The 528,284-nt window shown below is 52.9% G+C and overlaps 6 protein-coding genes and 1 long non-coding RNA gene across 14 annotated transcripts; 4 read left to right on the forward strand and 3 right to left on the reverse strand.

Annotated features, from left to right (window-relative positions):
• Positions 1 to 95,545: 95,545 nt before the first annotated feature.
• COL4A1 (collagen type IV alpha 1 chain) lies at positions 95,546 to 225,617 on the reverse strand. Of its 2 annotated transcripts, XM_068984269.1 has the most exons (52): positions 225,521 to 225,617; positions 172,834 to 172,893; positions 148,379 to 148,468; positions 148,238 to 148,282; positions 147,117 to 147,161; positions 146,949 to 147,011; positions 146,406 to 146,459; positions 146,236 to 146,262; positions 144,854 to 144,937; positions 144,707 to 144,769; positions 143,351 to 143,386; positions 142,783 to 142,824; positions 141,506 to 141,592; positions 141,044 to 141,070; positions 140,827 to 140,877; positions 139,795 to 139,839; positions 139,656 to 139,709; positions 138,029 to 138,070; positions 137,012 to 137,096; positions 136,819 to 136,854; positions 134,775 to 134,939; positions 132,353 to 132,448; positions 130,912 to 130,995; positions 130,290 to 130,360; positions 125,712 to 125,903; positions 124,989 to 125,157; positions 122,133 to 122,225; positions 121,940 to 122,044; positions 121,271 to 121,368; positions 120,629 to 120,779; positions 120,310 to 120,423; positions 119,311 to 119,478; positions 119,106 to 119,195; positions 118,146 to 118,298; positions 117,897 to 117,995; positions 117,696 to 117,785; positions 116,575 to 116,714; positions 115,822 to 115,948; positions 115,648 to 115,728; positions 115,141 to 115,239; positions 113,906 to 113,956; positions 112,575 to 112,760; positions 111,864 to 111,997; positions 110,326 to 110,398; positions 109,399 to 109,470; positions 108,010 to 108,138; positions 106,303 to 106,401; positions 105,202 to 105,414; positions 103,776 to 103,953; positions 100,315 to 100,429; positions 99,150 to 99,322; positions 95,546 to 97,012 (listed from the first exon to the last, which is right to left on the reverse strand). In XM_068984269.1, exons 1-52 carry the CDS (start codon positions 225,602 to 225,604, stop codon positions 96,931 to 96,933), a joined length of 5,010 nt encoding a protein of 1,669 aa, XP_068840370.1. In that variant the 5' UTR covers positions 225,605 to 225,617; the 3' UTR covers positions 95,546 to 96,930. The 2 variants fall into 2 exon arrangements, with proteins under 2 accessions (XP_068840370.1, XP_068840371.1); XM_068984270.1 differs by lacking the exon at positions 136,819 to 136,854 and having other exon boundaries at positions 134,775 to 134,794; positions 137,059 to 137,096.
• A 416-nt stretch (positions 225,618 to 226,033) lies between these two features.
• Positions 226,034 to 383,098, forward strand: COL4A2 (collagen type IV alpha 2 chain). Its single transcript, XM_068984496.1, has 48 exons — positions 226,034 to 226,109; positions 226,404 to 226,491; positions 226,594 to 226,648; positions 275,638 to 275,718; positions 330,885 to 331,019; positions 331,106 to 331,150; positions 333,342 to 333,458; positions 334,936 to 335,007; positions 335,344 to 335,379; positions 335,484 to 335,546; positions 337,285 to 337,320; positions 339,736 to 339,777; positions 340,593 to 340,691; positions 343,297 to 343,332; positions 343,890 to 343,940; positions 345,007 to 345,051; positions 347,156 to 347,209; positions 347,911 to 347,977; positions 349,186 to 349,296; positions 349,724 to 349,873; positions 353,655 to 353,747; positions 353,999 to 354,156; positions 357,054 to 357,126; positions 357,212 to 357,318; positions 358,312 to 358,513; positions 358,849 to 358,908; positions 360,357 to 360,413; positions 361,210 to 361,317; positions 363,566 to 363,787; positions 365,373 to 365,534; positions 366,159 to 366,329; positions 367,002 to 367,145; positions 368,406 to 368,528; positions 368,741 to 368,922; positions 369,568 to 369,631; positions 369,821 to 369,895; positions 371,824 to 371,931; positions 372,510 to 372,617; positions 373,511 to 373,582; positions 374,892 to 375,017; positions 376,717 to 376,833; positions 377,511 to 377,672; positions 377,790 to 377,888; positions 378,064 to 378,210; positions 378,317 to 378,433; positions 379,574 to 379,765; positions 380,089 to 380,375; positions 382,070 to 383,098. The coding sequence occupies exons 2-48, from the start codon at positions 226,448 to 226,450 to the stop codon at positions 382,325 to 382,327; spliced, it is 5,133 nt and encodes a 1,710-aa protein (XP_068840597.1). The 5' UTR covers positions 226,034 to 226,109; positions 226,404 to 226,447; the 3' UTR covers positions 382,328 to 383,098.
• An 8,003-nt stretch (positions 383,099 to 391,101) lies between these two features.
• On the reverse strand, positions 391,102 to 420,820 carry RAB20 (RAB20, member RAS oncogene family). Its single transcript, XM_068984618.1, has 2 exons — positions 420,451 to 420,820; positions 391,102 to 392,064 (listed from the first exon to the last, which is right to left on the reverse strand). The coding sequence occupies exons 1-2, from the start codon at positions 420,620 to 420,622 to the stop codon at positions 391,523 to 391,525; spliced, it is 714 nt and encodes a 237-aa protein (XP_068840719.1). The 5' UTR covers positions 420,623 to 420,820; the 3' UTR covers positions 391,102 to 391,522.
• A 298-nt stretch (positions 420,821 to 421,118) lies between these two features.
• Positions 421,119 to 425,984, forward strand: LOC138089200 (uncharacterized). The gene is made up of 3 exons (XR_011145786.1): positions 421,119 to 421,215; positions 421,865 to 422,122; positions 425,135 to 425,984. It is a non-coding gene; the product is annotated as an uncharacterized lncRNA (long non-coding RNA).
• A 19,045-nt stretch (positions 425,985 to 445,029) lies between these two features.
• Positions 445,030 to 458,701, forward strand: NAXD (NAD(P)HX dehydratase). Of its 4 annotated transcripts, none has more exons than XM_068984299.1 (10): positions 445,030 to 445,103; positions 448,468 to 448,618; positions 449,365 to 449,410; positions 450,095 to 450,183; positions 450,889 to 450,997; positions 453,179 to 453,229; positions 453,310 to 453,414; positions 454,134 to 454,254; positions 455,192 to 455,312; positions 457,490 to 458,701. In XM_068984299.1, exons 1-10 carry the CDS (start codon positions 445,058 to 445,060, stop codon positions 457,638 to 457,640), a joined length of 990 nt encoding a protein of 329 aa, XP_068840400.1. In that variant the 5' UTR covers positions 445,030 to 445,057; the 3' UTR covers positions 457,641 to 458,701. The 4 variants fall into 4 exon arrangements, with proteins under 4 accessions (XP_068840400.1, XP_068840401.1, XP_068840399.1 ...); XM_068984298.1 differs by lacking the exon at positions 445,030 to 445,103 and adding an exon at positions 445,131 to 445,224; XM_068984300.1 differs by lacking the exons at positions 453,179 to 453,229; positions 453,310 to 453,414.
• A 1,156-nt stretch (positions 458,702 to 459,857) lies between these two features.
• CARS2 (cysteinyl-tRNA synthetase 2, mitochondrial) lies at positions 459,858 to 478,509 on the reverse strand. 3 transcript variants are annotated; one of them, XM_068984433.1, is made up of 15 exons: positions 478,310 to 478,509; positions 477,898 to 477,948; positions 474,220 to 474,337; positions 468,614 to 468,685; positions 468,411 to 468,516; positions 467,627 to 467,710; positions 466,552 to 466,681; positions 466,097 to 466,230; positions 463,415 to 463,482; positions 462,738 to 462,804; positions 462,289 to 462,427; positions 461,470 to 461,593; positions 460,984 to 461,082; positions 460,097 to 460,303; positions 459,858 to 459,955 (listed from the first exon to the last, which is right to left on the reverse strand). In XM_068984433.1, the coding sequence occupies exons 1-15, from the start codon at positions 478,507 to 478,509 to the stop codon at positions 459,887 to 459,889; spliced, it is 1,668 nt and encodes a 555-aa protein (XP_068840534.1). In that variant the 3' UTR covers positions 459,858 to 459,886. The 3 variants fall into 3 exon arrangements, with proteins under 3 accessions (XP_068840534.1, XP_068840535.1, XP_068840536.1); XM_068984434.1 differs by lacking the exon at positions 478,310 to 478,509 and having other exon boundaries at positions 467,627 to 467,713; positions 477,898 to 477,946; XM_068984435.1 differs by lacking the exons at positions 467,627 to 467,710; positions 478,310 to 478,509 and having other exon boundaries at positions 477,898 to 477,946.
• A 7,280-nt stretch (positions 478,510 to 485,789) lies between these two features.
• ING1 (inhibitor of growth family member 1) lies at positions 485,790 to 490,790 on the forward strand. 2 transcript variants are annotated; one of them, XM_068984538.1, is made up of 2 exons: positions 485,790 to 485,974; positions 489,894 to 490,790. In XM_068984538.1, exons 1-2 carry the CDS (start codon positions 485,839 to 485,841, stop codon positions 490,592 to 490,594), a joined length of 837 nt encoding a protein of 278 aa, XP_068840639.1. In that variant the 5' UTR covers positions 485,790 to 485,838; the 3' UTR covers positions 490,595 to 490,790. The 2 variants fall into 2 exon arrangements, with proteins under 2 accessions (XP_068840639.1, XP_068840640.1); XM_068984539.1 differs by lacking the exon at positions 485,790 to 485,974 and adding an exon at positions 487,443 to 487,566.
• The last annotated feature ends 37,494 nt before the right edge of the window (positions 490,791 to 528,284 follow it).

The raw sequence follows: 528,284 nt of genomic DNA on the forward strand, positions 1-528,284 counted from the left end.
ATTAGCCGTATCAGAAAGAAAAGACATTATATTACTACAGACCCCGCAGCCTCTGGGCAGATGGCAAGCGAACCGTGCAAGCAACTCTGTCGTAAGTGTGCCACGGTACACGACTTGGACCAACTCCTGCGACGATTACAGAAACCACTCAAGAAGAAATGGACAGCATGGGACGAGTTCAGAGAGCAGCGCTGAAACACACACGTGACCGTGCATTAAACAGAGCCAGAGGGAAGCTGCTGCACCGCACAGGGAGCTCAACCGCGCGCTCGCTGACAGCCTAGTCTGGGGGCGTGCGGAGAGGGTGGGAGGGGGGTTCAGAGGGAGGGGACATGTGTGTACGTACGGCTGATTCACGATGACGCGTGGCAGAAACCCACATGGCACTGCAAAGCAATTATCCTCCGATTAAAAAAATATATATATCCACAGAAATGAAACAGCAAGGTAAATTAAGCAACCAAGTCAAGGAGTTAAACACAGTATCAAAATACAGGGAAAGAGCCCAGAGGAAAAGTGTACAATAGAGTGAGAGCAGGACCAACGGGTGACACAAAAGCGAAAGCAACCCCCGTGAGCTCAGGGACGCTGGTGACCCTGCGGCCAGCCCCGTCACAGGCGGAGAAGAGACGAAAGTGATGAGAACACAGGTACAAAATGAAAAACGACGGAGAAATCCTTCGACAGACGACTTTTTTTTTCATCAAGAGAAACTATTTGTCACTGTATGCAAAAAATTTTTTTTTTTAATTTTAAGTTGGATAATTTGCTGAGACGTCCAAACAGAGCAAGTGCCATAGAAGAAACAAAGAGAAATTCTGTCTTAAAAAGTCAGGTCTGAATGGTCGGCAGGGCGACAGCAACGAAACTTCCACATGCAGGCCATTCCAGCACCTTGCAAACTGTCCACGGGGAGACCTCAGGAGCACTGGCTCCTAGGGACAGTGGGCAGCTGCACCCAGAGACCCTGGTTTCTAAGACAAATTCTAAAAGCCCGAAGGGCCGCTCCCAGGACTGGGGCGCACACACAGCCATCCTCAGACCCGGTCTCACCAGAGATCAAGAAGCGGCTCGAGGATGAAGGCAGGGGTGCTGACGACGCAGGAGCCAGGTGAAGGTGACGGCTGGCTAAACCTGGGACAAGGAGAACAGCCACAGTCGCGGGGCTGAAACTGTTTGGAAGACCCCGATTTAATAAATATCAGTGAAGTCACTGTGGAGAGGGGGAGAGGGGCTGTGCCGGCCACGATTAGACTTAGCTGTGTAAACAGGTTCCCATTTGCCTGGCCATCCTGGTGCGTGTCTGCAGTAACTGGTATGTATCTTTTCACTTTTCTGAACACTTGAAAACATACTATAAAAGCCTGGAGGAACGGAAGACTTAACGGGATGAAATAACCGGAAGTAACGCAGACACGCCGACGCGAGCAAAGTCCGGAAATTCGCTTACGTGCCCAGCACCAGAAGATACCATGAGCCGTTAGTAATTCTCAGTTGGGGTAATGCTATGTTGACTACACAGAAAGTCTTCCTAATTTTTGAGATGGATTTTAAAGCATTTTACAGTGTTGTGCCATGATGTCTGTGATTAACATGAAAAGATTTCAGCATACATGTGAAACAATGAAGGTGTGACAATGAGAATATATATTTGCATTTTCTTGATTTTCATAAATACATTCTGAAAGAATATAAGAAAGTAATAATGGTGCCTGCCTGTGGTAGTTATCCCAGTTTTGGTGAAGGGATATGGAGGGAATGGAGAGAGAAAAGATGCAAGGACGTTTTCAAAGGTTTGCCCACATACACATTTGTTAAAATGTATTTTTACTCAATAAAGTATTTTTACTATCAGAAAAGTTCCTCAGTCTTGGATGGATGAAGAATGAGAAAATAAAAATCTTTAAAGGACCTGAATGAAGTCATTATAAAGGTAAGCGAAATAATACATTTCTAATTTTGTTCCCTATAGAAAAACATATATTCTTTTTAGGGATTGTACAGAAAATTTACAAAAATTGAGTATGCATGAGACCACATATAAAACCTTGCTGAATTTCAAAAGGCAGAAATTGTGCACGCCAAATACTCAGACCACAGGGAAATAAAATTAAGCTGTGTTCAAAGACAGATTTATATCCATAAAAGCTTTTATTATTAAACAAGGAGAAATGAAAATAAAAGAAAGCATTCAGTCCAGGAAGTTAATATAAGAAAAACAAAGCAGGAGGAAGGAAGTAATTTTTAAAATAGAAAATTGTGGCAAAAATAGAATAAAACCAGATACACATACAAAGAGCTTATACTTTGAGGAAAAAAAGCTAATTAAAATGCCAAACATCTGGCAAACTCTTCTAGAAAAATGAGAAAACACCCAAACACAGAGTAAAGAATGAAGAACTAGCTAGATAGAAAATTAGGATTAAGAGTACAGTAAACCCTGCTATAAGTAAGATGGTTAATTCCATGATAACACATTTGGAAATCTTTCAGAAATGGATTTTTTTTTAGGAACGGTAATTTTCCAAAACCTTCTGAAGATGAAATATATCATCTAAATGTATAATGATCACAGAAAAAAAACTGAAGGATTATCAAAGCATTGCTCCCCAAAAGATGCCAAGCCCAGACGTTTTGGGCCAAGCCCTTTCCAACTTTTAAGGAACTGATAATTACCGTGCTGTGTCAACTGCTCCAGAGCAGAGGAAATTACAGGAAACTTCCAGTTCAATTCACAAAGCCCGCACAACTCTGATCCCAAAAGCTGACCAAAATGGCACAAAAAAGGAAATGACAGCTAGGAATAGGCTTATTAAAATTCTAAAGGAAATACTAGCAATTCCAGACCAACTGTATATTAAAATGATAATAGTTCATGATCAGGTAAAATTGTTCAAGAAGCACAAGGATATTTTAATATAACTCAGGAACATTAAAAAAAAAAAGTGATCGTCTAAAAAGATGCCCCCAAAAGGCATGTGAAAAAATTAACAGTATCCGTTCTTGGTTTAAAGGAAAAAGGAAAAAACCTTTCGGAATGTGGGATCCGAAGGCTCTGATCCTTCCAGTGTATCATCGCTTAGACTTGACCAGTTTTTAGCCAGCAAATCACTTACTCCAGGATTGTCTGGGTGCTCACTTAAAAGTGTGGACGTGTAGCCTCGTCTGTTGAGCCAGTCACCTAGCGCCGCGATAATGCTGTGTAACAAGTCTCCCCAGAACGCGGAGGCAGACTGCTAAGCCTCCGCTTTGATTGCCGTCCTCGCCGTCGTGCTGGTGGACGCTCCCTCGGGCCTCCGCGGGGCTGCCGGGGCCCGGGGCGCGGCGGCTCTGGGGTCTGGGCCCGCGTGGCCCCCGGAGCTCCGCCCATGTCCCGACCTGCTCCTCCTCCCGCTCCCCGTTCCCCTGCCGCTGCTCCGCGGGCCCGTGGCCGGCCTGGGCGGCTCCTCACGGGGTCAGCAGAGAAGAGGGGCCAGCACCGGCCCAAAGGCCCTCTCGGGCTCTGCATCCATCGCTGCTTCCAGCATCCCAGGCCGGAGGCGAGCCACACACCTAAACCCAGCGCCGTGGCCCGGCCTGAGCTCCCACCTCGGCCCGGAGAAGCACGCTTCTAATTCCAGCAGCAGCAGGGCGGGATAAAGGGGCAAGGATTAGGGCCTGACCTGCATTTTTCAAATTGTCTACAGTTACATTGCTTCGGAAATCTCCCTTACTCAGTAAAGAAGACAGACTCTGAATTTAGGTTCCTTGGGCTATGGGCCACTCCAGGGGGCACCCCAGGGCAGTCCAGTCTTGGGCTGAGAGATCTCATGTTTGAGGGGGTGCTGGGGGGACAGGGGAACGTGGGTCTCTCTTCCTCGGGAGGGAAAGCAGGAGAGAGGCGGCCAGCTTGGGGTCAGAGAGGCGGGGACCATGCCAGGGGGCTTGGGGTGAGCCCTGCCCTGGACCAAGATTCTGAGGCCGCCGTCTGCAGTGGTTACCCGATCAGGACAATTCAGGGCACCGTGAAGACTCTTCTTGGTGGGGTGGGGAGGGGTGCTGGGAAATATCAGCGTTCGTGGCAGAGTGGATGGGGTGCACTTGTGCAGCGTTTACGGGGTGCAGTTAAACGTCTTCAGACCTTGAGGATGTTCGGGAAAACCAGTTCCCGAAGCCTCACGTGGATTGTGCAGAGAAAGACATGGAGGCAGGGCCACGCGCCCTTCATTAGTCCTGGTGGAACTGCCCAGAGCATCATTCCAATACTCAAGAACAGTCCAGCTTGGGCAGTAAGTTACACAGTCCCCTAAAGACAGTCGGCCGGATCCCAGCCACTTAGTACAAGCCTAAGGGCCCCCGCACAAGGGGCAGACTCCTCAGCGTTTTCCCCAGAAAGGAGGCCCAAGACTGCAGGGTGGCTGGGATCCTGAGACGTTGCTGTGATGTCGGTTGCCTGAGTCACCTGGGCCGGGCTCTGGTTCGCAGTGACTTCATCATCAACCAGGTATTGCTGCAGAGGCCAACAGTCAGTCAGCTGACTTTGTCAGCATATACGTTACCAGCAGACTGTGCCAGGGGGCCTCACCCAATCAGCTGAAAGTCCTGAGACCAAACAGGTTGCCCCGAGAAAAAGGAGGATGCAGCCGTTGCTTCAAGATAGAGCATCACTTCCTGCCCGAGTGTGCAGCCTGCTGTCCGTCCCATGGACTCCAGACTCGCCAGGCCTCACAACCAGGCGAGCCAATTCCTCAAACTAAATCTGTATCAATAGCTGTGTGTATGAGTGTTCAGTTACCTCAGTCGTGTCCGACTCTTTGTGGCCTCATGGACTGTAGCCCACCAGGCTCTTCCACCCATGGGACTCTCCAGGCAGGAATACTGGAATGGGTTGCCATGCCCTCCGCAAGGAGATCTTCCTGACCCAGGAATCAAACCCAAGCCTCCTGTGGCCCCCGCACTGGCAGGTGGGTTCTTTACTGCTGAGCCGCTGGGGAACCCGACCCACAGCTGTGTCTGTGTGGATCTTTGTCTGTGTGTTTTTACCTGTCTGCATGTCTGAATCTCTGTAGCTCTCTCCACATGTATACATCATCTCTCTCTCTGCGGATAGCTGCATCCATGCCTGTATCTCTCCTGCTGATTCTGTTTCTCTGGAGAATCTGATTGACACAATGTCTGAGAGTCAGAGCATCACCCAGCAGAATGACCAGCCACGCAGGGGTCCAGGTGGAGAGGCTTGGCTCAGGTCCGGCTGTGTTAAGAGGCTGATGACAGTCGTGGGGCGTGAAGGTGAGTGAAGGGCCTTGCAAGGGAGAGACAAGCTGATGACCGAACCTAGAGTTACTGTTTACCTCTTACAACGTTAAGGGGACTCACGAGATACGGTGCTAAGTCACGAACCCCGCAGCTCACTTCCTCGTGGTTTCATATAGCTTGTCCTCAGCCACTTTCTCACATTATAGTCACAGTGTGGGAAAGCCTGGGGGGAGGCCATGAGATGTAGGAGGGATGGACATCTGCATGAGGGTCTCCAAAGAGTCGGGGCTAATCTGTGCAGTCTGTACACACACATGCAAATATCTGTGTTTGTCTGTGCCAAGAGCCATGTTATCAACCAGCTGCTTCTTCGGGAAACGTCAGTGTCTGCTGTTAACGGCCTTCAGCTGATTAGACATGGCCCACCCACAGAGGGGCGAGTGAGCTGTTTTACTCAAGTTAGCTCATCAGAGAGGTCAACATCCACAGAGCATGCCCACAGTAGTATCTAGGGGAGTATTTGACCAGACAACTGGGCAGCAAGGCCAAGCCAAGTTGATACCAACAATTACCCCTCCGGACATCCCATAATTTCAGACCCAAGACGACCAGGAAGGTGGTCAACGTCGCTGTGCAACCCAGGCAAGAGGCCGCCTCCAGGAGCCTCAGTTATCCCATCCTTCAGATGGGAATGAAAGACCTTCCTTAGAACAAGTGTTGACAGAAGAAAGGAGGTGCCCAGAGGGTGGAGGATTTTGTTATTACCGCAGCTCGTCCACTGCTCTGGGGGGAGGTGAGGTCTTGGAGGAAGAAAAGAAGTCAGGGGACCGCTGTGGGAGGACTCTGGAGGAAAACGATTTCTGTCGGAACTCAAGGCGGCGTCGCTTGGAAGGCGGCCTCCTGCAGAGACGTGCCCGCAGGGCCTGGCCCGTGCTCAGGGGCTTCAGTCGTATCCGATTCTGTGTGACCCTGTAGACTGCAGCCCACCAGGCTCCTCTGTCCATGGGATGCTCCCGGCAAGAATGCTAGAGTGGGTTGCCATTTCCTCCTCCAGGGGATCTTCCCAGCCCAGGAATCGAACCCCCGTCTCCTGCATCTCCGACCTGTCCCACTTCATCACAGCTCCACAGGCTATAGGGCAAGCTCCCGATTGCCATGTGAGGCAGCTGGCCTCTGCCCGTGGACGAAGCCCTCTCTCCACGGAGTCAGTTAAGGCCGAGGAGGCCTCTGCCGGCCGGTGCTCCGCTCCTGGGACTCACACACAGCCTCCTTGTTACTCCCATGCTCTCCTGGCAGGAGACAGTGCTGTTTCAACCCGAGTTCCTTTCGAGGGACCACTGGTTGACTGCAGCTCACTGTTCTCCTAGGAAAGTAGGCCTACAGACTAGATCCTGTCACAGACCGTCCAGGTCAGCGAGAAGGAAAACCAAGAGAATCCAGGAAGCACACGGGAAAATAGAACTCCACTGTTTCAGCCCCCTCGACTAGCATCAAAATAACAGGTACGGACGAATTCCCGGGCTGACGCACGGCCCACGACGCCCAGAGCCTCACGCCGTGTGGCTGAGGCCACGGCTGACCGCACGCCAGGGCCTCGTCCCGCGGAGCTCGCAGCTCAGCGTCACGTTTCTCTGCTGTTACGTAACTGCTTTCCCTTAAAGGATCACTTGTCCTCCTCCGGGAACCAGCCACCCCCCTTCCCATGGCACCAGAGCTTTTTCACCAGCTCCACAACGCACATATATAGATTTCACATGCACACGTCTGCTACTTTAATTGATGACAGAAATGGAAAACTGACTTCCCTTTGTGACCGCATTCAAAGGCTTCCCTTTGCTTTCAGCTTTCTGGATATTTCGTCTGATTATAGAGTAATTCCGAGCCCGAATAATATCATCCATCAGGGAGATGAAAGGCATAGCTCTGAAATTCTACAGAGGGCCCATTTCAGGACCCTGACACTGATCTCTCCTCTTCGGGTTAGTTGAAAACAATTCTTGAAAAAACATTTCAAAAAGAAACTTCTTTTCTTCCCAGGGATTTCAAACAGGATGTTATTACTGCTTGCTCTATTACATTAGAAAACCTTTATTAAAACCACCTTTCTCTGGCCTTTTCAAACAGAGAGGCATGTAGCGAATTTGGCAAACACAAAAATACTTCTGCAATGCTGAACAGAAATACATGTGTGCTTGTAACATGAAGCATGCGTATTGTGTTTTGAAATTTCTGTCCTCTTTCTATACCTTATTCTCTTGGTTTCATGGAAAAACAAGCCTTTAATCAAATTGAGATTTATCTTCAAACCCTTGGAATTCCTGTAACAAAAGGAGGCATTGACTCAACATTAGCCAGACAATTTCCACCTTCAATTCCAGGCAATTCGGCATCCAGAGTTGACTTATTAAATTCTACTTTTTCTACTCTGGTGGTCGACGAGGACTAACTTCATTAACTAATTTATAAATCAAGATTTCAGACTGTGTGATACGGCTGCGATTAGGCTAAATAGAGCTACAGAGCAGGTGTGTGTCCCCTGTGGTCCAAGACATTACCTGAATGTATTCATCTATTTTTCAACATTTGTTCCAAGTGTTGGGTACACAGCTGTGTCCTTAAAGAGTCCCTGCCATATCGAGAGACTTACCCCTGCATCAGTTATCTGCCACCAGTGTCCAATAACAACCAACCACAAAACAGTGAACTGTAAAAATAGATGCTTATTTTGGGCACGATTCCACAATTCCATGCTTTCGTTGGCCAGTCGTTGTATCCAGCTCTTTGCGACCCCATGGACTGCAGCACACCAGTCTTCCCTGTCCTTCACCATCTCCCCGAGCTTGCTCAAACTCATGTCCATCGAGTTGGTGGTGCCATCCAGCCATCTCATCCTCTGTCGTCCCCTTCTCCTCGTGCCTTCAGTCTTTCCCAGCATCAGGGTCTTTTCCAATGAGTCAGCTCTTCACATCAGGTGGCCAAAGGATTGGAGCTTCAGTTTCAGCATCAGTCCTTCCAATGAGTATTCAGGGTTGATCACCTTTAGGATTGATTGGTGTGATCTCCTTGCAGTCCAAGAGACGCTCAAGAGTCTTCTGCAGCGCCACAGTTCAGAAGCGCCACTTCCTTGGTGCTCAGCCTTCCTTCTGGGTGGTTGTATGTGGCGACTGGAAACTGTCTCAGGGAAATTGGGCACTTGTAGAGCAGTGTGTGTCGGTAAAAATATTTGTTTTCATTCTGAGCTGAAATTCCATGGACCACATTTAACCTTCTTGAATATAATAGAATTCTGCATCCATGAGCATAAAAATCCCAACCTTGGAAGTCAGCCCTGAGAAAATTCTTCATGAAACAAAAACGTCCTTGGTCTCCTTTATTTCAATTATCTACTTTGATACTTAGATCATCAAAAAAGCAAGAGAGTTCCAGAAAAACATCTATTTCTGCTTTATTGACTATGCCAAAGCCTTTGACTGTGTGGATCGCAATAAACTGTGGAAAATTCTGAAAGAGATGGGAATACCAGACCACCTGACCTACCTCTTGAGTAACCTATATGCAGGTCAGGAAGCAACAGTTAGAACTGGACATGGAACAACAGACTGGTTCCAAATAGGAAAAGGAGTACGTCAAGGCTGTATATTGTCACCCTGCTTATTTACCTTATATGCAGAGTACATCATGAGAAATGCTGGGCTGGAAGAAGCACAAGCTGGAATCAAGATTGCCAGGAGAAATAGCAATAACCTCAGATATGCAGATGACACCACCCTTATGGCAGAAAGTGAAGAGGAGCTAAAAAGCCTCTTGATGAAAGTGAAAGAGGAGAGTGAAAAGTTGGCTTAAAGCTCACCATTCAGAAAACGAAGATCATGGCATCTGGTCCCATCACTTCATGGCAAATAGATGGAGAAATAGTGGAAACAGTGTCAGGCTTTATTTTGGGGGGCTCCAAAATCACTGCAGATGGTGACTGCAGCCATGAAATTAAAAGACACTTACTCCTTGGAAGGAAAATTATGACTAGCATCAGTTCAGTTCAGTTCAGTTGCTCAGTCGTGTCCTACTCTTTGTGACCCTAGACAGCATATTAAAAAGCAGAGACATTACTTTGCCAACAAAGGTCTGTCTGGTCAAGGATATGGTTTTTCTAACAGTCACGTATGGGTGTGAGAGTTGGACTGTAAAGAAAGCTGAGTTCCAAAGAATTGATGCTTTTGAACTGTGGTGTTAGAGAAGACTCTTGAGTCCCTTGGACTGCAAGGAGATCCAACCAATCCATCCTAAAGGAGATCAGTCCTGGGTGTACATTGGAAGGACTTATGCTGAAGGTGAAATTCCAGTACTTTGGCCACCTGATGCAAAGAGCTGACTCCTTGGAAAAGACCCTGATGCTGGGAAAGATTGAAGGTGGGAGGGGAAGGGGACGACAGAGGATGAGATGGCTGGATGGCATCACTGACTCAATGGGCACAGGTTTGAGTAAACTCCAGAATTTGGTGATGGGCAGGGAGGCCTGGCGTGCTGTAGTCCATGGGGTAGCAGAAAGTCAGACACGACTGAGTGAACTAAACTGAATTGAACTTTGACACCTTGGTTTTGACTTCAATACAAGCTTTGTAGTTCACTAGACTCCAAAGTGGCAATAGATAAATTTCTAGACAAGAACATCAAATATTGGTATTTCCATTCCCAGTAGATATAGCGGCATCAAGGAATGAAAGCCCAGTTTCATTGAATGGCTAAAAAAAAAAAAAAAGTAGGCACTCTATTTAACAACATAGAAAGGAAATCTGGTAGTTTTATTTTCAGCTTACTACAATAGGACTTGGGGAAATATATACATTTCTTTCCTTTTTAAGTTTATTTGGCTGTGCTGAGTCTTTTTCATTGTAGCATGTGGGATCTGTAAAGGAAAGTTCTAGCATGTTCTCCTATAAAGGAATCGAAGCTGGGGCCCCTGTGTTGAGAGTGTGGAGTCTTAGCCACTGGACCACCAGGGAAATCTCTTGTCTTTCTTTCTTTTTTTCTTTAACATCAGCATTTCTTACATCTAAGCCCAAGTAACAAAGATATTTTTTAAAATATGTAAGATGGAATGTAAAGAATGTCTGTGCACGTGGCCGCTAGTGGGTTCAGTGATGCTGTAAGCAGTCTGGGTGCCTAAGGAGACAGTCAAGTACTCCAAAGGTGAAAAAGGACCTTGGGGGACACTGCCATCGCACGTGATTCCAGCAGCCCCCACCCCCTCATCTCCAGAGCAGAGACAGTTAGACGGTATTTCCCCGAAGGGCTGTCACTTGCCTTTGCTCTCTCTCCACACTGGCTTTAAGAGAACCGAGTGTCTTAAATCCTTTTAACTCAATCTCTCCTCGAAAATGGCCATGAGGCCCAGGAAAAAGTGCTCAACATCCCTAATTATCCGTGAAATGCAAATCAAAACTCACACCAACCAGAATGACCATCATTTAAAAAAATCTGCAAACAATAAATACTGGAGAGGGTATGGAGAGGAGGGGAGCCTCCCACACTCCAGGTGGGGAGGCAAATTGGTGCAGACTGTAGAGAACAGGATGCAGGTTCCTTAAAAACTAAAAGTAGGAAGGTCATGGGATCCAGCAGTCCCACTCCTGGGCTGATACTCGAAGAACACTCGGTTCGGAAGGGGACGCAGACCCCGGCGGTCACGGCAGCGCTGTTTGCTGTAGTCCAGACACGGAAGCAGCCTCAGTGTCCACCACGAGAGGAATGGACACAGAAGAGGTGGGTGTGAATAATGGAAGGTCACTCGGATGTTAAAAAGAATGGACTGATGCTTCCCTGGGGGCTCAGACAGTAAAGAATCTGCCTGCAACGCGGGAGACCTGGGTTCAATGCCTGGGTTGGAAAGATCCCCTGGAGAAGGGAAAGGTTACCCACTCCAAGTGTTCTGGCCTGGAGAAGCCCGTGGACTCCATAATCCATGGGGTCGCAAAGAGTCGGACACGACTGAGTGATGTTCACTTCACTTTCACTAATGCCATCTGAGCAACATGGATGGACCAGGAGATTAACATACTAAGTGCAGCAAGTCGGACAGAGAAAGATAAATATCATGTTATTGCTTATATTCGGAGTCTAAAGGAAAATGATACAAATTAACTCATTTACAAAACAGAAACAGACTCACAGACAGAGAGACCAAACTTAGGGTTACTGGGCGGGGAGGGAGGGAAAGGGATAGCTTGGGAGTAAAAAATAGCAGACAAGAGGATAATATGAAGGAAAAATAGAATGCTCCACCACCTCCCAGCCAAGTGCTGGATGGAGCCTGGTATGCTCAGATCTGGGGGTTCTACAAACCTAGCATCTGCCAGTCCCATGGGGGACCCTCATTACAGGACTAGAGAGAGGAGGGGCAAGAGCTACAGAGACCAGATCTGAAATACAGACAGAAATGAAATTGGCTTTCTCCTCTCGGCTTGAAAGAAATATCCGCTTTCCCGCCTCTGGTCTGAGCTTTTCAAAGACCCAGTGGTTCTTTGCAGTCAGCCGTGTTCTGTATCACCTATTGGAAGGCCAGGCCCCGTGGCCAGGAAGGCAGAGAGCTGGGGCCCCGATCTGAAAAATTCAGGAGAGAAAATAAAAACCTTCTCTGCAGCAAACTGCCCACATCATTTAGGAGCAAGAGAAAGGTGTTGTCTGAAATAGCCAGGAAATAGACACAATTTCCTTCTCCCCTTTGCCAGTAAAGATCTGGCGAGACTGGGCTCCAACAGTCCGTTTTTCATCCCGGATTAAAATAGAACAAATTGACACAAACAGACGACTGTCTGGGAATGAAGGAAGACGTTGTCTCCTTCGAAGCTGACGGGAAGGAAAGTTCGATAATCGAAAGAGCAGAGCTTCAGCTGTAGCATCTCTGCTGTCTCCTCCATAAGCACAGAGATATGTGGGTACGAGCCACCCCCTAAGCCTGACTCTGAAGTGATCATCATCTGGCTTTACCAGTGTGTAGATTTCTAGCTCCGTCTTTTCCAGTGTGGTTCCTGCAGAAAGTCACTCCAGTGGGTTACTAGTAAACTTTTCTCTGCCACCAGGCTCTGTTCCCTAATCAGCCTGTCCGGATCCTGCAGGTGCCTCCTGCACTTGAGATGGGGAAGCACCTCCCAGGGAGTGCTTATTTGTTTCTCATCGGTGATATTTCCCTGTAACACCTAACAACTCTCAATATAATTAATATCTCCCAGGAAAGGACACTGCAAATGCTGTCACCAACTGAAGCTTATAATGCTCGGATCAAAGACACAGTATACGGATTCAGAGAAAAATATGAAGCGATGTCTGGCTGCAGATGGATTTCATAACGCAGCTCCCGGGCCTCTTCAGTCAGAAGGAAGCCGAGACCCGGAGCTATCACAGCCAGCTGACTTGTCACATGGATTCAGCTAGCCTACTGTGCCCTTGGTCCACGCTGAGTGCTAAGGACACAGGGCGAAACTTGCGGGCTTGGGGATCCCCACCTCCCTGTGCAGAAGTTCTCCTCCATCCTGAACCCAAGACAGTGCAGGGGTGAGGACCACAGGGGATGCACTGTAGAGGGGGCTGATGGGGTGGGTACGGGGCAGGGTCGGGGAAGGTTGAAAGCAGGGACCCCCCCGCCTTCTATGGGAACACAGCCCAGTGCTCCTGCACAGAATGTCATAATGAGAAGAGGGAAGTGACAAGAAGTTGAACATGAAGTGTGTTTGGTATGACTTTCAAATGAGGACACTAAGACCTCTTTCTAAAGGAAAGAAGGCCAGGCTAAGATGATCAGGGCACTCAGTCACTCAGTCGTGCTCAACTCTTTTGCCGCCCTGTGGACTGTAGCCCACCAGGCTCCCCCATCCCTGGGATTCTCCAGGCAAGAACACTGGAGTGGGTTGCCATTTCCTCCTGCAGGGAATCTTCCCGACCCGGGGATCAAACCCATGCCTCCTGCATCTCCAGCATGACAGGCAGATTCTTTATCACTGAGCCACACGGGAAACCCTAAGCTAAAATGACTAGTTATTCTGAACATGCAAATGAGATGTATGAAAGCACAAAATAGGTCATGCTCGCAAACCGAAAGATCCACTGCCCTGGTGATTTCGCATCATTCCCACGGGGTTTAGGACCACGTCCCAGCACTGAGTCAGGAGACAGTGGGAAGAGCTGGGCAGTGGCCAAGCCTCTGGGGCCCCTCGCGCTGCCCGAGAAAATTTCAGACAGGCGTGGGCCTTTTATAGTCTACGGTGCTTGTCCCCTAGAGGGGCTTTCCAGGTAAAGAGTCCACCTGCCAGTGCAGGAGATGCAGGAGATAGGGGTTCAATCCCTGGGTCAGGAAGATCCCCTGGAGAAGGGAATGGCGCCCCACTCCAGTGTTCTTACCTGGCGAATCCCACGGACAGAGGAGCCCTCTAGGTAGTCCCGTTTTGAGAGCTCGTGCAGCCCCCAACAAAGAGCTAAGGCGCCTCTTCTGCCCCCGGAGCCCAGGCCCCTGCTCCTCCGTGACCTGTCAGCAGCCCCCCGAGCACCGAGGTGCTATCAGAACACGAGTCCGGGGCTCCCAGCGGCCCCGCTGACACGTCTGACATCTCACATCACAGGGCTGTAAAACCCTAAAAGTCCTTCCACAGCGGTGCCAGCCAGCTGAGAAAGGCACGCGCCTCATCCTTGTCATCCTGTATTTGATCAGAGATGAAAGCAGCCCATTTTGAAAGGAAAGTGCATTAAAACATCTGATTCCTGGGACGTATGAAAGACAGCAGAGTCTAACAGAGATCAAGGGGAAAGACATAACCAGTCAAGAGGGGAAAGCACTTTGTTTTAGGAGGAAAATCAAGAGTAAAGTGAGACTGGTGATGCCTGTACAAACGTGTGCCATTTCCAGGGCGGTGAAATATTATGTAACCCTAGGATTCCAGTGCTGAAGGGGTCTCAGAGTCGTCTGGGTCAAGACCTGTATTTACACGTTGGGAATATAATCTCCAGAAAGCTAAGGAAAATGCTGAAGATCTTTAAATATATCTGCACGGGGGAAAACCAGAAAATGACAGTTTTTACTTTCCTGGCTCTAAAATACATGTGTTTCCTTATTGTTTCTTCATTGCATTCCACTCCCATTTCTTTAGAACCCATTGATTAGAATGGATGCTCAGAAAACAAACCCCTGATGATCTGAAGGAACTGGATCTGTTACTATGCCGCTAATTCACACACCGTTCTGGGCTTATAGTTCTTGTTTGTGTTTCTCAGTAAGTAATTAAAAGGAATGGCTTTCCCTGGTGCATAAATTTAACATCAATATATTTTTAAAGCCCTAGACGAAGAGTTTGGAAGGTCGAGTTTGCTTGTGTGATTAGGTATCCAAGATGCAACTCTGTTTTCAGATTGCAAAATGACCAGCTTGCAAGATAAACCATGTGTGCTTTTAGCTGTGTTACGGGGGAGAACATGAAGAACAGGGTCCTTGGATGCACAGCGCCCCACACCGGACTTTCTCAGCCTGGAGCCGCTGACGCACTGGGTCAGACGATGGGCATCAGGGCGGCCCTGTGTGCTGTGGGGCGTTTAGCAGCCTCCCTGGACGCCCCTACAAGGTGCCGGGGCTCGCCTCACCTCCACCGTGAAACCAGAACGTCTCCAGGCGTTACCAGGTGTTCCTGGGGAGTGGGGGGTGCAGTCACCCCCAGTTGAGAACCATGGACCTGGAGACAGGGATGTCTAGAAACTGGTGCAGGTAGAGGAAGAATTCCTCAGTAAACAGCTTTAGTATGTAGACCTTACTTCAGCGGAAGCTTTGGAATGCAAGCAGGTATGACCAGTCAAGAGAGTCATGTCATGTGACTGAATCTTGGGGGAATTTGCACTCATAATAATACCAATAATAACTGAGTTTTAATGCCTTATCTGAACAGGGTCCTTTAATCCCACCAGTGGCCCTTTGTAGGGGGGCGTATTTTTTATCCTCACTTTTCAGATGAGGAACAGGAGCCTTAAAGGAAGGAGGCAGGGCTGGCAGAGGAGATGGGAGATGGAGGCCCTAGCCTGGAGCCCAGGGGCCCTCAGTTCTCGGCTTTCTCCACCCCCGAGAAATGGGGGTCTTACCGAGGCCATCCTTCTCCTAGGAGGTCATCTCTACAGAATGTCCTTGACCGCACAGCTCCAGATGACGCTGTTCTGTTGGTCTGTTTTGTTATTTTGACCAGCAGTGGTGATCTAGGCCACCTCTTTGCTCTATATTCACCTCGGACTCCAGAGAGCTTGCACATGTTAGTAATCACACTGTAGATAAAAGCGGGATGGATGAAGAGGGCTGAATCTCATCTCCCCAGCCTCAAATCTCATCTCCCCAGAGCTCCCCCGAACTATGCACTCCAACGACTTCAGCCAGGGAGCGCTGTGACTGTCAAAGGCCAGTTAGAAATAGCTGTCTCTTTTGTTTTTATTCAAAGTGAAAAATAAATCTGTCTCTGAAAGGGAAGACTTAGACCCTTGAAGGCCCAAGGCATCTACAGCACCCACTCTTTAAAATCTCGACACCCAGGCAGAGTCCAGCCCCAGACAGGAACGGCCACAAGGAAGCCAGAGCAGCCGGCAGTGCTGACCCATCACCAGCTTTCAGAGGACCTCACGATAGCATTTTAAATCAATAAACATTGCATGTGTGTGATTAATCTCACGACAGCAAAAACAACTGTAGGAGCTCGTTTTTGGATCAGACAATTGCTTGAAGCTGAGAATAATAAACTCTGCCCACGAGGAAATATCAAGCCAGCATGCACGTAGAATCTTTCTCTTCCATCTTTGTTCATTAACCCTCGAGAAATGACGGAAAGTGAGGGATGAAGAGATAAAAACACAAAACGTTGACCCCATGATAGAAATTAACCGATGAATGTGACTTAAAGCGCACACAATGGCTCAATCCTGACATGGCTCATGACGCTTACAATCCCGAGGGTACGTTTTCTGTGCTACAGAGCGCTTGACTCTTGAGACGGGCAGGGCCAAGTCAGGTAGGGGCCGTGTCCTCGTAAAACCTAGAGTTCAGCGAGCAAGATGGCCAATAAGCAGGTAGGTGAGCTTTTGAAAAGTGAAACTCTAGTAAGTACTATGGGGAGCTAAAGATGGCCACAGTAGAGGACGGGATGGGGACACTTTCTATGACACAGGAGTGGGTCGTATGATCCATTGATCCATATCGTATGAGGCATATGACAGAGGAATGGCGCTTCCAGCTAAGTCGCTTCAGCCGCGTCCGACTCTGTGTGACCCCAGAGACAGCAGCCCACCAGGCTCCCCCGTCCCTGGGATTCTCCAGGCAAGAGCACTGGAGTGGGGTGCCATTTCCTTCTCCAATGCATGAAAGTGAAAAGTGAAAGTGAAGTCGCTCAGTTGTGCCCAACTCTGAGCAACCCCATGGACTGCAGCCCACCAGGCTCCCCCGTCCATGGGATTCTCCAGGCAAGAACACTGGAGTGGGGTGCCATTGCCTTCTCCAATGCATGAAAGTGAAAAGTGAAAGTGAAGTCGCTCAGTTGTGCCCAACTCTGAGCAACCCCATGGACTGCAGCACACCAGGCTCCCCCGTCCATGGGATTCTCCAGGCAAGAGCACTGGAGTGGGGTGCCGTTGCCGTCTGCGGCGCTTCCAGAAGTGAGAGTTAAGATGAGAACTGAGGGCCTTAAGATCCCGCAGGGGAGGTGGGCAAGGGGAGAAGAGCGCGCACAAAATTCTGAGCAGGAGGAGTGGGGTGCAGCTGGGAGAAGGCGTGCTTCGTGAAGGCAGGCGTGAGACGAGGGTGACTGACGGAGGTGGCAAGGGGCCTGGTCTGGTCGGCCAAGGAAAGAGCTTGGGTTTTCTTGTAGATGTGCAGGGCAGCCGCTGGGAGCAGCTGGAAAAGTGGACCAAGGAAGGCAGAGGGACAGAAAGCCGGTGGAGCGGCCGGGGCTCTCTGGGACCTCGGTCAGATCCCGGAGCCGGGAGCCCTGACCGCCTCGGAAAGGCGTGCACCCTTCAGACACGTGACTCCCGGGAGTGCGAACATCCTGTGGCGGGCGGGGCCTCCGGTGTGTGCCAGCTGTTCTCTGCGGGATGCTCCCTTTCAGCTTTCCTCACCTTGGAGCGAGCCTACCTTTGACAGGTGGGTGGAGCTAACGGTTTCGCAGGACTGGAGACTCCGCCTGCAAACGACCTCCCGAGAAGGCCCCGGCCCAGGCGACCCTCAGTCAGTAACCCGCTACATACCGGGAAGCAAAGTGAACAAGTTAGCTACAGAAGACATCTGTCCCCTTGGAGAAATCACACGTCAGGATGCTTAGGCGGGGCGTGTGATGCAGGCAGAGAGCGCTGCCCTGGGGACGAAGGATTCAGTTCAGTGGAGCCGGGAGGCGAGGCCGGCACGGGGCGCCTCGGGGCGGTTGGCGGAGCAGCCCAGTGAACGATGCTGGGGGCCAGAAGCCAAGAAGAAACGATGGCTTCCGCCAGCTTCTTAATCAGGCAGTTTTGACAAGCTCCGCCTCCGCCCCAACCCAGTGTCTGTTTTCCAAAGCTGCTCTGAAAGGGCGACCGGAGTGGATTCACGGTGTTTCAACACGGACCTAAGTGAGGTCTTAGACTGAAGTCAGGTGCTGGCAAGTCAGCCACGCTTCTCTCCGCGCTCTCATCCTCCTATGTGCTCATGTGCAAGGAATTAAAGGCAGGCACACACAGGCACGTGCACACTCGCACACACACACACGCACAGGAGAGGAACTCGAGGCATAGTAATGTCATTGAGAAGAAAAGTAATGAACAGGAGGAAATAAAAAGAACTCAACAGGGCCCTGAAAAAAAGAAAAATCTAACATTTAATCAGGAGAAACAGAATATTCTCCTGGCCCCGTTACAAAGAGCCCTAGTGCCAAAAAAAAAAAAAAAAAAAAAGTGGCAGAAATGGGGTCATTAAAATGGATTGTGGGAAGGGGTGACAGATACCCAGATGAAGCGGGGATGGATCCGGACGAAACCAGGAGCCCCAGCAGAATTCAAATGGGAGATTCAAACCTAACACAGGAGAGGGGCCAGATGCAGAGAGGGGTGGCGCAAAGAGAGAGTGACTGAACCTGTCCGCACGGCACTGCCAGCAAGCCTGCAGGCTCCCGGGCACATCCTGGCACCTCGAGGCATCTCAGGTCGGCTCATCACGTGCTCCTCTCTCTGCCGCCACGCGTGCCTGTTGCAGAGTCGGGATCCTGAAGACGTGACAAGGCACGGACGATGACTACTCATTTCATAGACGCGCGTACCCAGCTCGCCCTACTAAGCAGACAGAACCCATCATTCACGTAATACAGACAGGGATTAGACAATTTGACTTCCCTGTTAGAATACTTCTCATGCTCACTGATAGATGGGTTATTGACAAATTGCTCGTGGCAGCATGCATTTAGCAATATCATGAATGTCTGTGTCTTGTGAGAAACCTTATCCTCCTAATATTTATTAGAGCATGCCTTGAAAAGCTTCATAATCAATTACCTAATCTGCACTGGGAAGGACTGTTGTGAAGCTGAAGCTCTGATACTTTAGCCACCTGATACGAAGAACGGACTCTTTGGAAAAGACCCTGATGCTGGGAAAGATTGAAGTTGGGAGGAGGAGGGGACAACAGAGGATGAGATGGTTGGATGGTGTCTCCGACTAAATAGACATGAGTTTGAGTAAACTCCAGGAGTTCGTGATGGACAGGGAGGCCTGGTGTGCTGCAGTCCATGGGGTCGCAGAGTTGGACATGACTGAGCAACTGAACTGAGCTGATACTGGGGGGTGGGGTGGTGGGAAAGAAGGATGCTGGGCTCCAACCTCCTTCAAACGCATCCACCAACTTGTGACCCCCTTGAGGAAGTACTACCAGCTGCCAGAACTCTACATGCATTCTCCATCCATTCATAAACAAATGTCAATAGAGTGGTCTCTCCACCCAAGCACCACAGTGAACTTATCCTTAGTGAAGTGCTTCCCAGGTGGTGCTAGTGGTAGGCGACGTTAGAGATGGGGCTTTGACCCCTGGGTCAGGAAAACCCCCTGGAGGAGGGCATGGCCACCCACTCCAGCAATCGTGTCCAGTCCCCCAGGAAGTGGCAGAGCTGGGTCTCAAATCCACGCTGGTCTGCCAAAAAAGCTCTGCTGGTTCAACAGTGCATGCCCACTTCCTGTGTCGGTAGAAGGCAGCACCTTCCAAAAGGGCCTCTGCCATGATGGAGGCAGTCTGCGGTTCTGCACTGATCAAGATATCCTAACCACAGGGGATGACTTTAAAGATAAGGATACCCAGGATGGGGAGCCACGGCAACCCCGGTTGTCGCCAACACAAGGAGAAACCTGGGTGGGCGAGGCTGCCTCCACTGCACAAGACAGCTGCTGCTGCTCCTGCCCTTTCCCACTACAGGACCACGTCACCATTCCCCTGAAATCGGGCCATCACTTAGCTTCTTTAGATGCCGCAGGTCTTCGGATCCCCACTGCCACCTTCATTTTGAAGTGTATATTTACTTTCACGTAAGTCGTCCATGAAAAACATCTGAAGAAAAACTACGCAATCCAAAAACGGAAAGGAGACACGGCAGCCGGATCCCATTCCGTGTCTCCTGGCTTCTGCCCATGGCACGTGTGCCTGCTCACATACCATGTGGCCATCGTCTCTCCTTGCAACTTTCTAGAAATCAGGTTACTCGCAACATCTCCTCCTGGGTCCTGCCCTTCTCTCTAATCAACTGTTCGTGAACATCTTGAGAAACACAGAATTATTTTGAATACTTTCCTCAATTTCCCAGATATATCCAGGAACATGGTAGTGGTGGTTTAGTTACTAAGCCGTGTCTGAGTATTGTGACCCCATGGACCCATCAGGCTCCTCTGTCCATGGGATTTCCCAGGTGAAAACACTGGAGAGGGCGGCCATTCCTCCTCCAGGGGATCTTCCTAATCCAAGGACTGAACCCATGTCTCCTGCATTGTAGGCATATTCCTTACCGCTTAGCCACCGGGAAAGCCCATCTGGGAACAGAAAATCTCTTAAATTCTTACACGATATTCTGTTTGCTAGATGTTCACTGGTTTATTTATACAATCCCTCATTTGAGGAAAGTTGGGCTGCTTCTAAGATTTTGCTATCTTAAGTGACAGTGGAATAAATTCTGTATACACATTTGTACATTGAATTCTCTCCTTCTGAAAAAGTTCTCCAAATAAAATTGCAGCATTAAAAAAAACACACACACATTCTTAAGACTTTTGATTGCAATCACTAAATTGTCCTCTCAAAAAATACGATCACTCAACACTGGATTACAGACAGCTCCTGCAGAGGCGCTCCGTGCACCGAGTCCTTGAGTCGCCCTGTGGTTTCCTGCTCTAACACTCACAGCCAGGACAGAGCTTGCACCTCATCAGTCTGACAGCCTGTGGATATCTCAAGACGGTTAGCAATCTTCCCGAAGTCTTATATTTTTAGTCAGAGAGTTCACTTCCATTGAACAGTCATCACGTAAACGGGTCCTAGTCCAGTTTGTTTATGCCCACATTAAAGCAATAGCTGTTTTTGTTCCGTCGTTCAGTCATATCCGACTCTTTGCAACCCCATGGACTGCTGCACGCCAGGCTTCCCTGTCCTTCACCAGCTCCTGGATTTTGCTCAAACGCATGTCCTTTGAGTCAGTGATGCCATCCAACCATCTCATCCTCTGTCATCCCCTTCTCCTCCTGCCTTCAATCTTTCCCAGCATCAGGGTCTTTTCCAATGAGTCATCTATTGGAGCTTCAGCCACAGCCTCAGTCCTTCCAGTGAATATTCAGGGTTGATTTCCTTTAGGATTGACTGGTTTGATCTCCTTGCAGTCCAAGGGAAGTAGTGCCCAGATTCCAACTGCAAAATCAAGATAATAATAACCATCATTCAATGTGGATTGACCTTGTGAGATGCCCTTGTAAAAGATTTCAGATTTGCTTTGAGCCTATGACCCCTGCTATGTGAGTGATGCTTCCTCCTATGTGGGAACCGCATGCCCCAGGGTGACTGTATTAGGAGGTTAGGGTTAAATGAAGTCATATGGGTGGGGCCCTGATCCCACAGGATTAGTGTCCTTACCAGAAGGGGCAGCAGCTCTCTCTGCCAGAGGAGGACACGGCAAGGACAGCTGTCTATCTACAAGCCAGGAAGGCTGCTCTCTCCAGGAACCAGCCAACCACACTTTGATCAGGGACTGCCAGCCTCCTGTGGCTCCAGTCACCCAGACTCTGGTATTTGTTATGCCAGCCTGAGCAGACGAAGGCAGTCCATTCAGCCTCAAAGCAACTCAAAAGGTAGACAACTGCTATCACCCCATTCAACAGAGGGGGGACAGGCGCTCAGAGAGGCTGAATACCTTACTCGGCATCTTCACTCGGCCAGGAAGGAGGAGAAGAGGGATTTGAACCCAGGCAAATCCCATGGACGGGGGAGCCTGGTGGGCCGCCGTCTATGGGGTCGCACAGAGTCGGACACGACTGAAGCGACTTAGCAGCAGCAGTAGCAGCAAACAAACTCTGGAGAAACGGCACCCTCTCCAGTGTTCTTGCCTGGGAAATCCCACGGACAGAGGAGCCTGGTGGGGTACAGTCCGTGGGGTCACAGAGTTGGGCACGACTGAGCGTCTGAGCACCAACAGACTCTTGAATCCACTCCCTTAAATCCCATGTTGTGTGTGCTGCCTCTCATCTCCAGACAGGACCTCTCTGATCAATATTAAGATGAGCACCTCCCTTGTTCTAAAGTTAAGACCTTGATTAATGCAGCTCAGTTTCTTTCAGCAAGCACAGTGTGTCCCTTACGTGGTTGACATTCTGTCTGCTAAAGCCTCTGAGCTCTATTTCACAGAAGCTTTAGTTCAGCTCCGATTCTCCCACACCTGAGATAGATCTGGGATTTTTAGAGCTTCCCAAGTGGTGCTAGTGGTAAAGAACCCTCTGCCAAAGCAGGAGACATAGAGACGTGGGTTCTATCCCTGGGTCAGGAAGATCCCTAGGAGAAAGAAATGGCACCCACTCCAGTATTCTTGCCTGGAGAATCCCCATAGACAGAGGAGCCTGAGGGGCCACAGTCCAATGGGTCCCAAAGAGTCAGACACAACTGAAGCAACTTAGCACACATGTACACACTTACCACAATTGAATTCTATGCAACTACATTGCCTCACATCTCAATAATATCAAGACCTTTGAGGATTCTGGTTCAAACCCAGCCCCCCTCACAAGTTTTGTGCTTTTCACAAAGTAAAGAAGCCTGCTTTATGTAGAGGACGTATACCTTGAAATGCTTTGCGTGTTTGTCAACATTGCTAAACGTTTCCATGCAAGTCATTGATTAATAAATGGGACCAGCAGGAGAATCCTGGAAGAGAAAATGGAAAACTTCTCTGTCAGTGTTTTTGCAGCTTTTAAAACCTATGCTCCCATTTTAAAAATACTGCATATGCTTCTTTGCCCCCTCATTTTTCCTTCATTGAAGGAAAAGAAATCAGCATTATTTTTATTAAACCATGCTTTACTTTAAAAGAGAAAACTTTCTGACTCAAACTATGATAAACTGCACCATACGTAAAACAAAGGTTTTATTGCGCTTTGCTTTCTATTTTTGCATTATGAAAACTATTTTTGCATTATTGTTTTGGTTTCCAGATATAAATACCACATGCACCGCCTCCTCCATGAGATCCAGTGTTTTTGCTTAAATGGGAGCGGCGGGGGGGCTTCCACCCTGCTGGCATGCACGCCCTGCCCTGGCCCCCGGCCTGAGAACGACACCCCTAGACTGGGCATCACGGGTCCCTGCAGAGTGCCCCCCACCATAATACTTGGGGGAGGGGGGTTACCAGCTTCTCTTCAAGAAGCCCAGCCCTGAGCATGGCTACCTGTGAGGCAGACAGTCACCTACTGGCATCTGGGCCCTGTCCCATCTGGGTACTAACCAGGCCCGACCCTCCTTAGCTTCCGAGGCCAGCTGAGATGGGGCGTGCTCGCGGTGTTCTGGCAGTAGACTGGACCCTCTCTTTGGTGAACTCCGGCTCCTTCTGCTGCTGTACCGCCCCTTTCTTTCATTTCCAGAACCCTCACGCTATACCATCCTCCAGGGCAACCCGAGGCAGCCCGCAGGTGTGAACCGCAGACAGCGGAGCCATCCCTGTCTTCAGCTTCACTCCACTCAAAACTTCCTGTCGCTTTGGTCCTTTCTATCTATCAGCAGTAAAGACCTCTGAGAGTAATTTCAGAGGAAATGATAAAAAGAGCTCAGACTTTTCCACGACACACACACACAGAGACAGGTGGAGGCTGACCGCACGACTGTGATCAGCGGCCCCTCCAAGCCCCACCAGGACCAACGTCCTCATGAGCACAGGCTGCAGAGAGGGCTGGGTCTCAGGGTAAAGGAATGTGGTCCAAACAGGTGGAAGGCACAAACCCTCCAGAATTCTTCAACCCTGGATGTTCCCAGAAGCATCAAGGTTACAAAAACCATCAGGCAAGTTAACAGATCGAATCCCTCACGGTGACGTCAGAGCTGAGAAAGCAGTTAGCACAGAACCTGGAGACCTCTCTCGATTTGCAAGTGTTTTCACAGTATCTCCTTTCGGATAATATTTTTAGCAAAAGCAATGTGCTTTGTTTTCCTTTCCCCAGGATTTAGAGAAATGGGGGGTGAGGGGATGGATTGAGTCTAATTAAAAATTCTGCAGATAGAAATGTTGAGAAACGAATTAAGAGGATAACTTTAGGATTGTGACGAAAATGCCCTTCCTCCAGGAGTTTGCAAGGTGCGACCCCTTGGACTGTAGCCCGCCAGGCTCCTCTGTCCACGGGGTTCTCCACAGGAATACTGGAGCGGGTTGTCATGCCCTCCAGGGGATCTTCCCATCTCAGAGATTAAACGCGCATCTCCCGCGCTTCCTACGTGGGCAGGTGGATTCTTTGCCACCATGACACCCAGGAAGCCCTGTAGAGGGGCAGAATGCCCTCAATCTCGTGGGCTATTCTGAAATCCTAGCCACTGAGAAATGAACGCAGATGCTCCTTGTAGTGTGGAAGCTGGGGTCTCCTGTCCTCTGGCAATAAAAAGACAGGGCGCGTGACGCTGAGTCCTTGATGCTTTATTCATCGTCAGGACCACAGTGCGTGACCGTTTGGTGTGTATGCAGGCCCCAGCTGGTACCTACTTTCTGGGGAGGGGACAGACAGGCAGCATTCCCATTCCAACCTAGTTCAGTGTGTTAAATTAGCAAACATCCATTGACTGGGGGCTGAGAAGAAATTAGGTGAAATTGTAAAAGGCGCTGAAGGGTTAAGGGCAGCCTTCAGGAGGATGACTGCCTTAGCGCCATGGATATTTCCAAATCCACAAGATGTTGGGCCCCTCTAGCCCCTTCGTAAATTCTATAACAGACAAATTCAACCCCAAGAAAGTGTGCGGGCATGTTGGTTGGCCTGGATGGCCATAGCAAATACCACAGGTTGGGCTGTTTCAACAACAAAAATGCATAGTCTCGGAGTCTGGAGCCTGGAAGGCGGAGATCGCTGTACCCCAGGGGGGCTCCTCCTGAGGCCTGAGGGACAGTCTGCCCAGCCTCTCCCGCAGCGCCTGGCAGCTCCTTGGCTTCCAGAAGCATCACTGCATCTCTGTCCCCTTCTTGACAGCTGTGTGTGTCTGGGTCGGAACTCCCCCTTTTGTGAGGACCCCGTCACACTGGGCTTGGGGCCACCGTGTTCCAGCTGGGCCCCGTCATAACCTAACTACATCAGCTGCAACACCACTTTTCAAATAAGGTCATGACTTGAAGGCTTCCCAGGCGGTCCTAGTGGTAAAGAACCTGCCTGCGATACAGGAGGCAGAAGAGGTGTGGCTTCCATCCCTGGGTCAGGGAGACCCCCTGGAGGAGGACATGGCAGCCCACTCCAGTGTTCTTGCCTGGGGAATCCCATGGACGGAGGAGCCTGCAGGCTATAGTCCAGGGGGTGGCAAAGAGTCAGACGTGACTGAAGTGACCTTAACAAGCGTGCTGAAGTATTAGGGGTTAGGGTGTCCTTGTTTGAATTTGGGGTGATGCAATCCAGTCTCTAAAGCAAGGCGCCTGTAGAGTAAATTAGCATAATTTAACCTGGCTTCTGCACTAAGGAAGCTAGTTTGTAACCTAGACTCTCTGCAGGCTTTGGTCCCCCTTGTCATTAAAATGGAAAAAGGGAACCAATGGCTTTTGAGTATGTAAAAAACTCTTAGAGAGGTTAGTGACCATTCCTATAGGAACAGTTCTGGCAATGATGTGTGGAGAATACGCAGAAAATACTTTACAAGGATCAGATATCAGGACAGGCCTCAAGAGTGAACCAGGCAAAAGGCCTGCCCTATTCATTTCACCACGAAGCCCCCGAGGGCCAGGCGCCCAGGTCACTCCTCTGTGGCTTTGAGGGCTCGGCTGGGACCCTCCCCAGACACGGGGCCTCAGGCAGGCTCTCTGCAGCCACTCACGCCTCTGTTTTGATGACGTGCTTCTCTGACATTCTAGAATGGGCCCAACTGGATCTTCAAGATGCGTTTGGAATTTTCTTAGATTGGAGGATAACTGCCGGGCTATGCTGTGTTAGCTCGTTTCTGCTGCCCAACAACGCGCATCAGCGGTAAGTACACACATATCCCGCCCTCTGGAGCCTCGCCTCCCACCATCTGCCCTCTGGGCCATCACAGAGCCCCGAGCTGAGCTCCTGTGCTACACAGCGGCTCCCCACGACTTTGCACACGGGAGTCCGCGTGTCAAGGCGGCTCTCTCAACTTGCCCTACCCTCTCCTCCCCTCCCTGTGTCCACAAGCCCGTTCTCTGCGTTTGCGTCTCCAGTCTCGCCCTGCGAATAGGTTCATCAGCAGCATTTTCTAGATTCCCCATGTGTATGTTGATGTATGATACGTGTTCTCTTTCCGACTCACTTCACCCTAGGTCCTTCCACATCGCTTCCAGCGGCCCAATTTCACTCCATTTTATGGCTGGGTCAGACCCCATCGTAAGATTCACATCTTCCCTATCCACTCCTCTCTGGCATCTCCTCTGGGACATCTAGGGTTAGGAAGAATGAAGTTAGGAAGGCCTCTTAACGTTGTACACAAAAATAAACTCAAAATGCATTAAAGATTTTTTGACTTTTCAGTTACATTTTCTAAACAAGTTTTGCTAAACCCAGAAAGTGCAAAATGTCAGAAGCTATTCTTCAGAACCTTGAAAATGCAGATCTGACACTTCAGCCACAGGATGAAGCAGTAAGGAGTCGAGTGAGAAGGCGGTTAATTGAGACCAGAGGCTAATTCAGCATATCTTACGATACAATAGCATAGAAAACTGCCATCCTGCTCAGGTAACACAGTATTAACATACAATGCGGGCTCATAGAATTATTTTGTACAGAATTTCAAGATAAACATTTGCTAAACTATTTCATTTTAGGGAAGGCTTGGTTGAAATCAACGGCAGTTTCTCTGTGACAAGGAACTTAGGTTCGCTCACATCCTTCACTTCTACATGGGGCGTGTTCCTTGTTCATGCAAACAAAGATGACAGCAGATAGGGATTTTTTTTTAACTTTTGTGCAAAAAAAAAAGTCATTTATGTTACACTACAGATGTCATAAGGGATTTCCTGGGTGGCGGTAGTGGTAAAGAATCTGCCTGCCAATGCAGGAGACGCAAAAGATGTTGGCTCGATCCCTGGGTCGGGAAGATCCCCTGGAGAAGGAAATGGCAACCCACTCCAGTATTGTTGCCTGGAAAATCCTACGGACAGAGTCCATGCTACAGTCCCTGGGGTCACAAACAGACGAATGCGACAGAGCACAGCACAGCCACCACTTATCTGCGGGTCTGCAGCCTTGCAGAGTCAGGTGCGGCTTCGGACTTCCTAGTGAATGCTACTTTTATATTCGATATTCACAGATTCATATTGTTCTGGCCTACCTATCTGTATTTCAGGCTCACAAACCTTGGCACGGAGCTGAAGTGAAGAAACACCGAGCTCTGGCAAGACATTCAGGCTATGTTACTATTTTTCTCTCTGAGCACAGTCTACAGAATCGAGAGCTTAAATATTAACATTGTTAAAGCACTTCATGCCCCGCTAAAAGGTAGTGAAAGTTCTCAGTGAATCTAAACCGCACTTAGCACTTACGTACCAGTGCGAAGAGGAAGTGCCTGGCAAATTGCTAATTTTTGAACGGGGTAACGAAAAGGCAGGAAGGAAGGCAGCTGTGCTGTGTCCCATAGGAGATGACCACAGGACACTGAGTGTAAAACCCTGACTAGCCACACGCGCACTCACCCTGGGTCAAAGGTGAGCAGGCCGGACCCGAGTCAGGCATCAGATGCACACCTGAAACGCCTCGGTTCTGCTCTGCCTTGCTGTACAGTGGCCATTTTAAACAGTTTCACCAGACAAGATGCTCTTGTGCTTTAAATAATTCCAGCTGCTAGGATCACCACTTTCTATGCCGGGCCAACGAGCTCCTGCAACCAGGATGTGAAAGTCCAGGAGTCCAGTAGGTAAGACTGATCTGTGTCTTTCTTCAGGAACTCTAATTTAAATCCATTTGGTAGGGCAATGACTGTTCACCAGAAGTGTGTTTCAGAAACCCCTTGGAACTGTATACTCCCAATTTATGCAACCCTAAGCTCCAACCTGAAGCTATAAATCAACCTGTGATCATACACACACACACACTCTCTTCAACAGCTAAAATACAACACATAACTCTAGTGCCAAAATTGCAATGTAACTACATTTCAAAAAGCTAGTCTAAAACAATTCTGCTGCCATTGTAAACAATATTTGATAAAAGAAAAATCAGGGCCAAGCTGGTGGCAAATGCAACCTTTCCCCGTGGTCAGCCCCCAAAAAGTTAGATGTGCTCAGTGGAATCTGAGAGGAACACACATTGCTCTTTGAAAAAAAAATGGGGGATTACTCTACAACAAATAAAGGCTAAAAATTTACTCAGCCCATGACACCCGCTGGTCACTCCGCTCCATGCCTCCATTTGCAACCCCACTTACACGTCACAGCAACTTTACCAGGAGCCATCTCATCACCCTGGTTGCACTTCAGAAGCCGATGCAAATGAGCCAAAATCTCACAGCTGGTCCCTGAACTGTTTCTGGGTCTGTTTCCCCTTCTGATGAGAATTCTAAGACTGCCTCAGAGGGTCATTATAAAGGTTAAATAAAATCCTGTCTTAGAGCCCTTTCCACAGGAGCTGATACCCATCAAGAATTCCATAAAAGGTGTCCAGTGAGCCCAGATGTTTTATTAGCCAGTCGGGACTTCCCTGGTGGCCAAGTGGTTCAGACTGCCCTTCTAATGCAGGCAGGCGTTGAGTGCAGGATTCAGTCCCTGGTCAGGGAGCTCAGATCCACATGCCGGACAATGTGGCCAAAAAAAGGGAAGAAAACATTGGTTCTATTGACTGTCCCGAACAGGACACAGAGAAAGAACTGTCTCCGTCTGTACAAATACAGGCATGTAAAGAACACAGAGGAATGTGTTTTAAAGTTACTGACCTCTCTAATTACATGCCTAGGGAGACTGGACACTTGTTCGTGCAATTCTTTTGACATTTAAAAAAAAAAGTGCTTTTCTGTTGCTCTCAGTTCAGAGGGCTCTGTGTAAAGGAATGATGTCTGAGAGCAAACGCAGAACGGAGGGAGAAATCCTTACGCGTGCCCAGATGGAGGATCGTGGGAACAGGCCAAGAGCCTGTCAAAACTTCAACATGGCTTTTTTAAAAAATCAGAAAAATCATTTAACCACACAATTTTTAAACCGCATTCTGACAATTTCCCTAAATAAAGGCTGCATCTACAACAGACCCGATTTCAAATTCATTTTATGCATTCGGTGGTCTAAGTCAGCTTCCCGCAGAGAACACCAGATTTTTTTCAGAGCAAATTCTCGTAGATAACATTCATGTCAGAGCCCTCCCATAATATGTTATCTAAGAAATATTGATCCTTCCCCGGAGTTTGACGGTTTGTACCCCTCAGTTCGTGAGAGGGCAGCAGCCCGGTTTAGGGTGGGAGAGGGCCCAGACTCTGAGCATTGCTTCCACGTATTTCTGCTCAAGTGTTCATCAAGTGTTCATAATCATCAGAAACCAACGCTGCTTGAACACGGACAACCCAGCTGGACAAATAGGAAGAAACGTTCATCACAAACCTCCAGATGCCCTAAACAGGCTCCAGAAAGGAAGAGAAAGGCAGAGAAGGGACCACTATAAAAACAGTCAAAAGACTGATTAACCTAAAACTCAGCTGAGAAAGAAGGACCCCCAAGATCCCTTCCTCAGCACCTCGGTTTAGTTGAGGCGAGCTGAGCCCAGTATAAACGAGGCTCGGGCTTCCTCTGAAGGGAACACACACATCCCTTCTGCCAGCAATGACTCTGTGCAAGCGATTCACGGTTCCTGCCCGCACAGGCGCCTATCCAGTCCAGGAACGTCCGAGGATGTCAGCATGGATACGCACCTCTTCGGCAAACACTGGCGCTCACATTTTGAGAAGTAGAGTGAAGCAAGATAATTAAGGATTTATCCATGCAGGCCTTCCAGAGCCTTCAGTCGACGCATCTTAAATGTGTGTGGTTTACTTATAAGGTAACCCTGATTAAGGCTGAAGGCTTTAATTAAATGAACCATTACCTTGGAGCATGGATGTCTGTACACAAAGAGAATAGGTTAATTAATTTGGGTAATTGTTTGCTGCTGTGAACACTGGTCTACCCCGGGCGGGTGTTGTGTTGAAGAATGGGGAGATGGCATAGACGGAGTTCCAACAGGGCGAGAGCCTCCGCTTCCCCGGGAGCTTGTGAGGGGGTGTCCTCCCCCCACCGCCCATCCTTTCCCTCACTGACGTCTAGCATCCAACCAGCAGGCAGAGCTGCAGACCGCCCCCCGCCGCTGTCTTACCTTGAGACGCTGAAGGAGGCGAGAGAGAGAACCCTGCTATTCACCAACAGTAAACAGAGACTGGGGTGACATCTGTCCAGAAAATATTCCTGACAGTAGGATGATGCCGTGTTAAATGCTGTCAGTGCTTAAAGCTATTGTTTTACCTTGTGTGAGTGCCTGATGTTGCCTTAAATCTTGTTAGTGCTTAAAGGTGTTAACATAACTTTCTTTCCTCCAGTATTTAGAGACTAGAGCTTTCTCATTCATCATTTTCAAATGAATCTATCTACATTCTTCCAAATGGTAGCTTAGAAGAGGGGGGCTTTATAAAAAAATAAAAAAGGTGAGGACATGAAGATTCCAAAAGCAATTTGGACTAGACCACCTCTTCCTACACGCACATTATTGTTTCTGTACTCCAGCTTCCCTGAAAGTAGCGCTCTTAGCCTAGCAGAGACCAGGGCGTGCTATTGTAAGATTCGAGGTCCTAGGCTAGTAAAGCAGGTTCTCCAAACGACTGGATGAGAGGATGGATGAATGAGTAGGATGAGTGGGCGGATCCATTAGAGGCCTGAGGTTGGAACCGGAAGATCTGAGTACTCTAGGTCTTAATACAAAACTGCTGGACAAATCATCACTATTTATCACTCAAATAATAGAAATATTCAAGAGAGGATATGAGAAAAGTCTTTCCAAAGAAATTCCAATTAATGAAAATGCACTGTCATTTTCTTAACACTGAGAAACATTTGCAAATAGCAATAATAACTGTCTGCTCTGCTATGCTTAGTCGCTCAGTCATGTCCCACTCTTTACGACTCCATGAATGGTAGCCCGCCAGGCTCGTCTGTCCATGGAATTCTCCAGGCAAGAATACTGGAGTGGGTAGCCTATCCCTTCTCCGGGGGATCTTCTTGACCCAGGGATTGAGCCCAGGTCTCCTACATTGCAGGTGGATTCTTTGCCAGCTGAGCTACCAGGGAAGCCTTAATAATTGTTTACTAATTTTCAATTAATATATTGCATCCTCTTACATCGATGAAAGTATGCAAATTTACCCAAAACTTCTCAAGCGTAAGTATAGTTTCATCAGTTAATCCCACTTCTTGGAATCCATCCTATGAAAAAGCTGTTAAATACGGAAAACATTTAAGGCACAAAATGCTTATTACAGATTCATAATAGCTAAGCTTTTAAAATGAGGATCAAGAGCCGTGATTCGGAATGTAGAATCATGCACATGATAAAGCGTTGGGGGTTTTGTAGGCAGGATTTAGTGTGAGCAGAATTTTGTGATACAAAACAAAACTTACACAAAAATAACCTTGAACAGAGTACACCAAGGTACTTATGATTCTATTTGCCTGTAGGTGGCAGGACCATGGCTGATATCTTTCCCTTTTTCTCTTGTGTAATTTTCAGATTTCCACGATGCCTGCATCACGTTTGTGTGGAAAACTTTTTAAATTTAGGGGTTTTGACTTCTCTTCTACAGGTAATTGCAAGAGCCCAAATGTTCTATTTCCATTCTCCTCCATTACTGGACCATCTTCCATGAGGCACATGGTGTGAACTGCTTAAAACACAGATAGCATTAGTCAATTTCCCCTAGTTGATTAAGAAAACACCCAAACCTCCCCAGTGCTTGCCCCAGAGCCCCCCTCTCCTTAGGCTGATACGAGGTCCTTCCCCGCTGGGCTCGGCCCTGCCTTGACAGAGGGAGCCCCAAGAGCCCGCCCGCCCCCACGGGGCTCTACTCACCGGGCGCCTCGTGCATGTCACGCTCCCAGCATCATGACTCCTCCGCTCCCGCTTGAGGAACCAAAGCTCAGAGGCGCTAGGCGACAGCCCCATCACAAGCAGCAGCCCACAGACAGAACGCGGGACCCTCTGATTCCAAGCCAGTCGCTCCCCTGTCTCCATAACGGTCTGAAAGCATGCTGTCTGCTTTCTCATCAGCTTTCGGCCTCTAGTGTTCCCTTCTCCAGGAGCCCCCTTAAACCTTCTTATCCTTCTGCAGGCCTCTGCTTGTTCGCCGAGGTCCGGATCCGCCTGGACGCCACGTCTTCACTCAGATCATCCCAGTCAATGTGGGCGGCTTCCTCTGTTCAAAATCCAAGAGCAGGGAACTTGACTTTTGAATGTATTCCATCAGGCGCTTTGTGCTGGGCCTTGCTGTGCAGGCGCTCCTCTCGAGCTGTGGCTCACGGGCTTCTCACTGTGGTGCTTCTCGCGCTGTGGCGCTGCAGGCACACGGGCTCCCGGGATTTATAGCACAGGCCAGCAGCTGCGGTTGGTGCGTGGGCTTCGTTGCTTCATGGCATTTGTGATCTTCCTGGAGCAGAGACCGAACCCGTGTCTCCTGCACTGACAGGCGGATTCTTCACCCCTGAGCCATCAGAGAAGCCCCCTCACTTTGACCAGTTTTTAAGGAAAGTTCTTGACTTCTTCCTCTCCCATTAATTTGAGAAGAGAGAGACGATGTCTTATTTCTTTACTTTTTCAGCACCCATGAGAGTCTTGGGGTATGAAGATGTTCAGTTAACTATTTGCTGAATGAACTAATTCAATAGAAGTCGGTCCAGCTTCTCAGCTTCCTCTTGTCTAGCATGCTCATCATCTGTAAATATACAACCCCTCACCTGGGTACAGATAAGACAAATTAGAAAAGCAATTTTTCTCAGTGGTTATAAATTTTATTGACAATTCTCTTCATCTATATATATCCAGGTAATTAAAAATGTTCCTTCTCTTAGAGGTCAAAATCAGATGCAAGGGGAATATCGTAATGAATACCATGACGTAAAGGAGCTTTTCCGTATTTTGGGATGAGATACATCATTTGTGTCTGGGGGAAGAGAGCTCCTTGCTCTGTGAGCGAGTTTCCAGGAAAAGGCTTTGAAAGAACACTGTCTAATCTCACTCAGACTTGAGGCACTTTACATAGAAAGTTGGTCCTCTTGTCCAGGGGAGGGGAGATCATCTAAGAATGAAAGCACCCTCAGGTAGATGCTGAAGGGGATAGCCCCGGGAGCAAACAGAATCTGCTGGCAGAGCACCCCTCCGACCAGAGGAGCAGGCAAGCTGGCCGGCTCAAGGAAGGACGCCCGGAGACAGCCGTGTCCCCAGCCTCAGCTCTGGCGCCCGTGAAACGATCACACGATGAAGTCTCTCCTGGCACTCAGGCCCTCAACACTGTGCGTGTGTGCTAAGTCGCTCCCGTCGTGCCTGACTCTTGTGACCCTGTGGACTGCAGCCCGCCGGGCTCCTCTGTCCCTGGGATTCTCCAGGCAAGAACACTGGAGCGGGTTGCCGTGCCCTCCCCCCGGGGATCTTCCAACCCAGGGATCAGGCCTGCGTCTCCTGCACGCCAGGTGGGTTCTTCACCACTAGCACCACCTGGGAGGCTCCCAGAACTCTGCTGACGTTGAGAAATCCACAAATACAAGGAGAAATTGACTGGAACCAGAGAAAAGCTCTTTCCAGATCTGGAAAGATCCAACTTTACAATAAATCACCTATATATTTATTTATTTGTCTATAAAACAGAATGCAAAATGGATCAACTGCTTTTAGAAAATGAGGTCTTTACCCAGAAACTGATAACCTATGGTCATGAACTTGGGCAAACTCTGGGAGATGGTGAGGGGCAGGAAGGCCTGTGTGCTGCAGTCCATGGGGTCACAAAGAGTCAGACACAGCAAGGCAACTGAACGAAAACAACAAGGCTCCTTCTCCTGCAGAACCTTTAATCCAAGGAGCACTCGCCAGCACCTTTAATCTGCCACCCTGGGGGTACTTGGCTGGACGGAGGACACATCCCTGTCACCATCCACGTCCCACAACCTTGGAGCCTGTTCCCGGAGGGATGTGTACACCTAAAGAAGGAAAGAGAGATTTTTGGGGGTCTCTAGACATGACTGAGTGACTTCACTTTCACGCATTAGAGAAGGAAATGGCAACCCACTCCAGTGTTCTTGCCTGGAGAATCCCAGGGACAGCAGAGCCTGGTGGGCTGACGTCTATGGGGTCGCACAGAGTTGGACACGACTGAAGCGACTTAGCAGCAGCAGTTTTTACATGAAACTTGCTGGAGGCCTTAGGACACAAAATAATTTCATATTCTTTTCTTCTCCAGAGTCAAATGTTAGGGTATAATTAGTCCTGGAGAAGGAAATGGCAGCCCACTCCAGTATTCCTGCCTGGAGAATCCCGTGGAGAGAGGAGCCTGGTGGGCTGCCATCTATGGGGTCGCACAGAGTCGGACATGACTGAAGCGACTTAGCAGCAGCATAATTAGTCCAGAAAGGCATGCATAGTACCACATTCATAACACAAGTATTTTTTTCTTGAACCCAGCCAGTGAGCTGGGACTAATTTTGCATATTTCCCCGACCTGTCACTGAAGCTTGTCCCCACTCTTCTTGTTCACATCCTGGGAGCTTTGCCATTGAGTTCAGGCTGTTTTGATTCACGTAAAAAGGAAATTTATGAACTGACTTCTGAGTTGGTCAAACATACCATTTTCAGCTAACTTGGAAAACTCCAAAACGGTACAATGACTTGCACGTAGAGGCTGGGGAAATTTTAAAGCACCTTTCTTCATACTTTGTACTTGACAAGAAAGTCACTTTGATTATAAACACAGAGTGGGTTTACAAAAGGCATAGACCTGTCTGAATGATTTGGATAGGAAAATAAAAACTTTATAACGTATAAGTATTTGAAAACTCTTAACTAAAGATCACAGCAACCTTAGAAATTACCCTCTGCTGTTCCAGGGCACCACCTTGGGTCACCTGCCCTAGTGGAACTCATGGGGAGTGAATGTCAAACCCCTAGGGGTTACTGTGGGTCAGAGGGCATTGCCATTCTTTGCCAAGGCATATCTATTCTTTTCTAAAACATAGGCAGTAGATATAATCTGTGAATGGTATTTTAGGGTACATTTAACAAAAGAGAAATAAGTGTTTACCAGACTCTCACTTGAAAAAAAATCAGAGTAATAGTTCCCTCTGGGCATGAGGAAAGCTGAAGTTAACTTGGAAGAAACATGAGAGAACTTCCTGGGGTAATCGTGGTAATGTTCTATGGCTTGATGAAGGTTCAACAACATAGGTGTAATCACATACCACAACTCAGAGTGCATACCCTTGAAGTTTGTGCACTTCAAAGACTAAGTTTCATAGAAAAAGAAAAATCAGCTAATAAATCCTGAACTCTACGTAATGACACACACTCTACATGTAAGGCAAGTGTACTAAGATGTAAGCTGAATCAATGAACGGAGATGAAACAAATAGATGATAGATAACAAATAGCTAATAGGCATTAACACATAATAACAGATAAAGAGATAACAGGCAGACAGCAGATAGACAACGAAGCAAGTTTAATGTTAGTGACAGAATCTAGGCAGGGTCGAAACAAGTGTTAACCAAAACCGTTTCAACTTTGCTGCATGTTCTGAAATGTTTCTAATAAAATGTTGGAAAATGTTATCCCACTCCATCACACCATGTTTGAACTTCGATATGAGCTTCTTCTTAACACAAAAGCCTCTGCCCCTCATATCCCAAAACAAAGCGTATTTACTGCCTAAGATCCAACATCAAGTCAGCTCAGAGGACGTAGGAATACATTCGTCTTCAAGAATCTCATGGCTGAGTGGAGACAAGATTGAAATATGTGCTTCTCTCTTTGAAAACAAACAGCAAAGTTTGTATCTGCCTTCTCCTACCAGAGTCTAAAGTTTCCAACAGTCTTTTTTTCCTGAATGCCGAAATACTCTTGGGGAAAAAAACATGCAAGGTTTACTTAACCACTTACAGAAAAATCCACTTGGTGGAATAACTGGCCCCAGGGTTTATCAAGCAAAAATCATCGCACTCTGCTGGACTCGCTCTGAGATACCCACTCCAGGCATCACCTCGAGTAACGTGATCAGCCGGCCATGTCACACACTCGGGTGCTTTCCCCACCTGCACCATTTTCCTGCACTAGCCTGCAGAGAGCTTCTTCCCATCGAATCACCTATTAGCTAACCCCAGCCCACCTTCTTTCTGCCCCATCTTCTCCCATCAGCCGCCCTGTCTCCAGCAAGATGCGTCCCCTGAGTAATTCCTGCTCTTCCTCCCTCCCCTTGACTATCTCCTAAAATGGCTTCCAGCTAATTAAAGAGGAAAGAGCTCCATCTAGCTGTTTGGGAAGCAGTGAGCATCTCCAAGAATTGATGCTTTTGAACTGCGGTGTTGGAGAAGCCTTTTGAGAGTCCCTTGGACTGCAAGGAGATCCAACCAGTCCATCCTAAAGGAAATCAGTCCTGAATATTCATTGGGAGGACTGATGCTGAAGCTGAAACTGCAATACTTTGGCCACCTGATGCAAAGAACCAACTCATTGGAAAAGACCCTGATGCTGGGAAAGATTGAAGGCAGGAGGAGAAGGGGACGACAGAGGATGAGATGGTTGGATGGCATCACTGACTTGATGGACATGAGTTTGAGTAAGCTCTGGGAGTTGGTGATGGACAGGGAGGCCTGGGCGTGCTGCGGTCCATGGGGTCGCAGAGTCGGACACGACTGAGCGACTGAACTGACTGAGCGTCTCTAAAGACGATGGTGGGAGATGGGAAAGGGAAATGTCCTCTGCTCCTCCTTTTCAGACGAGATGTGGGAAACACTAAACTTCCACGCCGTTCCTAGCGAGACCTCTTCCACCTGCAGTCAGTAAATACGAATTCAACGTGCTCTGAGAGACACTGACCACATCCTGAGCTTCTTCGGTGCAGCCCAAAGTGCATCACGGTTATCCTTTCTCTCCCCTAAACACATTTCATGAGTATTTGATATAATTATTAATGCCGAAGAATTGATACTTTTGAACTGGGGTGTTGGAGCAGACTCTTGGAGAGTCCCTTGGACTGGAAGGAGATCCAACCAGTCCATCCTAGAGGAAATCAGTCCTGAATATTCATTGGAAGGACTGATGCTGAAGCTGAAGCTCCAGTACTTTGGCCACCTGATGTGAAAAACTGACTCATTTGAAAAGACCCTGATGCTGGGAAAGATTGAAGGTGGGAGAAGAAGGGGACGACAGAGGATGAGATGGTTGGATGGAGTCACCAACTCAGTAGACATGAGTTCTGAGCAAACTCCGGGAGATGGCGGAGGACGGCAAAGCCTGGTGTGCTGCAGTCCATGGGGTGGCAAAGAGCTGGACAAGACTTAACGACTGAACAACACCTCCAAGGAAAATCAGACACAAAGTTTGCAAATACATGAGTCCAATTATACTAATTCCTGGTGACTGTGTATAAGTTGACTCAACACCGCTTTGCAAGAGGAGGCAAGGAGCTTGGGCTGGCCGGGCGCTGTCAGCTTCCATAGCTTGTTAGGTCACTCATGCCGCTGTTGCTAGTGAGAGCCCCTGTCCACCAGCTCCAGAGGCCGTAAATGAGCAAGTGATCATGTTTATCAAAGGACACTTCAGCCTCCAGCACAGGGGGCGTCTGACCTGATGCCCTGCCATCACAGTGACTGGTTTCCGTGTGGCTCTGATGGTCAGGGACCAACCTGGGTGGGGAGCTGTGGTTTCTCAAAGATTCCTCCAGGGCAGGGGAGGAACATCAGCCCAGGCGTTCTGGCTGCTGTGCTCTGGGAGGTGAGAGGCAAACAGGGCACACTGGCCCGGCACATCCCAGTGAGTTTGGAAAAAGTCGAGTTGAGTCATTTGACAGGAGGCTGTTGGACCGAGCCATGAGTATCCAGGCCTTTCGGTGTCTGCGAATGGTGTGAAGCTGGGACACACATACTCACTGGCACATATTCTAAAGCCCGTCCCTGGAGGAAAGTCGCTGGAGGAGCTGAGTGGAAACGCCTGCTCAGAAAAGGCTATTTTAGAGGAGGATTTGCAGGAGAGATGCCCAGGAGTTCTAAGAACCCAGCAGACGCCTCACGTCTGCCCCAGGCACTCCGTTCCAGAGAGCATGGAGCCCAGAGCTCTCTCCTGCCTGGTACCCAGTCAGCCGCTCATCCGAGATGAAGCTCAGAGTCCCATCAGGTCATCCATTCCATGGGTAACAAGCAGCCACTTAGCTTCATCTCCATCAGCTCTGTGTGCCGTGCCTGCCCTATGGGCAGAGAGGACAGTCCCAGGGCTCTTGAGGAGTCAGATACCAGCAAGCAGTTCAGACATGGGGGGCGGGAGGCCTAGGCAGGCAGCAGTAGGACCAATTAACAGAAAATGGACTTATCTCCATCAAAAAGTCACATGGAATTTTACTTTGTTTAAAACAGAAGTTTCGCGGCTCCCCTCTGAACTCCTGCCATACAGCAATGGCAAGCACTGACTTTGGGACATTTACCCCCAAACACACACGGGAAAGGCTGGGGGCGGGAGGAGAAGGGGGCGACAGAGGACGATGGCTGGATGGCATCACCGACTCGATGGGCGTGAGTCTGAGTGAACTCCGGGAGTTGGTGATGGACAGGGAGGCCTGGCGTGCTGCACTCCATAGGGTTGCAAAGAGTCAGACACGACTGAGCGACTGAACGGAGCAGAACTGAACCCCCCCCCCAACATGGCAGCACATGGGAGGGGTGATGGCAGAGCCCATCTAGATCCCTCTAGACGGTTCCTGGTGGTCCCTCAAGACCTACGATCAGCAGAGACACATATATTCTTGTGGTGAGATAGCTTGGCTGGCAGACGAAGAAGCTGGGCGTAGGCACTGACTGTCTCACCAAGTTCGCTGTCAGGGACGGGATGAGGGTCACAGACAAGAGGTAAACTGAACTGAGTACCTTCTGAAGCTGAGAACCACTGTGGGTGGGCTGCCACATCCTAAGGGTGAGAGAGTGGAGGTGTTTATACCGGCTTCCAACAGCCATTGGTTTAGGGAAGAGTTTGTAGGTGATCTACTCTGGACAGAGCAAGCCTGAGCTGCCAGGAAAAGCCCTGAAGAAAAGAGACGCAGGTACGACCAGCCGGACCCTCCAGCATCACTTCCTAACTAATGAGAGTCAAAGCAATGCTGGGAGCATGGCTCCTAAGTTCAGGCTGCGTTCTGCTTCAGTTGGTTGGAGCTGTGCTGGGGCTCACACAGAGCCTGGCTCCTCTCTTCTCCCATACACACTGATGAAAGGAGGTCCACGTGTTCCTCCAGTCTCCATTTCAGCTCCTTCCTGCCCACCCCAAGCTTCGTTTTAACTCCCTGGACCTTAAAAATATCTGTTTCCCCTAAAGAGAGGATGTTGACTAACCCCAGTGTTTCCGGAATTATCCACGTAACTAAAGAAAGGATGATTGCATGTGGGTGATCTGAAAGGCCGTGGTCTCAGTGTTGTTATAAAATATTCTATTTCCAGATTCCCCAAATATGAGTGAGCTTACGCGTGCACCGTGAACTACTGCTACAAGAGAACCACACAGCGGGGCCCTTTTCACAGAGCATTCCATGGTAATTAAGTCAGACGAGCCCTCAAGGGGTCCAAGCGCTGGCTCCTGCTCAGTGCTGTTCTGGGATACGGGAGAAGAGAGCTATACTGTCCTCTCGCAGCAATGGTGGGACAGATATGAGAGCTTAGATCAGCCTGCTCTTAGAGCAAGACATCAGCCTCCGAAGGGCATCAAACTCCTCAATGTTTCGTAGAAGAGACGGCTACTGCGGAAGGGAAGCAGCGCAAACTCTAGGGTAAAAGTGGAGAAGATGGTCCAAAAGGGAAAAAGAGTGAGAGTCTTACAGGCGAAGAGCAAGGAAACGTCCAAGACGTAGACATGAAACGCAAGGAATTCTGGGAGAATCCCTGGACAGAGGGACACTCCCGTGAGCAGCATGAAGCTGGATGTGGAGCCCAAGGATGGAGCCAGGGAGCCAGCAGGGGTGGGGGGGCGGCTTCAGAGAGAGCCTTGGCCAGTGTGGGCCAGCGGCCGTGACCCCGTGCAGATGGGATTCTGTGCTAGAAGGCCCAGACCCCGCTCCCAGGATGGGAACCTTAAAAAAAAAAAAAAAAAAGGCAGTGCCTGGACTTCACGGAAAAACAAACGCCCTCCCAGAGTCACACGTCTCATGCGGCAGAGTTTAAACCCCTCTAAGGTCTCCTTTCTCTCAGGCATGACAGAAAGCTTTGATTTCAGGGCTGAGGTTTGCATTCGTAAGCTCTGACTCCCACATCCACATTCTTTCAAAATAGCTGCAAGTCCCGTGAGGGAAAAAGCAGTGCTCAGAAATGATTACAAGGAGGTCCAGGCGATTCAGTCCCCTGCCCACTCAGACCGCTCAGCCTCTGCACCATTTTACTACCCACTAGACATCAAAGATAATGTCTGTCCATGTACGTCGTTGCTGTGAGAGTACGAGGGAGCAGTTTCCCAAACAATCACAGAGTGTACCGCACGCACAAACTGGAGTATTAAAGCATCATATTTTTGTTCCTTCCAGCATCCATAAAATCTCAGAAGCATATCATATCAGAAGCACCAAAGTGTTCTCTGCCATCGTAATAATTCATTATGTCATTAACAGGCTGGTGCCCGGAAATGTAGAAAGTCAGTGCCCCCCATAACTCCTTCTTAGTATCCTTAGTCAGAGAATCAGTAATAACACACTGTCTCACTTCTTTCTGCATCAGCCATGGAGAAGTGGAGCTCTGGGCCTGTGATGACAATTCCACACCTCTTCCCTCCAGGACAAAGTTTCCTAATCAGAACATTCTGTGTTTGAACCCCAGAGGCAATGTGTGTGTGTGCGCGTGTGACTCTGCCAAGAGTCACAGAAGAGCTCACCCCGTGCTTGGAGAATGTTCTACAAAGATGCATCTGCCACCTGCATGAGCATGCCAGCTGTCCATTTGAAAAGCCTCATGATCACCCGAAGAGGAGAGTTTCTTAATCGCCATGACGTCATAGACCGGACAAAGTGCTTCTGGCCTGAGATCATCCCCGCCAGGTCCCACGTGAAGGATGAGTGTGTGCAACATCCAGGCCGTTTCAAAGGCCTGGTGCGACAATCTTATGCATCAGCTTGGCCAGGCCGTGGTCCCCAGATATTTGACCAAAGGCATGTGAATATTACTATGAACACATTTTTTACATGAGATTAAGACTTTGGCCACCTCATGTGAAGAGCTGACTCATTGGAAAAGACTTTGATGCTGGGAGGGATTGGGGGCGGGAGGAGAAGGGGACGACAGAGGATGAGACGGCTGAATGGCATCACGGACTGGATGGACGTGAGTCTGAGTGAACTCCGGGAGTTGGTGATGGACAGGGAGGCCTGGTGTGCTGTGATTCATGGGGTTGCAGAGAGTCGGACATGACTGAGGACTGAACTGAATTGAAGATGTAAATCAGTAGACTTTGAGTGAAGCAGATTGCTCTCCACAGTGTAGGCGGGCCACACTCAATCAGTTGAAGACCTTAGAAAGAAGCTGACATCCCTGAAGACGAGGGACTTCCACCAGCAGATGCCCTGTGACCTGAAATGCAGGACTGGCCCTTCCCTGTAGCCCACCCCGGGTACTCGGCCCCACACGCATGCGTGCCGACTCTGTCAAGCCTCTCTCTCTCAGTCCCTCTAAGACAGAAACCTATGCTTCTCACTATTTACAGGGCCTCTAATGTCTTTCACGAAAGACAGCTGTGCTTCTCAGCCTTGTGAAAACGAAAGTGAAAGTCACTCAGTCGTTTCCGACTCTTTGCAACCCCATAGACTGTATGGTCCATGGAATTCTCCAGGCCAGAATACTGGAGTGGGTAGCCTTTCCCTTCTCCAGGGGATCTTCCCAACTCAGGAATCGAACCAGGGTCTCCCACATTGCAGGTGGATTCTTTACCAGCTGAGCTGCCAGGGAAGCCCTCTCAGCCCTGAGGATGGACAAAATGCTGAAGGTTCTCCCTGGGAGGGGCTCTGAGGTGAGCGCAGCTCTAGCCCACAGCCTGTGAGATGGTACCCAGGCCACTGTGCTCACAGGCATGGTTTCGGCCCTCTCCCACTGTGGCGTCTCTCATGCCGTGCATCAGCCAGCTCCTCATCCATGGAGTCAAGGCAGGGCCCTGCTCATCACCGTGGCTGACGGCGTCTAGGAGGGGCCTGGAGACCAGCCCACCGCTTTGTGCCAGAGAAGTGTGGTCCTCAGGGTGGTCCTGCAGACAGCAGGCTGGCTCCTTAGAAGTCTCCCAAGAGAAAGGGAAACATCTGACATCAGAAAGCATCACGATAGTTGCAGAGGCTGGCTGAATGCTGCCCGTGGTGAGGTGCTGTTCTAAGGGACTTCCGGGTCACGCCCCACTAAGTCGCCCCAACAGCCTCTGAGGAACAGGTTTCAGGGGATCCCCACTTTACAAGAGAAAACTGAGGTGCCGAGGAGTCAAGGAGCCTCCCCAGGTCACACACCACTAGATGGTGAAACCAGGAGTCCAGAGACCACCCCCCCAGCTCCAACCACCAGGCCAAGAGGAAGTGATCTTGGAGGCGCCACAGCTGGCTGAAAACACAGTCTCTTGTTGGAGAGTGGGGTGCATCTCCAGGGAACCCTCAGACGGCGTCTATGACAGAGACATGTGAGACCGCAGGCCTAAGGAGGGGTGTGGGCGTAGGGTGACAGGAGGCGGCTCTGCCCCAGGGCACCAGCATCAGAACAGGACACGTGCAGGCTGGCCTCACCCCAGAGTCGAGCCCCAGGTCCCTGATGATCTGCTACGAGACTTGGGCCACTTTCTCAGCCTCTCTGAGCTTCGTCTGAATGTCAAGGACTTGGGCCACTCTCTCAGCCTCTCTGAGCTTCGTCTGAATGTCAAGGACAATGATAGCCACTCCACAGCTTCTGAAGGATGAGCGTGGACAAAGGCTTCCCAGGTGGTGCAGTGGTAAAGAAGCCCCCTGCTGACGCAGGAGACACCAGAGTGGGTCCAATCCCTAGATCCCTCGCTCAGGAAGAGCCCCTGGAGGAGGGCACAGCAACCCTCTCCAATATTCTTGCCTGGAGAATCCCAGGGACCGAGGAGCCTGGTGAGCTATAGTCCATGGGGTCAAAAAGAGTCGGAAATGACTGAAGCAACTCAGCACACACACAGGATCATTCTGAGAAAAGTGGGTGCTTGAGCCACTGCCAGCAACAAAATATAGTCCTGGGGGTCGTCAGCGTGGCGTGAAGTCACTGCGAGTCGTGGAGTGAGCACCACTCGGCGGGTCTCAGAACCAGCCCTAGGGTCCAGTTGGCCCTGGAGTAGGACCAGGACTGGGGTGAGCGAGGGAGGCACCCAGGTCGGGCAGGTCCAGGCTCAGCCCTGGAAAGTGAGCGCGTGCTGAGGTCTACACTGATCCTACACAGCTCGCCCAGGACGTCCCCTCTCCCCGGACCTTCCCCTGGTCCTGGCCTTGTGTCCCAGACAGAGCTGGGCTTCAGGGGGGCTGTGCCTGATGTGGGAAAGAGGGGGAGATGTCTCATAAGGAGGGACCATCTGAGGAGACAGCAACCAGGGAAAGCACCCTGTCTGGCCCAAGCATTCTAATCCTGCTCTGTGGTTTTGACTGACACATACGGTCGGAGCACTCTGGCCACATCCCGAAGGAGAACTTTTGGCTACATCATTCAAGTGGCTTCTCTGGAGGCTCAGATGGTTAAGAATCCACCTGCCATGTGGGAGACCCAGATTCAGTCCCTGGGTTGGGAAGATCCCCTGGAGAAGGAAATGGCTACCCAGTCCTGCATTCTTGCCTGGAGAATTCCATGGGCAGAGGAGTCCATGGGGTCACAAAGAGCTGGGCACAACTGAGCAGCTAACACTGTCCTGCCCCGATAAACCAGCCAACCATTCAGATGCACGTTACAGCCGAATACGCTGGCCTGACCTGCACGTTGATCTGTGGATACGATTAGGTGCCATATCTTAGAGAGAACGTGGGCACATCCTTGGAGATTTGGGTTGGAGTATTACATGCTGGCCCATTGAGTTACTTGATGACGCAGATGAACCTTACACACTGCACACTCACACGAAACTCTCTTGAGACCCGCTGATGAGTACAGGGCATGCTGTCAGCCACCATCACTTAAATGTCCAAAGGAGCCTTGCGCCCTGCACCGCCTCCTGACTTTCCTCCCATTCAGCCTCCATGGCACCAGGAGTCACCGTGAAACACGAGGAAGTTTTTACTACCAGGAAAATTTTGCCAAGCTTTAGTTAAAAGGCAGTTGAAATGACTGAGGCAAATTGGGCGGTATCATGGAACAACTAATAGACCCTAAACATGAGAATCTCATTGCCAGCCCCAGCCATAATTTCTATTCTAATCACCCTGGACACGCTCCATAACGGGGTGACTCAACGGCTCCACGCTGGCAGCACCTGGGGGAGAATTTCTCTCTGCCAGGACGACTCCGTGTTAGGGATTATGTCTGATCTAGCCAAGGGGAGGGCATGCCTTTCCTCGTTCGTGAGCAAATCCGTGTCCTCGTGGCTCTGACTGGCCCACACACTGCCCGGACAAGCAGACTCGAGTACCATGCGGTCTGCTTCCTGCCTCCCTCCATCCGTTTTCCAGTTTCGTCTCGGTAAGACAGAGTGGGAATTCCACTGAAACCCCACCTCCCAGTCTTCTCGACACACTGAGGACTCCCAGTTCCATGTCTTGGTGGGTCTACGAATATGAGGTTGAGTGGACCTCAAATCAAAGTAAAATGTCTAGACTGTGTCTACTCCACAAAACGGGGTCCGTGATTGTGGTCGCAAATCAGCTGAAAGTCTTCTTATTCAGGCAATGATGTTGCTTTCAAGTCATGAATAATGATTAATGCCTCTTGGATTGTAAAATAACATACATGGACCAAATAACCATTATTAACTACACAAAACCTCTGATCACACATCAACTGCATCAAGCAGAATGGAATTAAGTCACAGAGCAAATGGTTTACACGAGATTGCTTTGAGTGTGAGATTCACACAAATTAGGGATGGTTGGAATGCCTGTTGGATATCTCCTGGGGGTTTAGACAAGAGCTTAGGAGAAGAGATAGGAAGGAGCTCGAAGGGAATGTGACCTCATGATTAGATTATGGTTGTCATGACCTTCAGAGAAACTGTTGATTTTATTCACACATTTTCCAAAATTTGCTACTGAGTTTAGATAAAGAGTACACAGAGAATTCAGTAATCAGCGGATAAATCTGGGTAAAGATGGCAATGAAATTTGGGGAAGAAAACTATTTGTTCCGCCTGTTTGGACCGGTATGATATCAAGTGCAACTTGTTGAGTATCTACTAACTTACAGGGACTCCAGGTGCTTCAGGCTACGCTACTAAGGAAGAGTTATGGCAGTCATACAGATGAACCAACTAAGGTTCAGGTAAGTGAGGCACTCTGCTCAGTGCGGACAGTGAGAGGAAAGACCTCGATCTGAAGATGATTCCACCATGTTTTACTTTAAAAGTACCTGGAAGCGTGAATGAGTAAGTGAGAGTCTGCTGATTTTCAGGACTACCTTTCATCGCATTATTATCTGGATTGGGGTTGCCAGTAAGACTTGCGTGGAGTCCTGGGAGAAAAAGAGTGATGAGTGATGGGCATCAAAATACCTGAACGATTCAATTATCTGATTTCGCCGTGAGTTTTGACTTCCTATAAAAAACGAAGCGGGCAAACACTTAGTATCGTACCAGCTGCTTTTCTGTCGTTTCCTTCTGTTAGTAACACAGGCATGAAGAGGAGCCTCCTGTCAACCCCAGGATGAGCTATTCACTTTTGTAAGATACAAGCTTAAAGGAATGGTTATTTTGGAACTCCACAGAGAGTGTCCTAAGAAAGCCTGTGATGCCTTTTCTGATCTCTTCTTGGTGGTTTCACCACAGTTTAAGCACTTGAAGCTCAGTGGGGCCACGCCAGTGTGGTTCTCAATGCCTTCTTTCCTTTGTCAGCAAACATTTTTAGAGTGGTGCAGGCATGCGGGCCCTTCCAAATAGCAGACCAAATAATATAGCTCAGCCGCTAACTCTTTTAATGAATTCTTTATTCTAAATTTTTAATAAAAACTCAACCAGTTCAAAACAGATGACATCAACTTTTATGACATTCATTTCAGTTAGTCCACTATATTAATAATTAATTATGAAATTATTCCAATTAGGTATGGAAGAGGACTGGAAAGTTCAAATATTCTTGCAAATCTTTGCTTGTCTTTTCAGACATGGGAAAAAAAATAGTTTCATTTCTTTTTAGTCTTACTTCTTATGAGCAAGTATAGTGAGTTTTAATACCTGCGTTTCCACTTCATAACTACCAAGGAATGCCACTTCACAGCATGGAAGAGGAATAGTGAAGGCATAGTGAGAAGCCCCAGGACACCCTGCTCAACAGTGAGTATGCCAGCGACTACTAAGGAAAAAGTCAGTGTGCATTGGATTGCGCAGACTCAAGATTATTTTTTCCTTTCAGAAGTTGTGGGTGGAAAGTTCCACTGAAAAAAATTACCAGGGTTACATTATCCTGAAACATTTTGTTCTTCTAAGCAGTCTGTGTTAAAAGCATATTCTTATTCCAGGGCTCATTACTCATGGAATTTAACACTGATTGGTTGCTTCTCTTTATGCCTGAAATACAGGTAATATTTTGAATTTTTTAAATGCATTTCATGCCTATGCTCTGAGGGGTGGCATGGTTTCAGAATCGTTTGCACACTCAGTTAATGATCCATCATAAAACCCCATTATCAACCAGGCTTGTCTGTATTCAACATTATAAACAGCAGATAGGAATCTTTTTTAGTAAGAAAACAAGCGCTGGACTTAGTCACTTGTTGTTGCTGTTGTCCTTCGGTCAGTAAGTCGTGTCCGACTCTCTGTGACCCCGTGGACTGCAGCACGCCAGGCTTCCCTGTCCTTCACCGTCTCCCAGAGCTTGCTCAAACTCCTGTCCATTGAGTCAGTGATGCCATCCACCCACCTCATCCTCAGTCATCCCCTTCTCCTCCTGCCTTCAATCTTTCCCAGCATCAGGGTCTTTTCCAATGAGTCAACTTTTAGAGTCACTTATAATCCTGATAATAGAAGAAGTAACTAATCCCAGCCCTCAAGTAAGGAAATAAAGCTCTAGAAATCCCAAGAAGGTATAGGCACCACCTGATGCTGCCCATCCATCAACATCGTCTAATTGGGAATTTCTCCACGGCCTCATCAGATGTCTCTCCTTCAGTGCCATAGATCAAAAAGCTACTTGCCAGTTATTTCCACTGTTAAGTGATTGTGTTTTTATCTCCACTTTATTATTTAGATGTCAACCCAGCCCCAGAGTGGCCTCCGAGGACCACTGGAATTAGAACGTGACTCAGAGTGCTGGAGATTAAGGGGGGTAAAGCCACTTCTTACCATGGATGCCCTGGGCCATCACTCATTTCTGTTGCTGCCAGCAGCTCACATTCTCCTGCTCAGCTAATATTTGTCCTAAAGGCCGAGAGAACATGCCTCTGGTTCCAGCTAGAGGTCTTTACTCTTTTCACTTTCTGGTAACCTTGTTTGAACAAGTCATTAGCCATAGACACATCACCTTAATGGAGAAAGAAAAGAATGAATATATGAATATATTTGGGACTAGGCATGAATTTGAGTAAACTCCAGGAGTTGGTGATGGACAGGGAGGCCTGGCATCCTGCAGTCCATGTGGTCGCAGAGTCAGACACTACTGAGCCACTAAACTGAGCTGATTCATTGAAAAGTACTCATTTATTTCCAATTTTCCTAACCGTTTTATTCTTATCCCTTAAGAATGCTCAGACTACCCTGATGTATTGAATTCATCCATCAAAAAGAAGCGTGATGACATGTTCATTCAGCCCCTGACCTGAGGCCACAGAGGTCCGGATGTGAGGAGGGGACTGCTGCTTACATCACTGCTATGGAGAACACCTCTCCACACCCCTCTGTAAGGCAGCCGGATGCCCACCCTCACAGAGACATTTTTAGGAGCCTCTGAGCGGGTCTGTAAGTGAAAAGAAAGTGTGTGAAACTTCCACCACCAATGGAAGGCTGTGCCTTTAAAATCACTCAAGAACCTTTTCCACAAGAGCAGCCAACACATCACTTAACCACATCACTTAACCAGCAAGCGGCTGGTGAGAAGACGCGTGACCCCAGTTAGCTGGACACCCCACAAAGGACAGTCGGAAGGAGAGCTGGGGCCAGTTCTTCAAGTACAAAGAAGTAGGGACTTCCTCGCTTTCCGCTCACAAAGGACATGATTCGAAACACTTGGTGCTGATGGGTTTGGCAAGGGGTTTCAAGGGTTAAATGGCTTTCTTCCTCATCACCAGCACCCATGCTTAAATCAGTGGAGATGTAATTGATCCAAAATGGCTTATTCTCTGGCCTCCCTGGTGGTTCGGTGGCAAAGAATCCACCTGCCAGTGAAGGAGACATCGGTTCAATCCCTGATCCAAAAAGACACCACATGCCTTGGAGCAGCCAAGTGCACACGGCACCATTCTCAGGCCTGTGCTCTCGAGCCTAGGGGCCAGCTACTGAAGCCCTCACGCCCTGGAGCCCGAGCTCCACAGAAAGAGAAGCCACCGCAACGAGAAGCTGGAGCCAATTAAAAGTGTTACAATGCCAGCTTTAAAAAAATCATATGGGGTGGAAGTGATCTGCAGGCAGTGTGTGATAAAGGTGGTTTTGGTCAATCTTTTTGGATCAGTGAAGACTGGAAACCCACACACATGTACAGGCCATGACGTTGCCCTAAGACTGATAATAAGATAGTTAACTCCAAGGAAGCCACGAAGAAGAGTCAGAATACATCAAAAGATCGCAGGAGCATTAGCTTGTAACGTATGCACCGGTTTTCCGTGGATTGTAAAGAAGCTCACTCTTCTTTGACTCACAGTCAGTAGATTAAAGCACTTTTATACTTAGAAAGACATACCGTGAGATATTACACATATGCAAGGGGATATTACTCAGCCATACCAAGCAATGAAACAATGCCACTTTTACCAACATAGATGGACCTGGAGGTTACCATACCAAGTGGAGTGAATCAGAGAAAGACAGATGTCATAGGGTATCACTCACACATGGAAACTTTAAACAGCGACACAAATGAGCGTTTTTACAAACAGAAGCAGACTCACAGGCTGTGAAAGCGAACCTTCCCATTACAGGGGAAAGGTTGCATGGGGAGGGATGAGTTAGGAAGTTGAAACTGACATATACACGCTGCTCTGTCTAAAAAAGATAATCAACAAGGGCCTGCCGTATGGTACAGGGGGCTCTACCCAATACTCCATAAGAACCTACACGGGAAAAGCCCTGACAAAGAATGAGTGTACGTGTACGTATAACCGGACCACTTTGCTGTACACCTGAAACAAACGCAGCATTGTAAATGAACGAAGGGGCTCCCACGGTGGCTCAGATGGTGAAGAATTCGCCTGCCGTGCAAGAGATCGAGGCTCAGTCCCTGGGTTGGGCAGATCCCCTGGAGGAGGGCATGGCAACCCTCTCCAGTGTTCTTGCCTGGAGTATCCCAAGGACAGAGGAGCCTGGGGGGCTACAGTCCATGGGGTTGCAAAGGGTCGGACACGACTGAGCGGCTAACACACACAGCAGCCTCTGGGAAGTCCGAGGACTGTGTAAGGGAAACGTTTAAACCCCCTCCTAGGGTGGAAGAGATGGGGCGAGTGAAGAGCGAGTTGTCGTGGGCCCTCCCCCCAGGTTCCTGGTCACACCCGAGGACGCTGGCTCAGCGCCAGCGCCTCCCACCCCCTCAGCCAGTTCTCCATACAGTAATCCATTCTCGCGATTGGAGACCATGAAATCCACTCCCTCTATTTTGTATTTTTGGTGCAAAATGAGCACATTTCAGTAGAATCCGAGACAAATGTGACCCCGCAACAATGGCCCGGGGACACAATCTTTGAGGGGTTAAATGTGGTTTTATTTCCAACATAAAGCATTCCATCTGTGTCCAACAGAGCATTTCAAAAAGGAAGAAACTTAATCTCGTTACAACTTCCCTTCCCTGGTCGGAACGTGTTATCCCTTTTCCCCCAAGTGTCTTCTTGCGGTTTTTATTTCCCATAAATAACTTTCTGTAGGGCTGAGTAAGGGTACTTACTCCCTCCTTTAAAAAGGACTGAAATATAACCTAATCCTCACGGTCATTGCCATTTTCAAGTAAGAGGATTGTTTCTTGTCTCCTCGGATGTTTAGCAGAGCTGAAAGGAAGACGACAGTCATGAACTCAGGGACATGGCGTTTTGTGATTCCCGACGGCGCAGCAGCCAGCCTTGCGTGCGGCCCCCACGGGGCACCATCGTGCGTCGTGCCCCCTCCTTTGAGGTCTGCCCTTTGCAATGCTCAGGCCTCAAGACATGGTGTGAATCACAGGTTCAGGCTGTGTGGTTTCACACCGGAGCTACCCTCCAGGGCAGAATCTGCAGCTTCTCGGAGAATGGAACCCTATTCTCACTCACAGCCATGCTCTCATGGAGGATTAAAGGGGGTAAGCGTGAGCATCGGTGCCCCAGCAAGGATCTCACAGAGCTTCACAGCTATCTTAGGAGAGAAGTCTAGAAGGACTGAGAACAGATAAAGGGTGGTTCTTACACCCAACCACCATCAGCAGAGTCCTGGAGTGGGTGCCATTGCCTTCTCCAATTATAGTGGCAGAGAATGGAATTATGAGCATTGGAAGATTAGGGAAGTGTCTTTTGTGTCTTTATGGGTTTTCCCAGGACTGTGCTTGGCCCACTGCAGCTGCTGAAGAGTCAGTTACTTGATGAGTGAATCCATCTTCAACTCCAAAGCCAGTGTTCGATATCAGCCTTCCTCAAAATAAGATTTTTCTGCCTCTGTTTCATGCCTGTCTAAGCTAATAAAAGACTGCCTGGGGTGGGAGGTGGGAGGGAGGGAACATACGTATACCTGTGGCTGATTCAGGTTGAGGTACGGCAGAAACCAACACAGTATTGTAAAGCAATAATCCCTCCACTAAAAATCAACTAACTAAAAAAAAAACTTTTTAAAGGCTGCTTGGATATAAAGGGTTGTCTCATTTGGGGTCTTCCTGTGTGTCATCTGGTCATTTTCTCTTTTTTGTCCCAGGAGGACAATGAAAAGACAGACACTGCCACTGAAACATACAATAAATATGACAATGACCCAGCATAGTTCAAGGGCACTTTTCTAGGAAGGGCTCCTAACCCGGGACGTAGAAATACTCCACACGGAACAAATGAAGCAGAGCCCTGGGGTTCCCCAGCGTGAGGTTTCAACCTGCTGCTCTGTTTCCGGGGAAGCCGGCCCAGGCATTCGGGGAGAGAACAGAACCTCTTGCTTTGCTCACAAGACTGTTTGTTTGCAGCTGACAGTGAGCGAGCACGGGCTCAGTGGCCCCTATTAGGCCCCCGCGGGAAGGGGTCCCTCTCAGCGCGCCGTCAGCAGCACTTGAAACGCAGGGAACAGAAGGGCTCCTGCCGGTCACGAAGCTCTGGGATGCCCTTATTAGGACGTGCGTCATCCAAGCGTGGATGCCCGCGGAGCACAAATAGAGCCCCTCCCAGCGCACTCTGCTGTGTGCTCTGCAAGGAATCAAGAGCGCACTCATTTAGGAAGGAGGACTTTCCCCTTTTTCTCAGTGTTAATTACAATTGCCAAGGAAAAGTTTTCAAATGAAAAGTTACCCAAAAAAAAAGCCTACCGTTTCACGGGGAACAGTGAAATTTAAGATCAATAGGTTCGTAGCATGGATTTTACACAAGTGCTTTAAAAATTAATACAATTATGAGAGTAAAGCTAAATGGAAAACAGACCAGAGCACATTAATTTTCATGTTTACCTGCCCGGAAAGCAAATGTGGATGGTTGAGAATGTCTGGCAGGAAGCCGTGAGCTTGTTTACCACAAATATGCCCTGAACTCCTTGAATATAAACTCTCCGCACCCAGAAACCAGGTTTCTGTTGCGTTGGCCCCAGTCCATGAAGAGACTCATTTCCCTGGGACTCTGTCAGGAAAAGGTAAATTCACCTCTTTATTTTTTCATCTCTTTTTATTTTTAGGTTACAGAAGTAGTATCTATTTGAGGCGGAAACCTTGGAAAACCCATAAAAACACAAAAGACACTTCCCTAATCTTCCGATGCTCGTAATTCCATTCCCTGCCTTTATAATTGGAGAAGGCAATGGCCCCCCACTCCAGTACTCTTGCCTGGAAAATCCCATGGATAGAGGAGCCTGGTAGGCTGCAGTCCATGGGGTCGCTAAGAGTCGGACACGACTGAGCGACTTCACTTTCACTTTTCACTTTCATGCCTTGGAGAAGGAAATGGCAACCCACTCCAGTGTTCTTGCCTGGAGAATCCCAGGGATGGGGGAGCCTGGTGGGCTGCCGTCTATGGGGTTGCACAGAGTCGGACACGACTGAAGTGACTTAGCAGCAGCACCAGCCATTATAGTTGCCATCAGCATCTTGTGGGTCTTCCTGCGCATTTTTCTGTGATCACACACACGTGTTAGCTTTTCTCTCCCCGTGTGATCTCTTTCCACACGTATGGAATCAAGTTCACTTTTCATTTTGCAATACCTTATGAAGTTTCGCCAAGTCTGAAATACGCTTCTCCTGCCTGGTGTGTAATGATTAAATCATATCATATTGTACAGATTTTTACAATCTCTCTAGCCAGACTCTTAACTTTAGAGTCTTTTGGTTGCTTCCTATTGCACCTATCTATCCATCTGCATGATACCTCTCATACTTATCATTGCATGTTGTTACTGTTGGGCACGAAGTCATGCCACCTGTTGGACTGTAGCCAACCAGGCTCCTCTGTCCATGGAATTTCCCGGACAAGAACACTGGAGTGGGTTGCCATTTCCTTCTCCAGGGGATCTTCCCGACCCAGGTATCAAACCTGGGTCTCCCACTTTGCAGGCAGATGCTTTACCGTCTGAGCCACCAGGGAAGCCCGTGTGTGTTATATAACGTGTATATAAAAGTCTATATGCAATCTTCAGTAATTCTTTTCAAAGATACTATTACCTGCCTACCCAATATCTATTTTTCCTCCTTCCTTGCTAGTATAATTCTGACTTTGTTAATGTGGAAACACCGTTGGCTAATTCTTTCTGCTTCTACATGGCAGAGTGTCGCCCACATGGTGTGCATAGAATTCGCTGAGTGGCGCTTCTGGGATGACCCTTTGATGGGGTGTAGCTGTGGTTCCCAATGAGGCCACGATGTCCAAGGGGTCGTGAGGCAAACTCTAGGGGAAGTGCAGAGGGTCATTTCTGTGATGTAGAGAGCGACTAGGTAAGACAGCTCAACTCAGCCAAATTACATCATTTCTCTTACTTTTATTAACAGTGCATAAGCAAGGCAATTTGGGCAAACATCTCCAACAAAACAGGGCTTCCCAGGCAGCACTGGTGGTCAAGAACCCGCCTGCCCATGAAGGAGACCCTAAGAGACACAGGTTCGGCCCCTGGATGGGGAAGATCCTCTAGAGGAGTGCACGGCAACCTACTCCAGTATTCTTGCCTGGAGAATCCCATGGACAAAAGAGCCTGGCAGGCTACAGTCCATAGGGTCGCAGAGTACGACACGACTGAAGCAACCTAGCACACACACACGCCCCAACAAAACACAATGCCCAACTGTTCAGGTACTCCATCAGTGAGGGGCAGGGCCCGCCAGGATGTGGCAGCATCAGTGGGTGAGGTTTTGTCGAGCGCTCACGGTGGTTCCTGGGCCGATGTCACGTCATCATCCACATGGCGGTCATCACACTGGCCTCAAGGCATTTTCTCAGCATCCGTGGCTACTCACGTACGGTGGAGGGGCTGGGAGCTCGGTGACGTCTCAATATCTCCAGCTTGGACTGCGTGCCTGCTCGGCACCCAGCAGAGGGACGGACCACCCACAGCAACCAACGGGCATCTCCTGAACCTGGATGTGACAACCTGTGGTTCTCGGATCTGGTTCTGCCTCCCGCTTCTCTTGCCGTCTCACACATGAGTTACTGCAGCAATCCCCCAGCTGAAGCTTCGGAAGCAGCCCCCCTCTTCCTCATTTTCTTTCGTTTCTCGTCTATAATACGGCACCCGCCTCACTGGAGGCAGCCCCCTGGAGGCAGACGAAGCATACCCAGGAGTGGGCGAGCTCCCTGTGCGCAGATGTAAGCCCGTCTGGTTTGCTTTGTTTGTTCACCGTTTCACCAACCAATCCTCCTCCTCCCTTCCTTCCAAGTTCACTTAAGGATCTACCTCCAAGAAGCCTTTGGAAGGGAAGCCGAGCATCTGCCATTCAGAGCCGCTTGTTTGATTTCCTACAATGCCATCGCTTTAGCATCTCTGCATGTGGGTCCCCAACAGACACCACCTCCATCTCCTCATCCACTGGGGCTCGGCCTCTCCAAGTCCCCGCTGAGTCTCCCTTCATCCTTGTCCTCAACACTTCTCTCTGGAACCACAAAACTACAGACTGCTAATCTGAAAGGTTCAAGGGGGTTTCTGAGGCTGCTTCCCAACACATTAATGTTGTTATTGTCCAGTCACTCAGCTGTGCCCGACTTCTTGCAGCCCCATGGACTGCAGCATGCCAGGCCTCCCTGACTTTCGCCATCTTTCAGAGTTTGCTCAAATTCGTATCCACTGAGTCGCTGATGCCATCCAATCATCTCCTCCTCTGTCGCCCCTTCTCCTCCTGCCCTCAATCTTGTGCAGCATGTTACAGGTTAGAAAGCAAGGCCTGGGGGAGCTGAAGAGTGCCAGCCAATCTCACTGCAAGAGAGGAGACGGTCTGGGATCCACACCAGGGGCGTGTCTCACTGTTCCCCCCTTGCTCCAACTGACACCAGGCTCCCACCATCACTACGCCTGTCCCCAGAAAGTCCTCGTTCCCACAGTGTCCCACTGGCTGATACCAGTTCATTTCAATGTGACTTTGATGTCATCATCTCCCATAGCTACTGAGAATGCCGAATCCCAACCACTAAATCACCAGGGATGAACAGTTATAGAACCAGGGCAGGATTTAAGCCTGAGCTTGGCATCTTAGGTCCTGCACTACTGTATCTGCTCGCCATGTGAATCCCAATCATCTGTTCCAGTCAAATGAACGCACTCATCTCTCAGTTTCCCCTCAAATGACACACCATGTCCTTCTCTTCTGCATTTGTCCAAGAAACTTTGCATGCGGCAGACTAAAGGCCTTTTCTCTGAGCATTCATCTGGGAGTTTTCTTTGCATCATATTTTTATTTCTGCTTTGAATTTTTTTTTTTGACTGAAGGATAATTGCTTTACAGTATTGCATTGGTTTCTGCCCAACATCAACATGCCTTTAGAGAATTTAATGAATATGGCACCTATGCTGGTGATCAAGCAATTCAGGCAATTAATGCCCTTATTTATGATGATAATGATGGTGAGAAGGAGTAACTGTCTTTATGGAGCAGCCACTGAGTGGGATGGCGTGTGTAAGCTCGTCGAGTGGACATACACCTGAGGTCCAGTGTCTGACAGCTCTTGCTATTTTCTGCTTTCCCAGGACAGTTTTTCTTCCTGATGGCCACTCCAGTCTCACACTAGAACCCAGAGATTTTTAAACATAATTCTTTCTTGATGACTTTGCTGTCAAAAAAATTTTTTTTCTTTTAAAAAGAAGTCTTGGAATGAGAAAGACAGGCCCTTCCCTCTCATTCCTTCTTCTCGTCCGGCTCTGGGAAGAAAGGTCCTGCCTTCCACCCCCACGAGCAGCTCCCCCGCCCCATCGCTGGAAGCCACAAGTGACACAGCACACAATCCACTGAGAACTCAGAGGTTTCCACCCTCGTGCCAGGCACCAGGGAAATGAACATGAACGATCGGATGACTTCTGACCAGTTTAGAGGTTTCCACACTGGTGCCAGGGACCAGGGACACAAATATTTGAACGAATGGATGACTTCTGACCTTCAGGAGTTTACAGTAAACAGAAGCAGAGTTGCACACACATTACTACAACGTTGTGTAATAAATGCCCTGAGAAGGACTAGGACAAATTCCAGCCGCGAAAGCCAAAGCAGTCTGCTCCCTCTGAGGAAGGAAGGAAACCCTTCTTGGAGGAGCTGGTGCTCAGTGGGGTTTTCAAGGACGAGCAGACTTTCACACCCTGAATGTAAAAGGGAAGGACACAAAGGAAGAGCTTTTGTCAAGACACAAAATGCTGGGAAGAGCATCCGATGCCCGTTAGGACAAAGGGGCCTTGAGCCGGCCAGAGTCCCAAGTGGCTCAATCGGTACAGAATCTGCCTGCAATGCAGGAGACCAGGGTTCAATCCCTGGGTGGGGAAGATCCCATGGAGAAGGAAATGGCAACCCACTCCAGTATTCTTGCCTGGAGAATCCAATGCGCAGAGGAGCCTGGTGGGCCACACTTCATAGGGTCGCAAAAGTCAGACATGACTGAGCGACTGACACACACAGAGCCAGCCAGGGAGCCAGAGTCCAGAGAGTCGGCGGGGAGTTTGAACTTCATCCTGGAGACGAGGACGATACGCTGCAATATTTTAAGTGGAAGAGGGGACGTGCTGTTTGTATTATTTAAAAATTCCGCAGTCACAGGTCGAAGGATGTCTCGGGGAAGGAGGACCTGGGCCTGAAAAACCACTGCATAACTCGGAGCGGAACGAACAGGAGGTAGCGGAGACAGAAGCGCGATCGCGGCCCTGAACGGCGCCCCGCGGCGGCACCTCCGCCTGACGCGCTCTTCCGGCCGCCGGAGCGCTGCGTGCGGGGTGAGCCTCGGCGGGAGGAGCCTGGACAGGACGCTGCCTCGCGCTGCTCCGTCTCTGTCACAGGCATAAGTCTCAGGGGTCTCCCCTCCCCTCCCTGTCCCGGGTATGGTCCTCCCCGGGGTCTCGGGGTGTCGGTGGTAACTGCGCCTCCAGGTGGGCTGGGGACCTCCCAGAGACCCTCCCCTTCACGCAGGCCTGGGTTTCGGAAGCGGGAGCGGCTGGAAGGAAGCTGGGACCACAGCACCGCTGGTCCAGGCACTTGGGGGCAGGCGGGGGAGGGGGCAAAGAAAGAAGGTTCCAGAACGCTGGGGATCTACCTTTCGCTCCTACCCAGCGGCCTGAGACGGGGCAGAGGCTCTGGTGAGGCGTCGTGTGTAGGTGGGGGTGTAAACAGAGGGAAGGACTGAAGGAGCTGAAGCCTCAGGGCCTCGGGGTCCCAGGCAGAGCGGGAGACCGGCCCTTAAGCCCACTCCATACAGGGGAAGCTGGAAACCAGGCTCGGATCCTTGTTCTTTTATTCTTCTCGTTTTCCTCGCCCATCAGCGGCCCTCCAACTGCTGGGCGGACGGAGAGGAACATGAACGCAAGAGCTTCCGGGGCAGCCACAGGCGACCGCGGAACCAGCGCCTCTGTCCTTCCGGGGCAGCCACAGGCGACCTCGGAACCAGCGCCTCTGTCCTTCCGGGGCAGCCACAGGCGACCTCGGAACCAGCGCCTCTGTCCTTCCGGGGCAGCCACAGGCGACCTCGGAACCAGCGCCTCTGTCCTTCCGGGGCAGCCACAGGCGACCTCGGAACCAGCGCCTCTGTCCTTCCGGGGCAGCCACAGGCGACCTCGGAACCAGCGCCTCTGTCCTTCCGGGGCAGCCACAGGCGACCTCGGAACCAGCGCCTCTGTCCTCTCTCTGGACCCGCGGCCCTTGGCTCCTCTCCAGGCAGCGCTGCTTCCGCTTTGTTCCGCGTTTCGGAAACCGCTGAGGTCCACACGACTCACGGCAGGCTTCTCAGTCCTGGCTTCTCCCAGCGTCCCTTTGGAGACGGTCAGCCCCGACCGTGAGAAGTGGAAGGTGACGCAGGTCAGCTGGAAACCTGGCTAGGATATTTCCTAGTGTGTGAGCCTGGGGCTTCCCAGGTGGCTCAGTGGTGATAAAAAAAGAAAGAAAAGCCACCTGCCCAGCAGGAGAGGTGGGTTCAATCCCCGGGTTGGGAAGATCCCCTGGAGAAGGAAATACTGGATTGCCTACTCCAGTATTCTTGCTGGGAAAAACCCATGGACAGAGGAGCCTGGTGGCCTACAGTTCACAGGGTCACAAAGAATCCGACATGACTTGGTGACTAAAACAGCAGTTAGTGCATGAGCCTAGGTTAGTTACTTAAACCCTTTTGCTTCAGTTTCTCCAGGTATAAAATGGGTGAAGTACTCGTTCCTTTTGCATCAGGAAAGGGACATATCTGGTGGCAGATATCCTGGGCCTGCGCTGCAGGAAGTGTAGGCCAGTGATCCCCAGGACCGAGTACTCTGCTCCACGCAGAGGGTCCCAGGCATTGTGCCGGGGTTGGGGCGGGGTGGGGTGGGGCGGGGTTCCGGTCCCAGTGCATCGCTCCCCTTTGGGAATGAATTCTGCGTCCATTCAGAGGGAAACCTGAGCAGAAAAGAGCCAGAAAACCCCACAGAGTTTACAGCGGCCGGATCCCAGTCTACACGAAGATGGTCTCCTCCACCAAGACTGGGGGACGTCGAGGATGGAGCAGACGCGGAGCCGCCCGGGCGCGCTGGGTGCCGGCGGCAGGATCTGCCTGGGGGCGCCCCTGCCCGCCGCCGCCGCGCTGGCCCCGCTCCGCACCGGGGTCCTCGAGGAGCCGAGTGTCTCCTCTGCAGTCACCTTCCTCTCCCGCGGCCCAGGCGCCCAGCCGCAGGGTCTGCGAGAAGCTCCGCGAACGCACTTGCTGTGGATCTGAAACCGCACTGAGTGGGCTTTGCTTCCCCCGTTCCTCTCGTTCCTCTTTATTAAAGCTGACAAACGGGGGAAGGAAATAAAGGGAGAACCAGCCTAGGATCGCAGGAAACTGGGGACAGCTTCTGTTCATAGCCTGGTGCATTTTCAGACAAGTAAACACCGCAGCTGATCGCGCCCCTCAGCGAGGGCCTGGGGGTTACTGAGCGCCCGGGAGCTGGCGGCCTCATAGGGCAGGCGGGGAGGCAGACGCAGCGACTGGAGCCGCACGGTTTGCAGAAACTGCGGGGTGAGGCCCGCGGCCCGCGCGCGGCCCCTGGACAGATTGGAGAAAGCAGGCGCTCGGCCCGCCTGGCATAACCAAGGAGGGCGGGACGAGGCAGCTCTAGTGGGCAAATGTGCTGCTGCCGCTGCCGTTCAGTCGCTCAGTCGTGTCCGGCCCTTTGCACCCGGTGGACCGTGGCGCGCCAGGCCTCTCTGTCCGTCTCCAGCTCCCGGAGCTTGCTCAAACTCACGTCCCTTGAGTCGGTGATGCCATCCGGCCATCTCGCCCTCTGTCGCCCTCCTCCCTTCCTGCCCTCTGTCTTTCCCAGCTTCAGGTCTCTTCCAGAGTAGCTGACCCTGTAACAGCAGGAGTCCTTCCGAGTCCTTCCTGGGAGTGGCACCTTCACCCCCGGCGTATGCCAGCTACTGGGCAGCTTCTCCTCAAGCACGTGGTTCAGGTTGCTCATCTGTAAACTGAGGCTTCCCTGGTGCCTCAGATGGTAAAAAATCCGTCTGCAATGCAGGAGACCTGGGTTCGATCCCTGGGTCGGGAAGACCCCTTGGAGAAGGGAATGGCAATCTGCTCCAGCATTCTTGCCTGGAGAATTCTAGCCTGCTGCGCTACAGTCCACGGGGTCGCAAAGAGTCAGACACGACTGAGCACCTAACTCTTTTACTTCAAACTGGAACGCTTTATTTTACTTCAGACTGCTCACTGGTGAGGTGAGCAACCTCACCTCATGAGAGGGTGAGCACCAGAATTAAATAAAAATAGTGTAAATGAAAAACACCATCCAGATTCCCTGCAAGGGACTGGCCACAGCTTCTGTCATCCAATTCAGAGCTTCTAGATCTGAAAAGACGTAGCGCATCCAACTTGATAAAGAGGAAACCAAGTCAGTGTAAACAGACCCCTGAGATGGTGCAGAAAGAAGGCCTCTAGCGCACATGGAGTGAGGACGTTCAAAACCTTAAAGAAGAATATGGTTATGAGTGAGCAGAGGAGACTCTCATCGGAGAAACCTGTGAAGGTGCAAATTCCAGAGCTGAAAAGCAACAGTATTTGAAATGGAAAATCCACTGACGGGCTAAACAGCAGAGCACATACGGCAGAAGAGAAATAAACTTGAAAAAAAAGTTTGTTTTAAACCTGCTGAAACAAGGGGAAATAAGACCTAATGGAGTCTTAGTGGCCCCTGAGACAATATCACACGTTGTAACATACATGAAACTACAATCAAGAAGGAGAAGAGAGAGAGATTGGGGTAGAAACATTAAAAAAAAAAAAATCACACCTGGGTACATAACCACCACAGGGTTGAAGATTAGAAAAACAATCATTTTATTTTTTTATTTTAAAATATATTCCCTTGGCAGCACATGAAGCATATGGGATCTTAGTCCCCTGATCAGGGATCAAACCCATGCCCTTCCCATTGGAAGCTTGGAGGCTAATCGCTGGACCACCAGGGACGTCCCAGATGACAATCTGAAAGTCAGCCAGGGAGGAGAGACACGTCGCCTGCAGGGACACGGTGATGTATTGACGACAGGTTTCTCATCAGGACAAACTGAACAAAGCCCAGAAATCAATAGGATGACAACATAAAGGACGGAAGAAAGGAAGTGTCAACCCGGAATTCTACAGCAAGGAAAATATCTTTCAAAAAATAAAATGCTTTTCAAAAGTAAGACGTTTTCGAGCAAACAAAAGCTGGGAGAATTCATCAGCATCATATTTGCTCGAGAAAGAAGTTACTCAGGCTGAAGCCAAGTTAGACCAGATGGAAACCAAAATCCACAGGAAGGCAGAAAGAACCCAGAAATGTCTCTGCAGCTCTTCATCTCGGGAGTATGACACCCATCTGCATATTCCAACAACTCCTTGTCTGCCTGGAATAGGTTTATTCAAAAGGCAAAGACAACTGGGATGCTGATGATAAATTATAATGGTGATAATTATTAACAGTCAAATAAAAAGTGTCTTGTGCTGTAAGACTCTCTAGCCCCACCCTACCTCTAAGGCAAAACCAGTGGATCTAATACCTTGTGATATTGTCCAGACAGAACTATCAGCTTCATTTTTGCAGTTTACCTGGTTTCCAAATGATGAAAAGAAAACTTCACCTCCGCTTCATAAGCTAAGTGGGTTTCTGCGGATGTTGATTCCAGCAGCCCTTCACAGCATCAGAAAGAAATCACCTGTGTGCCTCTTTATGCAGAATATAGTTGTTATTTGATTGCTAAGTAATGTCCGGCTCTTTGTGACCCCGTGGACTTCATGCAGCACCCCAGGTTTCCCGGTCCATCGCTGTCTCTGGAAGCTTGCTCAAACTCATGTCCATCGAGTCGGTGATGCCATCCAGCCCTCCCAGCCTTTGCTGTCCCTTTTCCTCCTGCCCTCAGTCTTTCCCAGCATCAGGGTCTTTTCCAATGAGTCAGCTCTTCACATCAGGTGGCCAAAGTATTGGAGCTTCGGCTTCAGCATCAGTCCTTCCAATGAATATTCAGGGTTGATTTCCTTTAGGATGGACTGGTTTGATCTCCTTGCTGTCCAACGGATTCTTAAGAGTCTTCCCCAGTACCACAACTTGAAAGCATGAATTCTTTGGTGCTCAGCCTTCTTTATGGTACAACTCTCACATCCATACATGACTCCTGGAAAAACCATGCAAAAGATAGCGGCTCAATATCACTCCGAAATGACAAGAAAACCTTGCTATCTACTGAGGACTTGGAAAGAATATAGCTTGAACAATAAAGAAAATTAACTAATTATACATTTATATCATCGACTTGAAAATTCACCATTGGAAATCTCGCTTGATCACCACAGAGACACTGCGGGCATCTGCACAAACAGATTTCGAAAGGAAGAATGAGTATGTTGTGGCTACAACAAGCACGGATCTCTTTGCACCAGGGGTTGGTCTTCTGGAACAATAAGGATGCTGATGTTAGTGAGAGTGCTTGACACATCCTCCAGGACAGAAACGCAGCGTCCAGAGAGACAGAGGGACCGAGCTCTTCCCACCCAGCCCTGCTGGTGACACACTCCAGGATCTGTCCTTCCAGATAAAAGAGGAAAGTATTTCCCTACCCAAAATACAATTTTTCAAATAAAAACATCCATGGGTGGAAGGTGAAAGTGAAAAGTGAAAGTGAAGTTGCTCAGTCATGTCCAACTCTTCAAGACCCCATGGACTGTAGCCCCGGAGGAGGCAATGGCACCCCACTCCAGTACTCTTGCCTGGAAAATCCCATGGATGGAGAAGCCTGGTGGGCTGCAGACCATGGGGTCACGAAGAGTCGGACACGACTGAGTGACTTCACTTTCACTTTTCATTTTCATGCATTGGAGAAGGAAATAACAACCCACTCCAGTGTTCTTGCCTGGAGAATCCCAGGGACGGGGGAACCTGGTGGGCTGCCGTCTATGGGGTCGCACAGAGTCGGACACAACTGGAGAGACTTAGTAGCAGCAGCAGAAGACTGTAGCCCACCAGGATCCTGCGTCCATGGGATTTTCCAAGCGAGAGTACTGGATTGGGTTGCCATGTCCTTCTCCAGGGGAGCTTCCCAACTCAGGGATCAAACCCAGGTCTCCCGCATTCTAGGCAGACGCTTTACCATCTGAGCCACCAGGGAAGTCTTCCATGGGTGGAGGCCGGCATCTAAGGTCAATAAGTGGGTTTCCCCAGAGGAAGCGGGACCTGTTCTGGGTGAGAAAGCAGGCAAGGAGGGCAGCATCGCTGGGTGAGCTGTGTCCACCACCAGGGAAGGCCTGGTCTTGGGAGCTGCTCTCCTGCCAGGCTGGGTAGGGTTGTGACTGGTGGTGGGGGTGGGTCTTGGCAGCGACATACCACTCTAGAGGGTTAGGAGGACTCTCCGTTCACTCACTGATCCATTGGTGAAATGTTTTTCCTGCGCTCCGTGAATGCCAGCATCACTCAGAGATCCAGGGATGAGCAGGGAAGACGACACAGCCCCGGATACAGTGGGGACACAGCAGGCAAAGCAACAGACACCCCCAAACCCTCACCACATGGCCTCCTGCAGGCTGTCACGCAGGCAGCCAGCAAGCCCTGAGGCCGGGGCACAGCGGAGCCAGACCCGGCGTCCCAGAGCCTGGGAAAGACCCAGCACAGGAAGCGACGCCTCCCAGCAGACCTGAAGGATGTTTAGGAAGAAGCCAGGAGGCAACAGACATCGTTCTTTCCATCAGTTCACTCCATGGGGAAAATCCAAGTAGAAGGATGATCATCTCCTTAGAAATCGTACATGATGTATTTTCCGCAATTCCATCCAACTGGTGAAAGTTCATCCATTGTACTTTCTGGAGGCGCCACGGAAAACGTTGGGACAGCTTTCGAAGCTGATGAGTGATGCAATCGCGAGGGAACCACAAACTTTTACGAACCCAGAGTTTAAAAACCTGTTTTCCAAGTGCCCCCATTTACTTGGAACTAAGCATTTGTTTAATTTATTTTTGGTCCAAAAATAGAGACATGATTTGGGCATAGATAAACTTGGTTTAAAAGATTCTTTTTCCTGGTATCTGATGACCCACAGTGCACTAATGTGTCCAGAGTTGAAACCTCAACGTGGTAGAGACATCCTTCCGTCCTCAGGGCACGGCTCCTCGCTTAACTCCAGGCGTTATATTTAGAAGTCGTTTTGGAAAGTGACAGGACTTGACGGCTGACCCAGGAACAGAGGGCAACCTCAAGATCTGCTTTGTTTCCTGGCTGCTGCCTAAGAGTTGACAGTGTTTCTACAATTTATCTGAAGGATTTATTTGAATCTAAATTTATTGAATTGTAATTTATCTGAACTATATCAGCACACAAAATTTCCTTTAAAAAAAGAGTGACGCTTTAAAATCCCCTGTCTTAGAGATGAACAGTGTCGAAGGACAGATTTGCAAAACAGGAAGTGAGGAGGCAGAGCCTGGAGACACCAGGGGGTTAGAGCTAAGCAAGACATAGGAAAAGGAGCCTCAGGGAGGCAGAGGGTAACTTTTGCTCTCTCTGGTGTTTCTCCTCCCATCTGTATGAGATGAGGCCCGCCCCTGCAGTCCACTCCAGTGCTTCGGGTTTCAAACCATCCTTCACTCCCCTTTGCACTGGATTCTCATCTCAAAGTGGAAATAGTAATAAAGATAAAAATTAAGCATTATGAAAAAAGAAATGAATGTCCCAGAACATCTCACGTGTTTAACTCCTACAAAGTCCTAAAATGCTCAGCAAAGCAAACCCTGTGTAGTTCCATAGTAATGACAAGTCACATTACGGTTGCACAATTTGGTCCCTGTCCGAATAAACACAAAGTACACAAGCAAGCAAGTCGCAAAAGAGGAAATTCATGTGGCTGACAAACTTATAAAGGAAACATTTGCCTTCCCTGGACGTTAAAAGTGACATATCGACTTTTATCTGTAACATCAGGAAAGTTAAGACAGGTTTCCTACTGTAGGGAACCTATACAGTTGTGAATATCTGAAGATTGATGCCCTCTTGGAATGCAACTTACATATTAACAGCCTGAAAATGTCATATAGTTTCACATATTAATTCTACTTCTGGGAATCTATCCTAAAGAACCCCAAATTCAGAAGAGAAATTATGCAAAAAAATTTCCATCATGGCATGGTTTATCATAATGAAAAATTCAAAACAACTTGCCTGCTAAGTCGCTTTAGTCGTGTCCGACTCTGTGCGACCCCATAGATGACAGCCCACCAGGCTCCCCTGTCCCTGGGATTCTCCAGGCAAGAATACCGGAGTGGGTTGCCATTTCCTTCTCCAAGGCATGAAAGTGAAAAGTCAAAGTGAAGTCGCTCAGTCATGTCAGACTCTTAGCAACTCCATGGACTACAGCCTACTAGGCTCCTCCGTCCATGGGATTTTCCAGGCAAGAGTACTGGAGTGGGCTGCCATTGCCTTCTCCGAAACAACTTGCCTACCCAACATCAAATACATGGCTAACCAAATACTACAATCCGTAAGTGGTGTTCAGAATATTTCATAACTGGTCTCATCAAGCAGGGCATGGCCATAAAAAGATGCTGGCTGACCAGTGTGGACCCTGACTTGACGCCATATTGGTGTCCGTGGGCAGAATATCAGATTTGTACGAGCATATTTCAAATGTACTGTTTATAGCCTTGGAAATGTCGTTTGTAAGAGTGTCCTAGAAAATGGAAGAATACTTGCTATATGTAAACATATATTTGAATAGTTCAGAAGTCTGGTGGAACTATAATAAAATGTCAGCCATGGTTAAATCTGAGCCTGGGTGTTACAGATTTTTTTTTCTTCTTTGTGCCTTATTTTATTTTGCCAATTTTCTATAAATAGAGAAAAATGAAACGGCCTCAGTGTTTGTGTTTATAGTCAGAAAAAATAAAATGGCCTGGGTGGCACAGCTCTAAACGTTCATGTCTCTTCATTTGTCTGTCCCAGGACGGCCACAGGATGCCATCCTTCAGCCTAACCGAGTGTGTTAGTCAATTTTTATGCCTGTCGGTGGAACAGTGTGGAAAACATTACCCACAGGTGAAATAACCAAGGGCTCCATTTCCACTTTCGCATCTGATCCCATTGCTGTGCTAACATTTAGAGATTTGGGACGTGTATTTAGGAGATGAGGTTAACTTGGTTTTTTAATCAAAATTTTTATTGGAATGACTGTAGATTCGCTTACGGTGGTTAGAAGTCATGGGGACAGGGCTCTGTACCCCTCATCCAGTGGTGAAATCGCAGCGGGAACACTGATGTCACACAGACTCCCCCGACTTGACCTGAGCGTCTGCTTAGTTCTGTATGATTGATTTATCACACGTGCACGAGAGTGTCTCCACATCCTGTCCACACACAGAGCCCACCGTCACCTCAAGCACAAAGAGGAAACCAACTTGCCTGTTTGTGTTAAATTATCAACAAAGTTGCCAGAAAACCAAAGACTTTGAAAACCTTTTAATATAAACTGGGGCTCTGGCCAACCTCAAGCTTGCTCAGCAGGCCTCCGAGACACAGGCGAGGTGGGAGACCCGCCGGGAGACCCATCTTCAGAAAAGCGGCTGAATAACCTCCACCCTCCCGTATATATCTTTTAATCACGAATCGAAAAAGGCAGTTCAAGGTGACAACAACGCTGTTCGGTCCAACCTCTAAGGAAGTCGGAAAGCAATGAAAATTGGGACTCTCCGTGTATGGAGGTGTGTGTCCACTTGGTAAGCATTTCCAGTTGTGGTCACCAGGGGGTTCATGGAGGAGATAGGAAAGACGTGAGCCGTTTCATCTGTGTTTCCTACGTTCTCGGTGTTCAGTGTCTCCTGTCCTGAGTGCTTGATCTTCTTTTATCACAGATGCCAAACTTTTAGCTCGGGGATGTAAGATGTAAGAGGGTGATGGCGGCTACTTTGTTCCCCCGACACAGACACAGTGCTTTTCAGGACAGGATGCCCTGCCTGGTGTCCCGAGTAAGATTACAGGCGACCAAATCACAAAGACTTGAAAGCAATAAATCTTCCTTTGTGCAGAAATCAAACCCATCACACACTCAGGTCGCAAGGGGAGGGGGGTGGGGGAGGGGCGAAGGGCGAGGGACAGGATTGATGGAGGGCATTAATTACTTCCCTCACTAAAAATTAGAGAAAAGAAAGAGAAAAACCATCAGCCTGCCGCTTTTTTCCATTGCTCATTCATTGCCAATCGTGAAGTCCCCCTGCAAAAGTGTGTCTCTGCTGTAAATCTACCCTGAAACTAAAACTCGCCGGGATAAGATCATGCAGATTCAGGATCTGAAAGGCAAAACTCCTAAAATGAGATTTCGAAATCACTGATGACAGTCTCCTGCAAAATGAAGCGAGACTAAAGGAGAATCGGAATGACTTCATCGACCGTGGACAACTTGCTTTTTAAAGCCAGTGGTTGGCCTTCAGGTGATGACATTGAGAAAGGGACAAGCCCTTCTTTGTCATGGAAACCTACTCACTTCATATCCTTTCCCCCACAAAAAGGACAGATAATAAGTAAATGGAGAGAGAAAATTTTAAAAACCCAGCACCAAATATCAAAATTCCAAACTGGAAACTTGCCAACATTAAAATGTAACTCACCACACTAAAAGAAAATGATTTGTGTTGGAATGAACGTCAGCCTACCTCTAAGGACACTTAACACATCTTTCAACAGACCGAAGGAGCGGGGAGCAAAGTGGGACACCAACAAGGCCAGCGCCCGCATGACCAGGGTCCTTGCCAAGACCCAAGCTTCACGTGGCACGTGGCAGGGAGCCTTCCACCAACAGACATACAGCTCCAAGCAAACCTAACTTCTAGGAAACACCCCTCCCGTATTTCCCTGATCCAAATGTGTTCACCTATGATTCATTGTTGCAAATGCATTTTTGCAAATGCATTTTGATGTTGAACAAAATAAAACACAAATACCTAGCAATTTATTGCTTCCCCAATGGCAGTTTAAACCCCAAAATGTTCTCTTGATAGTTATCCACTTTCTTTATTCGTTATACACAGATAAAGAGAAATTAGTTTTCTAAGCACCCTGTCATGTTAAGAAAAACAGCTTGTTTAAAAGAGAAGAAACAGAAACGAGAAAGGAAAAATGAACAGCTAGAGTCTGAGAACTTCTGGTATTCAAGATGAAAAGATGTTAGAACCTTGTTTAAAAATAGCAAGATACTCCGGTTTGGGGAGTTCAAGTCAAATCATTTCACACTGGCACTTTGGAGCTATTAATATTCCACATACCAAGAAATTTGATAAATGGTGTCCCTTGACTGCTCTTAAGGGAACAGATTTTTCTCGGTATATGTATTCATTCACATGTAAGCTAGCTGCGTATTTAAAGCCACAATAAACTCAGTACTGTGATACATGAACCACATTCATCTGAGGTTTCTAGGAATTGGATTTAAATCAAATATTGCATAAATGGTGACAGAATTTCACTTCAAACTCTTCCCTCATCAAGCATTACAAAGCCAAGCGCAAGTATTTACCACATTTTATAAAGTTTAAAGGAGCTTGAACACAGAGCGCCTTCAGATAAACAGCTTTATTTACCTGGCTCATTCTGAAACTCTGATTCTATTCGGGGAGTAGTCGGGTTAGTCAGTTAACTACCTGGACATTAAATTCCTCTCAAAGCATGATTTGCAAGGCTCTGAAGACAGGGCAACTCCACATCTCAGCCTGCTGAGCTGTTTTCCCGGTGTCCATTGGGTTAGACGTTGGCTTTCGCCGACGTGTACTAGTCGATTGTGAGGATGTGAGCAAAAACTGCCAGGTATGTGTGTGCATGCTCAGTCATTTCAGTCACGTCCGCCTCTGCGACCCCATGGACTGTAGCCCACCAGGCTCCTCGGTCCATGGGGTTTCCCAGGCAAGAACATCTTCCCTACCTAGGGATCGAACCCTCATCTCTAACGTCTCCTGCATCAGCGAGCGAGTTCTCTACCACTGGTGCCACCTGGAAAGCGTTCAAGGTACGTTCTAGAGTCAACACCAATATCCTCATGCCTAGGTCGGACTTCGGGTGCCCAGACCTGCTCATCCTTGCCTGTGATCATGTCAGTCCGCTTCTCCAGGAAAACAGGGCCAGCAGGGGCTGGTCGATAGATAAGGTGCTAGGTGGGCAGCTAGGTAGATGGTAGGGAACTGAGGCCCAGTGGGCTCCTCTGTCTGTGCGATTCTCCAGGCAAGGATACTGCAGTGGGTTTCGCCATTCCCTTTTCCAGGGGATCTTCCTGACCCAGGCATCAAGCCCAGGCTCCACGTGCTTCGCAGGTGGATCCTTTGACTGTCTGAGCCACCACGGAAGTCCAGATAAACAGATAGCAGGCAGAAGACAAGAGAGAAGGCGGAGGCAGGTACACCGATGACAGGCAGGTGGGTAGATGACAGACAGATAGATGATGAGAGGTGGTAACTAGGTAGATTAAGATAGAGTGTGAGGGGTTTGCTCACATGACTGTGGGAGGCTGGCAAATCTGAAATTCACGGCAAGTTTAATGCAGTCATAAAGGGGCAGAGTTTCTTCTTCTGGGGAAACCTTGGTTTTCTGTGGAAGGTCCTTAACCGCTGGGATGAGGCCCATCCGCCTTACAGAGGTGATCTCCTTTGCTCAAAGTCACTTGACTACAGGCGCGTATCTGCAAAACTCCTTCACAGCAAGGAGAGTGTTTGATCAGGGAACCGGGCGCTGCTCCCCGGCCCCACAGAGGCCTCTCACTAACCATCGCAGTAACCTTACAGCCTACAGAAGTAGCAAAAGGGGGTGGCAGCGGAGCAAACAAGTCCTGGGAACACCCCGGCAGGAAACACCTGGAAGCAAAATCCAGTTTTCACAAAATCCCTGGCATTTGCTAAAACTGGGAATTCAGAGAAAATCCATTCAGGAAAATTCCTCCTGGGCATGGGGAGAGCTCAAGCTTCCTCACGAGAAAACGTTAGGATTCAGACTGAAGTCCTAAGACCCTGCCTTGAGATAAAGGGAAGTCGAGACCAACATCGGGGCTGGTTGCAGAAGCAGAGGCTTGGAGTCCGCATCTGTGGGGACAGAAGGGTCCCCAAGGGTCACTGCCTGTTTGACATGATCATTATTCTCAACAGGGGGAAATGGATCAGGTTTTCTATGGTGTAACATCTATACGTGATTCACAAGGTCAACAACACTTCCCAGCTGCCATCACTTTTGTTCCTCAACCAAACCTGTGAGAACGAACGGTCAGCGTGCGTCACGACGGTCACCATGTACCATGAAGACGGTCCCAACATCACACACATGTAATCGTGTGGCAAGGACCATGCCTTCGGAGCCAGCATCCAGCTCTTTCCTTCTTGTGCCCACAGAGGCACCCCACTCACACAGCAGAGGCCTAAGCAACTGTTTGCAGAAACAAGTTTTAAAGGGACTGGCTTTAAGTCTCCAAGCAAGAACTACAAAAGGCCACTAACATATAAAGCAGTGCTTGACCTTGCCAGTCATCAAGGAAACTAATTAAAACAAAGCTTCCACTTTTGAAATTGACAAGATGCAGGTCTGTCTGGTGTTTATAGGTTCAGTTACTGCCTGGAAAGTCATGTTCTGGGCCGTCCATCACTTTAACCATAAAAACATTTTATCCAAAGCTTCTTACACTTATCTTGATTTGGTGTCAAGCTTGTCCCTGTATCTAAATTCATCTTGAAAAAGCAAGGGAGGAAGGGAGAATTTCAGCCATCTAGTGGTTCAGAAGGTAAAGAATTTGCCTGCAATGCAGCAGACCCGAGTTTGATCCCTGGGTCGGGAAGATCCCCTGGAGAAGGGATGGCAACGCACTCCAGTACTCTTGCCTGAGAACTCCATGGAGAGAGGAGCCTGGGGGCTACTGTCCATGAGGTCGCAAACAGTTGGACACAACTTAGTAACTGAACAACAATAACAGTGTTACTTTTAAGATTGACACAGTATCACTATTCACCTAGAAGGAGTACAGGAGAATGTGAAACTATATGTGAGCTGCAAACAAGAAACCAACGCGAAACTGAGTGATCTCAGGGTCCCTGAGTTGCATCCCTCCTCCAGCTTCTAAATATGCTGCCCAGCCTCCCTGGTCTGTGCTCATATTAATTTGAGAATCCCATCAGGATAATGACATGCTTAGCAAATGGAAAGCCCGTGTGAACTGCACCCCACTGCCCGCAATGGAGCTATTATACTCCTTAAACTGTCCTTGGGGGAAGAAAGAGTAAAAGAAAAAAAATGAGCAATACGGTTGTAGGGAGTCTTTTATGCAAGTAACAAAATATGACCAATATAGCAGGAGGAAAAAAAGGTGGGAGAACAGAATTAAACTAGCTTTAAAAACGCAGTATCTCCCACAGGTCAGCAAAGAAAAGATTAGTACATTACATGATTACACAAACACCAAAAGAAACACACATTTAAAATAATGCATGTTTAAAAATCCCATAAACAAATTCAAAATACCATTTTGGAAACAAAATATTTCAAAATAGAAAACATACCAAGATTTAACTCCCTTCTACACAAGCCCTTCCCACAAAACACAGAGAGAAAACTTAAGTTAAAAATATAGACGACAATAAAATGCGAACAGGTATTCAATATCATAAAGGAACTTTAAGCTGCAATGAGAGGTAGGTTTTTATCCACCAGAGTGAAAAAAATCAATAGTCTGATAAACCAAGTCTCCAGGAAAGCCGGAAATAAGCACACGCTCTCACGCTTTGGAAAAGCTGGCTGCACTCTCTTCGGAGCTCAGTTTACGGCGGTGGGTGATGAACTGTTGAAAACGCACGTCCCCTTTGCCCTAGCAATTCTGCTTCCAAAACTGCGTCCGCTACATAAACAACTACGTGAGTCTGTGCGTTCACGCTCTGCGATACTCCTGCAGCGTTCTTCGAAACTAGGGAAGCCATCCGAAACAGGCTAAGTGCTCACGGAGATACGCCTGTTAGATTTATTACAGAATATCCTCCCGAAGAGTATCTTTCAGTCCTTTGGAAAAACGAGACATGGAGAAAAGTGTAAGTCATATTAAATGAAGAAAGAGAGCAAATTGCAGAAGAGAACTCATCGTATAACGACCTCTGAGTAAGGATTCTTGCGCACCCGGGAATGTCCCCAGGGGTTACAGAAAGAGGGAAATTTCACTGTTTACTTTGTGCCACTCAAGAACATTTGGAATTTTGCCCACAAAATAAGAAACTAAAGCAAAAATTAGAAAAAACTAAACTCGAGCAGTGATATAGTCGTTGTATACTGTTGCATTTTAACAGGCTGAGTTTAGAGCGGTGACTTGGCTTGGGAAAGACATTGGGTGAAAAAGCCCATCTGACATGATAATTGTAGAATCCCTTGTTAAGTGGGGTTTAACTACTTTTCGCTATAAAGCTATAGTATTCTCCAACACATCAGCAAAGCTTTATTTCCCAACTCATATTAGAGCGCTCGACCACTGCAGGAAGGTATCTGTCAGAGTTACTTACTGCCAATAAACAACCAAGAGTTTACTTTACCGCCTTACCATAAATTTGACATTACCATTCCCTGTTTTCAAAACTGCGTACTCTTCACATTTCTTTCATTTTGCCAAATGCACATCTTTTACCAAAGCCAGGTTAGAAGTTAAAGCCAAATTTTCTTCTGTGCAAAGTACATCCAGACAGTTCGAGCAGCTGTCTCTTTTATTTCTGTGATGCTAAGCTCGTTCATTGCGCTTCGACGTTCAGGTCTGCTCCTAAGCCAATTAGCCTGTGACACTGCGCTTCTTAAGAAACACGAGGCTTTCAAGTGGTGAGTGTGGTTCTTCACAGGAATAGACCAGCCGTCCCTCTTTCAGACAGCCATCTCCTCCTGCATTTCCTGCCTGCAGCCAGACTTCACTCTGCCATCCACCCCATTCTTTCCAAACCTGGAGAAATTAGGCGCTTTATCTTTCCTCCATTAGGCGCTTTTGCATTTCTTCTGCTCCAATTCCAGAATAGATTTTGAAGCACAGGAAATGGAAAATAGGAAAGACATCTCCACTGAAGACTCAACTCACCTCTTAAAAGAATTCAATGCTAAATTATTTAGGCCATTTAAAACATCATTTTCAAGATATCCATCAGCTGTGATTGACTTGCAAAGTTTTACTGGAGATGGACAAAGATCCCGGAGAATGTTCAGTGTGAAGCTCATTAAAATGCCCACCCCCCTATCCCAAGATAGAAACATCTCTGGAAAGGGGGACTCTGAAAGGGTTTACTGACCTCCCCTAATCCTGCCCCTGGGCTGGGAACCACAGTCAAAACCAGTAGAATATAAGAGTAACATTTGAGGACATCGCTGGTGGCCCAGGGGTGAAGACACTGCCTTCCTGCAGGGGTGAAGACACTGCCTTCTTGCAGGGGTGAAGATGCTGCCTTCCTGCAAGGGCGAAGAGGCTGCCTTCCTGCAGGGGTTACAGGTTTGATCCCTGGTTAGATAGCATATTCAAAAACAGAGATATTACTTTGCCAACAAAGGTCCATCTAGTCAAGGCGATGGTTTTTCCAGTGGTCATGTATGGATGTGAGAGTTGGACTGTGAAGAAAGCTGAAAGCCGAAGAATTGATGCTTTTGAACTGTGGTGTTGGAGAAGACTCTAGAGACTCCTTGGACTGCAAGGAGATCCAACCAGTCCACTCTAAAGTAAATCAGTCCTGGGTGTTCTTTGGAAGGACTGATGCTAAAGCTGAAACTCCAGTACCAACTCATGTGAAGAGTTGACTCATTGGAAAAGACTCTGATGCTGGGAGGGATTGGGGACAGGAGGAGAAGGGGACGACAGAGGATGAGATGTCTGGATGGCATCACCGACTGGATGGACATGAGTTTGGGTGAACTCCGGGAGTTGGTGATGGACAGGGAGGCCTGGTGTGCTGCGATTCATGGGATCGCAAAGAGTCAGACACGACTGAGCGACTGAACTGAACTGAACAGGGAGGTAAGATCCCACACGCCTCAGGGCCAAAAAACCAAATCATAAAACAGAAGCAATATTGTGACAAATTCAATACTTAAAAAAAAAAAAAGTAACATTTCTTTTTGAAGTTGCAGACACCCCACAGAGTACTTCTAATTATGGGTTTAAAAGGGACTTTTTCAACTTATTTGTTTCTCTAGTGATTTGGAAAAACGAAAATATGTTTTTCTATTTGGCAGGGGTATTCTAGAAGAACTCAGAGTGTGGACTAAAGTATAACTGCTTTGATATTTGCAGCGGTGTTTGCCTGGGAAGACACAGAAGAGAACAGAAAGACCAGAGATTCGGCCCCACGTCCAAGAAACAGGTTCACAGAAGCCTGAACATCCCCCCGAGAAGTTGTGGGCCAGCGGCCCGTGCCTGCTGGCCTGAAGCCCCTGAGAGGAGGTGGGACTGAGCTTCTTCAGTTCCTCAAAGCATGGAAAAATATTGCTTAGTTTTTACGATAAGGAAAGGCACTTCCACCTGCATTAAGTGGGCAGATTTTCCCCACTGTTAAAAAAGTGCTACAGTTTATTTATCCACTCACCTACTGAAGGACAAGTTTTGGCAATAATGAATTAAGTAGTTACAGACATCTGGGTGGTGCGGTGGTGAAGAATCCGCCTGCTAATGCAGGAGACGCAAAAGACACAGGCTCAAGCCCTGGGTTGGAAAGACCCCCTGGAGTAGGAAACGGCAACCACTTCAGTATTCTTGCTGGGAAATCCCAAGGACAGAGGACCCTGGCGGTCTACCCTCCATGGGTTTGCAAAGAGTGGGACACACGACTGACCGACTGAATGTTAAAAAAGAGCACTTTTGTTATCACTTGGCGAGTCTGACTGCAGAGCAAGCGCCTCTACTCACATGGGCACTTATTTCATCTCAGCCACCTCACAAGTCAATCTCTCACACCCCTTTGGTCCTTTGAAGTTTTGATCGTGGCCCAAGGCGATTGTTTCTTGGTGACTGAATTCTTCGAAAACAGTGCTGCAAGGTCTCTCCTAATTTCCCTCTCCCTGCAGCCCCTCGGGGCTCTGCCGCCCCCGTGGGCTTGGCTAGTCCTCATTCTCTTGTTCCTTCATCCTCTTGTGGTTCCTCTTCCCTCTGTCGTTGGGAACCCCTGAAAGAGTCTACAGAAGCCTTCAGAAGCCAGGTTTCATCAGAGCCAGCCCTGGAGTCGCCCGGAGGGAAGAAGGTTCAGGACCATGAACAGTTACTTTCATCCGTGTGATGGTCCCTCCCTCCCCACGCAACATTTTATGCTTCAGAGGCATGACCCCAGAAGCTTTGAGATGCTCCCCTCCATATTACATTTTCCTATTGAAGTAAAAATTGCAATGTTATATTAGTTTCTAGTATGCAACTAAGTGATTTGAGTGTGTGTGTGTGAGTGCGTGCATATATATGTGTTTGGTCATGTTTGACTCTTGTGACCCCGTGGACTGTAGCCTGCCTGGCTCCTCTGTCCACGGGATTTCCCAGGCAAGAATAGTGGAGTGAGCTGTTATTTTCTCCAGGGGATCTTTCGACCCAAGGATTGAACCCAAGTTGCCTGCGTCTCCTGCACTTCCAGGCGGGTTCTTTACCACTAGCACCGTCTGGGGAGCCATAGGCATATATCCGTCTTTAGGTCCAACATGTCTGCATCTGCGGCTCCTCTTCCCAGAGGAGAGCCAGAGGGGAGCGTCAGGCAGCCCGCTCTTGGAAGAGATGACCCTGCAGATCGAGTGAGACACATTTTTTCTCCCTTCCCTTCTACTCAGGCTCAAGCCTGTAGAGACGGTTCTCCCTGTCTCCAGCCAAATGTAGATGGCAAGATGTCCCAGAGAGGGGAGACAAATCTGAGGTCCCCGAATCCAAGGCCACGAGGGTCCTTCAAGAGGTCCCAGGGCCAGGGAGTGTTCCATTGTCCCAGGAGGTAGGGGTGGCCTCTGCAGGGAGCAGTGAGGTCCCTGGGAGGAAGCCAGGACTCAGGGACCCTGAGCTGGTGTGCATGTGTCTGGCAGCCTCCAGCATGGGCTGTCTGTCCCCTTTAAAACTACTGGGCTTGCTAACAAGGAGGTCAGGCTGGAAGAGCCCTTAGGCTTCATCCCACACAAGCCCCTAAGTGTTGGCATTAGTATGTTGGAGCTCCTACCGCAGAGGCTTATGAACAGCAGAGATTTATTCCTCACAGTTCTGGGCTGGAAATCTGAGGGCAGGGTCTCAGCACGGTTGCAGTCTGGTGAGGGTCTCTCTGGGTTACAGATCTCTGCCTTCTGCCAGGGCCCCCACTGGTGGAAACGGTTGGGAGCCCCCTGGAGTCTCTTTTATAAGGACCCTTGTCTAATCCCCTTAGCACGTCCCTGGTGGCTCAGATGGTAAAGAGTCTGCCTGCAATGCAGGAGACCTGGGTTTGATCCCTGGGTTGGGAAGATCCTCTAGAGAAGGGAATGGCTGCCCACTCCAGTGTTCTTGCCTGGAGACTCCCGTGGACAGAGGAGCCTGGTGGGCTATGGTCCATGAGGTCACAAAGAGTCAGACACGACTGAACGACAAACACTTTCAATCCCTTCCTGGGGGCTGCACCCTCACGGCCCAGGCACCTCCCAGAGTCTAACGCCATCACCTTGAGCATCCGATTTTCAACCTATGAATCTGGCGGGGGGCCAGGGAGGGCCACTCAGACACTCAGACCACGGCAGCTGAGAAATGAGGGGCTCAGAGTGGACCACAGTCCTGAGAGACTCCTCCGGAAGGAATCACTGATTTGAAGAACGTCCATCAGGGACCCCTGAAGAAGGGGTGTTGGGGAGCCTGGGTCTTAGGTCACAGGAAAGAGCGTGAGAGTCCGGATTTCCTGTGGGGGCAAAGCCACGGCAGAGTGGGGATGGGGGGAGGAAGAAAATGAACTTCCCTTTTCAACATATTGGCTACCGTATTTACCCAGAAATAGGGCAGGGGTCCTCTGCATCCTTTTCCCTCGTCCTGAGACCCTCTGACAGCATTGGGCCCATTACCTGGGGGCCATTCAAACACACTTGAAAAAAAGCAGCCGGATCATCTTCTATTACCTTGTTTATCTGGAGAAATCAGTTCCAAATTCCCAACAACAGGCCTGAACATGCACTGGGGGCCGTCACCCCCCTGCTAGAGGGCCTTGTCTGAGAAGGAGAGCGTCAGTCTGACCCCCGGGAAGAGAGCAATCTGCTCTGGTCCCTTGTGGGCAGTGATGGGAGACGTCCGTGTATTAAAGAAGACAGGACAAGAACGACTCGATTCAAGACTTTAAAGGGGAAGAAAGGGTTTCTTTTCAAGAAACAACAGCCATAAGTGCTTCAGAAGCGGTATGTACTGATCATTCGGTGGGGGAAAGAAAAGCAATGAGGAGGGAGTCAGTCTAGAGTCCTCACGGCAAGTGAATTGTAAAGCCGCTGAAGTCTAGATCAAAGGCGAGCCTTCCGATCAGCCCGTGTGCTCATTGACAGAAGACGCTGTCATCCGCCTATTTTTAGCTCGGGGACAGGAATGCTTTCGTCACGTGACCTGACGGCAACACAGGTGCCCAAAACGAGGGCAGGTTTCTCTTTTCTCCACTTGGGAGCAGAGTGCTAGGCTTGCTTGAGCAAACGAGAACTCCTCCGACTGAGCAGCGACTGCTCTTTTTCCATCTCGAGACCATATTTTGTGTCGTACATAGAGAGCCATGTGTGATTCAACAGGGCCTTCCAAGCTCGAGGACACACAGTTTCTTCACATATGTACTCAAACATAAACTTCCAGACTACAAATGTCAGCACACTATGTGTTTAAAAAGCCCCCGGGGAGTTTTCTGTGGCTGTTGTGATAAACGCGGTAACTTGTCAGACAATACCAGTTTATTATGTTACAGCTCTGGAGCGCCGAAGTTCAAGGTGGGTCTTCCTGGGCTAAAATCAAGGCGGGACCGTGTTCCTTCTAGATGCTAGGGGGAAACCTGCCTCGTGGTCTTTTCTGCTTTCTGGAAGCTACCTCATTCCTCGGTTCTAATCCTCTTTATCCGCAGCAGCCAAACCCTGTCTCACCCGCCCGCCCTCTGGTCCTCTGCGGGTAGGAAGGTCCTCAGATCTTAAGGAATCTTGCAACCATTTCGTGTCCACCCAGGTAATCCAGACTGACCTCCTCAGCTCGGATCCTGATCTAATCAAGCCCGCAGGGCACCTTCGCCATGCAGTGTTCCAAGGGCTAGGGTGTGGACATCTGGGCCCGGGGGGTGTTATTCTACCTCGTGCAGCCACCGTGAAACGTCTAATGTCCTCCCCGCTTCACCAGTCTAAAATAAGCACGGGTATTCTTTACTGGGCTTTCCAGGTGGCGCTACTGGTAAGGGATCCGCTTGCCAATGCAGGAGATGTAAGAAACACGAATTCAATCCCCGGGTTCCCCTGGAGGAGGGCATGGCAACCCACTCCAGTATTCTTGCCTGGAGAGAATCCCCATGGACCGAGGAGCCGGGCGGACCACAGTCCATGTGGCTGCAAAGAGTCGGACACGACTGAAGTGGCTTAGCACGCACAAGGAAGTGTCGAGTCGTCTATGCTTTATACGCTGGGAGGAACACACATCCTGTCCAGCTATTGCTCTGTTTCCAGCAGGAAGGTTAGGAGTAGAGTCTGTTCAGAGGAACTTAGGCTGACAAGAGCCAAGTAGGAAGCCAGCGGCCCTCATCCGGGAGCCTGCCCTGATGCATTCCTGCTGCAGGACCTGCCCTGGCCAACCGCCGCCCAGCATCCCCCAGTAAGACCCCTTCCCTGCAAGCCTGGCCTCCTCACTGCCAGCGCATGGGCCCACCTGTCTTTTCCACTCCACGCCTCTCCTCTCCTCAGACTCTCTCACCAGGGCCTGACCCAGTGGCTTCAGGAAGACACTTGGTCCGACTCAGGCTGGCCCGTCTATTTCCCTCGGTGAATTCTGTTGACCATCTCTCACCACCACTGACGCGGTGATGGCGTTAGAGCTTCAACCCACTCTCCCTGGATCTCCACGCTGACCCGCCTGTGTCCTTTTGCCATATGCGGACCCTGATATCCTTCAGGGTCTGGTGTTAAAGACCCTGGGACTAAAAAAATGGGACTTTTTCCTCTACTCCTTTCTCAGGCATTTATTCTAGCTTTCCCTTTCTCAGTCTTGGCTGGTGATGTCATACATCAGGATACCAAACGCAGAAAACTCATTGTCAGCCCAGACTCCTCTGCCTCCAGAAATAGTCAATGCTGATGCTGAAACTCCAGTACTTTGGCCACCTCGTGAGAAGAGTTGACTCATTGGAAAAGACCCTGATGCTGGCAGGGATTGGGGACAGGAGGAGAAGGGGACCACAGAGGATGAGATGGCTGGATGGCAACACTTGAGTTTGGTTAAACTCCGGGAGTTGGTGATGGACAGGGAGGCCCGGCGTGCTGCAGTCCATGGGGTCGCAAAGAGTCGGAGACGACTGAGCGACTGAACCGAACTGAACTGAGTAAGTCTCCGAAATCTGCCTGTTCTATCTGAGAAGTGTCTTTCAAATGCAACCTCTTCTTTCCTTGAAAGGACTCATGACATGGAAAGTGGACACATAGGGGAGAAAGCCCTCCTTGCTTCCCAGAGAACAGTCAAGTACATGACCAGTCCAGAGGTCAGGAAAGGACTCCTTACAGTCACTTTAAGGCAATTACTTATCATGACTCTGAAATCCCACAGAACGAAAATGTCCAAGACACACAAATGAGGGAACATGCTTTTTACTTAAAAAACAAGAATCTTTCATTAATTAAGACCGATTTTGCCATTTTCTGTACACACCTCACACGAATTGACAAGAGCTCCTTCATCAAACAGTTGATCTTATTGCATTCATGTCCCTGAATTGAATAATCTGATAAAATGCTAATTCCATTCTGAGGTCTTGTAATAATTTGTCCTCGGAGTCACATTTACCCCATTGTGAGCTAACATGATTTGGAGGTACTACTTTGAAAAAATGTCCACATTAATTCCCAAGAGTTCCAGAAGTTGTGATTATTTTGCTAATGAGACATATTAGTCCGGATTATCTTGATGATACTTTTTCAGGACGTAGAACATCTCCAACTATGCATTTCATTTTTTTTCTACTTTCTTCACCTTCTGTTGAGATTTATCAGCAGCTCTTTTCTACAAAATATTGCAAAACTAAAGTGGTTTCTGATACATTTTTTTGAATTAGAGCTTTTAAAAAAATACAATAAAGGGATGCCTTGTATTTCAAATTACACTTTTCTGCTATAAAACATTAACAAATTATAATTTACATTATACATTAACATTAATTATAAAAATAAAGCATTCATGTGCTTCTAAAAGTACGCATTTAGCTTTCATTTCTTAGGTGCTTTCTATCATCATTCTTTAAACACACATTCAGCTGTTGGTTTCTGTTGCCCTTGTTGCTCTTGTTCAATCACCCAGTCATGTCTGACTCTTTGCCACCACGGTCTGCAGCCCTCCAGCCTCCTCTGCCCAGAATTGCTGCTTTAGGCAATGTCAGTTGGATATTCCCTTTATGTTTAATGAGGCTTACATTAGGATATAACAGTTACTTGTAATTTATAACCTCTGATACATCATTTACACTTTATCTAAAAGTGACAGATAACTAATCCAGAAATTGGTAAGAATGATGCTGAGTGCAGAGAGGCCAGCTCTAAGAACAGGGCCTTGCCACAGCCCCCAGAGACGAGAAAACGTAGCCAGGCACCAGGCAGGGGGCTCACACCTGGATTACACGCTCTCCAAGTGCCCAGAGAGGGGACGGGCCACTGCTGCGCAGCCGCCCTCACAGGCACTCGGGCCTCACAGTTCCCTTATTCTCAGCGGTTGCCGAGTCTCAGAACGCCGTTCAGGTGCCATGAAGCTGGAGCTGAAGCCTAGCTCCCCGCTGCACAGTCAGGATCCAGGTGAGAACTCTGGGTGTTTCCAGGGCAACTAACTTATCTCCATGTTTCTTTTTTTTCCAATTAAAATGGAGGCACAATGGTAACTAATTTGCCTGCCGCCTATGGCCATACCACCCTGAACGCACCCGATCTGATCTGATCTCAGAAGAATTCCCTTCAAATGCAGGAGATAGGAGAGACGCGGGTGTGATCCCTGGGTCAGGAAGATGCCCTGGAGAAGGGAATGGCAGCCCACGCCAGCATTCTTGCCTTGAGAATCCCATGGATAGAGAAGCCTGCAGACTGCAGTCCACGGGGTCACGAAAGAGTCAGACACGGCTAAGCACAGGCCCCAGTGAGTCAATGTATCTTTTCCGACGCGAGAGTTTAAAAGGACTAAAACCATCGCTGCCATTGGCCCTAAGGGCCGTGGAATCCACCGCCCTAACACCCTCAGTCACGGGTGACAGACACAGAAGCTGCCTACACACCGGCTTCACCCTCGCTGCCTACACACCGGCTCACAGGCCCTAGGGGTCCTTGTAGGCACGTGCCTTAGCCCCGTGGCTTGTCATTTTCCAACCGGAGCAGAGTGCCTTGGGGTGTGGTTGTGATCGCTTCCTCTTTCTAGAGAAGTTTTGCTTCCCTGAGTCTTTGGGGAGGGCGGGAAGTGGGGGAACAGGGGCTCCCTTGTGGAGGCAGCGGCCCTCGTGGGTGCTCTGCAGACCCAACATGCCGACGGCTAACAGGTGGCCTTAATGTCTCATCAGTGTGGGTGTCCCGTCCCAGGGAGCTCTGGTCTGCAGGCCCCCACATAAGGAGACTGGGGCGCCCCCCTGAACAGCTCCTTTGTATCAAGAGGAGCTGAGCGTGTTTCGTGATCGAGGTTTGATCACTGAAAACCTTCATATCTCTGCCATCTGTCTATCATCTATCTATAAATACCTATCTGTCCTTCCATCCCTCTTTTCCATCATCCACCTGTTTATCTATGTCTATCATCTGTCTATCTATCTATCCCATCTGTCTATCCATCTGTGTATCCATCTGTGTTGTTGTTTTTCAGCCACTAAGTCATGTTCGACGCTTTGCGACCCCATGGACTGCAGCACTCCAGGCCTCCCTGTCCATCACCATCTCCCAGAGTTCACCCAGACCCACGTCCATTGAGTTCATGATGCCATCCAGCCATCTCATCCTGGGTCAACCCCTTCTCCTCCTGCCCCCAATCAGAGTCTTTTCCAATGAGTCAACTCTTTGCATGAGGTGTCCAAAGTACTGGAGCTTCAGCTTTAGCATCAGTCCTTCCAAAGAAATCCCAGGGTTGATCTCCTTTAGAATGGACTGGTTGGATTTCCTTGCAGTCCAAGGGACTCTCAACAGTCTTCTCCAACACCACAGTTCAAAAGCATCAGTTGTTCGGCACTCAGCCTTCTTCACATTCCAACTCTCACATCCACACATGACCACAGGAAAAACCATAGCCTTGACTAGACGGACCTTAGTTGGCAAAGTAATGTCTCTGCTTTTGAATATGCTATCTAGGTTGGTCATAACTTTTCTTCCAAGGAGTAAGCGTCTTTCAATTTCATGGCTGCAGTCACCATCTGCAGTGATTTTGGAGCCCCCCCAAAAATAAAGTCTGACACTGTTTCCACTGTTTCCCCATCTATTTCCCATGAAGTGATGGGACCAGATGCCATGATCTTCGTTTTCTGAATGTTGAGCTTTAAGCCAACTTTTTCACTCTCCTCTTTCACTTTCATCAAGAGGCTTTTTAGCTCCTCTTCACTTTCTGCAATAAGGGTGGTATCATCTGCATATCTGAGGTTATTGATATTCCTCCCGGCAATTATGATTCCAGCTTGTGCTTCTTCCAGTCCAGCGTTTCTCATGAAGTACTCTGCATATAAGTTAAATAAGCAGGGTGACAATATACAGCCTTGACGTACTCCTTTTCCTATTTGGAACCAGTCTGTTGTTCCATGTCCAGTTCTAACTGTTGCTTCCTGACCTGCCTACAGATTTCTTTCAAGGTTAATTCCCTTTAGGATTGACTGGTTTGATCTCCTTACAGTCCAAGGGACTCTCAAGAGTCTTCAGCATGACAGTTCAAAAGCATCAATTCTCTCTACTCGTCTACTTAATTTGTCACATCCCTTCACTCATGCCACGTTTTAAAATCTACTTCTCTTGTATCTTTCAGCCGAATATCACTCTCAGCCAGTGAGGACCCCCGGTGTTGCAATCATGATTAGCCACAGACTCGTAACGCCCCTAACAAAATTCTCTTATCTGGTGAAATTGATTTTGCCTTATCCTGGCATCTCCAGATCAGCCCAACTCCAGGCAGTTCCACAGAAGAACCCCAAAGATGACTAAGGGTTTCTGAGGAGAAATTAGGCAATGAGATTAGACTATTTAGTCTGGAAATAAAGGTTATGAGGCTGCTGCGTATCTTCACGCATGATGCACCCTCATATCTCGGTTTCCGTGGAAGACAGACAGACAGAGGAAATGAGCTCTGCACCGGTCTGCTGAGGAGCAGGGTAATAACCGTCCAGCACGGGGGTCAGGGGGAAACAGCAGAGCCCAGAGAAACTCCTGGGCTCCCCCTGCCTCATTTTTTGGTTTTTATTTCTTGCCACTGGCTAGTTCTAAGATTATTAAATGTGTACACGCTCATGTTGTGCACTTTCCAGGCATGGATTACCTAACGTGTTTGTGTGTGCATGTCACTGCCAACGGCGCGCATGGCAGGGCTGTGGCCTGAGGACGGACGGGCAGGAGGCTCTCCATTTACCACTGGGACTCAGGCATCTTCATGGACCGGCGTCTGCACGGCCATCGCCTCACGAGAAGTCTTAGGTGTTCACCGCGTGTGCGTCCTCCCTGAGCTCACCAGACCACCCTCCAGTGTCTCCATCTTGTCCAGAACTTGTGTCTGCCTCATCGCACCCTTGCAGGAGTGTGTCCACACTCTGAGACAACCTAGAGGGATGGGATAGGGAAGGGAGGCGGGATGGAGGTTCAGGAGGAAGGGGACATGTGTATTCCAATGGGCAACTCAAGTTGATGTGTGGCAAAAGCCATCACAATATGGTAAAGTAATTATACCCTAATTAAAAATAAAAATAAATGCATAAAAGAAAGTCCATTCCTAGGAAGGGATTCACTGGATAAAAGACAATTTAATCTTTAACCCCTTTAGTATGAACACACATTCACATCTCCAGGTTGCTATTTAAGTAAACCCAGGGAGCTCACACTTGACTGAGCATCTTCCCCACGTCGAGGGCCCGTCACACATGGATATCCGCTCTCAGCTCTTCAGGGTTGCTGGGCTGGAAGGTCTGGGCTGGGGCCCTGGGGTCTGTGTTTGTAGCAAGGTCCCCAGGGCTGCTCTTCCTGCTGGTCTGGGGCCTGAACTCTGTGAACCACTGAATTAAGCCATCAATTTGCTTCTGAGAGAACTGGTGTCCTCTCTTTTCTGAATGTGCTGGGACCATGACTTGCATCTCAGACTCCCCTGCCCTGTCCCTGCCAAGGTGAGCGGGCAGACAGGCCCCTGGGGAAGAGCAGGCCAGCCCACTGCCCACTGCAGCCCACTGGGAGCTCTCGCATCTCAAGGCGCCCTGCCGCACCTGCCCCTGCTCAGAGGGTGCCCCCAGGGCCACGCAGCTTCCCGGGCACGTGGCACACCTTCTGGGCATGTTCCCTCCCATCTTTTTCATGATGTCCAGGGTGGAAAACACCAACCACTGTCAGCAGAAGTCTTGACACTCAGTTTCTTTTAGGACAATCTCGCCCCACAATATGGCTGGGAAGCCTCAGACGGTGCCCTCTCCCAGGGCTGGCCAAGCTTGCGGTCACGATGAGATTAGACTCCACAGTGTGCAGCTTGTCTGCACCTCTTAGATGCCACATGTTTAACTCCAGGACAGGGGCCGAGGTGCAGAGGGTGGGTGCGAGTCCTGTTTGTGAGTCCTGGGATCACACAGGGTCCACTTCACCCAGTGATGAGGCTCCATCCTGGGGACGGCAGGACGTCTCCAAGAGGCCGCCCTGACTCAGGACCGTCTCTATATTACAGGGCTCAGAGAGGCTGGGCTGGATTGCTGACCACACTTTGGGAGGATAAAACGCTGGGTGCCCTGAGGTAAGGGGCTGCCGTGGGACCTGGGTCTTGGGTCAGCCTCTGGAGACTGGCAGCTGGCCCCTGAGGAAGCCTGGCGGCCGCCCCCCACCACCCTCAGGGTCCTTCACCCCTCCTGGAGCAATGCCAGGCCTCCGAGGGTCTCTGAGAGATTGGAGCTGAGCTGGAACCCCCTCCAAACACCGTCATGTGTAGGGGAGGAGTTCCACATGGGAATGTGTGGAGGCTGCAAGCACGTGGACCCCAGCAGCCAGTGTATTTATGTGTGTGTGCGTGCACGGTGTGTGCGTGTGTGAGGGTATGTGTGTGTGTGTGTGTGCGCGCGCGTGCATGTGTGAGCATGCGCTGGAAGGCAGGGGGCAGGGCAAGAGGCCTGAGCGTCCGGGCAGGCAGGGCCTGGCCGGGCCTCTGCAGAGCCGCCCTCCTGGGACAGGGCGTGTTTGCGGGGAGTGGGGGCTGCTTGACGCGGGCTGTGCTGCCCCCTCGTGCCCGTCTCGGAGAATAACGGCCTCCTGGGAGCATCTCGGTCGGACCCGGCGGATGGTCGGCTGGCTCCGGTCCTGGGTGTTCGGCCTCTGGACTTAGACAAGGAAGAACACACTGGGGCAGGCAGGGGTCAGTGGGAGCCGAGAGCGCCCACCCTCTGAAGCCCCTCTGTAAGCGGGTCCCTGGTGGATCTGAGGGGTCAGGAGGGCCCTGTTGGGTCTGGCATCAGAGGGCGAGGCCCACGTTCCAGGCTCCTTCACCATGGGCATCCCCGCTGACCCTCCCTGGAGATCAGGCCCCTGCAGAGACAGCCCTTGTCATCAAGAATCGAGCAACTTCCCTGAATGTCTGACACTTCCTTGTGTTGTTTGGTCTGAAGCTGCCATGTGACTTCCTCACGCCCCACAGATACACATGGAAACTACTGGAGCCTTTTATGGGAATAAGGAGACACACCAAGTGCCTTCCCCCAGGTCTGGGCGCCCTCGGGTCCCGGGCTTGGCCTGTCTGGGAGACAAGTTCCCCACCTCCGGAGTTACTAGCCCACTTTCTACTTTTCTTCAATTCCAAGAAGACTGCACTGCATTATCTTTAAATATAACGGATTCGGAAAGCATACTTTTCCCCACATCCTCAGAGCGTGCTTACAACATCATTTGATGGCTCATTACTATTATTCTCTGTTTAAAACAGTTTGTTCAGGTTGGGGTTTTTTTTTTTTTTTCTTTTTCTTGTCTGCTATAGGACAGGTTTTAGGACGTCATTAATGGTATTCAGGGTTATACCTCCAGATGCCGTGACCTGAACACGTAGCAAGACTTGGTACTTCCCTGTCAGTCCAGGGGTTAAGACTCTGCGTGCTTCCAACACAGGGGCATGGGTTTGATCTCTGGTCAGGGAAGTCAGATTCCATATTTCTCAGGGCAGAAATAAATAAAGAAAAGACCATCATAGATCACTTTAATATATATGTCCTCACACTCCATGGATATATATATATATATATTTAGCAGTGCTATGCACATTTATGGGCTTCCCAGGTGGCTCAGTGCTAAAGAATCTGCCTCCCAATGCAGGGGACATAGGTTCAATCCCTGGGTCGGGAAGATCCCCTGGAGAAGGGAATGGCAACCCACTCCACTCACTATTCTTGCCTGGAGCACCCCACGGACAGAGGAGCCCGGCGGGCTGCAGCCCATGGGGTCACACATGCAACGAAGACCCCGCTGCCACAACTAAGGCCTGACGCAGCGAATAAATATTTTTAAAAAACACAGACACACAGAGGGAAGAGAAAGAGTGCAAGGTGTCTGGACTCTTCAAACAGATGGAAAATACAGTGAGAAACAGACCCTTGTCAATATAAATTCTTCTTCGGATGGCAGTGATGAAACAGAACGCTTTAGATAGGAGCAAATAAAATAACTCACGCGCTCTCTGTGTCCCGTTCGAAGTTCCAGTCTAAGGCTACAGGGTCTGGGATGTCGTGTGGGTCTGACCAGCCACAAGGACCGGACAGGGAGGGTCCAAGCAGGCATCGCTCGTCTGCCGGCTCGTTGATCTTGGACTTCCAGCCTCCAGACCTGTGAGGAATCGATTTCTGTGGTTCATAAGCCGCCCTGTCTGTGATGTTGTGCCGAAGCAGCTGAAACAGACCAAGGCGTTTGCTGTCTCTAGGAGTCGCCCAGCCCTGGGAAGGGCAGCGCCTCCAGCACCGGCCAGTTCCCAGATGCGAAGTGTCAGAAAGCACAGAGAACAGAAGGCGTGATTAGCCGGGCTGCTCTCGGCTCGCGGCGGAAGCGCGCTGGAGGACCCTTCATCCCCACGGCTGCTGGCTGGTCTCTTGGTAGGGCTGTCTCGCTGTCTTCACACAAATGACACGATTCATCGTTTCGAGACAAAGGAAAAAAAAATCAAAGGATCCTTACGTATTGGAAAGTGCTCAGCCTCGCTCGTAACCTCGTAACAGGACAAACGAAACCAGACATCTTTTCCCTCTAGACGTTTCTAGAAAGCTTCCTTGTCCGTGCTGGTATGGAGGCTGAGTGGTATCTTGAGTTTCGCTGGTGCGCACATCAGTCTGGTTGTGAAGGGAAAATTCACAACGTTGGTCAGAATTTCAAATGCTAACGCCCTGTGACCAGAAATCAATTTCTAGGCAGTTACTCTGCAGACGCGCCTGCCAGGGTAGTTTACAGCGGGCTCGCTGGTGACAGTGAATGTTATGGAAAACAACCCCAAAGTCCACAGATGGGGACAAGTCAGAAGGAGCAGGGGCTTCCTTCGTGGCTCACACGGTGAAGGATCTGCTACCATGCAGGAAGCCAGGGTCAGAAACATCCCCTGGAGGACGGCATGGCAACCCCCTTCAGGGTTCTTGCCTGGAGGATCCCATGGACAGAGGAGCCTGGCAGCTACAGCCCACGGGGTCGCAAACAGTCAGACCCGACTGAGTGACTGGCACTTTCACTTTAAAATGAGTGGGATGCATCCTTGCTGCAGTGTGTGCAGCTTAAGGAAGACGGGGGAGGTTCTCTGTGCAGGAACGCTTGCAGACCACCATGCTGGAGTCAACGGTAATAAACCAGTTAACGAAAGAAGCCACGTTCAGAAGTGTGCACACCGTGAAAACGCTCATCTTAAAAAAGGGGGAAATAAAAGTATAGTTTTTATCTTGTCTGTGTTTTCAGAAACACTGGGAGCGTGTGAGTGAGTAGAGATAGAGTTCTCCTGGGGTGGGGGGAGGGGGCACTAGGGGGGAAGACAGAGGAGGGGAGAGGTGCTCTTTTTATACATTTTTAAACCATGCTAATATGTTACTCAAAAATGTATTAAATGATTTTCTTTAAAATACAGGTTTAATGCATTTGTCTGGACTTCAGCTGGCGAGTTCCAGGTGTGGTGTGGACCCCCCTGAACTGTGCGACCTCCGTAAAGATGGGGTGCTCTGTAGCTAAGAGGGGCCCCCACCTGCTCCTTCCCTAGAGGTCACGTAAGAACCACGTCCATGGAGCACAAGTGGCGTGGCAGGCCAGGGGCTGGGCAGTCTGTGTTACGTCACTTCCTCTGAGGTTAGATCAGATTAAATTACATGCCCATATCACAGGGGAGCATACTGAGGCCTGGGAAGGTGGCCCCAAGCTCACACTGAATAAAGACAGAGCTGGCGTTCAGACCCAACTCCATGTCACTCCAAGGTCTGGTCTACAGGCTGCTGAGGTGCCCAGGGACCCTTCACCACGGACTTCCTGTGCCCTGAGGACGGGCAATCCCCAGAGAGGGCGGCATCGGGGAGAAGTAGGGGGAGGGAGGTCTGGACTCGGTCTGCCACTCCAGCACGTCCTAGGTGGCGTCCCAGGTCGTCTCTGTGAACAGTAGCAGAGTTGTGTCGCAGAATGGCCATCTCTTCCCGGCATGCAGCTGTCAGACTGGGCTCCGTGGACACTGCTCTGTGTCCCCAAGCATTTGGGGACCACAATCTGCCGGGCAGGGGTAGCGTGTTCAGTAACCCTCGTGGGAAAGTGCCAGGGCTGCCAGCATCAAACACCATGGACAGGGCTGCAAACCAAGAACTTGATTCTGTCCCCGTCTGGGGTCCAGAAGTCTGAAATCAGGGTGCCAGCGGGCGGCTCTGGCTGGGAGCCATCTGACCTCTCCCAGCCTCCGGTGGTTGTGGTGTCCCCACTTACAGACCCGTCTCCCCACCCTCCACCTCGTGGTCGCGTGGCGCTCTCCCTGTGTGACTCTGTGCTCACGAGGTATTTCTCCTTTTTTTCTAAGGATCCTGGTCACATTAGGCGAGAGCCAAGCAACTCCAGCAGGAGCGTGTCTTATCTAACTATACCTGTGACGACCCTATTCCAAATCAGGTCACAGGTAACCAGGACGTGAACACACCTTTTGGGAGAACACTCCTCAAGCCGTAGGAATGGAACATGATCAGAGGGCTGGAAGTTCTGTGTAGCTGGTTTAGACAAGTCTGTGCAATGGAGTCAGTAAGTTACTGCTTTACTAATCTAAGTTTCAAGAACATGTAAGTGGGGTGAGGCCTTGGGCAAGAAGCCTTTCCTCATGCCCTTCGCAGGCGAGGATTCAAATGCTCCCCACAAAATTTGAAAAGAAACTGAAAATAGTTTTGAATCCAGTGGCCAGGACAAAGCAGAGACTCAGGGAGCAGTCGGTTGTGGGGAAGAGAGCCCCGGCACCCGCCAGGGTGGGAGGGGGCACACGTCCTCCCAGGTTGCCAAGACTCCTGAGAGACTGCGTTTTCCCAGAAACTGAAAGCCAGGGGTGAGCTGGGCTGGTCACAGGACTCTGCAGGGAGGCTGGCCTTGGACGCCCACCCTGGCATAGCCCACGGTCACACGGTTGGGTCTGTGAGGGGAAAAAAGGCTTCAGTAGAAACTGCAAGAGCTTTTCTGGGAAAGAGTCTGTTAGTGCAGGCAACCAGGAGCCTGGCACTGGATGCTTTCTTGGGAGTCTTTGGCTGGTGGAGGCCCCAGGACTCCGGCTGGTTCTGGCGGGAGGTAGGAAGGCCTTTCTTGGACACAGCTGACATTGGTTGCTAGTTAGAATCTCTGACAAAAGGCTGCTGGGTTGTTTTTTTTTTTTTTTTTTCAATGTAATCCGCTTTTTTTTTTTTTTTTTTTGGACATGGACCCTTTTTTTTTTAAGTCACTGAATTTGTTACACTATTGCTTGTGTTTTATGTTTTTGGTGTTTTGGCCACCAGGGATATGGGATATGAGCCCCCCAACCAGAGATCGAACCCATGCCTGCCCTGGAAGGCGAAGTCTTAACCCCTGGGCTGCCAGCCAAGTTGTTAACCACTAACCACAGGCAAAGCTTTAACCGCTAGGCCACCAGGGAAGTCCTCAGAGGCTGCTGTTTAGGGCTGACGGCGCCTCTTCAGCTTCGCCAGATCCAACTTGACAAGTAGTTGCTGGCGGGCCCCAGGCACGCCCAGCTGAGCCAGGGGACCCCGCCATCCCGTCTGCACCCTCCTCCCCGGGCAGACGGTCTCACAAGGGCAGCACCCAGGCGCAGGGCAGCCAGGAGGGACGCCAAACCAGAGAAGGAAGGAAGGTGTTCTCCCGGCGTCCACAGTGGAAGTTGGGAGCTCTCTGCTGTGGGCAGGACTTGTATCAGTGACGAGGTTCGTTGCTGGTGACGTCAGGCTGAAGCCTTACCCGGGCCATCGTGAACCGTTTCCAACTGTGTCTGCCCAAGACAGCAGTTTGCTTTGTGAGTCCCGAGAAACAGACTCACGGAAACCGTCTTGAAACACAAGTCCTTGTCAGTTTTCTTTCTGTGGTGTCTACAGCTCAAACCCCTGTGAGTGTTCCCCAGGCCTGAGAGTCAGGCTTGAAAGGATGGAAACCCACGCACACCCCCCGCCCCGGGCGGTATATGTTTGCTCAGAGAGGTGGCCGAGGCATGGGGGCCTTCCAGGGGGTGATACCCAGTCCAAGGCCTCAAGGAGAGCCTGCGATGGACAGAAGTGGCTCGGGGACCACCTCTGGGAACCTGGGAAGCCAGCCTGCTCCCTGCCTTTCCACGGAGTGGATTTTGCCTGGAAATCCAGGAAAACACCTTTTCCGGGGAGGCTGTGTGTGGAGAACACGCCTCTGACCCAGCCCCACCGCTGGGCGCCCGGGATCACTGCAGTTCACCTGCCTGGCCCTGGAGCCGAGCCCAGCCACTTACAGCTTTCACAACAGCCAGGCCAGTCACCCAAACGATGCTATCACTTTGCTTTGGAAATCCCACTGCAAAGCGGGAGCTCCGATGGGACAATTGAAAAGCAGAGCAATGCAGGGAGAGATGATTAATATGAATAAGGCGCCCACCACCCACAGGACAATACAAAGATGCTCCCAGGGGCATCTTTCTGGGGCTCTTTCTGGAAGAAAGTCTTAGGAAGACATAAGTCTTCTTGACGGAAAGAAAACTGACAAGGACTTGTGGTTTGAGACGGTTTCTGTGAGTCTGTTTCTCGGGACTCACAAAGCAAACTGCTGTCTTGGGCAGACAGAGTTGGGAACGGTTCATGATGGCCCGGGTAAGGCTTCAGCCTGACGTCACCAGCAACGAACCTCGTCACTGATACAAGTCCTGCCCACAGCAGAGAGCTCCCAGTCCCACTGTGGACGCCGGGAGAACACCTTCCTTCCTTCTCTGGTTTGGCGTCCCTCCTGGCTGCCCTGCGCCTGGGGGTGTGTGTGTGTGTGTGTGTGTGGTTATTGTCAGTAGGCTTAAAGGAGAAAACACTGCCCTGGGTTTCTCGCCTTCTCTGGGGAGCACTTGAACTTGGAGCCGGTCTCTGCACCAGGGCCCCCATCCTAATACCCCTCCCCCGAGAGCTGAACCCACACTTTGCCGTCCTGACTCATCCTCCGCACAGAAGAGACTCACCAAGGACCCCCTCTGTGCACAAAGATACCACGTCAGTCAGTCCATGCTGCGTAAGAAAAGGATTCTAAAAATCTCAGCGGTTTCTATGACCTGCTTCTCACACTCACGGGCCCAGGGGCTCTGGGAGATTCTGCTTCGTTGTGGGTCAGCCGGCCAGGTTCAATCTGCTCTGCGTGGACAGCACCCCTGCCAGGCGGCTCCCTGGGTCACCTCTCCTCCTGGTGAAGGTCAGGAGGGCAGGGTCAGAGCACCTGGTGCCCCCCGAGTCCTCCATGCAGAGCGGGAGCAAACCCGCCACCAGGGAGGCCCACCCGCTGAAGTGGGTGTCCTACATGGTCCCCGAGGAGCATCCAGTCCAGGGAGGAAGGGAGTTCTCGGGGGCAGAGAGGGACTCAACCTCATAACAGAGGGAACACGGGGAGGGGCCCCCGGTAACTACAGGGACTTGATCTCCTGAAGGGACTTCCCAGGTGTGACTAGTGGTAAAGAATCCGCCTGCAGTGCAGGAGACCCAGGTTCGATCCCTGGGTCGGGAAGATCCCCCGGAGGAGGGCATGGCAACCCACTCCAGTATTCTTGCCCGGAGAATCCCATGGACAGAGGAGCCTGGCGGGCCACAGTCCATGGGGTCACAGAGGGTCGGAGATGGCTGAAGCGACTGAGCGTGCACGCGTTTTCCTGTTAGGACTGCAGGGCTGACCTTTCACACTGTGTTAGGGAAGGATGCTACAGGGCAGGCAAGGAAGAAGAGCACCAGCTGTTTCCACGCCCACGTCCACGCCCTCTGCTGCGCAGCCTTGCAACCCCTCTGGTGAAAAGGCAAGGTCTTTTGCCCTGGACTCCGAATCTGTGACTTCCTCTGGGCCTTGTCTCACCAGGGTCTCAGCTTGTCCCGGCTGCTATCACAGGAGACTGTCACCCACCTGCGAGGTGGGTCATGGCTGTGAGCGGCAGGGCATGCTCTGTGTCTGCCCTGGGAATCTCCACCTCGTAAGAAAGCACGCATACGTGCTCAGCCGTGTCCGAGTCTGTGACCCCAGGGATTGCAGCCTACCAGGCTCCTGCATCCACGGGGTTCTCCAGGCAGGAATCCTGGTTGGGTTGCCATTTCCTCCTCCAGGGGGTATTCCCAACCCAGGGATCGAACCCACCTCTCCTGACACTCTGGCTTTGTGGAAACGCCTCACAATTCTTCATTTGTGAGAGAGCTGGTTGGTAAATACATATCGTCTGCCTGAATTGGCTAGCAAAGCCTGCTTCAAAACATTCTGCAGAATTTTCTCATTTGCATCAGAGAAACAAATCACTGTGGGAAACACGTCTGCTCAGAGCTAGCAGGGACCGTCCAGGACAGGGATGATAAAACACGGAACTGACTTTCAGAAGCCTGGAAACTGCAAGTCTGAAAAACGCCTTTCCTGATCGCGGCGGAGTGGCTTAGTTTCACTGTGACTCAGCCCTCGGGCCCCCGGGGAGGGGCGGGGGTGGGCAGCAGCAGACGTGCTGCCTGCGGGTGCAGAGCCCCCAGAGGAGGCGCAGCTATTTCTGGCGGGTAAATGAGGACAGGGCGCCCATGCGGGCGTGAGCTCAGGAAGTACAGGCTGGGCGTTAATGAGAGGAAACACCCCCCACGCGGAGGCTGCCGGTGATTCAGAGCCCAGAAACGGCGCCCCCTCCCCACAGCACCTGCAGCCTGGCGGGCCCACAGGTGACCCAGACCCAGAGGAGAACCCCGCCGGCAGGAGCTGGTCGCCCCGCAGGGAGCCAGGTCTCCCCAGCCCCCGCCAGCTCCAAAGTGAGCTAGGAAATGGTTTCCCTGGTCCAGGCTGCCGTTTCAACTTGCAGAACAAATGCTAAGCTTTAAACAAACCCTACATGCTCGGTTGCTACGCTTGGGTCCCACCCTTTGCGACCCCATGGACTGTAGCCCGCCAGGCTCCTCTGTCCATGGGATTCTCCAGGCAAGAATACTGGAGTGGGCTGCCATGCCCTTCTCCAGGGGATCTTCCCGATCCAGGGATGGAACCGGCATCTCTCCTGTCTCCTGCATTGGCCTGCGGGTTCTTTCCCACTAGCGCCACCTGGGAAGCCCCCAGTTACAGGCAAATGTGAGACGCCCTGAGTACCAAGGAGACTGTGACCTTGAGATGGGTGGCCCAGAGGCTTTGGGTCAGGGTGGGCAGCTTGGGTGGCCGCGCCCCTCCGTCCCATCTCGCCAGGCCAAGTGTGGAGGTGCAAGGACACCCTGGAGGGCGAGGCACCATGGCCGACCCAGAGGAAGCCAGGTAACCTGCACTCAGCATCGCTTCACACCTGTCCTGACGACCGTGGAGGCTCCACTGGACCAGCGGGCTGTGTCTGCATCTCAGCTGGGAGACGCCTGCGCGGGCTGCGGGAAGAGCACGCTCTTTCAAGACAGGAAAACTCATCTTCAGAAAATAACAGGCTGGTAGAACATTTCTCTCCATGTCCTGAAGGGAAGAGTCTCAGATCTCTGGCATGGTGGATGACGGGGTGCGGCTTGGAAGCCGAAGAGCGGATTGCAGAGCTTGACGACCTCTGCAACCCGGGTGTCCTTCAGCCCCTAACGATCCAATGTTTCCTGTGCGTACATCTTACCTTGTCAGGAGATGTGGGTTGTACCACAGCCCCTCCCAGGGTTTAGGAAAGCATCTGAAGAAACGAGCAGGCTTCACAAACACTTGACAATTACCTTCTCAGTATGCGTCACTGTCCAACAGGGAGACCAACAGGGAGACTGAGGCCTCAGGAAACTAAAGCGGTGGGAAGGGCAAAGCGCCACCTATGGCACGGCCTGAGAGCGTCTTATGTCTTGAAGGCTGAAGAGAACGAGAAGGCTGGAGCGTGATTTTCCCACAATCCCATGTACTCAAAAGTGAGCCCGGGAACACCTTCTAATACCACGGAGCGATTGTCTCAGGTCTAATCCAACTAAACGCCTTGTTTGCACTGTGTGAATTGAGCTTAGGGAAAGTTCTCGTGCAAGTCAAAAGGAGGCCAAGCAGAGATGTGCCCTCAGGATGATTTACAAGGAGTGACAGGAAGATGCCGATAGAGAGGAAAGGCCCTCGCGCTCGTCCCAGGAGGGTCTGTCGCCTGCAGCCTGGACGGGGGATGAACCTGGGCCCACAGCTCACCGCGCCCGTTTCTCACTCCATCTCATCCCTCACGGAGACACCGTCGAGGCACCTCTCATGATCCTCAATTGTAACCCAACTCTCAACGCGACTCCCACCTATTGTGAGACTATAGTTTTCAGATCTATAACCTCATTTCACACTCTTGACAAGTGACAGGTTCCTTCCACAGTGATTTTTTTTTAATAGAACCTTTCTTAAGGGCTTCATATTATTCACTTTCATTTATCCTGTACTTAACCTGGTATCTGGTAAACAGGAGGCACACAGTATATGTATGATGAAGTGGGTGAATGGACGGGTGGATGGGTGGATGGAGAGAAGGGTGGAGAGATGGAAGGGTGGGTGGGAGGATGGATGGATGGGTGGAAGAATTGGTGAGTTGATGGCTGGAAGGATGGATGGGAAGATGGATGGAAAGATGGATGGAAGGATGGGTGGATGGAAGGAAGGATGGGAGGATGGATGGATGGATGGGTGGGGGATGGGTGGATGGAAGGACGGGTTGGGGGGTGGATGGGAGGATGGCTGCCTAGATGGACAGATGGGAGAGAAGGAGGGAGGGATGAAGAAGACCGTACTTTTTTTCCTTTGTAATTATTTCTGTAAATGATACCCAGTCCATGACTCATTTGGAAGAACTGCAAAATAAACATGGTCTCAGGCGTGCAGAGCTTATAGATTTATTAGTGGCTTGTGCAGTAAACTTTCCTGTGAGGTTTCTGTGGCAAAACTAGCAACAAATTAATAAAAGCTTAATTTTTATACAAATAGTTTTATTACAAATTTGAATTTTTAAGAAATACACATTTAAAGGAATTACACAGAAGGCCTTAGTAGTCTTAAAAACGTTTTGGAGACTTGGAGTAAAATGTCATTTCAGGCACAGTGGTCCAATTCTGCTCCCTGCAATCCATTTGCTCCCCTGCTGAAGTCTGAACACAGCTCACAAGAACCCAAGGGAGCGCCTGAATGTGCCTACAGGTGACGGCACCGACATTCTGCTTGGACAGAGCTGCTTCTCACACCCGGCCGCAGAACGCGGATGCTCTTAAGATGAAGGCCTTTCAAGGCTGTTGCTTTTGAAGTCAAGTCATTCAGTTTGTGATTAGTGTTTAAAACCCTGAAGATATCTCATACAGAAGAAAAACAAGAAGCTCAAAGGACATGTCTCCCTGTAACAGACACCACGTCCGTGAACCTGGGTTTGGCTTTGGCAATACACAACTTTTGGTTTCGAGGTGAACAATGAAAATTGGTGTTTCACATTCAATACCCTAGTGTTTAGAAAAACACTGTTAAAGGACAACACAGGCTTTTAAAGAAACTATGTAAGCTTTATTTTAACAGTGGAAATGAAACGACAGCTTGACCTGCCTAATTGCTGACATCTATATAAATTACTAAAATATATATATATTTCCTTTCTGCCTACTTTGGGGACCACCTTTATTCCACAGGAAATCTGTGATTTCTGCAAGAGCAGCTGCGTAGTACCACACGGAGCAGAAAGACTGACATTTTTCTTTGGAGGGAGGGGGCGGTCGGAAGACAGGGCTGCCGGCCCGTCCTTCCACCGGGAGGGCCCCGCCATCGGCTCCACGCGGCCAGTACTTGGACAGACCGAGGGAGCCTGAATTCTGAGACGGCTCGACAGTGACCTCAACAGACCATCCGTCTGGGGGTGGAACGGATCTGTCAGGACGCCGGGACGCCAAGGGGCTGCCCCCGGGATGGAAGCCCCGCCCCCCTCTAGCACCCTTTGGTTTTCTGGTGGGTCTCACGTCACACAGGAGTGCAGCGGACTCAGGACAGACATGCTCTTTATTGCATCGGGAGCGCCCCGGGGGCGTTCTACAGGCAGCTCATCGTGGACTTGGTTCTCCTTCAGCAGCAGAGGCCAATGAAGCAGGGTGTGTTAGTCTGGCAGATTCCTATCAGGCACCTTATGGTTTTCGTATGGACAGTGAGGTACTCGGGCTACATTTCTAGAGCTCGTTGCTGTTAGGAGGAGGAGGAGGGGGAGGAGGGGAGTAGCACCATTCGTGACGCAGCTGCGGGCCGGCTCCGTCATGTCCTCCGCATGCACACCTGGCACCGGCTGACGTGCGTGCGCAGCTCCCCGGCCTTCAGCGTGGACGGCGTGGGCTTCCTGCAACGCAGCACAGGGGCCGGGTCACTGCGCCGCCTCCCGGCCGTCGGAGACCCCCGGGGACCCGGCCTCCGCCCCGCCTCCGGGCGGGGACCGCGCTGGGCGCATCCCGCGGCCCCGGCAACGCCTGCGAGCTATCATCTGCATCCCATCCCCGGGGAGTGAGAGCACACCCAGAGTCACCCAGGTCGGTCTGAGTCCGAAGTCTCAGCCACTGCCCACCACGGACTACCCCCACCCCAGCCTCCTCGAACGCCAGCATCAAACTTCTGCTTTCTCAACTCAATTATAAACGCCTCAAGACTAAGAAAATATTCTTCTTCTCTTCACACACACAGATCCTAAGGGCACGTCCGATTCTTTGCAACCCCACAGACTAAACAGTCCACGGAGTTCTCCAGGCCAGAATACTGGAGTGGGTAGCCATTCCCTTTTCCAGGGGATCTTCCCAACCCAGTGATTGAACCCAGGTCTCCTGCATTGCAGGCGGGTTCTTTACCAGCTGAGCCACCAGGGAAGCCCGTTAAATCATCACTGAATCACATGATGAACAACAAATCTGGGAAAATCAGCCAGGCCTCAAAATACTTTCATAAATTTGCAAAGATGTTCATGCTGGTGGCCTCATTGGAGGCCAAAGACAGGGGAAGACATTTACTGTTCCAAATGCTTCCTGATTCTAGGAATTCTGTCCTTTGACGATTGAAAAGTGAAGTCTGACCTAAAACATGTACTCATCAAATCTTTTTAAAATTAAAGTGGCCATATAATAGGAGTATGTGTGCTGAGTCGCTGAATTGTGTCCAACTCTCTGTGACCTCACAGACTACAGCCTGCCAGGCTCCTCTGTCCATGGAATTCTCCAAGCCAGAATACTGGAGTGGGTAGCCTTTCCCTTCTCCAGGGGATCTTCCCAACCCAGGGATCGAACCCAGGTCTCCCGCATTGCAGGCGGATTCTTTACCAGCTGAGCCACAAGGGAAGCCCGTATAATAAGAGTACCTTGTCCAAAAATTGAGGCAGTTTACATTAGCAAAATTGGTGAAAATCCTAGTGCCTCCAAATTCTTTAAATGAACGGGACCTCACCTAGTCTTGTTTAAGAAGACATCTGAATTAATTGTACCAGGCTGCTGGTTTGGGGAAAAAAAAAAAAACCATTGTTACCTATTTACCCTTTAATGGGCAGCCCCAGGAACTGGTGCTCATTTCGGTAGCTAACTGTCAAGTCAGAGTTGAGAACAAGTTCCCAGCGGCCTATAAAGTGTCGTGTGAGCTACTAGAAAGGCCCCTGGCTCTTTTCTGATGCTTGGAAATTTACGAATAATGAAGATGGTGCTTCACCCTTATGATCTAAGCTAGAAAGAGGCAGGGTCACAGAAGAGGTCTGCAGAATGCTGTCCGAAAAGGTAAAGACAGAAGCGCTTATTTCCAAGGCTGAGATGTCCTTATTTGGGGGAAAGAACAGTAAGCAATTGTCCAGACCCTTCGGCGCCCCGTGTCAGCTCTTGCAGGTACTCAGTACGGCACAGATGCCTCTTTACGCGTTCTCGTCCAGTACAGACCAGGCCCCGCTCCAGACCAACTCGAGGTCAGCGGCCACTCGCGACCATTGTTTTAAAGGCGAGTTTTGTTAGTGGAAAAGAAAGACAAGTCCCTCCCTATCTGTTTTGGCTGCAATTTGTGCTGAAATTAATTTTCCTCCGTGCAGGCCTAAAAAACAGTCACTGGCGACTCACAACACATACGCCCAGTTCAGCCTTATAGACACCGTGAAAATGAAGGTTATTTGCACTCGCCCTGCTGGTCAAAGGTACCATGTCTAAAATGATCTGTCTGAAGATTTGAGTTGTCTTAATGATGCTGCTGTGGATTCACTTTGGAAACCGACCTTTCCTCTTTCATGGTTCTTCAACAATGAAGGAGTGAAGCCTGTCACCTCAGCTCCACCTTTGAAAACGGTCTCGGTTATCCGCCCCCACAGAATAGACTCACGGATTCATTCTTACATGTGGAAGAAGGACTGTCCCTAAGCACTGCTGCAGAACCGCCTCTGGGACTCTGCACTGGTCACGTGTATGGATCACAGCTGATTGTAAAAAAAAGCCACCGATGGGGGAGGGGCCAGAGCCACTTACTTGAACATCTCGCTCCGCTCTATCGTGGCAAGCCAAAAGCTGTAAGCGTTTGCGTAGTAATTGCAAGTCCCGCGGCCGTGGCACTCGATGAAGGGGGCGCTTCTGAACTCCTCCAGACACGAGCCGGGGGAGGCGAGGGCTTGGCCAGAGCCTTCAGCCCCGGCGCTGGTGTGCTGCGGGGAGACGGGACCGTGAGTCAGTGGGGATCGAGGTACCCCCTCCTGCAGAGCCGCCCATTCTGCCTCCTGCGGTCACTCACAGGCACCCACACCTCCCCGTGGCCTCAGGCCACGTGCCCCCAGCGCCAGGAACCAGCTGACGGCTGAGATGGGAGATGACCAATCTGGTCCATCAGCACTGAAACAAACGCCGCCCTGACTCCTCTCTCTGCAGAACGCTGAAACCTCTTCTAACTCGGGGCCTGCGATGGCGGCCAGGCCGTGCAAAGGATGCTGGGAGCAACTGCTGTGGCCTCAGGCTTTCTACCCAAACTGATACAGGACCACGAAGATCCTTCATTTGCCACGTTAGATGCTACGTGTGCTTTCATAAGGTCAAGAAAAAGGATCCTTTTTCTTTTCTTTAAAGAGGAAAAACTTAGGAGAAAAAGAAGAAAGAAAACTACTGTGGTAACTGTTTGTTCACATGGGCTGAAACAGGGCCCTCAGAAATGAAAACTTAACTGAATGACATACAAGGGTCAGATATGACAACCTCCCCGGGACGGCTATTTCAGACACAAGAAAAGCGGACTCTGGATTTAGAGCCAGACGGGACCTCTGAGGACAAAGCTAATGCTCTTGATTTCCAGACTAGGATCCCAGGGTCCCAGAACGTTCCAGATCTGACCATGATCCCACCTCCCAGGCAAAGCTGAGATGGGAGCCTTCCCTTACGGGACCCCCCGCCCTGCTTCCCCCAGGGAGGCTTCAACTCAGCGTCTCATCCGGTCGTCCCAGAACAGCCTCTGCAGGGAGGAGAGCTCTGGGCTGGTGCTGGACACCGCCCCCTGCCCCGGCCGCACTGTCCCCTCCCAGCAGAGGGGGCCAGGCTCCTGGGGACGCTTCGCAGGGCGTCCCAGCAGTGAGGGTGGTAGCCAGAGAGGAGAGGTGGGGGCGTCAGGGCGTCTCTCTGGGGGAAACCCGGAGCTGCTCCGAACACTCACCATCACGAAGGAGTAGCCGATCCAGAGCGAGGACCAGCCGGCGGGGCACTGCGGAATCTGGATGGTCTGGCTGTGCACGGCCATCACCATCGCTGGGGCCTCACACACAGCACACCTGCGAGGAACCGGAGCCAAGGCCCTCAGCTCGGCGCAGGGAGCCCCACCTGCTCAGCCCTCCCCGCACCCGCTCTCCAGCCCTGCACTCAGCCCTTCCAGTCCAGCGACATCTTATCAGACGGAGCAGGTGCCCCGGCTTGGACTCTGAGGCCCTGGGCTTCTCCCTGATGTGACAGAGTTGCCTCGGTGCTTAAATATTACACTCCGAGCCACTCTCAACACTTGTCATTTCCCCATGTGCTCTGTTATGAGGGGAAGGCAACCCGGAGCCAGGTTGTAACAGGACCGTCTCCCGGGGGAGCTGGGGCCGCAGGAGACGTCTGTGTCTCCTTTGCGTCCCACAGCATCCTCCGGTGTTTTAGTGACGAGCACAGACCTCAGCAAACACACGGAATGCTCAAGAAAAAGGAGACGGCACCGTTCAAGGGCCAGCGCTTCTGGAACACACCGACGTGTTTTAAGCCCCGAATCATCTTCAACGTAAGAACATTTGCTGAATTACAGTAACTAAGAAAAACAATGAACCCAGGGCCGGTGGTCCACGTGCACCTCCTTCCAGAGACCGTCCAGACCTGGAGCCAACAGACCAGTGAGGAGACCTGCCCGGGGCTGGACCCAGAATGTTCTGACTGTCACCTGCTCTACTAAGAGACCCTCTGATGGTGGGATCACGGTTTGTTAAAGAAATAAACTATAGCAGTAACCACATTCAAGCCCCAGAATGAACAGAGCTAACAATGTGATAAATGACTATAAATTATGCTAATGCACCTAGCTATGCTGGAACGTTTGCACGAAAATAGACGAGATGCGGGAACAGGCCAGAACGAGCTGCTCGGTCTTCCCCAGATGCATGCGTGTTGCGCCACTTCTGGTTTATTCACACAAATGCAGAAGAATTAAAGGGCTCAATTAAACAACAGCTACTGAAATTGGCCTTTCGCCTCTGCCACCGTCTGCCTGCCAGGCCCTGGAGCAGACACATAGCGTGGAGGAAAGGGGTTCACGTCAGCCTCTGCTGGGCTGGCGGATTCAAGCTGCTGCAGAGACATGGTCTCGACCCCGTCAGATGGGTGTTCCGGGACAGAGAGTCGCAGGTCTAATGAGCTGTGTCGCCCCTTGAGATTCGTAAGCCTCCTTCTCCGTGTTACTCCTGAGAGCCTGAGACCAGAGTGAGTGTGTGAGGCAGAATCGGGGCTCAGCCCCTGATTTCAGACCAGACGTCTGTGCTCTGGGGCAATCAAACAGTCCACAGTTGTGCATGCCTCACGTGTGCAGAAAGTCAGAGAGTGCCTGGAAGCTTGTGTCAGGGTAACAGCAGAGAGCCTGCTGCTCTTTCTGCTGGAGAGGAGGGATTTTGTGTTGTTAATTCTTTCTGAAATTAAGCTTTAGGACGTCCCCAAAGGAAAGGCCTTGGAAGGAACCTGTGAGTTTTGAGAGGTTGTCAGAAACCGCCAAGTTAAAGTGACCACGGGAGCTGGGTGCCCGGGAGGAACAGGTGGCATGATCCCCAAAGGGGACGCAGATACACGTGCTTTCAGAGTGGTGACTTAAAGGATGTGAGTTCTGAGGTCTCTTCAGGCTCAGAGTCTGTGGGTCAGCCAACAGAGAGCTCTGAAAACCCTGAAACGGGCGGCACTGGGGCATTTAAACAACTCGTGGAGATGGGTCCCCAGGGAAGAGCAAGTCCCAGACCTAGTCTACTCCTGGACTGGTTCCTGGAATGTCCTAACTCATCCCAGAGCCCCCGTGTCCCAGCCAAATCAAGATCAATGTCAAGTGTGCCAAGACGGTAAATAGGAAACAAAAACGAAAATCACGATCTACCTGTGGTCCATGGAAAGCTAAACAGAAACACAAAGATGGTTAGTTCTCGTTCTCATGCACCTGACATGGTTCTGAGCAAGAAAAGTCTCGACACAGAATGGCCCACAGGCACCCCCGATACGCAGAAGGACATCTGTTTGGAGAGGGGCCTCTCGGGAAGCTCCCATTTTAATGTCCAGGAGGTGAGTTTTCTTACAGCTCAAAAGAAAGTGGTTGGATGTAAGGCCTTCAGAAACCTGACTTTTCTAATAGGCATCTCCCAGCCTTTCTGCTCTGGGTCCACATGGTAGGTTCTTTTCAGAAGACTGATCTGGACCAGCCTTCCATGTGATGGAGCCTCAGACCCTATAACTGGCCAGCTCCCTCGAGGCCCGCAGTGACCATCTGGGGACCAGGCGGTCACCACGCACCCAGCCCCAACTTCCGACTGCAGACACCCCCTCAGCCATCACTGTAACATCTTTCCTCCTGTTCAGAAGCTGCTATTTCCCTAAAAGAAACAGAGAAGCTTATGCTCTTTCTCCTTCTCACTCTAAGGCAAACTTGGCCCGCCTTGTCATTCTTTTTATCCCCTATTATCTTTTCGTGTAGAAGACTAGCTTCTCAGTGAAACAAATTCACACATTTGCCTGTGTTCTATTACTTCTGAGTGCAGCTAAGGAAGCAGCTTTTTAATTAGAAGGAAAGAAGCAAAGATGAGACAACTGTGTACTTTTCGGTCATAATAATTTCAATTTCCCATTTTATTTCCTACCAGGCAGATTCTTGGGGACTTGAAAACATACCCCAGACATCAATTAGTGTGGCAAGCACTTAATTTGGGAAGTCACTCAAACATATGCATTCTCAGTGGGGACAATATTACCTTCAGGGCGCAAAAACTGGTGGAGTGGAGGAGAATAAGAAAATTCTTAGAACATACACATGTTAATGGACACAGTACATCAGTGTAACCTCCTTATGCATAAAGCACAGACATACTCTATATCCGAGGGTTACAATTTCTTGCGGACTCCCTCACACCCATAGTTGAGTTCCTACATTAAGGGCCACTGAACTGCACTTAAAAATGGTTAAGATGGTAAATTTTATGTTATGTGTATTTTACTATGATCAAAAATTTAAAAATTTTTTTTTAATTTCATAGGGGTAGGGAGTGATTCCAAAACTATACATCTTAAGAAAGAAAAAAGCAGTGAAGATGTTCTCACATTTGCGGGAATTCCAGAGACACTGCTCGCTCGTGGCAGGGAAGGTGGTCACCCCGGCAAGTCACACGAGATATGTGTTCTATCTCACCTAGGGTTTGCACTAACATTTTTAAGAGGATAACTGACAGTTACATCCAATCCTTCGCATGGATGATTTCTATCACAAAGCTCGGGTATTACAATCAGTAACCAGAATGGCAAAGAATTCAATGGGGGAAGAAGGGAAAACACAAAAATAACCTCCGCCCTGAGGACACGGGGCCTTGCTCCCTCAGCCGTGCGTCTGCTCCCACGGGCTGCACTCACCTGCTGATGAAGGGCCGGATGTTCTCCCCGGTGATGGGGGCCATGGACATGGGCATGGGCTCCGGCGTGGACAGCCAGTACGAGTAGTCGTTGCGGGAGGCGAAGTTGCAGACGTTGTTGATGTTGCAGAAGAGGAAGGGCATGGTGCTGAACTTCCGCAGGCAGCTGCCCGCCGTGCCTGTGCGGGGAGAGGGCCTCGGTTACCACTGATGGCCTGCCTCGGGGCAGACTGCAAGAGCCAGCTAGCACAGACGACAGACGTCCTCTGCACGCGTGAAGATGGAAACAAACACGCTTGAAATTAAAGACAGGCCTCTATCCTACACCTCCATTAAGACGGAAACAAACGCGCTTGAAACTAAAACAGACATCCATCCTCCACACGCGTGAAGATGGAAACAAACACGCTTGAAATTAAAGACAGACATCCATCCTCCACATGCATGAAGATGGAAACAAACACGCTTGAAATTAAAGACAGACATCCGTCCTCCACACACGTTAAGATGGAAATAAAGATGTGTGAAATTACAGAAAGGAGGAGATAAACGCAGCGAAATAAACACACTAGTATGATCGGAAACGAGCATTAAATTAAAAGCCAATAGGAGACTATCAAGAGTCAGCAGGTGGTTTCGCTGAATGGAGACACAACGGCTCATCGAGAGGGAAACCTTTTCCTGGACTGAACCCCAGAAGGAAGTTAACGTGCAGCCCCTTCTACAGCGGCCGAGTAACTCACTGGACACCGTTTCTGATAAAATGCAGAGCTGTCTTTCTACATGCTCCCAACCTCCGTGAAAGTTAGAGGCAGGCGCACAACGCTGAAATACAACGTGCCGAGCAGATCCGGAGGGGCTAAGACAGCGCTGGCAGGCTCGCGATCCTCTGCACACCTAAGCTTACAGGACAGAGGTCAGCATGTGCAAAGGAGTTTGGCCAAGAAAACGTGGACCTTTTTAAACAGAGCAACAGTAAAGCTGCTCTGTTTTACGACGATGAAAGCAAACTGTTTCGTGTTTACCCCAGAAATCTTAATCCTATCTGATCACTTGAGGAAGAGGTCAAAAGTTCTATTCAACGTTTTTGGAGAGTCAGCCTTTACGATTGCCTGCCTCCCCATTAGTAATACGGTGGCCTTTGGTAAGGATCGGAGAAGGCGATGGCACCCTACTCCAGGACTCTAGCTTGGAAAATCCCATGGATGGAGGAGCCTGGTGGGCTGCAGTCCATGGGGTCGCTAAGAGTCAGACACGACTGAGCGACTTCACTTTCACTTTTGGTAAGGATGGAGGGAAACAGGGCTCTTCCCCTTAACTAGGTCTTGGCGACACCTCAGACCACAGGACCAGAGAGGAACACAGCCCAGCGCCGCCCAGCACCAGAGACGCACCACAGAACAAACGCACACATCTTGGGGCCTCACCCAAGTCCTGGCCGTGCGCCCGCTCGTTGCCTTGCACGTAGAGCAAAGAGTAGCCGTGGTAGAGGATTTTGGTCCCAGGAGGGCACTGGGGGTCGTCTGTCGTCTGACTGTGCCGGGTCACAAGGAAACCATGATCGACTGACGGGGTGCCCGGGGGACCCATGGACCCCGGCAGCCCGTCGGGGCCGGGCGGACCCGGGAAGCCTCGTGGACCTGCAAGACGGAAGGGAAGCTGCTTCCTTAGTTACGCACAGGCGAGAACTGGCACGGCCACCGCCGGCCACCGCCTCCGACCTGTATCCCCGGCCGCTCCTCTCTGCATCCCACCTCCAGACGGGTTAAAAGCACCATCCTTGGGGCAAAGAGACACTCAAAGAGCTCAATTCAGTGAATAAATGGAATACATGAAAGCATGGATACAGGAATAAATGACGTGATCTGTATTCTTTCAGCACTGGGGGCTCCTGTGGGCGAGGATTATCATACGATTATTAAGACAACCTCCTCTGAAGGTAGCGTCCCAGCCTCAGTGGTCCCAGGCCGCCTGCAGAAACAGGGCAGGAAGGAAGCTCCTTGCGGGGTGTCCTCCTATCTCCGGGGGCGACCACATGGCCTGCAAGTCTGTCCCAGGGCCTCCTGCTGGGCTGGGCCCTCTGAGCACTCAGCGGCACCTTCGGCCTCTGGCTTCTCAGCTGTGATGGGACCTCTGAGTTCCCGCCTCTCGGGAGGCAGCTCAACTTGAACCAGGAGCAGCCAGCGGCCTTCTGGCCAACACGGCATCATCTGCTCCCCCTTGCCGCTGCTGCGATGGCGAATTTGAGCCACAGACCCTTCGGAAACCACGCAGGGCCGTCTACCGGCCTTCTCTCAGTCACGTCCACGTCGGGAAGACACTGGGCTCTGACCAACAGCCTCCTGACCCAGAAAAGGATGGTGACAACCCTCAGGCCCGCTGTGTGACTCTGTTTCTCTAAGAAACAGACTCCTCTGGAAGTCTTTCCAGAAACGCGTTCTGCAGGTTTTCGCACGCCCGGGCCTGAGGCTTCGAACTGGAAGACGCAGCAAAGGGGCAGTGAGGCTGGGAGGACACAGCGCACCTACCGGGAGGGCCGAAGGGCCCAGTCTCTCCTTTCTGGCCGGGGGCGCCGTCAAAGCCGGGCTCACCTGGGGGCCCAGGCAAGCCCGCGGATCCCGTCACACCTGAGCGAGAGGAGAGGGGAGTCAGGATCTGCCCGTGGAGAGCCGTCCACGGGCTGCACCGCCTCCGCCTTTGAAATGTCTTCTCTGGCCTCCGCAGATGCCAGCACAGGGCCTGGGACCACAGGCGGGAAACTTTCTCCAAAAGTCTGAAGGGTGACGCGCATGCCGCAGAGGCCACGGCCAGACCGACCCCTGCACGGGGTCTGCGCATCATGGGGCCCGGGGTTCTCCCCGGCTTCTCCCTGTTTCCGTTGTCACTGTTCGGCAGGCGGTTTGGGGAAAGGCAGACACGTGGGGGCTTGGGGAGAGTCGATGCATTTTCATTTTCTCAATGTTTCCCCCTCGGCTTTTTTCTGGTGCCTCAGATAACATTCAAGCATCAGACTTATACGGGGTGGTTCTTCTGTTTGCCCGCGTACACTGTATTCTCGGGGCACTGAACCTGGAATTTCCGTGATGCTCACTTTCTGCTCTAAATGTTATCCTTCATTTTTCCATTCCCGCCCCTCCGCAATAGCTTTTAAAGTGGGGACTGTTTAGCTCCAAGAAGCAGAAAGTGTCTAGGTTGCAGTGTCTGGAACCGTAAGGATTTGCACAGATCCTGGCTGGTTGGGCAGAGCCTCTGGGCCACCACGGAGAGCACCAATTCCCGTGATTCTAGGCCACTGCACCTGCCGCCCCCGCCTCGTGGCTGGAGAGGCGGCCCTCCCCCGCCCCGCCGCCCCCGCCTCGTGGCTGGAGAGGCGGCCCTCCCCCGCCCCGCCGCCCCCGCCTCGTGGCTGGAGAGGCGGCTCTCCCCCGCCCCGCCGCCCCCGCCTCGTGGCTGGAGAGGCGGCTCTCCCCCGCCCCGCCGCCCCCGCCTCGTGGCTGGAGAGGCGGCTCTCCCCCGCCCCGCCGCCCCCGCCTCGTGGCTGGAGAGGCGGCTCTCCCCCGCCCCGCCGCCCCCGCCTCGTGGCTGGAGAGGCGGCTCTCCCCCGCCCCGCCGCCCCCGCCTCGTGGCTGGAGAGGCGGCTCTCCCCCGCCCTCACCCACGCTGCTCTAAGTGAGCAGAGCAATGCTGAGCTGCATGTTCCCCCTGCCTTTTCCCTGCGTCACTCTGGCCTTTTTCATGTGTGCACGTGTGCTGGGTCACCCAGTCATGCCTGACTCTTGAGACCCCCTGGACCGTAGCCCACCAGGCTTCTCTGTTCACGGCATTTCCCAGGCAAGAACACTGGAGTGCGTTGCCATTTTCCCTCCTCTAGAGGAACTTCCCAACCCAGGGATCGAACCAGCGTCTCCTGCATTGGCAGGCGGGTTCTTTACCACTGAGCTATCAGGGAAGATGTTCTGGCCTTTTTAGGCCCCTTCAAACCTTCACATGGTTTTGAAATACATTAAGGGAAGACCTGGCGTGCTGCGATTCATGGGGTTCGCAGAGTCGGACACAACTGAGCGACTGAACCAAACTGAACTGAAGGGAAGATAAGAAAGTCATCTTCGAATACGAGTTTACACAGTCACCACCCAGAGACTGACCTGAGACCCATGGGTAAAGAGGAAAGCCTGCCCACGTCAGCCTGCTCCTGACCCCATGCCCCCTTGATTGCCCAGCCAACTTATTCTTACCTTGCTGTCCTTTCGGGCCTGGAGGTCCCTGAAGCCCTTTCAGACCCGCGGGGCCCTCGGGACCAGGGAGCCCTGGTTCCCCCTTGATGATGTTGAACGGACCTGGGGGGCCCGGGGGGCCGGGAAGACCTGTGGGAATCAAGGCAGCCACTGGTCAATTTCACTGTCAACACTCGGGGCAGAAACGGCGTCTGACATGAAACCCAACCAAAAGCAGTGCTTTTCAAAAGGAGAATCCCAATCAAATACACAAGTCACCAGACTCTCACAAGACACAGGGATCTGCTCATGTCTATTATCTAACCTAAAATCCTGCATCCTCGGGACTGGAAGAGACTCCGGTCACCAGTGTCAACTGTCCACAACACTCTGGATGCCCCAACAGACTCTCCCTGAGGTGGAGCTCAACCCTCCGAGGGCCTTGCCTCCCACCTGGGGCGCCCCAACACGTGAAATTAGGATGTTTGCTCTCATCTTTTTTTCTGAAACCTGCCTGACTGCACCCCAGAGCCACTGGTCTTAAGTTTTTAATGATGACCGAACGTAATCCTCTTCATCCTGTTCACGGATGCTGGGAAAGATCGAAGGCGGGGGGAGAAGGGGACGACAGAGGATGAGATGGTTGGATGGCATCACCAACTCAATGGACATGAGTTTGAGCAAAGTCCAGGAGTTGGTGATGGAAAGGGAAGCCTGGTGTGCTGCAGTCCAGGGGGTCGCAAAGAGTCAGACACGACTGAGCGACTGAACTGAACTGAACTGAACTGAACGAACCCTCCTGCTGCCTGAGTGGGTCCTGAAGCACACGGAGCAATCGCGAGGCGTTTCAGGGCTTCCATAGCCTCCCCTCTCCCTTCTCTCCTCACACATTTCTCTGTTTATTTTTCCCCTAATCTTCCACGTCTCCGTGCATTCTGGTCACTAACTCCCTCTATCAAGACACGGTCTTCGAAACGAAACGCAGCCCTAGAAATGAGCTCTGGCCCGTGGAGGCCAGGGCTGGATGGGGACCATCTCCTTCCAAGACCAGCCGCATCTCTGGAGCCGCTGAGCACATCCTGCTCCCCGTGGAGAAGCCAGGCCAGGTGCTTTTCTGTAAAGCACTCCGTGCCACCCAGCCACAGAGTGTCCAGCCTGCTCGTGCAAGCCGGGTTTCACTCCGTGTGTTCACAGCTGATCTCTGTCTGCCCTCAGAGCCTGTGAGAGTCTGTGAATCTTGAGCCCCTCATCCCCTCTGTGCTGGGTCGACCTCACACACAGATGGAGCCAACCTGGCTTTCGGGACAGATTGCTGGTGGAAACGTCAACCAGACTAGCTGCACGCGGCAACAACGCCGAGAGCGGCCTGAGCGTTCTCGGGCACCGTCTCCTCTCGACCACACCCCTCACCTTTCGTTCCCGGGAAGCCTTGGTCTCCTTGGTCACCTTTGACTCCCTGCAGGCCGGGGGCGCCTTTCTGACCTGGAAGAAAGTAGAACATCGTCTTCGCACAGAATTCCAAAAGATATCCGTGTACGTGAGTGTGAACACACGCAAGCATCGGGTTGGCCAAGAGGCTCATTCAGGTTTATTCTATAAGACCTTATAAAACCTGAATGAACTTCTAGCCAACCCAGTAGATACATACATACACAAACACTTACACACGCTCGTGTGTACCTGAATATACATATACACACCTACAAACACACACGCATACATTACACACGCACACACAGGCACAGACACACACAGTGAACACACTTCCAGTTAACGCTCCTGGAAGAAAAGAGCATTCCTTGTAGTCAGTGATGTAAAACTTTTGAGGAAACTCTCCTTTCTGAAACCCCAGAAGTCACATTTTTCTAAACACGCAGCAAACCCTAAGTCACAACCACTGGAGGGGCACGCAACTCTGCTTTTGGTAACAATCCGGTCCCCACGTGTCCCCAGTTAGACTGCAAGACGCCTGCAAGCTGAGGACTTCTTTCATTCACCTTTTCATTCACATGTACCTGATTTCTCAGTTAAAATCACATTACCTGGAAGCTGGTAGGCACCCAATAAATACTTGCTTAAAACACTAAAAAATTAATGAATGGCCCAAATGCCCCATGATTTCTCATCGAGGTGCCAGTGACCCACTGGTTGAAATCAGAATGTCTTTATGCGGCCAAGCATGAGAGCCCGCGAACGGGGCTGCCATCCAGAAAGGGCGTTTAAATGTGAAGAGGACAGAAGCTCGTACTGGTCATGACAGTCTACCAGCAGGAAGCGCCAGGGCTGGGGCCCTAGTGGCAGGGAAATGCGTCTTCAAGCAGCATCTCCTTGTCTTACCGTGAAACCCTGGAACTCCTGGGGGTCCCGTATCTCCCTTAGCTCCTGTGATTCCTGGAGAGCCGCCAATGCCCTAGAAACGCAAGAGAATGTCAATCAGGAGCCGCTCAAGGGATATGAGTCTCCCGAGCAGGCAGCAGTGGGGAGGCCAGGGCAGCCCCTCTGTGTTCCGAAAGTGGCTTTGTGAACAAATGGGGCCTCACTGGTTTCTTAAAGGTGTAGAAAGAATGACGAAACCTCTGTGCGTGCTGACATCAGGAAGCTGGAAATGACGACGCTCATTCATTCACTCTGTCCCTCCTGCTCATCCATCTATGTGGTCAATTCCAGGAGCATGTGTAACTCTGACATCCCACTGTCCCCACCACACAACACGATGTCATGAACAGAGTCGAAACTCCCTAAGCATCTGTCGCGGCAACATCTCAACACCGAAGAACCCTCCGCCCAACACTCAACCACAGCAATTTTCCTTTAGAACTGACTTCATATCTTGTCTTAAAAGAGCTTTTAAATATGGGGAAAGAAACATTTAAAAACTAAAGAAGGATTATTTTCCTTTACAATAGAGTGATGTTCTTATATTTTAAAATTATTATCTTAATTTCTAGGTATTTCAACGCAGTTATCCCTTTCACCATACATAAAAAGTTGTACTGCTTCTTACATGTATTTTCTTATTTGCTTTACTTTATTTTAATAAGGTAACTAGAACAACGTGAACAAGCATTTGTAGATATGTATACATATAATCCAGTAGTCATGTATGGACGTGAGAACCGGACCATAAAGAGAGCCAAAAAATGGATGCTGTCAAATCATGGTGCTGGAGAAGACTCTTGAGAGTCCCCTGGACAGCAAGGATATTAAACCAGTCCATCCTAGAGGAAATCAACACTCAATATTCATTGGAAGAATTGATGCTGAAGTTGAAGCTCCAAAACTTTGGCCACCTGATGCCAAGAGCTGACTCATTGGAAAAGACCCCAATGCTGGGAAAGATTGAAGTAAAAAGAAGAGGGTGGCAGAGGATGAGGTGGCTGGATGGCATCACTCACTCAGTGGACATGAATCTGAGCAAACTCTGGGAGCAGGGAAGGACAGGGGAGCCTGCGGCCCACAGGGTCGCAGAGTCAGACACGACTTGGCAACTGAACAGCAACCTACATACAAAGCACACGTGAACACAGACACAGACGCTGAAGGGCACCAGGGACACAGTGCATGTCGCTGTGTTACCGAGGTTTCCTTTCCGTATCGTTTATACACAGGTTTTTAAGCCAGGCGTCGAACTACAATTTCCAGTATTATAACATTTCCCTTCTGAGGGTTCATGTAAAACTAGATTGTAAGAACTGCTGTAACAGCTGCCTACCATGATTACTTGCCAGAGAGAAGGGACGATTGAGAGAGGCTCTGGGAGAATAACATACATGTAACACATGTGGATACACACACACACACACACACACACACACACACACAAGTATTATCTTTTGATCCTTTCCAAAAACAGGCCCTGCCAAGGGACAACTCACCGGCATGCCCTGGAATCCTGGGTCTCCCTTGGGCCCTGGAGCTCCCGGAGTGCCCGGCCAGCCTGGGTTCCCCTTGTCACCTTTCAGCCCATCGAGCCCGGGGAGGCCTGGAGGCCCCATGGGTCCCGGATGCCCTAGCGGGAGACACAGACACACACTTGAGGTGGGAGGGTGGTCTGGCGTGCAAGTGTCACTGGAGCGTGCTTGTCACTGCCACCCAGATGCCCCCGACTGTTCACAGCAACATCTCGAGCCCTGAAGACATCCAGGAGCTCCTGGAGGGAAGAGTGTCTCAGCAGGCACTAAGTGCTGCTACAAGCACCCCAGTCTCAGAGTCAAGCGTCCTGTGGGCCCCGTGCTCGGGGTGGCTGAGTCGCTGTGCAGCCGCCCTGCTCGGGGGGACAGAAGGTCACGCTGGTTTTAAACCACCACCGCACGTGGCCCTCGTGGTCCAGTCCTTTCCGTGACATCCTGTCTCCCTCCCCCTAGTCACCTGTCGTGCACACCACGTTCCTTGACAGAAAGGACACGAGAAAAGCACCATCCCACAGAGGCCCGAGTGCCAGTGGCCTGGAGGCTTCAGCAGTTTTAAGGGGTCAAAAGCTGCCCACTTCTCAACATAAAGCTCATTCAAGACTGCTTATTCGTGTTACACCCGCGTACTTCTGTCCCTCTTTCGGTCCCAGCTCTGAGCTCGTTAAACATCCTCACCTGGCAGGCCGGGTTGTCCTTGCGGGCCGCGGTCTCCTTTGGGCCCCTCTACCGCGTGGCCTGGGGTCCCTGGCAATCCCGGCTGTCCCTGTGGTCCCGGGGGACCCATGAATCCTTGTTCTCCTTTGGATCCAGGAATTCCTGGGCTCCCAGCTAATCCTGGGAAGCCCACATCGCCCTTTGAACCTGAACAGTAAAGACGGTTGAGATGGTGGGGAAACCCAGGGAGGAAGAGCTCAGTGCACCACGGAGGAGGGAGGCGCCTCCAGAAGGCCCCGGGGGAAACCAGAGCCGGGGCCCTTCTCCCTCCTTTCTACTGAACAACAGTATAGACTCCTGCCACAGCCCACCTGAAGAAGGAAGCTGGGGATACCAAGAACCTGCCATCATGCCTTATGCTCTTTAAAGCACGTGTTCTTTGGCAAAGGGGCTTGCATATACATGGAGCCAAGCCTGCAAGGTATGGCACTGCTGAAATTAAGGGCTTGCTCCATCCACAGGCGAATGAAGACGCAAACGGTGTTATATGCACCCCAAGGAGCTCGACTCAGAAGAAGGAGTGAATGATGGACACAACGTGGCACTGGTGACTCTCAGACTCATTATGCCGAGTTCAAGGAGTCAGGCTGAAACGCACACGTGGCAGGACTCCATCTGTGTAAAATTCTAGCTAGTGCAAGCTCATCGACAGTGCCAGAAAGCAGACCAACGGTTACCTGGGGTGGAGTGGGGTGGAGAGGGCAGGAAGGGGCAGGCAGGGGCTGGCAAGGCAGCCCGGGGAACTTCTGGGGGGGCGATGTGTTCACATCTTGACCGTGCTGGTATTTACATGGATGTGTACACATATATCAAGATTTATCAAATCATGCACTTTTAAATGTATGCAGTTTATTACATGCCAGTGACACCTCAATAAAGCTGTTTCTTAAAAAAATTTCTAAGTCAAAACTCGTAGGAAAAAAACCTGCATGTTTAGTTTTAAAACTATTACACCAAACTTGTCAAAAAATGACAATGTTCTAGGACCGTCTTAAGGTTATTAAGGAAAAGGAAGAAGGGAAGGAAACGGGGTCACCATCTAGAAGGATCAGGGGGCCCGCCTTGGGATCCCTCCCACATGCCCCTGCTTCACCAGGCTGTGAATCCCAGACACAGCACAGCGCGCGGGGGCTCGTCACACACCAGCAGAAAGGATCTGCTCTACTGTCCCAGACCCTAATCTATCTGCACCCTAAGTCCAGGGGCTTCCCTGGATCTGCCCGCCCTGCTCTGAGGGTGCTCTGTACCAGCGGTTCGCGGAAAAGGAAGAACGGATCTAGCAAATGGGTTACCTTTCTCTCCTTTGCCCCCTGGAAACCCTGGGAATCCTCTTCCAGGTAGACCTACAAGATAAAGGAGAGAAGCCGGGCTGCCAAGCTGCATGAACAGCATGAAGCAATGTCCGCTCTTTGTGCCAAAACCATACACTATTTGCAAGAACACGAAGAAGTCAGCTCACTGTACTTTGCAAGCAAAATCATATTCCTGCAGTTGTTCTAAGACGCCCTTGACTGGATATACGGAATGTGGTCTGTTTTCCCAAGTACCTCTGAGCTCAGAACCGCTACAGCATTTAGTAGAAACAACTTGTAAAATGGGTACTGATTTCCCGTTATTGTCTGGAGACTCACAAATCGGCTTTTCTCAGATGACCATTCAACTAACAGCTATTCTCAAAGGTGGTACAGAGAGCCAGGTGGGCCAGCAGATAGCAGGGAGCCCACCAGTGTGCATTAAGCGTGTGAGGAAGAGCCAAAGGAGGGAAGCAGGTGTGATGGCCCTTTTAATGAACTATTTTTATAGGAAAATGAACGTACATAATACAAACATAAGGCTCATAGAATAAAAACACGAGCTGTAGAAAGAGGCCAGTGCCAGCAGTAAGGGAGCCTCTGACCACCCCTTCCCAGCTCTGCTTCCCTCCCTCCATCCCCAGGACCTGGGGTCACCTGTTTCATATTGAGTGTTACCCTCTTGCTATTCAGTTGGCCAAAAATTTCATTTGGGTTTTTCCATAAGATGTAACAGAAAAACTCAAATGAACTCTTTGGCCAACTCAATCTACATGAGTATTAACTCAATATATACAAGTATTATTATGCGTGTGATTGTCATCACTGGAGCTCACAGCTTGCACTTTTTGCCCAAGTTGCCATGTCCCCATCAGTGAGAGGAGCAGATTCAGGGGACAGCAACTATTCCCAGGACCATCTGTCTAAAGTGAGAAAGGCCAGGCAGAGAAAGCAATGGTCTGGGCTTTCTGTGTCTCTTTCACTCACCACAAGAGCTCCGGCCATTTCAAGGGCAGGTGCCCAGAAGTATCTGTGGAATAAACGAGCACCGCCCCTCCCCTTCTCATCCCACCCTGCCCAGGCATCCACGTCACCATCCCAATGACATAAGGATAGAACAACGTAGGTGCCACCTTACATGGGGCCCCGGTCACTCAGCGAGGAACAGGAAGCTCTGCGAGACGTGCACTCCAGGGCACAGCCTCACTCTGAAAGGGAACGCACGCCCAACGTACCTGCCTCGCCCTTCTCTCCCACCGACCCTGGGATTCCATCGCTGCCGGGCTCCCCTTTCTGGCCGGCTGGGCCCGTGGGGCCAGGCTTCCCAGGAAGACCTCAAAGAAAACAGTCAGACTGGTCAGCACCCTGGTCTGTGTGGAAAATGCGCCACCGTTCCCAACATGCTTCTGAGGAGCAGTTCTCACCCCCCGAGCAGGCCTGGCTTCCTGGAGGTTGCTCCTGAATCCCCTTCAGAAGGGACCACTGTGTGCTAACCCCCAAAAGCTGGAGTGAGTGGAGACAAAGAATATCCATCCATCATGCCCACCAGGAAAACTTGTTTCTGAAATCGGTTCCAGTCTAACTGGGGTCAAGACCTTGGAAGGCCCTGGAAGCGTCCCCAGACGCAGTCTATTCAACTGGAGGAGGAGGTGTGACCCCACAGGTCATCCCGAGGTTGCCCAGCCTGACACTCCATGACCTCCCTCCACGGGCCCCCACGTGTCCTGAAATCTGGTTTCTACCTGCTTCTCCTTTGATGCCAGGAATGCCATCCAGTCCCGGGAGGCCCTTGTCACCTTTCTCCCCAGGCAACCCAGGGCTTCCTAAAGAAAAAGCGGAACACCCAGTTCCCGTGACCATGATTTTCTCTTTGCCACCCCTGGATCCCGAGCTTGGGAGAAGGCTGGCCCACTTACCCGGATAGCCAACACTGCCCGGGGAGCCTTTGGGGCCCGGAGCCCCGGGCATCCCTGGGATCCCCGTGCTTCCTTTCTCTCCCTTCTCGCCGGGGCTTCCGGGAAATCCTGCAAGGCCCTGGTCTCCCTGTGGGTGGAGATTGAGCCCATTAATGCTGTATCTGCCCCAGACACGGGTCTGGAGGCGCCTCCTGTATACACAGGAGCGCAGGGACTACCGCCTGCATACACGTGGGCGCGGGGATGACCGCCTGCATACACGTGTGCGCGGGGACAACCGCCTGCATACACGTGGGCGCGGGGACGACAGCGTGTATACACATGGGTGCAACAACTACCACCCGTACACACATGGGCGCAGGGACAACAGCGTGCATACACGTGGGTGCAACAACTCCTGCCTGGCAGAACTCCACTTCTGGCTTTCTGAAGGGAGAACCGAAGCCCACTCTGGAAACAGAAGAGGAGCCAGAAATCCAGCAGCAAAGAGCAGCTGCCTGTTCTGCTCCTCCAATTCCTCCTTCGCTTCGCCCCATGATAACTTGCTGCTCCAGCTCTCAGGGATAACTTGCTGCTCTTCCCTCTCTGGGGGAAGCGGGGAGACTGTTCCCTTAGGACTCATTTACTGTGTGGAGCTGCTTACTACATAGCCTTTGGTGAGGGAGGGAGACAGGTGGGCGGGCTTCCACAGAGACAGATGGGAGGGGCTTCCACGTGATGGGTGGGAGGGGCATTCGTGCGGGATGCAGTTACCTTCTCCCCAGGCCGTCCTGGAATCCCAATGCCAGGCAGACCCGCCTGCCCTTTCTCTCCTTTTGCCCCCTTGTCTCCAGGTAAGCCAGGAATGCCCTGCGGGCCGGGGATGCCAGCCACACCTTTTGGTCCTGGCATTCCTAGAAACACACACAAGGGAGGCAGAATGTATGGTTAGCCGGTGCTAGTGGAGAAGGAGGCGGGAAAACACACATCCCTCGTTTCTCGGGCTGTGCGTCATCCAGGCAGGTGCCAGTCATCCCGCCCGGGAGAAGGACGCTGGGAAACAGCCTTCCTGCCTTTTAAAGACAGCCACATTACAAGGGAAAAGGAGTATGTTAACCGCTCAGCCCATGCCTGCTTTCCCAACAGCATAAAGCGGCTTCCACGTCCTTTACTCTGCTTCACTATCCAAATGAATCAGAGGAGGCGTGACGCAGGTCACGGAGAACAGACGTGTGCCTGCTTCCACGACTGATGTGAGCAGTCAGACTAATTTAGAAATAGGTGCCCACAGCAGCTGAACGTTCACATCTTAAATAGACAGTGTGCCTCTCACAGGCCTGGGGAGGAGCCGTGAGACAGGCCTGCTGGCCTGACTCGTGGCCCCAGGAGATTCTGAGAAGCCTTGGCACCCAGACTGTCTGCGCCCCTCAGCTCTCTGTGCCCTGCCTCCTCTGTGGAAGCTACCACTGCAGCAAATGTCAGTGGCAGAGTGTGGAAGCCAGCTTAGCACTGGGGCAGAGGGCCCAGAAGAGTCTTCTGAGCTGATGTCAGGAGAGCAGGAGCCTCTGGTGCTGAGAAAACTCAGTGGATAATTAATGGCCTTTTTGATAGATCCAAATAGACACACCTGGAGGAAGTCCAGAGCCTACCACCCATGTGCATCTTGTTAAATTGGGAGGGCTTTTGTCTGTTTTTTTAAGCCACGGTCATAGGGTCAGCCAAATACCCACCCTCCCTAGGCAAGAGGTCTCACACAAAGATGTCAGTCCGTGTAGAAGACACTTCTCCCTGGATTACGTCCTCAGGCAGTGGGCCTCACGTAAGCCTCGCCCCAGCATCCCGACAGGTGCCACAGGCGCGCCTGGAAGAAGCCCCCTTTCCTAAGCCCCACGCACCTGGGAGGCCCATTCCACCAGTGGATCCTTTGGGACCAGGAAGTCCTGGAGCACCAGGGATCCCGCTCACACCTGGATCACCTTTAGGTCCTGGGATCATGAAGACAAAAACCCAACAGGTCAACAGTCAGGAAAAGTGCCAGGTAACACCTCCCCACACGACCCCCTGCCGTGCGGGCGACCTTGGCCTTCCCACCGTACCTGGCTGCCCGGGGTGTCCTGCCTGGCCGTCCTTTCCCGGCACACCTGGCGTTCCCGGGTCTCCGCGGGATCCTTTATCGCCAGTCGGACCAGTCTGTCCTGTGTAACACAGGAAAAAAAAAAAAACAGTGACAATCCACGTCTACTCAGAGCAAGCTGCAGAAACACAGGCTGGTCCGTCATCACGCGGAAGAGCTGAAGGCCCGTCTGACCCCCTCCGCGCCCCGCTGGTGAGGTCCCCCACGTTACCTTTCTCGCCTTGGTCCCCCTTCTCGCCCTTCATGCTGCCCATGTCCACCTTGTCCATGGAGCCTGGCTTTCCGGGGAGCCCCACGTCGCCTTTGTCACCCTTGAAGCCAGGGTCTCCCCTGGGTCCTGAAGAGCCGGGGAAGCCATGGTCCCCTGCAGAGAGAGAGAGGAGGCCCGGGTGACACGCGGCAAAGGGCCCCGGGCAGTGACCAGCGCGGCGTTCCTTCTGGCCAGTAGCAGCAACTGACAAACGAGGAACAAAGAACAAGCAGCCTCTCCGGAAGCGGCACTCAAGGCCCAGAGTCCGCATGACCCAGAACAAGGCGACACCAGGCAAACGAACAATAAAGCCATTTCCAGAGCTCATTACTTGCTGATACTTCCAGCATATGAGACTTCAACTCTTCATTTACATACATGACGTTTTTCTCTCCTTCCTAAATCCCTTCATGACTCCCGTTCACAGTGGTCCCTCAACTCTACATGAAGTAACGGAAGGGGAACTCTCTCCCATTCAAGTACACAAATCACCACTTTCATGTCTGAGGTTCAAAGTCAATTTTTTTTTGTTTAAAAAACAACAACATTATTTTGGACCAAATGTCATGATAGGAAATAAAAATTAAGACTTGTAAACTTGCTCTGTTTGCTACTTTGACTCTAAAGACTCAGTTCCTCTGAACTTGCGTGATTGAAGATTCCACTATTTCTTAAAAAAACTCAATGGTGCCAACAAAGAAAACCCCCAAACCTGTCTTCTCTTTGGCTTTTTGGGAGGGCACAGGCTGTAATCCCCATGAATCATGAGTTACATGAGGGGGACTTCTGGACCCCTCGCTTGACCTTCTTTCCTAGGTTTCCTGGGATGAACTACAACCTACAACGATTAGAGAATTTCCCACAAGGTAGTGGGGCCCAGACATACACAACAGAAGCTTTTCCGAAGTAACCGCTCCTTACCTTTGGCACCCGGCAATCCTGGCACACCCGCTGGTCCTGGCGAGCCGGGCTGCCCCGGAGTCCCCATGACTCCCATCTCTCCCTTGGGACCTGTGGCCGGACAGAAGGAGCGTGAATGTTGGTGGCGGAGGCCGAAAGAGGGGCGTGAACGAGAGCCGGGAGGCACCTCCCCAGGCCCAGGTGGGTGGAGCTCGCAGTCACTCACCTGGAATGCCAGGCTGGCCGGGGGAGCCCTGCTGTCCAGGAAGGCCAGGCAGCCCCGACTGCCCCGTCAGGCCAGGGAGCCCCTGGGACCCTTTGTCTCCTTTGGGCCCCGGCATGTCCAGACCTGGGAAGCCAGGGAAGCCTTTCTCTCCTTTCACTCCGGGGGGGCCTGAGACGGGAAGAGAAGGGGCGTCGGCGGGACTGGAGAGGTGTCCAGCGGTGCCCTGGAGCCCGTGTGCCCGTGACTTTCTGCAGAAGGCCTGTGGCTGTGGCCACATCAGGGCAGGGGCCAGGGAGCTGCTCCCCATCCTCAGACAGTGGTGTGTGGGGCTGCCGCTGGGCACGCCCTGTCCCAAGACGAAGCTCCCTCTGCCCGCGGGGCGTCGGCAGCAGGCTCCTCCCCGGCCCTTCCACGGGGTGAGACTCAGCCCAGCGTCCCCCGCGCAGCTCTCCCTGGCTGTCCTCTGCTGCCCACCACCGTCTCATTTGACGATGGCTGTAAAGGCAGAGGCGGCTTCCAGACGCGGACTCCCGTGGTACCCACGACTCACTACCCCTCCTGTGGAAGGATCAGACAGAGCCGCCGATCCTTCTGAATTAAATAAAAAAGGTACTGACTATACAGTAAAGGGGAAGTGTCTTTGGCACATAAACCAAGTTCAGAGAGAGGAAGAGAATGGCATCCGTGACTGTGTGTTAGTCGCTCAGTCCTAACCAGCTCTCTGCGACCCCATGGACTGAAGCCCGCCAGGCTCCTCTGTCCATGGAGTTCTCCAGGCAAGAATACTGGAGTGGGCTGCCTTATCCCTGCTCCGGGGGATTTTCCTGACCCAGGGATCAAACTTAGGTCTCCGGCTTTATAGATGGATTCTTTACCATCTGAGCCATCAAACGTGTATCCACAAAATAGAGCTGCATCCACAAGAGAGCTGACTCTTCCCCTCTGAGCCACAGATTGGGAGTTAGGGAAAGGGGGCATTCTGGAAGAACGCTGTATCACCTGATGACCCTGGGGGTCCCTGTCCTCCGGGGGGGCCCATTGCTCCAGGGGGGCCGATTCCGGGGACTCCCGGAGCTCCTTTGGGGCCTTGCAATCCAGGAGGTCCCGGGTCACCTGGACGGGGAAGAAACAGTGACCACATCGCACAGGGACACGGCCGTGTTGGGGCGTAGCACCCACCACACCAGGTTCCGGGAAGCCGTCCAGGGTTCTCGTCATTCATTCAACAACCACTTATGGGACCTAGCAGGGGCTCTGAGGCCACAGGATAAGCAGGCCCCTTCCCTGCCACCAGCTGGATTTGCCCGTAAGACGTTACCTCTGAGCCCCTGGAGGCCTGGGGGACCGATGGCACCGTGCTCTCCAGGAACGCCTGGTCCTCCGACGTTTCCCTTCTCCCCAGGGGTGCCAGGGATGCCAGGTATCCCAGGCAGGCCTTTGAGTCCCGGCAGACCGACTCCAGGCTCGCCCTGGAGACCGAAGCACAGAGAAGCTGGTGACCCTCCGAGCCGAGGTCTGTGGGCTGTCACACCTGGCGTGCACTCGGGGAGCTCTTCTGCTATCTGTGGCTCGGGCCACGGAGGAGGCGCCTAAGGAGCCCGCAGTGCTCAGGGCAGTCCCCGTCACGACGAATTACTGGGCCCAAACGTCCATATCACAGAGGCTGAGAGAGGCTGCCGGCCACCCTCCTGGGGGCTTCATGTTGCTTTCTTCCTCCACTCCCGGTAAGACACACGTTGCACACTGAGACCCAGGACACACACGGGCCACAGCACAGACGGGAAGTGGAAAAAACATGCAGGACTGTGTGCTACCCCATTTGCTTGGTATTTCCTGTCTGATGCTATTTCACATAAAACACGCTGACCCAACACGCCCCGTGAGATTAGCAGCCCGTGCTTTACGTGCCCAGTTCATCACAGCAATGTGGACAGCAATCTGGGGAACGCTCGATGCATACCTTCTGGCCAGGTGGACCGGGGTTGCCAGGTAAGCCGTTGAAGCCTTGACGACCCGGATTCCCAGGAGGTCCAGCATCGCCAGGTAAACCATCAACGCCTGTTTGGAAGAGTCAAAAAAATATCAGTGTAAATCAATGTAAAATACTATTCCCGACATCCTCCACTTCTTTAACCTGCTCAGAAGAACTTGAACAGACTTAAGGGGGTCAGCAAGGAAGATGAGACCACGCTGGGCCTGGTGGGGGGCAGCTGGGGGCAGGGACCACTCACGGCACTGGCCGCCCCCTCCTCTTTCTCCCTCTGTCCTGCCCCTCCGTTCGTTGCCTTCTTTGTAAACTTTTTTTCCTATCTGCTCCCTGCAAACACATCACACCAGTATTTGCAGACTGGGAATGGCTATTTAGACTCTGGGGACTCTGAGTGAGGTCAGGGGGCATCCCCTTCGCCTGGTTAGAAAACCAGCCCAGATCTCCCAGTGCAGACCTGCATCTTTAAAAAAAAAAACCCTTTGGCCACACCACACAACACACGGGAACTTAGTTCCCTGCTCAGGGACTGAACCCGTGCCGCGTGCATTGACCGAGTGGAGTCTTCGCCACTGGACCGCCAGGGAAGTCCCCAAACCGGCACGTGAGCAAGACCCCTCATGAGGCCCCAGCAGGGCTCACCTTTGGGGCCGGGAGGCCCAGGAAATCCAATCCCAGGCTGGCCGATGGCGCCCTTCTCTCCGGGGAGGCCCGGCCTTCCAGGGCTTCCAGGAAAACCTCGGTCACCTGCGGCGGGAGAGGCCGGCGGTCAGAGGAGAACAGGAGCGCTTTCCCAGGGGGCCCCTAGGTGAACCGGCGAGAACCCTAAGGGTACCTTGTGGCCCCTGGAAGCCGGGGGACCCGGGAAGTCCTTCTGCTCCAGGGGGGCCAGGCAAGGGCACAACTTTTCCCGCCTCTCCCTTGGGACCTGGGGAAAGAGAACAAACGCTCGGCGTGAGGGCCGCAGCCTCGCGTCCGGGAGAGCGGCCCCGTCCACACGCCTCCCTGCCTTCCTCCCACCGAAGCCTGCCTCGCAGAGACCGACCACCTCTTCTCCACAAACGTCCAGACTGACCCGGACGTTCGGTCGACACAGGCATCCCTTACGTGTCCAAAACAAGAGTCACGAAAAGCTGAAAACTCCGCACGCACAGAGAGCAAGGTGACCCCAGGTCACCACCCGTCCAAGTCAGGACCCTCTGGCCGGCCCCCTGAGCGTCTCAGACAGGACTGGCTCTCAGCTGCTCTGAGGCCCGTCTGCTGGAAGTCATCTTCAGGACCCGCTCCGCAGGTGACACAAGCTGGGTTATCGCCAGCAGCCCAGAAAAGCCCCCTTTCCCTCTGCAAGCTGGGAGGGGCAGGCCCAGCCCCTGAGCGCTCGTGCCTCGAGGACCACTGGGTGTCAGGATTGAGCTGTGTCACGAAGGACCATGGGACTCATCCCCACTGAATCATAGTGTACCTTAAAGAATTCAGGATAAGGAGGCCCTCCTAAGGGCGGCCGGCACTCTCGTTAGCTACAGGCTGTGGGAACCGCCGGGGCCTGACCCCAACACATCTCTGCTATCAGCTCTAGGCCTGGGAATGAGGCTTTTACAATCCTCAAAGTAAACACAGCTCTGGCCGATCAGAGCAGCTGGGTCTCTAACCCCAGAGCTGCCGGGGTCGGGAAAGGCCCAGGGACCTTCCAGAACGTGGACGACCGACAGCACCGCTGGCTTCCCACCTTCCGGAACCTTCTTCCCATCCTCTCAAGACCTATCTGTGTGTACCCCACTGGCTTTTCTGATGATGCTGGTTTCTGGCTGAGAAAAAAAGCTGATTCCTATCTACACTCTGCCAGCGTTCAGATTCGGAGAAGGTAATGGCAACCCGCTCCAGTGCTCTTGCCTGGAGACTCCCAGGGACGGCGGAGCCTCGTGGGCTGCCGTCTATGGGGTCGCACAGAGTCGGACACGACTGAAGCGACTTAGCAGCAGCAGTGTTCAGATTCGAGAAGCACAAAGAACACTCAAGACGGTGCTCTGGGAATCAGGAGCAGGACAGCCCCTTCTCCAAGACCGAGGTGCTTCCTAAGTCAAGCCCAGGACGTCCTGCCCCGAAAGGAATCATAAATGAGACATTTCTCAGATCCTTGCTAAACAGCAAACAAGTAAGTCCTAACTTAAGGCCAAGTAACCGGTGATTACCCAGCAATGACAGCAGTAATAAGCGACACAGCCAGCTGGGTTTGGACTTCCATCAAAGGCTACTGGCATTTCCTGCAGTACCGAGCCGATGGCTCTATACTGTGCCTTCACAGGGAGATGACGGCTCCCAGAGGGGGCCGGGACTGATGGAACTCGGGGCTGGACCCCGGCTCAGGACAGTGGGCAGCTCTTCCTGGAAACTCTGACCGTCCACTGCTGAGTCACTGTGCTCCTCGGGGTTTCCTGGTCACACCACTGGAAGCAACCCCGGCCACCTTCCACTCACTTCTCCCACCTTTAAGACGTCTCAGCAAAGCTCACGTCCTCTGTCCTCTGTGTCCAGGTCACTCCTGACCTCTTTTCTAAGTTTTGCAGGCAACCATGTCAGTGTCCCTTTCTTCTCAGCTGTTGCTCAGCTGCTAGGTCGTGTCTGACTCCCTGAGACCCCATGGCCTGCGGCACGCCAGGCTTCCCTGTCCTTCACCGTCTCCTGGAGTTTGCCCAGACTCAGGTCTATCGCGTCAGTGATGCCATCCAACCATCTCATCCTCTGTCGTCCCTTTCTCTTCCTGCCCTCAATCTTTCCCAGCATCAGGGTCTTTTCCAGTGAGTCAGTTATTCAGATCAGGTGGCCAAAGTACTGGAGCTTCAGCTTCAGCATCAGTCCTTCCAGTGAATCACAGTCAGCTAACAGGTCAGTGAGCAGCTACTGCGTGCAGGCCCTGGGGAGCCCCCTTCCCTGCGGTCCCCGATGATGAACCAGGGACGGCGATGCCGTGGAGCACATCCGTGGGACCCCTCACACGGCCTGCGCCCCACGTCCTCTGCTGACGCCCAGGCGGTGGGCTCTGGGAGGGTGGGAGCTCTGGCTTGCTGCCTCTCTGGCCACTTGGCAGCATGCGCGGCGCCCAGAGCAACACGAAAACCTGTCAGGTGACTGAAGCTAGCTCGGAACTAAACAGCCAAGTCGATGTGGCTGTGGACGTCACTGAGTGGGTGCAGATCAGCGGAGGGGTGGGAAGGACGTGGCCTGGGATACACAGAAGCCAAAGCGGGCCACTCTTCGGGGAAAAACGGAGCACAGGCTTATGCTGTTTTAACATCCACATAAAGGGCTGATTTTCGCTGGTACATACGGCATGTGCGTGCTGCATGCTAAGTCGCTTCAGTCCTGTCCGACTCTTTGCGACCCCCTGGACTGGAGCCTGCCAGGCTCCTCTGCCCATGGGATTCTCTAGGGAAGAATACTAGAGAGGGCTGCCATGCATGGCATAGTTATTCATAAGGAAATTCCCTTAAATTCAACTTCTTGTCATCCAGATGCTACACATATCACCTGGCCCGGCTCATAAGGGAAGGGATGACACACGGGAATGCTAAGGGAGGGCTTGTCCAGGCCACAGTCGCCCTCCTGGCAGGACTGAAACCAGACCCACACCCGCGCATGGCTGAGCCCAGGCTCCTGGTGCTCTGGGGCAGCACCCGAGGACCTCGGGTCTCACCTGGCTGGCCGGGGGCCCCAGGGTTTCCTGGGAAGCCCATTTGTCCTTTGTCACCAATGGGGCCAATCGGGCCGAAGCCTGGAGGCCCCGGAGGGCCGATGTCGCCACGGCTCCCAGGGAATCCAACGCCTCCCGGGGGGCCACGCTCCCCTTTCAATCCTACTGAACCCTGGAGTGAAAAAGAGAGCGTTATCAGCAGACATACCAGCGCTCCGAGCTAGCGCACATTTCCCAGCATCCGTGGTAAAAGAGTGACCAGGGTCTAACGTGGCCGCGCTACTTATTTACCTCGACCCGTCAGCAAAGGTCAACCTGCAGTTAATCAGTGAAACCAGCATTCTTCCATCTCAGCAGAGCAATCACCCTGCCTGCCTCCCCCCAGACCAGGGCACACGCCACAGAGGAAGGCATTCATCTCTGGAATCTTCTCTGAAAGAGTGACTTGAACGCCATTAACTTTAAACTTCATCTCCCACCCAACAGGTGGGCACCTTTTCAGTTCCCCCAGATCCATCAGAAGACAGTGGCCCCCTTATCATCTCATTGTTTAAGGTGAGGTTCTCAGCTCCCGAGTTTACAGACCACAGCTTTCCCAGGGGATGAGAGACGAGTCTGTCTACGACAATGACCCCCGAGTGGAAACAGGCAGTTATGACACCAGTGCCTCGTTTATCTGCATATCCATCCATCAAGCACACCTTCAGAGTCTGGGAATCCACCTACCGGGGAGCCTCTGGGGCCGGGAAGGCCCGGTTGGCCGTCTCTTCCAGGGGAGCCCGCTCTGCCTGGCATGCCGGGCTGGCCTGGTAAGCCGGGGTCTCCTTTGTCGCCCTTGAGCCGTATGTCGAAGTAGATCTCGCCGGGCTCGCCCTTGGCTCCCGGCTGGCCCATGAGCCCTGGCGCACCTTGAGGACCCTGCAAGAACAAAGCCTTATGATGCCCCCAGCAAAGACGCTCGTCCAGAGAGCAAAGCACACCCAACAAGGAGCCAGGACGCCTGGGCAAGTGGGAACGGGCATAGGTTTCCTCGTTCCCTGTCTGGGAGCCAGCCAGCAGTTCTGTGACCAAGCCCTGAGCTGACCTCACTGCCGTATTGCCCTGAAAAAGCCTTTAGGAGGGATCGCTGACGGGGACAGGCACAGAAAAGCAGCTGTCCCCAACCCATGGGCCAGTCCCCGGGGACTTTCTTGCCTTTCACAACCACTAACATTGCCCAGAACAGGTCAGCTCTGACTGGCAGGGGCTGGATTGCGACTACCTGGGCCCAGGAGCCAGAGCCAGAGCTGGGAACAGCCACGTTCTCCACGTCTGGCTAGTGCTGAAATCAACGCAGCTTCCCTTCCTCACTCACGGCCCTAATTCCGGAAGAGATGAGAAGGGGCAGGGCACCTGGGCAGAGGAGACGCCCGTGGCAAGCACCCAACCAGCTCTGTAACTGCAACGCTGAGCCGTCAACGGAACAGGAGTAAGTTTCCCAAGAGACTATCTCTCAGCTCTTGGAAGGCAGGATCCTCAAAGGAGGCCCACAGCCCTGGAATGTGCTTCCTCCAGCCTCCCGAGCAGAGGGAAGAGCCAGGACTTCCAACGACTGTCTCAGTGAGCTGCTCTCTGAGAGGAGTCTGCAGGCTGCCTACTCACTAGGCAGATTCGTGTGGCTTGAGCCCCTTTTTGTAAATTCCCTTTGAAATGGATTTTGGATGTCTGTAAACCACACACACACACATGCACACACACACATGCACGCACACACCTCTGTGTCTATGTGTAACCTGTGCTCCTCAATGGAGGGAGCCACAGGGCAGGGAGACACCCAAATCCACACAACCTTTAGACGGCAACACGGCTCCCATTCCCCACAGGCCTGCGAGGTGTCGCACCCCTGACTCTTACCCCAACTCTGCAGGGAAACTGCGGGAACGGCTGTTCCGCAGGTGAGGAGCTAATATTTAGAGAAGGTCGGTGATATGTCCAGGACCGCACGCCAGAAAGTGCTGATTTCCCGCCGCAGAGCCCGTCCTGGGTCCCCCCCCACCCCGTGGGCCCCGTGGAGTAAGGTGTTATCGAGGAAAGCCTGCCTCGGACACAGACGTGGGAGCTCGGCTCGGAGGGGTTTGGGGGCTGGCACGCTAGGGAGGCATCACCGTGGGGCTGACATGTGTCTGCTCATCTGGCCTCCGAGGAGTCAGATGGTGCCAGCTAAGTTGTGGGGCAGCTGCTCTGCCCAGACGGGCAGTTACCCCTTCTCAGAGACGCAGCCGAAGCCAGCCAGGGCTTTTCCAGAAGTCGGGAGGGGGCGACAGGGCTGTTCTGCCCACTACTCTTTAAAAACTTAACATTAAGCCTCGGTTCCTTAGTCCCACAGCCACACTTCAAGGACTCAGCAGGCACCACCGGCCAGGACTGCCCAAACTGGACGGTACTGACCAAGGAGGTCTATCCTGGCAGAAAGCGCCGCTGGCCAGACACCGCTGGCCAGAGCTGGCCCTGGGCCGAAAGTGCCCCTGAGAGCCGAGCACGCTTCGCTCAGCTCTCCTGGGGGATCAGGGAAGACGCTCAACCTACGTGTGCTGGTCCCCAGAGGGGCCACGCAGTATTTCCACCAGCCACACGCTGGGAAGGTGAGCAGGGATCAGGGAAGACTCATCACTTGGTTGAAAGCTGCTGTGGTATTTTGTAGCGTTTTCTCTCCAAGTTAATTTTAGCTCCCGTGAATCCTTCAGTTAGTTCAGCCGCTCAGTCGTGTCCGACTCTTTGCGACCCCATGGACTGCAGCACACCAGGCCTCCCTGTCCATCACCAACTCCCAGAGCTTGCTCAAACTCATGTCCATTGAGTCAGCGATGATGCCCAGCTAAACTCAGAAACCTCTTCAGACAGACCAAGGAGCCCTGCTCCCATGCTAGCACAGTGCAGCCTGGGGTCCTCCCTGCTCTCAGGGACATTCACTGTCTGCTCATCTCTCCACTAGCTTTTCAGGGCTTTGAGGGCAAGACCAAGGCTTTCTTTCTTGTCTCCGTGTGTCCATCTCCAAGAGGGAGATGCTGGAGGAAGGACATACTGAACCAGCAACATCCATCAGTAAAAGACAAACGCCAGGGTACGGAATTACAGTCAGTGCAGATCTTCCCAAACCAGAAGCACCCTCTTACGCTATGTCGATGATTCACAGCTTAGAAATACAGTGCTCTCTGATACTATGAGCACAGGGTGGGAAAAATACAATTTTTCCCCCCATACCGATGACCTCGCCAGGCATCAAGGGAGAAATCCAGGGTTTCTTTGAAAAGTGACATTTACAACCCAAGGATGTCTCCTGTGGTTTCTGTGCCACAGACCTTCTTAATCCCAAACGATTTAAAGGTCTTTTGATTCTTATCCCTTAAGATAAATACTGAAGAATCAAAAGCTGCCTTGGTGGTTCAGCATCGGCTTCACAAACTGGAGATCTGACGACTTGCGCAGTCTTCTTCCAAAAAGTGTGCCGCCTTGGGAAGATTCAGGAGACGTTCCATCCAACCAGCATAGGTCATTCCCAGTGACCCCAGACCTGCTAGGGGCTGGGCTTCAGCATCTCAGAGTGGACTCTGCTCCCCAAAATCAAACTCTCAGCCTTCAGAGGACATGTCTCAGAAACGCTACCCTAGTTAAGTGCAGGATCAGAGGGGTTTCCACTGGAATCGACTTCCCAGCTGGCTCTCCTGGTCTACAGAGCCTCTTTTAGCCTCCAGCCAAATGCGAAATAAGGGGAGCACATTTTTGAGCTAGTTTAACCACTGGAGCTGTGACACTGCATCTAACAAAAGGAAAACCATTACCATCTCAAGCTATTTCCCCAGAGAAGTTTTCAGAGGTGTCTTCCCGCTATCCCAAGAAAGGAGCTCTGGCGGACAAGGTACAGGGATGTGCCTTTTTGCTGTACATTTTCTGCATTTTTTCTTTATCATGGCTTCTCCTCAACCATCCCTTCCTTTTTTTCCTCATTTTTATTGGGTCTGGGGCTGGATCTAGGGGCGGGTGTCTGAACTAGGTTCCAGGCAGACTCGAAGCAGGAAGTCTTTATTCCAGAAAGGCCGAGGAGATAAAGACCGTGTCCAGACGCTGTCTGTGGCCTTCAAAGTGGTTCCGACTTTGATCCCCACCACAGTCAGCATTCCCAGCTCTGTGAACTTACAACTTATTTAGAAATTTTTTAAACAATTGCAACTTCTAACTCAGCTCCCCAGGCACCGGGGAAGTTCTGGAGAGCAGAGGCCCATGATCTGACTTCAAACGGAGAAAACCACTGAATTCCAGCTGTCTCATTCCTATTTCAACTCACTCTTGGCCTGGCCCACTCTTATAGAACCTTCCAGAAACATCTTTTTAAACTACAAATGTAATTTGTACACCAAAAAAGCATAATGCTAAAGATTTAATGTTCAATTTAGCACAAAAGAGAAATGAAAAGAAAAAAGCAATGAAAGAAATTGGAGAAGCTGGTTGATGCTTTTACTGAACTTAGAAGAACAAAGTCAATGTAAGAACGAACCCCGCAGGTCTAAAAGCTTTAGCAGAGACGCTGCTTCCACGCACAGAAGTCATGTCCTTCAATACGGAAGATCGTTACTGTAATTTCCTAGTCAATGACTCCTTTCAAAACAAAGCAGGAAGGTTAAGAAACTGAAACTCTGTTTAACCGAAAGATCTCACATCCTGAGATGGAGATATGGCCTTTACAGGTTTGAAAAAGCATCTTTATAATAGATGTTGGTGATAGGAATTTTCAAAATCTGTATCTGCAATTATGAGAGTAAAGGAATGGCTCAGATTTCCAGAAGAAAACAGGTCAGTTCGCCTCCATCACCATAGAAACCATCACTGCTGAACTTACTCACTGAGGAGCTCCAGGCTGTCTGGTGTAGGATGGATGGTCATGCAGAAAGCCAACAGCTCACCAGCGCAGCTTCTGGCGTGACCCTTGGTGGCACCACTGGCTGCAAGAGCCTCTAGAGGCCCTGTGGGAAAGTGCCCACCAGTGCTGAGCCACACCTGGACACAGGTTAACTGGCAGCTGAATTCTGACCAGGTGAGAAGACCAGCAAGTTGGGATGAGGGTACTGGATTCAATGCTTCAGCCCATTGTCAGCTCAATCAGTCAGTCAGGAAGGACATGGGGAGTAATTCTAACTGTTCCACAAAGCAGTCCTTTACTGGCTCCCAAATAAAGCAAGAGTCCATTTGCAGGTGTAAAAAGATACGCCTTAGCTGGTTTGCTCGGTGGCAACTTCTAACACATACAGGAACTCAGACTGGTTTACTTACAGGCGTTCCTTCCAGACCATCCCTGCCGGGTAAGCCTCTGTCTCCCTTGGCCCCTGGTTGTCCTGGGAAACCTTTTGTAAGAGATGGAGGAAAAATTCAGCACATTGTTGATAAGACACTTTCTAACAGCTCAAAATACTTCCTTTTTCTTCAAGATTCAAAAGTGCAAAGATTTTTATACAAAGTGGATGATGTTTAAAGAATCTCAAGAGAGTAATGACCAAAAAAAATGCCTAAAGTGGGCTCAGAAGTGGGGAAGTGACCCTGGAATGCACACCAGGACCCCTGACTCTGGATGGCTACAAATTCCTGCCCACCCATCCAGGGACCACTTTTGCCAAAGCAGGCAGTGACCTCCTCTGAGATGAGGAAGGTTTCAGAGCTGTGTGAACCACCTGCTGCTACCCTTTCACGAGGAAACCTTTCTGACACTGAATGTGTAGGCCATCTTGATCGTTTTCGACAAAATGGATAAATCCCGGAAGGGCAGGTCCACTTCTCATCTCTTGCTTTAACGCTGATGCAGACCATCTGGTCAGGCATGTAAGATGCGCTTCACCGCGAAGGTTCCGACCCACTGAAGCCAATCCCAACCCGGTCCCTTTCACACTGGGGGTCTTACCTATTTCTCCGGGGGGTCCCTGTGGCCCTGGGGGCCCACGAAGCTCTGCTGTGTCACAGACGAGGCAGCTGTCTCCTTTTTGACCTAAAGAAAGGAGACATGGGCTATTATGCGGAACGAGGGAGCAGAAAGCCCTGTAGCACAGCGGCAGCGCAGGAGAGGCACCGTCCACCCGGGGCCCACTCAGGACGCATCCAGCTGCCAGCGGCCGCGGGCCCCTGACATGGGGCCTGCCCTCTGCACTCGGCACGGCCACAGGCGACCACGGGGACCCTTCCAAGGAGCCCCATTCTTCTGTCCTGCAGAGGGACAGGCCCTGCCTCAATCCACAGTGATCCAGAACTCCACTCTGCTCATCAGCCCGAGACGACACGGCTGCATCCTTCTGTCTTAACTCTGAAACTCCCCATCACCTTTTTCTCTGGCTTAGCGTTTCTTAGGCAACTGCCCCTCTAACTCCGGGACTTTGAACCTGTGTTCCAGGCTGACAGATGACACGGGGGACTAAAAAGGCACAAAAAGCAAGAGCTGACCTGGCACGGAGGAGGGACGACCAGAGGAACCCCAGAGCCGGAAGACGGGAGGACACACCTTTCTTTGGAAATGCGAACCTCTTGCCTCTTGATCTTCAAGCTACGCTAAGGCCTTTGGGATGTCTTAGGGCCTTTGTCCTAAACCTCGACTGTATCTAGGGTTCTGCACCGTACATGGTTGTCAAAGTGCTGAGACGTTTTCCAGGCATTTGCACGTTGAACTTTTGAAGAGCACAAATTCTCTGCAATCTAAAGCCAGACATGGGGCCCGGAGGGATCAGTCTTATGGAGGCCACACTCTCTTTGTTCTGGGCGTTAAGAGCCATACTGTATAAATACCAGAACATCCTTGGTTTAGCCCACGCTAAGGCAGGCCTGTCTGTACAGAGATGAGCCATCGTTCCCAAGATTGTGAGGGGATTATGCTGAGTCCTGGGCTGGCATTACAGGCCCTTGAGAAGGTGAAGATAAAACAGAGCCGTGGGTGGAGTCGGCCAACCCGCCACCTCAGAGCTGCTCACAATGATTAAGGGAACTAAGACAGGGGTGTGAACATCCTGTGTGCACGCTTGTGATAGGGCTGACGGCTGGAAAGATGTGCATTCCTGGGGAATGGAGTCTCAGACTTTGAACCAAAGGACAGCACAGAGCTATCAATCTGGGAATTTAATCTACTGACCACAGGGAGGGATTCTGACTTCAAGGCCCCCGTTGCCTCCCCGGTGATAACCGTCTCCCCAGCACCTAGTAATCTCAGCAGGGCCGTCGGAAGGCGCGTCTCAGGAAGGGACTCTGAAGAGAGCTTCAAATGAAGAACGTACCCACGTCCGCCCAAAGCCAGTACATATGAAGGAACGTATCACATGTCCAAGCACAGTCACCCTTTCTTGAACGATTAAACCTCTTACCTTTTTCTCCAACTTCGCCCGTCAACCCCGGCTGCCCTGGAATTCCGGGAGGACCCTGGTCCCCTGGCGGCCCAGGCTGGCATTCCACGAGTCCATCTGAAATGGATTTTTAACAATTACAGGATCACTCCCACCAAGCTGAAGCCAGGTGTTCTCACCGGCTCTTAATTCAATCTCTGTTACAAAAGGACCTGTGTTTAGGCTGACAAGTACTAGGAATCCAGCTGTGATCTGGACAAGACACAGTCCCAGTACATTAACTTGTAAAGCGCGGCCAGCACACAGAGCGTCCGTCCGTTCCCCGTCACAAGCCGTCACAGCTAAAGTTTCTGCTTTACGATTCTAACATGTATTTCAGCTCTTGAGCCTTGTCCTGAACCTTATTTCATATTATCTTGCAAAGTACACACCCGCACCCTTACGACAAAGTACACCCCATCACCCTTACAGATTCAGAAACTGAGGCTCAAAGAGTGATGGGCTGTCCATATCCTACCTCTGTGAGGTCAACAGAGACCTGAGCAACTTTATGCCTTTTTTTCCTGCTGAGCAGACTCACAGCGAAGTGCCCATTATTTCAGAGGTGCAGACTGCCCGTGGGAGAATACCCCTAATTGCTCTGATTCAATCCTGAGCATCACTGATGTGAAAAAGCATGAAACTGAACTGCAGTGACCCAAACGCCAATGGTTGTGGGTTCCAGTAAAAAACAGTGTTACTTCTGGACACACAGTAATAGAGTCAGCACTTCCTTCTCCAGTATCTTTGAAGGAAAAGGTCAGAGCAAGTGATTAAACTCGGGGCTGCACCGGCCACTCATCACGAGCGCAGCCCAGACATCCACGGCTGCAGCTCCTGCGTCCACAGCCCACACACCAGCCCCATCTGTGCAGAACTCTCATTTATGGAACCACCACCTAACACACTGTGGTGTGCACCACCTAATTTGCACACCCTGAAAAAGGCGACTGGGAAACTGAGAGGGTAAATGTCACAAGGTATTCAACCCCCACGCCCTGCACAATTCTCAGCAGAGAGAAGGGCACAATTCTCAGCGGAGAGAAGGTCACGTCTTTCCCTGAGAGGTGTTCACATTTCAGAACTGGCAGAATACTAAGAAAAGGCTCGGGACTTCCCCACACTGGCTTCTCACCAGCCTCTTTGCCAATCACTCGATTTAAAACTACACCCCCCGGCCCGCCTGCCCGCACCCCGACCTCGGTCTTCCCCTCCTGACGTCGTCTCCTCCTGAGTCTGCAGCCCCAGCTGCTACCCCATCCACTACTGAGTCACTTGGTCTCTGCCCCATGGTGTGCGGCCCAGGAGGTCAGGACTGTCTCGTGGGCTCTGTCACAGGTCTCAGGGCGGCGCCTGGCATCGTAGGCACGCCGATGTTTGTCGAATGAGCAAGTGACCAAGGAATGAGTGATAAGCACCCAAAGACCCTTCTGGTGCCCACAAGCTTCTCTCAGAAATGCAGAGAAACGTGCCTTTGTGCTGCGTGCCCCCAGGACTTCGCTATTTGATCTTCATTCTCTATGTTTCACATCAGAAGGGGCGGGAGTCCCCGTGAAGTCACTCCCGACCCGTTAACGAGGAGACGCGCGCCGCTGGGTTCTGGGTTCCCAGTGAGGGTGCCCATCTGGAGGCACTAGTGCCGTCCAGGGCGTGTCTGGCCTCCACACAGGGCTTCATCCACGAGAAGTCCTTCCGTGGAGCCGGGTCTGCCCTCCGGGAGTCAACCACGGGCACCTCCGAGAGCGCCTTTCAGCAGCCCGAGGAGCCATGCTGCAGGCGCTCTGCTGTGCGCAGGCTGAATGGGGTCAGCTCAGCTCTGGGGCCGTTAGCTCAAGTCCCCTGGAAGGTCCTGACACTCTGCACTGGGGCTACTTTGGAGCCAAAGAACCCCCTTCACTGCGTCAACAGGTTCATGCTCTGTGCTCAGCTTTGATGGTGGACAGATGGGAAAAACCTGGTAAACAACCGTTCGGATTTGAAGCCACTTACTATGTTACCACACAGACAGAGCAGCCCCTTCTCCGTGTGTGTGTATGTGTGTGCGTGCGTGGGCATCATGTGCATGCATGTGCGCACATGTGTGTACGTGTGCGTGCATGCACACGTGTGTGGGGGGGCCGTGCACACGTGTCTGTGTCAGGACCAGCTTGCTCCCCACCTTCGGATGCAGGTTAAGCCGGCTCTGGTCCCTCTAAGCTGGGGTCATTAGTCTATGTTCCACATCCTCTCTGTGGCGACTAACTTGGCAAAGACACCCACGTGAGATGCAGAGAATCGTAAGTCGCTGGACACCCGGCCTCTGGCTCGGCAGGTGAACGCGGGCACCGCCCCCCCAGCCTGCTGAGCCCTGCCTGCACCCGTCCTGGACGGGACGCCACGCGGGACATGCCCACAAGGTACTCACTTGTGTGGCCCGGCTGCCCAGGGGGCCCGGGGGGCCCGGGGGGGCCGGGAAGCCCGTCCCTTCCGCTGGGTCCTGGCAGCGACACGCCTGGTAAGCCCGGTTCACCCTTCTCTCCTCTGTCGCCGGGGAAGCCGGGGGCACCAATCAGCCCTGGAGTCGGGAAGCCTGGAAGCAGAAGAGACCCTCACAGTCACAAGACGACACCAAGTCTCACGACAGAATCACTGGTTCCCTTCGCTCTGTTCCCAGGAGAATGACCAGAAGACCACCGCTGAACGCGGGCTGCTCAGCGAGGAGGGCACCAGCTGTCACGCGTAAATGCAGCTGGGCCAGGGCTCCCTGCGGAGTCCCTGCGAGGTGCAGGGGCTCCCTGTGCCCGCTCTCAGATCTGTGCGGCCCCTCAGCGCAGCGGCCCCAGCAGGCCAGACAGAGGACGCTCCATGTCTGCTCAGAGAGGAGAGGGGCAGAAACGCAGCTCAGAGGAGCCGCCGCGGATGGCACGCAGAGCAGGTGGGAACTGGGCTGGAACCAGCCGAAAAGGAGTCAGGACAGGGAGACGGCCCTGGGGAACAGCACGATGTCTCGGCGGTGGGTGGAGCGAGCGCAGGCGGCGAGCTCGGCCCCCCTGAGTTTTGTGGGGGCAAGATCGCAGGGGCCTGCGACAGCCCAGAGGGGTCTGGGCGAAGCGCTCGGGACCCAGTGGTCCAGGCGGCCGCAGGGGAAGTGACTGCTGCTCCGGAGAGTGGGCAGCCAGCCTCCGAGAGGGGCCGCAGCAGGAGAGTGGACAGGGAGGTGACCCTGAAGAGCTGGCCCAGGCAAGAGCAGAGTGGAGCGGGGAAGAGCTCCCAGGAAGGACGGCCGGACCCGGACCCCAGCCGTGAACCTGAGCCCGGGTGATCCGCAAGAGGCAGGGAGGCTGGCAGGGAGGCGAGGGCCTCTGCAGTCAGCAGAGGGCGGCGGGGCAGCCTGAACGCGAACAAGGCCAGGGCAGCTTCAAAGACGGTTTCTAAAAACCACAGCTTGAGATGTTAATGGGGCCAGATAAGAGGTCTGAGAAAGCAGATTTGGCAAGAGACAGGAAGTGACCTGTTCGCTAGAGCACCCGGGAAGTCCAGCAAGCTTTCTGCCCAAGGAGAAGACAGGGGTGGGATAGATGAACAAGAATGATTTTAAGGGTAAATGCCCAAATTTTAGCAGCAAAAAGGCATGCAGGACGCTGAAAGCTAGCCTTGAGCCACCGCTGCTGTGAATCTTCGATGGTGTGGATAGCGGGTCGAGGGCGAGGGGGTGTCTGTTCCCGTAAAAATAAAGGAAGGGGCTCTGGGAGAACTTTCAACGTAAGGACTGTCAGGAAGGGAAAAATAAAATAACAAAGAACAATAAGAATTAAAAATAGAGAACAGACACAACCAAAGCCTCAGGAAGACTGCGAGCGCTCCGTGCGGGATCAACCCCGGGGCGCGCGGGGGCTCCAAGCCGAGCAGCTATTACCTCTGCTCTGTTACACGCCTGCAGTGCAAACAGCAGGCATCTGCGCTGCGGAAGCGCAGCCCCCAGCCTCCCGATGACTCGGCCCGCTGGAAATGCGAAACTTGCACGCAGGCACAGACTTAGCATAAGCTCAGTGACGCAGGAGTCTCCCAGGAAGCAAGATTAGGGTGATTAGATTAGTTAGAAGAGGTTTCAGCCTTGAGTCCAGTCTCAAGCCGAGGCATTCCAGACAGACGGCAAGGAAGAGCGAGGATGCTTGGGGCGGGGGGGGGGCGCGGGGCAGGGTGGTCTTCAGAAAGGCGACCATACCCCTGGCAGCGTTGGAAAGGCAGGCTGTTAAGTCAGAGCCAGGGAGAGAGGAAATGCTAACATGCAATTTACAAGCAAACTCCGTCCCAGGAGCACACCTTGTTTTCAGAGCTAGAAAAATGTGCAACAGCATTGCTGACCATGTTATGCAAGTATCAGACCGACACAGAGGAAAAACGTGTTCAGAATGGCAACAGCATAGAAAGCGGACAAACACTCTTAAAAATCAGTTACTGACGCTCACCTGGAGGGCCTGGCTGGCCTGGTATTCCTGGGAAACCTACAAGGAGGCAGAGAGAGTGGGACAAACTGAGCCTGGTTCGCTGGAGGTGTGTGACGTGAATTTCTGTGCTGTGGGTACCCATGGTCCCCGGAACAGGGAAGGCAGGGGGGTGGGGCGGGGGGGGGGGGGGGTAAGGAGGAGGAAAGGACCTCACCTTTGGGACCTGTCTCCCCTTTCGCCCCTGGGCCCCCTGGGTACCCGGGCTCTCCTTTCTCTCCCAAGGGTCCTGTGCCAATAACCTGAATTACGGAAGAAAAGATCATCACACGGCCCGGGCAGGGGCTGGGCTGTGCATTACAGCACAGACTTTTATTATTTCCAGACACGTGAAAGCAGAGAAGTGACGGGGGGGGGGGGGGGGGGGGGTTGTGCACGGAGGAGACAGCCAGTGGTCTCCGTGCCATGAACTCTGCCAGGCGGTTCTGCTTCCTTTTGTAATAATCTGCTTTACCAGTGAAGGCAAGTTAGAAATATATGAATTCGGAGGCTTACGTATGGACTATCTCAATGCTCACACAAGCTGCAAGAACAGACTTCTTAAAAGAGTATTATCACAAAAGTTGCCTAAAATTTCCTCAGGAAATATGTAACAGGAACACTCAATTTTTTAATTGGAAGAGGTCAGAAGTGGGGATGCTTCTTTAAGGCCCCTGGAATATGAGACAGGAAAAAGGCTCTGTGAGCCTCAATAAAAGGAGGGACCAGTTCACCCCAATTCTGAGCTGCCGAAACGCGAGGACAGGGCGCCTGCCGCCCTTCAGATACAGTTCCTCTGGAGCAATGGATGATCTGCTTCCCTGATTATCTTTTTCCTTACCACACCTTTCATTTACGTTTCAAAATGTGCTGCTAATATTGTTATCCACGTGCGACTCTTTCATTTTCGTTGTCAAAGATAGGCAGAAAGTGTCCAAATGTGATAACGAGTAAATACCAAACACCGCATGATACAAAACACAAATCATCAGTTCAAATTGCATGCACCCCCCACGCCAACGTCATTCTATGAAGGTCGTGGAGTGTGTGGCCAAGGTGACGGGTCAGCCCGTCTCTCTCTTTCCCTCTCTTCCAACCGCCTCACAGACAGCAGACCAGGGTGGACGGGTCAGCCTGTCTCCTCTTTCCCTCTTTTCTAACCGCCTCACAGACAGCAGATGCCACCGGTACTCACAGTGCCAGGCAGCCCGGGAGGACCTGCTTCACCTTTCTCTCCCTGAAAAAGAAAACAACTTCACTTGTGTTTCTTTAATTATAATGGTTGCCTGGAAATGCACTCTAACCCCCTGGACCACTAGGGAAGTCCTATACAGTAGTTTTTAAAAAACTAATAAAAAATAGATGAAAAAAAAAAAAAGATATGAAAGCTTAGGGTAGCTAAATGTATTTTCTTAAAGAAATCATTTTAGTTGAGGATTTTAGGTGTAAGACTGTCTAAACCTGCATTGAAAGTCGTAATAAAAGGAAACTTGTGTTTTTCCTTTCCCTTTAAGTTCCAGCATGACTTGAAAACATCGGGTGGATAAATTCTTATCACTCTGAGGCTTAATTTAACATATATTAGATGAGAAACTCAAGAAATAAACCCTTTTATATGTAATGTTCTTATGTAAGAATTATAATAATACTTTTAAAAGTCTTAAGATATGCACATTATTTCATAAAGGCACATTTTTTACTTACTTTGCTTTTTTTTTTTTTTCATTTTTTTCCTTCTAAGCTAAGGCTTTAAACTTGTGTTAAACCAGAATTAGCATGCTTTCATTTTTCTTATTTGAATACAAGAAGAGATTTTAGATAATCACGGGACTTTAAACAACTCTTAGCTACTATATTCTAAACAAATTTACCTTTTACAGCCTACAAGAATTGCCTTTCTCATAAAGTTACAGCCTTAGAGAAAGATCTCTCCGTTTGTCACAGGCTTTGCTTAGCAAACCCTGAGGTCCTCTCCCTACTGTTAGAGATGAGTATTATTTCCAATCCATTTCTTATTTTAGTGGAGATTTACATTACCTAGTCTCATGATTCAAACAGAAAAATAAACCCACACACAAAAAATAAATAAATAAAACCACAGTTTTCTCTGCGTATCAGATTGGCAAGTATTTGTTTCAGTTCAGTAACAAACAGATGTCAGATGGAAGGCTGATGAAGCGTTCTTTCTTCTGAAGGCAATGTTATCTCATGTGGCAAAAGCTTCCCCAGAAACGGGTCTAAACATTAATTCCAAAATTATACATTTTAGGAATTTATGGTGGGAAATGACCAGACAAGTATTTTTCTGATACTTAATATCAGAAAAACATGGAAAAGACCCACACACCATGCAGAAAAAGGCACAAGCATCCCAAGTGTCGACATATAACCACACTTAAACGCTGGGACATATCCTCACATGTCACCAGGGGAAAAGCCAGCTAAGTCATGCTGTCCCATTTTTCAAAAGCTCATGCATATGTGTATACATGGGACAATTATGAATTCTGACCATTTCTGGGTGAGTCGTAGAAAAATTACCCAAGTTTTCTTTTTCTATATCTTCCTGCATTTACTTTGTTTCATAATTGGGAAAAATTAATCTACTCCAAAAAAAAAAAAAAGACCCACATAAAAGTGGAACACTTTATATTTTTTCTTTAAAAACACATGCACACAAATAGAGCTACTAGGTTGTGTTTTCCCACACGGGACACACGTAATTTCTGTTCTTTGAGAGCGTGGTCCTTTATTCCAGGAAAATCTTTTAGGTTGAGCAAAATAAAGGCAAAAGACAAAAAGAACGTAGGGTCGCCATTCACCTTTAAACCTTCTCGGCCTGGCTGTCCTGGGTACCCCGAATCGCCCGGAAACCCCTAAAACGGGACAGAAAGCAACAACAGTCATAAGCGAGGAAGAGCAACACCTTGCTTCTTAAAAAAATCATAGAGAAACACTCACTTGACTGCCTTTTTCTCCTTTTTCACCGTCTTTTCCTGGTTTTCCCTGTGCAACAAAAGTTTAAATGTTAGTAGTGCATAAGTTGGAGAAGGAAATAGCAACCCACTCCAGTACTCTTGCCTGGAAAATTCCATGGACCGAGGAGCCTGATAGGCTACAGTCCATGGGGTCGCAAAGAGTCGGACACGACTTCACTCGCTTAGTGCATAAATAATAGTCATAGCTATGCTCTAACACCAGGGGTTTGAATCAAATACAAGATATTACACTGTATGAATGCTCTGGGTGAACCGGCCACGCTACAGTAGTAAGTCATGGAAGACACGTTAAGTCGCTATGAGCTGAAAGGGCTACGACGACAGACGACGTCACGATGTTTGAAAACTGGAGGCTGATTCACTCCGAGTCTCCTACGGCATCAGGGCACCTGGCTGCAGAGCTGACACCAGGGAGGTTTTCCGACTGGCCAGGGAGGGGGTGTCTGGCGGCTGATACACCACTGTGTCACGCTCACCGGTTTCCACGCGTCGTTTCAGGGAAGAAGCTGAACTGTCTCAGCTGTTGGAGGTGGGCCTCCTGTCACTCGGGGCGTGGGAAGCATCTGAGCAGCTGGGCGCCCAGATGCTCTGAGCAGGTGGACAGGTGGCTCTTCAGTGAGGGCCCAACCGAGACAGGGGTGTTAGGGCGGACTCGCTATCTTGGCAGGAGAAGGGGCGGTCCTCTGAATAAGCCTCTGCTCCGTCCATGGGATTCTCCAGGCAGGAATACTGGAGCGGGTTGCCATTTCCTCCTCCAGGGGATCTCCCGACTCAGGGATGGAGACCGTGTCTCCTGCACCAACAGGTGGTGTCTCCACCGCTGTGTCACCTGGGAGGCCCTCCTCTAACGCTGACTCCCTCCTTCCTCCTGCTGCCAGGGCTTCAGAGGGCCCCTGCAGAGCCCTTGGAGTCTACGCTCCTGTGACCCTGTGGTCCTAGCAGTGGGGGAGAAATGGCCTCACACCAGGAAGGAGCGGGCTTCAGAAGCACTTACGCGGGGCCCTGGTTTTCCAGGTTCTCCTTTCTCTCCAAACCCTTGCAGCCCCTTAACAGAAAAAAAAAGAAAAAGGGTTAGATCCATTCGTACATTTAAATAAACTACTAAATTAAGTAAATGTTCCAAAGAAGCTGAAATAAGCTTGTAACCTAAAGCCAATACATGACCGTCTTTCACACAAAATAACAACGATAAACGAGACTTTGGTGCTTACCGGAAATCCGGGTTCACCTTTTTGACCCTAAAATAAGTTACAAAAGAAAGATGAGTACTGTGTAGTGGCTACACGGAACAGGTACAAGGGAACGCACAGCTCTTCCTGTTACAGTAACCGGGAAATTCACACTGGTCTGCAGCACTCACTTCCTGCCATGACTGGGTGATGGACGTAAAGACGGCACAGGGGGCTCGCCTGCTCCGCAGGGCCCAACCCTCCCCAGCCCTCAGCCCCGGCCGCCCCCACAGAGACCCTCACACGGGAGGTCGGCCTCCAGCCGGTCTGGCTGCAACCGGACCAGCTGCCTCTGCTCTTAAGGGGCTCCCTTCTCATACGATGGGGAGTCCACACCCCGGTCTTCCAGGTCAGCGTGAACAGAACCGGAGAAACTGAACTTTATCCCTTCGAAACCGCTCAGGACTAGGAAGGCAGCGCTCGCTGGACGCAGTCCGCCCCTACCTTCTCGCCGCGCATGGCTGTGTCCCCTTTCGTGATGACTTGAGCCTGTCCTGGTAATCCCGGGGGCCCGCTGACCCCTTGATCACCCTGATGAGGCAAAAATTGGGGATTAATCAGGCATAAAAATAATTATACCGGCCGGAGAAAGGCGGAAGGGGGAAACATCAAGAATAGAACTGTTTAAAAAACGTGACTTGGTTCTGTTGCAGCCTGTCCTCGCCGCAGCAGAAAATCAAGTTTCCGAAGGAAGACAGTCCACTAAGGACACAAAGCCAGGAGAAGGCCGTCCCGCCCCGCGGTCAGGGCGGCCACCACCCTATGACAACAGAGCCTGAACGCCCGGAGGACACACGGATGTGCGCACACGTGCACAGCCCGTGCATCGAGACAGACAGTGCGAGTACTACACGCCGGCACACAGAAGCCAGCCTGACACACTTGATGGCGCGGAGGAAAGGGCGCTGGCTGCCTCGTAGTGCCCAGAGGGAAAGCTTTCTTCGTGTAAACCAACGAGGAGAGAAGCGTCAGGGATTCCTTCCTGGAAGCCCCACTGCTGGCAAGCGGGAAGTACTGAAACCTCGGCACCACGCAGCGACTGAGGTCCAAAGACCTCCACTGCGCCCGGCGCAGGATCCCTATCCTCTGAGGTTTACGAAAAGGCGGGGTGGAAACCTGGGCTGAGAAGAGGAGGCCCACGGTCGCCCACTCCACGTGGCCATCGTCTGCACCGGCTTGGGAACCGGGTGCTGCCGCGATCCCAGCAGCCAGCGCTCGGAAGGCGTCTCACCGGCCGGTCCAGGCAAAGTGGTGCAGAGCACCCCCGGAGCATCAGGGACCCAGGGCCAGCCTCTCCCTCCCCCAGGATGAGGCCTCCCCTTCCAGCCTGTGCCTCCCTGCCTCCAAGGCGCTTTTCCTCCCAACTCGGGTACAGTGGCCTCATCTTTAAGCGTTCAGTATGGTTGTGCCACCAACAGCCACGTCCTACACTTGACCCTTTTAGGATGGAGCCCAGCTCGGGCTTTGTCACAGCCTGAGGACATTGTGACCAACTGCTGTGAACAGAGCAGAGGCAAGCTGCACCTGTGGGTCAGACCCCACACGAAGTCATCTCAGCGCATCCTAGCCGCGACCTCCAGGCAGACAGCAACACACGCAAGAACGTTCAGAGAAGGGACTGCGGTCATCAGGGTCCAAGAGGCGGCCCAGAGGCGGAAATCTTATTCTGCTTAGACCTGTGATTTTGGCCAGGAAAACGCCCCAAAGCAAACAGCACTCACCTTTTCACCTTTCGGCCCTTGAAAGCTCAAGCCCATTTGCCCCTGTTGACGAGAAGGCAGGCTTCTGTTACTAGCATTGTCTACTTTGCTCAGAATCATCTAACAAATACGACATGAAATGCAGCAAGATGGTACATTTAAAGCAATAGCTTCTTCCCATAAAGACATAACATTGATATGTTCAAGAAAGTTGTGACCCTGCTGTATTCAATGTCTATTAAAAGCTTTGCTAAAGTATTACTCAAAAAGAATCCCACAGAAACCATTTTTAAAAATTCAAGATTTTTAAACTCTGGTTCTAGAAAACTAAGGAAAACATCAGTGATTCCATGACCAACAGACGGATAGGAGGAAAGATCAACCGATCAGTAGATGAGTGGATTAACTGACAGAGAGTTAGATAGGCTGATGGACTGATGGGTAGGTGAACAGACATGTTAAATGTAGAGACAGACATGAAACTTATAACTTCCCGCAATACTTTACAGAGACTACGGAATGAGTCACAGCAACGTCACGACAGCCTCACACTAGCGCCAAAGAAAGACAAACGGAAAGCAATCTTTACCTTTTCGCCTGGAGGGCCAGGAGGGCCTGGAGGGCCCTGGAAGAGAGAGCATTTTAATTAAATACGGTTCACAACCCTGGTGTGCTTCTTTGTACCAAAGTTATCTTCAGATATCATGGTTAGAGCAGGAGTTTGTTGGATATTACATGTTTTCCCTGTACTATAGAGCTGTTAGCCTTTGAGAGCAACCAGAAATCAGTCCAAGATAATTACTAATAGGGACGAAAATCCCTCACAATCCCAGGGGTTCCCCATGGAACCCACTGAGCTGAGCGTGTGCTGGGCGATCAGGGAGTGGATGAACCCACCACCAAACCCCCGGACTCTCAGGCAGGCTCAGGTGAGGATGGCATTCTCACACCACCCATTCCTACGAACGGGGCACTCCCAAGTAAGCTCTGTTAACATGAACTCTCTTTTGCTCCCAAAATGTGTGAGGAGGAGGAGCTGATGCTGCCCTTCTGTGGAGAATCATCAGTTGCAAAGGAGGCTGATAGCAGAGCAGAGCCTCCTGGAAGCTGATCTCGGAGCTCAGCTTCTAGTCATCACTACAAACACAGCGCAGCTTCTTCACAGCCTGGGCTGGGCCCACAGCGCCCAGGAGAGCAGGTTCCTGGACATGACTGTGTTCCCACGAGGGAAGGTCCAGGGCAGAGCCTGCTCGTCCATCTCTGCATCCCCCACTCACGGGGCACACTGGCATCCTCACAGCCCAAGTGATTCACATGCTGCCCGGGGGATGTCTCTGCCTGTGACATGTGACATCTCTTTATAACCCTTTCCCCACAGCTCTGGGGGCAAATGGACCATAAACACCAATCAAACACTCCCTTAAGTTAGAAGCTCAAATAGATAACTAATAAGAGCCCACTGCACCGCACTGAACTCCACTCAACACTCGGTCACGACCTACACAGGAAAGAATCTAAAAATGAGGGGATACGTGTATAACTGATTCCCCCTGTTGTATGCCCGAAACCAACAGAGCATTGTAAGTCAACTATATGCCACCAAACAGAAAGCAACAAAGTTCTGTCAAGCAATTATCCTTCAATTAAAAAGGTAGATCAATTTTTTAAAAAAACAGAAATTCATTCTTGAATCCGAATTGAAAGGGCTCACCACTGTGCAAAGTTTCTTGGCCCAGCTTTTTATTTTATCCTGGGGCACAGCCGGTAAACGTTGGGAGAGCTTCAGGGGGACAGCAGGGGCCTCAGCCATCATGGTATGCACAGTCCGTCAAGCTCCCTCCCACCCAGGCTACAGTGTTCACTCCATTTTAGGAGTCTTCACACCTCAATGCACGTGTTCTCTGAACGGCAGCCTCAGAGAGAGACTCCCCACCCCCAGACTTACTGGTGGCCCGGTGAATCCTGGGGGCCCGACGGGGCCTTGCAGTCCTGGCAGGCCTGGTGAACCCTGTAAAATTCACCAAGAGAAGAATTAAGACGCAGCCCAGGCAGAGACTCAGCTCGAGCTCGGAATCATCCAGCCAGTACTCACAGGCGCTCCCGGCTGTCCAGGATATCCTCTTTCGCCTTTCAGCAGGGTCCCTGGTATATGGCCCAGAATCTCACCTGGATCTCCCTGGGGGATAGAAGTCAAGTCACAAACACTGATGTTTATGGAAAGAGACTGAACGCCCAGGGAGTAGGGGGCACGCACCGCTGGTGTGGGACTAGCCCAGGTTTGGGGTTCAGCCTCCACCTACGCTTGGGATAAGCCTACCGGCCGTCTCCCCTGGTCACTCATCTTAATGACCAGCACGAGGACAGAGCGCGTGGACCGCTGAATGGAAGGATGTGCGGCGCTCCCTGTAATGGGCCCCAGGCAGGGGGTGTCTAGACAGGGGCCCAGCTCTGGTCAAAAGGCTGTGTGCACCGGCTGTTCTCGCAAAAGAAGGGTCATCTTTCAGGACAAGACCCAGCACGGCCACGTTCAGAGAAGCAGGGGATGTGTTTCAGGCGCCGGCGTGGCCCGGCCCCAGTGCCCAGACAAACGGGCACGCACCAGGCTGAGGCCAACGGGGAGGCCCTTTTCAGACGAGGTGGGCATTTATATCTGCAGGTGTGAAGGACTAAGGTATAAAGCAGATGACATTCCACCCTGCAGGAGGAGGGGCTGGGGGCCACCCACCCCAGGGGTTGAGGCCTAAAGAGGAAGAAAGACTGACTCCCAGGAAGCAGGGACACTGCCTCCAAAACTGGACCCACGCCCTTCCCTGGGTCTCCAGCCTGCATCCCTGCCCTCGGACGGCGGGCTTGCAACCCTCACAGTCACACCCTCCCCAAAATAAGGAATCCACTTTATCTCCACACATTGTAATTATCTATCAAAACATACAGAATGAAATTAATATGTCATACAAATATTAGAATAAATAAGTAAATATTATAGAAAAATGTATATTGTATCACGTATTATGCAACATACAAAACATTTCACAACATTGTATTTGTACTTTAATTCTCTCTCCCTCCCTCCACCATCCTCCTGTGTGTGCTGTATACATATGGCGCCCACACATTGCACAAGCGTCCCCTCGCACACCCCACTGACTCTGTTTCTCTGTGGAGACCTGCTCACAGCACTGCCCGGGGCTCAGGACAGGAGCTTCAGGGACCCACGCCCGTTACATTTCCCCCTCACACTATGCTTCCCGTCACCGCCTATTTCCTATGAAGAAACGGACCTGGTGGTGAAGCTTTAGGCTCTCAAATTTAAGTCTGTGTGCAGGACTTCAGTACTCTTTTAATGGAGCAGAGTTTAGGCAGATAGGTTAACAGGCAACCGGTCAACCAAAGTAATTTAAAGTACGTTCATTTTTCGTGGCATCTGTTTTTCACAGATGCCTGGAATGAATCCAGCAAAATAAAACAACGTACCTTCATTCCCGGTAACCCTGGTGGTCCCTAAAAAAGAAAACGTTGGTATTAGTTTTGTTTTCCTCAAAAGAACATTAACATTAAGATACGGGCGGAGGGCCGGAAAGGGAAAGGCAAGTGAATGAGAAGAGAGGAAGGGTCACACCCTTCCCAAACGACCCGATACTCACAGGATTTCCAGCGAATCCAGGCAAACCGGGAGGTCCCACGGGCCCTCTCTCACCCTGGGACAGAGAAAGTCACTCTCAGGGGTGCCAGGGTGACAGGACCTCACCCCAGAGGCCCCATCCGTTTCCCTGCCCTGCCCTCCAGCGACGCTGCATCTGCTGGTGAAAGCCGTCGTCTAAATATTGCTATGAGCTATATTGCTCAGCGCTGCCTTGTGTTGGAAGAAATGTATCTGAGAATACACTTAACAGGGACAAGAATTAACACTGGCATTTTCTTATTTGCTTTGGTGATGGACTAGAGGTGAGAGATTTCATGGTGAAAGCAACTTTAGAATGAAAGGCTACAAAAAGAAAGGCTTAATGATGTCTTTCCTGAACACTAAACATGGGAAAACTAGTTCCTTACCAAAGAGAGATGTAACACAAGTCACTTCCCAACTGTGGCAACTAAACCTGTGTTCCCAGGACAACTCTGCCCAACTGTTCCACGCGCAAAGTTAGATGAACGTGCACCCAGCGGGCAGCACCCAGCTCTAACTTTACCTTTGTCCCGTTACATCCTGGAATACCTGGGGGACCCGGAGGACCGTCCTGGCCAGGAATACCCTGCAATTAGCAAAATGAAAAGTAAACAAGTTAGAAAATCATCAGTGCTACTGTAACACACGTCAAACGTCTCATAAAGGAATTAGAAGCCTTCTATATACGTACAGGAAGTCCTGGGTTTCCAGGGTAACCAGGCACTCCTGAGGGTCCCTGCAGGGATGGAAATGAAAAGGTTTTAGGTGCGGGAGAACCCCATTTTCTCCCACTGCACCCTCCTGGATAAGGATGTCAGACTCTCACTGCTGGCATTTGGAACATCGACCCCGAGCAGACAGAGGCAACCGAGGACCCAGCCCAGGGGTGGGCGGGAGATGGCCTGGAGTTTCAGTAGCAACTCTTCATCATCAAACCCTGGTGATTGGTTACTTCTAAAATCAAGGCTGCACACCCACAAGATAACTCTGCCTTCGTTTCATCCTTTGTAATTTCTAGGAGATGATAGGTGGATGCACAGACAGAGAGATGGGTGGATGGATAAATAGGCAGACAGAGAGAGAATTTATAGTAAAATCTCAGACAGTTGGGAAGAAGAGGGTAGGCATAAACGAGTTCCTTGAGGGAAAAAGTCAGAGCTCTTCCTGGCTGAAATCCAGATCTTCACTGCAGACAGTTACAATGTAATCTGCTATCTTCTGCCCCAAGGAGGATCCAGCAAGGCTGGGCACACTTCCCATTCCACTTCCACGAAGTAACAATAACACAATTAAAACGTTTACATTTTACAGTCTTCTATTTTTCAAAGAGCTCCCCGCTTGCACATCCCAGGAGCGGGCAGAGCAGACAGCAGAGTGTGAAGGAGGGAGGTGGAGGTGGAGCGTGGATCCGAACACGTCACCACTTCCCACACTGGCCGAAGGCATCTTTGATGAAGACCTGGAGACGCGTCATCCCCCCCCCCCAGTGAAATCCGCCCACGGGAACCCCTGAGGAAGGAGCCACGGGAAAAGCCAGGTGTCGAAAGGACAGGAAGTGAGCCCGTCGAGGGGGAGGCCTGGAGGAGGGGGACGCAGGCCCGGCACCCAGGGACCCAGCGCCCAGGGCAACCGCTGTCCGTGCCGAGGACCGAGGCCAGAGGCGGGCGGGGGGGCCCCGAGAAGGAGGGGGCGGGAGAGACGCCCCCGGACGGTCTGGAGGCGGCGGGTGGGGGTCCGGAGCCCTCCCCCAGGAAGCATCGCTGTATCGGAGCCGCCCACAGGCGTTACCGACCCCACGGCCCCCGTACTCACTCTTGTCCCTTTAGTGCCTGGCAGTCCGGGCTCGCCGGTGTCACCCTGGAAGGGACAGACAAGACATGATGGCTCGCAACGATGACACAGAGCATCTCAGGCCCACCCCCCAGCCCCCGCACCCGTGAGGGCCAAGCTCACCTTCTGTCCCGGTGGTCCCTGCGGCCCCTCGGGTCCTTGCATTCCGGGAAACCCGATGACCCCCTGTAACCCCGGGAGGCCTCTTTCTCCCTGTGGAGGAGGAGAAAGCCAGTGAGACGGAGGCCGGGTCAGAGGGAGTGGAGGAAAGAGCAGAAATGGGCCTCGGTCAGCATCACCCCACATCCCGCCTGCCACAGCGTCTCAGAAAAGATGCTGCCCGCTGTGACCCAAGTCAGACATGTCTCTGCTGTCTTTAAGCTCCTTTGAGGGCAGCAACGTCCACAGATGATCCCTGGCCCAGCGCTGTCTATACACTATACTCTAAATGCTAAATAATTTGTTGGGCAAATAAAACAACGGAAAGTTGGGGGTTTTTCCCACTAAATTGTTTAGGATAGTTGGGGTTTTTCTTGTTTATAACCTCCTTTGATGAGTGATGTTGTGTTGGCAGACACAGCACTGAGCTTCTGAGAGCAAACTCCATCGAGGCTTCCCTTCAAGGGGTGTGGAGGCAAAGCTCACAGTCGGCGTCTCAGCATCAGACGCCGAGACCCCTCTCTGCCATCAGCAGTCTGATGACGGGCCTCCCCGAGCCTCTCTTCAAACTGGCTTTGTGCAAAGAGAGAATCAAGGTTGAATTACGGTCTCTGCCCACGTGGAGCAAAAAGAAATTCAACCTATTTTTTAAAATAACAAATTTTATTTGGGGTCCACACATGCGGCTGCGATTCAGAAAGACTGGGATGTTGGGCCTTGAGGTAGCCCTTGAAAGAAGAAAACAAAATTAATACGTGAAGAGACGGAAGGAGGTGATTCAGGCTGGACAAAACCAACGAGAAGAAATACAAGCAGGACAAGAATGTGGAGAAATGAGGTACTACCGTTTGATCCTGGAAATGTGGTTTCCTGTACAGCATCAACAACGCAGTGGCCTAATTAAGGATATTTGCAGAAGACAGCCACACTTAGCCTGTCCATGGGAAATAGCCCAACATGGGGACAAGAATTCAAGAAAACCAATTTTCTTCACAGTATATGGACTTTTTTGTACCCAGGTGGCACAGTGGTAAAGAATCTATTTCCCAATGCAGGAGACATGAGTTCGATCTCTGGGTCAGGAAGATCCCCTGGAGAAGGGAAAGGCAGCCGACTCTCGTATTCTTGCCTGGAGAATCCCATGAACAGAGGAGCTGGGCGGGCTACAGTGCATGGGTTCACAGAGTCAGACATACTTAGCGATTGAGCACGCATATGGACTTCAATGCAACCTCGCGATCGAATTGAGTAAGCATCTTTAGCCAATTCTTAAAAACAGAAGGCGTGTCAGAGATTATAGCCAGGATTCCTTACTTCCCCCATAGTTATGTTAGTTCAAAGGGAAAAAATAAACTGACAAGCTAAACAGAGCAAACATTTGTGCACGTGCGAAGTCGCTTCAGTCGAGTCCGACCCTTTGTGACCCCATGCACTGTAGCCCGCCAGGCTCCTCTGTCCATGGGATTCTCCAGGCAAGAACACTGGAGTGGGCTGCCATGCCCTCCTCCAGGGGGGTCTTTCCAACCCAGGGATGGAACCCGCATCTCTCATGCCTCCTGCATCAGCAGAAGGGTTCTTTACTACTAGCGCCGCCTGGGAAGCCCCCTGGGGGTCAACAAATATTTACCCTCCCCAAAGAGCACAGTACCAAGAGGACTGGAAGATTTTCAACGTTGCATGAATGGAAGAACACGGAACAAAAACTCCCAAAGTCATCCTCCTTTCCAAACCGCTCAGAACTCGCAGGTGAATTATGTGCCTGTGCCGTTTATAACGTGTATCTATGACTATTTTCGGCTGCACTGAGTCTTCGCTGCTGCGCACATGGGCTTTCTTCAGTTGCGGTGAGCAGGGGCTGCTCCCCAGGTGTGGAGCCTGGCCTCTCACTGTGGCGGCTTCTCCCATTGCAGAGCGCGGGCTCTAGAGTGCCCGGGCGTCAGCAGTGCCAGCGTGCTTAGCTGCCCCACGGCATGCCAGCTGCTCTGGACCAGGCATCGAACCTGCGTCCCCTAGCGCTGGCGGGCAGATTCTTAACCACGAGGCCACCAGGGAAGTCCCTACACTTCTCTGCACTGTAGGAATGTGGTTCTGAACAGAAGTTTCCATCCACTGTGCCTCCACGGGCTGTGGGTGTCGTTGGCAGGAGGCTGGAAACAGCACGCGAATCAATGGGGAAGAAGCAAGTGATTTCTAGCTCCAGAGGATCCCATCAGACAGGACTAAGTGGAGGAAAGAAAGCCAAGCTCTGCCATTTGGTGCAGCCGCCTAGACCAGCTGCATCCGGGGACCAACCAGGAAGAGCAGACGCAAACGTCCCTGGGGCCCTCAGAGGCCGGGACACAGAGCGCCAGCCCGTCTTCCCTGGGAAAGAAAAACATTCTCAGGCCGTGTTCAGGGGTAAAGCTCCTTAAAGGCATTCACTCTTCACCTAAAACGATAGCCGGCGCCAATGCCCGAATTCCTGGAGCTGGAGATGGACGGTATACTGACATCAGATCAACCTCCTCCCTAGACTCAGATATGGGAAGATGGGGCCCCAGATACAACTGAACTCCAAACAGCTGGCTAAAAAGTAAACGAACGTTGAATGGAGTATCCTCAAATAGCCTGGCACATGACGGGAAGAAGATGTCAAAGGCACGTCGGCGGAAAAGCTTCCTAACGTGCGGGGTGGCATATTTTTAGTGCTTGGTTAACACTGGCGGCATCAGCGGGAGGCCCAGCACAGATAAGATTGTATAATTCTCGTTTTCATCGTGGAAGGCACGGAGGCCCAGAGCCGGATTAGCTGATTCCTACAAGTTTCTCACTGAGTCAGCACCAAAGCCAAAAATAGAAATGAGGTCAGCCTCTACCTCAGCCCGTGTTTTTTCTAGGTCACTAGAGCAAGCTGGTTCCCAGCAAATATTAAATAGCTCGCCCACAGCAAGTTAGCCCCTTTTATGTCCATTTCACAGATAAGGAAATTAGGACCCGATGTTTTACTGACGTGTCACATGTCACCGGCTAACCCCTGTGTGCTCCTGGGAACAGAATTCAGAAATCTGAATTCCCAAGTCCTGGCCTTTGCCGCAGAACACATTCTTTCCCAAATGTCACCGGAACACTTGAGCAAGCCCCAGATCCCAGGAGATTTGGAATTAAGTAGCTAAAGAGGAAGTGACTCCTCCATGGATGTGGCTCTTGCCATCTCGCACATACATTTTTTTTCTAAAGTTTCCTAATCTTTTGTTCAGACATGAATAATCTAATATCCTGCAGGTTATCCTGGGCACCAGAGCAGAGCAAACAGGCAGGATAAGGATTTGAACAGCTATACAATTAACCAGTACACAGCACACGCTGCAGGCCAGCCCAATTCTTCCTCCAAGCTTTCAGCAAATCTCCACGAGGGTCACAGGGAAAGCAGAGAGCTGGGCAGGTGAGGCAAAGGTTCTTCCTGCCAGTCCTTTTGAAGCCAGACTCAGCAGCGGTGAGCCCTCGTGCGCTGGGGCTTACGGCTGAAGGTACACAGTGGCAATCAGCGAGAGGCAGGACCCCTCAGTCATCTCTTTCCCAGGATGTGCTGGAGGCAGGGTCCGAGAGGACCTGGGAGTCCACAGGAGCCCCACAGTCACGGCTACCACGGCAGCGAGAACTTAGCCTGGAGGATGAGACAGAGGCGTGCGCACGATCCTACGCAAAACGTTTTGAGACAACGGCCTTTAACAGCTTTACTCCTGAACATCAGTGCAGTCTACCACACTAATTTTTTAAAAAGTTTATATACCAATCATGGAAGTGACTATCATTGTATCTTCAAATGAGGAAAGTCAGAATTTGAGAAGAGAAACTGGCATGCTATAAAGAAGAAAGAATAGAACCACGGAGAATGATCTTGGTATCAAAATCAGCCACTCTAAACGAGGCATGAAACAGAGCTCCACGCATGGAACAGCTTACAAATTCTTTATCATACACTATCTACAGGAGATAATGACAGAAGGAGATTCTTTAAAAATCCATAAAGTGTGGGAATAGAAGAGTTTTTTAAAAGTAATATCCAATTATTTCCCTTCCTCCTGAAACACCTACAGTCAAAGTTCATGACTGAAATCCAGTGTCAGAATACATCACCCCCTTCAAATCTCAGTCAAACCTCCAAATACCAATAAAGCCCCCAGGATGGCGAGGCTGAAAAAGTGAGACAGTTCTAAGGATAATACAGAAAACATCATCATCAATAACAGCAAAAAAAAAGGCTGAAATTAACACGAAATATATCAGACTAAGGTGTCTTCAAGCATCTGACAGTCAGAGGCCCCATTATGCATGTCTCGACAGCCAACGTGGCTTTGAGCCGAGCTCTGAATCCTCTTCTCAGTTTTAAAATGATGGGCTCATGGATGGTCACCACGAACTGACGACGGCCAAGGAAAAGTCCTGCCCGAGCCCTGGGCCCCCTCCCCACGGGGGGCCGACCGTGACAGGCAGAACCATCTACACGTGTTTGATCACCCATCGGGACGCAGAACACAGCCACGAAGGGTGCTGCCTGCAGAGGTCCCGCAGCGGGCGTTCGTCTCTCCAAGATAAGCACTTTACAGGCAGGGGTACTTATTCATTCAGCGTTTGGCACAGACTTGGAAAGTCGGTGAATGGATGGTGAACTAACCAGAACCGTAACCCTAACCCTAACCCTAACATGAACGTACAAAGAGAGAGGGCTTTATCTTCGTAGCCTAAAAGCTTTAAAACAAAGTAACATGGTTGCCGGGCAGGACAGAGTCCCTGGCCTCCCTTTCCCAATTTAAAGCCCCACGGGCACTGTAGAGCCTGGAACCACCACTGGCCAAAGAGGAAACAGGAGGAGAGAGCCGTGGGCGGGATGGGACACTGAGTCAGCTCTCTGGGGCCTTGAGACTTCAGTGTCCAAGCAAGGCTGCGAATAATTGAGGGAACGAAAGTATGTGCATTTTGGAGCCAGCGCTCACCAAGCACTCAGTGCTGGCGAAGCGATTTCGGACCACGGGTCACAGTCAATGGGGGACTTCGGGGCTGAGCCAAAAATTCCACAAGCCCGATTCCTGGAGCCCAGCAACCATCAGACATCTGCAGGATCATTTCCTGAATGCCGAAGCGGCTGGGAAAGTGGTGGGAAGGCGAGGATGGGTGTCACGGGGTCATGGAAAAACTGCGGGACGAGGCCCCACTGGGCTTCATCTACACCAGGAAGCTGGACATCACGGCAGAAACCCTGCCACTGTCGCAGCGGGGAGAGAAGGGGGACACGCACGAGCAGAAGCCTGGAAGGGCCTGGTTTTCCTCAGAGGAAGACGAGAACACCGACTCTCCTCTGCACCACCAGACATACACCTGCAGCCTTGAAAGAATGAATATGTCAACTTAATACAGACCACGTTTAGGGGAGGGAAGGATTAGGAGTCTGGCGTTAGGAGACGCAAACGACTATACAGGATGGATAAATAACAAGTTGCTACTGTCCAGCCAGGGAACTGTACTCAAATCTTAAGATAAACCCCAATGGAAAAGAATATTTAAAAGCACGTGTATATAGCGACTCCACAATACATATATAAATGAACCACCTTGCTGTGCAGCAGACAGTAACACACTGTAAATCAAGCCTACTTCAGTCACAAAGACTGAAAAATAGACTGTCCGACTCTTTGTGACCCCATGGATATACAGCCCATGGGATTCTCCAGGCCAGAACACTGGAGTGGGGAGCCTTTCCCTTCTTCAGGGCATCTTCCCAACCCACGGATGGAACCCAGGTCTCCCGCGTTGCAGGTGGATTCTTTACCAGCTGAGCCACAAGGGAAGCCCATAAAAACGGGCTACATTTCTTTAAATATAATACTGAAGACTGTTTCACACGTCTCCTCTTTCATTACTGCTATCTCATGCATTTAACATTTTACCATTAAACTGCATGCATGCTAAGTCGCTTCAGTCGTGTCCGACTCTTTGCGACCCCATGGACTGCAGCCCACCAGGCTCCTCTGTCCGTGAGATTTTCCAGGCAAGAATACTGGAGTGGGTTGCCATCTCCTTCTCCTAATATTAAATTAGGAAAGCGTAAAATCCTCTTGCACCCAGAGCATGGCTTCCTCTTGTTCACCTTCTTCCCCAAAGTGTCATTTTCGCTCTCCAGGTCCGGCACCCTTTCGCTCGAGACAGTCGGTAGGAGGCTCTTGGCGCAGTTGTCTCTGCCAGCTCGGAGGGGATATGCCGGGAGCTTGAGCAGTCACACACGGGGCGGGGACCTGAGTGCATTCCCCGTCTTTCCACATGCAGAGGGTGAGAAGAGCCAGAGAGGTGTTAGACAGGAGAAAGGGCTCCTGTGCCCACGGCCTTCGCATTCCGTGAGATCCAGCCTCTTTCCTAACAGCCTCCCGAGACCACTCAGTCCCTTCTCACCCTCGGGGCTGGTTTGGGTAAACAGGCCCTATACATGGCCCCTCATCACATGAACCTCGACACTCCTCTCCTTGGCCACCATCAGGCTAGTAGTGACGTGCTCTCAGAGACTTTGGAAGCTACAGATAATCGGGTTTGTATGAAAAGTGGGTTTTCCAGGGGTCATGTATGGATGTGAGAGTTGGACTGTAAACAAAGCTGAGCGCCGAAGAACTGATGCTTCTGAACTGTGGTGTTGGAGAAGACTCTTGAGAGTCCCTTGGACTACAAGGGGATCCAACCAGTCCATTCTGAAGGAGATCAGTCCTGGGTGTTCACTGGAAGGACTGATGCTGAAGCTGAAACTCCAATACTTTGGCCACCTGATGTGAAGAGCTGACTCACTGGAAAAGACCCCGATGCTGGGAAAGATTGAGGGCAGGAGGAGAAGGGGACGACAGAGGATGAGATGGCTGGATGGTATCACCGACTCGATGGACATGAGTTTGAGTGAACTCTGGGAGTTGGTGATGGATAGGGAGGCCTGGTGTGCTGCAGTCCATGGGGTCGCAAAGAGTCGGACACACCTGAGCGACTGAACTGAACTGAACTGATGAAAAGTGGAACAGACAGAGTGCCGAGGTTTGGGAGACGGAGCTGCCTGAGGGCACAGCAAGTCGTCGGAAAGCCTTCCTCCCTCTGTTGACATGTGGGCCGCAGCTCCGACGCTGGGGTCTCCGCCCAGGGCTCTTAAGCAAACACTCCCGGCCCCTGGAGCTGAGTCCATCCAATGGACAAGGGCCACCCACACCTGGCGGGTGGGTCAGCAGCTTCACGCTGCCCCTGACATGGCGCTAGCACAGAAGTCTCCCCAAGAGGCTGTGTTCAAGGGTAGGTTTCCGCTGGATTATCCCTGATCTTTCAAGCCCATGATGAATTCTGGCACAATTCTGGGAATTTGAACAGCACTGTGAAAGTCGGTCGCTAGCGCTAAGCTCAAATCATACGTAATATGAAACAAGCAGGGCACCAATCACAGAGGAAACACACAACAAATGTTATTGGTCAGGCAACATTTGCCAAGAAATAAAGCTGTAGATACTTTCTGATCTACCAAAATCTGCTCTGCACGTCACGGGGTGAGGAAAAAAAAATGAATTATAAAGAGTTCTTCACAAAACACTTTCCAAAGAACCATTCTTCAACCCAAGAATAACTTGAAGGAGCCCTGAGTGCCTTGTTACTATAAACAATTTAAAACTCTTCCCCAAAAGCCAGCTAAAAGCAAACTTTCCAGCTTCACTGATCCAGTTAAAAACTCACTAAAACGACAGGCAAACTTGAGGGCTGACAAATTGTTGGTGGCAAAAAAACTTCAAATTTTCCAAAGGTTCTTAGGACTCATAAATAAATTCCAGACCTGTCTCCGTCATTAGAGCCGAGTATCAGCGATGGCGGACAAAGATTAAAGCTGCCAGAAGTGGCAAGGGTCTTTAACAGCAAATATTTTCTTCATTATTTGGCTCTTTCTGAAAAAATCAGCCTAAAACACTTTTGTTAATTCTTACTCCAAAGTGGGAATCTGCTTAAAATATTTTAAGTATAAATATTTAAAGTCATTTCCCCAAGTAGTCAGCTTCCCAAATTAGAAAGAAAAGAAAAATATTTTGATAATCTTCTTCTAAAGTCTGGTGGGTGTATTCCATCAATATGTGTATACATTTCCAGCTCATCTTTAATCGACAGCTTCGTCCACTTTCCCATCAGACAGCAGAGTTCTGTTTCCACTGGGCTTTCTCATGCTCTATTAATACGTTCAAATTTAAATGGGAAGGTTCAATGTCTTGATGGGTTTTCCTGTGGACCCTGGTCCAGTAACCCTCCACTCACATCCATCATCTTCTGGGCTTCAGCCTAAGTCCAGCCTCTCAACCACCTCCCAGGCCCAAACAGTGCTCATTCCCAATCCTCCACCATCCCTTAGCATCCCAGCACATCCACGAAGTCTCAGCTAAACATCCTTTCATTGAGATTGTTGTTGTTCAGTAGCTAAGTTGTGTCTGACTCTTTGCGATCCCATGGAATGCAGCACGCCAGGCATCCCTGTTCTTCACTATCTCCCAGAGCTTGCTCAAACTCATGTCCATTGAGTCAGTGACGCCATCCAACCATCTCATCCTCTGTTGCCCCTTTCTCCTCCTGCCCTCAGTCTCTCCCAGCATCAGGGTCTTTTCCAACGAGTCAGCTCTTCCCATCAGGTGGCCAAAGGACTCCTAAACACAGAGCAATTTGAAGACAACTTTTACACCTAATCTATCACATTAAATTAAGGAGACACGAGTACATCATGCAAAACGCTGGGCTGGATGACGCACAAGCTGGAATCAAGATTGCCAGGAGAAATATCAACAACCTCAGGTATGCAGATGACACCACCCTAACAGCAGAAAGTGAAGAGGAACTAAAGAGCCTCTTGATGAAAGTGAAAGAGGAGAGTGAAAAAGCTGGCTTTAAACCCAACATTCAAAAAGCTAAGATTGTGGCAACCAGTCCCATTACTTCATGGCAAATAGATGGGGAAAAGTGGAAACGGTGACAGATTTTATCTTCTTGGGCTCCAAAATCACTGCAGATGGTGACTGCAGCCATGAAATTAAAAGATGCTTGCTCCCTGGAAGGAAAACTATGACAAACCTAGACAGGTATCAAAAAGCAAAGACATCACTTTGCCAACAAAGGTCCGTAGAGTCAAAACTATGGTCTTTCTAGTGGTCATGTATGGATGTGAGAGGTGAACCATAAAGAAGGCTGAGCGCCGAAAACTTGATGCTTTCAAACTGTGATTAGGTGGAGAAGACCCCTGAGAGTCCCCTGGACTGCAAGGAGATCCAACCAGTCAATCCTAAAGGAAATCAACCCTGAATACTCATTGGAAGGACTGATGCTGAAGCTAAAGCTCCAGTACTTTGGCCACCTTATGCGAAGAAGTGACTCATTGGAAAAGACCCTGATGCTGGGAAAGATTGAAGGCAGGAGAAGAGGGCAGCAGAGGACGAGATGGTGGATGGCATCACTGACTCAATACACATGAATGTGAGCAAGCTCCGGGAAACAGTGAAGGACAGGGAGGCCTGCCGTGCTGCAGTTCACGGGATCGCGATCACAAAGAGGTGAACGCGACTTAGGGCCTAACAAGAAAGCCCCCAAGGGCTCTGGCTTTCTGCCACTAGAGGGCGCTGTGTGACCACACTTCCCCCATCAAAATTTCCCCCAGTAGACTCTGAAAGCATTCAGCCTTTTTTTCTTAAATATCCATTATCTTAATATACTAATGTTAAATATTTAGTGCCACTGAAGATATCAGTGCAGGTACAGCTAAGAGAAATCATTTTTAATAAGCCTGCAACACAGATCACTATGGGAATGAATTTTAATTTGAATTAAAAAATGTACAAAAAAAAGAGTGGATATGTATAGATGATTCACTCTGCTGTACAGCAGAAACTAACACAACACTGGAAAGCAACTATACTTCAATTGAAAAATGTGATTAAAATTAAATATAAAACTAGTAACCTGAACACTGAGGCTATTAAGTAACATAATGCTGTGACCCTAGAAATAACGTGAATTGTGGATGTTTTTCAGACTGCTTCTGCACCCATATTTTAAACCCAGAATCTAACAATAATACAAGGGGAATCTAACAATAACACGGGGTTGGGGAGTAAATTCCGTTTTCTAAATGATTGGAAATAGTACATTTTTAAACAATTAAATTCTGCAAAACAGGTACAAATATGGTAGTAAGGGGTCTCTAAGAAACAGTTTCTAAATATCCAACTGCTGGTAAAATTTATTTGAAGACTCTTCTCTGGTCCTTCTACTATGAGTTTATAGGAAATACATACTTGAGGTCATTTAACCCGTTCTCTTGATTTTTGTCATTTAGAAAGGGGAAAAAAAAATCCAACCAGATTTTAAGAGCTTCCCCACAAGGTCACAATCAGGAATGTTTCTGGCTAAACCTATTACTTTACAATCAGTACAGACTTAAAACGTGTCCTTTAAAGCAGAACAGTGGCACAGACATGAAAGGAGCCCGACAGCAGCTGGGAAGTTCACGAAGCGGGCGGCCCTGGAAGGTGGTGTGTGTTGCGCACGGCAGGCAGGAGAAGGCAAGACCTGGCTGCAGCTGGGGACTGGCCTGGCAGGGGCAGGCCTTGCCTCAAGAGCCCAGAGTAGCACAGAGCCACTCGGCGGGGCCTCAGAGGGGCTGAGAACCTGCCTGCAAAACTGCACCTTTACCGGCACAAGTGCCTTTTCTGTGTTTGAAAGTCCCATGTTCTTCTGCCCACTCGCCTTTATCAAAATCCTATGTCCTAACTTACAGATTGGGGGCGGCGGGGGGGGGGGGGAGTGAGACTGAAGGAACACAATTGTTGCAAACAAAGTAACAGTGGGAGGTTAGGAGGTTTTGGAGTTTAGACAAGGAAAAATTGCATCACTTTTCTCAAAAAGACACTTTGCCTTACTTTTACTACCTCCGAACCAAGGACCCTGAGGCTTAGAGATGCACTGCATGTCATCAGCAGATTTTAGAAGCACCAATTAGTACACAATGTCTAAATAGTCCTTGGAGGGTTTTCTTGTTACCATAGCTAAGGATGTTATTAACTTTAACTTGAAAATGAACGTGGGTGTGTGACAAGGTCCTGGAAGTGCGTGCATCCTGAACAAAATTAGGGCACATAAAAGTCAGGAAATGCCACAGTCTAGGTCAGGGAGGGTTTTTTTTTAAGTCTGTGCTAACAGTAAATATGAAAAATGCAAAAGTTCTATTCTGACAATAACAATTATTATTACTAACAAAAGGCATGCAAGGTATTCTTTGGGTTTAACCTTTAGAGAAACTGCCAATTGGCAATTAAGAAAAAGTTTTCTCAAAAAAAATGTTAAATTCAATTATCTATTAAAACTGGGTTTTAGAGGTACCCTACCAGGGGCATTCCCTGGGCCCCCACACCCGGCACAGAGAGTACACAGTAGGTGCTCACTAAATATTTTCATGAGTGAGTAAGGAAACACAAACCTGCAAGAGCGTGCAGGTCTAGGAATTCCATTTCAAACTTGACTACAAAAATAGGCACCTCTGCTCCGGGTGAGTGATCAGAGCTTTGGGGAACCCTACTTTGCAGTCTCATGGTGGACTGACGATGCCGCGTGACGAGGCAAGAACTCTGACTTCGGAAGCAAAAGATTTCAGTCCTGGCTGGAGCATCGATCACGTGGACTCCCTGAAAATCCATTTCACCCTCTTAAGATAGGACCCTGTCTCTGCCCCTCTTCCCCATGGGATCTTGTAAGGGTCAGATTTGGTTTGATGGAGTTTTCAGAGTCACCCTGCGTTGCCTCAAACACTGAACAAATGTTTACAAACCTAAGGCTGCTGACTGTGGTCCCTTTAAACACCTCCCTTTTGCTTCTGTCTTTAAGTTTCTGTGACTATCAGGTCCACGGCGTCTCCTATAAGACCACAAAGCATTTTAGAGAATGAAAATGCAGCGTAGTCTCTTTTTTTGATGCTATAGGTCACGACCCAAGAATTATCTCATTTTTGTTTTCGTGGCTAAATTTAACATAGGCAACAGCATTTCTTGAGTATTCAGCAAAACATGAGAGGTGTAAGAAACTCCTCCTTTATCTCATGCACAGGGTTTCTCAGTGTTTCCTTAATGAGCATGTTTGATAGTAATTCCTTTCAAGGCCAGGGCATCGTGTTTTACTGTCCGGTGTCAGCCTGAGTCTTTCTGAGGCCAGCACGTCACCAGCTCATCCCACTGAGATGACAGAGGCCCCGGGACCCTCCTCTTCTGTTTATTCTGTGAGGACCTGAGAACAACGTATTCAGATGCCTCTAATGATTTCCTTTCCCTCCAACCAAGTTCCCTGACTGTTACCACATGGCTAATAACACTTGCCCCAACATGCTGCAATCATGTCAAGACTTCATTAATCAAGATCAGAACAGGGCCAAGGAGGTTAAGACATGACAAATCAATTCCGCACTTAATACAACACAACACGGGCAACCTTGAGGTTTCACAAAGCCTACCATTAGCGTAGCCTCCTCCATGAGAAAGAGCCGTGGTAAGATCGATCCTAATTAATAACCCAATTTTAACCTGTTTTCAGTAAAGGCCACAGTATGTTTTAAAACATACAGTGCCTTCAGGAAAGAAATGGACCAAAAATGTTGAAGGTGGTTTTTCGGTCAAGAATGATTTTAAAGCTGAACAGTTAGGAAAAGCATCGTTGCTGTCGTTTAGTTGCTGAGTCGTGTCCAGCTGTTTTGGGACCCCATGGACTGTAGCCCACCAGGCTCCTCTGTCCGTGGGATTTCCCAGGCAAGACTAATGGAGTGGGTTGCCATTTCCTTCTCCAGGGGATCTTCCCCACCCAGGGATCGAACTCGTGTCTCTTGCACTGGCAGGCGGGTTCTGTACCACCACTGAGCCACCAGGGAAGCCCCAGAAAAAAGCATATGATTGCACAGTCAATCCCAAATAAGGGGGCATAAGTTAACACAACAAATAGCTCCTTCTTAAATACTTACAAAGAGCCTTCACGTCAATGTTGCTCACAAAATCAGCAGCGTGTGTTCGGAAGATAACGTGGGCACATGTTTTTACCCAGGGGCAGGGCCAAATCATTAAAAAATTTACACAAGCAGTATCTTATTCAATGCTATTTTACCGTATCTATTTTTCAGAGGCGTTTAAGGTTCAACTGATACAAGAGTTTCCTGTTTCGTTAATTCTAAATTACTTAATGCCGGCAGATTAAAACATTACACTCTTTGGCTAGGAGCTAAGTTGCTGAAACAGGCAAATCACATTATAGTCTGTAAATTAGGAGATATTAATGTTCTCATAAAAAAAAAAGAGAACAGATTATAGAGCTTTAAAACTGTGTGACATTTTCCCATGTATCCTGCATTTAAATTTAGCAAATCAACTTGAAGACAGATGGCCCAGTGGATAAGTGTATTAGAGAAAGACAGACAGACAGGATGGAAGGAGGGGGGCAGCGGGCGCTTGAAGGTCAGCCCCAACCTCTGGCGCTGCTCCCTCGCATTCCGCGCCCTGGGGGTCTGTCATCCAGCAGAACCACAGGGGCAATTTCTCTTTGGCCACCGGAGGCTGGTCAGTCAAGCACCCTGCGGTGGCCTTCCCTTCTCTCTCCTATTCCAGATATGAAATCGCGAGCTTTGTAAAAAATTCCTGAGCTCCCACGAGAATTCCAAGCCAGCGGGAGCCCCCCAGACATCCCAAGAGGACAAACAGGCTTCCAAACTCAACGCTTCTCCACGGGGAGGACCAGCAGCTACAGGGCGAGATGGCTGAGAAGCAACCACCTCACAGCTACGTGATGTTCCACGGCAATGGACCGCAGCGGACGACCTGGGTGCAGAATCTCAGAGGAACAAATGCCACAGGGACAGGGAGCTGGGCCCACCCCAGGGGCTCGTGAAGGGCCTCACGGAGCGCGCCCGGCCTCCCGGCTCCCTCCCTCTGCCCCAGAAGCAGAGCAGAAGCAGAAGCTGTTGGGGTCACCCACAGGGAAGGGGTCTGGAAAGTGGGACGAGGCACAACAAGGGGACAGACGCCGCTCCCTGCGGCTACACGCTCAGGGCTGACACCATGCGGGTGTCCTGAGACTTTTCAAAACAGAAAGAAAGGGAGGGGAAGACCCAAGGGACTCAAGAACTGCTACCTGTCACATTGGCATGAGGAAGGCGCGGGAGCCAAACGCCCTGAATCACATTCCTGCCCTCTCCGCATACATCACTGAGAAAGCATTCAAGGCTGAGGACATGTCTGCCTGAAAAGTGCCAGCCCCTTACGGCCTGACCTTCTGCGCAGATCAAGGGAGCCTCTGACCTTGACTGCATACCAGCGGCGTGCGGACATCGAGCAAGGCCCCGTGGTGCCCTGACTGCATACCGTGGCTCCTTCTGTAAATTACACTTTAGAAAGGGCAGCATGGCAAAGCTCTACGAACCCCTGGCCTCTACAGGACAGCCCTGAAATCAGAGACAGCAGACACGCGGATCTGAAAGTTTAAGAGCTCTGAGTCCACCTTCTCCCGGTTGGAGATTTAGATCAAAATGCCAAGACTCCTTTTCAAGTTAAGAAGCACACCCCAATCACAAGGACCCAGATGAACACGGCCGCCATGAGCCAGATCCTTAGAGGGCCAGCCCGTGCAAGGCAGGTCTGGCATCGGAGAAGCTGCTCGGGACACACACCCCCTCCCCACAAAAGGCTTGGCTCCCCGGGAACCCCTCTGAGTCCACACTGCTCTGGGTGCCCCTCCACTGACCGCTGCAGAGAGTGTGGCTGCCTCTTCAAGTGGTCTGGGGCCCCACCCTGCCGGCTCTAACGTCACCCTCCCGACCTGGTCCCCTGGAGTACCCGTCACATCCAGGAAGAGTCCCGGGCAGCGACCTCCAACATTGCCCATGAAGCTCACTGCATTCATCATGGATGGACTGAGCTCCTTTACTACCTTGGGTAAATCATTTCCCAGTCAAGTGTTTATCCAGATACTGCAGGCCTCAGAGCTCACACCAACCAACCGAGAGCCAGGGCTTTCTCACCTGTGATCAGTGAACCAACGCAGGATGTCAGCTGCCACAATGAAATACCCCCTCATGAGGAAAAAAAACTGTGGACAAATCCTCAAGCTCTAACAAAGACATGTGGGAGAGAATCCCATCTCTCATTCGTCACTTAAAGTGTCTTCCAGCTCTTCGGAGGTTGGTCTACAAAGCCCAAGGGCCAGCCCAACCGTGTTCGGATGAAGGCAACCCGAGAGGGGCTTCAACCCAGGAGGATGTGCGGGTGGCATTTCAGGGAGGAGGTGAGAACCGAGAGCTGATTTCCGAGTGGAGAGACCCAGAGTCAGTTGGACTCGGGGCCAGATAAGCATGATGCTTTTCCAAAGCCACGTGGCTGTGGAGGCAGGCCACTCCACCTGTGGACACAGTGTGCACGGGAGACTTTCACGTTTCTATGGGGCTCGTTGAAGGGAAAATAAGGCCCTGTGGCACCCAGTCCCCAGGGCCATCTGGCCCCCTTGTTTCCTCTAAGTTCTCCTTTGTTTAGTCACGCACTGAGCCAAGCCACCCCAGGAGGATGGGCCTCTGCGATGCCATTTCTGGGTGCCCAGGCAGCAAGGTCATCCCACGTTTCGTTATTTTTTACGAAAAAATAACGTTTTCTATTAAGAGTCAAGACGAGGACGGTCAGGGTCAAGGCCCGGCACCACTGACGACAGTGTCCACTCACACGAGTGGTTCTGGGCTTTAAAGCACACGAGATTCCACTTAAGACCTTTAATTTTCTCCTATTCCATCTCAACATGGAACGAAGATCAGCTCCCTCTTTTGTGAAGCTGCACCGGATGAGGTGCATTCCAAGTACAGTTACGGATCCATAAAGGGAGAGTTTTTATGATTAAAATCTATCTCCAGTGTGACAGGGCTCAGAGCAGAGGGTGAAGGGGCAGACTTTATGTGATGGAGATAAACAGGAAAGACGAGGTGGCTGCTGGGGGAGGTGTGGCTCACGGTCCCCTCTGTGGTACCCAAGAGGCACATTCCAGCGACACCCGCGCGCAGGGAGGTGTGTGCGTGAAGGATAAAATAAAGCCACCAAGCGTGGATCTGCTCGCCACGGCTTCCCCATGGTGCATGGTCGATACTTCGCTCTTGGATTCAGGCATAGTGTTTTAAAACCCTCCCTTTTTTCTGTTTAACAAAGAGCTATCAAAAAGACAAAAGTAGGTGAATGTGGAAACCCACACTGATTCTCACGATGACTCTGCCAGATGGTGACTCATGTCCAACATGTGGAAATAGGAAATAGGAGACATCTGGAAAAAATCTTGGCATTGCAAGACACCAGGGAAAACATGGAAAAGGAAAGAGTGTACATTAACCCATCCACCCGGCACACAGGAAGAGAAGAGAGCCATCAGAGCCCGGGGTGGACGCCTTGACCCCAAGGCGATTAACGTGGACACTTAGGGTGTTGAAATCCATTGTGTGGCAGAAATAAAACGATTCTGCTCGTACGTTCCCCTTTAAAAATACCTCGAACAAGGTAAGTTGACTTGGGGAGGAGAAGAGTTTGGACACTGCTTGTAATTATACGGGTGTCAGGAAAAGCAGTTAACAGGAAAAACCTATAGAGGTACTTGAAACGTTAGGAGGGTGAGTAACAGGAGAGTTGGTTCCCCTAATGAGTCTGGAAATGGATGATAAAATCACAGTGCTGACTAGAAATTGGATGGTTGTTCCAGACAGACCTCCCAAGTGAGAACGTCTCATTTTTCCTCCACCAAAAGCATCCAAAAACTACAAACAGGCTTCCCAACAATGGTGCTGTGATTCTGACATCTGACATCTCTCTGATTCAGGTGCTGGGAGAGCTTCTGGCTTGATGGAACGGTCCTTCTCTGTGAACCGACAAGTTCTCAGCTTGCCTGCATCTTCAGGTTTGAGAATCCAGCCTCCAACTGCACCAGCGATCAAACTCATTGCCATGTTTACCCCAACTTCAAGATTCAGCTACTGCTAAAATGATGTACATACATGACATTTTAAATGTCCCAAGTGCTTTTTAGGTACCATACCTTTCACTTGATCCTTTCAGCAAGACTGGGAAATTGTAGGTCAAACGTCATTTCCCTTTTTCTCGGGAGAACTTGGTCAAATGACTTGGTGGAACACACACGAGAACCTAGGCTCTTAGCCTACCAAGCATCCTTTCGTAACGGCTGCTCCTTGACTTGAGAAACAGAGGGGTCTGTAATCAAGTGAGTTTGGAAAACTGCAAGGGGTAAGCCACCCCTGAAGGTTCCAAAGCTGTAACCAAAGGTTCTGAGATGTCCTGGGCTGCAGCTCATGTCCCCAGACTTATCTGTCCCCCCCCAGTGACAGCGGAGGACCCCTCGGTATTCCATTCCAGAGGCCACAGCAAGAGCGTCCTCCAGGTGGACTGAGGACCACGTCTCGGGAAAGGCTGAACTGGCCGCCTCTGCCCTTTGGAAAATGCTCAAAGCGTTTATAAAAACAGAGGTTTCCAACCAGTCTCACAAACAATACAAGTAATTACAAATACACTAAACAAATCTTAATTTCATTAAATAAGCCTTCTGCTGCTGCTGCTGCGGCTAAGTCGCTTCAGTCGTGTCCGACTCTGTGCGACCCCAGAGAGGCAGCCCACCAGGCTCAGCTGTCCCTGGGATTCTCCAGGCAAGAGCACTGGAGTGGGTTGCCATTACCTTCTACGTTACAGTAAGTTGCACTCTTTTGGCATTTATACTTCATGTCTTAGAAGCAAGAAAATGAAATTTCTTTTTAATTATAATATACTAGATTTTGAAATCCTCACTAATTCAAACATGATATGGTGCCTCCCACAGAGTTAGTGCTTAATTAATAAGTTATTGTTTTTATTAATAATTCATTGAGCCCAGATCAGTTAATTTACCCAAAGTTCCAAAGAGTTTACACAAAAATATTCTTTTTCATTTACTTAAGTAAAAAATAAAATATTTGGGAAGAAACATGGTGCCTTTAATATTTGGAACAGTGTTTAAATTTCATTTATGGGAAAGAAATTTTCTATGTTCTAATAAAAAATAATTGAAAGATGAGCTTATTTCTCAATAATCTTTGAGGTCTCAAATCTATGCTACAGAGATACTAAGAATAATAAGAAATGAAAAGAGAATAACCAACTGATATATAAAGCATAGCATACAAAGCAGTGTCTTCAATTCCCACGTGTAAATTAAAAGATGGACGAAAATGAAGATTCGTATAAATTGAAGACTAATGAATTCTTAAAAAAAGGCAATGAGATAATAGTCCTTGTCTCAAAAAGGGAATTTACCAAAGATTTAATGACAACTAAGAAAGTCTATTATGCTTGCGATCTTGGGGTAAGAAAGATCCTTTATATTAAATGCTAATATTGGCTCCTAGATAGCATGTTGAAAAGCAGAGACATTACTTTGCCGACTAAGGTCCGTCTAGTCAAGGCTATGGTTTTTCCTGTGGTCATGTATGGATGTGAGAGTTGGACTGTGAAGAAAGCTGAGCACCAAAGAATTGATGCTTTTGAACTGCGGTGTTGGAGAAGACTCTTGAGAGTCCCATGGACTGCAAGGAGATCCAACCAGTCCATCCTAAAGGAGATCAGTCCTGGGATTTCTTTGGAGGGAATGATGCTAAAGCTGAAACTCCAGTACTTTGGCCACCTCATGCAAAGAGTTGACTCATTGGGAAAGACTCTGATGCTGGGAGGGATTGGGGGCAGGAGGAGAAGGGGACGACAGAGGATGAGATGGCTGGATGGCATCACAGACTCGATGGATGTGAGTCTGAGTGAACTCCGGGACTTGGTGATGGACAGGGAGGCCTGGCGTGCTGCGACTCATGGGGCTGCAAAGAGTCGGACACGACTGAGCGACTGAACTGAACTGAACTAAACCCATTTTTGGAGAAGGCGATGGCGACCCACGGCGGTGAACAAGAACCCTGGAGCGGGCTGCCACGTCCCCCTCCAGGGGATCTTCCCGACCCAGGGATCAAACCCACGGCCCCTGCACGGGCAGGCGGATTCTTCACCACTGCGCCACCAGAGAAACCCTTAGGTACGATTAGACTTAGAATTCTTTACACATACTTTTCCTTATTTAGTGTGTCCTGGAGGAAAAGACACTAAGGACACTTGCTCTGTGTCTCCAAAAGTAACCTTCGAGAAAGGCCTGCCGACTAGATTCATCCCTGGTCTACCGCAAGGAGCCTGCAGGGAGGAAAGACAAGACGCACCTTCCAAGGTGCAGGCGGGGCTGGCCATCGGGGCCACGACCCCCGTCTCTGTGTCCAGAACGCATGAGAACTAGGGCCAGATTCGCCTCTTGGGAGACCAAGGCGTCATGCCCAGCTTGTAACAAAGATGACTCCTTGTAAATCAGAGTGACGAATTTCCTAGAGGGCAAAGAATATGCCAGGATTTCCTGCAGGAAAGGGCTGGGGAGGCCCCATCCTCACCACGTAGGGACAATGGCATCTCCTGACTCGGGGTTAAGAGGCTCACTTCATTGCCCTCGCCTCTAGGTTTCATTCTGAATGCTCTGTGGAACAGACACCCCCCGAAGGTGAGGCGATCCCGGTTTCTCGGGCTGGGCTGCATCTAACCTGCCTCAGGTTGGGGTGGGGCTCGCACTCAGGCAGACAAGGTGGCTCCCTGTGGTCATCTGTCTATGAACAGGACTCGGGAGGTCTGCCCATGGCCCCAGATCACCAGGTCCATTTCCTTGTGGTCCTCGGCAATCTGCTTCATCACCACCCACTTGCAGAGAGGCTTCAGAAGGGCTGCCTTCCTCGGCAGGTGGCCAGCCGAGCAATACACAGACCACGAATCCAGCCTTAGACCAACGGGATCGTGGGCACGACTCCAGAATATTCTGAACCACGAGGTCCTCTTGTTGGGCCCTCGCGGGTCAGGATCGTCTTACCTGGAAGAATGGAAACTGATTCGTGCTCTGATTAGCACTTGGATCTCACCACCTGCATCCTACTCCCTAGAAGAGATTAGTCTAGCTCAGGGGCTTTCAGTTCAGGCTGAGTTTGCACAAAGGTCCGTCTAGTCTAGGCTATGGTTTTTCCACAGTCAGGTATGGATGTGGAGAGTTGGACTGTGAAGAAAGCTGAGCTCTGAAGAATTGATGCTTTTGAACTGTGGTGTTGGAGAAGACTCTTGAGAGTCCCCTGGAGAGCAAGGAGATCCAACCAGTCCATCCTAAAGGAAATCAGTCCTGACTATTCAGAAGGACTGATGTTGAAGCTGAAGCTCTAATACTTTGGCCACCTGATGAGAAGAACTGACTCATTGGAAAAGACCCTGATGCTGGGAAAGACTGAAGGCGGGAGGAGAAGGGGACGACAGAGGATGAGATGGTTGGATGGCATCACCAACTCATCATGGACATGAGTTTGAGTGAGCTCCGGGAGTTGGTGATGGACAGGGAGGCCTGGCGTGCTGCAGTCCATGGGGTTGCAAAGAGTCAGACATGACTGAGCGACTGAACGGAACTGGGCTCCCTCCCCACGTTGCTGGCAAGGACCTGGGTACCAGCAGGTTAAAGTGTCCTGAGAAGCTGTGAGATGAGCACCCTGTTCTCATCACTCCTCAGAAATATGACACTTCTGCTTAATTAAGACTCTCTGCGCTCCCCAAGACTGTGGACTGGGGAAGTCTCTGTCAAAGTCCCTCTATTAGGAGCCATCCATCCTTTGCCAAGGTCATGCTCATCAGCAGGCCACGGGGGCTACTTTCTCTGATCAGTGCAGATAAACTCAGCACATGACTTGAGGCAGACGCGTGACAGAGGACGCTGCCCCACGTCCCGGTGAGTCTGGAGCATCAGTGAGGCCACAACACTCCTGTATCCTGCTTCACCCAGGAAGCCGCCCCTTTGTTCACAGTCCCAGGCCGCTGGGATCACTCCCTTCTCGGGACAATGAGAGGGTTTGTCTCCTCTGCTGTCTCTCCCGCAGTGTGGTCACTTACTCTTCAGTTGTTACTTATTTCACATGTATATCTCTCACCTCTCTAGTTAACTTGAGGCTTCCAGTTTGGGAGTCTGCAGAACAGGATGATAGCTTTACATAAATGCTGGCTCCTCTGGATAAAACATGTGTAAGACTTCTTGTGTAAACTCTGTTCTTATTGCAAAGTAGAAACGGTTAATTTCCAAGACCGAGGGAGTCACTCTTGGGACTACGTTGCCTCTTCCAATACCTCGAATAGTTGAGAAAATCAGGTTATGGAGCAAAAGAAGAGCTTAACTTTTGGCCAGTACTGAGGAGGCAAGCATTCTAAACCCTAATCAGTTTAAGGAGATAAAATTCCCACACTGCAGAGGCCTCTGGAAAGACACGAAGTCACTGTGTACTAACCCAGATTAATTACCTAGAGAAAACATCTGGGCGCCAGGAAAACAAACAAGTCAGCAAAGACTGAAGTCTGTGACAAGCTCATGAATCTAAGCGCTGAGCTCGGAACAAGCTCCCCAGCACTGCACTGATGACTGTGAGATTAGAGAACAGTGACCTAAGGCACCAATATCTGTTGATGAAATCGGGAGGATATCAGACATCGGTCAAGGAATCTCATCTCCATGGAACTCAGGACTTTGCCAAAAGAGATTTAGGTGATGTACACTGGACATATCCCAGTTTCCATTGGTGGATTCTCAATAACCAATATGTTCAGGAGTCCCTCAAGGGGGCATGCCTCAGAAACAGTGAGCTGACGCTCGGTCCCCTTTAGGTAACGTTTACCCCCACCCCCCGAGTTATGTGACGTTTTTCATCCTATTTTCAAAAACACCCCAGAAGTCATTTAACTTGTGGACAGTGGAGAACAGCAACCCCTATGAGAACTGAAAACCTGCCCTGGTCTGTGGGCTGAACTGCTCGAGGCAAATTCTGTGATGCTCAAGCCTTATTCATTTGGCGTTTACCTCCGGTCCGCACGTACAGGCCCGGCTCTGAGAACCGCGGTGGGAGGTGAGGAAGGCCAATTTCTCTTGCTGACGCGCCAGCCAAGAATACACCTCTTTGTTATCTGGCCTTCGGATGAGAGAAATGGAACCAGATCTGAAGGTCCGGCTCAGGCAGGCTCTGGGTGTTTCCCATCGTTAAACTGATTATTTTAACATCACGTCCGAGACAATAAGTGGAAGTTTAAAATTTCCTCTTTCGGTGGGAGGAAGGCCCTCTTCCCGGCTCATGCTATGTGAACCATGGGACTTGAAATATTTATACTCAGGGGGAGAAAAGGCAGAGCTATGCTTTCTGTTTAAAGGATATAATCCTAAATCGGTTGGCTGTTCCCCTAAACCTCAAGAGGCTGTCTGAATCCATTCAGTCATTACAGCCTTTTAAAACACAAATTCAGGATGGCTTAACCCAGTGCTTCCCAGTATTTCATTTAAACAGTCCTTACTGAATGATAATAATGAGGCAGAAAACCCAAAGTGGACGGTGGGGGAGCCTGTTAAAGGAGCATGTGCAGAGCAGAAGGGTCACGGGGACCCTGTGACCTTCCCACCTTGACCTTCACATGCCCGCGGGGAAGGCAGGCCTACAGCGTGTGTTCCTGGGCCTGGAGACGCACAGACCTGGCGTCCGCGAACGCACTGGCCAAAGCAAGGGCTTCCACAAGCTCGGATTTGACAAGAAACACTTACAGCCCCTTTCCTCGTCTGGGAGGGTGTCAGACACCCCAAGACGTGGCCTGCCTTCTCTGAAGGTGCTCTCACCAGCTCTGAACGGACGAGGGCCAGGCCCCTGTCAAGTCAGGAAGAAGTCGGCCGAGCATATCTGGAAAGCTGCGCCTGGATGAATCGACTTCCTCATATATAATGAATATAATGAATCTTCTTCCTCATATGTAAGGGGGAGACTTGGGGTCAAAAGTAAAATGAATCAGGCTAGAAAAATAAGACCGGAACAGGGTCTGAGAAGCACCAGAGCCTGAGTGAGTGCAGCTGGGGGTACGGTAGATGGTGGAGAATGAAACCGAGAAAGCGGGTGGAAAAGACACGTTCTCTCTACAAGCGAGAAGCACCAACTCCCCCTCCCCTCCCCCAACTCTGACACTCTCTTACAAGAAAAGCACAGTGATGCTGATAAAGGGCTCCGTTTCCTATTTGTTGAAAGGTCCACTTTCCATAGTTTGAAGGATTTCTTTGTTATTCAGCATGCTCACAATTCGAGTTAGACACACACACAAAAAGCGTCTTTGTGACACGAACATCTCGCCGTTACTCCCGAGGATGCACTCTGGAACAAGCCAGAGACACTTCCTGAGGAAGAAAACAGCGGAGAAGAGGGACTGCAGAGGGCAAAGCGGGTGCTGAGCGGATGCTGGGGGACAGGGAGGCGCTTCCACACACTTCATTGACTCAAAACCTGTCCAGGAAACAGCAGCGGCACCGACCACCAACAGACTTTTAGAAAGGATGAGGTTGGTGCGTCAGCGAACAGCTGAAAAGAAGTGGAACCATTTTCTGTAAAGCAGAACCTGCTGGATTTCAGAAGCGTGAGTCTGTGATTCACTGAGCCCTGGGCAGACCAGAAGGGATGGCTTGCCGGAACGATCCTCTCAGCTCCCAGCAAGTGGGAAGAGGACCAGGGGTCTCCGCCTCCCTTCCTCGTGGCCCAGAGGCCAGGCTTTCCCACGGCTCCACCCAGTTTCCATGGTGACCCCACACAGAGACAGGATGCTGCCCTGTCCTGGGGTGAAAACCCTCTCTCCAAACAACGGAAATGCAGACCCAACCTGCCTTCAAGAGAAAATGCTCTTCATACAGATTCTTCAAGGGAGAGAGAGGGCAGAGTATTGCTTAGAAAGAAAATATAATTGTACATTTGGGGAATGATAAATAGTTACTGTTTCTGTAAACAAACCTAGACAAGTATCTTATGAATGTAAAGCTGTTTAAAAATTCTGATTTGAATAGAAGGCTCTCAAGTTCAAGAGAAACTTTTTGGTGTTTTTTGTTTTGTTTTGTTTTTTCAGACCAAAAAAAAGCGAAGTTTAGCCTTCGTGCGCTTTTCCAAAGAATGCGATTGACTCAACGAACTTTCTGCCAATACACCTGCTCCTTCTAGAGTCAAAAAAGGAAAGAAACCAAATCGCTTTTTTAGCGTCAACTGCCACCAATAATTACCAGCTTTGGGGAGGAGCAGTCAGGATGCCTCAACAATATTGTTACGCCTGGTTTTGTTTCATTTGTATTGCTCTGGGGAAATGCCTGAAATGGTAATAAAGCTTCAGCACGACTTGCTGGTTATTCGGTTGCTCTAAAGTAGTGACTTCCACAGTGATGGAGACCCGAGGGATCGCTAACCTCGGAGGGCTACTCACCTTCTGTCCTTTCACGCCATGGCAGTCACACTTCCCGCAGCCAGAGCCAGCACACCCACCCTGGAAGGAAGAGAAAACAGCTTTAAACAGAAGAACATCCATGAACGGAGGCCCAGGTTTCAGCTGAAATGCTTTCGGCATCTTCGCTATTTACGGGAGAAGCCCTACCCAGGTACCACGAGCCCCATCTTCACACACACACTCTGTGGCCTTGTCCTAGGGGGACAAGTCTTTCTGCGATTGCTCAGAAGGCCATCTCTGGCCCTGGCAGACAGAACAGCGATCCCCGAGTGGAACACATCAAAGCATCACTCAGTCCAAAGAGGGAACGCTGTCACTGACACCCTGAGACATGGACCCTCTCCGTTTCCCAAGGCCTAGCAGGACACCGCCCCTACTTGCAAAGGCCTTCTGATGCAGGACTTTCAGTCCTGAGACCAGAGGAAACTGATGGTGGGCACTGGGGTCCACGCTTCATCCCTCACATCCCCAGGACACAATGACACGCAAAATATGCAAAAAAAGAAACAAATAGGCCCAAAGCCTAAATAACAAAATTTTAATTCAATTAAATCAGGAAGTTTCAATAAAAGAACATTCCACAACAAAATGCTCCTGTGATTCATTTCTAACATTTAAAATAAAGTTAAAATGCACAATAAAAAATCCAAGTGGGTAAGACGAGCTGGAGAAGAAGGGAACCGGTGTGTTCAAATGCCCACCAAATGCAACAATCAACCAGCTGCCTCTTGTCTAACAAGACACATATTACCATTCCCGCTTTACAGACGTGAACTCTGACTTAGGAGATTTAATATAACACGCCAGGACAAGCTTGAGATGAATTCAATTCAATCACCATAATGGAAAACTGCCAACACATCAGAAGACAAACAGACGATGGTGCTCAATACATTTGCAATTTCTTTAGAAGAATCCAAATTCTAAACCAGAGTAGACATAGATACTATGGACAGAATGGAAGAGGGTGTGATAGGTAGAATTTAGTTAACAAGCTTTACTAGCAGCTCAATATTAAGCCTGAGATCAACTGCACACCTAAATGCTGCTTCTGGCAATACAGCTTCTAGAAAATAAAACCATATTGTTAACAGTATTGTGACTGCATAAAGTCTGTTTTTTAAAAACAATATGCTCATCTTGGTTCCAATGCCTTGGAAATCTTCTTCATAAAACAACTACATCTGGAAATATTTATTTTATAAAATGAAATCTGAACAAGTGCCTCCAAGACAGTAAGCTGTTCTTAATTTTATATTTTGGAAATGGGGACAACTGACAAGAGTCCAAACAGACTCCAGACACTACAAATCTATTCCTCTCTCTGATTCATCATTCAGGCAATTTTGTCAGCACGCACTCTCGTAACCTCCTAACAGCGTAAATCAATCCACGCACACAGTTTTGCTTCAGAATCTGGGTTTGGGTGACCACTTAGAGCTGTCCAAAGAGATGAGGCTAAAACCTGAAACCTATGCTCCAGAAATTTATCCGAAATGCACAAACATTAAAGAACCAACCGACTGCAGAAAAGAGCCTCCTCAACCATCCCCAAGAAAGGGCTCACTGCTCCAACCCAGTGCCCATGACATGCTGATGCTGAAGCCTCAATACTCTGGCCACATGATGCGAGAGCCACCTCACTGGAAAAGACCCTGATGCTGGGAAAGACTGAGGGCAGGAGGAGAAGGGGGCGACAGGATGAGATGGCTGGATGGCATCACCGACTCGGTGGGCAGGAGTCTGAGCAAGCTCCAGGAGATAGTGGAGGACAGAGAAGCCTGGCGAGCTGCAGGCCACGGGGCCCCAGAGGGTGGGACACGACTCAGTGACTGAAGAACACTGCAACGTTTATCACGTGTCCTTGGCGTGTGTGTCTCCAGGACCCCGAGAGCACCTGGAGGGCAGCCCCAGAGTGCCACACCCAGCCTGATACAGCCCGGGTTTCACCTGCGACCCCATCAGCTGTAAAACCCACCGCTGATTGAACCACGACGCCCCGTCAACTGTTCGATCCGCGCCAACCCCAGAGGTGTTTAAACACGAATACACAGGCGCCTGACTGCTGATGAGACACAGTGGCAGGCGTCTGGGCGCTGTTGTTTTGATGGTGGTGGCGGTGATGCTGGCGTCCATTGAATCAACCTCAAATAACAACCCTAGATGACAGCCCAGCAACACTGGTGTGTCAGCTCACAATTCAGGGACAGCACTATGAGAAACCCCTGCAAAAAGGAACTCCGCAGTGAGCGGGGAGCCTCTCCAGGTCTCCAGACAGCTGGGGAGAGCGGAGGGTCCCAGGGGCCCCCAGCTAAGCTAGCCCCCAGCCAGGCAAGCTCAACGGGTGAGGCAGCCCCACGTCACCTGTGCTCCAGGTGGCCTCCTCTCTGCGACGTCTCAGCCCCACCACGTCCCTGCCTCTGAGCTGGGTTCAGAAACCCACGCTTGCTCCTTGAGCTCTGCTCAGTTACCCAGAAGGAGACCAGAAGGAAAGGCCAATCAGGTTAACACCCACGGCCTTAGGACCTGTCCACCCACAGCCCAGGTTCACCGGGGTTGGGGGTGCGGGGTGGTGGGCAATAGTAGCCCAGGTGGGGTGGGCTTTCCTAACCACAGCTCGACAACAGTGTCTTCAAAACCAGACCCAAGTAACCCAAGTTGAAAAAGGCCATTTGGTGATTCTGAGGTTTCCTCTTCTGAAAGGCTGATTAAAATCTCAGAAGCTTATCTTTATTCAATTTGAGGAAGGTTATAAAAGTGAGTTTCCTGGAACTGTTCCCTTAAGCTATCAGCAAATGCCTTAATTGCAGGAGACCCCAGATAAGAGGTTAGAGGGCCCCCATGGTGGATGCTGAGGTCAAGCTGTTTCTTGAGCTTTTGCGACAGAAACACACCCGCAAATTTCCCTTGAACAACACTCCAGGTCATGACAACTACTGGATGAAACCAGAGATGAGAAAAAGAACTAAAGTCTTAGTATAGCCCTCTTACAGAAATAAAGGACATTCACCCTGCTCCCACCAACGTACATCAAGCAAAAAGAAAATTTCTCAATCCCAGACAAAAGATATTCATGTCTCCTTATCTGCTTTATTCACGTAGGAAATTTTATCACCACTTCTGGCCCTAGGAGACAATCGTGACGCATTGATAATTCAAAGAACATCTAAACGATGGGCAACTTTTCAGAACAAAAGACATTTTTAGACCATGATTTTTGCTTCACAATCTGGGTGGCCTAGCATTTTATGCAAAATGGCTCTGTTTAAAAAAATAAAACCTAATTTTTAGAATAACAAACAAAAATCATGAGAGACACATTTACTTTGCAAAATAAAATCCACTTTGAAATATTGTTATTCTGGCCCACACAATGACCGATGCTGTATCTCACCCTGGCATGCGGAGTCATTTCAGCGGTGACTCAAGGGTGCCTGGCTGAAAAGGACATCAGTGACACTCCGAGCGTCCCTTCGATCTGCCTGACTTTCTGATTTTGAAATAGCTCATTAAGTAAAAGCCTGCAGTGTGCGCGTCTCAACCCTTCATCCTAAACCACTGTTCAAAAGGGCGAACAAAAAAATGGCATGAGTTACTCCGAGTCACAATTTCACTGAGGACCTCACGTGCTAAAGGCCGTGTCACAAGCTTCAGGACTTCCTGGGGAATTACATTCTGCATCTGGACGTCTCCACAGAATCAGAAGAGACCAGGCGGCCCCACTGGCTCCAGCAGCCGTCCCCCCGTCCCCCGCCACCCCTCCACCCCCTGCCAGCTCCAGCACCTCCCTGGGCTGCACATCTGAGGAGGTGGACAAGGCCTGCTCATTTTTCCTGAGGTCTGGAAGATGCTGGGCTCTGAGCAGCTAGCTCCCTGCCCATGTGTTTCGGCTTCTGGAACAGGAAGAACTCGTACTCTGTAACGCACTCCCACCCATCCCTCTTGCCTGGCCCTCCCCCGGGTGCGAGGTCAAGTAAACCAGCCCCGAGTCCCCCGAGGAGGTCCGTGCCTCCTCCCCAGGGAGACACACGCTGAACCTACAGTCCCGGCTGACCAGGCTGGTCAGGAAGACCGTCTCCCCCTGGAAATGGGGGACAAGGTTGAAGATCTCAAAGGTCACAGTGCTGTGGGTCTTGGTCTTATTGGGTTGGCCAAAAAGATGGCATGGGAAAATCCAAACAAGCTTTCTGGCCAGCCCTTAGAAGGAGCTCATCTGTGGCCCACAGCCACACGGGCTACTCGGACCACGTGAGGCTAAGAGAAGCCTGCAAAGTCCTCAGGGGCAAAAGAACCACCACTGTACCCCTAAGCCTGTAGAAGAGCTCAGGGAAAACCAAGCCAGTCTTGACGGCCAGCAACTCACCACGAGAGCGCAACAAATTCCCTCCAAGTGGAGGCCGACCTGAATTAACATTATTTGAAAGAGAAGACTACACCAGCTCTCAATGAAGTCTGTCGGACATGCACACCGTCGACAGAAGGGATCACGCTTAAACATCACACGCAGCATGACTGGAACGGAATGCGGAGTACTTTTATATTCTGTACGAGTCTCTTTACACTCTCCACGAGAGGATGAAACAGTGAATGGAATGTACATTTTCTTTCATGCCCCAATTAAGAGTTCCCAGAAAGTCAAACCATCAGAATTAATGCTATAAAGTATGCTAAGTTCTAAAAATTCCCAAAGATTTACGACACACAGTACGCGCGCCAAAGAAGGAAGAGGGGTGATTGGGGTCAGAGACTTTCATTCAAAATAAACTCAATTTCCGCTCTTTCTCTGGCCTGCAGGCCAACCGAAGGCACTTCTCGACATCACAGTGAGTTCTAGGTGAGCATACAGGAAGGGGGAGGCTTGCTAATTCCATTTAGAGAGACTTTTTACCTAAGCAAGGAAGCCAGCTGCTACACTACTGTGTGTGTGTGTGTGTCTGCGTGGGTGAGAAAAAGAGAGAATGCCCAACCAAGGTAATTTGTTAACCGTGACATATATTCCACAGGGAAGCATGTCTGAAATGAGTTAAACAGAGTGAAATCCTCAATTCTCTGTGGCTCTTTCCCTGCTTCTGGTGGGAGACAGCCCTGTACCAACCCCACTGTAACAATTTTTATGGGTTTCACATCCCGCCAAATAGGGACAAGTGGATCTCGGCCAAGTCTAAACAGCTTATCTTTCAAATTCCTTTTCACATTCTCTGCGCTGTGCAAAATGTCAGAATAGTTTTGTGGTGATGGGACGAGCCCCGTCTTCTTCCTGGTGGTAGCCCTCCTTCGGAGAATCTCGTGCATAGTCACCCACTCCGCTACAGAAACACGCAGAGACACAGGAATGTATTTCAGGGCCACCAGGCCAGAAGCCGAAAAGCAGGGACAGGTCAAAAGTGGAGCTTCCAGACCCCACCTCCAGGGGGAGCTGTCCAGCAGAACAACCCTTCTGCAAAACGATTAGGCTAGGCCGCGGCCCTAGGACAGCAAGGTCAAACCAGTCCAACCTAAGGGAAACCAATCCTAAACATTCATCGCAAGGGCTGATGCTGAAGCCAAAGCCCCCATACTTGGGCCACCTGATGCGAAAAGCTGACTCATTAGCAACGACCCTGAAGCTGGGGAAGACTGGGGGCAGGAGGAGAAGGGGACGACAGAGGATGAGATGGTTGGCTGGCATCACCGAGCCGATGGACCTGAGTCTGAGCAAGCTCCAGAAGCTGGTGATGGACAGGGAAGCCTGGCGTGCTGCAGTCCATGGGTTGCAGAGTCAGACATGAATTAGCGACTGAACAATGACCGGAGCTGAGCATCACACGGGGTCTTGTCCCCAGATTTCACTCTTGGCACCTGCCCCACATGTACGTGGGCAGATGTCATCAAAAGCCACATCATACTTCGTCATTACTGAGACCACTTCACAGCCTTTGCCCTTACCACATGCCACTGAAGTTCAACCTTTTCAATTATATTATTTTTAACTCTGTTTCATTATCCCCAAAATGTTAGTACGGCAGATAAAATGTAACACCCTCCTCTCAAAGCGCCATGAGCTCACTCTTTTTGGAAACTAAAACATCATAAAGAAATAGAGAGCATATATGAGAGATTTTAGTATGCATGTCCTAGCTCACACCGTTTGTAATTTTAACTAGAGTATGCTATTTCTGGTAATTCTTGTTGTAAATGTGTGTGTACTGCCAAGGGGTTCTGCAAAATGGCTGTCAATGACTCCACGGACCCCCCGGCCCAGACAGGAGTGCCCTGAAAAAGAATCCTGAAACTCCTCCAACAGGAGGGGAGGGATGGACGAGGAGTTTAGGGTTAGCAAATGCAAACTGTTATAAACAGAATGGATAAACAACGAAGTCCTACTGTGTAGCACAGGGAACTCTGTTCAAAATCGTACAGTAGCCTAGAATGGAAAAGAATGTGAAAAGAGTATGTGTGTCTACATAGGCAGGCAGATACATGTACAGTTGAATCGCTTTGCTGTGTTGCAGAAATTAACACAACATTGTAAATCAACCATTCCTCAACAAAGTAGTTTTTAAGCCATGATTTAAAAAAAGAACTTCAGCAGGAGAGGAGACACTGTATGACCTCCCAGGATTAAGATCTAGAACAAGTGATGCCATCGACAGCGAAAGTCAGGAGCCTGCCGGTCTCGGGGGGGCTGCCAGAGAGGTCTCCAGGAGCCGGATACTCTCTGCTCGACCAGGGCGAGCGGCAACACGTGTAAATCTTCACTGAGCTGCGAACTTACAGTGTCTGTACTTTGCTGTGCTTTAATCAGGTCTTTCTCGAGGGCGTACTCAAGAACAGTCACTGCCACACTCTACACAGTACGGAGAGCTGGAAGTAGCGGAATAAAACACGGTGGTCTGGATCCGTGGGATGGAATCCTTACCCACTGAGGTTGGTGGGCTATAGCAAGGATGCATCTCAAAGACTCAGTACCGAGCAACTGGGAACCAGGAACAAACAAACAGCAACCCAAGCCGGGAGACGCTGACGATATAAGGTTCAAACCTGAACAAATGCAGTTGCAGTGCGCTCGTCCTTGGGGCTCCAGGCAATGAGAAGGGGACTCAAGGGGCGTCTGAGCTTCTGGAAACCTCCTGGCTCAACCTGGTTTCTGACAAAGGAGCCTAAGAGCCTCTGAGCTGGGCCTTTACGAATTCACACGTTTCTTCAATAAGATCCACCCTCCCCCCAAAATGCGTGCATAGGGTTCAAAAATTCGTGACCGCATAACCAGGAGGAACCTACTGGGTGGCGCAGGGCACACCACTCAGTACTCCGCAGTGGCCTCTATGGGAAAAGGATCTTCCCAGAGTGGATGCGCAGTGGCCTCTATGGGAAAAGGAGCTTCACAGAGCGGACGTATGTCTAACCAACTCACCGTGCTATGCACCTGAAACGAACGAAGAGCCACTCCACTCCAATTAAAAAGAACCGAAACCCTACGGTGCAAGATTACATCTAAGAAACATGGAAAAACTAAATAAAATATTACCAGGTGCGAGAGAATTCCTCTAAAGCCAAAGGCGAGAAAACCCCATTATTGAAGCTACTATTTCGTACCGTTCTCTAAATTTTCCAACCAAAAAAGTCACTTATGAAAACAAAGCAAACTAAAACCAAGATAGAATGCAAACTCTAGGCCACATGCCGAAGCGTAATAAGCACAGCATTTCTGAATCTCCAAAAATATGCCGGGAACTGTGGATGGAAGGGTGACGGATGTCCACGGAGCCCACAGTCCACGTGCTTTCATCTGCATTTGCTTGATGGTGATTCTATCATCAGCGTTTCATTTTGATAAATGTAAGATAAATGTGATTCCAAAGACGTGAAAAAAACTTTTCCTCATTAATACAACAGCAAAGAATTTAGTTCAGTAAAATAACATTTCTGTTCTAATCATGGAAAACATGGAAACAGAATATCCCCACTACTTTGAGACTCACAAAACACTTCTGCTCAAACAGGAAAACAACTCCAAGTGTTGATATGTTCTTGGCAAAAAAAAAGAGCATGAACCATCTGAGGAACAAGCTGAACTGGGGTCCGCAACACCTCCTGCCGTCAGGCCGAGAAGCAAGTCTGCACAGTTCTGGGGGCTCCCGCAAGCTTCACGAGCACCCTAGGGTGTGTGCTTGGCTCCGACCTCCGTCATGAGACGGCAGGTGGCTCTCCTGGGTCCCTCGTCAGACCACGTGGGCTGACTCATCTTCCCTTCCCCTCGTCCCCCTTCTCCTCGTCCCCTTTCTCCCACGGTGAAAGTCCTGGAACGTCCTTGCCTGGGGAGGGGCTGAACCGAGGGTGTCGGGGTGCGTGTCTCCCGCAGGTCGCTGGGGGCCCCACGCACAGACGGGATGATGACTAGCTGCCCCGTGACCGAGGCTCAGATGATTGCGAGCGTGTCCGCTGGGACCCGTGGGTGGAAAGGCTGCCTGGAGATGGGAACTGGGGGTGGGGGTGGGGCCCTTGGTGGTTGCTGACTCACTGGCCTGAAGGACAAAGCCGAGGAGTCCTTGGCCAGAATGTTCTCCCAGAATCACCAACTGTCCGGGATGAGCAAGGGTCCGGCGAGGACATCCCCACCTTCAGAAAGGACCTCCCATTAGGAGGCTTCTGAGTCTCGGCGACTCTCCCCAGGTAGCCGGACACCTTTCTCACCTGCCTGTCCCCCCATCCAAGGAGATCCAACCAGTCCATCCTAGAGATCAGTCCTGGGTGTTCATTGGAAGGACTGATGCTGAAGCTGAAACTCCAATACTTTGCCCACCTGATGCGAAGAGCTGACTCATTGGAAAAGACCCTGATGCTGGGAAAGATTGGAGGCAGGAGGAGAAGGGGACGACAGAGGATGAGATGGTTGGATGGCATCACCGACTCAATGGACATGGGTTTGGGTGAACTCCAGGAGTTGGTGATGGACAGGGAGGCCTGGCGTGCTGCGGTTCATGGGGTCACAAGGAGTCGGACACGACTGAGCGACTGAACTGAACTGTGCCCCCACCCGGAAGGATCGTGACCCCGGCACTGTCCTTCCCGCCCGAGTTCCCGGCCACCCCGTCCACGACTCTCCGCGAGAGCCACAGCCCGCCCCCTCGGGCCTGCGAGGAGCAGCATCCGCCTGCATCTCCTGCACCGTCCTGCCGCCCCCGGGCCACCTTTCCTCCCGCCCCGCCCGCTCTCGCTCTCTGACTCTGACTCCGAGTCCAGCCCCTCGGCTGCCTGGCCCGGGCCCTGCCCCTCAGTCACTTGTTCCTGCTCCAGGTCTGTCCCCAGCGGGGCTGGGGGACTGGGTCGGGGGGAGAAGCGGCCTTCATGCGTCCACACCACGTCTCAGCCGCCCGGTGCGCCTCTGACCCGACCCACTGGGAGGCTTCCGCTGCACTGCACGCCTGGGGCAGGGCGGGCAGCCCCCCGGCCCGCGATGCTGACAAGGCCGAGTTGAGTATCTCAGCGAGCGGGAGGCCAAAGTGAGAAGCTGCACCCGAGGCCCCTCACGAGACAAAGCAGAGACACGCAGACACGTGGGGAGGGACCCCACGGCCGGCCCAGGGATGCGGGGACCCCAGAGGAGGACGGAGGGAGAGGGCAGGGGGCTGGGCTGGCCAGGGGAGGCGGGCGTGTCGGGAGGGGGCCTTGCTGCCCAGAAAGAGGCAAAGGGGGTCAGGCCCAGCAGGAGGGCACAGGGCACTGGGGTGGGGGGCACCGAGGGGAGGGGCAGGCCGGCGGGCACCTGAGAAGGGAAGGCGGAGGGCCGGCGGCCTGCAGGGAGGGGCCCCGGTGTGAGGCAGGGGCAGAGTAAGACGCCAGGTACCGGGCACTCCAGTTCTGAGGCTCAGGGTAAAATGTGTGCCGTCTCCAAGTCTAACACTCAGCGTAGAAGCACCTGTTTAAGCAGAAGTGCTGCGCGCTTTCTGCAAGCCCATCGGCAGCCCGAGATGCACTGGGAGTGAGAAACACCGGCAGTGCTGCGGCTGGAAGCGTGCCCAGGGCTGGAGGAGGAAGGGGAGGAAGGGGCTGGAAGGGAGGGGGGCGAGGAAGAGGAGGCGGGCGCCCAGCCCCCAGGCGCCTGAGGCCCTGGGACCACCCTCCCTGGAAGCTCTCGCTCTCAGCAGGCCTGTGAATCCCACATTCACAGTTGCTTTTAACATCCTGTCTCTGTCTTAGCAACGCGGTGTCAACACAGTCTCTCACAAACAGTGATGCCGCTGAGATGCCAGGCGTCTGCAGAGGAGACCTGTGGCAAGAGGACAGACGTGCCCCCCTCCCCCGGCCTCCAGGAGAGGAGCTCCAGCCTTCCAGCCCCACTCCAGGATCTGCACTGCAGCTTCAGAAGAACCCCTCGTCGGGGCTAAAATGTGAATGGAAAGAACGCTCAGGGAGCTTCTGAGGCCCTTCCTTCTGGGACCCGGGAAGCGCGCTGCACTTTTTACTGCACACGCGACAGTGAGAAGCTTCACAGCCTGGTCTAACGGCGCCAGGTCCATTCGCCGAGAGCCATCCGGGGAGCCGCGTGGAGGGCCTTCCCGCCTTGTTAGAGCGTCTTTCACAAGACGCCTTGAAGGCCCTGCTTGTGCTGGGAAAGCCCCAGGTAACTAGTACTAAGCCAGGAAGACGGCTTTCCGCTGGGGAGGAAAACGTGCAGCCAATTTCCTGTGGATGCCAGTGGCCCCACCTCCCGATCCTATCAGGACCCTACCGTTTGTAACACACTTAAAATGGCAACATGAAAAGCCTAACCGACCTGGGAAAGATGAATGTGACTGGCATGCAACTCAAAACCAGTTCACTTAAACCAAGGGCAACAGGATTACCCACTTTTTTCCCTAGAAAAAGTAAATATCATGCATGATGGCTGGTTTCTCTCCAGATGGGGAAGCCATACCGTATTTCCAGGAACGAGGCTAGAACACAGATAGTTCTTCTGGTAAGAAAGAGGGCAACCACACTGTGCATTAAATGAGTGTATATGATATCACTTCATTCACACTCCTTGCGTTTCAAAGAGGCTATAAAACACCTTGTTAGGACAGTCATCTCAGCTGTTCCCCTAGCCGGTCAGATACGGGACACGTCTGAGAAAAACTGCATGTTTAGACTAAGCCCAGAAGCCAGGATGAAGCTAAAATGTAATTTTCATAGCTGCACTCAGCCTTGAATACCAGACTCATCCTGAAGCCACTTTTCAAAAATACATGTGAGGTTTCGGATTCCTTATAAATGACAGATTCGAAACCGCTGCAGAGCAGGTCTGCAAACCCAGAGGACTCACTGTTGGAAACATCGTCCCAAAGGAGAACAAGGTGTAACTTTAAAACCAGGTCTGAAAGCTCACAGTTTGGACAGAAATGCCACAGAATTAACCCTGTGGGGCAGCAAACACCTAACAGTGGAGCGAGGCTTCTCCGCCTCTGACAAAAGGTGAGAGAGCGGTCCACGTGAAGAATCTCCGTGACAGACGCCCAGGCCCCTCGGACAGCGGCCCAGGGGCTCAAGCACAGCATAAGGCTCCCTGGGCTCTTCTGGAAGATGACGGATGGTGGACCAGAAGCGCTGCTTTGCAAGCGCTAAGTGGCATTTTCAAAGGACCTACCTAAAAACACAAGCGCAACACTTATGGTTTAAGAAGGAAAATGGGGGAAACCACAGAAGGAAGCGGTGATTTTCTCAGCAACAGTCTGGTGTTTACACTGAGGCCGAGACAGATGCCAAGAGACACCTCTAAGGTTGCCTTGAGGTTCCAGGGTCAGCCGCCCGTGGTTAGTGCCTGCAGAGACGTCATTCCCAAACCACACACCCCCACGCCGCCCCTGAGCAGAGTCCGACTCCTAACACTCAAGAAACCAATCCTTACCTTTACCAGCTCCTGCTGAAACCAGATGTCAAGCCACTGGCCAATGACTATCAAAATGTATCAGATTCCAGAAAACCTCACGTCTTCCAAGAGCATTCAAGAAAACCATTTAGAAGACTTAAGCCATGCACACTTTAATATGAATACAAATATGAAATAAAATCTGAATCACTCACTCCATAACCTTGGCCACTCAATGCGAATGGTACACAAAGAGTCCTAACTTCTTAATTTTTTTCACTTGTATTCAATAATAATTTACTGTCCCCATTATCTACCATGGAGAATTTTAGGAGATTTGTGAGCATTTAAATGTGGTTTCTAACAGCAAAGAACTTATATAAGTGTGTTAACATCTAGGACTATCTGGGAAATCTTCTGCTACCAGTTACAGTGAGGTTTGATGTTGCAGGAGATTGAAGGCAGAAGGGGAAGAGGCCGACAGAGGATGAGGCGGCTGGATGACATGACTGTTCAGTGGACATGAACTTGGGCAAATTCCGGGAGATGGTGAGGGACAGGGAAGCCTGGCGTGCTGCAGTCCATGTGGTCGCAAACAGTCAGACACGACTTGGCAACTGAACAGCAACAGTGAAGTTAAAACTAAACAAGGGGGACTAGACAGTGAACACGGTTCAAAACACGTATTTCCTGGTGCGGCTTCTCCCATCGGAAACCAAAACCACACCTGGGCTTTTAAGATCCATATTCTCACATTTTGATGAAAGTCTTTATGTGCTGAAAGGAAGCTAAGTCTCCTTCTTTGAAAAACTTCAGGGTCTTTGCTATATAAACTGCCAATTCTGGAGTTCAAATTTCTATGTTAATTTCTAAGTGAAAGCTCATTTTCAAAACAGCCTGTTATTATTTCTCATTTGAGGAAACTGGGCATTATGCAAAGGGGAAAACTAAGGCAAATGAAAAAGGGGGATACCTCACACAGAACTGGGGGAAAGCATCCTGAATGCAACGAGCTGGGCTGGCTCTGGAAAGAAATGAAAGAGCCAAAAGCCAATAAAACTATTGAAGAGGAGAATCTGGCCAAACGATACATAAAACACGGAATCCTTACGGGGTCATTAGCCAAACTTCACCACTGGCATTGGGTCATTTTCTCCCTCTACATAGGAGAGGTGGCCGTTTAAGATATCAATGTGTGTCTTACTGTGTTAAGTTATATGACTGGACAGGATAGCAAAACGGCCTCCACTTCCAAGTCACTTTATGACTTGCCGATACAATGCCAGGTGGTGACTCAATTCTTCTTCTTTACTTATTTCTTGTTGCCAGATTCCAACACGAATCCCTTGTGTGTGTCCAGTCACTGATTTCTTGAATTATCAAAGGGACTTTGAGTTGCAAATTAATCTCATATTAAGAGTCAATAACACCCCAATTAAGATACGAATCACCAACTAATCATACAGTTCTTAGGGTGCTGTTTCTAACATAAAGTTTGCGGGTGTCATTGATCTTACTCTCACGCACACACATACAGGCATGATGTATCTCTGTGTGTGGCTCTGTGCATGCACACGAAATATCCCTTTATGATGATTGAATTACTTAAGCCTTTATTCACTTTTAAAAAAAATCAACTTACACTGTACTTCTCTGGAACCCTAAACTTGGAAATACACTTCTTCTGAAATCGGGCAAATCCAGTTGTTTTGACCAGGAAAAGAAAATGAGTTATATTCTGGATTCGGCTAGTCAGAGAGAACAAACATGAAGTTTTCACGCACTCAGTGAGGGTTGACTGATGCTCATATGACGTGTTGGTCCTATGACACAGCAACTGAAAGGGTGAGTGAGGTTGCAGCTCACGGAAACCTAAGAGGCGCATCCCTTGCCATCGACGGGAACATGAACCAGGGCGTGTGACTGCAATGCGCAGATGCATTTTGAAATCACAACACTTCAATCCATAAACACCTGGCTAAGATGCAGATGTGGAGAGGGATTTGGAGACAGAGGGCTACAACTTAAAAATTCCTTCTATCACCTTGCATCACGTGAATACCTTGAAACAAGTTCACCCACACTACGGGCTATGTTCAAAGGTGAAATTTATTCAATCTGAATAACTGCTGGTCCATGCCGTGAATCTGCCACTGGGTATATGAAACACAAGACTGGATGTTTCAATATGACGGAATATGGCTTAACACGTTTTCACTAGTACCCCAAAATACTCACACTCCACAAATTAATTCAAACAGTGACATACACTTTGAATCTTTATACCTCAGTTTGCTTATTCCAGCCATCTACCTTCTCTCTAGTAAAAATACAGTCTGGAATTACCAGCTGATATGAGTGATAAATAAGTTACTAAATAATACTAGTTTACCAGCCACAGATTTCAATTTTAGATCAACTAAAGCTTTCGGTTATCTCACCGTACAGAGAAAACTAATACACTGTGGGTACCGAGATATGTATTTTTTAAATCCTTAAATCATTAAATATCTTGGAAAAGGTAAGATTATATTACGCTCAGTATGATTTGAGCGGTAGGTGCATTTCATTGCATCTCATAGCCTTAAAAATAGAAAATGCACATCGGATTTTGCAGCCTTGATCTATCAACCAAGATACTGGCTCACAGTCACCAGCAGCCCTGAGCACCAGAGCCTGGCAGGACCACACATCGAAATCCTCCGTCTGACACCTGAGCACAGGGCCTCCACCAGGCCCTGGGGGTTCCCTGGGCCCCTGAGCGAGCCATCGTGGCCCCTGGAGTCTGCTCTGAGAAATGCAGCCTCCACCTCACTTTCAGAACCACACGAAGCTGGGCTTTTCCACCCTGTTACTTTGTGCGTTTTCCCAGATCTTCCCAGAGCATCCTCTCCTGATCTCGTTTTCCTCTGGACAAACCATCATCTCTTCCTTCCCCTCCGCCCTCTGCCCAGCCTTCATCACTGCGCATTGTTTCTAGCGAGGACCCTAATTAAGAGGCTCCATCACTGACGGGACAAGCCACTCTCCCGTCTGACACGACATGTTTACGCTAAGCTTCATTCAAAGATAAACAAGCTGCTTGAAAGCATTTCACCAACAATACTGCTTTAAAAGAAAAAAAAAAAAGGCTTGTCCACAAAACCTAGGTGGAGCAAAGCATGTGATGGGAAGTCTCATTTTAGCCTAAGGAGTCAAAGGATCAAAATGGTCCATCTTTCCCCTTGGGTCTGACTCCATGGACTAGACAGGAAGCTGGCACTGCACAGACCTTCCCCCTTTGAAAATGAGACCCTGTCTTTACTGGAACAGTTCACTGCACGGCCAAGCAGAGGAAAACCTCCCGGCCCAGTCGCCTGTGAACCGCTTTCACGTTTGGGGTTCATTAAAAAAAGGGGGAAAGCAAAAGAGACCGCGAAGGATGTGTTCGGAACGTGAGAAATGATATAATTTTAAATCAAAAGAAAGCAGCCACGCTAATGGAATTCTGCTAATTTAATGGCCACAGAAACCAGAGGCCAGCTACTGTGGAGGGACAAGCCCCGCCCGGGGGGGACCCGAGACCCAGGCGTCACGTTTCCAGCGGCTCCATCTTCTCGCGCATGAGACGAGCAGCTGTGTCCACTCGCCCTGGCACTGGGTCACCGGGCCACCCCATCTCAAGTTCCTGAACCCTGAAACCAGGAGCCTCCCCCTCCTCCACGCCCACGGCCCACAGTGGATGGGCTATAGCTCACGAAACCCTACATCCCCAGTATTCATGTTTAATACAAACCAAGGTCACCGGGGGATACAAGGCGGCCCCAGGTGAGCGCAGACCGTGTGGGTCTCACCTGACACAGAAGTGATCCTCTGTCGGACGCGTTCAGAGTTCCAGCCTGGAATGATGAAGCCGCTTACAGAGCCAGGCCAAGGGACGTAAAGGCACGGGCTGGACACCCCAAGGTGGTCAGCGTGGTAAACCGGACGGCAGGGTTAGTTTACCACAATAAGAAAAACTGTGGGCGGGGGGACGTTTTCTCACAAAACCCGCTGTCTCTCCTCGTAACCCCAGTGGTCACCCAGTAACGCTCCCTGCTGAGAACTGGGCCCGCCACAGGAGATGGAGTGCCCAGCAAAACCTCCCTGGCTCACCTAGCCCCCTTCACGCCCGCCTGGGAAGCACGACGGCCCCAGCGAGAACCTGGCAGTCCAGTTCTCACTCTCAGGGTCTGACACCAGACTCTCTGAAAACAGTTGTCACGTCCGCTCTTTCCACCTACTAGATCTGCAGACCTGCCTGCTCCCTTCTTTTTGGCTATGTTCTTCTAAAGCACCACCCTTTCTTACATCCAGGGAAAGCCCCAGGACTTCTTTGTCCTGAAGCCCAGGACCTCCCCAGCCTCGGAATCAAGGGTCTCCTACAATCCCTCGATGTTTACCGAAGCCTCAACTCTCCTAAGCCAAGATGGAAGACGCAAGACGTGGGTAGAAGGCCAAGATCTCTCCCACAAAGGCACCGGTGCCCCGCTGTTCTCCGGGGCCCAGCATCACAGAGCCAGGAAAGGGCCTGAGACCCAGGGCCCGAACCAAGGACCCTCGCTCTTCCTGCAGCTCGGAAGACACCAAGAACGTGGACTTCAAACCAGGCCCGATTCCCAGGTAACCGGGCTACCACACAGGCAAGTGGGCGCATTTCTGCATCCTAAGCCCCTTCAGTCATGTCCTGGCTCTTTGTGACCCCATGGACTGTAGCCCTCCAGGCTCCTCTGTCCATGGGGATTCTCCAGGCAAGAATACTGGAGTGGGTTGCCATGCCCTCCCCTCCAGGGCACCTTCTCGACCCAGGGATCGAACCCATTATCTCACAAGCTTCCAGCCTTGGCAGGCGGGTTCTTCACCACTAGCACCACCTGGGAAGCCCTGAGGCATTTGCAGGGAGTCATCTTCAGAAGCCCCCTGTGTGCGCAGAGCTCAAGCGCAGGCTTCCGGGATCTAAGTCACCTCTGCTCCTCAGTCTGAATTCTAGTCTTTATTTGGACAAAATTACACAGAGATCAACAACTTCTGAGATCCTTTCCAGCCCACAACCAGGCTACTGTACAAAGAAGAGGAAATTCCGCACACTTGACCCGAGGGTCGAGTTTACACAATGGGGAGGAAAGCGTAAACAATGCACTTTCAGGGGAAACACATGTCTCCTGATCCAGCTGCTCTAGTCACCACCACCTGCCTGGAATTTCCAGGTGAAGGGTCTCTATTTCCAGCTGCCCTTCCAGACGTCCCACTCAGTCTCAGTGGCCTCCCCACCAGGCTGTCTTCTGCAGGAGACCCTTCTGGTCAAGGACTGGCTTCTAAAATCAATGTGCGTGTGTTAGCCGCTCAGTCCTGTCTGATTCTTTGTGACCTCATGGCCTTTAGCCCTCCAGGCTTCTCTGTCCATGGGATTTCCCAGGCAAGAATAATGGAGTGGGTTGCCATTTCCTTTTCCAGGGGATCTTCCCAACCCAGGGATCAAACCCAAGTCTCCCATATTGCAGGCAGATTCTTTACCACCTGAGTGAGCCTCCAGGGACGCCCCTTCTAAAATCAATGTTTCAAGTGTGGCCAAGAGTCCACAACAGTCCTGCCCAGTCCTGGTGCCGACCCCAAGGACCCCCCAGTCCCAGGCCCCTCAGATCCCACAAGCATAAGGTAGCTCCCGCCGTGGTGAGTGGGCCAGAGGTGTACACTCAAAACTGGGCATCTGAACTTGAAGCAATGACTCAGCTCCCCAGCGAGTAGGTTTCTCTGGATGAACCCTGAGTGCTCTGCAAACCTGCCCAGAAAGCATTCATACTGAGAAAACCAGGGGATGCCTTGCCGCCAGAGTCATCTGTGTGTCCTTCTCTGCTCAAGCCACAGAGGAAACCACCTGGGCTAAGAAAGCAGAGGGTCTCCGGACAACCCCCGGGCTGCAGGGGTGCTGTCATACATGACTCGGCACTTCAAGGTCTGGACCTGAAGTTCAGACGGGAGAAGGGCGAGCTCTGTGTGATGAGTAAGTGCTGGGAAACCACCTGCGCATCTTCTTGTCGAGGGCAAAACACATCATCAAGAGAGGCTGGAGCAGCTCGCCACTGCAACCCACTCGGAAACCTCCAGTAAAATGAGCAGCTTCGCAGCCTTTTGTCATCAGAATGGAACCCACGTCACCTCGTGAATGGAATGAATGAAAACCTGCATTTTGCCTCTAGTGAAGGATAATAAAGGTTTTACCCCATGGTGTACTTCGTGAACATGTGAAGCTGATAGTTGAAATTAAGTATTGTAGATCATTCCTTATAAATACTTAGTAGGTTATTTTATAAACTGCGAAGACATATAATCTGGGCTCTCTGCGTCATGACCAACTAAAAATACATTTCTAACAATGGATCCAGGAAAATCCAAAATTAAGCAGTTAAGTGTTTACTATTCTTTAAGAAAAAGAGCGGGGCAGAGAGTTTCCAGGGCCAGCGCACCTGCAGACATGGCAGCAGAGACGAAGTTCAGAACGCCCTCAGCCCCCGCCCTCAGCCCCCGCGGCTGCCAGCAAGGCGTGTCCACAGCTGTGCACTCCCGACACGGAGGACTTTCCCCTCGAGGGGGGCCCTGCCCTCTCCCCCAGCAGGAATCCAGCCCCAGCCCGGAGCTGGCACTCAAGCCACACTTCTCAGGGATCTGAGGTCGCGGGCCCCCAGACTCTGGTCCTTCTTAGACTCTGAAGGAGCCGCAAACCACAGGCGGGAGTTCTCAGGCCTCCAGAACATGCCTGTGGCTCCCGGAGGCGTGGGATCACTCCTGTGATCACTCCTTCCAACCTCTGGGGAAGCTGAATCAAAGGCCCGGGCTGCCCGGCAGCTGCCTGGAACTGCAGACGCCACGGTCGACCCCCACCACGCGGCAGCCCACCTCCACGTCCAAGTGCGGGATTCCCTGAGAGGCCAGGAGGGTGAGAGGTGAGAGAGTCTCGGGGGCGCACGGCCACGCCCACCGGAGGAGCGGCGCCTCTACTCCCAGTAATCCTTTCAACCTCAAAGTATTCCTTTTTTATAAAAGAAACAGTTTCTACCTGCTACATTCTGTGCACAGACTCGGATATATCAGTGCGTTCCCCTCCCTCTCCCTGCGCCTCCCTCCCCCCACCCTCGCCTCCCTCCCCCCACCCCCCACCCCCACCCCCCCACCCTCGCCTCCCTCCCCCCACCCCCCACCCCCACCCCCCCACCCTCGCCTCCCTCCCCCCACCCCCACCCAGGCACTGACAGGGGCCAAGGTCTTCCAGAGCCCTGAGGTGATGGGGATGCTGGACCCTGAACCAGACGAGCTGGGGGCCTCCTGAGCCCAGGACAGCCCCTCCACACATGGCCGGCGTCCCTGCTCCGCTTCCATGGGTTCTCCATCCTTCCCCTCTGGGTCAGAGGCTGAACACCCAGCGTGTGCAGGACGCCAGCCCCCCAAGTACAGCTTGTGCGTCCAAGAGTGAGGAGGCGCGGGGCTGGGCGCCCAAGTCCACCGACGTGGACCTTGAGGGCCCAGGGAGCTTGGCACCTCCTTCCTGTTATCAGAACACTTCAGGCTCACTAGATTTCCATTCAGGGAGGTGAAAGGGAGGGAGGTGGAAAAGCCCAGAGGAGAAGAGAGAGAAGCCGGTGGTGACCAAACCCAGCTTCCTCTCCACAAGCGGATTTCATCCTTCTGACCAGCTGCCCTGATGGTGCAGTGGGCCAGAATCTGCCCGCAGTGCAGGAGACCTGGGTTCCATCCCTGGGTCAGGAAGACCCCCTGGAGGAGGAAACGGCAACCCACTCCAGTAATCTTGCCTGGGAAATCCCAAGGACAGGGGAGCCTGACGGGCTAGAGAGTCAGACAGAACTGAGTGGCTAACACACACACGCAGCTGCCCCCACTACTGGAGGCCAGCAGCGGACTCACAGAAGGCCTGGGGTGAGTCCTCGACAGCGCAGGGGGTCAACGTGGCTCCAAGCAGAAGGTCTGAGAGGCTGGATCGTCCCCAGACGCTGAGACGGTGACCTTCTTCAGCAAAGTTGAGCAGTCAGGGTCCGCGTAGTGAACTCAGACTCCGAGCACAGAAGTGATAAAACCTATGCTCTCACCGAAGATCGTGGAGCAGCATGAGCACCTCACACTCGGGTGAGAGAGAGGGGACGCGGACACCCAGCAGAGCCATCTCAACGATGGGGCACAGCTCAGCCAACGGTCCTGACGAAGGGACCACAGGTGACCCCGCCCCGCCCTGCCCCTCGGGAAACGGGAGAGGCTGTGAGCCTCCACCTCCCTGTCCGTCCAGCAGGTCTGAGAGGGACCACGGGCTCGTTTCTGAGTCCCTGGGTGCACCCCCGCAGCACCTCATCCTGCCAGCAGGCTGGGCCTGCCGTTCTGTGAATGCATTTCTTTTAGAAGGTGACTTTTATTCCTATTGGGGTGCGGCCAATTGGCAGTGCTGTGTAGGCTAGGACGTACAGCAAAGTGACTCAGTTAGACATGCACACGTATCTGCTCTTTGATTCTCCCCCTTGTGGGTTACTGCAGAGCACTGAGGGGGGCTCCCCAGGCTGTACGGGGGGTCCGTGTGGATCACTTATACATACCAGTGTATCTGTTAAGGAACCCAGCATTTTACATCAATTTCAGCCAGAACTACTCTTCATCAGACAGACTGAACATGGGGCTCGGCAGGTCCCTGAGGCTCAGCCCAGAAGCCGACACGCCGGGGCAGTGCGAGAAGGGTGTGTGCCCACCTGCCGGCCTGGGCACCACGCAGCCCCGGGCGCGGGCCTCCAAGGGACGGGGGCGAGGGGGATCATCCAGGCAGTGCCCGTGGCAAGCAGCAGGCGGAGCGGGGACGGCCATACACTCTGCAAAGGATGAAGTCATGCCCCGCCTGCGGCAGGGGCGTCCTACACAGCAAAAGATCGCCACCCGGATAAAGGGCTGAAAGCTATTGCCCGCTTCAGCTCTTTTGCAGCAGAGCCGGGGCTGGGCCGACCGGCAGCGGCCTGCACACCGCACCCAGCTCCGGGCGGAGCCCAGGGACAGAGGCGCGGGGCCGCCTTTCAGGTGGACGCAGCACGGCCTGCTTCCAGCTCAGCCCGTCCGTGTCGCCGTGAACCACACTGCATGACAAAGCAAGACAAAGTCACCAACCCCAGGACACCAGCCCCACGCCAGCCTGGGAGCCGGGGTGGTGGGAAGAAGGGGGTCCCTGAACGGGCTGTGGAAACAGGAAACGGAACTGACAGCGGGCGTCACCATAGGCAGGACACCGCCCGTGTGAAAGAGGTGACAGAGGGCAGTGCTGGTTAAGTGACAAAGCCCGAAAATGGACAGGACATTGGTTACAGGCGACAATGTTCAACTTCCATGAACTTAATAAGCACACTGAACTTAAGTGCTGTGTGTGTGGGCTAAGTCACGTCCTGCTCTTTGCGACCCCGTGGACCGTAGCCCACCAGGCTCCTCTGCCCATGGGATTCTCCAGGCAAGAATCCTGGAGCAGGTTGCCATTTCCTTCTCCGGGGGAATCTTCCCGACCCGGGGATCGAACCCGCATCTCCTGCATTGGCTGGCGGATTCTTTACTGCTGAGCCACCAGGGAAGTCCAGAAGAAATCTTAGAAAATCAGAGAGGAACCCACATTTTGAAAAGGGGGTAAGCACGGCTGCACCACACTGGGGAGGAGGGCGCCAAATGGGAAGCACGCTGCTGTGAGCCGCTCAGGATTAGCCACACAAAAAACCCACAGCGAGGGCAGCGGCTGCTGACGGAGGCACAAATGACACAATGCATCCACGGGAGAAAGGATTTCCGGCCCCCCAGCGGGCGGGAGGCTTCCCTGCCGTCCACTGAGATGCCAGAGACCTGGCCTCTCTGATGTCCAGTGAGCCCTCCAGGCAGGGCGGGGGACGTGCCCATGGGGGTGGAGGAAAGGACGACTCATCTCCCAGCTCACAGGTCTGCAGAGAGATGGTGGGCCTGGAGCCACGACACCTCAGCCCCTCAAAGGGGGACACAGGCAGGACTCTGGAAAGATGGTTGCTCAGGACCTCAGGGCTTCCCAGATGGAGCTACTGGTGAAGAATCCGCCTATTAACGCAGGAGACTTAAGAGATGCAAGTTCGATCCCCGGGTCGGGGGGATCCCCTGGAAGAGGGCATGGCAACCCACTCCAGTATTCTTGCTTGGAGAATCCCATGGACAGAGGAGCTTGGCGGGGTACAGTCCACGGGGTCGCAAAGTCAGACACGACTGAAGCGACTTAGCACGCATGGGACCTCAGAGGTTCTCAACTTGAAAGGATCATCCTGGCTTCGAAGTCTGCCAACAGCTGCAGCGTAAAGATGCGCGTGTTTTTCCTTCCTTCAATGCTTCCCCTGAGTGCTTCCGTGTACACCTTCTGTTAGGAGAACAGAAGCCTTGAGGAGTCTCTGCAGAGCATCGCTGCGTGCACAGGCAGCTTTCTCTGGAGGGGTCCTCATCAGTCCCTAGGCTCTCTCCCCGGCACCAGCCAAAGAAGGCCGCTCCTGGCTCTCCAGGTTCAAGGACACACGTTTAAGCAGCGCTGAGACAGAGACAGCTGATCGGGAGTGAGAGCGTTGAAAGCAGTGGAGCTCAATTAGCAAGGGGTAGATAAACATTATCCAAGAGTCTGCAGCTTTTCACATCTGCAGATTTCAGTGGCTCCCCAAGTCAGAGCCCTGAAACTGGGCCAAAATAAGACACATAATAGCCACTTGATGAAAACACAAATCGTCCTATAAAACATCTAGGCCAATGCATATCAGGTTGGGGGCTTAAACTACTTAAAGAAAAAAGTACCTGTTATCACTGGGTTAGGCTTGACACAGACTCGAAGCCTAGAACACAGACGCCCCAAACAAAACAGAGCAAATCAACTAACTGCCCTGGAAAGCATCTGTCCTAAAGCGCACGCGTCTGACGCCAGGAGAAAAATTCAAAGGACTGCTTCCAAATACCGACTGTGTAAGGCACAGCGGCTGGTCAAGGTGGCCGTACAGAGACACCTGCATGGGAGGGCTGAGAGCCGGTGCTGACCAGGACCTCGTTCCAGGCACCGTGGCCTCACCCCCACAGCTGCACAGGACATAGCGGGTGAACAGCAGATGGCCACCCAGTGCCTGTGATGACCCTGAAGCCTAAAGGCCCAGGCTTAAGAGCTTGGACTGGACACAGGATGCCAGTCTCCCTTACTTTGCATTCAATTTATGACGACCAGTGTCAGAAACAACGCAGAAATCATGAAGGAAAAGGCGGCTTCTGGAGCCGACTCGACATCCAGTGGTGTCCATCCAAACTGGATTCACAAGGACCAGCCCCAACTCCCAGGCGGACGCCACTGCGCCATGACACCTGATCGGGGAACGTACAGACCAACAGCAGCCCCGAGCCCTGCGGGGTGAGCCCAGCGCGACTCCATCGGCCTAACCACGTGACACCAACCTCCAGGGGCCTTTAGGGGGGTCTCTGAATTAACTGCACCATAAAGATCATATTTCAGAGCCCAAAACAAACAGAAAGAAAGAAGCACCTTGCATTCCTAGGCTGGGTGGAAGGGTCCCACCATCTCATATACATAGTAAAATCCCTAAAATGTCGGCGGGAAACCAGCATTGTCGGAAAGCTGTGACCTAATTCTGGGAGATGCCAGAACGAAACCCGACCTGCCGAAGGACAACAGCTTTCCTCCTCCACTGGGTCCCACAGCTGCTTGTGGGTTTGGGCTTAAAATACTGGACCTGGACAGGCCAGATGTGGCTGCAGCTCACCTGGACTGTGGGAGAGACTGTGAAGCTGCTATGAAGGTGGGTGAAGTCAGTTCGGGAGCTGAAACTAACTGGGTCCCTCTTGTCTCCAGAGAGAGCAGAGATAAAGAAGCCACAGAGACACTAATCCACCAGGAAGAGACTTGTGAGCATCCCGCCCGGCTCACTGAGGGCTCAGTAAGGATGTCTTCTTTAAGTCATTGTTAATTAATAGCAATGCCATTTTCCTCTCAAAATTTCCAACTAAGATTATAAAGAACACCATGAAAAAATATGGAATAATTAAGAAGATAATATCAAAACCGGCAAGACAATGGTGTAATAGGAGCATCAGCTTTGCCATAAATGTCCTTAGGCTATGACGCAAATACATAAGGGCGTGAGAGAGCTGTGTTATCTCATCCCGCGTCCACTACAACCACGGAAGGGTCACTGAGCGACCCCACCTTACAGGAAGAAACGGAGGCTCCCAGCGGGTGAGAAGCAAGTCCGAATTCCCCTAACATCCTCACTCAATTGTTTCCGAAGTCCCACACGGCCTCCCGAGGAGGGACTTCCACACCTCCAGACACACGGCCCGGCAGGTGACCCTGGCAGGACCTGAGCCCTGCTGAGAGATGTCCGTCTCTGTACCAGCCACGGCCCGGCTGGAAAGTCCAGGAGCTACGACAGCCCGGTCGGAACGCGCACACTGAGTTCCCACAGCTTGGCTTCTAAACACCGCTCTTCACGGAAAGGAGCCAGAACTCTGAGCGGGCAGGCTGACTCAGGGCTGCAACAGCGGGACACGGGGTGCCTGGAACACACACCCTGAGGCAGACCCAGGAGGAGAGCGGAATGCTAACTGCTGTTTCGGAAAAGGCTTCTCACAGTACATTTTGGACTTGAGGTTTTTGAAACAAAAACACTCTCCAAATTCATCACACACTTCTTTCTAAGAAACGCCTCCACTTACAGAGCAATCCCTGGACACGCCGCGCACATGTGGTGTCTCAGAGCAGCCTGGGTGGGGGGTGAGCTTCACGCCTGCAGCTCCCGGGTTCTCACCTCCCCAGCCCCTGCAAGCGCCCACTCAGACCCCAACCCCTCCCTGCAAGCGCCCACTCAGACCCCAGCCCCTGCAAGCTCCCATTCACACCCCAGCCCCTGCAAGCTCCCACTCAGACCCCAGTCTCCTCCCTGCAAGCGCCCACTCACACCCCAGCCCCCTCCCTGCAAGCTCCCATTCACACCCCAGCCCCCTCCCTGCAAGCGCCCATTCACACCCCAGCCCCCTCCCTGCAAGCTCCCACTCAGACTCCAGTCTCCTCCCTGCAAGCGCCCACTCAGACCCCAGCCCCCTCCCTGCAAGCGCCCATTCACACCCCAGCCCCCTCCCTGCAAGCTCCCATTCACACCCCAGCCCCCTCCCTGCAAGCTCCCACTCAGACTCGTCTCCTCCCTGCAAGCGCCCACTCAGACCCCAGCCCCCTCCCTGCAAGCTCCCACTCAGACCCCAGCCCCCTCCCTGCAAGCGCCCACTCAGACCCCAACCCCTCCCTGCAAGCGCCCACTCAGACCCCAACCCCTCCCTGCAAGCGCCCACTCAGACCCCAGCCCCTCCCTGCAAGCTCCCATTCACACCCCAGTCCCCTCCCTGCAAGCGCCCATTCACACCCCAGCCCCCTCCCTGCAAGCGCCCACTCAGACCCCAGCCCCCTCCCTGCAAGCGCCCACTCAGACCCCAGCCCCTCCCTGCAAGCGCCCACTCAGACCCCAGCCCATGCAAGCACCCACTCACACCCCAGCCCCCTCCCTGCAAGTGCCCACTCAGACCCCAGCCCCCTCCCTGCAAGCGCCCACTCAGACCCCAGCCCCTGCAAGCTCCCACTCAGACATGTCAACAGCTCTCGGCAGCCTGCACACACAAGACCAGCTGGGTGGAACTCTGCTGCAGATGAAGAAAGACACCAAGGAGGCTGGTACCTAACACCGATGACCACTGGCTGAAGCCCCCTTTCTTGACAACACAGAGACAGACGTTAAAATTGACACAAGGTGGAAGTGGATTTTCTCTATACCCTGAACAATTAAAGGTGAAACCACATTATAATGTGGACCTGACTATGCAAATATGATACAGCTGGGGTCAGAACTGTTTACGCCAAGTCTCCCACCATCAACAGACAGCCCAAGGGAATGGACAAGGAGGTATCGGACCGAAAACATCACTTCTTTGGGCTGACAATGCATAAATAGCTGGAGAAGTATGGAGTGATGTTTGCTTCCAAATGTTTCCAGAACCTCAACAACAGGGACAAAATGCCCATTCTGTTCCAGAAATTTTTCCTAGCAGCTGTAATTGCCATGCATTCTCCAAGAAAGATGACCAAGTATTTCAGAGGCAAGCTGATGTGAACACCCAGGGGCTCTGAGACAGCTTTCAGCCAAAGGGACCCACTTCTCAGACCACGAGCGCCAGGTGGAATCCTGCCATCCCCACTTCTTATTCGGCCCCTCCAGCTGGTCTCTGAGAAGACTGGTCCAGGACAGAGCCAGGCGGCATGGCCCCCCAGCACTTCGAAGGTTTCGTTTTACCGCGGATTTGCACTGGGACCTTCTTGTCTATTTTACATTTGTAGAAAAAGAGTGCGAGAGAGGACTCTTGGACTGCAAGGAGACCAAACCAGTCACTTCTAATGAAAATCGACCCTGAATAATCATCGGAGGGACTGATGCTGAAGTTGAAGCTCCAATACTTTGGCCACCTGATGCAAAGAGCTGACTCTTTGGAAAAGACTCTGATGCCGGGAAAGACTGAGGGCAGGAGGAGAAGGGGACGACAGAGGATGAGATGGCTGGATGGCATCACTGCCTCAATGGACATGAGTTTGAGCAAGCTCTGGGAGATGGTGCTGGACAGGGACGCCTGGCGTGCTGCAATCCACGGGGTCGCAAAGAGTCGGACACGACTGAGCAACCAAACAACAAGGAAGAGACAGACCAGGGTCTGCTGTCTCTCCCTCAACAATGCAGAAAGAGCCCGAAGAGGCACGGGCTTCTCTGTGTTCCAGCCACGAACCAACCCTACTATGCTCTGAAATTACACTGGTCCAGCAAAACGCACAGGGTAATTCTGTGTAACAGTTTGAAAGGGTACCCAGACGGCTGGCAAAGCATGATTTCTGGGGGAGGCGGTGAGGACGTCTCTGGAAGAAAAGAGCACTGGAATTAGTAAACTGAGTAAAGGAGAGATCAACTCCCCCGGGGAAGGCGGGCATCGCCCAACCAGCGAGGAGAGCAAGGACAAACCGGCTCTCTGCCTGAGCTGAGGCGTCCGTCTCCTGCCCGCGGACGTCCAGCACTCCTGGTTCAGACCAGAACCCAAGCCACCAGCCCCGAAGGACCTCAGGCCTTCCAACTGCACTGAATTACACACAGCTTTCCTGCTCTCCAGCTCGCAGAGGGCAAATGACCTGGTCTCGTTAACTGTGCAAGCCAGTTCCTAGAATATCTATATTTATCTAACATATATCCCTCTCTATATATCCTTTTGGTTCTCTCTGGAGAACCCTGACTAATACAAACACTGAGAAAATAGGAAATACTGAATACTTCAGAGCTGAAACATAGATACCTGTGTAAGATCTAAACGTATGCGTGTCTGTGTGTGTGTAGATGGGGAACATGAACACAAATGACTCCAAGATAGTTTTTAGTAATTTCTTAAATTCCGAGGCATCTTCAAGCCGACGCAGAAACTTCTTCTCTGGGGGGGACCTGCATTTTCTAGCTTATCCCCTTAAACGTTTCCCTCTTCACACCAGGGCTGCATGAAAGGACCCTGCACGCACGTGACTCTGAATTGTGAAAGAGCTGGAGAGCGTTTAGGAGAACATCTGCATGGCTGTTTTCTGCCGTTTTCTCCCAGAGCCCTAATTCATCAAATCACCGCAGATGTTGACAAGCCTCCTCTCCGCCCCCAGGGAGCTCAGCCTGGCTCTCGAGACAGGTCCTCACTGTACTGCCAAAGCCCCGGCTCTGCTGAGCCCCTGACACGCCCTGGGCACTCTTACGCAGGTTGTTTAGCACCAGATAACCCCCAAACAGCACAGACAATAACTAATCAACAACTACCAATTAACAGCATAATTAATAACTGATGAATAATTAGTCATACTAGCTGAACGATATAGCAATATATTTCTATTATATTATCAATAATAACATGCAATGCATTAATAACTCATTCTCAGCTCTAATTAGTAGCCACCGTACTGGGTGTGTAATCTGTCATCCGTACAGCTGAGCACAAAACCCTACAGTGGGAAGATACCTTAGGCTTTCATCTGGGATCAGAGACGGCAGACTAGTGGCCCATGGGCTGTACTCACGGGCTGGTTTGGCCTGTACCCACCCTCTAGATCTTTCTGAATGAACACTTTCCAATTGAGACTGAGGGTTCCCACCTCTCCTCTAGACTCTTAAGAGCAGGACCACCTTGGGCTCCTTTTGCAGGCGTGTGGTGGATCCATCCCGGTGCTGGCTGCTTCTCAATGACCTTCAGGCTAGGTCATCGGCGAACAGGGTCCTAACTGACTGTCACTGATAGAAATCTGCCTTCCAGCCAACCCAAACCTGTGTTGGTAGGAACTGTCCAGGGCAACAGAGCATCCCTAAGGAGCTGCCCTTCTGATCCCCATCCACGTGACCCCCACACCTGCACACTTCACTTTTGGTGAACTAGCCATTTCTCGGCAGTGTCACAGAACAAATGTACCCTTTAAGAGCTAGCCACTGACATACATCACTCTTCTATTATCTTCCCTTTTTCCAATCCTTTCTTTGCCTGAAATTTCTGACCTGATGACTCATCTTCTCTGAACAGCTTTTTTTATCAGGGACTTCACGTTCCTATGTGTACTGATCCCTCCCGCGGGGTTACCTCGGTAACTTGGGGACCCGGGTATTGCCTCCACGTGCACAAAGTCTTTCTCCCTCGACTGTGCAGGGACCATGCCCCGCACGCCAGAGTCCCTGCCCTGTTCCCACACATCTGGAAGCTTCTGGCTCTGCTTCACTCCGGCTGACTCACACTATCCTTTGCACACTTGGCCCTCGGAAGGCTCCGTCCTTTCCTCTCCTCTCTTACTTGACCTAAGTCTTCCGTGGTGAGTAAGTTAAAGTTCACCCTGACTTCAACCTAGCAATTTTATTTTCTTGAGATTTCTCAATATCCATTCGGCTTCATTTCCCCTTATTTTTCATATCATCTTTTAAAATTGTTAGCACTTACTCTATGACAATTTTCTTATTCAAACTTTGAACACTATTTCTCTTTATCACCATGGTAACCCATCCTAAGGTGACTGCATTTGATGGAAAAAAATTTTTTTAATTCTTCCACACTTACCCTGTTCTCTTTTCCGTCTTAAAACTATCATGAGTAGAATTCTAGTTTTTTTTATTTCTCGTTCTGCATTTTATCCACCCAATGTGTACACACAAAGTACTATGTACTGACTTCAAAGTCTTAAAATGGTTTTCCTCCTATAGAAACCGTTTTCTGCACACAGTAACCGTTCAACAAATATTCTTCTGACTGGTATCAAAGTTGGTTTCTTCGTAGCCATTTCCTCTCCTTTATTTCCTACATATTCCTTGTACTTAGGTAGAAGGAATGTCATCAGGGCATCAGGCAGGCTCACAACTGATGGAAACTCTTTTGCTACCCCTTTCTCAATCTGCGTGCAGATCCATTTCGGAATGTTGGCTACATTTGCTGGGCTACACATTTCAGCAGTTCAGAAGCACCCTGGGTTTTTTTATTTTCAACCCCAAATCACGTTTTATCCTGTGACATGGCTTCCTTCAATCCAGGAGTGTTCTGAAACCCACATTGCCCACCCACCACCTTCTGCCCATGACTACCACCCAACAGCCTTCAGCTCTTCCTTTTTAAGTGAAGGGCTCTGAACTCACAAGTTCCTCTACGACTCCTTGTAACGATGTTCTCACAGATATCTTGTTAGTTGGCTTCAATAATGATAGGATTCAAAAAGAAATTGTTTCGAAGAATAAAACCATAAGTTATTCAATAAAACTGCTACAGACTCAATGTTTGTGTCCGCCCACCTCCAGATTCACATGTGATATCCTGACCACTCCCCACTGCGGGATGCGATGGGATGGGAGCCCTTGGGAGGTGAGTAGGACATGAGGGTGGGGCGCTCATGAGTGGGATTAGTGCCCTTATGAAAGAGATGCCAGAGAGCTCCCTCACCCTCCTGCCTCACGAGGGCACAGCCAGGGGACAGCTGTCTGCAGACCAGGGAGCCGGCCTTCACCAGACAAGTACTCTGGGGCACTCTGATCTTGGACTCCCCAGCTTCTAGGACCGTGAGAAACAGATTCTGCTTCTAAGCCACCTGCTCCACGGTATCTTGTTATGCCAGCCCCACCTAATACAAAGATCAACCCTTTTCATACCAAGAAAGGGAAGTTTTCTTTTACCAAGATACAAGTTACACTTTCTACCTCTACGATGGGTATTGGGGTTTCCAAATCCAATTTCTCCTTATTTTCCTTTGGCAGGGAAGTTACTTCACTCTCCTCCACGTCCACCCGCTTCCCTCTCCTCTCACTCCACCCACACAGGTCCTTTACACGGCTTCCTTTCTGCTCACATATTATCTGCGCTCATCACTCTTGGGCCTGACTCCCTCTCCTTTCTGCACCACTTTGGACCAGCTGGCACACTGGTTGCTGTCATCCCTGCCAGCGGGATGATCACCACGTGGCTTTTCCTCTTTCCGTAATTCTTCCCTACACAGCTTCTCCAAGCCGCGTGCAGTGAACCACTCACATCATCCACGTGGCTGCAACCCTACAGGAAGTATTTCAAAGCGGGCAACAGGTGCTGTGAATCACCCGACCACCGTCGCTGCTTCTAAACATCTCATTCCACTTGCACTGCTTGGCACCTTCCTGACCGGTGTCGTCTTAGACACGCGGGAGCCCCTTTCTTATGAGATCGCTGTTCTTGCTGTTCAGTCGCTAAGCTGGGTCTGAGTCTTTGCGATCCCATGGACTGTAGACTGCCGGGCTCCTCTGTCCATGGGATTTCCTAGGCAAGCATACTGGAGTGGGCTGCCATTTCCTTCTCCAGGAGATCTTCCCCACCCAGGGATTGAACCCAGGTCTCCCGCATTGCAGGCAGACGCTTTACCGTCTGGGCCATCAGGGAAGTCCTAGGGGTGTTTAGATGACCCCTTCGGAAGTTCTCCCCTATGACTCCACGCGTGTAGCTTTGTTACCGTCATTCAACTTTCTAACCAGTGCCATTTCAGACCACCCTTCCCTTCTCAGCCACTAACTTTCTTTGCATCATTGTTCAACGAATCTGCCACACACGCATCTTACCTGCGCTGCCACCCAGAAGGCTGTACCGCTCTTGCTGGCTGTGCCCACTGTCTCTGCCTGAATCATGCCCCACGTCCACCCGGCACCCCAACTTCCCTCTTTTTCCCTGAGGTAGCGCCTGCAAGCCCTAGTTTCTGCACGTTAGATAACTGTCTTTGGGTCTCCCCTTCTGAGACCTCGTCCCCATCTTTCTCTTCTCCATTAATATTTTCTGTTCCTACTGGCAGTTTCCCCTTGTAGTCTGGAGCTCATTTTTATTTATGAATCCACTGCTAAATGATAAACTCTGACAAGTATAAATAACTCAGCATTTTTTAAAGCTCAGTTTGAAGAGAACTGAACTTGTGAATCTGTTCAAGGAACAAACAGGAGGCAAAACTGCTCCGTGTGTATTACACACCTCATTGTGCAACACAGCCAAACCTCCAGACACAACAGAAACGCACGCACCAAGCGCCCCTTACCCAGCAATGATGAACCACAAGCTTCGTGTTAAAGGTCAAAAGTGAAATGCCTTTAGGAGTTCCCTCAAAATCTTAAAATAAAAGTCACATTCCAAACTTCACAATTCTCATGAATGCATCACAAAGTCACCATTATGCTCTTGAAAAGGAAGACAATTAAGTGCTTGTATCACAGGGGAAATATTCAAAAAATGAATTATATCGTAAACTCAAGAATGTCCCATTTCTTGCTCACAACGAATTTGTTTTGGCTTATTACGTTCCGTGGCATGGTCTTGACACATCGCACCTCTGTAGACAGAGACCCATCCCAGTCCTACATCTGCAGAACTAAACTGGTGTGTTGACTTTTTAAAAAAGTTGCCTCTCAAAATGCCCTTCCCAATTACCCTTGTGGACTGCCCCCATTCCTGTCCTGTTCTGAGAATGTGGAATCATGTCCATACTACCCTAGAGGTGAATCCCCTTCCTTTTTAAGATATAAAGCATTTCTCATAGTCTTTTCTTTAAAAAATATACTTCATAGAATATATCCAAATATCCAGCTGAAGCTCTTGCTCTCTTGTATCCTCTCTCTGCCCAATATAATTATCTATTTAGATTACTATATTAAACCTGGTTTGCTTTAGGAATGACCCAATTCTTTTGGACCAGCGAAAAAGAAGGGCTTTTTCTTCCACCCCAACTACATGTCCCATTTTTTAACCACTTGGATGTAAAAACAAGTCTCCAGCTCCGAACTTTTCCAGTAAACAGAACATCCCTCAGCCGGGGACCTCGCCAACTTCTCTGACACCATGGAGTGGTCCACCAAACATGGAAGCTACTCTCCATGGAGCCTTCTCCTGGGATAACAGCTGTGAGAGGCAGCATTGTTACATAATGACGGGACTGAGGAAGGGTTGCCCCCGTCTCTGCAGCTGGAAGTACTATCTTTGCAAACAAAACGTGAGAAACACAAACGTGGAGCATTTTTCAACCTTCCAAAAAGGACTCTGTGCTCCTTAAAGCACAGTTTATGACATGATTTCAAAATGTTGCATTAACATTAGTTAATCCTTTAGCCCCTGGAGAATGACCGAAGGAAACGCCAGATTAGCAAGTGGAAAACAAGTAGATTATTCAGAAACGGTGAGGAAGGAAGAGTCAGTGCTTATTTGCTGTGATGCTGAAAGAGAGGCATACAAAAGAGAAGGAGGTCGCTATTTCTAACATGTGGGTTCATATAGATTCTCAATTTTATCAAAAAAATATCTATAAATCAGTCAAGAAGACTAAGACGTCTAGACTTGGGTGAGCCCAAATCACAGTGTTTGTTCTCCAACAGACAGTGAGGGGCGACAAGCAAACCTCTCCCAACTGGAACACGTGGTTACTAATTTCGGCCGAAGAACTTTTGCAGAATGAGGGACTCTTCTCGACGCCTCACACTGCAGCCGTTTACCAACTGGCCAGGAGTGTCCTTTCCCATGATGTGCTGGTACACATCCCTCCGTTCCCTCCATCTGCCTTAAAGGCAACAAGCGAGTCTCGACGACGCCTCGACGATGCCTCTCTCCCATGGAGTATCAGCTTTCCAGCTCACGCCCCGCACCCTGAGTCTCCGTGACAGCATCTCCCTGCGCCCCATCCACGTCCACACCACCCTGCGCTCTTCCCCAGCGCAAGTCCGCCGGGCCAACAGTGGCGAGCAGGCTTCCACCCCACGCCTTGCCAGTCCAGGCAGCTGCCACGTTCACACTACCACTGCTGCCCCTATAGACAGCGCTGCTGCGGCCGTGCCTGCTGGTACTGAAAGTGCGTCTACCAGACGACGGCTACGCCTGCAGACGCTGATACACCTCCCGATCCACCTAGCGCGTTCACACGCTGTATGTACAGGCAGCGCTGCTGCGGCTGTGCCTGCTGGTACTGAAAGTGCGTCTACCAGACGACGGCTACGCCTGCAGACGCTGATACACCTCCCGATCCACCTAGCGCGTTCACACGCTGTATGTACAGACAGCGCTGCAGCTGCCGTGCCTGCTGGTACTAACAGTTCCTTTACTAATACCACTAACACCTCTACTGACATGGCTGTGCCCTCGGCAGATACTAACCCGTCTACTAACACACCCACAGATGCCGCTGCTGCTGCAGCTGCTATGCCTGCTGGTCTGATGGCACCTCTACTGGCACCGCTAACACCTCTACTGGTACGACCGCTGCTGCTGCTGCACCTGCTGATACGAGGAGCACACCCACTAATACCGCTGCTGTTAACACCTACAGATGCTGCCGCCACTCTGCCTGCTGATCCAATCGTGCCCACACCTCTCCTAACACTGCGAACACGTCTACCACCCCGACTGCTGTCTCGGCGGACACCAACACCTCTAAGACACCCGCAGGCAGCCTGGTGCTACTGCCGAGACGTCTGCAGATGCTGCTGCTGCTCCTCCCACATCTGTTACCATGCTAATGCTGCGTTGCTCAGTCGCGCAGGGGTGTCTGACCCTTTGCGATCCCACCCAGCACACCAGGCTTCCCTGTCCTGCACTATCTCTGGAGTTTGCTCAAGCGCAAGTCCGTTGAGTCTCTTAATAATAACAGTCTACCTGCTCCGCCCGCTGTTGCTCTTATCACGACTACAGCTGCGCAAGGACTAATACATCTCCCAGCACATCTGCCGGCCCCCACCAAAGAGCACAAGTTACCATCTGCCGGCCCCCACCAAAGAGCACGAGTTACCATCTGACGGCCCCCACCAAAGAGCACAAAGCTACCATTTGCCGGCCCCCACTAAAGAGCACAAAGTTACCATCTGACGGCCCCCACCAAAGAGCACAAGTTACCATCTGCCGGCCCCCACCAAAGAGCACAAGTTACCATCTGCCGGCCCCCACCAAAGAGCACAAGTTACCACCTGACGGCCCCCACCAAAGAGCACAAGTTACCATCTGCCGGCCCCCACCAAAGAGCACAAAGTTACCACCTGACGGCCCCCACCAAAGAGCACAAGTTACCATCTGCCGGCCCCCACCAAAGAGCACAAAGCTACCATCTGCCGGCCCCCACCAAAGAGCACAAAGCTACCATCTGCCGGCCCCCACCAAAGAGCACAAAGCTACCATCTGCCGGCCCCCACCAAAGAGCACAAAGCTACCATCTGACGGCCCCCACCAAAGAGCACAAAGCTACCATCTGCCGGCCCCCACCAAAGAGCACAAGTTACCATCTGCCGGCCCCCACCAAAGAGCACAAGTTACCACCTGACGGCCTCCACCAAAGAGCACAAGTTACCATCTGCCGGCCCCTACCAAAGAGCACAAGTTACCACCTGACGGCCCCCACCAAAGAGCACAAGTTACCATCTGCCGGCCCCCACCAAAGAGCACAAAGGTACCATCTGCCGGCCCCCACCAAAGAGCACAAAGCTACCATCTGCCGGCCCCCACCAAAGAGCACAAAGCTACCATCTGCCGGCCCCCACCAAAGAGCACAAAGCTACCATCTGACGGCCCCCACCAAAGAGCACAAGTTACCATCTGCCAGCCCCCACCAAAGAGCACAAAGTTACCACCTGACGGCCCCCACCAAAGAGCACAAGTTACCATCTGCCGGCCCCCACCAAAGAGCACAAGTTACCACCTGACGGCCCCCACCAAAGAGCACAAAGCTACCATCTGACGGCCCCCACCAAAGAGCACAAGTTACCATCTGCCGGCCCCCACCAAAGAGCACAAGTTACCATCTGACGGGCACCGCCCTGCCCGGGTCTGTGTCAGACCTTCTGTGATGGGACTCCGGGCTCTCACCGCACAGATGGTAAAGGGGCCAAGGCTGACCCCAGCACATGCAAGAGCGGGCTGGAGAGGCCATGGGAGGAGGGAAAGGCTGAGACAGGAGAGACCCAAGGACAGATGCTCACGGGGCAGGGAAGCTGAGAAAGCGAAGGTGACGGGGACCCAAGGCCAGATCTGCACACACAGGGCGAGGTGACCGGGGACCAAGGAGAGAGACCCCTGCAGGTCACTGCTTTATTCACAGGTGGTGTTCATGCTTAGGGGTGCTGGGAGGGGCTGCAGGGCAGGCCTGGGGGGGGGGGGGGGTCTTAGGGTGGGGGAGGGGGCGAGAAAGAGATGAGGGCGCCTGGAAGGGCTGACACCAGGAGTTAGCCCCAGACAGCAGGGGGCCTGCCCCGGGGGTGGAGACACGGGGAGTTCAGGGCCAAGGCAGCCGAGACTGGACGTGCGAGGCAGCCAGGGGTCATCTCGGGACACGCATCCTGAATGGGGGGCAGGGGTTGCGGAAGCAGTCCCCAGAGAGACCAGGCCGCTGCTGTGAGACAGAAAAGGGGTCCGAGCCAGCTGGCGGGGGCTCACGGCAGATGTCCACGGGGACAGGACCCTGAGGGACAAGTCAGCGGCCAACGACCCCTCGGGGGCCCTGCAGCTGGCTGGAGCTCTGCTTCCAGGCCCCGAAAGTTAACTGTTCATACACAGCCTCCGCCCTTGGGACGTGCGCCCCCTCCATGTTGCGGGGGACGGACAGACAGACAGGCCCCAGGAAACTAGGTGCTGGGTGAGCACGGCTGGACCCCAGCCTGAGCACGGCTGGACCCCAGCCTGGCCCGGGGCGGGCCCTGCAGCAACCTCTCGCATGACCCACTTGATCAGGTCTCCCCACAGTAAGCACGGAGAGCTCCCACTGCCTCTGAAGCCCCTGGAGCCGACCCCAAACACCCCCCACCCCCCCACCCCGCTAACCCTGTGGCCGCATCCCACTGGCCCTGCCTCCAGAAAGAAGCCCACTCGGCGGTCTGCATTAGCTCAAAGCTCTCCTTCCAAACAGGGTTGGAAACGACTCAAAACTCCAGAAAATTCAGGAGTGGCGTTTGGAAAACTGCAGGCAGAGGGCGGGGGAAGGCAAGGCATGCTGTGGGGCTGTGACCCCCGCCCTTGGGGCCGCCCACCTGGGGAGAGTCTGGCACCCCCCCACCCCACCCCTGACATCAACGGGGGGCGGGGGCCTTCCAAGGAAAGGGCAGTGGGCACACAGAGGCATCCTTTCTGACAAAACGTCTACAGGGAAAGAAGGCTCTCGTTTGTTTTCATCCACCTTTGGACCACAGGAACAGCCTTCTTCCAGGCTTGAGACGTCTCAGCTGCGAGCCAGACAGCAAGTGTGCCCACCGGGCCCCAAGGCCAGCAGGCTGGAGTCCACATGGTCAGGGGGCAGCTGCAGCCTGGACCCCCGCCAGCCCGGGGTCCATGGAGGAGTCAGTCCCAGGAATACCTTGTCTGCCTGGGGATCCCTGTTTCGTCTCCAAACGAGAATGCCCCCTGGAGCTGAGGCTCCCTTTTCTCCCACTGAACCCAGAACAAATGGGGTTTATGCTGGAGTTCCCATTGCATGAGCAGAACTTTCCTCCAGAGGCCACTGTGTCCAGAAGGAAGTCCGGGTGTCCTTGGGAGCCGCCCCAAGGGGGCCTCGCAGGGGAGCGTGCCTGGCTGGAATTCAAGGATGCGACCTTGGGAATCAAAGGCACCTCGCCATCAGGGGGCTTCCGAGCTGGCTGCTTGGAGGAAGTGCAGACAGAGCTCCCCACAGCTGCTGCCCAGAGAGACACTTCCTCTCGGGCAGGAGCTACAGAACCTGCAGCCCGGGAAGCACCAACTGTTTCCAGACTCGGGAAAGAGCTGCTGGGGCTCCGGAAGCCTGTGCGCCGCCCTGGACAGACTAGGCCTGCACCCCCGGGGCTCACCACGCTGGTCACACAAGAGGGTGCGCACCACACGCAGGCCTGCTGCCACTCGGGGAAGGAGGCACGGGCTAAGACATGTGTGGACTTTCGTCGCTATAACCAAAGTCTGTTTAAAGATTATCCAACCACAAGGCAGAGCGTCCGGCAGACAGAACCATCCTCACTTCACTGAGCCAACTTTTATTACGGGGCGTGTGTGTGTGTGTTCTCTGCACAGACAAAAACTAAAAATTGTGACTAATTAATTGTGAGTTAATTCGATATTTTGTTGTTCACTCGCTAAGTTGTGCCTGGCACTGCGACCCCATGGACTGCAGCATGCCAGGCTTCCCTGTCCTTCACCATCTCCCAGAGTTTACTCAAACTCGTGTCCATCATGACGCCATCCAACCATCTCAGCCTCTGTCACCCCCTTTCCCTCTTGCCTCTGATATAGTTGGAAAGAAAATGAAGATGCATTTAAATTCAGAATTGCGTGGAGAATACACACAGCCACTCATCAGAGCTAAATACTAACATCCTGCTCCTTCTAGGTGGAAAATTCAAGAAGCAAAGGAGCAGGAGAGGCATGCAATCCCACAGCTGTCCCCCATAGGGTCCACCCGTCACAGACCACCTCTTCTCTCCAAACTCCCGCCTTCTCCTACGAGAGGCAGTGTGTGCTTACATGCCCCCATACGTGTACACATGGGCACACCACGAGCTCAGACACCAGGACAGGCCAGCTGTGTCCAGAGGGAACTGGGTCCATGCAGCTGAAGCTTCAACACGAAATGTCTCTGCACTGTTTAACTTTTACGTCCTAGACACAATTACTTTCCTGCTTTCCCGGCTTCATCAGGGCATCTAATGACCCATGAGATGTTTATATTACACTAGAGTTTCCCTTAAAAGGCCAGGACATTCTTCACGGGCTCCCCAGGCCGCCTGGCTCCTCCGGCTCCCAGGGCTCCAGCTTCACCCCCAAACAGCACGCCCCCACCCTCTGCGTGTTCATTTTCCAACCGGGGCCTCGGCTGCCGCCTCTACGGGGTTTGTGCCCGCCCCACCCCAACCCCTGCAGCACCATCTCCTGGAGCTCCCTCCCCTCCACGGGCACCCAGTCCCCCTCCACCCCACTTCATTCCACCTGTGGCCCTGGGCCAGTTTCTGGCCTCCATCAGGGCTGGTCCGTGAACAGCGGAAGGGGTCACCCTGCAGTGGCCAGAGCTCACGGTCACCAGGCTTCCCCAGGGTCAGGTCTCCGAGCTGCGGGGCAAGAACAGAAGTGGGTGGATCGGGGGCGGGCAGGCCCGTCTCCACGCGGAGCGCGCACACCGAGAAGTTGAGGCCCCTGCTGGCCTTCCTCCCAGGTCAAGGCCAGCCCCACCTGCCCAAGAATCCTGGTGGCATCCCCTCCTGACCCTGAAATATGCCTCAGCAAATACGGTGTTATATCACTCACAGATGCACTGTAAGTATGACGTAAGTGAGCTTGTGAGACAGAAACGGACTCAGACATAGCCGACAGACTTAAGGCTACCAAGGGGAAGAGGGGGGAGGGGTGAACCAGGAGGTGGGGATTAGAAGACACACGCCCCCATTTATTAAATAAACAAGGACCCCCTGCAGAGCTCAGAGAATTAGATTCAACACATTGCAGTAAGCCATAGTGGAGAAGACCATGACAAAGAATGTGTGTGTGTACATACATACATGTGTGTACATACATACATGTGTGTACATACATATGTGTATACGTGCACGTACATACATACGTGTATACATACATTGTGTATGTGTGTACATGTGTCTACACATGTGTGTATACATGTGTGCATACATGTGTGTGCATACATACGTGTGTATGCATACGTGTATACACATACATACGTGTATACACATACATACGTGTGTGTGCATGCATACGTGTGTGTATACATACATATGTGTGTATGCATACATACGTGTGTAATTAAATCACTTTGCTGTACACCAGAAACTAATCCACCACTGTAAATCAACTCTGCTTCATAAAAAGAGAAGCGATGTCCCCAAACTCTGTCTTCATATCCTTTCTCCCAGGACAAGCTTCATTGACGCCAAGGAGCAGAGAAAAGCAGTGAAAACCAGCTGTCTCTTCCACTATCTCTGCATTTTACATCCAAATCTCCCAAATTTTTGATATTATCCTTTAAATCCTTCCGCACATCTCAGCCCCAAAGAATGCACTTTGTTCCTCAAGATAAGGTGGGAAGCGTTAACCACGTAATCTCCTCAGCACCAGACTATTCCCACAACTCATCTTTCAGATCAGGACGCTGCCGGAGTGAATGGGAATGCTGGGAATGATTAACGATCAGGCTGAGGTCACAGGCCTGGGCTGGCTGGAGCCCTGCACATCCCATTCTCTGCCCCACGTGGCTGATGGGAAAAGCTAGGCTTTGTGGGTCTCCATATCCTGCACCCCCAAAGCAGGCGCCCACGGTAAGAGGGCTTTCAGGAAGCGAGAGGTACCTCCTGGGGCTCACGGCTCCCCGAGAGTCCTTCTCCGTGCGCCTGACGAGCCTGGACTCTGTCACATTTGCTCAGAAAGGGTCTCTCTTTTCTACGCTTCCAGAACTCTCAACTGGATTCTTGCGGTTACTCCCACCTCTGCCATCTGCAGGTGAACAGATTCTAGATGCATCTCCGAATTTCAACTGTTCCACACGGCCTTGGCAGTCAACAAGCCAATCAGCAGACATGGGCTGTGTGTCCCAACCTCATAACGACACTACCACTGCCCAGGAGGCCGAGAGGCACAGAAAAACCGAGACGCGGCTGAGGACACGGGATCTGCACACAGGCAGAGGCCGTGAGTGGTCCCAGGAAACGAGAGAGAAACGCCACGCATCCGATCTCGACAGTGAGATGCATGTTCGCCAAAGCTGTCTTCCCTGGTCAGCTCTCCCACCCGCCTCAGAAGTGTCTGCATCCTGCCTGCTCATCACGGCCAGTTCTTTGGCGACACCGTCGAACCGAGCGCTAGTCGTATCCACTGTCAGAGTCAGGCCTTCCTCTTCGATAAATCGTGTTCAACAGATCTGACTGTAACAACCTACTATCCAATCCCCCAGGCTTCCCAGGAGGGGCAGGGATAAAGAATCCGCCTGCCAAGCAGGAGATGTGGGTTCAATCCCTGGGTCGGGAAGATGCCCTGGAGGAGGGCACGGCAACCCACTCCAGCATCTGTGCCTGGAGAATCCCACGGACAGAGGAGCCTGCAGAGCTACAGGCCACGGGGTTGCAAAGAGTCGGACATGCCTTAGTGACTGGACAACAATAACCAAATCCCCCTATGGAAATAGCCAAATCTATGGAAAATGCCTCTCTAAGAGTCTGAAATATGCTCCAAGCATCGCCTCCTTAAAAATGCACTGTGCACAGACACCCTTATGGTGACCAAAGGGGGGAGGGATCAGTTGGAAGCTTGGGATTAACAGGAACACCCTGTGTGCACGCGTGCTAAGTCGCTCCAGTCATGTCCAACTCTTTGCAACCCTATGGACTGGAGCCCGCCGGGCTGCTCCGCTCCAGTATGGCAGATACGGCTTGAACGTGTTGCTAGGACACTTGGACATACTGGAAACTTCAGCTGACCTTACCTACTTTCCACTCTAAGAAGAGAATTGCCAATTAAGAGTTAAGCCTTTTAAGGGTCATTTCTATAATTATTCCTCAACAAAAGGACTCAGTAACATCATACATTTCATAAGAGATTTTTACATTAACAGCTTTTCACAGCAGCAAGATAACATGGGATGTGGCCTGCCCCGTCTAGGGCGGATGGCTAACACATCTTACCCAGAACTTTGACCTACGTTTTCTTTCTAAAGCCACTCAATACTTTCCCACAAACAGTCTTGTGTTTCTGATTCATTGGTCCCTAAGTCACAAATTAGATGGGTTTTGCCCAGGAAATCTGGAAAACTTTGGTCTCTGGAACAGGACTTGAATTCTGCCAAACAGCATAACTCAAGAGAAAAGGGCTCAGGGGCCGGCTGTGACCAGATCTCCTCCAGCTTCAAGAAGGTGCTGAGTCAGAGGACACCCGCCCTCCTCTCTGGGGGCTGTCCCCCGAGGGTTTCCATACTCAGAATGGTGACACGACCTCCGCACCCTCTGAGCTGGAAGTCCCTGGGGTGCGGCCCTGCTGGTTACAAAACCACCGCTTCCCGACCGCTGGCCTCAAGCCCCTCCACCCTGGTCCCACCGCCATGCCATCCAGCAACACAAAGGCAGAGGACCACGGCCTTGCATCATCACTGCTGGGACACACGCCACTCTCGCTCAAGTGCCTGGGAGCCAGGGACACTGGAGAAACCCACTTGCTCTCTGATGTCCATTCCTACATCTGGTATTTCCTCATCTGATGCCTTTGTCCACCCCAAATCCAAGTTGTTTTCCCATAGCCAGCTTTGTGTAATTTCCAGGGCAGAGAGGAAAACCCAGCTAATTCATTTCCCACCCGAGAGATATTTCAAAATTTCTAATCTCTAAATAAATGGAATAATCCTGAATGTTATGAATCCTGAATGCTAGTCCCGTGAATTCACTTTAGAGACACAAAATAAGTAACATTTCCTGTAAGAAAATGTAGTTTTTTTCTTCATTTTTTGTAACTCTTTTAACAGAGTCGAATTTCTGAGGCTGGGCCGTTTCTAAAACTGCCAAGAGAGACGTCTTTTAAAGTAATTTCTAGTTCAGCATGATCAAAGGCCAAAATTGCTTGTATTAATGCCATACACAACCTTTGAGGGTAGGAATACTTGTCTGCTTTTTGTTCCACATCCTGGGCGTACAATAAATATCAATTATGAGTAAATGTGCAAACGAATGCCTTTAATTATATCGATACATGCAGAATAGGTATGGTAGACATGTCGCTAATATACGTGATTTGTTGTTTTCCAGTTGCTAAGTTGTGACTGACTCTTTGTGACACCACGGACTACAGCCTGCCAGCCTCCTCTGTCCACGGAATTTTCCAGGCAAGAATACTGGAGAGGGTTGCCATTTCCTCCTCCAGGCGATCTTCCCGACCCAGGGATCAAACCCGGGTCTCCGGCAGGTGGACTCTTTACCACTGCACCACCTGGGCAGCCCATAAGCATTATATATATATATAGGCTGTGCCAAGTGGCCTGCAAGATCTTAGTTCCCCAACAAAGGATCGAGCCAGCACCCCCAGCAGTGCGAGTCTAGGGCTAGAAGAGCCCTAACCCGTGGACGACAAGGATTCCCTGCGTGCGTATCTGTTGACCCAGAGTGACTGCTCAGCATTCACTTACTGAATGCAATTTCAAATTATTCTGAATGTCATAAGCAAGATACTGAGCTCAGAACAGATTGATTCGTGTTCTGTGCTTAGGTGAATTCTTAGCCTTGCTCGTTTGATTTTCACTAATGTGAAAAAAAAAAAGGCACTTTGATCACAAATTTGGCTTCCAGCCTAAAACAGTGCCCCAAGTTATGTGTCTCAAATGTGTTTTCCAGTCAAGAAAAAAACACACATCTCTATAATATGTGAGTGAATGATAACCTCCACGAAAGAAGAGAAAAATCTAAGGCCAACAAGATATAATAAAAAAATGACTGATTATAGAAACTGTTTAAAGGTTTAAAAGCCTGAATTCCAAGAATAAAGAAATAAAATTTCATTATTTCCAGGTACTTAGGAAAACACATTTTAACTATTACTAAGGCATCCAGAAGCTATTTGCTCAAAGCTGCTTTAACAAACTGATAAGAAGCATCTGCTGCTCCAGCAATGTTTACACACCCAAGCATTTGTTAAAGATAAGGGGTGAATGCGGGATGAGTCGAGCAGATTGCAGATCGTCCTGGGTGGTAAGGAGTGCGTCACCCCAGCTTATCAGCGACTGGGGCTGCCTGGGGACCGCTCTGTGTACTCACCCGAAACCCGTGGACCCAGGTGCCGCACTGCCCAAGCTGCAGCCCTTTTTTCCCACCACGAACCCATCCTCCTGCTTTGGCAAGTTCATCTTAGTTTTACAGGCCATTTCCTGACCAAAAATGACGAGTTATCTTAAACCACTAACCCCAAGTGGTCTGTAATTTCCAGGAAGTGGATCTGGCCGTAAAAAGACAGAGAACAGAAATTCCTCGTTCAGGGGCCAAGCCTTGGAGGAGGTGGTGGGTGAGGCGGGCATGGCAAGAAGATGAAGTCACACCCAAGGGCTCCTGCCCACCCTGGAGTCCTGGCTGGGGCAGCCTCTAAGCAAACTCCAGGCCCACCATCAGCAGACGCGAAAGTGAGCATGGAGCCACAAAGAGGGGAAAACACGGATATACCGTGGTTCAACGTCCCATCGCCAAGCCCCTCCAGCATCCTAGCACCCCACACGCCTGCATCCCGACCCGCCCACTCCCCAAACCCACCCCCTCCCCCAGTGGCACCACAGGGCTGGAACTGCCAGCAGTAACAACAACCAACAGGAAAAGGGGTCGTCGGATTCGGAGGATAGCTACAGCAGCTCAGCACTGACTTGAGCACAAACCACTGCCCAGAAGAGCGTGGCTTTAGCTCACCTCTGTCACGGGGCTGCCCCTGGGAGTGAGGAGAAGGGGTGAGGTCTGTGGTCCCCGGCACCCACAGTATCACCACTGCCCACTGGAGACGCGCACCTCGGGCGCACCCACAGCCTGCTCAGCACCATTATGGACCTTGTCCATTCGAGGTAATTGTGATTATAACAATACCACCTTAACGCAAGCTTTAATGCAGGGATAGTGGGGACCTAAGTTTCACACAAGTCCGTAATAACTCCGTGACACTGAAGTCATATTCTTTAAAATAAAATGCAACTCAAAAAATAAACCTAATTACGAAAAGGAGTTGCTTATATTTAAAAAGTGACGTTTTTAAAGCTGATGCTTTTGGCTGATGCGAAGAGCGGACTTATTTGATGCTGATGCTGGGAAAGACAGAGGGCAGGAGAAGTGGGTGGCAGAGGAGGAGATGCTTAAATAGCATCACTGACTCAACAGACGTGAGTTTGAGCAAACTCCGGGAAATAGTGAAGGACAGGGAAGCCCGGCGTGCTGCAGTCCACAGGGTCGCAAAGGGTCGGACATGACTTAGCAACAGATTTTGGATGATGTGGAAATTAACGTTCTCATGCTCAAGAAAAAGTCACCGGTTGCATAAAAGGACAACTGGGCTTTAGAATACACTTTGATTGCTTTCCCTACTACAAAAATAATACACTTACTTCTTAAAAATATTGTCAGAGATGCAGTAACCAAATTTGCCACTGATAAAAATATACATTAATATTATTTCTTTAACAGAAATGAAACAACACCATAATAGTTATTATTGGGCCCATCTGTAACATTCTGAAACAGGAAACCAGTACTGATGTTGTAGCCTCAAAAATGCCCCATTTGCTAAAGGAGGAGTGTTGGGGGCATTTATTTTTCTGAAGTGAAGACCGAGGCTACCACGCATCTCTATTCTGCTGAAGGTTATTTGTGACGTTATTTCATGTATTTAGGAAATACTCATTTGATTTTTATTCTTGACGTTTTATTGTTTCAGCCTGCGGTCCTTAGATATGAGCAGCAGTGATATCCGATATCTTCCAGGTCCTCTAGGCCTGTGAGTGGGAGCTAGGAAAAGCTTGTGCAAATAGCTTTGGCAGCTGAGTTACAAATAAAAATTCTTGACTGTTGTTCTTCACAAAGGAACATGCTCGTTTTTAAAGCAGAGACTCAATACAAAAATTGTAACAATTTCAATTTAATTTCACTTCAAACACAGGAATACTGCCTCTACGTGGCCCACTGAGTTGGACAACACTCAGTCAGTCCAGCTCTGTCCAAACGGCTCTACCAGTGCGTCTGCAAGTGCCGGGAAATTTGATGAGACGGGAACACTGCCCTCTCCCAGGGGACAGCCAGCCTCTCTCGCTATTAGCTGAGTAAGAAAGAGAGGCCCACGGCAGACTAAGACAAGAGCCGAGCAATAAACACCAGTAATTCCAAAACTCCGCACAGAATCTTGACTCCAGGAGCAGCAGAAAATGAGAAGGCTGGAGAAACACCCTTTACCAGCAAGAGAACCAACAGATATACATGGGATACATTGCCTTAATACCTGACGTGGGTGCTTGCCATCTGCCTTTCCCTGGACCACAAGTCAGGCAAGCTTTAAAACTCAGATGACAAAACACGCTCTTAGAGTGCGCTGACTAAAAGACAAGCCCAGCAAAGCAGGAATATTACTAAAGCACGGAATAAACTATTTACACAGAGCTCAGCCTTGTGTGCGTTTCCAAGCCGTGTTTAGTCTGTGCTGGACTATCTACTCCAAACGCCCAATTGAGAGGAAACACCTTCACTGGCATCACTTTCCTCTTGTTGCCTAACTCTACCACAGGGGTCAGCAACACAGCGCAATTTCTGGCAGCCTGACCTCAGTTCCTGCCGGCATCTCCCAGGGTCTGGAGGGAAAGGCAGCCGGGAACAGCGGCCCCAGTGCAAGTAACTCACGGCTCCCCTCAGGCATCAGGCACTCGCAGGACGGTGCAGTCATTTTTCAAAGAAGCTTTGTGCTCCAGCACCTCAATCTCAGTATCATCAAGGGTGTGGTTCCATCACACACAAGGCAACACGATACCAGCCACACGGCCGTGATAACAGCTAACATGTTTTGAGGGTTTAGTGGCTTCACACACACACACACACACACACACACAACCTCTCTGAAGTTTCAAAGGCGTCTGCAGATACTTCTGTGTTGTCCTCATTTGATGGATCAAGGACCCCAGGCTCAAAGAGATTACACTGCTCCACAGAGTGGAGGAAAGATAAATCCTTCACGACAACGACCCATGCTGCAGGCTGGGGAGTGTGAGGAGCAAAGCCAGATAAATTCATGAATCCATATTGCAAAGAGTATCCAAAAGCAAGCCAAAATAAAAACAACAGCAAGGTACTACCACACACCCATTCAAGTGGCCAAAATCCAAAACAGTGACAACGCCAAACGCTGGCAAGGACGAAGAGCCACAGGAACGCTCAGTCCCTGATGGTGGGATTCAAACCGGCACAGCCACGCTGGAAGGCAGCACGCTGGTGTCTTCCGAAACCAAACCTACGCTTACCAAGTGGCCCAGCAATCCCGCACTTGGGTAACTGCCCGAAAGAGCTGAGAACTTAGGTCCACACGAACACCTGCACACGGATGCTTCCAGAATCTTTACCCGAAACGGCTGAAACGTGGAAGCAGACCAGCGTGTCTCTCAGTAGATGAGAGGGTAAACTGTGGTACACGCAGACGATGCGAGCCATCAGGTCAGGGAGACGTGGAGGAAAGTTTTAAGCGTGTAAGAAAAAGCTAAAGAAGTCAACCTGAAAAGCCTACGTAACGTAATGATGCCGGCCGAATGAAAAGACAGAAGCAGGGAGACTGTAAAACGACCAACGGCTGCCAGGGTGTGCGGAGAGAAGGGGCTGAGCTATCAGAGCACAGAAGACTTCTGTTGCTGTGGCTGCTTAGTCACTGAACGGTCACCGCCTCCCTCCGACCCCATGGACTGTAGCCCGCCAGGCTCCTCTGTCCGTGGGATTCTCAGGCAAGAGTACTGGAGTGGGTTGCCACTTCCTCCTCCAGGGGATCTTTCTGACCCAGGGATCGACTTCACATCTCCTGTCTCCGGCACTGGGAGGAGGGTTCTTTACCACTGAACCACCTGGGAAGCCCAGGAGGCCTTTCAGAGCAGTGGCAACACTCTGCAGAATGCTGCAATGGGGGCCACGTGCCTTTACACATCCGCGCAGACCCACAGGAGACACGACGGTGAGTGAGCCCTGAGGTCCGCCGCAGACCCTGGGTGACGGTCCTGCGTGAGGGCAGACGCGTCAGCTGTGACCTAGCGTGCCACCTGGGGAGGGACAGTGATCCTGGGGGACACTGTGCTTGTGGGCCAGAGAGGGTGTGCGGGAAAGCTCTGACCTTCCTCTCCATTCTGCTTCGAACCTAAGACGGCTGTGAGCAATCAAGTTTTCATTAAAAAACAGACAGACCCAAAGCCACCCAGTCGAAGAGGCAGGGGACCTTTGGTCAGACAGCAGGTAGCCGCTGTGGGATGGCAAGTAGAGGAATCACGTGGTCGTGAGGGACCTCTGAAGCCTCAGGACGCCGGGAGGAACGTGCTGGAGAGAAGACAGGCGGGAAGGAGGGCAGAAGCCGGGAGGGGTGTGCGGCAAGCCTGCCCAGGTGGGGGTCCTGGAAGGGCCAGCCCCAGGGACCCGGAGGAGCGGGGGCAGGGGGAGGGGGAGAGCGAGTGCCCAAGGACACAAGGTCAGAGAGGAGGGTCTCCAACGAGGCCACGGTCCCTGAGCCGAGCGTCAGGAAACATCGGGGCACGGGCGAGTGGAGGATCGCGGTCAGTCTGCGTATAGGATGGCAGCTCGGTTCTCGTCATGTTGGCTAAGTCTGTGATCAAAGCCTTGGGGAGAGCCCCCAGAGAAGGAAATGGCAGCCCACTTCCGTATTCTTGCCTGGAGAATCCCCTGGACAGAGGAGCCTGGCGGGCTACAGTGTGTGGGGTCACAGATGGGTGGGACACGACTGGGCGCGTGTCACAGGCGGACTGTTAAGGCAGGACAGAGGAAGTGAGACGGTCAAGAGAGTGTGGGCGCCAGCCTGGGGCTCCAGAAGAAGGTCTGGCGTCGCCCTCACGAATGCCGAGGGATCACAGGAGTGGGGAGGGTGGAGAGAAACAGAAGCCGGCTGGAGCCCACCCCTGAGGTCCACCCAGCCGGAGGGGCCTGGAAGACGAAGAACAGAGAGGCAGAGAAATAGAAGGACCCTAGGCAGACAGATGTCAGGGAACTAAGGCCAGGAGGACAATGGCGGGAAACACCGGACGGAAGCGGTCCCCGAGGGCCAGACCATAACGGCTCCTCCAAAGCCACTCAGAGTGGCGAGCGCCTGAGGACAAGCTGAGGAGAGAAGCATTTTCTGTCTTACATCCCCTTTCATTGTGTGCACCAGCGTGGGTGGGATACGTCTTCTGTTCTACAGCTCACAATTTTTTAGTGGTTGTTTAATAATAGCAGGAAGAGCAATGCTCTGATGATATTATTTTAGGCATTCTATTGTTGCATTTGCTTACTGGAGCGCCAGTACTCAGAATACCCAATCTGCTTGGGAGACGTTTTCAGGAGGCCAACGCTCATCCAGTTGAGGAAACCATCCTAAGAGCAAACATTGCCTCACCAAAACAAGGGTTGTAAATTACTCACTGATAGACGCCCCCCCTCCAATTCTAAGAGGATTCGTTTCAGCGCATCATTTGTGGGTTCAATTTTTCTGCAAAAGCTCTACCAGTTCTTAACTAGATAACCAAACTCGTTCAGGGACAACCATCCTTACCAGTTCCAAGAAATCTGCAGACAGTCTTGTTAATGAATAACGCAGGGTTTGAGAATCCCCTCACGGCCTTGCCCCACTGAGGGGAGGTTTTCCAGCTCAGCTCCTAAGGCACTCATGCCTGTGATCGGTCATCCGTGCTGCAACTCTGCAAACATCCCAGCCCATCTGTGACCTCTGGAGAAGGCCCCGGTTTGGTGTGAGCGGGGGTCTTATCACAGCTCTCCAAGACCTGGGCCATCGGTGTGTCTCCACCCCTCCCAGGGGAACGTTTGGACATCACGAGTGCAAGTCACAGAAGCAGAGGTAGCCTGGTGTCTCAGAGAAGGAAACCCTCAAGGTCATCTTTCACTGCAAAGACACTCAAGGTCATCTTTCAGTGCAAAGACACTCAAGGTCATCTTTCAGTGCAAAGACAGCCTGATGGGTTAAAGGGCTGGGGAAGGGCTGCCCAACCTTCTGAGTGTGATGCACACGGCGATTCACAGGGAAATAAGAGGCCGGGTCTACGGTTCCCATTCCTCCCCCAGATTCAGAGGTGGGATGTCCTCCCGGAATTTCCCCTGACTTTCCCAGAGCCGGGGTAGGTGTGCCTATGGCCCTGGGTTTGCCCTGACTATAGCATTTGCCAGCCTGGGTTGTATTGGCCTGTTTCTTTCTCTCTATTTCTCAGGAGACCGCAGCCCTCCTGGCCGGGGAGGGCAGGTTCTACTCTCTGAAGCACATCCAATGCCCAGTGGAGGGTGTGGCCTAAAGCCACGCTGGGGCACATGTGTGGGATGCAGGCAGGATTCTGGGCCGGAGGGCAGATCTGCCAGGGAAACTGAGGCAGGGGGTTACTGAGTCCTGGAAATCATCTGCTTAATGAAAGCAGACACAACATTTAGGATCCTCGGGTCCTTAAGTCGTGTGTGTGTGTGTGTGTGTGTGTGTGTGTGTGTGTGTGTGTGTATGCCTACACCATTAACACGCATGTGTGTTACTCAATCAGTCGTGTCTGACTCTCAGAGACTCCATGGACTGTAGCCACCCAGGCTCCTCTGTTCATGGGATTTCCCAGACAAGAATACTGGAGTGGGTTGACAGTCCCTTCTCCAGGGCATCTTCCCAATCCAGGCATTGAGCCCTGGTCTCCCATAGGTGGATTCTTTACCATCTGACCCACCAGGGAAGCATTAACACACACACTCATAATTCTGTTGTGAGTGTGCACTCACACACAAGGGTTGCATACTTTTCTCCTGGTTGGTACGAGAGGCAGCCCAGATATGAAGAGCGTGACTGTTTAGACTCTGTCCTCGCCAAGCCCCCTCCAGGGACTGGGTTCATGGTGCTGTCTCGGGAACTAACTCAGAAATCACCCTGCTCATTTAACTGACACTCCCGGCAGAACGTGGGCCACACTCACGTGGGAGTTCTACCTCCCTTCGCCCAAGTTCTAGGTCATTCAGTCCCAGAAGAGTGACTAATGGTCTAGAGATGCCAGCAGCCTAGGCGGGCATCACCACGCTTTGGGGGAAGTTCACATGTCTGATCCTGAGAAGTAATCTGTCAAGGAGCATCACACAGACCAGTCGGAAAGGGGGCGAAGGAAGGAAGGATTTATTCAGCTCCTGACTGCATGACTCAGAACAGAGGACCCTCAATCATAACGTTACGGGCAGATTTTTCTCTTGGGTCTGCATCTTACTGCTCCATTCTTGCCCAAGAAAGAAAAGTTAGGGAGGAGTGTGGTGATGAGAAAAAAAAAATCCCTGACTTAGGAAACCTGCCCACTAGTAAATGAACAGTATGGCCACAGCACATAGGACCCAACATAAAACCAAACACCTTTCTTGTGTGTAACAATAACAGCAAGGGCAGCCTGTGCCTGACACACAGTAGGCGCCTGTGCCTGACACACAGTAGGTGGTGTTTGTGTGTACCAGTGCAGGTAAGAGAGGTTCAGATGCTCCAGAGAAGCAGACAATCCAAGAATCAGTTTTACTGGCTTCTGAATTAGGATCTGGTCTATGGGCAGCATCTTATCATTAGAAATGCATTTTTAAATGATATTTTGCTCAGATCAATATGGAAATTATTCAACTATTAGGTACCCCTAACAGTTGATTTTAGAAGGAGGTAAGTTTAAAAAAAAAAAAAAGTTACTGATGGCATGAAAAGTGAGACCAATTTTAAAATTAGCCAGATATTATTTTTAAATGGATTTTCTCATACAGAGATAAGCCATTTGCATATTAATACATTTTCTCTCTCTTGGTTAAACCAGGGAAAAAAATATGGCAAACTGATAAGACCCATGGAGTTAACTGGTGATCAGGGGGTGTGCAGCTGCCAGATGTCTTAAAACATAACATGAGATGTGAGAGATAATGCAAAACCATGCACTTGGGCTTTAAGAAAAATTCAAGGAAAGTAAAATAATCCCAAACTCAACAGTAATGAGCTTGGTTTCCCACTCACTGAGTGGCTCCTGCTTCACACTGGAGGCTGATTAAAAAGCCGGCTCTTACAGTGGACTTGGCTTTGCTAATATCATCAATAGGAAAACTCAAGTGCAAACAGAGCTTCATATTCCAAACAGAGAACTTCTCTCATTTCCCTGCCACCTCTCCTTGCAAGTGTGAAATCTTTGCGTCAGAAGCTCTAGACCCAAATAAAGAGTTCAAGAGCTGCCTCTGTTGAAGTATTTTGTCATCATGACCAGAGAGCGTTTCAATAACCGACTAGGGTGCTGGCTGGCCTCTGGGCTGCAAGAAAAAAATCTGAAGCTAACGGCTGGTGTCGTTCCCTACCCAATGACAGCAGCCAGCCAAGAGCCAGACTCAGTCCCAAGGTATGTATGCATACTGTCAGTTCATTCCGGCAAGTAACAGGTCATCACTTATATATAATCAAGTCAGTGAGCTTCATTCTTCCTTAAGAGAAGGAAAAAAAAAAAAAAAAACCTGAGAGCAAAATTATGTGAAACAGTTAAAGAGTAAGTGGGAAATGCCAAAAGCAGCAACATCATTTTTAAATAGCTGGGGGTTGGGGGGGAAGCAAAATGCGTTTAGCAGCCACACCTTCCTGGGGTTCTGTCCGCAAGTCTGTGAACACCCTGGTTCCCCTGGGTGGGGAACAGCATGAGGTCTCGGGGGAAGGAAGAAAAGTAAAGAACAGCAGCACATCGGGGACCGTCCAACGCTGGACGCCTCCACTCTTGCAAGCCTCAGTCCCAGATCCCTTCTGGGCAAACACACAGCCCGAGGAAACGAAAACTAGCAAAACAATCTCTGCACAGAACAATAGATGGAGTTTCGTTTTGGTTTCACACTCAGACATAACGTGGTTATAACTTTTTTTTTTTTTTGCTATATTAATAAAACTCGTAGAGTGGAGTTTGGAAGCGTTTGAAAGCTGGAGGACAGAAAGGCCCGCCGCTGCTCCTTAGCGTGCTTCGGCGACAGCAAAGTCGTGGGAAAGCGAGAAGACAGCTGTTTCCAGGCAAAGGGCCCAGGACTGTTCAGCATCAACCACCAGAGTCTCCAAAGCTCCAGAGAAACACGCCCAGAGCGACGCCCGGGCACATGTGTGGGGCTCCGAACAGGACGGGGCGCGCGTGTCCACCCCTCCCGCCCCGGCCCCCTCGGGCGCCCGGCGCAGGTGAGGGCGCCCGGCGGCCAGGCGAGCCCGAGGTGTGAGTTCAAGTCCCGCGGACTCCCGGGTACCCTCACGCCGCGCGGGGCGCGCCAAGCTCCGTCCTCTCGCTCCCCTCCCGAGGAGTCCCCTGGCTCGCCCCTACCCAGCCCACAACAAAGGCGGCTCCCTAAGGCGTGCGCCATCGCCGCCCGCGGGGGTCCCCGGCGGGGACCGGCCGGGAGAGTGCTCCCGGCGGCGGCGGCGGCGCGCGCGCGCGACCCCCGGGCCCGGAGGGCGGCTCCGGCCGGGGACAAAGGGGCCGCGCGGGGCGCCGGGGCGCGGGGCGGGACGCCGGCAGCGCAGCCGGCCGGGACTCACCTTCGCGGCGGCCCGGCTGCTCTCCTCGTGGAGCAGGAGCGCGGCGAGCGCCAGCAGCAGCCACACGCCGAGCCGGGGCCCCATGGCGGCGAGCCCGGGGCGGCGGGGACCGGCGCGGGGCGGCGAGGGTCGGCAGAGCCGGCGGCCGCGCTCTCGCGGGCGGCGGCGGGCGGCTCACTCTGGCAGGGCCGGGGCTCGAGCGCGGCGCACCGTCCCGGGCGCGGCGGCTCGCGGCGGAGACCTGAGCGCGGCCAGGCGAGCTCCCCAATTTGTTGGCGCTGCCCCTCCCCTCGGCGGCGGGGGCGGGCAACGCCTCAAAGGGGGTGGGCCCTGCGGCGCGGGTAAGAGGCCGCCGAGCGCGCGGCCGGGCGACTGTGGCCGCCGCGCGCCGGGACGCAGGGCTCTGCGCTCGGCACCCGCCGCCGCCGCCGCCCGCCGCGCGCCCCGCGCCCGCCTACCCGGCGGAGCTCCGCGGGCAGACGCGCGGGCCCGAGGCCGGCCCCGGAGGGCGATCGCGCCGCTCCTGCAGCCCTCGGCGCTGCCGGAGGGCGGATGCGCGCGGACCGCCGCCGCTGAAGCCAGGCCCGAGGTGAGAGCGGCCCCGAGACGCCGGGACCCGCCGGAGGGCAGAGACGCGGGCGCCCCGTGCCGCCGGGGATGCACGCTTGGCTCTTGGAGCGGGCAGGGGAGAGGCGATGGGGCGGCCGCTGCGGAGCGGCCCCAACCCGGGCCTACGGGAGCAGGCTCCCCTCTCCCCGGCGGGGTCGCGGGGCGGCTCTCGGTCCACCCCTCACCCCGGCTTTCCCCAGTCTTGCGATCGGAGGCGGGCAGCGAGGATGCCCCCTCCCCGGCCAGGCTAAGCCCTCTTTGTCTCGCCTTCCAGGCTCATAGGGACCGATCGGAGCCCAGAGGGGCCGGACTGAGAGCATGGACAGAGAGCTGCGCGCCGCGGCGCGCCCAGCCCTACGGCGGTAAGCGACTTTCTGCCCGGCCCCTGAGTCCCGCGCGCGCGTCCTTTTAGGAACTGCCACGCCGGGGCCACGCACTCACGGCGCTCTTCCTCTCCCACCCAGGTGGCTGCTGCTGGGGGCCGTGACCGTGGGGCTGCTGGCCCAGAGCGTCCTGGCGGTAAGTCCTGACTCTCTTTCTGGGCTGACTGGCGAGCCGGAGAGAATCTTGACTCTTGGGTCACCGTCTCGGCATTTGGTTGGGTCACCCAGTAGCCTTGCCAGAAGGCAGCTGTGCGTGCTCACCTGAGCGTGGGTCTGTGTGTCTGTGTGTGTGTGTATACACACGCGCCTGCGCCACTTGTGTGCTTGTGTGTCCTGGGCAGCCGGTACCAAGCCCAGGCTTTGAGAAAGTTCGCCTTCCCCGAGGACTCTGGTTTGCCTTCCCTTGGGTTCCCCTTCAGTCCTGTGCGTTAACCAGCGTCGACTCATCCTTGGGAACCAATAATTAAAAACATGATCCGCCGCATCCTTTCCCCTAGTTTGAGCAAAGCCCGTGGTTAGAAGCAAAGCTGGGCCTTAGAGTATCTAGGCAGTCAGACACGTGGTTCCCAGGCGCCAGGCTTGGGAGGAGAACGGCCTGTGTGGCATTAGAAACTGGTGTGGGGTCCTGCCCTTGGCAGAGCGTTCCTGTCCTTCTGAATGAGGGGCTCTGGGGCGGGGGGCCAGGAGGACCTGGGACTTGGTACTCCTGTAAACTGGGAGAGGTGACCATGGCAGGAAGTACCGTCTTGCAAGATGCGCCCTGGCCAGGGACGAGCCAAGGTGGGGCGGTTAAGGCCCCCACCAGGGACCCTGTCTCCCGAGGGCCTCCCCACAAGCCCTGCCCTTCGAAATGACTCTGTGAGCATCGTTCCCGCACTGTGACTGCACTGTGGGACGTTGCACCCTGTCACAGGAGCCGCTCGTCTTGAGCTCCGTGTGGTGTGGCTGGGCTTTCGCAGGGCTGCTGATTGCTTTCAGTTGAGGACCCAGATGTTTAAGGTGGGACTGAAAATCGAGGAGACTTACCGGGGTCCTGGATTCCCCTCTCCTCCTCTGTCTGCTGGAATATCGGGGCACCTGGTGTCCGGGGGGCTCCCCTGAGCCGCCCCGCCCCCGGCATCCCCACTCTGGGTAGTGGAGAGCTGTGTTCATGGCTTGGTTTGAATTCTGTTATTTCCACATTTTTCCGTCCTCATGTGACACAACCGAGGATTTTTGCAGGCTGAGAGCGAGGAAGCGCTGTCCAGCCTGGGGAGGAATCGGGAGCCTCACCTTTCTGCCTATCTTCGCCTCCAGGTCAGGGCCCAGATTGGGAGTCAGAAGAGAACTTGGCAGACTTTGACCAGAGGGTTCCAGGCCAGTTTCCTTCCAGCTCAGGCTGTGTCTCGTTTCTTTCCACACGTCCCAGATTTGAGATCAGAGACTAGACATTTGAACCAGCCCATCGACCCTTATGAATCCTTACGCACACACAACATGCAAGACTTGGCTCAGAGCTGGGAGTGGGGGCGATATACACACACGCGTGCGCGCGCGCACACACACACACACACACACACACACACACACACACGCTCAGAGAAGGAGCAGGTGGCCCCTGCAAAGGAGACGCCCTGTCCCGCCTGGCGTGCACTGTCCTGCTCTCTCTCCCACACCACTTTGTGCCCTTTAACCACTTTCGTAAACGTGAGCGTTTTCCTTCCAGAGGATGATGAGAATCTTACCTGGGACTGAGTCTAAAATTGGCAGAAAGGGCTCTGTGTCAGAAGTGTGTGCGTGTGTGTGTGTGTGCGCGCGCGTGCGCGCACGCGCACCACCCCACGGACTGCAGCCCCCCAGGCTCATCTGTCTGTGAGCTTCTCTGGGCAAGAATCCTGGAGTGGGTTGCCATTCCCTTCTCCAGGGGATCTTCCCAGAGATGGAACCCGCGTGGCAGGCAGGTTCTTTAGTGCTAGCAACACGTGGGAAGCACCCATGTCAGAAGACCTGGGAAAGAAAGGCAGCTCTGCCCTGATCTCCTCAATCCCGAGCCGGGTTCCCTCATTCTCAGCAGGAAGAGGACATCCCCCGGCTTGTGGGATGCAGCGCGCCTCTGTGCCTTGCCCTAACACCTCTGAGACACTGCAAACCCATCTGAGTCCCTGCTGCCTGGCCCTGCGACGGGACCCAGAGGGTTTACTGCCTAGCAGTGCTTCTCAGAGGACAGTCCTTAGACCCTTACATGCACCCGGAAAGGCTGGTTAAAAATTCAGAACTCTGGTCCACATCTCAGATCTCCTGATCAGACTTTCTGGGGTGGAGCCTGGGTGTCTGCATTCCCACTTGGTGCTAGTTTAGGAGCCACTGAGTTAGAGTATTGGGTTGGAGCCCATTGGAGTCCCTTGCAGGTTTATTTCGTTTCCCTTTGCTTTAGACTCTGAAAAAGAGACTTCTGAGTCATTTTACTAGAGACATATCGCTACATATTATTCAACAGGCATGGCGTTTGCAGTGTTCAACAATAGACTTTCCACCTAACTATCTCTTATTGACCACTGGCTTTAATTAGTGTTACTCTTGCCATAGTGCCTTAATCCTTAACTGTATTTATTAAAAATCCTTTCCCCCTTGTGGCTAGTCCAGCTCCTGCCCAGCTTCTGTCTGCCACACTTAAGAATCCTGTTTCTTTGCCCATTTGTGCCAGAGTCTTCCCAAGGGTAGGTCAGTTAGTAAAACTGGCTGCTGATCGTAAGTTGTGTAGCAGAAGCAGCTGAACATGGCTAGCAGACGGGATGGCTAATTATTTACTGAATACTTGCTATGAGCAGACCTGTGTACCTTAATCCATCTGAGCCTCATAGAAAAGCACAGCTAGCTGAGCAGGTAACTCTTATTATCCCCATTTTGCAGATTAGAAAACTGAGGCACAGAGTTTAAGCACACCTTGCCCACAGTGTCTCTCTGTAATCAGCGAGTGTGAACCCAGGTGCCTCCCCACAGCTCGACTTCCCAGGATCAGACTGTAAGTCAACTACTGAGTTTCAGCAGTTGGGTCTCTTGGCTGTAGTTTCCTTGCTCTGGACGGACACGAGCCAAATAAAGCCCACTGGCTGATTTCCGGGAAAGGAAGTCGCTCCTGCCTCCTCTGCTGCTCTGCTCCAAACAGCAGGAGCCCAGAGCAAGGGAGAGGCCACTCAACCTGGTGTCCAGCGGGAGGAAAGGCCTTGGTCCCACAGCAGCCTGCGCTCGGGGCCCAGGGGGGACACACACACCCTGGCGGGGGCGGCCCTCTGTCGCCATTCCTGCAGCTGCCCGGCCTGCGGGTGGGGCCGGGGCGTGGGTGCCCGGCAGGCGGCCAGTCCTCAGCGACCACCAGCCCTGACTTTGAAGATGGGTTGCCTGGGCACATGAGCCCCCACAGATCACTGTTGCCTCTTATCTCCAGAGATGGGATGGCAGCCTTACAGATCTAAGAGGGCAGTCCTGTGCGGTTCTGGGGGTGGAGGGGAGAATTCCAGAGAACAAAGACCTTCCCAGAGATCAAACACGCTGTGGGCTGGGCTGACCTCCTGACCCCAGCTGGGACCTTAGATTCTCCAGGTATCAGGGGCCAGCTAGGAGAGCCGGACACACAGACACTGTGGGGCCCCAGGAAGTGCTAGGCTCCAGACCGCCTGCCCACCAGCTTGGATTTCCAGGCGCCTCCCAGGGCTCCAGGCTCTGGAAAATTCTCTGGGTGCTCCTGCACACTGCCACGCCTTTCTCTCCCTCCAAGGAAAGAAGAGAAAGAGAAGGAATCTGTTCTTCAGGTTCTCTCTTCTTCCAGTCGGCTTATCGATAAGTTATGGCAAATGGAAGGCACACATTCCCCATGCTTGCCTCCTGGAGAGCAGGGCTTTCCTAGAGTTCCCTGGAGCTCTAGTCCTATTGTTCAAAGCCCGAGTCCCTCCGAAGAAGGGAAATATTGCAAGGTCCCTCCTCTGTCAATGGAAAATCAAGCAAATTCTCGGCTTTCTGGCACGTCTTAAAGCACTCCTCTCTGCGTGGCTTGTCTGGCTGCTGCAGTTGATAACGTGAAAGAGTTGTCACAGCATCCCAGAGCAGACGCGGGTGCAAGGGGGTCAGAGGGCCCCTGGCTTCCCCACTGCCCGTGGGTGTACCTAGAACCAGAGTTGAGGGGGGAGGGCAGGGAAAGTGGAATTCAAGTGAGAAGTTCTAGAATAGAACACAAGGATTTTACTAAAATAATAAAAATCAAGCATGGTCTGTCTTCCTGAGGAGAGGGTAAAAGAACAGCAGGTGGCCAGCTTCAATTAGATGATAGAGAAAGCGTGAGCAGAAGATGCCAGTGCGACAGCGACAACCCTCTCAATGGCGATGATGTAATGAAGGTCTCAGTACTCGGAAGGTGGTGGTTTTGGAATGTCTGGTACTTTCAATCTGAAAAAGAGCTAAGAACCCTGGATGAGAGGACTTTAGAGGAGGCTGTGAAGTCAACCTCCCGCCGCACCTGGTGGGATGACCGTGGAAGGCGGTGGGCCCAGGCCTTGGCTGGTTCTGTGCAGGAGTCAGCAGCCTTCGAGGCCAGGGACCACACAGCAGAGTTGGGGGGGGGAGCAACCAAGCTCCACCCGGGCGTGGCTCCTAACGGGCTGGGTGACCCCAGAGCCCAGTCACTGAACATTGCGAGGTGGGGCTGGTATCTGCGCTGGGATGCTCCTGGGGGTCAGTCACCCTGGGCAGTCGGAGAGTCAGAGCTGAGGACGGGGGTCCCCCGGCTGTCCCAGGCCCGTCCCCAGGCTGGACCCTTGCACTTCCCAGCTTAACCCCAGGAGAGGGGTTGCTGTTGGGGCAGGCATCTGGGCTGCTGCAGTAATATGCTGCTCGGGGCTGCTTATCTGCGGCCGGGGTCGGGTGGGGGGAGCTTGTATGAATGATACCTGAGTAGGTGCGGTGAGAGGAGGAAGATTATCTGTGGCCATCTCCTGGCCCCGCCCTGGTGGCTGCTCCCGCCCTTAATGAGACTCTCCAGGGACAAGCCTGACTGACTCACTCACCCTGGTTTCATCACCTCTCCAGGGGTCTGTGACTTTTTTCCCTTTTCTGATTATCTATGAAAGAGGATTAGGCAAAGATCCCCTAGAGGAGGGCATGGCAAGCCACTCCAGTGTTCTTGCCTAGAGAATCTCATGGACAGAGGAGCCCGGTGGGGCCACAGCTCATAAGAGTTGGACCCGAGTGAAACGGGTTAGCTCACACCCGCACGAAAAAGGACTAGAAGGTGTCTAATCTAGGGAGCCTTTCTGGGTTTATTCAGCCCCGTGCATGTGGTCAGGGAGGGAATTCCAAAGGATGGGCCTGCAGCCCTGCCACACCCCCTGGATCCTAAGCCCTCGGGCGCCTGATCAGTCTCCCTGTTGGAGTCTCCTATCCCCGCCCCAGCCCATAGTGGGTGTCCTGTTTGGGTGTGACCCTCCGTCCTCCACGAGCTGCCTCTGAAGCCACAGGTCCTTCTGTCAGGACGGTGCTGCTCTCAGCGCAGTGCGGGCCCTCGATCAGATCTGGGCAGAGACAGAGGACCCTGGAGGAAAAACTGGGGCAATGCTGATAGTCTGTGATTTGGCGAATGCACTCGTGTTAACCTCTAGTTTTGACACAAATGGGCTGAAGTTGTGTAAGACGTTGACATGACATCCTTGTGTCTGGGTGAAGGGTTGAATGGGGACTCCAAACTCTCTTTGCAACTTTTTGGCCAGTAGCATTCATTTCAAAATAAAATCCTGCAGACATGAGTTTGCACAGGCTCCGGGAAATGGTGATGGACAGGGGAGCCTGGCATGCTGCAGTCCAGGGGGTGGCAAAGAGCTGGACATGACTGAGCGACTGAACGGCCTGACTGAGACGTCACGAACCGCTCACTCCAAGCGTGCCTCGTCCAGACAGGTGCGCAGCGGGCGCAGAGGCAGCAAGTGTGCCCCAGGGGCCAGCGAGAGGGCATCATGCCCTGTGCTGTGCTCTCACAGAGAAAGCAAACAGAAGGCCCTTCTGGATCTTCGGAAATCTAGCAGAAGGGGCTCCTGCCAGGGGCAAGGGCTTTGGTCCCCCCGGCGGGTGGAGTTCTTTAACAGGAAGGGGTGGAAAGGCGTCTTCATGGAGCTTCCATAGCTCGGCATCTCCAAGGGGCCTCAGGGCTGAGCTACAATGGCCTCCCTCTTGCCCGTCTGGCGGGAGGAGGCGGGTGGAGGGAAACGTGGTTTCAGGGGTGTTTGCTGAGTTCGGGATGGCACAGTGGGTTTGCAGGACAGTGTCGTTTCCAGGAGGGCTTTCCATGCTCACACCTCTGGCTCACCAGCTTGTCAGGCCAGAGTCCCCAGGGGCTGTAGAGGAAAGGAGAGCCCCACGCCCACCTCCTTGCGTATCTAGGACACTTGGTGGACAGCAGCGATGCAGGTCCAGTGTCCCCGAGGCCCCCTTCCACACAGGCCCCCTGCATGGCTGAGGAATTCGGAGCAGTCATTAAGTGACCACAGCTGCTACTGCAGTCACGGGCCAGGAGCAAGGATGGCCAGTGGCCAGGGGCGGTCACCTCGCACTTCGCCCCTGTCACCACCCCCAGGAGCAGAGCAGCCCTGGCCAGCTCTGTGTTGAAGCTTTGCCACACCGTCTCTCCCTGCAGCAGCCTGAAGCCCCCGTGACGTGAAGGACACCCTGTCCTGGCCAGTCGGAGGCCCCTTGTAGTGTATGTCAGAATCCCACGTCCAGCCGGAACATCTGTCCCTGGGAAATGACCTTTTTCAGAGTCTAATTAAAGTGCCCCCCGCCCAAATTACCGTTAGAAAGCCAGGATGTTAAATCATCGTCCATAACCTCCGTAGACATTAAGCGTCTGTCTTGACCCGTGTAGTCACCTCCGCTGGAGTGACAGACACCGCAACCCTAGGCGCTGGGCTCTCAGCATCTTTCCTCCAGGTCTGATTCGCCTGGCATCATACAAGCCAGGGCCTGAAACGTGGTCGGCACCCAGTGAAGGGTCCGTTCCGGACATGAGTGAAGGGGCGGCGAGTTGAAAGTACTGAAACAGACCTACTGGATGAGGAAACCACTCGCAGAGCGGCGAGGGAAGGTTAGATTAAAATACACTTGTTCTCGTGTGGGTTTTCCCCCCAGTTAAATGCTGCCCCTCACCGGCTGAAGCTGGCTGTTCATGCTGATAAAGGAACCGCTGATCTGTCTGTGAAAGACGTGCATTTTTTCCGAGGGATTGTTTCGGCCCCGCCCCTGAAATCTCTATTCTGTTGCTTTTGCCCAGGTCAGTGATCTCCCATGTGGGAATTACGGAAGAATTGGTGTTGTTGGATTACACAGGCTGATTTTCTGGTACCTGGTGGGAATTACATAATGCTGTGTTTTTCTGCGTGTCGAGCACTTCTGCATGTGTGTCTGTCTTTGTGCGGCGGTGTGGGCCCCGTGAGCAGAGGGAAGGGCTTGTGCTCGGGGACAGGGTCAAAGGCACGTGCTCCCTGGGTGCCTCTCCACTCTGGCTTGTCCATTAGGAAAAAAGAAAGCTGACGAGCAACTGCTGGGCAGAAACTGCAGACTGATGGAAGGAGGGACGCTGGTGACAGGCCCACAGCCCTCCCCGCCTCTGCCCCCACCCTGTCCCTGCCTCCCGGTTGGAGGAAAGGAGGGGTCCCCCACGAGGGTCTCTGTGGACTCCCCCGAGATCAACTTATGACAGAGGAGCCCCTAAGGAAGCTTCTAGCATTCCAGAACCCCAGGGGCAGCTAAAATCTCCTACGGGAGGAACACAGCTGTTTGGTGCCAGAGATGGACCCCAGCCCACAGTTCTGATCACCCCGCCTAACAGGTGTGCAGACTGAGGCACACAGGTTAGGGCACTTATCAAGGGCAATAAGGAGTGAAGCCCAGGACTGGCTGGTTCCCTAACCCTGCTCTCACCGTGGTGCTGGGCCAGCAGATCTGAGCCACAGGGTATGTGTGTGCACACTCGAAATATGCAAAATGTTGGATATGTAAGAGGTACATACTATGTTACCTGTGTGCGTTGTCATCTACGTGGGATATGCTGCTGCTGCTAAGTCGCTTCAGTCGTGTCCAATTCTGTGCGACCCCATAGACGGCAGCCTGCCAGGCTCCCCCGCCCTGGGATTCTCCAGGCAAGAACACTGGAGTGGGTTGCCATTTCCTTCTCCAGTGCATGAAAGTGAAAAGTGAAACTGAAGTCGCTCAGTCGTGCCTGACTCTTAGCGACCCCATGGACTACAGCCCACCAGGCTCCTCCATCCATAGGATTTTCCAGGCAAGAGTACTGGAGTGGGGTGCCATCGCCTTCGGATATAGGCAGACGATTATAGGTAGCTAGATGACTGAGAGAGATAGAAACACGCAAAATGTTGGGTTTGTAAAATGCACATATGTATGTTTGGAGAAGGCGATGGCACCCCACTCCAGTACTCTTGCCTGGAGAATCCCATGGATGGAGGAGCCTGGTGGGCTGCAGTCCACGGGGTCACAAAGAGTTGGACACGGCTGAGCGACTCAGCAGCAGCAGCAGCATTTGTATATGCATACATTGTTATCTACGTGGAACATAAGTGACCTGTTAGTCGCTCAGTCGTGTGACTCTTCGCGACCCTATGGACTGGGACTCGCCAGACTCCTGTGTCCATGGGATTCTCCAGGCAAGAATAGTGGAGTGGGTTGCCATTTCCTTCTCCAGATTTGGAATATAGATAGATGGTAAATGATTAATGATTATAGGTGTATAGAGGATTGGCAGAGATGGAGAGATAGACACACAGGTGGATGATAGATGAATTGAAAGATGACAGACGGGCAGGTAGATGATAGCGGATGGACAGATGGGTCTCCCTGCTGGCTCAGACGGAGAAGAGTCTGCCTGCGATGCAGGAGACCCGGGTTCAATCCCTGGGTCAGGAAGATCCCCTTTCTAAGGGAATGGCTACCCTCTTTGGTATTTTTGCATGGAGAATTCCATGGACAGAGGAGCCTGGTGGGCTGTGGTCCTTGGGGTCTCAAAGGGCCGGACATGACTGAGCAACTAACCCATGTAGAGATGGATAGACAGATATGGAAATGAGAGGGAGAAATAACATAGAACACTCACATTCTCAAACACACACACACACAGGGCCCATGGAGGACTCCCCAGGCAGGAGGAGAATGACTGTCTATAGATGGCGTCAGGCAGACCTCTAGGGAGCATCTTTCTGAGGTCCCTCTGCAGAGGGACTGACGTGTGTGTGATGACCAGCAGCTTGTGAACGCTGATGACAGAGACTAGAAAGGCTGCAAGAGGAAAGCCCCTCGGAGGAGGACACGGGAGCGGGCGGGGGAGCCGAGCAGGACAGAGTCCCCAAACCCTCCTTCTCCGGGTCCTTTTCAAAATCCCAAGCAGTGGAGATGAGTGTACTGCAGCCATGCAAGGGCGGGGCCATCTAAACACAGCATTCTGAGCCTGTCGGAAAACTGGGAGTCCTGACATGGAGAGAGATTTACTGAAACCCCGGGGAGTAAGAGACCCTCCTAAATTATCGTGGCTGTGCAGGGGCCCCCGGACAGCAGCTGCCTGATGCCAGACTGCATTTTTCCTGGGCCGGTGCCAGGCTCCCTGCAGGGGGTCTGCCTGGCCACTGTGTCTCTGCCCTAATGTTTTCACCGGAGTTCCCACGCACCTACATGTAGGCAGGCGTGGGCTGTTAAAGAGCATCGCAGCATCTGGGTTGGAGTCCCATGACCAGAAAAGGTCACTTTTCCTTTCTCTGTCTCCTTTTCTTTGTATTAATATAAAACAGGAACGTTGATACCTATGTCACAAGTCATGGTGAGATCATTTACGACCTGACTCGACTAGGAATAATGTCCGCTCACAAGCTGTGTGCATCAGTCCTTCGTGGGCTCAGGTCTGGGTCCCCGAGGAGAACAGGCCAAGAGCGGTAGAAGGGGGGTGTTCTGAGTATGTGCACATGTGTGTGTGTTTGCACACACATGCATTTGGGAAGGCGTTTCCGACTGTCTGACGGAATTTGTTTGTTAGACATGCCACCTGGAGTGTCCAGGGGGAGCGGGCAGCCCACAGAGGCCCCACTTTCGAGGGGAGAAGAGCTACTGTGGGCTCATTGCTGCAGCACACGTGCCCTGCGCGTGGCCCGGAGGGCGGAGGAGAGGAGCGTCCCTGCCCAGACGGGCACCCGGGACACTGAGACCCTGCCTGGAGGGGGGCAGCTGAAAGGCCAGGAGCCTGAGCTGGGCCCCTGGGCCCCACTGCGTGTGCGTCCACTTGGTGAGATGGGTGCCGGGGCGTCTTCCCAAAGCCTTTGGATGGCTGTTTGTATTTTCCAAGTTGAAAAGCACCTGCCAAGCGAAGAATGTTAATTTTAATTAAAGTGAGGTCAAGGTGTGACTAAATTATTTCCAGAACAAATGGAAAGACTTACAAAGAACATGTTGTTCAAAGAACTCTGAGATCCAAGTATCAGTTAACAAAGCAGGAAAGCTCTAGAGGCCTTCGTTTGGCACCGTGGCACAGAAGACACACCCAGGGCCTCAGGAGAGGATGTGGTCCTCTAAGGGGCAGAGGCCGCCCCCAGCCTTCGCCTACAGACATCAGCAGGGCTGGCTCACGCCGTGGTCCCACAGTCAGGTGAGCTGGACACGCACCCGCCCACTTCCTCCTGAGCGCCCAGGTGAGCTCGGCCCGTGGGGGCCTCAGACAGGAAGAGTCCAGTGAGAAGTCCCAGAGGGACGGTCACCCCCATCCTTTTCTTCCTTACTTGGTCACGGTCCTAACTGTCAGAACCGTCCAAATACGGGCCTGAGACTCTCTCCTTTCCTGTCTGAAAGCCACCTTCCTTTCCTACCAGCCCCCACCAGGTTTGCCTGCTTCCCTCCCCGCCCCACCCCTCCTCTCCAAGACAGTCTTAGCTCAGACAGGATTTCCTTCATCTTAGTCATCAGCTTTTATGGCCCAGCCTCCCCTTCCCGATGCAAAACAAGGAATGTTCACAGCAAACCGCCTGAAATGATTTGTATACCTTATGCCAGTGTGTGTGGATATCAGTTTTTATGTCTGTTTATCAGCATCGAAATGTCAGAGACTTGAAAAGGAAATGCGCTGTGCTCGTGAAGCCACACGGTGCGGGGATCTGGGGGCTGTCTGCCTTGGCTTTTGTGAAACTGCAAAAGAGCAAACACGTTCAGTTTCCTCCCATTTCTAAAATGCTGCACAGTTTAAAACCACAGTGACAATTTTGGCAGAAGTCATCCGTGTTTGAAATGATGTTAGGGAACAGGTCTGGTTCCCACCGTCACAAAGGATGAACAGGCCCTGGGGGCTTGAGACGTCGCGGTCCTTCCAAGCCTTAAAGGATTTCCTGCAGCTTCCAGGGAGAAATACAGTTGTCAGATCTGTTCTTGATTAAAACGGAAGCTCAGCCATCGGCCAGTCGCAGACCCAGGCGCTGGGCCCTGAAGCACAGCCTGCTGTATAAAGTCCAAGGCCCCTCTGGCCACTGGTGACCCGCTCCTTGGACCTGGCTCTGCCTTGTGGTTGGATTGGCACCGCATTTGAGCCCTTGAGCTGTGATTGGTCCGTGAGCCTGAGCTCCTGCCCTATGATTCGCGGGGGAGCCTGAGCTCCTGAGCTGTGATTGGTGGATGAGCCTCAGCCCCTGAACTGTGATCGGTGGGTGGTCCTGAGCTCCTGCACTGTAATTGGCGAGGAATTTCTTTGCTTTTCAATGGGAGCGGTTTGTTCTCTAGAAATTGGAATGTCATGTTCTAGAAATAAATGAATTACTTTACTCCAGAGGGGGAAGGAAGTAAGGTTAGTCATGCTCACTCTGGATTTTTTTTAAGACCCAAGATTCCTTAATTAGGAAGTAAAAGCAGTTCAGACGCGCCTTGACTCCTGTCTAGAAGTTCCAGAATAGGGAATGTCTGTCTGCATCACAGTGATGCTTCAAATTTAGAAAGGCTTGTTCCGCAGGCAGAGTCAAACCTGGGCCACCCGTTCTGTGTAGATTAAAGCGAGAGCAAAGCCAGCGCAGTGTCCCAAAAGAAAGGAAATTTGTTTCAGAGCGGCTATACGTCTGTACGGTGCTTCCCACCCAGGTGGGTCAGTGGTAAAAAATCCGCCTGCAGTGCGAGAGACGCAGGTTCCATCCCCGGGTCGGGAAGATCCCCTAGTGGAGGGCATGGCAACCCACTCCAGTATTCTTGCCTAGAGAATCCCATGGACAGAGGAGGCTGGCAGGTACAGTCCATGGGGTTGCAAAGACTCAGACACGACTGAGTCTCTGAACATACACACACACACACACACACACACACACACACACACACACACACACACACACACACATACATACATACCTACATTTCATCCAGTTGTAGAATTGTCTGTCTCCTTTTCACAGTTCCTTTGACAAAATCTTGATCCTCCTAGTTCTTGAGTGAGGACAGAAGACTAAGGCTGTCTATTCTGCCGACATTTTTGCCTTCCTGTTGGTTTTTCTTCCTCCTTGGGTTTAATTAACTAAAGTCTCTAAGGGTAAACATAGGAAAAAGGCAGGCTCCATGAGGTGTTTTTTTGTTTTTTTAACTCCTCACATTGAAAAGTTGTCTTAGCTCTTCATTCTTGCTAAGCATTTCATGTGTTAAAAATTAGATAAATTTCCCAAAAATAAACAAACCCTTGACACGTGACTCATACATCACATACACTGCACATGTAGTGTTTGTGAACTAAGCTCTTGTACATGCTCTCATTAGTGAGCCCACAGGCCTCCTGTGTGTCTGCCTAGTGCAAACCTATGCTGCTTGTGTGCTTGTTTAGGACTGTGATAAAAACACACATGACGTGAAATTTACCATCTTAACCATTTTCAAGTGTGCCGTTCAGAAGCTTTGAGAGCATTTAGATTGTTGCACAGTCTGCCTGATTTCCAGAACTTTCTTCATCATCCCAAAGCGAAGCTCTGTCCCATTGAGCAGGAGCTCCTTCCTGCCTCCCCTCACTCAGCCCCTGGCCAGCTCTAGTCTCTATTTCTCTGAGTTTGCTTGTTTTAGGCACCTTGTTTTGGTAGAGTCATAGAGTATTTGTCTCTATGTGTCTGGCTGATCTCATTTAACATAATGTCTGGACGTTTCAAACATGCTTTAGCCTGTGTCAGAATTTCCTTCCTTTTTGAGGCTGAATAATATTCCTGTACTTTTCTAGGCATTGTTTTACAGTTCAGTTCTGTTTTGTTGGCTGATGGGTTTCAGTGGTTCATGTCAAGTTTCAAAGAAGCACGTGGGCCCAGCTTCTGTACTTGGGTCTCTGAGACTGGCCTTCTCCCTTCTGCGTGGCTCAGTGTGTCCCTCTGGAACTGGGTCTTGGTTTCCGGACCGTGTTGATCACTCCCGGATAGAGTGAGTCCTGCGGGCTCCCCGTCTCTGGCACGCTGAGCCCAAGCTCTGTGCCCCCACTGCGGGTCTCTCGCTCTGAGAGACGCGAACGGACAAGGGTGTGGGTCCAGTGAAAACCTGAGGCTGATCCCCGGGAATTCTGGGGTGGAGTTTGAGGGCCTGTGGCCACATCACTGTTCAGGAGCCCAAAGACAGGCTCGTCTGAGGCTCGCTGGCTGCTCGGATCATCTCCTCTGCACTCTCTGGGTGGGACCCGTCAGGAGGCTGTGACCCAGCACCCAGAGGAAGGGGTGGTCCCAGAAGCAGCCACCTGCTGTGGACCGTATCGCGTGTTGGCACAAGGTGCCCCCGGTTGCCTGGCACCCATTTTGCTGTGGCTTTTTTTCCTCTTGCACGTTAGTGGTGTTGACCATGTCTCTCTAATACTCACTGCTCTGAAATGACAAGTTGCAGGGTTTACACGAGTGAGGGTCAGGGAAGCAGAGGGGAATTCAGACAAAAGCATGGCTCTACCAGCCTCCTCTGAGCCCGTGGGTGGGGTGGGGGGGCGCAGGCAGAGGGCCTGAGAAAACTCCCAAGGAAGGGGCGCTTGCCCTCTGCCGAACCTGAGCGTGGGCCCCGTGTGCTGCAGGGACATAGTCACGGGTGCCCGGTGCCCAGTGCCCTGTGCAGGCCAAGCGTGGGGGCTGGGATCTGACTCACAGCCCAGCCAGACGCCGCAGGAGTGCAGCAAGGCGGGGGGAGGCGGGAGTCCCCATCAGAACCGATGCCCAGTGTTTTGGGGACTTTTTGCTCAGAACCCCAGCACAGGTCACCCAGCTCAGGGCCAAGGGCACGTCCGTCAGAAGCGTGCACCTGCAGCCGTGACGCGCGCTCCACTCTCGGCAGCTCCACTCGATTTGAACTGCTGCATGAAAACTACTGGGGTGGACAGACGTCGGCTTATCTGCAAAGGCAAACTAATGCAAAATATGCTTCCTCTGCAAGACAGAGTGCCAGCTGTCTCCTGGCACACAGTCGGCCAGCGAGGGCTTCGGGCTGAGCTGGGCTTTTTCTTCGGGGCAGAGAAGGTTGGCTAATGGCCTCCTTTATGCTTCTGGAAGCTCTGTTGAGGGTAAGAATGTGGAAAGGGAACCAACCACACGGTCCAATAGATTGGGAGGAGGGCATCACTCAAACCCCCGCTTATCAATCAAAGTGATAACTGAACTTGGCCCCATGACCGCCTCCCCACTGGGCCCGGGATTGAGAGGCTGATGGGGGCAGGGGACATGCCCGGGAAGTCCCCCTCCCCTGGAAATGTCGGTCCCTGACATGGAGTCGACAGAAAGCTCGTGGAATGCTGCTCTGAGATCCCGGCTGGAGTCGGAGGAGCCAGGCCAGAGCAGGGCTGGGCAGACTCTGCAGATTCACGCTTGGTGGTTTGGGCCAGGCCTGGGACCCTGCATTTCTAACCCACTCCCAGGTGATGCGCTGCTGCTGATTCAGGGACCACAGTTTGAGTAGCAAGTCTTAGACAGCTGTCTCCAGGGTCCTGGGACTCTTCACTGGGCCTGTTTGCCACTTGCTCGCCATCAAGAGAATGTGCACCCAGGCCCCCTTGCCTCTAAAAGGTCCTGCCAGTTTCTAACGCACTCCACTCGCTTGCTTGCACAGGCAGTTTTTGGAAAGCCATGGATAAAAGAAAGATAGTTTTCATCCTCTGTTCTCTGAGAGAGTTAAGGAATTTCTCTCTTTGCAAAGCATTTTATCTTTTGACACGTAGGGCTGGCTGAGGCCTCTGGGGTCACGTCCTGCCTGGGAGCGAGTTTGACCCTGAGTGCTGCAAAAACAGCCTGTGTGGGGAGGGAAGGGGCCAGGAGAGGGGGCATTGTGGCCTATTTCATGGAAACACATCTATCCCTGACTTTAAAAAAAAGGTCTTTTTAACACCATCAACCTCAGCTCATCATCGTTTGAACAGTTTAAAGCAATGAGTGTACATACTGATCAAAAGTCAACACATTTCAGTGTAACTGTTTAGAGTCAAGTGTTAAAAACAGAAAACAGCACTCTTGCGTCACAGAGGGTTTACTTGAAGCCTGTTTCCTGTTGAAATCACATTGGCAGCACACCCTCTCCAGCCTTTTGTCTCTCTGAACTGTTCAAGGAGCTCTGTTCCTCATGGAATGACACTTGATCTCCCCCAGTGATGGTCAGTCATGCGTCTGACCGTCTCTAGTGAAAGCATCTGTCCGGCAGAGTCCTTTGGAAAATTCCATGTAGAACAAGCATACATTAGCGATACAAGCAGAGATTAAGCAGGCAGACCTGTCAGGCAGATGTCTGCAAAGGAAATCACTTTGAAAGATGAGTGAATGAAGGTAGAGACCCCTTGATCTGTGCAGTCACTGAGGCCGTGCAGCTGTGGGAAGGTCCTTCCTGTGGACTTGATCACGTGGTCCCTGAGCACATCTTCATCTGCCCTTGAGACTCTATTCCTGAAGGTTCTCCTGTCTCCTTCGAGGTACAGAATTTGTACTTTGCATGTGGTGGAGGAGGAGGGCCAGGTGTCCCCTCCCAGAGCTTCATTCTAAGTCGTCTGCTTAGAGCCCAGGTGACACCTGCCCACCCCCAGAGGTGAGGGGCCTCGGCCTCACCTGTGACCTTGGCTGAGATCTTTAGCTCTTCAAGGCGTTGTTCTCCTTCTCTGCAAAATGAACTTATAACCCTCTCTCAGCTAGTTGTTAAAAGGACTGAATCCTATAAGAAACATAAAGTGTCTGGTGTAGAATAGACACCCCCACAGGTGCTGTGATTCCCTAGAGAAGGAAACGGCAAACCACTCCAGTCTCCTTGCCTGGAAGATCCCATGGACCAAGAAGCCTGGTGGGCTGCAGTCCATGGGGTCGCAAAGAGTTGGGCACAATTGAGCAACTAACAGAAAGACGGAGGTGCCGTGATTACTGTTCTTTCCTCCAAACTCAACCAGTGACCCCTTGATCTTGACCAGGTCCCTGCTTGTCACTGTCCCTGGGGACAGTGCCCCCCCGGGTCCCCGAGTCATGGAGCCTCTGCAGGAGCTCCAGAGGCTTTTCAGTGGAGAGAGACTCCTCCAGTGTCCCCAGCGTGCTCAGTTCCAGGACATGTCTCAGGTCGGCTGTTCATGGACATTGGTTACTTGAGTTCTCACCGACCCCGTTCACACGGGCCCCTTCTCAGGCTCCTCCCTGTCCCCTGTGGCGTCCAGCTGCTCCCCGAGTGACTCTGGCCCTGGGGAAATGTCCCAGGCCTCCATCTACATCCAGCGTCTTGATTCCTACTCTGTTAATTAATCTTTGTGGCAACATGAGGACCACAGGGTCTTTGCTTCATTGCTGAGCTCTTGCTTACAAATCAGTGAAACCCGCAGCCTCAGATGGCAGCTCACAAGCCAGCTGAACAAGCTGAGCCCTCTGTGCCCAGAACAGGCTGACCATGGACAGATTCCAAGCTTGGGCTGTTGGTGAAGTCCTGTTCACTGTAGACCCCCGCTGGCCCCCAGAAGCTGAAGACAGGGTTCCCATAGTCACTTTCAGAGCCTCAGCTTCAGACACCTGTGCCTTCCCAGCACACACGCATTCACTGTCACCGCACTGGGGCCTCCCAGCCGCAGAGGGCCTCTCTCCCCAGGCACCCGTTTCAGTCTTGGTGGGTTCCATCAGGAGGGTTCGTGGCAACCGTGTCTCGCCTTCAGCAGCCACTCTTCATGGGCTAGTTCACCTCCCCGCACCGGCCAGCTTTCGGAACTCACACCCCACCCCCGCCCAGGGCTCAGCACACACAGCCTTCCACTCTGCATAGTGAAGGCACTTCTCCCCACATCCCTGACCACACTGGAGTCCATCCAGAAAGCACCACCCAGCCAGCATCCTGGCCAGTCCATCTCAGAGTCAGAATGGCCCCACATCCTGCATTTATTTCATTCTTGCCAATAAGAGACAAAGAACCGAGAATGCCTTAGAATGGTCCTCTCAAATAGCCCCAGGCATTTTTAACATCACAGTTGGTGTTTTTTTATACATATGTGTTTGTTGCTCAGTCATGTCCTTTGCGACCCCATGGACTGTAGCCTGCCAGGCTCCTCTGTCTATGGAATTCTCCAGACAAGAATACTGGAGTGGGTCGCTCTTTCCTCCTCCAGGGGATCTTCCCAACTCAGGGATCAAACCTGACTCTCCTGTATTGCAGGCAGATGCTTTACCGTCTGAGCCACGAGGGAGGCTTTTACGCATATAGAGACACCTCTGCTTCTCCAGACTCTGCCCCACACAGGATACTGCAGAATATTGAGCAGAGTTCCCCGTGCTGTACAGTTGGTCCTTGCCGGTTATTTGTTTTTTAGGCACATTTTTTTATAGTGAGGAGCTGGAGATGGGGTGTTGGAATGAAAAACAAAGAAATTCAGCTTGGAGTCATTGGCTCTTGTTGTTTCAAGAGAGGAATTCATTCTGTGGGTGTCACTGGAGCGTTAACCGCCCCCCCTAGAGAAATAGTTCCCCTACTGTGACCCAGTCCCAGCTAATTCTGTCTCCATCATTAGTTAAGGCGCTGGCTCCTCGGGACATTTGCCCTCTTGGCCGTCATCTTTTAAAAATTTACCCTTTAAAACAAAATTGTGAGCGTAAACTGCTTTTCCCAGCCACATACACCAAAATTATTATTTTCCCATAGACTGAGTGAAGTCTAAATAGATTTTTGTAACATTTCCCTACAATTTTACTTATGAAACAGAGTCAATATTTTAAGTGGTTGTTAAGTGATGGTAGAATTAAAAACTATAAACTGTGTACCATAAACCTCCTTCACCTAGACTAATAATTATGACTTTGTCGTCAGTGAATTATAGACAAGAAGTTTTCCGTTAATATGGATAGTCTGAAAAAGTTAATTGGAAGATCCTGAACCCACTTAAGAAAACAAATCTCCAGGCACTTCTGGAGCACTCATTTACCTGCACAATCTATCCATGGGATTGTCCAGGCAAGAACACTGCAGTGAGTTGCCGTTCCCTTCTCCAGGGGATCGTCCTGGCCCAGGGATGGAACCCGGGACTCCTGCATTGCAGGCAGATTTTTACTGGCTGCACCACCAGAGAAGCCCTTGTTCTGATAAGTGCTATCAGTTTGTTTAAACCATCCTGAAGAACCTCTATGTGATGACCAGGACTTCTTAGCTGGATTGTTGACTTGTTTCTTTTTTTTCCAAATCAGTAAAATTTTGTTTATCTTTCCAAAATTCCTCAGTTCAGATATTTTTTTCCTGTTCAATCTAATGCTGCTCCATTAAATAAAATCAGTCCAAATTTTCACTCTAGTTTGAGGAAGAGCCAAACTGGGCCAATACAGTTCAGTGAAACAAAAACAGTATAAATGGAGACTTGCCTAGTCAGCATTTAATTATCTTTATTTCATTCCTTTCTTTCACGAAATATGAAGATAAAGCACTGAGCTTTCAGAAGAAATTGAAGGTACAGACAGGTTTAATTCAGTGTGCTAACACCATGTTGAATTCAATGATTGTACCTTATGAAAATGACATATGAGGGCATTTTCCTTGTGAAGGGAGTCATCCTAGGTGTCAAAGGTCAGAGACAGATAAGACTTTAGGAATCAGTTAGTCCAAACTTCTCCTAAAGATAAGTTTGGGGCCCAGAGAGGTACAAATACCAGCCTGTAACCACACAGCTAGGTCCTGGTAGAATCGTGAACCCAAGCCCTAGCCCAGTGCCAGCCTTGATAAAAGAATGCTGTCATCTAATTTCACTGATTAGGTCATTTTATATATTAGATCATTTTTTAGTAAATTACATGATTCACTGTTTCTGAAAGCTTGTTTTGGAAATGGTAAACAGAACATTCTACCCAGTCCAACCCGTTGATCTTCAGAGGAGTACATCATGGGACAAAACGCCTGCTCCATTGAGGTCCCATAAACTACGGCAAGCATAAATCCTTCTATTTCAGCACAAGGTGTTGGAAGTCCATAACCAAGTCAAGAGATTAAAGCAACAGGCTCATCTGGACGAAATGCAGAAGTAAGTTAAATGCAGGAAGTCTAGACCTTTGATCAGGTCAGCTCTAATGTTGCTTCAGTCCCTGGGGTATTCGGTTTTCTAAATGCCAGGGGTCTGAAAGCGATTCTAAATTTAAAGGGGTGTAAGGCGCGACGTTGGCTCTTTCATTTCTCTGTACCCCTCCAAGAGCAATCCCCGTCACGGACACCACCTGGAGTCAACTCGGGTTTTGATTTCTTGACGCTAGAAAGCCTAAATTCCTGAGAATACCTGTCTCGGAGAATCCAGAAGGCTGAGACGAGACTCCTAACATCCCGAAGGCTTTCTTACACGTCCTGGACGATAGGGAGAAGCAGGGGGAAGGGGAAGGGGAGGGCTGGTGGTTCTGAAGAGAGCACGCGCAGAAGGTGACCAGCGGGAGGCAGAAAACGTGGTCTCTGGAGGGGGCTCCCCCGCAGCGTCCCTGGGTGCTGCAGGCGCGCCCTGCCCGCGCGCCCCTGGTCCTGATCTGACGCATTTCTCACTGGTCTTTCACAGCCAGGCTCTCCTTGAGCCCTCACCGCAGCCTTGTGAACAGACCGGGTGCAGCCGGCCTGCTTACAGCTGAGGCGCAGGGATTCGGTGACACGCTCACGCCACTAGGTTGTGACAGAGCTGACATCGGGTCCTCTTTTTTACTCGAAGGGCTTGTCCCAAGCAGTTATTCCACATTCGTGCAGCTCAGTGGACATTTCCACTTGGTATTCCCAGTCACCCCAGGAAAGAAAGAGAGGGATTGTTAGGACCACCGTGACGTTGATAGGGAAAGAGAGCAATCACACTCGGCCATTTCCTGTCCTTACCCCAGCAAAGCGCGTAATTCCATCGTGAGCAGAGGAGGAGTCTGCAACCAGCACCAAAGGGTGTCTTACAAGGCCAGCTTTTCATCTCCTGATGGCGGACCCGAGGGTGGTGAAGGCACTCAGGATATGGCTGCAACTTGCCAGACCCACGCGGTGTGTGTTTTGTTTTGTTATAAATACACATTGTGCTTTTTCAGGACTGGGGAGCCCTATAAGGATTTTCTCGTGAAGTAGATGGGTGCTGTGTGTTGCCACGAAAGATTTCAAGGCTCTCCATGGCCCCTTTAACTGCGGATGGCACTGGCTGCTTGACTTCCCTCAAGCAAGCTAAATAAAGGAATTTTCAGTATTATAACGGTCACTAAGCAGACAACTGGCGTGTCAGCGTTTAGAAGGGGCTGCGGCGTTGGGCCGAGGGTGGAAAGATACTGCTGCAACGCACTGTTTGACTTGGGTGGCTCGCTGTGGACGTGGGTGGCGAGTTGGAATGAAGCTGGGAGGTGTTGCAGGCGGGGGTCGGGGCAGGAACAATACCCCGCAGAGCCCTTCCCAGCCACTGTGCCAGCTTGATTGGGCCAAATCCCCTGAAATCTTTTGAGACTCCGCATCTGCTCGTTCAGAGTTCATCTGGGCAACTCCGAGAATCGCCTGAAACCATCTCGGGCCAGTATCTCTGGGATTCTCTTTTGGTTCAAAGCAAACTGCATCTCTTTGTTTGCCCGGGTTTCCGGCCCTGGCCATCCACCTCCGCCCTGAAGCCTGCTCTGAGCCGCGTGGTCCTGTTTGACCATGGTGGACGGATGGATGCTATACCCTCTGGGTACCGTAGAGCTGGAATACTTGGCCCTGTTCCTTTGAATTAAAGGCCTCCTGTTCGATGCTTTTCCTGAGAGCAATTAGTTTCCAAAACAGCAATTAAGACGAGTTTTCTCCCAGGAACTAGCTGCAGGGCTGCCTGTCTTGACCTATTTTGGCTGACTGCTTTCTTCCCTGCATAACTTGGTAATCAGGCCATTAGGCTGCCTTGGAGTCTTCCGTGCCTACATCCCTCCACAGTGTCTTACACCTTCTTCACCTCCCCGTTAAACAGCTCCTCGTCCAAATGCTGTTTCAGTCGTCACTGGTATGCAGATGGTCTTGGAGTCAGTAAAGTTTTTTTTCTTTCCATATAGCCGTTTACAAAAGGAACTGTACTGATACTGTTTTCTTCTAGAAAGATCCCAAAGCTCTTAAATCATCCTCCAAAGGTCAGCTCGAGCACTGTATACTGGACCTAAAATGTGCTGAAAACCCCATGTGACAATGCCAGGCCACAACAAGCCGGAAGCTGCTGACGTAAGACAGCTGAACTGCAGAGCCCCCTGATCCTTTGGGGCTCACCTTCTCGTTGCTCAAAGTGCTCAAAGCGGTGGCAGGAACAAGCTGACCTGCGCGATAGCAGACCTACCCAAAGTCTCCGCAATAATTTTTTTTTTCTGCAGCAATTTTGCGTCTTACTCATCTTCAAGCTTTCCATGTTGTTGAAAAGAAGGGCAAGTCATAATTTTCCCTACTTGTCAGTGGTGGGCAAGGCCACAACTGGGCAATCTGTGGGGCTGGAGTGCCTTGACCCACCCAAACTCACGCCCCACCCTCCTTCATCAGACCCTGATTGGCGTGGTGAGGAGAGGGTGGGCAGGGATGTGCCCAGCAGCTCTCAGATTCAGACTGCTCACAGCCACAGAGCTCTAAGACTAAGGGCGGTAGTAGGGATGCGGCAAGATTCCAAGAACTAATTCAAAGCAACCAACAGAAGAATTCGATATCTCATGTCTACTCCCCCAGTATTTATGCTTCCCTGATTGCTGATGAGGTCAGGCAGATTTGTGTGTATTTACTGGCCATTTGGTTATTCTCTCCTGTGATCATGGATGTGAGAACTGTGCCTAATTTTCTCCTGAAAATTCGGAGAAAATGTTTGTCCTGACTTGGAGCTCTTTACTCTAAAAGCAAGCCTCTGTTTGGTTACATGTGTTAGAAGTACTTTGTTCCACTCTGTGGTTCTCTCCAAACGGAATCCTCTGATGAGCCGGCACCTCAAATTTTCATCTAAGCCAGTTTCACCATCTTTTTATGGTTAGCGCTTGCCCGAGCCCACCCATTAATTCTGTTTCCCAGAGATGCAGTCGTGTTCTCGGCAGATGATGGCTTCGCATCTTCCTTTCTAGTCCTTGCGCCTTTTCTTTCTTGCCTTATTGTATGGTCTGGAATATATTAGCAATATCAAGCTACGAAATGTTTTCTAAGCCCCTGCATATTACGTATACTTCACCAGTAGGCATTGACATGGATGTTAGAACTTACACAAACTCTCTTCAGAACCCAGGTTCATCTTTAAAATTCTGTGATACCTTTTTCTTTTCGTATTGCTGTGGCTAGGACTTCCAAACCTGTGTTGAATAAAAATGGCAAGAGTGGGCATCCTTATCATGTTCCTGATCTTGAGGAAATGCTTTCAGCTTTTCACCATTGAGTATGATGTTAGCTGTAAGCCTGCCATATATGTCTTTTATTATGCTCAGGGTATGTTCCCTCTATGCCCACTTCCTGGGGAGTTTATCATAAACGCCTGTTGAATTTTACTGAAAGGTTTTTTTTGCACCTGTTGAGATGGTCATATGGTTCTTATTCTTTAGTTTGCTGGTTGGTGTATCACATTGATTTGTAGATATGGGAAAGTCCTTGCTTCCCTGGGGTAAGTCCGACTTGATCATGGTGTATGATCCTTTTCATGTATTTTGGGGGTTGGTATTTTCTTGAGGATTTTTGGGTCTATGTTCATCAGTGATATTAGCCTGTAGTTTTCTTTTTTATGATATCATTGTCTGGTTTTGGTATCGGGGGGGTGGTGGCCTCATAAGTTCAGAAATGAGTTCAGAAATGTTTCTTCCTCTGCAACTTTTTGGAATAGTTTCAGAGGATAGGTGTTCACTCTTCTGTAAACGTTTGGTGGAATTCACCCGTGAAGCCGTCTGGTCCTGGACTTTCTGTTGGGAGTTTTTAAATACCTGATTTAATCTCTGCACTGATAATTGGTTTGTTCATGTTTTTTATTTCTTCCTCGTCCTATAAAAATGTGTCCCTTTCTCCTAGGTTGTCCATTTAGTCAACTTGTGTGTAACTAAGTCACTTTGCTGTACAGGTAAAACTAGCACATCATTAATCAACTATATTTCAATTTAAACATTGTTAATAAAATAAAAAAAATTAGATTGTACAATTCCCAAAATAGCTTACTGGACTATCATGTCATAGAAAGTGTCATAGGAAAAAATTTCCAGGCCTGACTCATCTTTAATCAGATTTAGATTACGATTCAAATGCAGAGAGAAGTAAGCCAGGAGCACAGGGGTGGCGAGAACATGGCAAGCCAGCGCTGTCGTTGCCGTTGTGGAATAAGCGTGGCGGTGCCTGCTGCAGAGAGCTTTCTCACGCAGCGCTGTTGCGCCGCCTGCTCTCTGTCCTCCTGGGTTTGAGTGTTGATTGTGGAGTGTTAAATGTCGATGGTGTTCTTAAGGAAAGCGCTGGCAGATAGAAAGCAAGAAAAGTTGGGCTCACAGAGATATGGGTCTACCCAATCTTCTGATACATTCACTTTTAATAAAATAAAAGTGTTTTTATTTTAAAAGAGAGTTTTTCTGTTTGGACCACATTTTGCCATGCTTAAGAGAGATGCTGTGAAAGGTGAGCAGTGACTCGTCCAGCGTCCCCTGGGGTCCGCGTGGCTGGCCTGCAGTGTTTCCTTACTTCAGCAGTGTTTTCAATTGAGTCCTTACTTCCAGCAACAGTGAAGTCTGTAGCTGGGCTCCGTTGAAGTTCGTCGCTACCTGAACACAGTGGTATTTCCAGAAGCGCACATTCCAACAGTAGTTACGTAAGTCCTGTCTCTGAGCCAGCAAGAGAGTGGGTGTGAGAGGTGCTGGGGTTCTCATAGGAGCCAACAAGAGTCATTTCTGGAAAGGATGTGTCCCAAGGGAGAGGGTGGAGGAGACGGTAGGTGCGCCTGGGGTCTACCCATCACCCTCAGAAATGTTCCTGGGAGTCAAAGAAGACCCCCCCTCCGCACCAGCTGTGCCAGCACTCCACCCCTGACTGTGGCCACTCCAGGCTGCGGCTGCCATCCAGTGACCCCTGGTGCTGTCGTTGGGAAGTATGTCTCCATGGCAACCGTCCACTTCCTTCTGCCTTACCCCCCATCCGGGGGCTGAAATGTACTTCACGCCATCACAGAAAGACAGCTGTTTCTCTTTTGTTCGTAAGATCCTCTCGGCACCTGGACAACACGACGCCTTTCCTCGCCCTGTCGCAGCCCTGACCCCCACCCCAGGTCCAGCCCGCGTGACTGAGCCCAGGGCCTCGAGACTGGGAGTGGCTGAGTCTTTCCCCTTCCCGAGAGAGGGGGCGTTCCTGCACCTGCACACATGTTGGGTCCCCTCTCTCCACACCCAACTCTCCTCTAACTCTGCAGAGGGGACGGCGTTTGGAAGCACTTTTCTCCTCCAAACGTTTCCTACCTGCTCAAGGATGGGTGTTGACTGGGGTGCTGCAGGTGGACCCCACCTCTGGTGACAGCACGCTCCCCGGGGCCGCAGGCAGCGTGCTCTCCTCCTCCAGCAGCGCCTCCCTTTTCCCTGGAGACCCTGATTACCTGCTCCCAGGAGATCACCGGCACAGCCCTCCGCACTTCCCTAGTTGTGCTCCTTAAAGGGAAATTCGTCCTAACAATTCCGAGGCCAGACACAGGAAGTACATTTTCTTGTCTTGAAAGTCTCAACCCGCCCCAGCCCCCGGGGCAAGCCTGCTCCCTGGGAGCCGTGGATGCCCCAGCAAATGAGACCCAACTTCTCCCCAGTCCCCAGCACTTCCCCGGCTCCTGCGGACGGTCAGTGACCCCTCCTGGGTCTGAAGGTCGCTCTCCCCTGCCTGGAGAACTCTATCTACCCGTGGACGCCTTGGGCATGTGACACCCATACAGGATGCTCGTTCATTGTGACATGATTGCTCCCACATCTGAATTCCTCGCCAGTTGTCTGCACTTTTATTAAGGCCCTTAGACAGTCACATCTGCTTTGTCGTAAGTGGTGGTCACACGTAACTGCTAAGATGCAATGGCGTCAAAGTCGTATCTGCGCTCAACCCTGGGCTAAGTGCCCGACGGCCCTTGCCTCATGATACCCCCCGCTGTGTGGGAAGAGCTGATGGATCCTCCCGTTACAGACGAGGAAGCTGAGGCCAGGAAACTAAGGGGGTGGTGGCCCCCTCCCCTGCCCACTCCCCTGGCTCTGACCAGCCCCGGGACAGCGTCAGCTTTCCGAGCCTGGGGAGCATGGCACGTTAAATGTGTGTCCCCAAAGTGCTGAGCCCACGGCCTGCCCAGAGCAGAGGCTCATAAATGCTTCTGCCGCAAATGCAGACTTCAGTGCTATTTTTGGAGCTGAGTAGCGTATGCTGTTAGGTTGAGCTGTGGGGTAGGCCTTCCTGAGAGCTTGTCAGGGGCCAGCACTGGACTTCGACCTTCAAAGAGAGACCTAGCTTCTGCAGCTCTTGTTTGCGGGTGTGTTTGTTGCTCAGTCACCGGGTGTGGCCTGCATCTCAGCCTTCAGGAGCATTATTGCCCCAGGTGCGTCTGGAGGCACTTGCGTTGCGTCCCCTGTTCTGTTCGGAAAACTTCTTTTAGACCCCAGAGTCGTGACCTGTGGGACCAGGGAGGCCCGTGGCCGCATTCTGTGCACGCACATTTTCGGTGTGAGTGGAATCCAGGTTTCACGCTTGGGAGCTGGCTTCCACTCCCGAGGTGAGGAGTGTTTCATTTCTCTGTCCCCATCGTGGTCACAGCTCGCTCCCTGGAGATGTTCGCGGGATGCACAGGTTCGCTCCTTCTGGCATAGATGCGCAGCCTGGGAACCTGGGGAAGTTCCGTGCAGAGCACTGCGGCCATGCTCACGGTGACTAGCGCACACTGCTGTCCTTCAGTCACTCAGTCGTGTCCGACTCTTTGCAGCCCCGTGGACTGTGGCATCCCAGGCCTCCCTGTCCTTCACCATCTCCCGGAGCTCACTCAAACTCAAGTCCATTGAGCTGGTGATGCCATCCAACCATCTCATCCTCTGCCACCCCTTTCTCCTGCCTTCAATCTTTCCCAGCATCAGGGTCTTTTCCAATGGGTTGGCTCTTCCCATCAGGTGGCCAGAGTATGGAAGCTTCAGCTTCAGCAGCAGTCCTTCCCATGAATATTCAGGACTGATTTCCTTTAGGATGGACTGGTTGGATCTCCTTGCAGTCCAAGGGACTCTGAAGAGTCTTCTCCAGCACCACAGTTCAAAAGCATCAATTCTTCGGTACCCAGCCTTCTTTATGGTCCAGCTCTCACATCTGTACATGACCACTGGAAAAGCATAGCGTTGACTAGACGGACCTTTGTCAGCAAAGTGATGGCTTAGGAACAAGTATGATGCAGCCAACATATTGCAGATGTTTTGTTCAGGAAGAGCCTCTAGTGGCATGAGAAAATGCTAAACGTTAAGAAAAATGACAGTGCAAGCTTTCATATAAAGCTTAGTCTCAGTGATGTAGAAAGAAGTATCATACAAGGGGAAAGGCCTCAGGAAGGATGCTGAAACACCCTCTTCCGAGAACTGGGCCCCTCCACCTCCTAGGGCCGACTCTGCGTGAGCCGGCCCACGAGCCCTGTCCTCAGCTGAGCAGGGAGGAGGGGGCCGAGCCTGGGACTCAGGGGCCTGGACCGTCCGTCTGTCTGTCCCTTGCCTTGTGTTCACTTCTACCGTGCGTTGCAAAAATAAGAATATTATTAACCGCTGTTAGCAACGCAGTCCGACTTCCCTGTACTCAGGTCCTTCTGAACTACCTTTCCACCTAGAACTGAGATAAATGAAAATAAAAACTAGGAAAGTTCACATCTGTGTCAATTCCCAGAGTTCAAAAATAAAAGCAAAAGGAAATTTTTTTTTTTTTTTTTTGGTCTTTCAGCTGTTTCAAATTATTTCCTCCACTACTCTGGAACACTGATACAGAGAATTAAAAGTTGACCATTTCCTCTTTTCCTGGAAAATATTCTAATGACTCTTTTGATATCATGTCTGATTGTGGGTCTCAAGCAGAGCCAATCTTTCATGAACTTGCAGGGAATTATAATGGGGCTACACTTGGGAAGCAGAATATAACGGTGCCATTCATGAAAAGAGATGAATTCAGGGAAAATGGGGGGGGGTGAATGTAAAAATGAAGTGGAACAGTAGCTTTTTATAGGCTTCTTGAAGCAAGGGACACTTTGGAGGACAGCAGAGGAAACTGGGCTGCCCAAAGCTGCTGTCGGTGGAGGCGTCGTCCTGCATTTTATTTCTGAGCCCTGCCCTGGGCCAGCCCTGGGCTGGAGTGGAGTAAAGTGTTGAACACGCAGTTGGTCCCTTTACTGGGAAAACGGGTCCCATTTTATCCACATCGAGCTTCCCTGGTGGCTCGGATGGTAAGAAATCTGCCTGTAGTGTGAGAGACCTAGGTTTGATTCCTGGGTTGGAAAGATCCCCTGGAGAAGGAAATGGCAACCCACCCCAGTACTCTTGCCTGGAGAATACCATGGACAGAGGAGCCTGGCGGGCTACAGTCCACGGGTCACAAAGAGTCAGACACGACTGAGCGATTCACACACATTTATCCACATCGAGTTGTGCTGGATGAATACAGGAGGAGCCGGGACGTCACCAGGCACCATCACCTCTGCAAATAGCTTATGGGGAGCTTCGTTCCCGAGGATGTTTCAACATTTTCTAGCCGCAGCCTTGACCCCAACAACCGTCTGAAACGTCAGTGTCTCACACGCACAGCCAGCTGGAGCCGCCCGAGATGGCCTTTCATGCCCTGCTCTGTCTGAGGGTTTGTGAGGAAGCACCGGCTCTGTGGGCAGCACAGTGATGCCCGTGTGTTCCACGGACACTCACACTGGTGCCCATGTGGGCTACAGCTCGTGTTCCCAGATGCTGCTGTGAGTGCCGGCACTGGGCAACCGTGATGACTCAGTGGGTCAAGGAGAGTTGGGGGAAGGAATGGGAACAGAGGTTGTATTTGTATGTATCTGTTCATGCACCCTCTCCTTACAGTACAGTGCTGCACACATCTGGCATGTGTGTGCACAGTGTGTGCTCACGACTCATATACACGTACGTTTCCAATGCGGTGGAACACAGCCCGAGGGTAATAAGTCTGTAGTTCCGGAGGGGAGCATGGGTACTGGAACTTTTGGAAGCACCTACAAGGATGCTACTAATCAGAAACCACTGGTCTAGTGAAAAATTCATTGGAAAGACTGATGCTGAGGCTGAAGCTCAAGTACTTTGGCCACCTGATGTGAAGGCCTGACTCACTGGAAAAGACCCTGATGCTGGGAAAGAGTGAGGGCAGGAGGAGAAGGGGGCAACAGAGGATGAGACGGTTGGATGGCATCACCGACTCAATGCCCGTGAATTTGAGCAAGCTGCAGGAGCTGGTGATAGACAGGGCGCTGCAGCTCTTGGAGTCACAGTTGGACATGGCTAAGTGGAAAAGATGCTGTGCTCTGCTGTTTGGAATCATAAAAATAAGATTTCGGATAGGTTGTCCCAACCAAAAATACCCAGTGAGGGCCAGCAGCTGACGGGCAGTGGAGACTCAGGCCCGCACAGAGGTCCAGCTGCACCTGCCCTGGCTGGGAGGGAGCTGGTCCCGGGCCCAGGCCACAGGCCCGCGGGCGGGGCCCCAGGCCAGGGATCGGAAGTGGAGCTAGATCAGGGGTCAAAAGGAAAGCCCGCTCGCGGCAGGTCCAGGCGGGCTGCCTTGGAACCCACTTGGCCTGGTCCCGAGGCTCAGCCTGCCCTGGCGCTTTGGAAGGCCAGGGCGTGGACGTCTCGCACCCTGGGCCTCAGCCCAGGGCTGTCAAGCTCCCGCTCCGAGTGGCTGACCACAGAGGCTCTCCAGGATGAGCCCGGCGCTCGGCAGAATTGGAAGGGCTCGTGTGGCTGAAGGTACTTTGCTGTGTGTGCTGTGTTCCCAGGACATTTTTCAACAGAACTTAGAAGAGAGCAAACACTCGAACTGGTAAAAATACAGCTTTGGTGCTTGTGGAGAGTAAACGTAGCCCACTCAGTGAAAATGCTCTGAAACTCAGGGGTGTGACACCAGCAGCTGGAGGTCGCCGCTCTTGTTGGTGCCTTGCTGTTTCACGGGCTAATGGCATGATCTTACAGACCTCTGGGACCACAGGGGAAGCTTTTCTAAGTGGGCCGTCTACCACTCGAGGGGCTATTGCTAAATTATATCCTAAGCCAGTTTTCTAAATTTATTTTTTTATTGATGTACAGTTAATTTGCAGTGTTGTTAGTTTCAAGTGTACATCAAGTGATTTAGTTATACAGACACGTATCTATATTCTTTTTCAGTTCTTTTCCATTATAGGTTACTACAAGCTATTGGTGTCGTTGCTGAGAGTCTGAGCAACCCCACGGACTGCAGCGCTGTCTCCTCTGTCTGTGGGGTTTTCTGGGCAATAATACGGGGGTGGGCTGCCGTTTCCTCCTCCAGGGGATCTTCCCGACCCAGGGATCTAAGCCCTGAGCTGCCGGGGGGCCTACAAGACATTGAGTCTAGTTTCTCATGCTGAGCTGATTTTTAACTTCGATCTTTTTTCACGAATGCTTACTGAGTCAACTTTACGTGCATTTTATAGTCTATAAACATTTCATTAGTTGATTTGTAATAATTGGAGGAAAAGTTCTTCTGTAACATACAGGGGGAAAGAATACTGAGGCAGTGAAGGCTGGACAGTTAGTCCCCAAGAAGAACTCAAGCTGAGAGTCTCAGGCAGGTAGTGATGGGGATCCGATACCATGAGCTGGTCAAGAGGGCAAAAATGGAATGAAAACAAGTGGTGTGTGTGTGTGTGTGTGTGCGCGTGCGTGTGTTTATGTGTATGTGTGTTCATGTGTGTGTGAGCGTGTGTGGGTTCGTGTGTGTGTTTATGTGTGTGTGCGCGTGTGTGTATGTGTGTGTGAGCGTGTGTGTGGGTTCATGTGTGTGTGTATGTGTGCGTGAGTGTGTGTGTGGGTTCATGTGTGTGTGTTTATGTGTGTGTGTTTATGTGTGTGTGAGCGTGTGTGTGGGTTCATGTGTGTGTGTGTTTATGTGTGTGTGAGCGTGTGTGTATGTGTGCCAGTGTGAGAGAGAGAGCAGAGGACGCATTACCAAGGGCACAGGTGCTAAGGCAGGACACTAACATTCTGAAACTAAGAGCAAAGACGTAGGAATGGCGTGTGGACCGGTAGGCCTTCCCCTGAAGAGGACGAGAGCCAAGCGCACGAGTCCCGCCGGAGGAGGGCAGGTGCTGCCAGCCTCCCAGCTGTGGAAATGGGGATCTTTTCTGAGAGGCTGAAAGTGAGACCCAGGGGGCCCCTCAGATGAGGGCGAGTGCAGAGGAGTCAAGGAAATCCGTGACTTTCCCAGCCTGGAAGGGCGCTTTGCTCTCCTGAGCGGCTGGCCTGAGCTTTGCCAAAGAAAGAAAGCCTTGGGCTCGCTGTCCCCTAAAGACGGGCGCTGAGCCGATGTCTGGGCCCCGCCCCCCCCCAGATTTGGCTCCACCAGCCTCCAGCTCCTGGCTGCAGCTCCAGCCGGGAGATCACGTCGTGTGTTGAATAAGAAGCCGGGCTTTTTGTTTGGGGCTTTGTTTGTTTGGTTAAATATCTGCTGGACAGTTTTTGGAAGCGCGTGTGCCCCATAAAAGGTAGCAAACAGCGCTCTGGATCCCCGTCTGGCCTCCGCCCGCCGCGCCGCGGGCCAGCCTGCAAGGCTCCTCCCCCGAGGCCGTGGGGGGAGCGGAGATCGTGGCAGGGGCGGGGTGGGGGGGGCGATGGGGCCACTTATTTCAGATATCTTTCCTGTTACTGGCTTGTAAGCGCATAGAGAGAACTCAGAGAGAGTTCAGTTACTTGTTTCTAAGTGAGTCAGAGAGTTGGCAATTCTTTTTCAACTATTAGGCAGAAAGTCATTGTTTATGGAAAAAAAGGACCACATTCAGTCGCTGGAGGAGGATGCAGTGTGTTATCACCATGATGAGATGATGAGAGTTCCAGATGCAGGAACCAGGGCACATCCCAGCGCTCTGGGATTTGCATTTGGTATTTTTTTAGCTCATTATAGTTGGTAGATAATTGCTTTACAATGCTGTGTTGGTCTCTGCCATATAGCAACGTGAATCCGCTATAGGTATACATATGTCCCCTCTCTCCTGAGCCTCCCTCCCACCCCCACCCCACTCCACCCCTCTAGGTTACCACAGACCGCCGGGCTGGGCTCCCTGTCTTATATAGCAGCTTTACTATTAAGGCCTTCCCTTAGGTGCAGGAGATGGTAAAGAACCCGCCTGCAGTGCAGGAGACGCGGGTTGGATCCCTGGGTCAGGAAGATCCCCTGGAAGAGAAAATGGCAGCCCACTCCAGTATTCTTGCCTGGAGAATTCCATGGATGGAGGAGCCTGGTGGGCTACAGTCCATGGGGTCGCAGAGAGTAGGACACGACCTAAACAGCCACCCACTACCCATCTGCTTTGCTTACAGTAATCAACATGTTTCAGCCCAACTCTCTCAGTTCTTCCCACCCTCTCCTTCCCTTGCTGTGGCATCCAGAAAACTGGTATTGATGAACCTCCTTGCAGGGCAGGAAGAGAGATGCAGACACAGAGAACAGACTTGCACGTTGCTGTTTAATCTTGGGCGGGCCATCTAGAATCTCTGGGGCACCCACTTTGCTGTGACGAATGGCTGAGAGCAGGGGTTCTCCTGCATCTGAAACCTGGCCGGGTCAGCCTCAAACCCCTTGGCTACTTCCAGACCCCACCGGTGGGGTGCTCGTCAGCCCACAGTCTTCACCATTCTCTTCATCTGTAAGACTCAGATCCTAAGAAAAAAAAGGCAGGTCTTCACCAAGAAAAGGCTGGGAGTCCCTAGAATGATTATCTTGCCAAGTGCTTCCAGTTCCAAAAATCTAATGTTTGTCCTGACACGCCCGGGGCCTCGCACAGTACCAGCGCCACATCGGGCCATCCGTGGACTCAGAAGGAGGAAATATCACTGTAACTGATGGAACCAGGGTTGGGGGCCATGCTGCTGCTCGGCTGGACACTCCAAGCAGTGACAGTCTGGGCATTTCCGCAGCATTGTTGACCTTGAACATGTTCACAGGGTGACGCTGGATAAGCCAATAACACATCAGATTTCTTGGCTTTTATGGGAACTCTCCTGACCCAGTATAGAAGAGCGGTGCTGTGTACCCTGATCGGACAGGGGTCCGTCTTGGCTGTTTATGGTACCGTTGGCTTGACTGGAGCCCCTGAGGATGGGTAATAGGGGGAGGGGCTGATGACCGGGCTTCATGGTTTAAAACCTGAGAACCTTGGGTCCAGTGGTCGCCCAGAGGCAGCCGCATCTAAGGACGTAATTCCGTACGTAGAGCCACAGATCAACCAGCAGTTCTGCTGTAAGCTGACTTCTTACTCTAGCAAATCAACCTTTTCCAAAAACATCATTCTAACCCTATAAAAGGAGGAAGGACAGAGGAAAGTGACCAAAAGAGCCAGGGATGTAGGTGAGGAAAGCGCCTCGGCTCCTCTCATGAGGTTCAGGTTGACTCTGCCCACTGACCCTGACCTTGGCGTCTTGTCTGAGTTTCTGGGGCAGCATTTTCCACCCAGCCAGGGCCCCAAAAGTCCAGTCCTCCAGGCCGATTCCAGGAGAAAGCAGAGCACTCCTGGAATTTATGAAGACTCTCTGAGGAGCAGAGAACTGTCGATGGACAGGGAATATCTGAAACTCCTCAAGCCCACTCTGTCCTTGACTGCTCCGTGATCTCACACCAGACTGCAGCTTCTGGTCTGGCGGGTATGCACACAGCCGCTGATGGTCTCCGGGCCTTTCTCCTGCCGATGTCTGCTAAGTGACCTCAGGGACACCGCTGGCTGGGACTTCAAAGAACTGCCTCCCTTCCTGAATCTCTTAGAGTGTTTATGGGTTGCTACCAAGGAGAGGAGAAGTATTGTCTATTAAGGGCAAAGATTGCAGAAAGCTGGTAGGAGGAAGAGCCAGCCTTGGCACGGGTGCCCAGCTGGGGATGGTACATCAGGGAGCCAGCCTCTGCCTGGCAGGAGTTTCCTCCCGAGGCTGATGCTTTGGGTAAAAGGAAGCTCTGAGTCGTGACAGCGTCGGCAAAGAAGCAGGGCTGTTCCACTTCAGGAGTGTTTGTCCAAGGGGAGCAATGGCCAGCGTTGTCCTGGAGCTGGACTCCTGGGTACCAAGGTGTCTAAGCCACCGGTTCATGGAGTGACCGCAGTTGTCAGCACTCCTGAACCTTGTCCCCCGAAGCTCTGTCTTGCCTCCCCCACTTTGCATCTGTAAACCTTTTCCTTCTGCAAACACACCAGGAAACCCATCAGCTGGAGAGCCGGTCCCTAGGGATGTGAGCATGGGCCTGACTCCTAAGCTGATGTTGTTCGGTCGCTCAGTCATATCCCAGTCCCATGGCCTGCCGCACACCCGGCCTCCCTGTCCTTCACCTTCTCCCGGAGCTTGCTCAAACTCATGTCCATTGAGTTGGTGATGCCATCCAACCATCTCATCCTCTGTCACCCCCTTCTCCTCCTGCCCTCAATCTTTCCTAGCATCAGGGTCTTTTCCAATGAATCAGCTCTTCTTATCAGGCAGCCAAAGTATTGAAACTTCAGCTTTAGCATCAATCCTTGAAGTGAATATTCGGGACTGATTTCCTTTAGGATTGACTGGTTTGATCCACTTGCTGTCCAAGGGACTCTCAAGACTCTTCTCCAGCACCACAGTTTGAAAGCATCAATTCTTTGGCACTCAGCCTTCTTTGTGGCTCCTAAGAGCAGGAGGTTACCAGGTGGACAGGTCACCTGGCATCTGTAAACGACTGGAAACATACTTTAATCAGGAAGGCAGGTCCACTGAAACAGTGCAGATAAGCAAGCAAAATTCAAGGCGAAAGCGCCGCAATCCCGGTGAGAACGGCGGCCCATCGGTGCCCATGTACTTCCTTGCTCACGGTCCAGTTAGAGCTGGTGTGGTGATGTTAAGGGTCTGCTGGCGAGCTCCTGGTCTCCCGAGGGCAGGGCTCTGCCTGGTCCCCTGCGGGCTCCTGGTCCTCAGTGAGCATGACAGGCTGTAGGCGCTCAAAGATGTTTCTGGAAGACATTTGGGAGGAGCATCTCTCTGGTGATGAAAACCATCCAGTGCTCCGCTTCGTGGGGAGCGGGGCGAGAGTGTCTGGTCTGTGTGCTGGGAGAGGGGCCAGGTGTCCAGACCCGGGTGCCGTGTCCGGTGGGCGCCTTTCCTCTCCGTCGCGGGCGTGAGGACTCTCCCGTCTCTCCTCCTCCCCAGGTCAGTCCAGCTGCCAGAGGACCGACGTTTCCTGGCTTTTGTTGCACCGTGGGCCACACTCTGTTTTGAAAGGACAGGAGCATAATAAAAACGGATATGAAAGAAGGGCCCGATGACATCACTGAAAATATTTGAGGAAGTCCACTCTTGGGGATGTTTACAGTCTCAGCATGCTCGTTGTTTGTAATATGATAAGAGCACTTTTGATACATGGGGGAATTACAGGCCTTGTGGCTCAGACAATATTCATGAATTTTTATCTTGGGCTCATAGCGACGGAAAGAGAATAGGAGGTCTTGGCTTGCGTCCCAGATGACCTTGACTCGCCGGTTGACCTTGGGTACAACTTTGAGCAGAGTTGAGCTGCTTAAGCCGTGCCTCTGCCAGCTACTCGCTGAATAAAAAGAAGAAGAATTCCATTATTAAAGATGAGTTAGCTCAGGAAATGTTTCCTTCTCAAAAATCTTAACTTCGGGAAATTGATGGTACACAGAACTTAAAATATCACCTCCCCTAGGTTAACCCCGTGAGCTCTGCATGGAAGCAGCTTTCCGTGCCTGCTGTTAGAATGCAGACTTTCAAACACTCAAGTGTCTGCACGAGCAGCCATCTCCCTAAGCAGTGAAAACATGGCACTCTTTGCATCCTGGACTTCCCCGACGGCTCAGCAGGTGAAGAATCTGCTGGCGACGCAGGAGACACCAGAGATGAAGGCTTGATCCCTGGGTCGGGAAGATGCCCTGGAGAAGGAAGTGGCAACCCCACTCCAGTTTGCTTGCCTGGAAAATCCCATGGACAGAGGAGCCTGGCGGGCTACAGTCCACAGGGTCGCAAAGAGTCAGACACTAATGAGTGACTAAGCACGCAGGCACTGTGTCCTAGGATCTGAACCATGAGCATGGAGATGAGCCGGCACCTCCGCTTCATGGGTGACACGGAGCAAAGGTCAAGGAGCACTGCCTCCTGCCACGTGCCGGGCGCTGCGCTGAGCTCATGCCCCAGGCTCATCTTTCCTCCCCATAAGCACCCCGCGAGGCGGGGGTGGCGGGCCTACCCATGTGCAGATGAGGGGACTGCAGGGCTCGAGGGAGACGGTGGGGCACCACGAGAGTGCACCCCTCCGCCACGTCACAGTGGGCACCGCACGCCAACAGAGTCGTGGGGCTGTCAGGGCCCGCAGAGACCTCACCCTCTTGCCGGGTGAAGTTCAGGGTGAAAACACTGGATTAACTGTATCATGCATCAGTGTGACGGAACTGGCTCCCAGTCCTTGAAATGTGTGCATCTAATTCTGAATTAGCCTCGCCAACGGAGGGCAGCACCGGAACTCGGTCTGGAGCTTCCCTGGTGGCACAGTGCATCAGAATCCGCCTGCCGACGCAAGAGACGTGGGTTCGATCCCTGGTCCAGGAAGGTCCTACATGCTGCAGGGTGATTGAACCTGGGCAACAGCCACTGAGGCTGTGCTCCAGAGCCCAGAAACCACAACTGGGGAAGCCTCTGCAGCAAGAAAACTGGAGAAAAGCTGGAGAAAAGCCCCCGCTCCCCGCAGCTGGAGAAAAGCCCCCGCTCCCCGCAGCTGGAGAAAAGCCCCCGCTCCCCACAGCTGGAGAAAACCCGAGCAGCGGCAGACCCCGCACAGCCTAAAATAAAATGAAATAAACGGATCACGCCTTTCAAAATTTAAAAAAATCTATCAATCTTGGTGTGAACCGAGTCCAGGGAGGTTTACTCTTTGGTGGGTCCATCTTGCAGTTACCGTTGTACGTGTCCCCTGATTGTAGCCCAAAAGCTTGAGATTAAAACTTCCAACAGCCTGCTGGGGAGCAAAGGGAAGCATAGGATTGAAAATTCCCTCTTGGAATATCCAAGTGGACAAACACCCGAATGGGTGATCCTCACACAGATAGCATCATTGCCTCTGTATGGAGCAGGACCCTGACACAGCTGCCGGCCCGGGTAGGTGGTTCCGCGGTGACTTAGGGTAGGTTTTACTCACGGAGCCGCCAACGTGAAGAGAAAGCTGCTAAGCTCATAGCAAAGGAATCCTACCGCGCTGCTAGTATGCAAAGGAGTATCACACAGCCTCAGAAGCTGCCAGATGCGATCACCTTGGCTGGGTTTGTGTACGAGAAAGGGCAAGGCAGAAATTCAGAAATTCTAGCCCAGAAGTCAGGCCAGCAGGTATGTGGAGTGGCTGCAGTTTTAGTGTGGACCCTCCACTGGCCCGGAGCCCCGAGACTTTGATCCAGGGCACCATCAAGGTTACTGAGATGAAGCCGCTCGGATGCAGACGTGATCCTGCCCAGGCAGACTGCCGGAGCTCCTCGCGGGCCAGAGCGAACCCACACCTGCCCTGCCTGGGCCGGTCCCGCCCAAGCAGAACAGAAATCTTATTGTATTCTGAAAAGGCATTGCAAAGTCTCTTTTCTCCCCGTTCTTCTGAGATTTTTCCCCCAAAATTTGTCACGGAGGGAGGGGCTGGGACAAAGCTCTAAGGCTGAGCATGCGTCTCTGGACTAAATAGCTTCAAGAGATGTATCCACTTCATTTCTTCAGAACAATGTGAAATATTCACTTCGGACTCATAGCCAACTCTCACCACGTAGACATTTTCATTCATTGCCAGAGACCCAAGAACCGACATGCTGTATAAATAAATGAAGTTTTACTGTAGGTGGTGTGTGAGCTGATGCCTGCACTGAATGAGGTCTCGGTAGACTATCTCTCATAGCTGAGGAAGGCGTAAACAGAGTTGCTCATAAATATTTAGGGCATTTTTTCTAAATATAACCTGTGAGACTCTTTACCATGTGTACACAGAGTTCTTACCTCCAGCTATAATTACATGGGTGGCCTCTTAAAAGCTCCTGATGAGTTGTTTTCCTCAACTCCGAGACAGAAGACAGAGAACTCTATCCCTCAGGCTATGAAAATGACCGAATGGCATTAGCCTTCATCAAAAACAGTCTCTCTTTTTTTTTAAAGGTCGCACCACACGACCTGCAGGATATGAGTTCCCTGAGCAGGGATCGAACCTGTGCCCCGTACAGTGGAGGCTCAGAGTCTTAACCACTGGACCGCCAGGGAAGTCCCCAGAATAGGCTCTCCTGCGGCCGATTTTCCTGCTATTGATCGGAGGAGAGCACCGGCACCCGCATCAGCTGTTTTATCCTCCAGTCGCTGAGTCCTGTCTGACTCTTCGCGGCCGCGCGGCCGCCCCACGCCAGGCTCCCCGTCCTTCCTGAGCAGGGGAGCCTGGATGAACCGGGAGGAAGAGCTTTGCAGTCCGGCCGGTGTTGCTGGCTGCATCCCGTGTAACTACATCTGCGGGTGGACAGCTGCTGAGCAAGGGGAGGACGGTGTCGGGGAGCGGGGTCAGTCGGGCAGGTTTCTGGGGGGCACACTGGGTGACGGGAGGAGGTGGGGTGTGAGATGAGCCCCAGGTGCACCGTGAGCTCCCCCAGAACCCCGCTCCGGCCTGGAGGCCCCGGGGCCCCGCCTCTCTCGCTCGGCTCCCCTCCCGGGCCCGCCCGCTGCCTGGGCCTCCCCGCCCCTGCCCAGCGGCTGCTGCTGTCTCTACTGAGCACTCTTAACGCCTCCCGACTTCCACTTCCATCAAACCGCTGCCCTCGCTTCTCTGTACGACACAGCACTGCACTCCGTGCAGCCCTTCCTGACTGCACTGGAGGAGGGCCGGGCAACCCGCTCCAGGACTGTGGCCTGGGGAGTCCCATGGACAGAGGAGCCTGGCAGGTCCCAGGCCGGAGGGTCGCAAAGAGTCAGACACGACGGAGCGACCTACACTTTCACTTTCACTCTCTTGACTGAACGTGAGTTTGACGTGTCTGGTCAACCATCCTCTCACTTCTACTGGGATGAGACATAGTGGTATTAGTGCCCTTGCACAGTAAGGCGATCCAACCAGTCTATCCTACAGGAGATCCGTCCTGAGTATTCACTGGAAGGACTGATGCTGAAGCTGAAGCTCCAGTACTCTGGCCGCCTGATGCGAAGAACTGACTCCTTGGGAAAGACTCTGATGCTGGGAAAGATTGAAGGCGGGAGGAGAAGGGGAGGACAGAGGATGAGATGGTAGGATGGCATCACTGGTTCAGTGCACATGAGTTTGAGTAGACTCTGGGAGTCGGTGATAGACAGGGAGGCCTGGCGTGCTGCAGTCCATGGGGTCGCAAAGAGTCGGATGCGACTGAGCGACTGAACAGAACACTAGTTCCCTGGTTCACAGCTACCCAGGTCTGCCGCCAGCCCTGTTTTTCTGTGCTCTCTGTCCGCCTGAGGTGTCATTTTGCAGAACGTGAGGGTCTTTCAGAAACAGCCCCATGTTACGTTGTAGCAGAAACACCAGTACATACAAAGAATGGGCAGGGCCGAGATGTGAAATCTGCAGGAGCTTGACTTGCTTGACCCCGAGGGCGAGTGGCTGGCGTGTTCGAGGGAGCGGGTTTCAGCTCTGCGGATGGGGAGGCCAAGGCAGGAGGGAGAGAATTCCAGGCCGAAGGCACGGTTTGTACAGAGGCACGTTCCCAGGGAGGATGGGCACCCAGAGGTGCTCGCGCTCAGGTGCTGAAGATCCTTGGCACTCCGCCGCTGCTTGGAGAAGTTTTACGAAGCACTCGGCCGGAGCTGAGTGGGGGAATGGGGGGGGGGGGGGCGGGACGCACACCGACTGGTCTCGGGCGCAGCTCAGCTGGTCCAGGGCAGAGTCGGGAGCAGAGGGCGTGGAAACAGCGCGCGCTGTGCTGTCACCGGAGCGTCGGGTGGGCTGGAAACCAGAGGGTCAGCCGTAGAAGGACGCACGCGCCCACCTGCCCCTCGCTCTGGTCTGAGTGCCTGTGCCTACCCCCCAGGTCCTAACCCCAGGGTGGTATCAGGAGGTGGGGCCTTCGGGAGGGCATCCCACGATGGAGACAAATGTCTTTAACAGAAGAGGCCCACAGAGCTCTCGGGCCCCACCCTGCCACGTGAGGATGTGGCAAGAAGCTGGCTGTGGGTAAAACAGGCACCCAGTCGCCCCTTGATCCTGAACTTCCAGCCTCGAGCGCCAGGATCAATACAGGCCTGCTGGTTATAAGCTGCCCGGGCTGGTATTCTGTCAGAGCAGCCGTGAATGAACACAGGGCCTGAGTGATTAATAAAAGCCAGAATGGTGACCACCTGTATTAAGGATGGAGGGACAGGGACTTCCAGAAATTGGTCTACTGATGGACCCACCAAGGAAACCCAAACAGCAGGCAAACGATTTCAAATGGAAGCGTCGATCCGCCTGGGCTCGTGTGTGTGCGCACGTGTGTGCATTGTGTGCACGTGTGTGTCGTGTGTGCACGTGTGTGTGCACGTGTGTGCACGTGGGTGCATTGTGTGCACGTGTGTGTCGTGTGTGCACGTGTGTGCGTGCGCACGTGTGTGCGTGTGTGTGTGCGCGTGCTCCTGCACACCAACTCCTGCAAGGCAGCCGGTGTGCACACGGGCTCTCACATTGTGCACACTTGTGGCGGCATCACAGAGGCATCAGGAAGACGGGCTTTAGTGATGGGTGACCTGACGCCGAGACACAGCCAGCCTGCCTGAGTCGTTGGTCAGACTGGCCTTGCCCAGGCCACCGTGACCACAGTGATGGTGGCCAAGGGGAAGATAGGGAGACTGAGAGCGGGGTTGGCGATGAGGGGCTCTTGTGGAGGCCTGGACGACCTGTTCCAAACACTGGACGAGAAAAAGATCCCATTCTCACATGAGACTTTTGAGATTGTTCCATCCAGTAAGTCAACATCTAGGGAAGCCCTCAAGAGCAACTTTTGGAATCAAGGGAATGAGCTCTGGTTCAGCGTAGAATTGAGCCATAGATTCATAAACATGGTTAAGGAAAATAAATCGGATGTCGTAGGAGCTGAGACCGTAGCTGCAGCAAGGCGCTGGTGACAGATTCCAGAATGTGGACAGGACGCAGACGTGAACGGGGACTGGAGCTCCGGTGAGCTGGACCTTAGGTGATGCGAAGAAGTGCCTTCAAGTGGAGACCATCCGTGCTCCGGGCAGGACCTCCTTCCTGCCCCAAGGCGGGATCAGCCCCATTTTCGGAGCCCCTCTTGGGCCTGCACCCACTCTTGAGGCCGCCAGTCGAGCCCACTGCCCAGCCCACCCTAGCCTCTGTGGTCCCTGGTTCTGATCACGGCAGCACACTCGCCTTCCGTGTCCCTGCCGCTTCTATGCGTGCGTATCCAGTTGCTGGGCGAGCTGAGTCACCTCCGGGTGTGCACTGGGATGGAGGAGCCGCAGGGAGGCCTGGACTCGCTTCGGGTGAAGCCTATGTGAGAGGGAAGCGGGAGGGACGCTTCTGGATGGAGCAGCCCGCGTAGACGCCAGCAGCGCCTCCCACCCGGGCCCCCAGCAGCAGGGACACGTGGGGGCCCCTGCATCCCGTCTCGGGAGAGGAGGCAAGGCCGCGGGGTGGAGGGAGTATGATGGGAGACACCCTCGCTCTGCCAGGCGGCCCACTTGCCTTCACCTGCAGCGGGCCCACCCGCACTCTGAGATCATTCTGGCCCCGGGCGAGGTGTTTCTCAGGGAGCCTTGCCTGCTCCGTGCTCCCATGCTGCCGTCTGGGGCTCCAAGCCAGCAGCAGGGCCTGCGCCTGTCTCCGTGACCCCTCAGTGTGAGGGCGCCGGGGGCCTAAGCACCGGCGTCACCCCACAGATCTGGGCGGCCCCCGCCAGCCCCATCCTGTAGGGGGGGAGCAGAAGGGAGCGGACGCCCCACCTGGACTCCGCCCGGGGCCCTCTGCTGATACTGCCAGTCTGTGGCGTCCGCTTCCCAGCTTTGCACGCACCCGCAGGGGGTTCCTCACCCCCAGGCAGCGGCTGTCCTCAGCCTGCTCTCAGCATCGCAGGTATAAGCGGTACTGGGGAGCGTGTTCTGGCCTCTGGTCTGCCAGCCACGCCCCCATCTTGTCCAGCTCCTGAGATGCTGCTGGGGTCTCTCTGCGTTAGCCCTGCCGGTCGGCCCCCAACCCCAGTGTTGAAGTTCAGCTGCCTCTGCTGTCCTGTCGGTTGTTACTATTGTTTAGTCACTCAGTTGTGTCCGACTCTTTGCGACCCCGTGGACCATGGCCCACCAGGCTCCTCTGTCCATGGGATTCTCCAGGCAAGAATTCTGGAGTGGGTTGCCATTTCCTCCTCCAGGGGATCTTCCCGACCCGAGCCTGAAACCCATGTCTCCTGCACTGGCAGGTGGATTCTGGGAAGCCCACTCACTGTCTTGTTGATGGCAGGTTCTATTAGGAAAACACACTTCGCCTCTGAGCCGCCTGGGAAGAAAGAGGAGGTGGAGAAGGGGGCTGGTCATGCTCAGGAAAGCGTCTAAGTGTGCAGGTTTGGGTGGAAACCCAGGCGGCTTGCTGCTGTGAGGCAGGTGAGGGTCCCCAGTGCTGCCCCTCCCGGGCCCGCCGGGCTGCGGGGAGGAGCAGTGGCCTCCGCAGGCGCCCACACACCCGGGCGAGCCTAAGTGAGCGCGTGTAGGCCTGACGACTGCACCCGGAAGGGCTTGTGCCCAGCATCTCCCCTTGAACTGCCGTCGTCCTGTCGGGTTCCCGGTTCCCATCGCAGCATCCTCTCCTACTTCGACGTTGCTCAGTCGCTCAGTCGTGTCTGACTCTGCAACCCCGTGGACTCCAGCGCGCCAGGCCTCCCTGTCCATCACCAACTTCTGGAGCTTGCTCAGACTCATGTCCATTGAGTCGGTGATGCCATCCAACCTTCTCATCCTCTGTCGTCCCCTTCTCCTCCTGCCTCCAGTCTTTCCCAGCGTCAGGGTCTTTTCCAGTGAGTCGTCTCTTCGCAGCAGGAGCTTCAGCATCAGCCCTCCCCTGTTGCCTCCCCAGACCCCCAGCCCAGGAGGAGGGATCTCACCGCACTCCCTGGTACTCGGTCAGAGCCCACTGGGGAGGCTCATCTAAATGGGTGACCCCTTTGTCCATCAGGTACTCCGCTGCTTTCGGCTGGTGACGATCTTGGGACCATTCTAGAGTCACCGCGCTCATTTTGGGCGCCCCTGGGAGTTTGGACAAAGGCAGCCGGGCTCCCTGGACTTCCCGCCCGGCTTACAGCGGAGGAGGGTTTTGTTGTGTGGAGTGGCTGCGCTCCACACTTCCTCTGCCATATACCCCGTCTTTCTAATACTATGTTGGAATGATTTCCTTAATTTCTAAAGCTGCATGTGCGGAAATGGCTTATATTTCCTGTTTTGATAAAGTAATAGAACTTTACTGGGAACTGTGTTCCCAAGTTGGCTTTCTCCTTGTCGGCCTCTTTTTGGATTCGAAGGATAATTTTAGAAAGTCCAGCTTGCCTGGACTTGTGACAAAGACAAAGACTTGTATAATTTTTTTTTTTTTTACCTAAAATGTGAAAGATGATTACTTTTTAACAAAAAGGAATGTTTGTCTTTTCTGTCGGTTAGAATGGGTTATTCAATAGCGCTCCATACAGGAAGCTCCAGGTGAGTGCTGGGGGCAATCAAATGGTAAAATATCTGTAAATTCCCTCCAGATTTGCTCTTTTTGGCTGGAGGTAGGTTGGCTTAAAAAGGCTTTCTTGGACAAAACGTTTCTTGGAACATGTGGAGGACAAAATATTCTTTGTTTCAGGACAAATGAGTTTTGTTCTCACATCTTCATATAACTTTGATTAATACTCAGTTCTTCTGTGCAAGTTGAGAACAATGGTGAGCATTTTTTCCTTCCATCTGTATGTATGGTATCGACTTTAAAGAGCGTCCCGTCTGCAGACAGCAGGGTGCACGTCCATGGATTCTGTGGTCTTGATATACATGGGTGGTTCACACGGGTGGCTGAGAAATAGCTGGTCTGAAAGCGCCTAAGTCATTTGTGTGTTTTATTTTCTGACGTTCAAGTGGTTGTTTAAGCCTGTTTTTAAGTGTCCTGAATATCTGGCATCAGGAGGCGTGGCGCTGAGCGGTTCTGTCTATGTTGGAAGTGGGGCTATTCCCCAGATACCTACTGCTCACCACGCTGCCAAGGAAGCGCTTTTCCTCGCTGCTCAGCCCTGCCCAATCCCTGACGAAGGCAGCGTGATACTGGCTTCTCCTGATGCCAGTAGATTGCTCCAGCGGGAGGCAGGGCCAGCCGCAAGTGGGACCGGGCGTTCCCTTAATCCTGCAGCTGCCACTCTGGACCTGCGCTCCGACTCTTCCCCGCATTCCAGTTATAAATGGCAGAGCCGTCTCTGCTGGAAGCCAGGGAGCCAGTGGCTCAAGGCAAGAAACTCCCTCCTTGAATCTGATAGACTCCTGGTCAGGAAGCTAGAACCTGGCTTTGCTTAGAACATTCCATGACTTCTGTTCTCTCAGACACAAAAGCTTCCCCGGGAATCTCAACCATGCATCTGGGGGTGATCTGGCTGTCTCTCGGATGAACTAAAGCCCATGCAAATAGATGTATTTTTAAATCATTCTACAGTGTAGTGATGCCAAGATTCAGACAAGGCTCCAAAGAAAAGAATTCCCATGTAAAAAGCTCACTAAGAAATCTCTTGTTCAGAGCTCTCCATGTTGCCCTGGAAACCATCTGTTACATTCCGTTTGGGTAGAATATGATCCAAGGTCTCTAGAGAATGTATCTTATGCCTTTACATTGCCAGTTGGCTTTTAAGCGATCCAAGTCATTTCCAGTTCCTTGAATTTCTAATCAGCACAGCAATGCTGGCTACCAATTCAGAACAGCACAAAATTCAGCAAAAAAAAAAAAAAAAAAGAGAAAGAGAGAGTCTCGAAAGGATGTTTTGACTAAGGAAAAAAAGAACTGAAATTTTTGGCCCTGTGGTTGATTATAAGCTCGAACTGAGTCCTGAGTACTCAGAGCCACTCTGAGCACGCCCCAGGTGGCAGGGTTCAAAAGATGTCAAGGGCTGGCACGTGTCTAGAATGGTCATGCCTGGGTCCGCCTTAGGCAGGGCTCTGGTGACCCTGCAGGAAATGGCAGTTTCTGCTCCACTGAAGAGATGGCTCATTGTCTCCAAGCAAATCCCCTTTCTCAGAGCCCGCCCATCATCCCTGCTTACCTGGAAGCCCTGCTGGAACCCTGGGCCGGGGTCTGCGGTCCTGAGCGGCACTGGGGCGGTGCCGATGAGGCATCCACACAGCAGGGGAGTAGCGAGGGTCTGGAGGGAGCAGCGTTTTATCCAGCGTGGAGGGATTGCCTCTTTGACGCTGTGTCCGAGCCTCCCCTGAATACAATCCGTCCTCCCTGCCCTCCTCGTTCCTTGCCAGCACAGGTTTTGTTCCCAGTTGTCGAAAGGAGATTACCTGCCCTTCATCTCCTCCAGAGGCAGCACAGAGACATTCCTGGTTTACTGGGCTCTTTACGTTCAGGCTGCTTCTCTCTGACTTCCCCAAACTTAATTCACTTTCATCTTTCAAAACCACTTCCATTAGCCCCGAAGCACTTTTTGAGATGTCAAGATTGGACTCAAACGTTCTCTGAGGTTGGGAGTCCTTGCAGCATCCTTGGTTCCATTGGCCCGTGAACTCTTGCCTGCCCTGAGATGAAGGACATTCACACCGGGGCGAGCGCTTGGCCAGCTCTGCTGAGTAAACGCAGCTGGTCCAGAACAGGGGCTCTCCAGGAGCTTCCAGGCCCTGGAGCTGCGTCTCCCCCTGAGATGCTGGGTGACCTGCAGGGGGCTCAGGGGGGCGCTGCTGCTGGAGTATTGCTCTGCACCAAGGTCCCAGCGGGGACCGAGGTAGGCAACTAATAAGCAGTGGATTGATGTTTCGGAGAGAGCTTGGCCCTGACGGGTGGAAGCATGCTGTCCTGGAGACCCCGAAGTTGAAGGTCTGGACGGGGCTAGCTTGTCCTCTGTGAGGGTGGTGGGCAGACTCTTGAGGTGGGTGTAGGTGGGGAGGAAGCAGGTCATCTCTATTAGGCGCTGACCAGAGGACCCTGGTGTGTCTTCGAGTTGTGTTGAGTCACGGAATGAGGGCTGGACCTGAGGGCTTGGCTTGGGCAGTGGTTGGTCTGAGCTCTTGTTCTCCTGTTGGGGGGGGGTGGGCAACTGGGGCTGGAACAGACACACATAGCCCTTCACACACTCCTCATCTGAGAGCCTCAGGAGGGCATGTGTGTCTTGAGAATGTTCCAGAGCCCAGGTCCTCTCCAGAGAATGCCGAGGCTCAGCCTGAAACTTGTTCAGCCTCTAAGAGACGTCTGGAGCACGTGCCCTGCCCTAGAGAAGTAAATACTTCTGTTCATCCTGGAGGTCTGACATTCCAGAAGGTGGCACTTAGGGCTCTTGCTGCTGCTGGAATTCTTAAGAGCCCCTCTGTGGGATTTGTGAGACGCTGATGGAAACTCACACAGACACACACAGACAAACACACACTCACACAGACATACACACACACACAGACACACACACACAGACATAGACAGACACACACGCACACAGACATACACACACACACAGACACACACACACACACACACACATACACACACACATACACACGAGGGCTGGAATTTCCAGGATGGAAATTGGCTTATCAGGTGGAGGGCTACCTCTCAACAGTGTCTCCCCCACGTCCTGAGTCATGGTATCTGAGCCCTGGGCTCATGGCTGAGAAGTATGGAGACTGGGAGTCTTCAGGCCTGCAAGCCTTGTTCCCAAAGCAGAAAGCACTGTCGAATTTTGAGCAGGTTATGAGCGCATTTCTGTAACTAAATCCAGTGCATACCCTAGAGCTAGAACAAAAAGTCTGTTAGGTCGATTTGAAGCCATTAAAGTCGTTTCGACCATTGATTTATATACAGGGATTTGGCAAGTGGCTTTAAAATCAAAATTAAAAATAACATGTGAAACCCCAGCTGGGGAATAGGAGTGTATGCTTCTCACTTCAGCCTGAGGAGTCCCCCTACCCTTTCCAAGCAACTGGTAAGTGAATCGTGATCGTGTGAGCCGAGTTCACCTTGCCCGCGTGCCTGTTTACGCCCCAGTCGTGCAGAGGACAAAGCCCAACGCGGTGCATCCAGGCTTCTCGCTTTGGTGCTCAGAATAATCCGCACACCAACGACTTGGCCCGCAGCTGGATGTGTAAACACCAAATATCCAGGGTCGGGCGGTTTTAAAATGAGCCCCACTGTAGTTAAACACTGAAGCCATACAAAATTGGGCAAATACCTAGAATCGCATTTGGAGGGCATGAAAGGACTTTATCCATGTTTGTGCGTGTGAGCTAAGTCGCTTCAGTCGTGTCCAACTTGTTACGACCCCATGGGTTGTAGCCTGCCAGGCTCCTCCATCCTTGGGATTTCCCAGCAAGAGTACTGGAGTGGGTGGACGTGTCCTCTCCCAGGAGACCTTCCTGACCCAGGGATCGAGCCCGCGTCTCCCGCATTGGAAGGCACTTCTTTACCACTAGCACCACCTAGGAAGCCCTCTTATCCATTCGTGTTTACTCTTATGCTCTCCCATCGCCTGACTCAGCTCAGAAGGATACCAAGAGTCTCAGAAGACTTTAGAGGTGCTGGTTTCTGTAAAGAGTTTGAGATCTTCAGATTTTTTTTTTTTTTTTTAGTTCTTCAAAGTAGTGACAGATGCAGCCGATATTAGATTAGGGAAAGAGTAAAAGCAACAAATGTGAGACTCTCCAATACCACCCCTCCACAGAAAGGACTTAGCAAAGGGATGTATCCTGTCTACAGAAAGGACACTGCATCTCTGATGAGGCCGATAATGCTCCTCCCAGGCAGCGTGGAGTCAGAGCTCACTCGTGCCCCCCAGCATTGACCGAGCAGGAGGCTTGTGCTGGCAGGAGGTGTCGAGGCGGCCAGGCAGCCCCATCCACATCTCCCGGTGAACCCTGGGGAGCCGGGAGAATGCTGGCCAATGTGTTGGCCCAAAAACCAGACAGAAGAACTCCCCAAGGGACCCCGGTTTCGTCACTGGGACTCAGCTCGGAAGGGGAGGGGCTGCCCTGGTGGAATGTGATGCTGATGAGCTGGAGCGGTCTCTGTAGTTGGGGCCGCTGCTTGCACGTTAGGTCTGGCCAAGTGCTCACCAGGGCTTACTGCACCCAGGGTGCCCGCCAGATCGGCTCCCTGCGGGCTCCGGACCACCTGGCCAAGAGTGAGGAGCCAGATGGAGGATCCCCGGGGACCAGCTGCACTAACTCACCTGTTGGGGGTGGGATGGGGCTGCAGGTGGGCATAGCTGACGGGCTGATCAGAGAGGGGAGAAAGAGGGCCAAGCTGATCGTCATTTCCGACTCAAAACGCTTAGTACTATGGACACTGTCTGAAGGGAGGGATTCAGACACGGTCCAGTCTGCAAGTCCATCTCATGCCTGAAACACTGACACAGAGGGCAAGAAAGGCCTTTTTCCTCGTTGGAATTGTCTAGCCAGAGAATTCCCCCCGCTATCGCTAAAGCCACCAAACAGTGACATCTCAGGGACTGGCGCAAACTTCGACGATATCACCCCAACCCAGCTGAATAAACACTTAGGAGAAACCTCACCACCAACCCGCCCTCTCTGTACCCCAAATTAGCACGTCTCAGGGAAGGGGAGGGGCGGGGACTTCTCCGTGGATGGTGGTTCCCTGTGATGGAGGGGAGGGTGTGTCATCCCACCAGGTGTATTTGCAAATTCCGCCTCTGGATCAGAAGCCCCCTCCCTGCAATTCAGTAGGTCTGTGCTTTGTCACGCGGCCCTGCAGAGTGCCGCGGGCAGTCACCCTGACCATCCTACCCAGCCTCGGACGTCTCTCCCAGAACCCACCCCCGACCTTTCCAGGCAGAATGAAGCCTGGAGTTCCTCCTTGAAAATAAAGCGATTAACACCTTATCCGAGGCTCACTTCACACAGGATCCCTGGATAATGTTCTCCTTGACTTTTGAGCCCCAGGACGCAGCTTGGCATCTGGCACTTAGTAGGCGCTGAAAAAAGGCTAATTCACCCTCGAATGTGCAGCACCAAGGGTGGCCTTGATGTCGACCGTGGACTTGGGGTGGTGATGGTGCATTGGTGGAGGTTCACCTATTGTAACACTCGGCCCGTCTGGTGAGGGGCGTGTTGATAGTTGGGAGGTGTGGGCAGAAGGAGCTGTGCGTGAAACCGCCATACCTTTGCGTACGGACCTCAAACTGCTCTAAAAGTTAAATCCTGTTTCTTTAAAGACTGAGTGTTTTGATTGATAGTTGTCACGCGTGGAAGGACTGTCAGCAGTGGCGCTCGGCCCTCGCTGCGGTTGGAGGGCGATGGGTAACGTTCTCTGTGCTTGGAAACGTTAACGTTAACGTTCTCGGCTTCATTTCTGCAGGGTGTGAAGAAACTGGACGTGCCTTGTGGAGGCAGAGACTGCAGCGGGGGCTGCCAGTGCTACCCCGAGAAAGGAGGGCGGGTAAGTGATAAATACTGTCTTCGTTTTACTTCCATTTTGTACCAAGTGCTATATATAACCTGATTAAGTCATTTGCATGCAATCATAAGAAATTCAAGACAGGTGAGTTCATTTCCATGAAGCAAGCAAGAATAGAATGCAGAATTGAGTCTACGTATGCCACTTTCTCAATAAATTGAGAACAGTGTTGGCCTTCTCAAGCATCTTCTCTCTTGCTCATTGTCATAAATGTACGTGTGCATATATGTGTACATAATGCAATTATGTTTAATATTTATAGTATATATAAACATATATTGTAAAAATATTGCATAAAGAAAGCAGTTGCGTTTATACTCTGATATCTATTTAAACTAGAGGGCGTTGGCATTGAACCACCATGAATACATTGTTGTATTTATACCCTGGTATCTATTTAAACTAGAGGGTGCTGCATTGAACCACTGAGAATCACTTTGACTTTTGAAACTACCCCACACCTTCCCTGAATGCCTCTTATGTACAGGCAATTCACAGGTAAGTCAGAGAGAAAAGGTCGCCTCGAGTTACCACAGCATCCGGCAATGTTTGAAATGTGGGCCTGTTGCTTGAACATGTTTCATCCAAGTGTTGCTTTGAAAGCTGATATTTGAGTCTCGGCATTGCTGAAGTTAAAGGTTTGTTTATATTCATGTGTTTAAGACCTCTTTGGCGCGTGGCAGTGTAGGGAGTTTTTCATCTTAGGACACAGTCTCTCGAGTCCTTGCGCTTTGGGATAGCTCCTTCCCCTCCAGGGCTCACCCACGTCCCACGTCAGGTGGTCAGAGGCCTGTGGGACTTCTCGCCTGCGTCTCTCTGTCCTTGCTGGAATCGGGAATCATAGCCATCCTCGGGGGTTCCCAATGAGCTTCAGCAAGTTGAACCCTTGCGTCAGTGTTTTAAGTCGCCATGCCCCCCCTCGCCCACCAGGAGGAAGAGATGACTGGTTGGGGACCCAGATCTGTGGCTGGGTGTCAGGTCCTGCCTCCTTCTGGACCCGAGTCCCCACCCCAGAAGTCAAATGGTCAAAGGTGTGACGGGCCCCCTTTATAGATGCGGGGAGCTTATGTGCTAACACGCAGCCGACCATTACCTTGGTGCAATGATCACGGTGGAGGAGTGGTCTTCTGCCCGGAAATCGAAGCTTCCAAGAGTCTCCACGGGCTGGTACATCGCGTCAGTTTTTGCTGTGGTTGCTTCCTCTGCTCTTGGCAGGGACTCAGTGCTTCAGGAATTGCTAGTTGAGGATGCTTTATCAGCATTTCACAAGGAGAAGTATTTTTAAATATATGGAGGCCGTTCCATGAGACTTAAAATTCCCCTGGGGTTCCCAGCTATAGATTTTCCCAGCGATGCTTCCGCAGCAGTGGCGGAAAGCCTGCTTGCAGCCTCTGGCCTCCCCAGCTCAGCTTGCTCAGCCTTATACGGGCACAGAGAAGAGAAACCAGCGCCCTGAGACTGCACGTGTCTGTGAGACCTGCCTGTGTCGGAGGGAGCCTGGCTCTGGACCGTTCTTCTCCCTGGGATCCCCCAGAGAGAGCCCAGACAGACCAAGTAGAAGGGGACCGGGTCTGCTCCTTCTCACTGTTTGTGATTAGCTAACGTGGGACCAGTAGGCGAACACTGATGCTTTTACAAGAATGCTTTTCTCCTGTAAAGATAGTTCCCTCTGAGCGTTCCCGTATGCGATACCGTCCGCGCAGCAGCGAATTGTTAAAGGACACCAAGAGTCTCCTCAAAGAGGTCCTTAGAAGGGAATTTCTACAGGACCCCAGGTCTATTCTCATTTACTAAGTTTACAGCACAGGCGTTATTTCCTGTCACCCCTGATTAAGAAAATGCCTTGAGTCTTTCACCGCCTTGCCAGAACGCAGAAAGTGACACCTTCTGGTTAATTTCATTAACACGGGTAACCTAGCACGGGCTTGACTTTAATCTGCAGACACATTATCAAATGAAATCAAATTAAATTGAGACTCAGCAGTTGTCTGGGTAGTTGGTTCAAGAGCCAGGGACAGTGATTCCCCCCCACCCCCGAACCGGGATGGCAGGGGTGTTTGGAGTCACTAAACTCACTTTCTGGCCCACACAGATCCAAACTGGGTGATTCTAACTGAGGCTGCCTGACTGATTCACACGTGCTGTTGAATATTGATCAGTAAGGGGATAGGAGTGACTGACAGTAAGAAGCCAGAAAAAACCCCACTGAGAAGAAATCGCTAACCCCATTTATCACTGTCTACGGGGAGAGCCCAGTGCATCACCGAAGTTATTCATTGTTAGGACAGTCGCATAGACTTTATTAAATCTTTTATGAAAACAGAATGTCTGGGCCCATTCCACAAACCTGGTGGACATGTATTAAATCTTTGCCAATTAACAGCTCTACCCCGATGGGATTCTAGTGAGAGCAGAGCTCTTTCTGCCCTCCTTTTGGGCTGATAGTATTTTTCAGAAGTAACGGAATCCACTGAAATAGCCGTGGGCGGACTCTGGGCTCAGAGAGCCGGCGCAGAGTCTGTTCTTTCCCACGTTCTCCCCTGGGGTCCCTCGCCGCCTGTCTTCCCCTCGGTGCCCCCGAAGCAGCCGCGACCACGCCTGGCCACAGAGCCTGGCTCCCGGAGCTCCGGGCCCGCCCTGCCTTATACGGGCATGGGGTCCAGCTCTTGTGCCCCTCACCATGGTGACAGCCAACACCAGAAACACTCTGTTACTGAATAACTCCGGGAGTCCAAGCAGAAAGCACAAACGTGCTCTGGATTCCGGCTCCAGCGTTGCTCCCGTGTTAGCGAATGAGTCAGCCCTCATTTGCCGCCCGCGTTGAGCCAGGCTGGAGGGTGGGTGGCGGGTCGTCACCGGGGGAGAAGTGTTTCTCACAGACCGAGCCACCCGCCCCAGGGATCATTCCAGCAAGCCAGTAGCCAGGGCGGGAGGTGGGGGCGGGGCTGAGGCCAGCTGTCTGTGCGCCCTGGACTCCCCGGTCCGAGCCGGGGGGCCCACAGGGGGGCCCAGCCTCGTCCTCCTAGGTCACAGGCGAGGACAGTAACATCGGCGCGGAGACCCGCTCCACGCTGGGGCCAGAACAGAACGCGAGCTCTCAGAGTTTCGGACGAGTGCCTGTTCCAGCGCAGTGACCTGCATCTGCAGGCCTCCTGACCGTTGTTACCCTGTGGGGTAGGGGGAGGCCTGCAGGCAGAGAGGAAAAGAGGTTTCACTCCCCTGCCTCAAGAGTGGTGGCTCTCAGGCCTCTCTTCAGCTGCTTCGTGAATCAGTGAAGCGCTTTAAAAGATGAGTTGAGACTTTGTTGTTATTGGAGAGTTCGTATGTCCAGTATTCCTACTAAACTGTTCAGTCACCAAGTTCATCTGACTCTTTGCGACCCATGGGCTGCCGCACGCCAGGCTTCTCTGTCCCTCACCATCTCCTGGAGTTTGCCCAAGTTCATGTCCAGTGAATCGGTGACGCCATCCAACCATCTCATCCTCTGTCGCCCTCTTCTCCTTCTGCCTTCAATCTTTCCCAGCATCAGGGTCTTTTCCAGTGAGTCAGCTGTTCACATTAGGTGGCCAAGTATTGGAGCTTCAGCTCAAGCATCAGTCCTTCGAAAGATTATTCAGGGTTGGTTTTCTTTAAGATTGACTGGTTTGGTCTCCTCACTTTCCAAGAGACTCTTAAGAGTCTTCTCCAGCACCACAGTTGAAACGCATCAATTCTTTGGCGCTCAGCTTTCCTTATAGTCCAACTCTCACATCTGTACATGACCCCTGGAAAGACTATTGGAATAATTAGGAAGTGTTAAGCCCTAATCCAGCAACACTCCACGGGGCACTATCTACAAAGTGTTATCGCTCAGTCATTTCTGACTCTTTGCAACCCTATGGACTATAGCCCCCCAGGCTCAGTTGTCCATGGAATTCTCCAGGCAAGAGTACTGGATTGGATTGTCATTCCCTTCTCCAGGGGCTCTTCCCAACCCAGGGATTAAACCCAGGTCTCCCACGTTGCAGGCAGGCTCTTTACCATCTAAGCCACAGGGAAACTCACTATACACAAAGAAAGGCAACAACTGAATTCTCAGACTCGATCACTAGCGGTCACACACTGGCCACCCCCAGAAGTGTCCGGCCCCTGTATCTTTTTCTGTTCCTTTTTTGGTTGAGATATATAGTTGGTTTACAATGGTTCAGGTGTACAGCACAGTGATTCGGTTGTGTGTGTATGTGTTCTTTTTCAGATTCTTTTCCGTTTAGGTTATTACAAGATTTTGAGCATAGCTCCCCGTGCTCGACAGTCAGCCCTTGTTTATCTTTTTCATATAGAGTGGTGTGTGTAAGTTACTTCCAAATTCCAAATTCATCTTCCCCCACTTTCCCCTTGGTAACCATAAGCTTGTTTTATGTGTCTGCGTGACTCTCTGTTTTTCTAAACAAGCTCATTTGTATCATAGTTCAGATTCCACATGGAAGTGATGTTATCTGTTTGTCTAGTGTGATCCTTACTAGGCCAGCCGCGTTCCTGCAAATGGGATTCTTTTGCTCTGAGTGGCATTCCTTTGCACACGTGCACCACATCTTCCGTACCGATTCCTCTGCTGATGGACGTTGGGTTGCTTTCGTGACTTGGCTGTTGTAAATAGCGCTGCAGTGATCGCTGGGGTCCAGGCATCTTTCAGACCGTGTTTTTCTCAGGGTGTACGCCCAGGAGTGGGATTGCTGGGTCGGATGGTCACTCTCATTTTGGTGTTTTCAAGGAACCTCCAGACTGCTTTCCATGGTGGCTGCACCAGCTTGCGTTCCCACCAACAAGCTGGTTCTGTGGCCGGTTCTGGCTACTCTTTTCTCTTTCTTCTTTCTGTACACACGGTGGAGGCTGAAGGTGGTCGAGCTGCAAGCATCAGAGGGACTTTCTGTTGCGGAATTCCTGTCGAAGCAGAGTGAGTGTCTCCATGGGATACAAGGCCCCAGGGATCAAGAGAGACAGCAGGTGGCCCAGGATTCAGCCAACAGAGACGCCTTGGCCTTTGCGCATCACCTCACCGAAAAGCGCTCAGAGTTTTCCACCTGAGGTCAATGTAAATCATCATTTCAGTTTCTTAGATTCCTAGCCCCTCAGCCCTTTGGTTTTTTACCATAAAGTTGGGTAAGGTAGGTTATTTCAACTTTTGAACGGCATCCACCTTCACGAGGCACCTGTCTTCCTAGGCAGTCGGGTGTCACACAGATTGGCAATCGAAAGACAGATGAAGCCCCCAGCGCTGGGAATTGCTGAGCTGGTTGAACGGCCCCGGAAGCTGCAGTGGGCGAGGGGCAGCCCCCACGTGACCGGTCCCGGGGCTGTACCGCCCACCTGAGTCGGGGGCCCGGCATCTTCCCACCCCTCGCTCGCCCTCCCTGGGCCTGGCAGCAGGAGCCTCGAGACTGAAACCCCAGCTCCTGGAAGGGTGCGGCTGAGAGCTCACTCCCGTCAGCAGAGACAGAACCAGCACGAGTTGGCCGTTGCATTTTTTTCAAGGAGCCAAGAGTTTCCCACAGTCTGTGGGTCCCTGGACTTGGGTCAAAGTATGAGCAAATAATTCTTAACCTCACAAGATTCCTTAAGTTCAACAACATAAATCAACGTGAAAAGCAGAGCGGGAACAGGACGCTCTCGGAGGTGGGTGGCCGCGGGTGGATGGGGTGCGGGGAACGCGGGCCCTCTCGGCGGCCCAGGTGGGTGGCTGCCGCTGGCCTCCAGGAGCTGGGTGGGGGGGGCCCGAGCGGCTCTGAGCCTCGGCGATCGTGGTCATGCCCTCTCCCAGGTAAGCTGTGGTCTCACTAACAGGCGGTCTATCCTGTCACCTGTTGCTGATCAACACCCTCAAACGTGCATAACTGGGATACGGGAAAAAACGGAATTTTTGTTCTTTGAAACAGCTCAATGTAAATTTGAAAACTGGTCGGTCACTGTGGAGCCATGTAGAGGTGCTCAGAGCATAGATCTTCAAGCTGTATATACACACTGTGTGTGGCCCGCCACTGGGGTGGGTTTCCCCCAGCACATGGCCGCCCATCTTGGCTACGCGGTGACCCTTGCTCGTGTGGGACACACACACACTGCACTGCCGTGGGGCAGACCACTTTCCACAGCAGCTGCAGCCACTCCGGGCAGCTGCGTGTCAATGGTCTGCCCCACGGACCTAACAGAAAGCATCCCCCGGTCAGCTGCTCTGTCACAGCCCAGAAAGGGCAAAGAATGATTCAGAAATAGCAGAGGCCTGCCTGGCTTCTGGGCTTGTGTAACCATCGTCTGCACAGAGCTCTCACCTACTTTCAGCATCGCAGGCTTATTTTTAGTGCCTGTCTGGAAAGGCGGTGGTTCCGGCTAGCTGGACGCCGCCGTGGCTGCACCCAGCTCAGCTGCTTGACTCCTCTCTGCAGGAAAGGCGGCACCACGGCAGGTCTGGACGATGCCCGCCTGAGGCGTGCATCGCACGTCAGTGGTGCGCTTCTAACGGGACGTTTTCTTTCATATCTGCCACGGTTAAGAACCCTAGCCTCCTTTTAATAATGGAATTTTATATTCTCGCAACCCTCAAAATCTGTATTTTGTGTCATCTGTGCACAACACGTGTGTCTGGAAGAAGGAGGTGCTTCTGTGAACGGGGGCAGGGCCCCTGAGCGGCAGGGGTGGCCCCAAGGTCGGGGTGTGCCTGGAGTCCTTAAGGGACACCTCGGGAGCCAGTGTGAGCCTCGCAGAGCGGGAGGTGAGATCCGTGGTGGGTGAGGTCCGAGGGAGCAGGGCGGCATCTTGGGCTAAGGTGAGACCCATCCTGGAGACCTCCTGAGAGGAGCTGCCTGACTTATAACTTGCTCAAGTCACCAAGCTCTCAAGACAAGCTGGTGCGGTGCATACTTGGGTGAGTCGGTCCACTGGGGACGGTTTCTAGTCAAAAACGATGCCAGGAGGGGCTTCCCTGTTGGCTCAGTGTTAAAGAATCCGCCCGCCAATGCAGGAGACACGGGCTCGATCCCTGCTCCGGGAAGACCCCACATGCCCTGGGGCAGTTAAGCCCATAAACCCCAACTCCTGAGCCTGTGCTCTAGAGCCTGGGGGCCACAACTCCTGAAGCCCGAGTAGCCAAGAGCTCGTGCTCTGCAACCAGAGACGCTACCACAATGAGACGGCCACACGCCGCAACCGAGAGTAGCCCCCGCTCGCCCCAACTAGAGAAAGCCTGCGGGCGGCAGCAAAGGCCCGGTGCAGCCACAAATAATTAACTTTTAAAAAAGAGACGCCGGGGAATGTGGCCCCACACTCAGGCAGTCGGTGACGCGCAGCCAGCGTCAGCTGCACGTGAAGTTATTCATACAGTGAATATCGTTTGCGCATCTGTCGCCCCAACTAGGCACCAAGGACGCAAATAGACAGAGCAGGTCACACCCCTGTAGGTGAGAGTGGGTGAGAGCTCTGTGCAGACGAAGGTTACACTAGCCCAGAAGCCAGGCGGGCCTCTGCTATTTCTGAATCATTCTTCGCCCTTTCTGGGCTGTGACAGTGCGTCTGAACAGCTTCCTCATCTGTTTGTCCCTCCCCCTTAACCCCGTGGTCTCTTAGGGGGATTTGCCTTGCCAGCTCGGGCTCCGATCAAGACCCTCCCCTTCGGAAAGCCCTTTGTCTGCTTGTCTCGTTCAGGACCCGTTTGGTGCTCAAGCCCCCACAGCTTCTGACCATAACATCACTCTTGCCCTTTCCGGCGAGATCGTTGTTCAGTTGCGCAGTCGTGTCCGGCTTTCTCCAACCCCATGGACTGCAGCACGCCAGGCCTCCCTGCCCATCACCAACTCCCAGAGCTTGCTCAAACTCAGGTCCATCGCGTCGGTGATGCCATCCAACCATCTCGTCCTCTACCGTCCCCTTCTCCTTCTGCCTTCAGTCTTTCCCAGCATCAGGGTCTTTTCTGGCAAGGTTAAGTCAGCATTTTCTTAAAGTAGGACTTTCGACTCTGTGCTGTAGAAACGGTTTAATTGCGCAGATGGACAACAGACAGGGAACTGCAGGACCCCGGCTTACTCCCCCGCGCCCTGCCCCAATGTGGTAAATATTTAATTTCAAAGGACCATTCGAACATGAGTCACAGTTTGTTAGATAAACGTCCAGTCTGGAGCCTATCCGAAAGGAAGACTACATTGTTAAAATCTTAAAAAGACAAAATTGTAATACTTCCTCACTACATGGACTCAGAGAACATCATTTTAGACAGAAGCTGATGATTGAAAGTCAGCACTTACAGAAAAATTTATTTCCATGGTCATGGAAAGCGTCGTAACTCTGATGAAGCAGGACGAAGTTTACCCTGGATTCCTATGTTTCGTGCCCGTAGAATGCATCATTCAATAATAGGAATCAAGAAAACCCCTGGTGAAAATTAGTCATGATGGTTGTGGCCCACCATCTATCAAGTGCAACAGCAACTGCCCACAACACAGCTGCCTACAGTAGCAGCAGAGCACGTATTAATATCTGATTTAAAAAACAGAGTCAGCAGAGGACATATTTACCATTATCCGTGATCAGTAATGACGCGCTGGGCCATGGGCCGCTCAGTATCTGAGTACAGAGACAGAATCTAAGTGTTTTCATATTTTATTTACCCAGTTCTCCCTCTTCTGGAGAAACCACACACACACACACCCTCCGGCAGCCTCAACCAAATTCCTTCATAATGAAAAAGTACATCCTTGTCTCTAGGTGTTGCTAAAGAAAGGTGCTTACCTAGCGCCTCAAACACTCCAATCTTGCGTGAAGTGTCTACCTCCCTAGAAGTACCAGGGGAAGATCACTCTTTCTAAATGTCCATCCAAACGAAAGAAGCAGAGCATTCGTTCTCAGAGCTCAGGCAGAAGAGAGAATGAACTTGAGAAAGAAAACTTTTTTCAGCCTTGGCAGGTCCCTCTCCTCTGAACCCTTTGACTGAGGTTAGATGTTTTTATGTGAAGCTGGGATGTCGGTGAAAGTATGGTTTATGCAGAAGCACAGAAAGGAAGCCTGCAGGCCAGCCGGCTGGTGCACGCGGGTGGGGAAGGGGCGCGTGGATTCGGGGCGGTGGCCTCCGCGAGCAAAACCTCGGGGAGACCGGCGGTCCACACTCTCCACCGGCCCTGGGGATGGTGAGAAAGTGATTCACTGGGTTCCGGCGTCTCAAGTTGACGGTTCTGGGGACCTGGGCTTCCTTTCAGGGCCCCCAGGGAAACGGGTCTGTGGGTTCAGAGGCCAGGTAACGATAGTAATGCTGTTTTGAGTTTTGGCTGAAAGCCCCGCACAGACCCTAAGAGACCTGATACGCTGGGGGGAGAGAAGGAGCCTCAAGCTCTGCCTTCGGAAGCCCCGGTCTCCTACCCTGATGGAATGTTTTGACAAGCAGAGCACCGGAGCGTCTCGCTTTTCTCCTGCATCAGGAACGCCAGTCCTCAAGTCCTTTGTTTTCTTTCATTCACCTCCAGCCCGTCCTTAGTAAACATTTGCAGTCTTTCTAAAACGACCCCGAGCGAAATTCTTACCAGACACGCCATGCTTTCTAAATGCCGTCTGGAAATGGAAACACGTCCTCTGACTTTGTCCTCCGTCACGCAGCAGAAAGAGACGGTCGGAAGCCGTCGAGTCCGCACGTGGAAAAAGCGCCCACGTTCAGCTCCTCGGGGCAGTCTAGACAAGAGGCTTAGCGCCCTGCGTCCACGCACTCTTACACCAGGCTGTGCGTGTGATAGAAAGCTATGGCTTGTCTGGCAAATTTTTGAAATGACTCTTACGTTCCCCCAGCGGTTGTAAATAATAACCAGGGGAAGATGGTAGAAATGGCCAATCCAGGTGGCCCAGGCATAAATCTTCTCACTCTGGGGTGGGGCGACAGTCGTCTCTTTCTGCCTGGTTTTCTCCTTCTTGAATCAGAGAGACTACGTACCTGTATCCTTAAGAGCCAGTGGCAACGACGCTACACGCATCACTGATGTGAATGCAAACTTAGTGTTTAAATAAGTCGATACAAATTTATTTTCAAACACCTTAGGCATGGCAGAATTTTCTTAAGAAACTGTCCAACCTGGGAGCCTGAAGGGCCTGCGATTCTGGGCCCCCTGACGTCCCACCCGAACGAGCCCATTGTGGTGTAGACAGCCGAGTTCGTTCACGTCGTCAGATGTCTGACTCATGGGAAGTACAGGGCAGACCTTCAAAAGGGCGCATTTCCCCCCGATTAAAAAGATCAAAATACCCGTCTCCTTCCTCTCTGTGTCCAGCCTAGAAGCTTAAATTCTAGAAGAGCTGAAGCAGAAATAGGCCTTCCAGGAACCCAATGTGAGCCCTGTGTGGATGGCATGGAAATCCTGCCATAGGAACAAATGTTTTTATATTCAAAGCACTGCTAGATAATTCCTAAAGACTTGGAACCGAAAACAAACAAACAAAAAAGGAAGCCGAAATGAAATGGAAGTAATTAATTCTGGGTGAATAACGTCTTCGGCCTAAGAGGTTCTCAGCTACATTGTCACCATTGATGTTTTTTATTAAAATGTCTTTGTAAGGCCCGTAACTGTTCTTCGGACTTAAAGTCTGTTTTAAATAAAAAAAAAAAAAAAAAACAGAGGACAATGAATTTTATGCTGGAGTTGGCGTCTCCATAATAAAAACTGAAGTGTTAGCGTATGATGGTTAAGTAAGTCAGTGTCAGTCACTTAGTCGTGCCCGGCTCTTTGCGACCCCGTGGGCTGCAGCCCACCAGCCTCCTCTGTCTGTGGGATTTTCCAGGCAAGATTGCCGGAGTGGGTTGCCATTTCCTTCTCTGGGGGGATCTTCCCGACCCAGGGATCGAACCCAGGTCTCCTGCACTGCAGGCAGATGCTTTACTGAGGGAGCTACAAGGTTAGCGCGCATGTGTTTTTGACATAATCCACTCCAGTTAGTGACCGTGGCGTTTTTTAAGCCTTGTGAAGATACACCTCTAAAGAACCCTGATGTCAAGGTCAGCTCTATGCATTGCCCCCGTGTTCAGCATCGGCCAACAAGACTAGCCTCTCTGAGATTCAGTGAAAGACCCCGGCTTTGAGGACCGATGACTTTGCAGTGATTTGGAACACAATGAAGAGAACCCTGTGGCTGACTACAAAGCAGGTTTCTTTTGTTTGTGTGGCTTTTAACTTCCTACTCTGTTCAGTCAGCTTGGAGAAGGGGCCAGTGTTACACCTGGGCAGGTGTGGAGGGCGAGATTCACAACAGATTTTAGTGTGAGAGCCCGAAGCCACACCGTTACAACCTGGAGGGAAGAGTGGAGGCGGGGTGAATAGGAGGCTGGATGACTGAAGCAGAAAGCTGAAACAGGAAGGTGGCTTCCTCACTCGGAAGCCGTGGGGGAAATTCCTCATCACTTAACACCCGATACTTTACAGGTATTTGTATTTCTCATCATAGAAGGACAGAAGTGCTGGAGTAGCTCATTGACAAATCTCCCCCAACTGTCTCACCCAGGAAGGACGGAGGGATGCATCTGAGACTTACGAATATTCATTCTGTCCTTAGAGTACTCCAGAGAAGCAAGGAGGACAGGCTTTCCTGGTTATGTAATGGACACACAACTCAGAATAGATTCTTACATATCCGTTCAGTGCAGTCGCTCGGTCGTGTCCGACTCTTTGCGACCCCATGAACTGCAGCACGCCAGGCCTCCCTGTCCATCACCATCTCCCAGAGTTCACTCAGACTCACGTCCATCGAGTCCGTGATGCCATCCAGCCATCTCATCCTCTGTTGTCCCCTTCTCCTCCTGCCCCCAATCCCTCCCAAAGAGTCAACTCTTCGCATGAGGTGGTCAATGTACTGAGTTTCAGCTTTAGCATCATTCCTTCCAAAGAAATCCCAGGGCTGATCTTCAGAATGGACTGGTTGGATCTCCTTGCAGTCCAAGGGACTCTCAAGAGTCTTCTCCAACACCACAGTTCAAAAGCATCAATTCTCCTATGCTCAGCTTACTTCACAGTCCAGCTCTCACATCTATACATGACCACAGGAAAAACCATAGCCTCGACTAGATGGACCTTAGTCGGCAAAGTAATGTCTCTGCTTTTGAATATGCTATCTAGGTTGGTCATAACTTTTCTTCCAAGGAGTAAGCGTCTTTTAATTTCATGGCTGCAGTCACCATCTGCAGTGATTTTGGAGCCCCCCCAAAATAAAAATAATAATAATAATAAAATACATATAACAGAGTAAAATTCACTACAAAAATTACTCAATTAATGAAAAATATAATATGATATTGGGGCTTCCCAGGTGGCTTAATGGTAAAGAATCTACCTGTCAGTGCAGGAGACAAGGGTTCAATCCCTGGCTCGGGAAGATCCCCTGGAGAAGGAAGTGCCAACTCACTGCAGTACTCTTGCCTGGAGAATCCCATGGACAGAGGATCCTGGCGGGCTACAGTCCATGGGTCGCACAGAGTTGAACACGACTGAACGCACACACGTCACACGTTATTGCAGAGAAAACAATCTAACTCCTAAAAGCTGAACTAAAAAAGTTCAACTTGTCTTCAAAACCACAATTTCCCTTTGAGATTCTTGCTTAACATTGAATCCCACTTAAAATTTCCAGACAATGAGATTGATTCCACAGCTTCACTTAAAAGACACTCAGTGTCAGACATGCCACAGATGAGAGATAAAGCGAGTGCCCCTGAGCCCCCAGGAGATTCCCTCCTGCACACGCGTCAGCGCCACGCCTTTCTTAGAAACAGTTTCTCCTCTGGCCGGTGTTTCTCTTGCCTTTGAAGACTATATCTTGAAATCAAGAGATGCCTGGGGATGACATCTCCTCAAGTGTTGTATAGGAAAGAACTAAAGAACATCCTGAGGACATAGAATTCACCTCTACAAGTCGTAGAATAAAGTCATATTCACACAGTAGTATTGTATTTGAATAGTCACTTTTTTAAAAGTCCCGGTCAACTAGAGACAAGGAGAAAGGGTTTGGACTAAATAATAGCATTAAGGAAAGGAAAGGAAAGTGAAGTCGCTCATTCGTGTCCGACTCTTTGCGACCCCATGGACTGTAGCCTACCAGGCTCCTCTGTCCATGGGATTTTCCAGGCAATAGTACTGGAGTGGATTGCCATTTCCTTCTCCAGCAGACCTTCCCAACCCAGGGACGGAACCCAGGTCTCCTGCATTGTAGACAGACGCTTTACCGTCTGAGCCACAGGGAGTCCAAATAATAGCATTAGGAGGTTTCATTTGAAATCCAGGAGAGCTGGATGCAATTGGTTACAAGACAGCTACATCCGTAGCTTTAGGGGAGCTTCGATCATCGTTAGGTTACCAAACACAAGTTCATGTTCCCAATGAACAGTGAGTCGAACACACTGAGAACTCAGTTTGGAGCAGAGAAGCAAGGAGAATGGGTGACTCAAGCCCAGAAAACCCCCAAGTCCCCGAAGGGCTTCCGCAGAGTGTTTTTTAAGGCCAGGTGATGGAGTGGGAACTCAGAGGGTGTGATCAGCTCGTGTCCAGTTCTCTGGTGGAGGGTGAGGTGGCAGGGTGGTGTCACAGGGGTTAGCATTATCAGTCCTTAGGCGCCAGCGGGTCTGGGGGCTCCTGGTCATCAAGCAGTTTAATTTCTTCCATTTGGTGGGGGTTTTAGCATCTGTAAGGCAACTCAGGAAATGTGCATCAAACACTATTATCTGGGTACTATTATCAACATGTTATCTTCCGAGAGGAGCTGCAGGGGAGGCTGGGGGGTGGTGAGCTGTCCCAGGAAGGCCCACAGGACCCTGCTGGCCTGGTTACAGTTAGAACACTAGATGTAATACCACGGATAAGAGCGCAGTCCATAGACACCCAGATGTAATACCACGGATAAGAGCACAGTCCATAGACCCCTAGATGTAATACCTCGGATAAGAGCACAGTCCATAGACGCCCAGATGTAATACCACGGATAAGAGCACAGTCCATGGATAAGAGCATGGTCCATGGATAAGGGCAGTCCATAGACCACTACGTGTAATACCATGGATAAGAGCACAGTCCATAGACCCCTAGATGTAATACCTTGGATAAGAGCGCAATCCAGCGCCACTGACTGACGGTGCAGGGGGCCGGCGTGACCTTCACGGTACCTGGAAGGTGGCCCCCGCCGCAGCATGTGCTGTGACACTGTCCCATCGGAAAGGCTTAGCTCTGTTACCTGCCCGCTTCCTGAACAGGACCCCCACCTTCCCACCCCACCCCACCAGCGCACGCAACCTCAGATGCCCCGGCGATGCCTCTAGCATCCAACCTCGAAGCTCCTGGCACCCCGGTGAGCCGTCTCTTCCCTCGTCCTCCGGCTGGCCCCCGTCCCAGCTCCCTTTCCTCTGAATCCACGGGTCTCGGCAGAACTCAGGAGAGAGCTTGCTCTGCTAACCTTTTCATATTGAAGTGGCTACTGCTGTGTCACCTGCACCCCTGACTTCCGCCCAACTGCTCGTATGGAAGTCGTGCTCAGATTCGAATCACCTTCTTCCGAGTCTCTCGCCTCCCTTCTGGGGTCCTGGCCTCTGGGCCTGTAGCAGCTGCGCGGCCACCCTCCCTGGCCTGGATGCTGTGCGTCGAGGAGCTGTGTCCTGCAGCCGCATCAAGCACGCTACTGCATTGGCTCACGGGCTGTGTACTTCCTCCCAGAACTCCATGTTTTTCTTCCAGGGAGTTTTTTGGTGTGTAGCTGCTTGTTTTTTTGTCATTTGATTATTGGTCTTCCATTTGTGCAATTGATTTTTCAACCTCAACTCAGAATTTAATTCTTGTGACATCTTGAAAGGTGCAGCTAGTTTCTGATCTGAAGTGAGGGTCCTCTTTTTTCATCTTTCTTTATTTGTTTAACACTGACCTAATTCAAACACAGACATTCCGTGAAACGGCTATTAGCCAAAAAGGAGATGTCTAAATGTTAATTGCCGCTGGTATTTTTAGGACTTTATTTTGAGGATAGCATTGATGAAGAAGGATTTGTAGCCATCTGCAGACCCTCAAGTAAGAATAATCAGACCGGGGAAGTAAACAGAAAGAACTTTGTGGATGAAAGTGAGCTCCTTAATTCCAGAAGATTAAAAAAGACTTCTTTAGTAGAAGAAAATAAAATTTAACAGAGAGGGTGCCCTTCAAAAATGTCAGTTATCTTGGAAGGAAAGATGAGTCATGGAAATGGCCTGTTGATGGGAAAGATGAATAGATGAGTCCTTTGAAACTGGCGTTTCTGAAGGATGAGGGACCCTGGAATGTTATTCTGCCTCCTTCCCTGACAGTCGCCAAAGTGGTGAGAGGTCCTGGAGTAAAATAATTCTTCTTAGAATTGACACACGCATTACAGGAAATAACCTCAGAATTCTGAAATGTGTCCACGTATGTGTGTGCGTACACATGCCTGTGTGTCTTTATGTGTTTTAATTTCATATATTCTATGTTCAGATGGTAAAGAATCTGCCTGCAACGCAGGAGACCTGGGTTTGATCTCTGAATCGAGAAGATCGCCTGGAGAAGGCAATGGCAACCCACTCCAGGATTCTTGCCTGGAGAATCCCATGGTCAGAGGAGCCTGGCAGGCTACAGTCCATGGGGGTCTCAAAGAGTTGGACATGACTGAGCGACTAACACTTTTACTTTCAGTCTATAGTTATTAAATATTACATCTTTTCTGTGTGTGTTTCCAGGAGACTAGCGTTCCCTGTCATTGAAAGCCCGTATTCACATGTTCAACATGGGATTTCAGCTATTTATAGCATCTAATCTTATCTTAGAACTTAAAATAAAGCCCTGGCTGTATTTTTAATGTGCTGAAACTTTATTAGAATGAGTTAATACCTTTCTATATTTGTTACATTTTTATATCAAACCTAGTCCAGATATTCCTGAGCACTTTGAACAAGAACAAATAAATATTTTCAAAAGCATCAAGTGTCCTAGACACGCCTCTCCTTTTAGCATTGATACTTCCTGTTCTTGGGGAAGTTTCCTCGGGCGGTGTTACTGCCCTGCGAGATAAGGCTAGGATTGAACTCTTCTGCCTGGGGTCTGACGCTAGCAGTTCCAGGAATTCACTGTCATTCCCGTTTCCAGCTTGCATTGCCCCACTGATCTCTATATTCTGCTGGCCTTGCATCAACAGGGCTTCCTGGAATAAAACAGCAGGGAGCTGGCTCACCCGTGGGAGAGGAGCCTGCGGGCTCAGCCACGATCACACTGCCACCCGGAGAAGCTGGGGGAAGCCCCTCAGCTTCTGCTTTTTTGCTGTTGTTGCTACTGTTCAGTGGCTAAGTCATGTCTGACTCTTTGCGACCCCATGGACTGCAGCACGCCAGGCTTCCCTGCCCTCCACTATCTCCCGGAGTTTGCTCAAACTCGTGTCCATTGAGTCAGTGATGCCAAGCAGCCATCTCATCCTCTGTCTCCCCCTTCTCCTCCTGCTTTTGTTTTTTTGAAAATACGACTGCTATACTCCCCCACTCCTGATTTGTCAAGCGTCCTTATATATTGCACAGAAACTTAAAGCATAAGAGGAACATGTTCCGTTGGATATTTCAGGAAGGTGTTGGCAATAATACCATTGATTGCAGACCCTCGGGGTCTGATGGACCACCCTGGAGGTGGATCTCTGTAAGGCCCTTTCATGGGGATGAGGCCAGACACCAAGAGATAAACCTTCCCCAAACCTTTCAATAAACTTTTTTGTTAAAAAAGAAAGAAAGTTTCTGCCTCTGAAAACCACAGTGACTTTTTTTCTGTGTGTGATTTGTGAGCCATTTCAGCGTCTCCTAAGTCTCTGACGAATCAGGAACGTAGAAGTGAGAAGTGTCCTTCACACAGCTCTACTTTTCTGGAGTTTGTCTCATGTTATTCTTTAATCAAAATCATCAATGTTTTGCTACTGTTTCAAATTTAGAGACACTTTAATGTTTTAAATAGTATCTATGTGTATATTCCAATTATTTTTATGTGTTCTTTCTGAAAGACAAGTAACCTTTTTTGCCTATAAACACGTTTTCTCCTATTGTCGAGAGGGAGAACTGGAAAAGACAGAAAATTCCCCGTTAACTATAGGTATTGCTCTGTCCATGGGATTTTCCAGGCAAGAGTGCTGGAGTAGATTGCCATTTCCTTCTCCAGGGGATCTTCCTGGCCCAGGGATCGAACCCAGGTCTCCTGCATTGCAGGCAGACGCTTTACCCTCTGAGCCACCAGGGAAGCCCATAGATATTGCTACTCCTGTTTTTTCTACAGTGCTTTAAATCTCATTTTGTGGTCACTACGGTGAAGCCTAAATTATTTTAAAAGCTTCATCTGAAATAATCATTAGTATCTTGGTCCATTTTTAAAATAGCAGGTGTTTCCTTTTGGAAGCTTCTGTTGTTTGCCTTCTGTTTATGTGTCTGAATCCCCCATTGTCTGGAGGGTGCACAGTGCCTGTTATGGAAAGTCATTGTTCTGGTTCAGCTGATTTTATTTTCAGAATTTGGTGTGGAACCCGCTGTATGGTCTAACTGCTCCATTCTTCAATAGCCGTATGGGTTAGTGACTCAACTGTGTATTTCTGGACACACAGTATTTCTCGGAGCGGGGATGTCCGTTGCCTGTTTTTGCAGTGAGTAAAGAATCGCTGAGATTTCATTGTCAGTTCTTCCGACCAGCGCTCTTACTCACGCGAGGTGTCTCTTCCGCTCTGGGGCTGCAGGAGAGCCACGCTGATCTAGATTCCTGGCCTCCAGGATCTCCCTGACCTACGCCGCCCAAGCAGTGCCCACCGGGCGGCAGAGGCATCTTGAGGGTGGGACAGCGTTCTCCCGGTGACCGCCTTCCTCCCTCGCCCAGCGCTGATATTTAATTGCCCTTCTAGTAGGTAATGCACATCGAGAACTTGTTCTCCCTTCCCTTCAGGGAGTGTCCATTGCAAAAAGGGTTTGGTGGTGAGATATTTGACTTTGAAAAATAGAAATCAAATATCTCAGTGAACAGTCTTCCCAGTGGAACTGGCTGATAGAAAGACTCCAGTTGTCGGCTGAGCTGAAATTTTGTTCCTAAGATAGTGGTGGCTTATCCTGTTCAGTCTTAGCACTTGACATGACTTATGGAAAGGAACGGAAGACGGCATCCAGTTGGGTCTCTCTCAGTTGAAAGGACGCCTGTCCTCAGCGCTGGGTGAGATGCTAGTGCCTTTGGCTGCCTGAACCCTAGTCCTTCTAAGGGTCCAGGGAGCACCTTCAGTCTGTGTTAGAACGAGAGAAAGTGGGAGTGCTTACGTGGTTCCGGTCCACACGGATGCCGGCAGGGCTGAGAACCTGGAGCCCGTGTGTCGCAGCGTGAGCGCCATCTCCATGGCTAAGGTTTCTGATGGCTAAAACTGTCAAATCGCTAGTGATGCCTCCTTGCACACATGCCAGTCGCTGCTTGATTGGCACGTTTTGCACGCGGGTTACAATTCATCATACAAGTTAAGGAAATACCGATCAGGGGGAAGTTCTGCCCCAGCCCCTCAAAAAACATATAGATAGATCAGTATAGAACAAATTCAGATAATTTCTTTGCCTTTTTCTTTAGTTTTGGGGCCTAGGCTGCTAGGGCTTCCCAGATGGCTGTAGTGGTGAAGAAGCCACCTACCAACGCAAGAGACTAGGAGACACGGGTTCAATCCCGGGGTCAGGAAGATGCCCTGGAGTAGGGCAGGGCATGTATTCCCTGATGCTGGGAAAGATTGAAGGCAGGAGGAGAAGGGGCGACAGAGGATGAGATGGTTGGGTGGCATCACCGACTCAATGGACATGAGTTTGGGTGAACTCTGGGAGTTGGTGATGGACAGGGAGGCCTGGCGTGCTGCAGTCCACTGGGTCTCAAAGAGTTGGACACAACTGAGCGACTGAACTGAACTGAACTGAGGGCACGGCAGCCCGGTCCAGTACTCTTGCCTGGAGAACCTCCATGGACAGAGGAGCCTGGCAGGCTACAGCCCATAGGGTCGCATAGAGTCAAACACGACTGAAGCGACTTAGCAATGCACGCATGCACAGCTGATGATCGATGTTGTGGTAGTCTCAGGTGGACAGCAAAGGGGCTCACTCATACACATGTGTCCACCCTCCCCCACACTCCCCGCCCACCCAGGCTGCCGCACGACATTGAGCAGAGTGCCCTGCGCTAAGGCAGTAGGTCCCTGTTGCCATCCACCTGAAATAGAGCCGTGCGTCCATGTCCTTCCCACACTCCCTAACTCTCCCTTCCACCCATGCTTTCCCTCGGCAGCCCTAAGTTGGTTCTGTAAGTCTGTGAGTCTCTGTTTTGTGAATAAATTGAATTGTAGTATCCCTTTTTATATTCCGCCTATAAGGGATTTCACATGCTATTTCCCCTTCTCAGAGAATCTCTGATCCAGAAAGGACATATTCTCACTTGTAAATCACATTTTCCAAACAAGAAAACCGAGACCCATCCTGATCTTGGGTTTGTCCTGATCTTGGATTTGTCCACAGCCTCACGTACAGAAGAGGCTCCCAAGAAACAAAAGTAACCAGTGAAGTATTTACCGAGGAAATAACCAAAGGGCATGCCACTGTCAAAATTCATATTACAATTGGCCCCCGTGGGGGCTTCCTGTGTGGAGCATTCTCTACAGACAGCATGTGAATGATATGTAGGAGGTAAAAGCACTTTGAAAGATGAGGAAGAATATTTCCAATCTGATCTAGACTCTCCTTAGGCAAGAAATCCAATCCCTCCGTGCGTTTCCTCAATCACAGCGTGATGGTAAGACAGCCTGTCTCCCAGAATCGAGGGGGACAGCCAGCCCTGTGTGGATGTCAGTCGACAAAATTCTGAATGAAACCGCTCGGGGGAGACAGCTCATCCAGATCCGGCGAGGACACTTCTCCTTTGTTCTCCAGAGTCTGAACGGGAGACGCGGCTCAGCAGCGTTCAAGCCCATTTATAGTGGCTCTTGGCGTGCCTCACCCGTGGGCACCTGCTCAGAGGGTACCGTGCAGACTTCAGGTCCTATGGATGCATAGGACCTCTCCCCGGGGCCAGGTTCTGCCCCCAGGGACACAGGTTAATGTCCAGAGACATTTTGGGTTGTCACAGCTAATTCTTATTATTTAGGTCTTTTTTTTTTTCCCCAATAGCCATGTATTAGTCCTGTTTCCGATTTTTTTGGAGGACATCTTTGTAAAGGGAATTCTTCCTGTGGCTTTGCTAATCCACAGAGATTAGAGGCCTTTTCCTATACAGTTTTAATAGCTTCATTAAATCTTAAACTTTTAACATCAATATTTTAAGGACATTCTTGCTTGTACATGTGCTAACTCACTGGATTCTCACATTACCTTAGAAGTATGATAGTGACCCACACACACACCTGCATGCATTCATATGGTTAATTTTTAAATGTAGGGATTTTTACTGTTGTATTCAGACAAGAAAAGAGAGTCCGTGAGACTTGCTGAAGTGCCTGGAGCCTCGCAACCACGTGTTTTATCTCAAATCCAGTGCTTTGAAACATCCCCTTTTCCTTGACGACCTCACCCCAGAAGAAGGAAGCCAACCCCAGCCTTACTCATGTAAACATCTGAATAACCAGGGATTCTTTAGAAAAGCTGAGTACTCAATAAATTAAAATACTGTCATTTCTATGAGGAAATAGCAACTGGTAAGCCGATCCATCAGGCGCCGCGAGCTGTCAGCTTGTGCCTTGTCCTTCTGCCAAGCGAGTCCCACCCACCAGCCCCTGACAGGACTCCGCCTGAAGGACAGCTCAGAGAGGGGATGTCAGGCCAGCAGCTGCTTCTCAGTCCACGTGGGGTTTGCATCCAGGGACCCTCCTGTTTGTCCGAAGTCCAGTGCCTGGACCCAGCCTAGGGTGGACTCTGCCTCTCACTGTGTGGTGTAGGCGGGTGTACCTCTCAGAGCCTGCGCACGCTTGCTTGTGAAGCAGAGAGAGGAAGCTCCTTGAAGACATGCAAGGGCTGAAGGAGATGCGGTGTGGATACCCGCAGCCCAGAGCCTGGCAGGTCACCACCATCAGCTTGTCCCTACTGTGTTTGCACACAGACGCACGACACTTTAGCTGCACTGGGCTGACTCTAGGAGCCCGATCCTATTCCTTGCTCATTAGCTGTTTCAGAGGGACAAATCTGGGCCAGAACGACAGTATTTGCTGCTGCTGGATTTCCACCGCCTCCTGATACGACGGCTGCCTCATCTGTGTCTTGCTGTTGGATAACTATGCTGCTAGGCTCGGGGATGTGGAAGCCACTTGGTTGGTCTAGAAGGACCTGCATACATCAGATCACGTGTGGAGGGAGAGGAGCCCCCCTCCCACCCATCCCCAAGCCTTCCGTATCATCCAAATGACTTCAAACAAAGCAGCTATGCGGCTGTGGTGTGTTTGAGGACCGCTCTTCTGCAAAACAGCTGCGTGGTGCCAGAGCATCCTTGTTGATGAGCCAAATGGAATCAATTCTTTCCACAGCATGTTTTAAACAACTTGAGGGGGAAAAAAACGAGACTTGGAGTTTTCACAGAACAATGTGTGCCCATTTTCCGCCCTTCCCCAGAGAGAAATGTATGAAATTGCCCCGCTACAGCGAGCCGGGGCTGAGAACAGCTGCTGCTGCAGAGCGAAGCGCAACTCCTCTGTCTCCTTAGATGCCGCACAAACAAAGCAGCGTTTATGTCCGGTAACCGTGCATACACCCCATCTACAGTGACCTACACATCGAACGTGACGTCACGCAAAGCACATAAGACTGAAGAATCTGCCAGACGTCACTCTAACAAGCTAACACTGGAACATGATGTGTTAACAGTGTAACAATCCAAATAGCACTTTAAAAAAAATGGTTTCCTCAAATTGATACAGTAATAAGAGAAGGAATATTAATAGAAGAAATCAATAATAAATCATGCTCTGCAGCCCAACTTAATGGGTGAACAATTTATTATATTTCCCAAGCAATTTCTTTCCCAAGGAGGTCAAACATAATTGCCTGTTTCCCTATTTGAAATGTACACTTGAATAGCAGAAAATGACTGGTAGATAATTTTCTTAAAGACTCATGGCTAGCTCAGTGGTAATAGATTTCTGTTTATATTAACCTCAAAGAACAGGGCTTGGACTGGAGTTGGAGTGGCTGTTTCATTGTGAGTTGTGGATATCATTGTTAAAATATGTACTCAAAATAACACCGAAGATTTTATTAAATTTTGGCCATAAGATTCTGGCAAAGGATCAGCTCAACTAGGTCTTGCAAACATCACTCTCAGTGCATCTCATTTCTTTTAAAAAAGACCCTTGTTTATCTTTTTAAACATTTTCTTCAAACTTGAGGGCATAATGGTTTGCTCTCAGCGTCCATCCTAGGATGCTGGCCTTTCCCACCATGGAAGATGGTGTCAGAACAAGATCCAGGAAAAAAGAAAAGGGCAACTCGCTGTTTTCTTGTTGCTTGATGTTATTGGACATACATACTGTTTACAATACTCAGGGGTAAGACAGGGAGAGAGTGGGGAAGGACTGAGCCCTGGAAATTAAGATTGCACCGCACTTACCCTAGTAGAGGGCGTGAATTCAGAGTCATCTCACCCTTCAGCAGCCGGGGTGGGGGTGGGGGGCGGCCCAGGAGTGAGAAGGCCAGTTGGTCAGTCACTGGCTTCAAAGAGGTCGAGTTGTGCTTGCTCCAAGCCAAGTGCAAAGAGCATTTGCAGGTTACCATCTTGTGTTAACTTTGCAGAGCTAAACCGATTCCTCATAATTATGTACACACACACATACAACCGGGCTGCATCTGAAGCATTTGGGAAAAGGCGGTTATGTTTCTATTTGACAGATGCTCACAGGCTGCAGTGTAATTACGGTTTTTGAGGACTGAATTTGTACGGTTATATCAAGTCAAACATAGACTTTTTCTCCTTTTGGCTTTTTAGATTGTACGAAGTTCTAAATAGACACCACCAATCAGAGGTCCACGGGGGAGAGCAATTGGGGATTATTTTTTTCAAACGACACCACATTCAAACTAGCACATGTGGATGCTGGTGCTGCTGAGTCGCTTCAGTCGTGTCCGACTCTGTGCGACCCCATAGACAGCAGCCCACAAAGGCTCCCCCGTCCCTGGGATTCTTCAGGCAAGAACACTGGAGTGGGTTGCCATTTCCTTCTCCAATGCACGAAAGTGAAAAGTCAAAGGGAAGTCGCTCAGTCGTGTCCGACCCTCAGCGATCCCATGGACTGCAGCCTACCAGGCTACTCTGTCCATGGGATTTTCCAGGCAAGAGTACTGGAGTGAGGTGCCATTGCCCACTTAGTATGATAACCTGTATGATAATCCACATTACTAGTCAGCTATAAAAAAAAAAAAGTGAAATGACACTATTTGCAGAACATAGACGGATCTACAGGGTATCATACTAAGTGGAGTAAATCTCAAAAATCATGTGACATCACTTATATATGGGATCTAAAAAAAAAAAAAAAAGACACAAATGAACTTATTCCCGAGACTGAGAGACACAGAAAGAAAACTTAACGGTTACCAAAAAGGAAAGGAGGTGAGGGGGAGATAAATTAGGAAGTTAGGATTGCCATGTGCACACTGTATAAACCAGATGACCAGCAAGGCCCTGCAGTGTGGCACGGGGAACTATACTCAGTATTATGCGATACCCTGTAAGGGAGAAGAGTCTGAAGAACACGCGTGTATGGCACGTCTTCACCCGTTCGGCGGCCAGCGGGCGTCCAGGCTGCGTCCCTGCCTCAGCTTTCGTCAGCAGTGCTGCAGTGGACACCGAGGGGCGTGTGTCTCTTCAGTTTTTGGTTTTCCCCAGATAGGCCTAGGAGCGGGGTTGCAGGCTCATGTACCATAAACAGTGATTAGCCTCAGCAGTTAGCCTCCTTAATGGTCAAGAACTGAAGCACTCTGAGTCTTGAGAACTGTAGATTAAGCTCATCCATCAGGAGAAACTGCGATGCCTTGGCAGTTCCTCGATACCTGGACGGCTCCTGAAACATGTGGGAAGACACTGCCCCTCGAGGGAAGCCGGTGACTGGCCAAACCTGCCAGCTGTCCACCGGCAGTCCCGCACTGGGCTCGGCATGGCCCTGAGCCTGCCTGTCGGTGCCTCTGATCTGGAGAGGAACTTGGGGCCAACTGCAGCCCAGATGGGAGTCCTGCACCTGTTTCTGCGTGTAGACTTCCGGAATTTCAGCTCAGTGCTTCCTAAACACCCCAGTCGATGACTCTCAGAGGCAACTGATGGGGCCAAATGAGTAGCCTTGCAGTGGTGATGTCATGAAGTCCCTTTTTAGGCACGGTTCTGTGGCTTCCTCCTCCCCGGCCCCGCCTTTGAAACCAGAGTGCACCCTGATCTCTGCAACCCCTAAACCTGCTCCCTGCTTTGCCCCAGACTCGGGTCAGGACTGGCTGAAGCCTATCAAAGAAGCAATGCTTTAGAGCGCTGATGGTGCGTTTTCCCTTCTGCTGGCTCCTACCTGCAATTAAAACTTGCGTGCCTTGGATGTTTTGAAAGCTTCCGTGTCGAGGGCATGACCAAAAATAGACTTTCGGGGTTATCCCTAAATGATTCTCTGTTAGGGAAACCTGCCAGTAGCTGCTCCACAGGAAAACTCCAAACATGGCCAAGAGGAGAAGGCAGGGGCTGGTCCTGTCTAAGCTTGATTTGAGTAGAGATCTTCAGATGTACCCCAGTAGCCAAACTCACAGGCGAGGGAAGACTGATAACGCAGCGTGAAAGCTCAGAGCTGGGTTCAGCCGCAGGTGGGAGCCCAGACCCTCCTGCGACCAGCCCACAGCCCGGGAGCCTGGGCGCGGAGACGGGGGCGGCGCTCTTGAACTTTCCTGGCGTCCTGAGTGCCGGGCGGGGCGCTGCTCCAGACACTACTTGAAAAGGGAAGGTTCTGGGACTTCTGGCAGCGGGGCCGCTCCTCCGCCCGAAATCCAGGGTTTATTTTTACTTGTTGAATGAGAAGGAGAAGGAGCCCTGTGCAGGCTCCGCGCCGCGGCCACATTTTTAGACCACAGACTAAGTGAATGTTGTCGGAAGGAATGTGTTTATGGAGGAGGCGGTCTTTGCCCATTGGGGAGCTGCGTTTGGACGTTAAACATGGCATAAAGCCCCTGCGGGGTGAATGAGCGAAATGCCCCTCCGGTAAAGGAGGGTTTGATTGATTCGTTTATTGCAGTTTTCCTGGCGAGCCGCGCGGAGCCTGCTCTGACGTCAGAGCGAGCGTGATAAACCGAGTCCCGATTGCGCTGCTCGCACCAAAGGCCTGGGCTCCACCGGCTCCCGGGCGGGCGGGGCCGCGCGTCTGGCCGCCTGGCCGCCCCGGACCGCCCGTCCTCCTGCCGGCGGCTCTCAGCCTCACCTTCGTGGGGGCTCCCCTCCCGCTCCTGGTGGGGAAGGTTACGGGCAATAACCGCGCCCCGCCCGCCCCCGCCCAGATTTCTCACCTCGCCCCATCTTTGAGACGCGGACTCCAGGTCCACTCCCCCGGGTCTGCCCTCCCCAGCCCGCTCACAGCATCCTGGGAGACCAGCGTCTTCCCGAGGCCTGGTCCAGGTCGTGCCTGAGGCCACCGGCCGGGGGAGCCGGAGGGGAACTGGCTTCAGACGGAAAGAGCAGAGCTGAATGGCCTCTGCTCGCCAGCTTCGGGTGAGAGTGTGTCGCCTCTGCGTTCCGTGCACCAGTGCGTGCTCTCAGGGACATGTCACAGCCTTGAAGCACCACGCATCGTCAGCGTGTGTCCCATCACGCCCTTGCGCATACATGCACGTGCTCACACTCATCCCGATTTGCACGTACACCGCCAGGAGCGACCACCTTTCCTGACCTACTTAGACTCTCAGAGCGGTAGACGGTGACCATCAGGCCCACGTCCCGGCCACCGATGGTGGGCATCGTCTCCCTGAGCCTGGGCCCGCGCCGCCCGTCTGTCCAAGGTCGGCGATAGAAATAGCCTGGGCTCCAGACCCTTCTCTGCTGCACAGACATCTCCCAGGGCCAGGCGGGGGCTCTCAGATTTCAGCTCCCAGAGTGAAGCCGCCCCAAGCGTGTGTCTCTGCCCTGGGTCCTCCTTCGTGTCCCAAACCTTCTGTCCCGCTGAGGGAGGGCGCCGGGGTCACAGGGTGCTGCTTTTCCCCAAACGTTTCTAACGCAAAATCTTTTCAATGCCTCGCTTCTTATTTGACTCAGGCCCTTCTCAAAAAAAAAAGAAAAAAGAAAAAAATCCGTGTTCAGTAAGCACACATTAGTCAGCCATACCATGTACTTGGTCAAACCAGCTCAGTGTTATTAAATGCCTACTTAACATGGCCCGGGGTGATTTTGGAGGAAAAAAAAAGGGAAGACTCTGTTACAGTCCCATTCATTCGCTCACAGAGTGCGTATTGAGTGTGCGCTAGGAGCCAGGTGGGTGTTCGATGCGAGGTGCCAGTGCCCCTAAGACCCCCTGCCCGCTGGAGACCCGCCCCCTCCCCACTGGAGATCTGCAGTCCGCTTAAGCTTGGTGCAAACCCCAGGAAGACGCCCATGGAGTCTCCCCGGGCTCCTCAAGTCACTGATGACCCGGCACCAGAAGTCTTTGCCCGTAGAGTCAGAAGGGACCCCGGCACCTTCTAACCAGATTCCCTGGGCGAGACCACAAAGAAGACCTGTTCCAGGCAACCTCACATCATGGGTGACAAGCAGACTCACACCCGCAAGCTGACACCCTGGTAAATCACACTGCAGAATCTTTGCATCTGCAGAACCATGTTTTAAGTTCATGTTTAAACTCAGCAGCTTTCACTCCATAGGGTGGTTGGGAGCCATTCTTTAGGGATCGGAGAGCCCGTTCTCATGCCCTTTGACTCCGCTGATGTTAATTCCAAACGACGCATTCTCAGGATGCTTTTGCAGAGGAATCCTATATGGCAGGGCCGTGCCGGGCGAGGCCTGAGAACCCTCAGGGCAGCCTGTGGCGAACCTTGACTCAGTAAATCCCCCACGTTCAAGGACTGGTCGAAGATCCCCGTTCCCATGTGATCCTGAACAGCGGGAACCATTACCAAGTTGGAATTAAACTCTTGTTGTGTCCTGAAATCTGTCTTCTTCATGGCCTCCCATGTATCTAGTGGGAGCCACTTCTTTGTTATCTGACAGCATCTTATCATACTGTTTATGCAGTTATTTGGGTCACAAGTGAATTATGAATTCACTAGTTTCTAGGAAACTGTGGGGTCAAGACTTCTTTTTATGGTACTTCCTCATTCATACCAAAAAACCAAGTGTCCTTTTTTATCCGTGCTTTGGGGGTTTTGCTGTTTTGCTTTTGGAGGAACGTTGCTCCCCGAATAAGGGCTTCCAAGGTGGCTCAGATGGTAAAAAAAAATCCGCCCACGGTGTGGGGGACCCAGGTTCGCTCTCTGGGTCAGAAGATCCGCTGGAGAAGGGCATGGCTGTGGACTCTTGCCTGGAGAACCCCAGGGACAGAGGAGCCTGGTGGGCTTCCAGAATGCTGGCGCGGATGCACTGAGCTCCAAAACGCATCACACTCGTGCGCTCAGGAGAGAGCTGTAATATCTACAGGCCCCCAAAAGCCCCCCTCACCCTGAGCAGGGGCACGACATTGCCAAAGAACCAGAAGCATCTGTTTCCAGCGTAGTGAAACGGGGGCAGTGGGGAAACCTGACGTCACCTCGTCACGCCGAGGTCTGCCCCAGCTGCTGTTTGCCGACAGCAGAGCAGAGTGGCAGTGCTGAGATGCGGGCGAGTGAAAAGACTGTCCAGAGAACTGAGCTGCTCGTGGAGAAGGAATTGACTTTACGTATTAGCAGCTGGGTGGCCTTGAGGAAATCCCTCAGTTCTGCGGGTCTTGGGCTTTGGTTCTGCGGGTCTTGGGCTTTGGTTCTGCGGGTGCAGTGGAGGGGAGGGCACGGGTGTGCCAGGGAGACGAGGTGACCTCAGCTGTGCAGGGGGCGGCCTCCCCCGTCTTGTCGCTGCAGGCCGTGGCTCCGTGGTCCCCTCCGGCCCGCTGGAGGAGTCTCCTTTGCTCTCCTCTTTATTTACCTCGAATTTCTTAGTCCCCCTTAGATACCCTGCAAGGTATCTCTTTCATTATGAGCATCCTTGCACGCATTTTTTTTCTGGAACCTTCTCTCCTTTAGTCCCCTTTAGATTCCGTACCCTTCCAGGATGATTTTGGAAGAGAATGCAAGCATCTGAGTTTTCAACAGTCCACAGCAGGAGGCAAAGAACTCCAGATTTGAGATTACAGGGGAAAAAAAGAAGAGGTTAAAATCAATACTGAAAGTCAGGGTGGAACTTTGTGAGAATTTAAGAGTGGACAGAGAACGAGCCAGGAACGAGTCAGCCAGCAGCTCCTCGGAGAGTGAGGACAGAAAGCGAACTGGAAGAGCCCAGGTAGTTCCTTTCTCCTAGTTACTCCAAGGGGATTTGAGTAAACTCAAAGAAGCACGCCGCAGTGGAAAGATGAACGTGTCTGGGCTACCTACCCCCCAGGTGTGGGGGGAGCAGGTCTGGAGAGGCTCTGCGAGGCCTCCTCCCCCTGCATGCGCTCAGGATGGAAAAAAATGCCTGTGAATTTCCAGCCAGACGTGGACTGAGCTGCAGATGGCCCTGCCCCGTGCAGAAAAAGCCCATATTAGCACATGGCCATCTCATTCCTGTTTCCTCGTGGGAAGCCTGAGAATCTCCCTTCCCCTCTTATCTCATTGTGGTCAAGAATAATAACTGGAAACTTCCTGCGCTGGAAACCATCTGGCCCTCGTGTGGCATCCTCCATGCTTCCGCCTCTTTAGCTGTAAATTAAGTCCTGGAATAGAGAAGGGGAGGGAGACGGTTTAGTACCAAGAAGGTGACGCAGGAGAAGAGCTGTGTAGTCTAGGAGTCCGGGAGGGGTAAACAAGGATAAACAGCATAGACTGTCACCCTCACATACAGTGAGAAACAGGATTTCTTTAGCCGGGAAGAGGAATTCCACAGTCCTGGATAACTGGGAGATGTTGGCACACCCACCCTGCTCTTTTCTGTCTGGGAAGATGAACCCGTGATGAGTAAGGTTAATCCTGTGTGATTCTCATTTGTGGTGTAAAAATCAAGCTCTTTATTTCTCTAACAAGCTCATTTTAAAGACTCTTCCAGAGAAAAGTAGAATTAAAATAGCAAACTGAACTTTCACCAGCTTAGTGTATTAATGCTACATGACTCTCCCATCCAAGAATAATTTCAAAAGCACAGGGTTTTTAAATGGCAATACTTGGATGTGGAAATGATGTCAGGGTTACTGCTTTATGACTCCAATCCAGTATGATGTAAGCCTTATGTGAAGCTGAAATGGTCTTCCTGTTGAAACGTATTTCAGGTTTCTGGGAAGTAAGGGTTTGAATGCTGGCTTTTAATTCCTCAGTTTTCAGCTATACTTTGTGCAAGTTCAAGAGAATATCTCCATAAAAACAGACATTTAACAGTAAGTGTCGACTGCATGACCCAGATACAATCAAAGTCAGAAAATGTTTTCCAAAAACACGATGGATGCACATTACATGGGGCAACCCCTAACCTCCCCCCGGGGCCACAGCTTATCATCACAGATAAGGTCGTGGTGGTTCCCACACAAGCCTGTGGTCCCAGCGTCCATATGGGCCTGCCCTCGACCTCACGGGGGAGCCCTGTGCTTGAGGGCCTCCCAGCAAGAAGGTCTGTGAAATCAAATGGTTTCGTTTTCTGGAGAGCATGCTTTCAGGACTCCTTGGTTCCCTTTGAGCAAGATGTCAGAACGCTCATTACCCGTTTCTTTTAAAATTACTGACGATCCCCAGAAGATAAGGACTGGACATCTCCGAGATCGTCTAAAATGAAGTCATTCAGAGTTTTGTCAAGAGAGGATGAGGTTGACCCTGTTATCTTGTGATGATAAAAATTAACAGTGTTTTCCAATCCCTAAGAATAGAATGGAATCAACGTCAACATTTAAAGAGCTGCAAGCATTTGTCTTGCATCATACTTTCAGATTGCTGAGTGTGTCCGCTTGAATCGCAGAGAGGGTTTAGGGGGAGGTCTAGGAAGTGTGCACATGTCCTGGGATTTTATTCTGTCTTTCAAGCCAGAGCATCGACTCCCACAAGCCCCCGAGCCTGCACTCTTCTCTGTGAGCTGGGTTCCAAGGACGTGACTAACACAGCGTTATTCACAGCCTTACCATCCTTGGTCATAACGCCGCTCAGGGCCCCAGTGGGCTGCCAAGACTGCAGTGTAGCCCTGTTAATATTACACGACAGTCAGAGGCTTTTTGGAAAACCTCCTCTGGCCCACTGTTTATACGCCCCCATTGATATTTGTCTGGAGATAATTTTACAGTCAGTTTGCTGCAGATGCGTTACCAGCATCTCGGGCTCCTACTCACAGAGCTTCTGCCAAAGACAGCTCAAACAGGGACCACCCTAAGCAGCCCCCGGACGAAGGCGCCCTCCTGGTTCTGTGTCCCCGTCCCCTGATTGAGGCAGCAGGGCAAAATTCATGGGCTTGACAAGGGGAGGAATCATGAAAGAAAATCTTTCGAATGTCGTATCCGCACTTAGTGATGGATACATATTTTTAGATTAATAAGTTGTCGAACTTTTTTTTTAAAGAACACTGTGGGTGGCATATTTCACAACCTTGGAAAAGCGGACATTTAAGGAATCAAAACCAGAGACCAGAAGCATTGGCTCTGAACGGGGCTGCCGCTTACAGAGTAACGTGGCCTCGGGAATGATGGATCTCAGGAACTGAGGCAGAAAGCGGTAGAAATAATGATGCCAGCTCCGGGAGGCTGAATGGTCCTTTGTGGCCGTAAAGGAGAGTGAGTGGGTGGGCATGGGGTGGGGCAAAGAGCCAGTCCGGTGCTGGGGGGTGCGGGGGGGACACCGAACCCAGCTTCTGTCGTGTGTTTCTATCTGCAGACTCGTTTGTGTTGTTTGGAGTCCTGTGAAAGGGTCTCTAAAGCTGCATTTTAATGGCCACCTAATTTGAAAAGATAGTCCAGTATTTGCGGCCGTGTCAGACCCAAGAAAGAAGCTGTCCGCCTGGGACTGCTCACAAATCGCCGCAGCCTCTGTCAGGGATCGCCGCACCCTGCCATCGAGCGCTTTCAGGGCTTTGATGTTATTTTTAGAGAAGCATGAATGTCTGAATTTAAAAAATCAGACTCCTCTTTTTCTTGCCTCTGCTCCCTCTTCTTCCTCTCACCCCCTCCTCCTTCGGCTGTGTGCATTGCCGTTTCTTGTGCTATTTTTACATGCATTTGGGAGGGGGTATGCCCAGAGCGTGGAATATGTTTATTTACATGCAACTAAAAATAATGAAACACGTATCGGTCATGAGGAACACAGTCCCTTCACATAACAGCAGGAAATACAGTCAGCAAAAGATCAGAGATACAAGTTTAGAGGCATCCTTGCCTTTGAAATTAAAAAAGAAAAGTGCCGTGGACTTGAGAGGGCACCCGTGATGTCCGGCCCAAATGCAGGCCACAGCTGAACATCATCTAGTGAGCAGTCGCAGGACCACCGACCAAATGAATTTAGATTGATTTTTTAAAAACATCCCTTTGGGGCCAAATCCATTAAAAAAAAAAAAAACTTTTTTTTTCTTCTTAATTGTCTAACTGTATCCATTTTGGCTCAATGAGACCATTTTATCAAAAGGGCTCAAGCACAGCTGCCAGTTAGTTGTAAGAGTTTTCCTCCTTGGCAGTAGAATCCAGAGGACGCAAGCATCGTGGGCAGCTGGTGGATCATCTGAGGGGTGTTTGAGGAGTTGTGGAAGGAAGGGAAGCGCTGACGGAGGAGCCGGTGCACACTGTGCGCCCCGGGCACCACTTGCCTCTGGAGTCGTCCGGGAAGCCCTCAGGCCGGAGAGGGTGACCTCAGGGCGCCCACCTGCCCGGAGTCACACGGAGCGTAAACAGCAGAGCAAGATAAAGGGTCTCCCGGCAAGCCCTCCACAAGGCTGGAAACCTAGCTGCGAGGCTCCCCCTCGCCGAACACCCAGAGAACCTGCCAGACCTTGTGTATCAATCACGCTGGTATTTGGGGCGCGATGGAACCATCTCACGATGGATCTCAAGGATCACAGTGGAGCCTCACTTGGTCTGGGAACGAAGGGGCTAGGGTCTACCCAGGAGGGGTTTTAAATTGTTCTGCGAGTCCGACTGACCCCAGGCCTCGAGTCTTGCGTGTCTGACCCATTTTACCAATTTTCCTTCCCACAAATAGACAGGAACAAGTGCGGGCAGCGGCCTGGTCTTGTGAAACCTCTCATTCTCCAGATGCGTCTCATTCCCCTGGTGACGCAATCCACTTTTGTGAAAGAGACGAAAATATTGGAACTTTTCAAGAACGGGCTAAAACTTAGGAAGATTTTGCTGTGAAAATGTTTTAACATGAAGATTCCCACACAGCTCTTCTAATTTACTTTAATCTGGTTTTATTTGCAATCGGTGGTCTTCCTGGCAGGAATCTGCGAGGCCACCTGCTCCTCTCAGAGGAAAAAAATACTCTGTTGCGAGGCTGAGAGAAGGCGGGATGTAGGGAGGCTTTCTGTGGTCATGGCATCCGTAGCTTGATAATTGCACAAGCTCCTTCTGTAAGATGCTTGATTAAAATTCTTGATAGCTTTGGTAATGGCCAAAGGCTAAGAGAATCCAATGTTCTTGACTTGGTTCCATACTCGTAAGGTATCTAGTAACCAAGTGTAGTAATCAGACAAACTCTCCAAAACACGCAGCCAGCTGTATTTCTAGACTCTGTTGAGGGTGGTGCGCTGGCTCGTCCTGAAGCCTAATCACCAGCCAGATTCCTGTTTTCATTCATTCATGTGGGGCACGTTATGTTACATACACCTAATCTTTGCTAAATCCTTTGGAGACCAATTTGTGCAAGTAATTAAAGTGGAGAGTTCCTCAGCAGATGAGAAGCAAGGAAGATGTCAGATGTTTTCTGAACACTGATTCACTTCTTGGCTCTTGAAACTTTGGGGAAATGGAGACTTTGATCCCTCCCCGGCCCCGACCAATATCATATAAGCTAGAACTCGGAGAGAAGTCCAAGGTCAATGCTGATTAACTCAAAGACTGGTGAAGATGACTGGAGAAAGAAAAGTACCATTGCCCAGGTATTCAGACGCGTCTTCAAGATTTTAATCAGCAGAAAATCCCAGTGTTGCACCTATGCCTCACCAGCTTGATGTCTGGGTTCTTGCTTGTGATCCTCATGTATCATTGTTTATATAAAAACACACATAAAAAAAAAAAAACAGAATGATTATCAGTATGACTATTATATAATTTTCCAAAGAGGGGAAAATATCGTGACTATTGAAACTCTCATGATACTCTTTATAATCGGTTAGATTAAAGAACACGTCTCAATTCCATTTCCATAAACAGCAGAAAAGAGTAATTCAGGAAATAAAGTGCTTGCAATGATTGACCTGGATTTCTGCTTCCTATAGCAATGTCCCTGCTCACAGGCACAAGCTCTGAGTTATTCATTGACGCTTTGTGAGTTCAGTGCTCTGGCCAGCATTCTGTTTTGTAAGTTTTAGCAGAGAACCATTTGAGGGAAAAAACACATTCTCACAAATAAACTTATATTAGAAAAAAAAGCAGCTGTAGCTCTCGGGGCTTCCAGCGCCCCTTAATAGAAAACATCTGCTGGGCTTCCTGAATTTTTCTAAGACCTTCAGAAACGCGCCCACGCATTTCCAACTCTTTCCTGACCATCGAGTTGGCTTAGCAGGGCTCAGCTTTGCAACAGACTGCTCCATTTTTTATACATTTCTTATCTGTCTGTGTATTCCATGATAAGTACTGATTACCTGCTGTTGATCTAAGGAGGTGGGAAAGAAGCGGAGAAGAGGTTTATGGGTGGAAGCGTCATCAGAACTAAAACCCTTGTCTGCAGATGAGGGGTGGTTTAGGGGTTTTGCTCAAGGGAACCAAACCAACTGGCTTTAGTGTAATCCAGGTCTTCTTAAAGGAATAACATCGTAGTTAAACTGTCCCATGAAGGACAACATGTGCCGTGCGATTCTCGCAGAGGTGTTGGCGTTTAAAACCCAGAGATGCCTGTTTAGAACCGGCAGGGGAGATGTGTTTGTGCGTCTGCCTGCCTGTGGGAACTAAAACAAACAAGACTTGCTTGAAAACTTCTTCCCCAGAGTTCACGTTTTGTTTCGGGAAAACCGTTGGCTCTGCTGCTTTCTAAAACCAGACTTCATCATGCTCATCTCAGACAACCCGAGGTGGTTCGCTCCCTTCATACCCATGGGTATTTTGAAGGATTCTCTTGGTCTGAAAAGTCTTCACTGGTGTCTCTGAATCACAGAGATGGTTAAAGGCAAAATTACCGTTCAAGACAAAAAAAAAAAAAAAAAAGGTATAAGGTAGCAAAACAGCCTGGGCGAGTTTCCGTCTCTCTCATTTAAGCGAATTATCCTTTGAAGGTAAACTCTCGGGGTCAATGCAGATCTTCAGATGCAAACGCATGTTTGAAGGTTCTGCCCTTGCTGTGGGCTTCCCTGGTGGCTCAGACGCTAGCGAGAAACCAGCTGCCATGCGGGAGACCTGGGTTCGATCCCTGAGTTGGGAAATGCCAGACTTAATAAAACTCAACCTATTTTGACAATTCCTTTATTCTACAAACAGGCTGCCACCCACTCTGTGTGAGAGACCAGGAGATGGGCTGGAGATGCAGGTTTGAAGGAGGCCTGGCAGCCATCCCAGGGGCAGGCCTGGCTGGACAGAGAGCGGAATTCTCCTCCCAGGAATGAAGGGTGTGGCCTGGGCGGCTGCGAACACCCGCCTTGGCCCAGGCACTCCAAGGGGGGCAGCTGCGTCACTAGGGCGGGTCTCCTGGGCACAGACTCACCTGGCAGGTGTGTGTGGTGGGAAGACCGGGGCGGAGAGGTGGGCGTCTGAGCGGAGACAGAACCCCGTCCCCGCCGACTGGAAAATGGAGGGCAAGCAGCAGAGAACGGGGAACCGGGAGACAGCTGCCCCCAGGGGGTGTCTGCAGTGTCCACCGCCCCAGGGAGGCAAGGCTGGAGTCCACACTCATGTTCAAGCCACGGGTTTAAAGGGAAAGGGGAACTGGGTGCCAGCTAGTAGGGATGTGGGCCGGAGGAATTATAAAATCCCTGTAAAATCCAAACACAGCAGATTAGTCCAGAGATCAAAGAGGTGAGCTGTGCTTGGAAAACGCTCTTTGTTCAGAGGGCCGGCGGGGAAGGGGCGCTGGCCGGGGCCCAGGGGCAGGAGGGGCCTGCTGGGGTGGGCCCGCTCAAGGACCCAACACTGGACGCCCGGGGCTTCAGGTCTGGGTCACAGAAATGCCTGCTGGACGGTGCCAGGCAGGGAGCCCCGGGCTGGGCTGGGGTGGCTGCCTGGGCCAGAGCTCATGGTGGCGGGGAACAGGGGGGCATCCAGGCCAGCCTCGCACACCGGCTTCTCTGCCCTCGAGGGTGACCGCGGGCGCCCCTTGCGCTCAGATACAACACCTGCATCAGGGGACAAGCCCCTCTGGAGAGATTCACCTCGTTTTCCCCTGGGTGTTTTATTTCTGGAGCAAGCGAGTGACCTTTGGTGTTCACGCCCATCAGGGCACTTCCAGAGAATGTCCCAGAAGCCAGCTGGGGTCGCCGGCCGCTCTGTGGTCTTGGCCAGGAGCTTGGGAGGGTGAGCCAAAGGAGCTGGCCGAGGGGCAGTCTGTCTGTCATCGGGAATCACCTTCTGGTGGATCACTCTGCGAGCAGAAACCGTGCCATCCTCTCAGTGGTCAGGTCTCTGCTCCTGAGTCTCTCCTGGCACGTCCCAGCCCAGCTTCCAAGAAAGTACCGCTGTTCTCATGGCAGAGAGGAATATTTGCCTGAAGGGAGCAGCCTGTGAATCTATGACAGCATTAACCACAAATCCCAGGTGTAAACCGGATGGTAAATTGTCACCCGTAACCAGCAATGAGTCTGGAATCAGAGAGATGCCTACGGGGCCTGCAGAAGCCACGGCTTCCTTGACCCCCTTGGAAGCAGGGGGTCATGGCGTCCTCACTGGGCCTTCATCGGGTACAAGACACTGCATGGTGCCGGAAACGCACTTCAAAGATGGTGAGCAGTGTCGGCTCCAGAACCTACAGCAGACCCAGGAACATATCAGGAAACGGCAGAAATGTACCGCCTAGGACCCAAGTGCGTGTGGACGCGAGCTGATCTCTCGTAAAACCAGGTCCTTCCTGGGGCACATTCCAGAGAGAGGTGAATTCCTGAGGATGAGCCTGTAAGGCCGCTGTAATCTAGTTAGAAGTGAGCGCTTGGTGGTTCGGATCTTTCTTTAATTTACAGATAAGCCGAGATGCTTTTCCCGCTACACTGTTACAAGCTGACTTCCAGTCGAGTCCGTATTTTGTTTTTCTCGTGTATTTTTCTCCCTTCTGTATTTTTCACACCTTCCAAATGTATGAAGTAACACCAGATCCATGTACACACGTGTGCATGTATGCACATACACGTAGGCACGCACTCCTCAGCAGTGATTCTAACTCCACTTATGACCAGGGCTCCCTTGAAGGCATCTGAACAGATGGGTTCGATCGTTGTGGTGGAAATTGACTAGGTGAGCCTGCTCTAGCTAGGCCTTCAGAAGCTGGTTAAAGGCGGCTGGTCCCGTAAAGAGGTGCCTGCTGCCCACCCAGGCGCCCATGGGCGCCCCTCGTCCTCTGATCGGGGGTGTGAGAAGAGGCGGAGCTCCCCAGGCAGTGCTGGTCCTGAACGTAGGGCATCTCTGACACTCATCAGAGGCAAGGACCGCGCCCAAGAGGCGGGGCGCCCGCCAGCTCTGGGAAGGTGGGGCGCACAGGTCAGACCTAGGATGGGGGGACCCTCGGCCCCAAGTGGGGCCGGGAGGAGGTGAGACCGAGCCCGGGGCACCGCGCTGGTCATGGCGGAGGGCGTGGCCCAAGCAGGGAGGACAGGGGTGTCCCCGCCGCGTGGGTCTGGGGTCCAGGCGGGTGAACTGCAGTGAACTGAGTGAGCGGCAGAGGCAGGGAGGGGGCAGGCCTGGAGGGAGTGTGCTAGCAGACTGTGGGGCGTTGCACAGACGGACAGACGGACGGTCGGACAGGTGGAGAGGGGTCCCTGTCAGGAAGCATCCCGGACACAGCTTCCAGGGACTGAGAGGCCTCAGCTCGGAGCTCCTGGGAAAGACACAGACCCCCAGGGAATCCAGATTTGCAGCGCAGAAACCGGGGAGGCCAAGTAGGACGTTGGGGTGTGCGTGGAAGCCCCGCAGAGCCCAGGTCCAGGGGAGGAGCCCTGTGGAAGACTGGGGGGCCCAGACACAAGCTCCCAAGCGTCCAGCCCGTCGACGGGAGAGACGGTCCAGATAGAAGCAGCTGGCACGGGGTCGGGGGCGAGTGGGACACAGGAGGTGGCTTTGGAACATGTTCAGGTTCTACTGGAAAACAGAGAAAATGCTTCCAGGCTCCACGCTTCCCCAGGAGCCGCACTCTGAGAGCACCGGCGCTTCCTCCCCCGTCCATCGCCCCTCACTGACCGAGGCCATGGGTGTCGCCACTGGCACGTGGGGCACCAGCCTGCGAAGGGCCCATCTGGGCCACAGTGGGATCACGGCCTGAAGGAGGGCTGGAGGACTGTCTGGTTTCTGAGGCTTTCTGTGCTGCCACGTGGGCACACAGAGAAGCCGCCCAGCTCCCTCCTGGCGTGGCCGCTGCCCGAGGGCACCTTCACGTAGGCCATCCCAGGAGGCCACAGCCGTGATGGAGCGCGAGATAGCCGCCCACGCAGCACACACTCAAAGGGGAGCATCTTCCAGAGCCATCCAGGCTACATTAAGGCTTTCTGGGGCTTGATCCCACCCAGGAGCCGAACCCCTCCTCTGTGACGGATACGCCACGCTGTGGTGTATTCGGACCCCCCAAAGGCTGCAAGAAGCCTCCACGTGAATCACAGCTCTGAGTCTGCCTTTTGGCCCCCTCTGCACTTGCAGAAATCAGATGGAATAAGTGTATGGGATACAATGATGCCGGAGTTCTCGGTCAGTGCTCAGATGCGCCAGAGGCAGGTCAGGGGTGAGCGCGGGGCCTGGAAACGCAGCTGTCTTCCATCACTGCCTCCCATCTTGTGGACACAGCGGCTGTTTATTTTTCCTTCAACAAACGCGCTGGAGAAGAACGAATGTCCTGGAGGTTGTTTTCTCCCCGTGTCGTGAGAACGGAGCAGCCGCTGAGTCACTGCTCTGGAATGGATGCTAATGTCCTCGGCTTCCTCTCGCCCAGGACCCTGGGCCTCACGTCTGGACAAATGAGCCATCCATTATCTTTCCACCAGACTGAAAAAAGATCAGTTTCTCGTGGTTTGCTGCTCTTTTTTTAATTGCGGATGTGTGTTCAGCGTCCCTCCAAATAATCGTTCTGAACTGGGCGGGGAGTCTTAGGAGGGAAGTGCAGGATGTCCGGGTGGCCATCTGCTGGGGCACACTGGCGGGGAGCCCCGGCCCCCTGTTGGCGGGGCCTGACCGCGGCCCTGAGCCCCACCTCCTAGCAGCCCAGGGCTCCGGCCAGCAGGGTCTCCCTCCCCCCGACATTTCCGAAATCAGGGCACTAGGTACCAGGGCTGATCACGTCTTTGCAAAAATACTTTGTGGAACAGTTTCCAAAATATAGATACTTTTAGAGATGCGAGTGAGGAAGGCTGGGTGTTCATCTGGCTTTTCCGTCTGCCTTTTAACCTTTCCAAACATCAGACTTGCTGTTGCCCTGTCCACCTACTTAGGGCTTGTAGTCATCGCTTTCAAAGCTGAGCTGGGTCTTTCTCCAGGAGCTGTTCCCAAGGTGATTGATCATCCATGTGTCCATAATCCAGTGCCTGTCTAGGAATCTTCAAGAGGTCTGACATCCTGGGAGCTTTCCAGGTCTACACACGTAGAACCCCCAGAATCCGACAGCCCCGTGTGGCGAAGGAGCAGACAAGCGCCCGTCGCCACCTGGCTTAGGGCTTCTGTCTCCGAGCTAACTTCTCCGCCACTTTTCTAAAACCCTCCCGTCCGTGAGTTCCCGCCACCATCTCACCATCCCTCTCCAGCCCATCTTTCAAAGACTCCTTTTTTCCCATGCTTACTCAGCCACCAGGCAGTCTGTCTCCTCACACCTCTCTCAACATCAGATAAGTCTAGGCTCTCTTATTTTGTTCGCAACCAAGTAGCCGCCGGCTCTGACACTTCCCCACCTGCCCCGGGGAGGTCTGCGCCCACTGGGGCTGGCCAGGGCCGTGCCTGCCTTCCGTTCCTTAGCTCAGTTACTTCTGAGGTTGGTCTTTGAAGCCTTCTTAGCCACCATGGCCTCCTCTCACCGTAAACTTGCTCTCCCGGGAGGCGTGCAAATGCCTTCCCAACAACTTCCTCATAACTGAAAGCTTATTCTCTCAAGGTGTGTGTAAGTTGCTTAGTCGTGTCCAACTCTCTGCAACCCCGTGGACTTGCAGCCCGCCAGGCTCCTCTGTCCATGGAATTCTCCAGGCAAGAATACCTGGGAGTGAGTAGCCATTTACTTCTCCGGGGGACCTTCCCAACCCAGGTATCGAACCTGAATCTCCAGCATTGCAGGTGGATTTTTTTACTGTGTGAACCACCAGGGAATCCCTTACTCTCTCAAAGGTCCAGTGAAACTCACCACTGGGGAAATGCTTACACTTACACGCCATCTTTTTTACCATAAGACACAGTCACCACCTTAGAAACAGGCAGATCTTTCTAACACAATCTTTCTTCAGTGACTCATCTGTTCCTGGGAGCTGGGGGGAACGTGGGAGAGAAACCTGTCTGGTGGTCCCCCGGGTGTTGTGATAGCTCAGAGTTTCAGCCTGAGCCCCTACATACCTTTAGACCAGCCTCACTAGAAGGTAACGGACTTGCCCTGTCTGAGCTTCCCCTTCTCCTTCTGGCCCGGTCACTTTCGAGCAGGAGGGGGATTAATGAGCCGTGAAATGGCCCCAGTTGAGAAGCACAGGGTTAAAGCCCAGACATGGGGTTTTCAAAGAATCGCTGAAGGGTTGCGGTTGGCCTGGGCTTGTCTGGATTTTCATGAACCCCAGGTGTCCATCTGTCTTGTTTTGCCGTCATTTCATCCATCTGCTTTGGGCTTGATTATAGCTTCACAAAGATCCGTACAAAAGATAATGTTCGAGGTCCACAGCCAGAGCCATGACTGAAGGGAGGCTCAGCTGTGCGGTGACAGCAGCCTCTGGAATGTTCTGGAAAGCCGTGTAGGAATCTCCTCCTCCGTGGGCCAGCCAAGGGCCCAAACACCCCCCCTCTGTTCTCCCATTTATTGTTTTAATTCTTGTTGGAGGATAGTTGCTTTACAAAGTTGTGTTAGTTTCTGCTTTTCAGCAAAGGGGATCAGCTATATGCTGGCATGCTGAGCCATGCTTACTCGCTCAGTCGTGTCTGACTCTTTGCAGCCCCATGGACTGCAGCCCTCCAGGCTCCTCTGTCTGTGGGACTCTGCAGGCAGGAATACTGGAGTGGGTTGCCGTTTCCTTCTCCAGGGGATCTTCCCGACCCAGGGATCGAACCCTCATCTCCTGCAAACTCTTTACCACTGCACCACCCGGGACATCCTGTACGGTTACACACATCCCCTCTTTTTTGGATTTCCTCACCATCTAGGTCATTACAGAGCACTGAGCAGAGTTGCCTGAGCGATACAGTAGGTTCTTATTAGTTATTCATTTCATACATAATATCCACAGTGTATTGAGCTTCCCTGGCGGCTCAGCTGGTAACAAATCCGCCTGCAATGCCGGAGACCTGGGTTGGGAAGATCCCCTGGAGAAGGGAACGGCTGCCCCCTCCAGTGCTCTGGCCTGGAGAATCCCATGGACTGTGTGGTCCATGGGGTCAGAGTCAACCCCAGTCCCCCAGTTCATCCCACCCCCTGCCCCGCTTGGTGTCTGCACACGTGTTCTCTGCAACTGTGCGTCTGTTTTTGCTTTGCAGATAAGATCATCAGTGTTTTCAGATTCCACATGCATGCATTAATACAGGATATTTTTCCCCCTTCTGACTTACTTCACTCTCCCCGGCTCACAGTGTAGACATAGGAAGAGCACCCACGTCACAGAGGAGGCTGCAGATTAAGTCACTTTGCTCTTGCTCTGGACAATAAATGCTCTGGTCTGGGAATGTTTCCTGGTGCCGTAGAGGACCGAAATCCAGACACTAGGCCACGATCCCTTGGACCTCTGCACTGGGTCTGGGTTAAAAAACCCCTCAATTATCCATGTGTATATCTGTATCCATATTTAGAACAGATTCCTTTGAGCAAGTCAGAAGGGAAGGGAATTATCAAATAATTAATTACTGAGTGTGTGATCAACTGCCCTGTGTAAAGAAAAAGGGGATTTGATCAGCTCTGTAGACAGCATTGTTGGAATTCTGCAGTCAGAATTTTCGCCACGGGAAATAGCTCCCCATGACGAATGCGGAGCCTGCCCTCTGCCCCACCGAGGCCGTCATTGCAACCCCCCGCAAATCTGCGCCGAGAGTGGGGTGGGTCCTTGTCCTGAAGAGCGCGACTGACCGCCACCTAGTGTTGGTCGTCAGAACTGCAGGGCATTCCACCAGCCCGGGAGACTCAGGTGATGAGGAGGCATCTTTTGCTGGCATGAAGTTAAAACTTGATTTTAAAGCAGTGACCGTCAGCAAGCGTGGAAAGCCTTCCTTTTTTGGTTCAGCTCGGATCACGCTGGCAAACTCGCCCCTTTTCTCTGTAACCCTTAACCCTGCCAAGTCACGGTGGCTCTCTGCACAGCTTATCTGTCACGGACAGTGGTGCTCAGGTAGGCCTGGTGCAGGCGTTACTGGGGCTGAGCCCCAGACGGGGGAGCCTGCCTTCCCAAGCCCGGCCTCGTCTGCTATCGTGGCTCGGGAGATGAAGTCTTCCTATCTGCCTGGCGACGGCTGCGACAGGATGGTGCTGGGTGTCTCCTGCTCCAATGCAGGGCCCTGGGTCGCCTGCCTCTGACAATGCAGATAAAACCCGGCCGTCTGCCGGAACTGAGCCCCGCGGGCCTCCCACAGGAGCGAGCGAGTGGGGATGGATCCTGACATGTTAGGGTGACTTAAGGAATCGGGATGACAGAACAAGAGGGCATCATTGCCCCCACATGTACCCACTGACGCTCCGCCTTGGGTGTGCTTCGGAAATCACAAACCCATCATAACAGACTTAGAAATGGCCTGAAACAGAAGACTGTGGCCTCAGCGTCCACAGGGGAGCATGTCGGCAGAGCGGCGTGATCGCAGAGCTGCCGTGAGCAAGTTGGGCCTCAGACGCTGTAGTGGAGGCTGGCGACTGAGGCTTAGATGAGGCCTGGTCCCTGCAGTCTGTGCACAGAGTGCTCTGGGCGGAGCAAGCTTTTCAAGCCCCTCACCAGGCGCAGAGTCAGAAAAATGTCCCCAGAGAGGCTTGCGGTAGAGCCTCCAGAGCCCCCCAAGAGCCCAGGCCACGGGGCAGGCGCGTGCAAAGGCCCTGAGGTCCGAGGGGCCTGGGGAGGGAGAGGCAGCCAGCTTGGCTGCCCCCGCCCAGGCTGCACAAGGGGACACGTCTCAGGTGTGCGGAGCAGGTGGGCCCCGCGCTGATGACGGAGCTGACGGGGAAGGTGAGGGCGAGGGGCAGGAGGAACCAGCAGTGGATGGGGACCCACTACGGCAGGAAGAGACCTCGCAGCTGGACTCGGGACGGGTCTCTCCTAGGACAGAAAATGAGTGCTCCCGGGCACTCACGCAGACTCACGCAGCTTTCAGATCACTGGAGTACGGTCTCTGAGTGTTAGGGATTTTCTTCTGTAATCTGTGGAAGGAAAAGTATTGTAAATGCTGAAAATACAGGAAAATTCACCCTAAAGTGTTTTTCTGGGTCACAGTTCCTGTCCACAAGGAGAGACTCCTGCAAGGCCTGCTTGGGGGCCTTGGCGGGACCCTTGGATTTTACAGCGGGAGGGCCTTTGGCAGCCTCTGCAGAGACTCCTCATGCTCAAGAGCATGCCCTCCGAGGGCCAGCAGGGGTGAGCCATGTGGACCATCGCGGGGAGCGTTGTGGTGCCGGCAGAGATGGCGCTGTGGGGTCCCAGGAGGCCCAGCGCACTTTTCCCTCCCCTGTCCTGCGAGAAGCCTGGCCGTGCTCTGGAACTGCTTGCAGAGCTGGTTAAAAATGGAGACTCCCAGGCTCCACCCCTTCCCACTCCCTAACTCCTGGACCAGAAATTCTTAAGGCGCCAGCCTCTCCACAGCGGATGCGCTGGCGGCCAGCCAGGACAGGCCCGGGACGGGCACCGTCCCCGAGTGACCCACTCCAGCTCTGGGGCGCACACAGCAACCTGGGTTCTTGTTGAGATGCAGACAGGATCCCATGGGTAGAATGATCCCAGGCGCTCGCAGCGATGCCAGCGGTCCACACGCTCCCTGGAGCCCCTCCCCAGCCTGGTGTTGCGTGAAGCTTTGGGAAAGCGCTAGGCTGGCAGTGGTGAGGAGCAGGGGCGTACCTTTGAAAGTGGTGTAATGTGTGTGTCTGACTCTTCATGACCCCAGGGACCGTAGCCCCCCAGGCTCCTCTGTCCGTGGGATTCTCCAGGCGAGAATACTGGAGTGGGCTGCCATGGCCTCCTCAGGGGACCTTCCCGACCCAGGGGCTGAACCCGCATCTCTCACGTCTCCTGCACTGGGAGCTGAGTTCTTCACCACGGGCACCATCTGGGAGGCCCAGTGTAATGTTGGTCTAATTTAAAATGACTGTTATTCTCTATAAAAGTCCTGCTTAAGAACCAAGCTGGTGCTCCTGTTCCAGAAAGCATTTTGTACAATAATACATGAGAAGAGAATATCCCTGGAAAATATATTCTTGAAGAATGTATTGAGAATATGTTTGAATATTCCTGAAAATATAATGAAACCCACAGAATTGATTAGAACATAGGGGCTGGTCTTCTTTTTACTTTCTGTTCAGTAGAAACTTGTGAATGATCTCATTTCCCACCTTTCTGAGGTGTGAGGGCACGTGAGACCGACTGTGGGTTCTTCCTTTTTTCGGAGAAAAGCAAAGACGTGGAACCTGTGGTCACAGTCCCGGTGACTCGGGGCAGACCGTGAGGCAGGGGCTCGCCGGGGGCTGGGCTGCAGTTCTTATTGGGAAAGGAGGTCCCAGGAGCAGCCAGCATGATGTTACAAGTGGGAACTCTGGACCCTGCACTGGACGTAGAATTAGCAGAAATGTGGAAGGAGTAAGGTCAGGGCCATAACCTAGTAGTTCTGCAGAGCTCGCAGGATGGCTGAGGGAGCGGCGCTGAGAACGCCAAGCGGTAACTCTGACGTGTTGCTGGTGGGAACACAAAATGGATCAGCCTGGAAAACGGTCCTGCGGCTTTTTAATACAGTGAAACAAACATGCTCTTACCATAAGGCTCAGGTTCTCCTCCCTGGGCATTTACAAACGCATGTCCACACACACAGGAAAACCGCACATGAATGATCTTAAGTAGCCCAGTTCACGCTGACCGAAACCTGGAAACGATTCGGCTGTCCCTCAGGGAGTGAACGGATAACCAGTGCGGTGATGGGACACAACAGAACAGTCTTCCACGGTTAAAAGGACCACACTGTTGAACCACACAGCAGGGCGGCGGGTCTCAGATGCTGAGTGAACAGAGCCAGCCCCGGAGCTGAGACACAGAGTGATTCCACGTGTGTGACCGTCCGGAGGAGGCACCGCCGTGAGGCCCAGCGATGGACAGAGGATGGAGAGGGGGCTTGACGACAGGGGAGGCAGGGGAGAGAACAGCCTGGTGCCTTGAGCTGATGTAGCTCTGAGCACGTGTCCAAACTCACAGAACCACACGCCAGAAAACTGGATTCCACTGTATGTAAGTTTAAAAATAAAATTTGAAATCTGGAAAAGGAAATGAAAACCTAAATAACGTCAATGAAGATAAAGCAACAGTGAAGCCAATTAAAGCCAAGGGAGGAGGAGGAGAGACGGTCATGCCTTTGGCTGGACGGGGAGGGTGGAGCTCGATTTAGAACTTGCCCTTTTCAGGAACATTTCAGAGGCAGATGAACAGGAAAAAGAGCCCTGTGCCCAGCCAAGTCGGAACCCTCCCTGGCTCTGAATCTTTTTTCCTTTGTTGGCCAATTTTTTTTTTTTTTTTTCATAACAGACCAACTAAATATAATGCCAACCTCGAGAATATTTTCTTTTCATGTGGCTGTGTTTAGTCTAAATGGAAAGGAGATAGAATAGTTGGTTCCGTTCCTGGGCTGTGCCAGGATGCCAAGAGGTCCCTCTCAAAGGCTGCCAGCCCGGTGGGTCATCTCGGCGGGGAGGCCACTGTTTGGAAAGCCAGGCACCCGGTGTTTCCTCTTGCTCTTCCCGCCAGAAGCCGTGTTTCCTGGACTGCAGGCTGTCCGTGGGCGCAGGGCCCCACACGGGGCAGTGACCGAGACAGGCTGTCAGGACGCTGCACACGTGAAGTGACCTACGGATGTGGTTCAAGAGCACTCGTAAGGAGTCGCGCCTGCAGCTCGCACACTGAAATAGGTCGTCTACAGTTGAGCCCTAAACATCCACTGCAAGCTGTGCTCATTACCAGTCAGCTTTTTTCTAATCAATTACTATTAAAGTATAGCTGACTTACGATGTTGTGTTAGCTTCTGCAGTACAGCCAAGTGAATCACTTATACATATACTTAAATCCACTCTGTGTTAGATTCTGTTCCCATATAGGCCATTAAGAGTATTGAGTAGAGTTCCTTGTACTATACAGGAGGTCCTTCAGTTCAGTTCAGCTCAGCCGCTCAATCGTGCCCGACTCTTTGCGACCCCATGGACTGCAGCACGCCAGGCCTCCCTGCCCATCACCAACTCCAGGAGTTTACTCAAACTCATGTCCATCGAGTCGGTGATGCCATCCAGCCATCTCATCCTCTGTCGTCCCCTTCTCCTCCCGCCTTCAATCTTTCCCAGCATCAGGGTATTTTCAAACGAGTCAGTTCCTCGCATCAGGTGGGCAAAGTATTGGAGTTTCAGCTTCAGCATCAGTCCTTCCAATGAATATTCATGGCTAATCTTCAGAATGGACTGGTTGGATCTCCTTGCAATCCAAGGGACTCTCAAGAGTCTTCTCCAACAGCACAGTTCAAAACCATCAGTTCTTCGGTGCTCAGCTTTCTTCATAGTCCAACTCTCACATCCATACATGACTACTGGGAAAACCATAGCCTTGACTAGATGGGCCTTTGTTGGCAAAGTAATGTCTCTGCTTTTTAATATGCTGTCTAGGTTGGTCCTTATTAGCTATTTTATGGCGGCGCTAGCGGTAAAGAACCTGCCCGCAGTGCAGGAGACACAGGAGATGCAGTTCCATCCCTGGGGCAGGAAGATCCCCGGGAGGAGGTCATGGCAACCCACTCCAGTGTTCTTGCCTGGAGAATCCCACCGACAGAGGAACCTGGTGGGCTGCAGTCCTAAGGTCGCAAAGAATTGGACATGACTGAAGGGACTTAGCACGCATGTATATACGGGGCTTCCCAGGTGGCATGAGTGTAAACAATCTGCCTGTCAGTGCAGAAGACTCAAGACACGCGGGTGTGATCCCTGAACCAGGATGATCCCCTGGAGTATTCTTGCCTGGAAAATTCCGTGGACAGAGGAGCCTGATGGGCTACAGTCCGCGGGGGCACAAAGAGTCAGACATGACTCAAACGTCTGCCCACAGGGCGTATGTGCCAGTCCTAGTCTCTCAGTTCACCCCTCTCCCCCTTCCCATAAGGCACCCCACTCCAGTGCTCTTGCCTGGAGAATCCCGCGGATGCAGGGACCTGGTGGGCTGCAGTCCATGGGGTGGCAAAGAGTCAGACACGACTGAGCGACTTCCCTAACCATAAGGCTGTTTTCTGTATCTATTCCTGCAGCTCTACTTCTGTTTTGTAAATAGGTTCTTTGGTACCTTTGTTTTGGATTCCACGTGTGAACAGTACCGTGTGGGGCTTGTCTTTCTCTGTGTCATCTGCCTCGCCCAGTGTGACAGTCTCTGGGTCCATCCACGTTGCTGCAGATGACATCACTTCACTCTTTGTATGGTTGGATAACATTTGTGCAATTCCAGTGACTTCAGAGTTGCCTCCTAGGGCACATGTCACTTTCTAGCCTTGCAAGCACATCCAGAGTGGCCTTGTAGGGTGACTCACGAGAACGTCAGGGCTACTTGATGACGCTCTGGCTGTTGATGCTGCTTCCACGCTGTCAGCTGCTGGGCTGGAAAGAGTGTTTCATATGCACGGGAGCCTGACAACCAGCGCCCTGAATCAGCTTTTTCCAGACCGTTCCTTGGCCGCCATTTCTGCTCCCCTAGGCCTTCGGCTCATCGACACCACCCTCCTCCGTGCCTTCTCGGAGAACTTAGGAAATCCAGGGACCTAGGAAATCCAGTCTGCTAAGCAAGGATTCGTCTTTGGGCGGATGAAGTGTACTTGCTGCTACAAGCACAGAGGCGGTGGAAGGCTTTTCCAGAAGACCGGCCTTCCCAGCCTGTGCCAAGCCAAATCACATCCAGACTGTAAAAAGCTCATCCTCGTGCTGGGCTAAAGCCATTGTGCCCGACTGCCCATGCGCTGCCTATTTTTAGAACCAGGAGCACAGTTTTCAGGCTTACTGGTCCCGTGGGTGGAGAAAAAAGAGAGGCTCCATCTTTCCTTCGCTTTAAAGTGGGAGTCTTTCCAAGTCACATCGTCTCAGACAAACTAGCCGGTAGCGTCTTGTGGTCACAGGTGACCCCCTTGCTCCCGTTCTTTGTGAAGTCACACACGATGGAGACCAGTGACCCCCATGGTGAATCTCGTGCTCCTGAGTCGAATTCGGTCCTGACGGGCGTCCGCCCCTGCTATCCCGCGGGCCATGGGCCGGACGGTCCTAATCTCCGTCAGGGTCTCGCGCACGGACAGACCCGCTTCCAGGCGAGGAGAGCTCAGTCTTGGTTTCTTGAAATTCTTTCATGTCCTTGGCACACATTTCAAAAAGCATCTTGCCGGATGTTTTCGTGTCTGTTAGTCACTCAGTTATGACTCTTTGCAGCCCCCTGGGCTGTAGCCCACCAGGCTCCTCCGCCCACGGGATTCTCCAGGCAGGAGCACTGGAGTGGGGTGCCATCGCCTTCTCCAGTGCATGAAAGTGGAAAGCGAAAGGGAAGTCGCTCAGTCATGTCTGACTCTTCGCGACCCCATGGACTGCAGCCAACCAGGCTCCTCCATCCACGGGATTCTCCAGGCAAGAGTACTGGAGTGGGGTGCCATCGCCTTCTTCTCTGTTACACCTTAGTCTGGGTTTAATTTGCTTTTCCCTAAAGACCGACAGTGTTGAGCCCCTTGCCTGCTTTCCGTCTGCACCTCTTCTGTGATGAAGAGTCTGTTCAGATCTTTTACCCATTTTTCCAATCAGGTTGTTCGTTTCCTTTCTGTTGATTTCTGGGCGCCCTGTCTATATTCTGGATAAAAGTCATTTGTCACATATGTGTCTTGTGAGTATTTCTCCCAAGGTGTGGCCTGCTTTTCATGTTTGAAACAGAACCTTTTGAAGATCAAATGTTTTTGTCTCAGCTTTTTGTCCCTCGTGACGTGTGAGTTCTGCGTCTTATGGAAGCAGCCCTCGCCTGGTCCAAAGTCACAGATTCTCTCCTACGCGTTCTTCTAAAGCTGTCGCGCTCCCACCCTTAGAGTTGGGTCTCTGTTCCATCTTGCCAATGGAGCAAGGTTTCTTTGTGTATGGACGCTATTTCCTTCACATCAGCACTACCGTCTGTGAGACAGTTGTGGAGAAGAGGACAGCGGGTGTTCCGGGAGGCCGTGTTGTTCTCATTGAGGAATATGTGAAGCCTTTCATTTGGGATTGCACCCAGGGTGGGACTGATATCTTGCTGCATATTGATAAGAATCTAGGGGAAAGGTCGGCAGAGTTAACATCAGTTAAGCCAGCTGTCTGTCTGTCTGTCTGTTTTGCCTGCAGTGGGCAGCTGTCCAGTCACACTAGCTCACTGACAGTCATATGTAACGTCCTGTCCAATCCTAACTGTCACGGTATCGCCAGCTTGGAATAGGCACTGATGTCACCCTGCCAGGTGATCAGAAATCGCTCACAAATCCTAACAGTCGTCCCTAAGAAAGGTGACTGACTCTGAAATCTAGCTGAGCAGAATATTTTCCTGAATCTTAAAAGATGGTCTTTCCCACCTGTGGGGCTGTTTGCCATGTTCTCAAATGTGTGTGAATAGCTCCAAGGGTGAGCTGGGCCTGGGGCCGGAATCCCCCGAAGGTCACAGGTCACTGCGTCGGAAGGGCGGGAAGGTGGAGGGCAGGAGGGGCCGCCAGGGTTTGGGGAGGGTGCAGGCGCCTGGAGGGGCGCCTGGGGCCTGTACAAGGCGAGACAGGAAGAGTACCCTTAGGAAGGAGAAGGGATTTCCTACTATTCAGCAGCTGGCATGGAAGGCTGATTCTTGTGCTACCAGGAAAGCACCGTGCTGTGGATGAAATGTCCTGATGTGCAGTGACGCGGGCTGGCCCTCGGAAACGCTCCTCTCTGTCCTGCCTTGATAAATGAAACTCTTTCCTCCCTTACCCAGCGCAAGTGCTCGGGTTAATAAACTGGATGGCAGAGGGCACCTCCTTGGGCGTTTGCCTGTGAGGCGTGGTTTCTCGGAACCTTTGCCGAGCATCCGTCTTCCACTTCTGTTTCAGAGGCTGAGGTCCTGGAGTTTTCAGCGTGTGCACAGATATATTTTGCCCCTTTTCTCAGAAGAGAGAATTACAAGTGCCTAAAGGCTTAGTCAGCGTCTCAGGACACGCAGTACATTCCCTCTGGGGTCATGGTATTTAAGCCGTGTGTGCTCACGTCTGGCCCATGTGTGCTCTCTGCCGGCCCAGACTCCAGCTTCTAGAACCAGCCAGGATGACCCACTCCTCGACAATGGTTTCCCAAAGGGAGAGGCCGTGAGCACCCCTCACTCCTAACAGTGCCCAGTGTGTCCCTTCTTGGAATTATCACTGGAGCCTAAGACCAAGATAGTTCAATTAGAAATATCAGATTTCCCTCTGCCCAGCTCAGGAATCCTGACCTTGTTTCTGAGGTGCAATCTCGTGCATAAGAGAGTTTTCTTACTTGAAGATAACCTGCCCGGGGAACTCTGCTGAATGTCATGTGGCAGCCTGGATGGGAGGAGAGTTTGGGGGAGAATGGATACGTGTGTATGGCTGAGTCCCTTCGCTGTCCACCGGAAACTATCCCAACATTGTTAATCAGCTATGCCCCAATGCAAAATTGAAAGTTTAAAGATAAAGAGATACCAGCCTTCTCCCACGCAGGGAGGAGGGCGGGGTCGGGCAGTGGTTCGCAGACCTCACAGCGCAAGGAGCCCTCCCAGGATCACATCAGTGCCGCCCCAGGGCGGGGCTGAGACTCCGCAGTTCCCGCGAGTTCTCAGGTGATGCGGATGAGGCTCCCGAGCTCTCTTGGAGCAGCAAGGGTGTCGTGGAAGACGGAATCCACCCCAGATCTAAATGCATCCATCATCCCTAACCCTGACCCCCCAGACCCCCATTGCCTCCCCTCTCAAGCGGGGGCGACGCCGACTTTGCGCAGTTGTCCTGGGGGTAAAATGAGAGGAACCGCTTGTTGAAAGCTTTCACAGGGCTGCGTTCCGGAGGACGGAGGGTTTCAAGACCCTCTCATTATCGCCAGTACTCTCGCCTGGAAAATCCCAGGGACGGAGGAGCCTGGTGGGCTGCAGTCCCTGGGGTCGCTAAGAGTCGGGCATGACTGAGTCACTTCCCTTTCACTTTTCCCTTTCATGCATTGGAGAAGGAAATGGCACCCCACTCCAGTGTTCTTGCCTGGAGAATCCCAGGGACGGGGGAGCCTGGAGGGCTGCCATCTATGGGGTCGCACAGAGTCGGACACGATTGAAGCGACTCAGCAGCAGCAGCAGCAGGAGGTGATACATCGACAGAAATCAGGTCTCGGGCGGACAGGGCCGGAGCCCACGGGCTCACGGCTCCTTGCCAGGTGTCTGCTGACTTTTGAGAAGTACTTTGTGGAAATACTTTCATCAAGTATTTTGTGGAAATGTTAGGAGTTTTAGAAGTTTATGCAAAGACCTTTAAGCTACAGTCCTACCCTTTCTGGGATGCTTTTTATTTTTAACATCACTTATCACTAGAGGAAAGGATGAGGTGGAAATAGCTTTTCCGATCGGGACCTGCCATCTGAGGCTGAAAGCTGATAAGGACGACGATCAGGACGGAGGGGGACCCTTTCTGTTACTGGTCCCTCCAGCTGCTCTCTGCAGACCCCCCAGGTGCCCTGGGCACAGGGTCCCCTAGGGGGGATCTTACCCCTGGTGACCACACACACCCAGGGCTCGGACCCTGACACAGCGTCCTTTCAGCCCCAGCCTCGCAGGGTGTGCCGTGAAGGGCTGGAACCATCCTGGGGTTCCATCCTGGAGGACGAGAGATAATTCAGATCCCGTCCAGGCTCTTCCTGGCCTTTCCCCATTCCTCTTCAGAATGACACTGGTTCACGCCCTCTAGGCTTTATTTTTTAAAAAATAGAAAATAACAATTGACGGCAGGATTGTAGAGAAGTTTAGGATCCTCACACATTGCTCGTAAGAATGTAAAATGAGCCAGGGATCACAGCCTGGCAGCTCCTTAAGCCTTTAGAGTTACCACGTGATACAGCTGGTCCACTCCCAAGTAACAGACCCGAAAGGACGGAACGCAGGACTCAGGAGAGCTGGGGGTGCACGTCCACACGTTTGTCCATAACAACCTAGTTTATCCACACAATGGAACCTTATTCAGCCATAAACGTGAAGTGGTGACCGAAGCTGTGGCGTGGACGAACCTCAAAACCCTTGTATTAAGAAGCCAGACGTGAAAGGTCGTGTGTCATATGTATGATTCCACTGATGGGAAATACCCAGAGTGGGCAAATCCCGCAGACACCGAAAGCGGAAGGGTGGGTACCAGAGGCTGGAGGCGGCCGTGGGGATGGGGGTGGTGGGAGTGGATTCTCTGGGGAGACGAAGGTCTTTTGGAATAGATAGAAGTGATGGACTGGGGACACTGAATGTGCCAGAAGCCGCTTTACAGCGGACACTTTCGTGGTTTGGGAATTTCACCTTAATTAAAAGAAAAAAGTGACAGCGTGTCCCAGAAAAGGGAAGACTGGAGTTTTATTCCCAAACCCAGACTTCCCGTCAGAGAAGCCAAGGGTAAGAAGTGACACCGCTGGTCCCCCCATCAAAGGGAGCCAGGAACGGCTGACAAACTCGAGACAGAGATGCTTCTCGTTAAGAGGCCTGTTCTCCATCTGCGTTAACGGTTCGTGCTGGACAGTCATCCTCATATTGAGACGTGGTTTATGGACCATAAAAAAATATCAGTGCAGAGGAGGATCCGTGGGTCCCCAAGGCTGCTCCCTGAGAACACTAACAAACAGTAGCCTCCGAGGGTTACGGGGCTTGCAGGCTTAGAGGCTTGTGGTCACAAACAAGACAGAAACAAGCATAGCTGAGGAAGAGCCATAAAAATCTGAGTCAAAGCGTTTGTGTCCCCAAACCGCCGACAGATGTGGCGTCCCAAAGCCCCGGGCGTCAGACAGGGACGCCACGTGTCCAGGGCCCGGCTGGCCACACAGTCCTCCTGACGCCTGTCTCACCTTCTCCAGACATTCAAGCAGTCCGGCTTCGCGGCTCCACGCCATGCTTGCAGTCAAGCTACTCCAGGGGAGCGCTGGCTGGATTCTGCACCGCGTACGGGGCGAGCAGAGAACCCGCCATCTGTGAAACGCTGACCCAGCCCCGAGGGGCGCCCAGGCTCCCCGTCATCTGAGGACACAGGGCCCCAAGCCTCAGGGCTCATCTCAGCTGCCAAACTCCATCTTAGTGTCCATCTGCGTCCTCCGCCCCAAAAAGCCGCTTCCCCACTCGCCCCCACGCCCGGGCCGGCACCTGCAGGGTGGGGCAGCGTGGGGGCGGTGAGGCCATTGCAGGCAGGGTCCCCCACGCCCTTCCTCCCCCGCCCGGTCCCGTGTGAACGCCGCGCCGCCAGCTGCATCTGAAGCCGCTCGCTTCCCCCCAGCTCTGTGCAGTGTTAAGGACAGATTATAAACTTCTGCCCGCACAGACAAACGTCTTAGCGGCACAGTTTATACAAGAAAGGCTTTTTGCAGGCTATAAAAGAGAAGTCTAGAAATAATGGCTCCGTACCCCCTCAATCTAAAGACAAGACGGGCATTTGAAATGCGAGAGTGAATGAGGCTCGGAGAGAAAGGGTCTGTGGGATGAAGCAACAGCAGAATCCTTCCTTTAAGAAATCAAGTCAGAGTTGTTGGGGTTTGGTTTTGTCTTGTTACTTTTTTCAGTTTGGGCGAACCTGGGACGTTCTCTAAAATAGAACTGTGATGCATAAGTTAGTTCCAATAATAAGAGAGCTGGAACCCCTTTTCAATCTTTCCGTTTTGATTGTGATAAAATGTACACAGCATAAAATGTGCCGGCCTGACCGTTTCTGCCCAGTCTCGTGGCCTTAAGCGCATTTATGTTTTATCCAGTCGTGACCACCATTGTCTCCAGAGCTCTTTCACCTTTCCAAACTGAGGGTCTGTCCCCATTAAACCCTAACTGCCCACTCCCCTCCCCCAGCCCCTGGTCACCCCTCTGGGACTTTCCATCTCTACGAATGTGACTCCTCTAGGGACCCCATGTTAGTGGAATCAGACAGCGTTTGTCCCTGCATGGCGGGCTCATTTCACTCAGTATGTGTCCTCAGGGTCCATCCGTGCTGTGGCCTGGGTCAGAATTTCCTGCCCCTTTAAGGTGAAGAAGAGTCCGTTGTTTGGACAGACCGCATCATGCTTAACCGTCATCCATCCATGGATGACGCACCTCCACCTTTGACAATTGTGGAAAATGCTCCCACGAACGTGGGTGCAGACGTGATCCGTCCAGGTCTCTGCTTCCCACCCTTCTGAGTGTGGTCGCAGAAGCGGGACTGCTGGGTCGCGGGTGATTCTCAGCTCCGTCTCTGAGGCGCCTCCATGCCGTTTGCCCCAACGGCCGCGCCGTTTCCATTCCCTGCAACAGAGCAGCTTCTCCAAATTCCTGCCAACACATAATTTCGTCTTTCTTTTTAAAATAATAGCCATCCTGGGGGATATGCAAGGGCTTCCCAGGTGACTCAGGGGTAAAAAATCTGCCTGCCAGCGCGGGAGACACGGGTTTGACCCCTGGGCCGGGAAGTTCCCCAGGAGGAGGAAATGGCAGTCCACTCCAGGGATTCTTGCCTGGGAAATCCCATGGACAGGGGAGCCTGGTGGGCTACAGTCTATGAGGTCGCGAAAAGAGTTGGACACGATTTGGTGATGGAACAGCAGCAGCAATGGCTTGGATGTACGTTTTATGCATTTCAGAGACTTTTTTTTTTTCTCTGTACACGCACACATACTCATGTGTGCATTCTGTGTGTGTGTGTGTGCGCAGGATGAGAGACTGTCTAACCACTTAAACATCTGGGGGTCACGTTGATACCTGGGTGCTAGTTGTGTCTCCATGCCTATTGTGTGCATTATATGAGGCAGAGAGGCTCTCAGGAATTTGTCTGGCACCTTCGTTTATACTGAAAGGACTTTTTTTTTTTTAAGTCAATTGATTCTTTCTTTCATGCCAACCCAATATTAGCATTTCACAATAACTTCACTTTAGTACTCGAGCATAACTTTTGTCTCACATGTAGTATTTCCCCCATTTGAACTCTGTTACTTTCTCAGCCAGGAATCACTTTGTGGCTCTTGTGGAAGAAGATGGTGATTTATACAGAGTGCTCTCTGAAGAGTATAGCTCTTTAAGCATGAAAAGTATAGTTTCAAAAGCAGCATGATTGGAGATGTTCATACATGGTTGTGAATTCTGGACACTGACCGGGTATTGTTCCCACAGGGCCAGCCAGGACCAGTGGGCCCCCAGGGGTACACCGGGCCCCCTGGGCTACAGGGGTTCCCAGGACTGCAAGGCCGCAAAGGAGACAAGGGCGAAAGGGGGGCCCCCGGGATCACAGGCCCGAAGGGAGACGTGGTGCGTATGGCACTGTGGGTGCTCCTCTCGAGGGGTGGAGGGGGCGGTGTCCTGGCCTTCCGTAAGTCTGTTTGCCTTCTTTACAGGGACCAAGAGGTGTTTCGGGATTCCCTGGTGCCGACGGAATTCCTGTAAGTTTTCCATAAGACTAAAATTTCAAAGCACCATATACGTACAAAACCACCTGTTTATGATGCCCAGACACACATCTAACGAGTCCCCCTTAATTGTCTGTAACAACACACCTGTGTGGCTATGTGTGCGTTTTAAAACGTTTTCCCCTGCAACCCAGTCATCTCTTGCACAAGCTGCTTCATTTGCACATGGTCTTCTGGACTTGGCATGGAGGCTACTGTGCTAAAACTGGGGTTCCCAGGACCGCAAGGCCACAGGGGTGACAAGGGCCAAAGGGGAGACCCCTTGTTACTGGCAACAAGCTGCAGGCGGCACTGGCCGGCTGTAAGGAGCCAGTCTCACACCGCGTTTGAACTCCAGAACCACCTGAGTGGAAAGCCGTCCTGCCCAGAGCACGGACTGCCCTGTAGTCTGTGCAGAGGCTCAGGTTCCTGGTAGCAACCATACAGAGAAGACGAAAGGCATGCTTTGTCCATGAGAAAATCTCAGAATGCAATAAAATGTGTTTTTCTAACCTAGTTTACTTTACTTCTTGTGGCACAAGAAAATAAACAGAGCAGCCTGACTCACAGCCTCCTCCTCGGGCCCGGGGGCAGACTTCCCAGGGGCGGCTTCCTGCCCATCTCGGCCTCCGGGATACATGTGTTTATCCCACGTTCAGACCTGCTCCATCCCTCCGCAGCTGGTGTTTAAGGACATCTGTCTCCAGACCTTCACGCTCATGCCAATGTCTGTGCCGCGTCAGCGTGCCCATACACGCATGCACACACGTGCACCACATGTGTCATCTGTCATCATGCTCAGACACGCATGCACGCGCGCACACACACACACACTCCAGGCTACACAAGCGAGGCTGCCACATTGCAGAAGAAAGGGGGAAGGGTATGAGTGGACAGCAGTTACCGAGAACTGCCGCTTTTCCTTAGCTCCATGCTCAAGGAGATTTTTGCAGCAGGAGGCAGAGCTAAGGAAAGGAAGCCCCCCCTCACCAAGACGTGAGACCCGCATGGCCATGATCCCTGGCGTCCCCTGAGAGGGGCTCAAACAGATGCGTCAGTGACAGCACACAGCTGTGCACGGTTAAGGAAATAACTTGCGCATGAGTCAGAATCTTGAGAAATTGGCAGAGTTGAAGAATTTGCAGATTTCAAGGGTTAAACAAATAACCAAAGCATTTTCTTACCAGCTGCCTCCGATGAAACTGCCCATTTTTAACCTACTTTTTTTGGCCCCTTGGGATTGTCCCTTGCTGTGCTCTCCTGGAAGCAGAAGGCTGAGCTTTAGATGGAGTGGCCTTGTGGAAACGTACTGTAACTGATCGGTGTCGTGTTTCCATTGTTTTTTTTCCATTTCATGCTCATTTAATGTCAGAAGCAAATATTTCTCAAACTAGGGAGGGAGTGATCACCACCTGGAGGGGTGATCATGGTAAACAGATGCCTGGTCATTTTCTCTGGAATGCCAGGTCTGCTAAACTTGGTCTCCTCGATGCCGGAGTCTGAGAGATGCTCACACCAAGTTAACGTGAGCGCCACTGCTCTATCTGAGTACCTAATGAACATAGGGCTTGAGGGACCCAGTACTTTTAGCTGCCTAGAATCATTTACAGCACGTTCCCACTGGCTGTCTGTTTTACACGTGGTCGTGCGTACACTCCCGTGCTTCTCTCAGAGAGCTCCCACCGGTGCTCGGAGACAGCCTGGAGGGGTGGGGTGGGGTGGGGTGGGAGTTGGGAGGGGCGTTCCAGAGGGAGGGGACATATATGCCTGTGGCTCATTCATGTTGATGTATAGCAGAAAACCAACGCAGTATTTAAAGCAAGTATCCTTCAATTAAAAATAAATAAATTTTAAAAAAGAAGTCATAAGCAAAGTTGATGTATAGTATAATCTAAGAGCTGTATCATCCAGAAATAGACCTGCTTGGATGTTGAACACAAGATGGACATTTAGCTCAATAGAATTGAAATTTTCCTTTGAAGGACAAGCTCAAAATTAAGATCAGGTTGGCGTGCAATTTCAAATGTCTCAGATCCAGTTTAGGAGAGTCAGGAAGGCCAAGAGCAGACTGATAATTCAGGAGGAGATGAGGAGCTCAGAGACATCTCTTCTGAGAAGGTTGAAGCAGCCTCATCCCAGTTACATGAAACCTAAGCCGCAAGCTCAATGGCTTGTCTATTTCCAGGGCCATCCCGGGCAAGGCGGACCCAGAGGACCTCCAGGGTATGATGGCTGCAACGGGACCATGGGCGACTCGGGCTACGCAGGACCCCCGGGCCCCGGTGGCTTCCTCGGGCCCCGCGTGAGTACTAGCAGCACTCAGCCTGCTCCGCTGGTCGGCTCCAAAGTCTGGGTGGTGGAAATGCAGGAAAGATCTTGCTTTCTGGAGGGCCCACCGAGGACCCCCTTGAGAAACTGCCTTAGGGAAGGTCTCTCAGGAGGGCGGGCTGCTTCCTGCCTGTTGGGGGTGGGGGAAGCAAGCATGTGCCGAGACCACCTTTCCACCCCAGAAACGGTGGCTGCCCACCCTCGGTTAGCAGTCAGGATGAAGCACACTTCCGCTGCTGAGGTTTCTTGACAACATCTAGGCGGGTTGGACTCAGAGAGCTCCATTTCCCCTTTGTCCTTTGTGTGTTAAATAGAAGGTAATGAGTTTGTCTCCCAAACATACCATCACTTCCTCCCATTCAAATAGCAAGAATAATAGCGGAATCGTGGAACTAAAATTTTAAAAAGCTTAAACCTTGAACAGACTTCTCTATTAGTCATCATTTTATTAGATTCTAACATCCTTTGTGACATGAAAAAACAGTTTTGTTCTCCAGGATATACAAGGTAGACTTTACTTTTCTTAATGGAAGAACTTTCATATAATGATCTATTTCATGACCTCATTTATTTTCTAGGGTCTGTGCAAACAATCTTTTTTGATAATATGTTGTTGCCTTATAGCAATATATTCCAAATTCAGGGTTAAACTAACACTTTCTGGCAAAACTTTCTACTTAAAAAGCATCTTAAGGTGAGGGAAGGGCAGCAGGAGCGGTCTTCATTGCACTTCCCTGAAGCCGACCGATTTCTGCTTGTCTTCACACCTCTGCCCTCCAGCTCCCCATTTGCCACCTGTTTCTTTTTCATGTGATTCAACTTATCAGTAAGCTGCACTCTGCTTTATTCCAATATCATAGCTTTCGTCATCAATGAATATATCCATCACTTTAACATACAGGTTTTATATGTAGATATTAAAAGGCCTGTGTACTTATGTACCTGTGTGTCATACCATGTACCTGGGCTGGCCAAGAAGTTCACTCAGATGTCACGGAAAGCCCAAACCACCTTTTTGGCCAATGCAATATACTTGACACAATCCCGTTTTTAACGGATGACCCAGAATCTCTCCCGCAAATAGTACTGCGGAGTGTAGGTGTCGATATTTTAGCATGCGAACGCAAAGAAGACACAGAATAGCATTGTTACAAAGAGAAGGGACAGTTTGGGAGAGGAAAGTATTCATTTGCCGAACCTCTACTTGGATTTCTGCAAATCAAATCCTATCAAATATTTCTCTTTTAGCTTTAAGAAAGATGCTGTTGGGTAAATATGAAGGTAAAAGTCTCACCTCATGGTTAAGGTAGAGTTGGATGTTCAGAATAGTCTCGTTTGCCTATAGAACAGCTGGGCGTCGCCCAGGAAAGGGGGCAGGCAATGACTCCAAGCGTGTCACTACGCTGAAGACTGTTCGTGTTTTTCTCTCTATGCCACATGCGCGCATTTAGGGGCCCCAAGGACCGAAAGGGCAGAAAGGCGAGCCCTACGCTCTGTCCTCAGAGGACCGTGACAAATACAGGGTAAGTCTGCAGAGACGGGGCATGACCAAGCCCCCATGTACACTCCCCAGTAAGAGTGACCTCTGAGTCGAGCGGGGGGACGCACAGTGTCCGCAAGCCAGAATCTCCACTGATTTCAAGGTTCCCTTACTGGCCTCCAGGCTGTCGGCCATCTTACACTAACTGCGGGCCGCCCTCCTATACTCACGACAGCGCAGCTGTCTACGCAATTAACATCACCGAGTCCTTAGACAGCGGGTGTGTTCTATATGCTTATTTCCAACACTGAAGTAAAACGCAGCTAAGTCCACAGATTCTTAAAAGCTGAAACTCTTGAAACTCTTTCTTCTCAATTAGGGGGAACCTGGAGAGCCCGGACTGGTCGGCTTGCAGGTAAGCATTGCTTTTGTTAGAGAAGAGACCCCGGCGGAACCTGAAGGGCTCTGGGCTCCACCCCTCCTGCCTCCCTAACCGCCTTCTCCGTTGCCTGTCTGCAGGGGCCTCCCGGCCGCCCTGGGCCCGTGGGACAGATGGGTCCGGTTGGAGCCCCAGGAAGACCGGTAAGTTCCAGGCTCACGTGCTCGCCCTTGCGGGTTTAGAACATCCTCCGAGATGCAGGCTGCGCAGACGCTGGTGGAGGCCTCACGGCGTGCCTGACGCACGTGGTTGCCAAGACCACCCAGGCCGTCCCTTGTCCCCGCTGCCGCCATCAAGGTTGAGAGTGAAGACTCAACGCCAGCTAGGTCAGATTTTGACCTGGAGCCCTTCCAGTCAAGCACACGCTCTCCCAGCCCCACAGCTGACCAGCTGACAGGGGCCCGTCATCCCGAGCAAAGCAGACCCGTGTCCTGCAGGTCCATAAGGAGGGAATGGGCTCTGCTGGTGAGGCCTCAGAGCGGGGGTAACGCACCTGGGCACAGCCACCGTGACAGGTGAGATACTGGACATCAGTTAACCCAGTGACCCTCGGGCCCCAGCTGAGTGGCGGCCTGCAGGTGTCCCCTCCTCCTGCTCGTCTAAGCAGGAGTGAGGCCTAGCAGCCAAACCCCTGGCCGGAGGAGGGCCTGCCCGAGGAGGGAGAGTCCCAGGCCTGGCCGCCTCGGATCCTTCCCGCTGCACAGGGGCCGGGAGGTGAACGGGCTCCTGCAAAGTGCCCAACTCTCTCCTACTCCACATTTTTCATTAATAAGACAAACAGGCCTTAACTTACTCAGGGAGAGCTTGTGGCCGCAGGGGAGAGAGTCCTTCTCACAGAACACCATGCCCCGAGATTGAGGCGGCCGTGGATGGGGTCGTGGGACCCACGTCTCAGCCGATGCGGAGAGACAGCGGACACGTGTGTGTCTGAGGGCAGGTCCGTCACACCAGCAGCTGGGGTGGGAGTGCTCGTCGCTTCCCTCAGACCACTGATAATAATTGCAACAATCGGTCACGTCTCTACGAAGCACAGCTCTCCGGGGCCGTTCTGGTCTTTTTCCCCAGCAGCCCTCCGGCCGTGAGATTTGGCTGAAGGGAAGGAGACGGGCTCGTGTTTCGAGATGCTCTCAGCCCTTGTACACAAGCAGCCACCCGTTTACAGGACGCGGGCCATGCGGTCGGGGTGGGGGTCCCCTGCTTTACTCACACGGTTCCGGGAAATAAACAGCTGGGTGCTCCCTGCCTCCCCGAGCCGAGGTGCCGGCCTCCGGGTCTTCACACGAACCACTGAGGCCTCCCACGGCCCCCTGCCCCTCCACCTGTTCTGTGTCACCACGCCTGGCTCTTCTAAAGCACGTGTCAAGCTCTCACCCTCGGTGTGGCGTTGGCAGGCACTGCTCTGCAGGAGCACGAGGTGATCCTGGCAGGCGGATTCCCAGCCCCGCCGAGGGGCCAGACGTAGATTAACTCTGTGTGTGCTTGCCTGCCGGCCCAGCAGCGCGAAGTGCGAGACGGTGCTGGGTGCAGGGACACACGGGAGGCCAGCAGGGGCCGTCTCTGGAGGAACGGGGCCCGGGGCCTCGTGGACGGAGCAGGGCCAGTGTGAGCAGGACCCGGGTCAGGTCAGAAGCCTGAGCTCAGAAAAGCAAACCAGGAGCAGCTGTGCCCGGGCAGCCAGCGGACCCTGAGAACCGGGCCCGACCCCCCGTCCTCCGCCCTCCAGCCCCAAGTCCCTGCCGAGATGAGTGCGCCGGAAGGCTCTGCACATCCTCCCCGGTGTGCCGAACACACAGTGGAGAGCTTTCCCAGGGCTCCCGAGCAGATGTCATCTGGGTCCTGGGATAAAGAAAACAGCTGAGAGATTTCTTTGTGTTTGTGCAGGGACCACCTGGACCCCCTGGACCCAAAGGACAGCCAGTAAGTTACTGGGGGCGCGGTGGGTGAGGGGGAGGGAACCGGGGCCTCGCATGTTGCTGCGTCTCCTTCTTGACCGTGGAACTACCTGGCTGACAAGTACATCGTTTGTCTCATGAGGAGGATCGTATGTAGAGTTATAAGACAAGCCTCTAAACTCCAAGAGTAAATCCATGCGTGAAGTCATTAAGTAAGTGGATGCGTGGAATGACTTCTTGTCTGCAAACCACACAGCATTCCTGTGGCCGCATGAAAGTCCAGCTGGTGAATGCATGATTAGAAATGTAGAGCACGTCGGGGACAACCCCTGCTTACCCACTGTGTGCTCTCTCACGGGACGGGACAAGACAGAGCTGGAGTTGTGCGGGGAGCCGATGGCCTTCTTCCTACCTGGGTGCAGGTGGGCCCTCCCAGAGCGTGCTGTCAGCCTCTGGGGGTGTATTCAGGGAGCTTCAAGCCAGGCTCTGGCCCAACACTGTCCTCTTTCCATCAGAGAAAGACGATTCAGTGGGCTGGAGCACCGCAAAGTCGGTGGCTTGTTAGGAACGTGGGCAGAATTCGGGTTTAATGTGACCTGGGGGAGTTAAACAAATGTCCAGGACAAGCTGTAGGAGGCTGGCGAGGGATGTATTTGGTCAAATCCCGACATGAGTCAGAAATACTGGGCTACCGTTAGGAACATTTCAGAACCACTCTGTGGCCTGTGTAAAGCCAAGGACGTTTCCCTGGCCCGCCCATTCCCAGGCCTACCCTGCAGAAACCCCATCTCCCTGCCGCCTGGGGACCTCAGCTGTCACCACCCTGACCCCAGCTCCCATCATCTCTGACTCAGCTTCCGGCTGAGGCTGGAGCTCGTTAAGGCTTCTGCCCACCCACCCCCCTCACCCGGCTCCCCGCCGTCCATCCGCCCAGGGCGGGCTGGGAACGGCCCAGAGCCAAGAGACACGGATGTAGGACGGGGCAGGGAGCCCCGGGGTCGCCTCAGATCCCCACTTGGCCGCAGCACAAACAGCCCCAGCTCTCCAGCAGGTCACTTCCTGGTGTCCTGGACACCGGCTCTCGAGGCAGGGGGATGCCCCAAGCAGATCTCATTCTCATCTCGCCTGGCTGCATCTCTGTGCTTTGATTCCAACTCCCCAGCCAGGTGGGAAGGAAGCAAAGAGAAAGCAAAAATTAACGAAAGGCTTTGTTTCTGTTTGTGGAAACTCGGCATCAGAGGCAGGGGGCTGTGCGGTGTGGAGATCAGGTGGGCCCCACGGGACCCCGCGTCTCGGCGAGGACAGGAGCCCCGGGAAGGCAGCAGAGCGGTGGGCAGTCAGAGGACACGGGCCTTCCTGAGCTGTGCGTGGTTTGTCCCGCGGCCCACCTGGCGGGCGGTCAGCCCTCCCACGCACGCATGGATGCTCCTGTCATTAAACTGTCAAACACTCGCCAGGGCGCCTTCCCGGTCTGCCTCTGAAGCAGGAAGGGTGATGAAAAGTTTGGCTAAACCCAAAGAACACCATCATTAAGAGAATTAGGACATCTTTCTGTGACATTTAGGATTATTTTACCAAAATGAGAAAGCCTGAGGCAGAGGAGAGTATGAATCACGGTCCTCAGATTGGGATCCCAGGCAGGAAACGGCTATGCTCCGAGCCCAGAGGGGCCAGAACCCAAGGAGACACTCTGAGACCCCGACCTGCAGAGTCGGAAGACCTGGGATCTGACCTGAGCTCCATCACCTGTTCGCCGTGAGGCTTCGGCCCAAGGAGATGACAGTCTCCCCATCGGTGATGTCCAGCCTCACCACGTAGTCCAGGGGACTTCGGGAGAGGCAGCAGTCAGTTAGCGGGGGCCCTGGACTGTCGAAGCCCGGGGCCGCAAGGAGGAAATCACGAATAGTCAACTTCTTGGTCATCAGGATTTGAGCCGTAAAATATACAGGCGACATGAGCAAGTGGCAGCGTGTCCCCAGGGGTGACAAACAACTCTTAGCCCACTGCTTTTCAGGTTTTGCTTAAAGTACAAAATACAAATTCTTTAAAAGCAGAGCTTTATTAAAACACTAGTATATCGTTTTTATGAACCCCAAATTTTTGTGACTTAAGGTTTCGTGTTAGTGAACGCCCAGAGCACAACATGAGGGGCCACTTTCTGCAACTGGTACAGCGTCACGATTTGCTCCTGTTCATTTTATGTGGTATCTGGACTCAGACTTCCATTCCACCCTTTATATACGGAAATAGAAACAGAAAAGACGTGTCTTTTCCTCTTGTGTTAATTCGTTCCTGGGAGCTGAAGCCAGAATATTAGGAAGGATAGTTGTCCAGTGATGTTGCAAATACATACGTATTAGGTTTCTTTTCCTAAAAAAAAAATAATTTTATTTCACTGCGATTGTTGACTTTGAACTTACAGAAGCCATCTGTCTTTCAGGGCAACCGAGGACTTGGTTTTTATGGAGAAAAAGGCGAAAAGGTAAAGGAGAGTTACTAGATTGAGTTAGGAAACACTGGCAGTTATGCTTCATTTTGTGCTGTTATCTTGAGGTGCTCTGCCGACACCCCGTGTGAAAGGGAACAGCCATTGTGAAGTGCCAGGTGGCCAGGCAGGCCCCAGTGCTGGTTAGGATCTGTAAGACGGGGCTCTTCCAGACCCAGGGGTTGACTCGCGCCTCTTCCGTCCCCTGCATTGGCAGGTGGATTGTTTATGTCTAGTGACGCCTGGGACGCCCGTTCCGATTTACGTCTTGAGTACCAGTCTTAGAAAGCAGTAGCGTAATACGTAGCAAGAACCACCGAAGCATTTGGCGCACAGACCGAATAACTTCCTTGTACAGAAATCCATCGTAAGGAGAAAATTCCGCTGAAGCCAATGCAACTGCAAATTGTGACCAAGCTGAACAGCTTAGATGCCTAAATTCTAAATGATTATTGATGCAAGTGGAAATCAAGTAATTTTACCTTACTATCATTTTATTCTGTGTGATGTTTTTACATCTTTAAAAATGTTTCATATTGGGGTACAGCCGATTAGCGATGTTGTGGTCGTTTCAGGTAGGCAGCAAAGGGACTCGGCCATACGTATGCATGTATCCATTCTCCCCTAAACCCCGCTGCCATCCAGGCTTATATACGACTTTGATCTTATGATTGTAACACTATTAAAATTGATGTACGTGTGATAAGTAATACGCAAAGACAGAAGCAGCAGTATGCGGTGGGATTGTGCTTTATTCAGCCTCGATCGTGTCCTTCGATCTAAAGACAATTGCTTTGCTAAACCATTCACAGGGAGACATGGGGCTGCAGGGACCCGGCGGGATTCCACCAGACAACGGTTACGTCGAGAAGCCCACGCCGGCATACGAGCTTCTCCCAGAGCAGTATAAGGTAAAGGGGCTGCGGCAAGATGGCCGTGTTCCCATCTGAACCGACAGGAGGAGGAGAAAAAGGTGTGGCTTTCTTTGGTCTTATTCAGTCACATTCAGAGTGGAAATGCCCTCCCCACCGAATTAGCAAATTATGCATTTGAAAGTGCTGAGCACACTCACAGGCGTCTCAGTATCACTGCTCGTAATCATGATGAATCGGGACCAACCCAAGGATCCATTAAGAACCTCAGCTCCGCGTTCAGGCTCTAGAGTAGACGTAGCCAGTGGTCGAAGCACAGCTCACTGCCAGGATGCGGGGCCGTGCGAGCAAAAGAAGGCCTGCGTTTTGCTGGCGTGGAGCGTCCCTGTGGGCTTTCTGGGTCAAAGTCAGATTTCTGACTCTTGTAGTTTCTGTTAATGTTTTGTTTGATTAAAAGCATCCTCTTGGAGTCTAAATAAAAATTAACACCCTTCTCTATCACTCATTCACTCAAACAGACCGTTCACCCGTCCTAAGCCTTCTGGTTCCTTTGTGCTTAATAAAGACCGAAGCACTGACCTGGTAGAATGCTGACCTCGTAGGGCGGCAGGGTGGCGGCCAGGGTGAGACACACCATAAAAGGTCACGGGACCCAAAGTAAAAAATCCCAGACGTAGACTCTGATCCCTGTCTCTCGAGCATCTGTCAAGATGGAGTGTGAATGCTGGGGGGTAGACGGGAGAGGGCCGGGTGGACCCCCCTCCTCCCGCAGGGGACGTGAGTCTGTGCAGCTGCGGCGTTACAAGCGACTTGACCACTGACAGGCAGCCTGGGCAGCGGCTGCTGTGAGCCCAGAGAGGACAGTCATGTACCACCCGGGTTGCGAGCAGGACAGCCCTGGACCACCAGGCAGGACAGGGCCTCCACGGTCATCAGGGTGGACCCAGGAGGGACTCTGGCTCCAGGGGGCACCTGACCATCAGCAGAGTAGGCCCCCTGTCCAGCGTCAGGACAGGAGCCCAGGGTGGAGTGAGGCCGGAGCAGGCACGACCCTGCTGAGATCATCGAGCGGCTGAATCGCATTTTCTTGTTCTGTGCAGCTAAGAGGGAAAGCTAACAAGCAGAGACAGCACTTTGCCAACAAAGGTCCGTCTAGTCAGAGCCATGGTTTCTCCAGTAGTCATGTATGGATGTGAGAGCTGGAATATAAAGAAAGCTGAGTGCTGAAGAACTGATGCTTTTGAACTGTGGTGTTGGAGAAGACTCTTGAGAGTCCCCTGGACTGCAAGGAGATCCAACCAGCCCATTCTGAAGGAAATCAGTCCTGACTATTCAGAAGGACTGATGCTGAAGCTAAAGCTCCAGTACTTTGGCCACCTGATGCGTAGAACTGACTCATTTGAAAAGATCCTGATGCTGGGAAAGATTGAGGGCAGGAGGAAAAGGGGGTGACAGAGGATGAGATGGTTGGATGGCATCACCGACTGGATAGACATGAGTTTGAGTAGACTCTGGGAGATGGTGATGGACAGGGAGGCCTGGCATGCTGCAGCCCATGGGGTCTCAAAGAGTCGGACACGACTGAGCGACTGAACTGGACTGAACTGCAGAGGGAACGGGTCCCAGGGCTGGGCCCGGCCAGCCTGCAGGGGAAGTCTAGGACTGCGGGATCCTGGGAGCTGTTCTAGGACTGATGGCTGAAGGGACCCATCGCTGCATTTCCGTCCCCATTTTAGACTACGAGAAATGGGGGAAATTGATCGTGTAAATGGCATCACGGGCTTCCCTGGTGCCTCAGTCGTAAAGGAACCACCTGCCAACGCAGGAGACACGGGTTCCATCCCTGGTGGGGGAGACCCCACGTGGCTCGGAGCAGCTAAGCCCGTGCGACACAACCATTGAGCCTGGGCTCTAGGGCCCGGGAGCTGCGGCTGCTGAAGCCCACGCGCCCTGGAGCCCGTGCTCAGCAACAGAAGAAGCCGCTGCAGTGAGAAGCCCGCGTGCGGCCGCCAGAGAGAAGGCCCCACGCGCCGCCACTGCAGTGAGAAGCCCGCGTGCGCCGTGCCCGGAGAGAGGGCCCCGCGCGCCGTGGCCGGCGAGAAGCCCGCGCAGCCGTGGAGACCCCACGCAGCCAAAACCAAAGACAAAAGATTATTTTGAAAGAAATAAAGCTGACGTTGCTTTCCGAAGCCACTCTCGCTCAGGACCGTAACTCGCTCCTGCTGAGCCTTGTCCTCAGAGGATTCCGCCCCGCCCCCCACCGCCTTATCCTCTTTGACCTGAACGATCTGTCGCTATTTCATTATCAAATGACAGCCTCTCTCTTATCACTAGGGCTCTCCCCCAGGCATGTGCCCCGGCACTGTGGGCCCTGAAGGAAACTCACAGGCAGAAAAGAGACAGCCTTGCGGTCATATCAGAATAACACGCAACTGCATCTATCCTGTGAAAATCCAAGAGAAATAGCACATTTTCCCCCTTGAATTTTGAAGCTGCAAGGATTAGGGAACCGCTCGTTACAATCCGTTTATAGTCATTGTTTGCAGTTGTATAAAATACTTTGCACCTTATGTCATAAATCCTGATCCATTTTAAATAGTATTGGTGAATTAATGAGTATTTCTTGTCTTTCGTATCTTCACAGGGTGAAAAAGGAAGCGAGGGAGAACCCGGGAGAATAGTAAGTCAAGGAATAAAGATGCTTCTTCTCGTGGTTCCTGCACTCTCAGGGGTCCCATCACAATGTTAGACTGTCCGGGGCCTAACAACCCACAGCCCTGGTCTCCAGACCACTCGTCTGCAGCAAGAAAGGGTGATCGTTTCTCATGGTTTTTCAGAAAACAGTGTCAGGATGACGTCTTTCTGCAGAATCAGCAGCGGCTGATCACCCTCTTCTGAAGTTCATAAATGAGCCCAAACCGCTCAGAAGAGCAGTGCCCTGGAGGGAAGGGCCGGGCGGGCTTGGTGGCAGCTTCCTGGCCAGGGTCACCGCTCTGCCTTCCCTGATCTGGGTCCCACCTGCCCCCAAATCTCCAGTCCTCCCCATTGCCCCTTACCAGGGGACAATGACCGGTGATATGCTGGGCGGATGACCATCCCAGCTGACTGCAGACGTCCTAGGAGCCCATCCTACGTGGAGCTGGAGAGGCAGAGGCAGGCTGGCCACAGCGGGGGAAACTAAGAATGAGCCCCCAAAGCAGGCAGACCGTGAAGGGTGGTCTCTCTGTTCTCTCCTAGGGCATCTCCTTGAAGGGAGAAGAAGGCGTCATGGGCTTCTCGGGACCACGGGTAAAGCTGCGCCTGTGTGTGCTTTGCACCGTCTGGCGTTTAAAAAGACTTTATTTCCCTTTCACTTCTTGTTGGAGTACAGCTGACACACAGTAGCATGTGTTGCAGACCCGCTGTACACTGACTCGCGGTCCCCAAAGGCCCTGCTCGGCATGGTTGTTATAAGACCCTGGCTCTGTTGCCAGTGTGTGCAGTATGCCCTTGCGGCCGGTTGTAGCATCACAGTCTTGTACCCCTGGAGCCCCCAGCCCTCGGTTCACAGCAGCACTGACCTGAAAGTACAGAGGTTTACCCCACACCCCTGATCTCCGACGCTCACTGTCAGGGTCCTGCCCCTCCGTGGGCTGTCGGCTACGACCCTGAGCCTGCATTGACCGACACGTCATTGTCACCCAGTAACTGGAGGTTTTAAGACCGTGCTCCCCGCTTTAGAGGAGGGACGTGAACGGAACTCGGACGCGTTTCTGCTTGTATTAGCCTGAATGACTCTGTGGTAACAGAAACGGAGGCTGTATCCAACAAAGTCAATCTCTTGCTGCCCCGAGAGTCCAAGAAAAATGTCCCGGGTAGGGCAGATGGGGTGGGGGGGAGTCTCTCGAGGAGGCTCTGCCCCCTGTCGCTCCTGGCCCGAGGGCACACCGCCCTCCACCGGCCCGAGCTCAGTCAGCTGGCCAGGTCCACCCCACAGTGAGCTGAAAAGGTGGGCAAAGACAGGGGCTAGGAAAAAAGACAGTGACCTTGGGGTGACGGGCCACAGCCACCCCAAGTGTCAGTCTTCAAAAATCAGAACGAAGACTCTCAGAGCACAAGGGTGCGGGGCGCTTTATGGCTGTGCTGTTTTTATGGGTTTCTCCACGTTTCTCTTAAGTCATAGCCAGGATGCATTAGGTGAAAGTGTCGCTAAAATGATGCCTCTCCTCCAGGAAGGAGAAGGAAGTTTAGATGGTGTCAGTATTGTCACAGCAAAGCATTTACTTGCTTAGCCCAGGCAGGTGCCGTGACCGTGCCCAGGAAAGGTCGCTGCATGTCCTCAACTATCACTGCTTCTGTTTTCTCTTCAATCCAGGGTGCCCCCGGCTTCGATGGTGAGAAGGGCTTGCCGGGACAGAAAGTAAGTTTGAGGCATGAAATGCGACCTAGTCCGGGCCTGAGACACCTCACAGAGGTCGCATGTGAAGACTGGGGCATCCCAGAAAAAAAACGCCCCCCCGTAAAAGTTCCCACATTTGCAGCAGCAGAAACGATGCCTCCCCGGTCATCCGTGAAGCGTGGAGCTCGCTCGCGTTTTCTGTCGTTTGGCAGGCCAGCACGGGGCCCCTCCCGCCCCAGGCCGCCCATCACCTGCCCCTCCCCCCGCTGGCCACAGCCCCCGGGGCCTCCAGTCTGGCCCTTCCTGTGTCGTCACCAGCGTCCTGTACGAAGGTGGCCGGCGTGGCAGCCGACAGTCCACCCGCATCCTTCATCTACTGATCGCTCACGTTTTGACACTGGGCCTTCAGGGACGACCCAGTCTGTTGTCTTTATGCCGGGTTCCACGGACAGATTTTTGGTCCCCTTTGTAGGAAGCAAATGTTTGGTGAGAAATGTCTCAGGAATCTAGATCAGGCGTTGGGCTGTCGGAATGCCGGATCTTATGAGAGAGAAGACGTATAAATAGGTCTTTATAGTGACGAGTCCTTTGTTTTCACCGTTCGCTGTCTTCACTGAGGCCCTGCCCACCGCAGACCCCTGGGCCCGTGGGCCGGGTGCCCGTCAGACCAGGGCTCGCACAGGAAGGGCGTGTGTCCTCACGTGCCTGCAGTTTAACCAGGGAAAGGGAACATCCCTGCGCTACTCTCCACGCGTATCTTCCACCCAGCGCTCCTCAGGAGTTCCACGTCCACGCAGGCAGCATCATTTGAGCGGCTGGCTGTGTCTTGCTGGACACGGCTTGGTCAGCATGCCTGGTCACCGACGCCACGGTCCCTTCAGGCTCCATCCAGGCTCTGAGCCGTGTCATGACCTCCTCCTCTAGGCAGGAGGTCACTTTTAATATCAGGGAAGTTTGCCTTCTCTTTCCAGTCTTCACTTAGTATGAAACAGAGTCTGCCTAAACCAGAGGCCCAGCATAAAATACCGAATTAAGCCAATTTTAGTTCATTCTAAACAAAGTAACTTTCAGCATGCATGCTCCTGAATTTCAAAATATCCTGTAAGGTAATCAAATAACACACAGTTTTATCCCATTGGCATTCTGATTTTACGGAGCCTTAGCATATATATTCTTTTGCAAGAAGGAATAAATTCCTAGATTTTTTTTTTAAAGCTTTAAATACCTGTCCAGATACAATGCAGCCCATAAGGGTAACCCTTGCCTTTCAATAAGTATTCAAGGGAATTAAAATGTGATCATTACAATTAGAGATTTTTTAAGTCAAGAGCAAAAGCTTCTAAATGAAGAGGCTTCATGCTTCTAGTTGGAATTAACTAAAAATTTTCAGAACCCACCTTGGGAGCTGGTTTTGATAGGTGGATCAAGTTGCCAACACTCTACCCCCACTGGTCAGTCTTGAAGTCCAAACATCAGGGCAGTTGGTGTGTGTGACTCAGCAGGAAGGACTCAGGACCCTCCAAGAAACACATCTGACTCAAAAGACGAACCTGAGCCTAAGGAGGCCCAAGACCTAACAACCACTAGCGGTCCAGAGACCGTCGGGGGTCCAGGAGCCCCTGAGCCCAGCTCCACGAGGATGGGGTGGAGCCGGTCCACCATGTAGGGTGTTCACACCAAATGACCCTGGTTTCCTCAACAGCCACAGGAAAAGGAACTAAAAAGATAGAAAGGAGGAGAAGCAAGCAAGCTGAGACCTCCCAGCCAAATGCCATAGTTAGACTTTTATTGAATCCTGATTCAAACAAAGCAACTTTAAAAAGACACGTTTGAAACTAAAATAAGGGAAAATTGAATGCCAAGTGGGTAGAAGGTGATTTTAACCAATTATTGTTGATTTTACTGGACTTCTCTGGTGGTTCAGATGGTGAAGAATCTGCCTGCAATGCAGGAGACCCAGTTTCGATCCCTGGGTCGGGAAGATCCCCTGGAGACGGAATGGCTACAGACTCCAGTGTTCTTGCCTGGAGAATCCCAGGGACAGTTGATTTTGTTAGATACAATATACTGTGGTCACGCCTTTATATTTTAGAGATAAAATAAGCACCAAGCATCTTTCCTGCAGGGAAGCAGAGGACTGGACGGGTACCAAGGCCCTGACGGATTGCCAGGACCCAAGGTGGGCTCAGGTCTCCTCTGGAGGGTGGGGGGCAGCTTTCACTTACTTCCTCCGGGTGGTGGTCTGATCACCTCCTGTCCACCCTCATTGGAGAAGCAGGGAGGGGGCTCAGAGAAGTGGACACTGTAGTAACAAGCGGGTGGGGACCCCTGGTTCCCATGAATAATTCCATGGGCAGGCAGGGGGGGTTGAGGACTCAGGGTGCAGCTGCTCCAGCTATCAGAGGACCTAGCAAGGTGGGGGGCATACCCCACCAGGCGGGGCACCACCGATGAGGACAGAGGGCTCACAGCCAGGCCTTCTGGGGCGGGCGAGGCTCAGAGATGTCTAGGCAGCTCGTGGAGTCTGGGTCTCACCGTCCAGATGGCATTAGATCGGGTGTGGGCACACACCCCCAGCTCACCTTCACGGGTGATCCAGTGGTGCCGTCAATGCAGAGGAGTCTGCCCGGAGGCAGGCGGTCCCCTGGACGCTCCTGGTGTCTGGCAGGGGTCTCAGGGTGAGAGGGACCCCTGCCCACTCCGTCCTCTGCCGGCGTGTCCAGCTGGCAGCCGGGAGGCTGGACTGACCAGCGTGGGCGTGGAGCGTGGGCGGCAGCCTCCGCCCGGCTCGTCGTCCTCTCGGATCTGGAAGCAGCCTTCAGGTGCAGAGCTCCAAGAGGCCAGCTCACCGTCTCTTGTTTCCCTGTCTTCCTTCTCCAGGGAGAAATGGGCGACCCAGGCCCCCCCGGCCTCCCAGCCTACTCCCCGCATCCTTCCGTGGCCAAAGGTCTGTGCCGTTCGTCCTTCGCGCTCACGTCTCGCGGGCTTTGTTGTCTGTTGTGGACCCAGAGCCGTGAGCTCGGGGGAAAGACTCTCTAAGCAAAACAAGGGAAATGCTGTTCAGCACTTAACCTCGGAGAACCTGTCTCGTGAACGCTCCCTCCCTGTAGGATAGGAGGGGTGTCACGGAGCGACCCCTGCTTTCCTCCTCCGTTCCGGCCTACCTTGTGTGGTCTCCAGCCCTGCCACCCGCAGCGGCGCCGCGGAAGCCCGGCCTCATGCCCGCCGGACCTCCACGGGCACTGCCCAGCACCTTCCCTGGTTTCTGCTCCAGCTCTGGGTGCACCCGCTCTGAGCCTTCTGTCTGGCTGACGTGCCCCCGGGATGTCCTTCCCTGACCCTCCTCCGCCCTCCCCTGCGCCTGGACACCCTTCCCTGACCCTCCTCCGTCCTTCCCTGACCCTCCTCCGCCCTCCTCTGCTCCTGGACGCCCTTCCCTGACCCTCCTCCGTCCTTCCCTGACCCTCCTCCGCCGTCCCCTGCCTGTGCCAGCTGTCAGGTCACCTCTGGAGCCTGGCGCCTCTGCCCTCTGACTCGGCGGCTGTGCTGCTGCCCAGGCGCGCACTTCTACGGGACTCAAGTGTCGGTCAAGCGTGTGGCACTGAGCCGGCACACTCACGAGCTCAGAAATGCTGCCCACTATTATTTTCATTCTCCGTGGTCCCTCGAAGTCAGAGTTTCCCCCCAAATAACCCTCCCGTCCTTTGAAGCCTCCCTATATTGTTTCGGTATTCTGGGCCTGTCTCGTTCTATAATATTTATAGGAATTTTCTATCAACCCTGTTTGGGCTTCCCGGCTGGCTGTGATAAAGAATCTGCCTGTCAATACAGGAGACGTGGGTTCCATCCCTGGGTCGGGAAGATCCCCTGGAGGAGGAAATGGCAACCCACTCCAATATTCTTGCCTGGAGAATCCCCTGGACAGAGGAGCCTGGCGGGCTGCAGTCCATGGGGTTGCACAGAGTCAGATGATCAACCTTATCTAATTAAGAATGAGCTCCCTGAAGGCGGGGCCACCATAGATGAAACATCTGGACCCCGCGTGCCTCATGCAATGGACAGGGCATCAGTCCCTGTACCTCCAACCAGTGTGAACATCTGCCCCGAGGCCTGGACAGTGGTCCTTTCATCGTGGGGTGTCTGTCTCGGTTCCAGGTGTCAGAGGTGAGCCGGGATCCCCAGGAGTCCCCGGGGAGCCAGGAGCCCGTGGGGAGCCAGGAGACCCCGGTCTGCCAGGCCGGCCGGGCACGACCATCGGAGACGAAGGTACTGAGCTTCCGTGGCCTCGAAGCTAAGACGTGCGCACGGGTCTCCCGCGAGCCCTGCCCCTCGCCGGCGCTCTGCGACTTCGGCCGGCCGAGCGCACCGGCGTCTCGAGTGCGTGTGGATGTGGTCACAGAGCCGCTGTGTCCTAAGCTACACGCGCTGCCGACGGCAACCCGCGCGGCTCTGTCTGTCGCTGGCTGGGAGGAACACAGGCGTCCAAGCATTCTAGCAGCTCTCGGGCTGGCCTCTGGGGGCGGGCAGAGGGGCTTTTTAAAGTGAAACGGTGCTGATGAAATACACCAGCGGCATCGCCGTTTACATCGCTGGCTGGACCGTAAACCACGGGTCCAGGGGGGTCTCGGGGCACAGCAGCCCCGTGGCTGAATCCCGGGGGCTCACAAAGCTGTGTTCGCTGTTGGGTTTTCAGATGAGAAGAGAGGCTTGCCGGGCGAGATGGGACCCAAAGGCTTCACAGGAGAACAGGGTTTCCCCGCGCTGTACCCCGGCCCCCCGGGGGCCGAAGGGAAGCCAGGGCTCCGGGGTCCCCCCGGGCGCCCAGGACCGCCCGGCCCAGATGGTAAGTAGAGGGAAAGTCAAGGGCGGGGCATGCCGACATCCGGACAGGGGCCTGGTCGCAGCCTCATTCTCAGTGGGCTTTTTCTGCTGAATAATTCTGTGGACGAGGTGGCGGGTGGTAGGCGAGGAGGTGGCAGGCCATCCGGCGTGCAGACGGGAAGGGCCCGCCGTGCCCGCCCCCCGCGCTGGGCTGACCATCGCGGGGCAGGCGGGAAGGGCCCGCCGTGCCCGCCCCCCGCGCTGGGCTGACCATCGCGGGGCAGGCGGGAAGGGCCCGCCGTGCCCGCCCCCCGCCCTGGGCTGACCATCGCGGGGCAGGCGGGAAGGGCCCGCCGCGCCCGCCCCCCGCCCTGGGCTGACCATCGCGGGGCAGACTTGAGGCTCTGCCTTCTGGGCCCCCTCGAGCTGGAGGGGACGCTTGATGCCAGGAGTGGCTGTAGCACCTGTGGTGAGACACAGCAGCTTGGGGGGCTCAGACGGACGATCTGAGTCCTCAGACTGGACAAGCACGGCGTCTGGCCCCCGGTGCTGTCAGGCGAGAGGTCCCAAAGGGTCGGACGTGGCTGAGCGCCTAAGCACAGCACGGCAGTGTGTGTGGGCCCAGCTAAAAGGCAGATCCAGAGACGAGGCTTTTGCCGCTGTCTGCTGTCTCTTGAGAAGAAAACCTTTCGGAGGCATGAGAAGCGCATTGGTACCTGCTCCTTTGAGGAGAGAAGGCAGCAGTTACTTCTCTGGTTCCAGGTTGTCTTCTGAGTTACTCTGGTTCTGTGTTCCCAATTTCCCTTCAACTACAAAAATCAGATTCTTACATTCTTTTGAAAAATTTCGGTACAGATATTTCCCGGGCATTTGCCAGGTGGTTTGAGCAGTGTGATCACTGATGTTTTTTATTACCCTGACAGTAATATTTAGTCCTGTACCGTCTGTGATCATGGCTAAGCATTACATTTCCTGAGTCAGTGGTGCCTGTCGCTTTTTCCCTTTTTTGGCAACAGAACACGATGTATTAAAAATAAAAGCATACAAATATGCCTCTTTAAAAGATGGTGATTGAAGGCTAACCTTGCCATCCTTCCTGTAACTAAATTCCATTTCGATAAAGACACAAACGCATACCATCTGGCTTCATAAATCTTACTTAGTAAATCTACAACTTACTCAGAAGTCATCTGTAAACATGTGAACTAATTTCTGGTCCATATGGTTAACTGAAAAAGGAGTTTATAACATAGATGGAATGGTGTCTGATAGATTTATCAACTTAAAAGTTTACGAGCACACAACTTAAGTTCTCCTTGAAGTATTCATTTTACCCCATGAGACACATTGTTCCCAAATCACTTTTTAGAAGCAATCTCCTGTACAAAAAGTAGTCAAGCATAATGGCCTTTTAAAATAGTTTTGTGAACAGTCATAATTTAATATTGATGATCTTGAGTCCCACAGAGCTCTCCAGCCTTTCCCCTGGAATGAAATTGTTGGATTCTTTTCTTGTTATCTGCATTTCACCAGGTTTTCTGTGTTGCTACTGATGGAAACCAGAATTTTTAATCTTTCGCGGTTCCAGCGAAAGCAAACGATGAAGGCAGTTTTCTTTCTGAACCGAGCGTCTGCTTCCCCCAGCTGCAGCTCGGTCAACCAGGCCAACTGTTGGCGCAGCCCCACTGAGCTCTAGAATAAGTCAGGGCACGGCCAGGTCTCTTACGGCCACTTCGGGAAAATCGTGTGGGAAAGATCACAGAGGCTCACTGCTGTTCTTTAGGACTCGCTTGCAATTATTAATTTAATTAATTTATCAGATGAAGGAAAGGCAGTGTAGGAAGGAAGGAGGGAGGTGCACCTTCAGAGAGCCCCAGAGTGTCTTTTCTGGCTAGACTTTCAAACAGTGTGAAGAACACCCACAGTGTCTTTGTCTCAGATTTTAAAAGCCAGCACCCCTGAAGTATCCATGGTTAAATAACTCCCCGTAATACTAGCTTCTCCTAACGCATCAGAACCTGGAGACATAGCATAAAGCCCTCAGCCCACCGCTAGGCTGACAAGCTCTTGACCTGGTCCCCAGTGCCCGTGGAGCCTATGCTGGGTGCCGTTTGCTCCATCAGAGCCCCCCGGCCGGCACCCCCTCCACACGCTCGTCCCTGGCTCGCTGTCTCTCCCCTTCCTTCTGAGGCTCCTTTGCCGGGTCTTCCTTCTTCCCCTCCACCATCCCATGGAGGATGGAATTCCTTGCCAATATCTCTCTACCCAGCAGACTCTTGCTTTGACAAGAGTTTAATACCATGATGTACCAGCTGTCCCCAACTGCGTCCCCGTTGCCAGAATCTTGGCTCCCTGTCCACAGATGCCAAATAGAAACACAGAGACAGTTCGGAAGAAATAGAAAAGAGTGCCTGATTATTTTTGCCAGGCAAAGGGGAAACACAGCAGGCTAGCGCCTGGAGAACTGTGCCCCCCCCCCCTTCCTCAAGAACAGGGAGGGGTTTTATAGCCTCTTGAAGGTCTTGTGTTTTGTTTTTTTTTTTTTTTTTTCCTGCGATGTTTCAAAACGGCCACAGCTGGCATCAGGCAACTCAGGAACCGGGTCCAGTGTCCCTGAAGCTATCGGCCCCCGACCTTCCCTCTAAAATGCAGAATGCTACGAGAGAGTGTGGAGCGGGGGAGTGCCTGGTGCAGAGCGCCGTCTGTATGGAGTCAGAGGGTGATTAGCCTCGTGAAGGACAGGGCCAGCTCCCAGTGCTTGTGAGCAGCAAGAGCTGGCGAGCAACCACGGCTGTTTAGGTCCTGCCGGCCTGTTGGGCTGGCACTCTGTTCTTGCGTTTCGATTCTGCTGCGATGGCCCTAGCCTAGTCCTGTACGCTGAGCCGCAAACTCCTCCCCGCAGTTAACTAGACACCTTGTCTCCGCTGCGTGTCTCACAGGCATCTCCAGCTTCGTGAGCCCTCAGCTGGACTCAGGGTCTCCCCTCCCCAGCCCAGCCAGCACGGTCCTGCGCTGGGGCCTCGCGCATCTCCACCGACGCGGGACCTCGAGCCAGTCCCTGGGCGCCAGCACCCTGCCTGGTGCTGCTCGGGAATGTACAACCTCGTTCCCACCACGAGAGGGCGCTCCGATCGAGCGGGACGCGGAGCGTTTTCTGGGCTTTAGAGTCTATTTCTTAACACGGTAGCTCAGATGTCCTCGCTTGAAATGGTCAGAGCCCTACAGACGGGCGGGACACCTGAAGGGTCCCCATCCTAGTGAAGGGGGAAGGTGAGGAGGGGGTGGATCGCAGGTTATCCACACGGTCACACGTGTGCGTGTGTGGACGTGTGTGCGCCCGGTGTGGAAGCCCCTGGGGCCTGCAGGGAGGGGCGTGCCCAGGCTCACCTGTTCCAGGCCGGGGCAGAGCAGGGAAGAGCTCCCCTTGACGCCTTTCATGGTTTGGTTTTGCTCTGGGTTTTTGTCTCTCTGGGAACCAGAGGTCATGGTGATCCCAAGTCTTTGACGCGTAAGTAAAATACATGATTAAAAACAATCGAAACTCTTTTCTGAAAAGTAAAGACGTCTATTTCCAGACTTTAATGGGAAAACTGAAATCACAGGTGTTCACATGTCTTTCCAGCCCTGGAAGCAGTGGCCACAGAAAGGAAGTCTCCGTGTCTTTCTGAGAGCGCTTGGGCTGCAGTTGGGTGGGGGGTGGTCGTCGTCTGTTGGGAGATACGGCTGTAAACCTTCCCTCGCGGGAAGCAGACGGCGGGCCCTGGGCTGAGCTGACGTGCCGTCCTTGTGGGTCTTCCCCTCAGGTTTTCTGTTCGGCCTGAAAGGAGCCAAAGGAAGTGGGGGCTTCCCGGGCTCCTCCGGGTTCCCAGGGGCTCGTGGACAGAAAGGATGGAAAGGTGAGGCTGGCTGGGGGTGAGGGGCAGGGCGCTGCTTGGCCCTCCTGCGACAGCCCACCCTCCGTTGGTTCTGAGATGGAGATAAGACCCCCAGCCCCGCTCCCCCCCCCACCCAGGGGTGAGAGGACCAGAGTGGGCACGTCCTCCCGGTGTGGTCCTCCCAGCCCAGCCCCTGCCTGCAGGGCCACAGGAGGACTGTGCCTGCGGGTCGTGGATAAACAGCGCAGCACTGCGCCTCCCCCACATTGCAGGTGACGCCGGCGACTGTAAATGTGCAGGTCAGTTCATCAGGGGTCCTCCAGGACTGCCAGGACCCAAGGGCTTTGCAGGTGCCAACGGGCAGCCTGGCAGTAAAGGCAGCCAAGGAGACCCCGGCCCGCACGGCATCCCCGGGTTCTCCGGGTTCAAGGTGAGAGACCGACAAGACGACCTTGACACCTGACCCCACGTTCCCCCTGCCCAGCTTTCATTTACGGAATCATACACGCTAGACCAGCAACACTTACGCATTCAGGGCACCATTCAAAAAAAGCTGCATGTTCCCAGAGACACGTAAATCTTTTCCTGGTGGGAACGTGAAGTCGGGCAGCCGTTGTGGAAAACAGCTTGATGCTTCCTCGAAAGGTCAAACATAGAGGTGTCACGTGCCCCGGAAAGTCCCCTCCTAGTGCAGACCCGGGAGAGTGAAAGCGCGTGTCCACACCAATGGGGTGCCCTCAGAAACACTGTGCTACGTGAGTTAAGACAGACACAGCAGAACAGGTGTTATGTGATGCCATTCCTATGAAGTGTCCAGAACAGGGCTCTTCAGACAGAAAGTAGGTTGGTGGTTGGTGGTTGCCAAGGGTTGGAAGGAGGGAGAATGGGAGTGACTGGTTCTTTTTGAAGTGATGAAAATGGTCGGGAATTAGGTGATACTAATGGTTGCAGAACTTTGTGAAAATACTAAAAAAAAAAAAAAAAAAAACCCACACCCTGAATTGTGTGCTTTAAAATAATTAATCTTATGTGAGTTATATCTCAAACAAAGAAACCCGTCTATACTTCAGATTTAGTGTTTTATGAAGGCTCCCTTCACTCCATAAAAAGCGAGACGTCCAAGTAAATCATGAACGTACTTTGGATGAATGTGTGGGATTTTCTGCCTGTGGATTCCAGCTAAGTGGGCCTCATTTCACACCCTAAGAGAAGATGGTCCAGAGTACGTCTTTCTTTGTGGCGGGTTTGAACTCACTCGTGATTTCAAAGCAAATTTCAGGGGGAGACAAACTATTTTTTATTTATTTTTTACTTAAAAAGAGAACTGCGGGACATTTATACAGTGGAAAGTCTAGCATTTTGTATATTCAGCAGTAGAGGAATGTTTGCTCAGGACCCCCAGCCAAGGATGCTCGGAACCACCTGGCACAGTGTCAAGATGCAGGCGGCATGCGGCCCCTCAAGCTGCGGGTGCAGAGGGTCATTGCTCAGACTGCTTCGTGCAGAGGGAGCTTTGCGGGTGAAAATGGGGTCTAAAGCCCCGCTCTGCTCCATTCTCTGGGACTTCCCAGAAGACAAGTGCTTCCATCCAACCGGACGTAGTAGACGCTACATATCCTGCAAGTTTAAAAATGGCATCATCTCCAAATCCTGGCTAAGCGCGTGGAAGTTCAAGTATTCAGAAAGCGTGTGCACGGTGCGAATCCAGGCTGAGTAATGGCGGAACTGGTAGGACGTTCGGTTCTTGGGAAAGCGATGGAGCGATCCGAGAAGCCTGGTCGACCTCGCCTTATGCACATGGAGTGTCGAAACTTTTCCAGGAGCGTGTGCTTCCCGCAGCTGCGTTGCACGCACACCCGCGGCACCTGCGCTCACACGTCCCAGGCACTGTGTTTTGCTGCTGTTCAGTCCTAAGCTGTGTTCGGCTCTGTGCAACCCCATCGACTGTAGCCCCCCAGGCTCCTCTGTCCATGGGATTCTCCAAGCAAGAGTACTGGAGTGGGCTGTCACTCCCTTCTCCAGGGGATCTTCCCCACCCGGGGAATGAACCCACGTCTCCTGCTTCGGCAGGCGGATTCTTTACCACTGAGCCACATCTTGCATTTGATTGTACGCTTATGTATCTGCAGCAGCAGAGCCTCAGACAGTTTTTTTGTGGTTTAATATCTATACTGATAGGATCTGCAAGAGCGCCTCAAATATGGAAGTCGGTTAGTAAATGAACCCGTGCGTCCATCCACTCGCCATCCAGCACCTCCTAGCCACGCCCTGCCTGTGTGGGAGACTTGGTTCTAGATACAGAGAGAATGTCACCCTTTCCTGCAAAGAACAAAATCGATAAGTGGAGTATCTGTGGGCTTTTTAAGGAGAAAAGAACATGTCATTTGAAACATTCCATTTAATTAAACCAACGCTTAAAGCTTCCATATGCTTGCAAATACCAGCAACCAGGAGCTGCCCCAGACTAGCGTATCACGCACAAAAAGTGCATCCTGGGACTTCCCTGGTGGTCAGGCAGCTAGGACTCTGCACTCCCGGGGCAGGGGCCGAGGTTCCACACCCGGCCGGGGAGCTAGACCCCACAAGCCACAGCCAAGAGTTCTGGCGTGCTGAAACTAACTAACGGACCATGAATGCATCCTGAAACGCTCGTCTGCTCATTTCTGCTCCCTGAAAGACCTAAGCTAGACTTTACAGCTTCAAATGTGCATGTCCCCAACTTGAGTTGTCTCTAAAGTATGATTTTTTTTTTTCCCACCTTGATTTCAGTTAGGAGGACAAGCTATAGAATAAATAACCCTTATTGCTCAATACTGAATGATCACAAAGACCCATCGTTCATACCTGGCGGCTTACTATTTGCCCAGATCCTACAAAATTGTAGTTGAGTTAGCAGCCTTGAAGACGTGGTAGAGGACTGCTTCTCCAAAGTTAAAGAGTTTGAGACTGCGGATGGCGCTTCTGCGGCCCTGGGCCGGGCTCTGAGAGTCTGCCTTCCTGACAAGCTCCCAGGGAGGCCAGGGCTGCCCACCTGCGGACCACACACTGAGTGGCAAGGTTCTTACTTTCTGCATCCAGCCATGTGTGGCTACGTCCCTTAAGTTTTAGCTACTTAAAATTGTGCCATCAGCATCTGAGTTCCACCGTTCAAGTGTCCCGTGGCCATTGGTGGTTGGTAGCCGTGGCACGGGGCAGTCTGGACAGAAGTGCCCGGCTCTGGGCTTGATGCCAGGTAAAGGCCCTCAAGTCGTATGAGTGGGAGTCATTGTCTTCTCGGAGGCCCCGACCAGGGTGGAGAAAGAAGGAAATGTGTGTCTGTTTCCATAGGGAGCCCCTGGTAACGTCGGTCCCCCCGGGCCCAAAGGGATGAAGGGAGACTCCAGGACCATCACCACCAAAGGTGAGTCTCTGTGGGCGGCGGGTCTAAGGCCGTTCGCCCGCCGCTCGGCCTGGAAGGGTAGACTCACGCCGTGCCCCTCCTGCAGGTGAGCGGGGCCAGCCAGGCGTCCCAGGCGTGCCAGGGCTGAAAGGTAGTGACGGCATCCCAGGACCACCCGGGCTCGATGGGTTTCACGGGCTCCCGGGCCCTCCCGTGAGTACCTTGGGGGGTGAGGGGAGCGGAGAGGGGGCTCAGCCCTCAGCCCCGTCAGCCACGTTCTTACACACCTGAGCCTCGGAGGTGCTCACCAGCACCACATCCTCCCAGCTCAACCTGTCCCCTTTTGATGAGCAGGAATCACAGTTTTTAAGGAAACAGTGATTGGGGTTGGAGCCAAGCCCAGAGGGAAGAATTGAAAGAAAAAGCAGAAATAAACATTCCTCTTGCTGTGATGTAGCGTGAGAGACCTGCCCCCTCTGCCAGCCGAATATTCCTAGACGGAGGGGGGAACGCTTTTTCCAGGATTGCTTGTGAAGCACACTTCATTTTTGCAACACACGCACACCCGTGTTGCAAGAGAGTGTGTGACAGAGGCAGAGCCCCCAGCCGCCTTTCTGCGGGAAGACGGAGGGCAGCCGGCGAGGGGCAGGTGGCCGCGGACACCAGAGCCCTCCTCCCCACTCCGAGCTCATCCCAGCCCGAGGAGCGCAGTGAACTGGACGTGGGGGAGCTCTCTGCCTCCCGCTTCCGCTCTGCTGGTCCCACCGTCTCTCCTTATTCTAACAAGCTCGCTGCTCTTTCTCGTCCAAAGACTTCCTCCCATTTGCCACTGTACTGCCCCTTGGGAATAGGAGACCGGTCACAGGTGCTAAGTCCTAGAGAAAAAATAACGTGTTCCTGCCCCGTTTAGCCAGATCTCTGCCTAACTGCTCTCTCAAAGAATTCCTCCTGAGAACGCAGGTCCAAGCAGAGCTTGGCAAAGAAGAGTACTCAGATTCCCATCCTCTAGAGTCTTGTTCATGGCTGTGACGTCTGTCCTTTATTTCTGTGACCTGGCCAGACCGTGGCTGGGGGTTCCTGTTCTTCCCTGCTGTCTTCTGCCCCGTGTCCATAGCGCAGAATTCGGGGATCGTGGCAGTGGGCCTGGCAAGATGGCTGTCTTCGAGGCTTCCATGTGCTGTAAGAGATGTTCCGCATTTCTCACAGGGCGATGGCATCAAAGGCCCCCGAGGGGACGCGGGCCAACCAGGAGCCCCCGGCACGAAGGGCCTTCCAGGGGAGAGGGGCCCCCCAGGACTGGGCCTGCCAGGCCCCAGAGGCGAGCGCGGCTTCCCCGGTGATGCTGGATTGCCTGGACCACCAGGCTTCCCGGGGCCTCCCGGCCTCCCCGGCGCTCCAGGACAGATCGGTACGGGGGCCCAGGCTCGCCTGCTTCACAGTCGTGAGACACTGCTCCAGCGTGCGTGAGACGGGAGGGCGGGGCGTCACACCGGGTGCTGTGCTGCTACAGCAGGTCTCAGCGCGCCACCCGGCCACGGGGTCTTCAGACCCAGCGCAGGCCCTCACCCATGCTGGACGCACAGAGGCTGAGCACCGAAGTTCAGAAACGGGCCTCCAGTGCCCCGCCCACCCCAGCCTCCCCACCACCACACACTCGTGTGCACACGCGTGCACTCACAGATAAGCCAGGCACTCCCCACTGCTGCACGATCGCCTCACCCTGTCGCTACGTCTCTCTCCCAGATTGTGACTCGGGTGTGAAAAGACCCATCGGAGCAGACGGCCAGGCGCCCATCCAGCCAGGTACTGTCACGACAGGACCCTTAGAAACCGTTTATAGAGTTTGTGCTCATGGAGAACGGCCGGGGGTCCCACCGGGGGCACGGAGCCGCCATCAGAGTAGAAACACGTGCGGACTCGCCTTAGAACCCAGGGCAGGGCCGGGGATGACCACGTGTCACCAAGTTGCCCCTACAATACGAAGCCTCTGTTTACAGGGTCGGTAAGACTCAACGGATAAATAAGTGCTTTCTCACCCAGAATGTGTGTCTGTATGTGTGTGAAGGTCAGCTGTGCATTACTGACCCGTTAACAGGGTGAGGATCAGGCCCACATGTGAGAAGACTTTGGTCCAGCCGTGAGTGCTTAAGAGAGCAGGGCTGATGGATATAGAGAGGAGGCCCGGTGACCCTGGCTCCGTGGAGGGGCGGGGGCAGTCCAGAAGTGGACCTGGCTGCCATCAGACAGGCGAAGTCTCCAGCCGGGGGGCCGAGAAGCTGAGGAGGGGAGCCAGGCAGAGGGATGGGTCCAGGGGGCGCCCGCTCAGGACCTGAAGAGCAGAGCGCAGAGGGTGAGGTTTTCAGAGTCGAAGAAGCTGGCAGACCATCTGGGCATCGGGGCGGCAGCGGCCCGCCTGTGGGAGTCAAGGTCCGGGGCCGCCTCCCAAGATGCAGGCTGGGGTTGGAGAAGAGCATCAAGGCCTGTGGGCCCCGCCACAGGGTGTGCAGGTGGGTCAGGCCTTCGGGCCAGGGTGCAGGGCGGGAACAGCAACCCCGGAGCTTCCAGCAGTCTGGCCAGTCTCGCAGCTGCAGGAAGGCCCTGGGGGTGCGGCTCTGTAGGCTGGAGGCCCGGCCTCCTGAAGACGTCCAGGGTCCGTCCTTTTGATGACCTGGGCTGGCCGTCTGTGCACCTTGGACCGCTTCTGTGGCAGAGGAGCCCACAGCTCCTCTATGGCCGCCAGATGGGGTCGAGGTAGGAGCCTTGCCGGACCCCAGGCCGACGGACAAAAGGCCTCTCAAAGAACTGCTGCTCCTGCACAGGCCCCCAGCCTGACAAAACGCCCCGCATGGTGTCCCCAGCAGAGGCGGCCACCGCCGGGTCTCGTATGCACAACCCAGCAGCAAGTCGTGGCCGTTCTGAACGTGATCAAAGTCACAGAGCACCTTTCGAAGCCTTCCTCCATCCCCAGGGGAAATTTCCAGACAAAGAAAGGCATCCATACTGGCTGACACGCATGGGGGGCCCAGATGAACGAGGCTGACTTGCCCTGACGAGGGGGACCCCCCCACCAGCATGGCCCCCGTTAGCCTCCGACGGGACTGCCTTCATTTGCATTTTATATTAACATTACGACTGCGTTACACAGTGAAATTAAAGTTGCATCAGCATCGATGCTCTTGACCTTAGCAACGTCTGATGCCATGAGGCTGGGTGTGCACAGTGGTTAAAACGGCCCTCTTCTGTCTTGGCAGGTTGTGTTGGAGGACCCAAGGGATCCCCAGGCCAGCCCGGTCTCCCCGGCCCCCCAGGTAATGAAAAAGCCCTTCCCGCCCCGCTCGGAGCGTCCCCACCTTCCCTGCCCCTCTCTGGCCCTCCTTCTCCGCCTCTGGTGGCCCCCCTGCCCAGACGTCCCGGGTTCTTGGTACAGTACCGCACGCTGGCTGCTTCTGCGGGGGTCTGGCTTGCACTCGTTGTTGCAGTGAACGAGTTGAACCCTGAGCCTGTTGTCCACACGGCTCTCCATGACCCTCCCTGCCCAAGCCCTGGAGAGGCCTGTCTGCCCTGGACCCCACATAGGCGCCAAGGCTGCTGCCCCTGAGTGCTGACCACTCCCAGGGGGGTGGGCTCAGAGGCAGTTTTCAGCAGGTCCTGGGGAAGCAGGGCCCAGAAGGTACACCCGTCAGGTGAGAGGAGAGCGGCATGAACAGCACGCAGCTTCTGGTGTAGACCGACGTTCCGTGGCTGGTCTTCAGTGACCCTCAGCTGCTGGTGTAAACCGCCCCTCAGCTGCTGGTATAGACCGCCCCTCAGCTGCTGGTGTAGACCGCCCCTCAGCTGCTGGTGTAGACCGCCCCTCAGCTGCTGGTGTAGACCGCCCCTCAGCTGCTGGTGTAGACCGCCCCTCAGCTGCTGGTGTAGACCCACACTTAGCCCTGTCAGGTGCCAGGGGTGCTGTTTGTGGACTGATGTCCCCTGGGCTAATCACTTCCCAGTTTCCTAAGAGACCGTGTGGGGTCAGGGGCCAGCCTTGACCCCCTCTGTCCCTCTCCTGCTGGGGTCTCTTCGTGGCTCTGACATGTGTCCGGGTCTCCCTGGGTCATTTAGGTGCCAAAGGCCTCAGAGGAGTTCCAGGATTTTCAGGAGCCGACGGAGTGCCAGGGTTCAAGGGTCTCCCAGGAGATCCAGGTCGAGAGGGATTCCCAGGACCCCCAGGTGAGTCAGGATGGGACGCCGCTCGGCCCCGTAGGTCCGGGGAAGGACTGTGTGTGCGATCTGGATGCTCCAGCTCCGTTGTCTTAACATTCAGAAACTCAATACATGCTCGATGACAATCTTTGCTCGTCCTTGGGAAATTAAAGAATGTCTCCCTTTTCATCGCTGATCTTTTGTGGAAGAAACTTACAGATCTTACATGGAAAAAAAGAAAAAGACAAGTAGGCAGAAAGGTTTTTCTCTGGTGGCCTTGAGACAGTCTAAGGACAGGTGAAGTTACCCTCTGAGCCCTCATCGCCGATATCTGATCTGCTGATCGCTCACGGTATACCACGCAAAGAACACCTGTGTTTTGCCGTTCACGGCGCTGCCCGTCTGCGCTGCGGTTTACAGCTTGTTTGAGTCAGCAGTTCAAACCATTTCATCTACATTTGACCCAGCAAAGCGTCATGGGAGCCATTGAGTGGCTGAAAGAGCTTAAACCCTTGAGCTGTATATGGCGGGAAACGCGCGTGCTTCCAGTAATGAACGGTGGGCAGGAGTTGGCAGTACCTGCCTGCGTGTCCACAGACCCTGGAAAACGACTCGGTGACCCCAGACACAGCTGTCCCTTTGGGGTCCCGGCTCGGAGGGGGTGCGGGAGCCCAGCTGCGTTACTTGGTGTGCAGAGGGCCACCAAGGGAATCGTGGCACTGGGGAATCGTGTTATCTGAACAAAGCTATAGATGGTTTTGCTGAGTGCCCCCCTGCAAGCCAGACATGCGCTGCAGGATCCGGGCCACATCCTCACCTAGGCTCCCTGGAGCCACTCTCACCACCCCGCACTGGTGAAACATCGAAACTCCCTACTTCTAGAAAGTTCTCGGTTGGAATGAAACCTGCCTCCCAGCAGGTCTCTGTTGATTGTTCCTGGAGTCAGTGGTTCTGCTCCATAAACACCCCTCACCCACAAGGGGAAACGGTGGCCGCACGCCCCGTAGACATCTCGCAAGTAGGCAGACCCGGCACCAGGAAGGCCAACATTTCTTTTTATCACTCAATATCTGTGCCCGCAGAAATCTCCCGCCCTTCTGTGACTGCCCTCCAGCTTGCCAGCATTCCTATCACCCAAGCTCCAGGAACCAAAAAGAACATTCCGGGTGTCCGGACTCACGCAGAACAGTGGATTCCTTACATGCAGACCCTTAGCAAACGTGTTCAGCAGAGAATAGCTGAACTGTGCCCCTTCCGTCGTGCACTCGGCCAATTGCCCTACTCCTAAGTTTACAGCTCAGGATCAGCCCCTGGTGGGCCTTCTTCCTGGAGTCAGTGTCCCAGGCCACGGGGACCATGCCTTTCACGTTGTGTTGCTCCGTGGTTTGCAGAGCGAGGAGGCCTGCCCCCTGTGTCTGTTATCAAGGCCTTGGAGAGAAGCAAGGGGAAGTGTTTCCACATTTTGCCGCCCACCTGGGACGTTGAGAACTTACAGCTTTGTCCCTTTGGGGACAGCGCGTCCGCTGAAGTGAAGTGTGAATCGTTTTGAGAGGATGCTAATTCATTTTTCTCTTTTCACAAATGATAACATTTTATTGTAGAAACAGCGTCCATCCCAAATACAGGATTATGTAAACACTGGTAGGTGAGCAAGTGCAACTTTAAATGTAAATACAAAGCAAAGAGGCGAAACCTACAAGCGTTTTGCCTTTAAGAGAAAATGTCACGTTCTCCTTCAGAGGTGATCCCACCCCAGCACGAATGCAGCTTCATCTCCCATAAAGGCATCGTAGCATCAACCTATAGGACGGTTAGGATGCTAGTATGTTAATACCTTCTTGCCTTGAAAACGAAGGGGATTAAGGAACCACAGTTCGTACGCCCAGCCGAGCAGGCTTAAACTGCAGGAACTGGCCAGTGAGTCAGATGTGCCCTCCTCAGACTGGAGGAGGTCACGGTGCTTGTGAAAGCCTGTTCCTCATTCGGGCCTGCCCGCTGGTGTCCATAACCTCCCTGCTCATGACACCAGACCCACGAATGCTGAGGGCTTCAGTCCAGGGAGCGCTGACCCGGCTGCCCCCTGGTCCACCGTAGCTACCGTGCAGGGCTGGGGTCAGACTCGGGGAGGCAGAAGGACACCCTTAGGAGCCGTGTGGGTTCGAGACCAGAGACGTGGCGGGTGCTTGAGCCGACCCCCCACAGCAGACCCCCGCTGTCTCCCATCTCTTTCTGATGCTGACCTCTGCCTATGGGGACGCCCTGTGTTTCCTTTCAGGGTTCATGGGACCCCGCGGCTCCAAAGGCGCAGTGGGGCCCCCCGGCCTGGATGGACTCCCTGGCGCCTCCGGCCTACCGGGGCCAGTTGGGCCCCCAGGGGACAGGGGCCTTCCTGGAGAAGTGCTGGGGGCCCAGCCCGGGCCCCGGGGAGACTCTGGACTGCCTGGACGCCCCGGACTGAAGGGCCCTCCCGGAGAGAGAGGCCCGCCTGGCTTCAGGGGTGAGTCACGGAAGCAGAGGAGAGGGGCCGCAGGGCCGCTGCTCCGAGGCTCCCTGCGGGGGTCGGGGTCGAGAATCCCTCCTGGGGCTAGGGGAGGAGCCCAGGACCACACGCGGGACCATGGGTCTCCGTCCTGCCTGTCCTCTTTGTTCTGGCATTCCTGCAGAACGTTCTAGAGCAGTGATCGCCATGCTGTGTACACCAGGGGTCCCCAGCCGTTTTGGCACCAGGGGCCAGTTTCATGGAAATCAGTTCCTCCGTGGATGGGGAGGGGGGATGCGAATAATGGGAAGCGACAGGTGAAACTTTGCCCATCCGCCACTCACCTCGAGCTGCGTGGTCCGGACTCCTTCCCGGCCACAGACTCGCACTGGTCCCAGGCGGGCGGAAACCGGTGTGGGGCCCGCCGCTGCAGGACGGGTGCAGTTGGCGTGAAGAAGCCAGGGGCTGGCCGTGCTCAGAGAGGGCTTTCGAGGAAAACAGACAGTCTGGCACGCAGCTCAAGGTGTGGGTGCAAAAGGGATGGGTTTAGAAAACGTGACGTTCACCACGTCATCCGTGCGTGTTCAGCAAAGTGGCAGGGTGCCCGTTGACTGCTGTGTGAACAAGGTACCCAAAGCCTTCCGTGTCCAGTTTATGCAAAACGGGCTCCGAGAGCCCAGAGCACAGACTTCCATGGGCTTGTGTTGCTGGAGTGGGTGGGGTGACCGCCAGGCCATTCGGGGTCTCCGTCAGAGAGGCATCAGCTGTTAGGACATCAGCTGCACTGTCCTCAGCCCAGCGTCTGAGCCCAGGCTGACCGGGGCTGCCTCTGGGGTGTGAGACATGACATCCCCCCTGCAACGGCCTCCAGACCAGTGGGCATCCTTCACGAGCGACACTGAGGGTTCTCGACGGGCAGACGGAGGCCCCACCCTCAGAAGTATGTGCCTGCCCACCTTGCCGCATTCAGAGTATAAAACCTTTGCCCGAGCTCTTTTACTGAAGGATGCCTAGATTTTTTAAATGTAGCTGTTTTCCCACAAACTTCAAAAAGTCTGAGCGAAACCACAGAAAACAGCAAGCCTGTGGAGGATTCCCACATTCAGCATCACCTTGATGACTTGCTGGTCTAGGCAGAGGATTTTGTCTGGTCAAAGCTCTGGCTTCCGAAGCGTCAGTTTGGGGAAACTGTTTCCACGTCTGTTCGACCACCCCTGGCAGGAGCAGTGGGCAGACCAGCATGTTACACAGCTGTTTAATGTGCTTGTCAAGAGCATTTTGAAATGTGGCCAAATGCTCAAAATGTAACATCAAGTGAGAAAAGCTAGATGAAAACCGCGCTGGAAGTGAGATGTCCGCTCCGCAAATACCTCCTGCATGTCTGGTCACGGGAACTAAGGCCAGAAAGAAGTAAAGCACGGTGGTAGCGACTGGCTCTGGGGGAGAGCAGGAGCCCCTTCCGCCTTGTCTTTGTGCTTCAGTGTGTTTTCCTGACTCCTTCCCACCTGCAAAGCCTGTTGTTACAGGACAGCGCTGAGGAGCAGCTGTCCCCTGCAGTGAGCCACGCGGGGCTGGCTTCACGGTCTCATCTCCCCTCCCGCAGGAAGCCAGGGCATGCCAGGGATGCCGGGCCAGAAGGGCCAGCCAGGCTCCCCGGGATTCTCGGGCCAGCCGGGACTGCCAGGGCCGCCAGGACAGCACGGCTTCCCAGGAGCGCCTGGTCAGGAGGGGCCCCTGGGGCCCCCGGGCGCCCCCGGCTTTGAAGGTAAGGACCCGTGCTCCCATCTAGCGGAGGGAGGGCTTGGGTGTGCCCTAGGGAGCCCGCCCTGCAGAGCCGCCGGGGCTCTGAAAGCGCCCCACATGGCCTGGCTCGGAACAGGAGTTCATCCTTCTGCAGTCGGAGGCTGGTAGCCCACGGTCACGGTGGCGGCCTGGCTGGTCCCTCCCAGGCCCCGTCTCTGTGGTGGGCGGCCGGCTGGCTTCTCCCCACGCCCTCACAGGGACACCTCCTGTGCCGGCATCCTCATCTCTTCTTTCTATAAGGACGCCCGTCATCCTGGCTTAGGGTCATCCTCGCAACCTCGTTTAATTGACCTCGGCCCCCTCTCTGAAGGCCAGCTCTGAATGCTGTCACATCCCGCGGTCTGGGGCTGGGACGTGTGTGCTGGACACCGTCCAGCCCGTAACAGGTTCAGGACACGCGTGTCACCAGACAGGAGGGTGCACCACTCACACCTTCACGCTCACCTCTGAGGTCACACTTCCCAGCATCTTTCCCAGATGTTTTTCTAACCAAGAGCTGTTACGACCGAGGTCTCCAAGGTATCCTGAGAGGAGTTCCCTCTGTGCGGCCAGCTCATCCTGCCTATGTCTCTCCCCCCCCTGACAGGTCTGCCTGGAGACAGAGGGGAGCCGGGGGACAGTGGCGTCCCTGGCCCCCTGGGCAGGAAGGGCGGCTCTGGGGACAGAGGTGACCCTGGGCAGCAGGGAGAGAGAGGTCACCCCGGACTCCCCGGATTTAAAGGAGTGTCTGGAATGCCTGGTACCCCGGGACTGAAAGGTGAGCGCAGAGCACGACCACGGGCCTGCCTGGGGGCGGGGGGCAGCCCCACAGGGTGGGGGTCCCGCCTTGCAGTGCCTGGCGGCTCTGGGCCCTGGGGACTGCGGACGCTGCCCAGGCTGGCTGTGACCACTGTGCCCAGTGTGTCTACTTACCACGGTGCAGGGGGGCGGTGTCTGAGGAGCAGGCCTTACTACCTGCGAGGGGGACTCCCCTGGGAGACGGGATTCAGGTCCGGAGGCTGGCTGCTGAACAGACACCCCAGCAAAGAGAAGCGCTGGGTCCCCAGCCTGGACCTCCCTGCTGGAGCGTGAGGCGGGGCCTCTGGCCCTTGACTGAGGCGGGAGCGCCAGCTCTGGTTTCTGGCCTTTGCAGTGCTGGCACCAGGCTGACTCCCGGGACCTCTTTCTAACCCAGTAGAAAGACCACGGTGCAGTGACTTCCAGTTTCCTCTTTGTCCGCTTGCATTGGCCTTGCATCTGGTCCCCAATGGCCCACAGGCTGACTCTGCCCTCACGGCACAGAAGGTCCCCTTAGGACGTGCTGAGAAACCCTACTGAGAAACCTTACTGAGGTTGAGAGTCTCAGCGCCTCCTCACACAAGTCACAGAGGGGCTGCCACTGTGCTGACCATCTGTGCCTAACCCAGGGCGTTTCTTGTTCTCTCTGTAGGGGCCAGGGGCTCCCCCGGGATGGACGGCTTCGAAGGCATGCTCGGCCTCAAGGGCAGACCCGGGCTCCCGGGAATCAAAGGAGAGGCAGGGTTTTTCGGAATTCCGGGGCTGAAGGGCCTGGCTGGTGAGCCGGGTGTGAAAGGTATGTCCCCTCTCAGCCAGACTAAGACTCACTTTCAGCAGGGCCGACACTGCTCAGAACAGTGTCCCAGGAACCCACACAGTAGACACCGTTACAGAAGAAACTAGCTCCAGGGACTTGGTCCTGGCCACCGCGCACTGGCCATGGAATAAGGGAGTGCCCCGAGCCGAAGGACACTTGAGAACCAGGCTGACCCGGCTTTAAGAACCAAAACATCCTGAGAAATGCACCCCGGGCATGTTCTGAAGGGCAGGAAGCACCTTTGGTGAAAGAAGGACACGGCAGTCCAGGTGGAGAGGCCCACTCCATGCAGAGTCGGTGACCCCCAGGAGGGAGCCTGGACCACGCCCCGGGCCCACCCTAGTGGGGAGACGGTGACCCCCAGGAGCGAGGCTGAACCAAGCCCCAGGCCCACCCTGTGGGAGGCGCGTGTTGAGGAAGAGTGTTCCCAACAAGCTGTGTTTCCATGATGTTTGTTCAGACACCCTTGTTCTGAAAGTGTCATCACCGTCCTTAAAATTACTGAGTTATTATTGACAAGCGTGGACGGGGATGCGAAGACCTGGAGCCTCAGACCCCGCTGGGGGAACTCTCACCTGGTGCTGCAGGGCTGGTGAAGCTGGTAGTGCCTTAGAAAGACAGAGATACCTGGCAAATCTTCCCGGTGTGCACTCCTGGATGAGAGCTGAGAACAGGTCCACACAGAAACTCGTGCACAAATTTCACGGCAGAATGCTTCACACAGTAGCCCCAGCCAGAAACAACTCCGACAACCACCACAGATAAAGAAAACGTGGCCTAGCCGTATGGAGGAATACTATTCACCTGCGAAGAAGAATTAGGCTCAGCCGCATACTGCAACACCACGGATGCAACTTGAAAACACTGTGCCACGTATCACCTGCTTCCGTGTGTTGAAATGTCCAGAACAGGCCGATCCACAGAGACAGGAAGGGAGTCAGTGGTTTCAGTTGCTGAGAGAGGGGAGACAGAGGCGGGGACCGCTTGTGGGCGCAGAGTTCTCTGGAGGGGTGGAGATGTTCTGAAGTCAGCAGTGGCGGGGAGGATAGGGTTTCCCATCACCTGGGTCCCTAGCTCACAGTCTCAGGGGAGCCTTGCCACCCGGGGCTCAACCCAGCAGGACCCAGGCTCTGCAGAAAGGAAGGCAGGAAGGCCAACGCAGCCGAGCGGCCTTCCCGACGTGGGTGCTAATGCCTGCCTTAGAGGTCCAGGCGGTGACCACATTCTATTCCCTTCCAGGCAGCCGAGGAGACCCTGGGCCCCCAGGACCGCCCCCCATCATCCTGCCCGGAATGAAAGACATCAAAGGAGAAAAAGGAGACGAAGGCCCCATGGGACTGAAAGGATACCTGGGCCTGAAAGGTGAGACCCCGCCCAACCTTGGAGCTGGCGGCCTGGGGTCCCCTGCTTGCCTGGCCCCGATCTGTCTGAGGGCACAGCAGGGGCGCCCTTGTGCCCACATCCACGCTTTGCAGCCCTCCCGACACCTTAGGTCTGCCCGAGGGGCTGGAGCGGTTCCCAGAGGCTGGGGAGCAGAGCAGGGTCCCCAGAACGTCACGCCCCTCTTCCTGCAGGCCTTCCTGGAATGCCAGGCATCCCCGGGCTGTCAGGAATCCCAGGGCTGCCCGGGAGACCTGGCCACATCAAAGGAGTCAAAGGAGACACTGGCGTCCCCGGCGTGCCCGGCTCCCCGGGGTTCCCTGGCGTGCCCGGCCCCCCCGGAGTCATGGGGTTCCAGGGCTTCACGGGCAGTAGGGTAAGTGGACTCCTCCTGGGAGCGCCTCTCCCCGAGGCCTGCTGGCCCGAGCACTGCGGTCCACAGCACGGGGCTGACATCTCACTTAGGAGCTGAGAGCCTCTGGGAAAATCTCTGCGCCTCTCAAACATGGGGAGATAACGGGGCCCACCTCGCAGGGCTGCTCTGAGGCTGCAGGGGGCTCCTGAGTCGGGGTCCGGCACATTCGCCCAGGTCAGCCTGGCGGAGGGCAGCGTGCCGTCCTGATTGTGCCCACCGCCGTCACTGTGTTACTGACGTTATTAATTGGAATGAAGCCGCCGCTGTTGGGGCTTCTCTGACAGTCCCACGGTGGAGACTCCACCTTGCCCTACAGGGCCTGCGGGTTTGATCCCTGCTCGGGGAACCAAGACCCCACACGCCACGCAGGGTATGGCCAAAAAGAAAACTGCTGTTGCCACTACTTTGCAGTTTAGTAAGAACAAGTGTGTGGACCATCTGCTATTACTATATTACACTGGAAAACTTGGGGACTTTTCTACAAAATGATGGCATAAAAAAACCTTGAGAACTGGTTTTAGCACAATAGCTGGGTATGCTCACCCTTCAAAACTGCAGACCTCGTAAACGGCCTGTGAGATGGTTTCCTGTTTGACTTTGCTCCAGGGTGACAAGGGTGCTCCCGGGAGAGCAGGCCTCTTCGGCGAGGTTGGCGCAACCGGTGACTTCGGTGAGTGTTGCTGGGAAAAAAACAGGCCACCCCCGATCCAGAGCACCCTGGGCAGCGTGGGGACGGTGGGCCCACGGGTGCTCTTAGTCGTTTAGAAGCAAATCATTCGTATTCAGATTGTAGCACCATAGAAGTTACAAAAGTAACCTCAGGAGCCCTGACCTCAGCCATCTTTTTCGCACCTGACAGGCGACATCGGAGACACGATAGATCTGCCCGGGAGCCCAGGCCTGAAGGGGGAGCGGGGCACCACCGGAATACCAGGTACCCGAGCCGTCCACCTCCCCCGTGCTCCACAGCCCTGCCCCTCCTCAGCAGTCACCGTGAGCGGGCTTGCGCACCGTGCCATTACCTACGGAGCCCACGGACCACGCTGTAGGGCTGGTCTGAGGTCTCCAAGCCCAACATGCAAGGAGTGGGATTTTTTATTACATTGACGTCAGGAAGCCTGTATCTCCCTGAAAGGGAAGACGGCGAGAAGCAGCGCTTGGTGGTGGGAGTAGCTGCAGCTGCTAAAGTGTACCGCGTGAGCCTGGGCTCCTGGGATGGTGATGCACAAAGCAGATGATGCAATGGCCGGAGCCCCTGCAAGCAGTGAAGGGTCTAGAGGAAAAGGAAGTGGGAGTCAGACCCCTCTCCTGAGTAAGGCAACAAGGAAGGCAACCCCCCCAGCCTATGGACGTCAGGGGGTGTCACGCCCCCTCTGTAAGCATCCCTGAAGTTCAAGGTCAGAATTCCTGCCGGTGGTCACATCCCAAGAGACTTGGACTAGATGCTCCTTCCTGGGTTTCTATCTCAGGAGACACCCCCTGATCCCCAGCCAAGTGCTCCTAGGAATGCTCAGGGTGAAGGAGTCTGTTCGCGTGATTGACCAACAAAGAGGGTGCTGAGCTGGTTCTTTAATGAGAATGAGCTTCAGGATGGGAAGGGGTGGTCTGTCTAGCTGGGGTCAGATCCTAAGAGACACTTAGGGCCATGCAGCCCCGCCTCCGTGCTCCTCTGGACTCCTGCGGACCCATCTTTTGGCCTCCCGATGGCTCTCGTCCCAGACACGGGATGCCTCAGGCTGGCTGGATCTCCCATCCGAAAGGATTAATCAGCGTCCCAGAAACACCAAAATGTGTGGCCCAGAATCTAAGTCTGCCAATAAGCAGCTTTGCCCAAGGAGTTCATTTAAAGGGCAGATTTCAGGTGTGATCCCGACCTGAGAGGCTCAAACATCTCCTGCTTGACTAACTCCCCAGATTCCCCAGCACCGCACACATCAGCAGGCTCTCAGATGAGGGATCCGCCGCTCAGATGAGGATCTGATGCTCAGATGAGGGATCTACTAAGATGAGGGATCCATTGCTCAGATGGGGGATCTGCCTCTCAGATGAGCCATCTGCTGCCACCCACCAAGGCACCAAACGCTGTGGCTCAGAGCACCACGGCAGCTGTAGGCTGACCATTTCCGAGGCCAGGAATTCAGGAACAGGGTGGGTCTCATGAGACTCTATCACGAGGTCGGCAGGGCTGCCTCACCTGAAGGCTGGACTGGGCTGGATGATCCGGGGCCAGAGTGGTCTTGGCTGGACTGGGCTGGACCATCTGGGGCCAGGGTGGTCTTGGCATGAGGGCCTCTCCAGGGCTGCTCAGTGTCCTCACGAGGCAGCTGGCTTCCTGCCGAGCGGGGACAGAGAGCAGAGGCGCATGTGTGGCCTGGGCTCGAGGCGGCACCCTGTCCTGTCCATGGCGTCCTGGCCTCACAAAGCTGTGCAGCCCACAGGCACAGCGTGGGGCGGGGAATCAGGCTGAGGGGGCGCCACGGGCCGAGGGAGGCACGTGGCGGGATCTGCATCCCCACGCACAAGGGGAGCACCCGCGGGGAGGCAGCGTCCTTTTCCAGGCACCCCCGACCCCACGAGCCTCAACCCTCACCCCTGACCCCACGGGCCTCTACCCGCACCCCCGACCCCACAAGTGTTTACCTGCACCCCGACCCCACAGGCCTTTAGCCTCACCCCGACCCCACGGGCCTTTACCCGCACCCCTGAACCCCACGAGCCTTTACCCCTGAACCCCACGAGCCTTTACCCACACCCCTGATTCCACGAGCCTTTACCAGGCACCCCTGAACTCCACACACCTTAAGCCCCAACTGCACGGCAGCTGTGGTTTGATCGTTCCAAGCAGCGCATCTGTGGTTCCAGGTCAAAAGGGATTCCTCGGCGAGAGAGGCACTGAGGGTGATGTCGGCTTTCCGGGGATCACCGGCCTGGCTGGAGTCCAAGGACCCCCTGGATTCCAAGGGCAAAAAGGTAAGGTCCGGCGGTCACAGCGCCCTCCTGGTACGCTGAGCCCGTGGTCTCCGAGGGCCCAGAGCAAGGCTGGCCGGTTCTGCCTATCCGCTCGTCCCCTGCAGTCACAGCCAGGAGCTGCCCCCGCGTGCCCATCCCCGCATGCACACAGCCTGGGTGTGCAGGACCCGCGGCACTGACGGCCGTGTCTGTGTGTCCGTCTGTCTCTCTGTACATGCCCAGACAGCTCCTGTGACGGCCCCCTTTTGGCGTCTGAGTTGCAGAGTTTGTCAGAGGGCCCGAGTTACAAGAGTGAATTCCTTTTGTGTTTTTTCTTGCCACTGTTGTGCTCGCTGTTGCCCACCATTTGTGACCACAGGGAGGCTGACCCGCGCAGGGTCTCTGGGCTCTGCCCAGGCTCCCGTGTGGACCCGAGAACGAGAATGTGCGCACACGAGCGCCTCTGTTGGCCAGGCTGTGCTCACACCACCAAGGCCACATGGAGGGGACGCTGGTCCTTAGCCACCCAGCCCCTTAGCTGGAGGCCAGGAGGCCTCGGGGTGCCTGCGTCCCCGCTGAAGGATGTGTCTGTCCCCCAGGCTTTCCAGGACTCACAGGGCTCCAGGGGCCTCAGGGAGACCCGGGACGGGCCGGAGCGCCCGGCATCAAAGGAGACTCTGGCTGGCCAGGGAACCCAGGCTTACCAGGTAAGACGAGCCCCCTTCCCAGACACCATGCTGGCAGAGAGGTGTTTCCTCCCCAGAAGGCTGAGTACAAACCTGCTGGGAGACCTCAGGGTGACCCTCGGTCTGCACCCGGGCAGTGCCGGCGTGGGGCTAGCGGCAAGGGTGCCCATGGAACCGGGACCCGTGCCACCCTTGAAGGGCCTGGGGGCTCCATGGCCTGGCCTGGACGGCCCTGCTCAGGGGACACGCCCCAGTTCAGGGGGCGCACCCTGACCCCTCATTCACTGCCCCCATCACAAGAGGAGCTGTGGCCTGGGTCCCACGCCCTGCTTTAGAGAGGCTGATCTCAGAAATCCGGGGGCATAGATGCGGTGCCAGGCCACCGCTCCCTAGCACAGCTTTCACACACAGTGACCCGCGTGTCGGAAAGAAACACCGCAGCACTGCCCAGCCCCCACCCTGGCAGTGAGGAGTCTGTGAAAAGATTCCAGGAAGACAGTTTTTAAGTTAATGTTTCTCTCGGGTGACGTGGGCGGGACTGACTGACACGTCCCAGTATTTGCTGAGCTGCTTCCTGGTGGTCCCCCCGTTTAACACACCGGGGGCTCCCGTGGGGGCTCAGATGGTAAAGAATCCGCCTGCAATGTGGGAGACCCAGGTTCCATCCCTGGGTGGGGAAGATCCCCTGGAGAAGAGCATGGCAGCCCACTTCAGTATTCTCGCCTAGAGAATTCCATGGATGGAGGAGCCCGGTGGGCTGCAAGTCCACGGGGTCGCAAAGAGTTGGACACGGCTGAGCGACCGACACTGAACACGCTGGGTGGACGACCCTCCCGCAGCAAATCGAAGCATCTGGCTGCACTGGGGGGTCTTTCTCTGCTCTCCCGAGAACTAACCCTGAGGCTCCCCCACAGGTCTGCCCGGCCTCCGAGGCATCAGCGGATTGCACGGTTTGCCAGGCAGCAAAGGCTTCCCGGGATCCCCAGGTAGGGAGGCCCAAGGCCGTGCCCAGCAGTGGGGTGCCCCTGGGGGGCCATCGGGGACTTGGGGTGGTGGGGGCCTCAGAGAGCTGGATGGCCTGTCCCTGAGACTGCGGGGACTCGGTCCTGCCAGCTGCTGCACAGACCAGGTGGCTTACACAGCAGCGGGGCTCCTGACAGCTCTGAGCCTGGAGGTCCGGGGTGGGGGCTGCCGGCGCAGGGGATCCTGGCAAGGACCCGTGTTCTCGGCTCTTCTCTGTCCTGACGCAGTGGAAACAAGCCCTTGGGTGTCTCTTCTTGTTGGGGGCCCACCCTAGGGGCCTCCTCTAACCCTGATCACCTCTCCAAGGGCCTCCACCAGATCCCACCACGTGGGGCCTTAGGAGTCAACACGTAGGTTTGGGTTCAGACGAGACAATTGCATTCACAGCGGTGGTTGGTGTACAGGGGGTGGGCGGGGGCTGCCTGAAGGAGACACAGCCCATCGTCTCCGAAAGCCAGTGACTGTGAGGTTCGCACGGCTCCCGCTTCTGTGACCTCCAAGCACCATTGCGTGTGGCTCTGTTCCTCGGGGAATGGAATCCCCTTTCTGCTTTAAGCCTCCTTTTTTTAAAATGTATTCCCTGGACTAGTAATATTTGTAAAGTGTACGATTAATATATCTTTTTTAAAACTTTTATGGTTTTCTTTTCAGATCATAAAAGTTACTTATGTTGAGTGGAGAAAAGTTTTTAAAAAGTACATGCAAACAAAAGAAAAACGAATCTTGCATAGTTCTACCGCTGCTTTCAGACTGCTGTCTTTATAGCTGTTTTATGTAACCAGATGTGTCTGTGGTAAATTTGGGTGTGTATCACTGTATATACAGTCCCACACTCATCCTTCAATTAAGGTTTCAATTCCAGTTTAAACACCCAGGTTATGTTGCTCTTTCCTGCCACCCACTGCTTTGAGTTCCTGATGTGTGAGCAGAGCAGGTTTTAAACAGTGCTTCCCTTTTACGCCTCGGACGTAGCATCCGGAGCCCCAGCCAGGAGCCTGGGGACCCTGGGCAGGTCCCAGCTCAGGACCGTCTGCATCTCGGGATCCGAGCCTTTTCTGAGGGGCCACGGAGATCCCCCTATGAAGTGAAGGGCTCGGCTTCGATACCCAGGGTCCCTTCTGAGTCTTGGGCTCGGGGGCATCAAGGCCGCTAGGAGGCAGAGGTCTCCATGCTGTCATGGGCTGCTCTTGTTTCCAAGTCTCCCCTTCCTCTCGTGAGAACGGACTCTGCCTGGTCCTAAGACACTGATGTCATCTGTTCACCCGGCTGCAGGTGCAGACGTCCACGGGGACCCCGGATTCCCAGGCCCTGCCGGGGACAAGGGTGACCCAGGGGAGGCCAACACCCTTCCAGGCCCCACAGGAGCCCCAGGACAGAAGGGCGAGCGTGGAGCCCCAGGTGAGGCCCGCACCCCAGCATCACCGTCTGCACCCCCAGAACCCACCGTGGTGCCCGTGAGTCTGAGAGATGAGCGGTCGGAGCAGGCCAGGTGCTGACTTCTCTGGGGAGAGTTCCCTGTTGCAAACCTCCCACTGGTGTTCCACGGTTCATATACCCCATCGCAGTCTTATTCCATCGGGGTTAACTGTTGACTGCCCTGCCCTTGGAGGAAGGATAAGATCAGGCTGCATCCCTGTGGGGCCCCCCAGGGCACCAGGTGCGGGGCCCCACCCGCCACATGTGCACAGGAGTGCTGGGGAAATGACTGACTGAGCGAGGGCGTTGCAGCCAAGCCCTGCCCATGTGCTGGCCTGGAGCGCAGCGGGAGCAGGCCAGGGAGAGGTGGTCTCAGCTGCTGAGAACGAGACCCCCACCCAGCCCGGCCGCCAGCCACCAGGCTGGACCTAAACTGACAGGGCACGTGGGGACTCGACTACAGCCGGCATCTCGAGCGGAGGGCTCCCAGCCGTGCGGCATCACCCAGCGGGCTTTGTTTTCTGACACCTGGGGCCTCCTCGCCCCCCGCCCTGGCCCAGCCCCGGCTCAGCCCAGCGTCTCATCCGAGGCAGCATGGAGCCAGGCGCTGCCTGTCGAGCCAGCGGGGGGTGCTGGACCTGACAGGTCATCACACCTGGGCCTCCAAGACCTGGGTCTGAGAGCTGGCGCTCAGGTCAGAATTACCCCTGAAACTAGAACCATCGGCACCTCAGAGGGGAAGGCAGGCCCTGAGGCCAGTGACACTGACCTCCGATGGGTGGGGGGGTGGGTATCCCACAGACCCTATCATCTGATTCTCCCCTGGGCCTGTGACCTCCCCTCCACTTGCACTAAGCAGAAACCCCAGTATCCGCTGGTACCCGAGCCCCGGCCTTGATCTGAAGGCAGGAAGAAGAGGGGGCCCAGCCAGAGGGCCCGCACCGTGAGTCCAGGGGGCTGCTGGGGCTCAGGCGGCCCTGCTCGGGGCTGGGGTCCAGGCCCAGTTCAGCAGCATGGACACCTGCCCCATAGCTCAGCCCCGGGACGGTCCCGTCACACAGGGTTTCCTCCAGGAGGCACGTCTCAGTCTTCCTGAAACTCTGGACCACGCTTCAGTGTGAAGTCTGGGGGCCAATCGAAACAGCCAGGTCGCCCTCAAAAAGCACAGACAGGCAGAAAAGGCCCTAGACAGACATTAGGGGAGCCCCCCTCCTGCTTATCCAGGAGCCCCGTGGGGCTGCCTGGGGCCACCAGTGAACCCCAGTGAGGAGGTGAGATGCCAGTTCAGCCGCTTGGGCTGGGAGGATGGACCCGCCCAGGACGCTGGACGTCCAGCCGGAGCCCGGGATCCTGGGGGGCGGCTCGGGGAGGACAGGAGTGGCCGTGCCACCCGCTTTGGGTCCTCCCAGCACGGGTGCTCGCTGGGGCCCCAGGGCTACTCTCGGCCGACGCCCACCAGGTGGGGCCGGGCATCCCGCTCAGGTGGCCCCGGCAGCTGGCCGCTGAGCAGAAGGCGTGCCAGAGAGGGCAGCCTTGCAGCAGAAGCAGGGCCACGGGCCCCGCAGGCAGTGGGAGAGGGCTGGTGGGCGTGTGGGCAAGAGCCTGCTGTGGGCACGGAGAGGGGGTAACCCAGGACGGAGAGCTGGGTGCTGGCGCTGATGAACTTCCGTTTCCCTCCCAGGGGAGCGAGGCCCACTCGGGAGTCCTGGACTTCAGGGCTTTCCAGGCATCACCCCTCCCTCCAACATCTCTGGGTCACCGGGGGACATCGGCGCGCCCGGGATATTCGGCCTGGAAGGTGAGTGGGGCTCACACCCTGTGGGCCAGAACCTCTGGGCACAGAAGCCTGGTCACTGCAGGCAGGGGACACCTCCGATTCCCCCTTGAGGACGTGATTCTGAGGGAGACAGGCCACGCAGGAAGGAGGGCCCGGGAGGGTTCCCTAGAGGAATCGATGGGCTTTCCCAGGTGCAGCAGTGGTAAGGAACCCACCTGTCAATACGGAGATAGACGCAGGTTGGGTCCCTGGGTCAGGAAGATTCGTGGAGCAGGAAATGGCAACCCACTCCAGTATTCCTGCCTGGAGAATCCCATGGATGGAGGAGCTGGTGGGCTAGAGTCCACGGGGTTGCAGAGTCAGACACGACTAAGCACAGAGGAGTCCAAGTTACAGCGTCAGAACGTGGATGCCGGGGGCCAGGGCTGGGGCGTGGGGAGGAGCGTGTTCAGTGAGGACAGGGCTTCAGCTGGAAGATGAGCGCGTGAGCGCGTGCAGGGAAGGGCAGTGGTGACGGCTGCAGGCCTCCGCACGGGTGCACTCCAAGGTGGCTTAAATGGTAGGCTTATGTTAGCATATTTTAGCACAATGAAAAGCAAAGCTAGCCCCCCAGGGTTACACACTTGCGGAAGCCCATCCCCCAGGGGAGACCTTGTCTTTGCGTGCTCACTCGCCTCTCTCCCGACTGACACCGGCAGGTTATCGAGGGCCCCCGGGGCCGCCCGGGCCTGCAGCTCTTCCCGGAAGCAAAGGTGATGAGGGGAGTCCAGGAACCCCCGGAAACCCCGGGATTAAAGGATGGGTCGGCGACCCCGGGCCCCAGGGCCGGCCTGGCGTGTTCGGGCTCCCAGGAGAAAAAGGTAACATGGGTGGTGTCCCGGGAGGAGGGAGGCTTCTCTTGGGGACGCTGGTCAGAGATGGCTGGAGACCCCCCTGCACCAGGCCCGCGTGTTCTCAACGCCCTGCTTGTCCTGAAGGGCCCAGAGGGGAGCCAGGATTCATGGGCAACATAGGCCCCACCGGGAGCCCGGGCGACCGAGGCCCCAGGGGACCCAAAGGAGACCGAGGACTCCCGGGTGAGTGGGTCTCGGGGGGACACCTCGAGGTCACCGGGGCGTGGGGAGCAGGGGTGCTGGAGGGGCTGTCTCTGCAGAGCGAGGCGGCTCCGGGAGGCTGGAGAGGGGTCCACGCCCGAGTCAAGATCAGAGCGGTGGTTCTCACGCCTCGCCTGGCCTTTCTCCTCCCTTCCAGGTGCCCCTGGTGCCTTGGGGGCTCCAGGCATCGCAGGAATCCCCCAGAGGATCGCGGTCGAGCGGGGCCCAGTGGGTCCACAGGGCAGGAGAGGCCCCCCAGGGGCTCAGGGAGAGATGGGGCCGCAGGGCCCCCCCGGAGAACCAGGTGGGAGCCCAGCCAGGGGGCGCTGGGCAGGGGCTGAGGGGCTCTACCGGCTCTGTTTCCGCCTGTCCCTGCCCTCGGCACTCACCCGTGTCCCGTGGCCCTGCAGGTTTCCGTGGGGCGCAGGGCAAGGCCGGGCCCCAGGGACGAGGCGGCGTGTCGGCCATTCCCGGATTCCGTGGAGACCAGGGGCCTGTGGGGCTGCAGGGACCGGTGGGCTTTGAAGGTGAGTGATGGGCAGGGGGCAGGGAGGTGCCTCAGCTCCACCGTGGGGCTGACAGGTGGACCACAGAGCTCAGGGAGGGGTCGGATGAGCCCCGAGATGAGCAGCGCTGAGGGGCTGCCCCCGAGTCCAGCTCCCGAGTTATCAGGGCTCACCCCATGACCCCTGCCCCTGGCAGAGCACGTGGCACGGGGTCCCCGGCACAGGCTGGCCTCCTTCCTTCCCCTGAGACATCAGGAGGTGGCTCAGAGAAGGAAGCAGGAGACCTGCTCTGAGAGACAGGATTCCTGAGCTCGCGAGAGCTGAGAACAATGAATTACAAGTGACTGATCACATCACAGGCACCGCTGTGAAGCCTTTTATCGTCGACTTCTAAACATTATCTGCATGTATGCAGGATGGGATGGGCCAGAAGGAATAGCCATTCATGCAAAAAGAAAAAGTCCTGGGAGTGGCTGTAACTCACGTGCACTCGGGCTGAGCCAGTGATGTGAATGTGGTGCACGGTAGAGAGAGCCTGCGTGGTCGGTCACACCCAGACCCCAGCAAGTGTCCACATCACGCCGCTCGAGCAGGAGAGCCTGTGATACGCAGGGAGACACCACCTGAGACACGCATGGTGGGCGCTGGGGAGGGGCTTCGGGGCGAGAGGACGCCCCGTGAGAGAGACAGGGTCACCAGTTGGGGGCGGATCGGCCGTTCTGCAGTGTCAGGAAGAATTGGGGCCCTGAGTGGACACGTGGGGAGTCGGGTTTCTAACCCCAGGAATGGCCGCTCCCCGAAGGTCGAGCAGGGAGCCCTGCAGCCTGGCACAGACGAGGCAGGCAGGCATGGACCGCGGCGCCCCTGGGCCCCTGCACACTGACAGACGCTGCAGTGCCCACTTGGAAGGAGGTGCCCGGGGTCGGCTCATGGGGCCTCTGAGTCCACGGTCCCCCGCCTAGCCCCTTCATGATAGCCATTCCACGTTCCTGAACAGGGAGGGGGGACTAAGTGAGGGTAAGTCCTCGCCAGGAGGCTTTCAGTCCCCAAGAGCAGAGCCACTGACCCAGCCTTGGGGACCTGAATGTCGCCGAACCCGCCGCCAGCACGTGGGCTGCGGTCCATGCAGCAGCTGCAAGGCAGCCTCTCTGTCTCGCCCAGGGGAGCCGGGCCGCCCCGGAAGCCCCGGCCTGCCCGGCATGCCTGGCCGAAGCATCAGCATCGGGTACCTCCTGGTGAAGCACAGCCAGACCGACAAGGAGCCCATGTGCCCCGTCGGCATGAACAAGCTCTGGAGCGGGTACAGCCTGCTCTACTTCGAGGGCCAGGAGAAGGCCCACAACCAGGACCTGGGTAGGTACCGCCCGCCAGCCGGCCAGCCCCACCGCGGGTGGCAGGACTCAGCGGCCACAGTCACTTCCTGAGTCCTCGGAAGGCACCCAGATGCTCCAAACCCGGGGTCGGGACGTGGGCACTGCCCTGTGTCCAGGGCCCTCTGTAAGGGCAGGGTGGAAGCGCCAGTGGAAGCCCCCTAGGGGATCCGAGAGCCCGAGCTTGCCCCCTACCCCGCCTAGTGCACGAAGAGCTCTTCCGGTGGCGGGGGCGTGGCCAGGCCCTGAGTGGTCGGGGCACCCGGGACCCCTCCTCCCGGCACACTCAGCCGCCTCCCTCCGCAGGGCTGGCGGGCTCCTGCCTGGCACGGTTCAGCACCATGCCCTTCCTGTACTGCAACCCTGGCGACATCTGCTACTACGCCAGCCGTAACGACAAGTCCTACTGGCTGTCCACCACCGCCCCGCTGCCCATGATGCCCGTGGCCGAGGAGGAGATCCGGCCCTACATCAGCCGCTGCTCCGTGTGCGAGGCCCCGGCCGTTGCCATCGCAGTCCACAGCCAAGACGTCTCCATTCCCCACTGCCCGGCCGGGTGGCGCAGCTTGTGGATCGGATACTCCTTCCTCATGGTACGTGCTGCGCACCTGCTGTGACTCGGAGCACGGACCCAGGTCGAAGTCGAGGTCCTCTCCCCAACCGCCTTGTGGCCGTTTTAAGACTGATCAGGGCAGTTGTTTAGGTTGGGCACTGCACAAAGACAGCTGGCCCAGGGAATGCGCGAGCCTGCACGTTGCTAATCCAGCCGTGTTTGGCCTGGGGCTGCCCCATCCAGGTGGGACACAGTAGGTTGCCACCAGGCCTTTTCACAACCCTAATGACAATTTGGCTATCACGACAGCATTCCTTACAATTTGCCTGTTTACTCCACTACCACGGGGAGAAAGCAAAGTCCAGAGGGGAGGCTGGGCCTTGGGTTCCATTTGTATTTATTATGACTGTCGTAACTCCCATTGTATTGACAGGATACCCAACATGTTAAACGCTTCATAAACTATGTCAATCACTATATATATATAAATTGGACTTCCCTGGTGGCTCAGACAGTTAAGCTTCTGTCTACAATGTGGGAGACCCGGGTTCAATCCCTGGGTCGGGAAGATCCCCTGGAGAAGGAAATGGCAACCCACTCCAGTACTATTGCCTGGAAAACTCCATGGACAGAGGAGCCTGGTAGGCTACAGTCCACGGGGTCGCAAAGAGTCAGACATGACTGAGTGACTTCACTTTATTATACAATGTTTGCTAATCTTGTCAAAACAATAGGGAAAAAACCCTGGAATCTAGGAAAGGAAGGAAAAGGTAAATAAGAGTTGATTTTTTTAAAACATTTTTAAGGGATTACTGCTGCAGTCATTTGAAGCAACAGGATCACTAGGTTCTGTGCAGGGACAGGCAGCGTTCTACCTTGAGGGGCTCCTCCTGTCGGGGGACCTGGGGACAGACGGAGCAGCCCCCGTTTGCCCCTGGGGCGCAGAGGAGGAAGCGCTGGACCCTCTATGTTTTAACTCCCATCGTGAAATGAGAAAGGAGCATCTTTGTCATGGGAATGCTTGCACTGTATCCTGAAAGTCAGACAGCTCTTATGAGCATTACATCGTGAGCCGTGTCAGAGGAGGGAGAAGCACACGGGTGCTGGTGCTCAGGATCCCCCAGCAGTGCAGGAGACATAAGAGACGCCAGGTCAACCCCTGGGTTGGGAAAATCCCACGGAGAAGGGAGTGGTAACTCATTCCAGTGCTGTGGCCTGGAGAATCCCATGGACAGAAGAGCCTGGCAGGCTACAGTCCACGGGTTCACATAGGATCAGGCTTCTCCTGTCCTTCATCTCCGGGAGCTCACTCAAACTCATGTTCATTGAGTCGGTGATGCCATCCAACCATCTCATCCTCTGTCTTCCCCTTCTCCTCTTGCCCTCAATCTTTCCCAGCATCAGGGTCTTTTCCAGTGTGTAAGCTCTTCACATCAGGTGGCCAAAGGACTGGAGCTTCAGCATCAGTCCTTCCAATGAATATTCAGGGTTGATCTCGTTTGGGATGGACTGGTTTGATCTCCTTGCAGTCCAAGAAGCTCTCAAGAGCCTTCTCCAGCGCCACAGTTGGAAAGCATCAATCACACACACATACATACACATCATTTTCCACGATGGTTTATCACAGAATATTGTACAAAGTTTCCTGTACTCTAGGACCTTGTTTTATTTTTCCTTGGAAGAAAAAAAGAAGCTAACGTGTTGGCATCTCTTCCGCCCGCTCCCCCCGCGCAGCACACGGCCGCCGGTGACGAAGGAGGCGGCCAGTCGCTGGTGTCGCCGGGCAGCTGCCTGGAGGACTTCCGCGCCACTCCGTTCATCGAGTGCAACGGGGCCCGCGGCACGTGCCACTACTACGCCAACAAGTACAGCTTCTGGCTGACCACCATCCCGGAGCAGAACTTCCAGGGCGCGCCCTCTGCCGACACGCTCAAGGCCGGCCTCATCCGCACGCACATCAGCCGCTGCCAGGTGTGCATGAAGAACCTGTGAGCGCCGGCCGGCCGGGCACGCCCGCCGGGCACGCCCCTTCCCCAGGCCGCGCGCTGTCCGGGGCCACTTTGGTGCTTATTCTTAACTTATTACCTCAAGATGCCGACCCCTAAATTGACTGCATTTTTTTTTTCTTTAAAAAACAAACCAAAAAGAGAAAAAGGTTACCAAAGGAATTCAGCACCAGCATTTGGACAAGATAGGCCCTTGTCCCCCGCAGGCGCTGCCTGCGCCCCGCAGGTCTGCAGGACACCCTGCCCCCCAGCATGGGAGGCCCTTCGCCTCCCGCTCAGGCCGTCCGGGACTGCTCCGCGCCCGGCGTCGCTGACGTCCTGCGACGCCCCCGTGTACTCACCGCGCTCTCAGCCACCGCTGTTCACCCGTTTTCTGAACTCACTTAAGGGGGGTGTGGACGGATGAGGCAGCTCAGCCCGCGGGCCCCGGGGGGTGGGCCGGCCCGGCTCTCTGAGCCCCAGGATGCCGCACTGTGCCGGTGACGGGAAGGCTCCTCGTCCCCCGGGAGGGCCGACTGCGCCTCCTCGTGTCCGAGAAGCCGCTGCTGTTGGCGCCCCGGCCGGCACGCTTCCCACCACGTCCTTCCAGACCTTCGCGCCATCCGCGGCGAGCCGGCAGGCTCCGTGCGGCCGGCAGAGACGCCCCCGCCGCCCCGGGCTGGCCTGAAGATCCGCACCCCGCGTTCTGTGCGCTGAACTGTACCCCTCTGACTACTGCTGCCTCTGTAACCAGCCCAGAATAAAAGTTACTTTCCAACATTTTTATACCCCACGTTGTTGCCTGCCTGATTTTCTCAAGTTCGGAGGGCACGACATTTGCGCTGAACCCCAAACCCTGCATCCCAGCCCAGCTCCACAACGCGCTGCTGCTTCCGGGTTTCAGCCGACTGAACCGAAGCCTGTGGTATCGTCACTGGTTTCTCAGGGAACTGTATTTGTGCTTACAGTGTGGTGATGTTTACAGAAAACACTCTCAACCTGCGCTCACAGGGGTTAGGAGGGAGGTGCCTCTAAACAGACTTCCAAAGTCATTCAGCCCGCCCTGGCGTAACATCCCAAGTCAAATCCCGTAAATCAAATCTCCAAGACACATTTCTGGGTTCAGTTTCTCCAGAACCTGGCTGACGCCTGGGCATCCAGCTCACAGGGTTTATTTTTACGCTTCAGAACTCAGTCGCACATTAGACCTCCTCTGAGAACAATTTGTACAGTCACAAAGTAAGCATTCCACGTGATGATGTTATTTAAACGCGATCAGCCCCTGGCTGGCCTGCCTTCCCCAGCGCCACCCGAGCCAAGGACTGTGTGCTGGGGGGTTAAGTGAGGACGGGATTCCGGGTGGGGGGCCGGGTGGTGGGAGGGGGGCGGCGGAAGGAGGCTGCCTCACTAGAGGGTTCAGTCCTGCCACCCAGCCCCCACGCTGAGGAAGTCCACACAGACCACTGGCCGGCAAAGCACATTTTCCGCCTCCAGCTCTTGCCGCCAGGGGCCAGGCTGGGTCACAGGTTCAGGAGTGCTGAGCAGGCACTGAGCACCCCAGGGAAGGTGGCAGAGACCAGGTAAAGGTGATGGAAGCTATTGTGGGCTCCACCTGGGCACAGCTGGTCTCCATAGCAACAGTTAAAGTGGGAAGCTGAGCCCTTAGAGGCCGAGGCCGGGGCCTGAAAGATTCCCGCACTGGAGGCTGGGGGGACAGCTGCTCTTGCCAGACCCCAGTCCCTGAGATCGTAGGGTGTTCATGACGCTTGTCACAGTCCTGAAGATTCCTGCTCGATTTGGTCTAGCCTCTCCATTTAATTGAATGAAAGATTCTTAGATTCTATTCTGTTTCACAACTTTCAAACTTTTCATACCCATGGTCTCATGTGGTATAGCTTTGCCTCTGTGTGGTTCCCAGGGCATTAGGTGCCCAGCATTAAGCACCACAAAGTCCTGGACGTCACACCTGAAACACGTAAGGCGGGAAGACCAAGATCAAGGTCTCAATACACAGCTGGGCGCCAAATGTAAACCAGAAAATATACATCAAATACAAACAGATACTCCACCTCTGGTTGTGTACATGACCCGAGGATCCCGCACAAGGGTCAAGGTCATGGGTGAAGATTCCTGGCCTGAAGTCAAACAGCCAAGGTTCTGAACCTTGAAACTTCGAGCTGCCCTTCACGGCCCCATGTGTGGTGCATGCAATTTCCCTGGTCTACTTTCTCAGGGCTAGGAACAACCGCCAGCCCAGAACCTAAGGGTCCTTGAGTGGCCAACACTGTCCCCACTTTGCCGAGAGTGGGCGCCCTGAGGTCAGAGTCACCGCCTCCCGACGCCTCATAAGGTGGCTGCCCCCACCCCCTCCACAGACGGTGCCTAGACTCACGTGAAACCACGCGAGACGCCTCTGGACACACCCCGGCCGGTTGGAGGGACGGGGAGAGCCAGGCTGAGCCCGGGAGGATTGCTGCGGCTTCCGCTGCCAGAGAAGAGCCAGTCGGGAGGACGCCGGAGCAGGTCTGTGCTCGGGGTGGGGGGCACTCGGGAGAGCTGACACAGAGACCCTGCGGGCCATGGTGGCATCCTGAGCATTGAATCCACTCTTGTGCGTGGAGGGGCCTGCAGAGAGCTGGCGTGCACACCCTCGTGTGAGTTTGGTGTCACGGCCCGGCCTCAGGAGGAAGGGGATGGAGACTCCCCGTCGTTGGGGGGTTTTAAAGATGTTCCCGTGGAGACGAGTTATCAAAATTAGGCTGTGCGTGTGACAAGCTAGAACTGCTCTGCAAGTAAATTCCTGACACGCACTGAAAGGGTGACGTTGAGTTGCAGGACGGTGAGACGGCAGGGCGAGCCCGAGCGAACTGTCCGCAGGCTGTAAGTTCAGGGACACGGAGCCCCCGCAGCCCCAGAGCCACACGGACAGGGGCCCGCAGCCCCTGAGAGACGACATGAGCACAGAGAGCACTGTTCCACCTGCACCCAGGGACACCCCGGCTCAGGCCGCACTGGACCCGGCCCCGCCTCCAGGCAGCCACTCCCAGCAGGGGCCGTGGCGGTTCTTACAAAGAGGGACAGCAGATTGTGGGCGCTAAGCAGGGGCGACGGGAGGATGCGGGCGTGGGTGACTTTGGAGACGAGGGCCCGCCCCGGCCCCCCTCACCGTGGTCCCGCCGATGCAGCCGCGACCTCAGCCTCCACTCTCGCCTCACGGTTAGGGAAGAGGGGCACGGGGACCACCCTCCAGGCACCACCCAGCAGGAATGGCCATTGCGGGCGCCCTGTGACTTCTGGGCCGTGTGGTCTCCAGAGCAGACAGCGAGGCTCTCGGGTCCCACCTGTGTCTGACCTCAGCTCCCACTGCTGCTGGGTGTTTACTGAAGGCACACGTACTGGTGTGCATGTGTGTGCACACACATCACACATGCATATACACGCGTGCACACGCACACGCCACATGCACACACATCCCTCGGAAGAGAAAGCACCTTTTCTGGTTCCCATACTTCCCAAACATCACTTTAAAGGCCACAGTCGAAGCCCAAAGGCAAAGCTTCGTGAAGCAAACGTATTCTAGGGTGAATCCAACTTTTTCCTATAGTAGTGAGAAAAGGAAAGCAAGGCTCTTCAGGCAGTCCTCCCAGTCGACGGTCCTCCCAGTCAATGGTCCTCCCATTTGACGGTCGCCTTCGGGGACAGTCACTCATCCTCCCTGCCGAGGACGCCGAGCTCAGGGCCCTCCCAGGGTGGCCCCACCCACCACCCTCCACGAGCTGTGACTCTTGCTCCATTTTACAGCTAAGGAGGTTCCACCTCAGGGGGTGCAGCACTGTGGATGAGGGGACAGGTACTCCACCCCGAGCCTGCTTCCCCCGATACCGAGCCGATATCCCCAGATCATCGCTGTTAATGGAGCCCCAACACGCGGCCCGGGTCACTCAGGGTGACTGCAGGGGGGAGGTACATCCCAGGGGCCCCAACACCGTCCCCGCCTGCACGTTGACCCCGGGGGCCTGGCCGAGTGCAGACTGACTCACGGAGGCCCTGCCTCCTTCCACAGCCAAATTCAGAAGCCAAGGGCCTCCGGATGGAGGCAGAATGGAAGCCTGTGGGTCATTTGATGCGTAAAACAGGCTTAAAATCGCAGCCACTTCCCAGAGGCCGCTGGGCAGGGTCCAGCTTTTCCAAGACAGAGACCCACACGCTCGCCTGGAGCTGACCTCCCTTACTGTCCACATCAGAAGACTCCCCTCTGCCTTCTTTACCTGCAGGCTCCTGGTGGGGAATTCCTGCACTCAGACTATGAGGACTATGCTCAGGGCTCCCCATACCTCCCTCCCCCAGGAAGACCTCGCCCCCAGTGAGGAGCCCCTGATACACAGGGAGGAGTGAGCCAGTAACGCCCAGGAGGAGGAGGGCAGTGTCCCTAGAGACACACCGCAGGGCAGCCTGAGATGACAGCGGCCCGGGGCCCACCCATCTCTCCTCCTCAAGATGCTGGCCGCCCTGGGCCCTAGAGGCGAGCACCCAGGGGACTCCCTCTGGGCCCCTGCGACTCTGCCAATGGACAGAACCAGATTGGGGTAAAATGAGGGGCGCTCCTCGTCTTGGGCGGTGGGTGACTGCCCTTTAGAAACCTACGCAGCCACACCGACCTCCAGAAGGAAGGAGGCTCCAGGATGCCAGGCCCTGGACTTGAGCTCGGTGGGGGCCTCCCTCTCCAGCCATTAGGGGGCTCTGGCCCCAGAAGCACCCGTCCTTACACTGGGCCTGGGTCCTCATACCCCCCCACTAGCTGCCTTCCATATCGAACTCCCAGGTGAGGGCCAGTGAGTTCAAGGTCAGTCCATGGGAGGGAAGAAGGTCCTGCAAATGGACAAGGTAGACGTTTCTCCAGCAAGGGTGGACGGGGCGCCAGAGCCCCCAGAGCAGACACACTGTGTGTGGCGTCTACCCTGCAAACCTGTGTGTGGTGAATACACCACAGACCCAGCAGCCCTGCCCAGTTCTGCCAGGGCAGGCTAAAGGATCCATCTTGGAGAAGTGGGAAAGATGGGACCAAGCCCCAGGGGAGCGGGTTTGATCTAATGGGGGTGGGTGGGGGGACGCAGAGGAGGGCCGGCCCCCCCAGTTACAGGAAGGAAAGAACCACCACAGCTGGAGCAGATCCTGCACCGCAGCCCTGGAGAGGCCACCCCGGCTCCCACACAGGGTCCTGCTCCCCGGGGCCTGCCTCCCTCGGTGACTCATGGGTGTCGCGGACATCAGCACAGGTGCTCTGCACGTGTGGGACCAGCAGAGCTCATGGGAAGCACGGGTCAGTCCAGCCCCTTCCCTCTGGAGGACAGGCCCATCTCCAATCACTGCCCACGGCATCACGGGCGCTGAGCCCCGCTCGCCTCAGCCAGAGGGAGACCTCGCTGGAGGCAGAGCTGCCGGACGTCTGCAGGAGGGGGCTCCCAGAACAGCAGGCAGCTCCGATTCCACCAGGAGGGCAGGTTTAGTAACGACCAAACTGCTCTCGTAAGATCCCAGCCTCGCAGCCATGTTTCCACACCCAGATTGCAACATGTGAGTGTGCACGTGTGCAAAGTCAGCTCAGTCGTGTCCGACTCCTGACGGCCCCATGGACTGTAGCCCACCAGGCTCCTCTGTCCGTGGGAGTCCCCAGGCAAGAATCCTGGAGCGGGTTGCATGCCCTCCTCCAGGGGGTCTTCCTGACCCAGGGATCGAACTCGAGCCTCTTATGTCTCTTGCATTGGTAGGCGGGTTCCTTACCACTAGGCCCACCTGGGAAGCCCAGATTACAACATAAGCATCCTCTAGTCAAAGCTATGGTTTTTCCAGTGGTCATGTATGGATGTGAGAGTTGGACTGTGAAGAAAGCTGAGTGATGAAGAATTGATGCTTTTCAACTGTGCTGTTGGAGAAGACTCTTGAGAGTCCCTTGGACTGCAGGGAGATCCAACCAGCCCATCCTAAAGGAGATCAGTCCTGGGTGTTCATTGGAAGGACTGATGTTGAAGCTGAACTCCAATACTTTGGCCACCTGATGCGAAGAGCTGACTCATTTGAAAAGACTCTGATGCTGGGAAAGATTGAAGGCGGGAGAAGGGGATGACAGAGGATGAGATGGCTGGATGGCATCACCGACTCAATGGACATGGGTTTGAGTAAACTCCGGGATTTGGTGATAGACAGGGAGGCCTGGCCTGTTGCAGTCCATGGGGTCGCAAAGAGTCAGACACGACTGAGCGAATGGACTGAGCTGAACTGAAGCTTCCCATGAAGGACGCCTCAAGCCCCTAGGAGACACCCAACCTGGAGCTGCCATTGAGAAGGTTTCAGGCAACACTTGAGGGAAAGCTCAGAAGGTAAACCCAGGGCTGTCCGCAGCCTCCTAGACCCAGAGCAGCTGCATCTGAACAAGGGAAGAAATGAAGGAACGTTCGGGATCCCAGCCGAGGACCCCCTCCTTTTCCACCAGCTGGCTCACTAGAGGAGCTGAAACCTCCTAGTTGGGAACTGATCCCCGAGCGATCATGGCCAGAAGCCCATGTGTGAGCTCAGACCCCAGGACAGTCTCCCTGGTGAGAGTCCAGGCTGGCACCCAGGGTCCCCTTGGGACAGAGCCCAGAGCACAGCCTGCTCTTCAGGGCCACCATGAGGGTGCATGGTTCACACGCTGTTGACGGAGAAGGTGCCATCCTGGGCCATCCTCTGGGACAGAGGTCATTCAAGGGCATGAGCCGGGGATGCTCAGAGCGAGACAGTGCAGGAGGAAAGGGCCCTGAGAACTCAGCCACCCTCAGAGACAGAAGTGACTTCCCAGGATGTTTCCATCCACAGTCCTCATGGTGGGCTCCTGGGTCTCCCAGAGCTCTCCTTAGCAGAGACACACTTTATGGAAAAATAAATACGCCTTCCACCCACTAAATGGGAAACTAATCTACGTCAATGGAAAGTAACCGAATTGACCCCTTTTCTCTTTGCAATGGGCTACAGTTCTCAGATGTTATAAAGAGTCTGCATGCGATGCAGGAAACCTGGGTTTGATCCCTGACTCAGGAAGACCCCCGGAAAAAGAAATGGCAACCCACTCCAGGATTCTTGCCTGGGAAATCCCATGGACAGAGGAACCTGGTGGGCTACAGTCCACGGGGTTGCAAAGAGCTGGACACGACTGAGTGACTGACACTTTCACTTCCACAAGAATCCACAAGAAAACAAAAGCTGTGTTCTCACAGCCTCCCTCTCTTGGCATCTCCTGAGAACAAAGCTGGCCGCCCACCGCCCCTGGAAAGGAGGTTTCAGATTCAGCAACTGCCCAGGCAACCTGCTCAGCTCAGGGGTCAGCAGGGACAGCCTTCAGGTTTGCTTCTGTTATTGGAACTTGTGTCAAGACAACTAGGCATACGAGCCGACCTAAATATCTGGAATTTGTAAGGGTTTCATGCAGCAAAAAGATACAAGTGTTCTAAGCTCACACAGCCATCAGCCAAGCAGCCCCAGCAAGGGGCCCCGTGCTGTGCTTAGTCGCTCCGTCACGTCCGACTCTGCGACCCCGTGGACCGCAGCCTGCCAGGCTCCTCTGTCCACAGGATGCTCCAGGCAGGAATACTGGACTGGGTTGCCATGCCCTCCTCCAGGGGATCTTCCCAACCCAGGGATCAAACCCACATCTCCTGCATTGCAGATGGATTCTTTACCATCTGAGCCACCAGGGTAGCTTTAGTATTGGGTCATATGTTGAAATCATACTATTTTGCATCTACTGGGCTAAAATATATTACTGGAATTGTTTCTTTTCAATTTTTATATGGCTACTAAATCATTTAGAATTACATATGTGATCTGCGTTATATTTCTGTTAGATAACAAGGCATTAAAAGCAGGGATGGGCAAACATTTTCTGATAAGGGTTGGAGAGCCACTCCTGTGGGCTCGTGGTGGAGAGAATCTCTGCTGAAATTCTCAGCTTGGTCCTTGTAGCCTCTGAGAACATATAAAACAAACAGGTTGAGTGCCAATGAAACTTTATTTATAACAATAGGCATGGCCTACCTGGCCAAGAGTGCAGTCTGCTAACTTCTGCTTGAGACACTTGGGGGTTTTATATATGTTTTTAAATGGAATATCTCCACGACTCTTAGTCCTCTGATCTGGACAGAGGGAGAAAATATGTGTAAATGGACAATTTACCTTTCCCAAGGTGGTTTGAGTACTAAATGTGAAATGAGTGACAGTGTATTGATTATTATTTTTTTTTAACGAAGGAGAAGAAAAATCACGGATACGGCAACTGCTGTGTGTGTAGGGGGTCTTGTGTGGGTGCCTCCTGGACACTGGCCTGGGGAAGTGCAGGTCAGCTGTCTGCAGAGGCAATGAGGGCCCGTTGTTGTTCAGTCACAAGTTGTGTCTGACTCTCTGTGACCCCGTGGACTGTAGCCCGCCAGGCTCCTCTGTCCATGGGATTCTCCAGGCAAGAATCCTGGGGTGGGTTGCCATTTTTTCCTCCAGGAGCTCTTCCCCACCTAGGGACTGGACCTGGGTCATCCTGGACTGGCAGGCAGATTCTTTACTGAAAAGCCCAGTGAGGACCTGGGGTAAGAATTTGATCCCGGATGCTGCAAAAGTGTGAGGTCATGCTTCACCCACAGTCTACGTGAGAAACTGCAAGTCCGTGTAACAGACATTAAAGCCCACGGGGGCACAAATAAGGTCTAAACCGAGGTTCTTCTTAAAATACTTTTTAATAATAACGTGGCTCACAATGCTGCAAACAGTACAAAACCAGCAACTCCTGATTTTATATAAATTAACGTTTGTCAAGAATTGTTACGAGGCGTCAAGAGACAAGTGCCGAATGGCTGGGTCAAAGGTAAATCACAGTGAAGAGGAACCAGGGAGGGTCTGCAGGTGCGGAGACAGGGGGACACCTGTCAGAGGCCAGGTGTTAGGACGGGGCAGCGAGGGGACGTCAGTCTCAGGGAGCCCGGCTCTGCAGGTGGCTTCTCCGGACGATCCGTCTGCTCCCCACCTCCCAGGGCAGCGATGGACGCAGGGGGCCGGTCACACGGCCCTTGTCTTGGGGACCGGCTGGCACTTCCTCCCGGCTCCTCCTCCGCGTGCAGTCCCACAGAGTGACCCTGATCTGCCCCTCAGCCCACCCGGGTCCCCGGGGCCGGGCCGGGGCGCGTCAGGAGCAGCACCCGGATCTGGTCTTTGCAGGCGGCGGGGCGCTGGCGATGTCCACGGTCTGCGGCAGGGCCTGGGCCCTCTGCCGCAGAATCACGGGCACCACCATGTCAAACACCGTTTCGAACAGCAGGTCCACGTTCTTGCCGGTCTTGGCGCTCGTCTCAAAGCACATCTGCTCGGCAGCCGGCACATCCTTCTCGTCCAGCATCTTGTACTTGAGGATCTTCTTGTAAAAGGCCACCGCGTCCTCCAGCTGCACCTGCCTGGACGGCCGGGGGGCCGGGCTGCCGCCGCCGCCCCCACCCGCCTGCCCGGGGTCACATCCTCCTCCCTGGCCACCCTCCCCGGGTGCCTCCTCGCTCAAGTCCACCTTGTTGCCCACGACGGCGAAGAGGCAGTCGGCGCTGGCTGTGTCCGTCAGGCCCAGGAACCGGTCCTCCAGCTCCAGCAGGCTCTGGGCGTGGTTCACGTCGTAGGTGAGGATGACGGCAGCCGCCCCCCGGCAGTACAAGGAGCCCAGGCCGTGGAACTGCTCCCGCCCTGCGAGGGGAAAGGAAGTGGCTGGTTATCTCTCCTGTCTGGAGGCGCCCCAGGACGGCGCACGAGGGACCCCCGGGAGAGGCCACGGACGGAATCGTGACCCCAAGAGTCGGTGCGGCTGCAGCTGAACAGGATGGAGACCCTGCTGTGCAGAGACGGGGTTACGGCCGGTCCCCACGCCAGCAGTTCCTGCACAATCGTGTCCACGCTCCACAGTGAGCCCACATAACACGGGGGGGCACCCGCGCCCTGCTCTCCTTCTCATGGGCAGTGGGGGGCTCCCTATTCCTGCATCTTACTGCAGGGTGCTTAGATGAAACGCTCCCACCAGGGTCTGGCTTCTGGATGACGGGGTCGGGACCCCCTCCTGGCGGGGCTGTCTGCCTCCACAGCCCGCCCCACCCCCACCCCTGGGGGCTCACCCAGCTCCCAGAGCCCCAGCCCCTGCCCTGCCTCCAAGACCACCGCCCCAGGCTGCAGGCCTCCCAGAGGAGGAGCTCAGAAGATACACACTAAGGAAACGTGCTCTCCTGTAGGGAAAAGAGGGCAACTTGGCTTTCGAGCCAAGCTGGGTGCTGCTGTGCACACCACACGCAAAGCAGGCAGGGATGTCTCCCCGCCGCGGGCGGGCCCGCCCTGAAGCCTGTGCCACCCCCCCTGCCCAGAGCGGGCGGTGGCAGTGGAGGGAGTGGTCCCAGGTCCCTCACACCTCTTCTCCCTCCGTCCCCTGCCCACAGGCAGCCATCAGGGCAGCAGGAGCTCCGGGGGGAGCCTCCGAGGGAAACGGAGGTTCCAGGAGGACCGGGCGCCAGGACACAGTGCCAGACCCCAGGAGCCCAGCCCCGGCTGCGCCCACTGAGAGCCTCACCCTGCCCGGGGCTCTCTTTGCTATTTCAGCTTTCAGGGTGCTTTCTGAGCTGGGCAGTCACAGCCAGAACACAGCATGGCTCTCGCCCGGGCAGCCCTCCTCTCTGGCCTTCTGGGGAGGGTGGGCACCCCCGAGGGTTTGGGCTGTGACTTTCCAAGGGGTCCCCGGCCCCCTTCCAGGTCCCCTTCCTGTCCTGGCCTGGGTTCCCCCTGAGCCCTGGCACATTCAGCACAACCCCGAGTGGAGGCCTCGGTTAGGTGGCTGACAGACACGCGTTTCCACAATGACACTCAGGGTGATTAAACTCTGCACACGTGAAGCCACAAAAATCCCTCCGTTTGTTTAGAAAAAGGGAAAGCACGGCGTTTTCTTATGTAAGATTTCTTGATTTCGTAACAGCTTGGTCTGATTCGCTAGGTGGTGGAGGCCTGTTCATGTCACAGGCCAAGATGACACCCTGCCCCCATCTCAACTCCCACCTTTACTCCGAACGGCAGACACAGGGGGAGAGGGGTGATGGGGAAAGTGAGGGGGTGAGGGGAGATGAAGGGAGGGGAGGGGAGCAGCAAGCGGGGCGGGGAAGACCCGAAACCCTGATGCGTCAAAGCCCCAAAGAACTGAAATTCCGTCCCGCTTGTCTCCCATCATTCTGTCATGTCAGATCGCCAGAAGCCCTGGAGCGAGAGCCCCAGACCAGATGGCGGCAGGACGGCGCCCCTCTCACCGGGGTCTCCTGTATCCACGTGGGACCGTGTTCGTCCCCGGGTTTTCCCAAACGCCCCCCAACCCTGTTCCCCTTCTTCCTCGTTCAGGATGGGCAGATGGCTCACTGAGAGCACAAAGGGCAGCCCCTAAATGCAGGAAGGGCCCCTCCAGAAGGCGTCCCAGGGCCCCCGGCGCAGGTGGAGAGAGACCCCTGCCCTGGGCCTGCGGGCAGAGCAGGATAAGCAAGCTGGACTCCGCGCGTGGGGCCTGTTCCTGTAGCGCCAACCCTCGTGCCGTGACCCGCACCGGGTCACGCCGGCTCAGCACCTTCTGTAAAAGAACACTGCCTGCCGCCTGGAATACGCTGGAATACGCATTCTCCCGGCTCTGGCCTTCGAAGGTACGTCTCATTTCCATTCACCTCGAGATAAAAGGTTGCAGAACAGAAAACCAATGATTGTCTTGCCGGAGGCGGCGTCGGACCTGCACACAACGGCCAGAACCAGGGACCCCGGCGCCGAGAGGCTGGCACCAACCAGCCCGGCCCCTGCCCTTCTAGAGGAGACTGGACTCCAGCTCGGGGAAGGTGGGTCTTGCGAACGCTAGTCGCCCACATTCTCGGTCTGCTGGCTGTCCGAGCAGAGAGGCTACTCCTGGCCCCAACAAGCCATCCCTCGATTTACTGGCCTGTCACGCGGTGAGCGGCAGGAGGGTGGACTCTGTAACAGGGAGACCTCTCTGGGCGTGTCCAGCCCCCACGGAGGAGCCAGGAGAGGCCCCTGGACCGCTTGCCCACGATCCCTGGTGTCTGTGGGGCTCACCGTCCTTCAGAACACCCTGACACGCCTGCCCCGTGCTGGACTCTGACCCCGGCGGGAGCGGGGCCCAGGGTCTGCTCTCATTCCTCGCTGGGGTGTGTGGGGGCGGCAGCCCATCCCGCCCCTGCCCCCAGCAGGTCTCAGGGGAGTGTGAACCTCTCGGGTCAAAGCTCACCTTCAACACTCTGCGGCAGTGGACTCAGCCAGCGCCGACCCAGGCCGCAGGGGGCGCCCTCAGGCAGCCCCTCCTCCCCGATCCTCCGAGCCCCGTCCCCCCACCCCCTGAAGCACCCCAGCCTCTCTGTGCCCGCCAGACCCCCCATTTCCTCCTGGAAGGACAGGGCGCATGGGGGAGGTGGATGGCAGGCAAAGCTCCGGGGAGGGGCGGTCAGGGTGGGATCGCCCGCCCTCGTGCCGGACGCGGATGAGAAGATGCCCCGTCAGCGATGGCGGAGACTGGACCCCGTCCCGACCTTGTACCCACACAGCTCGGCCGTCTGCGTGCACGCGCCCCAGGTGACACCAGCGCTTCACCCCCAGCATCCTGCACCTGACCCCCCCACGCCCCAACCCACCCAGGGCTCCCCCATCGGGCGGAGCACCAAGCCCCCAGCCTGTCCCGCCAGCAGCCCCCGGCCAGGCTCTTACGGTCCCGGGTTCTAGTCCAGGGTCCAGAGGCCCCCCCGACCACAGTGGGGCAGAGCGTGGGAGTCCGTGACCTTGAACCGGGAGAGATGGAATATCTGTTCCCAGCATCCTCTACCAAAAGCTGGCATTCCCTCCACTCCACAGACTGCGGCCAAGCAAAAGCGACAGCAGGCAGCAACCCCTGCGCTTTACCGCCGACAGCAATCACAGCCGTTTTCAAGCCTCACGGCAGTTCTGTGCGTTTACCGTCAGCTCAACATCTCAAGGGCTATTAACCTGCCAGTAAGGAAACCTGGTTTTCTGGCCAAACTTGGTACTTCACTGCACGTGTTTAAACACAGTATTCAGAGGAAAGGTCGTGGATAGGCGCCACTCGGACACAAGGGAAACCTTGGCACAAAGGAAACGAAGAGCACTTGGTTCAGGGTCTCTGGAGCGTGGGTTGCAGGCATGATACCTCCACACGCTGCTGCTGCTGCTGCTAAGTCGCTTCAGTCGTGTCCGACTCTGTGCGACTCCACAGACGGCAGCCCATTGGGCTCTGCCATCCCTGGGATTCTCCAGGCAAGAACGTGTGTATGCAGAACACAGCAGCCTCTGCCAACAAATCCGCTTCCAGCCAAGTGGCCAAGAAACACAAACGAGCTCCACCCCAGTCATTCTGAGATGGTCACATCCTGTCACAGACGGCAGCCGGCCTCCTCGGCGGACAGTCTCCTGCCCGAGCGGTCAGCCCTGGAGAGCACAGCCTGCAGAGAAGGGCACCATGTTCAGGAGAGGGGTCTCAGGGGCTTTACTCGGCCAGTCACCTCCCTCGCTCAGAGAGGGACCTCAAGCCAGGGACCCACCTCTCCAACAAAACCCCAAGCCCAAGCATTCCCCAAGAGATCTGCCGGGGAGGTGAGCTGGAGAGGGGGAAACCCGGGCAGGTCTGGCAGGAGGTGGAGGCACGCGTCCCGTGAGCCCCCGGGATGCTGAAGACAGAGCAAGTCCACAGCCACCAGACTCCCGCCGCCGGGAAGGGCAGCCCGCCACCCCGGGTGCTCCCCACGTCCCCTCCTTCTGCACAGACAGCGGGTCGGCCCTCTGCCTAACAACTCAATTCAAATCTCAGGTTAAACTGCCCTCTGTGCCTCCAGGCAGACACAAAACAGCATCCCTGCTCCCTTCATGAACCCCTATGGGAGATGACGACCGAGGCAGCAGGACGCTTTAGTCAAAAAGAGAAGAAAAGAAGAATTGCTGCCCCACCATTGCCACTGGGCCGGGACCTTTCCTCTCACACACTGACCTCAGACGGTGAGCGGCAGCTAAGAACGCCGTCAGCCCCCGCCCGCTAGATTTCACAAGAGGGCGGCAGGCGGGCAGGCCTGCTTCCCCGTCTGGTGGTCTTCTCTGAGGACAACGAGGCGACTGTTAATGCCCGAGGCCTAAAATAGCTTTCCTTTCCAGATAAAACTGTCTGGTTTGCCCTTTAAAAAAAAAAAAAAAAAATGTAAATAATAACGATACCAAAAGAGAAAGCGAAATAACTAGCTGAGTAGGACCTAAAGCATCCCGAATGCCAGCCTGGAGAGAGGTGGACGAGGCGGCTGATCAAACCCTGGATCTGCCACCTAGCCGTCAATCAACGCAAACGAGCTGAATGCCGTGACCCCAGCTAAAGAATTTACGACTGTACAGTTTACAGGTTTGAAAGTCTCAAATCTTGCTCTCGATCTAACCCAGAGCCTTTAGCCCACTTTCCAATGAGTGCAGTGCCCATACTGAGACCAGCCAGTCCGACAGGGAACAGGGGCTCTGAACTTGGTCCCGAACTGCCTCCAAGCAGGAGCCTGGCCTTCCTGGCATCACGGAGGCAGTGAGGACCACGTGGGGAGGTGGCGAGACACGGCTGTCTGCAGTCAGCTCTGGGCGTATGTGAACCCGAGGCTCTGCAGCAAGTTTCCCAGGAGTCTGTGAGTGTGCCCTGAGCCGGAAGTCAGGCCCTGCATCTGGACTGCCGTAATGTCAGCTCCTAGACCCCTTGGAGCTAAGACTTCCCCATCTGTGTGATGAACTGGGATGCTCACAGGGTCCTCCCCAAATGCTCGGATTCTGAGAAGTATCTCTCTCACTTTCTTTCCCCAAGCCAGGTCCCTGAGCCCCGGCTCCAGAGTGGAAGCTCTAGGCAATCTGGCACTTTCCTCTTCTTCATGCTCCACTTCTGGGGATGTCAGGACACCGGGCTCACCCTGCACCAGCCCTGAGGGCGCAGTGAGAAAAATCACCAGCTGGGTGCTTCACGTTTAACCCTTGCAGCCGAGGCTCAGGCTGCCAGGCTTGGTGAACCCATGTGGCCCTGCCAGGCAGCCTCCCTTGGAGCTGGAGACAGGGGCAGGAGGAAGTCTCCTACACCCTCCCATTCGTACGAGGCGTGCTCTCGGAGGATGACCTTCTCCCCCATTCCCGGGCCGCTTGGTCACATGACTCCCGCTCACTGCGCCACTAGAGCTGAAAACCAGCCCCAGGCAGGAGCACAGAGGTCAGCGGCCACAGCCGGCCGCCGGCCGCCGGGCGGTGAAGACCCACATCCAGCTTCCATCTCTTTGATGCTGCAGGTGACGTCACCTCCTGCCAGGTGACAACCAGCACTTCAGCCCGAGGGGCAAGTCCTTTGGGCCACAGTTTTAAACAACCAGAAACCATGTCGCAACACTAGCTACACACTTTAATCATGGGGGGAGAGGGAGAGCAGCTTTTAAAAGATACTGACATTCAAAAAATAATGATAAAAATAAAAAATACTGATGTTCAGACTCCCCCACCTTGGAGCACAGGAACCAGGATCTGGGGCGCGGGTATCCTGCGCCTTTAAAAGCCCCCCTGGAGGACGTGACGTGCAGCTGGAAGTGAGCGGAAGGGGGAGAGGAGAGGCGGTCACTCGGGGTAAATGACCCTTATTCCAGGCCAGCTGAAGACCGAGGTCTATCAGGAAATCTAAGGGCAGACACTGAAAGAAAGAGGAACTTTAAAAACACCCACAGAAACACTGGTGTGGCAACATGAAGATGAAAAACAGAGCCACAGAACCAGAGCTGGGGGCACAGAGACGCTCCAGGGTCGTCTCTGAGACGACCCAGCACAGCCCGGAGAGGCTCAGACCAGAGTGAGCTGTGGCGCGCTTCCCGTCCAAGACAAGTGTAGAATGTGAAATAAAACCCTTCTCCAAAGTTTCCAAGTTCCCCCGCATCACTGTAAACAAACCACCTGAAGGACTTTAGCTTAGCCGTGCACAGTGTGGGGAGTTTTGACGACAGGTTACCACCACAGGCGAGATCCAGAACATTCCTTCTGCGTGTCTGTGTCTACACTGAGAGCAAGCCTGGTGCAAAACCGGCCCGAGGAATGGCTGTCCCCAGGAGCAGCCACAAAGAATGGATGCTTACAGCTCTGTTGTGCCGGGTCCGTGCGCCTTCCCAGGGTGGCAAAGGAGGTCAGCTCCACGTGGGCCCAGCGCTGGGCACGCTGCCTCTACCTGTGTGTGCAAAGCCGCTTCAGCTGAGAGTCCACCCTCCACCCAGAGGCTCCAGTGCGTGAGGGTGAGCGTCCGCCACTTAGCTGCTGGGTGTGATGCTTACTCTTGCACGCTGACACGGCCAGGGCGTGGCGCCTGGTCATGGGGTCTGATCTGCGTCTAGGTGTTGCCAGGTGGGTTCTTTCGAATGTGATCAGCGTCGGCAATCAACCAACTTAGTAAAGCTGATCACCCCCATGATGTGGGTGGGCCTTGTCCCACCAGTTGAAGGGCTTGAAGAGCAAAGACTGAGATTTCCTGGAGAAAACAGAACCCGGCCCCCAGATAACAAGCTGAGTTATAAGACACTGTGCCTGAGTTTCCAACCTTGCCGCCCAAAGCTGCTTCCAGGTTTTGGACTCAAGATGCAACAGCAACCGTCCCCCACGGGCCTCCTGCCTGCCAGCCCACCCTGCGCAGGCCAGAGCTGCCAACCACACACTCCCCGGGGCCAGCGACTCTTCCCTCCCGATCTGAACCCATCTCTGCCTCTGCCCATGTCTGTCTCTCCACGTCTGTCTCTCTCCGTGTCTGTCTCCGCGTCTCTGTGTGTCTGTCTCTCCGAGTCTGTCTCTCTCTCTCAGGAGGATGTGTACCCGTGTATCCTCTTGGTTCTGTGTCCCTGGTGAAGCCTCACCGACACACGTGCTTCTCTGCAAAGTGTATCCGTGAGAACATGGCCACTCGTGAGGCCAGGACCTGAAGCAGACAGGACCGTCTCCCCTTCCTCTCCAGTGCCCTCCCCGAGCGGAGACCACCCCACCGGCCCCTCCTGCATGGGTCGGCTCCCCGTTGCCCTCCGCACCCGGCACCACGGCAGCCAGAGGTCAAGCCTCACAGCCCAACTGGCGGCTGGGCGCACGGGAAGGGGACGCGGCCCGAGAGACTCTTCAGCGACCGTAAGGATTGCTGTGATGCGAACTGCCTTGGGCTCCTGCTCCGTCCTCCTCACTGGCCTGGCTGCTTCTCCTCCTAAGTCAGGTCAACAGAGGGCAGGGTCTACCGCCCCACCCATCCTGGGGCACCCACCCCCCGGCTTCAGGACGGAGCAGCACTCACGGAGCCGCCGCGCCCTCTCCAGCCGGGTGGTCAACGGCCAAACGACAAGCACGGAAGGACGGGTTTCCACAGCGGGCAAGGGGCACACGCTTTACTGGGCGGGGGGCAGGCCCAGCGCAGGGAGGCGAGGAATGAAGCAGGGATTCGTGTCAGTCTTTTCCTGGGTTTCAAGTTATCGCCTCCCTTTTTAGCTTTTATTCTTGTGTTTTGTCCTATAAGAGAGGCAGTTTCAAAAGTCTCGTCTCCATCAGCAGGGGGTTGAGTGGCGGGCCCTAAAGTGGCGGCCCTCATGCCCGGATCCTGTGACTGGAACCTTATCTGGACGTCGCAGGTATAATCAGGGTGAGATGCAGTCAGTCGGCTGGAACCTAATCCAGTATGAACAGTGTCCCGGAAAGAGGAAGTGAGGAGGGCATGGCAACCGGCTCCAGGATGCTGCCTGGAGAATCCCAGGGACGGGGGAGCCTGGCAGGCTACAGTCCATGGGGTCAGAGAGAGTCGGACACGACTGAGCGGCTGACACACACACACACGAGTCGGACACGACTGAGCGGCTGACACACACACACATGAGACAGAGCAACTATCACGCGCACGCACACACACAAGGAGAGAAGACACACAGACACACTCGGATGGACGACGACGCAGAGACAGAGTGCCCACCAGCCGGGACCTCCAGCACCCGCCTGAAGCTGGGGGTGGGGGAGCCTTCAGAGAGCACGGCCCTGCCCACACCCTGATCTCAGACTTCCAGTCTCCAGACCCACGGGACGATGCATTTCTGTTCCTTTAAGCCACCACCGGCATATGGAGTTTTATCACGACAGTCCCAGGAAACTCTCACTCCACGAAGGCATGAATCGGGCTGCAGGCCGAGGGCCTCCCCATTCATAGACGCCGAAAGTCATGAATTGAACAAGGGCAGTATCCTCCTGGCGGCCACCTTCTGTCCCACCCCCCGCCACTTCCTCTCCTCTCACGAGCTAGATGCTCATGAACTTCAAACCCTCTGGCGCAGAAACTGACAAGGATGTCGAGATAACAGGGAACTCAACACCCAACCTCAGGGAAGTTGAAGAGTCACGTGTCGCCTTCTGAGCCTGAGTCAGCAACTCTGCTCGCTTCCTGAAAAAAGGCCATGATTAGCGCACAGAGCTCAGTCACAGGGACAGAAATGCCCAAAGCCGCTTCACTGGTTCCAGCTCGACTCTGAGCTACCCAAACGAATGACCTTCAACCTCCAGGCTGCCTGCACAAGAAGAAACCACCACCCACATCTGGCCCACTGTCCTTCTTGAGAAAGTCCATAAGGAAGAGGTGACGAAGACGTCAAAGGAAACTAATGGATTGTCCAGACGAGCCGCAGCTCCTGGGCTCTGCCTTAAGAGGGGAGGCTGTCACAAATGGGCAGGTGAGCTTCAGGGTGACCACTGTCCCCCCGAGCAAGGGGTCACCTCGTCAAGCAGGCAGAGCAGAACCAAGAGCAAGTTTGGCTCTCACAACGAGCACGCTGCATGTGAATAACTTTCCCAGAGTTGACACATCTCCAGTGCTCACAGCATCCATGCTCGTCACACGCGCGGCCACTCAGCCCCTCCCATCCCCCAGGGGGACTGCAGCTGCACCCCCATCCCCAGGCCTGACGGAAGCCCTGCCAGAGGAGACAAGGGCCGGGGGCACACAGGCAGAGTTGGTCCTGAACCCCAGGCACCAGATCTAGGGGCCAGATCCTGAGCACAAGGCTGAACTGCCAGACCAAGTCCTTCTCCAAGCTGGGTCAGCGGGACGAGCCTGGGCTCGCCTGCTCCCTGGAAAGAAGCCTGTGACCAACCTAGACAGCACGCTAAAATGCAGAGACATCACTTTGCTGACAAAGCTCTGTCTAGTCAAAGCGATGGATTTTCCAGTAGTCAGGTATGGATGTGAGAGTTGAACTATACAGAGAGCTGAGCACAAAAGAATTGATGCTTTTGAACTGTGGTGTTGGAGAAGACTCCTGAGAGTCCCTTGGACTGCAAGGAGATCCAGCCAGTCCATTCTGAAGGAGATCAGTCCTGAATATTCACTGGAAGGACTGATGCTGAAGCTGAAGCTGCAATACTTTGGCTACCTGATGTGAAGAACTGACTCACTGGAAAAGACTCATGCTGGGAAAGATTGAAGGCGGGAGAAGGGGGAGACACAGGATGAGATGGTTGGATGGCATCGCTGACTCAATGGACACGAGTGCGCAAACTCTGGGAGACAGTGGAGGATAGAGGAGCCCGGCGTGCTGCAGTCCATGGGATCACAGAGACTCGGACACGACTCAGCGACGGAAGAACAGCAATCTCGAAGTCTAGAAGAAGTAATGAAGGAAGAAGCAACCACTCTGTTATCAGAAGCTGAGCAAACCCTAAAGGCAAGATAAGCACCCAGTGGAAACACGCAGTGGAAACAGCCCCCACAGGGTGTAGATGCCCTGAAGCAACTGTGCTCTAAAGGCAGAAACCCGCATTCTTCCGGCTCCACGGGATTTCAGCGTGGCCTCACCAACCCGGTGGGGTGGTCCAGGGACCAGGCCCTGCCCTGGCTGAGCCCCGGCCCCACGGCCGTTCCACGTCGCCACTGCAGAAAGCTTGGGAAGATTCCGTGCCAGGCAAGATCCTGAGCCAACAGTCACCAGCTAGAGGCGAAAGCAGAGCCGTTGAAAAGGAAAAAAATAAAACCCTACCTCATGATATTAGTGAGGGTATCTCTTCTGCCAGAAGGAAGAGCTAAAACCTCAGCCCCGATTAATGAATGACCCCAGCCAAGGCGGTGCCTAGATAGCGTTTTAAAGATAAACTGCTTTAAATCCAATGATCCAACTCAGCTTGCTTGCATTTACACGTCCTTTGTTTTTAATCGTCTGTGACCATCAAAAGGCATCCTAAACGGAGCCCTGCGTCATGACACAGAAGAGGTGAGCCTTCTAGGAGTCTGGGAGGCCCACAGGCTAACACCAGTATCAAAATGAAAACCAGTTTTGTGGGACTTCACTCCCGGATCAGTCGGCAACTACTTAACCACAATCATCCTAACCCATGCCTGTAAGATGAGGGTTTTTTTTTTTTCCTTCTATAAATAAAAGAACCCAAACCCCAAATGATTTCCAGCTCAAGAAATGCCAACACACGGGAGAGAGGAAAATGTATTTATTTCCACATTTCAATACATAGACAATGGCGTGTGCCCCAATCAGCATTTGTGCCATTTCTGTTGTTTCTGTTGGGCCATTTGAAGCCTGAACGAAAAGCAAGAATACATATGATGTACAAACCACCCAAAGCATTGCCTGCTCATAAGTTAATCCCTCACCTACAATTCACTGATTGGGCTTTATGAAATAATTCTCAAGGTCAGATAATTAAAACTGGAAGTCTCAAATTATTTCATTCTTTTCAGACATAGATTTACTAAAAATAATTCAATAATAAGACCAAACAATTTAAATAAATGGATGTTGTTTAGCAGTCTAGTATTAAGAAAAATGGCAAATCCGAAGAAAATACAGTTACGTAACAGATTTAACCTTAAGAAACAAAAATTCTCACAGATGAGGATATTAAATCCCAACCTCCTTTACCTTCAACAGATACTCTTTTGTCCTGGGAGAATTAACTTTTAAAATGAGATGATCAAAGAAAAAGTCAATTATTTGTGAAATCCTCTACTTATTAAAGCAGGAAACTAAAAGCATTTCAGATTTTTGAAGCAAGTTTTAACTTGCTTCAAAGACAAGATTGAACTGCAAATACCATGTTAAGAAAGCACTTTAACTCTATAAAGGGTTTTATCAATATATTAAGTTATCTAAAATGGCTTCTGGTCTGGGGTAACCACCCAGTAGATACCCTAGGTATTTTTAAAAGAATGTGCTTTTTGTCTTCCTCTCCATAATACAAAGTCTCCTGAGAAATATATAGCACACAGCAAATGTTTTCCTGAAACAATCACCTCCCTCACCTGAGGTTTTACTTTCCGAGGTTTCAGATGACGCTCGGTCGACCACGGCCCAGAAATATTAGATAGAAAATTTCAGAAATAAACAATTTGCAACTTTTGAATTGTGTGCTGTGTTATTACAGGGTATTGTTATAACTATGGTATTTTATTATTAGTTATTGTTGTTAATCTCTTACGGTTTCTAATTTATAAATTAAACTTCATCAAACGTATGGATAGTGTAGGAAAAACATCATATAGGGAGAGTTTGGTTCCACGAGCAGTTTCAGGCACCCACTGAGGGTCTTGGAGCGCATCTCCCGAGGATAAAGGAGGGGCATGGTAATTCTAACCCAAGGGGGGGATATTAAGCCTTTTCCGAACAATCGGAAGGAAACAAAGGATTTTACACATGTTTACCAAGTCTAGTTATCTCATGCTCGACAGACTGGGTGTGTCCTAATACAATTCCCTAGAAAGTACGTTGTCCACAGACAGATTGTAAAATCAGAAATGCCTTCTGGGGGTGATCAGGTATCCGGATATAACTGCGTCCATTAACAGAACAAAAACTCTTTCCAATCAATCATATCAAAGTATTATGTTTAAATTTTTTTTAATGTCATTGACCAAAAAGTATTTTGCTTGAATTTAGTTTGTCATATTTAAATATAACAAAATGATGCTATACATAAGAGTAAAAATTTTAAATAATTCCCTCCAAGAGTCAAATTCACAGAGATAAAAAGCCAAAAAGTAGTCACTAGGGGGTGGAGGGCAGGGGGTCAGCTTTGTGTTTAATGGGGACTGAGCTTCAGTTGGAAGATGAGAAAGTTCTGGAGATAGTAGTGGTGATTGTCACACAATAATGAAAATGAGCTTAATGCCACCAAGCTGTACACAAAAATGAGTGAACTGCTAAATTTTACGTGTATTTCATCACAAAAAATTCCACATGGTTAAAGACTGGCAGACAGATGACAGGTAAGATAGTAGAAAGATGACGGATAGGTGATGCTCGGTGGAAAATGATGAACAGCTGACAGTGCGTGTGCAAACCGCGCCAGAAGGCTCCCGTGGCCTGAGCCCGGCCCTGGACGCCACAGCTCACCTGCCTGGGGCCGAGCAAGCCCAGCTCCTGACCTGGGCCCTGACTCACAGGCGGCCTGCTGAGATGCAGCTTCCAGCCAGGAAGGTCTGGGCAGCCGCACCCCCACCCCCGGCCTCCCTGGAGGAGTGGGGTGACTGTAAAGCCCGGAGCGTCTGCAGCTCACCCTCCCTGGTCTCAGGGAACAGCTGCAGGTCTCACTCGAGCAGCCAGGCTGTTCATCAGACTGGGAATCAGTGACGTTCCAAACGAGCTTTTATAACTGTTGCAGAAAAGGTGCCGACCAAGGGCTCTGAAAAGTGGGAGCGCAATGTCCTCACACAGCCCGGGCTGTGTGAAACGAGCCCAGAGGAGCCCAGAGGAGCGCCATGCCTCTCGAGGCTGCCCTGAAGCAGGAGCCCGCCAAAGAGCTGCAGTCTCGGCAGGAACTCCAAGTGTTAGAAGCCACCTCCATTCACACTGACTTGCCATTTCTCAGGACCAGTGGCCAGTTAGACAGGAAGAACCACCCCCCAGTCCCTGGTTCCTGGAGTCGGCAGAGTCGCGTTCCTCTAAGCCAGCCAGCCAGTGCCCCTCGGAAGCTCAGAGCCAACCCTGGCTGAGGGGTTGTTGCGGGCGCCAGGCAGAGTGGCAAGCTAGACGTGGGCACACACTGTGTGTGCACACATATAACACACATACATTGCATACCTGCCTGCACACACATGCACATGTACATGTTTACCTACCTGCACACTCGTGCATGTGTACAACACACAGGCACACACATGTGTACACATGTATGCCTACCTGTGCACACATACACATGTACACGCTTACCTACCTGCACAATTTTGCATGTGTACAACACACAGGCACACGCATGTGTACACATGTATGCCTACCTGCACACTCATACACATATATGCACACATGCGTGTGTACAACATATATGCACACGTGTACACGTCTACCTGTGTGCATGCACACACGTTTACCTACCTGCACACTCATACACACACGCACGTGTACAACACACATGCACATGTATTCCTGCATGCACGCGTACACGTGTCTACCTGCACACTCATATACACATACACTTGTACAACATACGTGCACACACAGACACACATGTACACACAGACCTGCATGCACATGCAGGCACCTCATCCCACCCCCACAATTAGTAGCACAGGTCTACAGATCTCAAAGCAGAGGCCAGAGCACACAGCTGCTCAAGAACACCCGGGAAGCAAGCAGCCAGGAACCCCGACAGCGGCATGAACACCTGCCAGGTAAGGAAATGCCCGATGACAAACGTTCTACTGTGGAGGAGGGGACTGAATTCTGTTAGAACAGGAATGAGATTTGGTCAAGCATTTTGCAAACAATTCCACCCGACATATGTTAAAAGACAGTTTTCAAGAAAGGGCAAAATCATGACTTTCCCAACCGATACAACAAATAAAGACATGTTCAAGGCCTCGGTTATCTCACTTACTGAGGGAGCCAGACCGACAACCTAAGCAGCTCAAGGGTCAAGAGGGCGCAGGCGATCGGGGGCCCAGAGGAGGGGCCCTCGGGGGCGGGGGTGGAGAACAGGAACAGGCAGAACAGGCAGAACAGCACGGGGCCGGTCGAGTCTCTGCAGACACAGACACACTGTTCCCCCAGGGGAAAGTGACTATGCGTCCCCCAGGTCTGCCTCAAGCCCCAGTGGTCCCTAGTCACCCACAGCTTTTCTTTAGAGCACCAGTCACACAGGCTGGGCGTGTCGCCAGCAACTTGACCCAAGTTCACTCCAGGACGACAGGCCAACTGCCTTCCTCACCGTGGTCCCCCGGGCTCAGCACAGTGTCCAGTTCACAGGAAATGCTCGAAAAGAGTGTGGACAGAACCGGTGAGAGGACAGGTCCAGACTGTGCTCACCCCGTTGCCCATCACACCTGAAGCCAGGAGGGACCAGGAGGGATAAGAAGGGGCCAGGAGGGGCCGGGAGGGACTGGGAGGGATCAGGAGGGGCCAGGAGGAACCAGGAGGGATCGGGAAGGGCCAGGAGGGATCAAGAAGGGCCAGGAGGGATCAGGAGGGGTCAGGAGGGATCAGGAGGGATCAGGAGGGGCCAGGAGGGGCCAGGAGGAACCAGGAGGAACCAGGAGGGATCAGGAGGGGCCAGGAGGGATCAGGAGGGGCCAGGAGGAACCAGGAGGGATCAAGAGGGGCCAGGAGGAACCAGGAGGGGCCAGGAGGGATCAGGAGGGGCCAGGAGAAACCAGGAGGGGCCAGGAGGGATCAGGAGGGGCCAGGAGGGATCAGGAGGGGCCAGGAGGGACCTGAGGCCACTCTGCTGAGATGGTGGCTGAAGTGCCTCCCCAGGGCTTCTTGGAGGTGGCCAAGCCCAGAAGCTGAGGGTCAGCCAAGGAGGACGATGAGACGTCCCCGGAGAGAAGGCAAAGGCAGGTGAGAAGGAGCACAGCGAGATTAGATAACACCGAGGACACAGCGACTCACAGCCACCGACGGGGCAGGACACGCCCTCGGAGCCTAAGGCCCAGGCTTCTGTAGGACTCAGGCTCCTCAGGAACCCACCCCGCCACCAACGAGGCCGCAAGGCCAGCCGGCCACAGAGTATCCCCAGCACCCCGCCCTCCCGGTCTTCAGGGACCGCATCTGAGCGCAGGGAAGGGCAGGCTCAGCCCCACCGTCTCCAGGGCAGGTGGAGACAGCCGACGGCTGCTCCATCTGTGTGAGCGCATTTCAGACCACAGGGCTGGCTTGCTGACTGAACAAATAAACGCTGATCACTTCGCCCGGCTCAGACCCCCACCGGCAAAGCCCACTCACTGCCTCCCGGTCCTGGTGAGGGGCCCCAGAGCTGCAACTCACGCAGCACACACAGGGTCGAGGTCAGCCCTGGCGTTCAGTGCTTCCGAAGCAGCAGCTACCATCTGGCTGAAATCGGTGCTGGAGCATGTCTCGGGGAAGCTATAGAGACTGTGGCTCATTTCGTGCAAGATCCCTGAAAGGCCGTGTGTTACACCCATCTCTGCCGACGGTGTTACCAACGCACCATGCAGTTTATTCTCCACACCTGAACATTCACTTTCAAATCCAGGTCAGCACTTCAGCTGTGACTCCGAACAAAAGAGCTTCTCGGCGAGATGCAAACGATCGCCCTCTCCCCACTGGCAACGCTAGTTTGTTCTCTGTGAGCCTGCTTCCGTTTCGTCAGCTTCACTGGCCTGTTATAGTTTTAGATTTGACATGTAAGTGATATCATACAGTATTTGTCTTTGTTTGACATTTCACTTAGCATAATACCTTCCAAATCCACTGATGTTGCTGCTAATAGCCTTACTTCCTTCTTCTCTATGGCTGAGGAGTATCCCATGGTGGGGTAGTACCACACCGTCTTTATCCACTCGTCCGTCATCTCTTGATGGACATTTAGGCTGTTTCCGCGTCATGGCTGCGTGCTGTAGATAGTGCTGCTGTGAAGGTTGGGGTACATGTATCTTTTCCAATGAGTGTTCCGAACACTGCATTTTTTGAGCCAATAAATCCTGCTTTAAAAGTTTTCAGTTCAAGGCAGAACCATAATTCTAACCTGGAGTATCATTTGATACAGTAGTTCAGCATCACACAAAACCACCTTCAAGAGCTAGATTTCATTACTAGCTAATCTTAGTCTTTCGAGAAAATGCCCTATCTGGAAATTCTCACGGCTGAGGATTTTTGATAAGATTCTAGCAATTTAACATTCAGTCACTGTGCGTTTGGCCACAATGTGTAATAAGGGCGCCTCTGATTTCTAGAAATAGAGGAAAACACAAACTTACAGCACCTCCGCTGTGTTCTCACGTCCCAGGAACAAATCCACCTGTTTGAGTGAGGAGAGCAAGGCCATAGGGAGACACGGAACCAAGTAGTCCTTGAAGACGCGCCCAGCCCAGCCACTCCTGGGGGCGTTCTGCAAAGCGGCCTGGACACAGGCAGGAGCTTCCAAGGCCTCTGGGGAAGTCTCATTACGTGGGTGACAAGCAGCGACTGCAGCTCTTACCAGAGGACAAACACAGCTGCCCTGCCTGCGGCCCTTACCCTCCCAAAGGCCACTCCCCGCGGAAACACTGCTTTTACACACGTGGGAGCATCTCAGAAAGAAAGGCTCTTTTGTTCCTCCAACCAGAAAAAGCCACAGAACATATTCTTCTCAAGCAACGCCCTGGCAGACCGTGGGCTCTGGGTCCCCTCGCGTGGCCGGCGCCTCCCCAGGACGCAGCGTGGACACCCTCATGCAGCAGGCCTGGCTCAGCCTGCTCCTCGCAAACAGGCCTCTGCTCCAAGACCCGGGGCCTTGGACGCCTGGGTGTGGGCATGCGTGCAAACACAAGTGGCCCTTCAACAACGGGAACTGAATGCGTGTCTGGAACCGAGGGTAAAAAAAGTGAGGTCCCAGCCCCACACCCTCTTTCCAAAAACAGGTGAGAAATTATAAACTGTAAGTCGAAACTTCTAATGCAGGCCACGGCAATCGAAAGTCGTTAACAGAGGGCTTCCCCGGTGTTTCAGCGGTTAAGAACCTGCCTGCCGATGCAGCGGACACCGGTTCGATCCCTGGGTGAGGAGGACCCCACCCACCTCGAAGCAACCAAGCCTGAGCACCAGAGCTACTGAGCCTGCGTGCTGCAAGTACTGCAGACTGACACCTCGGGCCCGGGCTCTGTAACAGGAGAAGCCCCCACAGTGCGCAGCCCAAGCACTGCACCTAGAGGGTGGCCCCCACGCACCTAGGGAAGAGCCCACATGGCAATGAAGACCCAGCACTGCCACGGATAAAGCAATAACTGTCTTTTTTAATTTGTAAATGTAAACGCCAATCAGCGGTCGGTCAGGACCGGGCCCAGCCCATGCGCGGCAGGCCGTCAGGGCGAGGGGCACAGGGCTGGGTCCCACCTGTCCTGCTCTGTCTGGGTGCTGCCCAGGCGTGCAGGAGCCAGGCTGCCCCTCACCCGCGTCTCCGTGGGCAGCGTCCCCAAGCAGCAGGCGGGGGAAGCACTCTGCACACGGAGGGCGCCCACGTGGTGCCTGGACAGATGGGAAGGAGCCCACTACACGTGACGAGACGCCGACCTCAAATCCGGGCCCCCAGCGCCCCATGCCACCTGGCCCTGAGCCTCCTGGTCTGGAAGAGGCGGTGGTGAAAGTACCAACCGCACAACGCCGCTGTAGGAAATGAGAGACGAGGCCCCAGCAGCACTCCGCGTGGTGCCTGGCACACGAGAAGCCAAGGGCACCCCTGCGACTCACGCTGCCGGGGTGCCCGGGAGGACGGGGCCGTGAGCCAGCAACCCGGACGCCCGGAGAAAACACTTCCCAAGGCAGCTCTCCTTGGGACACCACCCTGATTTCTGAGCAGCCTGCAGGAGGGGAGGAGGTCAGAGCACAGACGCCCCTAAAGAAGAAGGCAGCATCCATGATGGAGGGAACGGCGGCGTGAAACAAGGTGTTGACGGTGCAGAGACTCTGGTTACGGCATCGCAAGACCCCGGCTCTGGCCCCTCTTCTGCTCCGCCGTTGGACAGATAACTTTCGGAGTCTTGTCTCTTCTTCTGAAAGAGGAAGAAGCTGAAAAGGCGAATCTTTAGCCCTGCTCTAGTTTCACAGAATCACAGCGGACTCCGTGCCCCGCGAGGCGGCGCCCAGCATGCCGCGCGCGCTGCCACCTGCTGTGCTCGGGCGTGAAGCCTTTCCGGGGCGGAGGATGCTCCGGCGACGCTCCCGCTGGCCTCATTTTTGCCACGAGCAAACACTGTCAGGTCAAAGCTAAGCTCCGAGGCCATGTGGGCCCAAAGCCTGGGGCACGGAGCAGTGGGTGGGCTGAGCGATGTCAGAGGCCCCAGACCAGCCCACGGAGGCCAGGCCAGCGTCGAGAGAAGCCCCAGTTCATGCCCACTTCCTCTCAGTCCACCGAACAAGTCACCCAGTGTTTACGACACACTCTGCAGGAGATACACACTCGGCAGGCCTTCTCTTGGAACAGAAGCACTCGAGTAAGTGTGTGGGTTTGAGTTCGCTTGGGCTGAGCAGGAAGGCAGATCTCAGAGAAGAGCTGGTTTTGAAGGCTGGTTGGAAATGATCTGTCAGAGGAAACAAGGGGGTAAAATGGCACGGCAGCTGGCACCAGGCTCCACGAGTGGGCTTCCTTCTAAAGGGCTCTGTGCCCGAGACAGAGAGGGCCGCTAAATGTGTCTGTTTTATGGCCTAGCGACAACCAAGATTAAAGCCTTACTATGTGGGTCTTATTCCAGGTGCCTCTCTCTAAGCACCCTGCCGTTCCAGCAACACTTCTGTGACCCTGGCAGGGAAAGCAACGAAATTTCCATTGCAGAATTAACCACATGTGCCTGCATAAAGTCAGCTAAGGAAAACAAGCAGCAGACCATTTTCTTCAGAAAACTGTCCAAGAGCTAAACTACAGGGTTCTCTCCCCAGAATATTCCCCAAGTCTGTGCATGGAAACGTGAGTCTCTCAACACATGGAAATAAAAAAGCTGATTCTTTAACTAACGGGGCTGTGTCAGGTTGGTGTGCAAAATACACAGACTGATGGAAAGCCCAGGAGCCCTTCCAGCTGGCCGACCCAAGATGTGAAGATTCACGTTCCCACAAAAACCTCCACTCAGTGTTTATAGCGGCTTTATTCATAATCACGAAAAACTGAGCACAACCCAAATAACCTTCAGCTAGTGGACAGCACATCCACCCAATGGAGCTTTGGCGGTGGCGGTTTAATTACTCAGTCGTGTCTCTTTGTGAGCCCATGGACTGTAGCCCACCAGGCTCCTCTGTCCATGAGATTTTCCAGGCAGGAATACTGGAGCAGGGTTGCCATTTCCTTCTCCAGGGGCTCTTCCTGATCCAGGGATCGAGCCCCCGTCTCCTGAGTCTCCTGCATTGCAGGCACCAGAGCCGCCAGGGAAGCCCCCAGTGGAACTTTACTCAGCAATTAACAGGATTGAACACAGACCACAACACAGGTGAGCCTTAAACGCACTAAGCAGGAGGAACCGGGCTCAAAACTCTCCATCCCATATGAGCCCAGGAGAGACCGCGCTAAGGGCAGAAAACAGACGACGGCTGGGGGAAGTGCTGAGTAGAGGGCTGACTCCGAAGGAACAGGGACCTTTTTTAAAAAGACGCAAACGGTTTGTATCTTGGTTGTGCTTGTTGTTACACAGCTGTGTCTGTCAAAACTCCTAACCAGGCACGAAAAGACCAGTGTGAATTTTACTGCCTATGTGCAAACTTTCAATAAACCTTATAAGATAATCTACCAAAAAGCAAAAACTACTACACAGGCAAAAATTGTTCCCAATTTTTAAGCTACAAAGCCAAAAGCTTTTACATTTCATGTGGAGAAAAAAAACAACCTCCCAGGTTTACCTAGATAGCTTATTAAATATGCAATTGCATACTAAAGAGCATCATACTGTCATTAACAGAATAGGTGGAAAAGTCTGAGTCAAGATATGGCACTTGTTTCCAGAGTCACTTTTTGTGAAGATGAACAAAAATCGTAGATCCAGTCTTCATCAGAGGTCCCTGGTGGTGTGGAGGATTAAGACTCTGCCTGCCAGCGCAGGGGCACAGGTTTGATCCCTGGTCCAGGGAGATTCCACACGCCAAGGAGCAACCAAGCCCGTGCGTCACCGCTCTGGACCCACGCTCCACAACTGCAGCCGCACCCCACCCCACACGCCTGGAGCCCGTGCTCCAGCACAAAAGCCACCACAGTGAGAAGCCCGAGAACCACAGCGAGAGGGTAGCCCTCACCCGCCCCAACTAGAGGAAGCCCGCACACTGCAACGAAGAGCCAAGCACAGTCGAAAGTAAATAGATAAATAAAAACTAAAATTTAAAAAAAAAAAGGCTTCATCCTTGTTTTCAGCACTTGGAAAGTACCACGCCACTTCCTTCTGGCTGCCTTGGTGTCTGATGAGTCAGTTATCTGCTGTCATTATAACCTTTTATTTCCCCCATTTGCTGCTTTCAGGATATTTCCCTTGGGTCTTCCCTGGTTGCCCAGTGGTAAGACTCCACACCCCCACTGCAGGGCGCGTGGATCTGATCAGATCCCACACACCACACAGAGCAGCTGGAAAAAAACAAAAGATGTTTTCCTTGCCTTTTGGTTTTCGGAGTTTGATTATAGCGAGCCTTGCCCGGGTCTCTTTGGGTTTTCCCTGTTTGTGATCCTCTCAGCTTCTGGAATCTGCAGGTTTACGCGTGCTACTGGGTTTGGAAAGCTTTCGGGCATTATTCCTGCTGTCAGCCCCACCCCCGCTTCTCCTCTCCTTCCCCGCCCCCAGCGAGGCAATGTCGGGTCGGGTGCCCACAGGTCCTGGTGGCTCTGAGCACGTCCATTCTGCTTTCTCTCTGCATTTCAGAACAGGCGACACTGACCGCTCTGCCATCAGATAGAAGGCGAAACACAGGGAGACGAGGTCACGTGGCGGCACGGTCTGGATGAAAAAGTCCGCTCCACCATCCACGACGGCTGCACGAGGCAGGTGACACTCAAAGACGGGGCACAATGCAAGCTGGGCGTCGTCAGGAGCGGGGACGGTCCCGGAGAAGGAGGCGCCGCGGCAAAGAGGAGAGCAGAGCAAAGACGGGCATCTGCGACGAGTTCCAGACAGGGCACCTGGGCCGGCTCCGAGGACCCGTCTCAGGGGAGGGTCTGTCATCAAATCACACGCGTGACAAAGCCTCGTTCCAAGAATAAACACACGTGTGTACATGCATGTAGATGTGTGTGAAATTTCCTTTTCGCAAAGAGGGAAGTTCTGCGAAGTCTCAATGAAATGCGAAGGGCAAGTTCCATTGGGGATCATAGTTTCTATTTTTCCCACAAACTTAAAGATAACGAAGCACAGCGTTATTGTCCAGAGACATTAAATGCGATCCAGGTGTTAGCTCACGAATGCGGTGGGCCTCAGTTAGTTAAAGTTTCCAGAATCCAAGCGCACCCGTAAGCCTTAAACTCCTCTCCCCACCCACCCCCAGAGTTCCCGGCGCCTCCTCCAGGGGGCCTCCAGGCTGACCTGCCAGCACGTGCTGCTGCACACAGGCAGCCTTTGTCCTCTGAGATCTCTTAGTACAATGGCGCTTTGTCCACCTCGCTGAGCCCAGGCTGCTGATTTTCTTCCACCTATCTTAATACCCACATTCACATTCAGGCCACTGACTTTCTCAAGAACGCAGAGGAATTCTGGAAATGATGCCTTAACCCCAGATGGTCCCCATTCAGTCTTCAGTGGTACTAAAGATGTGACCAACCTACACAGACGTGGGCCATCCACAAAGTGTGGACCGCCCACAAGGATGCTGACCCACTCACAAAGACATGGACCACCCACAAGGATGCTGACCTACTCACAAAGGCGTGGGCCACCCACAAAGTGTGGACCGCCCACAAGGATGCTGACCCACTCACAAAGATATGGGCCAACAAAGATGTGGACCACCCACAAAGTGTGGACCACCCACAAGGATGCTGACCTACTCACAAAGGCGTGGGCCACCCACAAAGTGTGGACCATCCACAAGGATGCTGACCCACTCACAAAGACATGGGCCACCAACAAAGATGTGGACCACCCACAAAGTGTGGACCATCCACAAGGATGCTGACCTACTCACAAAGACGTGGGCCACCCACAAAGACGTGGACCACCCACAAAGATATGGACCACCCACAAAGTGTGGACCACCCACAAGGATGCTGACCTACTCACAAAGACGTGGACCACCCACAAAGACATGGGCCACCCACAAAGTGCGGACCACCCACAAGGATGCTGACCCACTCACAAAGATATGGGCCACCAACAAAGACGTGGACCACCAACAAAGTGTGGACCACCCACAAGGATGCTGACCTACTCACAAAGATGTGGGCCACCCACATAGACATGGACCACCCACAAAGATGTGGACATCTATAAAGATGTGGGCCACCCACAAAGTGTGGACCACCCATAAGGATGCTGACCTACTCACAAAGACATGGGCCACCACACAGACATGGACCACCCACAAAGATGAGGACCACCTACAACACTGGCTTTACAGGCTTAATTTCCAGATCCCAAATCTAAACTAAGGTTTATTTCCAAGGACTTTTTCCCAGCAGGAGCCCATGCTGATCTTAGACCCAGGCCCCACCCACACCCAGTACAGCTCCAGGTGGGCCCCCAAGGGAGATCTGAGAGCTGCTTGTCCAGTTTAACTGAATCAGGGGTCTCCTCAGTTCCTGAACTCTTTCCTAAATGCTAAACTCTTTGGGGAGTTTCTACAACTATAGAACGTTTACTTCAGTCACTCAGCCATGTCTGACTCTTTGTGACCCCATGGACTGCAGCAACACCAGGCTTCTCTGTCCTTCACCATCTTCCAGAGATTGCTCAAACTCATGTCCATCGAGTCGGTGATGCCATCCAACCATCTCATCCTCTGTTGTCCCCTTCTCCTCCTGCCCTCAATCTTTCCCAGCATCAGAGTCTTTTCAAATGAGTCAGCTCTTTGCATCAGGTGGCCAAAGTATTGGAGTTTCAGCTTCAGCATCAGTCCTTCCAATGAACACCCAGGACTGATCTCCTTTAGGATGGACTGGTTGGATCTCTTTGCAGTCCAAGAGACTCTCAAGAGTGTTCTCCAACACCACAGTTCAAAAGCATCAATTCTTCAGCACTCAGCTTTCTGTATAGTCCAACTCTCACATCCATACATGACCACAGGAAAAACCATAGCCTTGACTAGACGGACCTTAGAGAACAAAATGAAGCAGGGCAAAGGCTAACAGAGTTTTGCCAAGAGAACAGCTACAGAAAAGACTTTTAAAAAAGTATTCTCCTTTTTATGGGACCTAAACCGGGAGTCAGCAAACTATTTCTGCAAAGGCCCAGACTGAACACTTGAGCTTTCCGGGGCTGTACGGTCTCTGCCGCAGCCAGTCAGCTCTACTGCTGTAAAATGCTGGGGCGGGGTGGGGGGGTGCCCATAACACAAAGTAGGATAACAGTGAGGGCCAGGTGAGCACCCCCCAATCGGCAGAAAGGAGGGGTCATCCATCCCTGTCACACTCAGGATCAGGACCTCAAAACCACTCAGCAGCCGCACTCATAAACCAAGAGAGGCAGCCAAAATCGGAGCCCTCCGCCCACTGGCTGCAAGCACAGTTCGCACAGGCTGTCTACCCACTTCTGCGCCAGCCTCTTGGGGTTAAACACGCAGTCCTCGCAGGCTGGGCCAAGGCACCAGGGATCTGCAGCTCCGCGCCCCCCCGCCCCAAAAAACAGCACATCTCCAGGGTCCACAGCCCAAACGACACCCTCTTCCCACACAGCGTCCCCCCACTCCCCGATCCAGGAGCAGCTGCCTAGAGAGGGGCTCGTAGTCCTCGGATGGACCGTCCACCTCACCTGGCATCTGCACTCGTGTGCCTCCCGGGGCCGCCCACACAGGCCCCCCGGGACAGCACGGCCGTTCATGGGACTAAGGCCCTGGTTCTGCACAGGAGCCCAGACCTCCTCTCTAAGTTCACGGTGCGAGCAAGGACATCCTCTCCTCCAGGCACCACGACTTTACACGCCGGAACTCCAGCATCCTTTCCCGGGGTTCCCTTAAGCGGTTCAAGAGAAAGACCTTAATCCAGCTGCTCCGGAGCCCCGCTTCCTGGAGCTTTCCACTTCCTGCAGAACCATTTCTTGGTGACCCACCCAAGCCTCTCGTGCCCCACTGTGACGGGCTTGCTGGTGGCCATCGTGGTCGTGAGCACCCAGGGCTTGGAGAAGCTGGTTTAGCAAAACACAAAGCTTCCTCCTTCCCAGTACTGCTCAGAGCACACGACCCATATTAGCGGGTGGATTCCCAGCAACAGCTACAGCTGTCCCCCTTAGAGGACGAAAACGCAGGGAGAGGTGACACAGCCCTGCAATCACACGCGTGGTCAGCAGCTGTCGTGGGCAGAATGCCCGCCCCGCGCCCACCAAAACGTCTTCAGGCCCGGAGCCTGAGAACACGCCGTATTAAATGTACAAATCCAAACGGCCAACCGGCCGACCCTAAATGAGGAGACGCCCCTGGAGGACCGGAACATGCCCAGGGTAATCACAGGGTCCTTCAGACACGGGAAGGGGCGTGACAGACAGGGTTCAAGGGCCGTGAGGAGAGAAGGGGCCCGCCAGACGTGCCGGCTAGAAGACGGAGGAGGAAGCCGTGGGTGCAGGCGGGCTCCAGGGGCAGGAAGGCAGGGAAGACAGTCCTTCCTGGAGCCTCGGAGAGGAACACACCTCCTGACACCTGGATTCTAAGCAGTGAGACCCATCGGGGACGCACCTGCTCTTCTAAGCCACTGAGTCTGTGGTCATTCACTACAACAGCCGCAGGAAACCAAAAGCGATCCTGGGAGTCGGACGCCGCTGTAATGAACGTGGACGTGGCTTTGGAACTGGGCAATCACGGAGCCTGGGCGAACTCGGGAACGTGGCGGGAAGGGCCTAGGTCGCCTTGAACGCGTGTGCTCAGTCACCTCAGTCGTGTCCGACTCTGCGCCCCCATGGACTGTAGCCCGCCCGGCTCCCCTGTCGTGAGATTCTCCAGGCAACAACACTGGAGTGGGTTGCCATCTCCTGCTCCAGGAGCTCTTCCCGACCCAGGGATCGAACCAAGTCTCCTACGTCTCCTGCACTGGCAGACGGGTTCTTTACCACTAGAGCCGCCGGGGAGGCCTGCCTTTGAACGGACTGTTAGAAATTCAGATGTTAACAATTGGGCCAGGGCGCAGAAGGAAGTCGGGAACACGGAAGAGAAAAGCCGGTCGTCTTGGAGAAGCCCGGTCTGCACGAACAGACGACAGGCAGGCCCTGGATGGCCAGGGCACTGCAGGGACTCCCAGGTGGAAACCGGGGTGTGTCGCTAGAAGCTGGAGAAAAGCGGATTTGCGTCAGAAAAGCTCCTCAGATGCATTCAAACAGGAGTCAGCTATCGCCCGCCCCAAGGCCTGGGGAAGGAGGAAGGAGAGCTAGATGACGGGGCACAGCCCCGGGCTCTGGCGGGGTCTGCCCCGGCGTCTGCCCTGGCGTCTGCTGGGCTCACTGCGCACTGTCCCATCGTCCTGCTGCATTTTCTCCGGAACAGTGCTGCGATGTGACACGGTATCATGCGTCTCCTTGTCTGCCTCTCCCCTCTGCTGGAACTGGAGCCCACCGAGTGCCGACCCTGGACAAAGCCCGGTCCTGCGGGACCTCCACCAGCTCCAGCCCCGTCTCGACGGTGCCACTCCCTCCAGAGGAGCCCCGTGCCAACTGATAACCCGCCAGCAAACCTCCTCTCCCCGCTCTGCCCCACCCACCCCTCCGCTGGCAGCCTCGGGATGCCAGCAGGCACTGCTGTCGGAAGGACGTGCCAAGGTGGAACGGGAACTCTGACGCCTCCCTATCAGCTTCATTATTCAGCACCCGCCCACCCCGTGTGACCGGGTGTCCTCTAGCTGGTCCTCACCCTTCTGCCTCAGTTACACAAATTAAAATGAAAGCAACTTGGAAGACAGGGTGGGGTCGAAAGAAACTTTAAGAGCAAGGCAAAAGGAGGAAAAAAGAGGGGGTTCCCTAAAAGTTCAACTTCTGCATTTTCCAACAAGGATTACCTAAAAGGCAAAAAGTCATATGTGCCTTCTCCCTCCAAGTCTCCCTAACCCCACAGGCACAGAGGTGGCCTGTGTGACCGCTGACTCCCAGCCCCGGGCGCCCTGACTGTACACAGGAGGTCAGAGATGTGCCCACAGATCCCAGCATTCCACTGCCCCAGGGGCCCGGCTGAGGTCACACTTGGGGTTCCGGGAAGAAGGCGGGTTTCCCAGGCAGCCAGGAAATGAGTCGCTGCCCCCGGGAGCCCAACCAGACACCGAGGACATCTCATCAGCCTTATTTCAGATCCTCTGACAGGAAAGATTCTGGCTGCAACACGTGCTCAGCGCCAAAGAAGAAAGTGGCTGATCGGCATTGCTTCTTCAAAACTTGAATGCCAAGATGCCTGTTCTGACACCAAATGGTCAGCTCCTGTTCCAGAAACACCACGCATGTGGTAAAAGCTTCTAATGGCAGCCAGAGCAGGGTTCTAGGTTTGGGTCCCCCAGCACCGATCCTGCACTAGCCCTGTGTAAACCAAGGCAGCAGTGAGGTCCAGTCAACCAACCACAGGGCCCTCGGGACCAGCCTTGTGCAGAACACACAGACGAGTTATGTTAACTTGGTCTGATTTCTAGAGCGCTGGTTCCATCGCTACCAAATGCTTAATGCTGGAGGGTCATCTAAGGAAAGGATCTCGGAGGGACTTCACTCTGCAGCCTGGAGGCAAGGGAGGTGCACTTGTACCCGGGAGACACTGCATTTCACAGCATGTTTGCAAATAAATTAGTCAAGATGTTAACAACCCTAACAACAAAAAAGACAGCCAAGAGAAAGCAAGAGGGAGGGAGGAGGGGCAGACGTTGGAAAGCAGCCATCATTAATTCAGTTTTAAATAGAAGATGAGCTATATTCTTGCTTATTCAGCAGACTGGTGCACCCAAGTTGGCAACTTTTAAATTCTGCACAGGAACTTCCAGTATAAATGTCACTTTTTAAAGTGCAGATATTTAAAAAGTCAGACCTTGAAGTTTCAGGCTTTAAAAAGTCAAGCCCGTTGAAAACGCACCATACTAATTTACAGCTTACTTACTTGTGGGATCTTATTCTTTTTCATGGGGAAGAAAACATTCTATTGTAACACTCTCGTGTCAGTGTAATTACACAGAGTTAACAAACTGAAAGGTTGAGTCAAGATCCTCTGATGTATTCTACTTTTGAAAAAACACAAATATACTACACATACTTAAAATAATTATTGTTGTTCAGTCGCTAAGTCATCTCCAACTCTTTGTGACCCAATAGATTGCAGCACACCAGGCTCCTCTGTCCTCCACTATCTCCTGGAATTTACTCAAACAAATGGCTATCTTCAAAATGCTTCTGCAGAAAATCACTTCAAAGCCCCATAACACGCATGAGCCCTGCCGATGGCAATGATAAGTGGAAAATACAGACACGTCTGGCACTGAGGGAGGGGACCTGAGCTCTGCTTCCCACCTAAAGCCCTCAGGGAAGGTTCAGGGCCTCGGTTTTCTCTTTTGTCGGGAGAGGCAGTTTATACTAGCTCTGCTCACCCCTCAAGGTGGCTGTGGACAGCGACTGAGACCCTGTTGGTTGGGAGGGCTTCAGTGCCTCCAGTTACCAGCAGCTGGCTGGGCTGGGTGCTCCATCAGCAGGGATCAGCGGGTTCTCTCTTTGGGGCCCAGGGTGCTTTCCTGGAATGTTGTTAAGATGTACCCAGTGGCTGAATCCTTAGCTTTCCAACCAGCAGAGGAGTCAAGTAGGAACAAAAAGGGGCCAAGGGTGGCCGTACGCCGTGAGGAGGGGCCTGATACAGAAGAAGGGGTCACCTGCAGAGCAAGGGAGGGACCCAGTGTGGGGCAGCAGACGCCTGGCCTGGCGGCCCCTGCTCCAGGAGACCCTGCCCTGGGGGACCCCTGCCCTGAGGGGCGCTTCTCTCCATCTAGAAGCCCCGCCCTCACCTGCAGTGTCCCAGATGGAGATGTTGAAGGAGCGCCACTGCTTTAGGTAGAAGGCGCCGCCCACCGTGCTGACCGTGTCCGGGAAGCGCCGCTCCATGTACCTCTGGAGCAGCGACGTCTTGCCCACGTTCATGTCCCCCAAAAGCACGATCTTCCCGTCGGGCTTCCTCATCTTCCCGCAGGGGGCACCCCTCCGCTCCCCCACGCCCTCCTGGCCGGTGCGCCCGGTGCGCGGCTGCAGCCGCCGGACGCCCCGAGGCTGCTCCGACCCGGGACTGGCGGAGAGGCGGACTCACGGGGACCTTCCCTTCCGGACGCCTGGGAACGCGGAAGAGAAAGCGCCACTCGGCGCTGGGCCGGAGCTGGGACCCAGCCCGACGCCCACCTAGTGTCCCGCCTGCGGCGGCCTGTCCCTGGTCCAGGGCGGTCGGCCCCGCCCCCGACCGCCCACTCCCGGGCTGACCCCGCCCCCCCAGACCACCCACGCCCCGGGTCTGGCCCCGCCCCTGACTGCCACGCCCCGGGTCTGGCCCCGCCCCAGACCGCCCACGCCCCGGGTCTGGCCCCGCCCCTGACTGCCACGCCCCAGGTCTGGCCCCGCCCCTGACCGCCCACGCCCCGGGCTGGCCCCGCCCTCTCCCCGCCCCCCCCCCGGGCGCCCACCTGCCGCCCGCCAGGCCCGGTGGACGTGTCTTCGGGCCGGCCCGGCGGTCGTTTCCCCAGTGGGCGGCGCTCGGAAGACCCGGGCAGGTGGAAGGGGTGCAGGTAAGGGCGCCAGGTGGGGGAGGCTGGCGGACTCAGAGTCGAGTCCCGGGGTGGACACAGCGCAGGGGCACGGCCCGGCTGCTGACCCAGGCGTCCCGGCGTGGGGCGGGCTCCGGCCCCCCGCACCTGGCTTCCTCCTCCGCAGGCGCAGGTGTGGCCGTGACCGTCCGCGAGGACCGGTCCTCCGCCTGTCTGCTGGGGCGCTGGCGGGTGTCGTTTTCGCTCACTTTGGCGAGAAGCGGGTTGTGCTGTTATAAATCAGAGCGAGACGAGGACCGCGGTCGCCACTTCACTTCGAAGTGGACGTCTGGCTTTGGCAGTTGTGCTGATTGGGTCTTTACTGGAGACGACGGCAATTCTCCAGTGTGAACACCGGGGGCAGTGTTTGCTGAGGCCGCGTGGGTCCCGGTTCCCTGCGGAAGGAGGGGCGGGGCGCGGAGAAGTGGACGGGAGGCGGGGTGTGAGGGCGTCTCACCCGGGAGCACGGGCCTTGCCCGGCTCCTGCCCCGCAAGCCCGAACTCTGCCCTCGGTCACTGCCCACTGCGGGCCCCACCCCCGATTTCTGGAGTCGCTCTCCCGCCCTCCATCCCTCCGTGGCCCTGACTGCTTACTTTCTACCGCTCCCTAATAAAGCTTTGATTTTTCCAGTAGTCATATATGGATGTGGGAGTTGGACAATAAAGAAAGCTGAGCACCGAAGAATTGGTGCTTTTGAACTGTTGTGTTGGAGAAGACTCTTGAGAGTCCCTTGGACTGCAAGGAGATCCAACCAGTCCATCCTAAAGGAAATCAGTCCTGAATATTTATTGGAAGGACTGATGCTGAAGCTGGAACTCCAGTACTCTGGCCACCTGATGCGAAGAACTGACTCATTGGAAAAGACCCTGATGCTGGGAAAGATTGAAGGCAAGTAGAGAAGGGGACGACAGAGGATGAGATGGTTGAATGGCATCCCCGACTCAGTGGACATGAGTTTGAGCAAGGTCCAGGAGTTGGTGATGGACAGGGAAGCCTGGCGTGCTGCAGTCCATGGGGTCGCAGAGTCGGACGTGACTGAGCAGGTGCACTGTACAGGATAAGACTGCTGACCTTCCATGCAATCTCCCTCTCTGAGAAGTAAGCTGCAGGAGCGAGGGACTGTGTCTGTTTCGTTCACCACTCTGTGGGCTGAAGTAGCTGCTCAAGAAAGGTTAGAGTCAGGGCACAGTGGGTGACTTCACTATCCTGGTGAGGCCAGGATGGGTTCCAGGCAGACATCACCGCCAGCTGGGCTCCACACCCAGGTCCTCTGGTGGTGTATGTTTCCCTAGGACAGGGAGCATCTTATAAGCTAATTCTGCATCCTGCCAGCTCACCACACCTTTCCAGGCGGCTTCCTCATCCAATAGACATGGGATCAGGAGTCCCCGAAGCTGGGGTTTTTTATTTTTAATTAGAGGATAACTGCTTTACAGTGTCCTCTTGGTTTCTCCTGCACAACAGGCGAATCAGCCATCTGTGCAGTTGCTAAATCAGCCGAATGTATGTATATACCCCCTCCCTCTTGAACTCCCTCCCACCTGAGCCCCGTCCCATCCTTCTAGGTGGAGGCTGGGTCTTTTGTTTCCTTTCTCTGGCTTCTTCCCAGTACCTACAACTGGAAGGCAGTCCCAACTCAGTGTGTGTTTAAATAAATTTGTTGGTTTGCTGAATGCTGTCTCCATTTGAAACACTGATGTGTTTTGAGCCGGTTTTGAGGAGCAGGGATGGTTCCAGTGGCACAGTGGAAAAGGAATCTGTCTGCCAGTGCAGGAGACCCAGGAGACCAGGTTTCAATCTTTGGGTTGGAAAGATCCCCTGGAAGAGGAAATGGCAACCTGCTCCAGTGAGAATCCCATGAACAGAGGAACCTGGTGGGCTATAGTCCACGAGGTTGCGAAGAGTCAGACACGACTAAGCGCGCAAACACACACACACACACAACATATAGAATTCTACCTGGAACATGGAATTCACTCAGAAAGTTTGTTTAAAAAATTTTTTTAACTGTCCAGCACTTTGAAAAACTAAATTTAACCAGGAGAATGTCTCCATATCAAATTTCAACCACTCCTTTAAAAAAAAAATGCCTTAAAAACTGCCAGCTGCCTCTTTCCTCTTTGGGAAGCTTGACTGAGGAAGAAGTTAAAAGGTTAAAAGTCTGTTTAAACTAGCTACTCTCCTGCCAAGTACAATGTTTGTTCTGCCTGCACTTAAGCCACTGGCCTAACAGGGTAATTCTTTTTCCAATTGCTCAGATGAAGGGTGCCCAAGGCCCAGAAAACTAGGAAGCTTCTCTTTAATGAGATGCCATGTGAGTTCTGGGACTGTCCACGGTTACAGCAGAAGGGGTCATAGCGTGTTTGCTTCTGATGGTTTGCAAAGTGTCTTGGGAGTTTATAGCTACTTTGTTGTGGGACAATTCTCCCTTTTAAACTGCTTTCCTCTTTTCTTAAACAAGCAAACAAAAAACCCCTGCCTCTCTACGTGTTTTTGTTCAGTGGGCAGGAACTAAGCTCTGAGCCCTGACCTGAGGCTAGAGCAGTGAGGAAGACAGCCAACAAAATAAACAAGCAAAATACAGAGTGTCCTCGATGGTGATGAAATGTTTGGTGGAGAAAAACAGAGCGGGGGAGAGGGAGCAAGGCCTGGGGATGGATGCAGAGGGCACAGTCATGAGCAGGATGCTTGCAGGGACGAAGTTTCTGGAGAATGAGGTCAGGGGTTAAACATGCATCTGCAGTCACACATCGGGAGACGCAGACAGAGACCGGGTTTGTGGACGCTGGGGCAGGAGAGGGTGGGATGCACTGAGAGAACAGGGCTGACAGACACACACCACGTGTGACACGGACCGCCAGTGGGAGGCCACTGGACAGCACGCGGAGCTCAGCCTGCTGCTCTGAGATGACGTGGCGGGGGAGGCGGGGGGGGCGAGGCTCGAGAGGGAGGGGACGTACGTGTACACACAGCTGATTCACACTGTTGTGCAGCAGAAACTAACGCAACATTGGAAACAATTATACTCTAATTTTAAAAATACAATAAAGAGTAAAATAAAGTAAAAATTAAAATTTAAAAAATAAAAATAAATAAATAAAAGCAGCAAAAAAAAAAAAATACAATAAAGAAAAAAAAAGGTTCCGGTACAGACCACAGTGACTGCAAAGCCCCTGAGGCAGTGGCCTGCCTGCTGGGCTTCCTGAGAGCGCAGAACTGGGAGCAGAGCAGCGGTCGTGTGCGGATCGTATATAAATGTTTCAAATATAAATACAAAACATACGTAATTTATAAGTTTCTACGACATGTGCAGATATGGGCTTCCCCAGATGGCTCAGCGGTAAAGAATCTGCCTGCAGTGCAGGAGCCTCAGGAGTCTTGGGCTCAATCTCCTGGATCCCCTGGAGAAGGGCACGGCAACCCACTCCAGCATTCTGGCCTACAGAATCCCATGGACAGAGGAGCCTGGCGGGCAGTCCATAGCGTCCATAGCATCGCAAAGAGTCAGACACAAATGAAGTGACTTGGCATTCACATATGCACACACCTGCATATAGAAAAGCTTACATGTATGTATTCGTGTGTAAAACTATGTCAGCCTGTTTATGGTGGGTTTTTTTTAATGTGCATGTGAAAGTCGCTCAGCTGTGTCCAACTCTTAGTGACCCCACGGACTGTATAGTCCATGAGATTCTCCAGGCCAGAATACTGGAGTGGGTTGCCGTTCGCTTCTCTACGGGTTCTTTCCCACCCAGGGATCAAACCCAGGTCTCCTGCATTGCAGGCGGATTCTTTCCCAGCTGAGCCACAAGGGAAGCCCTTTTTTAACATGCAAGTATTTTTTTATTTGTATGTAACCAAATCTACCAACTTCTCCTGCCTCGTTTTTGGCCATTTCAGTATCCATCTGACCCACTAAATTTCCTGCTAAAGGCCTGATGTGAGCTGAGTGAAACGAAAGAGCTTGAGAAGAGCAAGATTTGCAGTCCAGACTGGCGGCTTTTTCAGGAAGCGACTCGGGGCCAATGTTCCCAACTGTCCGGCGCTTCGGTTTCCTCATCTGGTGAATGCGTGTGGCCCTGCCCCTCTCAGTATTACGGCTTGTGAGCCTCTACACCGAGGGTGCACCGTGAATGTCAGGCCCCTTAGCACCTCCTCCATAGGACCCCTTCGGCCTGCATCACCCCACACACAGTCAACAGGATGAAACAGGCCCTTGGGGACACCAGCCTTACCCCAGCTTGGACGGGAAATAGCAGGTATTCGAGTCTGTTTCACTTAGCATTTTCTGACACCATCCCAGCCCCACCCTGAAGGGTCTACTCTTCTCTTAGAATTCCCTTCATCGGCTTCACTCCCCACAAGTCAGCTTGATGGCCTGCACCTTCTGGAAGCCTCGCGCCCGCCCCCCGACATTCCAGGCCAGGGGGTCAGTGCCTCTGGACCCCTTTGCAGGGCTGCTGGGGAAGCAAACCTACAGAAAGACGATTAGGCGGAAATACCTGCACCCAGATTGGGAGGAGGGGGCCCTAGTCAAGAGCATTGAAAACTCCTTCAAATGCTTGACAGAAGTAAAACAAAACACCTAAAGCTGCCATGAGGTGGCAGCTTATATCCGCAAACTGCCGAGACGACAGCTTCTGAGATTTCAGAACATATTTTCATCTAGCTCAACATGGATGCCTTCCATCAGCTCATCCCACTTACTGTAAAAATTATCCTAAAACTGAAAGGAGCAAATGGAATGGAACTTTGTAAAATGGGAGTAAAATCAATACTGAATCCCCAAATGGGAGATTTCTGACAAAAAGAAAATCTCAAATAAAAAGCATGGGGTGCCATTCGCTGCCAAGGGGAGGTCACAGACTCTGTCTTCTGCGCCCTCTGCCCATCTTCCACCCTCTGCGTAGACTCTGTTATTCCTGTTCTCTGTCACACACGCTTCAGGGAACTCTCAGGGTTATTCCTGCCCTGAACCACACAACTGGCTCAGAATCCACACTACGGCGCCCACTGGCACTGTTTCTTCCAAGTCATTCCGTTCTCTCCACCTCTAGTCAACTAAACCCGAATCTGGGCAATCGCATAGGTCAACCCCAAACTGCGGATCATCTGTCCTGTCCCGGCCCTGGTTGCAGCGTCTCTCAGTCTGGGACGCCGGTCTTTGCATTTCTTTTCCCAAACAGACGGCAGGTTCCTTGGGGGCAAGTTGCTGGCTTCCTTTCCCTGGTGTAGGTTTGCCTGGTCTGCTGTGACAAGCACCACAGGCTGAGCAGCTTCAACAGCAGACTTTCAGCCCGAGATGCCGAGACCAAGGCTGGCCCCGCCCAGCCCTGAGGGCATCTTGGTGCTGCCGTCCCTGCCACCCTGCTCCTCGTGGGCCCAGGTCTAGACACAGGGCCGCGCTGTCTCCCTCTCCTCGCTTGTGGGACAGGTCGGCTTGGTCTCAGGCTTGCCCTCCTGGTGGTCACGGAGGATGCGGCCCCCAGGGGCACTTTGAAGGGCCCTCGGGACGAGGAAAGAGGGCCTGGAGGGGAGCCCTGTGCTTGGGCTCCAGCCTCCTCGGTCAGCTCTCAGCCTCTGCTCCCCTGGGGCCGTGGGCCTTCCATAGGTGTGGGAGTGAGTGTGAGTGTGAATTCAGGTCTGCGTGTGAGTGCACGTGTGGCTGTAGGTGTGGGTGTGGGTGCAGGTGTGTATGCAGTTGTAGGTGTGAGTGTGAATTCAGGTGTGAGTGTGGGTGCAGGTGTGTACACACTGAAGGAGTCTTTTGGGCCTAGAAAAGAAAACAACAGTCTCAAAGGCCCTTGCTGAATCATCTAACTTCAGAGAAAACAAAACAGAACTTTAGGCCCCGCCCTGATGCTCCAGGCCGGGTGCATCTATCTGGGACTTATCACTCCCTGTCCAGGAACCTTCCACCCCCTACACCTGTCCAGAAGACTTACTACCCCCTGCCCAACTACAAATGCCATCTCAACTAAAGAATACCCAAAACATCCCGCCTGATTAACGTTTCCCTTATCGCTTCCAGAAGCCTCCCTACAAATATGGAGCCTTCCTGACCCCTCTCCACGCTCAGCCTGGTTGTATGGCCGACTGTCGCCCCTCCTTGCCAGATCAGCCCTGGGATTTCTTTGGAAGGAATGATGCTAAAGCTGAAACTCCAGTACTTTGGCCACCTCATGCGAAGAGTTGACTCATTGGAAAAGACTCTGATGCTGGGAGGGATTGGGGGCAGGAGGAGAAGGGGACGACAGAGGATGAGATGGCTGGATGGCATCACTGACTCAATGGATGTGAGTCTGAGTGAACTCCGGGAGATGGTGATGGACAGGGAGGCCTGGCGTGCTGCGATTCATGGGGTCGCAGAGAGTCGGACATGACTGAGCGACTGAACTGAACTGAACATCTGTTGAGGTCTTTTCTCCTCTTTCTGCCTTGGCCCGAACTATACCTTACACGCACGAGTGGGTGTGAGTGTGAATTCAGGTGCAGGTGCAGGTGTGTATGCAGTTGTGGGTGTATGAATTCAGGTGTGGCTGTAGGTGTGTGAAAGCAGGTGTGTATGAACTTGTGGGTGTGAGTGCAGGTGTGTGCGTCAGTGTCCTAAGCTCAGCGGTCCCCTGGTTCCCACCGCACCTCCCTCTCTGCTCAGACAGGGAAGTCCATCTTCTCTCTGAACAGACGGTTACCCGGCGCTCCTGGGCCTGGGACCCCTCTCCTCCTCTCCTCCAGGCCTGGGGTCCTTAGCATCTGGCTGTCCCCTGCGGTCCTAGGCGGGTCCTGGGAGCTGATAACAGGATGGGTGACCCTTGGACCAGGCCCCAAAGCACTGGGCACCTAGATGCGGGAAATCTCCGATCCCAGCCCACCCCACTGACCCGGAAACGCTGGATGGCCCAGACCTGGGGTTCTCCCAAGCCCCCCAAGTGAGTCCAAGCAGCTCAAGTCTGACGCCCCTTCTCTCGGCTGACACTCAGGCTGACTTCACTCCTCCTGCCCAGTGTCTAATAGCAGACAGGCCAGCCCCGCCGCTCAGAGGCCGGGCCCTGTGTGCTCAGCACGCCTGTGGCCCTTCTGACATCGCCCCAGGCTGGTGATCAGTCTGCGTTTGGACGGTGCTCGCCCTCCCCAGCTAACCTAACATTTGCGTTTAGCAGCTCTGCAACCTCTTGCGAAACCGTGTGAACTTCCCCGTCCAGAGGGAACAGGAACCCTCCACTCACTGCTTTCGGTTTGTCAGTAAGTGACCAGCTTTCTGGACATTGTTAAGACTGTACGTGGAAGGCTTTTCCTGATCACACTCATCCGTCCACCATCACCTCCTTGGTCTTACTATTCGTCCGCGTCTCGGAGGAGAGGGTTTCTCATTTCCGGGGAGGCATCACTTTTCCTGGTCTCTTGTGGATGCGCCCCCTGGGAGATATTCCACTTCCCACCATGCCCGTGTCTCATTTTCTCATCCCGAGGGACGCTCAGCTCCATCTTCCGGGATCCTGCTCAGCCGCATCCCTCCTCCTCCCCGGGCAGCTGCCCTTTCCCCTCCGACCTCTCCAGGGTCGCAGGGGCCCTCAGTGCTGAGCGGAGCCACTTCCTCCAGGGAGCCTGCTCCCCCAGCCTCCCTGAAACTGCGGTCGCCCGTCGCCAGTGACCCATGAAACGGTCACTCAGTCTTCCGGTGCTTTCATAGCCTTCGACCCTGTTTCTCACTTCCTTCTTTGTGAAAATCTCTCCCCGTGGCCTTCCCATCTTCCTGACTACAGGGCCTCCAAAGGATCCACCCTTGATCACAGGAGTTTGCTTTCATAAATAAGCTCACCATACGCTTGCGAAATGTCCCATAAGTCTTCATGCCCTGAAGCTTCTGTTGCGTATAAAGTTGCCTAATTTCCTTGAAACAGAGCTGGGCCCCACTGGAGTCAAATCTAAATCCCGCCAAGAGGAGGCGTGTAAAAACATCTTTATAAAGACTCCAGAATTTCTGATGCTTTGAAAAATAAAGAGGAAACAATGACTGTGTTTGTGCTGCGTGGAATCCACCACAGGGTTTTAAGCCGCCGCTGGAGCTCTTAAGCAACCTTGAGAAATCCTTATCTCAAGATTTCCTAGTTTCTGTAAATTTCTCAGATTGCATCACCACGAGGCTTGGAGACTTTACAGGGAAGATCCCATCCGTGGGCAGAGGTGAGGCAGCACATGGCTGTCTTCAGGGTCCAGTGTGGGGTGAGTTGTAAGACCCCAGAATGCCCCTTTGGAATCTGGGCTGTTGGGTCGGTGGGGCGCCTGGAAAATTGACAGGAGGCAGAGTAGCAGGAGGAAAGAAAGCTCATTTCACTCACACCCGTCTGAGTGCGTTCAGACGCAGAGGCCCCCTGGACAGCTGGCTGCAGGGGGAAGGGGGGCAGAAAGGGCTCCTACAGGGAGACACATGGGCCTTCAGGGGAATACCTGGGAGGTGTGGCAGCTGGTGTGATGGTTCCCATCCCCTTGTGAGGAGTCAGCCTCCTCCCCCCATGAGAGAAGGAAGTGCTGTCTTTAGCCATTTAACCAGGTCAAGGAAGCTTCAAAAAAGCTTCCTGTGCCATCAGCTGGATCTCAGGCATCTCGGGCCACAGTAACCTTCCCATCCCTCGGTGGGGCCCGGGAGGGTCGGAGACGTTGCTTAGAGTCCAACCAGAAGGATCTCTCTGCAGGCACGCCTGGTCCAGACTCACTGAGTGTGCCAAGGGAGCTCTCTGTGCCTTGCAGAGACAGGAAGGCCGGAGTCTCAGTGTTTCCCGTAGGAAACAGGCCCAGGTGCCCGCACTTTATCCCGTGCTTTACTTCTCATTTCTAAGGCTTACAGATACATACTCGTCAGTTCAGTTCAGTTCAGTCGCTCAATCGTGTCCGACTCTTTGCAACCCCATGAATCGCAGCACGCCAGGCCTCCCTGTCCATCACCAACTCCCGGAGTTCACTCAGACTCACATCCATCGAGTCAGTGATGCCATCCAGCCATCTCATCCTCGGTCGTCCCCTGGTCGTGGCCAAAGTACTGGAGCTTCAGCTTTAGCATCATTCCTTCCAAAGAAATCCCAGGGCTGATCGCCTTCAGAATGGACTGGTTGGATCTCCTTGCAGTCCAAGGGACTCTCAAGAGGCTTCTCCAACACCACAGTTCAAAACCACCAATTCTTCGGCGCTCAGCCTTCTTCACAGTCCAACTCTCACATCCATACATGACCACAGGAAAAACCATAGCCTTGACTAGATGGACCTTAGTCGACAAAGTAATATCTCTGCTTTTGAATATGCTATCTAGGTTGGTCATAACTTTTCTTCCAAGGAGTAAGGGGCTGAATATTCGCGTCCCTCGCCCCATATTCTCACGTTGAAGTCCTCACCCCACAGTGATGGCGTTAGGAGGTGGGATGTTTGGGAGATGATTGTGTCGCAAGGGTGGAACCCTCATGAATGCGATCAGCACCTTATGAAAGGGACCTGGCCCCCCAGAGCTCTTGTGCCCCGTCCCCAACTGGACTTAGCCCAGACACTGAAGCTGCCAGCAACTTCATCTTGGCCTCCAGCCTCCAGAGCTGGGAGGCGCAGTTTTCTGTTGTCTACAAGCCACCCAGTTTGCAGTATTCTGTTCAGTTCAGTGCAGTCGCTCAGTCGTGTCTGACTCTTTGCGACCCCATGAATCGCAGCACGCCAGGCCTCCCTGTCCATCACCAACTCCTGAAGTTCACTCGGATTCATGTCCACCGAGTCAGTGATGCCATCCAGCCATCTCATCCTCGGTCGTCCCCTTCTCCTCTTGCCCCCAAGCCCTGCCAGCATCAGAGTCTTTTCCAGTGAGTCAACTCTTCGCATGAGGTGGCCAAAGTACTGGAGTTTCTGCTTTAGCATTGTTCCTTCCAAAGAACACCCAGGGTTGATCTCCTTTATAGCCGCCTAAACGGACTAAGGTAATACTTTCCTTATCCTACCCATGGGAAATAAATGAGCTTTCCTTTCCCCACATACTCACTACAGTCTGGGGCTGCGGTGGGAACAGCCGGGAATCTGGACACAGCGCTGCCCTGCCGCGTGACCCGCCAGAGCCGGGAGGAGTCGTGCTGTTGGCTGTCACCCATCCTTAAAGGAAGGTCCTGGGCCGCTCAGACTCCGCCTTGAGACGCCCATCGTTGACGCTCAGTGATTGATCTGCAGAGTGGCTCTCAAGCACTTTCAGATACTAGCTGATCATATTTTGGGTCCTGGTTACCCTCTCTCCCGCATCTCTGGTTTGAGTTAATTCTCTATTTCTCTGGCTCCAACTGACCACGGGTCAGTATATTACAGGACACAACCAGAAGACCCCTTTCCAGGCACTGATCCTTTTGAACCATATCTGAGAACCAGTGAGGGGAGACGCTCACTCAGCTCTGCATTCCAACTCTCTTTCATTATTTAGAAGAACAAGTTCTTTTTATTGCCTCATTGGACAAAAATTTCTATAAAAGAGCCAGTTTTAGTGGTTGAGCAACTAATTCTTCAAGCTACTTGACTAAACATTAACGTGGATCTGAAAGAATTTACGGGAACGGTGATAAAGTATTTACAAGCTGAAGTTAATTTTTAAACATCGCTTGCCACTGTCTGAGCCTTAGGTTTGAAGAAGCAGGCAGCTGATAGAGTGGGGTTCTGTTTGTGCTTTTCTGTATTTCTCACATCTCTGCAATGGATGCACATCACTTCTGAGAAGAAAAAAAAAAAAAGGCAGAACTAAAATTAAATTTGAACCTGGGGGGAAAAATGGGATGGACTTTTATGGGAAGGACCAAATGAAAAGCTTAGGATTCATTGTTTCCTCTTCATTGGAACTATATTTGCTTGCACCCATTGAGAGTATTTACCTGCTTTGGGATGGAGGAAGAGTGTGGTTGGTGAAGTTGTGTTTCAGTTCAGTTCAGTTCAGCCGCTCAGTTGTGTCGGACTCTTTGCGACGCCATGGACTGCCACACACCAAACTTCCCTGTTCATCATCAACTCCTGGAGTTTACTCAAACTCCTGTCCATTGAGTCAGTGATGCCATCCAGCCATCTCATCCTCTGTTGTCCCCTTCTCCTCCTGCCCTCAATCTTTTCCAGCATCAGGGTCTCTTCAAATGAGTCAGCTCTTCGCATCAGGTGGCCAAAGTATTGGAGTTTCAGCTTCAACATCAGTCCTTCCAATGAACACCCAGGACTGATCTCCTTTAGGATGGACTGGTTGGATCTCCTTGCAGTCCAAGGGACTCTCAAGGGTCTTGTCCAACACCACAGTTCAAAAGCATCTATTCTTCGGCGCTCAGCCTTCTTCACAGTCCAACTCTCACATCCATACATGACCACTGGAAAAACCATAGCCTTGGCTAGATGGACCTTTGTTGGCAAAGTAATGTCTCTGCTTTTGAATATGCTGCCTAGGTTGGTATCATCTTGTAAAAGCCCCGCCGATGACTCTAACGGGGGGCGATGTTTGAGAACCCCCCAAACCAGCCAAGCTCCACAAACTCTGTGACTCCCAAGGCAGCTTGGGAGCCCCCTACTGGCAACGGAGGCTAGTACTCTCCTAATCCAGAGTCAAGGAAGGGGTGAGCCCTCCCAGAATCCTGAGGACCCTGCTAGGGTTCCACCTGAGCGCGAGGGTTTTAGGGGACGTCCAAGGGGAGAAGGATGGCCATCTGCTGTCTTCCTCACATAAGCCCTCATCGGTTTGCTGTTCCTTGGGAGTCTGTGGGGATTCTGAAGTTCACTGAGGTTGAGACCCTCAGCTCTACAAGGCTTTCCTGGGGTGGGTGCCTGTGGGCTGTGTGCTCGGGGTCACCTCTCGGCCTGAGTTCATGATGCCCTGCGGGCCTGCCACAGTTGTCGGCACTGGACGTTCAGAGCCCGTCAGAGCGGGCCCAGCAGGACAGGGACCCACCCCACTCGAAGTGAGGACCAGGGCCTGCAGCTAAGCTGCTGCTTTGGGTTAAATTGTGTGTCTCAGAAAGACACGCAGAAGCTCCCCAGACCTCCAACGGCGACCCGGCTTGGAGACGGTAATACTCTATGTGACTGTTAACAGTTAAGATGAGGTCATTCGGGAGAAACAGGGGCGGGGCTGACCCTGGATGAGGCATGTGCTTGTTAAAGAGGAGACTCTGGCCCCCAGGACACAGAGACAAGGAGCCAGACCTGGGGGCTGGAGTGACACCATCTCGGGTCAGGAGTGCTGGCGACCCCCAAAGCCAGAGACACCAGGAGGGCCCTCTGCGTGGGTTCCAGGGGGAGAGGGCCTGCAGACACCTTGATCTCAGACATCCAGCTCCAGGGAGGGCGGGGCCAGACTTCAGCTGTTTCCAGGGCAGGCTTGTGATACTTTGTTTCAGCAGCCAAAGGAAATTGGGCAAGGACACACAGATGCAGCCCCCAGCCCAACTGCCTCCTCTGGGCTGGGCCGGGGATTCCCGTTAGACAGACTCCAGGGCCCCTCGGGCAGGGCTGGCCCAGGAGCGTGGCCCCCAAGGGCCTGGGGGTCAAGAGGCTCCTTTCAGGAGTGACTGCATCATTCCTCTTTTGTTTGCAATAAAAACTCTTTAATACGTGATAATGGTTTACAACGTCAATGATTATTTAAAACGCTAGGAAGCAAAACTTTAAAAACACTTCAGATTGCATTATCCAGAAATAAGCAACATTAGTTAATTTACCAGAAGCTCTTGAAAAGCTGTAAAGCTGTCCCCAGAGGGTCCCTGACTGCACCCACGTACACCTAACAGGAAGTTTCAGAGGCGCCGTGATGCATGAACAGGGAGCGCCAACCCGGCCCCTGCACTTTGCTTGCAGGTCGTTTCTACGCTCCCAAACGCAGCTGGATGAACATCAACAAGGCATGTTTCCTCTGGAACCTGTGGGAATCAGTCCTCAAGGAAAATCCCCAGAAGTGGGACTGCCCCACCGTCATTGTTTGTTCTTTTGTGAAGAAGGAAACCGCAGGCCTCTGATGGAATCGGTCGTCTTGGGCCCGTGGCAGAAGACCAACACTTTAATACCTAACCTAAGGACACTTCTGACTTCCCCGGACTGTGATCTTGCATCAGCTGCCCTGGTGTTTCCTGGTCGCCACTAAGGGTAATCTCGACTCCTAGACCCCTTCCATCTCTGGGAAGAGTGCGACCTTGCCTCCAACAATGCGTTCTTTGTTCAAAATCTGTTCGCTCCACTCACCTCCACCTTTACAATCCTTTCCTTTCCTGCAGACCCTTGGAGCTACTCTTTTCTACTGCCAGGCAGGATGCGATCCAATTCACTGTAACCGAGCAGGACCCCTCAGGGCCTTCCCAGGACTGAGACAGGCCTTCCTCACATCCTCTGCTTTAGCTCTTCTCTGAAGTACCTGTAGGATAGATGACAGTATTGGATGCACAGTTCCTGAGTTTTGCAGATGTGACACCCTCTACCCTCACCAAAAGGAAGATGTTAAGTAAGTGATGACCACGAGCACACAGCCCCAGGCCTCCTGGTGCCTAAGGACTGAGAATGCTGACTCCTGAGACTCCACCCTGTTACCTCATCACCCGCCAATCAGAGAACTCTGTACAAGCTGATCGCATACCCTGCAGCCCCAGTCCTCACCTGGCTTTTTAAAACGCTTTGCCTGGGACTTCCCAGGTGGTCCAATGGCTAAGACTCCACGCTTCTGTTCCAGGGGCCCCGGATTTGATTCCTGTTGGGGAACTAGATCCCACATGCTGCAGATAGGACCTGGCGTAGCCAAATAAATAAACAAAAATTTTAAAAATGTTTTGCTGAAACCCTGGGGGAGCTGGGGGCTTTTTAGAACATGAGCCACACATCTCCTTGCCTGGCCCTGCAATAAGGCTAAATATTGATACGGCCACTGTCGAAAGCGGTATGCTGCTAAGTCACTTCAGTCGTGTCCAACTCTGTGCGACCCCGTAGACAGCAGCCCACCAGGCTCCCCCTCCCTGGGATTCTCCAGGCAAGAACACTGGAGTGGGTTGCCATTTCCTTCTCCAATGCACGAAAGTGAAAAGTCAAAGTGAAGTCGCTCAGTCGTGTCCGACCCTCAGCGACCCCATGGACTGCAGCCCACCAGGCTCCTCCGTCCATGGGATTTTCCAGGCAAGAGCACTGGAGGGGGGGCCACTGCCTTCTCCGAGAAAGCAGTATGGAGGCCCCTTAAAAAACTGAACAGGACGAGAGTGTGACCCAGCAGTCCCACTAACTGAGCACACACCCAAGAAAACGGTAATTCAAACAGACGAAAACCCACAAGTCCCCTCACGTTTACTGGAGCACTGTTCAAATAACGAGGATGTGGAAGCGACCGAGATGTCCAGCGACAGACAAAAGGATAAAGATGCAGTCGGTAGACAGGATAGAGTGAAGGAAAGTTGCAAGGCTCGAGGTAGCCTGGAGTTAAAACTCCCCTCCAGGTTCTCCCCACCATTCTATGCAAAACAAAGAACTCTCTCACCCAAAGAAAAAATGGACATTAGGTTGATTATGCCCAGCTCCCAGCAGGTCCAGCCTCTGGCTGATCTCCAAAATTCCTGGCCCCAGCCGTTTAAGAGGTAACTACGCCGAACAACGCTGGAGAAGAACAGGCCCCCTTAAGACAGTAACTTTACACACACATGCCGATATATACTCACTCACTTCTTAGGTCAGTGCAGCAGCTCGCCAGTCTCACTGCTGCCCTTTCTCGCCTCATTAAAGGTGATCTGTTCCCGTAAAGCGCCGGTCTTGTTCTTTTTCTGAACTTCGCCTTCTCTAGCTCCCTTACCCTACATAGAGTGTGTGCTAATTTGCTTCAGTCATTTCTAATTCGGCGACCCCATGGACTGCAGTCCGCCAGTCTCCTCTGTCCACGGGATTCTCCAGGCAAGAATACTGGAGTGGGTTGCCATGCCCTCCTCCAGAGGACCTTCCCCGTCCAGGGATCGAACCCGAGTCTCTTGTGTCTCCTGCACTGACAGGCAGGTACTTTACCTCTAGCACCACCTGAGAAGCCCACAGTGAATTATTACTGAGCCATAAAAAGGAACAAAATTGAGTCAGTTGCAGTGATGCGGGTAAACCTAGAGCTTGTCATGCAGAGTGAAGTAAGTTGGAAAGAAAAATGCAAATATCGCATTTTAATGCTTACATACGAAATCTAGAAAAATGGTGCTGATGATGCTACTTACAAGCAGGAACAGGGGCACAGATGCAGAGATCACACTTGTGGGCACAGGGAGGGAGAGCTAGGGCAGAGCCGTCTTTTTAAAAAGTCATTTACTGATTTCAATTTTTTTTTTTGTCTATAACTCTTGGCTTATATGATCTTAGTTCCCTGACCAGGGATCTAACCGGTGCCCCCTGCAATGGAAACACAAAGGCTTAACCACTGGACTGCCAGGGAAGTGTCCCAGAGCTGTCTTTATAAGGATGTGTCAGGCCCGTCTCCCCACGTGTTAAAGGTAGAAGCAGAAGCCCGTTTGCAAGCACCAACATATCATCAGAAGGGCAGCAGTCATCACACGCCCTTTCCACCAGCGATAAAAGAAGTGTTCACATATTGAGATGCAGGGAAGTCATTCTGGCTGGTACCTGATTTAACCTGAACTCAGGTGGCTCAGACGGTAAAGTGTCTGCCTGCAATGCGGGAGACCTGGGTTCGATCCCTGGGTCGGGAAGATCCCCTGGAGAAGGAAATGGCAACCCACTCCAGTATTCTTGCCTGAAAAATCCCATGGATGGAGCCTGGTGGGCTACAGTCCATGGGGTCGCAAAGAGTCGGATACGACTGAGCGACTTCACTTTCACTTTCAGCGCTCACTAAAGTAGCCTGCTTATGGCCTCAAACACACATTGCACATCTGCTTTAAGTGTTCAAGAAAAGGGCACACTGGCCAAAAGTGAAGGAGGTCCCTGCTAAAGATTAAATGCCTCCTGTCCTGGGACTCCAGCACTGGTCCTCCTTTAATGCGAAGACTTTCTTCCTAGGGGTGAGGCCAGGCTGATTTGCTGTGTGCGTGCTGATCTGTGTGTGAGTTTCCCGGAAATATATCCCTGACTTGTTTAATGTTCTTTGTTCTGACAAGATATAGAACTGCTGGAAACCCTGCTTCTGTGGAGCGTTTCCTCAGTCACTCGAGAAGCGGGCTTCCGAGCTAGTCCTCAGTTTGGCTCAGATAAAGCCCTTTTCCGTTTGTACTGCAGACCGTTCATTGAATATGTCAGTTGACACCAGCCTGTGGCTGACGGCAGCGCTCTGCCCTCACCTCGGCCTGCCTGATCGCTCCCCAGCCTCCCGCTAGAGTTCCTCCAGCACTGGAGACAGGCTGTTCAGAGAGCAAGCAGAACACTTGAGTCCTGTCTGCCGGCCTTTGTTGCTGGACGAAAGCAGACTCAGGGGCTTTCTTCCCTGGAGGTCCAGGGATTAGGACTCCATGCTTCCAATGGAAGGGCTCGGGTTTGGTCCCTGATCGGCGAACTAGGATCTCACGTGCTGTGTGGCAGGGCCAAAAAAAGAAAAAACAAGTTAAGTCAGCAAAAAGAAAGAAAAGTCCACCCGTAACACTGACCCACTAGCGCAACATCTAAGACCTTCTTTTTCTCACGGATTAATATAGATTTCACCGTTTGGCTAAGGAATTGAGTCTCAGGAAAGCTAGAGGTGTCAATCAAAGGGTGGGGTAGGGTAGATCACACTCAGAGGCCGCCCTGCCTCCGTTTGGTGTCTGGGTCTCACTCGCTTCCACAGGAGCACTGAGTCATGTTCCCCACCCACGCCCCCCCAAAAAAACCCAGGTATGTTTAAGTCCTAGCCGCCAGCATCTCCAAAGTTAGGAGCCCAGTGTGAGAAGCCTGGTGAGGCACCGAGAGCTGGAGCGTGTCTTAACTTCCACAGAAGCGAAGCTGCACACCCCTCTCGCTGTACTGATCCCGACGACATCAGATGCATGCCTCCGGCCTTTTGAGTTTCAGGCAGACAGTGTGGTCTCTGCTTTCCTCTAGAGTATTTATTAGTGATCTAAGCTGACATAAAACGCTACATCCTTATCATTCGTCTTTCCTAATTGCTTCTCACATCTCCTAGATGGAAGGTGATGAAACTTCGATGCTCAGAGTTTTACTTAGTGACTCATGTGGCCTATAGAATAAGCAAATGGTTTTCCTCCACAAACGTGGACTGCATCGTTTTTTCCCTACCTAATAAGTTGGTTGACTATGCCAACCATTGTTTTAAATTTAATAGTACCATATTCCCTAAGCATGATAAATGCAGCCTGGTTTCTCTCTCTCTTTTCTTTAACTTGCGCCTGAGTCAGCTACAAGAAATGACTCTGACCCATAAAATCGTTATGCTCACAAAGCAAACAGAAGGTCTAATCTTCTCCTTAAAATTCTTCACTAGGCCTCCCTGCTTCCTGGATTGGACTCAAATTCCTGGATCTCATGTTCAAGGCCACTTGCCAGTTTGCCAACATCTGCTTCAGGCTATTTGTCAAGACAGAATATAAGTCTGAATGTCAGACATCAACTCTTAGCAAGACCTGAAGATGTAACTTCTGCCAAGAAGAAAAGATTTCGCAGAAACTGTAAAGTCAGACCCCGGGGGCCATGATGGGCCGCTCTTTGTCTCCCCCACCAGCAGGGGGAGGTCTCTAACGGAAGGAGCCTCCCAGATCCCGGGGACCAACGACAGCACACTTCGCCAGCTAAAGCCGCCCCACCCCAGCCAGGTAGAAGGACCTGTCGGCCCATGATGCCTCGGCCTGGCGACCTATCCAAACCCCCGTCCATCTAGCCTGACCATCCCTCGCAACGAGCGTATAAAAGCCATCTGCAACACGGTCCGGGCGCGGACTTCCTCGACCTGCCTCGTTCGGGTCCGGGAACCCCGCCCGGGAGCGCTTCCTCATTAAAAAGCCTGTTAGACACTCTTTTCGGGGTCCTGGTCGTCTTTACCTAACAGAAACAATAGTGAGTCAAGACTCTAGAAAGGTGTATGTTCCTCTCACATACAAGATAAAATTTCATAATTGACTCCTGAGTTCATTTCTAACTTACCTCCAGCAGAAGATCTACTTGAATGACGTCTGAAGGATCAGACATAAATACAGAACGGTCTGGTAAGGATGGTTAGGTCTGGGCCAATTTGCAGAACTGCTTACAGAACAGATGGTCACCCAAAATTACTCCCCTTGAGAACATTTCATCCTAGAGACAGTCGAGGGTGCTCCGGGTAGACGCGGAGCGACTGGAAACGCAAGCATCCCAGGATGGCATGTGGCCTGGAGCGTTGGGTGCAGCCCAGGACACCGCACAAGCAGACATTTCCCCCCTCAAAGCTGACGTGTGCGCGCGCCCTCGGGCGTGTCCAGCTCTTTGCAGCACCAGGCTCCTCTGTCCATGGAATTTCCCAGGCAAGAATACTGGAGCAGTTTGCCATATCCCCCTCAGGGGATCTCTCCAACCCAGGGATTGAACCCAAGACTCTTGAGTTTCTTGCATAGACACGCAGATTCTTTACCGCTAGCGCCACCTGGGAAGCCCAAAGCTAACCTAAATATTTCCCAATTGTTTAGGCTCTTGATATACTAGAGCTGTGCCGCCCTGCACGGCAGACCATGTGTGCCTATCTAAGTTTAAGTTAATTCAAATGTAAAATTTAGCCCCCCCGTTGCACTGGCCATGTTCCATGGACTCCATAGACATGGAGGGCTCATGGCTACTGGAGTAAAAACACAGATAGAGAACATTTCCATCATAGAAAGATCGAGTGGACAACGCTGTTGAAGTCTCCATTCCCAGGTGTACTGCAAATGATTGCCACCCTCAAGTAGGCCACTTTGGCATAAAGATCCTTCCGAGCTGGAGACAACTAGGAAACAGCAGACACCAGACAAGCTCTCTGCCCTCCACCTGGCAGCGCTCGTGAGGGGCTGGCCCTCCGTCCCACCGGGAAGGGAAGGACAACCTGTACCTCTGGAGACGGTGACCGAGCCAGGGTGTCAGATGGACTAAACCTCACCGAGGAGCCCGTGTCCCCAGTAGCATCCCCAGGTAGCACCTTTCCACAGTGTCCCACCCCTGAAAGCCCAAAGCCTGTTTCCTTTGTCTCATCACGTGTCCAGTTTATCATCTTTTGTTAAAATGGCATATATGCCTCCCCCCAATCATACTGCTTCTTTGGGTCTTTTTTTCTTTTTTTTCTATGGAGGTCTCCTTTCATGGGAGAAAAGTTTAAATATTAACAACAAGTAGAATTTGTCTTTCCTCCTGTTAATCCGTCTTCTGTCAGTTTAATTCTCAGTCTCGAAACCTAACGGGCAGAGGAACGGCTTTCTTGCCTCGGTTACACACCTTGCCAAGAATAACTGAGAAATACAGCCTACTTTAGCAGAGAGGCTGAACCTCTGAGGTTGATGGAGCTTGTGTGTCTCAGGTACAGAGGATATGTCCAATCTGGAGACATCACCCGGCCACCCTTCCAGGCGGTTTCCGTAATTTTCTTCTGGATAAAAGCTTCAGTTGAAAGAAAGATGTAGCGGAGGTATTTGAATCTTATTTGGTCCTTGCTCCATTTAAATCCTAGATTATTGACAAAACCCAGCCACATTTCTGGTCCTCTTACAGGACTTTAAAACAATATTATAAGTCACAAACTAAATCAAAGATAAAGTACAAGCAAAATGTATTACTAGATTAGGTACGTATGTTTCGAGAGCTGATAGAAACATTAGAGGCTATCTAATCTAATTCCAATTCTTGGTGATGAAAACTCTATGACTCAGAAAGTGTAGACACCTCTCCCAAATTCTCCAAGCCACTGTGCAGGAATTAGATATCTCATATCCAGACTTAACGCGGCTTGTGTTTTTTCTTTGCGTTGTCATTATAGAAGAGGAATCATATTTTGATTATATATATATTATACAATTACATAAAATTATATTAAAAACTTTGTATTTATTATATTTTTGTCAGAAATGTGGGCCTTCTCAAGTTTTTGAGATTAGAGCTATTGAGAAAAGCCTGTCACTTCATTTACTGGTGGTCGATACATAAGTGTGCAAATGTGCACACACACAAGCTAGATGTTTTATTTCCTCTCAGCCTAACTTCCTGATTATGGATGAACAAGGGAATTCCAAGGTCTCAGATTCAGCTCAGTGTGACTTATTTGGTAAATGCAGGGAGAAAGGATGGAGAAATTTGCTCCCGGATTGTGCGCAGGAGAAAGGGAGAACGCACACAGCGCCCTCTGCAAACGGGGCAAACGTGAGCAGCGCTTTCGTCATCAGAGATTTTAATAAGGATTCTGTTCCCTGATCTCATCAAACCGACCAATGAGAAGAGGTCGCAGTGAAATTGCAGAAGTTCCTCCTGGCCCTCCTGCTGATGTAGCAACAGCTGCGGTAGAAGATCAGTCACAGCTAAGCCGACCAGTAACAGGATCTAAGTTTTCACTGATTATTTTATTCATGTTTTTAAGAAAGCTGCTGAGGGACTTCCCTGGTGGTTCAGCGGCTAAGACTCCATGCTCCCAGCGTAGGGGGCTGGGATTTGACCCCTGGTCAGGGAACGAGATCCTATATGCACCAACTAAGATCAGTTCCGTTCAGTTGCTCAGTCGTGTCCGAACTCTTTGTGACCCCATGGACTGCAGCATACCAGGCTTCCTTGTCCATCACCAACTCCTGGAGCTTACTCAAACTCATGTCCATCGAGTCAGCGATGCCATCACACCATCTCATCTTCTGTTGTTCCCTTCTCCTGCCCTCAATCTTTCCCAGCATCAGGGTCTTTTCCAATGAGTCAGTTCTTCACATCAGGTGGTCAAAGTATTGGAGTTTCAGCTTTAGCATCAGTCCTTCCAATGAACACCCAGGACTGGTCTCCTTTAGGATGGACTGGTTGGATCTCCTTGCAGTGCAGGGGACTCTCAAGAGTCTTCTCCAACACCACAGTTCAAAAGCATCAATTCTTCGGCGCTCTGCTTTCTTTACAGTCCAATTCTCACATCCACACATGACTACTGGAAAAACTGACCTACAAGACCTTTTAGAACTAACACCCAAAAGAGATGTCCTTTTCATTATAGGGGACTGGAATGCAAAAGTAGGAAGGCAAGAAACACCTGGAGTAACAGGCAAATTTGGCCTTGGAATGCGGAATGAAGCAGGGCAAAGTTTTGCCAAGAAAAGGCACTGGTCATAGCAAACACCCTCTTCCAACAACACAAGAGAAGACTCTACACATGGACATCACCAGATGGGCAACACCAAAATCGGATTGATTCTATTCTTTGCAGCCAAAGATGGAGAAGCTCTATACAGTCAACAAAAACAAGACCAGGAGCTGACTGTGGCTCAGATCATGAACTCCTTATTACCAAATTCAGACTCAAATTGAAGAAAGTAGGGAAAACCGCTAGACCATTCAGGTATGACCTAAATCAAATCCCTTATAATTATACCGTAGAAGTGAGAAATAGATTTAAGGGCCTAGATCTGATAGACGGAGTGCCTGATGAACTATGGAATGAGGTTCGTGACATTGTACAGGAGACAGGGATCAAGACCATCTCCATGGAAAAGAAACGCAAAAAAGCAAAATGGCTGTCTGGGGAGGACTTACAAATAGCTGTGAAAAGAAGAGGCAAAAAGCAAAGGAGAAAAGGAAAGATACAAGCATCTGAATGCAGAGTTCCAAATAATAGCAAGAAGAGATAAGAAAACCTTCTTCAGTGATCAATGCAAAGAAATAGAGGAAAAGAACAGAATGGGAAAGACTAGAGATCTCTTCAAGAAAATTAGAGCTACCAAGGGAACATTTCATGCAAAGATGGGCTCAATAAAGGACAGAAATGGTATGGACCTAACAGAAGCAGAAGATATTAAGAAGAGGTGGCAAGAATACACGGAAGAACTGTACAAATAAGATCTTCATGACCCAGATAATCATGATGATGTGATCACTAATCTAGAGCCAGACATCTTGGAATGTGAAGTCAAGTGGGCCTTAGAAAGCATCACTATGAACAAAGCTAGCGGAGGTGATGGACTTCCAGTTGAGCTTTTTCAAATCCTAAAAAATGATGCTGTGAAAGTGCTGCACTCAATATGCCAGCAAATCTGGAAAACTCAGCAGTGGCCACAGGACTGGAAAAGGTCAGTTTTCATTCCAACCCCAAAGAAAGGCAATGCCAAAGAATGCTCAAACTACTGCACAATTGCACTCATCTCACACGCTAGTAAAGTAATGCTCAAAATTCTCCAAGCCAGGCTTCAGCAATACATGAACCGTGAACTCCCTGATATTCAAAATGGTTTTAGAAAAGGCAGAGGAACCAGAGATCAAATTGCCAACATCCGCTGGATCATCGAAAAAGAAAGAGTTCCAGAAAAACATCTACTTCTGCTTTATTGACTATGCCAAAGCCTTTGACTGCGTGGATCACAATAAACTGTGGAAAATCCTGAAAGAGATGGGAATACCAGACCACCTGACCTCCCTCTTGAGAAACCCGTATGCAGGTCAGGAAGCAACAGTTAGAACTGGACATGGAACAACAGACTGGTTCCAAATAGGAAAAGGAGTACGTCAAGGCTGTATATTGTCACCCTGCTTATTTAACGTCTATGCAGAGTACATCATGAGAAACACTGGACTGGAAGAAACACAAGCTGGAATCAAGATTGCCAGGAGAAATATCAATAACCTCAGATATGCAGATGATACCACCCTTATGGCAGAAAGTGAAGAGGAGCTAAAAAGCCTCTTGATGAAAGTGAAAGAGGAGAGTGAAAAAGTTGGCTTCAAGCTCAACATTCAGAAAACGAAGATCATGGCATCCGGTCCCATCACTTCATGGGAAATAGATGGGGAAACAGTGGAAACAGTGTCAGACTTTATTTTGGGGGGCTCCAAAATCACTGCAGATGGTGACTGCAGCCATGAAATTAAGACACTTACTCCTTGGAAGGAAAGTTATGACCAACCTAGACAGCATATTCAAGAGCAGAGACATTACTTTGCCGACTAAGGTCCGTCTAGTCAAGGCTATGGTTTTTCCTGTGGTCATGTATGGATGTGAGAGTTGGACTGTGAAGAAGGCTGAGTGCCGAAGAATTGATGCGTTTTAACTGTGGTGTTGGAGAAGACTCTTGAGAGTCCCTTGGACTGCAAGGAGATCCAACCAGTCCATTCTGAAGAAGATCAGCCCTGGGATTTCTTTGGAAGGAATGATGCTAAAGCTGAAACTCCAGTACTTTGGCCACCTCATGCGAGGAGTTGACTCATTGGAAAAGACTCTGATGCTGGGAGGGATTGGGGGCAGGAGAAGGGGACGACCGAGGATGAGATGGCTGGATGGCATCACGGACTCGATGGACGTGAGTCTGAGTGAACTCCGGGAGTTGGTGATGGACAGGGAGGTCTGGCGTGCTGCGATTCATGGGGTCGCAAAGAGTCGGACACGACTGAGCGACTGAGCTGAACTGACTAGACTGACCTTTGTCGGCTAAGATCTGGTGCAGCCAAATAAATAAAATAAATACTTCTTTAAAAAAACAAAAACAAATCAAAACAGTCCTCAGGGGCCGGCGGAGGCCAGCCCGTGGTGCAGCAGGCCCGGGTCAGAGACCCCGGGAGCCGGGAGCCCGGCTTAAGGCTAGAGCGCGGGCCGCGCAGCTCGGAAGTCGGAAGAGAGCTTGACGCCTGCGGCCGCGCGGGGGCGACTGGGAGCCCGGAAGTGCTCGGCAGCGGCGGTCCCCGCGGCGGCGCGGGGGCGGCCGGGAGCCCGGAAGTCCGCGGATGGCGGTGGGTCCCGGCTGCCGGGCGGTCCGGGGCTGCCGGCCAGGTAAGAGCGCTCGCGGCCTTCCGGGGCATGGCCGTCCGGGCAGGGGCCGCGGCCGCCGGCGCCGCCGTGGTGGCGCTGCTCTCGGCCGCGCTGGCGCTCTACGGGCCGCCGCTGGATGCAGGTACGCGGCCGCGGGGCCGCGCGCGGGGCGCCGCCGGGGGGGGCACCCGGGGCGCGGGCGGCCGCCGAGGGACCCCGAGGGCCCGGGCGCGGCTGCCGAAGAGGCGGGAGGCGGAGCAGGCGAGCCGGACGAGCGCGCCCTCGGTGTTCGGCGCGTTTGGTCCGCACGAGGCTTTGGAGACGCTCTTCACGCCGTCGCTTGGCCGGGGGCCTCCCTTGTCACGGCGGCGTGGGGATCCTGCTGTAAAGAGGGGGCTCCGAGCCCGGCTCCCCCCAGGCAGGGGCCGCAGCGGGGAGACGCAGGCCGGCGTGCCCCTCGCCAGCGGCCCCGGGGCAGAGCTGCGGGGCTGCTGGGCACCCAGTTCCCTCCGCGGCCGCGCTCCCCCGGCACGCCCGCCCAGGCCCCCCACGCCCCTTCTGCCGCGATTTGTTTGGAGATAATCTTGTTGGCCGCTGTTTGTCTGAAATCCGTACACTCTGCTGCGGTCTGGCAAGATTTTCTGAGTCGGCTTGAGGTTTCATCATTAGGCCGAGTTGCTGAACTTTTTGCCAGACAAAAAAAAAAAACAATTGCAGGTCACTGACTTCCCCTCCTGGCCTTCTGGCATCTCCAGGTTAATTTAAAGATTGTTGCCACTGGTTCCAAATCAGCCACAGTTCACATGAAATTGTTGGCGATTCACACAGTTGTGAGTGGCAAGTAATTCTAGAAAACAGCCCAGAGTAAAGAAATCTATTCAACTCTCCTCGGCCACATGGGTTTAACACAAACAAAAACCAGACAGGTTTGACCCGTTCCTCCAGACTCAGAATTGTATGAAGACAAATTTCTTAATGAGGTAAATTTCAGGTTGCCTCTCCTCAAGGCCTTTTTATCCTTAGGTTTGCTGTGTATGTTTCAGCATTTCTGTGAGAGAGTCCAGATGCTGTGTGTTAGAGAGCTAGCTGAAACTTGCTTCTCTGTGGAGTGTAGGGAAATCTAATTGATCTTCCTTTGGCTCTTTCTGGAACACTGTTCATCTCAGGTGGATGTTATGGATGAGCAGTGTGAGTTGCGCTTTGCCTTCATACAGTTGCAGGTAACGAAAACTACTGTACTTCTCAACAGTGATACGATTTTTTTTTTCCAGCAGTGATTTTTTTTTTTTAACCCATCACAGATTGCTTTCAGAAGGCACATGAGAAGCATTTGACTTGTCTTTTGGTTGGTGGTGTGATTGACTTTTTTTTAATTAAATTTTTTTTCTGCCTGAAAATGACAGCGTTTTGGTGCAACGTCGAGTTCTGCCCAGGCTTATCCACTCGTAACGGTGGCGTCTTCACAGGTCTGTCTCTGAGTCTCAGGTTCCTTGTCTGTAAAAGAAGGATAAACTGGCTTCCGCTAAAGAGTGAACCACGATGCCTTTAATTCATCAGACATCTACTGAGCGGCTTATTTTGTGCCAGACTCTGTCCGAGGTGGTTGAGGGTGGAGTCCAGCCCTTAAGTCACAGGTGGGAACCCTGCCCACAGCATTCTGCAGAGGCAGAGGGGTAGCCTTAGCGGTATTGTGTGTGTAGCTAGGCGCTTAGGTTAAAGTAATGGTAACTGATAAAGCCAGACATTGAAAGGAACCCAGGGTAATCCTTGAGTGGACTGGTAAGTTTGGGTTCAGCTTCCAGTGTTTAGAAAGTACCCGTGTTTACTGTTCTGGGGTATTTGGAGGGGCAGCCTTTCTCTGATGTGCTCACATTGACCAGTCATGTTGAAACAGGTACCGCACAGACGGCCGTCAGTGGTCAGCAGGGCCGCCCTTAAGTTCTGTAACAGCCCAGGTTCCCGTCCTGCAGCTGGCCGGGGTGCCCACGCAGGTGTGTCTCCCAGCCACTGTGCACGGTGGGAGGACGGTGCGTGGCTGGGAATTTGGGGTGCAGATGGGACTGAGGCAGGGGCAAGGAGTGAGAGCTGGTTGTTGGCCCAGCACCTCGGTGGCGTGTGAGGTTGGGCCGGAATTGAGGGTCAGTGGCTAGGCTGATGGTTGAGCAGGCCTTCCTGTGCCTTTTCATGGCCAAAGGTTTATAGTGGTTCTGTTTGGAGTTTTAATCCTGTGTTGATTTGGAAGAAAGTGGGAAGGTGTTTGGTTGGATGATAATTAATATTCTTTTTACATCTTGGGGGTCTAAGCATCTGATGTATCAACTAAGGAGGCATTTACATCTACTCACCGAAGAATATTCCTTGAATAGTTTTGTTGAATGAAAGGTAAAAGTATGAGCAGTATTAAGATAAAGCTGTTTTACAGTATGGAGCTGAGTCAGCCTCTGGTCTTCACTTGAACTTATGACCCACGTGTAGTTTTTCTCCACTGCTGAGATAATGGGAAGATGAAAATATTGGATGCCTTTTATGTGAAAGTGTTGTTCGTATCAGCAAAGATCCTTTAATTCTGGAGAAAATGCGTGCTTTATTGCCTCTTTATACATTGGGCTCCATGGAACATAGAATTTCTCTCACAGTTCAGATGTCTTAAATAAAATGGCAAAACATACAGCGCAGGAAGTTTTTCAAGAAAGGCCGATGAAAATCGGCTCTTTATAGACAGTTCAGGGGTCAGACTATTTCAAAATGCCACTTTGAGGACTTGCCTGGCTGTCCCGCGATTACGATTCCATGCTTCCACTGTGGGGGGCGGAGGGGGGGCAAAGGTTCAATATCGGGTCAGGGAACTAAGATGCTGTGTGCCTTGTGGCATGGCCAGAAAAGTGAAAAACCACTTTGAGCCCAGTGTAAGATGTGTTCTTTACTTAGAATGCCATTTCCAGTTGATTAGATTCTCGATTCGTATCTTTAACTGAGTATGGGAGCCAAGACTAGGAAACTAAATTGGGAAGAACATGAACCTGTCTGGCTTGAGTAGACAGTGGAAGGTAACAGAGGGGAGAAGAGGCCCAGCACACCTGCGGGGAGATGGGGTGACTGTGTAGCTCAGTGAGTACCAGTGCATTTAGGAAAGCTTTCTGAAGGGTTAGGTCGATTTCCAAGGCGTCTGATACATTTCAGAGTAAATCTGGTGCCTAACCACAGGTGTTAGTGTTGTGTTACCTCTAAACCTCATTTTCTTATGGAAATGAAATCATGAGGCCACTGACTGAAAGGCTGCAGCGTTCATGTTAAGTCAGCTTTGGGAAGTATTTTGATTAATGCCTCTATTTATATATATATATTGATAGCTGTTTATCTTTCTGAACATTTCCTTGTTTTTCAGCGTTAAAAAGAGCATTTTCACTGCATAAAGCACACTCAGTAAAGGACATGGAAAATACTTTACAGCTGGTGAGAAATGTGGTCCCTCCCCTAACCACCAAGAAGCACAAAGGGCAGGATGGAAGGATCGGCGTGGTGGGAGGCTGCCGGGAGTAAGTGATGCGTCATCCACCCATCCGTCTGTCTGTCTAGTTGGATTCCAGGAATCATTCCCAAGTGTCAGCTGATGCTGTGACAGTATTTTCCCATGAGGAACGTTTGATTGAACAGCAGAGAAAGCAGGGGCCCTGACTGGGCGAGGTGACCGTGGCCTCCGCTCGCTGTTGCTCTCAGGGGCTGGGTCCTGCCCCTGGGGCACCGGCCAGTCCAGGGGGTCCATGATCACCTTGAGCACACCCCCTCTCTGCAGAGGCCTCTGGTGAACTCTCGCTGGCTTCTCAGACCTCTGGAATTTTTGTCTTTTGGTTTCCCCCCAGCACGCATCCCTACCCATGTACCTCCTTGCCAACAGAACCCGTCTTGTTCAGTTGGTGTTCCTGTGGGCATTTCTGGTAACTCCAGTGCTTTCTATGTCTCTATTAGCCTAGAGAGAAGTGTCGTCTTTATAATGTTAAGTCATCTCATCAAGTGTCCATCTCTGCTATACTTTAACAGGTTTAAAATTTTTCCCTGTACAGTTACCATGTGTTTTTATAAGGTGAATTCCTAGAAAGTTTATGATTTTTGCTGATATTGTAGATGGTATTATATTTTGCAATTAATTATTCCTGGAGTTGAAAAAGTTTTTTTCAGTTGATGGAAATCTTGCTGACCTAGTCTGTACTAGGAGATAATTTTCCTGTTGAGATCTGGATAGTGCTTGCCTCATTCTCACTTTTGACTGTGAATATTTCCTTAGGTACACTGGAGCCCCCTATTTTGCAGCAATCTCAGCTCTCAAAGTGGTAAGTTTGCTTATAGCTTCTTTGTTAGGATTTTTTTAGTGAAAGTGTCAGATCGTTTAAATATGACGGCAACAGATGTTTTCTGATAGAAATCTAAATAACGTTTCAGGTAACCTCGGGTGAGAGACACCTTTAAAGCTACCCTGACCTTTTGTGTAGCCACAGAGGAACTCAGATGGGGTTTCTCTTAAATTCAGGTTTTATTAGAAGTGCCCCTTGCCACAGTGATCCCGGGCTGCCTTTTCAAGCCTCGCACAAGCAGTGGACACCTTTTCACGGTGGCCACAGCCCGGACATTTTGATCACGTGCCTCCCGAAGGCCTGGCGGCCTGGGAACCGTGAGGTGGACCCTGCAGCCCACAGACCTCACAGTGACGCCGTCTGGTGGCTGCTGACCTGCCCCTTGCTCAGTTGCTCAGTCATGTCCGGCTCTTTGCCACCCGCTGGACTGCAGCACACCAGGCTCCTCTTGGGTGGCAGCGGTGTCGGCCTTTCCTTCCAGGCCTTTCTCAGGCTCTGCCACTGGCCAGGGCCCTCTCACCCGCCTCCTGGCGGGGGGCGAGCTGCGGTGGCCGGAGCACCTGCAGACTGTGCTGTGGGTCGGGGCGGTTGCGGCAGGGCTGTGTGCTCTGCGCGTCTGTCAGGCGAGTCCCGCCTGAGCCGGCCTGCTGTGCCCCTCCCCAGGGCGCGGATCTGTCCCACGTGTTCTGCACCCGGGAGGCCGCGCCCGTGATCAAGTCCTACAGCCCGGAGCTGATTGTGCACCCCATCCTGTGAGTGGGGCGGGGCCACGGGCGTCCCCGGACAGGGAACGCAGGGTGCACACAAGGCCGGTGCGGTTGTGCGTGGGCTGGTGGCGGGCAGTGGCACTGGGCATGGCCCCAGTGTGGCCCACGGGCACGGGGCGGTGGGGAAAAGGCGTAGGTGCTCCCGCTGGAGGCGCTCAGCGTGGGCGCTCAGGACTGCCCGGCGACTGGACAGGTGGCCGTGCACCTCGTCGAAAGGGCTTTGGCGTCACTCATGTGAGACGGGAGCCCACGGCTTCTGCAAGTGCCCGCCCAGCCTTGTGAACGCCACAGGGACTCTGCTGGAGCCTGATGCTGTAAAAGGCTTGTCAGGCCACTGTTGAGAATACGCCCTTGGGGCCCAGGAGTGGCAGGGGTCCCACTGGGAGGCTCTAGTCGGGTCCCGGGGGTGCCCTGCGGAGGAGAAGGGCCGGGTGGATGGTGTTTAAACTGGGAGGCAGGGGTGTGGGTGTGGGGGGAGGGCCTGGTGTGGAGGCAGCAGGGGAGATGGGAGTGGGGGGCGGTGGGCGTGGGGGAGGCCAGGAGGGCACCCTGCAGCCAAGTGGAGGGTCCTGGCGGAGCCCCGGCTCAGGGCCTGGGACAGGAAAAGGCCCCTGGGGGAAATCTGCCAGTCTGTAGTTGGATTAATAAAGGACACGAGAATAAGCCGCCGACGCGTCTCTTCTTGTTCAGGGACAGCCCGGAGGCCGTCCACGAAATGGAACAGTGGCTGCCCCGACTGCACGCCCTGGTGGTGGGGCCTGGCCTCGGCAGGGATGACGCTCTGCTGGAAAACGTCAAGGTAGCCGTGGCCTCCCGGGAGCCTGCTCTGGTCGCGGGAAGTCTCTTCCTGCGGTGGGGGAGCTGGAGTTTGGGGACGGAGGAGGAAGGGGTGTGAGAGATGCACGTAGAGCAAGACCTGCTGGCCGGGCTCCCGGCGGGGTGCGGGCCCTCGTGCTGTGGCTGGGGCGGCCTCTGCGGGTCCCGCCGTGATGCAGGTCCCGGCGTTGGGGCCAAGCAGCATTCGCAGTGGCCCGGTTCGGGTCATGCTCGCGGTGCCCTCCCTGCTGGGGCCGCCAGCAGCCTGCTCAGCTTGCGGTCTGGCGCTCCTGTGAGGGCGGCGCGCCCCGGTCACAGAGAGCCACGTCTGCGGAGTGCTCTGCACGGGCCTGGTTGGCGCGGGACTCAGAACAGCTGGTGCCCAGGGGCTTCCCTGTCACTGTGACCTGGGGGAGGGGGTGCTTCTGAGTTCTGATGATCTCACTGGACGTGTAAGCGTGCATTTGATGGAGGTGTGTGTGCAGGCTGTACTTCCCGAGCCGTCCGATGGGTAAAGAGCAGGTTAAGGCAGGCATGTGTGGGCTTTAGTAGAATTCAGTGAGAACTTGGTTGTCCTCACTTAGGGCCCCTTCCACGACTCGTCATTCCAGCCTTTGGAGTGGAAGTTAGGGCCAGAGATGCCGCGTCCTCAAGCCTGTGGCCTGTCGCTGAGCAGGGCCAGTGGCCGCCACAGGCGGGGCAGGGCTGCCCAGGACACGCGTCTGTGACGCTGGTGCCGACAGTCGGCTCAGTTATCGCACACGGTGTGGTCGGGGGCTCCCCTCCGGCAGCCTCTCAGCGCGTGTCCTTCTGGAGCCACAGACCCGCTGCCGGGCCCGCAGGGACCGAGCTGCCGAGGGCGGCGACTGATGCCAGGGGGTGCTTGTTTACAGACGGTCCGTGTGGAGGACCTGTCTTCACCCACCCAGATGGCAAGCACGCAAGAGAACTTTGACATGTTATCTGCCTGGAATACCTTAACTTTAATGTTTTCATAGAACCGTCTTACAGACACGTGGGCTGTGCTCAGTCAAGGAATACTGTATCCAGAAAACTAAAATAAAAGTGATTTTTATAGACACGTGAAAACATAATCTGTATCAAGAGGGGTTGGGGGTGAATTTAAGGTGATGAAAGGCGGGGTTCTCTGTGCTTCAAGTTCTTTGTTATTTTCAGAAATTCATAATAAAACGTTTAGTGTGTTTATCTTAAAAAAAAAATAGAAGCTACTCTGCAGCGTGTGAGTTAGAGGTTGGGAGTGAGCCAGCGTAGACCTGCTGGGGTGTCTGTGGCATGGACCGGGCCCCAGCTAGCAGGCGGGCGTGCCCGCTGCTCTCCCCCTCTCGGCTCCCTCGGGTGCTGCCCAATCACAGACACTCAGTAGGTCTTTCCTGAGCGAGTTCGCTGTTGGCGTGATGTGTGCAACAGCCTGTCTGCACCTGGGCAGGACGGGTATGGGGCTCCTTTCTCGGCTGATGAGTGTCATCCTGAAGCTGATTGTGGTGATGGCTGCATACTGTACGCTTTCAGTGAATGGACTGAACGGCCTGTAGCTACCTCAGTAAATAAAGCGACCCCCTGCCGCGCGGCCACCTCAGGCAGGGAGGTAGTTTCTCCGGGATTCAGGTTCCTGCTTTTCCTTTCGGCGATTTTAGGAAGGTTTTCAGACGGCATAGCGCTCAGTCACTTAAAGGGCACGGTTGCGGGGCTGGCAGTGTATTCCCGGAGTTCGCAGCCATCGCCACAGTCGGCTTTAGGACACTCGCGTCGAGCCTCGTTCACTGTTGACGGTCACAGTCACACATTTAAAGACTCATGAAATGTGACGTACGAGAGGTGCGTAAAAACAGAAGAGCTGGGCGCTTCTTGAGGCGTCAGGTTTGTGACCCCGAATCCCGAGGGTCCGCAGCTGTTGGGAGTTTGGAGATGCTGGCTTGGGGTCGGCCTCCGAGGACTGGCCTGGGGGCCAGCACCAGTGCTGGTCCTGTGGCTCACGTGTTCAGAGTTCAGGCCGGCCCTGCAGAGGGCTCTTCTCACTGCGTTTCGCACTTGCTTTATGAGTCCCGTGTGTGTGTTGATGGCCTGGTGTGCAGTCGGTCAGAACTGCTGTTTCAGCTTTCCTCAGGCGACGGGCTCAGTGCTTAGCTGCCTGCCTTTCTTGCAGGGCATTCTAGAAGCATCCAAGGCCAGGGGCGTCCCCGTGGTCATCGACGCAGTGAGTGTGGCCCCTGCCCTGCCCCCTCCTCACCGCAGCCCCCGCGGCCGCTCCTGAATGACCTGCGTCCTCGTCTGCAGGACGGGCTCTGGCTTATTGCCCAGCAGCCAGCCCTTATCCAGGGCTACCGGACGGCGGTCCTCACCCCCAACCACGTGGAGTTCGGCAGACTGTCCGAGGCCGTGGTGAGTCAGCCAGCCACAGGCAGGTGACTGCGTGCGCTCCAGAGCATCCTCCGGTCAGCGTCCTTGACGGGTGAAACCTGGGTGGTGGACTCGGGGGTCAGCCTGGCCTCCAGGCACCCCCCCAGGCGATTGCTTTGTCCCTGCCCTGCATGCCCTCCTCTGAGAGGTGGGGTGGGACGGGGTCAATCCGCACCACTGACTGCACAGCATGGGGCTAGGTGCTGCCTGCACGCCACTGAGAGCCTGAGGGTCGGCCAGCCGGCCCTCGCTCCGCGCGCTTCCTCCACACCCGCCGCTCTGCCTCCGTGGACCCGGCCAGCCTGATTGTAGTTACTGTGGGAGAAAGCCCACATGTAAGGACCGCGCCATTCACACCGAAATTGTTGAAGGGTCAGCTGCGTCTGTCCACCCAGCGTCCTTACGTGTTAGCCCACGTGCGTCTGCTCTTTATCCTTCAGAGCTGCGTCACTCGGGCAACCTGCAGACTCCCTGCCATGGGCCAGGGTCCTGACTCCGCCAGGACCAGGTCGGGGCGGGCGCCCTGCGGTGTTTCTGCCCCGAGGGCTGTGTTGCTGTCCGCCTGGAGCGCGGATGGTCTGGGCCTCAGGGCTGAGCTCGTCTGGCTGTTGGCAGGTGCCAGGCAGGCCCCCAGACGAGCCGGGCCCCAGGCAGACAGGCTCTTCCGTGTCCCTGAGGCCCGTGTCTCTGGTCCTGTCTAGCTGGGGGTGCCCCTGGAGGGCGGGGACCGTCACGGAGCGGTGCTGAGACTCAGCCAGGCCCTGGGCAACGTCACCGTGGTGCAGAAGGGGGAGCAGGACGTGATCTCTGACGGCGAGCAGGGTGAGTGGGTGCAGACGCCACCCCGCATGTCAGCCAGTTGGCACAGCCACGCTGGGCACCAGCCCCAGGAGGACCGCTTGTCCGCAGCCTCGGGAAGCCTGGCTTTGCCCTGTTGCTCGGTGTTCTGCACAGGGAGGTGGTCTCGGTGGGGCGTGCTGGCCCGGGCTGGCCCCGGCGTGGCGGCGGATGCTCCTTCCCTACCGTGTGCGACGGCCCACGGGGGCCCCGCTGCAGACGGACGCGGGCACTGAGTGTCTGCCTGCAGCTCCTTCCGTTCACCAGAGCGCCCGAAAGGAGACGCCAGGGAGCAGCCGGTGGCGCGGGAGCCCCCGGGCACCAAGCACAGCCTTGGGGGCCGCCTTCCCGTACCCTCAGCGGGGCTCCGGGCTCAGCGCACGGCGCCTCTGCTCCCTGCAGGGCCCTCCCGCTGGTACAGCCCCCCGGTGGCGCCAGGCCCAGCGGGCAGTGGCCAGACAGCTGGACACGCAGGGCTGCTGACCGGGTCATGGGAACCAGGGGCCAGAGAAGCACAGGCCTGGGCACATGTGTGCACTTGCACGCACTCACACGCCACATGCACGCACATGCACGCACACTCTGGACAGGAGATGCAGCGAGCGTTCTCCGAGGGACCCTGAGACCTGTGGGTTCTTCAGATGCTAGAAGGTGCTGTGATCCCTGACACAGTCAGAGGCACGTCTGTTTCAGACATTTTCAAAGAAAAAGAAACTTCTCACAGTGCAGACAAGTCCCAGCCGGGGTGCCACCAGCTCTGAGTCTCCTGGAGGACAGGGGCCCTGGGGTGGGCGTGCTCATCCCCTCAGACCCCAGGTGCTGCTTGAGGGGCGGCCTCCTGCCGTGCTTGCCTGGAGGCTGCCACGTGGGGACAGCAGGGAGGAGGGTGGAGGGCGCCCCCAACGCATCCTCTCCTCCGCAGTGCTCGTGTGCAGCCAGGAGGGCAGCGGCCGCAGGTGCGGGGGGCAGGGGGACCTCCTGTCGGGCTCCCTGGGTGTCCTGGCACACTGGGCCCTCCGGACCGGCCCCCAGAAGACTGGCGGGTAAGTCCTGCCTCGTTCCTCCTGTTTCAGCAGCTCGTACGTATCGTGAGGAGCAGACTGGGATGCTCCCGGTGAAGCGCCGGTGTCACGGGGAGAGCTCCCAGGGCTGGCCGGGTTGGTCCCTGCCACTGGTCTGGCCACAGGAAGCAGCCCTGTTCCCCTGGGTGGATGGCCTCCGGGGCACGGGTGGTTCTCCCTGCTCCCACCCCTGCTGGCGTGGGAGATGCTGCTCGGGGCTCTGCGGCGCCTGCTCTCAGAAAGGCTGTCGTGGTGGCGGACACGCAGGAGGGGGGAGCTCACGTTGACAGATGAGTCTCCACGAGGCATTCGGGCTCTGAGCTGGGGGGCCCCTCCCCAGGTGGTGTAGAGAGACCTGGGGCACCCCCACCCCTTGGGAACTAGACCTCTGCTCTCTGCACCCATCCTGGCCACAGTGATGGTGCCAGGCTGCAGGGTCACCACAAACCTGACCAGCACACCCGTGGGGTGTGTGCAAACAGGGTGCTGGTGGGTCTAGCGACGTGGCAAGCAGGTGTCCCCGGGGGTGTGTGAGCGGTGTGGCCAGCAGATGTCCCCAGGGGGGTGTGAGCAGTGTGGCGAGCAGGTGTCCCCGGGCGGGGGGGTGGGGGGGGTGGGTATAAGCGACTTGGCGAGCAGGTGTTCCTGGGAGGTGGGGGGTATGAGCGACGTGGTGAGCAGGTGTCCCCGGGGGTCTCAGCGACATAGTGAGCAGGTGTCCCCGGGGGTCTCAGTGATACAGTGAGCAGGTGTCCTTGGGGGTGGGGGTATGAGCAGCGTGGTGAGCAGGTGTCCCCGGGGGTCTCAGTGACGCAGCGAGCAGGTGTCCCCGGGGGTCTCAGTGATATAGTGAGCAGGTGTCCTTGGGGGTGGGGGTATGAGCAGCGTGGTGAGCAGGTGTCCCCGGGGGTCTCAGTGATATAGTGAGCAGGTGTCCTTGGGGGTGGGGGTATGAGCAGCATGGTGAGCAGGTGTCCCCGGGGGTCTCAGCGACATAGTGAGCAGGTGTCCCTGGGGGTCTCAGCGACATAGTGAGCAGGTGTCCCCGGGGGTCTCAGTGATATAGTGAGCAGGTGTCCTTGGGGGTGGGGGTGTGAGCAGCGTGGTGAGCAGTTGTCCCCGGGGGTCTCAGCGACATAGTGAGCAGGTGTCCCTGGGGGTCTCAGCAACATAGTGAGCAGCTGTCCCCGGGGGTCTCAGTGATATAGTGAGCAGGTGTCCTTGGGGGTGGGGGTGTGAGCAGCGTGGTGAGCAGGTGTCCCCGGGGGTCTCAGCGACATAGTGAGCAGGTGTCCCGGGTCTCAGTGACGCAGCGAGCAGGTGTCCCCGGGGGTCTCAGCAACATAGTGAGCAGGTGTCCCCGGGGGTCTCAGTGATATAGTGAGCAGGTGTCCTTGGGGGTGGGGGTATGAGCAGCGTGGTGAGCAGGTGTCCCCGGGGGTCTCAGTGACATAGGGAGCAGGTGTCCCGGGTCTCAGTGACGCAGCGAGCAGGTGTCCCCGGGGGTCTCAGCAACATAGTGAGCAGGTGTCCCCGGGGGTCTCAGTGATATAGTGAGCAGGTGTCCTTGGGGGTGGGGGTATGAGCGGCGTGGTGAGCAGGTGTCCCCGGGGGTCTCAGTGACATAGTGAGCAGGTGTCCCGGGTCTCAGTGACACAGCGAGCAGGTGTCCCCGGGGGTCTCAGCAACATAGTGAGCAGGTGTCCCCGGGGGTCTCAGTGATATAGTGAGCAGGTGTCCTTGGGGGTGGGGGTATGAGCAGCGTGGTGAGCAGGTGTCCCCGGGGGTCTCAGTGACAGGGAGCAGGTGTCCCGGGTCTCAGTGATGCAGCGAGCAGGTGTCCCCGGGGGTCTCAGTGACATAGTGAGCAGGTGTCCCCGGCCGCAGCATCCTCCAGGTCCTAGAACACAGCGGGCGCTGACGCTGACCAGGTGCTGTGTGAGGTCACCTGGGGCGACAGCCGTGTCCTGACCCTTCCCACATGCACAGCTGTTTCTGACGCTGGTCTGTCAGGATCGTCCATATCCTGGTTACCAGCTGTGTTCACTGTGGGGAGGCCGCCTCGGAGGCCCTTAGACTCGAGCTTACCAGCGTGCGTCCCGGGACGGCAGGCAGGATGTGCGGGGTGCAGTGGCCACCCCTGAGACCTCTCCCCGCAGGCCCAGCCCGCTGCTCGTGGCCGCCTTCGGCGCCTGCGCCCTCACCCGGCAGTGCAGCCAGCAGGCCTTCCAGAAGCACGGACGCGCCACCACCACCTCCGACATGGTCGCCGAGGTCGGGCCCGCCTTCCGCAGGCTCTTCGAGGCCTGAGCTGGAGCCGCTGGAGGGCGGGTGCCGTCCGCCCGCCTCCTCCAAGAGGTCTGCGCTGTGCAGGCTGACACAACGCCAGTTTGGAGCTTAGCACTTTCTGCCTAAACTGATACGGGACGGTGCTGGCGAACTCTCCTCAGCCTCTGTAGCGTCAGAAAAGAATTGCGTGACGAGGCGGTGACGGCCGCTCAGCCGGGCCGTGGGCTCCGCTGCTGCCTGGAGCGGCCCCCGCGTCTGAGCGTCGTGTTCCTGTGAGAAGGGCCCTCACTAGCAGGCCTCTCGGGGGTCCTGTCTCTCGTTCCCAACTGTGAGTCATGTTTTCTTTTTAACTTCAGGTCCTGCAAAGGCTATGGTGTCCATTCCGTAGCTCGTTTTGCCGTTTTAAGCGGTTAGTTATTAGGTCGGACACACCCGGGCAGAGATATTCAGCACTGGTCGGTTAATTGGCTGGAGCTTTCCAGAATAGTCAGCGGTCTGTCAGAACTGGAAACCCTGGAGGCCCCTGGGGAAACCACCGAAGTAAACGACGGAGCCTGGCCCGAGTGTGCAGGGCAGCCCTGGGACACCTCACTTGGACGTGTCCGTGCAAAGGCAGGCGTGGTGACGGGCCCCAGGTGAGGGGTGCCCAGGGCCCAGGTGGGGGCCCAAGCTGCCCTGCGCTTGCTGGAGGGGCCGGACAGCGGGGCCTCTGCCTCGGGACGGGGGCAGGGGCGCTCTCAGGAACGTTCAGAACGTGCTCTCTCTGTACTGAGTTGTCTTGTCGGCATCGGCTCAGCCTCTGTGGCGCTTGGTGACCTGTCTCGTTTCTCCGTGGGGTCGATTACAGCGCGTGGCCCTGAGTGCGCTATCCACATGCTTTCTGTGGGGCGGGCCTGGCCCGTGTCCGTATGTCTGTCCTCGGTGACCCCTGCTCTCCATTTGGACAAAAGATCCCGCTTGCTTTGAATAGCTTGGACTTAAGGTTTCTTTAAAGCTGTGGATCACTTACGTCTAATTGTAGAAAAGCTTCACTACTGTCGTGGACCTTTCTTCTTTTGGGGAATTACACCTAAATCATGGTCGTTATTAAAGGGCAGACGTGGTTGATTTCACTGGAGAGAGTTGTGTGTTTTTTTCTCAAACAGCCAGAATTCACCTTCAGTTTGGTCCTCAGCAAGGACGTTCTCAGACGTGGGGATGAATACACAGCTGCCCCACCAGCTGCCGGCACTGTTCCCGGGCGCCTGTCACGCCGTTAAAGTGGCAGCAGCCCGGAATGTGGCGGCTTCTCCCCATGGAAGGCGTAAGGCAGCAATCACAGGGCCCACTGCGCCTCTGCACCCCTCTGCTCGACGGGGCAGCTGGGCAGTGCTCCTGAGTGAAGGGGGTGCCTGCCCCCGGCTCCTCTGCAAACCTGGGCGTTCGCCAGCTCCAGGCAGGATGCCACCCCCAGGAGAGCGGCCCCCAGGGCAGGTCCGGCTCGGCCGTCGGCCAGTCCCCCGCAGGACTGGGCGCCTGTCAGCGTCCTCCAGGGGCCAGCCGCCTGCCCTGAGGGGTTTCACTCTGCTCCGCAGGGTCCCTCGCTGCAGGCCAGCTTGTGAACAGGCCCCTCCTCTAGAATAAGGGCCCCTGCCTGTCGGGGCAGCAAGGTCGGTGATGCAGTTAACGTGGCTGCCAGGCCGTCCTGCTGCCAGGGGCAGAGCCGTGGACCAGTTCGGGAGCCTGGCTGAGAGCTGGAGTGGCAGGCGGGCCCCCGTTTCTTGCTGGTGCCCTGCACAGCTGGGGCTCCCCGCCTGTGACAACAGGGAGACAGGGCGACGCCGCCGGCCAGCTCGGGCCCTGCTCACCCTGCTGGCTCCCACCGTGCCACCCAGATGCCCTCACACAGCCCTGGCCCCGGGGCGTCTGCTCAGGCTGGTACCCCAAGAACCAGCGTTGCGGGAGTGCAGTGTGTGGGAGCTGGGCATCTGCGGGGCCTTCCTCTGCTGCGCACCCCTGGGGAACGCGTTACTCCGCCACCAGGCCCAGCACATGCAAACCGATAGGCCCAGGCCGACGCTGCCCCTCACGCAGGGCCCAGGTGGCCCTGGGCCGGGGTCCTGCCCGCCCTCCCCAGGATCCCGAGTGGGGCTTCCAGCACCTCTGTTCACACCGAAGGGGTGCTGGGGTGGTGTCGGGTTGGTTCATTTTAAGGGAAAACAGCCACAACAGCAGCTTTCACAGGAAGGCTTTACTGTGACTTAAAGGCCGCAGAACCGTGGCAGTCCTCAGCTCCTGGCTTTGGGGTCTTCTGTCCTCTGATCCAGCAGCTCCCACGTGGACGAGCCGCTCCTGTCCTGGGGAGGCATGCGGCCCCAGGTGGGTGGACGGGCAGGTGTCGGGGCTCAGGGGCAGGCCCGAGCCGGGGGTGGGTGTGCTCCTGGGAGAGACGCCAGCGTCTGTGACGCCGGCTGAGCCCGGCCCCGCAGAGCGCTCACCTTGATGCTGATACCGTGGACGGCCAGGTCCCTGCGCAGCGTGTCGCAGGCCTCCAGCAGGGGCTGCCGCTCCAGGAGCCGCTGCTGCCTCGCCTCCCCAGGGGCCTCCCCGGAGGCCAGAGCGAACTGTCGGACCTTCAGCCGGAAGCGGACCAGCTCCTCCACGAGGCTGTGCAAGGCGGCCGGGCTGCCCGCCCCTGGAACACACTGAGGGATGTGGGGGTGTGTTGGGATGAGTGGGGCAAGTGGTGTGTGTGGGGGTGTGAGCTGGGTGTGTAGGCGTGAGTGGGTGTGAACAGGCAGCCGAGGGCCTGGGGCGCATCGTCGTCCCAGCGTCCAGGCCGTGGGCTCTGGGAGATGGCGGCGTCCTGGCCCCACCCCGACCTCGGCAGGGGTGGGCTCTGGGAGATGCTGGCATCCAGGCCCGGCCCCATCTCTGGCACAGGATGGACTCAGAGGTGCCAGTGCCTAGGTGTCAGGATAGGAAGGCTGAGGAAGGCTCAGATGGGGGACCAGAGGCTGGCGCTGGACGCCCCTCGGGACAGGGCTGGGCCTCTGCCTTCCCGGGGACCCTGACGGGTGGGACCTGCAGAGCTCACCACAGCTGCTGCGTCCACTGGGGGGTTCCCTACAGGACACAAGGGGCCCGGAGCACACTGCAGCCGCGGCGGACGCTGGTCTGCTCAGAACCTCATCACCAGCTAACGTGTGCTAGCGCTCAGTGTGCGTGCGTGCCTTCAAGGACCGTGACCTGTCTTACACATGTAAGAAGTTTGGCCTTATAATTACACATTAAAACCAGCATTTATGAAGGGAGAAAGCGTCTGTTACATGCTGGCACGTAGCTGAAGTCCCGAAACAGGACTGAAAAGAGAAGGCAAGCATACCTGTCGCTCGGCCAGAGAAATGCCCACCGTCTCAAAGAACTGCTCCACGGAGGCCACGATGGCCCCCAGCACGGCAGGGCTCCGGGCACCACGGGGCTCCTGTGACAGTCACCGGGGAGGGCGCTCAGAGGCCAGAGCGCGGCCCCCGGAAGGCCAGCCCGGGCGGGCAGGGGGCACAGCCCCCAGGGAGGCCGGGTGTGTGCTGTGCGCACCTGTACTGGTAGGTGGCCCCCCGGGGGTCACAGGGTCACGAGCCTCCGTGGAGAGCCTGGCCTGGGGTGGGCGGGCCGGGGGCCAGCTGGGGTCGCACTGCGGCCTCCACCCCTAGCTGACGTCGCTGTGACCCACTCGGACCCCGCGGAGCCGGGGAGGTGACGGCATATCCCGGGCTCCTGTCCACACCCGGGGCCCCAGTGCCCCCCTCGGGAGATGACTGCTCGTTGGGAGCCCTGGGGGCCCGGGCCGGGAGCGGGGCCCGGGAGTTACCTCGGCGGCCGCCTTCAGCTGCCTGTTCCCGTGGTGGACGAGGTCCATGACGGCATCCACCGCCCGCACCGTGTCGAAGTCGTCCGCCAAGGCCGCCTGCACAGCCGCCTTGGTGCGGCCCAGCCTGGGGGAGGAGAGCGCGGGGCTGTCGTCTGTCCCCCCACATCCCCAGCTGCAGCGTCAGGTCCCCCGCGGGCCCCTCGCTCACACGTCCCGCACGCCCACCTGGCCATCGCTTGCCCCAGGATCCCCGCTCCCCGGGCACAGGGGAGGCCTGGCAGAGCCCCGAGCAACCCCGCTGGAGACGCAGGGCTCTGCTGTGCCTGCTCCTGCGCCCAGAGCTGCGTTACCCAGCGCAGCCGGCCCTCCGTGGACAGACACACGGACTCCCCGCTCGCCTGTGAGCAGGCCGCCGCCGGCCCGTGCCCCCGCCCGGGGGGCCCGTGGCCAATGGCTCCCAACCTCGAGGGTCCAGAGCTCGGCTCCATGCTGCACTCCGCCGTGGGGGCCAGCAGGCCGCTTCGTCTGTCTCCTCCCAACGCCCCTTCCCGAGCAGCCCCGGAGGAGTCCAGTCTCACCACTCTCCAGGGTCCCCGGGGGGGGGGGCGACACCAAGCCCCCAGACCCAGCGGCCTCAGCCCCTGGTGCCCCGACGGCCTCCTCCTCTCTCGCTCCCGTCACCTCCCCAGGTTCTCACCGTCCCTGACGTCAGCCACAGACTCCCTTCCCACCCCACCCCGTATCCTGGACGTGATTCGACGGCCTCCCGGGCCCGCCCCCCAAGCGGCTCACGCCTCGGGGCCCTCGCCGTGCACTCACCTCTCCCACAGCACATCCTCCTGGACGGGGCCGCCGGCCAGCTGCCCCCTCACGTAGGCCCGCGCATCCTCCACGAAGGCGGCCGTGGCCCGCAGCAGGCGCCTGGCCTCCAGCAGGGCGCCCTCGCTGTAGTCGACGGCTGCGGGGTGGGGGCAGTCACGGGTGCAGCCTCGCCCGTGGGCCAGGAAGGGGCCGCCCCCTCTGACCCTGGACACCGGGGTGCGGCCCTGCTGAGGCTGCTGGTCAGGCCCTGGGCCCGCTCATCTCTGCTCGGCTCAGGACGTGGCAGGGGCGGCGGGAAGAACCCCAGGCCCCATGAGGCGGAGGGGGGCTCAGGCCTGAGGGCAGACCTGTGGCCGCCGGGTGAGGGCAGCACGCCAACGGGGGGCGTCTCCCCAGGTCTCAGGGTCCCCAGGAGCCGTTGGACTCGGGCCACGCGGCCAGCTCACCTGACCTGTAGCTGCTCCGCAGGCAGAAGAGGCGGAAGACGTCTGGAGAGGCGGAGCGGAGGAAGTCCTGGTGGGGGGCACACGGGCGAGATGAGCCACTGACCCTCCGGCTGGACGGACGTTTCTCTGCACGGCCTTCCCCACCCACCTGCGGCCGCACCCGCCCGCGCTGCGCCTGCTCATCTGGCCGGACGGCCCAGCCCGCGGCCCAGCTCACCCCGGAGAGGGCGGGCGCGGGTGCCTGTATTTCAGTGTGGTCAGCGCCTGTCTGAATCCCGCAGACTGCACTCTGCTCAGAAACACTGAGCTGAGGAAGGTCCCCAGGCCTCACCAGGCCACCCCCGAGATCCACACGAAGACCCGTCTGACCCGGTTATCTCCGCGTCCACGTCCGCCTCCTGACACTCCTCGGAGTGTGGAAAAGGGGTCTTTCCCGGTCCTTTTAGCCCCCCACACCAGCCAACCGGAGGCCCACCCAGGGGACGCTGCAGTCTGCACGTGAATTAACGCGGTCCCGAGCCCTGGGTCTTGACCTCCTGGAGACGGGCGCCTGAGTGCAGCCATGACTACAGGGACCGCACCAGAAGGGGGAGAGACCCGGGGACCCGGGTGGGCCTCCCGCTCAGGGCAGCCTCCACGATGCGTCGGCAACGTGGGGGCCCCAAGAGGCGTGCTACCTTAATGGTGACGTAGTTCTTCAGCGACTTGGACATCTTCTCTCCTCCACCCTTCACGTGCAGGTGCCCTGAAACGAGAGCGCAGCAGCTCTCCAGGCGGGAAGGAGCAGCCCTTCCTGGAGCCCAGCCTCCGAGGACCCTGCCCCTCACTGCCCCCTCGTGGGCGCCGGCACAGAGCCCCCCGACCCGCTGGCCAGGGGTCACAACGCGGGGACCACCCTCCCCCTCCCATGACTCACAACCGGCGGGGGGACACCCTCTGCTTCCATGGACCGCGGGCCTGGGCAGCCAACGCTTTCCCATGGTAGCTGTTTCACCCGTGTGCCCCACCGGCACCATCTCAGTCCTGTGTATGTGAAAGATGGGGAACCTGAACCCCTCAGGATGCTTCCATCCGAGCCAGGACCTCCTCCAGGACCGCCTGGGTTCCAGGCTCACTTCCCAGGAAACTGCTTTCCCAGCAGAAGGTTCGTCCACCTTTCCTGAGATGCTTCACCCCAGGGCGCCCAAGGCCAACTTTCCTGAGAACTGGTTACAGTGCAGCTTCTAGAAAAACACCTGACCCTGAATGCGTAACCCTAGAAGCATGCGGCCTGCACAAAGTGCAGCGGACGTCTCACAAAACCAACGGCGTCTGGAGAACGAAACCCATCCAACTGCTGAGCCCCACGTCCACCTCCCTGTGTGTGCGGAGGCACGGAGTCGTGTGCAAGTTTGCGACCCTAAGGACCCTATGGTCCTCCAGGCTCCTCTGCCCCTGGGATCCTCCAGGCAAGAACACTGGGGTGGGCTGCCATGCCCTCCTCCGGGGGATCTAATGGGCCCAGGGATGGAACCACGTTTCTTACGTCTCCCGCTTTGGCAGGTGGGTTCCTTACCACTGCACCACCTGGGAAGTCCAGGAAAATAGATCGCTTCTCCAGGTGTCGGGACACACCACTCTTCCTCCAGAACACAGAGCGAACCCTCCCACCCGCCCGCATCTAAACGACGGGACCCACACGTGTGCACACGGACCTCCGTGAGTGCTGGCACTGCTGACGCTGCCGCCTGTGCCCAGAACCACGGTCACCCGGGGCGCTGGCGCTGATGGCAGGCCCCGCGTCCTCACGAGCAACACCAGCGGTTAACACGGGGTCACCCGATCCCGGCCCAGGGACGGGAGCACTGCGTCACCGGGCCCTGTGACTCCTCCCCGCACGGGCTGCGGCACTCTGCTCTCTTGAGTCCCTCACCCAAGGGAAGATGGTTCCACGTGGCTTCTGAAGAGAGGTGTGGGCCCCTGACGGGAAACACGTGGGTCCTGGGGGCCCTGCTGGTCCCCGCCCGGGAGCCCCGGAGGAACGGCTCATTGGGTGCTGAGCCGCCAGGAGGGAGTGATTCCGGCCACTGTCTAGCTCTGAGCAGCGCACAAAGTGGACGCCAGACCTCAGCTCTGGCGACGGGGGCAGCAGCCTGGCTCGTCGCTCAGCCGACCTCGGGGCAACACTAGGCTGGGGTCACGTGGACTGTGAGGGGCCCCGGCAGGGCAGACGCTGGGGCAGGGCAGCTCGGGGCTGAGAGCAGGTGTGAACTTGGGGTGAAGGAGACGCGGCAGTGAGCGCACCCCGGTCACCATGGCGACCTCGCCGTGGACCGGAAGCAGCTTCACACGTGCTGAAGCCGGAGCTGCTGCCTTTAGTACCACCTAGCCAGAAAACCCAGGTTCCTGAACCCAGCGACTCACGAGACAGTGCCTGTGCCCACACCGCTGCTCACCAGTGGCTCCCGACCTGACCCGCACCAAAGCCCTGTACCCCCCGCCCTCTGACAGCTCCAGGGCCCGTCCCAGGGCGGCGGTGACACCAGCGGGCGGTGGCCCTGCACCTCCGTCAGGACGGGGACACGCTCACGCCCCCGGGCTTCACGGGGTCTCCAGAGCCGCCTGCTCGGGACGCCGTCGCTTCACCCCTCGCTGTGCGCTCCTGGGAGCGGACGGCTGGTGTCAGTCACGAGCTGCTTAAACAGTGAGGCGGAGAGCGGTGCTCTCAGAGGCTGACAGATGCTCGTGGTAACGCCGCCACAGCTCCAGGCTGGCAGTCATGATCACTAGGGCGGCCCGCTGAGACCCCTCGTCACAGCTTCACTGAAAGGAACGTCCATGGAACAGCACTGCTGGTTTTCCGAATTCTCTTCAGCTCACATTTCAGTTCCAAAAGATGCACTCGGCTTTCCCGTCCAAGGAAATTCTCGTCCGGCCGACTACACGCCGGGGACCGTTGGGCGGTGGCTGTTCCTTGTTCTACGAGCTGATCTTCTGTTGCTCAGCCGCTCAGGCGTGTCCGACTCCTTCTGACCCCACGACTGCAGCACGCCAGGCCTCCCCGTCCGTCACCAGCTCCCGGGGCTCACTCAAACTCACGTCCATCGAGTCGGTGGTGCCATCCAGCCATCTCATCCTCTGTCGCCCCCTTCTCCTCCCGCCTTCAGTCTTTCCCAGCATCAGAGTCTTTTCCAGTGAGTCGGCTCTTCGCATCAGGGGGCCAAAGGATTGGAGCTTCAGCTCCAGTCCTTCCCGGGAGTGTTCAGGGCGGCCCTCCTTTAGGACGGGCTGGACCGACCAGCGGCCGTGGGTGCACCCAGTGGAGCTCTCGCAGAGCTGACGGGACAGAGGCGGGCAGACCGACGGGAGCCGGCACTCACCGGAATGCAGGAAGTAGTTGCCCCACTGCGGGCACTGGTGGAAGGCCTCGCACTGGGCAATCTCGTTCTCGTGGTGCGGGAACGCCAGGTCCACGCCGCCCGAGTGGATGTCCAGCCGACTTCCGAACACCAGACTGCAAGGCACGGGGCAGAGCAGGGAGTTACCCGGGTCCAGCCACACCGTCTCCACGCCCTTCCTGCCTGCCAGCCCTCTGCACACACCAAACGGAGCCCAGTTCTAAATGTGTGATAATCCGGCTGACGCATGCAGAAACTGAGATTCTGTTTTCACGTCATAAAAACCCCGAGTTCACAGCTTTTTCTCCTCGTAAAGACACTCTACTTTCTTTGCTCTGCACTGAAGATGTGGTTTTAAAAACATCAAAAAGTCTGCATGCTCCGCTGACCGAGCCGGGCACCGCCCCAGCGTCCGGATCAGCACAAGTGAGGCTTACCTGGCGATGGTGGAACACTCGATGTGCCAGCCGGGCCTCCCGTTGCCCCACGGGGAGCCCCAGAAAGGCTCCTGGGGCTTTGCCGCCTTCCACAGTGCGAAGTCGCTGGCATGCCGCTTGTCGGAGTCAACTGCCAACGACAAGTGGGCCGTCAGCGGAGGGAACCCAGAGCCAGCATCACAGCGGCCACGGAACAGCCGGGACGCCCACCCCAGAGTCCGCTCCTCGGAGAGGCAACCACACGGCTCTCCTGCAAGTCTTTTCTCTTTCCCACTTGAAGGCCGCAGCCCCCAGACCCCCTGACCAGAGCACGCCAGAAGCAGGCGGACCCCCAGCCGTCGGCCAAGAAAATTTTTTTCTTATTTTTTCCTAGAAGGTGTTGCTGATGCTGGAATGTGTACTGGGCCATTCCTTGCCGGCGTGGACGGTCAGGGCAGCGGGAGGAGCGCCTGGAGCAGAGATGACAAGCACGGCTCAGGAGTCAGCACACAGCCAGGGACGGGACCGACGGGACCGACGGGACCGACGGGACGCGGTCCGCAGGGCGGGGCTTATGCCTGGAAACACCTGCTCTGCTGGGGTTCTGATCGCTTGTGTTTGACTCTGTTACACAGTATCCTTTCTGAAGTGTTTTAATATAGTGCTATACACTTCCTATTGCTTCTCTATGAAACCGACTTTGACCTAACAGAACCCTGGAACAGAAGAGGGTACAGGAACAGACACAAACATGGCAGGAAGGCGCCAGATGCTGAAACACACACGGGAACCTGCTACAGAGGAAATTCACACGGCGTTTACACACGATGGACCACCTCGGGGATTTAATACAAGAGCGGCAGGACGGTCCAGAGTGTTAAGACAGGACACACGGACGAGCGTGTGCGCAGAGGTGACTGGGGAGGAACGAGAGGCCGGGGAGCCCCGAGACTTCCACGTGAGCTCTGGTCCAAAACCCCTAAATGTAAACCTCAGCCGCGACCGACGTCTGAGGAGCAGGCCTTCTCACGCCCGACCCGCCTCGGGAAGGTCTGGCTCTCTCCCCGGAAGCTCCGCAGGAGGCGGGGGGACCCACCTGGCTCTCCCGCCGGCCCGGGTGCCACGCCAGCCAGCTTGCCGTACCTGTCGCCTCGCGACTGCAGGTCGAAGTAGACGTTGCCTGCTTTGTTAAAGGAATGGTGAAGCCCACTTCTCAGCCGTCAACATCTGCGTCTACACGCGCATCGCAGCTAACAGTGTTAGAACTCAAACACAGGATGCGGCCTTTAGCCCCAGCCGGCCCTCCCTGCATGTCTAAACCGCCCTGTACTAGGGGAGCACACGTGCGGACGCGCCACGGCCGTCCAGCGGTGGAGGCGGAAACACAAAGGGAAGGTTGCTGGGTTCACTGGCCGCCTGCATTCAGCTCTGGCCCCCGTGTCACACACCCACCAACCGAGACGCCCCTTCCTAGTCCAGACACCGCGAGAGCACCCTGCCGCTCAGACCGCAGGCAGCTCCTCACATGCATTACCGTGGGGCGCCTTCCCTGAGCTGCACGCGGGCTCCTGGGCGCCCTGCGGAGCCAGGGCGGCCCCCGCCCCTGACCCATGAGGTGGCGGTGGGGAAGGAGCCATGTTCAGGAGGGCTGCGGCCAAAGGCACTGCGCTCCTGATGGCCAGTGCACACCATGGTCAGTGCAGGGCCGTGGTAAGCTGAGACTTTTCACCTGGACAAACCTGTGACTTCTCACCTGCACCTGCCTAGCTCCGACCCAGCCCTGACCCTCATCTGCACCGCCCTTCTTGGCCTTGAGGATGGGGGCTCACTTTCCGTCTGTACTGCCTTCTCAGGGGCCGTGGCCTGGACGGGGGGCTCACCTTTTGCTGTGCAGTAAGCATGCCCGTTGGCGATGAGTCTCTCGATGAAGGCGACGATCTGAGGCACGTGCTCGGTAACCCGTAGGTAGGCGGTGGGTGGGAGGACCTGCGGGAGGGCACAGACCTGCGGTCTCCCCGGCCCCACACGGACGGAGGCCCCGCCGGACCGGCTCCATCGCTCGGGCTTCTCACCAGCCACCTACCTTCAGGGCTGCCATGTCCTGTTTGAAGTCTTCTTCGTAAAGACGGGCCAGGGACGCGGGCGACACGCTCATCTGCAAGATAACGAGGTGGGGGTCCGTCTGCAGGGGTCAGGATGGGGCCTCGGAGGGCAGCCGCCCCCACGGGCACTGCTCACAGAGAGCCCTGTGCCTGCTTTCCCCCAACCCCCCCCAAACGACAATCATCCTGGAAACTGCAGCCGGGGGATGTTTACTGAAGAGATGAACCCGGTGAGCAGAGTGTCCTCTTCACGGCAGTCGTGGGCAAGACAGCACATGCCTCTCCCAGCTCTCTTTGCAATGTGGAGACAGTGCCACTGAATCCCCCTAGACGGCCCCGGGGTCCCGTGTACACGGTAACACTCCGGGGATGGAAGACACCAGGTCGGGTCGCCAGGCCCAGTGGCTCCTCCCGAGCGGCCCCTGGTGGCGGAGCGGGCCTCCGCGAGAAGCAGTCAGCCAGCATCCGCCAGGGGCAAAGGCCAAGCAAACCACAGACCAAACACCCAGCGACACTGCGCTGCTTTGGAAGTTTCCGACGGTACGCAATTCTGGACCCAAAGAGCAGCAGATGGCCTGGTAAGTTGGCCTGGTTTTCCGAGTTTTCCTCATGAGTTTCCTGAGCAGTAATCCTCTCCTGGGGGCGGGACGGAAGTGTGCCCCTGCCCGGCCCCTCCCGGAAAGCAAACACCTTCACTGTGCCTCCTCCTGAAACCACCCCCCCCACGGCCTGCACCTGGCGTCCTCGGCTAAAGCCGCATGGTGTGCAGGCCCTGGGCACGCAGTGCACTGAGCCGTGATGCACACAAGTGCACACACACACGGGGGCACCGCCCTCAGCCACAGACCCACGCGTGGCACACGAGTGAGTGTGCTCACACACACACAGGGGGCAGACCACGTGACGCCCTGCTCAAGGACACGCGTGCACACCCTGGGTGGCCGCTGCCAGCGCCTCCAGAAGAACCTGAAACTGAGCACCTCGTTCAGGCGCTGCTGAAGACCCGCCAGACCACGGTCATGGTGGCGCTAACGATAAACGGCGCCTTCTCACTGCATCTCTAACCTGAGTCTCTCCTGTTCGGAGGGAGCTTGAACATCTCGAGTGTTTAGGGGCCATCTGCATTAAACCATCTGAAGTTAACCATGGCTCTACCGAGCTCTAGGTCCTTAAAGTCTTATTGATATGGAGGAAGTATTTTCAAGAAAAGAAATAGACATTTTATCCTCCATATGAATTTCAACTGTTTCCAAACGTCTTTCAACTTCACGGTTATTTTATGGCATGCAGAAAATTTCATTTTTGTATTTAGCAATCTTTTACATTTCTCAACCTTTTCTGGGTTTGGAAACAAACTTAGCAAAGCCTTCTGAACAGGAGGCTACAAAAAAGCGCCCCATGGTTTACTCTAATAATCCGTGCTTCCACATCTTTATGTGAAATCTCTGATCAGCTTCAAATCTGGTTGTGAGCCATATATCCAACTTTGGTTTATTTCTTCCCCCAGATGGCCGCCCAACTGTCAACTTCTTACTGAGTAATTCCTCTGTTCCCCGCTGATGTGAAATGCCATCTTTACCAAATTTCCATAATTTACTGTGTCTGTCTCCGGACATTCTAGCGTGCCCCATTGCCTGTCTCTTGGTATAACTGTGAATTGGTGTTTCATCTCCACGGTCTCCAGACACAGAAGGCAGGCGGGGGCGGAGGGGACAGAGGAGGCTTGGGGGGGCGGGGGGGCAGTCAGCGTCGCCACAGGTGTGGAGGGCGCGTCAGCCTGGACCTTGTGTGCAGACACACAGCTTCCCCCAGGCCTGGCCTGCCTCTACTGCTGCTGCTGAGCCGCTTCAGTCGTGTCCGACTCTGTGCGACCCCACAGACGGCAGCCCACCAGGCTCCCCCGTCCCTGGGATTCTCCAGGCAAGAACACTGGAGTGGGTTGCCGTTTCCTTCTCCAATGCATGAAAGTGAATAGTGAAAGTGAAGTTGCTCAGTCGTGTCCGACTCTTAGCGACTCCATGGACTGCAGCCCACCAGGCTCCCCCGTCCCTGGGATTCTCCAGGCAAGAACACTGGAGTGGGTTGCCATTTCCTTCTCCAGCCTGCCTCTACAGCGCTGTGCAAAAGGGGAAAGAGTAGAGAAAAACAACTTTCTGCAGCTCCTGAACCGTTAGGAGCCGCTGGGCGCCTCCTCCCCCGGCCTCTCCTTTTACGGACTTGCTCTGCTCGGCCTGCCTTTCTGCTCGCCCCTGGGAACTCCAGACGCAGGCGGTCTGCCTCTGGTGACACAGGACACGTAGGGTCCTTCACACGCACGCCGGGGGCCCTCTGCTCACAGTGGCTCCTCTCGCCCCCTCGGCGGGACCCTGGGGACAGTCACAGGTGACTGTGGGCTGGCAGTGGACACAAGCTGCTGCTGGCGTGGGGGACAGTGAATCAGACTCCCAAACGAAGCAGCTGTACCGGAACCTCCAGGCCCCCCAAGAGGGGCTCATGCTGCTCTCTCCACGGGACTGCCTGCAGGGGGCGCTGCTGATACACTGGCCCGGGGCCCTGAGAGCCCAGGTCGGCCCAGGGGTTGGGGGAGGAGACTCTTGAGAGTCCCTGGGCTGCAAGGAGATCCAGCCAGTCCATCTGCAAGGAAATCAACCCTGAATATTCACTGGAAGGACTGATGCTGAAGCTCCAGTACTTCGGCTGCCTGATGTGAAGAGCCAACTCGCTGGCAAAGACTCTGATGCTGGGAAAGACTGGGGGCAGGAGAAGGGGGCAACGGAGGATGAGATGGTTGGATGGCATCACCAACTCAACGGACATGAGTTTGAGCAAGCTCTGGGAGTTGGTGATGGACAGGGAGGCCTGGCGTGCTGCAGTCCATGGGGCCGCAGAGAGTCGGACACGACTGAGCAGCTGAACAACAACGATCCCCTGGGCTGAGCGCCATCCCAGGCAGGCAGGGGACCTTGAACGCAGGTCCAACCTTCCTCCCGGAGAGAAGGGCACGCAGGCCAGGGTTCCAAAGCACAAACACAGTAACTCCGCTTCAATCGCCAAGACATTTAGTATCATTTTTCTTAACAAAATGTAACCCTGCAAATATACCTTGTTTCTTTTCATTACTCCCCCAGAAATCCTCGTGCAGCTTTTATTCCTGACAAACAATAAAACTCTGCCAAAAGTTAAAGTCAAGAAAGTGATTCAGAGAAATGAAATATAATTTAAACTATTTTAAGAGCACACAATGAAGCAGATGGCATGAAGGATACGGCCATCGTCAAGAAGAAACCTCGCCTCTGGTAAAAAGAACAGCCTTTTTGTTGGACACTAAGAAACAAGTAGGTGTTTTCATAACTGTGTGCTTCATGCGGAAGCAGATGAATCTGTATCTTCAGAACAAAAGAGACTGCGTGATGCCAGGTTAGCATCCTGCTGTGTAACAAGTATGGACGTGCTCAGCTGTCAAAAATTAACACACTCTCTACACGTATCATTTCTAAACCAATCCTGCCAACCTTTTTCCCCGTCGGCCCCCACCAGCTGAGCTTCATGACAGGTGAAGAACCCACCTCCGATTCTGAAGATTCACAGGCGACCCCAACTCAGCCAGCACAGGGACACACCTGGGTGGCCTCAGGTCCCGCCGAGCAGACAACCCGGGCACCCTCCTCCTCAACCAGCCCGGCGCCCTCTCTGCGGGGGTTACCCCCACACCAACACTCGCCCACCTGCCGCGTCAGAGTCCCCCACCTCTCCCCGCCCTTCCCGGCCAGCCAGGCCCGGCTCCAGCCCGCGTCCTGCTCAGCAGCGCAGGGCTGACCTTCCCATCGGGGCCCGGGGTCCTGCTCAGCCCCGGCCGGACCGCAGCAGCCTCCAGAGGGACTGGCAGGCCTGCCCCTTGCCCCCGTCTGTCCTGACCGTGGACGAGAGGCCGCTGCTTCCTGCATCGGATTCGCTCAAAGGCTCCTCTGGACCCCAGAGCCGCCAGCCCAGCGAGTGTCTGAGCACAACCTCAGCGAAGATGGCCCCAGACAGCCCCAGGGAGACAGCGCAGGGCCCTGGGCGGGTGGCGGGAGTGGGCCCGCTCCAGCAGCCGGGACAGCCTGCCTGCTTCCCGCTGCCACCTCCCACGTCCCCTCAGCTCCCTACTCACGGTGCCCACGGCCACACCAGCATCGCGTGACCTCGAGCTGGGCTTACGTGGTGGCCAGGGCAGACTCCTGACCCCAGGGGACACGAGGCACAGGCCGGGGATCTGGAGATCAGACAGAACAACGTGGTCTCAGCGCTGCAGAGACCAGGGGGGTCGCTGAGTACCCCCTGACACACTCCCCCGAATGCTGAATGAAGGCAGTCAGTAGGAAACAGGAAGACGGGCTTCCCAGAAAATAAATCTGAGAGAAAATGACAGAACACGGGAGCAACGCAAGAGTCCAGAAGCCAGGACGGAAGGTTCACACGGTCCCTGCGGCGGAACTCTGCCTCTTAAGATGCTGACGAGCACTTAAGAACTCGAAAAAACACTCAAAACACAGTAAGTGGGAAAAGCAGGTTACAAAACCATGTAAAGAATAACCTGGCTTTCCAGAAAAGCCCTATATATGCATTCAGACACTTTTAAAGTGACAGGACATAAAGCACTCAGCATGTTTTTCTATAAATTAGATAATTTAACAAATTTTTATGTATCTTTAGAGATAAGTGTTATATATGTGCATGTGTGCTAAAGTCCTTCAGTTGTGTCTGACTCTTTAAAACCCTATGGATTGCAGGTTCCTCTGTCCATGGAATTCTCCAGGCGTGCCCTCCTCCAGAGGATCTTCCCGACCCAGGGATCTAACCCGCACCTCCTCCGTCTCCTGCCTTGGCAAGCGAGTTCTTTACCACTGGTGCCACCTGGGAAGTCCCAACTGCTACACACAGTCACATATGAATTGTTATACAGGGTTGCTGATTATAAACCACAGAGGAGGGGACCCCTTGGAAGCAGACTTTTAAAAGTATAACCACAGGGGACGCCGTGGTCACCCGTGCACAAGATCCTATGCTCTCACAGCTGAGGGCACAGGCTCAATCCCTGGTCAGAGAACTGAAATCCCACAAGCCTCGTGGTGAGGCCAAAAATAAATAAATAAATAAAAAATTCTTGAGTACAAAAAATAAAAATGTAACAAAGCACTTTATTTAATCCCTTGCCAGAAATCCCCCCCCAAAAGGCCCTCTAAATGCCACGTGAGATATAAGAGGAGTGTCCTGTTCATATAACAAGTGAGAAAATCAAACCTCACAGGAGCGGGATTCCCAAGCCAGCCTCTGAGCTCCCCCTGTAACAGGGAGGGAGGTGCGTCCCGCAGGCTGACGGGGCAGGGAGGGCCTGGACTCAGCCTGGGAGGCCTCCTCGGGATGAGAGGAGTCGGTGAGGGCGGAGTCGACCAAACTTCTCTCAGCAGGGTGAGGAGACCTCTCTGAACAGCCTCACGAGGTCACGTGTGGACAGCAGGCGTGAAAGGTCTTGCAGGGCGCAGACAACTGTCAGGTGGGGGTCGGCCACTCACCGGTCAAAGCACTGCTCAGCATGACCCACGCTCACCTCGTTGGCGCGTCTGATTATCTTATCATCCACGTCCGTGATTCCCATCACCATGACGACATTGCATCCAAACACCCTGGTGAGGATCCTCCGAATTATATCAAACCTGACGTAGGAGCTGAAAGGAAGAACATTACGGCATCTTTTATCCTGAAAGTCACTACTGAGATCTTCAAAAGAGTCTGCAACCTTTACTGTGAGGCCGCACAACTGTGTGATCAAGGATGTTCAAGGGCAGCTGGAAAAGGAAAAGCCTTTCACTGGCCCTCTTGGGTCCGCATGAGAAAACTGAGGCGCTGCCTCAATTTCAGGACCCAACACGAGCACTTAACTTTAGAGCTGTTGTCTGAGTGAGTTCACACCTGCTCCACTGTATAAAGATTCACTCGTGATGCAAAGTCAGGAGGCGGCTAAGATGCTGGGTGCTTTTACCGCCCATGTTCATGTTCTAGGATAACTAACGTTTGACCGTGATGAGAGACAGCAGCAGATAATAAGTCAAGACAGAGATGATCCCATCAAAGCTGGAAAGGTCACTCCCAGGAAGTGTGCACACGGCTGTGGAAAGTGGGGACTCCAGCTTACGGGCAGGCTGCATGGGGGCAACTGAGACTTGAGAAAGCAAGGGTTTAAGATCCAGCTCAGCTCAGTCGCTCATTCGTGTCCGACTCTTTGCACCCCATGGACTGCAGCATGCCAGGCCTCCCTGTCCATCACCAACTCCCAGAGTACACTCAAACCCATGTCCATTGAGTCGGTGATGCCATCCAACCATCTCATCCTCTGTCGTCCTCTTCCTGCCCTCAATCTTTCCCAGCATCAGGGTCTTTTCCAGTAAGACAATTCTTCGCCTCAGGTGGCCAAAGTATTGGAGTTTCAGCATCAGTCCTTCCAACGAATGTTCAGGACTAATCTTGGATTGAAATCCAATATCTACTTAAAATCTCAAGAAACTAGATTCCCCAATAAGAGCAGCCTTAACTCTCCGGGTCAGCCAGTCTCATGCTCGTCCCTGTTACACACGTGGCCTCTCCGACCTTGGGCTCATAAAATCACTGTCCCTTGAAAACAAAGCTCCTCCTCATTGTGTCCCTTGTGTCCCCACACCCACCCACCCCGGACACAGCTGACGCCAGATCCTAGGGCCAAGCCACCTCTGAAACTCCTTCCCAAGAACCTAAGAGGTTAAACATCCCTTCGAAGCCTCAGACTGCCAGTCCACAAACTGGACGAAAGCCTATCACAGGGTTGCGGTACATAATCTCAGTGCCTGCACAGCAGAAATTTCAGCTAATTCTGATTATAAACATCATCCCAGTGGCCCCCATTGTCAAGTCAGGAAAACACTACAAGAAATGAGATTTTAAGAGACGAAGTTAACAAGAACCTAAAACAGAGTGAAAGGAAAAGCTGAATCACACATGTGGCTAGAAGGAGCTGGTGGGGAGGGGCAGGTGCTGGGGGCCCGATACCCGAGGGTGGCCGCTCCCCAGGACTCACCCGCCCTGTGGGCACCTTGGGAGCCCAGGGGTAGGTCCACTCACCAGGCCGAGGCTGCCCCACACGTGGGAACCTGGACTCTGCAGCCAGCCTGGCTCAGCACTGTCCACCGAGGACCCTTCCCGGGTGACACTTGGGAGGTAACAGCACCACCAGCTGGTGTGGTGAGAGAACTGCACTGGCTGAGGTGTGCGCCACGTTTAAACAGTGCTGGGCACAGAGTGCTGTCCAGTTAAGCATCTGTCTCTTTAAAGCAGAAGCAGGTGGGGAGGAAGGCGTGGAGGCAGGAACCTGGAGAGTGAGCAGGGACAGACCCACAGAGGAGGCGGTCTTGGGCGTCTGGCTTTTGAACTCAAGAGCAGTGTACTGTGCCTGACCATCCCAGCCCCTGAGACCACAGCCTTTTCCGATGTCTTAGGTTTCTGCCTCACAAGGGACACCCCCACTTGATGACTCTTCCTGAGTGATGAGTGCCCAGAGCAGTCACCCTGGCCAGGGAGTCGGACGGGGGGCTTCTGGGGTGTTGGGAACGCTCTGTCTCTCGGTCTGGGGGCTGTGAGCATCGGCTGGGCGGCACACTGCAGGTCAGCACACTTTTTCACATGGTTAAGGACAAGAACAGATTGCAACTGATGCTCCTGGGTGAAAAATAAGGGCGAGACTGCCTCGCTCCCCCTTCCTTTTAGAATTTCTTTCTTAGTCCTTTCAAAATGTATCTAAATGTTTCCAATGGCTAAGTAAGCCTTATTGAGTCTCACAACTCATGAAGGTTCAAGGACCCAGAAGCCTTCTCTTTGAAATGAAGTTGCCAAGAAGGTCACTTTCACCTCTCAACAGGAGGGGCCTAACCTGTGGGACTCGGGCTGTAGACCTGCCTGAACCAGAGAGCTGGGCCCACCCAGCTCACACGGAACCTCACCAGTTCCTGCTATTTCTGTGATCCTTTCAGCAGGGGCCGGTGCACCCCATACTCAATTCATTCTCCTTCAATAACAAAAATGTTTTCTTTCTCTTTTGCCTTTGTGGAGAGCTTTTCCAGGGCAGGACAAACATTAACCTATATTGTTTCCGGTATTTCCCCAACACATTTAATACTTCAAAAAAGAGATCAAAATATGCTTTTTATAACTAATAGTACTTTGGCCACCTGATGCAAAGAGCTGACTCACTGGAAAAGACCCTGATGCTGAGAAAAATGGAGAAGGGAGGAGAACGGGGCGACAGAGGATGAGATGGTTGGATGGCGTCACCGGCTCAACAGACGTGAGTTTGAGCAAGCTCCGGGGGACGGTGAAGGACAGAGAAGCCTGGCATGCTGCAGTCCATGGGGTCACAAAGAGTTGGACACGACTGAGCAACAACGAACAGTAAGTTAGCCCAAAGTGAAGAGGGAAAAACACTACTAGTCTATTTATTTTGTTATAACACAAAAAAAAGTTCAGATCTTACTGGGTGATGCACCATTTCTAAAATACATAGTGAATAAAGGCAACTTTTAATCTAGATCTGAAAGATAAATTTAAGAGACGCACAAGAGAACAGACAAAATATTAGGAAAAGCAGCGATTTGGACAAACCTAGGAGACAGAGTTAGAAGAGCGAGCGCGCGTGGAGAGGCCAGGGGCTCAGGCTCCAGCTCACCTGCCACGCTTCCGAAGGCATGCCCTCCCACGAGCCACCCACCCTGGAGAACAGGTGAGCCTTCGCCAGCCTTCCCACGCCAGGGACTGGGCTAAGCAGCACTTTGTGGGTTGTATTTCATTAAATTGTCAAGATTCAAAAGAATATTATTATCCCTATCCGAAAGATGAAGAAACCAGGACTCAGTGATAAAGTGACGTGTCCAAAGTTGGGAAGTAAATGGGGGGGAGGGGGGTGCAGAAACACCTGACTAGCTGACTCAAGGGCCCTCTGAATGGCCTCGTCTTACTAAACACAAGAAACATCTGATTGCAAAAGGGTCCTTTCCCTTGCTCTCACTGTGTCCCTGAGTCTCCTCACCTGAAATGGGACCAAGTGAGGATGAAATATGCATGCTTCCCACAACGCCTGAATAACTAACTACTCAGGATTCTTAAGTTGTCACTTGAGGGATAGGAAAAAAAAAACCTGCAAAAGGCTTTCTTTCCAAAATAAACGGTCCCTTAAAGTGTCAGAATTCAGCGTCAGGACACTCACCAAGCATGACCCAGGTGTGCGTGATCGTAGACAGTTGGTCCACAGCTATACCTGGGGACAGAGGTAAGACCCACCGTGTGAAACAAACTTGCAAGAAAGGACGCCACGTTCTCAGTCATAATCAGCATATAATCATGTCTTTTTGTAAAAAAGAAAACAAAAGTAACCGCTTTGGGGGGTGCGTACCCGGGGCTGTACGACCCTCGGATCACTAAATTCAGCGCCAAATCCGTGAAACGCTGGGACTACCCCAGGGTCTTTACAGGTGCCGCCGGAGTACTTTATCACTCATTAAACGCCTGCACCTGAGGACGCAAGCCCGCGCACCACGCAGGGCGCCCGCCTCCGGAAAGGCTGGGTGCAGCCCCTCCCGCCCCGCCGCATCCCTGCTCCCCGAGTCCCGGCGGGCTACCAGGAGGCGGCGTCCGCGCGGCTCACAATCAACGGGTCCTTCCTCCGGGTGAGGCTGTTGTACACCTTGACGCCCGTGTCGTAGCCCGCGGGCTGCAGCCAGCCCTGCCCGCGCGCCCCCGACGCCGAGCGGCCCGGCTCAGGGCCCGGCGCGGCCCGGAGCAGCCAAGCGGCCGCGCAGATCCGGCGCGTCCCCAGCATGGCGGGCGCGCGAGACCCGCCGGCTACGCCCACGCGGGGAAGGGGGGCGCCGGGCCCCGCCCACCGGAAGGCCCGGCACGCCCCGCCCACCCGGAAGAGGCGGACCAGAGCCCGCCGCGGCGCGGGGGGCGGGGCCGCGCCTCGGTGGGGGAGGGGAGCTGCAGGCGAGGGTGGTGGCCCCGCCCCGGGGCGGTGGGCAGAGCTCCGCCCTTCTCGTCCCGGGCGGCGCCCGACTGAGCAGCCTCGGTGCAACCCCGGGCCCGGCCCGGGCGCCGCAGGAGGCAGTGCCCCGGCGCGGGCAGCCGGACGGCTCCGCGCCTGCTCCGGGGGCACGTCTGCACCCCAGCACGGCTCACGCACACACTGAGCACGTCTGCACCCCAACACGGCACACCCTGTCACCGGATGAAAGAGCAAAGCTAGGGCACCGCCCATTCATCAAGTACGCGTAGTAGGAAATGACTGCCTGGGATTCATTTCAAGGTTGTAAGTTCTGTCTTCTGGTCTCTTGAGAACAAAAGCCTTCTGAATTGCGGTTTCAACGAGACTGTTTAAAGGCGGAGTCTCTTGAAGTTAACTTTCAAATTATCTCGACAAACGTGTCCTTATTGATATCTTCCAAAACAGCGTCTCAAAAAAAAAAAAAACAAAGAAATCCCCTTTGCTTTTGCAGTCCTCAAAACAGCACGTTAAGTTTCCCAGTTCTTTTGGGGGTTTGTTTTGGTCGGTCAATAGGAAGGCAAGTGCTCCAGTAGAGATAAAGAAGCACCTTCCAACAGCACTTAAACTTTCCCCAAGACCTCTGCAATTCCATGGGGACTGTGTCCGAAGGCTTGACGGTTGAAGTGTTAGAGCCTGTCATTCACAATTAGGAGACCTCCCATCGGAGCCAAGCCCCTCTCCCCCACCACTCAGAGCCCTGCTTCAGCATTAACCCCCTCCCCACTGCCTGCAGCTTGCCTTGTTGCTCTTTTGTAATTCTCTCTCCTTTCTAGTACAAGGTGTGTTTCTCTCCCTAATTATTTTTGGGTTTTTTCTTTTTTCAAACTTTAAACTTTTTATTTTGAGTAGGGGTATATCCAATTAACAATGTAATGGTAGTTTGAGGGGAACAGTGAAGGGACTCAGCCATACAAGTACATGTATCCATCCTCCCCCAACCGCCCCCCAATCCAGGCTGTCACAACACTGAGAATCCCACGTGCTATACAACAGGTCCTTGTTGGTTGTCCATTTTGAATATAGCACTATGTTCCTCGAGTACTTCAGAGTGTAAATTACTTTCAACTCTGTTGTTGCTTAGTTGCTCAGTCCTGTCCCAACTCTTTTGCGACCCCATAGACTGTAGCCCAGCAGGCTCCTCTGTCCATGGGATTCTCTAGGCAAGAATACTGGAGTGGGTTACCATTTGTGTCTCCAGGGGATCTTCCCAACCCAGGGACTGAACCCATGTCTCCTGCTTGGCAGGCAGATTCTTGACCCACTAAGCCACCTCTTTCACTGTATCCAGCACCAAATGCAGAAAAGGGTAATCTCTGAGGAGATCCACCCATTGCAGGTGGGAGAAAATCTGAGCAGTAAAACCTCTGATAGAGAAAGCTCTGACAGACATTAGATATGCCAGAAAAATGACAAAAGCCTTAACTGCAATCTGTAAGAACATGAAGGATTTGAGGGAAAAGCTAGAAGTTTTAAAAACAAATTTGGTGAGACTGAAGATGGAACCCTGCTGAAGCTGGACAGCTGGCGTGTTTTAATTGGCCATGGGAAACCATGATGTTCTAAACCAACAAAGGTATATTCTGTCCTCTGAAAGCTGGTCCTGTAAGGTGCTCAGCCCGTGGCGGGCAGCAGGGCTACCTCAAGTCTTCCGGGAATCTTCAAACAGGGAAAACCAGACGCATTATTCACTGACGGTGAAAAGCATGACTCTTCTTGCAAGTTCAATATGAAAGTGGCCAGGAAGATATAGTAGCATGCATACCCAGAGAGAGAGAGAGAGACAGATTCCAGTTAATCTGACTCCTCCCAGTCTAGGTCAGAACCAGTAAGTATATTAAAATTAATGATTCCAAAACGTCATGAATGCCATTTCGCAGCCCTTAATGACAACAACAAAAAGTGTAGTTCTCAGCATTACATTTTGCGTCAAAGAAAAATCTGTAAATCCCAAGTATAGTCGTGAGGCAGCACATATTGTTTAGGGCACTTCAGGCTTGAGATGAACGTGTTAGGACTTATATTTTAAGCAGCTCAAAACAGAAAGAATTGTAGTCCATCTCTTTTGCTTCCATAAGTTTGAACATCTTCAAACTAGAACTATAACCTTAGAAAAAACATTTAATATCAATTGTTGAAACACACTCCAAACAACAATTGAAACTACCCAAATCCTTCAGTGTAGCCTCAAAATTAAGCTCTTTGCTTTAGTGGCATTTTTAAATGGGTGATTACAGCTATGCTCGAGCTATTGGTCTTCTAACCTTGTCCATTCAATGTTGAAGTCATTGGCATACATTTTAAGAACTTGGTTCAGTTCAGTTCAGTCGCTCAGTTGTGTCTGACTCTTTTTGACCCCATGAATCACAGCACGCCAGGCCTCCCTGTCCATCACCAACTCCTGGAGTTCACTCAGACTCACCTCCATCGAGTCCGTGATGCCATCCAGCCATCTCATCCTCTGTCGTCCCCTTCTCCTCCTATCCCTAATCCCTCCCAGCATCAGAGTCTTTTCCAACGAGTCAACTCTTCCCATGAGGTGGCCAGAGTACTGGAGTTTCAACTTTAGCATCATTCCTTCCAAAGAAATCCCAGGGCTGATCTCCTTCAGAATGGACTGGCTGGATCTCCTTGCAGTCCAAGGGACTCTCAAGAGTCTTCTCCAACACCACAGTTCAAAAGCATCAATTCTTCGGTGCTCAGCCTTCTTCACAGTCCAACTCTCACATCCATACATGACCACAGGAAAAACCATAGCCTTGACTAGACGGACCTTAGTCGGCAAAAGAGTCCGAAATACAGTACTTGGATGCAATCTCAAAAACGACACAATGATCTCTCTTCGTTTCCAAGGCAAACCATTCAATATCACAGTTATCCAAGTCTATGCCCCAACCAGCTGCAGAAGCTGAAGTTGAACAGTTCTATGAAGACGTATAAGACCTTTTAGAACTAACACCTAAAAAAGATGTCCTTTTCATTATAGGGGACTGGAATGCAAAAGTAGGAAGGCAAGAAACACCTGGAGTAACAGGCAAATTTGGCCTTGGAATGCGGAATGAAGCAGGGCAAAGACTAATAGAGTTTTGCCAAGAAAATGCACTGGTCATAGCAAACACCCTCTTCCAAAAACACAAAAGAAGACTTTACACATGGACATCACCAGATGGGCAACACCAAAATCAGATTGATTCTATTCTTTGCAGCCAAAGATGGAGAAGCTCTATACAGTCAACAAAAACAAGACCAGGAGCTGACTGTGGCTCAGATCATGAACTCCTTATTACCAAATTCAGACTTAAATTGAAGAAAGTAGGGAAAACCACTAGACCATTCAGGTATGACCTAAATCAAATCCATTATGATTATACAGTGGAAATGAGAAATAGATTTAAGGGCCTAGATCTGATAGACAGAGTGCCTGATGAACTATGGACGGAGGTTCGTGACATTGTACAGGAGACAGGGATCAAGACCATCCCCATGGAAAAGAAATGCAAAAAAGCAAAATGGCTGTCTGGGGAGGCCTTATAAATAGCTGTGAAAAGAAGAGGCGAAAAACAAAGGAGAAAAGGAAAGATATAAGCATCTGAATGTAGAGTTCCAAAGAATAGCAAGAAGAGATAAGAAAGCCTTCTTCAGCGATCAATGGAAAGAAATAGAGGAAAAGAACAGAATGGGAAAGAACTTGGTAAAACTAATCAAATATTTTCCGGCTAGCTAGCCCAAGGGGTAAAGTAAATGTCTTACACACATTACTCACCACTGCTTACCTAGTGCAGGGGACAGTAGCTAACACGTGGTGAAGTGTGAAAGTCGCTCAGTCGTGTCCCACTCTTTGCGACCCCATGGATATACTGTCCATGGGATTCTCCAGGCCAGAATACTGGAGTGGGTATCCTTTCCCTTCTCCGGGGATCTTCCCAACCCAGGGATCAAACCTAGGTCTCCCGCATTGCAGGCCGATTCTTTACCAGCTGAGCCACAAGAGGGGGAAGCACACGCATGGTAGGCGCTCATTAAATTTTTTTTTGTTGAATGAAACAATTTTTTTTTTTTGTCTCATGTGTCTGTGAAGTCCATGTAAACATGAGGGATCACTACTGAGAGGACATCATGATTTAAAAAACAAAGCCAAAACAAAATGGTCCCGCTTGATTATCACTGAAAGGAGTAAATTCTTTCTCACCTTTATCCTTAAATCCAGATGAACACTTCTCAGTTAAAGGCAATAAATGCCTGGATTAAAAGTACCTACCTCTTTCTTTATTTTGCGGGGCTCCAAAATCACTGCAGATGGTGACTGCAGCCATGAAATTAAAAGACGCTTACTCCTTGGAAGAAAAGTTATGACCAACCTAGATAGCATATTCAAAAGCAGACACATTACTTTGCTGACTAAGGTCCGTCTAGTCAAGGCTATGGTTTTTCCTGTGGTCATGTATGGATGTGAGAGTTGGACTGTGAAGAAGGCTGAGCGCCGAAGAATTGATGCTTTTGAACTGTGGTGTTGGAGAAGACTCTTGAGAGTCCCTTGGACTGCAAGGAGATCCAACCAGTCCATTCTGAAGGAGATCAGCCCTGGGATTTCTCTGGAAGGAATGATGCTAAAGTTGAAACTCCAGTACTCTGGCCACTTCATGCGAAGAGTTGACTCATTGGAAAAGACTCTGATGCTGGGAGGGATTAGGGGCAGGAGAAGGGGACGACAGAGGATGAGATGGCTGGATGGCATCACTGACTCGATGGAGGTGAGTCTGAGTGAACTCCAGGAGTTGGTGATGGACAGGGAGGCCTGGCGTGCTGTGATTCATGGGGTCGCAAAGAGTCTGACACGACTGAGCGACTGAACTGAACTGAACCTCTTTCTTGCTCACGTACTTTAAAGTTACTTGTATCTTTTTTCTTATTCAGCGTTCACTAGGCCACATAATATCTTTGTTTCCACATAGCGTCAGAGTACTAAAGTCTTGTGCAGGCTAGTGGCCTATAAATGAAGTTTAACTCAGCGTCCGCTTTAAACTGGGCCCAAACTGGAAAAATGTGAATCTCTAAGTGAAATAACAACCGTTTCCCCAAAGTTTCGAAGTGAACGTTCTCTTGATGTGAGGGTGGATTAAGGGGGCTGAGCGTAAAGAGGAAACTCATTTCAAAGTGTTAAGTACTGTTCGGCGTTGATCAGCGCAGCAAGGATCCAACGTGAAAACTCGTTTCAAAAGACAGAAACAGCTCAACGCTGTCTCGCACTGTTTACGAGCCCGTCACCTGGCCAGGGCGAGCCGCGCTGCGGACAATCGCCCATTTTAAAAACACCGGGCTGGGGCTGCAATTCTACTGGTTACAGAGAGGGACTGAAAACTTCCGAGCGGTCTCGGCTGTCACAACGCTGCTTCTGCGGACACTCGGGGTTCCACCAGAGCCTCGCTCCCGGGTCGAGGGGCGGGACCGCGCGAAGCAGCGGGGCACACAGGAGGGAGGCCGACCCCCCACCGGCCGGAGAGGGCGCGCAGAGCTCGTAGCGGACGCCCGTAGGCTGGGGCCGAACTACCGGGCAGGGTTAAAGACGGCGACAGGACCTCTGCACCCAGGGAGAGGACCCACGGGGCGGAGAGAGAGCCTCCGAGCTCGCCTGCCTGCAGCAGCAGCTCGCACGCAGGCCCCGGGCTCGCGGACAAAGCCTCGGTGTGGTTACGCCCACGGGGCGGGTCCTCGACCGGAAGGGGCGGGCCCGCGCGCGGGCTCGTCGTCTAGGCAACGGGGCTCACAGAAAGCCCAACTTGAGTTTAGCACCAGGAGGAGAGAGACGTGGAGGGAGGGGAGGCCCCGAGACCGAGAGAGAAACCCCCCGGGACCCCTGACTGGAAGCCGGCCCCGCCCCGCTGTGGGTGGTATTTCGAAGTGGGGGCGCGGACTTCAAGAGCGGCATCCAGGCGACGGGCGAGAAGGGCCACCCAGCCTCTCCGGGGGCCCGGCGTGGGTTCCCCTCTCGAGCCTCTTTGTCTCCAAGCCGCTTGGCTCCAGCCTCCAGCCGGCGACACAATAAGGGCGGGCGGTGTTGGACCGCGCAGGCGCGCGAGCCGCCGGGGCCGCTGGGAATGGTGGTCCGACCGCCAGTTGGTAGGTCTCCCGCGCGGGCCGGCGGCCGCCGTGGCCGCCCTAGTGCGCACGCGCGCCCACTTCCGCCCGGCCGGGCCCCGCCCGCCTCGGGAGGACGCGGGTTTCCAGTAGTGAGACCCCGGTGGAGAGGGCGGTACCCGAGCTCACCCATCCCTCCTCGTCCTGATTGGACCATCCAACTGTGCGCGGCAAGTCGATTGGCTCCCGAGGTTGCCAGTCTGTTCCGAGCCGTACTTATATATTTCTCCGCTGCAGAGCGGGCTGGGGGAGTGCGAGGGGCTAGAGGCTGGAGAGAGGTTGTCAGCGGGCTGGCGGCGGGGCTGCTGCTGCGGGCTTATCTCCGGCAGTCTGGGGCGGGGCCTACTGCCGCCCTGCGGCACCCCCCACGCCCTAGTGGGAGTGCGGTGCCGCCCGACGCCGCTCTGCCTGCAAGTGCGAAACTCCTAGTAAAGTTTGCTCCCCGCCCGCCGCCCTCTGCCCGCGAGACCCCCGCCCGGGCCGGAGTGACAGACAGAGCCCCACCCCCGGGCGGCGGGGCTGACTAGGGGCGTGCGTGCGGCGGGGGCGGGGCCCCCGGGGGAGGAGGCGGTGGCGCCGGGGCGCATGCGCGGTGCCGGGGGGCCGAATGTTTCCCAAGTGTTTGAAACTGGTATTTGGGTTTTCCACGTTGGACAAGTGCGGTGCGGCGGGCGGCGCGCGCCCCTTCCCGCGCTCGCTCGGCCCCGGCCCCGGCCCCGGCGCCGGGGTGCGCGCCCGCACGCCCGCCCGTGCCCGCCCCGCGCCCGAGGCCGCCGAGCGCCGGCCCGGCCCGCCAGGAGCCGGTCCCCGGGCCCAGGCGGCGCGGCTCGCAGATGTAGCGGCGCGGGGCCGGCTGGAGTCGGGGGGGGCGCGCCGGCGGGCGGGAGCCTTGCATTTTGCAGCGCCGGGCTCCGAGGGGGCGGGGGCCGGAGGAAGCGGAAAGCCGCGCGGAGTCGCCGGGGACCGTGGTGAACCATGTTGAGCCCTGCCAACGGGGAGCAGATCCACCTGGTGAACTACGTGGAGGACTACCTGGACTCCATCGAGTCTCTGCCTTTTGATCTGCAGAGAAACGTCTCTCTGATGCGGGAGATCGACGCGAAATACCAAGGTACGGCGGGATGGATGGGCGGGGGCGGCTGCTCCATCCCCGCTGGTGGCGGCGCGCCGCGGGGCCGCGGGCCGTCCTGCTTCCCCTCTTGGAGAGCCGCGAGCCCGCGGCGGGGCCCTTGCCGGGCAGAAACAAAAGGTCTGGGGCGTCTTTGATTTGCCAAGGTCCTTGTGCGCGAAGCCCGGGCACGGAGGAGGAAGGAGGAACGAGAGAGGTCTCGATGCCAGGCTGCGCGAGCAAAGCGCTCTTTGTAGTGAAGTGACGAGGCGGGGTGCTGCGGGGGAGGGGGCGCAGGGGGCGCAGGCCACGGCGCCTGGGGAGGGCTGTGCCGCGGTCGTTAGGCTGAGGGGCGCGGGGACGGGGCTGCGCGCAGGGCTGCCGGGAGGGCGCAGAGGGCGAGGGGTCCCCGGAACCACCTCCACCCAGTCCCGAATCTGAGTGTTACGTAAAGTCCGGGGTCCGTACTCCGCATGGTGCGGCTCCAGTCGCCCCCACCCAGCCCCCGGCCCTCGCGCTGCGCCGGACACCGAGTGAGGGGTGCCGCGGCCGGGAGTAGCTTGCGGAGGGCCAGGGCTTTATTCCGTGTGTGCCGTGGGAAGGGAGGGGAGGGATGATGGGGCGAGGAAGTCGCCCATCCGTGCTGCGCTCGGGGGGGCGCAGGCAGGTACCTTCGGTTTGGAGAGGGACCTGGCAGGGGAGGGGATCTGTGCGTCGTCCTCTGCAGCCACTGCCGCCCAGACTGCCCGAGAGACGTAGGGGTCGGGTCCGCGGGGAATTGTCGGCCGTTGGGGAAACTTTGCTGCCCGGTCAGGCACGGCGCTGGGGGCTGTGTCTGTGCCGTGGACAGTCCCTCGGAGTTTACTAATGTTTACAGGGCTGCGCAGCAGGGAAACGGAAGAGCGGGGGGAGGTGGATAGCCAGGAAGGGCCCCACACGAACCCAGAGACCGTATGGCAAGGCGCCCCTGCGCGCTCTGCCCAAGGCTTGCCTTCGCGGCGACTTATATAGGCGCCCGATTAGCATATTGCGATCGTTCCGCCTCGGCCTCCTGTGATTGGCCTCGGTATCTCCCATGGAATGTCCTTATCAGTCCGTCGGTGAGCCATTGGTTCCTGGGCCGGATGGGGGCGGACCTTACACTGTGAGTGGCACTGCTCTGTTTCCGCCGCCTTCTTTTTCCCTTGCGTAGAGGGGCGGGCAGGAGGGAGGAGGTCGAGTCGATTCGAATGTCTTCGGGTCGGCCGGCCTCCGGCCTCACATTGGCCATTGGTACGGCTGGGGCGGGCTGTGTCCTCCCTTCCTGCGTCGTGATTGGTGCCCCGTCTGGCCCACGCCCTCCGGTCCGGCGATCCCTATAGGCAGTGGCTCCAGGGGCGGGGCGCGCCGCCCGCTGGCCGCCTCTCCACTGGTAGGGTGCGGCTCGGCCCCGCCCGCACCCCGCCCCCCCAAGGACGGGAGCGGGTCACTTCCGCCGCGGAGCAATGGGGACACCCGGGGGACGGGGAGAGACCGGCGGTCCGTGCCGCCGGGCCTGGCGAGGATGCAGTCGCGCCTCCTGCCGGGCCCTAGGGGCCCGCGGGAGCGGCGGCGCCGTGAGTGACCCGGGACTGGTGGGTGGGTGCCCCGGACTCGGAACGCGGGTGGCGTGCGCTGCGCTCGGAGACGGAGGTGGATGACTCGCTGTTTACCGCCTCAGAGGCGCGGTGACAGCCGCTTTGCGCGTGTCCGGCTCCACAGGAGAAGACCAGCCCCGCCGACACCCCGGCGGGGCCCCGAGGGAGCCTCGTCACCTGGCATATAGTGGTCGTAACTCATTCGGTTGGGATTTACTATAAACGCCGAGATTTGCAGCGCAGTCTAGTCTAGAAATTAAGGCTTCGTTCTTAAGTTCTCGGTTGCAAGTCAAGCTTTGATTAACAGTATTTGCTTATTTTCAATGGGACATTAATTCATAAGGATGGGTTGTAATTCGTTTGCCAATGATATTTGAGGTTATTTTCAATTTGAAATATTTTCCAGTTATTTTTAAAACGTTATTTTTTTTTAATGGTGATGCACCCCCAAGGAAAGGGCTTCCTAATAGAACTTTGGTACCATCCCTATGTAAAATTAAAATACATCTCTAATCATCGGACAGATCAAACTGTTCTGCAGTCTCCATTAACTTTAAGACTCCTTTCATAGTACCGTTACTTTCACAGGGTGCTGGTGTGTGGAGCCTTTTTAGAAAAAAAGGGTTAGCAGCAGTTGGCGCTAATGGAGCTAAAGAGACCAGGATGCCTCCCTAGTTAGCACCCGAGTTCTTGTTTACAGGTATTTGTACTTCAGTGGCTTTGTTGATAAGAGTGCCTTTGCTTGGGGGCACTGAAGAAATGTATGCTGTTGTGCAGGTAACAGAATTATTTCTTGGTGATTTTCTGATGGGATGTTTGCTTCTTTCCCACAGTAAGGCTTAACAGGGCTGTGAGCTTGGTTGTGATGTGAAAGAAGCTGTATGCTATTAACTTTCAAATTAGTGGTATGATGGAATTGGTGTCTTTTCAATGAAATGCTAACATTGTCTTCAGAAACTTGGGTTACTGATTAAACCAAGTGATACAGTTTTGTAATGTGTAATTCACTTAAAAATAAATGGCAGAAACTCATATTTTAACACCTATGAGATAGAACTTGGATAAGCTGAACAGAGCTGCTTGTTTTCAGGATTACTTACTCCAAGAGCCCCTGAGACTCTGGCATTCCTCCTTTCTAGTAGAAGGCAGTCTGAAGAATGTAGCCTGGAAAATAATACATGCTTGAGTGGTGTTGGCCTAAGTTCGTTTGTTTACCCTGGTGTTAGGTGTGTGCCTTATAACTAATTGGAGATAGCATCTGGAAGTGGTCATGTCACATTTTATACACCCTCTACCCACATCCTCCCCAACTTCCTAGCTGCAGAGTTGAATTGCCTTATCTTAAGAGACTGCAAAGGGTTTTCAGGAGTAAAATCTGATACTGTTTAATGATTACTGTTTAGGGAAAATAAGTCTGGGAATTTCTGTGTATTTAAGTAGAGTTTTGGCAAGAATATTTACTTGTTTCAGTCAGATTTATCTAACAGCTTTTATTTCTTGAGAAATTGCCTAGTTCCATTTGCCAAATTACGTGTTAAAATCAGGTATACTGTTTTCTAACCTGCCCAAATAGGTTAACATTTAGTAGGAGGGAGTTTTGTTTGTTTTAAAATCTGTTGTCTTTTGTAGATACAAATGTTATTGTTCTAAGCAGTAAAGGGAAAAGTGAAAGCTGTTACCTTCATGTCCAAGCAGGGCTGCCCTTGTCTGGCTCCTCCTTACAGACCATTCTTGTTTTCAGTAACAGGGTGATACAGAGATACTCCAGTGCGTGCTGTGATGCAGTGATGTGGCTAGTAAACTGAGGCCATGGGCCACTGAGTAGTATTTATATAATCTAATTTCATAGTAGCTTCTAGATGTCGGCGCGCTAAAATAAAGAGAATAACAGCCTTTTAAATGTTCCCAAAATGCTTGGATAAAAACAATGGAAATATAGGACATAATCTTCAGTTTTATAGAAAATAAAAGCTTGGGCCTCAATACCTCGCCTAAACTTGAACTCTCCCCATGGCTGCTTGTCCAGGGAGTTTTTGTTACCCATGCTCTGAGCGCACGCAGAGTCCCTTGGGAAGCTTTGGGGTACACTTTGATAAATGGGAACCGTGTTAACGTTTGTATTTAGTTCCATGGATTTTTTTTTTTTCTTTTTGTAACGGGGTAAAAGCCTGTTAGAAAGGCCTAGGTGTTACAGATTTTTTGTCCTAGGAAGCCTTGCGTTGATCATTTTGGTCCCTGACAACCACGGTTTTATGGGTTGGAGACTGTGTTCGGCGGGGGTCTCACACTTGTTTTCCCCTTGGCAGAGATCCTGAAGGAACTGGATGAGTACTACGAGAGGTTCAAGCGGGAGGCGGACGGCGCCCAGAAGCGGAGAGCGCTGCACTGCATCCAGCGGGCGCTGATCCGCAGCCAGGAGCTGGGCGACGAGAAGATCCAGCTCGTGAGTCAGATGGTGGAGCTGGTGGAGAACCGGGCCCGGCAGGTGGACAGCCACGTGGAGCTGCTGGAGGCCCACCAGGAGGCCGCTGACGCCACGGGCCACAGCAAAGCCGGCCAGGACAAGTCCAAAAACGAGGCGATCGCGCAGGCGGAGAAGCCCAACAACAAGAGGTCCCGGCGGCAGCGCAACAACGAGAACCGGGAGAACGCGGCTAATAATCACGACCACGATGACGTCACCTCGGGGACGCCCAAGGAGAAGAAGGCCAAGGCCTCCAAGAAGAAGAAGCGCTCCAAGGCCAAAGCGGAGAGGGAGGCGTCCCCCGCGGACCTGCCCATCGACCCGAACGAGCCCACGTACTGTCTCTGCAACCAGGTCTCCTACGGGGAGATGATCGGCTGTGACAACGACGAGTGCCCCATCGAGTGGTTCCACTTCTCCTGCGTGGGGCTGAGCCACAAGCCCAAGGGCAAGTGGTACTGCCCCAAGTGCCGGGGCGAGAGCGAGAAGACCATGGACAAGGCCCTGGAGAAGTCCAAACGGGAGCGGGCCTACAACAGGTAGTGGCGGGCCTGCTGGACCCAGGCGGCCGCAAGCCGCGTATTTATTGCGTCGCCACCGGGCGGGCGGGCGCAGGGATGCACCTGTGGATGGAGGAGGCGCTGTCCTCGGTCGGGCGCCGGGCGTCTCTGCTGTCCGGAGGTGCACACGTGTAACAGGAAGGTGGTCTATGGATCAGCGTTTGAGAAACTGCAAATATAGGTTTGAATGAAACACCCAAGTCAGTCTCTGATTTTTTTGTTGTTGGGGGTTGGGGCGTCTTGGCAGCAACCTCACGCATTAGATGTGGGAAGAAGAGAGTCCATCTCGCCACTGTTCTATCTGAATAAAAATGTGACTACTTCATGAGCACATTCTTTTAAAAAAGTTAGCCAAGTTGATAAAAACATGGCCTGTGGCCTGTTCGTTCCCGCTGTAATAGTGTACATCCATGGAACAATTCAGTAGACAAGTTTTAACGCTTGAAAATTGTTTTTGGAAAACACCAAACAGTTAATTTTACCAGACAAACATTTTATATCCTGGCCCATTCCCCAGATGGCCATTTTTAAATGACTGCGAACGTTTGTTTCTGAACCAAACCGGAGAGGTCCAGCTTCAGAGCACGCTTTTGCTATCACAAATACCCGGGTAGCTATCTCTGACTTACAGGAATTGTACCGATGAGGGTTTTCAAGTGGACCTGGCACTTCCTGTATTGTGATCAGAAGTGCAACCAGATGCCACCACATGCAGGAGACCGCTGCAGACATGACGTGAGGAAATAAATGCGACTTGGCCAGTTTGTTCATCTACCAGTATCTTTAATCTTGACATAAGTACGTGTTACATTTTTGTCTTAAAAACGTGTACACCAGCAGACAAAGCCTTAAGAAAATTTTGTATTATTGTTCTCACGTAATCAAGTAGAAGTTGCCCTAACTGCCAGGAGAAAAATAAGGGTTAAAATAGGAGCGTATGTTTAGAGCAGGAGTTGGGAAATGACTGCCCACAGACCAAATGCCGCCCACCACCTGCTCTTGTATGGTGTGTGCGCCAAGGATGATCTTCAGATTGTTAAATGGGTTAAAAAAAAAGTCAAGAATACTATTTCATGACACATGAAAATTATACAGCATTCACATTTTAGTGTCCAGAAATAAAGTTTATGGGCACAGCCAGGCTCATTTGCTAACACGTGTGTGGCCGAGTTTGTCCAGCGTCAGAGTCGAGCGGTTCAGGACCCACAGAGCTGAAGTCATTTCTTTTCTGGCCCCATTGAAGGCCTGTGCTGACGTCGGATGTAGACTGACGGCCGGCGTGATCATCAGCGTCCTTCCCTGCCCACCTACTGCGTGGGTTGGTGGGACTTTGAGCTCTGAGTGATAACGTGGTTCCCTTTAACCCCAGGTGGGCGAGGGTCATTTCTCTTCAGGGTCTGCCAGGTCTGAAGCCGCCACAGGGGAGGTCGGGCCCCTGGAGCATCTGGGGTGCCTGCGGCAGATGTCCACTACGTGTGAAACCAGGAGTCCGTTTTCTGACTGTTACCTTCATCTGGTAAACAGTTACTGAGAAAGTTTTTTGTGCCAGACGTAACTGCAAGAAAAGCGGTTTAAACAAATCTTTGCTTATATAAGTTATTATTTAAAACAACGCTATCTGTTGGCTTTCTACTTATAGTTAGTTATAGCTGATAATGAAAGTTAAGTTATTAAAGTGCATATTGAATAGCATATCTTTGCTAATACTGGATTTCTTCCTGTTCATTCAGGTTCAGTGTAGACGGCTGTCCTGGAGAGACACACCCAGGGGCCACACCTTGGAGTGTTTGAGCCCCATCTTTGCCCCTTAGGGCCTGTTATTTGCCAGTCGCTAAGATTGTGCCTGACTGTAACCCCGTGGACTGCAGCAAACCAGGCTTCCCCATCCTTCACTGTCTTCTGGAGTTTTCTTAAACTCATGTCCGTTGAGTCAGTGATGCCATCCAACCGTCTCATCCTCTGTCACCCTCTCCTGCCCTCAGTCTTTCCCAGCATCAGGGTCTTTTCCAGTGAGTTGGCTGTTTGCATCAGGTGGCCAAAGCATTGGAACTTCAACGTCAGCGTCAGTCCTTCCAGTGAATATTCAGGGTTGATTTCCTTTAGGGTTAGGTCTTGAGTAAATTGCCTAAATTGATCTACAGTTCTTCCCTGGTAAAATACATTTCGCCATTGAACAAAGCTGGTTTGAACCGCGTGGGCCCACTTACACGTGCGTTCTCTTCGGAGGTAAATACTCCAGCAGCGCAAGACGGAAGTGCAGTTGTTGAGTCTGTGGCCTCAGCCTGGGATTCGGGGGTGGGGGCCTGACTCAGGTGTACTCGGGTTTTCCGCTGACGAGACTCGACGCCCCTAGCTCCGGGTACCCAGGGGTCAGCCGTGAGTTTCGCGTGGGGTGGTTCTGAGAACGGGGTGAGGCGAGTAGGACGCTGGCCTCAAGGTAATCTAACGCTGGGGCTTCCGCTCGTGCCTTGATGAAGTTTCCCGTAAGGACCAATGGCTGGCTGTGTTTTCTTCTTAAAAAGTGGAATGTCGCAGAGGCAGAGGCTGTGGGTTTTCGCTGTCTCTTAAATCACTTTGGTTGATTCCAGTGGACGCTGGGTAAAAAGTCACAGGTAAGTACTTCTTTCCGGTCCAACTCTCACATCCATACATGACTACTGGACAAACCATCGCTTTGACTATACAGACCTTCGTCAGCAAACTAATGTCTCTGATTTTTAATACGCTGTCTAGGTTTGAACTCCGGGAGATGGTGAAGGACAGGGAAGCCTGGTGTACTGCGGTTCACGGGGTGGCAAAGAGTCGGACGCGACTAGCGACAGAACAAGGACCAAGGCTTAGGCTTTAGGTCATGATAGAGGCCCAGGGAACCTAGGGGAGCCCCGGAAGTGGGCCTGAGTTCTTCCATAGAGGTTAGTGAGAAGCCTGGTGGAGAACACTTGCTTTTATTTACTTGCTTTTTTTTTTATCTGAAAATTTTTACTGAGGTATAATTGATATAACGTGTTAATGATGTCTCAAGTGTACCTCATATCGCTGCGTCTAGCTGACACCTGTCACCATGCAGTTACAAAATCTTTTTAACCTTTTAATAAGGACTTTTAAGATTTACTTTCTTAACTTTCAGATACGCAGTGTGGCACTGTTCACTGCAGGCACCAGGCCTTACCTTATATCCCATGACTTATCTCTGACTGGACGTTTGTGCTTTTAGGCCCTTCTCGCCCGTTTCATGCACCACCCCCGCCTCCTCTGCTAAGTGCCAGTTGCTTTTACTTAATAGCCAACTTATTACAATTATCAGATGTTGCCATTAGAACCTACTTTATTGTTTTCTTTTTGTTTGTGTTAAACTTAGCCTACTGTACAGTACATGGAGGCGCTAATGGTAAAGAACCCGCCTGCCAGTGCAGGAGGTGTAAGAGACGCAGGTTCGATCCCTGTGTTGGGAAGATCCCCTGGAGGAGGGCATGGCAACCCACTCCAGTGTTCTTGCCTGGGAGAATCCCGTGGACCGAGGAGCCTGGGTGGGCCAAAGTCCATGGGTTTGCAAAGGGTCGGACAGGACTGGAGCGACTTAGCACGCACACATGCACAGCATGAGGAACTCTGCTTAATGCTCCGTGGCGGCCTGGATGGGAGGGGATTTGGGGGAGAATGGGTATGTGCATATGTGTGGCTGGATCCCTTCGCTGTTCACCTGAAACTATCACAACGTCATTACTCAGCTAGCGCAAAGGACACCCGGCACAAAACAGGACGAGGCCACCTGGCTCATTCAGTTAGTCACCGCACGCTGGGCAGCCACTGTATGGTGTTTCTGGGCAAGGGGCTCGGAGGAGGGTGTGCCCGGGGTCCTGAGAAGGAACGCCGCAGCGACAGGCCCCTCGGGCCGCCCTCCGGCGACCTGGGCGTGGAGGTGACTCAGTGGCCGCAGCCATCCACGGGCGCGCTTGCTGAGGTGATAAAGCATTTACCAAAGCAAAATCCACCGTGTGTTCACTATTTGCTCTTTTACTTATTTTTTTACTATACGCTGATTTCAGAAAGAATAGGCGTTTACGTGAAGTGTCCGTTCGTATCTCGTGTCCATATCGTGTTCCGGGCCATGTGTATTAAGGTTCTGAACCTTTCAGGAAGCAAGTTGCGAACATTCTGTCTTTGCACGTTTGAAGATGACGTGCCCCTGCCAGAGGCCTGGCTTTTCTCCAGGGTCCCGTCGGAGGTGATTGATGACTCTCAGCAGTTGCTGGCACGCACGCGACGAGGCTTTATGGAGACTCTCTGTTGCCCTCCCTTGCAGCCTTCGACCCATTCTGCTTCCATCTTGGTCCCAGGTGGTCTTAGGCAGTTTGGGGCCAGACTTCTGGGTTCGTTTAATCTAAAGAAATTGCTAATCAGTTGAGGCTTTTCTCTCTTCTCCCTTCTTGGCTCAGGAAAGAGGTGTGTCGAGACTCAAAATAGCCTCCGGGTTTGGGTTTTTTTTTTTTTTTGGCCATACCATGTGGCATGCGGGATCTTAATTCCCCATCAGGGTTCACACCTGAGCCCCTGCCGTGGAAGCCCTGAGTCTTAACCACTGGACCACCAGGGAATCCCATTTCTGGGAGTTTTTAATGAGGGGCTTTGTTTCAGAATATTTAACTATATGTTGTTTTCTTCACAAACTAAACACGAGTTTGCTGTGTCCCCTCCTCCCCCCAAAAAGGATGACAACGAATGCGTCATTTTCCTGGAAGGAAGAAAAGCCTTAGATCACTTTTCTGTCCCTGCCTCAAATTCATTGTTATCATCTGACTTCATTCAAAAAAACGGGGTTGATAACTTTTTCACTTTAAAACCCCTACTTGAAGTCACTGCAAATGGAGTAACAGGTTAAATCTTGATTCGCACAATTTAACGCTTGGTTCAGCCTGAGTGTACCTGTTAAACAAGACAGTGTTTGTTTAGGCAGGTCCGCTCAAGATAGAGTGAGTCCGCATTGCTGACAAATGAACAGCCTCCATCGACTGCCTGCCACGCGCTGCTCGGAGGTGGGTATTAAGTGTTTGTCTGCTTAAACCTTCACAAGGACCCTGCCTGGAAGGGGTCCCTGCTCCAGGTGAGGGTGCTCAGCCCCGGGCGAGGCCTGATTCTTGTAGACCCCCGTCCCTCCGCAGGCTGCAGAGCCTGAGTCCTCTTCCCTCCATCCCCATCCTGGCAGGACCTGCGATCAGGACCTGAGGCTGCTGCCGCCGCCTCGATCTCACCTCTATCCTTCGAAACTGAGGAGACGGAAGCAGGCAGAAGGAACGTGTCCAGGACCTCAGCTGGAACAGGAGCCCAGGGTGTGGGCAGTCAGCCTGGGGCCCTCGCTGCCGGGCCTGGGCCTGAAGGAAGGCCCTGCACCGCCTGGCCTCCAGGTGGACAGCCGGCCGGTCACAGCCGGCGCCTGCCCCACCCTACAGTGGAGACAGAGCTGGACCAGAAAGAAGGCTAAGCGCCGAGGAACTGACAGTGCTGGAGAAGACTCTTGAGAGTCCCTTAGACTGCAAGGAGCTCAGACCAGTCAGTCCGAAAGGAATTAACCCCGAATATTCATTGGAAGGACGGATGCTGAAGCTCCAATACTCTGGCCACCTGAAGTGAACAGCCAGCTCACTGGAAAAGACCCTGATGCTGGGAAAGATGGAGGGCAGGAGAAGAAGGGGGTGACAGGATGGGATGGTTGGATGGCATCACTGACTCGATGGACATGAGTCTGCGCAAGCTCCAGGAGATGGTGATGGACAGGGAGGCCTGGCGTGCGGCAGTCCACGGGGTTGCAAAGAGTCAGAAACAACCGAGCGACCCAACAACAACAAAGCAATTCAGCAGAGGCAGGGCGCGGTCCTGGACTGAGCTGAGATGTGAGGTCAGACGGGTTAGACCTGCGCTAGCTCACCTCATGCAGTCTGACCTCTGGGCCGTTGCTTCTCCGCCCAGTGTCCTCAGGGACAGCCCAAGGAGGGTGAGAGTGTGTCTCCTCCCCTGGCAGGAGGACCGGCCGGACGGAGGTGTGCAAGCACCTCATAAACGCTCAAGTCCATGCAGATCACGATCGGAGGCGTGTTTTTGGTCAGTTGTTGGCTATTCCAGTCGACCGATGTATTCTGAAAACCGACACAGATCCCTTACAGTTGGAGAGAAGCAGTCAAGTGCAGCCTCAGGACAGACTGGCCACTTCCTCTCTCCTCCCGTGTGAGGAGCAGGCCTGCAGCTGCTTTTCTAGAAATCGCTGTTTCTCTTTGCAGAACAGAAGTAAGTAGAGAAATAGAGGTTTGCTTCCAGCAGCTCTCAGAGTCCAGTAACCTCCTTGCTGACTCACCTCTTGGTTGAACGTGAGCATAGAGAGATTAGTTCAGCCGCTTCTGTGTGTAACAGAGGAAATGGAGGCTCAGGTGACAACTTGACTCAGCAAGTCAGCGGCAGAGCTTAGACCAGAGTGCTGTGACTGCAGGCAGCCCGTCCATGGTGGCCCGGATTCACCCCCAGGGCCATCAGGGGGTCACGCTTCCCGGGAAGCCATCAACCTCCAATAAACACATGTTGAGTGAATAACGAATCTAAGAATCGACATCAAAAATCAAGACATTTTTCTTCTCTAATGTCTAAATAATAGTCATGCCTGAAGTGGAATTTCAGCGGGTTTGTGTGAAGGAAATACTTTTAGGACAAATGTATAAGCCATTAGAAATGCAGAATGTTTCTGAATGGTGGATATCTGAGAAATTGGATTTGGTTAGATTTTGATTACCCAAAGGCATTCAATATTTTCTGTTATAAAGTTTTGTAAGAACAAACATCAGTAATTGTTCATAGGGCTTGTTAGCAATTTATCCATTTACAAAGATGCTTAGAAACGGTTTGCTGTCTTCCAAATTTTATTTTGCATGACAAATTGCTTGAGAAATACTTTGATTTCCTCCATGACTGTATTTGAGCGTCTCTGGTTGCAAGTGACAGAAACTGACTATGCCTTACTCTAAGGTGAAAGAGAGAAGGGACAGCTCGGGAAATCCTGGGACCAGAGAAGTTGAGGACAGGCAGCACGGCTTCCTCTCTGCAGCTCAGACATGACGGGAAAGTTGGGCCCTCACGGCGTCAGCGATGGCCAGCAGGGCAGATGGCGTGCTAGACTCGGAGCCACGCAGGTCTGGCTCGGATGATCGGGTACTGTGTTTAGAGCAAACCTTTCCCTTTTTAAAATTCGTCTTGCCCTGGTAGGTGCCAGGTTTAAAATGGGTAATTATGCTGCCGCCGTGGCAACCGGCGTGGATCTGGCTTCGTTCTTTCCCCGATAGCTGGGACGTGCTCAGCAAACGGAAATGTTCATTTGTATCTTAAAGTAAGTGAGAATTAGTTGGTGGTGAGGGTTATCATTATTCTACAGTCAATATACACGGTTTTCAAAATATTTTTGGCTCATTGCCTCGTAGATCGGCCCCATAGATGTGAAAAATCCCGAGGTGACTAACAGGGAAATACTCTCAGGGCACGAAGGTCTGCCTGAAACAGCAGTCGAAGGCACAGCAGGGTGAGCTCCAGCTCGAGGCAAAGGCTAGTAGTGAGCATTTCACTTCGCAAGCTTTGAAACTCTATTTCTAGAATGAAGAATATTAACAAAAGTAAAAGCTAGATGAGCTGCGCAAGACGAAGTTGGGCGTGGAATGCGTGAGGACGGTCACGGGACAGTTTTAGGGGAGATTTCCATACTATGCCTGGAGCTTCCCCAGCGGTCCAGAGGGCAAAGAAGCCTCCTGCAACGCAAGAGCCTCAAGAGACAAAGCAGATGCCGTTTCGCTCCCTGGGTGGGGAAGGTCCCCTGGAGAAGGAAACGGCAACCCACTCCAGTATTCTTGCCTGGAGAATCCCACGGGCAGGAGCCTGGTGGGCTAGAGTCCACGGGGTCACAAAGAATCAGACACGACTAAGCGAGTGAACAACCACAAAATTCCAGAGCGATTAGCTGTTTCATAGTAAAAAGTCAATCAATCAATCAAGGAAATGACAAGGAAACAGGTACCAGAACTGAGAATAACAGACAAAATCCTCAAAAACTTCAGGAATCAGAAATGTCACACAACGGTTGTAAAGTAACTGTTTTAAACTATTTGAACAGGATCTCAATAATATGATCAAATATTGACATATGAAATCCATAGTAATTACTCAGTATGAAATCCTGCCATCACCAATTACATGGATGGCCCAAGAGAAACTGTTTCTGTTTCTGTTGACGTTCAGTCGCTAGGTTGTGTCTGACTCTCTGCGACTCCACAGACTGCAGAAATGCCAGGTTTCCCTGTCTTCCACTATCTCCCAGAGTTTGCTCAGACTCACGTCCGTTGAGTCAGTGATGCCATCCAACCATCTCATCCTCTGTCGTCCCCTTCTCCTCCTGCCTTCAATCTTACCCAGCATCAGGGTCTTTTTCAATGGGTCAGCTCATCCCATCTGGTGGCCAGAGTATTGGAGCTTCAGCTTCAGCATCCGTCCTTCCAATGAATATTCAGGACTGATTTCCTTTAGGATGGACTGGTTGGATCTCTTTGCAATCCAAGGGATTCTCAAGAATCTTCTCCAACACCACAGTTTGAAAACATCAATTCTTTGGTGCTGAACCTTCTTTATGGTCCACCCATACTTGACTACTGGCGACACCGTAACTTTGACTGTATGGATCTTTATTGGCAAAGTAATCTCTGCTTTTGATACGCTGTCTAGCTTTGCCATAGCTTTTCTTCCAGGGAGCAAGCATCTTGTGATTTCCTGGCTGCAGTCACCGTCTGCAGTGATTTTGGAGCCCAAGGAAATAAAGACTGCCACTGTTTGCACTGGTTCCCCATCTACTTGCCATAAAGTGATGGGACCGGATGCCATGATTTTCATTTTATGAATGTTGAGTCTTAAGCCAGTTTTTTTCACTCTCCTTCATCAAGAGTCTCTAATTCCTCTTTGCTTTCAGCCTTCAGGGTGGTATCTGCACATCTGAGGTTTGGGATATATTAAAACTTTCTCCCCTGCACAATTCCTCCAGTTTTTTAGTGTTTGACCGTATTGATCAGAAGCTCTTCATGGTTCCCAGACATATTTGTTTTTATCACCCACATTTATATTTCTGGGGCTGACCTTCTGCTTTTCCTGCACTTAAGGGCCTTCCTTGGTGGCTCAGACGCCGAAGAACCTGCCTGCAATGTGGGAGAGCTGGGTTCAGTCCCTGGATTGGGAAGATCCTCTCGAGAAGGGCACAGCTACCCACTCTAGTATTCTGGCCTGGAGAATTCTATGGACAGAGGAGCCTGCCTGGCGGGCTACAGCCCATGGGGTCACAAAGAGTTGGACACATCTGAGCAACTTTAAGAAGAAAGAATGTTGGCCTGACATCCTCAATCGTTAAAAGATTCCAAGTCACCCCGCCAACCACGAGGGGAGCACGCGCTCTACCCCAGGCATGCCCCAGGATTCCTTTCCCATTTTTTGGTGAGCACCTTTGTTTTTACTGATGGGCTGCCGCTGCTGTGCATGGGGCTTTCTCTAATTGTGTTCAGGGTTCTCTCGCTGTGCAGCACAGCTCCAGAGCGCAGGCTCCATCCTTGCGGCTCACCAGCTTAGTTGCCCAAAGTCACTGGGAATCTTCCCAGACCAGGGATCAAACCTGCGTCCCCTGCGTTGGCAGGCGGGTTCTTAACCACTGAGCCACCAGGAAGTCCCCACTCCAGAGTTCTGGCTTCACTGGTAAGGCCAGAAATGCCACTCACTAGCTTCCTTCCTGTGTCAGATGTTAGGAATACTAATAAAATTGTCGTCAGAGTCAGACGGCAAAGGAACCTCATAGGAATACAGGAGGAAGTAAGTGAGTAACCCTGTCTGTGTCTTTTGCTTCCACAAGACACACGCCCCAGGAATTTCAGTAACCCTGCCACTTTAGATTCTTGCTCTAATGTCATGGAACCCGCTCTTGTGGGGTCTGTTCAGTTGTATCTTCCAAAAGTTAGGCTGCACGGCAGACTCAGTGGCGGGAGTTATAGCTTCATCTTGGATTTGCGTGTATCAGTATGTCTTGTCGGAGCTTAATGAGAATGGTGACAGTGTGCCTGCTTTACGTGGTCTCCCAGATCAGTTATGGATTACGGCACGGTGTGGTGGGCTTAGTCGCTCAGTCGTGTCCGACTCTTTGGGACCCCAGGGACTGTCGCCCCCCAGGCTCCTCTGTCCACAGGATTTCGCAGGCAAGAATACTGGAGTGGGGTGCCACTTCCTTCTCCAGGGATCTGCCTGACCCAGGGATCCAGCCTGTCTCTCCTGCACTGGCAGGAGGGTTCTTTGCCGTCAGGCCACCAGAAGCCTATGCTTTATACCGTGTTGCTGTTGTTGAGTTGCTCAGAGTTGCTCATGTCGAACTCTTTGCGACCCCACGGACTGTAGCCTGCCAGGCTCCTCTGTCCGTGGAATTCTCCAGTCGAGAATTCTGGAGTGAGTTGCCATTTCCTCCTCCAGGGGATCTTCCTGACCCAGGGACTGGAACCTCTGTCTCCTGCGTCTCCTGCACTGGCAGATGGTTCTTTACCCCTGAGCCACCCGGGAAGCCTCAGATGAAGGTGAATTCCTCCCCTGAGGCTTGCTTTTCCTTCTGCCAGCTCGCTCACAACCTGCAAACCAAGTAAAACTAAACCCCCACCTTGTGGATTTTTCTGGCCACACAACTGGTGGAAATTCACAGCACACACACACACACACACACACACACACACGAAGTCTGGTAAAGCTGGTGTGTTTTCAAACGTGCCCCCTTCACCCAGGACCAAGGTGGAGAAAGAGCTCACTGGGGGCGTTCATTCCTCCACAGCAAGCCCCCTCCTCTTTCCTGCTTGGGAGTGGACTCCGCCGGTTTTCCCAGTGGGGCGGGCGCTGGGCCAGAGGGAAGCCTGAGAAAGGCCAGGGAGTTCTGCCAGGCTGTGTCCCCCAACCCCACTCTGCACTCAGGCCCACGCAGCCCTCCAGGAAGGAGCCACGATTCCAGGCTTTGGCCTAAGGGGAGAACACTTTTGGCAAAAACAAGGATTTCTGCTTTCCTTTAGCTTTGGCCTCTGTGGATTGGTTTTTTTCATTTTTTCCAATCTCATGCTATCTCCAGAGTGCATTTAAAAAATATTTGATAAACATATTAATCACTTCAATCTGAAGGTGTTCAGGATATCTAGCCTGCCATATTGCTGGGGATAGAAGTCTCTTATCAAACTGATCGTAGCCAGTCAAAGCGGAGTTCTTGGAGACCAGGAACCGTGACTGATTCATTGTTACATCCTGGGACCTGCACGCCTTGCTGTAGGCACAGGAAATGTTATCTGAATGCATGCCAAAGCCGGTAGTTTCAAGTTCATGTAGTTGGTTTGAAATTCTAAGTACCGTCAAGGCAGGTTTCTTTCCTGAAAACTCTTTTTTTTTTTTGGCTGCACTGCACATCTTGCAAGATCTGAGTTCCCTGACCAGGGATCGAGCCCTTGCCCGCTGCGTGGACGCATGGAGTCCTAGCCGCTGGACCACCAGGGAAGCCCCTGAAATTTCACACTTTAAATAAATGCAAACTGGAAGTGCCGTGGCCTCTATTTAGAAACGGGAGTGATACAATTTAATACAAACCAAGAGAAAATACAACCAAAATATCCAGAACATATTCCCCAGCCCTCGTGAGCTTGCTTCTCCTGTTGTCATTTATCCGTTCTCTTGGTTCAGCGTGCAGTTTTTACATTCTGAACTGAAATGCAGGCCCCATGTGCTTTTCACTCATTCCTTTAATATCTTGGTAGACCACAAAACCCCCAGGAGCTGCCCAGAATTGTAAGATACCTATAATTTATTTTATGTTATCCTTTAAAAATTTCTGTTTTTAGGGAATTCCCTGGAGGTCCACTGGTCAGGATGCTGTGCTTTCACAGCCAAGGGCCTGGGTTCAATCCCTGGTCAGCGAGCCAGGATCCAGCAAGCTGTGCGGTATGGCCACAAACGAAAATTTCTATTTTTATGTTTTATAATCTGTGTTTGCGTGTTTCATGTAACTTACAGACATGCATAGACTGGACTGCCGGCTCAGGCGTCATTTGTTAGTGGGGTGAACAACGAAGATGATTTGGAGAACACTGGTTTAATTCTTTTCTCAAGCAAAATGCGGTTGTTTTTTAAGCGTATTCCACCAGGCAACTGCCCCGTCCCCTAATCCGCTATCAGTTCTGCTAACATGGGGTTTAAAGGGCGGAAAATCTGAGTCATGAACACAGTCTTATCTTGCTAGTGACAGTGAGAGTTGCTCAGTTCTGTCCGACTCTCTGCGACCCCGTGGGCTGTGCGGTCCATGGAGCTCTTCAGGCCAGAATGTTGGGGAGTGGGTAGCCTTTCCCTTCTCCAGGGGATCTTCCCAACCCAGGGACGTTACTTTGCCAACAAAGGTCCATTTAGTCAAAACTATGTGGTCATGTATGGGTGTGAGAGCTGCACTATGAAGACAGCTGAGTGTCGGAGAATTGGTGCTTCTGAGCTGCGGTGTTGTAGAAGACTCTTCAGAGTCCCTTGGACTGCAAGGAGATCCGACCAGTCCATCCTAAAGGAGATCAGTCCTGAATATTCATTGGAAGGACTGATGTTGTAGCTGAAGCTCCAATACTTCGGCCACCTGATGCGAAGAGCTGACTCCTTGGAAAAACCCTGATGCTGGGAAAGATTGAAGGCGGGAGAAGGAGACAACAGAGGATGAGATGGCTGGATGGCATCACCAACTCAATGGACATGAGTTTGAATAAACTCTGGGAATTGGTGATGGACAGGGAGGCCTGCTGTGCTGCAGTCCCTGGGGTCGCAAAGAGTCAGACACGACTGAGTGACTGAGCTGAACTGAACTGAACTTGCTAATGTTGTGTTCAGTGATAAGAGCTGCTGTCTTTCTGAGGCTGTTTCCCAGGGCGAAGATCTTCTGAGCTTCTTTGTGAGGACGGAGCATCCTGGCAGGTTTGAGGCAGACATCCTAGGAGAAGTGTGAACCGGCAGCAACTTCCCGCTCAGGTCCCATCACAGAGGTGCTGCCTGGGGCTGGGCTGGGGGGCCTCTGAGTGCCTGGAGCCGAGGGTCTTTTCTGCTCTCCAGGCCTCAGGGCTGGAGGGGCTCTGCTTCGTCTTTGGCTCTGCGCCCCACGAGCTCCTCTGAAAACCTCATAAATGCCTACAGGGTCGGGTCGCTGTCACACAGGTTTTAAACTCCCACCTCTACTTGAAAAAGAAAAGCTTAAAGAAATGGAAAGGCTAGTTTTATTCTTCTTTGCTGGTTCACTGAGAATTGCACCAACACACTTTAATAAAGTTTGATTTCAAGCTTCATTTATTTATTTAGCTAGTTTTCATTTCAAATTTTAAATTTTTTTCTTTTTTAAAAAAATTTGCTTTGCCTCTTTGAAGCTTGATTTCTTTGTCTTGCATATTCGGTTCATTGTTCGAATGAATTCATAGCCCCTGCTATTATAGATTCTGCGCGTGCGTGCCTGGTTGCCTCCGACTCTGCCAACCCCATGGACTGCAGCCCTCCGAGCTCTGTTTGTGGGATTTCTCCAGGCAAGAACACTGGAGCTGGTTGTCATTTCCTCCTCCAGGGGACCTTCTGGACCCAGCGATATGAGCCCGCATCTCCTGAGTCTCCTGCATTGGCGGGCAGATTCTTTACCACTGCGCCTCCTGGGAAGGTATCATGCATTTGTGTTAGTAACCTAGGTTTTCACTTTGTTTAAAGAGTAGTGTGACTGTGTGTGATGAAGTATCTTTCCGAGTTCTGGACAGGGTTGATGAAACTCTCTTCATCGTTTTAAAACGTGCTTGAACTGAGAGATCTGCTTGAGCCCATCGCCCTGCGGCTCCAGGGAAAAGACACGTTGGAATCTTGTGCTTTGATTATTTATGGTTTCAAATTTGTATCAAACTGAGAAAATTTCACTCATAGTTCAGGTGCCTTTCTAACAGGAGTCATTCCTAAATAGGCTTCCTGGTCCTTTAGACATAGGTTGGTGGTTGGCAGGTCTTATGAGGAGTAAGCGGTGTGGCCCCAAAGGCCCTGGGCATAGACCCCCGGGCACGCAGACCCCTGGGGCCCCCCAGCCCACCCCTCCTGCCTTGCAGACTCTCGGGAGACAGCACACGCCTGGGAAGGCCGCCTCCTCCCGCCCCGCTGGGTCCTCCTCCAGTGAGGCCGGTGCAGTTCTCAACCAACAGGCGCTCCTCAGGTGAGCCGCGGGGGCCCAGCCCTTGGATGGGAGCGAGTCCTCTGACCCCGGCGTCTGCCCCCAGAAACGCTGTCTCAGCCGCAGCAGAACAGGCCGGGCTGTGTGTGTCCCCCTGCCGACCCTCGGTGGGCGCTTCCGGGCAGGGCCCCCTCTGCCGAGCATCGCCGCGCTCCCGGTGGGGCCAGGTCTCCACGGCGCCCCAGTCTTCTCATGAGACGCTGATAAGTCACCTGAGTTAGAGAAGCTAATCTAATGGGGTAAGAACCAGCGAAAACCCCGGGAAGGGACGCGTGCTCTGTGTGAGCCACAGAGCTTATCAGCTCGGGCTGCTGCTGCACGTCCGGGTGGGTGGCCGTCCAGTCTCTTCTCCGCCAACCCTGTGCTGGGGCTGGGTGGCCCCTGCTCCTGGGCGAGTCTGTGGCGCGGACCCGCCCGGGGCTCCCGCCTCCTCACTCCCTCCTGGTCCTTCCCGGCCCCCCAGGCAGGGGTCTCCTGATCACCGTGGTGCCCTTCACCCACCCCTCCCACCAGGGTTCCCCCTCTGCACCTCCCAGCACCCCCTTTCTCCTCCGTGAAAAACCCATCATTCTCAATATCCTTTCCTTGTGGTCTTACTTTCAGGTTTTTTTCATCCAAAGAGCTCATTTAAGTGCGATGGATTTCCAGATCAGTGAGGAGACATTTTTGACCCCTGGGAGAGAGGACCTGACCTTTCACTGACCTCCAGATGACGCCGCATTAGTCTTTGGATTTCCAACACTCAGGTTCCCCGGGATCCATAGTTAGTGAAATCTTAGCCGGAATCCTGTTTAGGATTTTATTGGCCAAATCCTTAGCTAGAATTCTATTTTAACAGGCTCAGAAATTTCCCAGGTACTTCTCTGAAGGCACCCTCACCTGAGGGGGTGGGTGGTAAGTGGGTGTCATCTGCAGACAGGGAGACCACAGGCCTGGCAAGACCAGAGGACGCCCAGGGGCTCCGGGGACCAGATGCAGGGCAGGGGCCTGTACTGGATTCTGACTCAGCAAAAGGACGTTCACAGAAAAACCGGTGAGGTCCAAAGGAAACCTGGAGCTTAGTCAACAGTAGTGTCGAAGAAGGAATTCATGGGGCCTGGATTCCATCTGAGGCCTGTTCATGCTGATCATGCTCGGCCACCTCTCCAGAGGACTCTGAACTCTGTGTTTAGCGCCTATGGAAACAGCAACAGAAGGGTAAGACCCCCTCCAGACCGGGGAGCCTTGAAGATTGTATCTAGGTTACTCATCGCCTAAGAGAAAACATACACTAATCGCCCCTTCCTCCAGACAGGCCATAAATTTTTCTGTATCTATCGGAGTGTAACCTCGGGTTTATTGATTATTGGCTAATTGTTTGTTTCAGCACATGAGCACATAGCACGTGAATGATGGGGTTATTGGGATTGTATTTTCCTTGGTTTATGTAAGTCTCAAGGAATTTGGAGTGGTGGGTTCAGACATGTACACATGGGGTATAAAAGATTTTCACAAATGCTGGTCGGGGTCCTTGGCTAAGAGGAGACTCTGCCTCGGGCCCGCCGGTGTAATAAACCGCACTCCCCTATCTGCACTGTCCTTCTGAGGGAGTTTGTTTCCCTGGGCGCGCGGCTACAACAGTGTACCAACGGTAACTTCCTTGTCGTGACAGAATGTACCATAGTTACGTAGGATGGAAATGTGCGAGGGACTGGGCACAGGGTATATGGGCCGATATCTGTAACCTTTTCTGTAAATCGTACAGTATTCCAAGAGAAAAAGTGGTTTGAAAATGTATGTCTTAACTTCAGACAACAGTGAATTCAGAATAAAGAGAATTACGCAAGTAAAGCATGGTGCTTGTAACAGGAACAATATCTGCTGAAGGTGGGACAGCTGTCAGTTCAGTGGGGCTGGGGGCCGGGGATTCAGTAGCATTACCGGCAAGACTGGCAGGGCTGGGCTGGGGAGGACACCTGCGTGGTTGAGCCAGCAGTACTAATGCCAGATAGATGGCCTGAATGGTCTGAAAGCCAGAAGGTCTGTCTTACCGGCATCTGAGCAGATGAGTAACTGCACTGCAGATAATGAGGACCGTGCTCCACACACTTAAAAGATTAGAACATGGAAATGGGGGAGCTTCGGTGATTTCTGTTGCAGGGATTAGAATTAGTTATGTCAGCAGGGACCCATGGCTTTTAACACATCTAGATAGGGAAGCCGACGCCGATGCGTGTGCAGACGGGGGAGCCGACGCCGGGGTGGGTGTAGACGGGGGCCGGGGCGCGTGCAGACGGGGGAGCTGATGCCGGGGTGCCTGTAACTGGGGAGCCGACGCCAGGGCGCGTGCAGACGGGGGAGCCGACGCCGGGGCGCATGCAGACGGAGAGAGCCGACGCCGGGGCGCCTGTAGACGGGGGAGCCGACGCCGGGGCCCGTGTAGACGGGGGAGCCGACGCCGGGGCGCCTGTAGACGGGGGAGCCGACGCCGGGGCGCCTGTAGACGGGGGAGCCGACGCCGGGGCGCCTGTAGACGGGGGAGCCGACGCCGGGGCGCCTGTAGACGGGGGAGCCGACGCCGGGGCGCCTGTAGATCGGGGAGCCGAAGCCAGGGTGTGTGTAGACCGGGGAGCTGACGCCGGGGCGTGCGGATGCACATTTTAGTTCCGCCCACTGAAGGGGTTAGGAGCAGGGCAGTCCAGCGCCAGTGGACACACATGGCTCAGATCTTGGTTTAATACCGCCCTCCACTGAAAGGAGCCAGGGCCTGCAGAAACACGGCTGGTTCCCGCCTGCACAGGGGAAATACAGCTGAGCCCGGGACATTCTGTGCCAGAATGTAAGACAATGTCAGAGATGCTGGGAACACGTCGAAGCCGACACGGGAGCCCACGTGATGGAACATCTGTGGGCCAAATCCCAGCATCAAAATAAACAAGGACCACAAGAGCTTACGGCCCACTGAACAGTAAGAATCCATGGAACCCTTCTGACATAAACCAGTCAGTGCCTCAGTAAGGAAATCTCAGCTGGCAGAATTAGAGTGAGGGATGCAGTTAGGGACACAGCCCGTGGCCCTCCCTGTGGTGCTTGAAGGCAAGGGTCATCACTGATGAGAATCAGAATCAGGACAGATACACACCACTTCAGAGCATCTCCTCGCCCGCAATGACCGTCGCATGGACAAACCTGGCAGACACCACTTGACCGGGGGATGAAAACCCACGTCATTAGCAATGAGACAAATTCACGCTGCATACCTGCTGATTTAGCCCGCTGGGAGGAGCGTAGCAATGCTTCTGTGGTGCTCCTGTCGAAAGTGCATATTGTGAATATAATCGTGAGGAAATATCAGGCAAATCGAGTGACACTGAATAAGGTGACTGGGCTGTGCTGTTTGCAACTGTCAAGGTCATTAGAAGTGAGTGGAGGCTGAGAACCTGGGCTGGACTGAACGAGACCAGAGATGCAGTGTGTGTCCAGGTGGACCCTCCGTCTATGGAGGACATGGGCAACTTGGGAGATCAGAACGGAGTCCATGGGTCAGAGGGTGGTATTACATGAATGCTAATTTCCGGATTTTGGTGATTGAGAAATGGAAGTAAGCAGCAGTCAGACTTACCTTCTAACCATGTGTGATCCAACAAAGAGAAACTGAATTAGAATGTGGCCGTCCCAACGTTAGTGGAGCAGGTCTGATCGCTAGGCATCAAACTTCGTGTCTGGAAAAAAATGCACCTTCCTTTTGAGTGTCTTCCGAAGACTCTCAGAATTTGCTTGTGTTACTAATTTGCCCACAAAGAAAAGCCCGGGAGCCTGGGTCCAGTGGGCGCTGGTTTATTTCTGTGAGCAGACGCAGCTGTGAATAAATAGCTTTTAGAATCAGTTCTCAGAGAAGGCAATAACATCCCACTCCAGTACTTTTGCCTAGAAAATCCCACGGACGGAGGAGCCTGGTAGGCTGCAGTCCATGGGGTCGCTAGAGTCGGACACGACTGAGCGACTTCACTTTCGCTTTTCACTTTCATGCACTGGAGAAGGAAATGGCAACCCACTCCAGTGTTCTTGCCTGGAGAATCCCAGGGACGGGGAAGCCTGGTGGGCTGCCATCTGTGGGGTCGCACAGAGTCGGACACAACTGAAGCGACTTAGCAGCAGCAGCAGCAGCAGCAGCAGAATCAGTTCTATCCAGCAGTGAGCTACAGGTGTTTTCGGGCTTTAGCACGCTGTGTCTCTGAGATAACACAGAGGTGGGCAGTTTACCCAAAAGTCGCTGAATTTCAGGCTGCCGTTCAGATGTGCGCGGGTTTGGGGAGCTCACAGAAAATGCCTCGTTCCGTTCGAGGCCCTCGAGCTGGCAAAGCGGAGTGTCCACGCTCGTGCATGCGCTGGTGTCTTGCTCATATTTGCTGTTTCTTTCCTTTTCAATTTTTAAAAATACAGCATTTATACTATTTTCATTACAAGTAAAAGTCTCCTTTGTCCTTTTCTATTTTTAGTTGCCTATAAAGTATTGCTAATAGGTACGTCATTTTTCTAACGAGAAATAAACAGTGATTACATTTTTAAGTCCTTTTCTTAACCTTCTGTAAGTTTGCTGGTCACCAGGTGAGTCTGTAGAACCTAGTGGGATGGTGGAGGGTGGGGGTGATTTGAGCCATGCAGGTCATCCCGTCAGTGATGGGGAGGAGTGTCTTCCCGACCCATAGAGACCAGACTCCTCCACAGCCCGGGTCCTGCCGCATCTGAAAGACGCATTGCTTCCACTCCATGGGAGAGGCGCTCTTGAGGGGGGCGGTCTGTGAGCCGACTGGGGGCCTCAGATCTGAGATTGAATAGCCCTTGCCCCAGGCTTTCAAAATGGGTTAAGAATCAATTGAGAGTTACTCTTATGGGAAAAGGTCAATAGAAATTTTAATGGAAAATTTGACTTTGATGGCATTGGAATTCAATGGCTTTGAATTTTGAAACAAAGCCTTTCCCCATAAGAGCAAGCTGTCTCAGGGCAGCTGGTGTCCAGTGAAGTGGTCAAGCGCCTGGGGGGGTAAGGGTGGAGGCCTAGGGTGGGCCTGGGGTGCTGACTAGGGGATAATTAAGGGTGTTGTGTCCTGGAAACCAGAGGACGTTTCATGTGTGGTCACATCCAGAGGTGTTCCCGAGGTCAGCTCTGCCGGAGATGCTCCCCGAGGCTGGACTCGGCATCGTGGCCCAGGCCTGCAGGGCGTCCGTACCCACGCCCTCCTCCCGGAGCTGCTCTTTCCTGCCCGCACCTCCCTGCCTGTGAGCCTGGGCCGCAGGGCATGGCCCGGTGCAGGCGGCACAGGCCCCCATGGGGAGCGACAGAGCCGCAGATGCCCGCTGCTCCCCTCCTTCTCTGCAGCCTGGATCCTACCAGGACCAGGACCCGTCTGTGGCCTGGGGGCTTGGGGACTCGAGGCGGGGAGCAGATGGAGAGGTTGAATCTGTAAAAACCACAAACAAACAAACACCTGCCAAAAAAGGAGAGCCCAGACTGACTCGGGGGCCTCCCTGTTGGCTCAGCTGGTGAAGAATCCGCCTGCAGTGCGGGAGACTCCAGTCTGATTCCTGGGTCGGGAAGATCCTCTGGGGAAGGAATAGGCTCCCCACCCCAGTATTCTCAGGCCTCCCCGGTGGCTCAGACGGTCAAGAACCTGCCTGCAATCGGGAGACCTGGGCTCGATCACTGGGTTGGTAAGGTTCCCTGGAGAAAGGAAAGGCTGCCCACTCCAGTATTCTGGCCTGGAGAATTCCAGGGACGGAGGAGCCTGGCCGGCTCCAGTCTATAGGTAGGAAAGAGTCAGACACGACTGAGCTGCTAACACTTCACTTTGCAGACTGGCTCACCCCCAATTCTACCAAACCTTTGGAGAAGAGAAGAGTTCATGCCAGTTCTCCCCACACTCTCCCCCCAAATAAAAGACGAGCACCTCCCCACCAGCCATGTGCAGCCACTCGGGCCCTGGTTCCCACGCCAGACGAGGACGCCGCTTTACGTCCTGGCCACCCTCCCCCTGCTTCTGGTTCTGCTCTGTAGGTTGCCTGTGTTCCCGCCGCTTGCTAAGGACGTTTAATTCTACAGGACTATTCGATTGCAAACACTAAAGGATTCCACAGGCAAGGTTACTCTTTCCACTTTACGTTCCAACACTTCCTCATTCATTTCATACAATTCTCTAGTTGTTAGCTCTTTATTAAAAAGTGTCTCCTTTCTTTCTTTTGTAAAGGTGGTGGTGTGGTGGTTTAGTCACTCAGTCGTGTCCGACTCTTTAGAACCACGGGGACTGCAGCCCGCCAGGCTCCTCTGTCCATGGGATTCTCCAGGCAAGAACACTGGAGTGGGTTGCCATTTCCTCTTCCAGGGGATCTTCCCGACCCAGGGATGGAATCCGCATCCCCGACCTTGCAGGAGGATTCTTCCCCACTGAGCCGCCGGGGACGCCCCCAAGGCGTCTGTTTCTAATCCTCTGTGTGTTACATTGTGCTTTTCCTGCCTCTGAACTGAACTTACTTTCTCCTCTTATATTTAATTAATTTGGATCTCTTTCTCTCCTCTAATAAGATAGGCTTGTCTCTGTTTGAAATTGTCAATGCGATTTTTTTCTTTTGTGATGAATATTGTTTCTTTAAGCTCTTCCTGTATAGTGAAGTTTTATTTTTCATGTGTGTCTTCTTAGGACTCTGCCTCTGAAGAAAGAGCATCCTTTCGGGGTGCTTGTGTCTGCCCTCCCTTCACATCTGCGAGCGTCTTGCTCGGCGGGTAAGGAGATGGGTTTTAGAATTCTGCAGCTCTGCTCCCAGAGCGCCTGAGGGGCTGTGTGCTGGGCGTGGTGAGGTGGAGTGTCCGTGGGAACCGGGGTGACGAGCCCCTGGGGTCCTCCTGACCAGGGCGGCCCTGCTGCAGTGGAGAGGATGTGCTCTTAGAGTGAGTGAAACTGTCACATTCAGAAATGGGGGTTGGAGTTATTATGGAAAATGCTCCAGAATTCTGCTTAACCTGAAGAACAGTAGACCACCAGATGACCCGGGGCTGGGGTGGACACAGCAGGAGATGGTATCCACAGTTCAGATCAGCACGTTTGTAAAAACTAAAATCTCCAACACTCAGGGGAACTGGTCGTTTCCAAAAAAAGAGGCAACTTGGTTTAACTTTTCCCTTGGAAAGTTTTCAAAAGCCAGAAAAGCTAGTCTCACCACTTGGCTCCGCAGCCCCTTGTCAGACGTTCATTCTAAGAAGACACCACCAGGTAGAAATGATTAAGACTCCTAGTTCCCGGTGTGGACCCGGAAGCCAGGGCACCAAGGACTGGAGAGGAGTCGCAGGTCAGGGACTAGAGGTGACTGCGTCCGGAAGGCAGGGGCTCTGGGCTCTGGGTCAAGCGTCCGTGGGGGGCGGGGGTGTGCAGAGAGGCGCCTGGGGGCGCCGGGGCGCTCCGGTCCGGCTGGGCACCAGCGCCTGGCGGGAGCGCGTGTGAGCCGCGTCTTGGGCTGGTCCGGCCATGTTCCCGGGCTGCGATGAGACGCAGACCGCTGTCAGAGATGGTCCCGGAAGCGCTGTCTGCTCCCCCCAGCAGCTCGATAGGAGACCACGTTTGCACACTGGCGGCTTTCCCCGGACGGTCCGCCCGCGGAGCTCTCACTGAGTGGCGGTGCTCTCTGCTTTCATTTGCTCTTCATTTACAACCCTGCTCTTCAGCTTTTGTCTTCTGCTGTCTCTGGCTTCTAAAAAGGCTCTAATTTTGCAAAACACAACAACAAAAAAAAGACAAACTCACTCTGCAGCAAAAGAGATTTTCAGTTTAAGCCTGGCGTGCTGCGATTCATGGGGTCACAAAGAGTCGGACATGACTGAGCAACTGAACTGAACTGAACTGAACTGAACTGACGGGCCCGGGGCGGCCAGCTCCTAGCTGAGGGACAGACACCCAATCGGATTCTGAGGGTCACTGTGGAGTGATCGCTCTTCACAGGGTGTTTTCCTTCAGTAACACTTTGAAGTGTATGCTCACTGCGGGGATGATGAGAGCTCAAGCTTACGGCGGAGAGTCTCACAAAGAAAGTAGCACGGCCTGTGCGCGCCTCCTCGGGCAGCCCGGGGGACGCCGGCTCAGGGACCCCATCAGGGCCGCGGTGACCCTGCACGGCGCTCCTCAGCCCGGAGACATACCCGACAACACGGTTTATTAGGCGGTGACGTCCAAACGGCTTAAGGAGTTGCATCCTCACAACTAGACGACTGTCTGAGAAAATAATGGCAATATCCCGAGATTACAACCAGCACCTCGGTCATCCTCACACGAGCGGCGTTTCCAGCTAGGGCGAGCACCCCTGGCCGTCCGCGTGGCAGCTCTGACCTCAGCCCGCCGGGCACAGCCACTCCCGCCTCCTGTGTAGAAGTCCGCCTGGTTCCTGCGTCTCAGCTCAGCGGTTGAGGGAAGCCCCAGCTCCACGAAGGCTCGGAGCTCTGCGAGCCGGCTGGAAGTCGTGGCCCCCGCCGAGCTCGTCGTCCCCTGGAACTTCATCGTGTAATCCTTGGAAATACCAAGCGCCGCGGCGCGCACACCGAGGGTTGTGGTGCCCCCTCGGGGTTCCCCGACACACAGCTTGGTTACCACCGGTACAAGTTCCGATTCAAATTCGCAGTCATCGACTTGGGAAATCAGCCCCAAGAGGGCTCCGTGATTCTGTTGACCGCGAAGAGTTTGTGCGCCTGTAAAAAGCACCTCAGTGGCTGCAGAGGTCGGTCAAAATTATCCTCATCTTCCTCTGTCTGATGGTACAGAATGCGAGCTCATTTTCTAGGCCTTCCTTTCGGGTGAAGAAGGCCAGTAAGCATGGAAAGAAATATTCTGAGCCTTTTTTTTTTTTTTCCTGGCTGTGTGCCTTGTGGAATCTCGGTTCCCCGACCAGGGATCGAACTCGGGCCATGTCAGCGAAAGCCCAGAATCCTAGCCACGAGGCCCCCGGGGGCCCCGGATAAGGCTCACTCTGAGTTAAGCTGGCCCGAGCGCCTGTTGCTCGTAATCCACCCCGGCTCGGCCACTTCCCAGAGGCATTCCTGTCCACGCCCACCCCACCTGCGGACGGCACTTTGTCACACGCATCCGTCCTCCTGCAGGCGGGCCTCCGGGCAACTTCCAGGGTGAGCTCTTACGAGTAAACCTACTGTGACTGTTTTAGCACTTGTTGGGTGTGATAGAAACAGGTTTGCTGGCCTGGGGGAGGCGCTTGCTTGGCTCCGTGGAGTGCTTTCTCAAGGTCACCTCTGGTGGAGTTCCAGCCGCTCCGCGTCCTCCTCCGCGCTGGGGGTTGCCCCTCCTTTTCACGCTGGCGCCGGGCTTATTGCATTTCTAAAGAGTCGTGGGCCTGGGCGTTCACAGCAAGAAAGGTGAGCAGGGCTCACCCAGCTCTCGCCCCGGGGACCAGCATCTCAGGAAGGTGACTGGCAAGAGCGTGACTTGGCCTGCAGGAATGAGTCCCTGGGAAAACGGCATTTCTAGCGACCTCGTTGCTTCATGGTCTCGGTTGATATGAGCATGTCCTGAGGGCTGAGCTGCCTGTAGTGAGAGCCCAGGTCAGGAGAAGAATCTGTGTCTGCAGAAATCAGAATCGGGCTCCCTCTGGGGGTTGGATAGGACCCAGCAGCTCTATTTGTAACAGAACCAGGAGGCTGTGTGAGGGAAAATTTCTGGTGCTGAGAATGTCTGAGAGCTTGACCTGGTGCGTATGCACAGGAAAAAGTCATCAAGTGTACTCGTAAGGTGAATGTACTCCACAGATTATACTGTGTGTGTGTGTAGACCCCTGTTTAAAAAAGTAGCTTAGTACCATCGTTCTAGATTCTGTATATACCTATGGCTGATTCATGTTGATGTGTGGCAGAATCCAAAGCAATGTTGTAAAGAAATTATCCTTCAATGAAAATAAATAATTTCTTTTTAAAAAAGTAACTTAGTTCCCATCTCTTCCCTTGTTGGACTGAAGAAAGACCTCTCGCAGCCTGGCCACCGGGATTTTGACCACAGGCCCGGTGGAGGCAGCCTGCGGGCTCTGTCCAGGAGAGGGGGCAGGCCTGCCTGAAGGCGCCTCCTCTGAGCCGGCGAGAGCCCCAGCCTGTGCTGAGGGCAGTCAGAGGACCGTGTGGAGCAGGAAATAGAAGCCTTTCTGTTTTCCCACGTGTCAGCAGAAGGAACAAGTTAAGGGAAAGGTGTTAGCTTCAGATTCATAACACGCTGAGCTGGGGTTGCCAGTCAAAGAAAACCCAATTGCTCAGCCAGACTCTGAAAAATATGACTTGGTCCCTGAGCGAAAGCAGATGTTGTTTCCTGTTACAGACGAGCTGTGCGCCCTCCGGTTCCCACCAGCGGCAAGCCATCCTTTCTCCCTTTGGAGGCGAGCGAAAATGAGCAGGATTCCGGCTTCACCATCCCTGGTGGTGAGCGGGCAGGGAGACTGTTCTCCTCCTGAACCACGACCGCCTCGTCATGGGTTTCCTCGCCCTCCCATCGTGGCTGGACCAGCAGAGGCCGGGCGCCCTGAGTCCCCTCTCCTGGACCCTTGGAGCGGGACGCTCCTCCAGGAAAGGACTTTCTCTCCCCACTGGTTGCGGGGATCGCACGGCTGGCTGATGGCTCGGCCCCCACTGATGGAGCTTTCCCAGTTTTGGAAAGTGGCGTGTGCTTCCTTGCCCAGGCAGACGGTAATTTATGATGCGAATTCAGGCCTGCGTGTGCCAGCTCAGTCCTTTCAGGCCCCTGAAAACCCGCCTGGGGGGCCAGCTCCTGGCCAGGCCACCAGTGGTACTGCCTCTTGCTCCCCCCGCCCACCACCCTCAGCTCCCTGTCCCTGCCGCCTCTCCCTCCAGGCCCCCACCTGCAGCCATGCCAGCTGACCCTGTCGCCAGCCAGCACGTGGACGCGGTGACACCTTCTGCAGAGTTTTCAGCCAGAGCTGGACTCCTCTGAGCCCTTAACAAGCAGCCTGCTCCATAATAAACCACAGGACCACTGTACTCGCTCCGACGTGGCAGCCTGAGCTGCTTATGTTGCTTGATTTATGGGGAGTGAGACCCAAGGATGCTGTGGGTCTTTTCAGACCTTGCTAAGTGCGCGCTGACGCCCAGTGGGGTCGGGAAGGGGCTCAGGCTCCCACACTCCAGCGGGGGCACAGGGCCTGGCAGCTGTGGGGATGGGACAACGAGGGAAAGGGGGCAGGGAGAACCCCCAGCCCGGGCTGGCTCCAGCCTGTGCCCACCGCCCGTCAGTCCCCAGCAGGGCTCAGGCCCAGGGGCTCACTGGCGCTCCTCTGAAGTCTGAGCCCACGGGGCAGCGCAGAACTGGCCGTGTCCTCCCTCTGCTCTGCAGCGTGGCCCTTGTGCACTGGGCACCTTGAAAATGCGTGGCTACAGTTTATTTACCGCTGTGGTTCAGTTGCTCAGTCGTGTCCAGCTCGGTGCGACCCCATGGACTGTAGCCCTCCTGGTTCCTCTGTCCGTGGGATTCCCCAGGCAAGAATGCTGGAGTGGGTTGGCATTTAGTGGGTTGCCATTTCCTTCTCCAGGGAATCTTCCCGACCCACGGCTCAAACCCACATAACCAGCATTGGCAGCCGGATTCTTTACCGCTGAGCCACCTTACCTTCCATTAATTTGCAGTTTTACTTAAATAGCTACTTTATCGGACAGCACAGCTTTGGGCAGCGAGGCGAAAAAATTCCAGATTTCTGCCAATGTTTATTTTTCCTCTAACTGAAATATTCAGGGTGGCCGTGGGGCCCTCACTGAGATAGCCTCTGGGGGAGGTGTCGCTGCGGCGTGCTGCGGGGGGGCCTGGCTGGGAGGTCTCGCTCAGAAGGTGACAGTGGCTCCCTGGAGGCTCATTCAGAATCATAAATACCCTGCATGGGCCTCTTACTGGACTTGCAAATTATATGATTTTAAGGAAAACATCACTGCAAGCTCCAATATTCTGTCCACCTGATGTGAAAAGCCAACTCACTGGAAAACACTCTGATGCTGGGGAAGATTGAGGCCAGGAGGAGGAGCCAGTGACGGAACCGGGTGGTTGGACGGCGTCACCAACTCAACGGTCATGAGTCTGAGCAAACTCGGGAGACAGTGGAGGACAGGGAAGCTGGCGCGCTGCAGTCCGTGGGGCCGCAGAGCCGGACACCACCACGCGGCTTAGCGCAGCACGCGGAATCACAGGCTGACGGCCACGGTGATGGAGCAGACAGGACGAGCTGCTGCCCCAGCTCGGCGGGTGGGCGCCTCCGCAGGCCCAGCTGGACACTTGCTCCAGCCCGACGCGGTCCCAGGACCCACAGCGACCTGGAGGGTCTGAGTGATGGATTCACCTTCTCCTCCAAGGGGAGGGGAAGGGTTACCCTCCAAGGTAACCCTCTTCCAAGTGTAGATCGTGTCTTGCAATATTGGCTCATGATAGTTAAAATCACTATGATAAGAGACAGGGATCAAACACGTGAAAACGGAGACGAATCAAATGCAGGAAACAAATGACATTTCTTCCCCCACCATTTAAAAGATGCTAAACATAGTACATTATAAAATTCCACCAAATACTTGATAAGGTTCCAGAAGCCTCGTTTGAGCTTTCAGATTTAGCAGCAATTTTAGTCCAACCCCGTGGAGGAAGCGCTTCCAGCTGTGGTTCAAAGAGCCGACATACAAAGAGTAACGGGCGTCGTGCTGAAATGCTCGCCTTTGTCCCAGGCAGCATGGGATCGCGTGGGAAGCGTCTGCGGCTGAAAGAAGCGGGTCAGAGCAGCACGCATGGGGGTGGGGGTGGGTAGGGGCAGGGGGGTCTGCACGCAGGCAGGCAAGCACACAGAGGCTCCTTTTTTAGCTTTGTATTTTAAAATGACTTCAGAGTCACAGAAAGATTGTGAAACTAGCCCAGAGAGCTCCCCTACCCACCACCAAGCTCCCAGCTAGTTACCACGTGGCCGCAGCGGACAGCCGCCCTGGCCTGACACGGGGGCACCAGACGGCCGGCCCAGACCTCCTCCTGTGTTCCCGCTGGCGGATCCCAGCAGGACCCCGCTTTGCAAGAGTGTGGGGTCACCCCCACACACCCGTCTGGGGCTGTTCCCTAGCCTTTCGCGACCGTGTCCTCTGCAGAGTCCTGGGCAGGTATTTTCGGGGACATCTCTCCCCGCTTTGCGAGAGTGTGGGGTCACCCCCACACACCCGTCTGGGGCTGTTCCCCAGCCTTTCATGACCGTGTCCTCTGCAGAGTCCTGGGCAGGTATTTTCGGGGACATCTCTCCCCGCTTTGCGAGAGTGTGGGGTCACCCCCACACACCCGTCTGGGGCTGTTCCCCAGCCTTTCATGACCGTGTCCTCTGCAGAGTCCTGGGCAGGTATTTTCGGGGACATCTCTCCCCGCTTTGCGAGAGTGTGGGGTCACCCCCGCACACCCGTCTGGGGCTGTTCCCCAGCCTTTCATGACCGTGTCCTCTGCAGAGTCCTGGGCAGGTATTTTCTGGGACATCTCTCCCTTCGGTTTGTCTGACGCTTTCCCAGGTGTGGATCGAGCTCTGAGTCTTTGGCAGGAGCGGCTCTGGGGGGCTGCCATGTCCCTGCCCACCTTGTCCGGGGTCCACGGGGTGCACACATTTCACTGCTGGAGATGCTGACCTCCACCTGCTCGCTAAGATCTGTCTCCCCTGAAAAGTGCCGTCTGCCTCTCGTAATTAACAGGTATCTGTGAGACTCTGCAAATGCCTTCTTCCTAATCAGGGTGTCTGGGTATTCAGTACTTACAATGTTGGCTGTATTTGCTTCAAAAATTAAGTTGGTAAAAGGTCTATTTCCCCCTGTGTATCCGAAGAAAGAGGTGCCATAGGGTGCATCTTCTTAATAGTAAATGGTCGTTTTCTTGAAGTCAAAAATTTAATGGGAAAACTGTAAGCCATCTTACTGTCTGAAGTAGAAATGGAGAGGGGCTGGAGAGAGTCACTATTGGGATCTGGGTGAGTGAGTTACAAGTCAGACTTTTGCAGACAGAAATCTGCCAGGTGCCGGTACCAGAATTATTCTGGTTAACTTGTAGCAGGATAATCAAAAGCATTGATTTTAAAGATGAGTTACAGAGTTTTCTTTTACACAACACCAGAGCTGTCCAAATGTTGTGACCTGGCCTTGGGAAAACAAATGGCTGTCAGAGGATACGTCTTAACAGATAGCTTTAAAATAATAAGCAACACTTTTAATTAGTAGCTTAAAGATGAAGGTGATTTTTTTAAAAAGACCAAGAAAAGTACAGCTTTTTGAGAAAAGCTTTTGAGAACAGATGGGCGAAAGTCTCTCTTATTGCCCCAAATGATGTGCGTTGTCTATTAAGATGCTCCTCTCTGCATACTTTATTTTCTATCTTATTTAACAATCGTCCCCAAAATGATAGTAATTCCATATGCTAAAAATGTTAATATGTAGTGGCTTATGATTAATTTGCAAGAACAACTAATTGACATCAGGGAAGATGGAAATTTACTCGCTTAATTTCAACCAAATGTTTGCATAATTGGTGGATAAGATCGAGAAACGAGTAACATGATTTAGTAAGCCAATTATTCATTGCTATTCAGATCTGCACTTCTTAGAGGAGTACTTTTTTACAAGTTCGAAAGCCGTTAGAATCACAAAGTAAACAGCTTGGAATCAGACCTTCACATGCTGTATCAGGAAATGTTAAACGAAACGTCTCAAAAAGAGTGAAGTATGAGGCGATTCTGAAATCACCTGAGCCACCAGGGAAGCCTTAATCCCGTTCAGTTCAGTTCAGTTCAGTCGCTCAGTCGTGTCCGACTCTCTGTGATCCCATGGACTGCAGCACGCCAGGCCTCCCCGTCCATCAACAAGTCCCGGAGTTTACCAAACTCACGTCCATCGAGTTGGTGATGCCATCCAACCATCTCATCCTCTGTTGTCCCCTTTTCCTCCCACCTTCAATCTTTCTCAGTATCAGGGTCTTTTCAGATGAGTCAGTTCTGCACATCAAGTGGCCAAAGTATTGGAGTTTCAGCTTCAGCATCAGTCCTTCCAGTGAATATTCAAGGTTGATTTCCTTTAGGACGGACTGGTTGGATCTCCTTGCAGTTCAAGGGACTCTCAAGAGTCTTCTCCAAAAGCATCAATTCTTCGGCGCTCAGCCTTCTTCACAGTCCAACTCTCACATCCATACATGACCACTGGAAAAACCATAGCTTTGACTAGACGGACCTTTGTTGGCAAAGTAATGTCTCTGCTTTTTAATATGCTGTCTAGGTTGGTCATAACTTTCCTTCCAAGGAGTAAGCGTCTTTTAATTTCATGGCTGCAGTCACCATCTGCAATGATTTTGGAGCCCAAAAAATAAAATCTGACACTGTTTCCACTGTTTCCCATCTATTTCCCATGAAATGATGGGACTGGATGCCATGATCTTCGTTTTCTGAATGTCGAGCTTGAAGCCAACTTTTTCACTCTCCTCCTTCACTTTCATCAAGAGGCTTTTTAGTTCCTCCTCACTTTCTGCCATAAGGGTGGTATCATCTGCATATCTGAGGTTATTGATATTTCTCCTGGCAATCTTGATTCCAGCTTGTGCTTCTTCCAGCCCAGCATTTCTCATGATGTACTCTGCATAGCAGTTAAATAAGCAGGGTGACAATATACAGCCTTGACATACTCCTTTTCCTATTTGGAACCAGTCTGTTGTTCCATGTCCAGTTCTAACTGTTGCTTCCTGACCTGCATACAGGTTTCTCAAGAGGCAGGTCAGGTGGTCTGGTATTCCCATCTCTTTCAGAATTTTCCACAGTTTGTCGTGATCCACACAGTCAAAGGCTTTGGCATAGTCAATAAAGCAGAAATAGATGTTTTTCTGGAGCTCTCTTGCTTTTTCAATGATCCGGTGAGTGTTGGCTATTTGATCTCTGGTTCCTCTGCCTTTTCTAAAACCAGCTTGAACATCTGGAATTTCGCGGTTCATGTACTGTTGAAGCCTGGCTTGGAGAATTTTGAGCATTACTTTACTAGCATGTGAGATGAGTGCAGTTGTGCAGTAGTTTGAGCATTCTTTGGCATTGCCTTTCTTTGGGATTGGAGTGAAAACTGACCTTTTCCAGTCTTGTGGCCACTGCTGAGTTTTCCAAATTTGCTGGCATATTGAGGGCAGCACTTTCACAGCATCATCCACTAGGATTTGAAATAGCTCAACTGGAATACCATCACCCCCACTAGCTTTGTTCATAGTGATGCTTCTTTCAAAGGCCCACTTGACTTCACATTCCAGCATGTCTGGCTCTAGGTGAGTGATCACACTGTTGTGATTATCTGGGTCATGAAAATCTTTTTTGTATAGTTCTTCAGTATATTCTTGCCACCTCTTCTTAATCTCTCCACTAAAAATATTATCATGTAGAATGGTATTGTTTTAGGGAGGATAAAAAGGTTTTCTGTAGGATAAATGAATAAAATAACCTAGAATTATTCTAGGGCACTGTTTGTTTACTCTTTAGCTCATACTTTAAGCATTTTTATGGTTGTGCAGGTTTTAAAATATAAGTAATATGGGGACTTCCCTGGTGGTCCAGTGGCTAAGACTCGTTACTCCCAATGCAGGAAGCCTGGGTTCGATCCCTGGTCGGAAAACAGCCCCACATGCTGCAAGTAAGACCCAGCACAGACAAACAGACAAATCTTAAAAAATAAATATACTTTAAAAGATTTAAACAATATATAAGTAGGATGTTAGCACGACCGTTCTTATACGTGGCTTAAAAATACATAGTTATGTAAGGAGGGTTAGCTCAGCTATTTTCACCTCTGGGGATATGAGGTCAAAAGTGTCCATAATCCGCTGCTCTGAATCCAGGCCGAGCTTGGACCTCCGAGCGAATCTGGGGCAAGTTCCTAACCTTCCCTGGGCCGTTGGTTTCTTTATAAATTTGAGTAAAATCCCAGCTTGGCTTGGTCATCCAGGAAACCAAACGGGCAGAGTCGTGCCTAAAGCACAGGACCCCTCCTGCTGCTTCCCGCCCCTCCAGCTCCCCTGTTGGTGCCGCAGGGAGAGTCTCACTCCATCCCTGCAACCTAACCCTCACTTACATGGGAGACGTTTTCATCATCCAGAATACCTTTCTTTCTGCAGCTGTTCTTGTTTAAGACCAACAAAAGCAAGAAAACACGCGCCTACTGTTCTGAGCATCGCAGGGGCTGTGGCCTGCTCTGGGATGCTAACACCCGCCTCCACCCAGGTGCCCAGACACACCTGCCCACTGCTTTTGAGAACATTTTGTATCCCTTGGCCCCGCTGAGTGGCATGTGGGCTCTTAGTTTCCCGAGGGATGGAACTGCTGCCGCTGCGTTGGAAGGGAGGAATCTTGCCCACTGGACCGCTGGGGAAGTCCCCCAGGCAGTTTTTTTTTTTTTTTTAAGATTTTTCGATATGGACCACTTTTTAAAGTCTTTATTGAACTTGTTACAATATTGCTTCATTTTTATGTTTTGGGTTTTGGCTGCCAGGCATGTGGGATCTTAGGTCCCTGACCAAGAATCAAACTCCCTGCCCTCTGCACTGGAAGGCTGAGTCTTAACCACTGAACTGCCGGGGAAGTTCCCCCCACCCCCATGCACTTTTATAGGTGAGTCTGGCTCCTTGCAGAAAGACAAGGTGGGCATGGCTCCGGAGGACGCGTGAAGCTGGACACAGGTCCAGCCCTGGGACAGCTGCCCCGAGTGGCTCTGAGCTTTGGCTGTGCTGGGACCTGGCGTGGGACTGAGCCCCCAGGCGTAGGCAGGATGGTCAAGGCCCCGCATGGCCTCCTTGATTGCCAGGGCTGATGCCCTCTTCCTGCCTCCCCTCTGCTTTTCTGATACCTTCTGGGGCAAAGAGGATGCTGTCGCGATCGGCGTGTGTGAGTAGCTAGCCCCTTCATTGTCAGTTTCGCCGCTAAAAGACCTCATTAAGCGAAGCATCTGCGAGTGACCGAATGGAATTATTAGCTTCGGGGCGTTCCAGTTTGGTCTGTATTAGACCGTGACCGGAGAAGTTCTCGCCAACGACAAGCCGAGGGCTTGCGTTTCCCTCTGAAACACTGACTTTTAGGCGGCAGCCACAGTGCTCTTTCCAAGGAACTGCTCTGTGATGCCGTGTGAGCTGCAGCAATTTTCCGAGTGAGCGCGTGGAAGCAGGGATGCTCAGTGGGTGGGGATTCCTTGGACAGAGACACGGGAGAAAATGTGCTCTAAAAATAAAGCCCAGAAAGAGAACCTCAGTTTCCAACTGGAGGTCCCCCAGAGCGTGGCCCCGGAGCTGTGCTGATTCTCCAAGGTCTCTCCCGGGAAGGCAGCGGAGGAGGGAGCTAAGCTTCCTCTCCGGTGTGCATCCGAGTCCCTGCCTCTCCTCCGTCTCAGGCTGTGCTGTGACCCCTGCAGGTTTACTGGTCGTTTCCAGCCCAGTCTGCCTGGTCCTCCAGGGTACGCTGAGCTGGCAGGATCCGCGGGCAGGACCCACGCATGGATGGCCCACTCTTGTGCCCTGGTCATGCTCACGCACCAGGTGAGGCTGGGAAAACAGCCAGGAAAGACGGGGTGTCCCCCCATGTGCAGTGCAAGCCCCTGAGAGGCCTCGAGGGGTCCTGGGTGAACAGAGGAGCCCTGCGGAGCGGCTGTGGAAACTCCCGACGGTGTGTCACGGTGGTGAGAACGGGCGTGGTCACACCAAAGCCTGCTCTGCCTTCCCCCGAGGCTGCAGAGTGGCAGCAGGTCACAGTACCCAGCGCGGCCAGGGGGATGGCTGAGCAGTGTCTTGAAGCAAGCGGTGTCCCCCCACCAAGTGTTGTTTGTGAAAGGCGACTAATGGCGATAATCCAACCCGTCTGTGGGCTGCTTCAATAAACATGGGTGTAATCGAACAATAAAATATACAGTGCATTTCGAATAATGAAGATGTCTACATGTACTGCAATGAAACAGCTTCCAGTACTTAGAGTGAGGCAATGGCGTTAGCATGCTCTCCTTTGTATGAGAAAGATTGAACACGCATGTACAGACACTGATTGCACACATGTACGGACACTAATTGCACACGTGTACAGGCACTGATCACACATGTGTGTACAGACACTGCACACACTGTACAGACACTAATTCCACACGCATGTACAAACACTGATTGCACACGTGTACAGACACTGATTGCACACGCGTGTACAGACACTGATCACAAACATGTACAGACACTGCACATGTGTGTACAGACACTGCACACACTGTACAGATACTAATTCCACACGCATGTACAAACACTGATTGCACACGTGTATAGACACTGATCGCACACATGTACAGACGCTGATTGCACACGCGTGTACAGACGCTGATTGGACACGTGTGTACAGACACTGCACACACTGTACAGACACTAATTCCACATGCATGTACAAACACTGATTGCACACGTGTACAGACACTGATTGCACACGCGTGTACAGACACTGATTGCACACGTGTACAGACACTGATTGCACATGCGTGTACAGACACTGATCACAAACATGTACAGACACTGCACACACTGTACAGACACTAATTCCACATGCATGTACAAACACTGATTGTACACGTGTACAGACACTGATTGCAAATGTGTACAGACACTGATTGCACACGTGTGTACAGACACTGATCACACACATGTACAGACACTGCACATGTGTGTACAGACACTGCACACACTGTACAGATACTAATTCCACACACATGTACAAACACTGATTGCACACGTGTATAGACACTGATCGCACACATGTACAGATACTGATTGCACACGTGTGTACAGACACTGCACATACTGTACAGACACTGGTTGCACACGCGTGTACAGACACTGGGGATGAAGATGGACGTAACTTTGCACAGACTACGTGACACCCGTGGTGTCACTAAGCTGGCAACAGCACTCGTCTCTGGATGGAAGGACAGGAGCCGGAGGAAGCCTGATGCTCCTGTTACACACGCAGAGAAGGTCACAAACATGAGCGTGAAGTAGAATGATTTAAAATCACTCCATCTTCCTTTCGGCCGTGTTTACTAACCACCCCCACGGCTCGCCCTGCATGAGGTGCTGGGGTGAGACGGAGAGTGAGATGCACCAGGGTCACAGCGAGAGTCAGGCCCGGAGGAGAGGTGGGGAGGTGGGTGGCGGGGCTTCCCCGCGCAGCCTGGAGCCCGACGTGGTCCAGCCTGGGGGTCCCGGGACGCTGCTCCCCGAGGGGCTGTGGGCTCCAGGGGCTGTTGGGAAGCCCTGGGCTGCCTGGGGGGCTGTGTCCATGGGGTCCTGGCGCCTGTCGGGTCCACGCGGCCGTCTGCAAGTGCAAGCGTCAGCACCACTCTGCCTTCAGGGAGCTCAGCCTCTGGCCTCAGGTAAATGGAGTGTTTCCCAGAGCGGGGTGGGGGGAGCTCTGTCCGCTCGCGTCTGCCTGGGACAGTCAGGATGGATGGTCAGGGTGGACTCTCAGGATAGACGGTCAGGATGGACAGTGAAGGATGGACACTGCAGGAGGCTGGGGCGTGGGTCCTCCGGGCTAACAGAACTTTCTGGTTGACAGCAGGGCTTTCGCTATGTGCACTGACAGTCCGTTTGCAAGCTGCCGTAGCTGGAATGGTTCTGATTCACTCTGCTGCCTCAGAGGCACCTCAACATGAGGGTCACACTAGAAGCCCATCGTGGTTCCAGGGGAGGACAGATTAAGTACTGAAACATTTGCCAGGAAGTGGGGCCTCTGGCCTCTGAATTCCGCCTGTGCCTGGGGGGCGTCCCTGCACCAGAGGGCAGTTCCTGCGGTTGGACGGCGGATTCCTTGTGAGAGGGTACCAGGCAGGAAGGCCAGGGGTCTCCAAGTGCAGGAGATAGGCTGCAAGCATCCGACTCTTTTTCTCTCTCTAAATAGCAGGAGGAAGTAACTACAAGTGTCGGATTTTTCCCTTCTCTATCCAAATTTAAAAAGAGGTTTCTCCTAAAATTCTGCGTTGCCGTGATGACATCCGGTTCCACCTGAACTGAACTGTTCTCAAACCTTGAGCTAACCACTGCATTTTTCTTACAGAAATGTTTGTCTTAAGCTATGTTAAAGAAGTATGTATTTACCCCAGACTGTCTGTCTTCGCGTCTGTTCTGCTTAAGACTCAGAACCGATAAGGGCCCAGCAAACCTGTATGCTTTACTCAGACATTGTTCTCCTAATCCATGTTAATGAAACTACATATTCACTTGGAAACCTGCCTTTCTTCAGGATTCATGTCAATTGTTTGATGGCCCGGGATGACTCGCCCGGTGCCAACGTTATCTCACAATGCATGTTGTGGGTCAGGGGCCTGGTGCCACTCTCTGAGCTCTGGGACATCTCCTTTTTCTGACTGACAGCTTGCTGATAGGAAGATAACCTTTCTGCTCCCTTCTGATGTCTATGTCAGAAGCGTTCTCTATCTCTTTCACACTTTAATAAAACTTTACCACATCAAGCCTCGTCACTGGATTGAACTCTCCTCCTCTGGAGGCCAAGAATCCCGGTGTCTTTTGTGGTTCAGCGACCTCTTTTCAGTCGCCTGAAGTCTGAGCCCTGAGCGCCCGAGGGATGAACAGCGTGGGACAGCACCAGCGCCTGGATTTCAGCCACAGGGAGTCTTGGGTTCCCGAACTTGCCCTTCACGGCAGGGCTGGTGTGCGAGGCCTGCTCTGAAAGGACGGGGTGCTGACCGCCAGGGTCGTGGGTGACTCCTGCGCCCCGCTGGCCACCTCGGGGGTCTGTCTGCTCCCCAGGAAGCTCACCACTCCTCTCACCCCACGCTTTGAATCTACAGGCAGGAGCATTCCCCCGAGGGCCTCACTGACGTCAGTTGATTAGTGAGCTGGGATCATGGAAACACCAGCCGCCCAGCCTCCATGCTGGGCCCCTGTCTCCACGCAGCCGGACCCCCGCACCTGTGAGTCGGTGAGTGACGGTGCATTCGGGCCTCATGGAACTTTCACTCACTCCCTTAACAGCCCTTTGAAGCAGGCGTTTCCTCCTCCGTGTTGAGGCGAGAATTTGAGGAGGTGGGCTGCCTCCCTGCCTCCCCACGTAGACGCCTCAGGGTGCCTCGGCCCCTGCACGGGGAGATGCTCCCCGTGGCCAGTGGAGATGCCGGCTCCCCGGCCCGGCCCTGGGACGGAGCGGAGGCCCGGCTGCTGGCATCCTCGCCATGGAGGGTCAGCGCAGGGTCCCCCTGCCCTGGGGACGTAGGGCCGCCAGCCTCTGGTTGAAGCCCTTCCTGGACGGACTATGCGGATGAGGCATGGGGCGTCATTTTCCTCTGTGTTCGGGGTCCTGCCTCGGCACTGCCGGTGAACGGCGCTTCCTGTTTATCAAACAGGCACCCCAGCTCTGACACAGGCTGTGCAGGGGTGACAGGGCATGGTCCTCGGCGCCCCGTGCTGTCCGGCTGTCTGTCTATACGGCCTCCTGTCCACCCACGCTGTGCTAACCGCTCAGCAACCTGCGCTGTCCTCCTCTCTGGAGGGCACCTGCCCCAAGCTTGCTTTTCTTCCATGTGGCCTCAGCTACGCTGAGTCCTTCATTTTTTCCATAATAAATTGGAGAATTTTCCATAAGGAAAGAAAGCCCTCTGTGATTTAAATAAAATTCTACTGAAGCTACCAGACTGTGGGTTTACCTTTTCATTGCTACTTTCTAGAGTAACATTTTTACTCAAAACAAGAGGCAAAGTTCATGTAGAAAACTGGAAAACCCAGTAAAACAAAAACAGAATAAAATAAAAATCACTAGGGAATTCCCTGGCAGTCCAGGGGTTAGGAGTCTACGCTCTCAGAGCTGAGGGTTGGGGTTCGATCCTGGTCAGGGAACTAAAATTCCATAAGCCCCCAGGCACAGCCAAAAAAAAAAAAAAAAAGAAGGAAAAAACAACTAAAAAAAAAAAAAAAACCAGAAAAATCACTACATCAAATCCGACCATTAGAGATAAGCACTGCTAACATTTTAAAAGTTATTTAATCATATGTGTATATGTACTCTATTATGCACAGAATGCTCGCTGAATAAATGTACAGTGTATGGAGCATATATGAATATAATCCATGCATTTAATTACAGGGCCTTTCTGGATGGCTCAGCAGTAAAGAATCCACCTGCCAATGTGGGAGATGTGGGTTCGATCCCTGGGTGGGGAAGATCCCCTGGAGAATGAAATGGCAACGCACTCCAGTGTTCTTGCCTGGGAAATCTGCCAAGGACAGAGGAGCCTGGCCGGTACAGGCCATGGGCTCACAGAGTTGGACACGACTGAGTGACTAATACCTGACTTACTTTAAAGTAAGAC

This window comes from Capricornis sumatraensis, chromosome 12, assembly GCF_032405125.1.
Source record: "Capricornis sumatraensis isolate serow.1 chromosome 12, serow.2, whole genome shotgun sequence".
Lineage (NCBI taxonomy): Eukaryota > Metazoa > Chordata > Mammalia > Artiodactyla > Bovidae > Capricornis > Capricornis sumatraensis.

Excerpts from the sequence above, each read along its gene's own strand:
- COL4A1 (XM_068984269.1), bottom strand. The coding sequence starts at position 225,604 with ATGGGGCCCCGGCTCGGCGTGTGGCTGCTGCTGGCGCTCGCCGCGCTC. Across the intron at positions 139,840-140,826 it reads CTGGAAAACCAGGGCCCCGC|GGAAAACCAGGAAAAGACGG; the intron begins GTAAGTGCTTCT and ends TTTGTTGCACAG. Across the intron at positions 105,415-106,302 it reads TGGGCCCTTCGGCCCTCCCG|GTCCACGAGGCTTCCCGGGT; the intron begins GTAGGTGCGCTG and ends TCCGTCTTGCAG.
- COL4A2 (XM_068984496.1), top strand. The coding sequence starts at position 226,448 with ATGGACAGAGAGCTGCGCGCCGCGGCGCGCCCAGCCCTACGGCG. Across the intron at positions 358,909-360,356 it reads CCAGGCGCCCATCCAGCCAG|GTTGTGTTGGAGGACCCAAG; the intron begins GTACTGTCACGA and ends CTGTCTTGGCAG. Across the intron at positions 368,529-368,740 it reads AGGATACCTGGGCCTGAAAG|GCCTTCCTGGAATGCCAGGC; the intron begins GTGAGACCCCGC and ends CTCTTCCTGCAG.
- RAB20 (XM_068984618.1), bottom strand. The coding sequence starts at position 420,622 with ATGAGGAAGCCCGACGGGAAGATCGTGCTTTTGGGGGACATGAACGTG. Across the intron at positions 392,065-420,450 it reads CTCCATCTGGGACACTGCAG|GGCGGGAGCAGTTCCACGGC; the intron begins GTGAGGGCGGGG and ends TTCCCCTCGCAG.
- NAXD (XM_068984298.1), top strand. The coding sequence starts at position 445,131 with ATGGCCGTCCGGGCAGGGGCCGCGGCCGCCGGCGCCGCCGTGGTGGCG. Across the intron at positions 449,411-450,094 it reads CAATCTCAGCTCTCAAAGTG|GGCGCGGATCTGTCCCACGT; the intron begins GTAAGTTTGCTT and ends GCCCCTCCCCAG. Across the intron at positions 453,415-454,133 it reads GCAGACTGTCCGAGGCCGTG|CTGGGGGTGCCCCTGGAGGG; the intron begins GTGAGTCAGCCA and ends GGTCCTGTCTAG.
- CARS2 (XM_068984433.1), bottom strand. The coding sequence starts at position 478,509 with ATGCTGGGGACGCGCCGGATCTGCGCGGCCGCTTGGCTGCTCCGGGCC. Across the intron at positions 477,949-478,309 it reads CGCGCGGACGCCGCCTCCTG|GTATAGCTGTGGACCAACTG; the intron begins GTAGCCCGCCGG and ends CTCTGTCCCCAG. Across the intron at positions 468,517-468,613 it reads AGGACATGGCAGCCCTGAAG|GTCCTCCCACCCACCGCCTA; the intron begins GTAGGTGGCTGG and ends GCCCTCCCGCAG.
- ING1 (XM_068984538.1), top strand. The coding sequence starts at position 485,839 with ATGTTGAGCCCTGCCAACGGGGAGCAGATCCACCTGGTGAACTACGTG. Across the intron at positions 485,975-489,893 it reads GATCGACGCGAAATACCAAG|AGATCCTGAAGGAACTGGAT; the intron begins GTACGGCGGGAT and ends TCCCCTTGGCAG.